This window comes from Homo sapiens, chromosome 7 (assembly GCF_000001405.40).
Source record: "Homo sapiens chromosome 7, GRCh38.p14 Primary Assembly".
Lineage (NCBI taxonomy): Eukaryota > Metazoa > Chordata > Mammalia > Primates > Hominidae > Homo > Homo sapiens.
The window spans coordinates 129,072,175-129,599,980 of NC_000007.14; the positions used below are offsets into that span (position 1 = coordinate 129,072,175).

General features: G+C 43.5%; 5 protein-coding genes, 3 long non-coding RNA genes, 1 other non-coding gene and 8 pseudogenes across 42 annotated transcripts, besides 41 other annotated features; 12 read left to right on the forward strand and 5 right to left on the reverse strand.

Moving 5' to 3' along the window:
* Nucleotides 562–671: an enhancer, noted in NCBI's record as "active region_26617". NCBI's record gives its function as "activates an Ori minimal core promoter by ATAC-STARR-seq in GM12878 lymphoblastoid cells {active_cell/tissue: GM12878}" and the evidence as "EXISTENCE:reporter gene assay evidence [ECO:0000049][PMID:35858748]".
* Nucleotides 17,684–17,833: an enhancer, noted in NCBI's record as "active region_26618". NCBI's record gives its function as "activates an Ori minimal core promoter by ATAC-STARR-seq in GM12878 lymphoblastoid cells {active_cell/tissue: GM12878}" and the evidence as "EXISTENCE:reporter gene assay evidence [ECO:0000049][PMID:35858748]".
* LOC112267982 (zinc finger protein 195-like) lies at nucleotides 20,854–30,809 on the reverse strand (annotated as a pseudogene).
* Nucleotides 23,058–23,107: an enhancer, noted in NCBI's record as "active region_26619". NCBI's record gives its function as "activates an Ori minimal core promoter by ATAC-STARR-seq in GM12878 lymphoblastoid cells {active_cell/tissue: GM12878}" and the evidence as "EXISTENCE:reporter gene assay evidence [ECO:0000049][PMID:35858748]".
* Nucleotides 26,710–26,869: an enhancer, noted in NCBI's record as "active region_26620". NCBI's record gives its function as "activates an Ori minimal core promoter by ATAC-STARR-seq in GM12878 lymphoblastoid cells {active_cell/tissue: GM12878}" and the evidence as "EXISTENCE:reporter gene assay evidence [ECO:0000049][PMID:35858748]".
* A 571-nt stretch (nucleotides 30,810–31,380) lies between the features above and the next one.
* On the reverse strand, nucleotides 31,381–31,526 carry LOC124901863 (U4 spliceosomal RNA). The gene has a single exon (XR_007060688.1). It is a non-coding gene; the product is annotated as a U4 spliceosomal RNA (small nuclear RNA).
* Nucleotides 38,356–39,019: an enhancer, noted in NCBI's record as "NANOG-H3K27ac hESC enhancer chr7:128750584-128751247 (GRCh37/hg19 assembly coordinates)". NCBI's record gives its function as "activates a minimal SCP1, AML or CMV promoter by ChIP-STARR-seq in naive and primed H9 embryonic stem cells {active_cell/tissue: H9 hESC(naive and primed)}" and the evidence as "EXISTENCE:reporter gene assay evidence [ECO:0000049][PMID:30033119]".
* Nucleotides 38,748–38,797: a silencer, noted in NCBI's record as "silent region_18622". NCBI's record gives its function as "represses an Ori minimal core promoter by ATAC-STARR-seq in GM12878 lymphoblastoid cells {active_cell/tissue: GM12878}" and the evidence as "EXISTENCE:reporter gene assay evidence [ECO:0000049][PMID:35858748]".
* On the reverse strand, nucleotides 45,245–45,721 carry CYCSP20 (CYCS pseudogene 20; annotated as a pseudogene).
* Nucleotides 50,061–50,230: an enhancer, noted in NCBI's record as "active region_26621". NCBI's record gives its function as "activates an Ori minimal core promoter by ATAC-STARR-seq in GM12878 lymphoblastoid cells {active_cell/tissue: GM12878}" and the evidence as "EXISTENCE:reporter gene assay evidence [ECO:0000049][PMID:35858748]".
* Nucleotides 50,681–50,950: an enhancer, noted in NCBI's record as "active region_26622". NCBI's record gives its function as "activates an Ori minimal core promoter by ATAC-STARR-seq in GM12878 lymphoblastoid cells {active_cell/tissue: GM12878}" and the evidence as "EXISTENCE:reporter gene assay evidence [ECO:0000049][PMID:35858748]".
* Nucleotides 54,097–58,619, forward strand: LOC407835 (mitogen-activated protein kinase kinase 2 pseudogene; annotated as a pseudogene). Of its 2 annotated transcripts, NR_172946.1 has the most exons (2): nucleotides 54,097–55,459; nucleotides 58,473–58,619. The product of NR_172946.1 is annotated as a mitogen-activated protein kinase kinase 2 pseudogene, transcript variant 2 (transcript). The 2 variants fall into 2 exon arrangements; NR_002144.1 differs by lacking the exon at nucleotides 58,473–58,619 and having other exon boundaries at nucleotides 54,097–55,833.
* Nucleotides 55,106–55,606: an enhancer, noted in NCBI's record as "H3K4me1 hESC enhancer chr7:128767334-128767834 (GRCh37/hg19 assembly coordinates)". NCBI's record gives its function as "activates a minimal SCP1, AML or CMV promoter by ChIP-STARR-seq in naive H9 embryonic stem cells {active_cell/tissue: H9 hESC(naive)}" and the evidence as "EXISTENCE:reporter gene assay evidence [ECO:0000049][PMID:30033119]".
* Nucleotides 65,054–65,103: an enhancer, noted in NCBI's record as "active region_26623". NCBI's record gives its function as "activates an Ori minimal core promoter by ATAC-STARR-seq in GM12878 lymphoblastoid cells {active_cell/tissue: GM12878}" and the evidence as "EXISTENCE:reporter gene assay evidence [ECO:0000049][PMID:35858748]".
* Nucleotides 72,446–72,655: a silencer, noted in NCBI's record as "silent region_18623". NCBI's record gives its function as "represses an Ori minimal core promoter by ATAC-STARR-seq in GM12878 lymphoblastoid cells {active_cell/tissue: GM12878}" and the evidence as "EXISTENCE:reporter gene assay evidence [ECO:0000049][PMID:35858748]".
* Nucleotides 72,533–97,525, forward strand: TSPAN33 (tetraspanin 33). Of its 2 annotated transcripts, none has more exons than NM_178562.5 (8): nucleotides 72,533–72,908; nucleotides 89,505–89,562; nucleotides 90,220–90,347; nucleotides 90,659–90,733; nucleotides 92,300–92,395; nucleotides 94,604–94,732; nucleotides 95,225–95,386; nucleotides 95,599–97,525. In NM_178562.5, exons 1-8 carry the CDS (start codon nucleotides 72,807–72,809, stop codon nucleotides 95,698–95,700), a joined length of 852 nt encoding a protein of 283 aa, NP_848657.1. In that variant the 5' UTR covers nucleotides 72,533–72,806; the 3' UTR covers nucleotides 95,701–97,525. The 2 variants fall into 2 exon arrangements, with proteins under 2 accessions (NP_848657.1, XP_006716023.1); XM_006715960.4 differs by having other exon boundaries at nucleotides 90,223–90,347.
* Nucleotides 75,518–75,567: an enhancer, noted in NCBI's record as "active region_26624". NCBI's record gives its function as "activates an Ori minimal core promoter by ATAC-STARR-seq in GM12878 lymphoblastoid cells {active_cell/tissue: GM12878}" and the evidence as "EXISTENCE:reporter gene assay evidence [ECO:0000049][PMID:35858748]".
* Nucleotides 77,501–78,097: an enhancer, noted in NCBI's record as "H3K4me1 hESC enhancer chr7:128789516-128790112 (GRCh37/hg19 assembly coordinates)". NCBI's record gives its function as "activates a minimal SCP1, AML or CMV promoter by ChIP-STARR-seq in primed H9 embryonic stem cells {active_cell/tissue: H9 hESC(primed)}" and the evidence as "EXISTENCE:reporter gene assay evidence [ECO:0000049][PMID:30033119]".
* Nucleotides 78,098–78,694: an enhancer, noted in NCBI's record as "H3K4me1 hESC enhancer chr7:128790113-128790709 (GRCh37/hg19 assembly coordinates)". NCBI's record gives its function as "activates a minimal SCP1, AML or CMV promoter by ChIP-STARR-seq in primed H9 embryonic stem cells {active_cell/tissue: H9 hESC(primed)}" and the evidence as "EXISTENCE:reporter gene assay evidence [ECO:0000049][PMID:30033119]".
* RNY1P11 (RNY1 pseudogene 11) lies at nucleotides 92,675–92,784 on the forward strand (annotated as a pseudogene).
* Nucleotides 97,013–97,232: a silencer, noted in NCBI's record as "silent region_18624". NCBI's record gives its function as "represses an Ori minimal core promoter by ATAC-STARR-seq in GM12878 lymphoblastoid cells {active_cell/tissue: GM12878}" and the evidence as "EXISTENCE:reporter gene assay evidence [ECO:0000049][PMID:35858748]".
* Nucleotides 97,603–97,652: an enhancer, noted in NCBI's record as "active region_26625". NCBI's record gives its function as "activates an Ori minimal core promoter by ATAC-STARR-seq in GM12878 lymphoblastoid cells {active_cell/tissue: GM12878}" and the evidence as "EXISTENCE:reporter gene assay evidence [ECO:0000049][PMID:35858748]".
* Nucleotides 97,722–98,591: an enhancer, noted in NCBI's record as "NANOG-H3K27ac-H3K4me1 hESC enhancer chr7:128809737-128810606 (GRCh37/hg19 assembly coordinates)". NCBI's record gives its function as "activates a minimal SCP1, AML or CMV promoter by ChIP-STARR-seq in naive H9 embryonic stem cells {active_cell/tissue: H9 hESC(naive)}" and the evidence as "EXISTENCE:reporter gene assay evidence [ECO:0000049][PMID:30033119]".
* Nucleotides 115,677–115,766: an enhancer, noted in NCBI's record as "active region_26626". NCBI's record gives its function as "activates an Ori minimal core promoter by ATAC-STARR-seq in GM12878 lymphoblastoid cells {active_cell/tissue: GM12878}" and the evidence as "EXISTENCE:reporter gene assay evidence [ECO:0000049][PMID:35858748]".
* Nucleotides 116,396–116,665: a silencer, noted in NCBI's record as "silent region_18625". NCBI's record gives its function as "represses an Ori minimal core promoter by ATAC-STARR-seq in GM12878 lymphoblastoid cells {active_cell/tissue: GM12878}" and the evidence as "EXISTENCE:reporter gene assay evidence [ECO:0000049][PMID:35858748]".
* Nucleotides 116,459–141,371, forward strand: SMO (smoothened, frizzled class receptor). Of its 2 annotated transcripts, XM_047420759.1 has the most exons (13): nucleotides 116,459–117,308; nucleotides 130,449–130,562; nucleotides 131,210–131,415; nucleotides 133,029–133,238; nucleotides 133,436–133,608; nucleotides 133,976–134,195; nucleotides 134,290–134,413; nucleotides 136,585–136,677; nucleotides 137,115–137,223; nucleotides 138,189–138,374; nucleotides 138,791–138,939; nucleotides 139,462–139,596; nucleotides 139,850–141,371. In XM_047420759.1, exons 3-13 carry the CDS (start codon nucleotides 131,269–131,271, stop codon nucleotides 140,275–140,277), a joined length of 1,974 nt encoding a protein of 657 aa, XP_047276715.1. In that variant the 5' UTR covers nucleotides 116,459–117,308; nucleotides 130,449–130,562; nucleotides 131,210–131,268; the 3' UTR covers nucleotides 140,278–141,371. The 2 variants fall into 2 exon arrangements, with proteins under 2 accessions (XP_047276715.1, NP_005622.1); NM_005631.5 differs by lacking the exon at nucleotides 130,449–130,562.
* Nucleotides 116,896–117,155: a silencer, noted in NCBI's record as "silent region_18626". NCBI's record gives its function as "represses an Ori minimal core promoter by ATAC-STARR-seq in GM12878 lymphoblastoid cells {active_cell/tissue: GM12878}" and the evidence as "EXISTENCE:reporter gene assay evidence [ECO:0000049][PMID:35858748]".
* Nucleotides 144,564–145,152: an enhancer, noted in NCBI's record as "NANOG-H3K27ac hESC enhancer chr7:128856579-128857167 (GRCh37/hg19 assembly coordinates)". NCBI's record gives its function as "activates a minimal SCP1, AML or CMV promoter by ChIP-STARR-seq in naive H9 embryonic stem cells {active_cell/tissue: H9 hESC(naive)}" and the evidence as "EXISTENCE:reporter gene assay evidence [ECO:0000049][PMID:30033119]".
* Nucleotides 146,537–146,586: an enhancer, noted in NCBI's record as "active region_26627". NCBI's record gives its function as "activates an Ori minimal core promoter by ATAC-STARR-seq in GM12878 lymphoblastoid cells {active_cell/tissue: GM12878}" and the evidence as "EXISTENCE:reporter gene assay evidence [ECO:0000049][PMID:35858748]".
* Nucleotides 149,834–150,128: a silencer, noted in NCBI's record as "tiled region #13971; HepG2 Repressive non-DNase unmatched - State 3:PromF". NCBI's record gives its function as "represses a minimal TATA promoter and a strong SV40 promoter by Sharpr-MPRA in HepG2 cells {active_cell/tissue: HepG2}" and the evidence as "EXISTENCE:reporter gene assay evidence [ECO:0000049][PMID:27701403]".
* Nucleotides 152,360–152,469: an enhancer, noted in NCBI's record as "active region_26628". NCBI's record gives its function as "activates an Ori minimal core promoter by ATAC-STARR-seq in GM12878 lymphoblastoid cells {active_cell/tissue: GM12878}" and the evidence as "EXISTENCE:reporter gene assay evidence [ECO:0000049][PMID:35858748]".
* Nucleotides 152,750–152,819: a silencer, noted in NCBI's record as "silent region_18627". NCBI's record gives its function as "represses an Ori minimal core promoter by ATAC-STARR-seq in GM12878 lymphoblastoid cells {active_cell/tissue: GM12878}" and the evidence as "EXISTENCE:reporter gene assay evidence [ECO:0000049][PMID:35858748]".
* AHCYL2 (adenosylhomocysteinase like 2) lies at nucleotides 152,856–358,037 on the forward strand. 17 transcript variants are annotated; one of them, XM_047420088.1, is made up of 21 exons: nucleotides 152,856–153,265; nucleotides 186,407–186,468; nucleotides 202,106–202,252; nucleotides 260,339–260,404; nucleotides 296,296–296,377; nucleotides 307,464–307,575; nucleotides 316,882–317,025; nucleotides 317,460–317,560; nucleotides 325,048–325,150; nucleotides 328,116–328,210; nucleotides 331,205–331,311; nucleotides 332,923–333,039; nucleotides 333,662–333,725; nucleotides 334,204–334,292; nucleotides 337,302–337,372; nucleotides 341,420–341,514; nucleotides 350,666–350,764; nucleotides 352,700–352,768; nucleotides 352,889–352,967; nucleotides 354,269–354,389; nucleotides 354,865–358,037. In XM_047420088.1, the coding sequence occupies exons 5-21, from the start codon at nucleotides 296,321–296,323 to the stop codon at nucleotides 354,869–354,871; spliced, it is 1,530 nt and encodes a 509-aa protein (XP_047276044.1). In that variant the 5' UTR covers nucleotides 152,856–153,265; nucleotides 186,407–186,468; nucleotides 202,106–202,252; nucleotides 260,339–260,404; nucleotides 296,296–296,320; the 3' UTR covers nucleotides 354,872–358,037. The 17 variants fall into 17 exon arrangements, 16 of the variants coding, with proteins under 16 accessions (XP_047276044.1, XP_047276043.1, NP_056143.1 ...); NR_171671.1 differs by lacking the exons at nucleotides 186,407–186,468; nucleotides 202,106–202,252; nucleotides 260,339–260,404; nucleotides 296,296–296,377 and adding an exon at nucleotides 305,368–305,449 and having other exon boundaries at nucleotides 307,467–307,575; XM_047420087.1 differs by lacking the exons at nucleotides 186,407–186,468; nucleotides 202,106–202,252; nucleotides 296,296–296,377 and having other exon boundaries at nucleotides 307,467–307,575.
* Nucleotides 152,940–153,189: a silencer, noted in NCBI's record as "silent region_18628". NCBI's record gives its function as "represses an Ori minimal core promoter by ATAC-STARR-seq in GM12878 lymphoblastoid cells {active_cell/tissue: GM12878}" and the evidence as "EXISTENCE:reporter gene assay evidence [ECO:0000049][PMID:35858748]".
* Nucleotides 199,614–199,908: an enhancer, noted in NCBI's record as "tiled region #5606; HepG2 Activating DNase unmatched - State 12:CtcfO, and K562 Activating DNase matched - State 12:CtcfO". NCBI's record gives its function as "activates a minimal TATA promoter and a strong SV40 promoter by Sharpr-MPRA in HepG2 and K562 cells {active_cell/tissue: HepG2 | K562}" and the evidence as "EXISTENCE:reporter gene assay evidence [ECO:0000049][PMID:27701403]".
* On the forward strand, nucleotides 229,575–247,698 carry LOC124900234 (uncharacterized). The gene is made up of 2 exons (XR_007060519.1): nucleotides 229,575–240,961; nucleotides 243,774–247,698. It is a non-coding gene; the product is annotated as an uncharacterized LOC124900234 (long non-coding RNA).
* Nucleotides 241,860–242,060: a silencer, noted in NCBI's record as "peak6717 fragment used in MPRA reporter construct". NCBI's record gives its function as "represses an SCP1 promoter by STARR-seq MPRAs in K562 erythroleukemia cells {active_cell/tissue: K562}" and the evidence as "EXISTENCE:reporter gene assay evidence [ECO:0000049][PMID:32103011]".
* Nucleotides 267,567–268,131: an enhancer, noted in NCBI's record as "H3K4me1 hESC enhancer chr7:128979582-128980146 (GRCh37/hg19 assembly coordinates)". NCBI's record gives its function as "activates a minimal SCP1, AML or CMV promoter by ChIP-STARR-seq in naive H9 embryonic stem cells {active_cell/tissue: H9 hESC(naive)}" and the evidence as "EXISTENCE:reporter gene assay evidence [ECO:0000049][PMID:30033119]".
* LOC105375500 (uncharacterized) lies at nucleotides 268,603–280,303 on the forward strand. Its single transcript, XR_927962.3, has 2 exons — nucleotides 268,603–279,487; nucleotides 280,022–280,303. It is a non-coding gene; the product is annotated as an uncharacterized LOC105375500 (long non-coding RNA).
* On the reverse strand, nucleotides 295,850–305,504 carry LOC107986847 (uncharacterized). 2 transcript variants are annotated; one of them, XR_007060518.1, is made up of 3 exons: nucleotides 305,356–305,504; nucleotides 299,219–300,917; nucleotides 295,850–296,720 (listed from the first exon to the last, which is right to left on the reverse strand). It is a non-coding gene; the product is annotated as an uncharacterized LOC107986847 (long non-coding RNA). The 2 variants fall into 2 exon arrangements; XR_001745359.3 differs by lacking the exon at nucleotides 305,356–305,504 and adding an exon at nucleotides 302,256–302,338.
* Nucleotides 303,080–303,640: an enhancer, noted in NCBI's record as "OCT4-H3K27ac hESC enhancer chr7:129015095-129015655 (GRCh37/hg19 assembly coordinates)". NCBI's record gives its function as "activates a minimal SCP1, AML or CMV promoter by ChIP-STARR-seq in naive H9 embryonic stem cells {active_cell/tissue: H9 hESC(naive)}" and the evidence as "EXISTENCE:reporter gene assay evidence [ECO:0000049][PMID:30033119]".
* Nucleotides 303,641–304,200: an enhancer, noted in NCBI's record as "H3K27ac hESC enhancer chr7:129015656-129016215 (GRCh37/hg19 assembly coordinates)". NCBI's record gives its function as "activates a minimal SCP1, AML or CMV promoter by ChIP-STARR-seq in naive H9 embryonic stem cells {active_cell/tissue: H9 hESC(naive)}" and the evidence as "EXISTENCE:reporter gene assay evidence [ECO:0000049][PMID:30033119]".
* Nucleotides 310,367–310,551: a silencer, noted in NCBI's record as "fragment chr7:129022382-129022566 (GRCh37/hg19 assembly coordinates)". NCBI's record gives its function as "represses an EF-1alpha promoter that drives an FKBP-Casp9 reporter gene in an ReSE screen in K562 erythroleukemia cells {active_cell/tissue: K562}" and the evidence as "EXISTENCE:reporter gene assay evidence [ECO:0000049][PMID:32094911]".
* RNU7-16P (RNA, U7 small nuclear 16 pseudogene) lies at nucleotides 333,461–333,522 on the forward strand (annotated as a pseudogene).
* Nucleotides 337,684–338,382, reverse strand: CDC26P1 (cell division cycle 26 pseudogene 1; annotated as a pseudogene).
* Nucleotides 347,212–347,413: a silencer, noted in NCBI's record as "fragment chr7:129059227-129059428 (GRCh37/hg19 assembly coordinates)". NCBI's record gives its function as "represses an EF-1alpha promoter that drives an FKBP-Casp9 reporter gene in an ReSE screen in K562 erythroleukemia cells {active_cell/tissue: K562}" and the evidence as "EXISTENCE:reporter gene assay evidence [ECO:0000049][PMID:32094911]".
* Nucleotides 362,138–362,617: a silencer, noted in NCBI's record as "silent region_18629". NCBI's record gives its function as "represses an Ori minimal core promoter by ATAC-STARR-seq in GM12878 lymphoblastoid cells {active_cell/tissue: GM12878}" and the evidence as "EXISTENCE:reporter gene assay evidence [ECO:0000049][PMID:35858748]".
* STRIP2 (striatin interacting protein 2) lies at nucleotides 362,258–416,225 on the forward strand. 12 transcript variants are annotated; one of them, NM_020704.3, is made up of 21 exons: nucleotides 362,258–362,427; nucleotides 367,848–367,917; nucleotides 371,850–371,924; nucleotides 379,439–379,573; nucleotides 381,053–381,173; nucleotides 381,968–382,036; nucleotides 382,247–382,353; nucleotides 383,070–383,197; nucleotides 384,265–384,468; nucleotides 386,041–386,276; nucleotides 386,538–386,603; nucleotides 387,343–387,406; nucleotides 388,127–388,198; nucleotides 390,792–390,866; nucleotides 391,870–391,967; nucleotides 392,438–392,564; nucleotides 395,176–395,276; nucleotides 398,475–398,541; nucleotides 408,611–408,715; nucleotides 410,668–410,872; nucleotides 413,405–416,225. In NM_020704.3, the coding sequence occupies exons 1-21, from the start codon at nucleotides 362,299–362,301 to the stop codon at nucleotides 413,653–413,655; spliced, it is 2,505 nt and encodes an 834-aa protein (NP_065755.1). In that variant the 5' UTR covers nucleotides 362,258–362,298; the 3' UTR covers nucleotides 413,656–416,225. The 12 variants fall into 12 exon arrangements, 9 of the variants coding, with proteins under 9 accessions (NP_065755.1, XP_006716132.1, NP_001127808.1 ...); XM_006716069.4 differs by lacking the exon at nucleotides 410,668–410,872; NM_001134336.2 differs by lacking the exon at nucleotides 413,405–416,225 and having other exon boundaries at nucleotides 410,668–411,457.
* Nucleotides 397,665–398,204: an enhancer, noted in NCBI's record as "NANOG hESC enhancer chr7:129109680-129110219 (GRCh37/hg19 assembly coordinates)". NCBI's record gives its function as "activates a minimal SCP1, AML or CMV promoter by ChIP-STARR-seq in naive H9 embryonic stem cells {active_cell/tissue: H9 hESC(naive)}" and the evidence as "EXISTENCE:reporter gene assay evidence [ECO:0000049][PMID:30033119]".
* Nucleotides 405,581–406,048, forward strand: SNRPGP3 (small nuclear ribonucleoprotein polypeptide G pseudogene 3; annotated as a pseudogene).
* Nucleotides 412,330–412,482, forward strand: RNU1-72P (RNA, U1 small nuclear 72, pseudogene; annotated as a pseudogene).
* Nucleotides 430,056–430,105: a silencer, noted in NCBI's record as "silent region_18630". NCBI's record gives its function as "represses an Ori minimal core promoter by ATAC-STARR-seq in GM12878 lymphoblastoid cells {active_cell/tissue: GM12878}" and the evidence as "EXISTENCE:reporter gene assay evidence [ECO:0000049][PMID:35858748]".
* Nucleotides 430,166–430,505: a silencer, noted in NCBI's record as "silent region_18631". NCBI's record gives its function as "represses an Ori minimal core promoter by ATAC-STARR-seq in GM12878 lymphoblastoid cells {active_cell/tissue: GM12878}" and the evidence as "EXISTENCE:reporter gene assay evidence [ECO:0000049][PMID:35858748]".
* Nucleotides 430,357–440,744, forward strand: SMKR1 (small lysine rich protein 1). Of its 2 annotated transcripts, none has more exons than NM_001195243.2 (2): nucleotides 430,357–430,653; nucleotides 440,073–440,744. In NM_001195243.2, exons 1-2 carry the CDS (start codon nucleotides 430,651–430,653, stop codon nucleotides 440,265–440,267), a joined length of 198 nt encoding a protein of 65 aa, NP_001182172.1. In that variant the 5' UTR covers nucleotides 430,357–430,650; the 3' UTR covers nucleotides 440,268–440,744. The 2 variants fall into 2 exon arrangements, with proteins under 2 accessions (NP_001182172.1, XP_024302388.1); XM_024446620.2 differs by having other exon boundaries at nucleotides 440,077–440,744.
* Nucleotides 454,294–454,795: an enhancer, noted in NCBI's record as "H3K4me1 hESC enhancer chr7:129166309-129166810 (GRCh37/hg19 assembly coordinates)". NCBI's record gives its function as "activates a minimal SCP1, AML or CMV promoter by ChIP-STARR-seq in naive H9 embryonic stem cells {active_cell/tissue: H9 hESC(naive)}" and the evidence as "EXISTENCE:reporter gene assay evidence [ECO:0000049][PMID:30033119]".
* Nucleotides 461,670–462,187: an enhancer, noted in NCBI's record as "NANOG-H3K27ac-H3K4me1 hESC enhancer chr7:129173685-129174202 (GRCh37/hg19 assembly coordinates)". NCBI's record gives its function as "activates a minimal SCP1, AML or CMV promoter by ChIP-STARR-seq in naive H9 embryonic stem cells {active_cell/tissue: H9 hESC(naive)}" and the evidence as "EXISTENCE:reporter gene assay evidence [ECO:0000049][PMID:30033119]".
* Nucleotides 462,188–462,705: an enhancer, noted in NCBI's record as "NANOG-H3K27ac-H3K4me1 hESC enhancer chr7:129174203-129174720 (GRCh37/hg19 assembly coordinates)". NCBI's record gives its function as "activates a minimal SCP1, AML or CMV promoter by ChIP-STARR-seq in naive H9 embryonic stem cells {active_cell/tissue: H9 hESC(naive)}" and the evidence as "EXISTENCE:reporter gene assay evidence [ECO:0000049][PMID:30033119]".
* Nucleotides 489,746–490,246: an enhancer, noted in NCBI's record as "H3K4me1 hESC enhancer chr7:129201761-129202261 (GRCh37/hg19 assembly coordinates)". NCBI's record gives its function as "activates a minimal SCP1, AML or CMV promoter by ChIP-STARR-seq in primed H9 embryonic stem cells {active_cell/tissue: H9 hESC(primed)}" and the evidence as "EXISTENCE:reporter gene assay evidence [ECO:0000049][PMID:30033119]".

The window sequence follows — 527,806 nt, forward strand, 5'->3', positions numbered from 1 at the left end:
GCCTGGGGTGTGGCCCAAGGATCTGCTTTTCTAAGGAATTCCCAGGTGGTACCGACACTACAGGTTAGGGGCTTGACTAATGGTGAGGACCCCTGCTCTGGGCCAGAGGGCTGAACCAGAGAGCTTAGTTCAGCATCCTCCCCAGAGTCCCCACCCAGCCTGTGAGCATCCAGCAGGCCCAGTCCCTGTCTTTGGGTTACATGAGTCTGTATCTTTCTAACAAATTCTCCCTTTTTTCCCCTAAACAGCTTAATTGTGATATAATTCACACACCATACTTAATTGTGATATAATTCACACACCATACAATTCACCCACTTAAAGTATTACAACTCAGTGGTTTCTAGTATATTCACAGAAATGTGCAACCATCACCACAGTCCATTTAAAAAGGAAGGAAATGTTGACACATGCAACAATACGGATGAACCGAGGACATTATACTAGTGAAATAAACCAGTCGGAAAAAGACAAATATTATTTGGTTCCACTCATAGGAGGTAACTAGAATAGTCAGATTCACAAAAACAAAGTAGAATGGCAGTTGCCAGGGGCCGAGGGGAGGGGAAAATGGAGAGTTGATTTGTACAGAGTTTCAGTTTTGCAAGATGAGGGAGTTCTGAGGACTGGCTGCACAGCGATGTTGTAACCACATTACACCAATCTGGTTCAACTTCTATGTAGCAAAGTTGTGAGTTGTTTTTCAGTGGTCATGGCCCTGCAGGTTGGAGGGGGCAATGCCCGGATGAACATCGTGTGCAACCATGAATGGGAACTAAGTGCTCGGACCAAGGAACCAGGCTGAATTAAGAAGCAAACACCAGGCTGGGCGCTGGTGGTGTACGCCAGTAACCCCAGCACTCTGGGAGACCGAGGCAGAAGGATTACTTGAGCCCAGGAGTTCGAGACCAGCCTGGGCAACATGGTGAGATCCCATCTCTAAAATAAAAAATAAAAATAAAAATAAAAGCAGACACCATGGCAGGACCCATGATCCAATCAGATTGAGCTCTGGGGTGACCCTATGGCAGGATCTAGTCAGATCACTCCTCATTACCCTATGCTAATTAAAATCCAACCCAGCCTCCAGCTCCAGGAGACAGATTTGAACATTTCTTCCTGTCTCTTTGTCTGTCAACTCACAAACCTTTCTCACTGCAAAAACTGTGTGTTTTGGTGTTTGGCTTTCTGTTGCATGCTGGCAAATGGACCCAGTTTTGGTTTGCTGACAATGCGAATATACTTAACACTGAACTGTACATTTAGAAATTGTGAAGATAGTGAATTTTATATTATACCTTTTTTTATTTTGCCACAATAAAAAGTAATTTTCTCTGTCTTTTTTTTTTTAAAGACATATGGCCTCTGTCACCCAGGCTGGAGTGCAGTGGTGTAGTCATAGCTCACAGCAGCCTTGAACACCTGGGCTGAAGCCATCCTCCCACCTCAGCTTGCCAAGTAGCTGGGATTACAGGCATGAGCCACTGTGCCTGGCAAAAGTTATTTAAAAACTTTTTTAATGTCTTTTAAAAGGAGACTTTCTGATGTGGTCAAAGGAAGCAGTTGGTATCCAGATTCAGCTGAACTTAATACACTTCCTTGGTTTAATTTATGGAAATATTTATATAGTTCCCATTTAATTATCCTCCAAGGACATGTCTGCTCAGAGGATCATCCTAGTTCTCTGGCCAACAATAAACAGGAACTGAGACAGAGTGATGGACGATATGACTCTTAGTGTTTCTGTCATGGCACATTGGCCTTTATGGGTCATTGCCCATGTGTTCCAGGATTTAGGATGAATTTTAATATGTCACTCTGCGTGGGCTACGGATTGGGTTTTATTAGGGAAAGTGAAATCTTACAAGGCTGGGTCAACAAGCAAAGGGGAAGCAGGAGTCTCCCATTCTATTCTCCGTCCCATAGAGAAGTATGTGAAGGTCAGGGTCTCAGCTGGATCTGCAGGATAGGTCCATGTTCTGCTGTATTAGTTAGGGAATAAATGTAAGAAACCAGTCTGTGAGTAGGGAACACATGAGTGGTTTGGGTGCTGGGCAGCTTGGATGTAGGGTGCCAGGGGTTCAGAGGAGATGGGAGGAATTCCTGCTTCCCAGTATTTGGAGACCTTGGGCCTGTGGGAAGGTGCAGTCACCCTGTGTGAGGAGGGAGTCTGCCCATGCTGTGGAGGCTGAGCTCCTTCCACCAGGAATAGGCTTACTTGCAGTTCCAGCTGGCTGGCCCAGGTAACCTTGAATGAGCTTCCAGAGCAGCTTCCAGGCAATTCTGCTCATTTCACCACAGTTTCTGAATTCAAAAATAAATAAAAAACACATTTGTCCTATTTGGTGTTCTTTGTTTTCTATGACTCTGCTGCTTTCCTCTTGAAGAATCACTAATTTGCCTACTATAACTGCCTATGTGTGGTCTCCTTTTCAAAAGGCAGCTCTAGGATTGCTTGAGCCTGGGAGGTCCAGGCTGCAGTGAGCTGTGATTGCGCCACTGCACTCCAGCCTGGATAACAGAGCAAGACCCTGTGTCAATAAATAAATAGTTAAGTAAAAAGCAGTTCTTATGAGGGATATGAACAGGCTCCTAAAGAAACACAAAAGACTAATAGATACATGAAAAGATGTTAAGCCTCACCAGTAGTCAATGAAAATGCAAGTAAAGAGCAAAATGGCAGCACTTTTCAATTATATTGGAAACAGTTTGCATATTGAAAAAGATTTGTCTATGTTATCAAGGTTGTGCGGGAAAGGGTGTCATCTTGGAGTGCTGAGGGGAATTCTAGCAATCTATGCCAAAATTTTGAATATCTGTAACCTCTGACCCTCAAAACTACATTCCTAGGAATTTATTCCAACTAGGTAATCTGACAAGTGAGCAATGATAGATGTACAAGATTATTTGACAATGTATTGCCCACATAAGTGAAAAATGGAAACACTATGTACACCTATGGACAGGTAGTTAAATTCTGAAACATCCACAGAGTGAAATACTATGCAGTCATGACAAAGAATGATGCATACTACCATATGCCACCAATTCTAAAATGATTATTTTATGCTTTTTCACAGTTGTTACATTCCATGGCATATCGCAGTTTATTTGGCAGCATTTTTTTCTTTCTTAATGGCACCTAAACTTATAGGGCATTTAACAGGTGATAGCATATTATGTTTCATGAAATATTGTATATTTGCTGACATACGGCTGAGTGGAAAATGGCCTCTCTAACCATATGTAATGTGGTTCCAGTTACATGCAAATTTTAAGATATGTTTATATTGGCAGGGTGTGGTGGCTCACACCTGTAATTCCAGCACTTTGGGAATCTGAGGTGGGTGGATCGCGAGGTCAGGAGTTCGAGACCAGCCTGGCCAATATGGTGAAACCCCATCTCTATTAAAAAATACAAAAATTAGCCAGGCGTGGTGGCATGTGCCTAGAGTCCCAGCTACTCGGGAGGCTGAGGCAGGAGAATCGCTTGAACCCGGGAGGCAGAGGTTGCAGTGAGCTGAGATCATGCGACTGCACTGCAGCCTGGGTGACAGAGTGAGACTCTGTCTCAAAAAAAAAAAAAAAAGATATTTTTATATTTATACATGCATGCACATACCAGAAGTTAGCAGAGACCCCACCCCCACTCCTTCACTGCCTCATTTCTTGGGATTCCCGGCAGAGTTTACACAGATTCCCTGCTAAGGCCACAGGCTGTCGAAATCCAAAACTATCCTTGTAGATTTCTGCCAGCCCCAGTGCTCCTTTTCCCATGGTCTCCCCTCCTGCCATCAGAGCTGCTTGCAAGGAATCCCACGTAGAACTCCCTATCATGTAGATGGAGCAACTCAGAGCATTCATGAGGTATTTCTGGAAATGCTTGGTGACCATTTGGAGGTGGCAGGGAATGGTCACATGGGCAGGTCACAGCTTTTCTGTTCCTATTAGCTTCCTCTTTCCTTCTTTCACCCCTTTCTGGAAGGAGTAAAAGAATCTCTTCTCTTCATCTTGTGTGTAGAATTCAGGATGGAAGCCTGGCTTAAGGGATATTTCCTCCTTTTTGGCACAGTCTCCGAAAATGTCAACGTTTCAAAGTGTTTGAAGGCAATACATTGACACAATGGTTGTTGAGACTATGAGAAAGAATATTTGAGAAAGCAGTGTGTCTTAGTCCATTTGGGCTACGATACCATAGACTGGGTGGCTGATACACAACAGAAATTGATTTCTTACAGTTCTAGAAGCTGGGAAGTCCAAGATCAAGACACAGGCAGATGCAGTGTCTGGTGAGGGCCCATTTCTTGGTTCATAGATTGCAGCGTCTTGCTGTGTCTTCACATGGTGGAAGTGGCCGTGAGGTTCTCTGGGGCCTCTTTTATAAAGTTACTAATTTTATTGATTAAGTCTCTGCCCTCATGACCTCATCTCTTAAAACTCCCACTTGCTCATGTCATCATATTGGAGATGAGGTTTCAATGTATCACTTTTGGGGGCACACAAACATTCAAACCATAGCACAGTGTGAAAGTAACACAGTGAGAAAGCTAGAGAAGTTTTCAAAAACTGGTGTGTTTTTAGGTGCCTGCCAGCTACCACCCCCAAACAGTGCAGGGAGGCTGTTTCCTTTCTTGGGTGTTCTACTGACCACTAATTTTTACCTCTAACCCAAACGTTTATTAAAATATTTTCTTCCAGTTTTCATCAAACTTGAACTGTTGCTCTGTAAAAGACAATTTTAAAAGAATTAAATAATAAACTACAGATGAGGCATAATATTGCAAATCACATACATGGCAAAGAATTTGCATCTGGAATATATAAAGAACTCCCAAAATTCAGTCATAAGAAATGGACAAACAACCCAATTTAAAAATGGGCAAAAAACTTGAACAGACAATTCACCAAAGAAAATATATAGAAGACAAATAAGTACATGAGAAGATGTTCAACATCATTAGCCATTAGGGAAATACAAATTAAGATATCACTACACACTTAATAGAATAATAAAAATAAAAAATAACAGGCCAGGAATGGCAACTCACGTCTGTAATCCCAGCACTTTTGGAGGCTGAGGTGGGCAGATCACTTGAGGCCACGAGTTCAAGACCAACCTGGCCAACATGGTGAAACTCCATCTCTACTAAAAATACAAAAATTAGCTGGGCCTGGTGGTGCACACCTGTAATCCCAGCTACTCAGGTGGCTGACGCACAAGAATTGCTTGAGGCTGGGCGCGGTGGCTCACACCTGTAATCCCAGCACTTTGGGAGGCCAAGGCAGGCAGATCACAAGGTCAGGAGATGGAGACCATCCTGGCTAACGCTGTGAAACCCCGACTCTACTAAAAATACAAAAAGCTTAGCTGGGTGTGGTGGCGGGTGCCTGTAGTCCCAGCTACTCAGGAGGCTGAGGCAGGAGAATGGCGTGACCCCGGAAGGCGGAGCTTGCAGTGAGCCGAGATGGAGCCACTGTACTCTAGCCTAGGCGACAGAGCGAGACTCCTCGCTCGAACGCTTGAACCTGGGAAGTGGAGGTTGCAGTGAGCCAAGATTGAGCCACTGCACTCCAGCCAGGGCAACAGGGCAAGACTCTGTCTCAAAAGAAAAAAAAAAGATATTAGGAATAAATAGTGCTGACGAGAATGTGAAACAACTTCAACTCATACATTTCCGGTAGGAATGGAAAATGGTACAGCCTCTTGGAAAACAGTTTGGCATCTTATAAAGTTAACCATATACCTACCACATGACCCAGCAACCCCACGCTTACGTATTTACAGAAATGAAGACATAGGTGCACACAAAATTCTGCATGTGAATGTTTATAGCAGCGCTATTCATAATTGCCCCCAACTAGAAATTATCCAGATGTTCTTCAGTGGCTGAAACTATAAAGAAACTTTTTATTTTTTTTTTGAGATGGAATCTCACTCTGTCGCCCAGGTTGGAGTGCAGTGGCGCTATCTCTGCTCACTGCAAGCTGTGCCTCCCTGGTTCAAGCGATTCTCCTGCCTCAGGCTCCCGATGAGCTGGGATTACAGGCACCCGCCACCACGCCCGGCTAATTTTTATATTTTTAGTAGAGATGGGGTTTCACCATGTGGGTCAGGCTGGTCTCAAACTCCTGACCTTATAATCTGCCCACCTCGGCCTCTCAAAGTGCTGGGATTGCAGGTGTGAGCCACCGCACCCGGCCAAGAAACTTTTTGCACTGGTACATTCATACAATGAGATACCAGTCAACAATGGAAAGAAACAAATTATGACACTGGTAACAACTGGGATGATCCTCAGAGGCATTACACTGAGTGTGAGAAGCCAGTCTCAAGACTTACATATTGACTAGGTGCAGTGGCTGACACCTGTAATCCCAGCACTTTGGGAGATCAAGGCAGGAGGATCACTTGAGACCAGGAGTTTGAACCAGCCTGGGCAACATAGTGGGATCCCATCCCTACAAAATATGCAAAAATTAGCCATACGTGGTGGCACATACCTGTAGTCCCAACCACTCTAGAGGCTAAGGTGAGAGGATCACTTGAGATCAGGAAGTCAAAGCTGCAGTGAGCTATGTTTGTGCCAATGCACCTCCAGCTTGGGCAACAGAGCAAGATCCTGTCTCAAAAAAAAAAAAAAGTTACACATTGTATGATTTTATTATATGACATTCTCGAAAAGACAAAACTATAGTGTTGAAGGACATATTAATGATTTCTAGGGATATGGAATTGAGGGGAGGATATAATTACAGAAAGATAGCATAAAGCCAAGCACGGTGGCTCATGCCTATAATCCTAGCACTTTTGGAGGCCAAGATGGGAGGATTGATTGAGCCCAGGAGTTCGAGACAAGCCTGGGCAACATGAGACCCTGTCTCTGCAAAAACCTTAAAAAATTAGCTGTGTGTGGTGGTGTGCACCTGTAGTCCTAGCTACTTGGAAGACTGAAGCGGGAGGATCACTTGAGCCCAGGGAGGTCAAGGCTGTAGTGAACCATGATTATGCCACTCCAGCCTGGGTGACAGAATGAGACCTTGTCTCAAAAGAAGATAGCCTAAGAGAGTTTAGAGGGGTGATGAAGCCATTCTGTATGCTGATTGTGGAGGTGGTTAAAAGAATCTGCATGTGTTAAAACTTGTAGTACTTTTAAAAAAGGGTCAATATTGCTGTATGTTAATTTCTTTGTTAATTTTTTAAATTTTAATTTTTTTATTTTACTTTTTGGACACAGGGTCTTGCTTTGTCACCTAAGCTGGAGTCCAGGGGCATGTGATCACAGCTCACTGGCAGCCTTGACCTCCTGGGCTCGAGCAATCCTCTCACCTCAATTCCCTGAGTAGCTGGGACTATGGGCATGCACCACCATGCCCAGCTAATTTTTGTATTTTTAGTAGATACAGGGTTTCACCATGTTGGCCAGGCTGGTCTCAAACTCCTGACCTCAAGCGATCTGCCTGCCTCAGCCTCTCAAGTGCTGGGATGACAGGCATGAGCCATCACCCCCAGCCTTCTTTGTTAATTTTTTAATAGAAATAGGATCTTGCTATGTTGCCCAGGGTGGTCTCAAACTCCTGGCCTCAAGTAATCCTCCCAAATCCTTGGCCTCCCAAAGCGCTGGAATTACAAGTGTGAGTCACCTCGCCTGTTCTGTGTGTTAATTTATAAGGCAAAAATTTTAAAACTTCATCCAAAGGAATACAGAGCTAAGCAAAGAATTCTCAAAAAAGAAACACAAGATGGTGGTCACAAGTTTCCTCTGGGGAAGGATGCTGTAAATCAAGGAAAGTAGAAAGACATACTTTTACAGGATTATACACTTTTTACTATTTGAATCATTTATCATGCATGCATGTTACCTTTCCCTCCTGCAAAAAAAAAAAAAATTATATTGAAACACAAGAGGAACACAAGCCTTCCCCTCTTACATTCTGATGATTACAATTTTCCCCCTCTAATTACATTTGTACACTTCTATAAATGAGGCCAGCTAGGGAGAGCACCAAAATGTGCAGTGATCGGCCGGGCGCAGTGGCTCATGCCTGTAATCCCAGTACTTTGGGAGGCTGAGGCAGGCGGATCACCTGAGGTCAGGAGTTTGAGACCAGTCCGGCCAACATCATGAAACCCTGTCTCTACTAAAAATACAAAGATTAGCTAGGCGTGGTGGTGCAAGCCTGTAGTCCCAGATACTAGGGAGGCTGAGGCTGGAGAATTGCTTAAACCTGGGAAGCAGAGGTTGCAGCGAGCCGAGATGGTGCCTTTGCACTCCAGCCTGGATGACAAGAGCAAAACTCTGTCTCAAACAAACAAACAAAATGTGCAGTGATTACCTCTGAGCAATGGATTTGAAGGAGTTTTGTTTTGTTTGAAACAGGGTCTCACTCTGTCACCCAGGTTGGAGTGGAGCGGCACGATCACAGATCACTGCAGCCTCCACCTCCCTAGCTCAGGTGATACACCCACCTCAGCATCCCAAGTAGCTGGAACTACAGGCAAGCACCACCTGTAGCCAAGGCCAATTTTTGTATTTTTTGTAGAAGCAGGGTCTCAGTATGTTAATTTATAAGACAAATATTATGTTGCCCAGGCTGGTCTGGAACTCCTGGTCTCAAGCAATTCTCCTGCCTCGGCCTCCCAAAGTGCTGGGATTACAGGTGTGAGTCATTGTGCCCGGCCTTAAGGAGATTTTTACTTTCTTCTTATACTTTTCTATTTTTCTCTACCAGCATATATGATATTTATGTTTTTAAAAGCTATTTTCATTGTGGAAAAAAAAGAGAACATATTAGGGGGAAAACCACAAGCTCACAGAGGACAAAAACCATGTTTTAGTGCCTCTGGGTACTGTAAACTATCTGACATGGTACAGGTGCTGAGTATTCTACCAACTAAGACATTTTGCTTGAAAGTTATAGACAAGGTCCATCCTGGCTAACACGGTGAAACCTCGTCTCTACTAAAAAATACAAAAAAATTAGCCGGGCATGGTGGCGGGTGCCTGTAGTCCCAGCTACTTGGGATGCTGAGGCAGGAGAATGGCGTGAACCCGGGAGGCGGAGCTTGCGGTGAGCAGAGATCGCGCCACTGCACTCCAGCCTGGGCGACAGAGCGAGAATCCGTCTCAAAAAAAAAAAAAAAAAAAAAAAGTTGTAAACAAGGTGTAATTATAATGGATATTGATCGTATTTCTTTATATTAAACTCTGAATACCACAGGTGTTCACAGAATAATAATCTACTTTAGAAAGGAGTTTTACCATTTGCATTAAAAGCTTTAAGGCGAGCAAGACAGCTATGAGTTTGCTCCACTTTACAAATGAATGAGGAAACTGAGGTTTAAAGGTAGTTACTGGCAATAACAGAATTTAGACCAGTTTCTTGATACCAAACCTAATATATATTCCAAGACACTCCCACTGTCTCTTCCCAGTTCTCAAAGAACTATAATAAAATGAAAATAGCTAACTCTGACACTGTTTTCAACATATTCTTCGAACCAGCAGAGAGCTGATTGATGTCATCTAAGGGAAGTGGTTTGGAGCTGGAAAAGTCTCCTTCAGGGCAATCACCTTTTTTTTTTTTTTTTTTTTTTTTGAGATGGAGTCTGCTCTGTCGCCAGGCTGGAGTGCAGTGGCGTGATCTTGGCTCACTGCAATCTCCGCCTCCCAGGTTCAAGCGATTCCCCTGCCTCAGCCTCCCGAGTAGCTGGTACTACAGGTGCGTACCACCATACCCAGCTAATTTTTTATATTTTTAGTAGAGATGGGGTTCCACCATGTTGGCCAGGATGGTCTAGATTTCCTGACCTCGTGATCCACCCACCTCGGCCTCCCAAAGTGCTGGGATTACAGGCGTGAGCCACTGCGCCTGGCCAGGCAATCACACTTTTCAGGATCAGAACTTCCACCCTGAAGGACCACAGGTTCACCCCTGGCAATACACAGCGAGGACCAGACTCTGAGAACAGACTCACATTGGAAAAGGGACATAGGAGGCTGAGGGAGACGCCGGGCTGCCAATTCACTCATTGACCATGATAATTGGGACTGTTACAGGGTCAGCTACTTCTCCCCTACAAGTCTCTCTCTGCAGCATATTCTCTCTGGTCGGTAGGTCGCCATGAAAATGAGAAAGTTGACTGCCAAGTGGCCATGGAAAACACATGGAAATTAGACGAAGCCCCAGGGTTCAGTGGTAACAGGTGAGGCTAAGATAGCCTAGGCCAGTCATCCTATAATAGAGGTGGTCTCACCAACAGGTTACTTACTGCAGAGTACTCACATCCCATTGGTTACAACCTCCTGCCTCCACATCTCCATTATAAGTTGTTTTGTCATTTAAAGGCTGTGATTTCCTTTGTGCCCAATACATGGATGGGCAATGCCTATGTCCACCTCCCAGAAGTGTCCTCTTCCAAGAATCCATGCTAAACAATGCCCCTTCTAACAAACAGATTTTTTTCAATCTTTTAATTTAAACAATCAAATCCTAGGAGCCAGGCTTTTTTGTCACATGCTAATTATATATTGATCTTATTATTAACTTTCTATGATTAGGACGGGCACGGTGGCTCACGCCTGTAATCCTAGCACTTTGGAAGGCCAAGACAGACCGATCACTTGAGGTCAGGAGTTCGAGACCAGCCTGAACAACATGGTGAAACCCTGTCTCTACTAAAAATACAAAAATTAGCCTGGCATGGTGGTGCACGCCTGTAGTCCCAGCTACTCGGGAGGCTGAGGCACAAGAAACACTTGAACCTGGCAGGTGGAGGTTTCAGTGAGCCAAGATCGAGCCACTGCACTCCAGGCTAGGTGACACAGCGAGACTCCATCTAAAAAAAAAAAAAAAAAAATGATTGCTAATTGCCCTCTGATGTAATAATTCCCCTTCCTCTTCTTTTTTTTTTTTTTTTTTTTTGAGACGGAGTCTCACTCTGTTGCCCAGGCTGGAGTGCAGTGGCGCAATCTCAGCTCACTGCAACCTCCACCTCCAGGGTTCAAGCGATTCTCCTGTCTCAGCCTCCCAAGTAGCTGGGACTACAGGCCTGCACCACCACACCCAGCTAACCTTTTTTGTATTTTAATAGAGACGGGGTTTCATCATGTTGGCCAGGATGGTCTCATGACCTCGTGATCCACCCACCTTGGCCTCCCAAAGTGCTGGGATTATAGGCATGAGCTACCTCGTCCAGCCGGTGTTTTAGGTTTTTTCTGTTATTATCAAACTGAATTCTAACTAATATTCATGATAATTTTATTCCTCTTACTTTTAAGTTCTTGTGGTCCCAAAGTACAATAGTAAATTTAAGATTCTAGGCTGGATGTGGTGGCTCACACCTGTAATCTTAGCACTTTGGGAGGCCAAGGTGGGAGGGTCACTTGAGCCCAGGAGTTTGAGACCAGCCTGGGCAACATAGCAAGACTTCATTTCTATTAAAAAAAAGAAAAAAGAAAGATTCTGGAATGCTTCAGACTCCGTGTTATACAAGCTTTCTGACAGTGTGATGAATCAGGGAGGAGTGAGTTAACAAATTTCTGACCAGACAACTGACCGGAAAAAACAGCTTGTGGAGTGCTCAGTATATCATTTCATTCCTCAGGTTCACGTAACAAATGTTCAGAAGCTCAGAGCATATTTCATTCCCATGCGATTAATCTTACCCCCTGCACTACTTTTGTATCTCCCCTTAGTAACAGGTTCACCCTACCTTCAATGTCTACAGGAGCTACGGAAAGAAATGCAGAACGAAGATAAATCACCCACCAGAATTGTTAGCAAGAGAAGTGCTGGCAGCAATAGGTCCTCTTACAAAGAAGAAACTTAGAATGAAGCTTTTCCCAAACAGCCTGAAAGGTTCTTTTATCCTCCATAAGTAGCTGCTCACCCAATTTTTGACAAATCCTCATTTTTGCTTCAAAAATAAATAGCAAACACTTACCTATATTTACCATATGCCAGGAACTGATCTAATCATCTTACATATATTATTATTATTGAACAGCAATTTAAATTAGGTTTTTTTTTAAAGGTGGTTATTTTTATTTTTTGCAATGCCATGGTTGTAGGAGTGTATGAAGAGGTAACACATCTCCTTTTCCTTGACTATGCTTTTTTTTTTTTTAACCTTCTGCACAAAGGTAAAGGTTTTTGTTAATCTCATAGTTAATGGTATAAAACAGAGGTCATGCCGGGCGCGGTGGCTCACGCCTGTAACCCCAGCACTTTGGGAAGCCTAGGTGGGTGGATCATGAGGTCAGGAGTTCAAGACCAGCCTGGCCAAGATGGTGAAAGCCCGTCTGTACTAAAAACTACAAAAAAAATTAGCTGGGTGCGGTGGCAGGTGCCTGTAATCCCAGCTACTCGGGAGGCTGAGGCAGGAGAATTGCTTGAACCTGGGCAGCAGAGGTTGCGGTGAGCCGAGATCACGCCATTGCACTCCAGCCTGGGCAACGAGAGTGAAACTCCGTCTCAAAATAAATAAATAAATAAATAAATAAATAAATTTTAAGGGATATGGTTTGGAGGGAGCTTTCAGGGTAAAAGTATAGTGACATGACAAAGGGGAGGTGACAGAATATTGTAGAGTCCTTTGTATTCTTTCAAAATAGCTTTACTGAGATATAATTGACATACAGTAAACTACATGTTTATAGTGTAATTGGATAAGATTTGACATACATATACACCCGTGAAACCATGACCACAGTCAAGATAATGAAAATAGGCCAGGCACGGTGGTTCACAGGAATCACTTGAACCCGGCAGGTGGAGGTTGCGGTGAGCTGAGATCATGCCACCGCACTCCAGCCTGGGCGATAGAGTGAGAGGCTGTCAAAAAAAAAAAAAAGATAATAAAAATAAATATCAGCCCCCAAAAGTTTCCTTGTGTCCTCCTGTGATCCCTTCTTCCTGGAAACTTCCCCCAAACTCTCTCCTCAACCCCCCATTGTCCCTTATCTGCTTTCTGTAATTATGGATTGGTTTATATTTTCTAGAATTTTATAGGAATACAATCGTACAATATTTATTCTTTTATTTCCAGTTAACATAGCTTTTATTCAAAAGTCCTTACTCTTGTCTGGTTTATTTCACTTGGTCTAATTATTTTAAGATCTATCCACATTACTGCATGTACTTTAAGTGGGTGAGTCGTACGCTATTTGAATTATCTCTCAATAAAGCTGTTACTAAAAACAAACCACAATGAGATATCACTGCGCACCCATTCGGATGACAAAAATTTAAAAAACAGACAAAAGCAACTGTTAGTGAGGGTAGGGAGAAATTGGAACTCTCATACCCTGCTAGTGAGTGGACTTGTATAATGATGCAGCCACTTTGGAAAACAGTCTGGCAGTTTCTCAAACATTTAAACATAGAGGTATCTTTTGACCCCAAAATTTCACTCCTAAGTGTATATACCCAAGAGAAATGAGAAAATGTGTCTACACAAAAGCCAGTATATGAATGTTCATAGCAGCATTATTCCTTATTTATTATTATACATTTTTTTGAGGTGGAGTCTTGCTCTGTCGCCAGGCTGGAGTTCAGTGGCGTGATCTTGGCTCACTGCAGCCTCCGCCTCCTGGGTTCAAGTGATTCCCCTGCCTTAGCCTCCCAAGTAGCTGGGATTATAGGCATGCGCCACCACGCCTGGCTAATTTTTTGTATTTTTAGTATAGATGGGGTTTCACCATGTTGGCCAGGATGGTCTCCATCTCCTGACCTCGTGATCCGCCCACCTCGGCCTCCCAAAGTGCTGGGATTACAGGCGTAAGCCACTGCGCCCAGCCTATTATTATTATTTTTTGAGACGGAGTCTCGCTCTGTCACCCAGGCTGGAATGCAGTGGCGCGATCTCGGCTCACTGCAACCTCTGCCTCCTGGGTTCAAGTGATTCTCCTGCCTCAGCCTCCAGAGTAGCTAGGATTACAGGTGCCCACCACCACACCCAGCTAATTTTTGTATTTTGTTTAGTAGAGACAGGGTTTTACCATGTTGGCCAGGCTGGTCTCAAACTTCTGACCTCAAATGATCTGCCTGCCTTGGCCTCCCAGAGTGCTGGGATTACAGATGTGAGGCACGGCAGCTGGCCAATGGCAGCATTATTTATAATAGTCAACATGTGAAAAGAACTCCAATGTCCACCAACTGAGGAATGGATAAACAAAATGTGGTCTATCCATACAGTGAAATATTATTCAGCCATAAAAGGGAATGAAGCACTGATACGCGCCACAACACAGATTAACCTTGAAAACATTCAGCTAAGTGAAAGAAGCCAAACACACACATACCAACCCCACATATTGTATGATTCCATTTTTATTTATTTTTATTTTTATTTTTTATTTTTTCAGACAGGGTGTCACTGTCACCCAGGTTGGAGTGCAGTGGCACAATCTCAGCTCACTGCAACCTCCACCTCCCGGGTTCAAGCAATTTTTCTGCCTCAGCCTCCCAAGGAGTTGGGATCACAGGCATGCGCCACCACACCCAGCTAATTTTTGTATTTTTAGTGGAGATGGGGTTTCGCCATGTTGGCCAGGCTGGGCTTGAACTCCTGGCCTCAAGTGATCCGCCCACTTTGGCCTCCCAAAGTGCTGGGATTATAGGTGTGAGCCACCATGCCCAGCCTGATTCCATTTTTATGTGAAATGTCCAGAATTGGCAAATAGAGACAGAAAGTAGATTAGTGGTTGCCCAGGTCAGAGTGAGGGTGGCTGGGGGCAATGAAGGTGACTGCTAAAGGGTACAGAATTTCTTTGTGGGGTAATACAAATATTCTCAAATTGATTGTGATGGTGTTTGCACAACCCGTACATATACTAAAAACTACAAAATTACATATTTAAAATGGCTAATTTTTACCTATGTGAATTATATCTCAATAAAGCTGTTACTGAAAAAATGTTCACTTACTGAGGTCATTCCATTATATGAATATACTTCAGTTTGTCTAGCCATTCATTTATTGAGTCATTGGATTGGCTCCTATTTTTGGCTACTAAAAATAAAGCTGCAGACCAGTGAAGTACTCACACCTGTAATCCCAGCACTTTGGGAGGCCAAGATGGGAAGATGGCTTGAGGCCAGAAATTCGAGACCAGCCTGGGCAATATAGCAAGACCCCATCTCTACAAAAAATTTAAAAATTAGCCCAGCATGGTGGCTTGCACCTGTAATCCCAGCTACACAGGAGGCTGAGGTGGGAAGATCACTTAAGCCCAGGATTTTGAGGCTGCAGTGAGCTACGATCATGCCACTGTACTCCAACCTGAGCAACAGAGCGAGACACTATCTCTAAAAAAAATAAAATTCGGCCGGGCGCGGTGGCTCACGCCTGTAATCCCAGCACTTTGGGAGGCCGAGGCGGGCGGATCACAAGGTCAGGAGATCGAGACCATCCCGGCTAAAACGGTGAAACCCCGTCTCTACTAAAAATACAAAAAATTAGCCGGGCGTAGTGGCGGGCGCCTGTAGTCCCAGCTACTTGGGAGGCTGAGGCAGGAGAATGGCGTGAACCCGGGAGGCGGAGCTTGCAGTGAGCCGAGATCCCGCCACTGCACTCCAGCCTGGGCGACAGAGCGAGACTCCGTCTCAAAAAATAAAAATAAAAATAAAAAATAATAATAAAAATAAAAAATAAAATTCAGGCCAGGTGCGGTGGCTCACGCCTATAATCCCAGCACTTTGGGAGGCCGGGGCAGGCAGATCACAAGGTCAGGAGATCAAGACCATCCTGGCTAACACGGTGAAACCCCATCTCTACTAAAAAATACAAAAAATTAGCCGGGCATGGTGGCCGGCACCTGTAGTCCCAGCTACTTGGGAGGCTGAGGCAGGAGAATGGCGTGAACCCAGGAGGTGGAGCTTGCAGTGAGCCAAAATAATGCCACTGCACTCCAGCCTAGGCGACAGAGTGAGACTCCGTCTCAAAAAATTAAATTAAATTAAATTAAATTAAATTAAATTAAATTAAAAAATAAAGCTTCAAGCCAGGTGTGCTGGCACCTGCCTGTAATCCCAGTTACCTGAGAGGCTGAGACAGGAGGATCACTAGAGCCCTGGAGTTCGAGTCCAGCCTGGGCAACATAGCAAGACCCTATCTCTTAAAAAAAGAGCTGCTATGATTTTTATTTGTCAATTATGCCTCAATAAAGTTGAGGAAGAAAACAATAAAGCTACTATGAACATTTGTGTGCAAGTCTTTGTATGAATATGTGCTTTTTTTGGGTGAATACACAGAGGTGGAAAGGCTAGATCATATGGTAAGTATGTTTAACTTTTTAAGAAACTGATCAGCTGTTTTCCAAAGTGGTTTTATCATTTTACATTCCCACCAACAGTGTATGAGAGTTCTAGTTCCTCTGCACTCTTATTAACACATGGTTTTAATCAGACATCTAATAGGTATGCAGTAGTTTCTGATTGTGATTTTAATTTATATTTCCTTAATGTGAATAATGTTGAACATCTTTTCATGTGCTTATTTGCCATCCATTTTTTTGGTGAAATAACTGTTTAGATCTGTTGCCTACTTTTTGAAAAAAAGTTGAATTCTTTGCTCTTATTTGATTTCCAAAGTTCTTTATATATTCTGGATACACATCCTTTATCAGATATGGGCTTTGCAAATATTTTCTCCCAGTCAGTGGCTGGTCTTTTCATTCTTCTCATGGCATCTTTTCAGGAAAAGAAGTTTTTAATTTTGATGAAGTCCAATTTATCAAATTTATTTCCTATTGACTGTGCTTTTAGTGTAATATCTAAGACATATTATCTAATTAAAGGTCACAAAGATTTTACTTCTATGTTTTCTAGAAGTTTTATAGTTTTAGATTTTACACTTAGGTGCATAATCGATTTTGACTTAATTTTTATACGTGGTATAAGGTATGAATTGAAGTTCTTTTTTTCTTTTTTTGCATATAGCTATCCAACTGTTCTAGCCCAACTCACTGAAACTATTCATTAGAAATTATCCTTTCTCATTGCCTTTGGGTCTTTTTAAAAATCAATTGTATATGTGTGTGTATGTGTGTCTGAACTTTCTATTCTGTTCCATTTGATCTGTTCTATTTGAGCTGTCTATCATGATGTTAATAGCACCTCATCTTGATGACTATTATTTTTTATGAAGCCTTGAAATCAGGTGGTGTTAGCCCTCCAACTTTGTTATTCTCTTTCAAAGATGTTTTGGCTAATCTAGATCCTTTGCATTTTCATGGGAATTTTTAGACAGTTTGTCAGTTTCTATAATTTTTTTTTCCCTGTAAAGCTGAGACAGAAACCCAGGGCTCTGAGGTCAGTCTGCCTAGGTTCAAGTTTTATCTTTACCTCTTCATAACTGTCTGACTTTGGCCAAGTTACCTAACTTCTCTGCAATTCCATTTCTCATTCACAAAGCTGAAATAATAATATTATCAATCTCATGGGGTTGTGAAAGGGCTTAGATGAAGTAATGCAGATAAGGCTGAGAGAATGAAAATACAAACAGACAATGGCCAGATCATATATGACAATAGAACTCTGGGCCACAACCTCTGCAGCAACCCATCCAGGAAGCCAAACCACAGCCTCTGCAGCAATCATCCCAGAACAGTCAGAACTTGACCAAGTCAGTAAGTGCAGCTGCCCTAACTTCTGCCCCCACTTCCAACTCAGGACCAAGCACAGAAAGCCAAATATGGTCCCCAATCCAATCACACTGGATGCTCAATTTCTAGTCAGCCTACCTCTAGCTTTCCCATGCCAACAAGCTCCAATCAAGGCATAGCTGAAGACTTCCCTTTTTTTCACTATAAAGCTTTGCACAGCCCTGCCTGCCTGAGTCTCTGACAAATGCGAGTGATGGTGGCTGAGACCCTGGCTAAAGCAAGCGCTGAATAAACAGCTTCTGTTTCTTCTCACTTGGGTGGTTTTTGTTTATTTCCACAGTGCTTAACACTGTGCTCGCAGAGTTAGTGATTGCCCAATACATTTTATATAGAGCAGTAGAATTGCTTTGTCGTATGAAACTTTAAAAAGAATTCCAATAGATAAATAAAAGTGGCATTTCAACCGTTTATTTTATCTAAGTCAGCCAGTAATAAAGGTAGGACTTTTGCAGTGATCTCAATAACATTAAATGAACATGATGGCTGATCCTTGCAACCACAAGGTTTTTTAAAATCCTGATTCACATAATAAGAAGTTGCAAATGCCAAATTTCTGTTTTCTTTTAAACAGGTCACTTTGCAATTAAATATTTGCAGAACCTCTGAAGCACCTCTTCAAAACTCTAGGGCTCTCAGAAACGTGGAGTAAAAACTTACCCTGATGTGAGGTCAGGGTACAGGGTCTTGATTTCAGTCCTAGTGATGCTGCCACTCTGCCGGATAACCTTGGGCATGACACTTGACCTCTGAGATTTGTTCCTCCCTTGTAAATGGAAAGAGCTGAACTAAAGAACTTCTCAAAATTTAGTGCGCATGGATAACCACATGTATATACTGGAGGAGGGTGCGTGCCCATTTAAAATGTAGGTTTCTGACCCACCCAGTGGCGTCTGAGTCAGGGTCCTGGAATCTGCATTTTAACAAGCACAGCTGATTCTGGTGCTAGTGACAATTGGGCACAATTTGAGCAGCACAGGAGCAAATGGTCTTTTAGGTCCCTTCTGGCTCTGATGTGTGTGATTCAGGTGAGGTTGTTGAAGAGAAGTGGGCTGCAGCATTGGGAAAGGAAAAGTGAAGGAGAAAACCATTCAACAGTGGGGAAAATTTTGTTTTTTTAAAAAGCCTATTGTGTCAATATTCTACTTTATTTCTTTTTTCTTTTCTTTTCTTTTCTTTTCTTTTTTTTGAGAAGGAGTCTCGCTCTGTCGCCCAGGCTGGAGTGCAGTGGTGGGATCTTTGCTCACTGCAACCTCCACCTCCCAGGTTCAAGCGATTCTCCTGCCTCAGCCTCCCGAGTAACTGGGATTACGGGCACCCACCACCACGCCTGGCCAATTTTTGTATTTTTAGTAGAGACAGGGTTTCCCCATGTTGGCCAGGCTGGTCTTGAACTCCTGACCTCAAGTAATCGGCCTGCCTCGACCTCCCAAAGTGCTGAGATTACGGATGTGAGCCACCGTGCCCGGCCAGCATTCCACTTTTGAAAGCCCCCGTGACCCTGGTCCAGAAGGACTTTGATTCCTGGCCCTGGTCTTCAAGCTCTTTGCAGAGGCAATGCACATTTTATTCTCCATGAGACCACAGGAAGAAAAAAAAACACCCTCAAATTTCCCAACCCCATGCCCTAAATTTCAATGCGCCAGAGATGAAATGCAACTTGCGAAATGCCTCCCTGCTCTTCTGCTCCACAGTTTCTCCATAGCTTGGCTTGGGGCAGGAGGGGACAGAGGAGGGTTTGGCCAGTCGGGGGTCTAGCCCTCAAAGCCAGATTAAACCCAGGCCACAGCGACTCCTCTCAATTCTGCAATTGGGTCCCAGCTCAGTGTGGCCATATCGCCCTCTTGCGGTAGAAAGCGGGACTCCGCCTGGCTAGGGGAACAGACGCCAGGGGCTGACTGTAACAAAGACCGGAAGCTCTTCTTGGATCCAAGGCAGGTGCAAGGAGGGAAAAAAGGTATCACCAGAGGGACGCTCTTCATTATGACTTTTTCTCTTTTTCCTCACCCTTTCTGCTTCCCAAACCCAGTTCTCCCACTTATCGTTGCCCACTATTAAAAACTGCTTTGTAATGAGAAAACCTGCAGTTTACAAGGTGTTTTCACAAACTTCATCTTATGTAAGCCACTCTCACTGCCTTTTCTCACTTCTCTTCCTCTTCCAGAATGAGAAGAAAAAAATGGAAAAAACAACAAACAAACAACAACAACAAAAAAAAACTGAAAAAAAATTACAAATGCCTTTCTAGTATTTTGCAAAAGGGTAGGCCTGCCCACACCCTTGGTTTAGGTTCCAGGACCAGTTATCTTGGAGCTGAGATCATAACCTTCACCCCTGTAAGGACCCCTTAGCTTTGTGGTCACAAATAGAGTCTTAAACTTGCCAGGGCTTGGTCACAAGAAGAGAGAGCAAAACATATGACCAAAGCGGCACAAGGCCGCTAAACAATTATTTTTGTTTCATCAACTGTTTTTTTTTTTTTAAGAGACAGGGGTCTCAGTGTGTTGCCCAGGCTGGACTTGAACTCCTGGGCTCAAGCAGTCCTCCCACCTCGGCCTCCCAAGTAGCTAGGATTACAGGTACACACTAGTGTACCTAGTGTACAGTAGTGTAACTAGTCTGGCTAGTTAATTAACTTTTAATTTAATTTAATTTTGAGATGGAGTCTCCCTCTGTCGCCCAGGCTGGAGTGCAGTGGCTCGATCTTGGCTCACTACAACCTCCACCTTCCGGGTTCAAGCGATTCTCCTGCCTCAGCCTCTCGAGTAGCTGAGACTACAGGGGAGTGCCACCACGCCCGGCTAATTTTTTGTGTTTTTAGTAGAGACGGGGTTTCACCATGTTAGCCAGGATAGTCTCGATCTCCTGACCTTGTGATCCACCAGCCTCAGCCTCCCAAAGTGCTGGGATTACAGGCATGAGCCACCGCGCCAGGCCTATTTTTTTGAGATGGAGTCTCACTCTGTCACCCAGGTGGGAGTGCAGTGGTGCTGATCTTGGCTCACTGCAAACGCTGCCTCCAGGGTTCAAGCGATTCTCTTGCCTCAGCCTCCCGAATAGCTGGGATTACAGGCATGTACCACCACACCCAGCTAGTTAATTAACTTAAAAAAATAATAATCAAATTATGGGCTGGCCGTGGTGGTTCAGGCCTGTAATCCCAGCACTTTGGGAGGCTGAGGCGAGTGGATCACTTGAGATCAGGAGTCCCAGACCAGCCCGGCCAACATGGTGAAACCCCATCTCTACCAAAAACACAAAAATTAGCCGGGCATGGTGGCGTGCACCTGTAGTCCCAGCTACTCAAGAGGCTGAGGCAGGAAAATCGCTTAAATCCGGGAGGCAGAGGTTGCACCAGGTAGAGATTGCACCACTGCACTCCAGACTGGGTGACAGAGCAAGACTCCATCTAAAAAAAAAAATTAATCAAATTATAACAAAAATTGAAAAATGCACAAATCATAAATGTACCATTCAAATAATTTTCACAGAGTACACCTGTGTAACTAAGCCTCCAGATCAAAAAAGAGAACATTACCAGCATTCCCTAATGCCCCCCTTCATGTTCCTCCCAGTCACAAATCACCCCCACTGTAACTCCTATTATGATTTTTAACATCATAGATTAATTTTATCTGCTTTTGAATTTCATATAGAAGGAATCACACAATATGTACTCACATATATGCCTTTTGCTGAGCACTGTGAATTAATCTATGTTGTTGCACACCATTCTTTCCTATTGTGCTAGTATGCCATTGTAGAAATATACCACAATGTATCCATTTTATTCATGGTAGACATTTTGGATATTTATAGTTTAGGGCTATTATAAGAGTGCTTCTTTGAACATTCTTGTATTCAAGAAAAAACAGCATTTTCTAGAGTGATCAAAGGGATTAATGGGACATTTATATACCTAGAAACATGATTTATATATATGGATATAAGAAAACAACAGGCATTATGAATCCTATTTATTTATTGAACTTCCATGTTTATTGCAGCACTATTGATGATAGCCAAGATTAAAAATCAACCTAAAAATGTCCATAATCAAATGAATGGGTAAAGAAAATGTGGTGTATATACACAATGGAGTATTATTCAGCCATAAGAAAAGAAAATCTTGTCATTTTCAATCATGTGGATGAACCTGGAGGACATTATGGTAATTGAAATAAGCCAGACACAGAAAAACAAATACCTCATAATCTCACTCATATGTGGAATCTAAACAAGTTGACCTCATTGAATCAGAGAGCAGAATGGTGGTTACCAGAGGCTGGGGTTTTACGGGGAGGTTTGGGGAGATGTCTGCCAAAGCACACCTAATTACAGTTAGATAGGAGGAATAAGCTCAAGAGATCTGTCACACAGCATGATGACTGTAGTTAATGATGATATATTCTATCTTTGAAGAATGCTAAGACACTTGATGTTAAGTGCTGTCACTACAAAAATCATAACTCTGTGAGGTAAAGCACTTAATTGGCTAGAATTAAGCATTCAACAATGTATATATACTTCAAAACATCATGTTGTAAATGATAAATGCATAAAATTTTATCTGACAATTTAAAAAGTAAATAAATTATATATCAATATCTATCTACCTATATATAGCTACATATATATATATATATATATATATATATATATATTTTTTTTTTTTTTTTTTTTTCCTTGAGACAGGGTCTCAAGGTCACCCAGGTTGGAGTGCAGAGGTGAAATTATGGCTCACTGCAGTCTCTACCTCCTGTACTCAAGCGATCCTCCCACCTCAGTCTCCCAGCTAGGTGGAACTAGAGGCGTGCACCATCATGCCTGGCTGTTCGGAGGGTGTGTGTAGAGACAGGATCTCACTATGTTGTACCGGCTGGGTCTTGAATTCCTGGGCTCAAGCATTCCCCTCACCTCGGCCTCCCAAAGTGCTGGGATTAGAGGTGTGAGCCACTATGCCTGGCCAAAAAAAGTAAATAAAACTTTGGAACACATTATGAAAGGATAGCAGTAGGCTGGGCATGGTTGGCTCACACCTGTAATCCCAGCTCTTTGGGAGGCCGAGGTGGATGGATCACCTGAGGTCAGGAGTTCGAGACCAGCCTGGTCAACATGGCGAAACCCTGTCTCTACTAAAAGGACAAAAATTAGCCGGGCGTGGTGGCACGTGCCTGTTATCCCAGCTACTCAGGAGGCTGAGGCAGGGGAATCGCTTGAACCCTGCAGGTGGAGGTTGCAGTGAGCCGAGATCATGCCATTGCACTCCAGCCTGGGCAACAGAGCGAGTCTCAGAAAAAAAAAAGAAAGGATATCTGTATTCCAAATACTGAGTCTGTGTCTTTGTCATAACCTTAGCTGAAATTATCAAAAATATATAGTTCTTGTGGTGTTTTTGTTGTTCCACTAGTTAGTCCTAAGCATACAAACTCTGATGATTACCAGCATGTTTAACACATGGCATACAACACGGAAGCCACTGAAGTGCTTTAGGACTTTGACTTTAACCTTGTGCACCTGGAGTTTCTAGTGCTGATGGTGATGGCGTGGAAGACACTACAGAGACAGGAAGTGGTAACAGTTCCATTTCTGGCCGCTCTGAACACAGAATAAAGTTTGCATCCAAAATCACTGAAGAAATGTTTCAAACCACAAGCTTCCGCAGACCAGGCACAGTGGCTCACACCGGTAATTCCAGCACTTTGGGAGGCTGAGGCGGGAGGATGGCTCAAGTCCAGGATTTTGAGACCAGCCTGGGCAACATAGTGAGACCCCATTGCTACAAAACAAACAAAACAGAAACAAAAGCTTCCACAGTCTCTGAGAATTTTCTAGAGAGAATGACCAAGGACTTGGCTATAGTTAGGTAACTAAGAATAAAAACTGTAGACTGTGAACTGCACCCATGAAAATAAAGGAAGAGATCATATATGAAAGTGAGAAATAGGCCAGGCACAGTGGCTCACGCTTGAAATCCCAACACTATGGGAGGCCAAGGCAGGAGGATCACTTGAGACCGGGAGTTCAAGACCAGCCTAGGCAACATTGCAAAACCCTGTCTCTCATGCATCACTTACATAACCTAAAAGTAAATCACAAATGGCCTGTCCACCTAGATTTTCTTCATGCCTCTTACATTTCAGAGTTCTTAATCTTCCGTGGAAAAGTGTATATGAATGATGTCCACCCAAACTTTTCCTGTCTTTCCTTAAATGTAAATTCTGAAGGCTACAGCTTCCATATCTTTTCAGTATCACTTTTTGGAATGAATCTTTTTTTTTTTTTTTCCAAGACGGAGTCTTGCTCTGTTGCCCAGTCTGGAGTGTAGTGGTGCAATCTCCACTCACTGCAACCTCCGTCTCCTAGGTTGAAGCAATTCTCCTGCCTCAGCCTCCTGAGTAGCAGGATTACAGGTGTGCACCACCATACCCAGCTGATTTTTGTATTTTTAGTACAGATTTTCACCATGTTGGCCAGGCTGGTCTTGAACTGGCTGGTCTCAAACTCCTGACCTCGTGATCTGCCCGCCTTAGCCTCCCAAAGTGCTGGGATTACAGGTGTGAGCCACCGCGCCCGGCCTGGAATGAATTTTTATGCCCTGCTCTGGCAAAAGGTCTTGAGTGAAATGAGAAGACATAACTGGGTGTTTGGCTCCTGGCTCCTGTCTCTTCACATTCCAGGGCTCTTTCCTTTGCTCCAGGCAGGTGATCACGTCTGACTTAGATATAGCAAAACCCAGGGAGGCCAGGTTTCTGTAGTTCTCTAACAACACATCCCTATACAAATTCTGCTGTGCAGGGTCCAGGCATCCCCACTCCTCTGGAGAGAATACAGCCACATCCCTGAAAGTCAACAGACTCACTTCCCAGCTTCTAGGGTGTCCTGGTGTTCTCCCTACGGATCTCCAAGTACCTACAGATCACAAGTCTGCCGATCACAGCCCATTCTTGTATTTAGTTTTTGGGAAATATATGCACACATTTCTGTTGGCTTCATAACTAAGAGTGAAATTGCTGGGTCATAGGATTGCTTTCACTGATACTGCCAGCTTTCCAAAGTATTGTACTAATTTATATTCCCATCAGCAATATATGAGAGTTTCATGTTCTTTACAACAATTGGTATGTTATTTTTCATTTAGTTATCCTGGTATGTGAGTAATAGTATTTATTGCCTTGTTCTTTTAATTTACATTTCCCTAATAACTAAAGCACCTTTCCAGGAACTTATCAGCCATTTGGTTTGGATATCTTCTTTTGTCAAGTGCCTATTTAAGGCTTTTAGGCAAACAATTTAAAGTCTGAATTTATCCACCATGAATGTGATAAGAGCATTGTTAAGAATTCAGTTTAATCCCAAACAAGCAAGTTCTATTCATGAGCGACATAGAGAGATAATCCTTACACCTGTACGGTATTTGCATGATCTCATTTGGCTAATACAGCAAGTACTCTGGAAAGTAGAAGACTGAGGTTATGTTTTACCTAGAAGGAAGCCATCTTGGAGGGGTTGTGACATGCTCGAAATAAGTGGCAGAACCAAGATTCTCAACGTTTTGCAACTTCCTGACCAAATACTCATTTCACCATAATAGTTCTCAACTCCATTGAATTCCTCCACCTTTATAATAAATATTTTATATCATCCCCTTTACTACAATGAAATTAAATTTATAATTTCAAAAGATAATCAAGCCAAGCACGGTGGTGCCCACCTGTAGTCCCAGCTACTCAGGAGGCTGAGGCAAAAGGATCTGCTTGAGTCCCTGGAGTTTGAGGCTGTAATATGCCATGCTCATACCTGTGAATAGCCACTGCCCTCCAGCCTGGGCAACATAGTGAGACCCTATCTCTAAAAAAAAAAAAAAAGATAATCCATATATTGCCTCTATGATATAAAGGAGAAATAAAAGGATAGTAATTTATAATAAATAATTACTGGCCCGGCACAGTAACTCATGCCTGTAATCCCAGAACTTTGGGAGGCCAAGGTGGGAAGATCGCTTGAGCCCAGGAGTTCAAGAACAGCCTGAGCAACATAGGAAGACCCTGTCTCTACAAAAATTTTAAAAAAAATAATAGCCAGATGTGGTGGCACGTGCCGATGGTCCCAGTTACTTGGGAGGCTGAAGCGGGAGGATCATTCAGGATTGCTTGGGCCTGGGAGGTTGAGGCTGCAGTGAGCCGTGATCACACCATTGCACTCCAGCGTGGGCAACAGAGCGAGACTCTGTCTCAAACTAAAATAATAATTACAATGATTACAAATAGAATAATTAATAACTAAATAATTATAAGGAAAACAATAATAAATTCTGGGCACAGCTGTATTAGAACATGTAATGGAATGCTAGATACTTTCCTCTACAAACAGACTGTCTCTGCTGTCCCTGACGTAATTTTCCACATTGGTGAACAGCTCTAGGTAAAACTGTGAATGAAACAAAGTACAATAATCTTTTATATGGTAGTTGTATTCCAGGGAAATTAACTGTGTTAATTTTTGACATGTTTTTTAAATCATTATCTGAGTTTTAGGCTCAGATAATTATGGACAGTTTTTCACCTACATGAATATCTGAGGATACATTCGAAAGCTGGACAAGTCTTTATTTTACAGGATTGTCACATTCATTGCAGAACAACATAGCAACCCTGGCCCCATGCCCCCTAAAGGGTGGTAGGGTCCCTCAATCATTGTGACAACCCACAGCTCCTTGAGGTGGTACTTGTCCTACTGACGACACTACACTACAAGCACTGTCCAGCATATTTCCAGCCTGAAATATGCAATGTAACCAAAAAGCCGAGGTTTGGCTGAGAAAGACCTGGGTTTGGCACTCAGTCATTCACTCTCAGTGAGACCCCGAGTAAGCCACTTCACATCTCTGAGCCTCGGTGTCCCAACTATGAGGCTGGCCTCTGCATTTTGTAGCAGCAGCAGCATTTACTATGTCTCACTGCACCTGCTGCAAGCTGCTTGGAGCAAGTCTCCGTCCTTCCCACTCCATCGCTTAGCTGCTGGTTCATGCACCACCCAGCCCTGCCCCATGTTGGCAACAATTTGCAAGGTAGACTAGTTAGTTACTCATGCACATAGTGCTTTTGATCTTCCCACTCCCTGTTGACAAATACGTTCAGCAGTAACATGGTAGATATTAGTATGAACTATCACTATCAGGAAAAAAAGTGTTAAAATGCATATCTATTGGCTCAGTAGAAAATACTCCTTAAGGCTTTAGCTGTTGAAAAAATATACTGTTTGACACTTTCTCAAGTCCAAATGCAGTAGCTCATCGTAACCAAAATCTTGGTAAATATAACACCTTCCCATTGGGATCCCAACTGCAGGCCTTGCTAGCACATGCCTTCTTGAAATGTGTGATAATTAACTGCTTGAAAAATAGAAATCAAATTAGTGAGTGATGTCACAGTGGATTCAAAAGTATGACTACAGCTTAAATTCAAAGGCACAGGGGTGCAGAATATGAACGTTTCATTGTTAAAGTAGAGTTTTTTTTTAAAAAAAAGTTGATAACATGAACTTACGCAAATATCAAATTAACATGCATCAAATATTTTATTCAACTCAATTAATAAAGGAACCAATAAGATGTTGAAACAAACTCTAATGAGAATTTTACCTACAGAGGTTTATATTCTCCACGGGACAAGGTTTTTTTGTTTGTTTGTTTTTTGAGACAAGCTCTCGCTCTGTCACCCAGGCTGGAGTGCAGTGGCATGATCTCAGCTCACTGCAGCCTCGACCTCCCGAGTTCAAGCAATTCTCCTGCCTCAGCATCCCAAGCAGCTGGGATTACAGGTGCCCGCCATCACACCCAGCTAATTTTTTTTGTATTTTTAGTAGAGACAGGGTTTCATCATGTTGGCCAGGCTGTTTTCGAACTCCTGACCTCAAGTGATCTGCCCACCTTAGCCTCCCAAAGTGCTAGGATTACAGGCGTGAGCCACCACGCCCTGCATTTTGTATTTTAATAGAGACAGGGTTTCACCATGTTGGCCAGGCTGGTCTCGAACTCCTGACCTCAGATGATCTGACTGCCTTGGCCTCCCAAAGTGCTGGGATTACAGCTGTGAGCCACTGTGCCTGGCTGCTTTTTCTACCTTCTAGAGGCTACTCACATTCCTTGGCTCATGGCCTATTCCTCCATTTCCAAAGCCAGTAATGGTTTTGGTTGTGTGCTTTTCACTTTGCATCACCTCAGGTTCTCTGCTTCCATGGTCACACCTTTGACTCTGACTCTCTGCCTCCCTCTTTCACTTATAAGGACCCCTGTAATTACTTTGGGCCTACCTGTATAATCAGGAACAATCTCCCCATCTCAAGATCCATGGGGCTGGGCGCAGTGGCTCACGCCTGTAATCTCAGCACTTTGGGAGGCTGAGGCGGATGGATCACTTGAGGTCAGGAGTTTGAGAGCAGCCTGGCCAACATGGTGAAACCCTGTCTCTACTAAAAATACAAAAATTAGCCGAGTGTGGTGGTGGGTGCCTGTAATCCCAGCTACTCGGGAGGCTCAGGCAGGAGAATCGCTTAAGCTCAGGAGTCGAATGCTGCAGTGAGCAGAGATCATGCCACTGCACTCCAGCCTGGGCGACAGAGCAAGATTCTGTCTCAAAAAAAAAAAAAAAATCTGTCGACCGCACAAGCTCCTATAGAGTAACATCATCCTTAGAGAATGTGTGAGACTACACCCTACAATCCACTGAAAGGACACCCAATAATCTCTTTTGCCCTTTTCCTAGTCTTTAACAGTTTTTCCTGGCAATGTCAAGGCTCATAGCAAGGGCGATTTTGCAAGACACAAGATCACGCAGCCCTGGGCCCATGGTGCCTGTGAACAACCAACCACCTGAGCAGGGAAGCAGCTGCCCCTTTCACTAGGACATGGTCACTTTGTCCCTACCCAGCCAACTTGGCTTGTTTCCCTTGGCCTCTGAGAGGGTTAGAGTTTTTCATCCCTGGTTACTGATTAATCATATTATATTCCCTTCCCTCCACCCTGGAGGGATGAAAACAGAGCAGAAACATTTAGTCTATAAACTGGGAAAGAGTTAGAAGGAGACAACGAGGGAAAAGAGACATACAAGTATTAATAGGACACGGACAAAGCCAAACCTTATCCACTTCATAATTTTGTGTATATCTGGCATTGTTCCAGGGCTGGGGCAGGAACAGAGAGTGGGGTGGAGATGTCTCTCCACACTGACCTCTTTCCTGAACCCATTTGGCTCTTGTGGAATAAGGGAGAGCCAGGACATCCCCTATAACAAATCCAAGATGGCTTCACCCTATTAAATGTGTGGACCTGGTGAAATGGAAGTAGCTAGCCACTCTTGATTAAGCCAACAATTTTCAAACTACTCCTGCTCAAAGCCCCATTTAATACTGACTTTCCCCACTGGTTAGTTACTCATCTCCTCCTTCCTGAGCAAATCCTCCTAAACAAATGGCAATTAACTAAGACATAATGAGGAGCTGCCTGATGGAGGCCAGAACATAGTTTCAGTCAAAGCCAGAGTAATTCATTCCTTCCCTTAGCAAACACCAATTGAGCCTCTGCTGAGTGCTAGGCACCAGACCGGCTCTGTGGGAAATAAAAATAAGCCCACTGTCCTGCCTTCAAGGAGCTCCCAGCCCAGTGGGTGGAGAGGTAAGGGTGAAATTGCATGTCCAAAAGCAAAGAGAGGGAAGAAGAGAATTTCAGAATGTTGGGAGAGCAGTAGAGAAAGCACAAAGATGTAGATACAAAGGGCTGTGTTCTTGGCTGGGAACTTCAGATAGAAAGAAGTGGCTGGAGCTAAGAGTGAATGGGAGGTGAGACTGCAGAAGGAGAGGAGGGCCAGGTTAATGTAAGTATGCCTTGAAACTGGGGTTCAATGAGTCCTTCATTTGCTAGGTGTTTGTTGAGTACTTCCTATGCACCCAATACTGAGTCGAGCCCTGCTAACATAAATACAACTGAATACGAAATGGCTCTACCCTCAATAAATCACAATCCAGTGAAGAGAAAGAGCTATGGAAATACTCTCAGTGGAGCAAGTTAAGTGAAAAAATAGATGTGCTTAAGTGCTAAGCGAACTCCGCCCACGGGAATAGCGAGAGGAAGGCAGGCCCCTTGGGAGGTTTTGCAAAGGAGCCATATAATTAGTAACATGCCTCTTGGCATGTTAGAAGTAGAAGACAAGAGGAATTAGGGGATGACAACTCATGATCCACTCCAAGGGTCTATGTTTATAGACACTCTAAAGACACAAAACTCATCATGTCCAGCTCAGTTGGGTAGGTGATGGCTCAGTACCCACTGCATCAAGACAATCTGAGGGCAGATTTCTTTTTTTTTTTTTTTTTTTTGTGATGGAGTTTCATTCTTGTTACCCAGGCTGGAGTGCAATGGCACGATCTCGGCTCACCGCAACTTCCGCCTCCTGGGTTCAAGTGATTCTCCTGCCTCAGCTTCCTGAGTTAGCTGGCATTACAGGTATGCACCACCAAACCCAGCTAATTTTGTATTTTTAGTAGAGACGGGGTTTCTCCATGTTGGTCAGGCTGGTCTTGAACTCCTGACCCCAGGTGATCCGCCCGCCTTGGCCTCTCAAAGTGCTGGGATTACAGGCGTGAGCCATTGTGCCCGAGCTGAGGGCAGATTTCAATCCTGCACACATTCCTTTCTTCCCTTCTGCTGCATATACTTGCTCCTGCATTACATGTGTTGGACTGGTTTCTCCCTGCCCTGTAGCTCTGCAATGAAGCCCAGGATCTGGTTTCTCCCAACTTTTGACCTTGGACTCACTGTCTGGCTGCAGTTCTTTAAACTGCTGATTCTATGAAAGGCCTTTGGGTCACGTCAGCTGCTGCTACCAGTTATTCAGTAACTAACTCACAAGCTCTGAGATTCCCAGTCAGGCGAGAAGGAAGAGCTTGCAGGGGCTCTGCATTCGTTCCGCTTGGCTAACTTGGTGTTGCAAAGAAACTTTCTCCTTCTAGAGGTGAATTCCAGCTTTTACAGTCAGAGGAGCCAAAGTTCTGAGCCTGCAGCGCCATTCCCATCCTCCCCCAGTGCAGGCCAAGTCCACAGTCTTCTTCCTCTTCCCCAACACTGCACCAAAGCCTCTGCTGTCTCATGCTAGCCTGCTTCGTTGGCATCATTTTTTGACCTTCCTGGCCTCATACTTTGCGGGCAAGGAAAATCATAGAATAATTTCTGTTTTCCTGACCTATTGAGAAACTCTGAAATGGTTTGTGCCCCTCATGTAGTCAGAGAGACCCTAAACAGAATCCATTCTGCTGTATTCCTCATGGGACCATTTGGAATACAACAGACCCCAGCAGGCATCAATCATCTGCCATTTCAGCTAAGGAAGGAGAGAGTGAGCCTCTCTTTCATGGCATTCGGTTTCCTGGCTCTGGATTTGACCTATGCGCAAACTTCCAGGGTGGCTTGAGCATAATGATGCTATCAACCAGCTCAGATGCCCTAGGAGGTGGCCTTACAGAAATGGTAGACTTGTGGTATGGCACAAATGTAGGCTGGCTACCTGTCTACACCTGCTCACCAGTCTGGCCAAGCCCTGAGACTGGCTGGGCCTGTCCACAGCACTGAGGCCCATGGGGACAACTATAGCTGTGTGTATGCCCATACAGTTAAGTGTCCTTTATGCTATGGGGTGGGACTTGCTGTGTGCCCCTCCTCCAATAACCTGCCAATTCCAATCATTCTGTACCTTCCTCTTTTTCTTCATGCTGGCCTTTTTCTCCCCCCAGCTTTTTTTGAATTTCAATTAGCAATAATCATGCCTTGGATAAACCTCATCGGCTACAATACTGCCACTGTGCAAAGCTCTGGCCTTTTTTTTTTTTTTCTGCAGGAAAGTATCCATGGGCCAAACCACAAAAGTTTTGAATCTTGAGCCAGTTCATCAACCAGGGCCAGTCCAATGAACCCAGACACAAACACACTCAGGCTTCTGGTTTTGGTGAATGTCAATGCCAGACACACTGTAGTGGGGATGAGGGGCGGAAAGGGGTTTGTCCCACATGAGACCCCATGGCAGCTGGCCGTGGAACTTGGGAAGCCATTGTCATTTTTATCACCCATTTGTCACAATAATACTGAGCCTCACCTGTTTCAAGATCTCAGGGTGGTGCCCTGGAACCTCAAGTGGTGGCATCCTCCTCAGCCACCTGCTGGCATCACTTACAGGCCACCTCCATCCTCCCAGTCACACTTCACTTTCTGACCCTGGCCTTCATCCAGTCCAGTCCAGGTCACTGGCCAAACACATGTGTTTTTAGGGTAAATAATTGCTTATGAGTGACCATCTTCCATCAGCCTCATGCCAACTGCTGCTCGTATTTATACACACTGTCCAGCACTGGGTAAAGCACTGAGTAGGCTCTTTATATGGGGTATCTATTTTCATTATCACTGTGCTATGTGGTGCTTCCTAAATACAAAGTTTTTGAGTTCAGAACCATCTATCTTTCAGTTCTCAGTGTGGCATTCCAACTGCAATGTAATATCTTGCCATGGCCTCAAATTCAACATAATTTTTTTTTTGGTTTTTTGTTTTGTTGTTGTTTTTTTTTTTTTGAGATGGAGTCTTGCTCTGTCGCCCAGGCTGGAGTGCAGTGGCACGATCTCGGCTCACTGCAAGCTCCGCTTCCTGGGTTCACACCATTCTCCTGCCTCCGCCTCCCGAGTAGCTGGGACTACAGGCGCCCGCCACCACGCCCTGCTAATTTTTTTGTATTTTTAGTAGAGATGGGGTTTCACCGTGTTAGCCAGGATGGTCTCGATCTCCTGACCTCGTGATCCGCCTGCCTCGGCCTCCCAAAGTGCTGGGATTGCAAGCGTGAGCCACCATGCCCGGCCTTTGTTTTTGTTTTGAGACAGTCTTGCTTTGTCGCCCAGGCTGGAGTGCAATGGCCCAATCTTGGCTCACTGCAACCTCCACCTCCCAGGTTCAAGCAATTCTTGTGCCTTAGCCTCCTGAGTAGCTGGGATTACAGACGTGCACCACCGCCACACCCGGATAATTTTTGTATTTTTAGTAGAGACGGGGTTTCGCCATGTTGGGCTGGCTGGTCTCGAACTCCTGGCCTCAAGTGATCCACCCACCTTGGCCTCCCAAAGTGCTGGGATTACAGGCATGAGCCACCATGCCTGGCCCAAAATCAAAATAATTAAAAGTGAATTCATTCCCTCCAAATCAGGTTTTTCCTTCCATCTCCTCTATTTCTGTTACCAATTTCTCAGTCCCTGGGATTAAAAAACCTGAAAATCTTCCCTCTAAATCCTCTCTAACAATTATCTCTCATATTTAATCAGTTTTCTGATACTTTAGACTAGATTCTTTTTGAATGCTTCCCTAACCCAGTAGTTCTCAACACTGGTTGTCCATTAGAATTATTAGAGGAGCCATTTTAAAATAAATATGTGGGTCATGCCTGGGGCCACCTCCCTCAGACAGCTGTGTAGGTTATTCACTGCACTAGGGTGAGGGGGTTGTTCCAGCTCACGCTCTCCTTGCTAAGCCTTTGGCCCTAGCATGGAACTACCTTTGACTGGAGAAAAGGAAGCTTTTTTGAACTCACACAAAGGCACTGTAAGGGCTAAGAAAGGTCTGGCCATTTCCCTGAAATTCTGATTCAGCAGACGTAGGCATTTATATTTTAAATAGTTCAGTGAGATATATAAACTTTACTCTTAAATAGTGGTGTTCCTTTCTCCCTCTTTTTGTGATATTATTGTTACACATATTGCTTCTTTGTATCATAAATCCAACAGTATGGTGTTATAATTATTACTTTTTAATTTTTATTTAATTTTTTTTTAATTGAGACAAGGTCTCACTATTTTGCCCAGGCTGGTCTCGAACTCCTGGCCCATCTTGACCTCCCAAAGTCCTGGGATTACAGGCATAAGCCACTGTACCTGGCTATAATTATTACTTTGAAAGAACCTGAGAGAAGAAGACCAAGTACATATTTATAGAGTTAGTTATATTAATCTTATTTACCCTTCCTGTTCCTCTTGATTTCTTCCTATGGATTTCAGTTCCTATCTGCTGTTATTTCCTCACTCCCATATAGCTTTGCTCCCACCTGCCTCCTTTGTGCTGTTATTGTCAAGTATATTACATTTTTACATGTCATCGTCCTAAAAATATAATTCCATACATGTTATTTTACACAGCTGCTTTTTATGTGAACTCTAACTCGAAAACCATAAAATTCACCCCTCGATGATTATTGGTGACTAATGATGAGCATCTTTTCGTTTGCTTTTTGGCCATTTTTATCTCTTATTTGGATAAATGTCTATTTAGATCTTTTGCCCATTTTTAAATTGGGTTATTTGTCTTCTTATTGTTGAGTTGTAGGGGTTACTTTTTTTTTAATCTGTCTTTGTTTTTTGTTTTTCTGTTTTTTGGTTTTTGTTTTTGAGACAGAGTCTCACTCTGTCACCCAGGTTAGAGTACAGTGGCACCATCTCGGCTCACTGCAGCCTCCACATCTCAGGTTCAAGAGATCCTCCCACCTCAGCCTCCTGAGTAGCTGGGACCGCAAATGTGCACCACCATGCCCAGCTAATTTTTTGTATTTTTTTTCTTTATCTTTTTCTTTTTTTGGAGAGCTGGAGTTTCACCATGTTGCCCAGGTTGGTCTTGAGCTCCTGACCTCAGGTGACCTGGCTACCGTGGCCTCCCAAAGTCCTAGGATTACAGGAATGAGCCACCATGCCCGACCTAAGAGTTACTTTTTGTATTTTCTTGATATAAGTCATTTATCAGATAAGTGATTTGGAAATGTTTTCTCCGATTCTGTGGCTTGTCCTTTCACTTTCTTAACGGTGTCCCTTACAGCATAATTTTTTTTTTTTTTTTGAAACGGAGTCTCACTCTATCGCCCAGGCTGGAGTGCAGTGGCGAGATCTCGGCTCACTGCAACCTCTGCAGCCCAGGTTCAAGCGATTCTTCTGCCTCAGCCTCCAGAGTAGCTGGGATTACAGGGGCCTGCCACCACACCCAGGTAAATTTTGTATTTTTAGTAGAGACGGGGTTTCACCATCTTGGCCAGGCTGGTCTTGAACTCTTGACCTCATGATCCACCCACCTCAGCCTCCCAAAGTGCTGGGATTACAGGCATGAGCCACTGTGCCCAGACTACAAAATTTTTTAAATAAAAAATACAGTTTTAATTTTGATAAATTCCAGTTTATCTGTTTTTTCTTTATTTGCTTTTGCTTCTGGTGTCATGTTTAAGAAACCATTGCCTAATCCAAGGTCACGAAGGTTTACCTATATGGTTATGGTTTTCTTATGAAAGTTTTATAATTTTAGTTCTTTTTTTTTTTTTTTTTTTTTGAGATGGAGTTTTACTCTTGTTGCCCAGGCTGGAGTGCAATGGCACGATCTCAGCTCACCACAACCTCCGTCTCCCAGGTTCAAGCAATTCTCCTGCCTCAGCCTCCCAAGTAGCTGGGATTACAGGCACACACCACCACGCCTGGCTAATTTTGTATTTTTAGTAGAGACGGTGTTTCTTCATGTTGGTCAGGCTGGTCTCGAACTCCCAACCTCAGGTGATCTGCCCATCTTGGCCTCCCAAAGTGTTGGGATTACAGGCATGAGCCATGACACCCGGCTGATTTTAATTCTTACACTTAGGTATTGTAAACCATGTTAAGTGAATTTTTGTGTGTGATGTAAGGTATGGGTCCAACTCCCTTCTTTTACATGCAGATACCCAGTTGTCTCAGCATCATTTTTGAAAAGACAGTTCTTCCCTTGTTGAATGGACTTGACATTTGTACTTATTTCCTAGGGCCACTGTAGCAGATGACCACAAACTGGGTGCCTTAAAACAACAGAACTTTTTTACATGTCACAGTTCAAGAGGACAGAAGTTCAAAATCAAGATGTCATCAGGGTTGGTTCTTCTGGAGGCCCCAAAGGGTAAACCATCCTACCCCTCTCTCATGCTTCTCATAGCTGCTGGCATCCCTGGGCATTTGTTGGCTTGTAGATGCAGGACTCCAATCTCTGCCTTCGTCACGTGGCATCCTCCCTGTGTCTGTCTCTGTGTGTCCTTTCTTCTAGGACACCTGTCATATTGGAGTCAGGACCCATCCTGATCTCAGGACCTCATCCTAACTTAACTAATTATATCTTCAAAGACACTGTTTCCAAACCGGGCTACATTCTGAGGTTCCGCATGGACACGAATTTTGAGGTGACACTGTTCAACCTAGTACAGTCTACTCACTGGTACCCAAAATTCACACACACCCCATGTGAACAATACGTTCACCCTACCCCAAGACCCCCAAAAGTCTTAACCCTTCCAGTGTCAACTCTAAATCCCAAATCTCATTTAAATATCAACTCGAGAAGTCCCAAATCTCCTCATCTAAATTATCTAAAAAGGTATGGGCGAGACTCTGGGAATGATCCATCTTTCAACAAAATTCCTCTCTGTTCATAGACCTGTTAAACCTAGAAAACAAGTGATCTCTTTTCTAAATGCAATGGCGGAACAGGCATAGGATGAATATAGTTCCATTCCAAAAGGGAAATAAATAGAAGGAAAAGAGGGGGTTATTGGTCTAAAGCAACTTTGCAATCTAACAGGGCCAATTCCATTAGGTTTCAAAGCCTGAGAGTAATCCTCTGTGGCTCCATGCTGTGTCTTCTGGGCCTCTATGATAGCCCTGGCTTTACACTTTCTGGCCTCTGCATCTATGGCTCCGCCTTCAGAGTCATTCTTCCTCCATTTTATTCCATCTCTGTCTCATTCAGTCCAGACTGGCTGTGTTTGTGTTGGTATAAAATTCTCAGAAACCCTGCCTTCTGTGATGTCAAGGGAATCCACGCCACTAGACACGAGGGTTTGTCACAGATTCTTCCTGGAGAGTTACATGCCTACCTTCTGCTGAGATGGTTGGATCCATGAGTCACAGGCCTGATCTCCTTAGCAAATGGTTGCTGAGCCACAGCCTTGATGCTTTATCCAGAGCACACTTTCTCATCTTTTGCAAAGTGAATAAACAGAGCATTCCATGAAGTTCTGATTACTTTTCGCTTAACAGTTCCTTCCTCTGTTTCTTCCCTTTTGCATTTTACTATCAGCAACAAGGAGAAAGTAGGCCAAGTCTTGGATGTGAAGATTACTATTTTCCATCAACTTTGGGAAGTTTTCAGCCATTATTTCTTTTTTTAATTTTTTATTTTAAGTTCCAGGGTACATGTGCAGGCTGTGCAGGTTTGTTACATAGGTAAACGTGTGCCATGGTGGTTTGCTGCACCTATCAACCCGTCACCTAGGTATTAAGCTCCACATGCATTAGCTATTTTTCCTGATGGTCTCCCTCCCCCGTCCCCTGCTGACAGGCCCCAATGTGTGGTGTTCCCCTCCGTGTGTCAATGTATTCAATTATTTCTTTGAATATTTTTTTCCATCTCTTTCTCTCTCCTCTCCTTCTGGTACTACTATTATGTGTATGTTGGTGCATCTAATGGTGTCTCACTCTTCTTTGATGTTCTGTTCATTTTTATCCACTGTTTTCCTCTTTTTTTTTTTTTTTTTTTTTTTTTTGAGATGGAGTCTCACTCTGCTGCCCAGGCTGGAGTGCAGTGGCGCGATCTCAGCTCACTGCAACCTCCGCCTTCCGGGTTCATGCCATTCTCCTGCCTCAGCCTCCCAAGTAGCTGGGATTACAGGCACCCACCACCATGCCTGGCTAATTTTGTTTTTGTATTTTTAGTAGAGATGGGATTTCACAGTGTTAGCCAGGATGGTCTCGATCTCCTGACCTCATGATCCGCCTGCCTTGGCCTCCCAAAGTGCTGGGATTACAGGTGTGAGCCACCGCACCCGGCCCATTGTTTTCCTCTTATGATTGTATAACCTCTATTGATCCGCTTTAAATTCACTGATTCTGATTATTTATTTATTTATTTATTTATTTACTGAGACAGGGTCTCACTCTGTTGCCCAGGCTGGAGTGCAGTGGTGCAGTCACAGCTCACTGCAGCCTTGACCTCCTGGACTCAAATGATCTTCCCACTTCAACCTCCCAAGTAGCTGGGACTACAGGTATGCACCACCATGCCAAGCTAATTTTTTTTATTTTTTGTAAAAATGGGGTCATCTCACTATGTTACCCAGGCTGGTCTTGAACTTAAGTGATCCTCCTGCCTTGGCTTCCCAAAATACTGGGATTACAGGCATAAGCCAATGCACCTGGCCTGCTTCTTATTTTTGACAGAACAAATCTATCGTTAAGTCCCTGTAGTGAATTTTTCACTGTGTTCATAGTACTTGATATTCTCTATTTGATGAGACATTGTCATCCTATCTCCCTTTACCTCTTTTTGCCCCATTGTTAGCCAGGGCCTAGAAGCATGGAGGTTCCCTCTCTGATGGCTCATGATAGGGTGCAGTCTTGGGTGTGCCCAGAATGTTCTCGACTACTAGGGAAGAGCATGATTTTAGTTCCAAGCCTGGCTTCCTAGGAGTTGCCCTGGTCAGAGTAGTTTATTGTTCAGTCAGTGTTTATCCACAGGTTCTGTTTAAGGCCTTTGTGCCAATGAGGCTTCTGCCCTTTGTTAAGGGGCCTGTGTGTGGCTTAGAGAATATTTTCAAGTCTGCCCCATGCAACCAGAAACATGTGCACACCCTTTCCTGAGCCCTAGAGCTGAATGTGCTTGCAGGGTACTTTGATTTCTCTTTCCCTGGCTCTCTATATGAAATTTCTAGCTGCTCTGCCATTTTGCTGTGTCATGGAGCTACCAGCCTCCTCTTAACTGCTCTCTTTCAAGGTCTCTGTTGTTTTCCACAACACCCTTAGGCAGTGTTCTCCAGGCTCTGTTCCAATACAGCCTGTGTCCTCAAGTAAAGCTCTAAAGCTCTTTGTCATTATGGGCTGCTTTTCTTCCTGGGAGAACCCCAGGACACTGCATCAGAGCTGGGGGTGGGGCCCCATGTTGCCTGTAGTGACACCTGGCTCTGTGAGTGGGCAGTGGAGGAGGCAGGAAAAGCCACTGATCCTCTCTGCTTGCCCCTCCTGGTGTAGAACCTCCTCCACTCTACAAACTGGCTGGGAGGAGAAAGGTGAAGTGATCTGCTCCCAGTATTCTCAGCCTGCCATGCCTGGAACAGAATTTCTCTCCTACAGTTGGGGTTGGGTGAGGGGAGGGACCAGATCCTGCCTGGAATACAGCTTCTACAGCAGAGGACTAGGGAGGGGATTAGAAACCCTGGTGGCCTGCCCCTACCTGGGTAAAAACCTTCTTACCAAGAATAGAGCTCTCAGGTAGAGTTTCCATAACAGGGAGGGGGGAGGAGGAGCAAAAGAATAGGTCATGCCTTAAATGCCATAGACAGATTGTTATTACTAAGATTTAGTAAGAACTTCAATAATATTTCTCCATTTGCTCTATGCCCTTAGAACAATTTTCAGATTTTATATAATTGTGTTCTGTTTTACAACTTAAAAAAAAATTTTTTTTTTAATTGTCTTTGAGACAGGGTCTCCCTCTGCCACCCAGGCTGGACTGCAGTAGCACCATCACAGCTCGCTACAGCCTCTGTTTCCCAGGCTCAAATGATCCTCCCATCTCAGCCTCCTGAGTAGCTGGGGGCACAGGTGTGCACCACCATGCCTGGCTAATTTTTTTTTTTATTGTTTTGGTAGAGACATGGTCTCACCAAGTTGCCTAGGCTGGTCTTGAACTCCTGGGTTCAAGCAATCCTCTCACCTCAGCCTCCTGAAGTGCTGGGATTACAGGTGTAAGCCACTATGCCCTGCTTATTTATTCTTTAATATTCTTCACTCATCAGGGAAGCCTCCTTTTGGGTGCACAGCCCATGATGGCAAGCATGCCTCTGAACCCACTAGCATTTGCTATGTGTGCTTTGCCCAGTTAGCTACCTTCTGTGCATGGGTGTTGCCTCCCTGGCTGGGCCATGAGATGTTCTCATGCTTTTTTATATCTCCTGTACCCCAGATACTCAGTAAATATCTGTTAAATGATATGAAACACAAAGCAGTATGAACAACAGAGGAAAAGCTTGTACCTGACATCTACGTAACTAATCTCAGTGGTACATCCACCCAATATACTATTCTTTTTTATAACAGTTTTGTTGAGATATAATTCATATACCATACAATTAACCCATTTAAAGTATAAAGGCAATGGCTTTAATAAATACATGGAATTTCACAATTACCATAATTCTAGAACATTTTCATCACACCATTTAGTAATTATTCCCCATCCTACCCCAAGCTCCCACCCCTAGGAAAATCTACTTTCTGTTTTTATGTGGATTTGCCTATTCTACATTTCATTTTATACAAATGGAATCACACACTATGTGCTTCTTTGTGACTGGCTTCTTTCACTTAGCGTGATGTATTCAAGGCTCATCCAACTTGTAGCATGTTTTGGTAATTCCTTTGTTTATTTATTTTTATTTTATTTTATTTATTTATGTTTATTTATTTATTTATTTTGAGACAGAGCTCTGTCATCCAGGCTGGAGTGCAGTGGTGTGATCTCGGCTCACTGCAACTTCCACCTCCCAGGTTCAAGCAATTCTCCTGCCTCAGGCTCCCAAGTAGCTGGGATTGCAGGTGTGCACCACCATACCAGGCTAATGTTTGTATTTTAGTAGAAACGGGGTTTCACCATGTTGGCCAGGCTGGTCTCGAACTCCTGACCTCAGGTGATCTGCCCGCCTCAGCCTCCCAAAGTGCTGGGATTATAGGCGTGAGTCACCATGCCCAGCCTATTTTATTTATTTTTGGAGGGGATGAGGGTCTTGCTTTGTGGCCCAGGCTGGAGCACAATGTGATCATAGCTCACCATAGCCTCAAACTCCTGGGCTCAAGTGATCTTCCTGCTTCAGCCTCCCGAGTAGCTGGGACTACAGGCACACATCACTATGCCAGGCTAATTTTTATTTTTTGTAAAGACAGGGTCTTGCTTTGTTGCCCAGGCAGGTCTAGAACACCTGGCTTCAAGGGATCCTCCCACCTCAACCTCAAAAAGTGCTGGGATTACGAGTGTCAGCCACCACACCCAGCTATTCCTTTCTTTTTATTGCTGAATAGTATTTCATGATATATACATACCATATCTTATCTATTCATCAGTTGATGAACATTTGAGTTGTTTCCACCCTTTTTTGACTATTACGAATAATGATGCTATGGACATTCATGTGCAAGTGTTTATATGGATACGTTTTCACTTCTCTTGGAGATATACACAGGAGTGGAACTGCTGGGTTGTATGGTAACTCTATGATTAAGCTTTTGAGGAAATACTAGACTGTTTACCAAAGCAGCTGCACAATTTTACATTCCCACCAGCAGTATATGAAGGTTCCAGTTTCTCTACATTCTCACCAACACTTGTTACTTGCCTTTTTAATATAGCCATCCTGGTGGCAGTGAAGTACTAGTTCATTTTGGCTTTGATTTGCATTTCCTGGTGGCTAATGATGTTGAGCATCTTTTCATGTGCTCATTGGACATCTTCTTTGGAGAAATGTCTATTCAAATCCTTTCCCCATTTTTAAATTAGCCTGTTTGTCTTTTTATTACTTAGTTGTTAAAATACTTAATATATTCCAGATATAAGTCCCTTATCAGATATATGATTTGCACATTTCTGTCATCCTGTGGGTTATTTCACTTTCTTGACAGTGTCCTTTGAAGCACACAAGTTTTTAGTTTGATGACATCCAGTTCATCTAATACTTTGTTGTTTGTTGCTCTTCTTTATCCTTAAAAATTGTGGTTATGAAGATTGTACAGAGAAAGAAAATGCTTATGCTGAATGTGCTAATTTGTTAGAACATGATATATATCTAATTCAAACCAAAAAAATTGCTTTTTTTGAGACAGGGTCTTGCCCTGTCACCCAGCCCGGAGTACAGTGGTAGGATCATGGCTCGTTGCTGCCTTGACCTCCCAGGCTCAGGTGATCCTCCCACCTCAGCCTCCCCAGTAGGTGGGACTACAGACACACACCACCAGTCCTGGCTAATTTTTTGTATTTTTTTGTAGAGACAGGGTCTCGCCATGTTGCCCAGGCTGGTCTTGAACTCCTGGGTTTGAGTGATCTGCCGGTCTCGGCCTCCCAAAGTGCTAGGATTACAGATGTGAGACCCTGCACCTGGCCAAACAAATTTTAACAGAAAAAAAACTATTGCTCATAAATTCTGAGGAAGTTTGAACAACACTAATTCATGGAAGGCCAAGGACATAGACTTCAGAAAAGAGCTAGATTCATAATCTCTAATAGCACCAGGGTGCTGTCTCCAGCTCTCCCGTCACTTATTCTAGTAACATGGCCAGAAACACCATCCCTGGTAGCTCCAAGTTTACATCTTGCAATTCTGACACCATGGAAGGGTTGCTCATGTGGTTCATGTGTCCACATTCCTAGCAGAAGCAGATCTGCTGCCTGCCCCTTGCCCCTCACAGTACATGCCAACCCCCATCCCCAGCAAGACACCTTATATGCAAAGCTATTTGGCCGGGCACGGTGGCTCACGCCTGTAATCCCAACACTTTGGGAGGCTGAGGCAGGCAGATCACCTGAGGTTAGGAGTTCAGGACCAGCCTGGCCAACATGGCAAAACCCTATCTCTACTAAAAATACAAAAATTAGCTAGGCGTGGTGGCAGATGCCTGTGATCCTAGCTACTAGGGCGGCTGAGGCAGGAGAATAGTTTGAACCCAGGAGGTGGAGGCTGCAGTGAGCTGAGATCACACCACTTCATTCCAGGCTGGCAATAGAGCGAGGCCTCATCTCAGAAAAAAAAAAAAGAAAGAAAGAAAGAAAAGAAAAGTTATTTTCTGGAAAGATGTACAAGACTTAAAGTGGTCACTGGGGATAAGGGTGGAGGAGAGGGACTGTCACTTTTTATACTTTTTATTATGTGCATGAACTACTTAAAATTTTTTTTAAAACAAAGTGAATCTTTAATGTTTATAAGAAAAAATGTGTATAGGAGAAAAGATAGGAAAGAAATATTCCAAATGCTAGCAAGTGACAGATGTATTGACAATGAAGTCATGCGTGATTATTTTCTTTTTTCAATTCTTTCCCAAATTTTTTGGTAAAGTGATGATATAATTTTATACCAAAGATAACTTAAAAAAATAGAACCATGTAAAAGCTAAAGAAACCCTTCAGAGATGTTTTTGGAAAGAAAAATTTAAATGAAATAAGCAAATAAATACATATGCTCCTCCCAAATGTATCATTTTGGGAAAAATATCTGGATTTCCATACCTTGTTTTGCATAAAGCAGGGCTGACCCAGACTCCCTCTGTCCTTTTGGTGCTGGCGGTCGTGATTGCTGCTGGCAAGTATAGGAATCAGAGAGCTGAGCAAATAACATTTTCTGTCATCCATGCTGGCCCAAGTCTGTTTCTGGGGTAATAAGCTGGGAAACAGCAGTGAGGTTTTAGAAGCATAGAGATGATGATAAAGCTCCTTGATAAGAGAAGTGAAGTTAGGAACAAAGCCTGCTTGACTGCTCCAGTGTTGCTGAACATAGTCTACCTGAATCTATTCTACAGGAATCTACTCAGCCACAGACCTACCTGCAGGGATGACCTTGGATTGCTGTTAGCAGATTCCCTCAGCATCAGCCCTCATATGCCTCTTTCCTCCTTCGTTAGTAATCTCTTATGTAGTCCCCATAAGACTCCCAACCCCTATGAGGCTTACCCTTAATCTCTAAACTCTGGACTAACAAAGGTTTCTGGTGATTCCCTCTCCTGAGCACTTGCCATGGCTTTTACCAAATCCATATCAGGGAGCAGAAAGGGTGAGTTGATGACTGGGTAGAAGATGACTAAAGTGACCATATTTCTAACAAACAAGTTTAAGTGTGGACCAGGCAGAGCCAGGCAAGATGAATGAGGGACTGGAAGAAAGCCAGCTCTTTCCTTTCTCTCCAGCACCAAGACTCAGCCCCAGGCTGTGGGAGTAGGAATAAGATAGTTAAGAGTGGTATTGTTTTCCCTTGGGACTCTCCATTGCTTTTAGAATTCCAAGCTTAAGAGATATTGCCTTATATTATTTGTTTATTCATGTTATTACTTCAGCTTGGCCACCATATTTTATACACCAGTGCAAATTGTTTCATAGTTTGCCTATGGTTGTGTGTTAATGCCAGTACAGGCCATCAAAATCCAGAGCATCTCAACATTTGAGGATGTCCCAGGGCTGGGTCTGACCCTTCTCTTTTTTTTTTTTTTTTTTTTTTCCTGAGACAGAATTTCACTCTTGTTGACCCAGGCTGGAGTGCAATGGCACAATCTCAGCTCACTGCAATCTGTGCCTCCAGGGTTCAAGAGATTCTCCTGCCTCAGCCTCCCAAGTAGCTGGGATTACTGGAATTAATTAGCCACCACGCCTGGCTAATTTTGTATTTTTAGTAGAAAGAGGGTTTCTCCATGTTGGTCAGGTTGGTCTTGAACTCCCGACCTCAGGTGATTCACTCGCCTTGGCCTCCCAAAGTGCTGGGATTACAGGTGTGAGCCACTGCACCTGGCCAGTCTGACCCTTCTAACCCTTACATTCAAAGAATCAAGCTGACTTCCAAGATGGGAGAATTGAGGAATGTTCCTGTTCACAGACATTCTCAACCTTGTGTAAGAGAATAGGATGGCAATGAGAACACATGGACACAGGGAGGGGAACATCACACACCAGGGCCTGCCAGTGGGTGGGGGACAGGGGGAGGGATAGCATTAGGACAAATACCTAATGCATGCGGGGCTTAAAACCTAAATGATGGGTTGATGGGTGCAGCAAACCACCATGGCACATGTACACCTATGTAACAAACCTGCACGTTCTGCACATGTATCCAGAACTTAAAGTATAATAAATAATAATAATAATAATAATAATTTAAAAATAAAATAGGTGAGTGGCAAAGAGTACTGGCCTGGGACCAAATTCAGAGCTGGCAAACTCCTGGAATAGAAAGTTGTCCCCTTGTAATATACATCCAGAAGCTCCTGAGATTTTCAGCTGGTTTCCTGCTATTAACCTGAATTTGGTTTTACTTGATGGATTCTGGTCCCTTTCTCTGGTCCTGTTTTAAGCTTGGGCCATGATGTCCTGGGGCTTGAGGGTGAGGAGCAGGAGCCTCTGTAAGGGGAATAGGAATGGTGTGTGGAGGGGCACAGGGCGGGTAAATCCAGAGGAGTTTTCAGAGGGTGTCAAGATTCCACGTTCCAGTTTCAGGCCTGTACAGAGCTAGGAGCATCTGAGGCTGGGTAAGGATTTAAGGAAAAAGAGAGAAGATCCCAGAAACAAAACAGCAAAATAACATTATGAAAGCTGGGGGACTGGCAAATGCAATGTGACATTTTGTTCTTTTTTTTAAATTGACATATAATAATTGTATATATTCATGGGGTACATAGAGATGTTTTGATACATATAATATACAGTGATTAGATAAGGGTAATTTGCATATCCATCATCTCATTTACCATTTCTCTTTTTTCTTTTTGAATTCTGGTGTATGAAATCTATTAAATTACGATACATATAAAAAATTCATGAGACATTTCTCTTTTGTAATAAATAACGCAGTGGCCAATTATTTCTCATGAGCAGCTTTTTTGAGATAAGCTATCAAGTCCGCCCTTTCTCCCTTCTTCTTAATGCCGCCAAAGATCATTTTTGTTCCAGGTATCTAATTCTTTGGATTCTCCAAATACTCTATCAGTGTGTCCTCTCCCCAGGTGATGCCTTTGTTCTTACTGGTGTCTGTGTAGCAGAATCCAATGGCACCTGTCTTCCACCCAAAGAGACCATGGAGGTTAGGCTCAGTCTTGTGCTTGCCTCCCTTTTCCGTGGTGTGGCACTGGGCACACTTCTGAACACAAATATTCGTGCTTTTCTCAACATCACCCATATTTAATTCTCTCTTTTGTCACTGGCACTGTGAAGGTTCCTACTCAGAAACCAGATGTCCTGCTCTCTCATTTTTCATTTCTTTGTGTTAAGAACATTCTATATCCATTTTTTAGCTACTTTTTTTTTAGACGGAGTCTTGCTCTGTTGCCAAGGCACACTCTCACCTGACTGCAATATCTGCCTCCTGGGTTCAAGCAATCCTCCTGCCTCAGCCTCCCTAGTAGCTGGGATTACAGGTGCATGCCACCCCACCCAGCTAACTTTTGTATTTTCAGTAGAGATGGGGTTTCGTCATGTTGGCCAGGCTGGTCTCGAACTCCTGACCTCAAGTGATCCGCCTGCCTCGGCCTCCCAAAGTCCTGGGATTACAGGCATGGGCCACTGTGCCTGGCCCGTTTTAGCTATTTGAAGCTATATATTGTTACATCCAGTCATCCTACAGTGGTATAGAACAGGGGTCCCCAGCCCCTGAGCCATGGTCGCATAACAACGGTCTATGGCCTGTTAGGAACCGGGCCACACAGCAGGAGGTAAGCAACAGGCTACTGAGTGAAGCTTTATCTGTATTTACAGCTGCTCCCCATTGCTCACATTACGGCCTGACCTCCGCCTCCTGTCAGATCAATGGCAGCATTAGATTCTCACAGGAGTGCGAACCCTATTGTGAACTGCACATGCCAGGCTCCTTATGAGAATCTAATGCCTGATGATCTGTCACTGTCTCCCATCACCCCCAGATGGGACTGTCTAGTTGCAGGAAAACAAACTTAGGGCTCCCACTGATTCCACATTATGGTGAGTTGTACGATTATTTCATTACATATTAATATTACGATGTAATAATAATAGCAATAAAGTGCATAATAAATGTAATGCGCTTGAATCATCCTGAAACCATCCCCCACTCCCTGGTCTGTGGAAAAATTGTCTTCCATGAAACCAGTCCCTGGTGCCAAAAATGTTGGGGACCACTGGTATAGAACTCTAGAACTTATTCCTTCTATCTAGCTGTAATTTTGTATCATTTAATAAACATCTCTCTAACTCCCACTTCCCTCTGCCCTTCAAGCCTCTAGTATCCTCTGTTTTACTTTTTACTTTTATGAAGTCAACTTTTCTTAGCTTCCACAAAGGAGTGAGAACATGCAGTATTTAACTTTCTGTTCCTGGCTTAATTCACTTAACATAATGTGCTCCAATTCTATCCGCATTACTTCAAATAACTGGATTTCATTCTTTTTTTAATAGCCGAATAGTGTTCTATTGTGTACGTATACCACATTCTCTTTATCCATTCATCTGTTATTGAACACCTAGGTTGAGTCCATATTTTGGCTATTGTGAATAGTGATGCAATAAACATAGGGGCACAGATGTCTCTTTGATATACTGATTTCTTTCCCTTTGAATAAATGCCCAGTAGTGGGATTGCTGTATCATATGGTAGTTCTATTTGTAGTTTTTTGAGGAACCTCCAACTCTTCTCCATAGTGGCTGTACTAGTTTACATTCCCACCAACAGTGAATAAGAGTTCCATTTTTCCACATCCTCACCAGCATTTGTTATTTTTTTGTGTTTCTGATAATAGCATCCTAACCAGAGTGAGATGATACTTCTTGATGGTTTTGATTTGTGTTTCCCTGATGATTAGTAATATTGAGCATTATTTTATATATTTGTTGACCATCCATTTGTATGTCTTCTTTTGAGAAATATCTGTTCAGATCATTTGCCCTTTTATTTATTTATTTTATTTATTTTTATTTTTTTTGAGACAGGCTTGCTCTGTCACCCAGGCTGGAGTACAGTGGCACGATCACAGCTCACTACAACCTCTGCCTCCCAGGTTGAAGCCATTCTCCTGCCTCAGCCTCCCGAGTAGCTGAGATTACACCCATGTGCCACCACCACACCCGGATAATTTTTTATATTTTTAGTAGAGAGGGGGTTTCACCATGTTGGCCAGGCTGGTCTCCAACTCCTGACCTCAAGTGATCCACCCTCCTGACCTCAAATGATCTGCCTGCCTTGGCCTCCCAAAGTGCTGGGATTACAGGTGTGAGCCACCATGCCTGGCCCATTTGCCCATTTTTTAAATTGAATTATTTGCTTTTTTGCTATTGAAGTGTTTGAATTCCTTGTATGTTCTAGATAATAATCCCTTGTTGGATGAATAGTTTACAAATATTTTCTCTCATTCTGTTGATTGTCTTTTCACTCTATTGATTATTTCCTTTGCTGTGTAGAAGCTTTTTAGTTTGATATAATCCCATTTGTTTATTGTTACTTTTGTTGCCTATGCTTTTGAAGTCTTATAAAATCTTTTCCCAGACCCATGTCCTGAAGCATTTCCCCATGTTTTCTTCTAGTAGTTTTATAGGGTTGGGTCTTACATTTAGGTCTTTGATCCACTTTGAGTTGATTTTTGTATAGGATGAAAGTCAGGAATCTAGTTTCATGCTTTTGCATATGAATATCCAGTTTTGCCTCAACCATTTATTGAAGAGACTATCAATAAGGGTTCTTGGCACCTTTGTCAAAAAACAGTTGGTTATAGATACATGGATTAATTTCTGGGTTCTCTATTGTTCCAGTGTTCTATGTGTTTGTTTTTATGCCAGCGCCATGCTGTTTTGCTTACTACAGCTTTGTAGGATATTTTAAAGTCTGGTAGTGTGATGCCTCCAGCTTTCTTTTTGCTCAAGATTGCTTTGACTATTTAGGGTCTTTTGTGGTTCCATATACATTTTAAGATTTTTTTTCTATTTCTATGAAGAATGTCGTTGGTATTTTGATAGGAATTGCATTAAATCTATAAATTTCTTTGTGTAGTAAGATTTTGTTCTGAATGCTAAAACTGTAGGTATAAATAGGATGGCACTGCTGGCCCAGAGGAAGGCCTGATTAGCCAGGGTGCCCCCTAATAGCTCTGACTTCACTAGTACCCAACCTTCTCTCAGTACTTTGAGGGATTAAGACAAAAATATCACATCATAAGTCTGATGCTGAAACAAGTTTGTTCCTTTAATGAGATAGTTTTTGACAAATTGGATCCAACATCTCCTGTTAAAATGGAAATACATATTTAGAGTCGTGGTAGGGCAGGTAGACAAGTAACAAGCCTGAGTGGCCATCACCACATTGGTATGAATTAATTTAGGAACAAAGAAAAACTTCCTGGGAGGATATGATCTATAATGGGATGGTTGGGGGGGGGGGTTGTTAGTGGTGGTGGTAATGGGTTATTTTAGTTTTGAATGTGTGTGTTGCAGGGAAGGAAAAAGGTTGGTGGAGAGTTCAGAGCCAAAGCCATGCTGAATGACAGGTGGAAGACAGTCTGATGGATCATAGTCACTGTTCTTAAAGAATACATAATTCAGGCTTGCATGAGACAAGATGAACCACTGACATCCTAATTTCTCAAAGTAGTCATTGGAAATGGAAAGAAGAGCCAGGATTTATTGGAGGGTATATTCACACAGAAGGGGTTCATGAAGGTGAGGGACCCTTTCACCTCCCCACTGGGCAGAAAGCACTTGCCAGAAGAAAGGGTTGCAAAAGAAGGTTGAACTCAGCAAGAAAAGTGCCTTGGGTCAGTCTCTGTACTGCTAAATAGGGCCTACCACCCTACCCTGCCAATCCCTACATAGGCCCTGTCTTCAGTAAACACTAGAGTTCGCTTACCTTCCATTCCAAGAACCAATCTGACATCTGCTGTATTAGTCTGTTTTCACACTGCTGATAAAGACATACCCGAGACTGGCTAATTTACAAAAGAAAGAGCTTTAATGGACTTACAGTTCCACATGGCTTGGGAAGCCTCACAATCATGGCGGAAGGCAAGGAGGAGCAAGTCACATCTTACATGGATGGCAGCAGGCACAGAGAGGGCTTGTGCAGGGAAACTCCTATTTTTAAAACCATCAGATCTCATGAGACTTATTCACTATCATGAGAACAGCATGGGAAAGACCTGCCCTCATGATTCAATTATCTCCCACCCAGTCCCTCCCACAACATGTGGGAATTCAAGATGAGATTTGGGTGGGAACACAGCCAAACCACATCATCTGCTGTGCCTCATCCCACAGATAGCAGAGCTTCCTCCTAATCTATCAAGAGTTCAGCATTTAGTGAGTGGTCAGGATCTCACCCTTCATTTAACCAACTAACCACCACCAACCAACCACCACCATCAGAGGTGGGCCTAAGGCAGGCCTTGGGGTCTCTGGGAAGTGGGCCATGCTCAGTCTACATCCCAATGTGCTATGGCTCCTGACACTCTGAGCAGGGGCTCTCCCTTGCACACACCAAAGGAATGACTGGGCTTAAAAAACGTGCCAACTTGCTTATAAATCAGTCTCCTCAGATTCTACAATTCACCGAGCCATAAAACCTCAGAGCTTCAAAGATGCTTAGAAAATATCAAGGCCAGGGTTCCCAGGAAGCCTCAATGCTGCCATTTTACAAAGGAAGAAACTGAAGTGCAGAGAGATTAAGGGGCTTGTCCAGGTCACACAGCTACTTAGTGGTAGATCTGTAACTAGAAAGGTTTCAGTTCACACTCAATGTTCTTTCCTCTAGAATCTAACCTCTGCCCCCTTGTTATTTTTGGCATGAGAGAGGAGGATTATATTTATGTCTCTAGAAAAGCTGTGCTTTTGGATTGAATTCTGATTTTCTCTTCTCAAGTCTCATTGAGAACCACATGAAAAAACTCTGCTGGATTTGAGTTAAAAAAAAAAAAAAAAGAATCTGAAGAAAAAAATAGCAAATCTGGTATCCTAATGAGATAATGAATGCACAAGTACTTTGAAAGAGGTACAGCACTTCAGTGCTTTTCAGATATGAGGTTTTGTCATGCTCTTGAAAGAAATGCATAGGCTTTACTGACATGGGGGCTGGGGCTGGGGCTGGGGCCCTGGCAGAAATGGGGAAGCACAGGCTGTGGCAAGGGGGGTTTCTCCAGAAGGCTGACTCATTTCTTGGCTGTCCCAAGCTTAGAGAGCCAGATTTCTTAGGGTTGTTTACCACCTTAGTAAGGAACTGGTGGAGGGTTTTTTTCTGGAGTTAAGCACTGCAGGAAGAGCTGCCCACAGTATGGGGGTGGGTCATCTGCTTCTGGACTGCCCAGGCCAACTGTGGTTACCCCAGTTAACTGTGGTGAACTGTCCACATAACCAGCCTTCTGGATCTGCCTTTCAAGGAGTCCCACTGTGCTTCTCCCTGCTGAGGCCGCTGAAAGGGCATAGGCAATTGCTAGAGGTGAAGAAAAACTCTGTAGCTAAGCTATAAAAACAGGCATCCTGAATCTGGCTACATCCTGGTAATCTTGCACATAGGATGAATCCTAAGAAAAGGTGAGTCTTGTTAATGTGCACAGCACACAAGCCAGCGGGATGGCGTGCCAGTCAGCAGATTTTCAGTTTCAAGATAACTGAAAATCCATTTTTATCTGACTTAGACAAAATGAAACAAAACACCAAACCAACAAACAACAACCACACAATTTCACTGATTCGCATAACTGAAAAGTCTAAGGTTAGGGCTTGTTTCAGGCACCACTGATCTTGTGGCTCAAACTATGTCACTGGGACTTGGTTTAACCCTGTCTCAGCTCTACCTTTCCTCAGTGTTACCTTCTCTCTCAGGAGCCCTGGGGTAGCCCCCAGTGGCTGCAGGTCATCTGTAATCCCAGGGGGTCCCAGCAAAAGAGAGAGGGAATCCCTTTCAGTAATGGTCCTCCTCCCCAACTAAATTAGAGGCTTCATTCTGACTGGACCAAGTTAGAGCGCATAACCATCCCTGGGCTCTGATTGGCCAGAACAGAGTCCGGCGTTCCACCTGCCAGGTGGAAGGGTAGATCTCTCCCATGCTCACTGAGCCTGAGACAGGAGGTGGGGTGGCATCCCAAAGGAAATCTAGCATGCTGGTACCAGAACGGGGAATAGGTGCTGGGCTTGGAAAAATAACAGACAAACACTCAGTGCTACCCATTTAAGCATTTGAAATAATTTCACTTCAAAATCAGAGTGGTCGAGTCTCAGACACATGAGATTCTGTCTCAGATTTCTGGTGGCTTGAATGGAGGGTGTACAGAATCATGTCTTGATAAATGTTTAACTTCTAAGATTTGAAGTGCAGATATTGGTCTGGGTATCCCTCCTAGAAATCTTTGCATTTTCTGCATTTTCTTTTTAATATTTTATTTTTATTTTTATTTTTATTTTTTTGAGACAGTGTCTCAGTCACCCAGGCTGGAGTGCAGTAGTGCGATCTTGGCTCACTGCAACCTCCGCCTCCCGGATTCAAGCGATTCTTGTGCTTCAGCATTCGGAGTAGCTGGGACTACAGGTGTGAGCCACCACGGCTGGCTAGTTTTTGTATTTTTAGTAGAGACAGGGTTTTGCCATGTTGCCCAGGCTGGTCTCGAACTCCTGGCCTCAAGTGATCCTCCTGCCTCAGTCTCCCAAAGTGCTGGGATTACAGGCGTGAGCCACTCACTGCACCTAGCCTATATTTGAATTTTAAATAGTGATTCCACACCTTAACCTAACCATAATGGGAATTGGATTAGAGAATGGTGGGAATTTCAGACAAGTTGGTGAGGGTGAGAAGTAAGGGAAGAGAAACGTTATGGAACCTCTCACATAAAAAGTGCACAGTGGCCTACCCCTATATGGATGTGAGACTGCTCCTGATAGGAAATATCCCCAAACCCCTTGTTTGCAGTCCACGGCCCCAGTCTCAACTCCACCAAATCATGATGCTTCCCCTGAGATCATGATTGCGTTGCCCAGTTTCCTCTCTGACCAGACCTGATTCTACAGACAAAAGCCAACCTCCTCACTTCGATTCCCCTGGATCCTTTCCTCCTCTTCACATCTACAGCCGCTCTTCTAACTTCTTACTCCCGTTGCAATTCCAGATATTCCAGAGACAGGATATCTCCAAGGCACTCCAGGGCCCCAAATAACAAACCTTATTTGTTTTCCACCTCACACAATCTGAACTCTTCTGCCTGCCCTTTGAAACCCTTCGCGAACACCTCCAACCTTATTTCTTGCTCCTCCTCAATACAGCCTGTTCTGGTTGGCACAGCCTCACCTCTTACCTTTGCCACGATGCTACTCCTGCTGCGTCACTCAGTTCTGCATGGTGAGTCTCCTCCATCCACTGTGATCTGGAACCACGTCATTGTCAGTGGAGGTTGAATACAACTGGAATTTTTTATGGGATTCTAACAGACCTGTCCCTGATAATGGCGTGCCCCTAATTTCCGTTCTTTACTGACTACTCATTGGCTGTATCACTCTAGTTGCACAAATGATCTCTATCTCCCTCTATGCATGCCTACTAGGTCCAGGGAAGTAATATAGTGTTTGTAACTAGGAGTGGTAAAGATGATGGCTAATTGGAGAGAGTAAGCTCAAGCTAAAAGCATTCAAATTCAATTTTTTTTTTTTTTTTGAGACAAGGTCTAGCTCTCTTGCCCAGGCTGGAGTACAGTGGCATGATCACAGCTCGCTGCAGCTTCAAACTCCTGGACTCAAATGATCCTCCCACCTCAGCCTCCGGAGTAGCTGGGACTGCAGGTGCTCACCACTATGCCCAGCTAATTTTTTTTAAAAAAAAAATTGTGGAGACAGAGGTCTTTCTATGTTGTTCAGGCTGGTCTTGAACTCCTGGGCTCAAGTGATTCTCCCATCTTGGCCTCCCAAAATGCTGGGATTACAGACATGAGCCACCGTGCCCAGCTCAAATTCAAAAATTTTAAGACATTATGGGACAAAGAAAATTCACCTGTCCATCCAAATAATGTAATGTGCAATAAATCTGCAACCACTGCTTAAGCTTGTCTTGAAGTTTTTCTGTTTTGCAGGACTCTTCCTGAGCAGTACATTTTCTTCTCTTCTAACAGAGTTAGAATTTATTGCTTACAACTCTTTCAGAAAATGGCAGTAATTAGAAATGGAGTCTGAGGAGGGGGATTTGCTCAAAATACGAGTATCGTTTCTTTACCATTTTTCTTTAGCAATGTATTCTGTAATCATAAATGAGCTACATGAAGATCTGAGCACAGCCTGGAAATATTGCATGTTTAATATCAGCCTCCTTTCCCTTCTTCAGAATTAAACTCTGGATCCTTCCTAGACTTGGCCAGTTCCAAGTCACGACTTCGTCAGATACACTCTTGCTGTAAGAAGCAGTAAAGTTCAGTGGTTATGATCACAGACCTAGAGCTGGTCTATCTGGGTTTAAAGCCAGACTCTATAGCTTTCTGGATGTGGCTGTCTGTTTAACCTTGGGCAAGCTAGGTGACCTCTGTTTGCCTCAGTTTCCTCATTTGTGAAGTGCGGATAATAATAGTACCTACCTCATGTCATCGTTTTAAGGATTAAATGAATTAACACATTTAAAATATAAGAAGTTTGAAAAGCTCTTGGACTCCGGCTGCAGCGTCAGCCTCCCTCGGGCCTCGGCAGCGGCGGCGGCTCGCTCGCCTCAGCCCCAGCGCCCCTCGGCTACCCTCGGACCAGGCCCGCAGCGCCGCCCGCCCTCGGCCGCCCCGACGCCGGCCTGGGCCGCGGTCGCAGCCCCGGGCTCGCGTAGGCGCCGAACGCTCCCGGCCCGCCCACTACGGGCCCAGGCTAGAGGCGCCGCCGCCACCGGCCCGCGGAGCCCGGATGCTGGCCCGGAGGAAGCCGATGCTGCCGGCGCTCACCATCAACCCTACCATCGCCGAGGGCCCGTCCCCAACCAGCGAGGGCGCCTCCGAGGCAAACCTGGTGGACCTGCAGAAGAAGCTGGAGGAGCTGGAACTTGACGAGCAGCAGAAGCGGCTGGAAGCCTTTCTCACCCAGAAAGCCAAGGTCGGCGAACTCAAAGACGATGACTTCGAAAGGACCTCAGAGCTGGACGCGGGCAACGGCGGGGTGGTCACCAAAGTCCAGCACAGACCCTCGGGCCTCATCATGGCCAGGAAGCTGATCCACCTTGAGATCAAGCCGGCCATCCGGAACCAGATCATCCGCGAGCACCAGGTCCTGCACGAGTGCAACTCACCGTACATCGTGGGCTTCTACGGGGCCTTCTACTGTGACAGGGAGATCAGCATCTGCATGGAGCACATGGATGGCGGCTCCCTGGACCAGGGGCTGAAAGAGGCCAAGAGGATTCCCGAGGACATCCTGGGGAAAGTCAGCATTGCGGTTCTCCGGGGCTTGGCGTACCTCCGAGAGAAGCACCAGATCATGCACCGAAATGTGAAGCCCTCCAACATCCTCGTGAACTCTAGAGGGGAGATCAAGCTGTGTGACTTCGGGGTGAGCGGCCAGCTCATCGACTCCATGGCCAACTCCTTCGTGGGCACGCGCTCCTACATGGCTCCGGAGCGGTTGCAGGGCACACATTACTCGGTGCAGTCGGTCATCTGGAGCATGGACCTGTCCCTGGTGGAGCTGGCCATCGAAAGGTACCCCATCCCCCCGCCCGACGCCAAGGAGCTGGAGGCCATCTTTGGCCAGCCCGTGGTCGACAGGGAAGAAGGAGAGCCTCACAGCATCTCCTCTTGGCCAGGGTCCCCCGGGCGCCCCAACAGCGGTTACGGGATGGACAGCCTGCCCGCCATGGCCATCTTCGAACTGCTGGACTATATTGTGAAAGAGCCGCCTCCTAAGCTGCCCAACGGTGTGTTCACCCCCGACTTCCAGGAGTTTGTCAATAAATGCCTCATCAAAAACCCAACGGAGCGGGCGGACCTAAAGATGCTCACAAACCACGCCTTCATCAAGCGGTCCGAGGTGAAAGAAGCGGATTTTGCCTGCTAGTTGTGTAAAACCCTGGGGCTGAACCAGCCCGGCACACCCACGCGCACCGCCGTGTAACAGTGGCCAGGCTCCCCGCGTCCCGCTGGTGACCTGCCCACCGTCCCTGTCCACGCCCCGCCCTTCCAGCTGAGGACAGGCTGGCGCCTCCACCCACCCTCCTGCCTCACCCCTGCGGAGAGCACCGTGGCGGGGCGACAACTGCGCACGCAGGAACGGGGGTCTCCTCTCCTGCTGGTCCCTGCCGGCGTGCCTCTAGGGACGGGCGACGCTGCTGTGTGTGGTCTCAGAGCCTCTGCTTCCTTAGGTTACAAAACAAAACAGGGAGAGAAAAACCAAAAAAAAAAAAAGAAGTTTGAAAAGTTGGGAAACACTGGGTAAACTTATTTTTAAACAGTGTATTAGTCAGCTTTTCAAATAATATGGTCAGTATCTTTTTCTTCAACCCTTGGACAACCCCCTATTTAAGACAATGAGTCCAGGCCAGGCACGGTGGCTCACACCTGTAATCCCAGCACTTTGGGAGGCCAAGGAAGGCCAACTGCTTGAGCCCAGGAGTTGGAGACCACCCCAGGCAACATAGCAAAATCTTGTCTCTACCAAAAAGATAAAAATACAAACAATTAGCCAGGTATGGCAGCCCACACCTGTGGTCCCAGCTACTTGGGAGGCTGAGCAGGGAGAATCACATGAGCCCTGGAAGCTGAGGCTGCAGTGAGCAGTGATCATGCCACTGCACTCCAACCTGGGTGACAGAGCAAAACCCTGTCTTAAAAATAAAATAAAATAAAATAAAGCAATGAATCCGATTTTAATCTTTAAAAAGTATAATAAATACACTAAAAAGTGTCCAAAAATTCTGGAAATATAGGAAAAATATATATATTTAATCTGAAGTAAGCTTTTTTTCACATTAACAAATGGATTAATTACTTCAAATTTAGAGATATTTCACCTGAAAAGATGTCCTGGGGTTAAAAAAGTTGAACATATTGGCTGGGTGCGGTGGCTGACACCTATAATCCCAGCACTTTGGGAGGCCGAGCGGGAGTGGATCACTTGAGGTCAGGAGTTCAAGACCAGCCTGGCCAATATGGTGAAACCCCGTCTCTACTAAAAATGCAAAAATTAGCCGGACTTGGTGGTGCATGCCTGTAATCCCAGCTACTTGGGAGGCTGAGGCGGGAGAATTGCCTGAAACCTGGAGACAGAGGTTGCAGTGAGCTGCGATCTCGCCATTGCACTCCAGCCTGGGTGACAAGAGCGAAACTCCATCTCAAAAAAAAATTTTTTTCAATTGAACATACTATTTGAAAAGTTAAATGACATGCAATTTAAAAGTCTGTTTATCCTTTTTCCCAACTTTTCAGATACCATGTGCTTAGCACGGTGACTGGCACTTAGTAAGCATTGTTGCAAATGTCATTTTCCTATGACTCATTGTCCCTTCACTTTATGAGGAGGGTCCCCTCCTCTGCCTGGACCATTGTCCAGTCTAACGTATCCCACTTTGGAAACTCTTAAAGTAGCATGTCTCCAAAGAGCTGCGTCGGCTAACACTATTCCTCACTGTCATGGGAGGTGAAGTGATATGTATAGAAATAATGTTTGTCTCAGCTCAGGCTACTGTAGGGTCTCACTGTTGCCCAAGCTGGAGTGCAGCAGAACTATCATAGCTCACTGCAGCCTCGAATCCTGGGCTCAAGTGATTCCCCCACCTCAGCCTCCTGAGTAACCAGGACTATAGGCACGTGCCACCACACCCAAGTAATTTTTTATTTTACTTTTTGCTGAGACAGGGTCTTGCCATGTTACCCAGGCTGGTCTCAAATTCCTGGCCTCAAATGATCCTCCTGTCTCAGCCTCCCAAATTGCTGGGATTACAGGCATGAGCCATTGCACTGGCCTCTTCTTATAAAGACACTAATTCTATCATAAGGGCCCTATCCTCATGACCTCATCTAAACCCAATTTTCTCCCAAAGGCCCATCTCCAAATACCATCACACTGGGGTTACGTATTTGGTGGGAGGAGCAATTAATCTCATAGTAATATTATATACCTGCCCAAAAAGGTAGGGGAGCAACTTAAAGTGATACTGGAAACCAAAGATCTTATATGATAAATAGCCAGGAAACTTAATGGTACTAGATGCATAAAGACACCAAATGAATGCTTACCACTTATTTTCCCCAATAATTTCTGTATTGTTTTTTGTTTTTTGTGTTGTTGTTGTTGTTGTTGTTGTTGAGACGGAGTCTCACTCTGTCATCCAGGCTGGAGTGCAATGGTGCGATCTGGGCTCACTGCAACCTCCGCCTCCCAGGTTCAAGTGATTCTCCTGCCTCAGCCGCCCAAGTAGCTGGGATTACAGGTGCCTGGCACCATGCCCAGCTAATTTTTGTATTTTTAGTAGAGACAGGGTTTCACCAGTTTGGCCAGGCTGGTCTCAAACTCCTGAACTCAGGTGATCCACCTGCTTCAGCCTCCCAAAGTGCTGGGATTACAGGCATGGGCCACTGCGCCTGGCCTGTATTTGTTGTTTGAGTAGCTGGTCATTCACATGGTTTACAGTCAAAAGAGGCAAAAGGATATGCAGTGAAAACTCTCTCTCCTATCCCTGCTTTCCAGCCACCAGTTTCCTTCCCCAGAGGCTGTGGCTGGGGCCTTTGTCTCCTTCCAGAGATAGCCTGTGTACATCCAGGTCCCTTGGAGACATGGGTTTCAGAATGAAGAACGTTTCAGGTTTAGGCAGTAATAAGGTGCATATAGCATGTATTCCGCAACACCCCAGGCTCTGTCTAGGATGGCCAGTCATCCCAGTTTATCCCAGACTGCCCCAGCTTTAGCACTATCAGACAAACCAGGCTGATTTGACCACTTTTTAGTTTAACCAAGTTTTTGTGAATGACTTATCTTTGCTGCTTCTTAATATCTATTCAAGATTGTTTTAAGATCACTTTATTCTTCCTTTTCCTTTGGTTTTCAGGCTTGCCTTCTCTCAAACCATCAGGCAAAACATACCCTGATGAACACATCAAATTCAGCATCAAAGTGGACGCTTACAACTTTAATGCTCACTACGAATTAACCTCAAAATAGCTACGTAAATAAAATTAGCAGGATTATCAGAGAATTGTTCAAATAGCAATCACAGAATTCTTTCCCTGTTCTTTAAAAACTCCAGAGATTGGCTGGGCCCAGTGGCTCATGCCTGTAATCCCAGCACTTTGGGTGGCTGAGGCCGGCAGATCACCTGAGGTCAGGAGTTCAAGACCAGCCTGGCCAACATGGTGAAACCCCCATTTCTATTAAACATACAAAAATTAGCCAAGTGTCGTGGCGGGCACCTGTAATCCCAGCTACTCAGGAGGCTGAGACAAAAGAATCGCTTGAACTCAGGAGGTGGAGGCTGCAGTGAGCTGAGATCGCGCCATGCACTCCAGCCTGGGTGACAAGAGCAAGACTGTCTCAAAAAATATAAATAAATAAAATAAAAAATAAAAACTTCAGACATTGTTCGTGATGTTGTTTAGGTCTCTGGAAACATTAAATGTCAGGCTTATTTTTTGTGAAAAATACGTGTTTGTATATGTGTATGCATGTGCCCAGAGAAAACTCTGGAAGGCAGTGGCAGTGATTTTCATTTTCTTCCTTTTTTATTGTTTATATATTTTTATGATGAATATGTCCTAATTGTACAATAGTTTGAAGTAATTTTTTTTCTATTTAAAAAGGTGTTGGTATGTTGTTTCTGGAATTATCATGATTCTTTTCAAATTTACATTCTGGACATTATTGGTAAAGCAGAAGTCACTTGTGTTTTGAATCCAAACAATGTAGCTAGGCTTGTGGCTAGATCGCATGCTCCTTAGGTCAGGGCTAAGGCTGTGTTGTTCAATTTCAGTGTATGTGCTGCCAAAGCGAGCACAGGCTGCCTCATTCACGTTTGTACCCCGGCCCTTGGTACAATGCCTGACATGAAATGGGTGCTCACAGCTTGTTTGCTGTGCTGTGTTTGAACACTCCTGTAAGCATAACTTCATTCTGGATGCAAGGATCCAAATTCTTTTCACAGATTAAATCTATTATCACAGGTTTTTATCCACGGTGAGTATCCACACACAGTACCACCGAGAATAGTATCCTATTACAAATACATCACCTTGAAAAGGTGAGTCACAATTCTCCTATAATCAAGGTGACATAAAATCCAAGACTAATCTTAGTCAAAATTGCCAGAGGTAATTTCTACCCCCTGCAAGTACTATCACAAATACATGAATTTAATAATAGAGGTAATGTAGTCTATGAAACCCAATTATATCCGACCTCTTTCAACAAGAGACAAATTTCATCTTTATTTTTTGTTGTTTGTTTTTAGACAGAGTCTAGCTCTGTCTCCAGGCTGGAGTGCAGTGGCATGATCTCTGCTCACTGTAACCTCTGCCTCCCAGATTCAAGCAATTCTCCTGCCTCAGCCTCCCAAGTAGCTGGAATTACAGGCCCCCGCCGTCACGCCCAGTTAATTTTTGTATTTTTAGTAGAGATGGGGTTTCACCATGATGAAGATCATGATGGTCTTGATCTCCTGACCTCGTGATCTGCCCACCTCAGCCTCCCAAAGTGCTGGGATTACAGGCATGAGCCACTGCGCCCAGCCAATTTCATCTATTTTTATTTAACAAAATCATATCTGTAATGAACTGATCATACTTGAAATGCAAAATTCAATTATACTTCAATATTTTTTATTTCTTTTTCCTGTGTCATTCCATTAGGAGTTTGTGACGGACTCCCCTTGCCTGAAGAACCCTTAATGGTCTTCCCCAGAGGTAGACACTTTGCAAGGGGCTGCAGGTCCCCTTAGGACTGATATCTACTACTTTCATTGCTCCTAGACCTATGTGATTTAGCTTATAGCAGGTCCCTCAGAATGAGGTACAAAGTGTAACCTGTGAAGAGACAAAACACATGTTGAAGAATTACATTGTTTTACCAATTTATGTCAACCAATTCCCGGACTGAAAACAGTTTACAGATGCAGAACCTCTCGCATATACCAATTTATATCAACCAATTTATATCATTCTGGAGAATATGTGTGGGATTGGGTCCTCAGAGTATGGGATCAGGGTGAAAGAAATATAAAGTGGGGCCAGGCTAAATGGATTGCTATGAGCTCACTAAGCAGAGATTCTGGACTTCATATTGTTAGCTCAAGTTGTTAGAAATGGTTCTGATAGTTTGTTTGGTTAGTTAACTTGAAGTCTGGACCCAAAGGTGGCTTAGGCTGAATAAAGTTTCCTTGGTATACTATGGAGCAGAATTTCTCAATCTTGGCATTATTAACTACGAAAGAATCAAAATGGAGCCACTTATGTTAAAAACCCTGGCAAATAGAGTGGCAAAGTCCATGAAGGAAGGGTTCTCATGCATGAATCCCTGATAATAAGAACTATTACAAAAAACTCTACAAAACCACAACCTTGCACAAAGGCCATCTCAACTTTACACAGAAAAATACTTCTGCAAGGATGTACATCTGCACAGCAACTGACCATCCAGCCTCCCTTGTTATTGATCCATGTAGCTGAGAATAATTATCTCAAAACAATTATGTAATCCTTCTCACTTTTCCTTTAAAAACCTTTATCTTCCTTTACCTCCCTGAATATGCCTCAGTTACTATGGCACGTGTATTCTTATTGCAATGCCTCTTCCCCAATAAAATGATTTTCTTTTGGAGAGTCTCCCTTTCTGTTTGCTATTTAGGTTGACATAACGTAAGACTTTGTGGTGGGGTGCTGTCCTGTGCACCGTAGAATGTTTAGCAGCAGTGCTGAGACTAGGGTGAGTTGAGTGAGACAGCTAGCTTTGGGCCCTGGGTACCTCACTCACCTAATCCTTGTCCTGGCTTCATTTAGCAGTAGCCGTGGCTCCTAGACACTAGGTACCAGTAGCACCCACTAGCTGTGACAACCAAAGATGTTTCCAGACATTGCCAAATGTCTCTAGGAGGCAAAATCACCTTTAGTAGGGAACCACTGCTATAGAGGAAAGTTTCCAAAGTTTTCATAATTACTCGTTTCTATCATGTGTAATATGTGTTATGAAAACTCGCAGTGCAAGGAAAATGCCTGGAATTCTGCCTAGATGTAAATTTATAAGAATGTAATAATGATGACTAGTAAATACATAATTCAAAAATATCATCACTTTGGAAATGATATGCCATGGATTTACTTCAAAATAGTCCTGTGGTGGGGGCAGTAAGTGCGAGTGGTGATGAAATAAGAATGGCTACAAGTCGATGACTATTGTAGCTGGGGGTTGGGTTCATGGGCCTTTGTTGTACTATTATTATCTTTACCTCATATATATTTGATTCCATGACATAAACTGTTTTGTTTGTTTTTGAGATGGAGTCTCGCTGTGTCACCCAGGCTAGAGTGCAGTGGCGCCATCTCAGCTCACTACAACCTCCACCTCCCGGGTTCAGGCGATTCTCCTGCCTCAGCCTCCCGATTAGCTGGGATTGCAGGCATGCACCACCACGCCTGACTAATTTTTGTATTTTTAGTAGAGACGGAGTTTTGTCATGTTGGCCAGGCTGGTCTTGAACTCCTGACCTCAGGTGATCCACCCACCTCAGCCTCCCCAAGTGCTGGGATTACAGGTGTAAGCCACCGTGCCTGGCCTATAAAGTTTTTTAAAAATCATCTTTTCCTACTTAAGCCCATTCTTTTGTTTAAATTACTTGTTTCAGTTGTTTCACGTTGACTCTGCCTATTATTTCAAGTTCCTCTGATCTTTTATTTTGCTGCCTTATTTAGCATAACTTTTGCTATATGACATACTTAAACAGGTATAACCATGCTGACAAGAACAGACATGCTTAATCTTATCCTCAGGCATGGTTGGGTGCCAGTCTCCGTGGGTAGCCTCATCTGCCACTCCTTTCATAGGCCTTACGCATGGACCACTGGCTGCCTCCTGTTGACCATACGTTTGCACCCCTCTGGATCACCATGCACTTTCCTGTCTTCTCTGTTCAGCAAAATCCTCCTCCTTCCTCTAGCTCAGCTCAAATGCCACTGCTCTCTCCTCTTCAGCACTTCGCTTCCCTTTCATTCCGGCCCACTTCCCTTCTAGCCATGTCAAGTTCTCTTTTCCTCCTGCTCCAAAAGAGCTTTGCTCATATTTTCCTTGTACTATTTATTGCATCCTATAGTTTGCCATTGTAATAATAAGAATTATTTGGTTGAAAGAAAGAGAAACTAACTTACACTAGATTAACAGGAAGTCTATTAAAAGAATAACAAGGAAACTCTTCAGACTAAACTGCATGTGGCCAGCTGGGCCTGAGGGATTAATCCAGGAATTAAACACTCTTCTCTCCAAGTCTCTCTCCTCTGTGCTCTTCCCTGGGTGACTGGTTCATTCTCCTGCAGCAAATCAACTATTTCACTCTTTAGTCCCCATGGCAAAAAAACATGGGTGTCCCTCTGCTACCAAGTGTATCTGTTAGAGGTTTAGCCACACAAAGAGTGAGTGAGTATCTCTGTGTTTTGAGAGGGAAGGAATTCATTGGCCCAGTTTAGATCAGGACTTATCTTCAGGGAGTGGATGGTGGGTGGGCAGGATCACATGGTACAAAATAGCCACCACATCTATGGATGGGGATGGAGCAGTTATGGGTACATAGGGATATGGTAGACCATCCAAAACTTCCATTACAGTTATACACATGTCTAACTCCCCAGTTAGATCGTGAGCTTCTCAAGGGTACTGACAGTGGCTCCTTCATCGTTGTGTGCTTTTGCCAAGAAATACATATTTATTAAATGAATTTATAACCAATTCTGTGGACCTTAACTTACACATTAGGCTCACACAAGCATCTGAAATAATGCATACAGATATTCTGATAGACATTTTAACATATAATAAACACTTTGTGGGCCGGGTGTGGTGGCTCACACCTGTAATCCCAGCACTTTGGGAGGCCGAGGCAAGTGGATTGCCTGAGGTCAGGAGTTCGAGACCAGCCTGGCTAATGTGGTGAAACTCCGTCTCTACTAAAAATACAAAAATTAGTCAGGCGTGATGTCGCACGCCTGTAGTCCCAGCTACTAGGGAGGCTGAGGCAGGAGAATCACTTGAACCCGGGAGGCAGAGGTTGCAGTGAGCCCAGATCGTTCCACTGCACTCCAGCCTGGGCAACAGAGAGAGACTCCATCTCAAAAAAATAAATAAAATAAAATAAACAATTTGGGGCAGACATTCTAGTTTCCTACTCATATCATTTCTGCCCTTCTTTCTTAATAGAACCCCACTTTTTTTTCCTTCAGGGGAGTAGTACCTTCAGTTAGCAATATTTACTCAGAGGTGATGATGTGGCCCAGTTCTAGCCAATGAGATATTAGCACAAGTTACTGGTAAAGCATCTGTGAATATTTTGTAAAAGGGACAAATGTGTCTGGCGTGTAACTTTTGCTTCTCTCTTTCCTTGCCTGGAATGTGAGTGTGATGTTTGGATGTGCAGCAGCTACCTTGTGACCATGAGAATGAAGTTTGCTCCCTAAGATGGGGTAGCAGAAAAATAGAAGGAGCCTGGCTCCTGGCTCCTTGAGGACTTTAGTAAGTCTTTGAGTGCAAAGGATCAGCCCTGAACAGTCTGTCCCCAGACTTCTTGTTGCCTGAGACAAAAAGCAAATAAAAACAAAACAAAACTTGTTTAAGCCATGGTTGGTTGTTTTTCTGTTACTTGCAGCTGAACATAGTCCTAACAAGCTTTTTTTAAAAAAGAAAAAAAAAAAAAAAGATTGGCCAGGTGCAGTGGCTCACACCTGTAATCCCAGCACTTTGGGAGCCTTAGAGGGTGCCGATTGCTTGAGCCCAGGAGTTCAAGACCAGCCTGGGCAACATGGCAAAACTCCATCTCTACCCCCCCACCCCCCCAAAAAAATATATATATATAATATATATTTTTATATTATATATGTGTTATATATATGGTATATTTATATATGTGTGTGTATATATATGTGTGTGTATATATACATATATATATATTCAGCTGGGCATGGTGGTATGTGCCTGTAGTCCCAGCTACTTAGGAGGCTGAGGCAGGAGGATTGCTTGAGCCTGGAAGGAAGAGGTTGTAGTGAGTCAAGATTGTGCCACTGCACTCCAGGCAGGGCGACAGAGTGAGACCTGTCTCAAAAAAGCAAAATAAAGCAAAACAAAAAAAAATTTAAACTAGAACTTATTTTTTAATTGTGCAAGCCCTATGCTTACCTAAGGAAAGATACTAGATCCTTTAGAGATGTTTTTCAAAAGTATTGTCCATAGATGATCCACATCAGAATTACACAGGCTGCTTGTTAGAGAAGGTAAATTTTCAGTGTGCTTGTTTGCTCAACCTAACCTCTCAACCGAGAATCAGAATCACTGGGGCTAGGGCCTGGAAATCTGCTCTTTCAACAAACTCACCAAACAATCCCTGAGCTCAGAAAATCTTAAGAACCACCAATAAATAATTCAAACAAGTTTGAATCATTTACTGGACAGCAAGGTAAATGTAACTAGTTTTTTTTTTTCCTTTTTAGTTTAACACCAATCCCCACACCTACCAACTTAACTTGATTATCATCAAGAAGGGTCCAAACTCTTTTTGAAGAGGAAACAAACTGTCAAGCTTCAATAAGAGCACACAATTTCCTGTGAGGTTGAAGCAAATGTTCCGCTTTCTTTATTAAGTTTATTTTAACTAAACTTGCTAAGCTTCCTCTAAATGTGTCATGCTATCCCTACCCCCTTCCTTTTTTGAGCACTGCCAATCACAGTCCCATTTCACATATGCAATTGTGCTCAGTGTCGTATTCTAATTGTCTAATACATTTGAAGTAAACACAATCCAATATACTTCTGATTTAATATTCCCTTAGTTTAGGCTCTCCTGAGTTATTAATTCTTTTTAGACTCAGAATACTCTTATCTAATTTTGTCTTTCTTATTGAACTAAAAGTGATTCTTATATGAAAAAAAAATAAGTAGAAACAATTTTTAAAACCCCAAATCTTGAATTTGAATATGATCAGAGGTCATTTATTAAGTAACAACAGAGGCAAATGACCAATATTAGACCCCCTAAACTATCGTGACCCTATCTTTTGGAGTCTTATTTCTCAAAACACCACAAAGCTTTTTCTCCTCTGTAGTCATTATGCCACCCTGAACTCATTCCCAACCGCTCATCTTTGCTTAGGCTGTGTCCCCATCTGGGGAAACCAAGCCTCACCTCCTCTTCAATTACTGCAACCCATTCTGCTAGTTCTCTTCTCTAAATTCTTATTCTAGTCACCATCATTACCACCTAATTTTTTAAATCTTCCCAAAGGAGATTTTGACACGTCAGTCTCCAACTAAAAATCCTTCAACAGCACCATGTTTTCTTTTTTTTTTTTTTCTTTTCTTTTAAAATAGAGTCTTGCTCTGTTGCCCAGGCTGGAGTGCAGTGGCGCGATCTCAGCTCACTGCAACCTCCACCTCCCGGGTACAAGCGATTCTCCTGCCTCAGCCTCCCAAGTAGCTGGGACTACAGGCACACCATCACACCTGGCTAGATTTGGATTTTTAGTAGAGACGGGGTTTCGCCATGTTGGTCTGGCTGGTCTTGAACTCCTGACCTCAGGTGATCCACCTACCTCAGCCTCCCAAAGTGCTAGGATTACAGGCGTGAGCCACCGCACCTAGCCGAGCACCATGTTTTCAACACTGAATACATCCTGTGTCCCATGCTCTGCTAGGTGCCAGGGGTACACATACTAATGCAACACGGGCAGAGTCCTACAGGCATTATGGACTGATGGGTTGTTATCACCGGGGCTCACTAGAAATCTCAAGTTGTCTACAGAGTGAACTGGAACTGGAAACAATCCTCAAGGCCCTCCATGATCTGTTTCTAATTTATTTTACTAATTGTATCCCACCTTATTCTCTCCCCTTTGATCCAAATACATGGGGCTACTTGCCACTAGCCAAACACACCTGCCCCCTTTCTGTCTCTCTGAATTTGCTCACTTTGATCTCTGCTCCTAAAGTGACCTCACTTCTCTACCCATGTCGATTCTGACATATCCTTGAGGACTCAGATTTCAAATGCCACCTTCTTCATGAAACATTATGTTGCTTATGAAGTTCTAATTACGTCAGGTTTCTCAAAAAGAACCCCACATAATACCAAGTGCAATGACTAGTTCTTGATTAAATCCTGGTTTGAACAAACCAGCTGTAAGATATTCTGGGGTCAATTGGGGAAATTTAAGTATGAACTGGGCACAAAATTATATTAGGAAATTATTGTTAAACTTATCAGGAATGATAACATTATCATAGTTATATAAAAAGTCATTATTTTTAGATATGAAAGTGAAATTAATGGGTTAAATGACATGATAGCTCAAAAATGGAAGAAGGAAACATGAGAAAATGGGAAAATTTGGTAATGGGAATACTGTAGATGTTTCTGGATTTCTACTTTTCTGTGCATTTGAAAACATTTCTAACCAAAAGAGAAAACAAGAACTACAAAAATTTTTCTTGCCAATAAAAATAAAACATATTCAAAAAAATAAAAATAAAACATATTCACTAAAGAAAATCTGGGGAAAAGGAAAAGTAACACAAATAGAGAGCAACAAATATCCTACCACGCAGAGATAATCATTATTTATATTATGATGCCTTTCCTTCTATACATTTATAAACCAATTATTTTCTTTATTTTTTATTGACACAAAAATTATATATATTTATGGTATACAACATTGTGTTTTAAAATATATAATTCTTTTTATTTTACAAAATTGTGATGGCTCTGGACATATAGTTTTGTACTGATCTCAGATTTTAAAAGGACATATATAAAAGATAGAAAGAAGCACATAAGGTCGGACTCAATGGCTTATGCCTATAATCCCAGCACTTTGGGAGGCTGAGGCGGGAGGATCACGAGGTCAGGAGATCGAGACCATCCTGGCTAACACGGTGAAACCCTGTCTCTACTAAAAATACAAAAACAAAATTAGCCGGGCATGGTGGCAGGTAACTGTAGTCCCGGCTACTCGGGAGGCTGAGACAGGAGAATGGTGTGAACCCAGGAGGCGGAGCTTGCAGTGAGCCGAGATGACGCCACTGCACTCCAGCCTGGGCGACAGAGCGAGACTCCCTCTCAAAAAAAAAAAAAAAAAAAAAAAAAGCACGTACATAAAAGAGAATGCTGCATTTTGTAGATATATTACATGTCAATGAAAAGTTAAAATACAAAAAAAAAAAAAAAAAGAAGGAAAACTTGCTAAACAGAGAGAATGGTGCAGACAAACCTTCCAATCCTTCCAGAGTTACATACCAGCAGTTAGTTCTCTAATAATCCTAGATCCCACAGATGGGCTTTTCGACGGTGCATTTCAAATGGTGCAGCCCAGAATCACTTACCTCTTTGCAGTTTCCAACATTTGTAGTTCTCACCGTGGGCTCTCCAGGCTACTACATGCTTTTTTCTTTTTTCCTTTTTTTTGAGACAGAGTCTTGCTCTGTCGCCCAGGCTTGAGCACAGTGGCCTGATCTCGGCTCACTGCAACCTCCGCCTCCCAGGTTCAAGCGATTCTCCTGCCTCAGCCTCCTGAGTAGCTGGGATTACAGGCGTGCACCACCACGCCCAGCTAATTTTTGTATGTTTAATAGAGACAGGGTTTCACCATGTTGGTCAGGTTGATCTCGACTCCTGACCTCGTGATCCACCCACCTCAACCTCCCAAAGTGCTGGGATTACAGGTTTGAGCCACCACGCCTGGTCTACATGCTTTTTGAAGGAAATCACCAGCCTGGCCAACTGGGATCCCCACAGTCATCAGCCACACGAGCTGAGCCATCACTGCTGCTGACCCGTCTTGCCTGGAGTCTCCTGCCTTGCTCTACCCAGAACTCCCCTTTCCTAAAGCTCCTCGTCTACACCGTGTCACTGCTTCTCTCTTCACATACCTTCTTGCCAATGTTAGCTCCAGCAACATGACCCTCTTTCTTTACAGAGATACCATTCAAATATTTTAATTATTTTCATAATCATATGTAATAATATTAAATATATTTTTAAGCTAAAAATTGCTACATGTCCCGTCACAACAACACAGCTGATTTTACTTTTATATTTTTTCATCTCTGTTGAAATTGGCCCATATTTCTTACTGTGAATATGTTTATATTGTTAAAATCTTACATACTATTACATAAGTTTTTTGGGTTCCATTTTTTGTTTGTTTGTTTTCTTTTGTTTTTTTTGTGTGTGTTTTTGGAGACAGAATTTCTGTCACCCTGGCTGGAGTGCAGTGGTGCAATCTTGGCTCACTGCAACCTCCACCTCCTGGGTTCAAGCAGTTCTTGTGCTTCGGCCTCCCAAGTAGTTGAGATTACAGGTGCACACCACCACGCCCAGCGAAGTTTTGTATTTTTAGTAGGGATAGAGTTTTGCCATGTTGGCCAGGCTGGTCTCAAACTCCTGGCCTCAAGTCAGCTGCCCACCTTGGCCTCCCAAAGTGCTGGGATTACAGGCATGAGCCACCACTTCTGCTTTGAATTCCATTTTAAATGGCCACATTATATATTCCACATAACTGAAATACCTTTTCCATTGAATTCCATTTTAAATGGCCACATTATGTATTCCAAAGAACTGAATACCTTTTCCAAGGACTTGAAATAAGTTGAAACTATTCACTGATTGTCAGATACTCTGTATACTTTATTCTACAACCTGATTTTTGCACCTCATATGTCATGGACCTTTTTGCAAGTCAGTACATATGTTTTCTATGTTATTTTAAATGGCTGCGTAGCATTCTATAGTAAAGATACATTTTTCCAATTTTTAAATTCTTTTTGATTTTTCAATTTGTGTAATTTTTTCATTTTGAATCATTAATACACTTTATGCTGCAAAGAAAAAAAAACAAAAAAAAAACAAAGAATAAAATGGCACACAGTGAAAAGTCTCTCTCCTCTCTTTTCAGTTCTCATCACCATCCCAGTATGTAACCTCCTTTCTTAATGTCTTACGTTTCCTTCCAGAGTTTATTTAGGCAGAGGGAAGCAAATATAAATGTTATTCCTTATTTTTGTTTTCTCTCTTTCTCTTTAACCAGAATGTGATATATTGTATCCACTGTCCCACTTGTTGCTTTTTTTTTTTTTTTTTTTTTGAGACGGAGTCTTGCTCTGCCGCCCAGGCTGGAGTGCAGTGGTGCGATCTCGGCTCACTGCAACCTTCGCCTCCCAGGTTCATGCCATTCTCCTTCCTCAGCCTCCCGAGTAGCTGGGACTACAGGTGCCCGCCACCACACCCGGCTAATTTTTTTGTATTTTTAGTAGAGACAGGGTTTCACCGTGTTAGCCAGGATGGTCTTGATCTCCTGACCTCGTGATCTGGCTGCCTCGGCCTCCCAAAGTGCTGGGATTACAGGCATGAGCCACCCCGGCCTCATTTTGCTTTTTAAACGTAATGAGTTAACTTGGAGATCGTTCCAACTCAGTACAGAGAGAGTTTCCTAATTCTTTGTTCTATAGCTGCATGGCTTCCTACTTTGTGATGCCGTCCGTGACTTCCACATGAGGGACATTGTGGTCATCACTTTGAAGGCTAATCCCATCTCTACCTGTTAATTCCAAAACCTCATTCCAGCCATTATCCACCTTAATCCCTCTTGACTGTTTTGTTTTGTTTTGTTTTGTTTTGTTTCCTACGAACATGTTAGGTCTCTTATATGCTAACAGAGAACTTTCCCTTCACTCTGAAGTCCCTTAAGGCTCCCATAACCTTCAAAGCCAGACAGAGATGTCCACAGTTTCGTTCACAGCTTCCATTTCACCACCCATTCCTTCCTTGACACTGTGATATTCCTTCTTCTTCCCGTCTCAATTAAAAATGATCTCTTGGCTGGGCACAGTGGCTCATGCCTGTAATCCCAGCACTTTGGGAGGCCCATGCAGGTGGATCACCTAAGGTCAGGAGTTCAGACCATCCTGGCCAGCATGGTGAGACCCCATCTCTACTAAAAATACAAAAACTAGCCAGGCATGGTGGCGGGCGCCTGTAATCCCAGCTACTTGGGAGACTGAGGCAGGAGAATCGCTTGAACCAGGGAGGCGGAGGTTGCAGTGAGCTGAGATCAGGCCACTGCACTCCAGCCTGGGCGACAGAGTGAGACTCCGTTTCAAAAAAATAAAACTGATTTCTGGAAGATCATCTAATAGAAACATTCAGCATCTTGGTCTATTTCTCTATCCTCCCCGCACTAACATCTGAAAATGGCACCTACCTATTCACTCATTAACCTCTTGGAAAATGACTTCTGCCCACCCTACCTGCTTTATACTAAAACTGATCTCCAGTGTCACTTAACCTGTTAAGGGCCAGTAATCTCCCAGTAACCTGGCTGTGACTGCCTTCTTTAACCTCCACTCTTGGTGCTCCTGTTATGCCTGCTTGTCACCACAGCCTAGCCCTAGAGATTCTATCTTTCCAATGCCTTCCCTTCTATCCTCTCCTAACCATCTATTATTCTGTCTATTACTCCTAAATCAGTTCCTGATTTCTGATTATCTGGATGATGAGCAGCATGCTTCTAACAAATCTTTCTCTCTCCAGCCTCTTTCCCACTCCAACTGAAAACCATGGGTTTTCCATCATCCTTTTCTCCAAAACTCTTATTTCCAAGTCAATTAAGCACTAACTCCCCAATCTGATATTCAATTACTTCCGCAGTTTTAACACAATTCCACATGTAACGGCATCGGTCAGCATTATGTCCCACTGCTATTCCAAGCATACCCTGTGCTCCAGCCACAGCAGTCTGCTTATTTTGCACGAAACACATGGCGTGCTTTTGCACCTCCAGGCTTTGGTTCACCCCCTTTTTTTTTAATCCACCTGGATTATGTTTCCCCTCCGTCTCTACTATTCTAAATCCCATCCTCCCCTAATTTCACTTGCCACGCTATCTTCACTAACCTTCTACCAAACGTATTATAATTATTTGTGCGGTTATCATATTTCCACACTGGATTCTTAATTCTGCTAAAACGAAATACTGTAATGCCTTTGATGAGCCTTCCATGTGCCAGCCATGTGCTAAGTGAGCTACATGCATTATCTCATTTAATCCTCAAATCGCCATCTAGGTCAGGACTCTCCCATTTAACATTAAACAAACTGAGGCTCCGAGAGATTAAGTAGCTTGCAGCTTTCACGCAGCTAATTATGGTGGAATCAGATTCCCTCCCCGAGGTTCAACTTGTATTAGTTAGGGTAGCCAGCATAATATATTCGCCAGCTACGCTGCACTCAACCTGTGTGTGCCGGATCAGCATGTTAAAAACGGTGTCTGCAAGTAGACCAAGGGAAGAGGGGCTGCGGGGGCGGGAATTGAGACAGCAATGAATTAGGATGGCGGGATTGGCGGTGATGTTTCCAAATTTCCACTGTTGGGTTGTAGAGCTTCTGAAATAAGCATTTAAAATGTATAGTTACTAAACAAGATTGCATCTACCCTTGGTCTAATTGTTATGTGTAGGTTAGTTTTGTCTCCCTGATTTTATTGTCATCCCCCAGGGATTGTTTCTGTTCTCCCGCGTTCCCAGAGCTTTCGGCGCATTGCTCAACACACGGTGTGCGTACTTGTTGATTTTAATGTATGTGTGTTTGCATATGTGCACAGCAGCTGGGCGGAGGACGTGGGTGTGGGATGCACTGTGCATTCCTTCTCCTCACTCTTGTTCCTTTGAGCAGCTGCAGCCTGGATGCTTTCCCTTAGGGGTAGGGGAGAGGCAGAACCGCTGACCCTTTAACAAGTTATCCCTCACAGAACAGGTGTCTCCCCCGACTCTCGGTGGAGAGGGATGGCTGGATACTTAGTGACATCAGCCACGAGCCAATGGGAAGTCGGGCTCCAGCCGTCGCGCCAATGAGCGGCCGGGGGCGGGCCGGGTTTCCTGGGCGCCTGGCTGGCCGGGCTGGTCCTGCGGCCGCGGGTGAGTCTCGTCCGCTCGCGCTGCCCACCGCGGCTCCAGCAGCTCCAGGCGCGGTTCCCCGGCCCGCGCCGCTCCCGGCCCCCCGGCTCGGGCGCCTCCCGCCGCAGCGCAGGCTCCCCCGCCGGCCGGGCTCCTGCGCGGCGCGGCTCGGCTCATGCCCCCGGGCGCGGGGCACACAGGCCGGCCGGCAGCCGCTGGGAAATAGGCCCCCGGGGGCGGTGGCGGCGGCGGGGCCATGGCGCGGAGACCCCGGGCGCCGGCCGCCTCCGGGGAGGAGTTCTCCTTCGTCAGCCCGCTGGTGAAATACCTGCTCTTCTTCTTCAACATGCTCTTCTGGGTGAGTCTCGGGGTCGAGGGCACCTGGGCGGCGGGGTCCCCCCGCGGGGTGGAAGGGTGGCCCGGGGTGCCCCACGCGCGGGAGCCGCACTGCCGAGTTTTCTGGGCTGACGGCACTTTGGGGGAATTTATCCTGGGGAGGGACACCCCGGGGACGCCGCGTCTGCAGGGGGCGTTGTAGGGAGGAGGGTATGCCAGGGAATCAGTAAAGACTGATGGGTATTCTCGGGGCGTCGGAGGAGGGTCTGTGTTAGGCTAGAAATGTGGGTTTGAGGGAGCCTGTTGGCCCAAGGCGGACCCACTGACACATTCATGATGGGGGTCGGGGGTGGCGGCTGACTTTCAGGCCTGGGGGCCTGGAGGCCCGGCTGGCAAAGAAAGAAGAGGAAGGAAAAACCCAAACCTCTCTCTCCACCACCTCAGAGAGGATGGGTTACTGGCATCATCTCTTCCTTTTGCAGGCCTCATCTACCCCCACCTCCACCCCCCCAAAGTCTAGGAAGAATGGCCTCCAGGTGCAGATGTCTTTCCCATCCCAGCACTGCCCCAAACTTTGTCCCCTCCCTGCCACCCTTCTCAGGACCAGACTTCACCCCTGGAGCCTGGCAATCACCAGTGTCTTTAAACAGGACCCCGTGTTGGGCCGGAGGGCCAGGGGTCCTTTCAGAATCTTCTGCTTGGGGTGGAAAAAGTATTGGGCTGGGACTCCGGACACCTGGATTCCCATCCCACTCTGCCGTTCATTGTTGACTTGACCGACCTAAGCATGTATGTTCATGTCTGCAGGCCTTGACTCCCTCCCCCACAAATCCAACCCAGTGTGATCAGGGGTGGCAGAAAGACTGCTGAAGCTGAGAATTGAGCTGAACCAGATCATGCAATGCCAGCTCGACCCTGTTTCCTGGCTAGAGAGTCCTGGAGGTCCTGGGGTGTGAGAACATAGGGACATCCTTCCCCCATTCACCTCCTCTTCTGGCTCCTACCACACCAGAGCTGCTGCTTCTGGAGCCCACCATCCTTGCCCACTTCAGCTGGAGACCTAAAGTTCAGACTTGCAGGAGGGAAGAATTGAGTCTAAAATATGTTTCCTAGGGGAGGGAGCAGAACAGACATCTAAGCCATTTGCTGGAAAGGTTTCACAGGGCCCGTGGGGTGAGGTGCAGACACAAAGCCCATAAGTGCTGGCCTGTTGGGACAAATGAGAGAAATCCCATAGGGTGGTGATGACAGCGCACTCAGCCATCCTACTCCTGGGGAAAATGAAACTTGTGCTCCTATCAAATGCTCAGTTGTAAAACTGGAAAAAAATTTTAGAAGACATCTTGTCCAGCATCTGTGTTTATGTCTATAAAATGTAGAAAACTAAAGCACAGAGATGTTAAATGTTTTGTCCAAGGTCCAACAGCTGGTTAGCAGGCTTGGTCTGGTGACCTTTCTACTGAACCACAGTGCCGCTGGGGGAAGTCCTCAGCACAGATGGCTGCTGCTATAGCTGGGGTATGGGCAGTATTAGTAGTTAACCAGTCAACCCAAGTTCCCATAGTCTAGGTTCTGCTTCAGCTGGAGGTTAGGGAAAAACACAAGAAAATCCCTTACCACTCTACCAGTGCTGGGGGATGTACTAAGAGACTCCCCACTTAGGGGCAAGTATCAGTGAAGTCTCTGTGCTCACTGAGTGTGCCAGGCCAGTGACGTGACATCCTCGGAGCCAGCACTAGCATTTCAGGGACTTTAGGTCGTCACTCTGACTTCCTTTATCTGCCGAGACTGTCTCCCTTGGAGCCATTGGTACCTCACCCTTGTCTGTGCTCGCCAGTGACAACAGCTGGGTGCATCTGTTACACTTGTGTTCCTGGTCATTTTTTTTTTCTCGAGCTTCCCTACCCCCTACCTCCACCCTACCCCCCTTTTATCGGACAAACGACTTTGAGAGATCTCAGCCAGGAGAGAGTTTGGCTCCACAGACCCATTTACCTTGGTAAAAATGCTTCATTCAAGGTCAGAAGACGTGGGTGGCCAAGCTAGCACCACCCCAAATTAGAATAGAGCCCCTTCTTGGCCCTACAGTAGACTCATAAAAAATCAGAGGCTCTAGAAATAGCACACTGAAAGACAAGAGGCTCAGCATCTTTTTGGCACCAACTTACTGTGTGACCCTAAGCCAATGTATCTGTCTCTCTGACCTTAATCTTTCTCCTCTAAAGGAGAAACAATTTCTGCCTCAGTGAACTATTTAAGGATGAATGAATCATTTTGGGGACTGTTTTCTTTCTTCAAGACCTAGAGCTGGATCTAAGGATGAATCTCCCTGTGTCCTGATTGCCCTTCCTAGGGGACAGTACTTTTCAGGTGTTATTGAATGTCCCTTCTCCCCCAAACCCAGTGCTGCACAGGTATATTCATACAAGAGCAGCTGGAGAGAAAATGCTGCCTCCCCAGATCAGGGGGCCATCTTTCTTCCTAGCTCCTCTTCAGGGACTGGTTCCCATGCTTTCTTTTTTGTAGACTTCCACCATCCTAATCAAATTCTGCTCTTCTGCCCAGGAAGCACCTATGGATGAGATGATGGTCAGCCCACACCCTTTGCAGGCAGAGTGCATGCTCTGGCCGGCTTCTGGAGCTGCCGCATGGCAGTGGTTATTGTGTCTGTGCCTGGAACCCACTAGGAAGGTGTCCGGCATCCTCTGGGCTCTGAATAGTGGTGCTGGTGGTGATGGTGGCTACGTCTGCTGTTGCTCTAGAAGCCCTGACTCTTGGGGCATTTGGAGTCTGACTCAGAAAACTAATGAATTTTGGGGGACTGGGACCAGTTCCTACTGTTCATGTTTCAAATCTCACTTCCCCTTTGACCTGGGAGTTCTGATTTTCTTCCCAGAATCATGTTGCTGGGTTACTGACTGTGGGGATTCCATGGCCTGGAGTAGCTGCTCTAAGATCCTAGATGTTGCATTTAAATCAGTTAGGGTGGCTACAGAGCAGCTGCCTCTCCTCACCTCCCTCTGCAGGACAGCTCCGTGCAGATATTGGGGTGGTGCCTGCTTTCTCAGCTTGGCCATGTGTTGTCAGGAATATTCAGTGCCGCCCACCTCCTTCCTCGCTGGTCCTTTTCCCACTCAGGGCAGCAGTTGGCTGGCTTTTGAGTCAGGCAGAGCCCAGAAGCTCAGACCTCCAGCCCCTGTGTCTCAGCCCAGGCTTCCCTAGCAGCCATGCCTCAGGGCTCCCATGGCACCTTCTGTATTCTTCTATTGTCACATCCCTTACCTGTGCTGCAATTGTGTTTACTTCTCCGTCTCCCCCTCTAGACTTCGGGCTCTCGAGGGTGGGCACGGCCCTATTCACTTCTGGATCCCCAGTGCCCAGCTGTGTTTGGCATAAATTGGGTGCTTACTGAATGTTTATTGGATGGTGAGTGAGAGAGCAAACCCCACAGGGTAGAGGCTTGATGCCCATCCTCCCTTCCTCATGGACACTGGCCTGTCAAGATGCAGCTCAACCTGGGGTCCTTGAGCACTCTTGGTGATGAGGTACCCAACTGTGTTCTCCTCTGTGGTGGGTCTGGCGGCCTGGCAACCCTCCACTTAAGCCAGGTCAGAAACATGGCAGCCATCCCCTCCTCAGAGCCACACGTACTTACTGCCTACAGCATCTGGATTTTCTCACTTCCACTGCCACATATATGCACCCTTGTCCAGGTCTTCCCTAGGCTGAGCCAAGCCACCAGTGGGGCATCTTCTTCAAGAAATCCACTCTCCCATCCAGGACTACTGTATTGGAGTCCTTGGGCACTCAGAATCACCCAGGCCACTCTCAGCACCATTTCTTTTCGTCTGGCTCAAAAACCATGAGGAAGTAACCAGGCATCAAGCCAGGCAAAAACCTCTTCTAAGTGGCAGGGGCCCTTTCTGCCATCCAACCCCCTCATCCTATACTTCCAAATACACTAGGAGGCAGAGCCCACCACCTCCCTCCTCCACCCCCGCCGTCTTCCCCATAGACTTGGCTGGCTTCCATAACTGAAGACAGATGCTTTTTATAAAAACAACGAAAATTACAAAATATGGGAAATGAAGACAAGAACCATCTCCTTTGCTATGCAGGTCGCGTGCACACTTCTTAACTTCCCAGCAGCTTTGTTTGCCCTGTACCAAGTAGAAAACCATAAACGTCAAGCAGCCTTTAAAAAGGAAAAAAGAAGGCTGGGCGCGGTGGCTCATGCCTGTAATCCCAGCACTTTGGGAGGCCGGGGCAGGTGGATCACCTGAGGTAAGGAGTTCGAGATCAGCCTGGCCAACATGGTGAAACCCCATCTCTACTAAAAATGCAAAAATTAGCCAGGTGTGGTGGTGCACACCTGTATTCCCAGCTACTTCGGAGGCTGAGGCAGGAGAATCACCTGAACCTGGGAGGCAGAGATTGCAGTGAGCCGAGATTATTACATTCCACGCTGGGCAACAAAAGTGAAACTCCGTCTCAAAAAAAAAGAAAAAAGAAAACATAGAGTGCCTCTCAGATCTTTTTAGGAGGCTAGTGCTGGGCCAGTCCCTCCGGGGCTTTGAGTTTGAATGGTTATTTACTGCAAGCCCTTGCAGACCTCCCTTCCTCTTTCTTAACCTTGGAAGAACAAAGCCAGCCGTGGCCTGAGGAAGATGCCAAAGGCTTGGCCCCGGACATTGTTGAGGAAGGAGCCCTGTGGACTCCTCCACTCCAGGGGGACAGTGTCCCCCAATCCAGAGGGAGAGCGCTGACAGCCAGCCTCCCATGGACAGCCGCCACCTCAGACACCCATAACAGCAGCGCCATGGAGAGCACAGAAAGACCAGTATGTGAAGGTCACGGGCAGGGAGAGAGGTGGCCCTACTCCGGGGCCACAGGCTGAAAGCTCTTTGGCTTCATCCAGATATAAGGGTAGGGAGGACTGAGAAACCAGAGGTGGAGACCACTGCCTTGCCCACTTCCCTCTGGGCAGGGACAGGGTTTTGATTGCCACACAGGGAACCACTTTACCCTCAGCTGTCTCCACCATCACCTTCAAAACAGGAGGGAAAGAGATTCTAAGGAGGGGGTGCGGGCCCTGAGACAGTGGGGCTCCACTGCTTCTTGCAGCCTGGACTTTGGACTATGGAAGACAGACAAGGCTAGGGCTTTCCCTGGAGGCTACGCCTGCTGGTGGCCCCACTGTGGCAACGCCATGCCTTCCCTTTTCAGAGTGCTGTTCCAGAGACTTCCCTCTGAGCCACCTCCTGGGCCCTGCTGGCACCCTGTCCCCGCCGCCAGCTGCAATCTTCCTTCCCCTGCCTGAAAACCAGCCCATTTGGAGATTATCAGCTGCTCCCCCAAGGGAACCACAAGCAGCTGCTTCCCATCTCCCATGATGGCTGATGTGAATAGGCAAAATCCTGGGGGTACTGGGAGGCAGAGATAGGAAGGCAGCCAAGTGGCCAAGCTCATAAGGCTTTGGGGACATCCAGACCTAGGTTCCATTCCCACTTCAGCCGCTCACTAGCCATGTGAACTGAGGAAAGTTGCTGGAATTCTCTGAACATCAGCTCTATAAAATGGAGATCCTAATGCCCTCTTGGGTTTGTGGTCAGAATTAAATGAGACAGTGTTTAGCCCAGCGCCTGGTCCTTAGCACTCAACAAAAAGTACTGCCACTGCTGTCCCTGTAAATGCTCCTAGAGGTCACCTGCTGGGGGTGGGCGTGGAGAGTGAGGCTGAGCGCTCCTCCAGGGAGGAGGAAAGAGAGTGGCAAGCAGACAGGGACTGGCTAGGGAAGGGCCAGCCTTTGCTCAACCCTCTTTGCTCACATTCTCACCATAACAAAGGAAAACCAAAAACAAAGGAAGAAAATCAAAGAGAAAAGAAAAAAAGCTAAGCAGGAGACAATCATTATTGGTAGCTTTATATTTTTTAGTTTATGGAGATACTTCCTATATATCCCATGAACAGAGCTCCACTGTTGTCTCCTGGGCTTCCCTAGCTCTGCTTCTCAAGGCTTGTCACACCACCTTGGCCTTTTAAAACTTTTATTTACGTATTTATTTGTTTATTTGTTTGTTTGTTTAGACATGGTGTTGCTCTTTGACCCAGGCTGGAGTGCAGTGATGGGATCACAGCTCACTGCAGCCTCGACTGCTTGGGTTCAAGCAATCGTCCCACCCCACCCTGCTGAGTAGCTTGGACTACAGGCATGCATCACCATGCCCAGCTAATTTTTTTTTAGAGACTGGACTTACTGTGTTGCCCAGACTGGTCTTCAAATCCTGGCCTCAAATGATCTTCCTCACTTTGGCCTCCCAAAGTAGTGGGATTACAGGCATGAGCCACCATGCCTGGCCCTACCTTGATCTTAAATGCAATCCAGTAGAGATGGACTCTGGGAGCTAATTTGCCTGTAATTATTGGCATTTGGGCATAAGAGCCAGGAGAACAACCTTTGTTTAGGACCTCAAGTTGAGGCCCTGCAACCTTTCCTCTCCTATTACTGATGGCCCTGAAGTACTGTCTTGTGGGCTAGAATAAGGGTTTCTCCTTTTAAACATCAAATCATGACTATTTTTTCCCAATTTGCAAGAAAAAAAGTCAAGATAAGAAAATTTTCTTCATTTTCTCCTTTCTCCCATGAACATTAGTACCTGCAACTGCTTATCTGCCTGCAAGTGCTAACAAAAGGCAAGCAGAAGAGGACAAGTAGCAACTATTATGGAAAACTAGGAAACAATTTATTTAGAGTATGCCTGCGTTGTTTTATGAAACGCAGAGACATACACCTAGCAGCCACATCTCTTAGTAAAATTGTTCCTTAGTTCTGTAGTAGAAATTAATATGTTTGCCTCCTCACATGATACACTGAGATGGACACAGCAGTATCTGTGTAATATTCCTGTCAAATATGTGTAATCTGAATCTGTGAGGAAACAAACAAATAAATCCAAATCGAGGGACATTCTGCAAAACAATTGGCCGGAACATGAAAAATGTCAGTGTCCAAAAAAATGTCAGAACAAGTGTTGGGAAGGATGTGAAGACACTGGAACCCTCACACTTGGCTAGTGGGGAAGTAAAAAGGCACAGCCGCTGTGGAAAACAGTTTGGCAGCTCCTTAAAGAATTAAACATAGAATTACCATATGATTCAGCAATTCCTAGGTATAGAGAACATTGAAAACAGGTATTCAAACAAGACCTTTTACATGAATGTTCATAGCAATACTATCCACAGCAGCCAAAAGGTGGGAGCAACACAAATGTCTACCAATGGAGGCATGGAGAAACAATTGTGTTACAGTCACACAACCAAGTATTATTCAGCGATAAAAGGAAATGAAGTTGGCAGGGCACGGTGGCTCATGCCTGTAATCTTTTGGAGGCTGAGGCGGGCAGATCACTTGAGGTCAGGAGTTCGAGACCAGCCCAGCCAACATAGGGAAATCCCGCCTCTACTAAAACTACAAAAATTAGCTTGTTGTGGTGGCATGCACCTGTAATCCCAGCTACTCAGGAGGCTGAGGCACAAGAATCGCTTGAACCTGAGAGGCAGAAGTTGCAGTGAGCTGAGATTGCACCACTACACTCCAGCCTGGGTGACAGAGTGAGACTCCATCTCAAAAAACAAACAAACAAACAAACAAACAGGAAATGAAGTTGTAACACATGCTACAACACAGATGAATCTTGAAAACATTCTGCTAAGTGAACCGAACGCGGGTGGCTCACACCTGTAATCCTAGCACTTGGGGAGGCCAAGGCAGGAGGATCACCTGAGGTTGGGAGTTCGAGACCACCATGACCAACATGGAGAAACCCCATCTCTACTAAAAATACAAAATTAGCCAGGTTTGGTGGCACATACCTGTAACCCCAGCTACTCGGGAGGCTAAGGGAGGAGAATGGCTTGAACCCGGGAGGTGGAGGTTGCAGTGAGCCGGAGATTGCGCCACTGCACTCCAGCCTGGGCAACAAGAGTGAAACTCCGTCTCAAAAAAAAAAAAAAAAAAAAAAAGAAAAAGAAAAAGAAAACATTCTGCTAAGTGAAAGAAGCCGGACACAGAGGGTCACCTAGTATGTAATTCCAATGACAGGAAATGTCCAGAATAGGCAAATCCATAGAGACTGAAAGCAGATTTGTGGTTACCAGGGGCTGGGGGCGGAGGACAGGGTGATGGGAATGGGGAGTGATGGTTTAATGGGTACAGGGTTTCTATTTGGGGTGATGATAAAGCACTGCACCCTGATGGTGGTGATGGTTGCACAGCCATGTGAATGTACTAAAGGCCACTGAACTGTTTACTTTAAAATGTCTAAAATGGTACATTTTGTGTCACATGTATTTTACCATAAATTTTAAAGTCAGTGTCTTAAAGACCAAAAACAAAGGAAGAAAATTAAAGAGAAAAGAATTAAAGCCAAGAGACTGTTCCAGGCTGAAGGAGAGTTAATCTCTAAATGCATGATCCTTGATTGGATCCTGGATAAGAAACAAAAAAAAGGTTACAAAGGACATTTTGGGGATAATTGGGGAAAGTTACATATGGACTGTAAATTAGGTCACAGTAATAGTGTATTAAAGTTTAAAAAAGATCAGTTGCAGTGGCTCATGTCTGGAATCCCAGCACTTTCAGAGGCCATGGCGGGTGGATCACTTGAACCCAGGAGTTCAAGACCAGCCTGGGCAATATGGTGAAACCCTGTCTCTACAAAAAAATTTAAAAATTAGCCCAGTTGGTGGCATGTGTCTGTAGTCCCAGCTACTCAGGAGGCTGAGGCAGGAGGATTGCTTGAGCCCAGGAGGTCAAGGCTATAGTGAGCCCTTGATTGTGCCACTGTACTCCATCCTGGGTGACAAAGCAAGACACTGCCTCAAAGAAAAAAAAAGAAGAAGAATATGACAAAATCTATAATGTACACCAACAGAGCACTGTGACTTCCCAGTGCTCTGTCACTTGAACAATTTTAAGATCCACTATCTTAGCCAAGCATGGTGGCTCATGCCTGTAATCCCAGCACTTTGGGAGACCAATGAGGTAGGATCACCATATGCCAGGAGTTTAAGACCAGCCTGGGCAACCTAGCAAGATCACATCTATACCAAAAATTTAAAAATCAGGTGAGTGTCATGGCATGTGCCTGTACTCAGGAGGCTGAGGCAGGAGAATCTCTTGAGCCCAAGAGGTTGAGGCTGCAATGAGCTATGATTGTACCACTGCCCTCCAGCCTGGGCAACACAAGAGTGAGACCTTGTCTGTTGGTGGGGGGAAGAAAAAAAGATCCACTGCCTTAAGTTTTGGTGTGATTGATGGGAAATCACCCAGATTACAGTTTGTAAAACTGTATGCAAGTGAACCCTAGTTTATGAAAATCTGATGTTAAAAAATGTATAGGCCAGGTGTGATGGCTCACGCCTGTAATCCCAGCACTTTGGGAGGCTGAGACGGGTGAATCACCTGAGGTCAGGAGTTTGAAACCAGCCTGGCCAACATGATGAAACCCTGTCTCTACTAAAAATACAAAATTAGCCGGGTGTGGTGGCTCATGCCTGTAATCCCAGCTACTTGGGAGGCTGAGGCAGGAGAATCGCTTGAACCTGGAAGGTGGAGGTTGCAGTAAGCCGAGATCGCGCCATTGCACTGCAGCCTGGGCAACAAGAGCGAAACTCTGTCTCAAAAAATAAAATAAAAAGTATAAACTAACAAATTGGGGTGGGAGGAGGTAATAGACTATTTTTCAAGAACAATTTTACAGAAAAATTGAGAAGATAGTACAGAGATGGACGTTTCTCAAAAAACAAAAAATAGAACTACTAGACAATCCAGCAATCCCACTACTGAGTGTTTATCCAAAGAAAAAGAAATGAATATATTGAAGAGACATCTGCACTCCCATGTTACTGCAGCACTATTCACAATAGCCAAGAAATGGAATAACCTTAAGTGTCCATCTACAAATGAATGGATACAGAAAATATGGTTCATATACATAATGGGATATTATTCAGCCATAAAAAAGCATGAAATCCTGTCATTCGTGACATAGACAGAATTGGAGGTCATTATGTTAAGTGAATAAGCTGAGCACAGAAAGACAAATATTGCATGTTCTCACTCATATTTGAGGGCTAAAAAAGTGAAACTCATAGAGGTAGAGAATAGAATGAGTTACCAGAGGCTGGGATCCAGGGGCAGGAGGATGAAAAGAGGCTGGTTCATAGGTACAAACATATGGTCACATAGAAGGAATAAGTTCTAGTGTTCAACAGCACAGTAGGGTGACTATAGTTAACAACAATATATTGTATTTTTCAAAATAAATTTAAAAGGCTTCTAACACAAATGATAAATGTTCAAGGTGGTGGATGTTCTAAATACCCTGATTTGATCATTAAACATTGTACACATGTATCAAAATATCATATGTATCCCATAAATACATACAATTTACATATATCAATTAAAAACATTTTAAGATAGTATTGAGAGTTCCTATATACCCCATACTCTGTTTTCCCTGTTATTAACACATTAGTATGATACATTTGTTGTAATTAATAGTATTATCATTATGGTCTACACTTTATTGGTTTTTTTTTTCATTTTTATTTAATATCCTTCTGTTCCAGAATCCTATTCAAGATACTACATTACTTTTTTCTTTCTTTTTTTTGAGACAGGGTCTTGCTGTGTCACCCAGGCTGGAGTGCAGTGGCACAATCATGGCTCACTGCAGCCTCAACCTCCTGGGGTCAAGCGATCCTCCTCCCACCTTAGCCTCCCAAGTAGCTGGGACTACAGGCATGCACCACCATACTCAGATTATTTTTATTTTTATTTTTATTTTTTGTAGAGATGAGGTCTACGTTGCCTAGGCTGGTCTCAAACTCCTGAGCTCAAACCATCCTCCCCGCTCGACCTCCCAAAGTTCTGGGATTCCAGGCGTGGCCCACCATGTCCTGCCCTACATTACATTTAGTTGTCATGTCTCCTTAGGTTCCTCTTGGCTGTGACAGTTTCCTAGACTTACCTTGTTTTTAATGACCTTGACAGTTTTGGGAAGTGCTGGTCAGGTATTTTGTAGAATGTCCCTTTATTGGAACTTGCCTGCTGTTTTACTCATCATTGTAATACTGGGGTTATGGCTTTTGGGAGGAAGACCAGAGAAGTCAAGTGCCATTTTCATCACATCACATCATATCATATCATACAAGTGATTCAGCAACATGATCATTGTTGATGTTGGCCTCGATCGCCTGGATGAAGTAGTGTTTATCAGGTTCCTCCGCTGTAGAGTTAGCCTTTCTCCCCATGTTCCACACTGTGCTCTTTGGAAGAAAGTCACTATGCACAGTCTGCACTGAAGGAGTAAGGAGTTAAGCTCTACCTCTTTGAGGATGGAGTACCTACATGAATTATTTGAAATTCTTCTATGTAGGAGATTTGTCTTTTCTCTGCTATTCATTAAGTCACTTATTTATATCAGCATGGGCCCACAGATGTGTATTTTTTATTTTGGGTAATAATTCAATATTTCTTTATTTCGGTGCTCAAATTGTTCTAGCCTTGGCCATTGGGAGCTCTTTCAGTTGGCTTCTGTGTCCCTTTGGGATGCTCACATTGATGAGGATACTGATGTGGGGAATTCATTTTTGTTTCTTCGTGAGCATTTCCTTTCTTTGGGGCACTACAAGATGCTCTAGGCTCATCTCGTGCCTTTCCTGCCCCCATCCTAGAATCAGCCACTTCTCCAAGGAGCCCAGGGGATGGCTATTTTCATTACAAGGTGATCATTCACCTTTCATAGGGATAATGGTACTGGTGTGTGCAAATTATTTTATATAATTTGACTGACAACTTTTCAGGAACATACATTTTGCTAAAAGCTAGACTCAGCCATTTTAAAAGTTGTATCTAGCTCTTAGAAGTTTCCAGCCAGGCTTCATTCTAGTCGGAATGTGAAAAGCTATCCAAAGAAGAGAAATGTCTTTATCTCCATCCTCATCGTGAAAGGAGGTCATTCATGATATTGTGAGGTGCCATAAGGATTTTACAGAAAATTCTAGCATAGTGGAAAGAGTTCCAGAATGAGATTGGGAGGTTGGATTTGGTCCAGATGGTGCACTGCACCCATATGCACTTGGTTAAATGTTACTTCCGCTCTTTTGGCCTCATCTATAAAAAGAGGTGAGTGGCCAAAACCCATTTCTAAGGTTCTGTTCACCTCCAAACGTGATGCTATGAACAGCAGCAGCAGCACTAACTTTGGAATGGCAGTAGCTTTGAGGAATCCAGGGTGGGAAGTGGGGGCAGGAATGGGGGTGTGCAAGGTCAAGCTGTGAAATGCAGAATTTGAGAGCTTAGGGGAGAGATATCATTAGTGATCATATTAAATATTAATAATAATATTAAAGACTTAATCTTGATTTTAATGTAGCCTGTATCTGTGGCTCTAGATCCCTGGCTGATTATTCTTTAGGCTTGTAGGTTCTCAAGCTTGGCTGCACATTGAAATAACCTGGAACACATTCAGAAATACTGTTGCCTAGGTCCCAATGCCAAAGATTCTGATCGACTTGGTTTGGGATGCAGCCTAGGCATTAGCAGTTTTTTAAGCCTCTCCCCCAACAACCCTAAGTCCCAGGCGATTCTAATGGCAGCCAAAGTTGAGCATGTGCTTTCAGCTATAAACGCTCTTGTCCCTCCACCATATCCACGCATGGATTAAGGGTCCTCAGTGTACCATCTGCATAGCAGCAGATGAATTGGATCTGGACAGTGTATTAGTTTCCTGTTGCTGCTGTAACAAATGACCGCAAACTTAGTGGCTTAAAACAACACACATTAATTTTCTTATATTTCTGGTGGCCAGAAGGCCAAAACAGGTTTCACCGGGCTAAAATCAAACAGATCTCGCTGGGCTAAAATACAGCAGCCCCGCATTCCTTCGGGAAGTGCTAGGAAGAGCTCGCCTCCTTGCCTGCTCCAGCTGTTAGAGGCAGCCCTCATTCCTCCATCCGTGGCACCACAGCAGTCCAGCCTCTGCCTCCATCACCGTCTCCTTCTCTGACTCTGGCCCTCTTGCCTCCTTCTTAGAAGGTCTTTTATGATTATACTGAGTCCTCAGGGATAATTTCCCTAGCTCAAAATTCTTAATCACATTTGCAAAGTTCCTTTGGCCATGAAAAGTAACACAATCACAGGTTCCAGCAATTAAGACGTGGACATCTTTGAGGGGACATTATTCTCTCCACCATAGATAGAGACAGAGCAACTGCTGTCATTACAGGCCCATAAATACAGTTAACTTACTCTATGATATGTGGCATCTCTTTACTTTGCCCATTTTTTCAACTTTTATTTTAGGTTCAGAGGTACATGTGCAGGTTTGTTATATAGGTAAATTATGTGTCATGGGGTGATATTTCATAACCCAGGTAATAAGCATAAGTAGTTTTCCGTCCTCTCCTTCCTCCTACCCTTCACTCTAAAGTACATGTGGCCATGTGTACTCAATGTTTAGTTCCCACTTACAAGTGAGAACACATGGAGTTTGGTTTTCTGTTCCTGGATTAATCTGCTTAGGATAATGGCCTCCAGCTGTATCCATGTTGCTGCAAAGGACATGATTTCATTCGTTTTTATGGCTGCGTAGTATTCCATGGTATATATGTACCACATTTTCTTTTCTTTTTTTTCTTTTGATATAGAGTCTTGCTCTGTCGCTAGGCTGGAGTGCAGTGGCACGTTCTCAGCTCACTGCAACCTCCGCCTCCCGGGTTCAAGTGATTCTTCTGCCTCAGCCTCCTAAGTAGCTGGGACTACAGGCATGTGCCACCATGCCCAGCTAATTTTTGTATTTTTAGTAGAGATGGGGTTTCACCATGTTGGCCAGGATGGTCTCAATCTCTTGACCTCATGATCCACCTGCCTCAGCCTCCCAAAGTGCTGGGATTACAGGCATGAGCCACTGCACCCGGCCCCACATTTTCTTTTTCTTTCTTTTTTTTTAGAGATGAAGTCTCACTCTGTTGCCCAGGCTGGAGTGCAGTGGCATGATCTCGGCTCACTGCAACCTCCGCCTCCCAGGTTCAAGCGATTCTCCTGCCTCAGCCTCCCAAGTAGCTGGGACTACAAGTGTGTGCCACCATGTCCAGCTAATTTTTGTATTTTTAGTAGAGATGGGGTTTCACCATGTTGGCCAGGCTGGTCCCAAACTCCTGACCTCGTGATCCACCCGCTTTGGCCTAAGTGCTGGGATTATAGGCGTGAGCCACCGTGTTTGGCCTGACCCCACATTTTCTTTTTCCCGTACTGTTGGTGGGCATTTAGGTTGATTCCATGCCTTTGCTATTGTGAGTAGTGCTTGTTTGGCCTTTCTTGTTTTAGCTGTGCTACGATTTAATCAGATACCATCTTTGTGGAAAATTATACACCCTGGTGAAAATTTGACATGAAAAACAATGAGAGCCTGGAAGCAACAGAAATCAAGAGCAGATACACATTTTTCAATAGTTCAGTAAAATGACACTCAGAACTGTAATTGGCTGCAGTGGGTTTTAAAGGGCAGACAGAGATGCTCACTGACTCTGGTGGAGGACTGGCCACCAGGCCTGGGGAATGACTGGCATCTCTGTCATGTAGTTTCCCTGCCTCCCCCATGCTCCGTGAGCCTGGCAGTGCTGTGGGACAAGGCGCCAGCTGGCACCTGCAGCTCTGCTAGCAGCTCCCACCCTCCTGGACAAAGAGTATGAAGGCCAGCAAATAACACTTTGGGCCCTGAGTTAGAGGCATGGTCAAATGATGTGAGGTGGGAAGAGACCGGGGCCAGCTGAGTGTGGTGACTCACACCTGTAATCCCAGCACTTTGGGAGGCTAGGGTGGGAGGATCAATTGAGCCCAGGAGGTCAAGGCTGAAATGAGCTATTATCATGCCACTGCACTCCAGCTTAAGCAATAGCACAAGACCCTCCTCCCTCACCCCGCAAAAAAGAGGGGGCTGTATATACAGGCAGAGAAGAGTTCTGGAAGACGTGGTTTTAGATAAAGGTTTGCCATTTACTGCTGAATGCACCTGCCCTCCCCTGCCAGATGGCAGAGGACCTTCAACAAGGAGGCCTACAGGGAAAAATGAGGGACTCATCTGACCCTATTACCTGTTCTGGGGGCCTAGCTCCCTTCTTCCACCAAAGCCCCATGGTGGCTCTTTCCAGCTGCTTTCCGTCTTGCAGGACAGTGGTGTCTAGCCAGCCATCTCCTTCCCCACTGAGTTGGTCAAGACCCTGCTGCTGAGAACTCTCTCCTGCCAGAGCTTGGCCCCATCTGTTGCCATGGCAACAGCCAGCTGCTGCTTAGCACCAGCCTGGAGACTGGGCACAAAAAAAGGGTGGCCAAGGGAAGTAGGCACTGGGGCTCTCCTGCACCCCTGGAGGCCTGGGGGCTAGGGGGTAGATAAGGCCTCTTTGGGGTCTCCTATTAGTCTCTGATGGGTTTGTTCTCTCAGGGAGAAGCCAGGAAATTTGAAAGATCTAAACTCCTCTCTATTCCTCCACACTGGAATCAGAGTTTGTGAAGATAAAGGTTCCTTTGCCAAGGCAGTTCCAGTGCTTACATACATGCACTCACACACAGTCCTTCACATTGGAGTGCACTTTCTTTTTGTACTTGACATGATATTGACCTCTAAGAGGGTTAGAGAGCTGGGAGTATGCAACCGCCCAGGCCTGCTTTAGGTATAAAACCTGTCCTTTGATGCAGATAGATTCGAATTCAAAACTTTTCCATTTATGTGTGACCCTGGGCAAGTTAACTATTAATAATGATAGATAATATTTATTGTCAGGCATTGTGTTAAATTATTTCCATGCATTATTTTAGTTGGTTCTTACAGTAATCTTGTCAGTTGTTTGTTCTTACTTCCCATCTTCAGATACAGAAACTGAGGCTCAGAAATTTGCCCTATGTGTACCCAAGTTTGACTCGCTCTGAAGACTGTGTCCTTTTTAATTTTAACTTCAATTTATTAGAGACGGGGCCTCACTCTGGCACCCAGGCTTCAGTGCCATGGCACAGTCATGGCTCACTGCAGCCTTGCACTCCTGGGCTCAAACCATCCTCCTGCCTCAGCCTGCTGAGTAGCTGGGACTACAGGTGCACACCACTGCACCCAGCTAATTATTATTTTGTGTGTGTGTCTAGAGACAAGCTCTCACTATGTTACCCAGGCTGGTCTCAAACTCCTGACCTCAAGTTGATTCTCCTGCCTTGGCCTCCCAAAATGCCCAGCCTGAAGCCCATATTCTTAATCACTCTTCAGTATTAACCTTGGATTGCCTTAATTTCCTCATCCGTAAAATAGGCATAATGTCTGCCTCACAACCTAATTGTGTTACGAGCACTGAATGAATAATGAAAAATATGATGTGGGTAAAAGTGTCTCATGGAGGTAAAGCCCTGACAGATTCTATCAGCAGAATCACTGGGGAGGTGAAAGATGCTCACCTTTGGGTCCCAGGAAAGCAGTCCTTCTCCTGCTCTCCTAGGTTTCTCATGGCATTCAGGGCTCTCTGGTTTCCAGAATCTCAGGGTCTGGCTCTTTTCCTGTCTCCACAGGTGATTTCCATGGTGATGGTGGCTGTGGGTGTCTACGCTCGGCTAATGAAGCATGCAGGTGAGCTGTAGCTCTCCCTCCCTGCCCCCACCTTGTGCCATGCCCCTTTCCCCTCTGCCTCCTTCAGCCTGGCCCTCACACATAAGCTATGGGGCTAAAGGAGGCAGCCTCCCTGGAGCCAAATCTTCATGGTCTACGTAGGTGTCAGACCCCCCCAGGCCAGTGCCCCTGGATTTCCCTGAGCCCCTCTGAGTCTTCCAGGATATGCCTACATTTGAGGCTTAGGAAGTGTGTGAGAAAGAAGGTAGGCCCCTGGGAGCAGAGAGTCATCAAGGGCTTTAGCCCCTCCCTAGCTCTGTCCTGGAGAAACCCAACCACCATTCCTATTTCACCACACAAGTCACCAGGAAACAGAATCTGCAAAGCTGGTGAGCCTAATGCCATTCCAATTCTTTTGCGGAGCGAAAGCAGCCCCTCCTTAAGCCCAGGAATAAAGGCTTTTATTTCTTTAGTTCCTCAAATTAAATGCCACAACCCTTCTGGGCCCTTTTTGGTTCTCCCCATGGGACAGGGGTACTGCCTCCCCTTAACCTTCATCCAACCATAATGGAGATTCCCCCACCAGGGGAAGGAGAACAGTTTGGGGCACCCTCCCACCCCATCCAGGGGTTCCTCAGTGGGCACCAGGCTCAGGCTGAGGGCCGGCTCCTTTTCCAGAAGCAGCCCTAGCCTGCCTGGCAGTGGACCCTGCCATCCTGCTGATCGTGGTGGGTGTCCTCATGTTCCTGCTCACCTTCTGTGGCTGCATTGGGTCCCTCCGCGAGAACATCTGCCTCCTGCAGACGGTGAGTGGTCAAGGCCCCACTGGAAAGACCCTGGCCCTCTCCCCATCATGCCTCTTAGCCTCCCACGGCCCTTTGGTTGCCTTGTCCTACCCTACCCCCAAGCCTGTGCTGTCCACCCCTCAGTGCAGAGCTTAGCCCGGGTGACCCAGCACAGGGTGGCCACCCCCAAGACAGTGTCCCAGAGGCAGCTGCCTTTCTCATGTGTGGGGCATCTGGGAGAATTGCCTGGCAGCTCCCAGCATCCCCTTGGCCCTGGAAGGGGTTGCTGCCATGAGTGGTCCTAGACGCCTCTTCTTCCTGCTGCTCCACAGTTCTCCCTCTGCCTCACCGCTGTGTTCCTGCTGCAGCTGGCCGCTGGGATCCTGGGCTTCGTCTTCTCAGACAAGGTAACACTGGGAGCCAGGAGGCCTCCTCAGGTGTGACCCAGAGGGAGGAAGGAAGGTTCCTGCCCATGTTTAGCCTGGTTAATTAACCACAGCTCCTTCCCCTGAGAAACATCAGTCGTTGAAAAGTTCATTAGGGGTGAATGAATAGCCTGTAAACTCATCATATTTGAAGAGAATTTTAAGATCATAAGGTGCTTTCCTCTGACAGTCTGAGAAGCTAACAGGGAAGTAAATTATACAAACACAAAGTTAAAATAACTTAGAAACTTTAATAGCAAATGACAGAATCAAACTCAATAATCAAGTGGACCACTGACAATATGAAGAGCCTCTTATTTCTTTTAAAAATTGTTTATTGAGATAAACAGAAGGAAGGAAGGGGGAAGAGAACAAGATTTTGTTTTGAGGTTTATTTTTCTTTCTTTCTTTTTTTTTTTTTTTTTGGTTGTTGTTTTTGTTTTTTAAGAGATGGGAGTCTCACTAGGTTGCCAGGCTGGCCTTGAACTCCTGGGCTCAAGTGATCCTCCTGCCTCCATCTCCTAAGTCTCTGGGATTACAGTCATGTGCCACCATGATTGGCTTAATAAAAGGTTTTGAACAATGCTTGCCATATCTGGAAATGGTCTGCCATTCAGTGACAGTCCTTTTTAAGAACCAGAATGTCTTTCCCAAAAGGCAAATGATTGCCAAGGGCAGACTACAAAACTAAGGAAAGAAAATTTGAGAAAAGTAGTGGGGCAGGAAGGAAGAGACTATGGTAGAAAATTATGAAATTGGGCCAGGCGCGGTAGCTCATGCCTGTAATCCCAGCATTTTGGGAGGCTGAGGCGGGCAGATCACTTGAGGCCAGGAGTTCGAGTCCAGCCTGGCCAACATGGCGAATCCCTGTCTCTACTAAAAAACACCAAAAAAATTAGCCAGGTGTCAGGAGGCTGAGGCACAAGAATTGCTTGAACCCAGGAGAAGGAGGTTGCAGTAAGCTGAGATCGCGCCACTACACTCCAGCCTGGGCGACAGTAAAACTGTATCAAGAAAAGAAAAGAGAAAGGGAGAGGGGAGGGGAGGGGAGAAAATTATGAAATCGAGAGCCACTGAGTTAATTCCGAATTTCGTAGTCCTCCTGGCTTACAGTAAGATCCTGAAATGATGTATTAAATAGCTCTGTTTTGAGTCTAAAGAGATGCAATTATCTAGTGTCCACTAGAGGGCAGTGCCTCAGCTCAGTAAGCTACTTTCTGCTAAAAAAATTAAAAATTAGTTTGTTTTTATCAGTCAACAAGTATTTTGTGATAATAGCATTCAGAGATAGATACACATTGGTATATCTTGAAATGTGTCTCTGAAAAGCTTCAACAGCAGGTCCAGCATTTCTCCTGCCCACTGGTACCTGAGGGCCCTGGGATGGGCTTTGGAACTGAACCGGCTATCTTCCACCATTAGGACTCGGTTCTGATTTCAAGGCAGACTCAGTTAAGAAGGATGATCCCTGTCTACTGTTATTTTTGCTGGAAGGAGCAAGTTAGGGATTAGTCCTGTGTTCTGATTCCTTGCCCATGTCTCCGGCAGGCTCGAGGGAAAGTGAGTGAGATCATCAACAATGCCATTGTGCACTACCGAGATGACTTGGATCTGCAGAACCTCATTGATTTTGGCCAGAAAAAGGTATGGGTCAGCCAGTGGTCTGGGGGACTGTGGGTAAAAGTGAATGTCATCCCAAGAGATGCCTCACCCTCTATGCCTGTGGGGCTCTTCATTACCTGCCAGGTAATGGCTTCTGGGAAGGGGTTTGGCAAAAAAGCACACGTAGCAGAGTGCTTTAAATGTACTTTTAAAGACACAGAACAGTATATATAGTAATCTACTGTGTTATAAATGGTTACCTACAGGGGGTGAGGAACTGGGCAGATTCTTGAATATTACCTCTTCAAAAGTGACATTTTAGGCTGGTCCAAAGGGAGTGAGTTATCTCATTTGATTGTTCACAGTCAGCTACAGATCCAACTCCTTGTTCTACTCTTTCCCCCCTTCTCACTGCTGCACTTGACTAGACTAAAAAAAAGAAAATTACATTTAAAAAATTGTGATAAAATTTACATAATGTAAAATTTACCATTTTTAAGCATACAGATCCGTGGCATGAAGTACCTTCAATTGTTGTGCAACCATCACCACCATCTCCAGAACGCTCATCTGCCCCAGATGAAACTCTGTATCCATCAAACACTAACTCCCCATTTCCTCTCTTGAATCTCTGTATCCATCAAACACTAACTCCCCATTTTCCTCTCTTGAAACTCTGTATCCATCAAACACTAACTCCCCATTTTCCTCTCTTGAAACTTTGTATCCATTAAACACTAACTCCCCATTTTCCTCTCCTGAAATTCTGTATCCATTGAACACTAAAGCCCCATTTTCCTCTCCTCCAGCAACCACCATTCTACTTTCTGTCTGTAAATTTGACAACTCTAGGTACCTCAAATGAAGGGACTCACGGTATTAATGCTTTTTTGAGTGGGTTATTTCACTTAGCATGTCTTCAAGTTTCATCTCTGTTTTGGCATGTGCCACAACTGCCTTCCTTTTGAAGGCTGAATAATATTCTGTTGTATGTATATGCCACATTTTGTTTATCCATTCATTCACCAGTGGAGAAAAGGGTTGCTTCCACCGTTCGGCTACTGTGAACAAGGCTGCTATGAATCAAAAGTTAACAATTAGGCCAGGCATGGTAGCTTACATCTGTAATCCCAGCACTTTGGGAGGCCAAGGCAGGCAGATCATTTGAGGTCAGGAGTTTGAGACTAGCCTGGCCAACATGATGAAACCCTGTTTCCACCAAAAATACAAAAATTAGCCGGGTTTGGTGGCGCACACCTGTAGTCCCAGCTACTCAGGAGGCTGAGGTGCGAGAATAGCTTGAATTTGGGAGTTGGAGGTTGCAGTGAGCCAAGATCATGCCATTGCACTCCAGCCTGGGTGACAGACAGAGACTCCGTCTCAAAAATAAATAAGTGAAAAATAAAAGTTAACTTTTTTTTTTCCCTGAGACGGAGTCTTGCTCTGTTACCCAGGCTGGAGTACAATGGCGTGATCTTGGCCCACTGCAACATCCGCCTCCTGGGTTCAAGTGAATCTGCCTGCCTCAGCCTCCTGAGTAGCTGGGATTACAGGTGCCTGCCAAACCACGCCCAGCTAATTCTTGTATTTTTAGTAAAGATGGGGTTTTGCAATATTGGCCAGGCTGGTCTTGAACTCCTGACCTCAGGTGATCTGCCCTCCTCGGCCTCCCAAAGTGCTGGGATTACCGGTGTGAGCCACAGCACCTGGCCAAAAAAGTTAACTTTTAAGTAAAAGTGCTTCTGAGACAAGTCCTGAGTTCCCCTTCCTCTGGTGCAATAGACACTTGACTTTGAGATCCAGTTGGCTCTCATGGAGTAATGATTGACTCACAATATTGAAGATTCCTCCCCTGTGTTTTCTCTATCTTAAGGAGAAGTTTTTCAGCACTGATACTGTAATTATTTCAGCCAATACTTTTGATCACTTCCATTTGCCTGCAAAGCCAGAAACTTCTCTCAAGAAGATTATAGCTGAGTATGTAAAACAAAATATATGTACAACTGTAATACCAACAAGCACAGTGGTAAGTTATAACAAGATATACGAAGTAATAGAAATTAAGAAGTGAGAATATCTTCAGGCGAAGGCAACTGGGAAGCTGGAGCTCAAAGTTTAAGGCTGTGTTAAAACACAACCTAAAGTTCCCAGTAGAAGCTTGCTATAGACTTTTGGTGGCTCTGAGAATTCCCCTGGTCACCTCAGTGTGAGGGGTGGGTGATTCTTAACCTCTGGTGGGTTTTGTTGCAGTTTAGCTGCTGTGGAGGGATTTCCTACAAGGACTGGTCTCAGAACATGTATTTCAACTGCTCAGAAGACAACCCCAGTCGAGAGCGCTGCTCTGTGCCTTACTCCTGTTGCTTGCCTACTCCTGACCAGGTGAGCCAGCATCCTGCCTCATTTCCTCCTAGGCAGCGAGCTGAGTCACTTTCTGATGGGGGCAGCTGCTACTGGGGATCCCCATCCCCTAGCTTCACCGATCAGTCATGTGGGACAGCTGTCAGGTGTTTTTCTTCACCCCAACCTGATGCTTCTATTAACCTCATACTCATGTAGTCCACATGGAGTTCAGAAGGGACAGATTTAAGTTTTAAGTTCAGATTCAGTACCTGTGCAGGTTTGTTATATAAGTAAACTTGTGTCTTAGGGGTTTGTTGTACAGATTATTCCACCACCCAGAGCAAAGAGACCTGGATCCTGACCTCTCAGAGGAAGGGAAGTCTGCATTTGGCAACTTCCAACCCAATATCCTCCACATATATTCTCTGACAATTTAGGAGTTTGGGAAGGGTGGGAAGCCCATCAGCTAAGGCCCCAAACAAAAAGTTATTGGAATTACAGTCCCAATTGGCTTTTCAACTCTTTCCCCAGGCAGTGATCAACACTATGTGTGGCCAAGGTATGCAGGCCTTTGACTACTTGGAAGCTAGCAAAGTCATCTACACCAATGGCTGTATTGACAAGTTGGTCAACTGGATACACAGCAACCTATTCTTACTTGGTGGTGTGGCTCTAGGCCTGGCCATCCCCCAGGTAACTTACCCTGTGAGACTTGTTGGTCCCACACACTCTGTAAAGACTCCTTTGTTTTGGGGAAGGCACCTGGGGATCAGCGAGGGTGTCAGGCACTGACATGGCTGAGGGGTAGGGAAAGGGATAGTGCTGGCCGCACTGGGAAGATCGAGCCAGGGAAAACAAGGCCATCACTCACTGCTGAGTGCCCAATTCCTTCTTGCCTCTCCCAGCTGGTGGGAATTCTGCTGTCCCAGATCCTAGTGAATCAGATCAAAGATCAGATCAAGCTACAGCTCTACAACCAGCAGCACCGGGCTGACCCATGGTACTGAGAATCCATCCTGCACCTCCTCACCATGGAAACTGGCAAGCCTCATAAACGAACAGCAGTGGGTGCTGAAAGCAGCACCAAATGGAGATTTGGATTCCAGCCCCCCAGTGACAGCCCAGTGGGAAGAAGCAAACTCCAGATGGGCAGAAGGCAGGGTGCACAGGTGGCTCCAGTCTCAGGAGGATGCGCCTCCTCTCCCCCATCCCAGCCCTCAGCATTGTGCCAGAGTGATACCCTTAAGTGTTTGGGTTTATGTTTTCAGTTTTGTTTGGGAAACAGCAGTTGCACAGAGAGTTGGGGGTACTGCTGCTGCCTTTTCACCGAGGCACTGCCACCACCAGCTCTAGCAGGGATGCTCCTGAGCTTGGCGGACATACTTAGATCCTAACGTGCCAGTGAGACCTGGCTGTGGAGAGTAGCACTGGCAGCCCTGCCTGGACTCCACTTGGCATGATACCAGCTCCAGAAGGGAAGGGAGTGGAGCAGGCAGTGAGGAGAGAGCCTGGGGGTCGGCTGGGGACAGCCGTATGTGCTAGGTAGGAGTGGAGGGAGATATGTTTACCAAATGCCTGTCCTGCCATCCTCCCAGGTAGTCAGAGTGAGCTACATCCTGCCCCGCCTTCATTTCCATGGAAACATGGCAGCTAGGACACGGGGTACAACAGCAGCCAAATTCTTCCCCACCTCCCTTACTTCGAAAAAAAGTTTGGAACCCTGGTCCCTATACTCTGCAGTCAGAAGTGGGACTGAGCCATACATGCCCTTGAATTCCTCCCTGTCTGGCCCTCCCTCTCCAGCAAGCAGGGTTTTCTTTAACTTGGCAGTGTGCAGAGGAGAAGTGGTAACACCCCCACCCCATTCCCCTGCATCGGAGCTCAGTATTCCTACAGGGTAAGAGGTAGGAATCTTGCTGGGACGAGGGGAGCCAGAAGTGGCAATAAAAGCGTGTTGACCTGGGCTACGCGGGACTCCATGAATTTTCCATTCTGGCAACTGGAAGGGGAGGTGTAGAAGGGCCCTGCAGAGGACGGCACTGGAGACTCTCCTAAACGCCACACACCTCCCCCTTGCTGCCCGCCACACGCGCGTCTCCTTCAACCGATGCATTGCCACCCTCCCACAGCCTCGCCCTCTGCTCTAAATTAGGTCGAAAGAGTCCCAGTTCCAATCTAGGAACAGCATAATTTTGTTCCAAAACCTGATCTGTGTTTTTCTAATTAAAATTAATTTGTCACCCAAAACAGGAGGGGGATGGGGAGGAGGGACATGAGCACTCCGCTGGGGCCGGGACGGGGAATGAGGAGGAAGAAGGCCCTCTCTTCCCCTACCCGGGCCCTCCAGGACCTTCTCCCTGAGTCGGCTGTAGGGAGGACTCCGAGGAAGCTCGGCGCGGTGCGCTGGGCCTCCTGGCGCCGGGAGGAGCGCGCGAGGCAGGCGGGGCGGGCGCGTCCGGGGCGGGGCGCTGGACTTCGTGGGTGGTCCCCGCCCCCGCGGCGGCCTAGGCCCGCGCCTGCGTCCCCCAACCCGGAGGAGATGGGGGGCTGTGCTAGCTGCTTGCCCAGCGAGTGTTCCCGGAGTCTCCTCGCCGCACCCCGCTATCGGGCGCTCAGACCAGGGGCTCGGCCTGGCGGGAAATAGCCTCGACCGAACTGCTGCGGGGACAAAGAGCCGCGAGTTCGCTCCCTGCCCCCAGTGTCTCCTAAGCGAGCCTTCTGCTCCTAGGAAGGCGCCTTTCCAGCAGCCGCTGGGACCCTGGCCAGTGTTTAGCTCCCAACTAGTAACAGACGGAAAGAAAAAATAAAATTATCCAGAATCTAGAATAAAAAGTAAGGGCCTTTTATTCTGGGAGAGGACAGTTAAAAAGCGCGCTTTCTTGCTAACTTGCCTTTCTTGGTTAGTGCCAGAGACGTGCACTTTATAAACTTATTTAAGTGACACGGACCCAGAAGTCGATGTCTTGGGTTAGAGGTTGGAGTGATGCGCCCTCTGGGTTCAGCGGCTTTGAGGAGCTCACCCTGCAGCGGGCTCCGTTTGGGGCCCCTTGGAGGAAGTAAGACCAGGAACCGTGATCCTCAGAATGATTATTCAAATCTGGATTTTCAAAACTAAGAACTACACTTTCACCATCGCCTCTACTGTCTCTCAGTATCTAGCCTCCTGGGTCTGGACTAAAAGGCTGGGAACTTCTGCCCATGCCCCAGACTTTATAACGCACAGAGCAAATGTTCAGTATAGTGCAGTTCAGGGTTCCTAGCTAGATTGCAAATTGCCAATGTCTCTGATTCTCAGTCTGTAGCTTTCTTTCTCTTCGGCCTGATGCTGGGGAAGAAAATACGCGAAGTTTTATATTTCATGTTTGCTCCTTGAATTTCTACCTATTTCTAGTAACCCTCCTCCCAAACACACACTGTTACCAGACACACACTGTTACCGGGAGTCCTTCCCAAGAGAGGGTTCTTGGATCTGACACAAGAAAGAATTCAGGGCAAGTCCATAAAGTGAAAGCAAGTTTATTAGAAAAGTAAAGGAATAAAGAATGGCTACTCCATAGACAGAGCAGCCCCAAGGGCTGCTGGTTGCCCATTGTTAGGGTTATTTCTTGATGATATGCTAAACAAGGGGTGGATTATTCATGCCTCACCTTTTTAGACCATGTAAGGTAACTTCCTGACGTTGCCATGGCATTTGTAAACTGTCGTGGTGCTGATGGGAGCGTAGCAGTGAGGACGACCAGAGGTCACTCTCGTCAACATTTTGGTTGTGGTGGGTTTTGGCCGGCTTCTTTACCGCAATCTGTTTTATCAGCAAGGTATTTCTGACCTGTATCTTGTGCCGACCTCCTATCTCATCCTGTGACTTAGAATGCCTTAATCTGCTGGGAATGCAGCCCAGTAGGTCTCAGCCTTATTTTACCCAGCGCCTATTGAAGATGGAGTTGCTCTGGTTCAAATGCTTCTGACACCACTACTTTAGAATAGCTAATCAAATGTAGGCCGCAAAGGTGGTTGAATGAAAGGAGATTCTTGGGGACAGCAGAAATCAGGCTTGGTACACAGAGGTGGAGAGAAAGGCCTGAAGGATGGTGAAAACCTGCCAGGGTGGCATGCCAAGAAAGGCACCACTAAGTTCTGCGGGCCTTAAGCCCTGCAGTTAAACAAAGACTTGTGCCCAGAAGAGCAAATTTTGCAGAATGTTCAGTGAAATTCTGATTTCCTCCTATCAGGTTTTTATTGCTACTGTTACAAATTACCAGACATTTAGTAGTTTAAAGCAACACAAATTTATCTTACATTCTGGAAGTAAGAAGTCCAAAATGGGTCTCACTGAGCTAAGATCAAGGTGTGAGCAGGGCTGTATTCCTTCTTGGGGGCTTCAGGGGAGAATCCATCTTTCCTGCTCCCAGAGGCCGCGTGCATACCTTTGGGTGGTCCCTTTCTCCAACTTCTGTCATCACATCTCCTTTTTCTCTGACTCTCCTACTGCCCCCTGACAGGACCCCTGTGATTGTATTGGCCCATCTAGATTATCCAGGATGCCCTTCCCCCATGAAGATCATGAATCTCGCCACGTCTACAAAGTCCCTTTTAGTATGTAAGGAAAGAGATGCATCGGTTCTAGGGATTAGGGCATGGACATTTTTGGGGTGGCATGATTTAGCTCATTACATCCCCCTTTCCAGCCTCATGAATGCCTTCAGGTGCGGGGCATTTGGGAATGAGCTGATGTTGGATGCTGGCAAGAGTTTGAGGTAGGTGTTCTCTGGTCTTCTTTCTGATAATTATGTAACGTCTATCAAGTGCTTATGATGCACCAGGCACATATTTATTATGAAGTTCAATACGCAGCCTTGGCTATTTTCTGACTTATCCTCATCCTGAAGACCAGATATGTTAACAGGGCCAGAGACCAGGTTCAAAAAGGAGAGCAGGCCAGGTGCAGTGGCTCATACCTGTAATCCCGGCACTTTGGGAGGCCAAGGCAGGAGGATCACCTGAGGTCAGGAGTTTGAGACCAGCCTGGGCAACAGAGGGAGACCCTGTCTGTACAAAACATAAAAATTAGCCAGGCATGGTGACATGTTGGCCTCTACTGTCTCTTGCTATCTAGCCTCCTGGGTCAGTCCCAGCTACTTTGGAAGCTAAGGTGGGGAGGATCACTTGAGCCTGGGGGTGTGTAGGGGTGGGGGTGGGAGGCAGGGAGGTGGGTGTCGAGGCTGCAGAGACCTGTGATCACCCCACTGCACTCCAGTGAGCAACAGAGAAGACTCTTTCTCTCTCTCTCTCTCTCTCTCACACACACACACACACACACACACACACACACACAAAGCAAGCAGCACAGCTTCTTCCATCAGCAGTTCTTCTGTTCTGTTTTGTAAACACCCCCACCCCACCCCCAAAAATAAGAGCAATTAGATATTTCAAATCATCATAGGTAAAGCACTTAGGGGAGGGAATAAAGTAAGGGATAACCACGGTCTAGAACTCCAGTTGGAAATTAAGCCTCCAGAGTCTTCTCATTACCATATCGGGAATGTGGAAAATCAATCAAATGAATGGAAATAGCAAAGGGATTCCAGAAATATTTTGGACATCGGTGCTCACTATATAATAAACAAGAAGCAATGCAATGTTGAGAGGAAGCTGTAATCATAATTACTAATAAATGCTATTAGGCGAATTATTACAGTGTGGAAAATAAGTAACAGATTCCTACCTCACACTGTGCACTGCAAAGCATTCCAGAAGGGTAAAAGAGCTAAGATTTTAAAGTAAAACAAACAAGAAAACCAGAATATCATACTGTCCTAGCTCTAGGAAGCTACAGTAGACAGCTTTTCAGTGTATCTTCCCAACTTGCAATGATTCCTTCTTCTTTGGAAACTGGCATCCACCCCTCAAGCCATAGGGGTGAGTCTTGAGGAGCCATATTTATCCTCTAAGGCCTGGTCCCCTAGGCATAGCTGATTGGATCCAGCTCAGGCACTCTATTCGTTTCCTAGGGCTCCCATCACAAAGTACCACAAAAATAGATCGCTTAAAACAACAGATAATTATTGTTTCACAGTTTTGGAGGCCGGAAGTCTGAAATCAAGGTGTTGACCAGGCCATGCTCCCCGGAAGCCTCCAGGGGAGGATCCTTCCTTGTCCTTTCCAGCTTCTGGTAGCTGGGTATTCCTTGGCTTGCGGCAGTATAAATGCAGACTCTGCCTCCCTCTTCATCTTCCCTCTGTGTCTGTGTCCCAATTTTCCTCTTCTCATAAGGATGCCAGTCACATTGGATCAAGGCCCACTGTACTCCAGTATCCTCATCTTTTTTTTTTTTTTTTTTTTTTGAGACAAAGTCTTGCTCTGTCACCCAGGCTGGAGTGTAGTGTCACGATCTTGGCTCACTGCAACCTCCACCTCCTGGGTTCAAGTGATTCTCCTGCCTCAGTCTCCCTAGTAGCTGGGATTACAGGCACGCACTTCCACGCCCTGCTAATTTTTGTATTTTTAGTAGAGTCAGGGTTTCACCATGTTGGTCAGGATGGTCTTGAACTTCTGACCTCAGGTGATCTGACCATCTCAGCCTCCCAAAATGCTGGGATTACAAGCGTGAGCCACCACGCGCCTGGCCTCCAGTATCATCATCTTAATTAATTACTTCTGCAATGACCCTATCTCCAAATAAGGTCCCAATCTGAGGTGCAGGGGTCTAGGGCTTCAACATATCTTTTTTAAGAAGTCAAAATTCAACCCACAACAGGCACCTAACCCAAACAGTAACAAACAGAGTTATTTCCCTGGGACTTGGGAATTGAGAATGAGGTTCTAGTCACAGCCTGGGCTGGTCTCATGAAGAAAGAGAAGGCAAAGGGAGGCTGAGGTACCAGCCCTCTTATGCTCCAGGGACTGATTATGGAGAAAGTCTATTCCCAGAAACAAGAGAAGGAAGGAGTGGAGTGCGGTGAGGAGGAAGAAGAGGAGTCCTCCTAGAAGCGCCTTTCCTCTATAATCCCAGAACCTTTCTGCAGCGGCACTGCTTTCCAGCCGTGGCTTCCCTATCTGCTTACAGTAAAGCCTGTTTTGTTTGCTTAGGGAAGCTCAACTAGTTTCTCTTGCTCGCAAGCAGAGTTAATAGAAAAACTAGAATCAGAGTAAGATGCTGTATTAGTACTCTTTTGCTGCTGTAACAACTTTCCACAAACTCAGCGCTCAAAACAACACAAATTTGGCCGGGTGCGGTGGCTCATGCCTGTAATCCTAGCACTTTGGGAGGCCAAGGTGGGTGGATCACCTAAGGTCAGGAGTTTGAGACCAGCCTGGCCAACATGGCGAAACCCTGTCTCTACTAAAAGTATAAAAGTTAGCTAGGTGTGGTGGCACATGTCTGTAATCCCAGCTACTTGGGAGGCTGAGACAGAATCACTTGAACGCAGGAGGCAGAGGTTGCAGTGAGCCAAGATCATGCCACTACACTCCAGCCTGGCCGACAGAGTGAGACTGCATCTCAAAAAAAAAAAAAAAAAAAAAAAGCAACACAAATTTTTTATCTTACGTTCTGTTGGTCAGAAGTGTGCTATGAGTCTCACTGGGTTAAAACCAAGGCATCAGCAGGGTTGCATTCCTTGCTGGAGATTCCAGGGACAATACATTTCTTTGTCTTTTCCTCCTTCTTGAGGCTACCTGCTTTCCTTGGTTGGCGGCCCCATCCTCCATCTTCCAAGCCTGCAAGGGCAGGGCAGGTACTTCTCACACTACTGTCTCTCTGCGGCCAGGAAAGATTCTTCACTCCTGTGATTAGGTTGGGCCCATCTGCATAATCTAAGATACTTTCCCCATCTCGAGGAATGTAACCTTAATCACACCATTTGCAAAGTCCCTTTTGCCATATGAGGTAATATATTCACAGGTCCTGGGGATTAGGATATGGATATCTTGAGGGCATATTATTTTGCCAACCACAGATGCACAATAGACTATATTATGACCATTTGTAGTAAGATAGATGACCAAGCATTTCTTTGTACTGTTTCTTTTTCTTTTTTTTGAGACGGAGTCTCACTCTGTCACCAGGCTGGAGTGCAGTGGCACAATCTCCACTTACGCAACCTCTGCCTCCTGGGTTCAAGTGATTCTCCTGCCTCAGCCTCCCAAGTAGCTGGGACTACAGGAACATGCCACCACGCCCAACTAATTTTTGTATTTTTAGTAGAGACGGGATTTCACCATGTTGGCCAGGATGGTCTCAATCTCTTGACCTTGTGTTCTGCCTGCCTCGGCCTCCCAAAGTGCTGGGATTACAGGTGTGAGCCACTGGTACTGTTTCTTTTTCTTACAAAATTGCTTAATTTCAACAATTCAGGCTGAAGCTCTTTTTGAGGAACATAGGGTCAATTCAGTGACATTCAAGGACCTTTATTTAGCTGCCTTCTCATAGCAGACGTTTTAACTCTCCCAGAAAGACTTCAAATGAGTACATACTCCCAAAGGCCTCATTGGAGCCAGGGAAGAATAAACAGAATTGGGTGAAATATGTATTTCCCACTAAAGAATTTCATTTACAGCTGGGCATGGTGGGTCATACCTATAATCCCAGCAATTTGGGAGGCTGAAGTTGGAGGGTCACTTGAGCCTGAGAGTTCAAGACTAGCCTGGGCAACACAGGGAGACCCCATCTCTACAAGAAAAAAATAAAAAATTTAGCCAGGCACGATGGTATGTACCTGTGGTCCCAGCTAGATGGGAGGCTGAGGTGGAAGGACCACTTGAGCCCAGGAGGTCAAGGAGGCTGTAGTGAGCCATGTTTGTGTGCTACTGCACTCCAGCCTGGGCGTCAGAGACAGTCTGTCTCCAAAAAAAAGAAAAAAAAAATGCCTTTATGAAAATGTAATTACCAGAAAAAGGCTATTTGAAAAAATGTGGTGGCCAGACACAGTGGCTCACACCTATAATCCCAGCACTTTAGGGAGCAAAGACGGGAGGATGACTTGAGCCCAGGAGTTTGAGACTAGCCTGGGTAATATAGGAAGACCCCCTTTCTGCAAAAAAGTTTTAAAAATTAGGTGAGCCTAGTGGCAAGCACCTGTAGTCCCAGCTACTGAAGAGGCTGAGGCAAAAGAATTCCTTGAGCCCAGGAGGTTGAGGCTGCAGTGACCCATGGTTGCACCACTGCACTCCAGTCTGGGTGGCAGAGGAAGACCCTATCAAAAAAAAAAAAAAAAAAAAAAAGGAAGGAAAGAGGGAAGGGAAGGTGAGAGGAGAGGAGGGGAGGGAAGGGGAGCGGAGAGGAGGGGAGGGGAGGGGAGGGGAGGGAAAAGGGAAAGAAGGAAGGAAAGAAAGAGAAAGAAAGAAAGAGAAAGAAATGTGAAATCTCCTCTGAACTGAGAGTCTGGGGTGAATACCTTAATAAAAGTAATGTTTCTGGCAGGGGGCTATAAGGTTAATTTTTGTATAGATACAATAAATGAAATAGACACCTGTAGGAAGCCAGGTACACCCACACATTCACTCAACAAATGCAGTGTGCCAGGTGCCATTCTAGCACCAGGGAGAGAACATAACAAATGCTTGCCCCTCCTAAGTTTACATTCTACTGGAGGAGACAGATGTATGCAAATATATGTTATAGCTTATCCATTACATATACTATAAAGTCAGATACAGGCTATGAAGATATAGACAATGAAGAAAAATAAAGCAAGTTGAGAGGATAGAGAGTGATGGAGGGAGTGCAATTTTTTATGAGACATTTTTTGTTTTTTGTTTTTTTTAGAGACATGGTCTTGGTCTTGCTGTGTTTCTTAGGCTGACTTCAAACTCCTGGGCTCAAGCACTCCTCCTGCCTCAGCTTCATGAGGTGCTGGGACTACAAGGCACTTTTTTAAAAAAGTTTAATTTTTTTTTTGTTGTTAAATAATTACAGACTCACAGAAGGTTGCAAAGAAATGCAAGGGAAGTCCCATGCTCTTTTTCCCAACCTCACCCAGTGTTAACATCTTCTACAATTACAGTATGATACATTATCAGAACCAAGGAATTGACACTGCTACAATGTATAGAACTTATTTGGATTTCAGTAATCATACATGCACTTATTTGCATATGTGTGCATGGCTCTATGTAATTTTATCACATGTAGTTTTGTGTAATCACCACTACAATCAAGGTATACTCAACTGGAGTATATGTGAATTACATCTCCATGAAACTGCTACAAAAAAATGCTCAACTGTGCCATCATCACAAGACACATTGGTGTTACCCCTTCATAGCCACACCCATTCCTCCCCACCGTCACTAACCTCCGGCAACCACCAATCTGTTCTCCACCCCTATAATTATGTTATTTCATGAATGTTACAGAAATGGAATCATGCAGTAGTTATCCTTTTGAGACTGGCTTTTTTCACTCAGCATAATTTCTTTGAGCGCCATCCGAGTTGTTGCGTGTATCAATAGTTTGTTCTTTTCTATTTCTGAGTATTATTCCATGGTATGGATAAACTACAGTTTGTTTAACCACTCACCCATTAAAGGACATTTGGTTGGTTTCCAGTTTTGAGCTATTACAAATAAAACTGCCACGACCATTTGTGTACAAGTTCCTGCGTGAAAATAAGCCTTCATTTCTCTTGGAGAGATGCCCAGGAATGTGACTGCTGGGTCGTATGGTATATATGTTTTTTCCAGAAACTGACAAATTGTTTTCCAGAGTGGCTCTATCATTTTATGTTCCCCAGCACTATACGAATGACTCAGTTTCTCCGCAGCATTGCCAGCATTTGGTGTTCATCACTACTTTTTTTTTTTTTTTTTTTTAGACACAGTCTCACTCTGTCGCTTAGGCTGGACTGCAGTGGTGTGATCTCGGCTCATTGCAACCTCCGCCTCCTGGGTTCAAGTGATTCTCCTGCCTCAGCCTCCTGAGTAGCTGGGACTGCAGGCATGTGCCACAATGCCCAGCTAATTTTTTGTATTTTCAGTAGAGACGGGGTTTCACCGTGTTAGCCAGGATGGTCTCGATCGATCTCCTGGCCTTGTGATCTGCCCGCCTTGGCCTCCCAAAGTGCTGGGATTACAGGCATGAGCCACCGCACCTGGCCCACAATTTTTTATTTTAGTCATTTTGATCAGCATGTGGTAATATCTCATTATGGTTTAATTTGCATTTCTCTAATGGCTAATGATACTGAACATCTTTTCATGGGTCTATTTGCCACCTATATATTCTCTTTGGTAAAATGCCTGTGCGTGTCTTTTTCCCGTTTTCTAATTGGATTGTTTGTTTTTTTAAGTACTGTTTTCAAGTTCTTTGCGTGTTCTAGATACAAGGCTTTTTTTGGACATGCAATTTACAAATATCTTCTCCCAGTATTTAATTTGTCTTTTTATTCTTTTAACAGTGTCTTTTGCAGAGCAAAAGTTTCAGATTCTGATGAGATACAATTTGTCAATTTTTCCTCTTCCGGTTTTGCTTTTTATTTTTTATTTTACTTTTATTTAACTTCTTTAGAGATAAGGTCTATGTTGCCCAGGCTGGAGTGCAGTGGCTGTTCACAGCTGCAATAATGGAGCACTGCAGCCTTGAACTCCTGAGCTCAAGTAATCCTCCTGCTTCAGCCTTCTGGTAGCTGGGACTACAGGTGTGCATCACTGTGCCTGGCTCTGGGTTGTGCTTTTGGTATCAAGTCTAAGAACTCTTTGCCTGGTATGAGTCCTGAAGATTTTCTATGTGTTTTTTAGAAGTTTTATATTTACATTTAAGTGCATGATTTGTTTTGAGTTAATTTTTGTTTAAGGTGTGTGAGGTTTACATAGAGTTTTATTTTATTTTTATTTTTTTGCATATGGATATGTAATTGCTCTAGCACCATTTATTGAAAAAGTTCTCCTCCACCATTGAACTGCTTTTGCTGCTTTGTCAAAAACTAATTGGCCATATATGTGGGCATATTTCTGGGTTCTCTATTCTGCTACATTGATCTATGTGTCTATCTTTCTACCAGTACCACATTGTCTTGATTGCTGTAACTATATAGTCAGCCTTAATATCAGCCAGCGATTCCTCCCACTTTAATCTTTGTCAAAAATTGAGCAAGGCCTTTCACTTTCCATATTAGTTTTGGAATAAGCTTGTCTATGTCTACAGAGAAACTTGTTTTCTTTCTTTCTCAAAACTTGAGATTTTGATAGGAATTTTGTTAAACCTAGAGGCTTAGGGAATCAACCTAGGGGAAAGTGACATCTTTGCTATGTTTGATCTTTTGATTCATGAACATAGTATGCCTCTCCAAGGATTTAGGTTGCCTTTGATTTCTTTCATCCCCATTTTATAATTTTCATCATATAGATTCTTTATAAATTTTGTTAGATTTGTACTTAAGTATTTCATTTTTTTTTCTTTCTTTCTTTCTTTCTTTCTTTTTTTTTTTTTTTTGAGACAAGTTTCACTCTTTTGCCCAGGCTGGAGTGCAATGGCATGATCTCGGCTCACTGCAACCTCTGCCTCCTGGGTCCAAGTGATTCTCCTACCTCAGCCTCCCCAGTAGCTGGGATTACAGGCACCTGCTATCATGCCCAGCTAATTTTTGTATTTTTGTAGAGATGGGGTTTTACCATGTTAGCCAGGCTGGTCTTGCACTCCTGACCTCAGGTTATCCACCCACCTCGGCCTCCCAAAGTGCTGAGATTACAGGCATGAGCCATTGTGCCCAGTCAAGTATTTCATTTTCTTTGGAGCAGTTTGTTAGGAATGCCTTCTTGAGAAAGGGTATTTGAATGGACCTAAATGAGAACATAAGAATAAGCCTGAGTGCCAAGATCCTGAGGCAAGTGCTTGCTTGGTGTGTGTAAGGACACACAGCAAAAACTGTACCCATTAATCAGTAAAAAGGACAGCATGTTCAAGGTGGTGTGAGCAAATGAGATCCAGGAGGTTGCCAGGGGTTAGCGGGACGTTGGTGAAGTCCTGATGAGAAATTGAAATTTTACTCTAAGTGTGATGAAATGCCATCAGAGTGTTGAACACAAGAACGATATAGTCAGACATATTTTAGAAGGATGACCCTGGCGCCTGAATGCAGAATTGGTTGTAGGAGGGTAAGGGGAAACAGGAAAGCTGTTAGCTCTTGGAGTGGCCCAGAGGACAAGTGACTGTAGCTCAGAAGAGGGTGGCAGTGTGAAGGGGACAAGGAGTAATTGGAGTCTAGATATATTTTGAAGGTGTAGCTGTCAGGATTTGCTGATGACTCGGTGTGAGATGTTAGAGAAAGAGAAGAGGCATATATGGCTCCAAGGATCTTGGCCCGTGCAGCTGGGTGAACAGTGGTGCCATTTACTGAGAAGAGAACTACATTCTTCAGTATGAAAACAGAACTGTCAGCCAGCACAGTGACCTTGCACCTGTAGACCCAGCAATTTTGAAGGTTGAGGTGGTGAGGGGGTATCATTTGAGCCAAAGAGCTTGAGAGCAGACTAGGCAATATATGACCCCATCTGAAAAAAAAAAAAAAAAAGAACTGTCACTACCCAGAAAAGACCTGAAACCTAATATCTCAGTTTGCAGTCACAGACTGGTATGGGATAAGATTACCTTTCCCAAACCAGCCACATTTCTACAATGTTGGCAACTAGTTGGAATTCCAGAAACCACTGAGATGGTACCATAAGATGGATGTTGGAGAAGAAAGAAAAGGTAAGTGAAACCAGTAGTTCTTAAGCACGTAAGAACCAAGCTTTTCCATGTTACTTCGCACTAATCTTCATTAGACTCCTTACAGCTAAGTAAAAATACACTTGTTTTTTCCCTTTTTTCTTTCTTAAAAAATTGTAGTAAAGTATATCTAACATAATATTTATTATTGTTACTATTTTTTGAGGCAGAGTCTTGCTCTGTCTCGGCTCACTGTAACCTCTGCCTCCTGAGTTCAAGTGATTCTTCTGCCTCAGCCTTCCAAGTGGCTGGGACTACAGGCACATGCCACCATGCCTGGCTAATTTTTGTATTTTTAGTAGATATGGGGTTTGACCACATTGGCCAGGCTGGTTTCAAACCTCTGACCTCAGATGATCCACCCACCTTGGCCTCCCAAAGTGCTGGGATTACAGGCATGAGCCACCGTGCCTGGCGTCCATATTTATTATTTTAAGTATTTGTAAATTTACAGTTCAGTGGCATTAAATATATTCATGATGTTGCATAACCATCACCATCTATAGCCAAAACTCTTTCATCATCCTCAACAAAAACTCTGTACCTGTTAAACAATAGACTCCCTTTTACCACTTTCCCCAGCCCCTGGAAACTTCTATTATTTTCTATTTCTATGAATTTGCCTGTTCTGGGCACCTGAAATCAGTGGAATCACACAATATTTGTTCTTTTGTGTCTGGCTTATTTCACTAAACATATTGTTTTCAAGGTCCATCCATGTTATCCATATATCAAAATTTCATTCTTTTTACGGCTTAGTAATATTCCATTATTATAGATATACCACGTTTTGTTTATCCATTCATCCATTGATAGATACTTGGGTTACTCCCACCCTTTAGCTATTGTGAGTAATACTGCTGTGAACATTGATGTACAAATATCTCTTCAAGTCTCCACTTTCAATTCTTTCAGATTACATATACCTAGGGGTGGAATTGCTGGATCACATGTTAGTTTTATGTTTAGCCTTTTGAGAAACCACCAAAATGTCCTCCACAGCAGCTGCTCCATTGTGCATTTCCACCAGTAATGCATGAGGGTTCCAATATATCCACATCTTCACCAATACTTGTTATTTTCTCTGCTTGCTTTAATTATGATCATCCTGGCTGGGCATGGTGGCTCACGCCTGCAATCCCAACACTTTGGAAGACCAAGGTGGGCAGATCACTTGAGGTCAGGAGTTCAAGAGCAGCCTGGCCAACATAGTGAAAACTCCATCTCTACTAAAAAAAAAAAAAAATTAGCCGGGCATGGTGGCGCGCACCTAGAATCCCAGCTACTCAGGAGGCTGAGGTAGGAGAATTGCTTGAACCTGGGAGGCGAAGGGTGCAGTGAGCCAAGATTGCACCACTGCACTCCAGGCTGGGGGCAGAGTGAGACTTTGTCTCAAAAAAGAAAAAAAATCTATAATCATCCTAATAAATGTGAAGTGGTACCTCACAATGGTTTTGATTTGCATTTTCCTTATGGATAATGATGTTGAGCATCTTTTCATGTGTTTATTAGCTAGTTGTGTATCTTCTTTGGAAAGATGTCTATTCAAGTCTTTGCCCCCTTTTTAGTTGGGTTGTTTCTCTTTTTATTGTTACTGAATTTCAGGAGTTCCTTATATATTCTGGATATGATGTCTCATCAGACATACGTTTCATAAGTATTTTCTCCCATTCTAAAGGTTGTCTTTTTGCTTTCTTGACAGTATCCTTTGATGCACAAAAGTTCTTAATTTTGAGGAAGTCCAATTTCTCTATTTTTTCTTTTATATAGTCTTTTTTTTTTTTTTTTGAGATGGAGTCTCTGTTGCCCAAGTTGGAGTGCAGTGGTGCAATCTCAGCTCACCGTAACCTCTGCCTCCTGGGTTCAAGCAATTCTTCTGCCTCAGTCTTCCAAGTAGCTGGAACTACAGGTGGGTGCCACCATGCCTGGCTAATTTTTGTATTTCTAGTAGACACAGGGTTTCACTCTGTTGGCCAGGCTGGTCTCGATCTCCTGACCTGAAGTGATCCACCCGCCCTGGACTCCCAAAGTGCTGGGATTACAAGTGTGAGCCACCACGCCCGGCTGCTCAGTTTAACTAATTTTTCTTTTGTTGCCTGTGCTTTTGGTATCATATCCACAAAATCATTGTCAAATTCAATGTCATGCAGATTTTCCCCAATGCTTTCTTTTAGGAGTTTCATAGATTTCGTTTTTACATTTAGGCCTTTGATTAATTTTGAGTTAATTTTTGAATGTCGTTTAAGCTAAGGGTCCAACTTCATTCTTTTGCGTGTGTATATGCAGTTTCCCCAGTTCTACTGGTTGAAAAGACTGTCTTTTGTCCGGACGAGGTGGCTCATGCCTGTAATCCCAGCACTTTGGGAGGCCAAGGCGGGCGGATCACGAGGTCAGGAGATCGAGACCATCCTGGCTAACGCGGTGAACCCCCGTCTCTACTAAAAATACAAAAAATTAGCTGGGCGTGGTGGCGGGTGCCTGTAGTCACAGCTACTCAGGAGGCTGAGGCAGGAGAATGGCGTGAACCCAGGAGGCGGAGATTGCAGTGAGCCGAGGTCGCGCCACTGCACTGCAGCCTGGGTGACAGAGTGAGACTCCGCCTCAAAAAAAAAAAAAAAGAAAGAAAGAAAAGTGTGTCTTTTTTTCATTGGGCTTGGCACCCTTGTCGAAAACCAATTGGCCACATATGTGAGGGTTTACCTCTAGGCTCTCTATTCTCTTCTATTGACTTGTATTTCTGCCCTTATGCAAGTAGTATAGTGTTGTTTTGTTTTGAGACGGAGTCTCACTCTGTTGCCCAGACTGGAGTGCAGTGGTGCAATCTCGGCTCACTGCAACCTCTGCCTCCCAGGTTCAAGCGATTCTCCTGCCTCAACCTTCTGAGTAGCTGGGATTACAGACACGCACCACCATGCCTGGCTATTTTTTATTTTTTATTTTTTATTTTTTAGTAGAGACAAGTTGTCCATGTTGGCCAGGCTGGTCTCCAGCTCCTGATCTCAAGTGATCCACCCACCTCGGCCTCCAAAAGTGCTGGGATTACAGGCGTGAGCCACCGTGTCTGGCCATGGTGTTTTAATTACTGTAGCTTCACAGTATATTTTGAAGTTGGGAAGAAGTGTGAGTCCTTTTTTTTAAGATTGTTTTGGCTATTCAGCTCTCCTTGCAATTTCATATAAACTTGAGGACTGGCTTTTCCATTTCTGAAAAAGAGGCTGTTGGAATTTTGATAAGGATTGTGCTAAATCTGTAGATCAATTTGAATTATATTGACTAACACTGTTAAATCTTCCTATCCTTGAATACGAAATGTCCTTTCACTTATTTAGGACTTCTTTAATTTCTGTAAGCAACATTTTGTACTTTTCAGTATATGAGTCTTTTACCTCCTTGGTTAGATTTATTCACAAGTATTTAATTCTTTTTTTTTTTTTCTGAGACGGACTCTCGCTCTGTTGCCCAGGCTGGAGTGCAGTGTCGCAATCTCAGCTCATTGCAACATCCGGCTCCCGGGTTCAAGCAATTCTCCTGCCTCAGCCTCCCAAGTAGCTGGGATTATAGGCACCCACCACCACGCCCAGCTAATTTTTATATTTTTAGTAGAGACGGGCTTTCACCATGTTGGTCAGGCTGGTCTCGAACTCCTGACCTTGTGATCCACCCATCTTGGCCTTCCAAAGTGCTGGGATTACAGGCATAAGCCACCGCACCCAGCCGTATTTAATTATTTTAGATGCTATTGTAAATGGTATTACTGTTTTAATTTCCCTTTCAGGTTATTCATCACTGGTATATAGAAACACAACGGATAATTTTCTCATTTTTGGGAGGGAAGAAATTGAGGCTCAGAATAAGTTGCTCAAAGGTGCATGGCTAGTAAGGCCCAACTCAGGGCTCTTAATTCTGAATCTATCGTGCTGTCTCTCTGAAGAGGTTGCTTATTGGGCCCCTTTACCATTTTGCCCTTTCCCTTTGACTCAATGCTCTTAATTGCAAAATAGGAAGCACTGGGAAAAGAAAGAACTGGAGCACAGCCGGGTGTGGTGGTTCACACCTGTAATCCCAGCACTTTGGGAGGCCGAGGTGGGCAGATCACCTGAGGTCGGGAGTTGGAGAGCAGCCTGGCCAACATGGTGAAACCCCATCTCTACTGAAAATACAAAGATTAGCTGGGCATGGTGGCAGAAGTCTGTAATCCCAGCTATTCCGGAGGCTGAGGTAGGAGAATCGATTGAACCCAGGAGGCGGAGTTTGCAGTGAGTTGAGATCGCACCACTGCACTCCAGCCTGGGCAACAGAGCAAGACTCCATCTAAAAAAAAAAAAAATTGGAGCACTGCAACAGTTATGTTCCGAATTTTGCCAGTGTAACAACTGAACCACAGGAGGCAGCCATGGTCTCAGTGATACCCATGGATACGTTCACATCAACCCTCTTTGACTGGAGGGCCCACAGGCAAATGACAGTCAACATTGAATTTGTGACCTCAAAATGCCAAAATACTTTATGAGAATGACTCAGAAATCAAGAAGCTACTTGTAACAAATCAAGTACTGAAATGCATTGTCAACACAGGACAGCCTCTCATCCCTGAGAAAAGGATTGTGTTAGGACATGCAGTTGAGGCTAAGACTCTTGAGGAACTGGGTGGGGTGTGGCTCAGGCTTGCTTGGGAGAGAAGCACTTTGCAGCCTGCCACCAGGCTGGAGACCTGAGTGTGCCAAGTCACTCTGCGTAGTCTAACAGACACTGGCAGTCTTGTATGTCTACAGGAGGGGATGCATGAACTTTCTCCAGGAACCTGAATACCATTCACGAACGACTGGGAAATTCCCTCTCCCCAGTCCCCACTGAACAGTTTCCTTCTCTCAAATGACAGGATTCCTGAATCTCTTTCTACTTCCTTCTATATCTAGGAGATAGCACATCGCTGCAGCTGTCACTAATGGGAACGTGGCCTGATAGCTGTGGACAGTACTAGCAGCATTTTCTCAGTCTGCCTTCCTGCTACCCTTTGCTAGGCCAGCAGGATTCCCACAAGGGAATACTGAAGTCTGATGAATAGGAGCACATGTGTGCATGAGTGTACACACACACACACACAAACACACACACACACAGAATTGAGAACTTATGGTATATTCTCCCCTCAAGAAGGGAAGAGCATTCTGGCTGGAAGATAGTGTCTTAGGATAGCCTCAATTTACCTCTGCTATCTCCAATGTGAAGGTATTATATTCCCACAATGCGAATCTTCCTCATACTTCCTGAGAAACCTCACACAAGAAATGGGAGAGCCTATATCCTTGAAGAATTACCTACTGACATTTGGAGTAGAGAAATAAGGGCCTGCCTGAGCACATGTGTAAGTTCTTCCCTAATACATGAAATATTAGGAAAATCCCACAGGGCTTCGAGACTGCCACAACCAGATATTTTACTCTTGCTCACTCAGGAAGGTAAAGAGAAAAGCAAAAACAAACAAAACAACACACACACACAATCAAATAGAAAATAAGTGCAGATAGTTCACAAAGCAAAGCATCGGGTGTGCTATCAGGCTCCAAGGCAGCTTTCTCTACAGCTTGGACTTAGACATGTTATAACAGCCATTTTATTATGTCACAGAAAGAAATAACTGAAGTAGGTCATAACATTTCAAATTATTTTTCCAGTAGGAATATTATGCCCTGATGACATAGTCTAGTTTCACTTCTTCCATAAGTCACCAGAGACTTTCCTTAAAATGGTCCCTTGTCTCCAGCCTCTTGCACTTCATGCCATCCTCATGTTGCCTTATGTATTAGTCTGTTCTCGCATTGCTATAAAGAAATACCTGAGACTGGTCAGGTGCAGTGGCTCACACCTGTAATCACAGCACTTTGGAAGGCTGAGGTGGGTGGATCACTTGAGGTCAGGAATTTGAGACCAGCCGGGGCAACATGGTGAAACCTCGTCTCTACTAAAAATACAAAAATTAGCCTGGCGTGGTGGCATGTGCCTGTAATCCCAGCTACTCAGGAGGCTGAGGCAGGATAATCATTTGAACCTGGGAGGTGGAGGTTGAGGTGAGCCGAGATCACACTGCTGTGCTCTGAGATCACACCACTGTGCTCCAGCCTGGGCGACAGAGCGTGACTCCGTCTGAAAAAAAAAAAAAATACCTCAGACTGGGTAATTTATAAAGAAAAGAAGTTTAATTGGGTCACAGTTCAGCAGGCTATACAGGAATCATAGCAGCTTCTGCTCCTGGAGAAGCCTCAGGAAACTTCTAATCATGGTGGAAGGCAAAGGGGGAGCGAGACATCTTACATGGCAGGAGCAGGAGGAAGAAGCGGGGAGGTGCCAAACCCTTTAAACAATCCTCGTGAGAACTCACTCATTATCGTGAGAGCAGCACGAGGAGGATGGTGCTAAACCATTCATGAGAAACTGCCTCCGTGATCCAGTTACCTCCCACCAGGCCTCACCTCCAACACTGAGGATTACAATTCAACATGAGATTGGGTGGGGATGCAGATCCAAACCATATCACCTAATATTAACCAGTAAAGATTAATATCATTCCCCTAGTCAAAACTTTGAGATTTCCTTACTATCAAGAGAATTGACCCTTAATTCTGTGTGTTATTTGAGGCTTCTTACCAATCAGTTTCCCTACTTATCTATGTCCTTATTCTAACTCCTCCTACTCACACTTTAGTCCTGGATTCAAAACCCACCTCCTCCACTTCTATCCACACTGACCTCTGTCCCCTATTCCTATAGCATACTCACGGTACATCTCATTTTGGCAGCTTATTTATCAAGTGATTACTATGTATGCTCAAGTGAACTAGATGTTTTGTGAACACTAAGAGAATGAGATAAGGTCCCTGACCTGAAGGAGGGAACGTTGCTGTTCTGTCATGCTATGTTTCCTGAGAGCAAGCCATGTATCCACAGGAAAATGGAAGTCTACAGGTTCCTCCAGGATGTCTCTGTGCTATGTACATGCTGGAATTTCAGAAAGACTTGCTAAATTGAATTAAATTCTCTCTCTCTCTCCAATTGATATAGTTGAAGTGCAATAACTAATATGCACTTAAACTGTCCAAAGTAACAGAACTAGTCCACTACCGCTAGGCCATGAGCAAGTCTTCCAGGGGTAAGAAAGGAAAACCCACCCTGGTGTGCAGCCCGATCAGCAACAAGGAAAAAGTTGCTCAGTGCAAGTCTACTCTCCTGTTTGGAGCCTTGTGGTTATGCTGGGTTATACTTGGTTGTGCAGGTGTAAACTGCTGAAGTGGGAAATTAAGTGTGGTGACCAAAAGTGTGATGCTCAAAGGAGTGAGGAAAGGCAAAATGAGCAGAGTGGGGAAGAGGAGCAGCAGAAACCTCCCAGAGCAGATGAGCAGCAGGGCCATCAAAGAAGGACTGGTTTCCTTCTCACATAACCAAGGCCAGTCCCTGGGAACCACAGTTCAGACTTCACATATTTGTAGCAGTAAAGGCTTGATGTTGGCAAGTTTATTTCCCAGACACCTGTTCCCGCAGGTAACAGCAGCCAGAGCAGCTGCCGTGAGTGACTCTGAGGTCGTCTCTCTCAAAGGTCCCGAGCTGGAAGGATTTGGAGAAGCGCAAACCCCAAACCCAGGTTCTTCTCCATGGGGCCCCGGGATACGTTGGAAAATCTAACCAAAGCAGGAAAAACTGGCGGGCCTGGAGAACGGGGCAGAGATGGAACAGAAGTCCCCGTTGACTTCAGGCATCCCCTGTCTTTCCCATCCTGAGCCAGGAGAAAAGTCCGCTTCCTGCAGACGACCTCAGACCAAGCAAGGTGCCCGCCGAGTCTCTCCTTGCAGGTCCGGCCCACGATTTCCACTCATCTCTTTCCCCCGGGCGCGGGGCGGCGGCAGGCGGGGTCACCAGATCCCCCTAGCCCGGGCCCCTCCAGGCGCCAGGGACGCTGACGCTCGCGCTCTTCCTCTCTCGCCTCCCCTCCCCACCTCTCCGCTCCTTCGTCCAGTCCCTCCCCCAGCCTCGGCGCAGGGGGGCCGGGCTTGGCTCCGCGAGGCCCGTGCATTCCAGAGAGCCCAGCGAGCTAGAGCAACAAAGGAGCCGGGTCGCCGGCGGGGAGAGTTCGGGGGGCTGCGGCGCGCTGGGGCGAAGGTGGCTGCTGGGCCGCGGGCTGGCGCGGGGGCGGAGCCGGAGCTGCACTCGCACCCCCGGCCCGCGTCTGGCCTCCCTCGCGGGGCGGGGAGGTGGCTTTAATGGTGGGAGAGGGAATGGGGCTGGGGATTGGGGGCCCAGGGGTCTCCTAGGGCTGAAGACAACTTGGATTGCGAGGCTAGGGCTTGGGGAGTCGTGCATCCCGTTCCGGGCCTCCGCAGCCCAACATGGGCCCCGGGTTCCAAAGTTTGCGAAGTTGGGCGCCGAGGGGCCGGGGCGCGCGGAGCGTCCGGGGGGGCCCGGGCCCGGATTCTCTGGGCGCACAGGTCGCCTGAGCCGCCTCCGCGGCCGCCGAGGTCGTGCGTGTGGCCGGGGGGCTCCGAGGAGCAGGCGGGGGCGCCGGGGCTTTTGCTGAGTTGGCGGGGTTGGCCATGGCCGCTGCCCGCCCAGCGCGGGGGCCGGAGCTCCCGCTCCTGGGGCTGCTGCTGCTGCTGCTGCTGGGGGACCCGGGCCGGGGGGCGGCCTCGAGCGGGAACGCGACCGGGCCTGGGCCTCGGAGCGCGGGCGGGAGCGCGAGGAGGAGCGCGGCGGTGACTGGCCCTCCGCCGCCGCTGAGCCACTGCGGCCGGGCTGCCCCCTGCGAGCCGCTGCGCTACAACGTGTGCCTGGGCTCGGTGCTGCCCTACGGGGCCACCTCCACACTGCTGGCCGGAGACTCGGACTCCCAGGAGGAAGCGCACGGCAAGCTCGTGCTCTGGTCGGGTAAGTGCGGCGGAGCCGGGTCTGGGGGGCGGGAGGTGCCGCGGTAAGATGGGGGCACCCTTGGAAAGAACAGGCTCAGGCCTGAGTTTTGGAGAGGGCGGGGACAGCACCCGGGAGAGTTGGAGGGACAGATCCCGAAACTTTGGGGGCAGGTTACGTGCAGGATGGGACCCTCGGTCATGGGAAAAGGAGGGCAAGGAAGTTGACGAAGCGGGTCACAAAGGGCCTGAGCTGGTGGGTGAGCAAAGGATGGCGGGGATGAGGGGCCCGTGAGGAGGTGGCTCTAAGCCACGGGAAAAGACATTTTGTAAGAAGAGGAGATGCTCCACCTATTCTGGAAGCAGGGTGCCGGGGGATTCAAGGAGGTGTTGAAGACCCTGGGGAAATTGGAGTTGGAGAGGAAAAGGGGAGGGATGACGGAGGAAGAGGTTTAGACATTTGGAGGGAAGGGTAGGGGGACATGATCGAGTGAAGTTTTGAAGGAAAAGAAACCTCCCTAGTGATGAATTATTAAAAGGTAACCAGAAAGTTCTGGAAATCTTGATTTGGGAGACAGGAATGAAGCCTAGAGAACTGTGATCTTGTCTGGCTTTCACGGGAGATTTCATTCAGTTTGTGCATCTGAAAAACCGGCCCTCTGACGCATGCAGGAGGTTATGAAGGAATAAGACCTTTCTAACAGTTATTTGTGTTTTCTTTGGAAATTTGGTTACCGAGGCTGGTCAGGGCTGTGGAAGGACGCTTAAGTCTGGAGTGTTGAGAGCCTGTGGACACTTCCATGGTGGTTTGAAGTCCCAAAGCCCCCTCACTGGAGTGGCAGAGTCTGAAAAACTGCACACTGAACCCAAATGTCCTTCCTTAGCAGTGTGGAGTATACTCTCCCCCACCTGTCACTTTTCTAGATGAGGCTTGGAGGGTGCTGAGGAAGGGAGCTGGCCTTATCAGCCCTCGCTTCTAGCCAGTATGATTCTAAAACTGTCCTGGGAAAAAGAAAAGAAAACCAGGAGCCAGGAGCAGAACTGGGAGCCTCCCTCTTTTGACAGGGCTGGGGTACCCCATCTCTTAGCTCTGCCCAGGGGGCTGGTGAGGACCCTAATGTAGGGAGTGTATGTAGGCCGCCTGTCATTGACAAGTTCTCGGCCTTTGTCAGATGTTGGACAAGGCCATAAGGTTCCTGGCTTGGTGCAGATGCTGGAGGAGGAACTTGGAGGATGGTATCCATGGTACCCATGAGGAAGAGCTGCATCCTTTTTGGGGATCAGGTTCTAAAGTCAGCACAGCACATTAGACAGAAATCATGTGTAAACAACAGTGGCTTTGAAAACTCTGCAGATTACCATAGTGTAAGGTGGATGTGGTTTTGCATATACACTTCTTTTACGATGTTTGCATACATGTGTTACATGTATACTCATATATAAGAATGGGTATACATAGAAGATAAAATAATTGTAATTTTAAAGTTACATTCATGCAAAAGACTGAAATAATAATAATAATAATAAAAAGAACACCAAAGTGAGATTAAGCAAGATTGCTTTGAGCACCACCCAAAATGAGACTTGAGTTTAGGAGCCAGCTGTGTGGAAAGTCCAAATCTCTCAGCACTAGAATCTCACCCAGTTCTGAGTTGCTCATGCTGTCAGAGGATAATCTTTCTGTCCCTCTCTTTATTGATTGTGCAAGGACCCATGGTTTAATTTTCCCAAGTTAAATGCATGTTTGATGTTGCCTCTGTGTAGTTACCATCAGATCAAGGAGGAAGGGTATGAACCTCTTTCCAGCCCATACTCTTGAGAGCAGCTGCTGAGCAGACAGAAGTAGTTTAAGCTGGAACATGTATCAATTAGTACCATCTGCAGGTTGTGCAGGTTGAAATCTCACTATCTGTGCCTTTTGGCAGGGCAGGGTCCTACAGAGATGCCAGCACTGAGCCCAGCACCGTTAGTTCCATTAGTTCACTATGAGTTCTTCTCTGCCACCAACCACCATCCCTCAGCTCATTCCTGTTTCCATATGTGTTCTGGTTGCACTCTTTCTGCTTGGGACTTGCAAGTAGGGCAGAAGCAGGTGTTGGCTTGAGCTGGGTAATGAGTAGGTAGAGTGAACCCAAGCCTCGTGTGAGAATCACAGCCAGGTCAGCTGGTAGCCTCTGGCAAGTGATTTATCATGTCCCGAGTTAATGATCTTGATTTTGCATTAGACAGGGTCAGTGTTACCTGGCTCTTAGGGGTGTTTTTGTGGGTGAAGGATGAAGGTGATCTAGGTTGTCTTCATCGGTAAACTCTTGAATGTAGGAACTGGGTCTTCACTTTTTTTCAAAGCCTGTGAGTACTGAGTACACAGCCATGCTTCTATTCATGCATTCAGTTATGTATTGAATGTTTGCTGTATGTCACATGCTGCGCATGTAAGGATGAAGAATACAGATATGATCCTCTGTCATCAAGAAGACAGGCTGGACATGGTGCTCACACCTGTGATCTCAGCACTTTGGGAGGCCGAGGCGGGAAGATTGCTCAATACCAGGAGTTTAAGACCAGCCTGAGACCTTGCCTCTAAAAAAAAAAAAGGAAGACAGATAATTCAACAGGCTTTGGAAATACCTGTGAAAGGTACTGTGGCATTTTAGGGTACTGAAAAAGCATAAAGGACCCAAGGAACATCCCAGAAGAACTGGCATTTAACCCATAACTTGACACATAAGCAGGAATTGCCTGGCCGAGGGAGAGTTGAGGTTTGAAGGGATAGGAAGAGGAAATAGCATGTACAAAGGTGTAGAGGTAGGAGGGCTTGGTGCTTTGAAAGAAAGTATAAGAGTTGCAGTAGAACTGGATCAAAGCGTGTGAGGGGTGGAATTGTGAGAGATAAGACCTAAAGAATTAGAAAATAAAGGGATTTATACCTCATATTAAGTTTGGATGTTATCCAGGGGATGATAAGGAGCCATTGAAAGATTTTAAGCAAGGGAGAGATGTAATTGTCTTTGCATTTTAGCTGGATCTCTTTGGGTATGGTGTGAAGAAGCCATAGGAGCAGGGAAAGCCTGGAGCCTGGCTTCTTGACCAGGGGATGTTGAAGTAGCCCAAGTAAGAGACGATGGCGGTTGGGACTGGGTAGCAGGACAGAGGGAGTGGGCAGATCCCACTAACTTTCAGAGGTAGTGCTCATAGGGCACTGATGAGTTAGATGTGGAGCCTCAGTGAGCAGGAGGCCTCGGGTTTCAGGCTTGGATGGAAGGTGGTGCCATTCCCTTTCACTAAGATAGAGAATGCTAGAGGAAGAAGAAGTTTAGGCAGGAGGTGTGGCTTTGATTTTGGCCGTGTGAATTAGAGATGCTCATTGGACATCTATGTGGAGATTCTCAGCAGATCTGGAAATAGGAATTGCTGGAGAGAGGTGGCCACTGTGTGCTTCCTTGGCCCTGACTACTGAGGCTTTGGAAGGATGCCATTGACTGAGGAAGTTTATAGCTCAGGTTGGTCCAATTTCTAGGTCTGTATAGACCTCAGGTCTTTCCTCTGTCTTTCATCTCTCTGGCCTCAGGCTTCTTCAGTCACTTAGCATCTCTCCCCTTTACAGCTGGAAATGCCTCCTCCCGGGCATTCCAAGCTGACCAGACAAACATAATGTCCAGGCCGTGGTCCACCTTAGGCCAAACCTGGTTTAGTAAGTGGGGCAAAAAAGCAGAGAGGCCTGCAGCTGGCAGTGGCGATAGGTCCCTGAGAGCCAGCACGTAGCCTCCTTAACCACTGCTGTGCTCTGTGTGGTACATAAGTGTGTGGCCCTGTCACCTTGCCCACTTGCAGGTAAGTAGGAGAGAGACAAAGGCTGGGAGGAATTTCTTGTTTGCCTCTCACACATTGAATTGAGGGCTGAGAGGAGGAATGTTTTTGGTGATGGTGGGTTATTTTCAGGGACGGATCAGGAAGAATTTCCTTAGAGCTATTTCCAAACTTGGCTGGTAATCAGAGTCAGTTAAAAAGATATATATGGCCGGGCGCGGTGGCTCACGCCTGCAATCCCAGCACTTTGGGAGGCCGAGGTGGGCGGATCACGAGGTCAGGAGATCGAGACCATCCCGGCAAACAGGGTGAAACCCCGTCTCTACTAAAAATACAAAAAAATTAGTTGGGCATGGTGGCGGGTGCCTGTAGTCCCAGCTGCTTGGGAGGCTGAGGCAGGAGAATGGCGGGAACCCGGGAGGCAGAGCTTGCAGTAAGCCGAGATCACGCCACTGCACTCCAGCCTGGGCGACAGACCGAGACTCCATCTCAAAAAAAAAAAAAAAAAAAAAAAAAAAATATATATATATATATATATATATATATATATGTATAGGCTGGGTGCAGTGGCTCACACCTGTAATCTTAGCACTTTGGGAGGTTGAGGCAGGAGGATTTCTTGAAGCCAGGAGTTCGAGACCAGCCTGGGCAACAAAGTGAGACCCCATCTCTAAAAAAAAAAATTAGCCGGGCATGTTGGCACACACCTGTGGTCCCAGCTACACTGGAGGCTGAGGCAAAAGGATCGCTTGAACCCAAGAGGTTGAGGCTGCAGTGAGCCATCCTCACACCACTGCCCTCCAGACTGGGCAACAGAGCAAGACCCTGTCTCAAAAATACATACATACATATAGATATGTGTGTATGTATACACACACACACATATATGTATAGTGAAAATGTAAAATACAGAAAAACATACATGGACCTAAGTCTTTTTTAAAAAAAAATTATCTTTAATTAATTATTTGAGAAATGGGGTCTTGCTGTGTTGCCCAGGCTGGAGTGCAGTGGCTATTCAGAGGCTCACTCATTGTGCGCATGGTGCTTATGGTGCCTGGAATAGCTGGCACTACAGGCATGTGTTCTGTGCCAGCTCAAGTCTTCAATTTTGCTTCAGATCTTTAACTTTTTAATTGTGAAATATAACTGTATGCAGAAAACTGCATAAAACACAAAGGTACTGAATAACAAATAATTATAAAGTGACATCTGGGTCAATAACTAGACCACAGTCAGACCCCTGAAGCTCCCTCTGTGTCTTGTCTAGTCACATCCCCCTCCCCTTGCTCAAGAGGTTTTCAGTAATCACATCCTTTTTTTCTCTATGGTTTTACCTCCTAGTTTTGGAATCCATAAGCAGTATATTTCAGCTTTGCATGTTTTTGAACTCTGTTCAAATGGAATTTGTACAAAATAATATGCTGTGCATATTATTTCTTGCTTCTTTTACTTTATATCATTATGTAAGATTCATCCATGTTATTGCAGCTTATTTCTTTTTTGCTTGTTTATTTGTTTGTTTTTGTTTTTTTGAGACAGTCTCACTCTGTCACCTAGGCTAGAGTGCAGTGGCGCGATCTCGGCTCACTACACCTCCACCTCCTGGGTTCAAACGATTCTCCTGCCTCCGCCTCCCAGGTAGCTGGGACCATAGGTGCACGCCACCAGGCCTGGCTAATTTTTGTATTTTTTAGTAGAGACAGGGTTTTGCCATGTTGGTCAGGCTGGCCTCAAACTCCTGACTTCAGGTGAGCCACCCGCCTCATACTGCAGCTTATTTCTTCATTGCTGAATAATATTCCATTATATGAGTATACCCCCAGTTGTTTACCCATTTTATTGTCATCTCAAGTTTTTGCCCATTGCAAATAACATTGCTGTGAGTAGTCTTTTATGTATATCCTAGTACAACTGGCACAAGTTCCTTCAGGTATATGCTGAAGAAGTAGAATTGCTAGATAATAAGGCACGCATACTTTAGGCTTTTGCCAAACCATTTTTCAAAGTGGTTGTACTAACTTATACTCCCACTAGCTAGTAGAAAGTCAACACTGGTTCACATGATTCCCAACATTTGGTATTATCAGCCTTTTACATTTTTGCCAATCTAGTGGCTATATTGTGGCATATATTTGTGGTTTTAATTTGCACTTCCCTGATTACTAGTAAAGTTAAATGCCTTTTTAAATGCTTACTGGCCTTTAGGGTTTCTGCTTTTGGGAAGTGTCTGTTCAAATCTTTGACATATTTTTCCATAGGGGCTATCTGTCATTTTTGTAAGATTTGTAGGAGTTCTTTATATATGCTAGATATGAGTTTATAGGATTACAAAGGAAATCAATTATATTGACATAATAGTTATCAAATATAAAAATGCAAGTATGTGGGCTTATTTATTTATACAATAAATAAGATCTGGTGCAGGTGTAATAACAACTATAATATCAAAGTGATTATAAGCATTGACATTATTTCAAGATATCTGCAACAAAAATATCTGGTTTCCACTTGTGACAACGCCACAGGTACTATTAACATTATGTACTGTGGGCCAGGCGTGGTGGCTCACACCTGTAATCCCAGCACTTTGGGAGGTCAAGGTGGGCAGATCACGAGGTCAGGAAGTCGAGACCATCCTGGCTAACACGGTGAAACCCCATCTCTACTAAAAATACAAAAAATTAGCCGGGCGCGGTGGTGGGCGCCTGTAGTCCCAGCTACTCGGGAGGCTGAGGCAGGAAAATGGTGTGAACCCAGGAGGCGGAGCTTGCAGTGAGCCGAGATCGTGCCACTGCACTCCAGCCTGGGTGACAGAGTGAGACTCCCTCTCAAAAAAAAAAAAAAGAAAAGAAAAAAAAAACAAAAAAAAATTATGTACTGCGATGTGTTGCTTACATTCATAATTGGAGGAAGGGCCAAATTTTAGTTAGGTGTAATTTTTTTCCCATTGAAATTCATGGACCTCTGAATTTTTCCAAGAATCCTTTGTGAACCATAGGGTAAGAATGTTACTTACAGAATATCACTATCTAGTAGAGAGTCTGAGCTATTCTTGATTGTGTGTGTGTGTGTGTGTGTGTGTGTGTTTTAATAGAGACAGGGTTTGACCCTATTGTCCCGGCTGGTCTTGAACTCCTGGGCTCAAGTGATCCTCCTGCCTTGGCCTCCCAAAATGCTCCTTTGTGTTTTAATATAAAAATACTTGGTGATTTTTTATTGGGATTGCATTGACTATATAGATTAACTTGGAAAAAAAAAGAGACATCTTTACAATACTGAGTCTTCCAAACATTGAACATTTATATATTTCTATTTAGATCTTTCATTTTCTCAATATTCTGCACAGATTTAAATACTTATTATTTGTTAGACATTCCTAGGTACTTGATATTTTTGATGCTGTTGTAAATGATGCCTTTAACATTTATTTCACTTTGTTTGTTGCTGACATATAGAAATAAAACTGGCTGGGCACGGTGGCTCACACCTGTAATCCCAGCACTTCGGGAGGCCAAGGCAGGGGGATCACGAGGTCAGGAGATTGAGACCGTCCTGGCTAACATGGTGAAACTCCATCTCTACTAAAAATACAAAAAGTTAGTCGGGCATGGTGGCGGGCGCCTGTAGTCCCAGCTACTCAGGAGGCTGAGGCAGGAGAATGGCGTGAACCTGGGAGGCGGAGCTTGCAATGAGCCCAGATTGTGCCACTGCACTCCAGCCTGGGCAATACAGTGAGACACCGTCTCAAAAAAAAAAAAAAAAAAGAAATAAAATTGATGCCTTTAACATTTATTTCACTTTGTTGCTGATATATAGAAATAAAATTGATTGTGAATTCAGTAAACTTGCTAAATTTATTCTATACACATAGTCATATAATTTGTGAGTAATGAGTTTTGTTTCTTTCTTTCCAAGTCTTATACCTTTTATTTATCCTTATTGCTTTACTGAAGGCTTCCAGTACATTGTTAAATAGACAAAACATCTTAATTCTTGACTTTTCTGGATTCTAAAAAGAAAGCTTTTTCTACCCTTCACCATTAAATTTGATGTTTGGTATAGGTTTTTTATAGTTAATTACATTTTATCAGATTAAGAACGTTGTCTCTTATTTCAAATTTGCCAATTATTCTTTTGATCATAGATGGATGTTGAATTTTATCAACTTTTTTTTTTGGAGACGAAGTGTCACTGTCACCGAGGCTGGAGTGCAGTGATGCGATCTCAGCTCACTGCAACCTCTGCCTCCTGGGTTCAAGCGATTCTCCTGCCTCAGCCTCCCAAGTATCTGGGACTACAGGCGCATGCCACCACGCCCGGCTAATTTTTTGTATTTTTAGTAGAGACGGGGTTTCACCGTGTTAGCCAGGTCAATTTCCTGACCGTGTGATCCGCCCGCCTCAGCCTCCCAAAGTGCTAGGATTACAGGTGTGAGCCACTGCGCCCGGCTGAATTTTATCAACTTTTTTTTGCATCCATTGAGATGATCATATGATTTTTTTCTCCTTTAACCTGTTAATGTAGTAAATTGCATTGATTGAATTTTCTAATATTAAACCAGCCTTAGAACAGTGATACTCAACTTGACTAGTCATCAGAATCACACAAATAAAAAGTCTTTTTAAAAGTCTAGATCAGCCAGGCGCGGTAACACCCGTATTCCTGTTTCTCTTTTTGTTTCATATTTTATTAAAATAAAAGAAGTAAAATAATACTGATAAAGCTGATATCCCCTCTCTTTCTCGTTTCAGTTTCATATCCTTCTTTTCTCTTTGGAAAGCTTCCCCATCCTAGTAATTTGTGTATTTCTTTATTTTGTTTTTAAGCTCAAGTTTTGTTTTTGTTTTTGTTTTTGTTTTTTTGTAGAGATGGGGTTTGGCCATATTGCCCAGGTTGGTCTCGAACTCCTGAACTTAAGTGATCCACCCACCTTGGGCCTCCCAAAATGCTAGGATTATAGGCGTGAGCCACCATGTCCAGCCTTAAGCTTAATTACTTTTAAAAAATAGGTTATACATGTACATGGCACAGAATTCAAAAGGAACAAGTTAAGTCCTACTTCTGCATCTAGCTACCCATTTTTCCTCTGCAGAAGTAACCACCAACACTGGTTTTTGTGTCCTTTTGGAAATATCCAACATCTGTCCAGATGTAGATGTGCTCTCAGTCTCTCCTCTACCGCCCAACCAGTACCATGCTCTATAGACTGCTCTCCACTCAACTGAGTCCATGTAACATGACAACATTGGACATCATTCCATTTCAATGCACATCCTGTCATGCACCCCAGAAGGAGATTTTGGTTAACAATGGACCACATGTGATGGTGTTCCCTTAAGATTATAATACCACATTTTTACTGTAGCCTTTCAATGTTTAGATATGTTTAGATACACTGATACTCACCGTTGTGTTACAGTTGCCTGCAGTATTCAGTATAGCAACATGCTGTACAGGTTTGCAGCCTAGAAGCCATAGGTTATACTGTATCAGCTAGGTGTGCAGTAGGCTATACCATCCAGGTTTGTGTAAGTACACTCTGATGTTCACACAAAGATGACATTGCCTGATGACACATTTCACAGAAGATATCCTCATTGTTAAGCAACATGTGACTATATCTCAACCCTGAATAGTGTTCTATTATAATGGTGTACATTATTTTACTTGGTTGGTCTCCTATTGATGGATATGGATTCAAGCTGTTTCTACTTTTTTGCTATTGCAAAACAGTGCTGCAATGAATAATCTATATTATCTTTGTGAACATGTGAAGTAGAAGTACTAGTATAAAATTTTGGTAGATAATGCCAAAGTGATCTCCACAAGTGTTTACTAATTTTTATTCCTACCAACAAATATAAAAGTGCCAGTTTATCCCTACACTCTTTATAGTACGGTATTTTCTTTTCTTTTTTTTTTTTTTTTTGAGATAGAGTTTTGTTCTGTCACCCAGACTGGAGTGCAATGGCGATCTCGGCTCACTGCAACATCCGCCTCCTGGATTCAAGCAATTCTCCTGCCTCAGCCTCCCAAGAAGCTGGGATTACAGGCGCCCACCACCACACCTAGCTAATGTTTGTAGTTTTTTAGTAGAGACGGGTTTTCACCATGTTGGCCAGGCTTGTGTAGAACTCCTGACCTCAGGTGGTCCACCTGCCTCGGCCTCCCAAACTGTTGGGATTACAGGCGTGAGCCACCACCATGCTCAGCCTTCTTTATGTTTTTAAAGGCCATTAAATGGCCTTGAGTCCAGGAGTTCAAGACCAGCCTGAGCAACATGGTGAAACCTTGTCTCTACAGAAAAATACAAAAATTCACCAGGTGTGGTGGTGTGAGCCTGTAGTCTTTGCTACTCAGGAGGTTGAGGTGGGAGGATTAACTGAACCTGGGGAGCTGAAGGCTGCAGTGAGCCGTGATTATGCCACTGTACTCCAGCCTGGGCAACAGTGTGAGACCCTATCTCAAAAAATAAAAAAATAAAAAAAACATAAAGAGATGTTCGACCTCACTCTTAATAATACAAATGTGGAATAAACTACAACGAAATATTCTTTTTTTAAACTTTTATACTTTTTATCACAGTGATAAAGATCAAAACATTTGAAAATGTGATCTGTTATTTGTCTTTCGCCTGTGTGTCTATAGAATTATGCAATTTTTACTGATTTGGAGGAGCTTTGTGCATATAAGGAAATTAGCTCTTGTGATAAGTATTGAAAATACATTTTTTCAGTATCTTACTTTTCTTATGATTTTTGTATCGATTTTTCTGAAGTCTTTTGTTTAAATCTTTTATTTCATGATGTGTAGGCTTTGTGTCATTTCAGAAGGCCTTCTCCACTCCAAGGTTTAAAAAATCATTTCCTGGCCAGGCGTGGTGGCTCACGCCGTAATCCCACTTTGGGAGACCGAGGCGGGTGGATCACGAGGTCAGGAGATCGAGACCATCCTGGCTAACACGGTGAACCCCCGTCTCTACTAAAAATACAAAAAAAAAATTAGCCGGGTGTGGTGGCGGGCGCCTGTAATCCCAGCTACTCGGGAGGCTGAGGCAGGAGAATGGCGTGAACCCAGGAGGCGGAGCTCGCAGTGAGCCGAGATCACATTACTGCACTCCAGCCTGGGCGACAGAGCAAGACTCCATCTCAAAAAAAAAAATCATTTCCCATCTTTTCTTCTAAAACTTTAATTTTTAGAAAAACAATGTAGTTATTTTTTTATCCATCTGGACTTTTATGTAAGAAATGGGGTAAAGCTCCACCTTATTTTTTCCCCAGATAATTTCTTAGTTGTCCTTGAAGATGTATTTAATAATCTCTCTTTTTCCTGGGGAGTTTTATTTTTAAGGTATGAAACAATATTCACAATGAGGGAAAAAAAGGAAAACAAATTAGACATTTTTAAAACCTGATTGTTACCACAGATATAAAAAGATTGAGAAAAATTACAGTTTTTTTTTTGTTGTTGTTTGTTTGTTTGTTTTAATGAGTCTTGCTGTATCACCCAGGCTGGAGTACACTGTCGTGATCTTGACTCACTGCAACCTCCACCTCCTGTGTTCAAGCAATTCTTCTGCCTCAGCCTCCCAAGTAGCTGGGACTACAGGCGTGGACCACCACGCCTGGTTAATTTTTATATTTTTTAGTAGAGACAGGGTTTCACCATGTTGGCCAGGCTGGTCTCAAACTCCCGACCTCAAGTGATCTGCCTGCCTCAGCCTCTCAAAGTGCTGGGATTACAGGCATGAGCTACCGCACCTGGCTGACACAACCTTTATTTTTTTTATTTTTCGAGACGGGGCCTTGCTCTGTCGCCTAGGCTGGAGTGCAGTGGTGCCATCTCCGCTTACTGCAACCTCTGCCTCCTGGGTTCAAGTGATTCTCCTGCCTCAGCCTCCTGAGTAGCTGGGATTACAGGCATGTGCCACCACATCCAGCTAATTTTTGTATTTTTAGTAGAGACAGGGTTTCACCATGTTGGCCAGGCTGGTCTCGGACTCCTGACCTTGTGATCCACCCGCCTCGGCCTCCCAAGTTCTGGGATTACAGGTTTGAGCCACCATGCCCAGCCGACACAACCTTTTTATTAACTGCCTGATGTTTCTCTAAAGCATTTTACTCCAGAGAGGTCCCCCCATTTTAAATATATTGTGCAATAAAAGTAAACATCCAGTAAAATTGACTTTTTCTTGTACAGTTCTAAGTTTAGACAAACACATAGACTTATGTAACCAGCCACCACATTGAATTCAAGATAGAGAATCGTCCTTTAACCCCCATATATTCTCTCATGCTACTATTTTGTAGGCAAATCCTGCCCTCACCCCAATCCCTGGCACCCACTGCTCTGTTTTCTGCAAGTACCTATGTACTCAGAATTTCTGGTGACTGTTTTTGGGTTTTTTGTTTTTTATTTTTTTGTTTTTGAGGCAGAGTCTCATTCTTTTGCCCAGGCTGGAGTGCAGTGGCGCCATCTCAGCCCACCGCAACCTCCACCTCCTAGGTTCAAGCAATTCTGTTGCCTCAGCCTCCCGAGTAGCTGGGATTACAGGCATGTACCACCACGACCGGCTAATTTTTGTATTTTTAGTAGAGACGGGGTTTCACCTTGTTGGCCAGGCTGGTCTTGAACTCCTAGCCTCAGGTGATCTGCCCGCCTTTGCCTCCCAAAGTGCTGGGATTACAGGTGTGAGCCACTGCGCCTGGCCAACTGGTGACTGAATTGAGTCAAGTGGGAACTGTTGCCTGAGGACATTGCTTCTTAACTGGCAGGAACTTGCTCTGCACCCTGGAATATACTCTGAAGGCTGGGAGCAGTCAGAGGCCTCAGACAAATAATCATAAGAGTTAACATTTCCTGAGCGCTTACTACATGACAGGTACTGTGCCAAGGGCATTTAAAGCATTATATCACTTTTCACAGCAGTTCCATGAGGTAAATCTATCATCCCCATTTTACAGATGAGGCAACTGAGGCTAAAGATAAAGTACTTTGCCCAAGATCATACAGCCAGGAAAGAGTGGAGCCAAGATTTGGACCCAGGCTGGGCAGTTGCCATGCACATGCCCCTTACCTCTCTACTATGTTGCCTTCCCCCGAAAAGAGTGGTTACCTGTCTCTACCACCCCCAGCCTGGAAATGTGACCGGCACCCATGTTGGCTCTCACATCCTCATATTCTCTCCTAATGCAACTTCTTGCTTGGGAAATAGATATTGCTGAAGCAGGGTTGATTCAGGAAGGGCTTCTGTGATGGGCAGGGCGGAGGACTAGGCTGGGGACGGGTGCTGGGAGATTGCCGCCTGTTTCTGTCTTGCTGACAACATTTTTCCCCTCTCCGCACTGGACAGAGCCTCTTCTGTTCCTCTCCATCTGACTTCCTGCTTCCTCCTCTGGCTTTGGAGTGCCTGGCTCCTCTGACTACCTCTTCTTAAGCCCCCATCTCTTCTCTCTCACTCCGCTTGGTAAGAGGAACAAGGGTTCTGGGGTCTGGGCAAAGGGAAACATCTCCTGGCTCTAGCAAATGGGCCCCGTGAGAGTTGGGTGCACCCCTGAAAAGGTAAATCCACCCCGGGGAGCTCTACCAGAGGCATTACCACTCCCTAGCAGGGCATCTGGAAGTGGCAGTTATTTTCTTAAAACTTAAATGATAGTAAGCATACAGAATAGCGCACAGATCATGAGCTTGGTTTCCACAAGGTGAATACACTCATGTAACCAGTATCAGATCAGGAGATAGAATATTCCCAACATCCCATGTAACCAGTACCAGATCAAGAAGTAAAACATTCCCAGCAGCCCAGAGGTTCCTCTCCAGGCTCCCTTCTAGTCACCGTCCCTAGAGTAGAGGGCTGGGGCATTTTTGTTTGTCACAATCACTTCTGGGTTCTACTGGCATTGAGTTGGCAGAGTCTAGTGTCTGCAATGCATGGGACAGTCCTATGGTATAAAGAACTGTCCTGCCCAGATGCACTGTTGAGAAACACTGTACCTGCCAGGTCTGACCAGTGATGGGCTGCAGTGTGGCAAAGGCCTGGAGGACAGGGGTGAAGCTGCGTCTGTGGGTCAGAGTGAGGAGGGGCCTTCACTGCAATGCTGTTGCCACCCCCAGGCCTCCGGAATGCCCCCCGCTGCTGGGCAGTGATCCAGCCCCTGCTGTGTGCCGTATACATGCCCAAGTGTGAGAATGACCGGGTGGAGCTGCCCAGCCGTACCCTCTGCCAGGCCACCCGAGGCCCCTGTGCCATCGTGGAGAGGGAGCGGGGCTGGCCTGACTTCCTGCGCTGCACTCCTGACCGCTTCCCTGAAGGCTGCACGGTGAGTGCTCTGTGAGACAAGGTCCAGGCTCTCTGGGTTGGGCAGGACCGGGTATAGGGCAGGGTCCAGTGGGGAGCAGGGGAGCCCAGAGCTTTGTCTCCTGGAGACCCTGAGCCTACAGCCATGGGGTCAACAGGACACAAACTCAAACTGCAGCTCACTGGCTGGATCCGTCTATTAGGGATTCTCTATTTATTTATCAATGATCACATGTTCAGCAAAATGTTTTGAGCACTGGCTGTTGGGTGTTGTGGTGTTACGGGCATCACGGATGACAGGAGCCTATCAGGAAGTTTCTCATGTATGTTGGGAGTTAAGGCGCGAGCGTGTGAAACAGCTAGAGCCACCAAGACAGGGGACGTGAGCTAGTTCTGGGTGGTGCAGGAGAGGTCTTCAATGAAAATAATAACAGTAATAATGATGGTAATAATACTAATTAGTCCTGTTTACTATATGCCAAATGCCATTATAATAAGCTCATGCCTGTAATCCCAGCACTTTGGGAGGTCGAGGTGGGCAGATCACCTGAAGTCAGGAGTTCCAGACCAGCCTGGCCAACGTGGCAAAACCCTGTCTCTACTAAAAATACAAACATAAGCCTGATGTCATGGTGTGCGCCTGTAGTCCCAGCTACTCGGGAGGCTGAGACACGAGAATCGCTTGAACCCGGGAGGTGGAAGTTGCAGTGAGCTGAGATCGTGCCACTGAACTCCAGCCTGGGCTACAGAGTGAGACTCTGTCTCAAAATAAATAAATAAATAAATAGGCTGGCCAGACACAGTGGCTCATGCCTGTTATCCCCACCACTTTGGAAGGCTGAGGCGGGTGGATCACTTGATGAGGTCAGAAGTTCAAGACCAGCCTGACCAACATGGTGAAACTCCGTCTCTACTAAAAATACAAAAAATTAGCCAGACATGGTGGTGGGCACCTGTATTCTCAGCTACTTGGGAGGCTGAGGCAGTAGAATCGCTTGAACCCGGGAGGTGGAGGTTGCAGTGAGCCAAGATTGTGCCATTGCACTGCAGCCTGGGCGACAGAGCCAGACTCTGTCTCTCTCTTTCTATATATATAATATATGTTTATTCATTTAACCCTTAAACCATACCATAAGGTAAGTACTACCATCTTAGAAATGGGGAAACTGGCCGGGCGCAGTGGCTCACGCCTGTAATCCCAGCACTTTGGGAGGCCGAGGTGGGTGGATCATGAGGTCAGGAGTTCAAGACCAGCCTGGCCAACCTGGTGAAACCCCGTCTAAAATACAAAATTTAGCCGGGTGTGGTGGTGGGCGCCTGTAGTCCCAGCTACTCGGGAGTCTGAGGCAGGAGAATTGCCCGGGAGGCAGAGGTTGCAGTGAGCTGAGATCACGCCACTGCACTCCAGCCTGGGCGACAGAGCGAGACTGTCTAAAAAAAGAAAGAAAAAAAGAAAGAAAGAAGTGGGGAAACTGAGGTACAGAGAGGCCAAATAATTTGCCAAGCCAGCCCTGGGATTCAGGTCCTGGAAGTGTATCTCCAGCCACCCTGCCATGCTACCTAGATACCTTTCCCTAAACAAGAGGCTCGTCCCTGAGCTGCCTTGACACCGTCTTTTCCCATCCCTGGTGCCAGAATGAGGTGCAGAACATCAAGTTCAACAGTTCAGGCCAGTGCGAAGTGCCCTTGGTTCGGACAGACAACCCCAAGAGCTGGTACGAGGACGTGGAGGGCTGCGGCATCCAGTGCCAGAACCCGCTCTTCACAGAGGCTGAGCACCAGGACATGCACAGCTACATCGCGGCCTTCGGGGCCGTCACGGGCCTCTGCACGCTCTTCACCCTGGTCAGCCGCGGGAGGGCAGGCCCGGGGGGCCCTCAGCCTGGAACGTGGGAAGAGAGCCAGAGGGAAGGGGGGCAAAGAGGTCTTGGTGGGGGTCCCCAGGGAAGGGTCATGATCAGAAGGGTCTGGGGCTCAGTTAAGGGTGTCTGTGTCAGCAGAATAACCCTAACCTCACAGAATGGCCCACTTCTCTCTTCTAGGCCACATTCGTGGCTGACTGGCGGAACTCGAATCGCTACCCTGCTGTTATTCTCTTCTACGTCAATGCGTGCTTCTTTGTGGGCAGCATTGGCTGGCTGGCCCAGTTCATGGATGGTGCCCGCCGAGAGATCGTCTGCCGTGCAGATGGCACCATGAGGCTTGGGGAGCCCACGTAGGTGTCTTGGGGACCCAGAGGTGAAGGTACAGGGAGGAAGGCTGAAGTGTGCGTTTACCCCAAAGGGAGCAGGTGCGTGTAAAACCGAGATCCAGGGCAGGATCTGGCTCTGCCCTACTGCATACTGCATGCAAGATCTCCAGTGTTAGGATCTTAGTTTCAGAATCAGGACCTTCATGGTTTGTATCTGCTCAAAGGGGCGGCTCCTAGAGCCTCCTCAGATCTGACCTGGGTCCTGTCTCCAAGCCCTGACTTCTGGGAACCTCCAGACCTCAGCAGCTGAGGGTCTGGGCACAGGGTGGGGAGACCAGGTAGAGGGAGTACAGAGTGACCGCCTCAAGTGACACCTCACCTCTCTGCACAGCTCCAATGAGACTCTGTCCTGCGTCATCATCTTTGTCATCGTGTACTACGCCCTGATGGCTGGTGTGGTTTGGTTTGTGGTCCTCACCTATGCCTGGCACACTTCCTTCAAAGCCCTGGGCACCACCTACCAGCCTCTCTCGGGCAAGACCTCCTACTTCCACCTGCTCACCTGGTCACTCCCCTTTGTCCTCACTGTGGCAATCCTTGCTGTGGCGCAGGTATAGTGACTGGTAGGAACGGGAGACCTGGATGGGGTGAGTTTGAGGGAGGGGGCCAGTAACCCACCTTCTGTCCCACCCCTTCCTGCTGCAGGTGGATGGGGACTCTGTGAGTGGGATTTGTTTTGTGGGCTACAAGAACTACCGATACCGTGCGGGCTTCGTGCTGGCCCCAATCGGCCTGGTGCTCATCGTGGGAGGCTACTTCCTCATCCGAGGTGAGTGAAGACCAGGCCAGGACCAGTTGGGCAACAAAATATACTGGGCACTTGCTGCCAGTACTGGGAGCTGCCAGCACGGCTGCCCCCATGCTGAAACCCCAGCTAGCTCCTATAGGGCCTTCACACAGTAGAAGGTGACCCTCTAGGCAGACGAAACACCGTGAGCACTTGCTGCGGGACAGCACCTTTGTACTGGCCAGAAAAATCCATCCCTCTCTCCAGGGCCTTGGCCCAGGGCTCACAGCTTGTTTTTTTTGTTTGTTTTTGTTTTTGAGACAGAGTCTAGCTCTGTTGCCCAGGCTGGAGTGCAGTGGCACAATCTTGGCTCACTGCAACCTTCGCCTCCTGGGTTCAAGTGATTCTCCTGCCTCACCCTCCCCCATAGCTAAAATTACAGGCATGCACCACCACGTCTGGCTAATTTTTGTATTTTTAGTAGAGACGGGGTTTCACCATGTTAGCCAGGCTGGTCTTGAACTCCTGACCTAAAGTGATCCACCACCTCAGCCTCCCAAAGTGCGGAGATTACAGGCATGAGCCACAGTGCCCAGCCTCACAGCTTGTTAGGTGGAGTTGGGTCAGGATCCAGCCCCAGTCAGCTCCTGGCCGGTGCACTTGTGTGATGAACACCCTGAGTAACCTACTCTGCCCACTTGGACCAACCTAGGTCGTTTGGTTATCTGTGTGCACATTAATTCGATATGTACTGTCAATCTTCTGGAGCTTGGTTTTCATCTTCTTTCTGTCCCCGGCACACACAGCTCTCACAGCATGCGTGGAATTAGTGGTCCCTAACTTTCCTGTCTCATGCTGCCATCCCATAGTAAGCCTCAGCATCTATTTAGCTCATTGTTGTTGGGTTTTCTTTGTAAACCTCAGTTTCCTCACCCTGAACTGCCAGCCTTCTGTTCAGTCACCTCTTTCCCCTCTTTTTGGCATAGTGTCTGGCCCTCTGATTTGTGCTTCGTTATCATGCTGTCCTAGTATGGTAATCACTAGCCACATGTGTTGAACTAGTCCAGCCTGGGTGCGGCGGCTCACTCCTGTAATCCCAGTACTTTGGGAGGCTGAGACGGACGGATCACTTGAGCTCAGAGTTCGAGACCAGCCTGAACAACATAGTGAAACCCCATCTCTACAAAAAATACAAAAGTTGCCTGGGCAGGGTGGCACATGCCTGTGGTCCTAGCTATGTGAGAGGCTGAGGTGGGAGGCTTGCTTGAGCCCAGGAGGTTGAGGCTGCAGTGAGCCATGATCTTGCCACTGCACTCCAGCCTGAGTGACAGAGTGAGACCCTGTCTCCAAAGAAAACAAGACAACAACAAAAAGAAACAAGTCCAAATTGAGATGTGTTGTAAAATGTGAAATACACACTGTATTAAAAAAAAAACTTAGTGGGAAAAAAATGTAAAATATCTCATTAATAATTTGTTACATGGATTACATGTTGAAATGATTTTATTTTGAATATATTAGGTTTGTAAAATATATTGATATTAGTTTTGCTTGTTTCTTTTAACTTTTTTTAAGTGGCCACTAGAAATTTGCCATATGTATGTGGCTCACATATTTCTATGGGAAGGCCGGCATGGTGGCTCACACCTGTAATCCCAGCACTTTGGGAGGCCGAGGTGGGCAGATCACCTGAGTTCAGGAGTTCAAGACCATCCTGGCCAACATGGTGAAACCCCATCTTTACAAAAATACAAAAATTAGCCGGCGTGATGGTAGGTGCCTGTGATCCCAGCTGCTTGGGAGGCTGAGGCAGGAGAATTGCTTGAACCTGGGAGGCGGAGTTTACAATGAGCCGAGATCACGCCATTGCACTCCAGCCTGGGCGACAGGGTTCCATCTCAAAAAAAAAATTATATGGATAGCGCTGTTCTTGAGTCTGTTTTATGTCTTTCCCATCAGAACAGCTTTGATCTGCCCCCTTCTTCAGGGGCAGCTGGGCCACGACCGAGGCTCCCTCTTCTCAAGTGTCTGTCTAGGCTCTGCCCTGGTCTTCTCACCATTTCTCCAGTGTCTCTAGCTCCCCAGGTTTTCATTTAGCACAGGGGTAATCAGACTTGGGACTCCAGAGCCTTAGGACCCTCCTCCCACTCACCCATCCTTCCCAGCAGGGCAGCCTCACCCCTGCTAATGTCTGAGGTCCCCCTTCTGTTCAGGAGTCATGACTCTGTTCTCCATCAAGAGCAACCACCCCGGGCTGCTGAGTGAGAAGGCTGCCAGCAAGATCAACGAGACCATGCTGCGCCTGGGTGAGTGGCCCCGGGGGACTTCGGTCTGAGGTCCTGGCCAGCCCAACACTGCACCCTCCTGGGGCTATGCGACCGGCAGGATGCAGTAAGTCAGTGGGACAAGTTAGCCATAGGGACAAGGACAAGGGGTGTGTGTAGGTGGTAGTGGTAGTGGCAGCTCAAAAGAAGGGGGTCTACTCGGGGGGAAGAATTCAGTCAAGTTCATGCCGGGACTGGTTCCTCCTGCCCACTACGTCCCACGTGGTCCCTCCCACAGTTGCTTCAAGTGCCCTTCTTATTTTATTTTAGAGAAAGCAGTTCTTGGACTGAGCCCAGCATGAGTTCACCCCAGCCCCAGCTGGGTGAACTTTGAGGCCCAGTGGGGCAGACTCTCTCCTCCCCACTGCTGCTGCGGGACTGGGCTTGGTAACGTCCTGTCCTGCCCCTGTCCTCCACAGGCATTTTTGGCTTCCTGGCCTTTGGCTTTGTGCTCATTACCTTCAGCTGCCACTTCTACGACTTCTTCAACCAGGCTGAGTGGGAGCGCAGCTTCCGGGACTATGTGCTGTGAGTGAGGGGCATGGAGGCGGCAGTGCTGGGAGCTGGAGCCAAGGCCATAAAGACACCCACCTCCACCCACCGGGCAGCAGGGATTTGCCAGGTCCCTGCTGCAGACAGCAGATTCAATGGATGGTGTCTGGGTGCATAAGGCATCAGTCTCCGTAGTTTCTCAAACGTGGCAAACAACCTTCGCATCCCTTCTCACCTCTGCCCTTCCCTCTCCACCCCCTTGGTTGCCCAGCTGGTGCATGTGTGACTGTTAAGCAGCCAGTTCAGCTTCGTCTTCTCTGACTGACACTAAGTTGCCCTCTAATTCTGTGTGCTCTCCTGCAGAGCCTGCTTTAGATCCTGGCACAGGACTAGTTACCTCTCTGTGATAGGTTAATGACCTGCTAATGTTGGCTAGTTTTTGCCTGTGCTTTTTTGTGTCATAATGAGGATGGATTGGAGAGAGTAAGACATTGCTACTGCTGAGAGAAGCGCAGTACCCACTGTTACAAGGACAGTCGCTAAAATGGATGCTAGTCCAAGCCCTGACTGCTTCAGGCTCTTCCGTAAAGGTTCCGGCTTCCAGTCTGGGATGCTTTAAACCACAGTGATGCCTGAGTCTCTGCCCCAGAGATTCAATTTAATTGTCTAGGGTGGGTCCCAGGCATCAGTAGCTATTAAAAGCTCCCCAGTTGATTCTAATGAGCACCCAGGGTTGAGATCAGTGCTGTGGAGCTTAGCCCTTTCTAAAGTTTTTGGATTGATTGTCTGAGTCTACCCAGTAGACTCAGAAAACCCCACCTGTAGTCCCAGCTACTTGGGAGGCTGAAGCAGGAGATTGCCTGAGCCCAGGAGTTGGAAGCTGCAGTGGGTTGTGATCACGCCACCGCACTCTAGCCTGGGTGACAGAGCAAGATCCTATCTCAAAAAAAGAGAGAGGAAAAGAAAGGAAAGCCTCACCTGTCTACGTTCCCTCACTGTAGATGTCAGGCCAATGTGACCATCGGGCTGCCCACCAAGCAGCCCATCCCTGACTGTGAGATCAAGAATCGCCCGAGCCTTCTGGTGGAGAAGATCAACCTGTTTGCCATGTTTGGAACTGGCATCGCCATGAGCACCTGGGTCTGGACCAAGGCCACGCTGCTCATCTGGAGGCGTACCTGGTGCAGGTGGGCATGGCAGCCAGCCCCTCCTGCCCTGCCCGCCTCACCCTCAGCCTTGGGACCCCATCTTTAGGTTTTGTCGGGTCCTGCCTCTAGCACAGCCTTGGTCAGTGGTTCACCGCTGCCCCCTGGTGGCACCTTCTGTCCTTGGGTGGCCTGATGCCTGGGCCTGGGCCTGGGCCAAGGGCAGAGCCAGCTGCCATCACCTTTTAAGAGCGGAGTGATTGGAGGGCTGGGCACACAGGAGCTCTGCATTCTGGCCCCACTTCTTTGCAGAGAAGGCCTCTACTCCTGAGTCCTTGAAGGACTTGAGGCCCTTGGGAGCCTCCTTCTCTGGAAAGAATGGCATCGCTGGCCCTTCCCAAGATTTGATGGGAAGTGGCAGCTTCTTCACGCTCCTTCCCTATCCCTTCTGCTCTCAGGTTGACTGGGCAGAGTGACGATGAGCCAAAGCGGATCAAGAAGAGCAAGATGATTGCCAAGGCCTTCTCTAAGCGGCACGAGCTCCTGCAGAACCCAGGCCAGGAGCTGTCCTTCAGCATGCACACTGTGTCCCACGACGGGCCCGTGGGTGAGCCTCACCCCTCCTCTACCGGAGCCGCCTGGCCCCGCGCTGCCCATGTGCTAGTCTCTCCCAGCCTGCTGGGGGCACACAGATTATTTGGAAGACCGACTGTGAGGAGCAAGGCGCTCCCTCCATCGCTCACACACCCATTCTTCCCCCGGCCCCTCCTACCCTCTGGGGGGCTCTCCCCTCTCTGTTTCTGCCCCTGGGTCTGCTTGCCGGTGCTTGGGTTCCAAGAAGACTCCCCTCCCTCTCCCTTCTCATAAATTCTCCAGTTGCTCTCCCTGGGCAAGAGTAAGTCAGGGTTCCAAGAACTGGATTTCTGGCCTCCAGTTAGGCCCTTTGGGGACGTGAGGCCCTTCTCTTCAGATTCTGAAGGGGTAGAGATCACCGTGGTTACAGGGTGAGCTTTCTCTGGTGAGCAGGAGGGACTGGCTGTGGGAAGATGAATGGCACTGACTATGGGAGGCACTGCCAGGGACCGGGAAGTCACTATTCCTTCTCCTTTCCTTCCTTCCATTCCCACAGCGGGCTTGGCCTTTGACCTCAATGAGCCCTCAGCTGATGTCTCCTCTGCCTGGGCCCAGCATGTCACCAAGATGGTGGCTCGGAGAGGAGCCATACTGCCCCAGGATATTTCTGTCACCCCTGTGGCAACTCCAGGTATGAGAGTTCAAGCTTCTGGAGGAAGGTGGGGGGAGCACAGAGGCTGGGGGCTTCTGGGACTGGAGTACAGGGGCTGTCGGAGGAGGAGGAAGAGGAAGGAAAGGCCCCAGAGGATCTGAAGAGTGGGGCTGAGGCTCTAAGAGTCTAGAGACCTGGGCCCCAGAACTAACAGGTTAAGTGCTCCCAGGGGAGCGGGGGTGGCATGGACAGAGCCAGGGCCCCAGGCTCGTGTTGTCTCTCCTCCTGTCAGTGCCCCCAGAGGAACAAGCCAACCTGTGGCTGGTTGAGGCAGAGATCTCCCCAGAGCTGCAGAAGCGCCTGGGCCGGAAGAAGAAGAGGAGGAAGAGGAAGAAGGAGGTGTGCCCGCTGGCGCCGCCCCCTGAGCTTCACCCCCCTGCCCCTGCCCCCAGTACCATTCCTCGACTGCCTCAGCTGCCCCGGCAGAAATGCCTGGTGGCTGCAGGTGCCTGGGGAGCTGGGGACTCTTGCCGACAGGGAGCGTGGACCCTGGTCTCCAACCCATTCTGCCCAGAGCCCAGTCCCCCTCAGGATCCATTTCTGCCCAGTGCACCGGCCCCCGTGGCATGGGCTCATGGCCGCCGACAGGGCCTGGGGCCTATTCACTCCCGCACCAACCTGATGGACACAGAACTCATGGATGCAGACTCGGACTTCTGAGCCTGCAGAGCAGGACCTGGGACAGGAAAGAGAGGAACCAATACCTTCAAGGCTCTTCTTCCTCACCGAGCATGCTTCCCTAGGATCCCGTCTTCCAGAGAACCTGTGGGCTGACTGCCCTCCGAAGAGAGTTCTGGATGTCTGGCTCAAAGCAGCAGGACTGTGGGAAAGAGCCTAACATCTCCATGGGGAGGCCTCACCCCAGGGACAGGGCCCTGGAGCTCAGGGTCCTTGTTTCTGCCCTGCCAGCTGCAGCCTGGTTGGCAGCATCTGCTCCATCGGGGCAGGGGGTATGCAGAGCTTGTGGTGGGGCAGGAACGGTGGAGGCAGAGGTGACAGTTCCCAGAGTGGGCTTTGGTGGCCAGGGAGGCAGCCTAGCCTATGTCTGGCAGATGAGGGCTGGCTGCCGTTTTCTGGGCTGATGGGTGCCCTTTCCTGGCAGTCTCAGTCCAAAAGTGTTGACTGTGTCATTAGTCCTTTGTCTAAGTAGGGCCAGGGCACCGTATTCCTCTCCCAGGTGTTTGTGGGGCTGGAAGGACCTGCTCCCACAGGGGCCATGTCCTCTCTTAATAGGTGGCACTACCCCAAACCCATCTTTTGTTCTCCTATATCCTCCTTCTTCTGTTCCATTTCAGTTCAGTTTCAGCGGTGCCAACCTCTTTGCGTTTCCTTTTTGTTGATGAGGACCCAGAGCTGCTGCACACACTCACCTCTAACCCCCTCCCCTCGCTGCTGGGCCCCATCTCCACAGGAGAGACTGGTTCAGCTCTAGGGCCTCAGTCTGGAGTGGGATAGGAGCAGTGAGTGACAAAGCCTCTGAAAGATGCATCATCTCTTCCTCACACCCATTTAGTGGGGGATGGGTCCTCTAGACTTGAGGGGCTACCCTGGGAAGCTGCCGTAGCTTCAGCCAGGCAAGAAAGCTTCCTTCAACCTGCATAGCCGGTGGGTGAGGAGATTCCCACCTTCCATAGCCTCCAAACATGTTCCCAAGGCCCCACTTTCAAGAATCAGACAGCAGGAAGCCATAGATGCTGGCTGGGTTCCAGGTTATGGGGAGAAGAAATACAGTCAATAAAAGGTTTTTGTATAAACTCTTGGTGTGTTTTTCCTTTTTTTTTTCTTTTTCTTTCTCTCTCTTTTTTTTTTTTTTAATTGAGATAAAAGTCTCACTCTATCCCCCAGGCTGGAGTGCAGTGACATGATATTGGCTCACTGCAACCTCCGTCTCCTGGGTTCAAGCAATTCTGCCTCAGCCTCCTGAGTAGCTGGGATTACAGGTGCCTGCCACCACACCCAGCTAATTTTTGTATTTTTAGTAAAGAGGGGGTTTCACCATGTTGGCCAGGCTGGTCTCGAACTCCTGACCTCAAGTGATCCACCCGCCTCGGGCTCCAAAGGGCTGGGATTACAGGCGTGAGCCACCGCGCCCAGCTAGTGCGTTCTTTCTTCTATGGGCTCCGATCCTGGCCTCCTTACCTTGTCTTGGTCCCAATCTTTTTGGTCTTCCCCATCTTCCCGAGGGTGCTCTGAAAGGCCAAGAGCTTTGTGCTAATGTGGCCACGGCTGACAGTCAGATGTCAGGCTGATGGCGCCCTCATGTGCTGGCTGTCCACCTGAGCCAGTCGGCTCTATATGAACAAAAGCTCTTCTGTGACCACGGCTGCCTCGCGGAGCAGTGATCACAAGATAATTGAGCACAGGCATGCAGCTTCCCCTGGGGTGATGGTGTCTGCCTGATGGGAGTGGAGATGGGCAGGACTCCTCGAGGCATTCCTGGACCTCATCTCTGGGGGCCTCTTTCTTCTACCAGGGACGTCCATTGGGCTAGACGCATTCTGATCCACAGCTTCCTCCCCTGGCCAGTCAGGGAAGCCTGTTAGCCCCACTTCCTCCAATGAGATAATCAGTAGAAGACTGGGAACTGGGGTGCAAGGGCTCAGGATTATGAGAGAAGGAGGTCTGTGTAGCAAAGGGGCTGGTGCCCACAGACCTGGCGGGTATTGTGGAGTACAGACCAGGCTTGTTTGGGGAGTACTCTTTTTTGTTGTTGAAATAGAGTTTCACTCTATTGCCCAGGCTGGAGTGCAGTGGCACAATCTCAGCTCACTGCAACCTCCGCCTCCTGGGTTCAAGAATTTCTCCTGCCTCAGCCTCCCGAGTAGCTGGGATTACAGACGTGTGCCACCATGCCCAGCTAATTTTTGTTTGTTTATTTATTTATTTATTTATTTATTTATTTATTTATTTTGAGAATGAGCCTTGCTCCATCGCCCAGGCTGGAGTGCAGTGGTGCCATCTCAGTTCACTGTAACCTCTGCCTCCCTGGTTCAAGCGATTCTTCTGCCTCAGCCCCCCAAGTAGCTGGGATTTCAGGCGCGCACTACCACACCCCACTAGTTTCTGTATTTTTAGTAGAGACAAGGTTTCTCCATGTTGGCCAGGCTGGTCCCAAACTCCTGACCTCAGGTGATCCGCCCGCCTTGGCCTCCTGAAGTGCTGGGATTACAGATGTGGGCCACTGCGCCCGGCCTAATTTTTTTTTTTTTTTTGAGACAGAGTCTCCCTGTCGCCCAGGCTGGAGTGCAGTGGCACAATCTCGGCTCACTGCAAGCTCTGCCTCCCTGGTTCATGCCATTCTCCTGCATCAGCCTCCCAAGTAGCTGGGACTACAGGTGCCCGCCACCACGCCCGGCTAATTTTTTGTATTTTTAGTAGAGACGGGGTTTCACCATGTTAGCCAGGATGGTCTCAATCTCCTGACCTCGTGATCTGCCCGCCACGGCCTCCCAAAGTGCTGGGATTACAGGCGTGAGCCACTGCGCCCAGCCAGGAGTAGTCTTTGAATGCTGCTCATGTGATGAGGACACCGCATTTTGACCATGGCCAGATTCCAGGAGAAGGGGAAAGGGAATACTAACCCACGGATTGTATTCCTAGGCACTTTACATGTGTATTAATAATAGCTAACTCTTGGCTGGGCACAGTGGCTCATGCCTGAAATTCCAGCACCTTGGGAGGCCGAGGCAGGAGGGCTGCTTGAGCCCAGAGTTTGAGACCAGCCTGGGCAACAAAATGAGACCCCCATCTCTACAAAAGATTAAAAAATTAGCGGGGCGTGGTTGTGTGCCTGTGGTCCCAGGTCTTGGGAGTCTGAGGTGGATTGCTTGAGCCCAGGAGCTGGAGGCTGCAGTGAGCTGTGACTGCATCACTGTACTCTAGCCTGGGCAACACAGCAAGACTCTGTCTCAGAAAAAAAAAAAAGCCTCCCCCTCCCCCTCCCCCTGCCCCTCTCCCTCTCTCTTTCTTCGGTCGCCCTCTGTTGCCGAGGCTGGACTGTACTGCCGTGATCTCAGCTCGCTGCAACCTCCCTACCTCAGGCTCCCATGATTCTCCTGCCTCAGCCTGCCAAGTGCCTGGGATTGCAGGCGCGTGCCGCCACGCCTGACTGGTTTTTGTATTTTTGGTGGAGACGGGGTTTCGCCGTGTTGACTGGGCTGGTCTCCAGCTCTTGACCTAGAGTGATCTGCCCACCTCGGCCTCCCGAGGTGCTGAGATTGCAGAGTCTCGCTCACTCAATGCTCAATGTTGCCCAGGCTGGAGTGCAGTGGCATGATCTCAGCTTGCTACAACCTCCACCTCCCAGCCGCCTGCCTTGGCCTCCGAAAGTGCTAAGATTACAGCCTCTGCCCGGCCACCACCCCATCTAGGAAGTGAGGAGCGTCTCTGCCTGGCCGCCCATCGTCTGGGATGTGAGGAGCCCCTCTGCCCGGCCGCCCCGTCTGGGATATGAGGAGTGCCTATGCCCGGCCGCCCCGTCTGGGAAGTGAGGAGCACCTCTGCCTGGCCGCCACCCTGTCTGGGAAGTGGGGACCACCTCTGCCCGGCCGTCACCCCGTTTAGGAAGTGAGGAGCGTCTCTGCCTGGCCGCCCATCGTCTGGGATGTGAGGGGCACCTCTGCCCGGCCGCCCATCATCTGGGATGTGAGGAGTGCCTCTGCCCGGCCACCACCCCATCTGGGAACTGAGGAGCGCCTCTGCCCAGCTGCCCCGTCTGAGAAGTGAGGAGCCCCTCTGCCCAGCCGCCCATCATCTGGGATGTGAGGAGCGCCTCTGCCCAGCCACCCACCGTCTGGGATGTGAGGAGCGCCTCTGCCCAGCCGCCACCCCGTCTGGGAAGTGAGGAGCGCCTTTGCCTGGCCCCCCTTCGTCTGGGAGGTGAGGAGCGCCTCTGCCCGGCTGCCCCGTCTGGGAGGTGAAGAGCGCCTCTGCCCGGCTGCCCTGTCTGGGAGGTGTACCCAACAGCTCCAAAGAGACAGCGACCATTGAGAACGGGCCATGATGACGATAGTGGTTTTGTCGAAAAGAAAAGGGGGAAATGTGGGGAAAAGAAAGAGAGATCAGATTGTTACTGTGTCTGTGTAGAAAGAAGTAAACATAGGAGACTCCATTTTGTTCTGTACTAAGAAAAATTCTTCTGCCTTGGGATGCTGTTAATCTATAACCTTACCCCCAACCCCGTGCTCTCTGAAACATGCGCTGTGTCAACTCAGGGTTAAATGGATTAAGGGCAGTGCAAGATGTGCTTTGTTAAACAGATGCTTGAAGACAGCATGCTCGTTAAGAGTCATCACCACTCCCTAATCTCAAGTACCCAGGGACACAAACACTGCAGAAGGCCGCAGGGACCTCTGCCTAGGAAAACCAGAGACCTTTGTTCACGTGTTTATCTGCTGACCTTCTCTCCACTATTATCCTATGACCCTGCCACATCCCCCGCTCCGAGAAACACCCAAGAATGATCAATAAATCCAAAAAAAAAAAAAAAAAATGCCAACTCTTAGTGTATGCTTGCCGGGTACTTCTCTAAGCACTTTGTGTACATTAATTCATCAAATTTCACAGATTCAGACCTGTGAGGCTCTGTTAACACCCCTCAAGATACTGAGGCACAGAGAGTTTCAGTAGCTTGCCCAAGACCACACAGTAAGTGGAAATGCTGGCATTTTGTTGGCTCCAGTGGGCACTTAGCCATGGTGCTCCACTGTCTCTTGTTTAATTCAGAGAATAATAAACCAATCAGAGGAGCTCATTTTATGTGTTAGGTTGATGCAAAAGTCATTGCAGTTTTTGCCATTTTATTTTATTTTATTTTAAGTATTTTGAGACAGAGTTTCACTCTTGCTGCCCAGGCTGGAGTGCAATGGTGTGATCTCAGCTCACCACAACCTCCACCTCCAGGGTTCAAGTGATTCTCCTGCCTTAGCCTCCCAAGTAGCTGGGATTACAGGCATGTACCACCACACCTGGCTAATTTTGTATTTTTAGTAGAGATAGGGTTTCTCCATGTTGGTCAGGCTGGTCTCAAACTCCCGACCTCAGGTGATCCACCTGCCTTGGCTTCCCAAAGTGCTGGGATTACAGGCGTGAGCCACTGAGCCCAGCCAGTTGTTGCCATTTTAATTGGAAAATATAAGCTCAGTGAAGCAAAATGACTTGCTTGCTACCCCGCAGCTAGTGAGTGACAGACACTAGGTCCAGGCTCTTCCTGACTAGTGTCCAGGCTCTTTCCACGCTTAATCCCGCCTTTGATTTTTCTCTCTATCCAGGTTTCCTGGTTTATGTTCCCTCTGGCCATCCCACATCCTCTTACACCTGCTCTTCTTGTTCTTCCCGGCCGTTACTGCTTCCCTTAGCATTGTTACAGCTATTTTTTAGCCTTTATCAACAACAGTATTTAAAATAATGAAAGTTATCAGTGCTGTTTAAGGATCTTTTCTGAAACAAAGGGGAGTGTTACAATGTTCTTCTTTTCATCTCCAAAGACAGTTGACTACTAGTTTTCCTCCCTCCTTCTATCCTTTCTTTAGTGGGATTACTTATGTAAAGGATGGGAGATGGGGTGAAAGGGGAGTTCAATCTGGGCCTTAAAAGCTGAGAAATAGGCCAGGCACTGTGGTTCACGTCTGTAATCCCAGCATTTTGGGAGGCTGAGGCGAGAGAATCACTTGAGTCCAGGAGTTTGAGACCAGGCTGGCCAACATGGCGAAACTGTGTCTCTACAAAAAATAAATTAGCCAGACGTGGCGGTGCATGCCTATAGTCCCAGCTACTCGGGAGGCTGAGGTAGGAGGACTGCTTGAGCCCGCGAGGGTCAAGGCTGGCCGAGAATGCACCACTGCACTCCAGCCTGGGCGCTGGGCTACAGCAAGCACCACCCTGTCTCCAAAAAAACAGCTGAGAAATGTGACATTTGTGCAGAGACTCTGTGGCCACTAGGGGGCAATGTGAGCCCACCTTTGTGAATGCAGATGTCCAGCACCATGGACACTCCCACAACCAAGAAATCTTCCAGTAGTATCCCTACGGGAGCATCAATCTCAGGACTGAACAACAGTAACCACCCTTCTACCAAAAGCTCCTGAGTGAGATCCCCAAAGAAACCCCTCAGGATCCAAGGGGAGCCTGGTTTGTGGGACTCCCAGTTTGGGGGACTCCCTGCTATGCTGTTGCCCTGAAAACACAGCTCCCCATGCGTGCCCCTCATCACAGGCTCTGCCCTCAGCTGCCTCATTGGGCCTCTTACCATTCTTTCAAATTCAGCTGGCCTTGCCTCTGTTTGTTCCAGCTTCCTTAAAGCAGTCTGTCCACTGCCCATCTTTGTTCCTCTGTGCTTTTTTTTTTTTTTTTTTTTTTTGAGACAGGGTGTCACTCTGTTGCCCATGCTGGAGTGTTGTTCCTCTGTCTTCTTTTTTTTTTTTTTTTTTTTTTTTGAGACAGGGTCTCACTCTGTTGCCCAGGCTGGAGTGCAGTGATGCAATCTCGGCTCACTGCAGCCTCAATTTCCTGGGTCAGGCGATGTTCCTGCCTCAGCCTCCCAAGCTGCTGGGACTACAGGTGCACATCACCATGCCAGCCTAATTTTATTTTTTGTAGAGATGGGGTCTCACTATGTTGTCCAGGCTGGTCTCCAACTTGGTCTCGGCCCAGGTGATCTTCCTGCCTTGGCCTCCCAAGGTGCTGAAATTGCAGGCATCAGCCACCGTGTTCAGCCTCTGCCTGCTTTTTTATTTTTATTTTTAGAGACAGAATCTTGCTCTGTTGCCCAGGTTGGAGGGCAGTGGTGCAATCATAGCCCACTACAGCCTCAAACTCCTGGGCTCAAAGGATCCTCCGGCCTCAGCCTCCCAAGTAGCTACAACTACAGGCATGTACCATCATGCCAGACAAATGTTATTAAAAACAAATTTTTTTTAGAGACAGGGTCTGGTCATGTTGCCTATGCTGGTCTTGAACTCCTGGCATCAAAGTGATCTTTTGCCTTGGGCTCCCAAAGTGTGGGGATTATAGGCATGAGCCACTATGCCCAGCCTACTTTTGTTTTTAAGAAATTGAAACGATATAGAAAAGTACAAAGAACAACCTAATAAACACTCATATTCCCACCACTCAGAATTATCAACTTTTTATCATTTTATCATATTTGCTTCAGATCTTTTTTTTTTTTTAAAGAAAAGTATAACAGATTTAGCTAAAGTACCCTTTGACCAATACCCCACCCCACTCTCCCCGCTGCTCAAAAGGAAAGCAAGCCTGGGCACAGTGGCTAGCACCTGTAATCACAGCACTTTGAGAGGTTGAGGTGGGTGAATCACGAGCTCAGGAGTTCAAGACCAGCCTGGTTAGCATGGTGAAACCCCATCTCTACTCAAAATAAAAAAAAAATCAGCTGGATGTGGTAATGCGTGCCTGTAATCCCAGCTACTCGGGAGGCTGAGGGAGGAGAATCGCTTGAGCCTGGGAGGCGGAGGTTGCAGTGAGCCGAGATCCTGCCATTGCACTCCAGCCTGGGCAACTGTGTGAGACTCCATCTAAAAAAAAACAAAAAACAAAAAACCACAAAAAAACAGGCTGGGCACGGTGGCTCATGCCTGTAACTCTAGCACTTTGGGAGGCCAAGGCAGGCAGATGGCCTGAGCTCAGAAGTTTGAGACCAGCCTGGGTAACATGGTAAAACCCCGTCTCTACTAAAATATGAAAAATTAGCTCGGCATGGTGGTGGGTGCCTTTAGTCCCAGCTACTCGGGAGGCTGAGGCAGGAGAATTGCTTGAACCTGGGAGGCGGAGGTTGCAGTGAGCCGAGATTGCGCCACTGCACGCCAGCCTAGGCAACAAGAGCGAGACTCCGTCTCCAAAAAAAAAAAAACAACTAGAAGTTCGAGACCAGCCTGGGCAACATAGCAAGAGCCCTACTCTACCAAAAACATTTTTTTTTAATTAGCCAGGTGTAGTGGTGCAAACCTGTAGTTCCAGTTACTTGGGAGGCTGAGGTGGGAGGATTGCTTGAGCCCAGGAGGCAGAGGTTGCAGTTAGCTATGATTATGCCACTGCACTCTGGCCTGGGCAGCAAGAGTGAGACTCTGTCTCGAAACAAAAAACCAAAGTTTTCTTCATATGTCTGGTGACTTTGGTTGTCTGTTCATACTTAAGAATGTGACACTAAATTGTTCACGGAAGCTCTGTGAACATGAGTATGGTCTTCAGGGCGGGTGATCTGGCTGGCTTATTTCCTTTGGAAACTCTCAATGTTAGTATCTTTGTTTTCTCTCTTGGATTGGTCAGATACCTCAGAGAAATTCTTCTTTTTTTTTTTTTTTTTTTTTGAGACACAGTCTTGCTCTGTTGCCCAGGCTGGAGTGCCGTGGCGCAATCTCAGCTCACTGCAGTCTCTGCCTCCCAAGTTCAAGCAATTCTCCTGCCTCAGCCTCCCGAGTTGCTGGGACTACAGGCGTGTGCCACCACACCCAGCTAATTTGTGTATTTTAGTAGAGACGGGATTTCACCATGTTAGTCAGGCTGGTCTCAAACTCCTGACCTCGTGATTTGCCCGCCTTGGCCTCCCAAGTGCTGGGATTTCAGGTGTGAGCCACCGTGCCTGGCCAAGAAATTCTTCTTTATTGGCCGGGCGCGGTGGCTCAGGCTTGTAATCCCAGCAGTTTGGGAGGCCAAGGCGGGCAGATCACGAGGTCAGGAGATTGAGACCATCCTGGCTAACATGGTGAAACCCCGTCTCTACTAAAAATACAAAAAATTATCCGGGTGTGGTGACACGTGCCTGTAGTCCCAGCTACTCGGGAGGCTGAGGCAGGAGAATTGCTTGAACCCAGGAGGCAGAGGTTGCAGTGAGCCGAGATCATGCCACTGCACTCTAGTCTGGGCGATGGCACGAGACTCCATCTCAAAAAAAAAAAAAGAAAAAGAAAAAAAGAAATTCTTTTTTATACCAATGTCCTGCATGGACGTTACATTCCTGCTTGCCAGCGTTCTGGAAGCTGAATGAGCCGGGTGAAGGAAGAAGACCTGTAGTCCAAATATTTCATTAAATAGTTCATAAACTGGTGCTTAATTACCCTGTTTCTAGTATGTAATTTGATCTTCAACTGTACCTGGTGTCCCTCAGCTACAAGGATGGCAGAAGCAGCAGGTATGTAGGGATGGAGTTGACAACAGGTTGAAGAATGTGTCCTGATGGTTGGCCCCAATCAGTGGTGGTGACTGGAATAAAACAGGGTATCAGTTTCATTCCAGTGCTCTAACTCCTTATATTTTATAACCACATCACACTGAAGAATTAATTCATCCTCTCAGTAATCAATTCTAGTGGCAGGTAGGCAGCTGCTGCCTATGAGCTCCAACACATGCCAGGTGGCTGTACCGTAGCTCCCTTGAGCATTAGGGGGAAGAATGAAATCAGTTACAGAGCTGCTAATCTCTGCTCCGACAGCTGGAGGATGAAGCTCTGGGCTGGTTTCTTTTTAACAGGAAGGAAATTCTGAAAGCCGGAATGTGAAGAAAAAACTTAAGAATCTCTTGTGTCTTGTGAGCTCTGTGGAAATGGCAGTGCTCAGATGCCTTCCGACATGTACTGTGAGGCACAAATTTGGAGATCAGGAAATGAGAGCCTCCATTCAAGGCAGGACAACCACACAGAGTGAACAGATTTCCAAAATAGTAGGACAGGAAAGAAGATCGAGGCAGGTGATTTCTCTCCCTTCTCCTTCTTTTTTTTTGAGACAGAGTCTTGCTCTGTTGCCCAGGCTGGAGTGTAGTGGTGCAATCTCGGCTCACTGCAACCTCCACCTCCTGCGTTCAAAGGATTCTCCTGCCTCAGCCTCCTGAGTAGCTGGAACTACAGGCAGAAGCCACCACGCCTGGCTAATTTTTGTATTTTTATTAGAGATGGGGTTTCACCACGTTGGCCAGGCTGGTCTCGAACTGCTGACCTCAAGTGATCCACCCGCCTCGGCCTCCCAAAGTGTTGGGATTACAGGTGTGAGCCACCATGCCTGGCCTCCTTCCTTCTCCTTGCCAGGCAAAACACAGTGACACCAAAGACTAGATGTCTAAAGAGTAGCTGTCCAGTGGCTGCCTGGGTTGTTAGGGCTGTAAGTCTCTGAAACAGCTGTAAACTGTATGAACCCCTTTGCTCCTGTTTCTCTGAGCATAGAGAGGAACCCCCCCCATAATCTGTCGCGAGTCAACTGCATTTTGTTTTTTTAAAGTATTCTTTTTTTTTTTTTTTTTTTTACGAGACGGAGTCTTGCTCCGTCGCCCAGGCTGGAGTGCAGTGGGGCGATCTCTGCTCACTGCAAGCTCTGCCTCCTGGGTTCACGCCATTCTCCTGCCTCAGCCTCCCGAGTAGCTGGGACTACAGGCGCCCGCCACCACGCCCGGCTTATTTTTGTATTTTTAGTAGAGACGGGGTTTCACCGTGTTAGTCAGGATGGTCTCGATCTCCTCACCTCGTGATCTGCCTGCCTCGGCCTCCCAAAGTGCTGGGATTACAGGCTTTTTAAAGTATTCTTTACATAAAATCTTATGGCATGTGCAATTTTGTCTCTTGCTTCTTAGCTTAATGTTTTTATCATAAGCATTTATTCTGAAAGCCAGAATGCCTTGATCTTCTTTCCTGTGCTATTACGATTTTGGAAATCTTCACTTCGTGAAGTTGTCCTGCCTTGGAGTCTCTCATTTCCTGATCGCCAAATTTGTGCCTCACACTATGTATCGGAAGGCGTCTGAGCACTGCCATTTCCACAGAGCTCACAAGTGTACCAGACACAAGAGTTTCTTAGCTTCCTCTTCACATTTTGGCTTTCAGAGTAAAGAATGAAAAAGGGAAAACCTTGTTGTTAAAAAGTATTGGCAAACAATTTTCTTTCTTTCTTCCTTTTTTTCTGGGACGGCATCTCACTCCGTTGTCCAGGCTGGAGTGCCGTGGCATGATCTTGGCTCACTGCAGCCTCTGCCTCCCAGGTTCAAGCGATCCTCCTGCCTCAGCCTCCCAAGTAGCTGGGATTTCAGGTGCCCGCCACCACGCCTGGCTAATTTTTGTATTTTTAGTAGAGATGGGGTTTCACCATGTTGGCCAGGCTGGTCTTGAAGTCCTGATCTCAAGTGATCTGCCGGCCTTGGCCTCCCAAAGTGCTGGGATTACAGACGTCAACCACTATGCCCAGCTGGCAAACGATTTTCAAAGGCTGTAACAATTGCTCTATTTGTTGGACATTAGTTTTAGACAGTTTTTTGTTATTAAAAAGGACGCTGCGGTGCATGTCTTTTTGCTTACATCCTCTAAATGTAAAATTTAAAAATAATACAGAAAAGTACAAAGTAAAAATCACCTTAAATCCCATCACTTAGGAAATTAACTACTCATATTCACTATTCATATCCCTCTATGCTGATATATGTATCTGAATTTCAGATGATTGCCCTATTAGAATTATAGGTGAAAAGATTTGGCCTCGTTTAAGGCAACGTGTAATTCCTCAGCCTTGAATTTTGATCTAGTGATACCTAACTTCTTTGAGGAATGATCTTAGCTTCCAAACCCAGAATGTGACAGAAAGCGCCACAGCAAGCAAGGTCCTACTTTATCCCTTCTAAAAACAAAGCCACTGAAGTTTGGAAGGGTGTTGAGTTCTCAATATCACAAAGAAAAATAAAGCCACTTCCAGCCTGGAGCCGCCGCTTCTCCTTTAAATACTCGCTCACGTGATCGCAGACGGGCACGCGCGGAGGAACTTCACGCTGTCAGGACAACGAGCCATTCCTCTACCACTTCCCCTCCCCTAAGGCTTCTTGGCGTTCCCTCCCCGGAAGTCACAACTCCTCTGGAGACTTTCTCTTCCTCATCCCCTCCGTCGAGTCACCTATCCTCACTCCTTTCTGTTAGCTGCCGGCCCTAGCGCTCCCTCTCCTCGGCTGAATCTCACTTAGTGGAGGAAAGGCTGAAAGGACTACAACTCCCAGGGGACGCTGCGGGCCCCGCCCATGGGGCGCGCAGTGTAGGTCGGGGCCTGAGGTCCCACGGTCTTCTCGCCGCGTGCGGCCGGGAGCAAACGCACTACAGGTTCCGTGGCGCCTCGCGCGAGGCCAGACCGGGACGGGGCGGGGCGGGGCTGGAGGGGCCGGGACTGGCGGGCGGAGAAAGGGGGTGGGAGAGGAGGCGATGGAGGGGAGGAGTGGGGACATGGGGGAGGGAAGAGGAAGGGAGGTGGGAGGCGGGGCCGACCAAGAGCAGGAGCTGGAGTCTGAGCCGGTGGTTGCAGCGGAGGCGGTGATGTCGGTGCAGGTTGTGTCAGCCGCGGCTGCCGCCAAGGTGCCTGAGGTGGAGCTGAAGGACCTGAGCCCCTCCGAGGCGGAGTCGCAACTAGGACTGAGCACGGCCGCCGTGGGCGCCATGGCCCCCCCGGCGGGCGGTGGAGACCCTGAGGCTCCAGCTCCCGCCGCGGAGCGGCCCCCGGTCCCCGGCCCGGGCTCGGGGCCCGCCGCCGCTCTCAGCCCCGCCGCCGGGAAGGTGCCTCAGGCGTCGGCCATGAAGCGGAGCGACCCACATCACCAGCACCAGCGGCACCGCGACGGCGGCGAGGCCCTGGTCAGCCCCGACGGCACCGTCACCGAGGCGCCGCGCACAGTCAAGAAGGTACTGGGGCCGGGCTGCCTCTCTAGGAGAGGAAGGGAGGGGAGGGGAACTGCAGATCCTCTCGGCACGGCGGCACCACCCTCCACGCCCTCCTTTCTGATCGCAGGACCGGAGATACCCCTTGTCCCCTTAAACCCACTCTCTCAGAGATGCCCCCCAGCCGGCCCCTCGTGCTGGGAGCGGAGACTCCAGGAGGCACGGCCGTACTTCGCTCTGAATAACATGGAGGTAGCGCTCTCCCCTACTACTTGGAATAGGCAGCGGGAGGAGAGACACCTAATAGTACGTCCCGCGGCCCCAACACGCTCCCGGGTGTGATTTTCCAGCCTATCGGGGAAGAGACCTCGATAGTATAGAAAAACCTTACCGCTCACGGGAGTTCACACAGCAATAAGGATGAAAAGATCTTTAATACTTGGAGAACGAGTAAGGTGTAGTCACCTTGCATAGAAATCGTCAGAGTTGTCTGGTTTCCATACAGTTGATGACTTTCTGCCTTTCTGTGGCCAACCGTGGCCATACAGCAACACGATGCTGTGCCCTTCATTTCCAGCGACTGCGATATTCTCTCTTCCCTGAATATGTAAAAGGGTAATGGAGAGATTCTCCTCACTCTTTCGTGTTAAGAGCTTTGTCCTCCCTGCTGGGTATAGTTGGTCACCAGGATTATTAGGCTGTGTATGAAGAGAATGAATGTCTTATTGATTGCTTTATTATAATCTGAAAGTGATAGGAAGAAATGCTGCTACTTTTGGGAAAGACGATCTTTGTGGGGTTTTCGGTCTTAGGCGTCAGCTTCTTTCAGACAGTTTTGAGGAGGTCTCAGAATACCAAGAAGTAACTGCCTAGGTGGATGATAGCCCTGTATTACCCGTACATTGTCTATCCATAGTTGTCTGTCTCTCTCAAAGCTTGTCTTTCTTTCTCTCTTAAAGCTGAATCAGCACAGAAAAACAGGGCAAGTATTGGAAAAGACAGAAGTGTGGATCATATAAAAAGGGCTTACAGCTTCAATTTCGTAGACACAGTATGGGCACAGGGATTAATGTTTTTTTTAAATTGTTGTGAATGGTTTTTAATTGCTTTATCAGAACAGCAACAAAGAGACGGGAAGTGTGCATTGGTTTTACTGTGTGGGACCAGCTGAATTGGAACCTTGGATCCACCATAACTTTTTGTTGTCATAGCGTCATGATTAAGGTATAGCGGATAATCCTTTCATCCTAACGATACAAATTTAGGTGATAAGTCAGAGGCAAGACTGAAGGAATTTCTGTAATGCTTTAGACAATGTCTTTGTCGTTTGTAGTATGAAACTCCTCTGGGAAGAATTAGAGTAGAAAGAGGCAGCATCCTGCAGAAATGGGTTTAAAGAAAAAAAGTAAAGTAAAAAAGAGAGGCAGCAGCAGCACCAGTGCTGGGAGTACCTAGATCTGAGTCTGGAAATCCAAAGCATACTTCTGACTTGTTGAGATACTTTGTATCGTTAAGTCATTTTCTTGTGATAAAGACTGTTTTTGTCTAAACTTTGTAATTTGGTTAGATTTCTTTAGGCTAAAAGTGTTTAACAAATTGCTTTTAGAGCATGAAGTTTACAGTCAGGCAGACCTGGATTTGAAGCCTAGTACCCCCATTACTACCTTTTGGGTAATTTCCAAATTACACAAATCAGTTTCCTCTTCTATAAAATGAAAGTACTAATTATGATTGAGGATTAGAAATATTTGTAAAAGGTTTAGCATTGAGCTTGGCACATAAAGTCTTAAATGATATTCTTACTAATGCTTTTATTATTATGAATAATTGATTTTATTTTATTCCTCCCATCATGGCTTAAGTGCAAGCCCCCATGACCACCTCTGAAAGTTACACACAGTTCAATATATTCTATATAAAGAAATTAAAAAATCATGGCTCACGTCTGTAATCCCAGCACTTTGGGAAACCACGGCTGGTGGATTGCTCGAGTCCAGGAGTTTGAGAACAGTCCGGGCAACATGGTGAAAACCTCTCTCTCCAAAAAAAAAAAAAAAAAAAAGAGCCGGGCATGGTGGTGTGTGCCTATAGTCCCAGCTACTCAGGAGGCCGGGGTGGGAGGATCACCTGAGCCCAGGAAGTTGAGGCTGCAATGAGCACTCTAGCCTGGGTGCTGGAGTGAGACCTTGTCTCAAAAAAAAAAAAAAAAAAAAAAAAGTTAAAAAATCAAAGACCAGCATACTGGAGTCTGTTTTTCTTAATTCTAGATGTGCTTCTTGACCACTTTCCTTGTCGTTGAACCATCTTCCTGTTTTTTCAGCACCAAATGTATGTTCCATGATTGTAGATATACTCAGCAGCCTCAAGGCTATTGTAAAGCAGGGCTGAGCTTGCCTTACAATGTTAATTGCACCAAAAAAACAACTTCTCTGCTGAAAGTTAAGCAGGTGAAGCTCTGGGCAAGGATACAGCTGGATGACGAAATTCAGGGCATTGCTGAGCTGCTTTTCAGGTGCCCAATCTTTAACCTTCTTGATATTGAATTGGCTAAATCAAAATAAGTGCCCAAGACTGCCCTTTCCCTAAGTTGAAAGTCATCTCACCAAGGAACTGCAGTGTGACATTTTGATTTGTTGAGCCTTTGTTGATTCTTAGATTGTCTATGTAAATAACCACTTTGACCTTGACTCCTTACTGTTTTTCTTATAGCATATGAAGGAACTGAGAATACTAGTATTGAAATAGCTGCCTTTGGCTGTGGAACTGGTGACTGTTGCATTTGTTTTTTAACTTTCATGTATAAACATTTATTTTAAGTCACATTTCCATAGATGGTTTTCCTTACTTCATTCACATATCATCAGTTTTCTTAGTTTTGTTACTCTGCTCAGCCACACAAGGGGAATAAACTTTTTACAAGAGCCAGAATTCCCAAGTGCAGTAGTTAATAAGAAGGAACATATGGTGTGCAGGTTACTCAATCACATCTTATCTTTGGCACCTGCCTCCGTCCTGTAACTTGCGATGCTCTGGGGGCCAGATCATGTTATGTGGCTATGATATATTTAATTATAGTGTCCTTTTTCATAAGTTGACATCAAGTGAACCCAGCAAGCCAAAAATCTCTATAAGAAGTAATTTGGGAAATGGGAAGGTAAGTTCCACAGGGAATGAGGTAGTACTAGCTGAAAGGGATTTCTTCCTTGTGTTCTTGAAAATGAGTGATAGGAGTGTTGGCGCACAGCAGGGAAAACAAGGCAGGAGAGGATTTATTTCAGAAATATTAAAACTTTCTGACAATAAGGCTGCAAGCCCAAGAACCTCAACTAGATTGTGCTTACATCAGTATCAGTAATGACCGTGTTCAAACAGACCCTTTATTGCTTTTGGCAAACATATCCACCTTCCACTGGCTTTGTTGCTGTCAGGAGAGAATGAGTTGAGCCATGTTAGCACTTCTTGTCCTGAATTGTTTAAGCTCTTGATTTGGTTAATTATAGAGTACTAAAATGGAATGTTTTGGATAAAGACATGGGAATGTGGTAGCAGTATGACTCCTTTTGCCTGTTACAAGAGTACTGCTCTGAAAAGTGTTCAGTAAGGCAATTGGCAGTTGGTCTGTAATAATAGTTACCAATAATTAGCCTTTTTTTTTTTTTTTTTTTTTTTGAGACAGAGTTTTACTCTTGGTGCCCAGGCTGGAGTGCAATGGTGCAATCTCAGCTCACCGCAACCTCCGCCTCCCGGGTTCAAGCGATTCCCCTGCCTCAGCTTCCTGAGTAGCTGGGATTACAGGCATGCACCACCATGCCCGGCTAATTTTCTATTTTCAGTAGAGATGAAGTTTCTCCATGTTGGTCAGGCTGCTTTCAAACTCCCGACCTCAGGTGACCTGCCTGCCTCGGCCTCCCAAAGTGCTGGGATTACAGATGTGAGCCATTAGCCTTTTATGTGCCAGGAGTTGTCATAGGGGTTCTGTAATCCTCACAACCATACTATGAGATGTAGGTGGCATTATTTCCATTTTATAGATGCAGAAATGAGATCCTGGGAGGTTAAGTGCCTTGCCCAAGGTTATACATCTAGAAAGTGTCAGAGGTAGAACTTAAATCCAGGGCTGTCCGTCTCCAAAGCCCATGTCCTTTTCATTATGCCACAGTGATTCTAACTTCTTAGATGCTGAGTTCTTGCTTTCTCCCAGAGGTCTTTTAGAATACTAAGTGAACTCTAAGGCGTGTCTGTCTGGCTAAGGCTTAGGTCATCCCAAGACCAAAGTAAGGCAGGTCTGAGTTAGAGCTTTAGGAAGAGGATGGGAGAAAATTGTACAAATGTAGAACTTGAAAGAATTGTAAATTTAGAAGAGGAGAATAAAAGCATCTTATACAGAAAAGCATTTCAAGATCAATGATGCAGCTTCACACTGGTAATTTACTGATAATCTGAGAAATTTATCCATATTTTAAAAGTTATAAATAAATTTGGAGTACCTGAGGAATATACCCTTTCTTCCTGTTCAGCTAACACTTTTTCCCTATTCTTTAAGCCTCACCATCTCTATGAGTCAATCTTTGATAAGAGCTTTTGAAAATTGCAAAGGGAAGAATATTCCTACTGTATACCAGGCATTGTACTTAGAGCTTTACATATACTGTTTTATTTAATTCTTTTTTTTTTTTTTTTTTTTTTTGAGACCAAGTCTCGCTCTGTCACCCAAGCTGGAGTGCAGTGGCGATCTCGGCTCACTGAAACCTCCGCCTCCTGGGTTCAAGCGATTCTCCTGTCTTGCCCTCCTGAGTAGCTGGGACTACAGGTGTGTGCCACCACACCCGGCTGATTTTTTTAATTTTTAGTAGAGACTGGGTTTCACCAAGTTAGCCAGGGTGGTCTCGATCTTCTGACCTCGTGATCCACCCGCCTCAGCCTCCCAAAGTGCTGGGATTACAGGCATGAGCCACCGCGCCCGGCTATTTAATTCTTTTAAGAGGCCTCGAAGATAGCTAGTGTTCTCCTTGTTTTATTGAAGAAACTGAGTGTCGAAGAGATTAAGGAATTTGTCTCAAGGTTACACGGTAATGTGATGGAACTAACAGAGCCCTAAACTGTTGCTTTTCAATTCAAATAGTACTCTGTTCGAAACTCAGGATGAACCTTCTAAATCTTTTTTTTTTTTTTTTTGAGATGGAGTCTTGCTTTGTTGCCCAGGCTGGAGTGCAGTGGTGCGGTCTTGGCTCACTGCAACTTCTGCCTCCCGGGTTCAAGTGATTCTTCTGCCTCAGCCTCCCGAGTAGCTGGGACTACAGGTGCACGCCACCACGCCTGGCTAATTTTTGTATTTTTAGTAGAGACGAGGTTTCACCATATTGTCTAGGCTGGTCGTGAACTTCTGACCTCGTGATCCACCTGCCTCAGCCTCCCAAAGTGCTGGGATTACAGGCGTCAGCCACCACGCCTGGCCCTAAATCTTAATCTGTGTTTTTTGGGTAGTTTTTTTGTTATTGCACTGACAGTTTCTTTTTATTTATTGCGTGGTTGAAGGTCTTACCGTGTGTTTTTGTGAGCATTTATTTTCTGAGAAAGCAGCCTGAGGTGGGCAGATCATGAGGTCAAGAGATCAAGACCATCCTGGCCAATGTGGTGAAACCCTGTCTCCACTAAAAATACAAAAAATTAGCTGGGCATGGTGGTGCACTCCTACAGTTCCAGCTACTCAGGAGGCTGAGGCAGGAGAATCACTTGAATGCTTGAATGCGGGAAGTGGAGGTTGCAGTGAGCCGAGATCATGCCACCGCGCTTCAGCCTGGCGACAGAATGAGACTCTGTCTCAAAAAAAAGAAAAAAAAAAGCTGCTTTAGGAGCTGAAGTTGCAGTTGTGTGTTTGATGTCTTGAGGAAGACAATTACTACTACTACTACTACTAGTACTACCTACATTCTCAGTATCCAGTTAATTGAAGAAATCGATAGTTCATTAAAAAGGGAGAGTGAGTTTATTATATCATTTCCTTGGAAGTGATTCCCTCCCCCACGAGAGAAAAAAAGTTTGTTGTAATCTTTATTCAGACCCTTTGTCAAGTTTATAAAGAATATGCAGTTTGTTTCATGGTGGTTTTTGTTTAAATAATTTAGAGAGGTACAACTGAGGCAGATGGGAAGAGAACAATCTTGGCAGTTGCCCTGATCCACTGCCCTGCTGTCATGTTTAGGTGGTAGACACAATTAGAGGAGCTGAAATTCCATTCACCCAACAAGAGGTTTAGTAAACTTGATCAGATTTCTATGGAATTTGTAGGAGCTTTTTATAGTCTGAATGACCTATGGCCTGCGATTTGGTGAGAGCAGAGCAGAAAGCGGCAGTGGATTGACGTTTCTTCTGTAACAGTTCCCAACTCTAAAATTACTTTGATTAAATTAGATGATTATTTGTATGGGTTTCAGTCTCCCTTTTCCCCAGCTGTATCGTGCAACAGTTCAGTTAGCTATTTCCCTCTTGGACGCTTGCACTAAAAGCTGGTGATTTTATTTTCTTTTTTTTTTTCAAGGGTCTATCAGTAGAAATCTATTGGTTTGGGGCACCTAGTTCTTAGCTTAGAACCTATATAAAGGAAGGGTATTTGAACTGCTGATTGAGTTTCTCTGAGTATAGGACTTTAGCCTTTCTGAATGTTGCAAACCTGAGGCTAAAACTAGCTTCATCTTCTCTGCACACACTTACATTCTACAGTGCTCCAAGGTGAAACTTCATCTATTGACTACCTTTTCTTGGAAACTCTTCTCTTGGCTTCAGTGTCACTTATAATTGCTACCATTTACTGAATACTTACTCCGTGTCAGGAATCTCTGTCTTAGTATTTAATCCTCATGACAACTTTATCAGATGTGTAGTACTATCTTTATATTATGGATAAGAAAATATAGGCTCAAAGAGAGTAATTAACTTGTCCAAGGCTTTGTCAATGAAATGCTGGCCATAGCAATATTGGGCAGCTTTGCCTCTGTGCCAACACCCGTGCTGCTCTGACCAGACTCCCACTGAAGTCTGCTTAAGCTGCTGCTAAGACCACTTTGGATCTCACAATCTAGCCTCTTTCAAGGGGAGGCCTAAACACCATGCCTCACATCCCTGTTTGTTTCAGTCACTACCCGCCATCCGCCATCCATTATCTTCCCAATACTAATTCCTTTACCACTCTCTTCATCCTTCAGCTGATTCAGTCCCTCAAACTGTTCCACCATGTTCTTTACAATATCCCCCTCCTTGATCAGCAGATTCACATGTAGTATCAGTCTCTAGCAGCAAGATCAAGTTATAAGGGCAACAGTGGCAAGTGTTAGCACTTAGTATCCAGAACTGTGATGGTGCAAACCAAGCTGCAGCATCTCCTGCTTGGCATTAGCAATCACATCTTTGCCAACCCAGTTCTGTAATTTTGAGTGTTGTTTTAGCTGTGTAGCACTTAAGTTCTTCACTGAAAAAGTGACCTCATATCCTTTCTGTAAATTCTTTTTCTGTTTAATTCAGCCAGTGTTGACTTCTGCTGCTTGTAGAACTTGGAGTGATGTACGGGTTGAACCTAACCATCTACCTTCTTAGTTGCTGGCACTCATGGAGCTGAGAGTTGCTAGAGAAAATCAGCAAATTAGACAGATCAGTGTCATTAAAAATTTATAATCATCTATTTCATATGCATAATCAGCATTACCTAGCAATGTTATACATTTCTCTAGTTCACTTTCCAGCTCACTGCGAATTATTTCTTCATATTGTCTCTTTCTCTTTTCTTTTTTACTGAGACAAGGTCTCCCTCTCTCACCCAGGCTGGAGTGCAGTGGTACAGTCACAGCTCACTGTAGCCTCAAACTCCCTGGTTCAAGCAATCCTCCTGTCTCAGCCTCCTGAGTAGCCAGAACTACAAGTGTGCTACCACGCCTGGCTATTTTTTTATTTTTTTGTAGAGACGGTATCTTGCCATGTTGCAGGTCTCCAATTCTCGGGCTCAAGTGATCCTCCTGTCTCACCCTTCCAAAGTGCTGGGATTATAGGCATTAGCCACTGTGCCTGGCCTACTGTCTCTATTTCTTTTTCTCTTTTTTTGAGATGGAATCTTGCTCTGTCCCCAGGCTGGAGTGCAGTGGCGCGATCTCCGCTCACTGCAACCTCCGCCTCCCGGGTTCAAGCGATTCTCCTGCCTCAGCCTCATGAGTAGCTGGGACTACAGGCACGCACTACCACGCCCAGCTAATTTTTGTATTGTTAGTAGAGATGGCGTTTCACCGTGTTCGCCAGAATGGCTCAATCTCCTGACCTCGTGATCCGCCCTCCTCAGCCTCCCAAAGTGCTGAGATTATGGGCATGAGCCACCGTGCCCAGCTCTTATTTCTAATCTCTCATATTTTCTTCTTTTTTAACCAGTCATAGGCTTTATGCCTCATTATAAAAATGGAAGCTGCTGAATGGGAATTCCTTCATTCTTTTACCTCCCAAGTCTACAAACCTATGTGCATCTGGGACTCATCTTTTTCTCCTTCATTCTGTCAAGACCAATCCCTTCACAGGTGCTGTAATCATTCTTTTCTCCCCCTCCCCCCTTCCTCCTCCTTTCTTTTTCTATCTTTCTTCTCTCTCTTTCTCTTTGTTTTCATTCATTTTTCTTCAAGAGATGAAGTCTCACTCTGTAGCCCAGGCAGGAGTGCAGTGGTGTGGTCATAGCTCATTGCACCCTCAACCTCCTGAGCTCAATAGAACCTCCCTTCTCAGCCTCCCGAGTAGCTGGGACTATAGGTGCATGCCACCATACCTGGCTAATTTTTTTATGACTTTCTTGTAGAGATGGGGTCTCTTTTTTCCCCCTAGATGGAGCCTTACTCTGTCACCCAGGCTGGACTGCAGTGGCACTATCTCGGCTCACTGCAACCTCCGCCTCGTGAGTTCAAGCAATTCTGCTGCCTCGGCCTCTCAAGTAGCTGGGATTACAGGCATCCGCCACTGTGCCTGGCTAATTTTTGTATTTTTAGTAGAGACGGGGTTTCACCAGGTTGGCCAGGCTGGTCTGGAACTCCTGACCTTGTGATCTGCCCACTTTGGCCTCTCAAAGTGCTGGGATTACAGGCGCGAGCCCACACCTGGCCAAGATGGGGTCTCTTGCTATGTTGCCTAGGCTGGTCTTGAACTCCCAGCTTCAAGTGATCCTTCCTCCTTGGCCTTTGAAAGTACTGGGATTATAAGCATGAGCCGCTGCACCCAGCCACATTTTAAAAACTTTTTGTAGAGATGGTGTCTCACTTTGTTGCCCAGGCTGGCCTCGAATTCCTCGCTTCAAGCAGTCCTTCTGCCTCACCCTCCCAAAGTGCTGGGATTACAGGTGTGAGCCACTGTGCTTGGCCTCTCCTGTCTTAAAGAATTTCTTCCTTTGGTTTATTTCATCTTTCTACTAGGTCTTTTCCTTCAGAATTCACACTTGCCCTATTGTCTCCCATTTTGAAAACCCTGTCCTTTGACCTGCATATTTTCTGTTGCTGTCATGTTTTTCTATTCTCTTTCACAGGCATGCTTCTTAAAGGAGTTTTCAGTACATGCTATATGTGCTTTTTTCCTCTCATGAATTCCTTAACTCACTCCTGCTATAATATTCTGTTTAACCAAAACAAAACCCTCTTGCTAAAGTTGTTGATGTCCATTAGATTGGGAAACATGGGGGTCTTTTTTTTCAGTCCTCATCTTCTTGGACCTCTTAGCAGCATTTGACATTGACTCCTTGTGAAACACTCTTTTCCCTTGGCTTCTGTGACACCGATCTTTACTAGCTTCCATCTTATTTCTCTAGCTGCTCCTTCTCATTCTTCTTCTTTTTTTTTTTTTGAGGCAGATCTCACTGTGTTGCTCAGGCTGGAGTGCAATAGTATGATCACTGTAAACTTGAACTCCTGGGCTCAAGAGAGGCTTCCACCTCTGAACCTAAAGGACTAGGATTACAGACATGTGCCACCTCATCCAGCCTCCTTCTCATTCTTCTTCTTCTTCTTTCTCTTGAGACAGGGTCTCACTGTGTCACCCAGGCTGGAGTGCAGTGGTACCATCATGGCTCACTGCAGCCTCAACTTCCCAGGCTCAAGCAATCCTCCCACCTCACCCTGTGGAGGAGCTGGGACTACAGGCACATGCCACCATGCCCAACTGATTTTTGTATTTTTTGTAGAGATGGGGTTTCGCCATATTGCCCAGGCTGGTCATGAACTCCTGGGCTCAAGTGAGCTGCTCACCTCAGCTTTCCAAAGTGAGTTTTATAATAACTTGTACATAAATAAAAGCATACTCTCTATACATTGTTTTGCAGGTTCCTTTTTTATTCAGTAGCACATCTTAGAGCTCTTTCTGTATCAGTACCTATAGATCTGTCTCATATTTTTTAACTGCTCAATTAATTTCCTAAGTCTATATTGTTGTTTCTTAAACCATTCTTCCATTGATGCACATTTACCTTAACTTGTTTTTTCTTTCTTTATACATGGTGCTGCAGTAACTATCTGTATGCATTTTTGTGTGTGTACATGTAGAAGTGTTTCTCTAGGATCAATATCTAAAATTTTAATTTTGGGATCAAAGATAGCCTTTTTTTTTTTTTTTTTTGAGAGTTTTTTGAGACTCTGTCACCTGGGCTGGAGTGCAATGGCACGGTCTCAGCTCACTGCAACCTCCACTTCCTGGGCTCAAGCAATCCTCCCATCTCAGCCTCCTGAGTTAGCTGGGACTACAGGTACACGCTGCCACGCCCAGCTAATTTTTAATTTTAATTTTAATTTTTTTTTTTTGAGACAGTCTTGCTCTGTTGTCCAGGCTGGAGTACAGTGGTGTGATCTCAGCTCACTGCAACCTCCGTCTTTCAGGTTCAAGCGATTCTCTTGCCTCAGCCTCCCGAGTAGCTGGGATTACAGGTGTGTGCCACCACCCCTAGCTAATTTTTGTATTTTTCATAGAAACGAGGTTTCACGGTGTTGCCCAGGATGGTCTTGAACTCCTGACCTCAGGTGATCCGCCTGCCTCGGCCTCCCAAAGTGCTGGGATTATAGGTGTGAGCCAATGTACCTGGCCCAGCTAATTTCTGTGTTTTTTGTAGAGATGGGGTTTTACCATGTTGCCCATGTGGGTCTCAAACTCCTGGGCTCAAGCGATCTGCCCGCCTCAGCCTCCCAAAGAGGCATAAAACACAGTGCTTGGCCGTGTTTTAAACTAAATGCAAAATGCCATGTTGTCTTTAAAAATGTAGTACCATTTTACATATCAGCTAACGATACACGAAACAACTCTTTCACCATACATTTACCAATACTGAGTATTTTTCCATCTTTGGGGGAAAGTCTTTTACTGGTCTTTTTATAATATCTGCATTCTTCTGACAGAATGAGGCTGAGAGTATTTTCATGCATATATTGGCAATTTATATTCTTTTTCTTGTAATTCCCTGTTCATATTCATTAACAAATTATTTATTGATTGACTACTGTATGCCAAGTGCTGGGGATACAGCAGTAAACAAAACGGATAAAATCTCTGCCTTCGTATTGGATTTTTTTTTTCATGTTGGTTTTAGGAATTCTTTATATATTCTGGATATTAATTATTTGTGTATATGTTGCAAATATTTTTTCCTACTCCATTTCTTGTTTCTTGTAACATTGTTTATTATTTTCAAAGTTTTTATAAACTTGGATTTACCAGTTTTTTTCCTTTTTGGCTTCAACATTTTGTGTCTTAGAATTGCCTTTCCAACCCCAAATTTATAAACAACATCTGTGTTTTCTTCACCTGTTTATATGGTTGTATTTATTATATTTTGGTCTTCAATCCATCTGGAATTAATTTTTGTTTGTAATGTAAAATAGGGACTATTTGTAATATGAGATAGCTCTATTTGTTCCCAAATAAAATATATTTTACCTTTTTCTGGTTTGTTCTCTGATTGTTTCTTTAACTTGTCTTTCTTAACTATTTTTCTTTCTTAACTCTTAGTTTACATGTAGAAGAAACTTGTGATTGAAGACTGTGCCTATTTATTAACGCAAATATGACACTAAAAATTAGCATCCTGATACTACTGATTTAGTGTTTACGGTGAATTATTCATAGAAATACTTGCTATTTTAGCGATTTTTTTTTTTTGTTTATGTAGATTAGTTTATGTTTTGACGGAAATTGGAGCCCCAATGATATCTCGGATACATGTCCTATGCAGTGGTAGCCTACAGAGAAACTCATCTTCTGCATTATACTAAGTTAGAAAAATGTGATACTGTGTGGTCCTTTTCCAAAATGACACTTTATTAATATTATTATTCTGAGACAGAGTCTTGCTGTGTCGCCCAGGCTAGAGTGCAGTGGCACCATTGGGTCACTGCAACCTCCATCTCCCGGGTTCAAGCAACCCCAGCCTCCCGAGTGGCTGGGATTACAGGTGCCCACCACTGCACCCAGCTAATTTTTTTTGTAGTTTTTAATAGAGACAGGGTTTCACCATCTTGGCCAGGCTGGTCTTGAACTCCTGACCTTGTGATCCACCTGCTTCGGCCTCCCAAAGTGCTGGGATTACAGATGTGAGCCACCACACCTGGCCAATTATTATGATTTTAAGGCCTTGTCAGGAATTGAGTATGTGTGATGAGGCTCTAGGACGAAAAATTTTTCCCGGGTTAGGTAGGTGTGGTCACCTATCTTTCAAAGTTGACATTAACTGCGTTAGCTTAAAGAAGAAATTCTTTTCCTGGAAGGCAAATAAAGATTCTTCTTCAACAAAGCTTTATTGGATATACAGCTCAACTGAGTCTAGTCTTGGGTCACTGAGCTCAGGGAGGTAGAAATGGAATAGGAATTGTACTACCTTAATTCATGTCTTTCATTTCTGTAAGGGAGAAAAGATGATTGGCCTAATGCTATTTTTTTTATGACCGATGCTAGACTGTATTAGAGAAGTAACTTAACTGCTTCTGGATATTTGCCTAATAATCTCCCTAATACATTGTGAGCTTCTTTTTTGCAAAAACCGTTTATTTGTTGGGTGTCAAATACTGCTAAGTGCTAGAGTTATAAGTTAGCAAGATACCATTCTTGCCCTCCAGGAGAGGATAGGGAATGTAGACACAGAAATAACTAAATACAGTGTAGTTTGATATAAGCAATACTGGAAACAGGAATTGTAGTTTGAAGAGGTCAGCACTGAAATTGAGGTGAAACCCAAGAGGTTTCACCATGTGTCAGAACCTCTGTGGCCGGGCGCGGTGGCTCACGCTTGCAATCCCAGCACTTTGGGAGGCCGAAGCAGCAGATCACTTGAGCTCAGGAGTTTGAAACTAGCTTGACCAACACAGTGAAACCCTGTCTCTACTAAAAATACAGAAGTTAGTCAGGCGTGGTGGGGCGGGTGCCTGTAATCCCAGCTGCTTAGGAGGCTGAGGCAGGAAAATCGCTTGAATCCAGGGGTGGAGGTGGCAGTGAGCTGAGATGGCACCACTGCACTCCAGCCTGAGCAACAGAGCAAAACTCCGTCTCAAAAAAAAAGAACCTTTGTGAGGTTTCCTTGTTCCAGCTTTACAAGTCTAGAAATTCACATTTTTGTGCAATCAGGGATCATTTACCTGTTAGGACTGGCTCAGACTAACCAAAATCATGGGAGACTCATATTTAAAACAAAATGGTAACTCTTAATTTACAGTCATGTATAACACTCAAGCTAATCTGATAAACGTGTAAATCAGAGGATATTCTGGAAAATCTATATGGGAGGTCTAATTATAGTTAGAGACAGTTTATTAAGTTTGGAATCATTTAGATCCTTGCTATTCAAACTGATCCTTGCTTTTCAAACCAGAAGCATTGGTTATCACCTGGGAGCTTGTGAGATATGAACAATATCAGGTAACTCTGGCTCTGTACTAGCATATATCTGTCAGAACCTCAATTTTGTATTCGTTGTTGAGTAGATGTTGGCTTAGCAATTAGTCTCATTTCATGTTTCTCATTTTTATTAATTTTTTTTTTTTTTTTAGAGATGGGGGTCTTGCTTTGATACCCAGGCTGGAGTGCAGTGGTGCTGGAGTGCAATGGTGTGATCATAGTTCACTGCAGCCTCAAACTGCTGGGCTCAAGCAGTCCTCCTGCCTTAGCCTCCTGAGTAGCTTGGGATTACAGGCCCAAGCCACTGTGCCCAGCTTCATGCTTCTCTTTTATGAAACCTCAGAGTAGAAAAGCAAGAAAATAATTTTAGGGTTTTATGGAAAGGTGGAAACTTACAGTAAAACCTGTTATAAGACTTATAACAAAATACTCAATAGACACAAAGACATAGAAAAATAAACAGGCACAGATATATAGAGACAGACACACCGAGACCCAGAGGGAGAGTTACACACAGACTCCCTACACACAGAGACACTTCCCCCATATATACATAACAGAACCCCTGCCCCACCATGCCCAAGCCTCTACCCAGTCCCTTCCCACACACAGAGACCCCATACCCACAGAGAGAACCCCACGGCTGGCCGGACGCGGTGGCTCACGCCTGTAATCCTAGCACTTTAGGAGGCTGAGGCGGGTGGATCACCTGAGGTTGAGAGTTCGAGACCAGCTTGACCAACATGGAGAAACCCTGTCTCTACTAAAAATACAAAATTGGTCGGGCACATGCCTGTAATCCCAGCTACTCGGGAGGCTGAGGCAGGAGAATCGCTTGAACCCGGGAGGTGGAGGTTGCGGTGAGCCGAGATCGCGCCATTGCACTCCAGCCTGGGCAACATGAGCAAAAAAAATCCGCCTCAAAAAAAAAAAAGAATCCCATGGCCATCTCCACAGAGAGTCTTCTCCATGGTTACAGAGACACCCCACACAAACCACACACACCCTGAGACCCACCCACACACAAAAACACGGGCTCCCACAGAGAGAAATACATACACAGACACACACACTGACATCCAACAGGTAATGCTTAAAACTAAGGTTTTCATGGAGCGTGAATAGTGTTCTCCACAGTTATTTTGAGGAGAAGGAGCAAGTGTTCTCTCAAAGGTACTTTTAACTGAGCCAGAAAATGAAGCAAAAACAGACGGGCTGCCATTGGGTCTGCAGAACAGTGAATGCTACAAAGCCAGTTTGATTTGGATTCCTGTTTCTGGAACTGCTTGTTCCTGGGCATTGTTTTCAGTTTGATGCACTCAGCATGCTTAGGTGGAAAGTCATTCTCTTATTTTCTCTCAGGAGCTTGCATCCTAGATTGCTGGTTAAGCAGAGTTTTATGCTCAGTCTCCTTTGGCACTAATTAACACACTCCCTTGGTGCTCCCTGAGTCATATAAGTCTGCCCAGGATTGGAAGATCCAGAAACACTGTGCCCATGTGGAGGAACTCATACTGAGTCCTCTGTGGGTGCGTGGGACCGAGGAATGTAGGGGGAAGATTATGTATTAGATATAGAAAGAGATGTAATTTTCATTTTTTTTTAACCTGTGGGTCATTCATGGTATAGGTTTGCGTAGAGAGCTTGATGGAACTTAAGAATGACTTAGGAATTATTTAGTTGTAAATTAAATGATTTTTAAGCTACATTAATGTGGGCAGGGGATGGCGCTTTGGATTATTTTGGTTGAGAGAGAACACTGAAACTACATAGCCAGATTTCTTGTGACTCGGGCAGCATCTTCTGAGAATTATCTTGTTAGGAAAAAGAGTTGACACATGCAGCATGTTTGTGTGTGTAAATACTTGAAAGTTTCTATCACACCAAGGGAGCCAGACACCAGAGACATCAGAATAGTTTTATAAACGTTAAGTTCCAAAAAGAACTATTTTCTCTTGTTGCCTGGCACACGTATATGTATTCCTTTGACTAAACCTGTTTAATTTCAAACAGGCTAGGCATGGTGGCTCATGCCTGTCATCCCAGCACTTTGGGAGGCTGAGGCAGGTGGATCACCTGAGGTCAGGAGTTCGAGACCAGCCTGGCCAACATGGTGAAACCTTGTCTCTACTAAAAATATAAAAATTAGCCAGGTGTGGTGGTGTGCACCTGTAGTTCCAGCTACTCGGGAGGCTGAGGCAGGAGAATCACTTTAACTCGGGAGGCAGAGGTTGCAGTGAGCTGAGACTGGCCACTGTACTTCCAGTCTGGGTGACAGAGTGAGACTCCATCTCAAAAAAAATAAAATAAAATAAAATTTCATTTCAAATAGATGGAAGAGTCATGAGAAAAGTGTACTCATTATCCAGTTTAACAAATGTTTTCATTTTGCAAAATTTCTTTATTTTTTAAAGATGTAAAACATTGGATAAAATTGAAGACGCAGCTGGCCACAGTGGCTCACGTCTGTAATCCCTTTGAGAGGCCAAGGTGGGAGGATCAGTTGAGGCCAGAAGTTCAAGACCAGCCTGGGCAACATAGTGAGACCCTATCTCTATTTTTTTTAAAAAAGGGAGACAGAAAAAAAAAAAAAAGAACTCTGTGTATTCCTTCTCTATTCATTCTCCTTTATCCCTTCTCTCCTTCCCATAAGGCCCACAAAGGTAACTTTGTGTTTATAACTCCCCTTCATGTTTAGTACTTTTGCTATATATTCTTTATCAGTATCAATTGTATGTCAGCAGATAATATATAGCATTGTTTTGTTTATAAACTTTACATAAATGGTATTTATGTATTCTGCAGCCCTCTTTTTTACTTAACTTTAGAGTTTTAGCCAGTTTGATACATGTAGATTTTCTAATTGATTTAACTACTATGTGGTATTTCACATGTATGAATATACTACAGTTTACACATTCATCTCACTGTGTTGCCCAGTCTGGTCTCAAACTCCTCCTGGACTCAAGCGATCCCTCCTGCTTTGGCTTCCTAACGTGTTGGGATTCCAGGCAGGAGCCACCAAGCCTGGCCTTTTTTTTTTTTTTTAACTGAAATGAACAACCTTACTCATGTTTCCTTATGCACATGTGTGAGAGTTTCTCCAGGATGTATCTCTAGAAGCAAAATTGCTTATGGTGGCCGGGTGCAGTGGCTCACGCCTATAATCCCAGCACTTTGGGAGGCCAAGGGGGGCGGATCACGAGGTCAGAAGTTTGAGACCAGTCTGGCCAATATAGTGAAACCCCGTCTCTACTAAAAATACAAAAAATTAGCGGGGTGTGGTGGTGTGCGCCTGTAATCCTAGCTACTCCGGAGGCTGATGCAGGAGAATCATGTGAACCCAGGAGGCGGAGGTTGCAGTGAGCTGAGATCGTGCCATTGCACTCCACCTGGGTGACAGTGTGAGACTCTGTCTCAGAAAAAAAAAAAAAAAAATTGCCTGTGGTATGTTAATTTATATCAGCTTGACAAGATATTTCCAAATTGCTTTCTGAAGTGGCTTGATTCCTGTTTTCAAATCCTTACTAATATGTGGTGTCGTCAGACATTAAACTTCTGTCAGGTAGTATCTCTGTTGTTTTAATTTGCATTTCCTTGGATAGTGAGATTGAGTTTCTTCTAATATGTCTGTAGTTCATTTGGATTTCCTTTTTTCATATCCTTTCCCATTTTTCTGTTGGGATCCCAGTGGCGTTTTCTTATCGACTATATTGTTTCTCTTTTTTTTTTTTTTTTTTTTGAGATGGAGTCTCACTCTGTCGCCCAGGCTGGAGTGCAGTGGCATGATCTTGGCTCACTGCAACCTCTGAAGCCCGAGTTCAAGCAATTCTCCTGCCTCAGCCTCCTGAGTAGCTGGGATTACAGGCGCCTGCCACTGTGCCCAGCTAATTTTTTTTTGTATTTTTAGTAGAGATGGGGTTTCACCATCTTGGCCAGGCTGGTTTTGAGCTCCTGACCTTGTGATCCACCTGCCTCGGCCTCCCAAAGTGCTGGGATTACAGGCGTGAGCCACCATGCCCAGCCGACTATATTGTTTCTAATTCCTTATCAGATATGTGTGTGTGTTGAAAATATCTTTTGGTCTGTGGCTTGTGGCTTTACTTATGACTTTTATTAAAAAGTTAAAAATTTTAATATAAAATTGATTTTTTAAAATCATTTGTCCTTTTTGAGTCTTGTTTTAGAAACTTGTACCTATCCTGGGGTCATATTTTCAATATAGTCTTCTAAAATGTTTAGTTTTGTGTTTTCAGTTATGTCTTTTGTTTGTTTTTGTTTTTGTTTTGTTTTGTTTTGTTTTGAGACGGAGTCTTGCTCTGTCGCCCAGGCTGGAGTGCAGTGGCACCATCTAGACTCACTGCAAGCTCCACCTCCTGGGTTCACGCCATTCTCCTGCCTCAGCCTCCCGAGTAGCTGGGACTACAGGCGCCCACCACCACGCCCAGCTAATTTTTGTATTTTTAGTAGAGATGGGGTTTCACCGTGTAAGCCAGCATGGTCAGCCAGGATGGTCTCGATCTCCTGGCCTCGTGATCCACCTGCCTCGGCCTCCCAAAGTGCTGGGATTACAGGCATGAGCCACCATGCCTGGCCTTCACAGTCATGTCTTTAATCCAACTGAAATTAATATTTTATATGGTATGAGATAGTGATCTTATTTTATTTTATTTTATTTTATTTATTATTTTTTTCTTTTTTTGTGCTTTTTTTTGGTGGGGGGACAGTATCTTGCTGTGTTGCCCAGGGTAGAGTGCAGTGGTGCAATCATGGTTCACTGCAGCCTTGAACTCCTGGACTCAAGTGATTCTTCAGCCTCAGCCTTCCCTGTAGCTGGGACTACAGGTGTATGGGCCATCATGCCTAATTCATTTTTTTTTTTTTTTCTGTAGATACAGAGTCTTGCTATGTTGCCCAGGATGGTGTTGAATTCCTGGGCTCAAGCAATCCTTCAACCTTGGCCTTTCAAAATGCTGGAATTACAGGCATGAGCCACTGTGCCTGGCCTTATTTTATTTTCCATATGGATAACCAGTTGTCCCATATGTTTCCATATGGACAACCAATTGTTGACTGAGTATGTCTTTTCTCTGTGATACGTGTCATAGTCCACTCAGGTTGCTGTAACAAAAATACCATAGATAGGGAGGCTTATAAACAATGGAACTTGCTTTCTCATGGTTCTGGAGGCTGGGAGTCTGAGATCAGACTGGTGATCAGATTCAATGTCTGGTGTGGCCTAGCTAACTGGTTCATAGATGACAGTCTTTTTGCTGTGTCCTCACTTGGGGGAAGAGGGAAGGGAATTCTCTGGGACCCTCTTTTATGAGGGCACTAATCTCATTTATGAGGACTCCACCCTCATGACCTAATCACCTCCCAAAGGCCTCACCACCAAATACCATCACACTGGGGGTTAGATTTCAACATACGAATCTTTTGGGGGAACACAAACATTCAGTCTAGGGCAATATCTAATGCCGCCTTCTGATATCCAGATCCTTTCTGTTTCTGGATTCTCCCTTTTGTTTCACTGGTGTCTTTGTTGATGTCTTTACCAATTGCATGCTTTTTAAATTGTTAGAACTTTATAACAACTCTTGATATTTTGGTTGGGCAAGTTCTTCCTAATGTATTCCTTATTTTAAACAGCAAGAGGTAAAATTTGCGTAGTGTAAAATCCACCCATTACAAATTACAATTCAATGATATATATTTGTAGAATATTCTTTTTTTTTTTTTTTTTTTGACAGAGTCTCACTCTGTTGCCCAGGCTGGAGTGCAGTGGCACAGTCTCGGCTCACTGCAGTCTCCGCCTCCTGGGCTCAAGTGATTCTCTTACTTCAGCCTCCCGAGTACCTGGGATTATAGGCGTGTACCACCATGCCTAGCTAATTTTTGTATTTTTAGTAGAGATGGGGTTTCACCATGTTGGTCAGGCTGGTCTCAAACTCCTGACCTCAGGTGATCGACCTGCCTCAGCCTCCCAAAGTGCTGGGATTACAGGCATGAGCCACTGCACCCGGCCAGAATATTCTGTTTATGGTAAAATATATATAACATGCAATTTACCATTTTATACATTTTTAAGTGCATAGTTCAGTGGCATTAAGTACATTCACACTGTTGTGCAACCATCACTACTACTCATCTTCTGAAGTTTTTTCATCTTCCCAAACCAAAACTCCATACCCATTAAACAGTAACTCTCCATTCCTTCCTCCCCCAGCCCCTGGAAATCACCATTCTATTTTGTCTTTTATGAATTTGACTTCTCTAGGTACCTTATATAAGTAGACTCATACAGTATTTTTCCTTATGTCTGGCTTATTTCACTTAGCATAATATCTTCAAGGTTCATCCATGTTGTATCACATGCCAGAATTTCATTCATTTTTCAGGGTGAATAATATTCCATTTTACATATACGTACCACATTTTGTTTATTCATTTGTTAATGAACAGTTGGGTTGTTTCTACCTTTTGGCTGTTGTGAATAATGCTTCTATGAACATTGCCATACAAATATCTGTTGAAGTCAATACTTTGAGTTCTGTTGGTTGTATACCCAGAAATGGAATTGCTGGGTTATATGGTCATTTTATTTCTGACGTTTTGCAAAACTGTCATACCGTTTTCCATAGCAACTGCACTGTTTTACATTTCTATCATCAGTGTACAAGGATTCTAATTTTTATACATCGACAACACTTATTTCGTTTTTTGATAATAGTCATCCTAATAGGTGTGAAGTATGTTGGATTTGTTTTTTTTTTTTTTGAGACGGAGTTTCACTCTTGTTGCCCAGGATGAGTGCAATGATGCGATCTTGGCTCACTGCAACCTCTGCCTCCCGGGTTCAAGTGATTCTCTTGCCTCAGCCTCCCGAGTAGCTGGGATTACAGGCATGTGCCACCACGCCCATCTAATTTTGTGTTTTTAGTAGAGACAGGGTTTCTCCATGTTGGTCAGGCTGGTCTTGAACTCCCGACCTAAGGTGATCCACCCGCCTCGGCCTCCCAAAGTGCTGGGATTACAGGCGTGAGCCACCACACCCTGCCAAGTATGTAGAATTTTAAAATCACCTCCACAATCCAGTTTCAGAACATTTTCATTTCCCCCAGAAGTCACTTTTGCCCATTTGTGGTCAGTCCCTGATCCCACCCTCTGCCCCAGGTAACTACTGATCAGCTTTCTTTCTGTTTATTTTTATTTTTTTGAGACAGGATCTCGCTCTGTCACTCTGGCTGGAGTGCCATGCTGTGAACTCGGCTCACTGTGGTCTTGATCTCCTACGCTCAATCGATCTTCTCATCTCACCTTCCAAGTAGCTGGGGCTATAGTTGCGTGCCACCGTGGCTGGCTAATTTTTGTATTTTTTGTAGAGATGGGATATCATCTTGTTGCCCAGGCAAGTCTCAAACTCCTGGGCTCAAGTGATCCACCTGCCTCAGCTTCCCAAAGTGCTGGGACTATAGTTGTGAGCCACCATGCCTTTTCTGGAAATTTCATATAAATTAAATTATACAATATGGGGTCTTTTGTGTGTGGCTTTTCCACTTGATGTAATGTTTTTGAGGTTCATTCATGTAGTAGGTTCATTCAGTAGTTCCTTTTTATTGCTGAGTAGTATTTCATTATATGGCTATACCACATTTTATCAGTTTAGTAGTTGATGGACATTTAGATTATATCATCTTTTAGCTATTTTGAATAATGCAGTTATGATCAATTATGGTAAATCTTTTGGCAGACATATATTTTCATTTCTCTTGGGTGGATATCTAGGAGTGGAATGGCTGGGTTGTGTGTTACATTTATGTGTAATTATTTCATATAAATGTAACTGGCAAACTGTTTTCCAAAGCGATTGTATGATGTTAGATTCCCACCAGCAATGCATGAATGTTTCATTTTCTTTACATCCTTGCCAATACTTGGCATTGTCAGTCTTTTTGATGATAACCATCGAAGCAGTTGTATAGTGCTATGTCATTATGGTTTTAATTTGTGTTTCCTCATGACTAATGATGTTGAGCATGTGCTTATTAGCTATTTGTATATCTTTTTTGCTAAAATGACTGTTTACATCATTTTCCCATTTTTAATTGGGTTGTTTTATTATTGAGTTGTAGGAATTCTTTATACAGCATGTTCTGAATACAAAAGATTTTTCAGATATGTGATTTGCAAATACTTTCTCCTAGTCTGTGGCTTGTCTTTTCATTTTCCTGATGATGTATTTTAAAGAGCTAATCTTTTTAATTTTGAAAAAGTCCAATTTACTACTTTTTAAATAGATTGTACTTTTTTTTTCCCCCCAAGACAAGGCCTCATTCTGTCACCCAGTTTGGAGTGCAGTAGCATGATCATGGCTTACTGCAGCCTTGACTTCCCTGGGCTCAGATGATTCTCCCACCTCAGCCTCCTGAGTAGCTGGGAGTACAGGTGTGTGCCACCATGCCCAGCTAATTTTTCTATTTTTCGTAGAGAAGGGGTTTTGCCATGTTGCCCAGGCTGGTCTTGAACTCCTGGGTTCAATCAATCTGCCCACTTCTGCCTCCCAAAGTGCTGGGACTGCAAGCATGAGCCACTGCACTTAGCCTTAGATTCTACTTTTGGTGGTATAACAAAGAAATCTTTGTGTAACTCAAGGTCACAAATTTTATCTCCTTTGTTTTCGTCTAATGGTTTTATAGTTTAGGTTTTGCATTTAGATTTTTGGGCTTGGGGTGAAAAAAGTCCCCATTTTTTCCCTTCATATGGATATCCACTTATCCCAGCACCATTAGTTGAAAGAACTATCCTTTCCTCATTGAATTGCTGTGATACCTTTGTTGCAAATCAGCTGTCTGCAGATGTGGAGGTATGTTTCTAGACTTTCTTCTGTTCCATTGATCAGCTTGTCTGTCTTGATGCCAGTACAGCACTCCCCTGATTTTTGTAGCTTTATTGTAAGTACAGTTATCCCTTGGTTTCCTTGGGGAATTGGTTCCAGGACCCTCATGGATATAAAAATCCTGGGATGCTCGAGTCCCTTATATAAAATGGCATAGTATTGCATATAACCTGTGCATATCCTCCTGTATACTTAAATCATTTCTACATTACTTACACCTAATATAATGTAAATGCTATGTAAATAGTTGTTACACTGTATTTTTTATTTGTATTACTTTTTATTGTTGTGTTGTTACTATTTTTTCTTTTTTTCTTTTTTTTTTTTAAATATTTTTGATCTGAGGTTGGTTGAATCTGTGGATGCAGAACCCATGGATATGAGGGCTGACTGTTGGAATTGGGTAGTATAAATCCTGGATACTATTTTTTTTTTTTTTTCAAAATTATTTTGGGTATCCAAGTCCTTTGAATTTCCACATAGATTTTAGGATAAGCTTGTCAATGTTTACAGAAAAAGCTTGCTAGGATTTTGATAGGGATTTCATTGAATCTGTAGGTCAATTCGGGAGAATTCCCATCTTAATGATACTGAGACTTCTGATACATGAACATGGAACTTCTCTCCATTTATTTAGATTTTCTCTAGCTGCTCTTTAGCAGTATTTTGTACTTTACACTGTATAGGCTATTGTAAATGAAATTGTTTTCTTGATTTTACTTTCAGATTGTTTATTGCTAGCATAAACAATTGTAAAAATACAATTTTTTAAAATTGTGGTAAAGTTTACTAACAATAAACTTTTTTTTTTTTTTTTTTGGAGACATAGTCTCACTTCCTCACCCAGGCTGGAGTGCAGTGGCGCGATCTTGGCTCACTGCAGCCTCAACCTCCTGGGCTCAGGTGATCCTCCTACTGCAGCCCCCGGAGTAGCTGGGACTACAGGCAGGCACCACTGTGCCTGGCTAATATTCATATTTTTTGTAGAGACAAGATCTTGCCATGTTGTCCAGGCTAGTGTCGAACTCCTAGACTCAAGCAACCCTCCTGTCCTGGCCTCCCAAAGTGCTGGGATTACAGACATGAGCTGCTGCACCCAGCCCATTTTAACCATTTTAAAGTGTACAATTCATTGGCATTAAGTACATTCACAATATTACCATTACCACTATCTATACCCAAAACTTTTTCATTGCCTCTAACAAAAACTATGTATTAAACATTATCTTCTTTTTTTTTTTGAGACGGAGTCTTGCTCTGTCGCCCAGGCCGGACTGCGGACTGCAGTGGCGCAATCTCGGCTCACTGCAAGCTCCGCTTCCCGGGTTCACGCCATTCTCCTGCCTCAGCCTCCCGAGTAGCTGGGACTACAGGCGCCCGCCACCGCGCCCGGCTAATTTTTTGTATTTTTAGTAGAGACGGGGTTTCACCTTGTTAGCCAGGATGGTCTCGATCTCCTGACCTCATGATCCACCCGCCTCGGCCTCCCAAAGTGCTGGGATTACAGGCGTGAGCCACCGTGCCTGGCCTAAACATTGTCTTCTTTTCCCCGGTCCCCCAGCCCTTGGAAACCTCTATTCTATTTTCTGTCTCTATGAATTTGCCTATTCTGGGTACCTTTTCTTTTTCCTTTGGTGTCTGGCTTATTTTACTTGGTATAATGTTTTCAAGGTCCCTTCATATTGTAGCCTGTATTAGAATTTCATTCTTTTTAAGGCCGAGTAATATTCTGTTGTTTATCCATTCATCTGTTGATGGATATTATGGATATTTGGGTTGTCTCTATATTCTTTTGGCTATTGTGAATAATGCTGTTATTGGGGTACAAGGCTGGACGCAGTGGCCCACACCACTCCCAACTTCTGGGAGGCCAGTGTGGGAGTATTGCTTGAGGCCAGAGGTTGAGACTAGCCTGGGCAACTTAGCAAGAATCCATCTCTTCCAAAAAAAAAAGTTAGCTGGGCATGGTGGTGTGCAATTGTAGTCCTAGTTACCTGGGAGGCTGAGTTCGAGGCCACAGTCAGCTATTATTGCACCACTGCACTCCAGCTGGGATGACAGAGTGAGACCCTGTCTCAAAAACAAACAAACCAAAAAGTTGGTATGCAAATATCTGTTTTGAGCTCCTGCTTTCAATTCTTTTGGATATATACCTAAGAGTGGAATTGCTTGATTACAGTTGATTATTGTGTTGATCTTGTATTCTGCAATTTTAATAAACTTGTGTATTTAGTTTTTTGAAGATTCTTTAGGATTTTCTTTGTACAGGATCATGTTATCTACAAATGACCATTTTACTTCTTCTTGTCCAATGTATGTGCCTTTAATTTCTTTTCTTTTCATATTACACTGTCTAGAACCTCCAGTACAATGTTGAATAGAAGTGGCAACAGTGGACATGTTTGCCTTGTTTCCGATTTTAGAGGAAAAGTATTCAGTCTTTCATCATTAAGTGTAATGTTCACTGATAGTTGGTAGGGCAGATTTCTCCTAATATATCCTTTATAATGTCTTAGTTTTGGCTGACTAAGGGACTGAATAAATTGGCATGTGTTAGTGAATATCACCTCTTGACATTTATATGTCTCTTAGCTAAGCTATAAGATTAAAAATCCCTTTCTTCCTTGTAGAATGGAGCAACCCTTATGATACCCTGTAAGTTTCTACTTTGAGTCCTTCAGTTTTTGAATTAGTCAAATTACTCATCTAAATTTGCAGTTCATGGTCTGCTTGTCCATATTAAAGTCTAGGGTGTCTAGATTGTGACCAAAACCGGTGAAGCCTTTGTGTTTTCTGATGCTGTTTTAAAGCTTATTATAATTTTCCCTTCTATGGGGAAAGATTCTGTGCTGTTTTCTCTTAAAGTGAAATGTATGTTGTTGTGTGTTTTTAAATAGATGTAGTTTATTTTACAGTCCAAACCTGTTGTTTCATCTATTCCCATAAGATCCACAGGCAGCATCCTTCTCCATTTGGATGGGGACAGTGAGGTTTATATACCTTGATTGGTAAGCCTGTGTCTGATGTTTTAAGTGCCTTATCCCTTAAATTGTAAACTCTACAGGACTTAGACCATGTGTGTCTTGTTCACTGTATTGTTAACAGCTGGCAGATAGTAAAGATTTTTTTTTTTTTTTTTTTTTTTTTAAATAAGAGTGATTAAATCAGTTTGTTTTGTGATGCTTGTGTGAAGAGAAGTGATTAGTGTAAACTGGCTTTGCTTTAGGGTTTTCATTCTCTAAATTCTTGAAGCATTCTAGAGTAGGAATTGTTGTCTATTTAGTTTAAACAGGATTTTTTTCCAGTTTCTTCTTAGTAATTAAGCTATTACTAGGTTTATTATTCTCTTACATGTGTGCATTTAAAAAATTTGAAACACATCTCGCCTCCTTTACAGTTTGGTAAAGGCTGCCTTGGCGTCCCAAAGTGGTGAGATTACAGGTGTGCGCCACTGTGCCTGGCCAGCTGAAGTTTTTGATTCCCAGCCTTATTCTCTGTCTTTGCACCTCAGTGATGCTCCAGTAAGCATCATCTGTTTTTCTCAAACTGCTTGATATAATGGTAACTCATATAGTTTGATAATGAGGATATCTAAAAATGATTATTTCCAGTTCAAATACGTCCATTAATCTGCATGCTTAATCCTAATTTTTTTCTTGTCACACTGCCTTCTGAGTTATTATAGTGGCTTATACATTTTATGGTTTCTAGAATCTTTTTGAGTGAGAATCATTGAGAATATTTGTGTTTTTAATCTCTTCTGTTTATCTCTTCTGTTGATGTGCTTTTTGTTAATTATTTGGCTGGCTTTTAGTGGATCTTGCACAATTTAATGCTGGCACATGATAAGTTCATAATAAATGTTTCTGATTATCGAGCTGAGCCCCAGTCATGAACCATTGATTTCTAACATACTCTCTCCCTTTAGCAACCTGGTTACCTCTGCCCTTAAATGAACATAACCCCTGATGCCATGACATACATGGAGACTTCAGTATTAATTTTTCAGTTCTTGTATGTAACACTCTTAGGTAGAGTCTCTGTCAGATGGCACTGATAATTAATCCTTTGGAAAGATCCCAAGGGCTTTCAGGCTCTCTGGCTAGATGTTAACAACAGGAACAGTGAGTAGTATATAGCAACATGATACTTGACAGTTTTAAAGCAACACTGGTTTTATTTAAGATCATCGGGTTAAACCAGCTAATACTCCTTTGGCTTAAAACCTACTTGTAGTTTTTACTGTTTGGTATTCTCTTCTCAGAATTGTTCTTTATATATGTAGCAGAGGCTGCACGTGATGGCTCACCTCTGTAATCCCAGCACTTTGGGAGGGTGATGCAGGAGGATTGCTTGAGCACAGGAGTTTGAGACCAGCCTAAGCAACATAGTGAGACCCTACCTTTCCAAAAAATTAAAATATTGTCTGGGGGTGGTGGCACATGCCTGTAATCCCAGCCACTTGGGAAGTTGAGGTGGGAGGATCACTTGAGCAAAGGAGTTTGAGGCTGCAGTGAGCTATGATCGTGCCACTGCACTCCAGCCTGGGTGACAAAGCAAGACCTTGTCTCTGATTGATTGATAGCTAGGTAGGTAGGTAGGTAGATAGATGATTGATTGATTGATTGATTGATAGATAAATAGATAGCAGAGATCATGACAAGTCTGTGTCCCACTTGAAGATTAGAAGACTCAGCAGGTGGGCTCTTGGCTTAAAAAGAAGGCAAAGGTAGCCGGGCACGGTGGCTCATGCCTGTAATCCCAGCGCTTTGGGAGGCTGAGGTGGGCGGATCATGAGGTCAGGAGTTCAAGACCAGCCTGGCCAAGATGGTGAAACCCTGTCTCTACTAAAAATACAAAAAATTAGCCAGGTGTGGTGGCGGGCGCCTGTAATCCAAGCTACTGGGGAGGCTGAGGCAGAGAATTGCGTGAACCCAGGAGGTGGAGGTTGCAGTGAGCCGAGATTGTACCACTGCACTCCAGCCTGGCCGACAGAGCAAGACTCTGTTTCAAAAAAAAAAAGAAGGCAAAGGTGATAGGTGTTTTGGGACTCACAGTCAGACTCATGAAGGCTTTGTCCCAATCTTGAGAAGAAGAAGGGACCCTTAGGAAGATTGGGACCTTGCCAAGACGTAGCATGTAGCAGAGTATCGAAGAATACTCTTTTTAGAGCACTTACAAATATGAATTAATTCTTACGGTAGCACTGTGATAAGCAATTGTAGTTTACTAATGGCAAGACCAAATAAAGTGAAATTCAATTAATGTTTGTTAAATGACGTTGAGCACTATACTTAGTGCTTGTCCAAGGCTTCAGAGCTGTAAATGCAAATGGCAAACACTGTATTTTGCTAAGACAGCACCTCAGTTTCTCTGTCTGTAAATATAATCCCAGAGTTATAAGGTTGTAATTAAGAAATTATTTTTTATTTTTGAGACAGGATCTCACTCTGTTGCCCTGGTTGGGGTGCAGTGGTTCAGACACAGCTCACTACAGCTTCGACCTTCTGGGCCCAAGTGATTCTTCTGCCTCAGCCTTCCAAAGTGCTGGGATTACAGGCATAAGCTGCTCTACCTGGTCAAAAAATATTCTTCTTGAATATTTAGAGATTAGAATGCAAATGTTTCAAAATATACTTGTTTAGGTTTTCATGTTTCATGCATTTTCAAAGGAGTAAAAATAATTACAGAAAAGAGAAACAAATGTAGTTTATAATTATATCTTTTCTGCTTAACTATTATGATTTAGTTAATCAAACACAAGGTAAAAAGCTGAACTTGAATTCTTGTTCTGTAGTACTTTAACCAAGTGTTTATTTCACAAAATCAAAATATGAGCACTTGGTTTAAGTATTACAGAATAAGAATTCAAGTTCAGTTTTTTACCTGTCTTTGAGATGTTAGTATAACATCTAAATGAAGATGTCTTGCAGATAGTTAGAACTGGATTCATAGTGGAAGTGGGGAAGAAAGGATCAAGAAATAGCTTTGGAAGGTATCAGAAAGGTCCCAATCATAATGGTAGCTATACTTTGATTGATATGGAGGACAAAGATGGCTAATTAGAGTACCTTAGGTACAAAGCACCATTAATGGACAGAAAGAAGAAAAGGTATTAGCAAAATTACATTATTATCCTACAACAACATAATTTTACCTTTGTGTAACTGCTTATACCTTTCAAACCAGTAATATCCATTATCTTACTTGATACTGAAATAGTTTGAAATAAAGCAGGTGACTTCTTAGTACAACATGTTAATTTTAGAGAAACTAGCTAGTACTGTTTTTTCTAGAAACTCTGATTATATTATAAAGACAAAACCTAGATACTTTACATTGAATTATTTTGTACTTGATTGGTACATTGTTAATATTTTTCAAAGAAATAGCAATTTTGTTGAACTAGAGCCAGGTCTCAATTTTCTCTCTGGCTTTCTTTGTGGCACCATACTCCTGTAAAACCATCAATGCTCATTAAGCTGTGGATCACTTTGGCTTTTCTTAACCTGGCTAAAGCAGTGTTATCCACAAGTTTCATTTCAGAGAAGATAGAACTTTGTAAATAACCTGAAGGCACCTTTATAGCTACCTTTCTATTGTCTCTGAGGGTAGGTCACAGGCTGTGATGGGGAAGAAGAAAAGCGTTCTGAGGTTTGAGAAAAAGTGGTGAGAATTTGAATAGTTTTTTGTGGAGTGTGAGCAACTGAATTAATCAGAAATGTGGTAGGATTTCTGAATTAATTAGAAAGTAAAGAATTAAATTTTCTAATAGTAGCTACATTAAAAGTAAAAAGGGCCGGGCGTGGTGGCTCCCAGCACTTTGGGAGGCCAAGGCGGGAGGATCATGAAGTCAGGAGTTCGAGACTAGCCTTACCAACATGGTGAACCCCCGTCTCTACTAAAAATACAAAAATTAGCCGGGCATGGTGGCACGTGCCTATAATACCAGCTACTCGGGAGGCTGAGGCAGGAGAATCGCTTGAACCTGGGAGGTGGAGGTTGCAGTGAGCCGAGATCGCGCCATTGCACTCCAGCCTGGGTGGCAGAGCGAGAGTCTGTCTCAAAAAAAGAAAAAAAAGTAAAAAGAAACAAGTGAAATTGATTTTAATATCTTATACTTAACCCAGTAAATTAAAAAGTTATTATTTTAACATATCAATATAAAAATTAAGATATCTTTTTAATTTTGTACTTGAGTCTTTGAAATCTGGTGTATATTGTGTGTTGACAGTATATCTGAATTTGACTAGCCACATTTCAAGAGTTCAACAGTCATATGTGGTTAGTAACTATCTATTGGACAGTGTGGGTCGAAAGTAATTAAAAATAAATTTTGAACTGCATAGACACGTCATCTATTTACATGAATGTGTGTGTGTGTGTATGTGCGTGTGTGCGTGCGCACGCGCATGTTTAGCAATTCTTAGGGTTAAGACAATTCATTTGATAGGCCTGGGTTGATGAACTCAACGGAAGTTGATGTGAATAAAAATGAAAATGAGGGCTTGGCGCGGTGGTCCACGCCTGTAATCCCAGCACTTTGGGAGGCCGAGGTTGGGAGTTCAAGACCAGCCTGCCAACATGGTGAAACCCTGTCTCTACTAAAAAAAATACAAAAATTAGCTGGGCCTCGTGGGAGGCACCTGTAATCCCAGCTACTTGGGAGGCTGAAGCAGAATTGCTTGGGCCTGGAAAGCGGAGGTTGCAATGAGCTGAGATTGCACCATTACACTCCAGCTTGGGTGACAGAGCAAGACTGTGTCTCAAAAAACAAAAAAAAAAAGAAAGTGAGATTGAGTTCAAAGGGAAGTCATTGCAAGGAGGCAGTGCCAGTACTAAACTTAATACCTCCGTCCTGTGTAGACACATCCACTTTGTTGAATGGAAAGCTGGCCTCTTACTACCCTTCAACTACTTTATTTTTTCTGATGACTTGTAATAAATACCGTCTACCTGGAAGTCAGTGTGTTACAATTAGAATGTGAGGATTAGAAGAAACTAATATAGGTAGGACTAGGAAAAAATAATAGGTTAGAGTGATAAAGTAAAAATTTTAAGAATACATGCAATAGTATAAAAATCAAAAGATATAAAAAGATTATGTATCAAATATAAAGCTCTTATCCTCTAGCCATCTGATTCCCTTCCTTGAGAGTAACTAGAATAGTTTCTTATGTCTTATTTATCTTTTAGGAGTAGCCTATGCATTTACAAGTGTATACATACTTTTTTGTCTTTCCTTGAATAAACCAATAAAATACTTATATCCTTTTGAAAATATACAAAAGGTAGCAGCATACAATACACACCATTTACCATTTTACATCTTGCTTCCCGCCCCCCACCCCCCACCCCCCCCCCGCCTTAATCTATCTTGTAGCTGCTTTGTTGTTTTTAAAGTCTATATAATATTTCATTGTATGGATGTACCATAATTTATGTAACCAGTTTTTTATTGTTGGTTATTTAAATTGTTTTCAATATTTTGCCCTTACAATCAATACTGTAATGAATATCTTTGGGTATATCTGTTGAACACCTATGTGAATTATGTGGAATAAATTCTCATAAGTAGAATTTCTTGTTCAAAAGGTTTTTTTTTTAATTGTATAAATATTGCCAAATGCAATAGAGGTTTTTACCAGTTAACACTTCCAACTAATAATGTGTGAATAAACTTTTTCTTAAATAAAACTGATTCTACAAACCGAGTCTTAGGAGAAAATAAAATTTATAAATAATAAAATTTTTATTGTGCTGTTGAATTGAAGAGGCATAGATAACCCCCTTTTGTCTTGACATGATCCTTTTGAGCAACCTCAGAGGAGCCCCTAGAGTTGCAGAGGCATAGACTGAAAACACCGATAACCAGCTCCCTTTATTTTATCTATGAAGAAGAGAGCTCTGAAGGGATGAAGCTGTTCCTCCAAGACCACCCAAAAAACAGAAAAACATGAACTATAGAACCCTCAGATAGGAATAGGAATGGCTTGGAAATGTATGCAGAAGTGTTTTGTGTAACAGGTAAACCCCAATTAATTACTTTTTGAGAATCAAACCTTTTTAAAATAACATTTGCTGTTTGATTTTGTTTTAGTAAGCTTCATGGTTAGTGGAGCCTTGGCAGCCTAAGGGATCCTTGGAGTGGAAAAGGGAACTTGGTGGTCAGAGACAAGGGAGGAAGTCCTACCTTCATATTTCTGACATGGTGACAACTGATATGAAGAGCAAAAGGGGCAAAGACTAGCAGAAGAGAATGAGGGGTGGAGGGGCAAAAGGGTCTCAAGTACCTACCCAGTGCCTGGTGCATGGTGGCTGCTCAGTAATGGTAGTTCCTTACTGGTGGAAGTATGGACTGGTCTGACCATTTTGAAGGATGGTACTTAATCAGATTATGCATTATGTATACCTTGTAACCCAGCAACTTTTTTCCTGTATATATACGTGAAAGAAGTTCTCACACAGGTTCATAAGGGGTCATTCATTTCAGTGTATTTGTTCTTGTGGAAAGTAATTTGTTGTCCATACCCTTTCCCCAGTGATGGGTAAAATGTGATCATAGATTTATACCTCAGTTTGAAGTAATGGTCTAGATGTGCACATGGCAGCCTAAGGATCTTAGAGACATAGTGCTGAGTAACAACAGAAAGAAAAGGAATGAGATATGTAACACAATAGCATTTATATACATTTTAAAATGTATGTAAGTAAAACATTACATACTTTACAAGAAAACATGTTAACACATTAAACACATTATAGTGATTGCCTGTGTTGTGGATGATAGGAGTGGAATAAAAGAATAAGCAAATAAGAGTAAAAATACACAAATGTAAAACTTCATTTCTGTATGGAGGTGATCTTTAAAGCATCTGTTGGATAATTAGGAGGACACCTACAGATCAGTACCCCTGTGTCTCCCATTCTCCCATTGTGGTTACCTTTGGGAGTAAAATTTCTGGTAACGAATTACCATTGGAATATTTTTTGTTGTTAATTTAACTGAAAGTAAATCAGATTCACAGTTCTCAATTTTTTTTTTTTTTTGCCTTTAAAAGGAAAAAAAAAAAGAATCCCCCATCCTTCACTTTTTCTGTTACTGTGTATTCTGTTGGATTGTTGCTTAAATACAAAATACTAACCTTATGCCTAATTTAGGTACTACGTGTATACCAGGACTACATGATATCCTTCTTAGAAGATAATACTTAGTGACATTAATAATTCATTGGGAGACTTCTCCATGTTCTTTTAGATAATTGCCTTTTCTGATTAAAGCTTGGAATGCCAATAGTTGGAATAAAGCAGTCACTTCTTTGATCTGTTACCCATTATAAAATTTATGTTATTTATCTTGCTTTTTTTTTTTTTTTTTTTACAAGAATCTCTGCTTATAGCAGATAAAAATACTGACTGACTTCCAGAGAGTTCCCTGAGATACCAGGTAAGATCTTGGATAGAATGGAGTGTAGGAAACAAACAGTTCCTATCGTAAGCAATTTTTGTTGCTAGAACAAAATCCTTTTGTAGGTCATGAACTTTTGAGTAGCCTGAGTTTTGAGTTAGCCTCAATTAAGGTTTTTGGTTGTTTTACCACCCAGGCTCCAGATTAGCAACTGGAGACAGGAGCTGTGATGGAATTAAAGTAACCGTGGCAACCATTATAATGTAAATGAGCCTTCTTGGGCAGGAAGTTGAGAGCGTGAGCACTTGTTAGGGCATTCCTTTATTACATCTACAACTAGAGCTGAGTAGCATTTTGCTATTTTAAAATCCTGCTCCTTGGACACCATCAAGTCCTGTGTTATTCCAACCTTCTTTTAGTTTTCTGAGAAACTAACACCAAACTAATATGTATATAAAATAGGAAATGAATCTCTGGTGTGCCTCCTTCATTCACATTAAGACCTCTTCTTCCTTTAATAACATTACCTTTTTCCCACTGCTTCTGGCAATAACACTCAGCACCAAGTCTCTGATAAACAAAGAAGGCCACTTAGGTTTTGAGAGATGTGGTGTGTACCTAGTATACTCTGATGGCCAAGATTTGGCTTATGGTGGAACAAGTGGTGCCAGGGCCCCTTCTTAAGCAGCACAGGAGCGACAAATCTTTGGTCTCAAATCTTAATTTTTTATATTAGTCTTTAAAATTTTAAATTATTTTAAAATTTTTTTCAATAAGTCTTTTGTACTCCTAACCTTTGAATTTCAAGTCATAAGATTGTAAGTTTTAGAGTATTAATGTAGGCTTACTCTTTGTGGATTTAGAGATTAGATGACTGGAGGAGAATAATAAAAGTGAAACTGAAGTAATTACCAAATGAGGTTGAGTTCTAAGTTAAGTACTGTACTTGTTTACTACCCCACAATGAGTCCAGTGATTTTAACAACAAGGCTTGTAAGCGAGAAGCTTAAGGTTCCTATTCAAGGTTAACTATTGTTATGATGTTGGTGCTAGGAAAATAACTTCCCTCAACCTCAGTTTTTCTCTTTGTAAAGGAAGAGTGAAAACGACGACTCACTCTGTTGTGGGGAAATACTTACAAAAGGAAATAAAATTTAACTAGTAGTATGGTCAAGAATGTCAGCTGAGGTTGGCCAGGCGAGGTAGCTCACATCTGTAATTCCAGTGCTTTGGGAGGTTGAAGCAGGCAGATCATCTGAGGTCAGGAGTTCGAGACCAGCCTGGCCAACATGGTGAAACCCTGTCTTTGCTAAAAATACAAAACTAGCTGGGCATGGTGGCATGTGCCTGTAATCCCAGCTACTTGGGAGACTGAGGCAGGAGAATCGCTTGAACCCAGGAGGCGAAGGTTGCAGTGAGCCGAGATCATGCCTTTGCCCTCCAGCCTGGGCAACGTGAGTGAAACTCCATCTCAAAAAAAAAAAAAAAAAGCTGATATAAGACAAATTCTGATTTTTAAGGTAATGTGCCTTAGTTATGCCTGCTTAGCTTGTGCCAGTTAAGGCTTTTTACTTTGATTTTAAGTTTCCTTCCTCCTACTTCATCCTTTTGTTGAGTTGTCATTCAGATCACAACAGATACTCTTGTATAACTGTCTTTGTTGGCTTAGTCTTCAACAGGTGGATTGATCTTGGACTTCAAATATTTGAGCATTTACTATATGCAAAGCTTGGAACTGGGTGCATAGGGAATAAATATAAAATGTATACAAGTGTGATTCCTGCCCTTCAATATACAATCATTCAAATACTTGTAGACAGTTCTGCTCTTACTTTTCCTACCCCAGATAGTCTCTTCTCCATGGAAATCATTCCTGCTTCTCTTAATCATTCTTCATATGATGTAGTCGGCCAGGCCATTACTACCATCCTGGCTATCAGCATCACTTGTAAGAGGTCATGTTTCAAATTATAATTCTCAGGGTGTTGCTTGACCTGTTTCATATTTCAAATTATAATTCTCAGGGTGTTGCTTGACCTGTTTCAATTTTCTTCCTTGTTCAGGTCACTGTACTGTTATTTTATTACCTATGAATTTGTATTAACTTTTAAGCTGTCAATTCAGTACAAAGGCCCACCTTGAGCTTACAGTCAACTGAACTCTCATCAACACATGTTAAAATTGGTTTCAATTTTTTTTTTTTGAGACGGAGTCTTGCCCTGTCACCCAGGCTGGAGTGCAGTGGCACGATCTCTGCTCACTGCAACCTCCGCCTCCTGGGTTCAAGTGATTCTCCTGCCTCAGCCTCCCGAGTAGCTGGGATTACAGGCGTACGCCACCACCCTCGGCTAATTTTTTGTATCTTTAGTAGAGACAGTGTTTCACCATGTTGGGCAGGCTGGTCTCGAACTCCTGACCTTAAGTGATCTGCCCATCTCGGCCTCCCAAAGTGCTGGGATTACAGGCGTGAGCCACCGTACCTGGCCTGAAATGGATTTCTTATTCGCTGTATACTTCTAAAAAATAAATGCATGTATATTTACCCTTGATAAATTTTATTTTGTATTTTCAGCACGTTGTTTCTATATGTTCAGATATTTGATCTTTTATAATCTTTAATGATATCTCTTATATCTTTAATGGTATTATTTAATCTTTATAGATAGGTTTAGATCACCAGAAAATTTATAAGCTACCATTTAAATCTTCACAATATTGATAAACATCTACTAAGATAAGGCCAAATAGAGAGTTCTGTGGCAACTGTTAGTTACTTCTTTCCAGATTTACATTAAACAATTGATTAATAATCTTAGAATCGTTGTTCAACCAATTGTAAATCTATCACTTAACTAGCATAAGAAAGTTAATCTTGATTTCAGCAATATGTATTGGACCTACTTTATGTTATTTCTCTGATCTCTTAGTCTAATACTTTTGTCAAAAGTAAAATGAGGTTAGCATGATTGTTTTTCTTGGTGAACCCCATTCTGACTCACTGTGTTCTCTGTACCCCTTCCCTACCCCACCGTAGGCTAACATAGGAAATCTTTGTTAAACCCTTAATCTATGATTTCAATAATCTAGTCTCTTTTTTTCCTTTGAAATTGAGAAAATTAAAATTGCACTTTATTGTTTCTAGTCTTCTAGCTTCTCTTCCATTTTTCATGAGAGATCATGGAGATCTTAGGCTGTAATTTATCTGGTTCTAGATATTTGCATTTACTAAAAGCTACTGGGTGCTCTTTTATTATCTTTTCTCCTATTTCAGGCTTCAGTTTCCTCTTAACCATTTGCATTCTCTTTTCAGTATGGAAAGTTACTCTGGATAAAGAAAATGCAAGCAAAATAAGAGTTGAATAGGTTTGATTTTCTGTATTATTTTTTAACATGGTAGAAGGGCCTGTCTCATATTTTTGCATATAACATCACTGAAAAAAGACTATATGTTTGCACTTTTCATAAGCTTATATTGATATTCTATTATGTGCCAGGCACTGCATTAGATTCTTGGGCTCCAAATATAAATAAGATATGGTCTCTGTTCTCAAGGAGGTCACAATATAATTGGAGAGATACGTATTTATATAAATATTTACTGTATAGCAAGAGCCGCTGGCCAGGATCAGAAAACATACTTTGAGGGTTAGAAAAATAAGACAGGGATTTATGCTGAATAAGGTGGCGAAATGTACATTTTCAATAAGCTATAGGAGGAGTCATGAATATTTATGAAAGGAGAAACATGTACATGCACAGTTGAGCTTCTTACCCCTTTATGGGTTGCATGTACAGAGAAAAGGCAGTATTAGCATGATCCAAGGGTGGAGTTTTTGAGCCTCTGGCCTCAAAAGGTGAAGCAGAGGACATGAAAAGCCTCACTGCGCATCCTCTGTAGACTGGCCAGAACCACTCCGTGGTTGGTGGTCTCCTATTAGGAAGGAATGCTGGTTGGTGGTTGTGAGGAAACCACAAGAGGGAGGGGCAATGTCAGGAGGTTGGTTTATATTAGCAGTGGAGCAAGTAAAAAGGCTGGTTTCTGTTTAACCCTTAGGAAAGAAGCCTAATGCTGGGCAGCAAGGGATGGGTATAATGAGGTGTGTCTGACCTTTCACTTGGTCATGGCTGGGAACTCAGATTTCAGGGCTTCTCTGGGGTCTCCTTGGCCAAGAGATGGTCACTTCAGTCAGTTGGGGGGCTTAGAATTTTATTTCTCAGGAGGAACAACATTCCTTTTTATGAAGAATAGCATATAATAAGCTGACATGAAAATGGAGGGTAAAGGCTACCTGATGTGTTTAGAAATCTTAAAATAATCCAGGATGGTTGGAATACGGAATAGGAGTCCCAAGAAATGAGGCTGGAGGTGGGACCATAAAAGAAAGGGCCTTATATTCTTTGCTAGAATTTGGACTCCAGGAGGCACAGGAGTATCACCGAAGGGTTTTAAGCTGGGGATGTGATCAAAACCAAGCCTGTCTAGTCAGTCCTTCCTTATGACATACTATATAATTAAGTTTAGTCTGTTATGTTGTGGTTACAAACAGTCCCCATATTTTAGTGGCTTACAATAACAAGGATTTATTTTTTGCTCATACTGCATGTCCATTGTGTAGCTTTGTTCCAAGACTTAGGCTAGATGCTCATATCTGAGACATTTTCTCTTGTATTAGAGATAAATAAGGCATGGTAGAACCACACCATTTCTCTGAAAGTTTCTGTTCAGAAGTGGGATGTGTCATTTCCTCTTACTTCCCAGCGTCATTGGCTAAAGCAAGTCATGTGGCCAAACTTGATATCAACTGGACCAGTTGTCTAATTCTCCACCAGGAAGGAGCAGTGATTTTTGAATAATAATGGCATCTATTTACATGTATCAAATTTTATTTCTTTGCTTTCCGGGATTACCTGGGAGCATCTGGTGACTGTGTTCCCAGTGACTTGAAGTAGCTTGAGGGAATAAAGCTAGTTGTAGGCAGAGAAACGAGAGACAAGAAAATGTCCTGGCAGCTTTAATTTGTTTCTCTTCTCCCTGAGGCTGTCCTGGTTCCTGAAATTTTCCTTTGTGTCTGTAAGCTAATAGGAGAGTGTCATGATCAGATGTGCATTTTAGCAAGATTACTTCAGATGCAATATGGAGAATGGGGAGAATGCATTCGAGTAAAAGCAGGAAGAACAGTTAGTGCCTTGTGTAGAAAGAATTTTTAGTAATCTGTTTCAGATATAGAAGGACAAACTAAGGGCCTGGCAATAGAAATGTGGGATTCTTTTAGAGTTACCTCTGAGTCCTGGCTATTGTGGGGAGAAATAAAAGAGAAGGAAGAGAGTTATGTCCAGGTAAGGCATTTGAGTAGATGGTGGTGCCATTCACCAACATAAGGGGTAAAACAGGTCAGAGGAGAAGATATTTTATTTTATTTTATTTTTTATTTTTTTGAGACGGAGTCATGCTCTGTCGCCTAGGCTGGAGTGCAGTGGCGCCATCTCGGCTCACTGCAAGCTCCACCTCCTGGCTTCACACCATTCTCCTGCTTCAGCCTCCTAAGTAGCTGGGACTACAGGCACCCGCCACCATGCCCGGCTAATTTTTTGTATTTTTAGTAGAGACGGGGTTTCACCTTGTTAGCCAGGATGGTCTCAATCTCCTGACCTCGTGATCCACCCGCCTCAGCCTCCCAAAGTGCGGGATTACAGGCGTGAGCCACTGCGCCCGGCCAGTAGAAGATATTTTAGACATTGAGTTTGAGGTGTCTGTGGAACATCTAAGTGGAGATGACTAGTAGGCAAATTGGATAAACCGGTATCGAGCTCACGGGATGTAAAGAGTGTTATTAAAATGATGGTTCATGGAATGTAAGGGTAAGAAATCATGGATAAGAAGGAAAGGAAGAAAGGAGATGACCGAGAGATTGAAGTAAAAGAATTAGTGAGCTAAAGTCTGTGAAATTATAGTAGAGAAAATTAAACAAGCAAGCTAAAAAGAAGTCAGAGAACAGGATACCCAAATTAGCCATTATGGAGATGGAACAGTTTCTAGTGGTGATAAGGTCTGGAGTAACCTTGGTTGTGCTTAGCTGAGTTAGAATGGAGCAGAACGTCATTGAAGATGACATCAAGGAACTCGAAGGCTAAGGTCTTTATGGGCCACCCACGTGGATTGTTGCTTGTTCAGTGTGACAGAGACTCCTAGTTGTTTACTCAGTATCCAGTTTCTACTTCTTCCTTACTAGCAGAACGCTAGGCAATATGCATTGGAAAAACTATACATAGAATTAAATTCAACTGCATATAACAGTAACCCCCAATAACAATGCCTTATATTGTATATGAGTTTATTTTTATTAAAAAATCAGCTTCGTTTCACATTTTTTACAGAATTTATGGTATTTATTAGATTCTAACTTGAGTAAGTTATATACATGATTTATTAAATCTGGTCAATTGTAATCCAGAATGTATGTACTGTGTTTTATTTATAAAGAAATATAGAGAGAAACATTTACAAGATTGGTGTGATGGCTCCTCCACAGGGATTAGAGACCCAGACTCCTGTCATTTTTCTCTCCATTGTTCTTAGTATGCTGCTTCCATCATTAGGGATGCTTTCATGGCTTAAGATGACTGCTGGAGCTCAGGGCATTATTTCAGCATTATATGAAGCAAGAAGGAGGAAGGGGAAAAAGGCAAAAAGGGCATCCCAGAAGCCCCACCCAACAACTTCCGCTTCCATTTCATCTGATAAACTCAGGTTGATGGTGGGATTTAGGATGACTAGAATCTGAGAGAGGAATTTGATAGGTGGCAGTAACTAGGGAAAGAGATGAGGGAGTTGAATGGCATGACCTTAAAGGGGCTGCTTTATTATAAGAGAGTGAAGTAGTATTCTGGCAGAGTGTGGCAAGTGCACAGGTTCTGAGGGGGTGTGTGTGGGTGAAGGAAGTTTATCAGACATTTTTCAGGAATTAGCAAGGAGGCACGTGCAGCTGGAGTAGAGTAAGTAAGGGGGAGAGTTGTGGAGATTAAGGCTGGCAGGTAATGAGCCAGTGTCATGTATGGTGTTAATAGGTCATATTCAGGATTATGCTTTAACTTTTGCTTTAAATGAGATAGAAAACCATTGGAAAGTTTTGAGCAAAGAATGACAGGATCATATTTAAGTTTTGAAAAGATCGCTCTGGCTGTAGGGTTGAGAATAGACTGAAGGGGTCAGGAGACCAGTTAGGAGGTTACTGCAATAACTAGAGAAGAGACGATAGTAGTTTGGAGCAGATAATAGCGGTGACGATGAGAGAAGTGGCCAGATTCTGCATATATAGTAGAGCAAAAAAGATATGCTAATGTATTTGATGAGTGTTTGAAAGAGAAAAGTTTTGGATGACTTCAAAGTCTTTGTCCAGAACAACTGTAAGTATAAAAACAATAGGGAGAAGTTGTCCAAAATGAGGATAATTGTATTGCTACAGTGACCTTCTGTAGGTGTAATCAGTGTCTTCCTGTTTTAGTATATTCCTGTTTCTTGTCTCCTTTTCTTTTTTCTCAGTGCACATTTAACTAGTTTTCAATACATTCGCTATTTTGCTCAGCCAACAAATGACTGTTAACAATTACAAAGTTGTTTCAGCCTTTATCGGTTAGGCTTCTTTGGTTGCAAAACAAACCAAAATTGACTTTGTTCAATTGACTTAAGCAAAAAAGGTAGTGGATGAGAAGGAGGGAGGGGAAAGGATAATAGAGGTAAGTCACAGAATAAGGAAATGCTAAAGAATTACACCTTGGGGCTGGGCGTGGTGGCTCACGCCTGTAATCCCAGTTACTCTGGAGGCTGAGTCAGGAGAATGGCTTGAACCCAGGAGGCAGAGAGGTTGCAGTGAGCCGAGATCTCACAATTGCACTCCATCCTGGGCAACAAGAGTGAAACTCCGTCCCCCGCCAAAAAAAAAAAATTACACCTTGGGAGAACCCTGAACTAAAGTATCTCACTGAGATCTAGATAGCATAATGGACATAATGGTTTTTATCAGGGTAACGTCTTCTGGACAAATCACTCATATAATTGAGTATCTAATTTAATAATGGTACTGAGCTAGATACTGAGGGCGGGGAATAGGAGGGGCAATCCAAAGCTGAATAAAATATATTACATACCTTTGGAGGATTATAATAGAGTAGAATTAATGAATCATGTCTATCACTTATTCAAATTAGAATGTAATAAATACCATAAATGCTACAAAAGATATTAAACAAAGATGATTAGATGATTTTGTATGACTAACCATAGCAATATTTTAACATTTTAGATACAAATAGATTTTAAAGGAAAGATAGACATAAGAAAATGTCAGATAAATTTTTTTTTTTTGCCCACTAAACGCAAAATATTTATGTTGTGGAGACATAGTAAATTATGATACATTCATAGAGCATAATACTAAGCAGCCATCAGAAATGATGTTGCACAAGTATGCCTAATGAGAAGGGGAAATGATCATTTTGTTTTAAGTGAAAACAAAAAAAGATTATGAAATCACACAAATAGAAAATCTGAAATTTAACATGAGTGGGGTGTGTGGTGTATGTATGAGAGAGAGTAGTACACCCTCCAAGTTATTGAGTTCACTCAAGGGGTGTGTGTGTGTGTGTGTGTGTGTGTGTGTGTGTGTGTGTACACCCTCCAACTTATTGAGTTCAATCAAGCCTTATTAGGTATTTTTTTTTGAGACAGAGTTTCACTCTTGTCGCCCAGGCTGGAGTGCAGTGGCGTGATCTCATCTCACTGCAAACTCCACCTCCCAGGTTCAAGCGAGTCTCCTGCCTCAGCCTCCCTAGTAGCTGGGATTGTAGGTGCCTGCCACCATGCCTGGCTAATTTTTGTATTTTTAGTAGAGACAGGGTTTCTCCATGTTGTCCAAGCTGGTCTCGAACTCCTGACCTCAAGTCATCTGCCCACCTTGGCCTCCAAAGGTGCTGGGATTAGAAGCATGAGCCACTGCGCCCCTCCCCAAGCCTTATTAGATTTGAATGTTAGCATCAATAGTATATTGAAGGTGGAGGTGAGGCTAGTATTGAAAGTGAAGAGAGAATAATCAGGCTATTGTAATTATCTAAGTAAGAGAGGATAAGGACCTGACCCTAAGATAGGAAGTAGAAAAGAGGGAATCTTGTGGGAGAGATGGTAAGATGATGGAATTGATAGAATTTGGTGACTGACTTCTGTATGTGTGTGGGAGTGGATGCTCTGTGTGATAACAGAGAGATGAGTTTCTAGTCTTATATGATTGGGTAAATGGTCATACTCCTATTTATTTAAAAGTACCTATAACATGGGAGTAGAAAGCTCTGAAAATGTGGCATATGATCTGTTTTAAGAAAAAAGAGGATGAGGGGAAATAGAGAGAGAGGAAAGTGAGGAATTTCTTTTGACGACTTTTTGGACAAACTTGCTATTTTAGTTCACTCCCTTTTTACTCCTAGTTCTACTAGGAGTAAACGTAGTAGTTTAAACTAGTAATTAGTAATTTAGTAAATTTAAACTAATAATTTCCAAGTCAGAATTTTAACAGTCATGACTGATTTTTAAGCCTCTATGTTATCTTGAGGATCTTGTTTTTACCAGCTATACCTTAAAGAAGCTCAGCTTTGAAAGGGCTTTGTGACATAACCAGGTTTTGGAAAGATCAAGGTATGAAAATGCTGTAACTTTGAAGGCAGCATTAGGGAGTTTGCTTGTGCTTTCTTTTTTTGTTTTTGTTTTTGTTTTTTGAGACGGAGTCTTACTCTGTTGCCCAGGCTGGAGTGCAGTGGCATGATCTCAGCTCACCACAACCTCCATCTCCCGGATTCAAGTGATTCTCCTGCCTCAGCCTCCTGAGTAGCTGGGACTACAGGCACGGGCCACCATACCCGGCTAATTTTTGTATTTTTATAGTAGAGATGAGGTTTCACTATGTAGGCCAGGCCAGTCTAAGGCCAGATCCTGACCTTAGGATCCACCCGCTTCGGCCTCCCAAAGTGTTGGGATTATAGGCGTGAGCCACTGCACCTGGCCGCTTGTGCTTTCTTGGGAACGACATTAATGCTGTGGTTGAATCTTTCCTTTGTTTAAACAAACCAAAAGTAAGATTTGAAGGCTGCCTGGTGGGCTGAATTTCTCTTTTGGTAGAATGTTTTAGCTTTTTGAAAATAAGTAGACCTCTTTACTTTTTAAAAGTAACTTTATTGAGATATAATTTCATACTGCGAAGTTCACTCATTTAAAGCATACAATTCAGTGAGTGATTTTTTTTCATATTTACAGAGTGTATAACCATTACTGTAATTTAATTTTGGAACATTTTCATCATCCCAGAAAGAAACCTTGTAGTAATCATTCCCTAGGCAACCACGAATCTATTTTCTGTCTCTGGACGTTTCATATAATTTGCCTATTCTGGACATTTCATATAAATGGGATCATAACCATATGTGTAGACCTTTTGGCTTTCAAAGTTTCTTTTTTTTCTTTTCTTTTTTTCCTAAATGATTCCTGTTTTTTTTTTTTTTTCACTTACTCTGTTGCCCAGTCTGAAGTGTGGTGTGGCACGATGATGGCCCAGTGCAGCCTCAACCTCCCAGGCTCAAGCCATCCTCCCACATCAGCCTACTGAGTCCTACTGGGACCACCATGGTGTGCACCACCATGCCTAATTTTTTTTTTTTTTGAGACAGAGTCTTGCTCTATTGGCCAGGTTGGAGTGCAGTGGCACAATTTCAGCTCACTGCAACCTCCGCCTCCTGGGTTCAGGTGATTCTCCTGCCTCACCCTCCTGGGTAGCTGGGATTACAGGCACGCATTACCATGCCTGGCTAATTTTTTTTTTATTTTGAGTAGAGATGGGGTTTCACCATGCTAACCAGGCTGGTCTTGAACTCCTGAGCTCGTGATTCACCCACCTCAACCTCTCAAAGTGTTGGGATTATAGGCGGGAGCCACTGTGCCGGTTTTGTTTTGTTTTGTTTTGTTTTGTTTTTTAATAGAGATGGGGGTCTCACTATGTTGCCTAGGCTTGTCTTGAACTCCTCGGCTCAAGCAGCCCTCCTGCCTAAGCCTCTCAAAGTGTAGCCACCATATCCGGCCCTAAATGAGTTCTTTTTGTATTCCGTAATTTTTAGAGTTCACCTTAAATTTTACAGTGTCTATAGATTGATAAATTTGCTTGATACTTAATTCATGCTTATATCCTTATCACTAAATGCATAATATATGTCAAATAAATTATTTGTAATGGATTTTTTATGGACATTAAAATATATTCTTTATTGATATTGTTCCAGTGTCTGACTTTCATTTATAATTTCATATTACCATTTTTGCTCCTATCTACTACTCACTTTCTAGCTAAAGTGTTTATACTTACAGTGATGGAAAGTTTTTGACTTGGGCCTTCCTTATTCCTGCGTATTATTTAATTTTACAGTGTTTGGTAGAAGCAAGGTCAAAAGTTTACTGAAAAGAAAATGAAGCCCATTAGGAGACTATTAGGTATATCTTAATATTTCCTTTCTCAGTTCCTTTAGATCCTTCCTCATTGTATTATCTGGGTCACACTGGTTGAGGGATTCTACCTTCCTAATGTAACGTCAGTTGTGTTTAGAACTGCCTTGACATACGTACCTGCTTGATTGGCGTCCTCTTCTATTAGTCACCAGAGTACAGAGATACTCAGTTCCAATGATAAAAATAGTATACATTCCCTTTAGTTAGAATCTTCTTAGTGCAAATAACCTTGGACCTATGGGTCCTGTCCATGATAAAAGGCAGAACATTTTTCACTTTTTTCTTTGAGTTTCTCTTCCTGTGACTTCCCCCTCCTTGTTATATGTTTTACATTTGACAAAGGGGGAAAGAACACTCAAGATTCCTAGTCATATGCCAGATAAATATATAATAGACATTATTTTAAATCTATAGCTGAGCTTGTGAAAAAGTAAGGAAAATCCTTAGGGGCAAAAAAATGATGAGGGCATTGAAAATCAGTGTTAAGTACATAAGCTAAAGTTACGGCTGCTCTGGATGACTAAGAGACTTAGTTTTAACAACCACATGGGAATAAGAGACTTTTTTACTCCCTTGCAGAAAGCTAAGTTCCTCAAAGGGTTTCCACATTATTGAAAAGATGATCTAGAAAAAACATTTGCCCCATGGCATAGAGAAATGTCAAGGAAGTTTGTCCACTCCGTGTGGGCTTTAGGTGAGAAAGGTTTCTCTGAGAATTTGTTACCTGGGGTTGTCTTCACATAGGTTCAGTTTAGAATGTTCCTCTTTTTCTGCAGTCCAGGAAACCCAAAGCCAAGAAATTAACATATAAAGTAGTCTTGAATCTGCAACAGTCCTACGGCATCAGGCTGAAGCAAGTGCAAAACTTCTCTATAGGGATATCCTCAATCTAGGCCACACCAAATCTCACAGCTAAAGGTGCTCTAAAAAAAAAAAGTTTGGGCCGGGCGTGGTGGCTCATGCCTGTAATCCCAGCACTTTGGGAGGCCGAGGCGGGCGGATCACGAGGTCAGGAGATGAGACCATCCTGGCTAACACGGTGAAATCCCGTTTCTACTAAAAATACAAAAAATTAGCTGGGCGTGGTGGCAGGCGCCTGTAGTCCCAGCTATTCGGGAGGCTAAGGCAGAAGAATGGCGTGAACCCGAGAGGTGGAGCTTGCAGTGAGCCGAGATGGTGCCACTGCAATCCAGCCTGGGCAACAGAACGAGACTGTCTCCAAAAAAAAAAAAAAAAAAAAGAGTTTTAAAATAGACCTTCAAAAAATATAGTCACTGAAACTTAAAATTTGGTGGACAATATCAATGGTAGAATGGATACATTATGGTATATTCATAGAACAGAATACTATTAAGCAATGGAAATGAATAAATTGCTGCTATGCATAAGATCATGGCTGAATAACAATAATGTTGAAGGAAGGAAGCCAGATGTAAAATAATATATACTATGTTATTTTATTTATATAAAGCTAAAAACCCGGGTGCGGGTAACATTGGATTTTTGTCCTGGGTGATAGTTACATGGCTGTTTCACTCTGTTATAATTCATTGAATTTATAATTTGTATACTTCCTCCATTTAATAGAAAGCAGATAAGGAAAATGTAATAAATGTCATAGAAAAGATAGGATAAATAGAAAGCATAATAAAAGATGGTAGAGATAAATCCAAATGCATCAGTAATCATACTGAACATAAATGAATTACACTTATTGAAACAAAGACAGATTGTTGTAGCATGTTTTCAAGATGGCTGATGTTAGTTCCTTCCCTCCACATGTGCACCACCCCCATCTAGTGGTGGAGTTTATTCCTCTGTTCATACCAAATCTGGGCTGGCCTTAGTGACTTGTTTGGTGAAATGTGGCAGAGATAACATTCTGGGACTTTCAAGGCCAGGTCATGAAAAGTTTTGCAGCTTCCATCTAGGCCTATTTGAACATTCTCTTTTGGATTGCTGTGCTATGGAACATTTAGTCTTGGAACCTAGCTGCCATGCTGTGAGGAGTCCAAGCCAGATGGAGAGGCTCAGCTGAGCTCCTAGCCAACAGCTAGCATCACTTTTCAGCTACGTGAGTTCCAGTTCCAGTGGGCATCATATGGAGAAAAGCCCAGGCCCTAGGCGTATGGCTCCCAGTCTAGTTATCCTCAATCAATGGAGCCACCTTACCTGAGGCCCCAGATGTTATAGAGCAGACACGAGCTGTTCCTGCTATACTCTGTCTGAATCAGAATTGTGAGTATAATAAAATGGTTGTAGTTTTATGCCACTAAGCTTTAGGGTAGTTTGTAGTGATAGATAACTGAAACCAAATTTGGTACCTTGAAATAAGGTGCTGCCAAAACCTACAATTTGCATTGGCTTTGGAATTTGGTGAGGGTTAAAGATGGAGGGACCTTGAGAAGACAGTGAAGGCTTGAAACACAGAGAGAAAAGTGTTATTGGAGGCTGGGAAAAGAGTGAACCTTTGTTATATAGTGATTCAAGGTTTATTGGTACTGCCACATGTGGTTACATAGACCATAGAAAATGTATCTAATGACTTCAGTGTATCTAAGGAGATTTCTAGGCAGAATGTTGAAAAAATGTTACCTAGTTTTTTCTAAGTATGATAAGGTACAAATTGATAAATGAACTAAAAAATGAACTACTAAGTTTTAAAACAGAACTTAGAGGAAATATTTCTAACCCAGGAATGGTTGTGTTATTATAGAAAATAAAACTTTTTCTCATCTCTAGTTGCTTCAAATGGCCAATGACTTTTATTTTATTATTATTATTATTATTTTGAGATAGTTTTTCTGTCACTTAGGCTGGAGTGCAGTGGTGCTCACTGCAACCTCTGCCTCCCGGGATCAAGTGATTCTCCTGCCTCAACCTCCTGAGTAGCTGGGATTACAGGTGCCCGCCATGATGCCCAGCTGTTTTTTTGTATTTTTGGTAGAGACAGGGTTTCACCATATCAGCCAGGCTGGTCTCAAACTCCTGAGCTCAAGTGATCCATCCGCCTTAGCCTCCCAAAGTGCTGGGATTATAGGCATGAGCCACTGCGCCTAGCCTGACCAATGACTTCTAAATAAATGGCTTCAGAGGAAAGATAAAATTCAAGATGCTACCAATAAAATATGGCCTCAAAGTAAAGATCTCAGTGATGCAACTGTAAATCCCTTTGCTAAGACTTTTTTTTTTTTTTTTTTTTTTTTGAGACGGAGTTTCGCTCTTGTTGCCCAGGCTGGAGTGCAATGGCATGATCTTGGCTCACCGCAACCTCTGCCTCCCTGGTTCAAGCAATTCTCCTGCCTCAACCTCCCTAGTATCTGGGATTACAGGCATGCATCACCACGCCTGGCTAATTTTGTATTTTTAGTAGAGACGAGGTTTCTCCATGATGGTCAGGCTCGTCTCGAACTCCCGACCTCAGGTGATCCGCCCACCTCGGCCTCCCAAAGTGCTGGGATTATAGGCATGAGCCACTGCGCCTGGCCGACTTCAGAAAGATTTAAGACAATGCCTCACAAAACCTTTCAATTAGATAAAGGGATATCTAGAGGTCTTAAGGGAATACTTCTTAGGCTTACTATGTTAAACAATAGGGCTTCTAGGGATCTTAAGTGTGTTTTCTCACAGTAGCCTCACATAAGACTTGCGATAGAAAAGGTGGATGTGGCTTTTGTCTGCTGGAGTGAATCCCAATAAGATTCATAGGAAATCCACAAGATTTTAAAGAAATCATAATAATAAAAGAGGAACAGAGACAGTAGAAAGTGAAAATAGGCCTTTAGATTTCCAATCATCTATAGGCAGGAAACAAGCTTATAAGGCCACTCCATTGCAAAAATTAACCCATCTCTTATGTAAAAAGAAGGTTAATTCAGAAACTTAGAGGGTGGAGCCAAGGGTTGTGGAGAGTCATTCTCAAGGTGTAGGACTTGGCTGTAATAGAGGAACTGGTGATATGTGTCTGATTAGATTTCAGAATTGTTATGGGCCAGTAACTGTTATGTGTCTCCTGTTCCTTCTCCCTTTTTCCTCACATTTTGAATGAGAGTGTCTATTGTGCTTATCTTAAGTCAGTCTCACTATTGTATGTTTGTATGTTGGGTGTGTGGGAGCAGATAATTTGTTTCTTTAATTCAGATCAGGAGGAACTATACTGCAGTAGCTGTACCTGAGGAACTGCATCTGAGGAGCCTCAACCACATCTGGACCTGATTTAGATATCGAGATTCTGGACATCAAGCTGATGCCATAATGAAATGAGACTTTTGAAGGTCTTAGAAGAGGGTGAGTGTATTTTGCATGTGGGAGGGCCTTGTTGGGGCCAGAGGGTGGTCTGTGGTAGCTTGTATCCAAAGTGGCCGCCACCAATTTCTTCCCTTCTTGCTATTCAGTGGTGGAGTCTATTTCCCTTGTCCCCTTGAATCTGGGCTGGCTTTAGTGACTTGCTTAACCAATAGACTGTAACTTTCTGGGACTTCAGAGGCTAGGTCATGAAAAGCCTTGTGTCTTCTGCCTGTGCCCGTTGGAATCCTCTCTCTTGGACTGCTTGCACATAGAACCCGGTCACCATGCTGTGAGAATCCCCAGCCAGATGGAGAGGACACATGTAGGCACTGGTTGATAGCCCCATTGAGCTACCAGCAAAGAGCCAGTATCAACTGTCAGCCTTAGGAGTGAGTGAAGGAACCATGTTGAATAATCCAGCCCTAGCAGACACCATCTGGAGAAGAGCCAAGGTTTCAGACTTATGGCACATGTTAAGACATCTCAGCCATCTTCATCCTTTCAGGGCATCCCACCTGAGTTTCCCAGACATCGTCAATCAGAGACAAGCGGTCTCTGCTGTGCCCTGCCAGAATTTGTGGCCCACAGAATCATGAGAATAATAAAATGATTATTGTTTAACACTACTAAGATTTAGAATAGTTTTTAAATTTAGCCGTAGATAACTGGAACATGGCCAGGCGCAGTGGCTCACACCTCTAATTCCAGAACTTTGGGAGGCTGAGGCGGGTGGGTCACCTGAGGTCAGGAGTTTGAGACCAGCCTGGCCAACATATTGAAACCCAATCTCTACTAAAAATACAAAAATTAGCCAGGCATGGTGGTGTGCACCTGTAATGGTTGCAGGCGCCTGTAATCCCAGCCACTCAGGAGGCTGAGGCAGGAGAATCTCATGAACCCGGGAGGCAGAGGTTGCAGTGAGCTGAGATTGTGCCACTGCACTCCAGCCTGGGTGACACAGCAAGACCTTGTCTCCAAAAAATAAAAAAATAAAAAAATAACTGGAACATTGCCAAACTGAATAGAAAATAATCCAAGTCTATGCAGTTTGTAAGAAATACACCTAAGACATAAGGAATGAGAGAGACTGGAAATAAAGATATGGAAAAATCTATTCCAAAAGAAAGCTGGCATAGCAGGTTAATAGTAGCCAAAACTGATTTGAAGGCAAAAATCATTATTTGCGTTAAAAATTATCAGAAAAAAATTGTAAAGGAAGAATTAAGCAAGAAGCTATAATTCCAAATCAGTATGCATCTTATAGCATGGCCTTAAAATAGATAGATAGAATACAAAATATGTAGATAGAATATAGGAAGAAAATATATAGATACAAATATGAATAAATTTATAAATCTATAAAATGGAAAAATTTAACATGTCTTTTTGAGTAATTGATGGTCAAACAGACAAAAACAACTTGAGAAGATAACAGAAGATTTGAACAACCAACCAACAGGCTTCATTTTTTGGATATGTACCAAGCCCCACGCTTAATAGATGAGAATATACATTCTTTTTAGGGAGTTTTAAAAAAATTGAACACACACTGAATTCATAAATCAAGTCTCAACAAAACCAATGAATGGATATTATGCAAACTATTCTCGTACTCAATTCAGTTAAGACTGAAATTGAGCAAAAAGATAACCAAAATAATTTTATATATTTGGAAATTTAAAAGCATACTTCTAAGTAACTCATAGATCAAAGAAAAAATAATAATGGAAATTATAAGTAAAGCCGAATGATAATATAAATACTGTGTATCAGAATTATGGGTTACAACTAAAGCAGCATTTAGAGGGAAATTTATATCATCACAAAGAAGATGAGGGTAAGAAAAACTAATTAAGAACATTAAAAAAGCCAAAGGGAAATTTACAGCCTTACATGCTTATATTAGAAAAAAAACAGAGTTCATTATTTATTAGTCTTAGTATTTGACTGAGAAGTTATTTTTAAAAAGAAATGAATAAAAACCAAGGAAAGTAGAAGGGAAGAATAAAAAAAAAAACCAGAACTGAATGAAATTGAAAACAGGCTGGGCACAGTGGCTCATGCCTATAATCCCAGCACTTTGGGAGGCTGAGGCAGGTGGATCACTTGAGGTCAGGAGTTCAAGACCAGCCTGGCCAACATGGTGAAATTCCGTCTCTACTAAAAGTATAAAAATGCTGTGCATGGTGGTGGGCACCTGTAATCCCAGCTACTTGGGAGGCTGAGGCATGAGAATTGCTTAAACCTGGAAGGCAGAGGTTGCAGTAAGTTGAGATCATGCCACTGCACTCCAGCCTGGGCAACTGTCTCAAAAAAAAAAAAAAAGAAAAAAACCACAAAGATATAAAAGAATTAACAGCAACAAAAGTTGGTTTTCTAAAAAAAAAGATTAAAATAAGACAAAGCCCTGCAAAGATTAATCAGCAAGACAGAGTGAAGATACAGATACCACTAAGATTGAACAAGAAGACATATCTACAAATACAGCATAGATTATGAAATAACAAATGTATTATTAACAAATCTATGGTGCTAAATTGTACAGCTTAGATAAAAAGAACAGCGTTGTGAAAAATATATATAACTTACCAAAATTGACTCAAGGAGGAATACAAACCTGAAGAGACCTATAATCATTAAATATTTTGAATTAATAAGTAAAATACTACCTAATTGAAAAGAGGCACAGATGCAATTTTTACAATAGTTTTATAAAGGGGTATAATTGACAAACAAAAAACTGCAGATATTTAAAGGTTACAACTTGGAAAGTTTTGACACATGTCTAAAACCATGAAACTATTGTTACAATGAAGATAAAGAACATATTTATTACCTCTAAAGTCTCTCTCTTTTTTTTTTTTTTTTTTGAGATAGAGTCTTGCTCTGTCGCCCAGGCTAGATGGAGTGGTGCCACCTTAGCTCACTGCAACCTCCGCCTCCTGGGTTCAAGCAATTCTCCTGCCTCAGCCTCCTGAGTAGCTGGAATTACAGGTGCGCACCACCACACCCAGCTAATTTTTTTGTATTTTTAGTGGAGACAGGGTTTTGCCATGTTGCCCAGGCTGGTCTCGAACTCCTGGGCTCAGGCAATCCACCTGCCTCGGCCTCCCAAAGTGCTAGGATTACAGGCGTGAGCCACTGCGCCTGGCCTCTCCTGTCTCTACCACCCAGTTTCATCCCTAGGCAATCACTGATCTGCTTCATATAATAATAGAGTCTGCATTTTCTAGGCTTTTAAGTGGAATCAAGTAGTATGTACTCTTTGGGGAGAGGGGAGTGGGGTAATTCTGGCTTCTTCCACTTAGCATCATTATTTCGAGATTTATTTATGTTGTTGATTGATCAAAGGTCTTTTTCATTGCATAGTAGTACCATCGTATGGTTAGACCACATTTGATTTATTCGTTCACCTGTTGACAGCCACTTGGGTTATTTCCAGTTTGAGGCTATCATAAATAATGCTTCTGTGAACATTTATTAGAGATATGTTTTTGTTCCTCGTTGTTAAATATCTGGAAGTGTGATGGTTGGATTATATAAGTGTACGGTTTAATTTTTAAGAAACCGCCAAACTGTTTTCCAAAGAGGTTTTGCCGTTTTACATTCCCACCAGGTTTGAATTCCTCCACATCCTCATCAACATTTGGTATGGTCAGTCTTTATTTTTAGCCATTCTGATTAGCATAAAATAGTATTTCATTGTGGTTTTAATGTACTTAAGTGACTAATGCTGAGAATCTTTTCATGTACTTTTTGTCATTTGTATGTCTCTTGTGGTAAAGTGTCTATTTAAATATTTTGACCATTTTATTTTATTTTTTATTTTTTTAGAGATGGGGTCTCCCTGTGTTGCCCAGGCTGGTCTCAAACTCCTGGGTTCAAGTGATCCTCCTCCATCAGTCTCCCAGTGTGTTGGGATTACAGGCGTGAGTCACCACATCCAGTCTCTTTTTACCATTTTTAATTAATTGGGTTGTTTATTTTCTAATTATTGAGTTTTGAGAGTTATTTATATATTCTAGATATAAGTCCTTTATCAGATAGATGATTTGCAAATATTTCCTCCCAGTCTGTGGCTTATTTTTTTTATTCTCTTCACAATGCCTTTCGAAAAGCAAAATCTTTGTATTTTCATGAAGCCCAATTTATCAATTTGCTGTTTTATGGCTTGTAGTTTTGGTGTCATATCTAAGAAATCTTTGTCCAACCCAAGATTAGAAGAGCTTTCTCTTATGTTTTCTTCTAGAAGCTTTATAATTCTGGCTTAACATTTTATACCAATGGCCCATTTTGAGTTAATTTTTGCATATGGTACAAGGTTTGTATTGAAGCTCTTTTTTTTTTTTTTTTTTTGCATATGAATATCTAATTGTTGCAGTATCATTTGTTGGTAAGACTCTTCTCCACTGAATTGCTCTTGCACCTTTGTTGAAAATCAGTTGTCTACGGATGTGTGGGTGTATTTTTGGACTTTCTTCTGTTCCATTGATCTGTTTGTCTAACTTGACACAACTACCACATTATTTTTATAGCTATAGTTTTTATAAGTCTTAAAAACTGATAGAGGTAGTCCTCCAGCTTTGTATTTCTTTTTCAAAGTTGTTTTGACTCTTCTGCGCCCTTTACATTTCCATGTGAATTTTAGAATCAGTTTGTCAGATTCTACAACAAAGCATCTGGGATTTTTATTGGAATTGTATTGAATCTGCATTTGGAGAGAATTGATAGCTTAACAATATTGAATCTTTTGGCCATGAATGGCATATCTGTACCATCTTGTGGACATCTTTTATTTCTCTCAGAAGTGTTTGGTAGTTTTTTTTTTTTTTCCTGCCTCAGCCTCCCGAGTAGCTGGGATTACAGACGCACGCCACAAGACCTGGCTAATTTTTGTATTTTTAATAGAGATGAGGTTCGCCATGTTGGCCAGGCTGGTCTCACACTCCCAACCTCAGGTGATCCCCCCACCCCGGCTTCCTGGCCAGTGTTTAATAGTTTTCAATAGGTCTTGCATATCTTTTGTCCAATGTATCGATGTTTCATGTTCCATGTTTCATGTTTTTGTTATTACCCTGGAAAGGGGTCCTAATCTAGACCCCAAGAGAGGATTCTTGGTTCTCATGCAAGAAAGAATTTGTGGTGAGTCCACAGAGTAAAATGAATGCAAGTTTAAGAAAGTAAAGGAATAAAAGAATGGCTGCTTCATAAGCAGAGCAGCCCTGAGTGCTGCTGGTTGGCTATTTTTGTGGTTATTTCTTGATCATATATGTTCAACAAGGGGTGGATTATTCATTCATGAGTTTTGCAGGAAAAGGGGAGGCATTTCCCACAACTAAGGGGTCCCCTTCCTTTTAGGGTAACTTCTGATGTTGCCATGGTATTTGTAAACTGTCACGGCACTGGTGGGAGTGTCTTTTAGCATACTAATGCATTATCATTAGCATATAACCAGCAGTGAGGACAACCAGAGGCACCTCTTGGTTTTGGTCAGCTTCTTTACCGCATCCTGTTTTATCAGTGGTGTCTTAGTTACCTGTGTCTTGTGCCAACCTCCTATCTCATCCTGTGACTAAGAATGCCTAGCTTCCTGGGAATGCAGCCCAGCAGGTCTCATTTTACCCAGCCTCTATTTAAGATGGAGTCGCCTTGGTTCTAATGCTTCTGACAATATGGTTGCTTTTTGCTAATATACAGAAATATCAATTGACTTTTATAAATTGATCTTATAGTCTTTAAGTTTGCTAAATACTTTTTTTTTTTGAGAGAGTCTCGCTCTGTTGCCCAGGCTGGAGTACAGTGGCACGATCTCGGCTCACTGCAACCTCTGCCTCCTTTGTTCAAGCAGTTCTTCTGCCTCAGCCTCCCTAGTAGCTGGGATTGCAGGCGCCCACCACCATGTCCAGCTGATTTTTGTATTTTAGTAGACACGAGGTTTCGCCGTGTTGGCCAGGCTGGTCTGGAACTCCTGACCTGAAGCAATCCACCTGCCTTGGCCTCCCAAAGTGTTGGGATTACAAGCATGAGCCACTATGCTCGGCCCTAAATTTGCTAAATTCTTGTTTTAGTTCTAGTAGCTTTTTTGTAGATTCCATCAGATTTTCAACTGAGGCAGTTTTTTGTCAACTATGAGTAAAGACAGTTTTACGACTCGCTTTCTAGTCTAGATACTTTATAAGTTCTTATTTTATTGTACTTTTCAGATGATCCCATACAATGTTGAATAGAAGTGGTGAGAGTAGACACCAATAAGTATGATATTAGCTGTTGTTTTTTTTTTAGATCCCCTTTATCATGTTGAGAAAGTTTCCTTGTATTCCTAGTTTTCTGACAGTTTTCATCAGGAATTTCTGGTGGATTTTGTCTAATGCATTTTCTGTATCTATTGAAATGATCACATGATCTTTTTAATTTTGTTAACATGGTGAGTTACATTGATTCTTTTTTTTTTTTTTTGAGACAGAGTCTCGCTCTGTCGCCCAGGCTGGAGTGCAGTGGTGCCATCTTGGCTCACTGCAACCTCTGCCTCCTGGTTCAAGTGATTCTCCTACCTCAGCCTCCTGAGTAGCTGGGACTACAGGCGCCCGCCACCATGCCTGGCTAATTTTTTGTATTTTTAGTAGAGATGGGGTTTCACCATGTTAGCCAGGATGGTCTCGATCTCCTGACCTCATGATCTGCCCACCTTGGCCTCCCAAAGTGCTGGGATTACAGGCATGAGCCACCACACCCGGCCCATTGATTCATTTTTAAATGTTAAACTCACCTTCTATTCTTAGGGTAAATTTCACTTGATTGTGATGTATTCTTTTTATATATTGCTGGGCTTGGTTTGCTGAAATTTTTAAAATATTTTTTCATCTATGTTCATGAGAGTTATTAGTATGCAATTTTCTTTAGGTCTTTGCAAGGCTTTGGTATTAGGATAATGCTGACATCATAAAATGGGGTAGGAAATGTTTCTTCTTTTCAGTGTTCTAGAAGAGTTTTTATAGATTTCCTTCTGATCTTTATTTTCTTTCTTCTGGTTGCTTTGTATTTTATTAGTTCTTCTGTTTCTAGATTTTTTTTTTTTTTTTTTTTTTTTTGAGACAGGGTCTCCCTCTGTCACCCAGGCTAGAGTGCAATGGCGTGATCTCGGCTCACTGCAAACTCCGCATCCTGGGCTCAAATGATCCTTCTGCCTCAGCCTCTCAAGTAGCTGGGACTACATGCCTGGCACCACCATCCCTGGCTAATTTTTGCATTTTTTGTAGAGATAGGGTTTTGCCATGTTGCCCGGGCTGGTCTTGAACTCCTGTACTCAAGTGATCCGCCTGCCTTGGCCTCCCAAAGTGCTGGGATTACAGGCGTGAGCCACTGCACCTGGCCATGTTTCTTGATTCTTGAAATGGAAGCTGAAGTCTTTTATTTGAGACCTTCTTTTATTAATAGGAATGTTTAGTGTTATACATTTCCTTTAGTGCTGCTTTAGCAACATTCCACAAATTTTGATGTACTTTCATTTTCATTCAGTTAGAAACACTTCCTAATTTCCCTTTTGATTTGTTCTTTGACCCATCAGTTACTTAGGTATGTATTACTTTACTTCCTGATATTTGGGAGTTTTGCAGATATTTTCCTTTGTTGATTCCTAATTTAATTCCATTATGGTTAGAGAACATACTTTGTATGACTCTAATTCTTTTATATTTATTGAGGATTGATTTATGGCCTCAAATATGGCTTATCTTGGTAAATTTTTTATATGCACTGAAAAAATATTTTTCTATTATTGGTGCATTTTTCTTGTGTTTTTTGTTCTTATGGTTCATTTAGCATCTTAGATCTATGAGTTTATTGTCAATATCAAATTTGGAAAAATTTGGCCACTATTTCTTTAAATATCCCTGTTTATCCTCTCTTTACTTCTGGGAACTCTAGTTACATGTATATTAAACTGCTTAAAGTGTTCCCAGAATTCACTCATGGTCTTTTTATTCTTTTTCCACTCTGGTTTACTTTGGGTAGTTTTTATTATGTGTCTTCTAGTTCACTCATCTCTTATGTTTTGTCTGATCTGCCATCAGTCTTATCCAATGCATTTTTCATATTAGACATTATTCTTTTTATCTGTAGAAGTTGGATTTAGGCCTTATTTTCTTTCTCCCATGTTTCTACTTAGCTTTTTGAATATGGAATAACTTTGTTAATTCCCTTGTCTGCTAATTCTAACATATATGTCAATTTTGTTAGCTTCAGTTGATTGATTTTTTTCTTCTTCATGGGTCATATTTTCTTTGCATGTTTGATAAATTTTTGTGGATTATAAACATTGTGAATTTTACCTGTTTAGGTACTGGATTTTTTTTTTATTTGTTCTGTGTCACAGTTAATTTATTAATACAGTTGAATCCTTTCCTTAAGATTTGTTTCAAAAACATAGAGAGAAGAGGGGGAGAAAAAAAAATATTTGTTAGGTGGGGCCAGAGCAGTTTTCCATCTAGGGTAGTTACTCCCCAGGATCCTTGGAATACTCTACCTCGTGCCTTGTTAATTACGGGGTTTTCCAGTTTGGCTGGTGGGAACAGGCATTGTTCTTGTTCTGTTTGAGTGCCAGTTAGTGTTCCCTCTAGTTTTCTAAGTAGTTCCTACATGCACTCACTGGTCAGTACCCCACTGAGTACTTAAGAGGAGCCCACTGCAGAGCTCCAGGTGCTCCCAGCATGCAGCGCGTTTTCCAGTACTCCATCCTGCACACTGTCTCTGCCTTGGCCTTCCCAGACTCTCAGCTCAATCTCTTCAACGAAGATAGCCCTGGGCTCTACTTGGGTTCCTCCTTCATTAAACTGCACCTTGGAAATATTCTCAAGGCAGTAAGCAGAAGCATTCACAGAACTTACTTCACTTGTTTTCTGTCTCTCAGGGATTGCTGTTCTTCATTGCCTAATGTGCAGTGTCTTTGAAACCATCATTTCATGTATTTTCTCTGCTTTTTTTGTTTGTTTGTTTCAGGCAGGTAGGTAAATCTTATACTTGTTATTACATATTGGCTAGAAATGGAAGTCCATTATTTTAAATACTTCTTATGTGCTTGAAATGTTTCAGGATAAACATATAGACTAAATGGATATATTTGCCAAAGATGAGGTACTGACAGAAATTTTCTAGACTTTAAAATTAAGTTTCACCTTCTTCTCTTCCATCATTTTGAGACTAAAGTTTTATATTTTAAGTGTTTTTTGGTATTTGCTTGTGCTTTGCTTTTTATCTATAAAAAAGAGGTTTAATATGTTCTATGGTTGTGTGACTCAAACAATATAGTACTTTTTGTACCACAGGCCCTGAGGTCTGAACTCAGCATCACTATCTTTTTTCATATTAGCTTCCAAATAGCATCAGGTGGTCATTTTTAAAATTTAAAACCAGTCTACCTATCTTGTTTGATTTGATCTTGTGACCTTAGGGAAGAAACCCACCCAGGAATAGAATAAAGAAACTTTTTACATCCTGAGGCTTTAAAAAACAAAATCAAAATCCAGCTATTTAAAAAATTTTAATATCTTTAAACCTTTCTACAATGGAGTCATTTTTTTAAAAGAAAGCACTGTCCTTTGCCTGGTTAATGAATAATGTGAGTACTATTTTATTATAAATAATTGATTTCCAGGACTTCCTGGGGTAGGAAGAATGTGTCCTAGCTGAATAAATTAAGGGAAGTGATAAGGACTGAATTCTGTTAGTGGAAGTAATAAACGAAAGAAAGTTATGTGGTTGGGGTTGACTGTGAGCAGAGAGTGATTCCGTAGTTAAGATGAAGGGATTTGTTAGTCTTCTCAGAGAGGAAGGACAAGCGTGAGGAATAGGAAAATTTCACCTGTAGGTGGGATGGAAAAAGCTTGGAATAATTGGCCGGGCATGGTGGCTCACGCCTGTAATCCCAGCACTTTGGGAGGCTGAGGTGGGCGGATCACCTAAGGTCAGGAGTTCAAGACCAGTCTGGCCAACATGGTGAAACCCCCATCTCTAATAAAAATAAAAAAATTAGCTGGGCATGGTGGCATGTGCCTGTAATCCCAGCTGCTTGGTAGGCTGAGGCAGGAGAATCGCTGGAACCCAGGAGGCAGAGGTTACAGTGAGCCAAGATCGCACCACTGCACTCCAGCCTAGATGACAGAGTTGAGACTTCGTCTCAAAAAAAAAAAAAAAAAAAAGCTTGGAATAGTTGTTTGGGGGCCATCCTGAGACAATGTGATTCTCACATATGGGAGTATGAAGATAAGGAATCTCTTGGAGAATTCTAGCTTGTGACTTTCACTCCTGCTTTCTCTTTCTCCTCTATGTTCAGTATGCAATTGTTGATTAATTGAAAAGGAGTGGAAATGAAAAAACTAAAAAATTTTTTTTTCAAACTAGAAAAATGTCTTAAGAAATTGAAAATGAAATCATTAGTTTCTAGAGCTTTATTTTTGGCAAACTAGAATAATCCAAGTTTTATTTTACTAATTTTATAGAATTATAGCCCTAGGAAGGTAAGCAAATTTCTGTTTTCTGCTACAATATTTTTGTAATGGTGAAATCTAGTTAAAATATTTTGGAGTATAAAAAATTAGAAAACATGGTACAGAAGAGGCCAGTGCTGCTCAGGGGTTAATAAGGCTGGGACAGCCAGCTCTAGCTGTAAGCATATGTAGGTTTTAATATACTAAAGGCCGTGAGCTACAGCTTTTGCTTTCTCTCCCATCTATGGCCTCCCTCGTGTATTTATATATGTAGCCTCCCTGATGTGTGGATGTATGGATGTATTTACAGCTAGCATCAGCTATGGTTAGGGCTGCATTCTTTTCTTTCTCTCCCATCTGAGGCCTCCTGGAGTCATTCTTGCAAGAGTTCACACAAGTTTGTTGAACTGAATTAAACTTCAAGTTTTTGTTAGAAGAATTGGGCAGGGATCAGAGCATAGAGATTCCTGATGGAGAATCCATCAGGCAAGGAAATGAACAGCTCTTTGTGTCCTGAGATGACCAGCTTCTCCTACCCAGACCAGGAAGGATTGTTTTGCCAGTCTTCCCATGGTGTCAGGGAACCAGGATTGAGGAGTCTAAATTTCAGTTTTGGCAAGTTGGAAAAGAAAAAAAGGTACAAAAAAAGGAACTTAGGTTGAACTTACTGCCAATCTTTCCCCAGAGGGAAATGTTCTTCCTGACCTTGTAGAATCCATGTGATTAAAGTTCTTCATGTCCTTTTTAGAGTTCTGAGCAGTAATCCTCTATTTTCTTTCTCTCTCTCTCTTTTTTTTTTTTTTTTTTTTTGAGATAGGGTCTGGCTCTGTCACCCAGGTTGCAGTGCAGTGGCACGATCTCAACCTCCACCTTGCTAACTGCAACCTTCACCTCCCAGGCTCAAGCAATCCTCCCACCTTGGTCTCTTGAGTAGCTGGGACTATAGGTGTGTGCCACCCCACCCAGCTAATTTTTGTATTTTGTGTAGAGGCAGGGGTCTCTCTTTGTTGCCCAAGCTGGTCTCAAATTCCTGAACTCAAGTAATCTGCCCACCTTGGCCTCCCTAAGTGCTGGGATTAGGGGCATGAACCACCATGCCTGGCCTAAATCCTCTATTTAAACCAGGGCCACCTTCCTACCCCCAACCTCCACCAAAAAGAAATTTTAGTTATATCAAACCAACTAGTTTTAGGTCACAGTGTCTTTCTTTGGAGGGTGAAAATGAAAGAATTGAGGCTACACAATATAAAATGAAATGGTAATGTGAGCATTAATTAGAATTATAGGTGTTTTAGAGCAGTAGTTCTCAAACTTTTTTGTCTCGGGGCCCTTTACACTCTTTATTTTTTATTTTTTTGTGTGAGATGGAGTCTTGCTCTGTTGCCCAGGCTGGAGTGCAGTGGCGCAATCTCAGCTCACTGCAACCTCTGCCTCCCGGTTTCAAGCTTCTCTCCATGAGACTTGCCTTGGCCTTTTGCTTTTTTACCTTTACCTGGTTTTCAAAGACAAATATAAATATGAGAGGAGGGGAGTTAGTTTTTTTGTTTGTTTGTTTGTTTTGTTTTGTTTTGAGACAGGGTTTCACTCTCATCACCCAGGCTGGAGTGCAGTGGCATGCGCTTAGCTCACTACAACCTCCACCTCCTGGGCTCAAGTGATCCTCCTGCCTCAGCCTCCCGAGTAGCTGGGACCACAGGCACATGCCAGTGTGCCTGGCTAATTGTTTGTATTTTTAGTAGAGATGGGTTTCACCATGTTGGCCAGCCTGGTCTCCAACTCCTGACCTCAAGTGATCCACCTGCCTTGGCCTCCCAGAGTGCTGGGATTACAGGGGTGAGCCACCACTTCCAGCTCCTTTACACTCTTAAAAATTAAGGATCCCAAAGAGTTTTTGTCTCTGTGGGTTATATCTATATCAATACTTACAATGTTAGGAATTAAACCTGATAATTTAAAAATATTGATTGATTGATTGATTTAAAATAGCTATAAACCCGCCATGTGTTATTTATTTTAAATGGAGACATTTAATAATATTTAAATATTAATAAATTGAAAATAATAATCCCACTATATGTTAACATAAATAATATTTTCATGAAAAGTAACTACATTTTCTAAAACAAAGACATTTAATGGGAAGAAAAGCATTGTTTTATATTCCTGCCATCTCTTTGATGGCCAAATTCATAAAAAACTGTTGGATTCTCGTATCTGCTTTTGCCTTATCTGATGTGTTGCCACACATCTTGTATCCTCTGGAAAACTCCACTGTACACTTATAAAATAATAAGAGTAAAAAGAACAAATATAATCTTAGGGTTATCATGAAAATACTTTTAACCTCAAGCACCCCCTCCAGGGATACCTCAAGTAGTTTCTGGACCATATTTTGAGACCACTGTTCCCAAACTGTTTATGTGTGAGAAAAGAGAAACACAAGAGTTATCACCATTACTTCTACAGCAGATTTTTCCTTGTGTTTAATCAGTACTGGCTGTTTAGCCTAATTAAGCAGTATAACATCCAGACTCCAGAATTGAAGTGGGTGGTATAGCTGAAAACTCCAAGCACTGTACCGGGAGTAAGTCTCAGTTTAATGTGCTTTTTAAAAGTAGTTGTTGTTCAGTGTTTTTGTAGGCTATTGCTAACCAGTGGGAGAGGAAAGTTAAGGCAGCTCTCTGGGAAAGAAAAACCAAGGAATTTTAGAGATTAAAAATGACCTTTAAAGATAATCTGGTCATCGAATTTTAGACTATTGGATTTGAAAGTCAGATGCTGAGAGGTCATCTAATCCAACCCTTAAGCTTTTTAGTGATTATAATTAGTACTTGTGATACACAGGCTAAGTTCTTTATGTAGAGCTCCTTCTCCCCACGTCATTTTGATGTTTACTGTTTCTTTTGAATGTTTTTTATAATGGAAAATGTCGATCATGTACTCCATTACTCACCTTCAACAATTGTGAATTCATGGCCACTTGTTTCACATATAGCCCTGTCCACACCATCCACTCCCTGGATTATTGGATGCAAATTGAAGAATTTTATAGCTTCACCTGTAAACATATCACTATATCTCTAAAGATAAAGACCTTAAATAACTTCAATTCCATTATCATGCTAAAAAATTAGCAATAATTTTTAATAGCATAAAAACCCAATGTTCACATTTCCCTCATTGTGTTATTCATAAATGTATATTTTTTCAGTATGTTTGAATCAGGATACAAATGAGTATCATATAGTGCAGTTTATTGATTTGTCTCTTAACATTAGTCCTCTCTTCTCCCCTGCTTTTTGTTTTGCAGTTTTTTGTTGTAGAAATCAAGTCATTTGTGTTGGCAGAATTTCCCTGAGTCTGAATTTTGCTGATTACATCTCTGTGGTGTCTTTTAACGTGTTCCTTTGTCTTCTGCAACTCCTGTAAATTTGTATTTGTATTTATTTTAATTTAATTTTATTTTATTTTATTGAGACAGAGTCTCGCATCACTCAGGCTGGAGTGCAGTGGCGTGATCTCGGCTCACTGCACCCTCCACCTTCTGGGTTCAAGCGATTCTCCTCCTCAGCCTCCTGAATAGCTGGGATTACAGAGGCCCGCCACCACGCCTGGCTAATTCTTGTGTTTTTAGTAGAGACAGGGTCTCATCATATTGGCCAGGCTGGTCTCGAACTCCTGACCTCAAGTGATCTGCCTGCCTCAGCCTCCCAAAGTGCTGGGATTACAGGCGTGAGCCACTGCGCCTGGCAGTACTTCTATTTAGAAGAGTGCTCAGACTTCTTCATGAGTGGTGTTAAGTACTTCCATCAGAAGGTACATAAATGTCTGCATGTCTTTTTTGTTTTAAAATTTTATCTATTTATTATTATTATTTTTGAGACAAGGCCTTGTTCTGTCACCCAGGCTGGAGGTGCAGTAGCATGATCATAGCTCACTGCAGCTTCAACCTCCTGGGCTCAATTGATCTTCCCACCTCAGCTTCCTGAGTAGCTGCGACTGCAGGCATGCACCACCACGCCTGGCTAATTTTTGTTTGTTTGTTTGTTTATTTTGTAGAGATAGAGTTTTACCGTGTTGCCCAGGCTGGTCCTGAACTCCTGGGCTCAAGCCATCTGCCAGCCTTCGTCTTCCAAAGTGCTGGGATTACAGGTATAAGCCACCACAACGGGCCTATTTTAATTTTTATTTTACTTTTTTGAGTCAGGGTCTTGCTGTGTCACCCAGGCTGGAGTGCAGTGGCACAATTACAGCTCACTGCAGCCTCAACCTCCTGGGCTCAAGTGATCCTCCTGCCTCAGCCTGCCTAATAGCTAGGAGCACAGGTGTGTGCCACAATGCCTAGCTAATTTTTAAATTTTTTTTGTAGAGATGGGATCTCACTATGTTGCCTAGGCTCGTCTTGAACTCCTGGGTTCAAGCAGTCCTCTTGCCTTGGCCTCTCCGAGTGTTGAGATTGCGGGCGCAAGCCACCTCGTCCAACCTGTCTCTTTTTGTGTGATGTTAGTAACTATTGATGATTTTTACTTAGATCCATTAAATCATTAAGAGCTATACAATGATGATATTCTAGTTCTATTATTCTTTCATTTATTAGCTGGAATACTTCTATAAAGAGAAACCTCCCCTTTTCTAATCTTCGATTTACCCAGTGGTATAATACATATTGGAAAGTCAGGATGAATATTTTGTTCTTTCCCCTTGTTTACCAATTTTCAGAATACTGTATTGGTTCACTAGCATTCTCCAATTAGGCATTGGTTTTGGTGGGGGTTTTTTTGGTATCATAAACTCTTGGGTTTAAACATTTTTGAATATGTTTCAATTCATTGCATTTTTTTCCTTTTCTAGTGATTTTACTGATATATTTCTTCTTTCTTTCTTTTTTTTTTTGAGACGGAGTCTTGCTCTGTTGCCCAGGCTGGAGTGCAGTGGTGCAATCTCAGCTAACTGCAACCTCCGCCTCTAGGGTTCAAGTGATTCTCCTGCCTCAGTCTCCTGAGTAGCTGGGATTACAGCCATGCACCACCTCGCCCAACTAATTTTGTATTTTTAGTAGAGATGGGGTTTCTCCATGTTGGTCAGGCTGGTCTCGAACTCTTGACCTCAGGTGATCCTCCCGCCTCGGCCTCCCAAAGTACTAGGATTACAGGCACCATGCCCAGTGGCATATATATTTCTTCTAATAAACTCAGCTTGATGATGAGGACGTGTCTTAGACATCTTTCTGTCCATGGTGCCTAGTGCGTGGCTTTCAATAAATGTCAAATGAATGAGTTGATATTCTGAGCAGCATTTAAAAATAAGAGCTAGTGGCTGGGCACGGTGGCTCATGCCTGTAATCCCAGCACTTTGGGAGGCCAAGGCGGGCGGATCACGAGGTCAGGAGATGAGACCATTCTGGCCAACATGGTGAAACCCTGTCTCTACTAAAAATACAAAAATTAGCCGGGAGTGGTGGTGGGTGCCTTTAGTCCCAGCTACTCGGGAGGCTGAGGCAGGAGAATGGTATGAACCCGGGAGGCGGAGCTTGCAGTGAGCTGAGATTGCGCCACTGCACTCCAGCCTGGGCGACAGAGTGAGACTCTGTCTCAAAAAAAAAAAAAAAAAGTTTTGGAGGCATGACAGAGGAGCAAAGTCCAGTATTACTTTCCTGTGTGAGCTGAAGAAAGTGCAGTATAACAGTAAAAAATAATATGGTTGCAGGTGAAAGAAAAACATGTTTTTTAAAAAGTGAATGTGGCCGGGCGTGGTGGCTCACGCCTGTAATCCCAGCACTTTGGGAGGCTGAGGCAGGTGGATCATGAGGTCAGGAGTTCGAGACCAGCCTGGTCAAGATGGTGAAACCCCATCTCTACTAAAAAATACAAAAATTAGCCGGGCGCAGTGGCGGGCGCCTGTAATCCCAGCTACTCAGGAGGCTGAGGCAGGAGAATCGCTTGAACCCGGGAGGTGGAGTGTGCAGTGAGCCGAGATCACGCCACTGCACTCTAGCCTGGGCGACAGAGTGAGACTCCATCTCAAAAAAAAAAAACAAAACAAAACAGTTAATATTATTTAATTGCCATTTGTTAACAGACGTGGCATTGTTTCCACTATTGTTTCCAGTGGATCTTTTAATTATATTTATTAAAATATAAAAAAAGGAGTAATTCAGAGTCCTTGTCTTTACTTCACTTGCTGTAAGATAAGTAACATTTAAAAGCCACCTTTCCTCCCCTCAGGTTCTTTTCTCTTTTAATATAAATGGCAAAGAGCATACATGTTTATGACAGACATGTTCCCCATAAGTTTATTCATTTATTCTACAAACCCCCCCAAAATTTTGCAGGGAAGTAAAACAAAACTAAGTACCCACAATATGTGAGGCACCGCTCTGAACATTTTTGCATGGATTATACATATCATTTATTCTTACCACAACTCTATAAAGTTGGTAGGATTATTATCATCGTCTCCTTTTTATAGATTAAGTAATTGAAGCACAGACATTAAGTAACTTACTGAGGGCATACAACTAGTGAATATTAGTGCTAGGATTCAAATCATGCATTCTTTTACCGGAGCCTCTGCTGTTAAATTACTTTCAGTGACTTTACCCGAGACCTTTTTTTTTTTTTTTTGCAGGATGGGGTGGTATTCATAAAAGAATTTTATAATCATGTGAATAATAAAATTTATTGCCACAAAGTCTTTTTTTTTTCTTTTTTTTTGAGACAGGGTCTTGCTGTGTCACCCAGGCTGGAGTGCAGTGGCGTGATCTCAGTTCACTGGAAGCCCCACCTCCCAGGTTCACGCCGTTCTTCGCCTCAGCCTCCCGAGTAGCTGGGACTACAGGCACCCGCCACCATGCCTGGAAAATTTTGTTTTTGTATTTTTAGTAGAGACGGGGTTTCACCGTGTTAGCCAGGATGGTCTCAATCTCCTGACCTCATGATCCGCCCGCCTCAGCCTCCCAAAGTGCTAGGATTACAGGTGTGAGCCACTGCGCCCGGCCCAAAGTCTGTCATTTTATGATGACAAATATGGCTAAGTTTTTTTTTAATGGAACTTTATTCCTCCAAAAAATGACTTTTAATTTTTCCCAGGCCATCATTTCATGGTTGGTATTAAGACAAACAATTATGAAGTGTTGAAGAATTAAGTTCCTATTATTACTGTATCATGTATTACTGTAAAAAAATTAGAATTCATAGAATTTGCAAATCTTGAACATTTTTAGTAGGACTACTGCTTGTAACAATTTGCTTACCATCACTTTCCCTTTGATTAGATAATTATAACTTGTTTTGTGTGGTTATAAACAGGTTCATAACATTCTCATACATGAGTCCTAAAGAGGCAGCCATCCTAGTTTCTTCATCTGTCTTTGCTTCATTGTCATGAATTTATGCGTGGATAAAGATAAAATAAGTCACAAGCACTATAATAATCAGCAGTTGTCACAGCTGTGAGTATAGCATATGTAATAGAGCCCACTGGTTGTCCAAAATTGCTTGCTGACTAGGGCTATATATCATTCCTTTCTCTCCCACTCAGTAAAGTTAAATGTGACACAAGAATGAAAATGATGTTAAGGCTGGGCACGGTGGCTCACGCCTGTAATCCTAGCACTTTGGGAGTCTGAGACAGGCAGATCACCTGAGGTCAGGAGTTCAAGACCAGCCAGGCCAACATGGTGAAACCCCATCTGTACTAAAAATACAAAAATTACCTGGGCATGGTGGCACACACCAGTAATCCCAGCTAGTTGGGAGGCTGAGGCAGGAGAATTGCTGGAACCCAGGAGGCAGAGGTTGCAATAAGCCGAGATCATGCCACTGTACTCCAGCCTGGGTGACAGAGTGAGACTCTGTCTTAAAAAAAAAAACAAAGAAAGTAAGTTATGTTAATAGGGATTGAATTTACTTTAACTTATTCATTAGAAAGGAACTTAAATATTAGGAACAAGTTATTTGGGACACAGTTTTATAGCTTCTAGACTGAGAAACGTTACTCTTAAAAGCATATTGCTTTGGGAATGATAGTAAGAGGAGTAAAGAATAAAAGCATATTGCTTACCCACTTTTAAAATTATTTATTTATTTATTAGAGATGGGGTCTCACTGTGTTGCCCAGGCTGGTCTCAAACTACCAGGCCCAAGCACTACTCCCACCTCTGCCTCCTGAGTAGCTGTGATTATAGGCGCTTGCCACTGTGCCTGGCTTTCTCAAGTTGATCAGTGAAGACAGAGTTTTTGGGTTTTTTTTTTGGTATCTTTCAAAGTATGGCATTGAGAAACTCATTTGTAATGGTTGCGGAAAAGGAATTTTTAAAAAAGGAAGCTAAGAAATAATAAATGCTAAACTTATTGTAATAAGTTATAGTTGTTGGTTTTCCAAGACTAAGAGGTTAAAAGTACTCTTAAAGCACATAAAAGTTATATACAAATATATGTATACCCCTTCAACTAATAACCAGAGTCTGGCCTTGAAAATGTTCTAGTAGAAGCCACAGATTGATTGTGACTAAAACTGGCTGGACGCGGGAGGCCAAGACCAGCGGATCACTTGAGCCCAGGAGTTTGAGACCAGCCTGGGCAACATGGCAAAACCCCATCTCTACAAAAAATACAAAAAAATTAGCTGGGCATGGTGGCACATGCCTATAGTCCCAGTTACTAGGGGGGTGGGAGGACTGCTTGAATCCAGCCTGAGCAACAGAGTGAACCCTTGCCTCAAACCCCTCCCCCTAAAAAAAAAACCCCAAAAACTTATTTGAGGAAACCCAATACACACATAACATTTTTTCAAACAAAAATGATAAAAATTGCAACAATTAATTTAAGTTCTTATAGGTCAGGGATCTAACATGTTCAAATTGTTCAAATATTTATAGCAGTAATCTCTTAACTGTCTTTTGGAATATAGTATAATTCCAGGAGAGAGATGGCTTAGTATGAATTTGTATATAGTATTGAGATTAAGACTTGGATGTGATTTGTTCCAAACTAATTTAGAGATTGTTAATTCACTTTTAGGAACTAATTTCACAGTCAACGTGATTTTTTACTTATTGGTTGTGAAAAGTGCTTTATCTGGTTTGTTTGGTAGTAATGGAGAAAGATTATTTAGATTAATGTTTGTATTATTTCACTTTGTATCTAATCAGTTATTTTGTAGAAAAAGAAACATTCTTCTCTTCTTTATTGGGAGACTGAAAGGTGTATTCTAGCTGGCATTTAAATATATGTTTAGTTGGTAGAACAATTACTTTGTGTACCTATGATGAATGTTATTTATTTGGACACATTTGCCTTTTCCTATTTTTTTCTTAATTGGTTTGACTGCATCTCTAAAAGCTCTCTTTAGATTGATGCCAAAAAATCCCACATGTCTGACGGAAGTGCCAGGAAAGTGTTAATGCTTCAATTTCCTTGATTCTTGTCCCTTAATTTTTAGGGGTCATTGAAATCAGAAGGGTTAGACTCTCTAGAGGCTGTTGGTCTGTTTAAGAACTATTCCAGAGAAGGAAATTAACACTTACATGCCTGTTAGTATTAGGAATTTGATGTATTAACTCATTTAATTCTTAGAATTCTGTGAGGTAGATGGTATATCAATTTTTCTGATACAGCAATTGAAGCCAGTTATCAATTTACCATAAGTCACACACCTTAAGTGGCAAGAGTGTAATCTGAATCCATATCGGTCTCTAAATATCTCTCTTTCTACTACACCATGTTAATCTATATCCACCACAACACTGTAGCTGTTCATCTGAACAGGATATCTTTTATTAGCAAATATTTTAATAAGATGGGGCAGGTATTGAGATTAGTAGACGTGTTAAGGAGATTGCAATATGTGATGTATAGAAAAATCCTGGGACTATAACTTCATAAATTAGAATTTTAGATCCACTATTAACGTGTACCCTGGATAAGTCATATGTTGCCTTTGTTGTAGTTTTCCAGTCTGTAAAAATGAAGATGTTAATAATATCTATTCTGCCTTCCCAGTGGGGTGTGTTGAATGTGTGTTTGCTGGCTTTGAAAATGATAAAACTTTACCAATGTAAAGTATTAAGTAATGTGGTTCTCAGGAGTTGTGTGGCTTGATGGATTGGTACCATTCTTTTAACCAAGAAACAATTAGTTGATCTTGGCAGTAGGCCATTGGAACTCAAAGAAATAGCATCTGTCAATCACAGTCATTTCTTGGAAGGAAGAATTGAAAAATGGCACAGGAGTTATTCTCCTTGACCTCTTTCTCTGAAAGGGAATTTGATTAGGCAAGCTGGTTTCATAATAGAGTAGAGCTTCTCTCTTCTCTCCGGGGAATTGAAGCTGAGCAGCCAGGCTGGTTCTGTGAAGCCAGAGCAATCTGGTTTTAAAGGATTTAACTAAATTCTCTATGATTAAGGTTTTCTGAGGGATGTGCATTGCTGAGCAGCAGCTTTAAAAATGTTACGTATGAGTCAGTCTGTGTCCCTAGACTGAGAACAGAGTAGTGGAACTGGTTTAAGTTCAGGGAATAGTCTTCAACAAGTTCATAGCATCTTGAAGAGAAGCCTAGACTCTGAAAGCTGAAAAAATAGGCAGTAGGAGACCATTGTATAGACTGTAGAACTGAGACCCCATCTAGTCATTATTTGGTATTTCTCCACACCTTTGTTAGTGAGCTGACTCAAGTACTTTATAATATAGAAAAATAAAACTAAAGGTCAACAATCAACATACAGTAGGTGTGCAGTAAGGATATGAATATGTAATAAAAATGATTGTAAATTTATGCCTAATTATTGTCTTACAGTGAAGGCCGTGAATGGCCAGAGAAACTACTTAAAACATTTGAGTTTCTGAAACTACAGGCATCCTCAGAGGGTTAATGCATGCTCTTAGTAGAACTCAAATGTCTCTAATTAGGAAGATCTTAATCCTTTATTCTTCCAACAGTTGCTGACTTTGCTGGGGAGTTGTTCGTATATATGCAGAATTAAAGCCACTGGTTTAAGTAATTTGGCCAAAGTCAGGATAAAAATAGATTAGTTTCTCTAAAGCTTCTCTGCGTTTATACTGTTACCTTTATTTGCTAAATAGATTTTGGATAAATATATAGCTGGTTTTAGATCTTGGAATCTTAGTACTGTAGACAGCCACTTGCCTTCGCTGCTTCAATCCCCATTCCAGTATGTGTTATTCCAACTCATTGGAGACTTTAGAAGTGTGATTAGATGAGTCTCATTTTGGAGGAATCATGTAGGATTACCCCTATGATAGTTACTTAAAATTCTTATCACTATATTTAGGAGAAAACACATTTAGATGGAAGTAAAAAATCAAGGAAATAATAGGAAGAGTAGAAGAGAGGTTGCATAAAGGGAGCCAGTGAGTAACCTCTGTACACCTTAATATTCCATCAACCACAGACTTTTCTTCCAATTAAGTACTTTCCCAAAGAATCACAAACATCAGGGGAAGAAAGACAAAATTATTTTCTGGTGTTATGTTGGCATTCATTGGATTTAAATATTTTGGGGCCAGGTATGGTGGCTCACGCCTATAATCGCAGCACTTTGGGAGACTGAGGTGGGAGGATCACTCAAGCTGAGGGGTTCAAGACCAGCCTGGGCAACATACTGAGACCCCATCTCTACTTAAAAAAATTAAAAAATTAGTTGGGCATGTAACACATGCCTGTAGTCCAGCTACTTGGGAGGCTGACGTAGGAGGATCCCTTCAGCCCAGGAGTTCAAGGCTACAGTGAGCTATGATCATGTCACTGTACTCTATCCTGGTTGACAGAGTGAGACCCTGTCTCTAAAAAATAAAAATAAATAAGAAATTTTGGCTTCCTAGAATGGTCCATGCAGTTGATAGAGAGTAAATGCCTGGTTTATTAAAATGGAAAGGTTAGGATGCTTATACCTATTTTTCACATAATCTGGAAGGTAAATTAAGTAAAAATTTCAGGACATTCTGATACTAGGTAGTTTAAAACAATACTCAAATGGTTTCTGAAAATAGCCTTATAAAGGAGAATTAAACTAAATTGGCTCAGTTGGAGTCCTTACCCTTGCTTGGTGAGTTAGAGTTTTCGGAAGCTTAAAGTTTATATTCTTTTTGAGATTTAATATATGTCAACCTTTCTGAAGTGGGTAGCCAACTTGTGAAGACTGTGTGTACACATGCACACTGATCTATTGTAGCCTTGGCACATTGTGTGACTTTAAGTAGGGTGATTGGGGATGTGAAAGGTAAAAGGATTGTAGAGAGGTGGCTGCTCCAAAGAGGAGGAATTTCTGAAAACATCACTGTTTATTCCAATTACAAATTTTTTGTAGTGCTATGTCCCCTGGTTAATGATGGTGTCAGTGGTTGCCTGTGAGTCCTTTGCACTCTAGTATGCTTTGCTTTGAAGTAAACTTCATCTTAGGACCGGGCTGAGTTGTGCATACTGCTGAAATTAAAGGTACTGAAAAAGCATAGGGTAGACAGGCCCCAAGGGAGAAGCGACTGTTGGGAGCTTTGGAAAACTAGCGAACAGCTCCAGAGCACTGGTGCTTGGGGAGCAGAAGTGTCACATGTTGAGATAGGAAATTTAGAATGCCTTTGCTTGAGACCTAATTGGTCTCCTTCCTCCTATAGACTGCTAGAAATTTCTACGTAGCTCTGGACTACGGGTCCCGAAGTTGGAACCACCATTCTATTCCTGTCATTTGTAGTATGGAAAAGTAACTTTTTTCTTGTTTATAAAATGAGAAAAATTTTTGAGAAGAATTTTTTTTTAATGAGTGAAAGTATATGGTGTTTGATAGGGTAATTGAGAGCTGTAATCAAAATCATTACCTGGCTGGATGCAGTGGCTCATGCTTGTAATCCCAGCACTTTGGGAGGCCAAGGCATGGGAAGATCCTTTGAACCTGGGAGTTTGAGACCAGCCTGGACAACATAGGGAGAGCCAGTCTCTAAAAAAAATTAAAAATTAGCCCGACATGGTGGTGGACTAATCCACTAATAGTGTCAGCTACTCAGGAGTCTTAGGTGGGAGGATTGCTTGAGCTGGGGAGGTTGAGGCTGCAGTGAGCCATGATCCTGCCCCTGCATTCCAGCTTGGGTGACAGCGAGATCCTGTCTCCAAATAAACAAATCATTACCTGCTGAAATAGTCATTCCCAGTTTATATAATCAGATAGCTAGAGGGTAACTATAGACAAGAAAGCCTGTGGTTTAATTTGATAGGAAAGACTCTAACCTCATTGAGAGAAAACGATCAGAAAATATTCCTTTTCTAATGGCAAGAGAGGAAAAACTTATAAATTAGGTTCATATTATATAGGGAGTGGGGTATTCACCAGCCAGCCTATTTCTGATTCCTTAGTGAAATCTGATTTAGGAAATACAAGGTAGCCTGGTTTTATTGTTGAACAAGGGAAGGAGAAAATCACTTTGTCTTATCTAGTTAACTAAATATTTCAAGGTAAGGATATGAAGATAGTTTAAATTTCCGTTACAACTGGTATCAAATTTTGCTTCTCTGCTTTGATTAGAAACTGTCTCCACCTGCTGGCCGCAATTCACTTGGCATTTCATGAGGACACCTGGTTTTTTGTTTTGTTTTCTTGAAACATATAACAGCTATGGAAAGTACTTAGGCAGGGTTGTAGTGACTAAAATACCTCTATGTAGCTTTTCCTAAAATTCCCAGAAGGATTTTGGAGTTTTTTCCTAAACTTTGCTTGGGGGATAATGGAAAAGAAGCAACGTAAGGCCTTACAAGAACCAAACCAAAGCAGCACATTTGCAGTGTTTGTTTGATATTTGTCATTCTACCAAGTGATTTGTCTATTTTATGTATTATATTAAACTGTTTAAGCTTTGTTATTTATAATTAAGGTCATTATTTTCCAAATTGCTGTTAGTTTCACCTCTTTTGCCTGTTTGGAAATAATTATCACAATCATTACTGAATTATACAATAAAATAAAACTTTTCTTGGTCTAAAGGTAGGCAAGCTTTTTCTGTAAAGGCTCAGATGGTAAGTGTTTTAGGCTTTGCAGGCTATATGTTTTTTGTTGTAACTACTCAAACCTGTTATTGTAGCGAAAAAAAGTATATAGGCAATACATAAATGAATGAGTTCCAAAAATACTTAATGGAAACCAAAAATTTGAATTTGATACAATTTCCATGTGCCATGATATATTGTTCTTTTTTAAATTTTTTGACATTTTTGGGGGGAGAATCAGGGACAGACTGGAAATTTTTCAACCATTTAAAAATGTAGAAACTATGGGGCATGGTAGTCCATGTCTGTGATCCCATGGGAAGATCGCTTGAGGCTGGGAGTTTGAGAGCAGCCTGGGAACCATAGCAAGTCCCCTCCTCTACCAAAAAAAAAAAAACAAAAAACTATCCGGGCATAGTGGCTCACCTGTAGTTTCAACTATTCAGGAGGCTGAGGTGGGAGAGTCCAACTTGTTTTTTTTTTTTTTTTTTTTTTTTTTTTTTTTTTTTTTTTTTGAGATGGAGTCTCGCTCTGTCCCCCAGGCTGGAGTGCAGTGGCGCGATCTCGGCTCACTGCAAGCTCCGCCTCCCGGGTTCACGCCATTCTCCTGCCTCAGCCTCCCGAGTAGGTGGGACTACAGGCACCCGCCACCACGCCGTGCTAATTTTTTGTATTTTTAGTAGAGACAGGGTTTCACCATGTTAGCTAGGATGGTGTCGATCTCCTTACCTCGTGATCCACCCGCCTTGGCCTCCCAAAGTGCTGGGATTACAGGCATGAGCCATCACGCCCAGCCAGATTCCAACTTTTAGGAGTACTTCCGTAACAAAGAAAACTTGTCAGAGGGGTGTTGTACCTGTTCCATCTCATCACCAACCACATGGCATAGAAGTACAGAACTTTGTATATGTGGAAGATGATTCTTTACCCACACATGTAGGATCATGACCTGTTGTGGTTTGATTATATACCCACGGTTTAGATAATTTAAGTTCAAAACACTGAAATAATTTTTTAAAGGAGAAGACTCTTTTTAAAATTTTTGAGACCAGCCTGGAAATTTTATACATACAGGAGAAAACTTGAAAAATTTTTTTATTTATTTAAAATTTTTAATTTTCGTGGGTACATAGTAGGTGCATATATTTATGGAGTTTATGGAATATTTGATACAGGCATATGTTGCGCAATAATTACATCAAGGTAAATGAGGGTATCTATCAACTCAACCATTTATCATATTACAATCCTATTATACTCTTTTAGTTATTTTAAAATGTACAATTAAATTATTATTGACTATAGTTACCCTGTTGTGCTATCAGATACCAGATCTTATTCATTCTTCCTGGTTTTTTGTACCCATGAGCCATCCCCGCCTCCCCCCCAGCCTCCTCACTACCCTTCCCAACCTTTGGTAACCATCATTCTACTCTCTATCTCCATGAGTTCAATTCTTTTAATTTTTATCTCCCAGAAATAGGTGAGAATATGCAAAGTTTGTCTTTCTGTGCCTGGCTTATTTCACTTAACATAAGGATATCTACTTTGATTCATGTTGTTGCAAATGACAGGATCTCATTCTTTTTTATGGCTGAATAGTACTCCATTGCTTATATGTACCACATTTAAAAAAATCTATTCGTCTGTTGATGGACACTTAGGTTGCTTCCAAATACTGGCTGTTGTGAACAGTGCTACAACAAACATGGGAGTGCAGATATCTCTTCAATATACTGACTTCCTTTCTTTTGAATATATGTCCAACAGTGGGATTGCTGGATTATATGGTGGTTTTATTTTTAATTTTTTGAGGAGTCTCTAAATTGTTCTTCATAGTGTATGAGGGTTTCCTTTTCTCCATATCCTTGCCAGCATTTGTTATTGCCTGTCTTTTGGATATACGCCATTTCAGCTGTGGCAAGATATTTCATTGTAGTTTTTCTATGTTTTTTTGAGATGGAGTCTCACTCTGTCGCCCAGGCTGGAGCGCAGTGGCACAATCTCAGCTCACTGCAATCTCCACCTCCTGGGTAAGGGATTCTCCTGCCTTGGCCTGCCAAGTAGTTGGGATTACAAATCTGAATAATTTTTGTATTTTTAGTGAAGATGTGGTTTCACCATGTTGGCCAGGCTGATCTCAAACTCCTGACCTCAACTGATCTGCCCACCTTGGCCTCCCTAAGTGCTAGGATTATAGGTGTGAGCCACTGCACCTGGCCTTGAGCATCTTTTCATACACCTGTTTGCCATTTGTATGTCTTTTGAGAAATATCTATTCAGATCTTTTGCCCATTTTTTAATTGAATTATTAGATTTTGTTTCCATAGGGTTGTTTGAGCTCCTTATATATTATGGTTATTAATCCTTTGTCAGATGGATAGTTTGCAAATACTTTCTCCCATTCTGTGGGTTGTGTCTTCACTTTGTTGGTTGTTTCCTTTGCTGTGTAGAAGCTTTTTAACTTGATGTGATCTGATTTGTCCATTTTTGCTTTGGTTCCTGTGCTTGTGGGGTATTTACTCAAGAAATCTTTGCCCACTCCAATGTCCTGGAGAGTTTCCCCAATGTTTTCTTTTGGTAGTTGCATAGTTTGAGGTCTTAGATTTAAATCTTTAATCTATTTTTATTTGATTTTTGTATATGTGAGAGATAGAGGTCTAGTTTTATTCTTCTGCATATGGATATCCAGTTTTCCCAGCACCGTTTATTGAAGAGACTGTTCTTTCCCCAATGTATAGTTTTGGCATGTTTGTCAAAAATGAGTTCACTGTAGATGTATGGATTTGTTTCTGGGTTCTCTATTCTGTTCCATTGGTCTATGTGTCTGTTTTTATGCCAGTACCATGCTGTTTTGGTTACTGTAGCTCTGTAGTATAATTTGAAGTCAGGTCGTGTTATTCCTTCAGTTTTGTTCTTTTTGCCCATGATAGCTTTGACTATTCTGTCACTTTTGTAGTTCTATATAAATTTTAGGATTTTTTTTTTCTATTTCTGTGAAGAATGTTATTGGGATTTGGAATCTATAGATTCAGTGCAATCCCTATTATTACACTGATTCTGCTTTAGGTAGGATGGACATTTTTACAATATTGATTGTTCCAATCCGTGGACATGGAATGTCTTTTTCTTGGTGCAGGGGGTATTCTTTTCAATGTCTTGCATCAGTGTTTTATAGTTTTCATTGTAGATATATTTCACTTATTTGGTTAATTCCTAGGTATTTAATTTTATCTGTAGTTATTATAAATGGCGTTACTTCCTTGATTTCTTTTTCGGATTACTTGCTGTTGGTATATAGAAATGCTAGTGACTTTTGTGTGTTGATTTTACTGAATTTGCTTATCAGTTCTAATAGGTTTTTGGTGGCGTCTTTAGGTTTTTCCAAATATAAGGTCATATCATCTACAAACAAGGATAATGTGACTTCTTCCTTTCCAGTTTGAGTGCCCTTATATCTTTCTCTTGACTCATTGCTCTAGCTAGGACTTCCAGTACTATATTGGATCATAGTGGTGAAAGTGGGCATTGTTGTCATGTTCTAAATCTTAGAGGAAAGGCTTTCAGTTTTTCCCCATTCAGTATGATACTGGCTGTGGGTTGTTGTATATGTTTTATTATGCTGAGGTATGTTTCTTCTATACTCAGTTATTTTTAGGGTTTTTATCATGAAGTGATGTTGAATTTTATCAAATGCTTTTTCAGCATCAGTTGAAATGATCATATGGTTCTTGTCCTTCACTCTGATGATAGGCTGTATCACATTGATTGATTGGTGTATGTTGATCCATCCTTATATCCTTGGGATACATCTCACTTGATCATGATGAATGATCTTTTTAATGTGTTGTTGAATTTGATTTGTTAGTATTTGTTGAGGATTTTTACATAAATGTTCATCAGAGCCTGTAGTTTTCTTTTTTTGGTGTGTCTTTTTCTGATTTTGGTATCAGGGTAATACTGGTCTCATAGAATGAGTTTGGAAGTATTCCTTCCACCTCCATTTTTTGGAATTGTTTGAGTAAGATTGGTGTTAGTTCTTCTTTAAATGTTTGGTAAAATTCAGCAGTGAAGCCATTGGGTCCCAAGCTTTTCTTTGCTGGGATACTTCTTTGTTTTTTGAGATGGACTTTCACTCTTGTTGCCCAGGCTGGAGTGCAATGACGTGATCTTGGCTCACCGCAACCTCTGCCTCCGGGGTTCAAGTAATTCCCCTGCTTCAGCCTCCCAAGTAGCTGCGATTATAGGCATCCGCCACCACACCCGGTTAATTTTGTATTTTTAGTAGAGACTGGTTTCTCCATGTTGGTCAGGCTGGTCTCGAACTCCCAACCTCAGGTGATCTGCCCGCCTTGGCCTCCGAAAGTGCTGGGATTACAGGCATAAGCCACCATGCCTGGCCGACTGAGAGATTTTTAACTTTGACTTTGATCTTGCTACTTGTTATTGATCTGTTTAGGTTTTAGGTTTCTTCATGATTCAATTTTGGGAGGTTGTATGTGTCAAGAAATTTATCCATTTCTTCTAGGTTTTCCAATTTATTGGCATATAATTGCTCATAGTAGCCTCAAATGGTCCTTTGAGTTTCTACAGTATCAGCTGTAATGTCTTCTTTTTCATCTCTGATTTTATTTTGGTCTTCTCATGTTTTTTCTTAGTCTGGCTAAAGGTTTGTCAATTTCATTTATCTTTTCAAAGAAACAATTTTTTATTTTGTTGATATTTTGTATTGTTTTCTTCATTTCAACTTCATTTATTTCTCCTCTGATCTTTATTTATTTTCTACTAACTTTGGGTTTGGTTGGGTCTTGCTTTTCTACTTATTTAAGATGCATTGTTAGGCTATTTATTTGATGCGTTTCTACTTTTTTGATATAGGAACTTATAGCTATAAACTTCCCTCTTTGGCTGGGTGTGGTGGCTCACACCTGTAATCATAGCACTTTGGGAGGCTGAGGCGGGTGAATTGCCTGAGCTCAGGAGTTCCAGACCAGCCTAGGCAACATGGTGAAACCCTGTCTCTACTAAAAATACAAAAAATTAGTCGGGCATTGGTGGTGCATGCCTGTAATCCCAGCTACTCAGGAGGCTGAGGCGCAAGACTCACTTGAACCTGGGAGCTGGAGGTTGCATTGAGCTGACACAAGACTGTCTCAAAAAATAAAAAATAAAATAAAAATAAATAAATAAACAAACAAACTTCCCTCTTAGTACTGCTTTAGCTGTATCCCATAGGTTTGGGTATGTTATGTTTCCATTATCATTTGTTTCAAGAAATTCCTTCATGTTTGTACCATTTCCAAAATTCTTGTTATTGATTTCTAGTTTTATTCCATTGTGGTCAGAAAATGCTTGATATTACTTCAGTTTTTTGAGTGTTTTAAGACTTGTCTTGTGACCTAACATATAATCTGTCCTTGAGAATGATCCATGTACTGAGGAGAAGAATGTGTATTTTGCAGCCATTGGATGAAATGTTCTGTAAATATCTATTAGGTCCATTTGGTTTGTAGTGCAGATTAAGTCCAGTGTTTCTTTGTTGATTTTCTGTCTGGATGATCTGTCCGATGCTGAAAATGGGATGTTGAAGTCTCTAGCTAGCTATTGTTTTGGAGTCTTATCTATTTAGCTCTAATAATACTTCCTTTATATATCTGGGTGCTCCAGTGTTGGGTACATATATATTTAAAATGGCTACATCTTCTTGCTGAATTAACCCCTTTATCATTATATAATGACCTTTTTCTGTCTCTTTTTGTAGTTTTTGTCTTGAAATCTATTTTGTCTGATACAAATACAGTTAGTCTTGCTCTTTTTTGGTTTCCATTGATATGGAATATTTTTTTTCATCCTTTCATTTTCACTCTATATGTTTCTTTAAAGGTGAAGTGTGTTTCTTGTAGGCAACAGATCATTGAATCTTGCTTTTTTATCCATTCAGCCACTCTATGTCTTTTGATTGGGGAGTTTAGTCCATTTACATTCAATGTTATTATTAATAAGTAGGGACTTACTCCTGCCATTTTATTTGTTTTCTGGTTTTTTTTTTGGTCTTCTCTTTCTTCTTTTCTTCCTTCCTATTTTCCTTTTAGTGGATGTGATTTTCTCTGGTGGTATGTTTTAATTTCTCCCTTTTTATTTTTTGCATATCCACTATATGTTTTTAGATTTGTGGTTACCATGAAGTTTGCAAATAATATCTTATAACCCATTATTTTAAACTGATGACAACACCGATTGTATAAACAGACAAGCAAAAAAACTAATAAAAACTTTATACTTAGGCCGGGCATGGTGGCTCATGCCTGTAATCCCAGCACTTTGGGAGGCCGAGGCGGGCAGATCACGAGGTCAAGAGATTGAGACCATCTTGGTCAACAAGGTGAAACCCCGTCTCTACTAAAAATACAAAAATTAGCTGAGCATGGTGGCACGTGCCTGTAGTCCCAGCTACTTGGGAGGCTGAGGCAGCAGAATCGCTTGAATCCGGGAGGCAGAGGTTGCAGTGAACTGAAATCGTGCCACTGGACTCCAGTCTGGGTGACAGAGCAATAATCCATCTCAAAAACAAACAAACAAACAAAAAAAAACACTTTATACTTTAACTTCATACCCCCCACTTTCTAATTTTTTGTTGTTTCTATTTATATCTTATTGTACTGTGTCTTGAAAAGTTGTAGTTATTATTTTTGATCAGTTCATCTTTCTTCTGAAATATGAGTTTACATACCACAATTACCTAAGTTCAAAAACACTTGAATCTGTGTTCTTCTGTGTACTATTACCAGTGAGTTTTATACCTTCAGATGATTTCTTATTGATCATTAGCATCCTCTTCTTTCAGATTGAAGAACTCACTTTAGTGTTTCGTATAAGACAGGTCTGGTGTTGATGAAATCCTTTAGCTTTTGTATGTCTGGGAAAGTCTTTATTTCTCCTTCATGTTTGAAGCATATTTTCACTGGATATACTGTTCTAGGATAAAAGATTTTTCCTTCAACACTTTAAATATGTCATGCCACTCTCTCCTGGCCTGTAAGGTTTCCACTGAGAGGTCTGCTGGCAGATGTATTTGGAGCTCCATTGTATGTTGTTTCTTTTCTCTTCCTGCTTTTAGGATCCTTTCTCTATCCTTGACCTTTGGGAGTTTGGATATTAAGTGCTTTGAGGTAGTCGTCCTTGGATTAAATCTGCTTGGTGTTCTAGAACCTTCTTGTACTTGAATACTGATATCTTTCTCTAGGCTTGGGAAGTTCTCTATTGTTATCCCTTTGAATGTACTTTCTATGTCTGTCTCTACCTTCTCTTTAAGGCCAATAACTCTTATATTTGCCCTTTTGAGGCTATGTTCTAGATCTTGTCGGTGTGCTTTATTCTTTTGTATTCTTTTTTCTTTTGTCTCCTCTGGGTGTGTGTTTTCAAATAGCCTGTCTTCAGGCTCACAGTTCTTCTGCTTGAGCAATTCTGCTATTAAGAGACTCTGATGCATTCTTCAGTGTGTCAATTGTATTTTTCCACTACAGAATTTCTGCTTTATTCTTTTTTTAATTATTTCAATTTCATCGTTAAGTTTATCTGATAAGATTCTGAATTCTTTCTTATGTCATCTCGAATTTCTTTGAGTTTCCTCAAAACAGTTATTTTGAATTCTGTCTGAAAGGTCACATATCTCTGTTTCTCTGAGATTGGCCTCTGATGCCTAACTTTGTTTGTTTGGTCAGATCATGTTTTCCTCCTGGTCTTGATGCTTGTGGATGTTTGTCAGTGTCTGGGCATTGAAGAGTTGGGTATTTGTTGACTTCTTAGCAATCTGGGCTTATTTGTACCTGTGCTTCTTGGGAAGGCTTTCCAGATATTCAAAGGGACTTGGGTGTTGAGATCTGTTTTTGGTCACTGCAGCCATATCTGCATTAAGTGGCACCCCAAACCCAGTAATGCTGTAGTTCATACAGACTCGTAGAGGTATCACCTCGATGGTCTTGGGTAAGATCCAGATGAATTCTCTGGATTACCAGGCAGAGACTCTTGTTACCTTACTTTCTTCCAAACAAACGGAGTCTCTCTCTGTCTCTGTGCTGAACTGCCTGGACCTAGGGGTGAGGTAACACAAGCAGCCCTGTGGCCACCAACACTGGGACGCATTGGGTCAGTCCTGAAGCCAGTAAAGTGTTGAATCTTGTCCAGGGGGTGCTGTGACCACTACCTGGCTGCTGCGTATGTTCACTCAAGGCCTTAGGGCTCTACAGTCAGCAGGTAGTGAAGCCAGCTAGTCTTGTGCCTTTCCCTTCAGGGTGGCAAGTTCCCTTGGGCCCTGGGCAAGTCCAGAGATGCTGTTCAGGAGCCAGCGCTTGGAGTTGGAAACCTTAGAAAGAAATCTACTTGGTGCCCTATTCCATTGCAGCTATGCTGGCAGTGAAACCACAAGACAAATCCTTCCTATTCTTCCCTACCCTTTCCCCAGGCAGAGGAGTCTCTTCCCATGTCCACCACCACCACCACAGGCCTATGAGTACCAGGGCACCACTGATGTTCACTTAAGGCCCAAGGGCTCTTCAGTCAGCTTGTGGTGAATGCTGCCAGGCCTAGAACTCACCCTTCAGGGCAGTGGGCTCCCCTCTGGCTCAGGGTAGGTCTAGAAATGCAATGCAAGAGCCAAGGCCTGGAATCAGGGACCCCAAGAGCCTGTTTGGTACTCTTCCCCACTTTGACTGAACTGGTACCTAAGCTGCAAGACAAAGTCTCCTTTATTCTTTCCTCTCCATTTCTCAAGCAGAAGGATTCTCTCCTCATAGCCAACACAGTCGTGAATTTGCTGGGACACACCTGAAGTCAGCATGGCTCAAGAGTCTTACCTAAGACCCATGGCAGGTCCTAGCTGGTTGCCGCTGCTGATTATTTAGAGCCCAAGGGCTGTTTAGTCAGCAGGTGATGAATCCTGCCAGGACTGTTTCCCTTCTGGCCTAAGATATGTCTAGAAATGTCCGGGAGCTAGGGCCTGGAATGGGACCTTATGATCCTGCCTGGTGCTCTTTCCTACTGTGGCTGAACTGGTATCTAAGTTGTAAAACAACATCCTCTTTACTCTTCCTTCTCCTCTCCTCAAGCAGAAGAAAGGGGTCTCTTCTGAAGCTGGGAGCTTCAAGCTGCACTGCCTTGGGTTGAGGGAGGGGTGACGCAAGCACTCCCTTAGCCACCCTGGCTGACATCTCACTAAGTTATGTGCCCCTCAAGTCCCCTGGCTCCAAGCCCAGCACAGCACTAGGACTTGCCCAGGAGTTGTAGTCCTAGTGGCCTAGACAGCCTTTCAAGTTTACTTAGAACCCCAGAGCACTTTAGCCCATGGTAGCAGGCCTTATGGAAGTTACAGATATGACTGCTGGGTTGGGTGATTCCCCTCTGGCTAGGGCTTTTCTGAATGCTCCCTCTGTGGGTACCTGCTGAGTCCTGTCTGGTGTTGCCAGCACTGAGTTCCAATGCAAAGTTGCACAATCACTGAGCTCTCCCTGCCACAGCATACAGATTGCCCATGTGGGTGCTGCCAGGGGATGGGAGAGGGGTGTTGTTGCATTTCAAGATTGTTTTTCCTGCCTTTTTCAGTACCTCTTTCAGTGATATGTAGTTAAAACCAGGTACTGTGATTGCTCACATGATTTTGATTCTAATTGAAGGTGCTTTTTTTGTGTAGATAGTTGTTAAATTTGGTGTTCCTGCAGGGAGGATGATCAGTGGAGACTTCTATTCAGCTATCTTACTCCATGTCTTCTCAGGAGAAGATTCTTTATGTTCATTTAAAAAACAGAAACATTCAGATAGTAGAATTATTCTAAGACAGTTTCAAAAAAGAAACTATCATTACAACTGAAGAATAATTTGCTATAGTGAGGAGCATGTGGGGTTGGTATTGGGTGCCCTGGGCCACATGATCTGGGCAGCATGGTATGGATCATTCATTATAATTTCAGTGTGATGTCACTGTGGTCATGTGGTGGTTCTTAGTCTATTTTGGAAGATAACTATTTTAAAACATTGAATTAAAAATATTTATGGTTATGGGCTGGGCACAGTGGCTCATGTCTGTAATCCCAGCACTTTGGGAGGCTGAGACCAGGCAGATCACCTGAAGTCAGGAGTTCGAGACCAGCCTGGCCAACATGGTGAAACCCCGTCTCTACTAAAAATACAAAAATTAGCCGGGCGTGGCGGCGGGCACCTGTAATCCCAGCTACTTGGGAGGCTGAGTCAGGAGAATCACTTGAACCCAGGAGGTGGAGGTTGCAGTGAGCTGAGATCATGCCACTGCACTCTAGCCTGGGCGACAGAGCAAGACTTCGTCTCAAAACAACAACAAAAATTATGGTTATGTCAGGTACAGTGGCTCACACCTGTAATCCCAGCACTTTGGGAGGCCAAGATGGGAGGATCACTTGAGGCTAAGAGTTTGAGATCAGTCTAGAAAACATAGTGAGATTCCATCTCTACAAAAAGTTTAAAAATTAGCTGGGTGTGGTAGGTACATGCCTGTAGTCCCAGCTACGTGGGAGGTTAAGGTGAGAGGATCACTTGAGCCTAGGAGTTTGAGGCTGCAGTGAGATGTGATCACACCACTGCACTCCAGCCTGGGCAACAGAGCAAGACCTTGTCTCAAAATAAATAAATGAAAGAAAAGAAAATTTATGGTTACAAATGGTTCATCATTTTAGTTTGTCACATATAAATATCTTCTATTCTTTTGGTTCTTGTCCGCTGCCAGCCCCCGCATTCCTGGATCAATTTTACAGTCTGCCTTCTCTGTTTCTGCCTGTGCCTTAAAAACTGAGTGCTATAAAGTTATGGAATTGCTGCCTCTCTAAGCTCATGTCTCTAAATTCCAATCTCATTTGAGTTCTCTTTACCAGTCACCATTTTTTTTTTTAATTTTACGTTGGTTGGTTCCCTTTGCCTTTTCCTTCAGCAGCTGTTACAGACTTCTACTCATCTCAGACCCCTTCCTAATCTCTGTCTCATTGTCATACAACCCACCTTGGATCTGGGACACCAAAAAGTTTAGGCTTTCTCTTGTGAACTCTTTCAACTTCCTTCTGACTTTCTCATTACATGTCTCTGTTTGACCTCATTTTTACCTTTTTCCTTTCTGTCCCAGAGGAAGAGGTTTAGCTCTTCCCATTTTAGATAGTTGTGACATCTGTCTAAATATATGATTCTTGATACCATCTCATCCACCTCCTTGGTGACTTAATAACATCATTTATATCCTTGATCTTCAGTCTTTCCCTCTCCATTAACTTCATTCCCATTTAAAAAAAAGAAAAAAGATGACAAAATAGACCCCATAAATCTCTAATCCTATCTATATATACTCTTTTAGATTTATCATTTCATTTTCTGTTTGGTAATAGAGCATTTATGGTCACCTTTTCTCTGAAACCATGCTTGCTAAGATCACCAAGGATCTCCTGTCAAATCATTCATTCTTTCAGTGGAATCACCAGGGAGTTTATATGAAGTGATGGAGACAAGGCTGAGAATGGACCCCAATGGACATCAACATTTGAGGGAATTGGTGAAGGAAAAGATAATGAAGGAAATTAGAAGCCAGGGTTGAAGGAGAAAGCCAGGAGAGTGTGGTATTCCAAAAAGAAGAGAGTTTTTAAGAAGGAGGGGAATTAAGTGTTAAATGCTATACAGATGTAAAATAAAATCAGTATTGAAAATAATTCACTGAATTTAGCAGCAAAGCAGTGAAGTGTTAGGATAGTTGGTAAGGTTAAATTGCACTGGTGAGAGACATTATTTGTAGGGAAGCAAAACAAGCTGGGGTAGAAAACTGTTTTGAAAATATTGACTGTGAAGAATAAGGGAGTTAGAGTTGCTGGAGAGGGTTGCAAGCTCTAGGGAAAATGTTTTTTAAAGCAGTATATAACAGACTTGATGGGCCAGGCGTGGTGGGTCATGCTTGTAATTCTAGCACTTTGGGAGGCTGATGTGGGCATATCACTTTGAGCTCAGGAGTTTGAGTCCAGCCTGGGCAACATGGTGAAACCCTGTTTCTACAAAAATTACAATTAGCCAGGTGTGGTGGCTCACACCTGCAGTCCCAGCTACTCAGGAGGCTGAGGCTAGAGAATTGTTTGAGCCCAGGAAACAGAGGTTGTAGTGAGCCAAGATCACACCACTGCACTCCAGCCTGGGCAAGAGTGAAACCCTGTCTCAAAAAAAAAAAAAAATGTACGACAGACTTGAATATGTTTAGGTGCCTATGGAAGAGAGTTTGGAGAGGAAGAAAGCAAGATTGGAAGAAGAAGGGAATAAAAATGGACTGAAGTCCTTGAAAAGAAAGAAAGGAACATGATTCAAAGCATGAATAGGACGATTGGCCTTATTTACATAGAAACAGGATATCTTATACAGTAAGAGACCTATTAATATGGGATGCCATGGGGCCAGTCCTTGAATAAGTTCATCTCTTTTCTGTCATGGTGATCGTACCTATTCCTGTGGTTTTAAATATCATCTAACCTAAATGCTGACAAGTCCCAAACTCTCCTGAATTCCAGACTTGCATCTCTAACTGCCATCTTTATATGTTCTCTCAGGTGTCTGTAAACATTTCAAAACTTAGCATGTCAAAACTGAATTCCTCTGAAACTTACTTCTTCTACACTCTGGTCTTAACCCCACCCCCCACCGCGCCAGCAACTTGGGCAGAAAGTCCTATTGTCATTGTTGACTACCCTCTCTAATACTAATCTGTCAGCAAATCCTTTTGGCTCTACTTTCAATATATTCATAGTCTAACCACTTCTCACCACTTTGGTCTAAGCCACACTGTCACATCTTACGTGGATTATTGCATAGCCTTCCAGATGGTCTCTGCTTCTTTATTGCTGTTTCCGTCGTCTGTTTTCAGTTTATAGCTGGAGGGAACTTGTTAAAACCTATGTCAGATCATGTCACTGTTAGGTTCTGACTCTTGCAGTGGCTTCTCATGTCATGGATAATGAAAGGCAACGGCCTTAAAATTGACTATAATTATATTAAACTATGAACTCTTACTTATATTTCTCCTTGTTCATTCTGCTACACTCTTTTTTTTCTTCTTCTTTTGGAGACAACGTTTCGCTCTTGTCATTGCCCCAGGCTGGAGTACAGTGGTGCAGTCACAGCTCACTGTAGCCTCGACCTCTTGGGCTCAGGCAGTCCTCCCACCTCAGCCTCCTGAGTAGCTGGGACCAGGCTGGAGTGCAGTGGCGTGATCACGGCTCACTGTAGTCTCTACCTGTTGGGCTTAAGTGATTCTCTCAGCTCAACCTCCTGAGTAGCTGGGACCACAAGCGTTCACCACCATGCCTGGCTAATTCTGAAATTTTTTTGTAGATACAGGGTCTCCCTGTGTTGCCCAGGCTAGTCTTCAACTACTGGATTCAAGTGATCCTCCTGCTTCAGCCTCCCAAAGTGCTGGGATTACAGGCATGAGCCATTGCACCCAGCCTCCTTCATTTTCTTTTCTTTCTTTCTTTTTGTTGTCTTTTAGAGATGGAGTTTTGCTCTGTTACTCAGGCTGGTGTGCAGTGGTGCCATCATAGCTCACTGCAGCCTCGAATTTCTGGGCCTAGTCCATCCTCCTGCCTTAGCCTCCCAAGTAGCTGTGATTACAGGTGTGAGCCACTATGCTCAGCTCTGCTACACTCCTTCAGATCTCTAGTTCTTAATAGTTTTTAGTCAGGAGGTCAATATACAAGATTACCTTTTTGCTACAGTTACCTATAACTATTTAGACTTTTTTTATTTGAAAAAATTGAGGTGTAAAATACACAGATATTAAGTCTACAGCATATATAACACCATCCACATTGAGACATTGAACGTTCTCATCTCTCTAGAACATTCTTGTATACTCTTTCCCTGTCAGAAGCTCCCTGCCTCTCACCCCCACCCGTATGTAACCACTATTCAGACTTACATCACCCCATAAATTAGGTTTTCTGTTTCTAAACTTGAGCCCTACTTATTTAATACTGTTAGGTGTAATACTATAGCCTGACCCTCTTCACCAATCCCTGCTTCTGCACTTGCTACTTTTTACCCTGCAGTACTTTTTCTTTCTTCTGTCTCTCTTAACCACTTTCTAACATATAATTTAATATGTTTGATATTTATTGTCTCTCTCCTAGAATCTAAGCTGTACAAGGGCAGGGATTTTTGTTCTGCTACAACCACCCAAAACAGTCCCTAATACACAGTAAGTGTTCGATAAATATTAGTGAAATGAATGAATGAGAGGTCTGGTGAATGGATATAAATTTGTAGGCAATCCAGATGGGAGGATTCAGAAATTGAAGAAAATCTCATGTTGTATTTTTGTTTTTAGAGAATAAGGGATAAAATTGTCTTTTGGGAGTACAGAGGAGGTGATAGGATTGGGGTTTTGAAGACAGTGAAGGAAGTTTGAAATGTTAGAAGCATGGGAGATTGAGGATTTGGGCAATGTAGATTTATTGCTTATTGTTGGAGGCTCAGTGTTCTGGCCGTGAGTGTGGTTCATGTAATACCAGCCAATGTGGTTGAATGACTTACTTCAGCAGAACTTAGCTCAGGTGTAGAAACAGAGAAAGTTGACAGTGTTTTTTGCTGTGTAGTTTCAGTGGACAGCCAGACAGACAAAGGAGTTAGCCAGATACTGACTGAAGTGATAATACCTTGAGTTTTGGCTAGCCTGAGAAAGAAGCGATAGTCAAGAAAAACAGATTGGGATAGTACAAAAGGATCGTTTCCAGAGGTATGGTTGAGTTCAAACTATTTCCAAATAGACACAATGAAAAAAATAGAATGGGATATTGATAAAAGGATTAGCAGTTGTCATAAAAGTTAAGATACCATAGTTGATTGGTTTTAAGGAATACTTTCTTTTCCATTTTAACATTTCTAAAGTTGAGATGCCAGTTTAATTGGTAACACTTTCTTTTTACTATTATGTGAAATGATGGTGAGTCTTCCAATTAATGGCAGATTTGATAAAATACAGTATTTGAATGTTAGATTCCAGAAATGTAGCATTTATAGGTACTGACAAGGTTACCAGGGCACAGCCATTAGAGAATATAACTAAAAAGGAGTCGAGATCAAGTATCTGGTTAGATAAATTATGCCCATGGACTTCAAAGACCCAGAGTCATGAGCTAGTTGTAAGAGTTTTCAGCAAATGACATGGAGTGACTAGAGGTAGCAGATGGCAGCATAGAAATAGGTAGATAGGAAAATTCACCTTCAAGTCATCCCTTCTAGTCTCATGTGTCACTTTCTCAGAGGTCTTCCCATAAATCTCCTCTCCTCAAGTCTAACTATGGTTTTCCTCTGTACTGTCTCATAATATCTTATACTTTTTCTTGTGTAATTCTTTATTCATTTCTAATTAATCTTTTATTATATGATTATATTATGTTTTTCTTTCACCAGATTGTAAACTCATTGACTGTAGGAATTGTTTTTGTGCATTGCCTAGCACATTGTCTTAGCCCATTCAGGCTGTATACAAACTACCATAGACTGGGTGACTTAAAAACAACAGTTTATTTCTCATAGTTCTGGAGACCAGGAAGTTCAAGAACAAGGCACCAATAGATTCAGTTTCTGGTTAGGGCCCACTTCCTGGTTCATAGAGAGCCATCCTCTAGCCATGTCCTTGCATAGTGGAAGGGATGAGAGAGCTCTCAGCTCTCTTTTATAAGGGCACTAATCCCATTCAGTCCTCATGACCTAATCATTTCCCAAAGGCCTCACTTCCAAATACCAACACATTGGAGATTAGGTTTCAACATATGAATTTGGGATGGGAGTGGGGTGGGGACACATAGGACACACTCTAGGCACTGAATAAATGAATTGAAATAGAGAACGTAAGCTGTCTGTGACCAGATTAAGGATATAGTACTCTGGAATAAGGTTCTAGAAGCCACAATGGCAGTACAGAGTACATTTTACTAAATTTGATTCTGTTTCAGTGGTTGGCTTATTTGCTGCTTTTTTTAGCTTTATCTGTTTTCTCTGAGCCTCAGTTTCCTCCTGTTAGATTAAGATACTAATGCCTATTTAACAGGGTTATGGTAACCATTAAGTGAGTTTAGTATGGAAAGCACATCATACAGCACCTACCACATAGTTGGTGCTCTGTAAGTGATAGGCTGAAATGGCCATCTTCATTTTTTTCCTTCTGAAAAAAACCCTATGTCTTACCTGGACTATTGCAGCTGACACCTGACAGTCTTGCTTTTGTCCCTCCTCCCTCTCTTTTCTTCTCTACACTTATGTTGAATAATTCTTCTAAAATATTGATCATGTAATCTTCCCTTTTTGTATTTCTATAACGTCTGCTCATTGCTTGCATGATCAAGTTCAAACTCCTTGGCTTGGAATTCAAAGCACTTCAGGGTCCAGTACCTTGGTTCTTTCCTAATCCCCTACTGTCCTGTGCTGCCATTTCTCTCCTGCCTTTCCTGTTATACTCCAGCAACATCATGTCATTTGTTTCCCTTGCATCCCACATGTTCAGCACTCTGCCTTTGCTCTGGAATTTCTCTCTGATTGAAATGTCCTCCTCCTAGGTCTGATGGAGTCCTATTCATTCTTAAAGTTACCACCTTTCCCAACCTTTATATATTTTCCTATAATTGCGTGATTACACTGTGTTATAAATGTAAATTTACATGTCTTTCTTTAAACAAGACTGTGAGTTGCTTGAGGGCAAAAGCTATGTATTTACCTTTATCCACAACACCTGTATCCTAGTGGGTGATTAGTAAAAGTTGATTGAACCAAAGGGACTGTGGAGAGTTTACAACCTATTTATTTTACTTAAAACAGTTACTCGAAGGAGGAGATAGGTTTGAGTGTAGGTTTAACAGGGAAAAAATCTTAGGTGGGAATCCAGTAGAGAGGGGAGAAAATGGTCAGTTATGAAAATTAGCCGTCAGCCATTTTAGTACTAATGTCAGGCTGAAATATGAACAATATTCATTGGAAATTAACAATAGGACACAATTCTACTCTTGTTTCAGAGGCGGAAGAGGAGATGCAAGAGATCTGACAGAAAAAACTAAATGAAACCCCAGAGGGCCAGAGAGACTTGACAGAAATGGCAGATAACAAACTTGGTTTGGGCTTGAAATGTGATCTAGCAGTCAAAGGAAAGCCAGTGCTATTCTGGGCAGCTAACAAAGAAGAATTGTGCCACGGCATAGGGAGTTGGCAAGAGCCCACCGGGAGTATTACATTTAGCACAGTGTCAGCATGATAGAAACAGAAGGTGGTGAGCTCTGAGAGCAACTGTAGTGCTGAGGGGGATAAATACATGAATTTATGAAGATCAGTTAACAAATTCAAGCATGCAGGGTTGACTGAATTCCAACTACAAGATCCAGGAGAGACACTCCCAAATATTTGAAGGGTGTTAACATTGGAAGAAGAGAAGAATTATTTAGCCTGGACTACAGAACTTTGTAAGAAGGTGAAACCAAGGGCAGGGCAAATTTATACCTCTCTAAAAGAAATGCCCTGATGTAGTTTTTGGGTGATTCGGGTGCCTTCATCCCTCAGGACTTTTTGTAGTATGAAGCTGTAAGGCCAAAATGAAGGATTTGAGAGTTCTTTCTCTGGAGAAATGGTTGAGAAATATTTTGGTCTTGTGAATAAAGAGTTTTTGTCCCAGAGACAGGTTATGAAGGATTGATTTAATATTTATTAGCCATGCACAGTATATTAAGCACTGTATACAACACAGTACATAGTTCTTGAGGTTCTGAAATAAAATGACTGGCCATTATATGCTTTATGCATTCTCAGTGTGTTTCAGTAGTTTAGAAACTTTGGCAAATTTCCTAAGACTTTCCCTTTGGAATAGAATGATGGAGGAATTCGGCCAAATGTAAATGTAAAACAACAACAACAACAACAGATGAAATCCTATTGAAACGAATGTTTCCTTTCACAAGATGGCAAAACATATATCCTTGAGTCGGGAGTTTCCTCAGTGATGGGGATGAAGAAGCCTTGAGCTGATAACACGATAACATGTTTGTTCTTCAGGATATTTTAAATGCCAGATAGAGGTGCTATATTGTCTTCATTGCGGGCCAGGTCTCTGTTATTTCTCAGTTCAAGATAGGTCAAGGGAAAATTCGTTGATTCACTTAGAGACAGTTCTGTTTCCTGAGGCAAAGGTACTTGAATTTTCAAGTGAAATGGCCAAAAAGCCCACAGTATACTTAGATTTTTTTAAAAAGCTTATATCTCTTCTTTTACATCTGGGCTTCTTGACTTCCATCTGCTTGTCTACAGAAGCCATCATGTGATTTTAAAGATAATGTTGGGTATGAAGAATGTGGAGTCAGGTTCTATTTAACTAGGCAATTGAGTCTTTCCTCAATTAACTAAATTATCTTATGCTCCCTGTGTCAGTGTGGATCCTCCAAGACAGACTTAGAGGCATAAAATTTATTGAACCACAAACAATCAATTGGGAGGGAGCCAGGAGTAGGCAGGGAGAGCTTTTTGAATATGGTGCAAGTCTAATACCTGTGAAGGAAGACCGGGAAGAAAAGGCTGGGTAGGAAATCTTGCAGACCACAGCATAGTTGAGAAAATCCCAGCCATGCAGATGTAGAGTCCCCAGGCAAAAGTTGCTTGTTAGCAGAATCCCGTATGGGGCAGGTGGGCAGGCACTACTACCCCTGCCTTGCTCAGTCACTGGCTGGGAGCAGCTTAGGCAAAGAGTGCTTTCAGTGTTCATGGGGTTGGTGGCTAGAGGCTGAACTGTGGTCCATACAATAGGTTCTCTTGAAGCAGATCTGAGCAACACATCTTCTTGGTTACTACACTTCCCTAGCAAGCTTATTTATTCATTTCATGACAAGGTTCACCAAGTTTTAATGTGTCTTGCCATATAACATTTACAATAGCATAATAAATACTAGGGAAGATAGAAATAAAAGTAGAAACTCAAAGAACTAACTATTACTATTCCTCTAGATAAACAAAAATTTTCTGGGGTATTTTTCAAGGAGGATTCACACTGAAAATACTGAGTGATAATGACTTCATTGTCTATAATACTCGTGCAATAAATATATTTAGTTGTTTTATTTTCTAATGGCTCTTTTATGTAGTGTGTTTTGAGAAAACCCAAGGGTTTAACATTATAACACAACTCATTGATGATAAGTATGTGGAAGCTAAGATTATATGGAAGAGTCAGGTAGCTGACAGTCTGTATGGTTAGTATGGAGAATAGATCTCTGAATTTTCAGAGAAGGAAATGGACTGAACAGCATTTAAATAATCTTGCATAAATATGACTTCTATCAAACAAATTTTGTGTTATTCTTTTTTTAAGAGACAGGTCTTGCTATGTTGCCATGGCTGGACTTAAACTTCTGGGCTCAAGTGATCCTTCCGCCTCATGCTCTTGAGTAGCTGGGACTACAGGCATGTGCCACTGTGCCCAGCTTATAAAACAAAATTTTGGTAAAAAGCTTGAAACAACAGACTATTCAAAATTATATTCCTTAAAATAGAAAGTCTATTAACAGACCCAAAACATATGTAATATAAGATAAAGGTGGCATTTTAAATCCATGGTGGTGGGTAAGATTGTGGAAGATAACGGATTATTTAGTAAATGGTGTAGAGAAATTTGGGTAGCCAATATGGAAAATAAACTCGTCTCCATACCTCACATTTTATATTAGGAAAAATTCCAAATGGATCAAATATTAAATGTAAGAAATGGAACTGTGGTCCTAGTAAAGTACTAAAAGAAACCATGGGAGAATTAAAAAACATAATTGTGTATAGTATAGTGTGATAAAATATTCCAGAAGCCACAAAAGAATAGACTGTATTTTTTTTTTTTAATTTCAGTAAGTTTTGGGGGAACAGGTGGTGGTTGGTTACATGGATAAGTTCTTTAGTGGTGATTTCTGAGATTTTGGTACACCCATCACCTGAGCCAGACAGTAAATTCGACTATATAATTTTTTTTTTTAATTTGGGGGTAGGGGATGGTGGCATGGCAAAAACTACTATAAGCAAAGTTAAAAGACAAGTGAGAAACTGGGGAAAATATTTGCAACTCACAAAGGGCTGATTTCCCTAATATATAAAGAACTCTAAAAATCAGTGAGAAAAACAAGAATAATCCAGTAGAAATAATGGGCAAAGAATGTGAACAGATAGTTTAGAAGAAATGAAATACAAATGTCACTTAAACTCATGAAAATAAACACAGGCTGGGCACAGTGGCTCACACCTGTAATCCCAGCACTTTGGGAGGCCAAGGCAGGTGGATCACTTGAGGTCAGGAGTTCAAGACCAACCTGGGCAACATGGTGACACCTGTCTCTACTAAAAATATAAAAATTAGCCAGGCCTGGTGGTGCCCACCTGTAATCCCAACTACGTAGGAGGCTCAGGCAATCCCTTGAACCCAGAAGGCAGAGGTTGCAGTGAGCCAAGATCACACCACTGCACTCCAGCCTGGGCAACAGAGTGAGACTCTGTCGCAAAAAAAAAAAAGAAAAAAGAAAATAATCACTGTCTAACTCTTGATTAGGGGAATGCACATAAAAACTACTCAGAGATACTATTTTGATGTCTCAGATTAGCAAGTACCTGGAAATTTGGTAATAAACTCTATTAGAGAATATGTGGGGAAGCAGACGCATGTTGGCAATTACTTATCTGCTGTCTTACCACAATAGATTTGTTTGCATTTTCTAGAATCTTAAACATACAATATGAACTCTTATCTGGCTTCCTTCACTCAGCAAAATTATTTTGAGATTCATTCACGTTACAGCACGTATCAATAGTTCATTCGTTTATAACTGAATGGATATACTGCAATTTGTTATCAGGTTTACTGTTGATGGACATTTGGGTGGTTTTCAATATGAGGCTATTACAAATAAAGCTGTTGTAAACATCCGTGAACAAGTCTTTGTATATACATATGCTTTCATTTTTTTTTTTAGGTAAATACAAAGGAGTGTAATAGCTGGGTCTTATGGCAGATTTATGTTTAGCTTTTATTAAAAACTGCAAACTGGTTTTTAAATTGGTTGTATTGTTTTATATTCATGACAATAGTATGTGAGAATTCCCATTTCTCCACATTTTAGTCGTTCTAATGGGTGTGTAGTGGTTTTTGTGTTTAATTTGCAATTCCATAATGTCTGATGATAAATCCATGTGCTTTTATTTTTATTTATCTTTGTAAAAGTGTGGGTGTCTTTTTGCCTAATTTTTAATTGGGTTGTTTGTCTTTTTGTTGTAAGTGTTCTTTATATGTTCTAAATATATAAATACATTGCCACATAATATATTTTGTAAATATTTTCTACCAGTCTGTTTGGCACAGTGTCTTTTTATCACTGTTTGTTTGTTTGTTTGAGATAGAGTCTTCTTCTGTCACCTAGGCTGCAGTGCAATGGCACGTCTCGGCTACTGCAACCTCTGCCTCCTGGGTTCAAGCGATTCTCCTGTGTCAGCCTCCTAAGTAGCTGGGATTACAGGTGCATGTCACCATGCATAGCTAATTTTTGTATTTTTAGTAGAGATGCGGTTTCACCATGTTAGCCAGGTTGGTCTCGAACTCCTGACCTCAAGTGATCCACCGCCCATCCCAAAGTCTTGGGATTACAGGCGGGAGCCACCACGTCTGGCCTTATCACAGTTTTTAAAAAAATTGAGATATAAATAATATGCCATAAAATCTTCCTTTTTGAAGTTCAGTGGTTTTTAGTATATTCACAAGGTTGTACAACCATCAGCATCATCTGATTCCAGAACATTTTTGCCATCCTCTAAATAAATTCCCCTACCCATTAGTGGTGGTATTTTCCTCCCCCCAGCCCCTGGCAACCACTAACCTACTTTCTGTCTCTCGATTTGCTGATTCTGGACTTTCATATAAATGGAATCATACAATGTATGATCTTTTGTGTCTGGCTTCTTTGACTTAGCACATATCATTACTTCATTCCTTTTTATTGCCAAGTAATGTTACATTGTATGGATATACATTTTGTTTATCCAGTCATCAGTTGATGCACATTTGTAAAACACAATGTCTGTATCTTAACCTTGAATCCTACAACCAAGCTAGACTCATATTAGCTTTAGTACAGTTTTTTTTGTAAATTCCATAGGTTTTCTACATACATAATTGTTTCACCTGTAAAGACAATTTTACTTTTTTCTTTCCAATTTGATTCCTTTTATTTCCTTTTTTTATTGCACTGATTAGAACTTGCCATACAGTGTTAAATAAAAATACACAGAAGATTCTTGTTCTCAATGTTAAGAAGAAAGCATTCAGTTTTTCATCCTTACGTATAATGTTAACTGTAATTTGTTGTAGATGTTCTGTATCAAGTAAAAGCGTTCTGTTCTAGTCTTAGTTTTCCAACAATTTTTATCAGGAATGGATGGTGGATTTTGGAAATACTTTTTCTGCACCTATTGAGATGACTGTATGGTTTTTCTTTTTTAGTTTGTTGATATAGTAAGTTATATTGATTGATTTTCATATGCCAGACCAATCTTGCATTATGAGATAAACCCCACTTGGTTGTGATATTATTCTTTTCATATATTGCTGGAATAGATTGTCTAAAAATTTGTTAAGAACTTTTACATCTGTGTTAGTGAGAAACATTAGTCTGTGGTTTTCTTCTCTTACTATGTCTTTCTATGGTTTTGGTATATGGGTAATGCAAGCCTTGTAGGATGGGTTAGAAAGTATTTCTCCTTCAGTTTTCTGGGAGCGTTTGTATGGAATTTGTATTCTTTCTTTGTTTTTTTTTTTTTTTTTTTTTGGTCTTGGTTTTGTTTTTGTTTTTTTTTTCAGACGGAGTCTCACTCTGTTGCCCAGGCTGGAGTGCAGTGGCACGATCTCGGCTCACCTTAACCTCCACCTCCCAGGTTCAAGCGATCCTCCTGCCTCAGCTCTGCTAGTAGCTGGGATTATAGGCACATGCCACCATGCCCACCTAATTTTTGTATTTTTAGTAGAGATGGGGTTTCGCCATGTTGGCCAGGCTGGTCTCAAACTCCTGACCTCAGGTGATCCACCTGCCTTGGCCCCCCAAAGTGCTGGGATTACAGGCTAGTTCTTCTTTAAATATTTGGAATTCACCAAGTAAGCCTTCTGGGCCAGGTTTTGTGTGTGTGTGTGTGTGTGTATAGGAAGGTAAGGTTTTTTGTTTGTTTGTTTGTTTGTTTGCCCTGTTACCCAGGCTGGAGTCCAGTGGCGTGATCTTGGCTCACTGCAACCTCTTCCTCCTGGGTTCAAGCGATTCTCCTGTCTCAGCCTCCTGAGTAGCTGGGATTACAGGTGCCTGCCACCATGTCTGGCTAATTTTTGTATTTTTAGTAGAGGCGTGGTTTTGCCATGTTGGCCAGGCTGGTCTTGAACTCCTGACCTCAGGTGATCTGCCCGCCTTGGTCTCCCAAAGTGCTGGGATTACAGGCGCACTGCGCCCAGCCAGGTAAGGTTTTATAAACCACAAATTTAATATCTTTAATAAATATTTCTATATATTCTATATTTATAGAGCTATTTAGATTTACTCTTGAATGACCTTTGTGCCTTTCAAAGTATTTGTTGAATGTCTTAGCAAAAAGCTGTTCATAATTTTTCTTTTTTCTTTTTCTTTTTTTTGAGACAGGGTCTCACTCTGTTGCCCAGGCTGGCATGCAGTGGCATGATCTCTGCTCACTGCAGCCTCTGCCTCCTGGGCTCAAGCCATCCTCCCACTTCACCCTCCCGAGTAGCTGGGGCTATAGGCGTGCATCACCATGCCAGGCTAATTTCGTATTTTTTTAGGGGTGGGGTTTTGCCAGGTTGCTCGGGCTGATCTCAAACTCCTGAGCTTGAGCTCAAGTGATCCACCTGCTTCAGCCTCCCAAAATGCTGGGATTACAGGTGTGAGCCACCATGCCTGGCCTATTTTCTTATTTTTATTTTAAAATTGTAGAATTCTAGTGAGGGTTACCTCTGTCATTCTTGATATTATTCCTTTGGATCTTCTCTCTTTTTCTCCTGATCGGTCTGACTAAATGTTTATGTAGTTCATTGATCTTCTCAAAGAACACCCTTTGGTTCCATTGATTTTCTCTATTGCATTTCTCTTTTTTATTTTAAAATTTCTGCTGTGGAAAAAAATCTTCTGTTTGCTTATGGTTTGTTGATTCTTTTTCTAGTTTCTTAAGGTGGAAACTGAGGTTTTTTATCTGAGACTTTTCTTCTTTTCTAATAGAGGTATTTTGTACTATAAATTTCCCTCTAAGTGCTGCTTTAGGTGCATTTTTGATTTGCTGTGTTTTTAGTCTGTTTAAAATATTTTTAAATTCTCTTGTTCCTTTTACTCCTGGGTAATATGGAAGTATTGTATATAATTTCAAAATATTTGAGGGATTTTCCAGACATGTTTCTGTTTTTTAATTTAATTTCATTGTGTTCAGAGAACATACTTTGTATGACTTGAATTCTTTTAAATTTATTTAAATTCGTTTTATGGCCCACAATATATTTTATATTGTTAAATGTTCTGTGTACCCTCAAAAAGAATATGTTTTCTGCTCTTGTTGGGTTGAGTGTTCTATAAATGTCAATTAGGTCAAGTTGGTTGTTAGTGTTGTTGAAGTCTTCTGTATCTTTCCTGCTTTTTCTATTTGTCCTATCAATTAATAAGAGAAAGGTATTGAAATTTGTAGTTAGAATTGTAGGTTTGTCTATTCCTTTTGGCAGTTTTGTCAGTGTTTGCTTCATGTATTTGAAACTTAGTTATCAGATACATAACATTTAGGATTATGTCCTCTTGATGAATTGACTTCTTTATGATTATGAAATGATATCCTTTAGTCCTGGTGATATTCTTTGTTCTGAAATATACTTTACTTGATATTAATATGGCCCTTTTAGCTTTTTTTTTTTTTTTTTGACAGAGTCTCACTCTTTCGCCCAGGTTGGAGTGCAATGGCGAGATCTCAGCCCACTGCAACCTCTGCCTCCCAGGTTCAAGAGATTCTCCTGCCTCAGACTCTCGAGTAGCTGGGATTACAGGCACCCGCCATTGTGCCTGGCTAATTTTTGTATTTTTGTAGATTTCGTAGATTTTGTAGATTTTTGTAGATGTTGGCCAGGATGGTCTTGAACTCCTGACCTTTGATGATCCACCCGCCTTGGTGTCCCAAAGTGCTGGGATTACAGGCATGAGCCACCGTGCCCTGCCCAGCTTTCTTTTGATTAATATTAGCATAGTATATCTTTTTCCATTCTTTTTCTTTCAGAATGATTTTATCTTTATATGTAAAGTAGATGTCTTATAGGCAGCATATAGATAGGTCTTGCTTTTATGTAGTCTGACAATCTCTGCCTTTTAATTGGGATGTTTAGACCATTTACATTTGATGTGATTATTCATATGGATGTGTGTAAATCTGCCATCTTGCTGTTTGTTTTCTATTTTTCCCACCTCTTCTTTGTTCTCGTTTTCTTCTTCTGTTTCTTTTGGATTAATTAAGCATATTGTAATCATTCAGTTTTACCTCCATATTGGCTTATTACTTTTTATTTTTGTTTTGAGATGGAGTCTTGCTCTGTCACCCAGACTGGAGTGCAGTGGCGCGATCTTGGCTCATTGCAAGCTCTGCCTCCCGGGTTCACGCCATTCTCCTGCCTCAGCCTCCCAAGTAGCTGGGACTACAGGCGCCTGCCACCACGCCCGGCTAATTTTTTGTGTTTTTAGTAGAGACGGGGTTTCACCGTGTTAGCCAGGATGGTCTCAATCTCCTGACCTCGTGATCCACCTGCCTCAGCCTCCCAAAGTGCTGGGATTACAGGCATGAGCCACTGTGCCCGGCCTGGCTTATTACTTCTAACTCTGTTTCCTTTTTTGTAATTGTTTTAGGGTTTGTGGTGTAAATGGTGTACATCTTTAACTTATCAGACACCTCCTTCATGTGATATTACAGCACTTCACATATAGTATGTCAATCTTATGATAGTGTACTTCCATTTCTTTCCACTCAGCCTTCACATTATTATTGTCATACATTTTAGTTCTGCACATAACTCCACAGTACCTTTTTATTTATTTTTTTATAAAAACCTTCAAGGATATCTAAATAATTGTAAAAAATGTTTGTATTTACCATTTTTGGTACTTTTCATTCTTTTGTGTAGATCTGTCTTTCCATGTGGTATAATTTTCCTTGTGCCTGAGGGACTTCCTTTAATGTTTCTTGTACTGCAAGCCTGGTAGTGATGCTTTTTTCCAGCTTTTATACATCTGGAAAAGTCTGTATTTTGCCTTTGTTTTTGAAGGATATTTTTACTGGGTATACAATATTAGGTTAACAGGGTTTTTTCGTTTCGGTTTTTAAAGATGTTTCATTGCTTTATTGTCACTTGCATGGTTTCCTATGAGAAGTCTGTTGTTAACCATACTTTTTTTCATTTGCACATAATGTGGGGTTTTTTCCCCTCTCGATGCTTTTAAGTTTTCTTTATCACTAGATTTGAGCAATTTGATTGTGATGTTCCTTGGTGTAGTTTTGTTTATACCTTTGTGCTTGGGGTTTGTTGAGGCTTTTGGATTAATGGGTTTGTAGTTTTCATGAAATTTAGAAAACTTTCAGCCATTATTCTATTTTCTATACCCCTTTTCTTACCTTTCCTTTGGAGATTCCATTTATATGTAATTAGACCAGTTGAAGTTGCCCTCCAGTTCATGAATGTTCTGGGTTTGTTTTATTTTGTTTTGTTTTTTCTTTTTCTTTTTTTTTTTGAGACTGACTTTTACTCTGTTGCCCAGGCTGGAGTGTAGTTGTGCAACCTCCACCTCCTGGGTTCAAGCGATTCTCCCGCCTCAGCCTCCCGAATAGCTGGGACTACAGGCACGTGCCACTACGCCTGGCTAATTTTGTATTTTTAGTAGAGGCGGGATTTCACCATGTTGGCTAGGTTGGCCTCAAACTCTTGACTTAATGTGATCCGCCCATCTTGGCCTCACAAAGTGCTGGGATTACAGGTGTGAGCCACCTCGCCTGGCTTAAGTTTTTTAAATGTGATTTTTAAATGACTCCATAATGTGTTCCACTTGGCTGAATGTCTAAGATTTTCTTCCTTTTTTTCATTAATCGAAATAATAGTGTGATGAACATTTGTATACAAAAATATTAGTATACATCTGTGATCATTTTCTTAGAATAAATTTCTCCTTAAGACTTTTAATATGTGTTGCAAAATGCTGTCCATATATTTTTGTATCACATAAAAAACAAAAAACTCCTGGCTGGGCACAGTGGCTTACACCTGTAATCCCAGCACTTTGAGAGGCTGAGGTGAGTGGATCACCTGAGGTCAGGAGTTCGAGACCAGCCTGGCCAACATGGTAAAACCCCATCTCTGCTAAAAATAAAAAAATTAGCCGGGCGTGGTGGCAGGCGCCTATAATCCCAGCTACTTGGGAGGCAGAGGCAGAAGAATCGCTTGAACCAGGAGGCAGAGGTTGCAGTGAGCTGAGATCATGCCATTACACTCCAGCCTGGGTGAAAGAGTGAGACGCCAACTCAAAACAAACAAACAAACAAACAAAAATCCTCCTATGAAAACTGCTAGTTTTAATGGCAGGGGAACATTCAACTACTTGAACTCCTATTCTTTAGGAGGGCCAGGATTGCTTGCTTGACACCAGTATATCAGAATTTTAAAGTGAAACTTAAAGGCTAAGAAGAAACTCACCATATGAAGAATAGGGGAAATAATTACAAGCAGAATGAACTGCAGTGCAAAGCCTCAAGATACAAGGGATGTTAGAAGAATGGAGAGAAACCGAGGGTAGCTAGAGCATAGTGAGAAAGAGAGTCTGTCCTAAAAGGAGATTGCAGAGAGGCAAGGACTGGATCATGTAGGACCCTGAGGGTCAAGGCAACTATGCTTTGGACTTTATTCTAAGTGCCATGATAAGCCATTGAAAGGCTGTAAGCTGGGGAGTTTATGGTGTTGTGTAGAGGAAGGTGGTTTAGAGAGTGGCAAGAGTGGAAGCAGGATGACCAGCTAGAAGATACGATTCTTTACTATTTCTCGATCACTTTATCATATATATTAACATATGTTACTGCTATGGACTGAATGTCTGTGTTCCTCCCAAATTCATATGTTGAAGCCCTAATTCCCAGTGTGATGGTATTAGGAGGTGGGGCCTTTGGGAGGTAGTTAGGTTTAAATGAGGTCATAAGTGTGGAGTCTCCATGATGGGATTAGTACCCTTATAAGAAAAGGAGGAAACACCAGAGCTTCCCCTCTCCACCATATGAGGATACAGCAAAACAATGGCTAGTTGTCTGCAAGCCAAGAAGTGGGACCTTGCTGAGAACCAGATTTGTTGCACGTTGATCTTGGCCTTCCCAGCCTCTAGAACTGTGAGGAATAAATGTCTGTTGGTTAATCCACCTAGTCTGTGGTATTTTATTATAGCAGGTCAAGCAGACTAAAACATCTAGGAAGTGATAAAGAAGAAAATATATATCTGAGACGGAGTCTAGCTCTGTCACCCAGGCTGGAGTGCAGTGGCGCGATCTTGGCTTACTGCAACCTCTGCCTCCCAGGTTCAAGCAATTCTCTGCCTCAGCCTCCTGAGTAGCTGGGATTATAGGTGCCCGCCACCTTGCCTGGCTAATTTTTGTATTTTTTGTAGAGACGAGGTTTTACCATCTTGGCCAGGCTGTTCTTGAACTTCTGACCCGGTGATCCACCCACCTTGGCCTCCCAAAGTGCTGAGATTACAGGCGTGAGCCACCGTACCTGGCCAAGAAGAAAGATATTTTAATATTTTAATTTATTATTATTATTTTTTTTCAGACTGAGTCTTACTCTGTCACCCAGGCTGTAGTGCAGTGATGTGATCATTACTCACTGCAGCCTCAAACTCCCAGGCTCAAGCGATCCTCCTGACTCAGCCTCCCCAGTAGCTGGTACTACAGGTATGCACCACCACACCCAGCTAATTTTTTAATTTTTCTTTTGTAGAGACGAAGTCTCACTGTGTGGATTAGCCTGATTTTGAACTCCTGGCCTCAAGTGATCTTCCTATGTCTGCCTCCCAAAGGGCTGGGATTGCAGGCATGAGGCACCATGCCCAGCTGAGAAAACTATTTTAAAAGTAATGGGAAACTATCACATTATTCCCTTTGGCTAGTTATGCTGCATTTCCTGATTTGGCTTTGTTTGTTTGTTTGTTTTGAGAGAGAGTCTTACTCTGTTGCCCAGGCTGGAGTGCAGTGGCACAATCTTCGCTCACTGCAACCTCTGCCTCTCGGGTTCAAGTGATTTGCCTGTCTCAGCCTCCCAAGTAGCTGGGATTACAGGCATGGGCCACCACGCCCGGCTAATTTTTGTACTTTTAATTGAGATGGGGTTTTGCCATGCTGACCAGGCTGGTCTTGAACTCCTGACCTTGTGATCCACCTGTCTCAGCCTCCCAAAGCGCTGGGATTACAGGCTTGAGCCACTGCGCCCTTTTTTTGTTGTTGTTTTTTGTTTTTTTTGTGAGACAGGGTCTCACTCTGTTGCCCAGACTGGTGTGCAGTGGCACAATCTCAGCTCACCGCAACCTCCACCTCCCAGGCTCAAGTGATTCTCCTGCCTCAGCCTCCCAAGTAGCTGGGATTACAGGCGTGTGCCACTACCACCCAACTAATTTTTGTATTTTTAGTAGAGATAGGGTTTCACCATGTTGGCCAGGCTGCTCTTGAACTCCTGACCTCAAATGAGCCACCCGTCTCGGCCTCCCAAAGTGTTGGGATTACAGGCATGAGCCACCATGCCCAGCCTGATTTGGCTTTCTAATGCTATTGCTGCATACCTAACATTTTTCTTCTATTTTATGACATCCCTAATCAGTATTTAAGCTTTGAATGTTTATTCTCCTGTTTTGCCTAGATAATTTGTTTTTCTCCTTTATTTTCTTAAATACATGGAATCTTTTATTATGCCTCTAATATAGTGTTCTCAAACTGACTTGAATGTGGATTTTAAATTTTTTAAAATGAAATATCTGCCTGGGACACCCTTTGAAAAGCTAGGCCAGAGGATTGGGTTCCAGTGATTACCAAAGGCTTATGGTCAACCAAATGAGAGAATGCAGTAAAAGAATTACAACCAAATGCAACCAAAGCAATGAGAGAATACCTTGCAGGATCTGGTCCTGGAACTGCTATTAATGTTTTTTATTTTGTTTTGTTTGAGATAGGGTCTCATTCTGTTGCTCGGGCTGGAGTACAGTGGCGCGATCACAGCTCACTGTAGCCTCCACCTCCTGGGCTCAAGCAATCTTCCCACCTCAGCCTCTCAAGGAGCTAGGACTACAGGGCAAGTGCCACCATGCCTGGCTAATTTTTTTTTATTTTTTGTACAAATAAGGTCTGCCTATGTCGCCCAGACTGGTCTCAAACTCCTGAGCTCAGGCAGTCCTCTACCTTGGCCTCCCAAAATGCTGGGATTACAGGCATGAGCCATGAGCCACCATGCCTGGTCTATTAATGTCTGTAGATTGATTTCTTAGATAATGATGTAGAGATTATGTTAATCATGAATATGGATGTGATATTACACCAAGGCAGGAATGAAGGCAATTTTGTGAGAGGGGAATGGGGCTTTGGAATCTGTGAATCAGGTTAAAATCTTAGTTTTAGCCTTTGCTAGGCTGAGTAGCCTTTGGCAAGTTGCCTAATTTCTTTGTCTTCAGTTTCTTCATTTGTAAAATGAATAGGATGACACCTACTTTGTGTGGTTTTTGTGAAGAGCAGATAAGACGTATAAGGTATAAATTTCTTTATCCACTTTTATTGTTGTTCTGTACCATCTTGGAAGATGGGGATAGAATCTGTTATAATGTTAATAAATTGGAGAAGGGGCAAAGCAAACAAGGAAATTTAGTGAGAATAGTTCTGAATAAGTATAAATATAGCATGTAGGATCAACAGAGTATAGGGTTTTTTACTTGGATGTTTGGAACCTTGGGAATAGAAAACCTTTTTTAAAAATTTAATTTAATTTTTTAAAAGACAGATGAGGTCTCACTCTGTTGTTGCCGAGGCTGGAGTACAGAGGCACGATCATAGGTGAGCTTGAGCTCACCTCCTGGGCTCAAGGAATCCTCCTGCCTCAGCCTCCTGAGTAGCTGGGACTACAGGAATGCACCAGCGTGCTTGGCTAATTTATTTTCTTTGTACAAGTGGGTTTTCACTATGTTGGGCTGGTTTCAAATTCCTGGCCTCTAGTGATCCTCTCACCTTGGCCTCCCAAAGTACTGGGATTTTAGGCGTGAGCCGCTGCACCCTGCCCAAAAGCTGTTCTGTTTGTAATAGTGAAAAATGGAAACAATAAAGTAACAAAAGAATGATTAAATGAACCATATGTAGTACACTCATGCAATGAAATATTTTCCAGTCTTTCAAAAGAATGATACAGATCTATATATTTGGACATGGAAAGGTTTCCAGGATACTCTGGTACATTTTTTTTTTTTTTTTTTGAGACGGAGTCTCACTCTGTCGTCCAGGCTGGAGTGCAGTGTCGCCATCCCAGCTCACTGCAAGCTCCGCCTCCTGGGTTCACGCCATTCTCCTGTCTCAGCCTCCTGAGTAGCTGGGACTACAGGCGCCCACCACCACGCCCGGCTAATTTTTAGTAGAGACGAGGTTTCACCGTGTTAGCCAGGATAGTATCCATCTCCCGACCTCGTGATCCACCCGCCTTGGCCTCCCAAAGTGCTGGGATTACAGGCGTGAGCCACCACGCCCGGCCTCTGGTACATTTTTTAAAAAAGGAAATTAATAAACCACTTTTGTAGTAGGATGGTGTATGACCATATTTGTATTTTAAAAATTATGTTATGAACATGTCTATGAACTCATAGATAAAGGTCTGGAAGGGTGAACTTCAAATCGTTAGTCATCATAAACAACTTCTATACCTTAGGCTTGCATAAATAAAAATGAGACTGAAAAGGTACTGTAAGAAGCCATCAGAGATTGTTTTCTAAATATGATATAAAACCCATTATTCACAAGACCAATACATTATTTACATAAAAATTAACCTCCAAATATGGGAAACTTCCAGCAGTTCTGAATTGATGGGTTTTCTATTAGAATCCTATATTTTTTCATTCTAAAACATAGATTATTAAAAGATTTGCATATTTTTAATGTATAAAACTCTGTGCGGATGAAGGGGTGAGAAGACGAACATTTTTATACACCCTGATAGAAATATAAATCGGTGCTTTTCTGGCGGGTACTTTGGCAATAGAGAACATGTTATCTCTTTTGACGTAGAGTTCTACTTATAGGAATTTATTTTAATGAAAAACAATCACAGACATAAAGATTTAGATTTAGCATTTATTGCATTGTTATTTATAATATTATAAATTTATAAACAACAATATCTGACAATAAAGGATTTTAAATAAAGTAGGATACATTTATTCAGTGGACTACTAGCCACATAATATATTGTAGAAGTGTAAAATTGATGCAACGTATGTTGTTGAGTGCTTACTATTTACCAGATTTGTTCTAAGTACATTATTATTTAATCCTGGCCGGGCGCAGTGGCTCCATGCCTGTAATCCCAGCACTTTGGGAGGCCAAGGCGGGCAGATCACGAGCTCAGGAGTTCAAGACCAGCCTGGCCAAAATAATGAAACCCCGTCTCTACTAAAAATACAAAAATTAGCCAGGCGAGGTAGCACACACCTGTAGTCCTAGCTACTCTGGAGGCTGAGGCAGGAGAACCTCTCGAACCCGGGAGGTGGAGGTTGCAGTGAGCTGAGACTGCACCATTGCACTCCAGCCTGGGCAACAGAGTGAGACTCCCTGTCAAAAAAAAATTTTAATTTAATTAAAAAATATATATATATATAATTTAATCCTTAGAATAAGCAGTGAGACAATCATTTCTTATTTCATTTTACATATAAAGTAACTTGGGCACTGAGAGAGGTTAAATAACTTGTCTAAAATCACATAGGGAGTGGGAAAGCTGGGACTCACTTTTATCTGCCTGACTTCAAAATTCATACCTCAATTACTATATTTAATGATTTTATAAATATAAAAATATGGCATAATACTTACATAAAAAAAGTTATAAGATGATATCATTGTTTTGAAGAAGGATTTATTCTAAAATGTCAGCAGTGGAAATAGTTGAGTATTGGGATAATGGTTAATTTTTGTCTCTTCTTTTATTATTGTTTTCCACAGTGAACATGAATGACTTTCATAACTACAGTTTTTAAGAGATACTCATTTCATAGCAGAAGGGTGGAGTGTATTAAAAAAATAAATATTCCTTCTTCCCCTCTGTTTCTGGGTGTATTTCTGAGATATATTTCTGAGTTTGGGTGTATTCACTCCTGAAGTTGCATGTAATTGCCTCTTGGCACTAGTTTATAAAAACTAGAAAGTTGAAACAGTGATGTTATTCTGAGATCTGAAGATGTAGGCAGATGAAATATGTTTAAATAATGACATTTTAACCATTATTCAGTTTCCTAGATCTGGGACCGGGGCCACTGGTAACAGGATTCAGAAGCCAGAAGCACAGTACCACACAGTGAGCAATTCCCCAGACTCGTCTCTTTGAGCTTTTCACTAGAAAATCCTTCTTCACCTCTCCTTTCTCCCAATTCCTTTTTATTAAGAGTCTTTTAACCTGGATGAACATAATTTGAGCCGATCATAAACAAATAGCTCTCTTTTTTGCCTGACTTTATGCATTTCTGTTGCCATGTAAACCAAATAAAGCTAGCTGTGAGCAAACCAGCTGCTGCCTGCAGCCTCCTTCCCTAGAGGAAGGGAAAGGGTGGTGAAGGTAATTGGGAAGGACTATAAGAAGGGTAGAAATTGAGGGAAGAGAGTATTCTATTTACATTTCTGGTCCTGATTCTCACTCTGTTTATTTGGCTATTTAGAATATGATGACTATAGTTGACTTAGTCATTCTTCCCAGCAGCTGAGAGATATGGGTGACTAATAATTTTTTCTCTATTTGTTTGCATGTTGGAAATGGTTACTATTGAGGGGTGGAATTAATAGAGTCTAAGCTATATTTCAGAACTGGAAAACTTGGAAAATGAATGGTTGTAGGGAATAGCATGGGATTTATGATTTTTTGTTTCAAAGAGTTACGCTTTGGGTACTGGCATTAAAAAGTAGTTCCAGGGGCCAGGCACGGTGGCTCACGCCTGTAATCCCAGCACCTTAAGAGGCTGAGTCCAGAGGATTGCTTGAGGCCAGGAGTTCAACATCAGCCCTGGCAACTTAGCGAGATCTCATCTCTACCCAAAAAAAAAAAAAAAAAAAAAATTTTTTTTTAAGTTCCAAGGTGTCTAATTGAATGTGCCCTAGAGGCACTGTGCAAAGACTACATATAGGTGGTCAGTGACTGTCAAGTATTTACACTCACAATTGAAAGGACATGACAGCTGAGGCCTAAATCACATGACGTAGTAACTAGGTAAGTACTTGGAATCATTAATGAAAAGACAATGAGGTGTTTGCTTAAATTATAAATATTGATTAGGGGTAGTAGAGGTAATACGTTATTATGAGAAGAGAAAAGTGAGTGTGGCAGTTACTCATTTAGTTCAGATATGGGGAAAAAAAGTCATCTCTTCTCTGAGCTCAGGAAACTTTGGAAGTCAATCAGCATCAGATACACCAATCCTCAGACCCTATAGTGCCACCCAAAACTAAATATTCTCCTTCAGATGGTCCAGTTCATCCTTAAGCTAGGAAAGAGCAAAAATTAAATAAGAAGAAACATTGTAATAATCTTAAGTTTCTCACTGGGCTGTAAGGTTGATAGTGAACTTATGTGTAAATATCCAAAAACATTTTTTTGAAAAAACATTTTTTTCATGGCCCAGTCTTCATTTCTTATTGTCTAATTATACACATATGAGTAATGCATGTATTTATTCCTATCCCCTTTTTCTTACACAATAGGGTAGTATAATATGAACCTTGCTTTTTTCCCATATGAGTACAAAGAAAGTTTCCTCTTTTTATAGCTGTATAATATTCTGTTGTTGGATGTACCTCAGTTTATGCCATCAGAACCCTGTTAGTGGATAGTTGAGTTGTTTCAAATCATTTTAAGCTGTAATTTTACTGACTTTAAGTCTCTTTTGTTAGCAATCCCACTTTGAGGCCAGGCTACAGAAGTTAGTATATAGAAAACAAATGAATATAAGTAAAAAACTACAAATCCAACTTTAGTTCTAATCTGGGCTGTGGGAAGATGGCTGCCTAACTTCAAAGTTATGCTACCTTCATGCAGTCCTCTCTATTTTGTTTTTCTTTGCTGCCGTCTATGTATTTGGTGATGTTTGGTTTGTTGTCTTCTAATTTTTCTTTCATGGTTACTTCCTGATCCTATCTAATACACCAGCCTTCCTAACTCCTAGTTAGAGCTTTGTTAGAAAATTGTTAGACATGCAGATCTTTGGATTTTACTGTCGACAGACGATAGCAGTTTTCAGTCTAGATGATGATGGGATTCCTCCTATCTACCTTGCCGGAAGCTCTGTGAAAATCTTAATACTTGGATAATGCACTTCTACTATCACTGCTTCCCTGCTAACAAAGTACACTTGGTAACAAATTTGTATTAGTGATACTTAACTGCCCCAGGAGGCTGGTACCTGCTACTGCTGGTGGGATGTCAAAATTTCTTCCTGCTCAGTAGGGGTAGAGACAAGCAGAATTGAGAAATGCTGTTTAAATCTGTGAATTTAAATCTGGGTTCTTTGGAGGAAGGCATAAAGGGGTGATTGATTAATATCATTTTGGCTGCTCTTCTGCCACAAGGAATATGAGTAGAATAAAGAAAGGAAGAAGAAGATACAAAGAAATTCAGGTTAGAGAAGAAACACTACATTGAGAATCAAGAAGCATGGATTTTGATCTGTATTGTTACTAATTTGGTCTGTGATTTGATCTATATTCTGTTAATGATTTGGTCTGTGATTTCACTTCTCTGGTCCTAAGTTTTTGACCTATGAAATTAGTGGTTTGGAATTTTTTTAAAAATTGTCTGAAATTCTAAGGCAGAAAAGAGAAGTAAAGCAGCAGGCCGGGCATGGTGGCTCATGCCTGTAATCCCAGCACTTTGGGAGGCCAGGGCGGAGGACTGCTTGAGCCCAGCCTGGACAACACGGTGAAACTCTGTCTCTACAAAAAATAAAAATAAAAAAATTAGCCTGGCCTGGTGGCACATGCCTGTAGTCCCAGCTACTGGGGAGGTTGAAGCAGGAAAATCACTTGAGCTCAGGAGTTCAAGACCACAGTGAGCTATATGATCACATACCTGCACTTTGGCCTGGGTAACAGAGTGAGACCCTGTCTAAAAAAAAAAAAAAAATCCATATTGTTATTAAATAATATAAAGAGGAGAGCTTGTCTGTTAAAGAAAAATACCTATTACAGTTAGTGTTGTTGCATAGCAAATTATTCCCAGAATTTAGGGGCTTAAAGTAATCGTTTACTTTGCTTCTGATTTTGTGGGTCAGGATTATGGGAATGGCTCAGCTGGATAATTCTCATTTCGGGTTTCTCATGAGGCTGATGTCAGATGGGGCTACAGTCATCTGAAAGCTCAGTTGGGCTACATGTCCAAGATGGCTCATTCACATGGCTGGCAGTTGATTTTGGCCATCAGTCAGAGTGTCTGCATGTAGTCTTTCCAGCATGATGGTCTCAAGATAGTCAGGTTTTTTACATGGTGGCTCTCTTCTACCAGCGTGTCCCAAAGAAGACCAGACAGAAACTGCGTGACTTTTCTGACCTTGTCTTGAAAGTTACGTAGCATTACTTCCCCTGTACTGTATTGGTTGAAGCAGATACAAGCATGCCCAGATTCAAGGGGACAGGTCCTAAATCCCACTTCCGTGAGAAGAATGTCAGAGAATTTGGGGGCCACGTGTTTAAAACTGCCACATTTTCTCTTCATAGAGTAGATGGCTTCTATTGAGAATAGCACATAAGTACTGAAGTTTCTTTTCTTTTCTTTTCTCTTCTCTTCTTTTCTCTTCTCTTTTCTTTCCTTTTTTTTTTTTTTTTTGACGGAGTCCCACTCTGTCACCCAGGCTGGAGTGCAGTGGCATGATCTTGGCTCACTGCAACCTCTACTCCCAGGTTCAAACGATTCTCCTGCCTCAGCCTCCCAAGTAACTGGGATTACAGGTGCATGCCACCATGCCTGGCTAATTTTTGTATTTTTGGTAGAGACAGGGTTTCGCCATGTTGGCCAGGCTGGTCTCAAACTCTTGACCTCGAGTGATCCACCTGCCTCGGCCTCCCAAAGTACTGGGATTACAGGCTTGAGCCACCCCACCCAGCCTGAAGTTTATTCTTTCTTTTTGCTTGGTTGAAGCACAACCAAGCAAAAGAAATGTGTTTAAAATTATGATCACAGAATAAGTGTTACAAATTTTTCAGTGGTAACTTAATCCAGATAGTAATAACCCATACATTAATTTCTTGCCTTTCTCTTGTATGGAGATTATGCACAGGAGTTTGGACCTTATTCTGTAGACAGTTGGGAATCACTTGAGGCAGGAAGTATAGAAGTTGATTAGAAATAGGTAAGACTGGAGGCAAAAAGAGTAGCGCCAATTCTTTTCTTCCCCAAGCAGTGCAGGTGAGCAGTGAGATCCAGAACTGGGGCAGTGGCAGTTGGGATAGAGAGATGTTTAATTCAAGACATAGTAAAACATTAATAAAACGTAATTTTTTTTTTGAGACAGGGTCTCACTGTCACCCAGGCTGGAGTGCAGTGGCACGATCACAGCTCACTGTAGCCGCAATCCCCTGAGCTCAAGCAATCCTCCCACCTCAGCCTCCTGAGTAGCTGGGACTGCAAGCGCAAGCCACCGTGCCTGGCTAATTTTTAATTTTTTGTAAAGACGGGTGTCTCATCATGTTGCCTAGGCTAGTCTCGAACTCCTGGACTCAAGTGATCCTTCTGCCTTGGCCTCCCAAAATGTTGGGATTACAAGTGTGAACCACTACATGCTGGCTAACATATTTGTAAAGAAATTATTTATATTCGAATAGCTAGTAAATAAATGAACAAAATTCAAAATGTTCAAAAGGATAGATAATAAAAATAAGTTTTTTATCATCTCTTCTCCCCTACTTGCCCAGTTTTCCCCTAAGGCTATCACTATTACTATTTTTTTGAGTGTATTTCCAGAGATTCTATGCATATACAAACTTACTTTTATCGTACTGTATTCACTATTCTGTACCTTGCTTTTTTCACTTAAAATATATCTTGGAGATAGTTTATATCAAAACATATATAGCTGCCTTGCTGTCTTAACTATAGAGGATTCCATTGTATAGATAGGCCGTAATTTATTTATTTATTTTTATTTTTTATTTTTTTGGAGATGGAGTCTCGCTCTTCTCCCAGGCTGGAGTACAGTGACGTGATCTCAGCTCAGTACAACCTCCACCTGCCGGGTTAAAACAATTCTCCTAGTTCAGGCTCCTGAGTAGCTAGGATTACAGGTGCACACCACCACGCCTGGCTAATTTTTGTATTTTAGCAGAGACAGGGTTTCATCACGTTGGCCAGGCTGGTCTCGAACTCTTGACCTCAGGTGATCCACCTGCCTCAACTTCCCAAAGTGCTGGGATTACAGGTGTGAACCACTGTGCCCGTCCATGCCATAATTTAAGTCAGTCTTCTATAAGGATTTAAATTATTTTCAGTCTTTCTTTTCTTTGAGATGGAGTTTTGCTCTTGTTGCCCAGGCTGGAGTGCAATGGCACAATCCTGGCTCACTGCAACCTCCACCTCCCGGGTTCAAGCGATTCTTCTGCCTCAGCCTCCCAAGTAGCTGGAATTACAGGCATGCGCCACCATGCCTGGCTAATTTTGTATTTTTAGTAGAGACGGGGGTTTCTCCATGTTGGTCAGGCTGGCCTCAAACTCCCGACCTCAGGTGATCCACCTGCCTTGGCCTCCCAAAGTGTTGGGATTACAGGTATGAGCCACCGCGCCTGGCCAGTTTTTCTTTACAACAAAAATGCTTTAATGAATATCTTCATTATTTCATACATGGGGAAGTATATCTGTGGGACAGATTGCTAGAGGTGGAATTGCTGATTCCAAGGATGTATGCATTGTACTTTTTTTTTTTTAAGAGACAGGGTCTTGCTCTGTCACTCAGGCTGGAGTTCAGCTTACTATAACCTAGAACTCCTTGGCTCAAGCAATCCTCCTGCCTCAGCCTTCTGAGTAGCTAGGACTAAAGGTGTGTACCACCACGCCTGGCTAATTTGTAAATTTTTTTTTTCTGTAGAGACTGGAGGTCTTGCTGTTTCCCAGGCATGTGTCAAACTCCTGGCCTCAAGTGATCCTCCTGCCTTGGCCTCCCAAAGAACTAGGATTACAGGAGTGACCTGCTGTGCCTGGCCTACCTTATAAATTTTGATAGATATTACTAAATGGCTTTTCATGGAGAATAGAAACCAGTTTATATTCTCACCTGCAGTGGATGTGAGTAGCTGTTTCCTGCAACTTCATTAGCACTGTGTTATCAGACTTTCGGATCTTTCCTGTTCTGATGGATGAAAGGTGGTATGTCATTGAAGTTTCAATTTACATTTCTCTTTAAGGCCATTTGTATTTATTTCTCTTTCTATGTAAACTGGTGACATGCTCTGCGTACTTGCCTGTTGGATTGTTGGTCTTTTAAAAAATCAATTTGTTGGAGCTTTTTGTATATTGAAGAAAAAGGTCCTTTGTAATATGAATTGTGAATATTTCCCCCAATTTGTCATTTGTCTTTTGATTTTAATGTAGTTTAATAGAGCTTAATTTCTTAATAGTGTCTTATGTAGTTTGTGTCACATATAGGCCCTGTCCACTTTACGATTATTTTAAGTGATGGGTCTCTTTCAAATTTCTGCACATCCTTTGTGTTCGGATCTCACTTCCTACTTTAATGGAAAAATAGAAGCTATTAAGACTTTCAACTTGCTCCTTTCCTTTTATTTGGAAAGGCATCCTGTTTCCTAAGTTGGTATTGATTTGTTATCTAATTCTCAGTGCCCTTATTATATTTCAGTGATGTTGCCACATTGATTCTTCAACTTCTCCCTCGGTTCTAACTTCACATTAGCCATTTAGGTTCTTGTCTCTTATGTTTGCTTATTTGTTTGTTTTAAAGAACCAGTTCTAGGTGTAGAAAAACAGACACTCATACGTTCATGGTGGAAGTGCAATCTTGGTGCAGTCAATTTGGAGGGCAGTTTGAGAGTTAATATCTCTCAAACCTAAAAATGTATGTAGTCTTTGACCAAATTATTTCACTTTTTAGAAATGTACCCTATTGATATACCAAACATATATGAAAAGTATATACAAAGATATAAGTTACTGCAGTGTTTGTGATAGAAGAAGACTGGTAACTATCTTTGTTATATTTTTCAGTAGTTATGTATCCATCTATGTTTCCATGCCTTTAATGCAGCCATTAAAATTCACACCATTCTGGGGACTATTTTTTGCCATTTTTCTTTTCATTTTTAGAGACAGGATCTCTCACTGTTGCCCAGGCTGGCTCATCGCAGCCTCAAACTACTGGGCTCAAGCAATCCTCCCACTTCAGCCTCTCTGGTAGCTAGGATTACAGGTGCATTCTGCCATGCCTTGCTAATTATTTTTTTTTTTTAGAGATAAGGTCTTGCTTTGTTGCCCAAGCTGGTCTCAAAATCCTGGCTTCAAGTGATTTTCCCACCTCAGCCTCCCAAAGTGTGGGACTACAGGCATGAGCCACCTCGCCTGGCCACTAATTGATTTTCTTTTAGAATTTTGAAGGAGTACACTGTTATCCAGTTTTGCTCTTGTTGCTCTCTTTTTCCTTTTCCTCTGCTCTTTTTTTTTTTTTTTTTTTTGAGACGGAGTCTCGCTCCGTCGCCCAGGCTGGAGTGCAGTGACGTGATCTCGGCTCACTGCAAGCTCCGCCTCCCGGGTTCACGCCATTCTTCTGCCTCAGCCTCCCTAGCAGCTGGGACTACAGGCGCACTCCGCCACGCTTGGCTTATTTTTTGTATTTTTTTTTAGTAGAGGCAGGGTTTCACCGTGTTAGCCAGGATGGTCTCGATCTCCTGACCTTGTGATCCGCCCGCCTTGGCCTCCCAAACTGCTGGGATTACAGGCATGAGCCACCGCGCCTGGCCCCTTTTCCTCTGTTCTTTATGACTTTCTGTCCTGATCTGCCAGTTTAAAAAAAATAGTTTTTCAGGCCGGGCGCGGTGGCTCACGCCTGTAATCCCAGCTCTTTGGGAGGCCAAGACGGGCGGATCACGAGGTCAGGACATCGAGACCATCCTGGCTAACACGGTGAAACCCCGTCTCTACTAAAAATACAAAAAAATTAGCCGGGCGTGGTGGCAGTTGCCTATAGTCCCAGCTACTCCGGAGGCTGAGGCAGGAGAATGGCGTGAACTCGGGAGGCGGAACTTGCAGTGAGCCGAGATCGCGCCACTGCACTCCAGCCTGGGAGACAGAGCGAGACTCCGTCTCAAAAAAAAAAAAAAAAAATTTCTCCCCTTTGTCGTTTTATCTACTGTTTATAAAATTGTTTTTAACTTCCTCTTCCAATTCTTCTGTTGAAATTTTAAATTCCATTATTTTTAATTTCTAAGAACTGCTTTTACCCATTTGAGTTTTTTAAAAATTATGAATTGTTGAATTTTATCAAATGCTTTTTCTATATCTATTGAGATCATATGATATTTTCTCCTTTAATCCATTATGGTGGTAATTCTACAAAGTAGTATTTTAAATGTTTAATCACTCTTGAATACTTTGGATAAGCTTATATGATCATGCTTTTTTTACATTGCTGTGTTAGTTTGCTATTTTGTTCATGAGCTCATATTTTGTATATATATCTGTGTCCATGATTGAAATCAGTATATAATTTTCCTTTGTTGTACTGCCCTTGTCTGGTTTTGGAATCAAGGTTATGCTGGTTTGATCAAAAGTTGGCTGGGGCTGCAAATTATACTGACAAAAGACAAATTAACAAGAGAAAAACAAAGTTTTTCTTTTCTTTTCTTCAAAGTTTATGCATGGCACATACATAAGGAGAGCTCAGTGATGAGTAACTCAAAGAGGTAGTTAGAACTTGGGGTTACATAGCATCTTAGCAAAGAATAGAAATTTTTTAGAGAAGTGACAAGACAAAGGAAAAGGACATTGAGCTTCTAGGGGTAGCAAGTGTGGGAACACAAATATATGGAGAAACTAGGTAGATAAAGGCTAGTTAGCAAGGTTTGTTTGTGTTGACTCTCAGTGCCATCCTTTCTCCAGTGATGAGGCTTTTTATCTCCTTCCTGGTAAGGGAAGTGGTTGGGGGACACTTTCACAAGGGTAGAGGAAAGGTGGATGTGGGGAGGGAGGCTGAGAACTTCTGTGTCTGCTTTTTCTCAACTGCCTTCAGTGTGAAATAGTTCTTATGCCAGGGTAGCATACTCTGAACCCCTTCGTTAGAATTAACTAAAAGCATAGCATATAATTCTTTGGTACCACTTACCAGAGAAAGAAAGGGAAAGTATAGGAATGAAGAGATCTGGCGGCGGCAGTGGCTGGCAGGGTGGTGATGGAGGTGGGAGGCAGATGAAGATGGAATGGAGGACTGAGTATGTGTAAGTCATTGATAGCAGTAAAAGTGACTATTGTCCCCAAAGCTTTCTTGTCGAATGCCTGTGAATTTCGAGGGTGGGAATAACACACTCATGGTTATCATATGAAACCTATTTGTGGCAAGATAGTAGAAATAAAACAAACTGTGTAATCTGTCCACGATCTTGAGAATTTACCAACACTTGGGAAAAAATAGCAAGTGCTTAAAGAGAAGAATATCAGTGTAAAGGAGCATGGACTACAAGTCTGTTAAGTGGTACAGGCAGTAATTACAACCATTAAACCACTCAGAAGAATGGTTTATCTCCAGGGTTATAAAGGTAAAGCTTTATGTGGGAACCAGCATGTACTTTGGCATTAAGAGAAGGGAAGGAGAACAGAAAGTAAATAGAAAGAGTTTAATAAGAAGGAGACAGAGCAGGCATTTTAAACTGAGGAAATTATATGCAAAAGTACAGGGGTGGAGTTGGGAAGGGACACCAGTGTTGAAGTATTCCTGTTACTTGTTGGTATCATCATTCACCCTATCAGCTGGTAGGAGAGCACCAGAAACCCAAGTCTTCTTAGACTCCTCCTCCCCATTAACTCAAAGGTAATATCCAGAAGAAACAAAGAACATTTGTGGAAGGAGAGTAAGAGTCATGACTCAGTTTTGATCCTAAGTGACCAGAATAATAGATTTTAAAAATATATGGGTAGGGAGGTAGTTTGAAGGAGACAATAATGAAGAGAGAGACCCTTTCCTTTAAAATAGGAATAAAGAAGCAAAAGGTAGGTGAATATACCAAGAACTTCCAATTAAAAGATGAGGGAACTTGTAGTAATCTCCCTTCTGTGTGTTAGAGAATGCGGCTATGTAGCTTTGTACCTTGAGGGACTTAACAAGGGTTAATTATAATCAACTGTTGAAACACACTGTTCTAAACGCAGTATTATTCACTTGCCACCTATTTTGGGAGTTCATGTATAAGCATATAAAATTACCATTAGACTGTTTCAAAGTGGTAGACCTTATTTTAAAGTAAGAGCATTTATTTTACATGTTTAAAATAAGGGATATGTAAATCTTTCCTTTCTCCCTACTCACCTCTGTTCACCACAGGCAGTCATTGTTGACATCATCTTGTGCTTCATTCTAGAAAAATTTGGCATATATGTATATAATATTACACGTTATGTGTTACAAGTATATATTAACATACATATCTTGATAATGTATTTATACTATGTATCTTGAAACAATTTCATTTACATCTTTTAATTATGTGAAATCTTTTCTCTTTTCCTTTGGCCTCTGGCCCCATTTCCTTTATATAGGGAAGTATACTATGGGGATATAAATTCCAAATACCTGTTTTGTTTGTCTATCCAATTTTCTATTTCATTGCATTCACATTGGATTAAAGTTGCTTAAAATAGCAAAACATTTTCCTTTTTTATTTAAAATTTTTTGTCTTAAAAAGCATGAGGAGAAGGCATGGAAATATTAGTCACATTTCTTGGTATTCAATATTCCTGTGAGTAGTGTTTATTAAAAGCTCATCTTTCTTGCTTGGCATATCCGTACAGTTTCCTCCCACTAGAGGGCACTAGGATATTGTTTGTTTTTAGTGGTCTGTTTATGATGAACTTAGCATTAATTTTCATATGTTTTCTTATTTGTCCTGCATTATAATAGGAATTAAATTGTCATGCTGATGTCACTTTGTTAGCGATATATGGACAATTAAGGCACCTTCCCTGCTATCAATTATGACTTCGAAGACTATTTTGTGCTTAATACTTAAGAAGAAAGGGAGAGGGGGAGCTTAGAGCAATGGGAAGTTCCAGAAATAGACCTCTACCTATAGAATGAACTGGATTTTGAAAAAGAAGCCAAGATAATTCTGTGGGGAAAAATTTTTCTTTCCAACAAATGGTGCTGGAACAACTAAATACTGTTTGGGGGCAAAGTGAACTTTGTTTCTGATCTCATTCCAAGTATAGAAGTTAACTCAAAATGGATCATAGACTATAGAAAAAAACAAAGGAGAAAATCTTCATGACCTTGGGGTAGGCAAAACTTTCTTTGCACACAAAAAATACTCTAAAAGAAAATGTTTTGATAGAGTTCTCCAAAATTAGAAACTTCTATTCAAAAGACACAGGTAAGTAAATAAAAAGGCAAGCACAGACTGGGAGAAAATATTCACAATACATATACAGAAAAATGACTGGTATTTAGAATTCATATAAAGGAATCTAAAACTCAGTAATAAGATAATCTAGTTTCTTAAATGGAGGAATGATTTGAACAGACATAGCACAGTACATACTATATGAATGCTAATAAGCATATAAGATACTCAACACCACGAGAGAAGTGCAAATTAAAACCACAGTGAGATACTGCACACCTGCTAGAATGGCTAAAATTAAAAAGAGTGACAATAGCTACTACTGATGAGGGTGTGGGACAGTTGTAATGATCATGCATTGCTGGTGTGAAACAGTTTATTATAAATTTAATATATTCTTACCAGGTGACCCAGCAATTTCACCCTTACCTATGCATTTACCCAAGAAAATGAAGCCCATTGTTCACATGAAGACCTATACACAAGTGTCCATGACAGTTTGATTCATAATGGCCCCAAAGTGGAAACAACACCACATGTCCATCAATAAATGAATGGATAAATAAAGTATGGTACACCCATGTAATGTGCTATTCAGCAGTAAAAAAGAATGAACTACTCATATAACAGTATGGATGAATCTCAAAAACATTAAATGAAAGAAGCTAGATATAAAAGAGTATTTTATGATTCCATATGATTTGTATGACGTTCCATAAAAGGCAAATCTATCTATAGTAACAGAACAGATCAGTGGTTGCCTCGGGTTGTGATAGTAGTGAGATGAGTCAGCAACAAAAGAGAAAATAAACTGAAGTAACCAAAAATTATAAGTGTTATGAAGGAAACAAAGCAGGTGGCAGTATGTATAAAGGCCCTAAGTTGGAAAAGAAGACTGTTGATGGAGTATAGTGAACAAAGGAGTGAGTGGTGGGAGAGCTAAATAAGCTACCAGGTCATGCGGAAAGAGTCCTTAAAAGGGGCAGGAAGCGGGGAGGAAAAAAAAGAGTTCTTACTAACTTGACAGGGAACAGACTGTAGCTCAAATAGAAATCCTTCCTTCAGCTGGGCATGGTGGCTCACACCTGTAATCCCAGCACTTTGGGAGGCCGAGGCGGGTGGATCACCTGAGGTCAGGAGTTCGAGACTATCCTGGCTAACATGGTGAAACCCCATCTCTACTAAAAATACGAAAATTAGCCAGGCATGGTGACAGGTGCCTGTAATCCCAGCTACTCGGGAGGTTGAGGCAGGAAAATCACTTGAACCCAGGAGGCAGAGGTTACAGTGAGCCGAGATCATGCCACTGCACTCCAGCCTGGGCCACAGAAAAAAGAAAAGAAAAATTCTGCCTTCAGTGGGAGAGGGTAAGAAGGAAGCTGTGCATATGAGGTTTGCCTGGTGATTGGAAAGGGAGAGAGTTTACATCAGACATTTTTCTGTTTTCTTACATTTATTTTCTTTTTTATATATAAAGTAAGTCTGCCACCTGAAGGTGAAGAAGTTGAGGGGACAAACATACAGTATTCTTTTTGGGAGAGGATAGGGGAGTATGTGCCTACTAAAGAAACTTTGTAAGATGACTGAAGAACTATCGATGCTCATTAGATGTTTAGGAAGGTGATTTTAATATGAAACCTGTCAGCTTAGTCACACATGGTTTTTCTCTTGCAACATGTAACTGCTTGGGCCCAAACATGGAATTAATTAGTATATGTCATCAGAATTTAGGTTTTGCCTGGCAAAAATAATGAAGAGAGTGAAGGTGTTGTTGTGGTTGGCTTGCTTTAGTCTAGACCGTTGATGACTGAGTGAAGGTGTTTCTAGAGTCACATTATCAAGATGGACAGGAAATCTAGGCTAGAAAAGAAGGAAAATGAAACTGGGAAAGAGTTCATGAATAGGAAGACAATGATAGGATCATTGGCTGGAGAACACAGAATTATATACTGGGGCCATTTCTGCAAATGAAGTGGTAGGATAGGATGAAGTGATCTCAGAGTGACTTCCAGGTTTCCGAAATAGAGGCTCAATTATTGACATAGGTAATCCTAGAGGAGGAAGAGCAGGTTTGGGGGGGTAAGATGATGAGTTCAGTTTTGGACAGGCTGTGTTTGAGGAACCTGTGGGATGTATAAGTGGAGATGTCCAATGAGCAATTAAGTATATAGATCTGAGAGATCTGGGCTGTCTAAGTAGAGATTTAGCAGTTATCAGCATATAGATGATAACTGAAACATGGTAACAGAAAAGATTATCAGAGAGGATTTGTGGGATAAGAGAAGGTAAGGGTGTGTAATTTCCTTTTTCTACAACCAGAGTGGTTGTGGTGGTGGTTGGTATTTGGTTTTGTTCCTTTTCCTTCAGTATTGTGTCTCCTTTTTCAAATAAATCCTAGGAAATACAACATGGAATGATGGTAAGAGCAGAGTTAAAGTCCTGTCTTTGCTGTTTCCTACTATGTGCCTTGAGTAGTTAAACTTCTCAGAGCCTCAGTTTTTTCAACTGTTAAAAACAGTGGTATCAAAAGAATGAGAAGACAAACCACAGACGGAGAGAAAATATTTGCATAAGACCTATATGATAAAGGACTGTTATCCAAACTATGAAAAGAGCTCTTAATAATAAGGACACAAACAACCTGATTAAAAAGTGGGCAAAAGACATGGATAGAAAACTCACCAAAGAAGATATATAGATGTCAAATAAGCATCTAAAAAGATGCTCAACATCATATGTCATTAGGGAAGTGCAAATTAAAATCATTTGAAATACCACTACTCATCTATTAAAATGCCAAAATTCAGAACACTGATAACACCAAGTTATCAACACCTAATGAGGATGTGGAGCAAAAGGAACTGATTCGTTGGTGGGTATGCAATATTATACAGCTACTTAAAGACAGTTTGGTAGTTTCCTAGAAAACTAAACATATTCTTACCATACAATCCAGCAATTCCATTCCTTGGTATTTACCTAAAGGAATTGAAAACTTATATCCACACAAAAACCTGCTCACAGGTGTTTATAGCAGCTTTATTTATAATTGCCGAAATTTGGAAGCAATTTTAAAGATGTTCTTCAGTAGGTGAGTGGGTAAATAAACTGTGGTACATCCAGACAATGGAATATTATTCAGTGCTAAAAAGAAATTAGTGATCAAGCTGTGAAAACATATGATAGAAGCTGAAATGCATATTACTAAGTGAAGTAAGCCAACCTGAAAAGGCTACATACTGTATGATTCCAAATATGTGACCTTCTGGTAGAGGAAAAATATGGAGACAGTGAAACGATCAGTGGTTGCCAGGGGCTGGGAGAAGGGAAGGATAAATAGGCAAAGCACAGATTTTTAGGGCCGTGAAATCATCCTGTATAATGCTACAATGATGGGTACACATCATTATACATTTGTCTAAACTCATAGAATGTATAACACCAAGAGGGAACCCAAATGTAAACTGTGGACTTTGGGTGATAAAGATGCGTCAGTGTAGGCTTATTGATTAACTGTAACAGATGTACCACTCTGGTGCAGGTTGTTGACAGTGGGGGAAACTATGTCTTTGACGGGCAGAGGGTATATGGGAACTCTCTTTCTCCTCAATTTTGCTGTGAACCTAAAACTGCTCTTTAAACGTCTATTTTTAAAAACAGAACAGCTGTGATATGAAACTGCATGGAGACAGGTCAAATAACTAAGGACTACTGGTCTAAATTCAGAATCACCCTCAGCTGTATAGGTATTTATGTGTTCACTTGTGGCTTAGCTTACTGCTGCTTAATGGGAAAGTTTTGCTTCCCTTCCTCACCTCTGTTTTTTGTTTTTTTGGTTTTTTTCTTTACAGTGATAGTGAACAATTACAGTCCTTGGAAAGACTGAATTATAGCTTAATGAATGTACAGATACAAATGTCTGGATGTTTATATTGCCAGGGGTAGAAATGACGAGGGAAAACATGCAACCCCCACAATTAAAAGGCGTTTATTTCACTATTCTAAGGAATATTTGAATCTCCTTTCAGTTGTATCCCTTACCTTGTTTACTTTACACCCAAGTGGCATTTCATACTTGAAAGCTTTTCAGATAGATATTACAGTACCAATCTACTTTGGGTACCAGGACCTCCTTCCCCTGTGGATTCCAAAACAATTTCTGAAAATATGGGAGAAGGATCTTCAGTTATACCCACGTATACAAAATAGCATATGTCTGGATTAAAGATACATCTGGAAATTTATCCTACAGATATTCTCACACATGTAGAATATTCACTACAGCATTATACATTCATATGTAGAATGCATTACATTCACATGTAGAAGGATATTCACTACAGCATTGTATCATGGTGATAAACAAATAGCACAAGGTAGGAGCAATCTAAATGTCCGTTGGCAGGGAACTGGTTAAATAAATATTGGTATATCTATAAAATAGAACAATGTGCAGAAGTTAAAAAGAGTGAGGCAACTCTGTATATGGATAGTGAAAGTCTTCAAGATAATGTTGAGGGGGAAAACTGGATGCAGAACTACATGTATGATATGCTACCATCTGTGTAGAAAAAGAAACAATAACCCCCCCCCCACACACACACATACATGCTTTTATGAAAAGAATGTCTCTACAAGAATGCACAAGTAAGATTTCTCTCTAGAGAGGATATTCAGGTGCTGAAGGAAAAGGGTAGAGACTTTTCACCATATACTCTTTATATCTCTTGAACTTTGTGCCATAGTTAAAAACAAATGAAGAAATAAAATTCAGATTTTAGAAACCTATCTTATGGGATTATCATGAGGATTAAATGAGTCATGTATATAATCTAATGCATTGTCTGGCATGTAGTTAAGTATATAATACTTACTAAATATGATACTTACTAGCCGTTGTTTGTCCCTTCCCCTCCAGTTCCATAATTGCTGTTTGGAGGGTTCACAGGATTTATTTTCTTCACCTAGGCCAAGGATTGTTAACCTGAATGGATCAATGAACCTTTGAAATTGCAAATTTTGTATAAGCATATGCTTATTCCAGACTTTCCAGATTCTAGAGAGAAGAGGGTCTGTGACTTTAATCAGATTTGCTAAGGAAGGGAAGGTCCCATGGCCCTAAAAAGTTAAAACACACTAACCTAAGCTGTTTTGCTATTTTATGTTTCTTTCCACCAGAAAATACTCTGCTGTCAGATCGTTTTCTCTTTACAGCTAGGAAGAGACTCTGGCTGACTTTTATTCCTCACAACTTTTATCTTTTCTAAATATATCATGTCTAGGCAAGTAATTTAAACTTTCTAGGTCTCAACTTCTTAACTGTAAAAAGAAGTGATTGATCTGGACAAATTCAAAGGTTCCCTTCATCTTGAAAATGTTTTGATTCTATCTAGGTTTACTCTGTATGGGCTTTAAAAATTAGAAATATTGTCATAAACCAAGAAAAACCCTTATGCTAAGAATAATCTTTAGGTAGAGACCTAAATCTTGACTGAGGGATAAAATTGGAGGTTTGTATATACAAATATAAGAACTTATGTCAGGCCGGGCATGGTGGCTTATGTCTGTAATCCCAGCACTTGGGAAGGCTGAGGCGAGAGAATCACCTGAGGTCAGTTCGAGACTAGCCTGGCCAACATGGTGAAACCCCATCTCTACCAAAAAAAAAAAAAAAAAAAACCCACAAAAATTAGCCAGGCGTGGTGGCACATGCCTGTAATCCCAGCTACTCAGGAGGCTGAGTGAGGCAGGAGAATTGCTTGAACCCGGGAAGCGGAGGTTGTAGTGAGCTGAGATGGCATCATTGCATTCCAGCCTGGGCAACAATGCAAGACTCTGTTTCAAAAAAAAAAAAAAAAAAAAAGCGTATGCCAACCTGATTCCATATAGAACAGCCATGGTTTATTTTCACATTAGCAATAAAGCTACCTTACTAAAGAGATAGGGCTATGTAAGATGCCCTGGTAGTCCTGTTGACATCTCTGTAAAACCTCTCCCATCTCAAGGTCTTTTCTCTGCTTTGTTTTGGGAAAAGGGGAGAATAGTAGAACCAGTGAGTTGTAGTTCTACACTAATAAAAAATGCCTCTATCAATATTGATCATTATCTGTTACTTGATTGAAGTCCAGATCATAGTTCTTATTTATGAAAAACCAATCTGCATACTTTAACTCAGATGTACATTTAGTTATTCATATTATTGTACAACTCAATTACTCAGAAACATTTGTCCCAAATTTATACTGTGGTCATTTTTGCCTATTGCTTCAAAAGGCTTTATAGAAGATGGGATTCTTGACTTACAAGGCAGTTCAGGGTTAATCCATTCAACAAGCATGTGAAGATAAGGGCATTTCAGATAAAGCATGCAGAGGTACCTGGATTCAGGTTTTAGCTCTGTGTCTTATGAGCTCTGATCTTGGGTCAGTCACTTATCCTGTCCATACTTGTTTCCTCAGTTGTGAAATGGTGATAATAAAAGCACCTACTGTATAGCATTATAAGGATTAAATGAGATAATACATGCCAAAGCAACATAGTATTTGGAATGTAGAAAGCATTCAATAAATGTAGTCTTTTTTTTTTTTTTTGGAGATGGAGTCTCACTTTTGTCACATGGGCTGGAGTGCAATGGCGTGGTCTCAGCTTACTGCAACCTCTGCCTCCCGGGTTCAAGGGATTCTTTCACCTCAGCCTCTCAAGTGGCTGGGACTACAGGTGCATTGTGCCACCATACCTGACTAATTTTTGTATTTTTAGTAGAGACAGGGTTTCACTATGTTGGCCAGGCTGGTCTCGAACTCCTGACCTTGTGATCCTCCTGCCTCGGCCTTCCAAAGTGCTGGGATTACAGGTGTGAGCCATTGCACCCAGCCTCCTTCATTTTCTTTTTCTTTCTTTCTTTCTTTTTTTTTTTTTTTTTATCTTTTAGGGATGGAGTTTTGCTCTGTTACTCAGGCTCTCAGCTCACTGCAATCTCTGTATCCCAGGTTCAAGTGCTTCTCCTGCCTCAGCTTCCTGAGTAGCTGGGATTAGAGGCTCCCGCCATGATGCCCCGCTAATTTTTGTATATTTAGTAGAGACAGGGTTTCACCATGTTGACCAGGCTGGTCTTGAACTTCTGACCTCAGGTGATCCACCCTCCTCGGCCTCCCAAAGTGCTGGGATTACAGGCGTGAGCCACCGCGCCCGGCCCCGGCCTAATTTCTTTTTTAAAAGCAAACAATTCATCCTTAAGTATTAGAAATAGCATAAATTTTATTTTATTCTAGAATATTATTAAATTCTAAAATAGCAGTTTTAAATAATTTTAAATTTATGAAAGTTGAAAAAAGTTTTGAATTTTATTTTAAAACAAGTCAAAGATATATACTTATTTTTGGTGTTTCCGCATAGGCATAAGGAACACTTTTGGATTTTAAAAATAACAACTTATTGGATGATAGTGAAGTTACAGAGATTATAGTAGGTATACCTGGAGATACCAGCAGGAACATAGTAGAAATAATAAGCCAAAAACACTTTTATTTATACTGTAACCAATCTCCTTGGAAAACTTTAGAAAACACAAAAATATACAAGCATACATTCCATTTATTCAGCCTGATGACGTCATCACACATACAGCCTCTGGAAAACCCCACTCTACACTCAAGAGAGAATGAAAAGTGAAAAAGACAAAGGACATTTTAGTATTATGAAAATGCTTTTGACCTCAAAAGCCCCTGAATCAAAGGGAAAGGTGAAAAGGAAATCGCCATTGGCAATGGTAGAGGCTATGGAAGATTGGGTCTTGCAAAATTTATTAGAAGACGTTTCTGAAGAGAAGACCTTCTGAGGCACCCCTTTGCAGGTAAAAAAACATTCATGTCCTCTTTCTCCACAAAGCTTTTGTTAATCACCAGACCTCACAGTGGTCTCGCAGCACCTCTTAAAGCAGTGGTTCTCAAAATGTGGTCCATGGACTCCCAGGAGTCCCTGATACTGTTTTTCAAGGTCTGTGAGGTCAGAGCTGTTTTCATAATAATACTAAGGTGTTTGCCTTTTCTATGGTGTTGACATTTTGCACTAATGGTATATAAGCAATGATAGGTAAGTAATTAATAACCATTAGTTATTGTATTTGTCATTGGTGTGTACTTGCAGATAACATCTTTCTTCCAGTTTCACTTAGAATGTTTTTGATGAAGCCATTAAAATGATTAGTTTTATTAAATATCAATCCTGGAGTATAATTTTTTTTTTAATGAACTGGGAAGTACACATAAAGTACTTCGGCTGCATGCTGAAATATAATGGTTGTCTTGAGGGAAAGCATTCCTGATTGTTTGAGTTGCAAACTGCACTAGGCTCCTTTTTTTAATCATGTATCTCTTTTACTTTACAGAGAGACCATGGTTATTCAGGTTTGGGCATCTGGCAGATATTTTCTTGAAAATGAACGAAGTGAGCCTGTCTCAAGGAAACTGACAGTATTTGTTGTCAATGATAAAATTCAAGCTTTCAAATGGAAATTAGAATTTTGGAAAACCCAAACCCGCCACCATGAGCTTGACAGCTTCCAGTCAAGCTGTCCCCGGTGTAGACCTCGTATTTGAGCTCCAGACTCTCACTCTACCTATCTATATATATACTGTGTCCACATAAATGTTTCATATTCTAAATTTAACATGTCCACAATGGAATTTTTTATTTCTCCCACAAAACTTTCTCTCTTTCACCCTGCCCCAATTTTTCTCATCTTAGTAAATCACCTCCAACCCAGTTGTTCAAACTAGAATTGAAGTCATTATTTCTTTTTCCTCACCTCCTACGTCCAATCCGTTAGCAAGTCTTTTGAGTTCTGCTGTTAAGATAACCTCAGATCTGCTTGCTTTTCTCCACCTTTGCCATTAGCCTATTCCAGGTTACCATCATCTTGCACTTGATCTCCTGCATCAGGTATCTCATTGGTCTTCCCTTCTTGCCTGTCTCTAATCCATTTTCCACACAGCAGCAGATGTAAATAGAAATTATTTCATGTCACTCCATTGCTTAAAATCCTTTAATAATGCCCATTATACATAGAATAAAATTCAAATTCCTTAGCTTATAAGGCCTTTCATGTTTAGGCCTTTACCTCCTCATTCTTTTTTTTTTTTTTTTTTTTTTTGGTGCAGAGTTTCTCTCTTGTTGCCCAGGCTGGAATGCAATGGTGTGGTCTCTCGGCTCACTGCAGCCTCTGCCTCCCGGGTTCAAGCGATTCTCCTGCCTCAGCCTTCTGAGTAGCTGGGATTACAGATGGCTGCCACCACACCTGGCTAATTTTTGTATACTTTTAGTAGAGATGGGGTTTCACCGTGTTGGCCAGGCTGGTCTCGAACTCCTGACCTTAGGTGATCCACCTGCCTCGGCCTCCCGAAGTGCTGGGATTACAGGGGTGAGCCACCATGCCCGGCCATTCTTTACATTCTTTACATTCTTTACAACCTCATTCTCCCTTTCATTCACTAAATTCCAGCCACACAAGTAATCTTTCTATTCCTTAAACATGCCAAGTTCTTTCTTACATCAGGGGTTTTGCAATTACTATTTTCTTTCTTTCATATAGCAAGCTTTCTCTCATCCCTCTGGTCCTAGTTCAAATGTTATCACCTTAAAACTGCCTTTCTTGATTATTCTATCTAAGGTAGTTTCTTCCTTTTATACCTTATTTAGCCTCTTGGTCATTTCCTGTATAACAGCATAAATTTAATTATTTCATCTATCTATTTACTTAATTTTTTATCCGTCTCCCTTATTAGATAAAAATAAGCAAATAATTTTAGATGTGTTAAGATGGAGGTGCCTATAGGAATATCATACAGTGACGCCATCTAGTAGGCCACTGTCTGGAACTTAAGCTCAGAGGGAGATGTTATTAATAGATACAGAGTTTTGGAAATTACCTGTATGTTAATAGTAAATGAAGCCATGGATACAGGTAAGAGGAAGATTTGACTGAAGAGGACACAGAGACTAGAATAGAATCTTCAAGAATTCCCACATTTGAGGGACCAAAAAGAGAAGCCCAAAGGAAACTGAGAATGAAGATATTTTGGAGATCAAAGGAAATATGAGTATAATATCAGAAAAGCCAAAGGAAGAGAGTCTTTCAAGGAAGAAATATTAATAACTGTGTCAAAATCCTGAGAAGTAAAGTAAGCTGAGAAGTATCCAATAGGCGTAGCAATAAGGACATAGTAACCATGGCATGAATAATTTCAGTGGATTGGCAAGACAAGACAGACCATAATAGATTGAGGACTGAATGGAAGGTGAAGAGTTGTGGATATACTGTAATAAGTTTAGAAAGCCAAGGAGTTTGGCATTGAAGGCAATCAGTCCCCAAGAAGGTGAGAGAGAATTTGATCCAGAGCACTGGTGGAAGGATAGATTTTGATGGGAAGAGAGGATCTTCCATTAAAACAGGAGGGAGATAGGAGAAGATGGATGTGGGGAAGTTTATAGGTTTGAGTATTGAGAAGTTGGAAAAGAAATTGTTTCCATTTAATGATTTTAGTTTTTTCTGTAAAATAAGAGTAGAAGTAATATACTGAGAGTAAGGGATGTTATAGCCAGACATTTGAGAAAGTATAGAACATTATGACAGCTGGTATGGAGACAAGAAGAAAGGGCTGAGTAAGGAAATGTAACAGGATTACTAGGTTGTATTGACCTGTGTATCTGGGTTGTTTTCAGCAGCAGAACAGTCCAGGCGTAGGCATGACCATTTGGTAATGGTAGTCTGCCTATGTATGGTTCCTTGCAAGTCTTCACTGTGGATGACATTGAGTAAGACTTGCTCTTGCAACCGAACATAGACTCTGGTTAACACTACAATGTCAGCATTGCATTAAGAAGATAGATTGAACTTCCTTCCACTTTCTCTGTCACTGCTAGACTTGGCAGAAGATTTTGACTACAGCATCTTTACCTTGTAGAGAACTGCACTTAGAAGCAAAGTTGAAGTGATTTATGGACCTCACAGAAGGGATTTATAGCTCCCGTAGGAAATAATTGGCTCATGACCTTTAAAATTAGAGGAAATTTGCCTTGGAGTCATCCAGAGCGAGTGAACACAGCAGCACAGTCAGTCCTCATTATTTTCAGATTCCATATTTGCAAATTTGCCTAGTCAGTAAAATTTATTTGTAACCCCAAATGAATACCCCCGATCCTTTTGGGATCATAGACATGCATAGAATGGTGAAAAATTTGTGTCACCTGACATGCATTAAGAAGCAAAAATTGTCCTGGAATACAAACCTTCAAGAAGACCTACAGAGCTGAGGTCAAACATGACAATGGTCTGCCTTCCTGTTTCATCCCTCATACTGTAAACACGTGTCCTGTTCATAATCTGTTTAGTGCCATATATTTTTGAATTTTTGTGCTTTGTTTTAGTGATTGCACTGTGTAAAATTGTCCCCAGGTGTCATGGTAAAGTGTTGTCTAGTGTTCTTAAGCTCAAAAAGGCTGTGATGTGTGTTACTGAGAAAATGTGTGTTAGATCAGCTTAGTTCAGACATGAGTTATAGTGCTGTTATCTCTGGGTTCAATGATAATGTACCAAAATACATTAAATAAGATGTCTTTAAACAGAAATACATATAAAACAAGATTATGTATTGACACAAATGCTGAGAATCACATGCACCTAACCGTGTATTTTTCCTAGGAGCAGTGGTTCACTGTTGGCAAATTTAGTGTTCATGGCAACTTTATAGAATGTAACTACCTCAAATAATAAGAATCAATGTATTTTATATATTTATTTTGGAGGACCTTAAAGTATCTCACAGACATTAGCTCATTCATCAACACAACTTCCAGAAATTAGCTGCTAGAGAATGAGTTGTTATTTGGAGGATAAGGGAAAATTCACTCTGTAGGTCTCCCTTAAGGTTTGTATTCTAGGACAATTTTTGCTTCTTAAGTAGACAGTATTTTACCCTTGGATGTAAAAAGATCTGCTTGCTAATTATGGTTATGTTTGATTGATTTGCTTTGGAACTAATTGGAATATTCCCTATTTGACTTCAATGGGGAAAGGTTAAAAGGTAAAGAAAGCATTTTGGAAAGCAGTCAGAACTTTTTGGCAGAAAAGTACCAGGTAGAGAGAAATAATCATAGTGGTTATTATCACAAATGTAAAAAAGGTAAGGATATAAATTGCTGGATACATATTTGAATGTGTTATGTTGAAAATGGCTACTCACATATATATTATAGGAACTTTTCTCTCCTTCAACTCGGCATTCAAACCTTTGTCTAGATCCTGCTAATTCTTCCTTTATATGATTTCTCAAATTTGTTCCTTCTTTTTCATTAATATAGTGATAATCTGGAAATCCAGACTTTAACCATTTTCAAAGTTGACCTCAAAGTTGCTCTCATTTCTTTCAGCCACATTTTCCCTTGAATGTAAGAGTTACACAGTAATAAACCATCTTCCTTAAGCATATTTTTATCACATTCTGCAGACATATTACTGCCCTACTTAGAAACTTTCAGTGGCTGCTAGTTGTCTATTTTTAAATTACTATAAACCACTGTCTCTTCATGTTCCTCAATTCTCCTACAGCCTTTCCACCCTATCCCCTGTAATTGATGTCATCTCATAATTCATTGTGTGTGTAGGGGAACCTCTAGATGTTAATTCCTTCATCTTATAACCAAATCTATAAAGCTGCCTGTGTCTATTCCTTTTTTCCCTTCCATTACAAAGGAAAGAAGTATTAGAACATAGGCATCTTTGATGAGGGGCATTATTTTGTCTACCACACATTTCTTTTTTTCTTCTCAATATAAGAGCAATGTATCCTCATTCCAGAAAAATTAGAAAACAGACCAGCAATTTAGGAACTGTGTAGGCCCTGTTGATCTCCTAATGGAAACAGAGATCCTTAGTTCATGTTGATTAAGAAGGGAGGGTCTCTGATTTACTTAAGGCCTTGAAGATACTCCAAAAGTTTGTCAAAAGTCACAGAGAAGAAAAGTGTCACCTTCCACATAAAATCCATGGGGAAAAGGAGTACTGTAAGACTCTTGGCAAGGTATTTAGTTTCTCTAGGTCTTGGCTTCTTTATCCTTAAAATAAGGAATTGAATTAACTGATTTTTAAAATTATTGTCTTTTAATATATAAAGGCTGGTACCTACATTCTACTAAAAATCAAAAGAGATGAATAGATAACAAACATAGGTTTGCTAGTTTTTTAATCAAATCAACGTATAGTGTTATTTCGGGATTCAGTCAGTTACATTTTCACAGTCATGAAAGACAAGGAAAGACTGAGAAGCTATCACGGATTGGAGGATACCAAGGAGGACAACCAAAAGCGATGTGGGATCCTGGATGGGATACTGGAACTGAAAAGGGGTATTAGTGGAAAAACTGGTGAAATCCAACTAAAGCCTGCAGTTTAGTTAATAGTTAATAGTATTATTAGGTAATAGTATTGCACCAATGTGAATTTCTTAGTTTTGATAATTGCTGTGATTTTACAAGAAGTTAACCTTAGAGGATGCTAGGTGAAGTACATATGGAAACTCTGTACTATTTTTGCAAGTTGTTTCTAAGTCTAAAATTATTTCAAAAGAAAATGTTTTTTATTAATAAGAGTGGGAAAGCAAGCCACAGAGGGAGAGAAGTTGTTTGCAAGATTTATAACTGCAAAGAACTCAAAATCAGAATGTATAAATAACTCATACAAATCAGTAAAGACTGACAACCCAATAGAAAAACAGGCAAAAGACTTGAAAGACTCTTCACATAAGATGATGTCCAAATAGCCAATAAGCATATAAAAATGTGCTTGGTGGGCCGGGCGCAGTGGCTCACGCCTGTAATCCCAACACTTTGGGACGCCGAGGTGGGTGGATCACGAGGTCAGGAGATCGAGACCATGCTGGCTAACACGATGAAACCGCATCTCTACTAAAAATACAAAAAATTAGCTGGGCGTGGTGGCGGGCGCCTGTAGTCCCAGCTACTTGGGAGGCTGAGGCAGGAGAATAGCGTGAATCCAGGAGGTGGAGCTTGCAGTGAGCTGAGATCAGGCCACTGCACTCCAGCCTGGGTGACAGGGCGAGACTCCATCTCAAAAAAAAAAAAAAAGAAAGTGGGGCCTCAAATAGATATTTGCACATCACTGTTGATACCAGCACTGTTCACAGTAGCCAAAAGCTGGAAACAACACAAATGCCTATCGACAGATGAATGGATAAACAAAATGTGGCATAGACATAAAATGGAATATTATTCAGCTTTAAAAAAGAAAGGCCAGGGGCGGTGGCTCACCCCTGTAATCCCAGCACTTTGGGAGGCCGAGGTGGGCGGATCACGAGGTCAGGAGATTGAGACCATCCTGGCTAACACGATGAAACCCCGTCTCTACTAAACATACAAAAATTAGCCGGGCGTGGTGGCGGGCGCCTGTAGTCCCAGCTACTCGGGAGGCTGAGGCAGGAGAATGGCGTGAACCCGGGAGGCGGGGCTTCCTGTGAGCAGAGATCGCGCCACTGCACTCCAGCCTGGGAGACAGAGCGAGACTCCGTCTCACACACACACAAAAAAAAAAACAAAAAGGAATGAAATTCTGCCATATGCTACAATATGGAGGATCCTTGAGAACATTATGCTAAGTGAAATGTCAGTCACAAAAGGACAAATAGATTGTATGATTCCACCTATATGAGTTACCCAATGTAGTCAAATTCAGAGACAGAAAGCAGAGCCTTGGTTACCAGGGGCTGGAGGGAAGGGAGAATGAGGAATTGTTGTTTAATGGGTATAGAGTTGCAGTTTGAGATAATGAAAAAGTTTTGGAGATGGATGGTGGTGATGGTTGCACAATGTGAATGTACTTAATGCCACTGAACTGTATACTTAAAAATGGTTAAAGTGGTAACTCTTATGTACATTTACCACAATTTTTTTTTAAGTGGTTGTGTTGGTAATGGTAGTGGTGGTGGCAAGATATAGATGAAAACCACAGTGTGACACCATTATCTAGAAAGGCTAAAATGACAGAGGCCAAGGATCTGAAGCAACTGGAATACTGAGATCTTGCTGGTAGGAATATAAACTAGAACAAGTATTTTTGGAAAATTGTTTGACATTATCTAGCTGAACATATGCATACTCCATAACCTAGCAGTTCCCCTCCTAGATATATATCCGTAGAAATATTTTCATATGGGTACCGAAAGACATACAAGAATGTTCACAGCAACATTATTTTTTTATAGTCCCCAAGCTGAAAACAACCAAAAAGCCCATCAACAGAAAAAGTGGATTCAGTAAATTGTGGCTGTTCATGCAATGGGATACTTTCCCACAATATAAATAAAACTTCTAGTAAATGCAACAAACTTGGACAATTCTTAAAAATACATTAAAAAGAAAAAAAGACACCTTAAATATTTTATGATGTTTATATCAGGTTCAAAAATAGGCAGAACTGATCAGTGGTGACAAGAGTCAGGACAGAGATTACCTTTGGGGAGGAGTGAGGGTAACAACTGATAGGCGACCTATGAGAAGGCTCTAGGGTACTGGGAATGTTCTAGTTTCTTATCTGTGTAGTGGTTGCATAGGTGTGTTAACTTTTGAAATTTTATCAAGCTGTAGCTTTGTTATTTGTGTACTTTTGTAACTAAGTTATGCTTCTATAAAAAGTTTATTTTAAAAAAGAATATAGCGAGAAGCACACATTCTACATTCATTTAATGGCATTATGTTTCATTATTTAACCCCCAACCTCCAGCTCAGTGATAAAACTGAGGGCCCTAAATGCAAATTCCTTCCCACTCTTATTCTTGTTGTTTTGAAGTTTAAGAACAAGTTTTCAAGTTTAAGCTTGACTTTTCTTTGAGAACAGCTTTAGCTAGAGGTGCTAACTATGCAGCAAACTGAACCCTGACCTAAGTGGAGCTCTAATTAGCCGGGTCAGGGAAATTGAGAATTTAAGTCCATACTCCACTCCTGGATTCTACAGGTCTTAGGGAGTAGAGAAGGTAGCTTAGTGACTGCTTTAGAATACTGTAATCTTTGTATTACTTAATTGTTTATTTGAGAAACACTGGATTAGTCAGTGGCAAGGAGGTACATTTAGTTTATACTAAGCATAATTTTGTTATAGTGATGTTTCTATTTATAATAGTTTTGTTAATTTTTACTCATACCCTGTTCTCTTTTCCTTCCTTTTACTCTTCAGCTACCTGTTCTATATTTAATTCATTTTAGGCTTTGCCCTGAGCTAGCTAGCTATTTTTTTTTAATTTTAATTTTTTTTTTTTTGAGACGGAGTTTTGCTCTTGTTGCCCAGGCTGGAGTGCAATGGCATGATCTTGGCTCACCGCAACCTCTGCCTCCTGGGTTCAAGTGATTCTCCTGCCTCAGCCTTCCCAAGTAGCTGGGATTACAGGCATGTACCACCACGCTCGGCTAATTTTGTATTTTTAGTAGAGACGGAGTTTCTTCATTTTGGTCAGGCTGGTCTCGAACTCCCGACCTCAGGTGATCTGCCTGCCTCAGCCTCCCAAGGTGCTGGGATTACAGGCGTGAGCCACCACGCCCGGCCACTATTCTTTAAATCATATATTCATCTAGCACATATTCATGGGTTGTTTACTATGTGCTGGGCACTTGGAATACAAAAATAGGACATATAACTTCTGTTCTCAGATTGCTTGCAGTACCAGTGTGGAAAGAGACAAATGATCAATTATAGTATCAATGCTGACATGCACTGTGATAGAGATCAGTCTGGGGGATTACTCAGTAATTCGTGTAATTGATTCTTAACCTAGACCAGGAACTGGAAATGTCTACTGAAGGAAATTACAGCTAATCTATAAATTTTGAAAGACGTGTGTGTGTGTGTATGTGTGTGCATGCATATGCCTATGTGTGCTTTCATTCAGAGTGGGAAGGTAAGGGAATGTAGAGCACCAAGGCTCCAGAGATAGGCAGAGACCAAGTCATGAAAGGTCTTATATGTCATCATGCTAAGGAGTTTCAATTTTATTTTGAGGATAGTGAGGAGTAACTGGGGTGTTATAAACAAGGAAGTGATATGGCATGTATAAATGAATTTAATGAATTGAAGTAGGCTGTTACATGAATGGAATTATCTAGGTAAACTTTTACTTTTCAAAGTGTTGTCCCAGCCATATTGTCATCATCTCAGAGCTATTCAAAATGTAGAATTTTGGGACCTATTCCAGACTTTCTAAATCAGAATGGGCATTTTATTTTAACAAGATCTTCACATGATTTATATGCACATTCAAGTTTGAAAAGCACCGATTTAGACAGATAATGATGATGGTCAGGCTTTATACAGCTGGTGTGAGGAAGATAGGACAGATTGCAAGAGATATTACGGAGTACATGTTCTTCCCTCTATTTGGAATACTCTTCTCAATTCCCCTCCAACACACACCAGGTAACTCCCCGCTTATCCTTTACCTTTCTGCTTAAATGGAGCTTCTCTCTTGCCACGGCCCCAATACACATAATTGGTGCCCTTGCCATATACTCCCATGTACTTATATTATCATTTCTCACACTTTTATATACTTATTTAATTGCCTCTCTCCTTGTACTGTAAGCACCACGAAGATAAAGATCATTTTTCTGTGGTACTTGGCACATGGTAGGCACCCAGTAAATATTTGTGATTTGATTAAATGAATGAATTCTTCATGTATAAGAAGAGAAAATGGATTTGGGTATGCTAGAGAGAAGGATGTACATGCTGTAATTATTAACAATAATAGTTATTTTATGTATGTGTGTGTGTTTATTTTTGGACACCCAGTCTTGTTCTATCTCCCAGACAGAGTGCAGTGGCATGATCATAGATCATTGTAACTTCAAACTCTTGGGCTCTATCCTCCCATCTCAGCCTCCCCAGTAGCCAGGACTGTAGGCGCACACCACTATGTCTGGCTAATTTTTTTTTTTTTTAAGAGATGGGGTTTTGCTATGTTGCTCAGGCTGAATAATAGTAAATTTTAAATAGCACTAATAAGTTCCAGGTGCTAAGTGCTTTGTTCATATTAATTTATTTGATTATCCCAGCAATCCTATAGGATAGATATTCTTAATAGCCCTATTTTACAGATGAGAAAACTGAGGCACAAAAAGGATAAGTAATTTGCCTAAGGTTATGCTGTTGGTAAGAAGCGAGATTCAAACCAGGCAGTTGAGTACTACTCTGCTCTATCTAGTTTTGGACAAAATAGCTTCCTGGTGCTTAGTGTTTTATATGTATTAGTTATTTAATCTTTATAAAACCAATGTGTAGAAGATACTGTTATCCTGATTTACAGACAAAGAAACAAAGGTTCAAAAAGGTTGTGTAGCCTGAGGATACACAGCTAGTAAGTGATGAAACTGGCCTTCAAACCCAAGTCTATTCAACTTTAAAAGCCTATAGTCTTTACCTGTAATGATGATGCTTCCATGTTGAGTCCAAAAAATACCTGTGAGGTATGAATTTTAGATTACTGAGGAACTGATAAGTAAGATACCTAACATCATTTAGGTTGTGAGATAGGGAGAAGGGCTCAACAATGCCGGTGTCTGTGATAGCACTGGCATTTTGAGTTTGAAGGAGTAAAGGAGATTTAAGGTCCAGCAATTCCAGCCAGTCTCATACTTGACCACATTGAGCTTTGAACTCAGGTGGTTAGGAACTTTAGCCTCCATAATAAGCTGAAACTTAGGTGACTAAGGAATAGTTATTGGTTTTCTTGTTTTTTTTTTTTTTTTTTTTTTTTTTTATGGTCTCAGAGAATCTAGATGGATTGGAAATAGTGTTAGAACTGGAAGGAACCAGTTCTAACCTTCCACAGTTCACTCTTCCTTACCTCCCTCTCATTTTATGATAAGGAGATTGAAGAAGGGTAATTAGGTGATTTGCCAAAGTCCAATAAAACAAAGCCAGGAAAAGAAGACAGGGTCACATTCTTGTATTCCTTGCCCTGTGCCTTATCTCTAGGTTCCAGATTCATCACCTTTTGATTAAAACTGTTCTGCCATTATAGTAACATCTTCACTGCCTGGGGGTTTTTTTAGCTTTGAGCCCTGAAAAGAGTAACTTTTTGTCCCTTCCCCTTTGGCCCTAAGCACATACTCACTGACTTCAGATCATCCGGCAGGCCATATGCCCTCATGGATGACGATAGTATCGAGTCAATACTTGTGGGAATACAACTGGCACAGAGGATTTTGAGCTGTTTTTGGAGTTAAGATTCTTCTAAGCTATTCAGATACTTGGTCAATTTTTGTACAACAGAAAGCCGCAGGAGCCGATACAGTTTGCATAACTTTTTTTTGAAGTTGCCAACTCCTCACCTACATGTTAAGGGTAATATAATCATATGCAGTGGTCTCACTCCTGCCCTGGCTATAGGTGTATCTTCTAAGGCACATTATGGTAAAGTGGAATTATATTGGAAACGAATTTATAACTAGTACTTATACCTATACCTTATGCCTTACACAGTCTTTGTCAGTTAATAGGCCTTCAGTTCTCAAATGTAATAGCTACTATTTTATTTCCATTTCAGAATTGTTGCAGAAAGACGTAGTGAGGTTGCAGTGTTCAAATAGTCTATTTTAGTTAAAACCTACAGTAAGGAAACAAAAAAAAGTCATAACTAAAAACAACACTTAGTTTAGCCTGCCAAAGTGATATATTTTACTTGTGTTTATTCTTTTATTTATTTATTTGAGATGGAGTCTCACTGTGTTGCCCAGGCTGCTCACTGCAACCTCTGCCTCCCAGGTTCAAGCAGTTCTCCCTGCCTCAGCCTCCTGAGTAGCTGAGATTACAGGCGCCCGCCACCACGCCCAGCTAATTTTTGTACTTTTAGTAGAGACAGGGTTTCACCATGTTGGCCAGGCTGGTATCAAACTCCTGGCCTTAAGTGATCCACCCGCCTCGGCCTCCCAAAGTGCTGGGATTACAGGCATGAGCTGTCATGCCTGGCCTATTTTATTTTTAATCTTGTTTCTCTAAAAGTCATTTTCTTCTGTGGTTTAACACTATCATGAAGGTTGTCATCTTCTATTTATTTAATAAATCATTACATAGAGAAAATAGGCTGGGCACGGTGGCTCATGTCTGTAATCCCAGCACTTTGGGAGGCCAAGGTGGGAGGATCACTTGAGGTGAACTCCTGGGAGTTCAAGACAAGCCTGAGCAACACAGTGAGACCGCTATCTCTACAAAAAATTCAAAAATGTGCCAGGTGTGGTGGTGCACACCTGTAGTCTCAGCTACTCAGGAGGTTGAGGTGGCAGGATCACTTGAGCCTGGGAGTTCAAGCAATGATCACATCACTGCACCTCAGCCTGGATGACATAGTGAGACCCTCTTAGGTTAGAATAGAATAGAATAGAATATTAATTTTTTTCTTTTACCTTAAAAACATTTTTTTTAACTTTTTATTATTTTTTAATTTTTGAGACGGAGTCTCACTCTGTCACCCAGGCTGGAGTGCAGTGGCGCGATCTCGGCTCACTGCAACCTCTTCCAAGTTCAAGCAATTCTCCTGCCTCAGCCTCCTGAGTTGCTGGGATTTTAGGCACGGGCCACTGCACCTGGCTAAGTTTTGCATTTTTAGTAGAGACGGGGTTTCACCACATTCACCAGGCTGGTCTCGATCTCCTGACTTCAGGTGATCTGCCCACCTCGGCCTCCCAAAGTGCTGGGATTACAGGCGTGAGCCACTGCGCCCAGCTTCTTTTACCTTTTCTTTTTTAAAATTATTATTGTTACCACACTAGTCTACACTATCAATATAATCTAGTAATTTTCTTATCACTGAAATATTCTAACGGTTGGGCTTCACTCTAGCCATAAAATAGACTTTTGGCCTTAATTTGTTCCTAAAAGTTTCATTATAATGCAGATCAAAATGGATTACAATGGGTGCAGATCGAGCAATGGAAAATGGATTATATATTCCTGCAGAGATAATATAATTAAGGACTAAAACCCTACTAAGGACTTCTCGTCAAATAAGTCATATAGGTGTAGTCAGTAATATAACTAAGCCTCATAAATATAAAACAGTGTTCCAAATTCTATAAAATGGACATAAACATATTGAATACATTGAGTATGCAAGTTGCCCCCAAAGTATAATTAAGAATACGTACAGCATACATAAATTTTAAATTTGGTAATTTCTTAAGCACCTACTATATCGCAGGTATTGTAGGCAAATCAAAGTAGGCTAAGCCCCTGAAGAGCCTGGAGACTAACAAGGGGTAGCACACATACATAGGAACTATAATTTGAGGAATGGTGAGAATAGTGATATAGCCAAAGAACAATATTAGATGAAGGGGAGATTCCTTTTTTAAGGTCAGGTTTCATGGTAGAACTATCATTCCTTTAAATATTTGAAAAAGTGAAGATAATGGAAGTGAAGGCAGAAACGAATGCATTTTGATTTGAGAAAATGACATGAGCAAAGGCATTGAGGTAGGAAAGAACACAGCATGATAATAACATAATTAAGAGCTACCATTAATTAACTCCTTAGAGTATGTACCCTTTTAAAATCCTTGCATCAGTCCTGTTAGGTAGGTAGCTCTTATTATTTCCACCATACAAATTGGAAATTGGAGTTATATAGAGAGGTCAAGTAAGTGGCAGAGGCAGGATTCTAACCTAACTCTGTCTGATTCCAAAACCAGTGTTCATGGTCACCATACTGTGTAGTCTTTACATTCAAGAAGTAGCAGATAATACAGTTTACCTGGAGGATAGAGTATATATATATATATATGGGTATGAAGTGGATTGTCTTCTGGGAAAGGATTTGTAGAGGGTTAAGAGGCAGTGAAAATGAACAGAAAGGGATAGATGAAAGGTTTGGTGGAGGAGGGCACAGAAATAATATCCAAGTGATTGTTCTGGGGACTGTGGGAAAAGGGGGAAATCAAAGGTGCCTGAGGTTTCATATATGGTTGCCTGAGGACAGTGGCATCACAAACACAAAAAGTGAGGAGAAGAAAGTGTTGTTTGGAGGGGGGCGGGAAAGGAAAGACAGCAATAATGTTGATTGTAGATGTGTTGCATTTAAAGCACAGATGAAATACACCATTGGCAATTTAGGTAACAGATGTGACTTCTCATTTTAAGAAGTCCTCTGGGTTTAAAGGAAGACAGAGGACAATAATTAGAGGTTGCTAGGAGCTAAGACTTTATCAGAGTTGACACTCTGACTTCAGTGGGCCTTATTTTCCCTGCATCTCATCACCCTGTGTCCTGACATCACTCAAGTCGCCTCAACTCCATAGCTCCTCTATGACCACAGCTTCCTTTACTTCTACCTCTGCTGTTCTTATTTCGCCTGCTCTCCACCCTCCCTGTGATCCCTTGATACGTCTGAATGCACCTGGTTCAACAGTCCCTGTTTTCACCTGCCTTTCTCTCCAGTCAAACCTCTGGCCATTCATTTGAATTCTGCCCTCTCTGGCATCTTACAGTACCTCTTCCATAGATATTACCTTCCTCTCCTCCATTCCAAATCCAAAGGACCATTCTCTTAAGTAATGAAGGCCTTACAGGGTGATGAACTGTGAACCCCAAACATCTGAGACAGGTCTCGGTTAATTTAGAAAGTATTTTGCCAAGGTTGGCCAGGCGTGCTGGCTCATGCCTGTAGTCCCAGCACTTTGGGAGGCTGAGGCAGGTGGATCACCTGAGGTCAGGAGTTTGAGACCAGCCTCAACATGGCGAAACCCTGTCTACTAAAAATACAAAGTTAGCCGGGCGTGGTGGTGCATGCCTGTAATCCCAGCTACTCGGGAGGCTGAGGCAGGAGAATTGCTTGAACCTGGGAGGCAGAGGTTGCGGTGAGCCGAGATCACGCCATTGCACTCCAGCCTGGGCAACAAGAGCAAAACTCTGTCTCAAAAAAAAAAAAAAAAGTTTATAGAAAGTTTATTTTGCCAAGATTGAGGATGTGCACTCATGACACAGCCTCAGGAGGTCCTGATGACATGTGCCCAAGGTGGTCAGAACACAGTTTGGTTTTATACATTTTAAGGGGACATGAGACATCAATCAACATATGTATGATGAACACTGGTTCAGTTTGGAAAGGCGAGACATCTGGAAGCAGGGAGGGGGCTTCCAGGTCATGGGTAGATAAGAGACAAATGGTTGCATTCTTTTGAGTTTTTGATTGGCCTCTTCAAAGTAGGCAATCAGATGTGCATTTATCTCAGTGAGCAGAGGGGTGATTTTGAATAGAATCGGAGGCAGGTTTGCCCTAAGCAGTTCCAGCTTGACTTTTCCCTTTGGCTTAGTGATTTTGGGGGCCCAAGATGTTTTCCTTTCACAGAGCCTATAATCATAATTATAATATTGTCACTGTTAGCTGTAGAGAAACTATCCTCTTCAATGGGAATTAACACTGTAAAGAGTCCTGGTCCTTAAAGGGACCAAAGCAGGCATATCTTGTTAGGCTTCCTTTGTGCCTGAAACCTGTGGTACTCTTATTGGATAATATACTCTAGGAATGAACTAAGCAGGTGAGATAGGCTAGCTTACCTTTTTTCTAGTTATGTCTTATTTCCAAAATTCTGAAGTGTGCAGCAAGGAGGGAGTTGGTATGGAGAGATAAAGCAGAAACAACTTCGGAGGTCCTTTAAGGTGATAGTGTACAGGGCTACTGCACTGGCATCCTGTTTCTTCCTGAAACCAGATCTGTGTGTAAAATCCAGCATTGGTTAGGGACTTTGAGGCAGCACTAGTCTTGGTTGGAAACCCTGGCTGTCCTCTAAACCTACACTGTGGTGGCTTCTGACTAGCCTCAGTGAAGTCACTTTGCAATCAGCACCTGTGTGTCTGTAGCTGCGGGCCCTGAGGCCTTCGTGTATGTAGCACAGGGAGCCAGCAGAGGGAGCTGTCGTCCCAGAACTTTCTTAGAGCTGCTAAGAAATTCTGATTTTGAAAAAGATCTTCCTAGGCTCCATCCGAACCTCCCATGCAATAAGACTCTAACTTGAGATATGCGAGAGTTTGGTGCCAGACCCCTGGTGTGAGCAGATGGGGAGCTTCTGCATAGCTGTTTAAACTTGAAAGCCCTAGGAGCTCTTGATTTCAAGGAAACGCCTGTTTACTGATCCAAATCAAGCAACTCTTGAGAAATGGGAGTGCCTTCCTGACCTCAGTCTTTATTGATCTTGGTATCCGCACCTCCAGTGACGTGTCCTGAAGGGTGGGAGAGAATTCACAAGTGCCTCACACACAGGGAAAGAAGGAAGTCCAACTATTGCTGCAGAAAGTCCCCACTGGGGAGGTGCGGGTAGAGTGTTTGGGTAGCATTAAAACAGTGAGTGCCCTGTGAGAAGCACAGTGCCTGGGTGCAGCACTTTGCATCAGCTCTGATTTTGAAATCAGACACAGAAGGCTTTGAAGCCGGCCAGTAAGGGGTTGTCAGGCAGTTGACTAATGCTCTTGATTTGAATCGGAGGCTGCTGTGAAAAGGGATGCAGCTTCTGCTAGCCACTGTGAACTTCTGAATCTCACTAGGGTTGGGTCTGCTTTGGGGCACTCAGATAACCCCAGTATTTCCAAACCAGCTTTCCCTTTTGCTTCAGGACATATCTTACCCAAGCCTGCACTATGGAGAAGTGGGACGGTAATGAGGGCACCTCAGCTTTTCACATGCCTGAGTGGATGGTGAGTTCACTGGTCGTTTTGTTTCTCCTTCTGTTTCTTGATAATGAGAGGCAACCATTTCTGACGGGTGACAAGGATCACCTCTGAGAAGCTCCTACCAAGATCCGTGGTTGGAAAAACAGTTATTACTCTACGTTCTGATTAGTTCCTAGGTACTAGGTCACCACTGTTTCTTAATTATCCACGAAGCTGGGAAAGGTGTGAGAGTTGCCTGGCCAGGGCTTGTTGCCTGGTCATCTCTGGTGGGCAGGGGCTTTCCTCCGGCTGCTGGTGTGATGTATGGGTTGTGTTTCCTGTGACTGTTTTGCACTTCTGTTTTCAACCTGATGCTTCATTTGTTTCTCTGGGGGTAAAGAAAAAGAACAATGAGGAGAAAAAACAAAAACAGAACTTACAGAAATGGTGCTCTCTGAAGTCTGCAAAGATTGCAAACATTTCTCCCCTCCCTGCCCGTATTTTTCCCTTCAGTCACAACATTTCCCTATTTCCCCCCCAGCTATCCTTTATATATATATTTCTCTATGGCAGGAACTGCAGCTCTCTTGGTACAGTTCTTCAGAATACCATGTTTGCCTGATCAGTAGTTTTACTAAAATGATAATAAGGACTTATTTGTTGATAAGAACTAGCATATAAACCTATTATATTGGATCGAATTTCAACTTTTAAAGACAATAACCATCCTTATGTTTCTAAATAGTTTCTTCTAGATTTAGCCTGATTTCTTACAGCCCACACAGGTTTATGTTTACAGATTTGTGTTTCCCCACTATGGAAAACTAGTTAGACTCTCTAAAACATATTTCAAGTTCTTTTTAGTGTTTATAGAATTATGGATTTGAAGAAATAACTATTGATAATGAGATAGAATATATAGTAGGCCTAACAAAGGCCCCCTGAGGAACTTACATTTCAACTCATTGTTACAACTATTTTTTATTGTTTTGGGGGAGGTTATTGCTGTTCTTCTTAATGTCGTTTCAGAACATTGTGTTCAGGTTTTTTTTTTTTTTTTTTTTGAAATGGAGTCTGGCTCTGTTGTCCAGGCTGGAGTGCAGTGGCGTGATCTCAGCTCACTGCAACCTCCGCTTCCTGGGTTCAAGTGATTCTCCTGTCTCAGCCTCCCAAGTAGCTGGGATTACAGGTGTGCACCACCATACCGGGTAATTTTTGTATTTTTGGTGGAGATGGGGTTTCACCATGTTGGCCAGGCTGGTCTTGAACTCCTGACCGTAGGTGATCCACCCAACTCGGCCTCCCACAGTGCTGGGATTACAGGTGTGAGCCACCACGCTCAGTCTTGTGTTCAATTTTAAAACATTTTGTGGAAAGAAAACCTATCCATCTACAAGCTTATTCCAAGTAACATAGTGTTTTAGAATTAATGGAAGGATTTATGTAATACTTCTGATTGGGTTGAGTTTTTTTGAATTTCTTGCTACTCACTAATAACAAGAAGAGGGAAAAAGAAATTTGGTTTTCTTAAGGGAAGGGCCACGTTAAGGTATCAAACTTTGGTATTTCTATAAAGGAATATTACAGAAGAATTCTACTGAACATTAGTGTGCCAACTCAGAATCAATCAAAGTTTTATAATAATTCTTATTTCTGTCATAGTCCTCACCGTCTTACAAGCTTAGCACATCCCCTCAAAGTTCAGTAGTGGCTCCTGCTGAACTTTCACCCATTTACCTTCTTTCTAGTTAATGTGAATGGGAAGACTGCCCTAAAGGAGTTGGTGTGACCACTGCATAAGGGATATGATCTAGGGCTTCCCAGCTTTTAGAAAACACTCTTTATTTAATAAAACACAGCTCTTTAGTGTTGTGTCTTGGTTGGTAAAAAATAAATAAAAAAATTTGCAGCCGGGTGCGGTGGCTCACGCCTGTAATCCCAGCACTTTGGGGGAGGCCAGGGCGGGCAGATCACGAGGTCAGGAGATCAAGATCATCCTGGCTAACACAGTGAAACCCGGTCTCTACTAAAAATACAAAAAATTAGCCGGGCGTGGTGGCGGGCGCCTATAGTCCCAGCTACTCTGGAGGCTGAGGCAGGAGAATAGCATGAACCCGGGAGGCAGAGCTTACAGTGAGCTGAGATCGCGCCACTGCACTCCAGCCTGGGCGACAGGGTGAGACTCCGTCTCAAAACAAACAAACAAAATAATAATTTAGAAAAGCACAGCTCTGCTCTGTTCTGTTTTTAATAAGGTATTACTCTCACTTAGGAATTTCTCAGCCATTCTCTCTTAAATAGCAGGAAAATACCTTTGCTCAGTATTTTGAACAGCAATAAAAAGGAATAGGGAGGAGCTAGTCTTCAATAACACGATTGTCTCATTTGCTAGCTTTTCTTTGCCAAAGACTTTTGAGGCTTTCTTTCAGATACCACGTAAGTCATTGACTCCTGACTTGGTCTGAAAGTACTTCATTAGGTTGCTACTGATAGCCACTTAGCCAAGAAAGCTAACCTCTGAGCACCCTCTAGTGTATTGCCGATGGATTTCCAGACCTTACTTGTAAAATGTTAAAGTGTCTTTTAATCCCCAAGAAAAAAACCGTTGCTCCAGCTCCCATGTTGGGCCAAAGTTTCAATTTAAAGTTTTAACGAGTGTCTTACTCATGTTCCCATTTACATATTAGTGTAATGAAATTTCCACTGAAACTATCCCTGCCACCAAAGGAAATATGAGAAGTCTCTCAAATCTTCTTTCAGGAGAAAAATTTAGCAGAGAAGGTATATTACAACATCTCCCTTTTGTTAAAAATCACCAGCAAAAAGGGACTTCATATCCCTCAGAGAATAGGACTCACACCACATATAACAGCTGACAGTACTCACATCTCTGATTTCCAGCAGGGAAATAAGCCGGGATGAAGCCTGAAGAACCCCAATCTCAAGAACTGACGAGGTAGACTTTCAAGGTTACGTTCCATCAATCACTGGAAAACTTCTCCTGGAGCCTCTGCTCCTCAGCTGTTTTCATGTGAAGGATTTTCTTAGCCCTGTTCAGACAGCTTTACTGCTGAAAGGTTGGGGAACACTTCCTTTTAAAGACTGTCTTTATTAATGTGTTTTACTTCCCCTGAGAGATCTTTAGTCCCTTCTGGTAGTAACCTCGACTGACATGCATGGAGATCAGCAATAACTTTTTCTGTGTTTCAACATTTTAATATTTCCTCCTCCTCCCACTCCAGCTCTCTGTACTTTTCCATAGGAAATCTGGTTGATTGACTTTCATGAGTATCCAGCCAGCTTGATGCCCGATATTCTTTTGGCAAGAAGTAATCCTTTTCATAGGTAAAGAGTTAGTTCAAGCCGCTCATTTGGCTTGGAAGAGAGAGGTGTTTTGAGGAATATCTGAACCATATCTACTTGGAAGTAGAGACAAAAATCTCCAAAGTGTCTGATAAATGGTGGTAGAGGTAGCTTGACTATCACTCTAGGTCAGGATTGGTGCTTAAAACAGAAAGCCATTTGAAAAACTGATGAAAACTATGGGCTCTCTCCCCAGGATATTAAAAACACAAAATTTTGCATACTGTTGTAGGGGGTTCTAGACATCCATGGAATATAGGTTAAGAACACTTAATTTGAAAGAATAGAAATATTAATATTTTAGACTTGCATATCAATATGTAGTTTTCAAAACCCTCTCACATCTTATTATCTCAGCATACATTTTAAATAGGCAAAGTAGATATGATTATCCCTATTTTAGAAATGATGACAGACCTTAGGAAGTAGAGACACAGATACATCCTTTGTAGTATTACTTTATGTACTTGAAAAGGAATTAATTGGTTTCTCTTGGCCTTGATCCTCTTTAGGATAAATAGATCTTCTGTCCTCCCCATGAGTCCTGTTTTTCTTAATATATTACCTGTCTCTTCTTAAGAGCCTTAAGTTACGGAAAGCAGAATTAGACCCAGTTTTCTTTAGACCCTGTTTTGGGTGTAAAGAAAGATCACCTCAGCTGGGCGTGGTGCCTCATGCCTGTAATCCCAGCACTTTGGGAGGCCAAGGTGGATGGATCACCTGAGGTCAGGAGTTCGAGACCAGCCTGCCCAACATGGCGAAACCCCATCTCTACTAAAAAGTACAAAAAAAAATAAGCCAGGCATGGTTGGTGTGCTCCTGTAATCGCAGCTACTCAGGAGGCTGAGGCAAGAGAATCACTTGAACTCTGAGAGGTGGAGGTTGCAGTGAGCCGAGATGGCACCATTGCACCCCAGCCTGGGAGACAAGAGCAAAACACCATCCCCCCAAAAAAAAGAAAGAAAAGAAAGGATCACCTCATTGTATTCTCTGACCTTTCAAATAACCTTTACTTTTCTGCCTGTGAACGTGCCTCCATGGTTATAGCCATGATAGGATAGAATGGTTGGTTAAGTAGAGTCAAGAGAATCAGGGCTGCTTTACTCACGCTTGGAGAAAGTGTTAGAGCAGTGGTTTCCAAAGTGTGGTCTTCAGACTGGTAGCATCAGCGTCTCCCGGGGAGTTACTCAAAACACAAAATCTTCAACCAGAGAATTGGAAGCTGAAAAAAATTTTTTTTTTTAAATTACAAAATACAAAATCTTGGGCCCTCTCCAGACCTAATAATTCAAAAACTCTGGTGGTTAAGATCCAGCAATGTGCTTTAATAAGCTCTCCAGGTGATTTTGATGCAGCTAAAATTTGAAAGTTACTGTGTTCTATAAAAACTTATTGGCTGTGTGCGGCGGCTCACGCCTGTAATCCCAGCACTTTGGGAGGCCGAGGTGGGCGGATCACGAGGTCAGGAGATCGAGACCAGCCTGGCTAACACGAAGTAAGTGATGGAACTTTTTAAGTTTTTTTTTAGTAGAAACCCTGTCTCTACTAAAAAAAACAAAACAAAACAAAAAAGCAAAAAAACTAGCCAGGCGTGGTGGCATGCGCCTGTAGTCCCAGCTACTCGGGAGACTGAGGCAGGAGAATCACTTGACCCCGGGAGGTGGAGGTTGCAGTGAGCCGAGATCGCGCCACTGCACTCCAGCCTGGGTGACAGACCAAGACTCAGTCTCAAAAAAAAAAACCAAAACAAACAAACAGACAAAACTTGTTAAGTGGTAAGGCTTTTCCTGTCTCCTAAAATGTCTTCTGGTTCTATTTGGTATAGATATGCCAGTCCTTCTGGCTCAAGTTATCTGACTTAAGTCATTGGACCAAGGAGCTCCTTTTTACCTGAGTGAGGGAAAGGGGAACCAGCTTAGTACATGCGGACTGGGGTGAACATTCTTGTTAGGAGGAGCAAAAGTTGAGAGATTCATCAAGCAAGCAAATGATCTGTCTCACTTTGTGAAATTATGAGTAAGAGATCAGAATTGCTGTGGGTGATGGTGAATATTCATATTTGAGTTCAATTAATTTCTGTTTCCATTTCTGGTAGTGACATTGGGCAAAGTTGCCTTAAAGAGCTGTTAGAGTTCTAATTCTTATATAATTAGGTGTTTTAGAATTGTGACTTGATCAGGGCCCCAAGATTATCCGGGATGATGTCATTTCTAAGATGTAATCTGATACGAAAATGAATTTAAAGAGTAATTTTAAATTAAATAAATTTAAAGATAAAAGGAATGATTTGAGGCTAGTACACCTAGGACTAGGACCTTTGGTCTTCTGATTAATATTATGAGGCATGGTATAGTAGATGGAGCTTTGGCTCTAGCATAAACACAGGCTCAAATTCCAGTCCCATCACTTACTTGCTGTGAGACCTTGGACAAATCATTTGTTCTCTTAGAGTTAAACTTTCCTGCTTTGTCAAGTGAGAATAATACTGCCTAATTCTTAAGATTCTTGTACAAATTAATAGAAGTAACATATACACAGAACTGTGAAAATAGGCACTTACCAAACTTTTCTCTTCCAGAGATGTCAATAAGCAGTATGCAATGTGACCTTCTCTCTCTAAATAAAGATTATCCTTAAAAAAAAAAAAAAATCTGCCGGCTGGGTACAGTGGCTCATGCCTGTAATCCTAGCACTTTGGGAGGCCGAGGCAGGTGGATCACTTGAGGTCTGGAGTTCAAGACCAGCTGACCAAAATGGTGAAACCCCATGTTTACTAAAAATACAAAAAATTAGCCCGCGTGGTGGCACATGCCTGTAATCCCAGCTACTTGGGAGTCTGAGGTAGGACAATCACTTGAACCCGGAGGGTGGAGGTTGCAGTGAGCCGAGATCGCATCATTGCACTCCAGCCTGGGCAAAAAGAGCAAAACTCCATCTCAAAAAAAAAAAAAAAAAATCTGCCATTTTATGTCCTTTCTTGTGCTCAACAAGCAGTCTTTTTTTTTTTTTTAATTAAGGAAGAATTGACATCACTTTCCCCCCAATCTCTGTAGCAGACAGTTGAGTGTAGCTTTCTTCCTCACTATGTCTCTTTCAGAAATCAGCAAATAAATAATGTGATTCTTTGCCCTTTTGCTTGAATATTTGGCACGTAGTAAGATTGTTGTGATTCGGGGGACTCTGAGGAGATAAGAAACTTCCCTTTGTAGTCGTCCCTTCCATGAACACACATTTTGTGAAAAAAGCAAACTGGGTCACTCTGTGCCAAATCAGCAACAATCTTGAGCTGGGACTAGAAACCAAATGTCAAAACCTGTATAAAAGATGCACAATTCAGAGGAAAGCAGTGAACTGAGAAAATTGATTTCCTTGGTGACAGAGCTGAAATCAGTGTCCCCAGTCTGGCTAATCCAAGGACACAGAGTGTAGGGTAGGGCCTGCCTGAGTACTTGGCACCATTAATTTTTTTTTCTTACTCCTTTAATGAAGTCTCTCATTGTTTAAGTGGCTCTGTGGTTAATTTTTTTCTAATGAGACTAGGTTAACTAAAATCATCTGACATGGAAAAGGAGGAGGTAAGGTTGAAAAGGAACCTAATTAGCAAGTTAATTATAGCGAGCAAAAAAGTGCAGTGGTTATATAAATAAGCTATTGTTATGCGCATGCAAGTTGGGCCTTGTCAAGGGACTTGCAAGGTTTAGAGGTCAGAGGATCCATGTAATTAGGTGTTTAGGAAAAAAACAAGTAAAAGCAAAACAGCCACTAGAATTAGGAATGGCTGTTGAGCCACTAACAGAAATGCCTTATTAAATTGGGGCTGTACTGCTGAAGGGGTTGTTGGAGCTGCTTCAGGGATTCCAAGGAAGAGTAGTCCCCCACTCCCCAGCCCAAAAAGCTGGCTGGAACCAGAGCCAACAGAATTGCTGATGAGGAAAGTTTAAAGGCCTGATCACAAGGGTCCCTGGACCACAGAGGTGGCAGTGGGGCTGGTAATGTCACTATGCTGGGCAGCAAGAAGAAATACATTGTTAATGGCAACTCTGGGATTAAGGCCCAGGTGAGGCTAAGCTCTTATTTACCAGTCTTGCCGCTGCTATAGCCATTATTGTAAAAGGCCGACTGCTTATACTCTTTTTCCCCTCCTTTCCTGCTTTCATCCCTCCCTCTGGCATAAGGTGAGCTACCCCTCTTTTAACAGTCTCTTTCCCTCCCTTGCCTTAATGCCTGTTGGAATTAGGCAGTTCTCTCTCAAATGGAAAAGGAGGATTACCTTAAAAGACCCTGGTTCCAGACAAGGTAGGAAAGTTAGGGGTAGAATCTACTAAGGTACCACAATTGGGGTGGGCAGATTACAAAACCAATCCATTACAAAATGGACTGTATATTGGTGTTTAATTATTAAGAGGAGGTAAACACCAGGGAGCCACTTAACTCATGTTCTGGTCGTCAGAGAAAGATACTCGTTTCTTGCGGAAAATTGCATAACTTATATTTAAGTGGTTAATCTCACTCTAATATTTTTCTGTCTTAAAGAAACTTGAATTCGGTGTCTAACCAGTAAGCAAGGTTTTAGAACCCTATGTTCTAAGTGGAGAAAGCCTTGTACAACCTAGTCTTCTTTAGTATTAAAAGATAGCATGAACTTGTCCCAGGAAGGAGGGATTGCTGTAAATAGAAAACACTATAGAGAAGACAGCTCAGCTCAGATAAACTGGTTTGAGATGATAATGCAGCTAGATAGCTATATGGTTTATTCACCTTGAGCCTACAATCTAGAGTATAAGAGTGACTGGCCCCCTCTAGTGGTGTGTGTACATGGTGTGTGTGCATATGCACCCACATGTACATGTACGCAGGTGTGTGGTTGTGTTGGGGTTGTGTTGAGCATCTGAAACACGGTTTATCTATTCTTCTTTAAAGGGGACACTGGAAAAGTTCCATTATTATTCCTTTTCCTGGATGGGCTTCTAAAAAAGAATAAAGACATGTGACTGTTTTGAACAAGGTTGGTGAAACGGAAGCCAGAGTTTGCATCCTGACTGCTGTCCACCTCCCCAGCTTTCCACCTTCCCTCTTCTTCCCAGCTCTTTTTGCCCTTAAAAATCATTTTAACTTTAGACTTGGTTTATGTTTGCCATATTTAGTGAGTATTCAAACAAGTATAGACAGTGAAGATAGAATAGGCTACTTCAGATATATTGATTCAGCACTTGATTGAGTGCCTAGGATTTGTGCCTGCAGATATAAGGGTGAATAAGAATCACAGCTTCTCCCTTTATGAGCCTATAGTTTATAGAGAATACCGGTAAGTAGACAGATAGTTACATTCATTGTGGTAAGTGCTGTGCTAGGAGAAATGCAATACATGAAAGTTCATGTACGTCCTATGGGAGTACATAGAAAGGGCACTTTATCTTTTTGGAATAAATTGCTAGTTGAGCAAAATAATCATCTTTGTCATTTTTTTTAGTTCATGAAGAACTTCTTATCCGATGAGTTTTCCTATTGCTGAAAACAATTTGCAAGCCCTAAAGCACTCTGTAGGCTTTATTTGTTGTTATAGCTATGAAAATGCTATGAATCCCCCTAAAAGGCAATGTGAAGCTATTTCAATTTGGCATTGGTCCCTTGTCGCAATACTCAAGTGACTCATTAGTTACCTCTAACTGCAGGAAGTGGAGCCGTCAGTTCCTGCTTTCATTCTGGTGTACTGTATGTTCTGCCCATCAAGGAACCATCTTTTTATCATTAAAGGTAGAGTCACTTGTCAGACCTTTGATCATTTTCATTAGACCTTCCTCTATGCCACCTTGGATCCAGAATAGGCAATTATACAAACAGAGAAAACAAAAAAGTTATTAGTTCAATAAATTGTATGAGCTTTTTTTCCCCAAACAAGTATAGCTTACAAGTGACCTTTGATTTGTAGAGTATTATAAAGTATCAGCTGGAACCTCCAACAATAGGAGAAAGATAAAATTGTAAGAAAATCATTATCAAATAATCATCCAAAATGCAATGTCCAGAGTATGATATGAGGCTTATACATATTCATTCAATTAATCTGCTCCTTCTACATCTATTATAGTTAATGATCAATCTTACTGCTTTTAGGTATTTTATAATATCAAATATTTAAAAATAAATTAATATTTACTTACTAGCCAGGCGTGGTGGCTCACGCCTGTAATCCCAGCACTTTGGGAGGCCAAGGCAGGTGGATCACAAGGTCAAGAGATTGAGACCGTCCTGGCCAACATGGTGAAACCCCGTCTCTACTAAAAATACAAAAATTAGCTGGGCATGGTGGCACACACCTGTACTCCCAGCTACTTGGGAGGCTGAGGCAGGAGAATTGCTTGAACCCAGGAGGTGGAGGTTGCAGTGAGCCGAGATCAAGCCACTGCACTCCAGCCTGGCTACAGAGTGAGACTCCATCTAAAAAAAAAAAAATAAATTTACTTACTAGTACTGGAAAGCTAACTAATATATTTTAAAAAGCTTTAACAAATTAGAGTGGCTACCTGCAAGAGTTACGAGAGCATTGAACCGTAGGGGTTGGGTAGGGAGTAGATTTATTGAATTTCCTGCTATGTTTCAATTTACACACATTGTCTCATTGAACCCTCTCTAAAACCTGTGAGGTAAGTACTTTTATCTCTGTTGTATTTATGGAAAAATGAGACTCACTAAAGCATCTTGAGCAACATTACACAGCTAATGAGTGGCATAGCCAGAATTTAAATGCAATTTCAGAATGTTCATTCTTAATGAAAAGGCTTTTTAAAAATTATTAAATCATTACCATTTCCTGAGATTCTTGAAACCTGAATGCAAGTGATTTTGCCTTCCTGTACCTTGCAATTTTCTCATCTAGATATGTGGAGCTTACAAATATGATAATCTCAAATATTCTTTCTTGTACCTTGCAATTTTCTCATCTAGATATATGGAGCTTACAAATATGATAATCTGAAATATTCTTTCCAGTTTTACTTTTCAGTGAAACTGTATAAAATATTTCTGAATATGACTCAATTTTCTAAAAATTTAACCAGAATATCCCATTCTCTATTTGTGGGGAGTGGGGTGTCACAATTTTATTGTAAAAAGCATATAGTCAAAGAGTAGCCAGGCACACTGGCTCATGCCTATAATCCCAGCACTTTGGGAGGCCAAGGTGGGTGAATCACTTGAGGTCAGGAGTTCGAGACCAGCCTGGCCAACATGGTGAAATGCTGTCTCTACTAAAAATATAAAAATTAGCAGGTCATTGTGGTGTGTGCCTGTAATCCCAGCTACCAGGAGGCTGAGGCATGAGAATCACTTGAACCCAGAAGGTGGAGGTTGCAGTGAGCCGAGATCGTGCCACCGCACTGCAGCCTGGGTGACAGAGTAAAAGTCCATCTCAAAAAAAAAAAAAAAAAGTGTATCAAAGATTTAAATTTGATTAGAAACATAGTAGGTAAAGAATGAGACATTGCCAGACACAGTGACACATGCTTGTAGTCCCAGCTGTGTGAGAGGATTGCTTGAACCCAGGAGTTCAAGGCCAGCCTGGGCAATATGGAAAGACCCCATCTCTATTTAAAAAAAAAAAGAAGAATGAAAAAGTATTCTTATCTTCAAAGGGTCTTAATATCCCAAACATAGGTTGATACAATCAGATCAACTGTTAGGGAAGGTGAAAGCCTGTAATACAAGCCTTGAATTGCTGTCTCAAAATGGAGGTTCTTTTTCTTTATATAACTAGGTTTCTTTTTCTTAGCAGATCCAGTTTGCTGACCAGAAGCAAGAATTCAACAAACGTCCCACCAAAATTGGACGTCGCTCTTTGTCTCGTTCCATTTCTCAGTCATCTACTGACAGCTACAGCTCAGGTGAGTACTGAACTGCTGTGGACCCAGCTGTTGAGGCTAATAAGTACGATCTCAATGGGCCCTCCTGTCTATCCAAGGCTAATTAAGCATGACCAAGACTGTGCTTTGAATAAATACTTCGAGTCAAAATTTAGACTAAAATGCTGGGTGGAATATTTGGATTTCTCTTGGCAATTCAGAGTGGAGCTTAATAGAGGCCTCCTCTTCCAATAGAGTCAGAAGAGGGTGATTAAGGAAATTGAATTCTTTAATCTACTCAGAAGGGTGGGAATATGTCATTGATGATCTTTCCGGAACAGTATGTGTATATACTTGTGGTCTTTTTTTTTTTTCATCCTTTGAAAATAAAAAAGAAATTCTTCATCCCTCCATCTGGTACTTGCAAATTAACAGGGAAACCTCAATTGCCCCAAGAAGTAATGACACACTGTAGCTAGTTCAAGCAAGTGAGCCCTTTGCCTTCTCTCCTAAGCTGTGACATTGGACTTCTTGTTATTCCTCCCATCCTTTGCACTGGCATTAACTCAGATACATGTGCCCTGGGACTGAGTTATCATTTAATGCCAGGTGAGCTGTTACTGTGTAGGACCCCTTGAAGGCATCGGCTAGTATGCTAAACGCTGCCTAGTATGAGTCGGATTTAATATGGAGTTAGTTTATTTTGCTCTTGTGTTGGGATGTGATAGGGAGCTGAGTGCTTGCCCTAGTTACCTCTTCACATTATAAATAGTAATATTCATTAGAAAATGTTTATTATGACCTGAAATTTTATTTGTTCTTCGTACAAATAGGAAAGTAATATTTGTTATATAAAGTTGAAAAACAGTTGTTTGGGAAGCTGTAGCTTTTAGGCTGGGTAGATTATTTATATACTTTTTACATTTGTCTTTTTACTTTCCCCCCACAGTAACAGTGAATGATGTAAAGCATATGATATCACTTCCTATGGATTTTTATCTAAAGATACAGAATCTTGTACTACCTTTTTTGTGGGGTAGCACAAGATTTGAGACAGGGTCTCACTCTGTCACCCAGGCAGGAGTGCAAGTGGCATGGTCATAGCTCACTGCAGCCTTGACCTCACGGACTCAAGTGATCCTCCCACCTCAGTCTCCTGAGTAGCTGAGACCACAGGCACCCACCACCATGCCTGCCTAAATTTAAAATTATTTGTAGAGATGGAATCTCACCATGTTGCCCAGGCTGGTCTTGAACTTCTGAGCTCAAATGATTCTCCTCAGCCTACCAAAGTTCTGGGATTACAGGCGTGAGCCACTGCGCCAGGCCAGGAAACCTATCTTATTCTGCTGAAATAAGCAGTGTTGAAAATTCACAAACTGGTTAATGTAACTCTGGAAACCACAATAATTGTGAAAAATGTGAATTGTAAAATAGTTTGTAACATTTCAAGCTGTGGGTTTGTGCATGTTATCTAAAGATTGATACTAAATAATAATAATATCAAATTTTAACTCCAGCTCAGTCTCTCCCCTACACACTAGATATACATATCCAACTATATTCCTGCAGAGGAAACCAATACCTGCCTTCCCACCCAGTCCCCATAGGCAGGGAGGGTACTTTAAAAAATATCTATTTACCTGGAAGAGAGTAATTAATGCTCTTAGTTTCTAAGTGAGCACATAGTGGCTTGGCATAGCTCATTGGTGAATGATATAGACTGGTATCATCCTGGTAAACTTGGACCTTTTAGATTAAACTATATGAAATTATCATTTTTATAAGTCAAAAATTGTCTACCTAATGTATCTGTTTAATGATACTAAGTTCAGGCACAGGAAGTCAAAACATCCTGGAGATGAAAAAGAACTTAAAGATCTCATTCTGCTTCCCTCTAATTGCTGACCTCTTTGGAACATAGGGTGCTACTTACTATACATAGTTATTTATCTCCTGATAAGTTCTTATATAATCCCTGGAATTTAAAGATTTTATTTAAAATTTGCTGGCTTTGGTTGCCTGATTTAGGGGTATCCCACTGTCCTGGTTACCCTCATCTGGATCTATTTCAGATTAGGTATCATTTTAAAAACATTATGCCTATCAACATAATATTCTCAGTGGTCTGAACTAATCTACAGGAAGTGTTAGTTCTGTAAACTCAGTGCTTTTAAAATGAAACCCAAAATGTTTGCTTCTTTAGCAGCTGCATCACATGCACTGTTACCTTGTTTTGTTTTTTGTTTCTTTCTTTTTCTTTTCCCCTTTGAGTGAATGGTTGTCAAGCCCTTTTAAACAGACTCTGACTAGAAATGCCTACTATCCTGATTATTGGACTAGGAGTTAGGAGAGACCTAGTTTCTAGTCTTTGATCCATGTTTGATTTGTTGTGTGACGCTGGAAAACTCTTGCACCTGGCATCTTCGTAACACAGACAATGGAAAGTTATATACAATGATAGAAAAAGAGTTTCATGTGCATCGAATGAAAAGCCAAAAGTAATGGAACTGACTCACAACTCTCTAAATATGACAAGACATATATGCAAATATGTGTCAATAAAAACTTGGGGCCCATTTTCAGCATATGTTATAATTTAAATGACTAGGCTGGGCACAGTGGCTCATGCCTGTAATTCCAGCAATTTGGGAGGCCGAGACAGGCAGATCACCTGAGGTCAGGCATTCAAGACCAGCCTTGCTAACACGGTGAAACCCCGTCTCCACAAAAAATTTAAAAATTAGCCAGGCGTCGTGGCGCATGCCTGTAATCCCAGCTACTCCGGAGTCTGAGGCATGAGAATCGCTTGAACCCAGGAGACAGAGGTTGCAGTGGGCCAAGATTGTGCCACTGCACTTCAGCCTGGGCAATAGAGTGAGACTTTTTTTTATTTAATAAAAAAAAATAATTTTAGGCAGGGCGCGTTGGCTCACGCCTATAATCCCAGCACTTTGGGAGGCTGAGGTCGGCGAATCACCTGAGGCCGGGGGTTCGAGACCAGCCTGACCAACATGGAGAAACCCCATCTCTACTAAACATACAAAAATTAGCCAGGTGTGGTGGCACATGCCTGTAATCCCAGCTACTCGGGAGGCTGAGGCAGGAGAATTGCTTGAACCCAGGAGGCAGAGGTTGCGGTGAGCCAAGATCATGCCATTGCACTCCAGCCTGGGCAACAAGAGTGAAACTATGTCTCAAAAAAAATTAATAATTTAAATGACTATAGAAATTAACACTGGAAAGCCCCAAAGACTCATCCTTGGACCTCTTCCCTTCTCAGTTTATACTTTCTCCCTAGATGAACTCATTTATCTCATAGGTTTAAATATCATGTATTGGTGTTTGATTCTCATATTTTATCCAGCTCAAATCTGTCTCCTATATACTAGATTCATATATACAACTGCCTGCTGAGTCCTTTCACTTGAATGTTTTATAGATATCTCTTTTTATTTTATTCTATTTTTTTTTAAGAGACAGGGTCTTGCTTTGTTGTCCAGGCTGGAGTGTAGTGGCACAATCATGGCTTACTGTAGCCTCGAACTCTTGGGCTCAGGCAGTCTTCCCACCTCAGCCTCCCCAGTAACTAGGACTACAGATGTGTACCATCACATCTGGCTAATTTTTTAAAATTTTTTTGTAGAGATAGGGGTCTCACTTTGTTGCCTAGGCTGGTCTCAAACTCCTGGCCTCAAGCAATCCTCCTCCCAAAGTGCTGGGATTACAGACATGAGCCATGGCACCCAGCCCATAGACATCTCAAACCTCCCATGTATTAAAAACTGAACTCCTCAGTTCCAACCTTACCCATCTTCAGTCTATTCTCAACACTACAGCCAAATGTATTCTTTTAAAATAAGTCATGTCATATCATTTCACTGCCTAAAACCTTCCAGTGGCTTCCCAATCTCACTCTTAGGTAAAGCCTAAAGTTCTTACAATGGCCTACATTTCTGTTCACCTCTCTACTTCCCCAAACCTCCTCCCTCCCCGAGATGTTCATTTCACTCTGGCCTTACTAGCCTCCTACTGTTATTTTGAAACACGCCATGCACTCTCCTGCTTCGAGACCTTTGTACCTGTTCCCTCTACTTGGAATGCTCTTTTTCCAGATACATGCATTGCTGGCTACCTTACCTCCTTCAGTTCTTCACCAAAAATTATCAACTTCTCACTGAATCCTATCCTGGCTACTCTTTTAAATTGTACCCAGCATGGTGACTATAGTTACAACAATGTGTTGTATTCTAGAAAATTGCTAAGACAACAGATTTTAAGTGTTCTCACCACAAAGAAATGATAGGGATATGAGATAATGCATATGTTAATTATCTCTGTTGAGCCATTCCACAATGTGTACATATCTCAAAACATCATGTTATACACATAAATATATACAATTTTTGTCAATTAAAAATTAATTCATTAAAAGTAAATATGATACAGAACTCCACCCAACATTCTCTGTCAAATTTTCCTCCTTTATTTTTCTTCATAGCACTTATCATATAACATATATATGATAATATATATCATATATATTATGTTGCTAATATGTTTTGCTAATATATCATATATATGATAATATATATCATATATATTATGTTGCTAATATGTTGCTAATATGTTTTGGTCTTTTCCTTTCTATTTAAATGCAGGATCCATGAGAACAGAGATTTTTTTTTTTTCTGTTTTACATTGCTCTATTCCCAGCACTTAGAACTGTGTTTGACACAGAAGAGGTACTCAATAAATAAATATTGGTGAAAGGTGTTCAGAGACGTTATACTTTTATACCCTTGTTGAGGTCCCTAATATACTCAGTGTGTATGAACAACAAAAGCAGGTTTATGAGATTTCAAAAAAAGATACTTTCCTGTCCAAAGTGCTTGTTTTGCTGAAGATACTCAGAGGCTTACATAGGCTCTAGCCTCGTCTCCCTTCCTAAGGCTCCTAGTACTAAGTTTTGCCATGCTTTCATTTAGGAACCTCTGCCAGCTTTTCTCAACCAGGGATCCTCATCTGAATCACAGAACACAGAAAATGATTTTATAGACTTTTCTTAATTTTCCAAAAGATGATACATAACTAGTACTTTCCAGATGCGTAGGAGAGAAGTTAATTCATTATGTACAATGGATGCTTCAAGGCATTAGGACTTAATTTCTAGCAGAACCCAGGTTGAAAAACGCTGCATTAATCCACGAAACTATTTTATAAGAAGCAAACTTCTAAAAAACTCTTCCCCTAAGGAAAAAAACCTCATAAAAACAAATGAACAGAAGAGACTTCTTTTTTAATCAGACCGTTCTCAGTGATATATTTCTGAATAAGCTGTCTTTGCAATGAGTTACTTGGTTAAGGATGAGGAAAGAAGACAGAAGTCCCTTCTTCACGATTGGTTCTTTTTGTTCCCAAACTCTACAATTCTTATAAAGTTTGAGATATTTTCAGATTTTTCCAAACAACAAAATTTTGTGTTTGTATTTGGGATGCTAGCATAGCTTTTTACACATTTCCAGAGTGTTACTCATCAGTGAAGTCTGCTATAACCCGACACACAGGTCCCTACTGTTATTTCCATTACCAAATGAATAGGTTAGGCCCAAGAGGAATTGCCTGACATAAAATAGTCTAATAGGACTAATTCAGTCAGGGTTCTGACTGCTGCTTCTCCTAGCAGTAACTCACAGTATCACAGCTGCTGAGAGGTAAAGCTTAATCAGGCTTGAATCATAAAATGTGTATACATGTTCTGTGAGATAGATTGTGGATTCTTGATTCATCATGCTGTCTTTTGATTTTGGAAAATAATGAAACAAGATAACATCCCATAGTAAAGTTATATTGTACTTCATACTACTTTTCTACGTAGAAACTGAACCCTTTTGGTTATCATCTCATTTATTCGTAAGATTTTTCCGGTGGTAGTTGGGGGAAAGAGAGAGCATGAGGAAAGAGGGAATCTGTTACAGTTTACAGTTGGATAAATTGAAAATTGGTCACTTAACCACTTAGGGTTGAAGCTAGATCTAGGATCTCAGGACTACTTTAGTAGGTTATTGGTTGTTCTTGTTTATTTAAATTATGACTCTGGGCTTTAGAGTATGCTGACAATTACAAATATTTTAGAAACTCTGTTCAAGTGTGTTTGTACATACGTGTTGGGTTTCTCTAAATTTTCCTAGGAACAGTCCTTAATACTATCTCAACTGTCATCATGAGTTTGTTACTCTGTGGCAGAAATGAGTACGGATTCAAAGAATAAATGAGTAAATTTATTTATTCATTTATTTATAATTCATTCATTTATAATTCAGCAATAACCTTTCCACTGTGTTTGCAGAACTAATAATATATTCTCTTGGTCTGGATCTGTCAGCCATGTCGTATCCACATAGTAGTACAATCTAGACAACTGATATTTTTGGTTCTTACCTGATAGCAGGTCCGTATAAAGGGCTCTTTGAGGCCGGGCATGGTGGCTCAAGCCTGTAATCCCAGCACTTTGGGAGGTCAAGGTGGGCGGATCACCTGAGGTCAGGAGTTCAAGACCAGCCTGCCCAGCATGGCGAAACCCCGTCTCTACTAAAAAGGCAAAAATTAGCCAGGCACCGTGGTGGGCTCCTGTAATCCCAGCTACTAAGGAGGCTGAGGCAGGATAATTGCTTGAACCCAGGAGGCGGAGGTTGCAGTGAGCTGAGATCGTGCTACTGTGCTCCAGCCTAGGTGACAGAGTAAGACCCTGGCTCAAAAAAAAAAAAAGGGATCTTTGAAAACAAATACATTTTGGCTCAAAGAAAAACATTGGTTGAATTAACTGTAACTACTTGACTCCTGTTAAGAAAGTAAAACACTGTTTTTTCCAGGTTTTAGAATAGAGAAGTGGTGTAAAGATTTTTTTCTTTGAGTTGGTGTGGGGAAATGGTAAAGCCAGAAATTGGAATGCTTCTCTTAAGGGGAAATTTTCAAATTTTGTTTTGCTTTTTGGTTTTCTTCTGACTCATTCTTAGAAACTAAAGAGGCATAGGAAGGGCAATCTCTTCTGGGTAGAGTTAGGACTCCAGTCTCAACCTCTCAAATCACTGCCAGCCAACCACCTGCTGTTTGGGTAGATTAGTAGGAGATGATGGAGGTATAAAAAAAGATAAACTGCTAAATGATTATGTATGTATATCATTCTTTTCCCATTCAAAATCTTAAAGCTGAGTAAGAACCCTTAAAGATGTTATATCTGGAACTGAATTTAAAATATGTGCTAAAGTGGGTAATATCAGGTATCATTTATTGAGTGCTTAATTACTGTATGCCAAGCATTGCAGTAAACACTTTACATACATTATCTTACTTAATCTGCTTAACAACTTGACTCTGACAAGTCATGTTCTCCTATTATATAGTCTTATGACATCCTGATTTCTGCTTTATAGCACACATTACAGATGTATTTTTTAAAGCTCTAAATAATTAATTTTGTAACTAGTTATTTCTTTTTTGACTCACTGACTAGACTGAAAACTCCATGAAGATAAGGACCATCTATATCTGTCCTGTATTTCCAGCACCTAGGCTATGCCTAGTACATAATAGATGCATAACTAAAATTTGAATAAACACCTGAGTGTGTGAATGACTGAATACGTGAATAAATTAACAACTCTTTCAAACGGATCAGCTCCACTTTATACACCCAAAAACAGAGACTGAGACTTAAACCAAAGACTGACTCCAGAACACATGACCGCTATATTTAAATGGCCATTGGGAAGCATAAAAATCATCATGACTCTGAAAAAGAATTTGAGATTTCAGGATATTCTGAATATGAACACTTTCTTCAAAAGTAATTTTCCATAAATCTGGATCGGGATTAGAGATGGCTGTTATCTTTTTATCTCTCAGGTGGTAGAAGCATGGTTCCCCTAAGCCTCTGATTTATTAGGTATTTCTGAATATTGATTAGTAAAACAGATGACTTCCCAGAAAGCTGTGTCTGGGTTCTGTTGCCAAAAGTACTTTGAGCTTTCACTCACCCTAGGAGAGGGAACCACAAACTTTTTGTACAGATTAGCTCCTTTCAAGAACAAAAGTCTCTTTGGGGATTTACTAATTCCCTCACCTCCCCTGGTGCCCATGTTCATTCCTGTTGCCTCGTGTTAGGACTTTGCTCCAGCTCCAAAAGAGATTCTGAAGCCCCTGCTGCCCAAATGGTTTGTAGTGCCATGCCTGATTAACTGGGCAAGGTCAGACTTGCCTTTTACAGCCCTCGCAGAGGTAGACCCTTTGCTAAGAAATCTCAGAAATGCCTTAATTCTCTGCATATAAGTAGATCAGAGCATCGTAGACCGTAGGCACTCTGAGCTTTCACAGTTTTCTACCCTTAAAAGTGATGGCAGTACTTATTCCATTGAGAGATACAAAGCGTTTTCTAGAGAGTGTTTCTTAACCCCCCAAAAAACTTGGGGGTTAAGAACTATCTTCAGAAGCTCAAACACAAATCAGGGAAGGACACTGCTTCAAATAATCTAGCAAATGGTTAGTAACTACAGAATCCTATGAAGACTAAAAAGACCCCAGCTAAGCATGTGAATAGTAGTAGCAGCAGCTGCCTGTTAACCACGATAAAAAGTTTTAGGCCTTTCACACTCTAGTATATGTTGCTAAATGGATTAGTTATCAGAGCATTTTATTGTACCAAAGGAGGATTTATTCACTTCTTTGGGAGTCTAAAATGCCTAACGCCAGACCTACTGAGGCCAGCAAGAAGGGAGAGCACATTGAATACTTCATTGTCAATGTCTAATTGGGTCTGCAGGCACAATTCAGCCTCATCAGAGTCCGTCTTAAAAAAGAAAGCTCTGTTAGGTCAGACAAATACTTTTTGTGTGGTTCTTAATTACTTTCCCATGGATTCCTTGTTTTCTAGGTCTTATCTGTTCAGTAATTGTACTAAAACACAAATTATATCAAACATTTAAGCAGCACACAGAGCAGAGTAGTTAGAATCCCAAAAACCCATATGTTAATGACCACGATCTTGCATTAGGAACTTTAACCTAATGCTACCATGGTGTAACCTTTTCTTTTTGCGTATTCAAGGACCTCTGCGTGTTCTGAAGATAAAGTTAGCCCTACATTTCAAGTTAAGGCTATCCAGGAAGAATGTCTTTGGCAATCTCTTTCAGCTTCCCTCTTCTGGCATGTGTATAGCCTGCAGGTACTTAACAGAGGTAAAAAAATTTATATGGTGCTAGGTGGCTAGAGAAGCTTCAGTTTGCTCCATGGTTTGGAATTTTAGAGGAAGCATTTTTTTTTTTCCGAGTGTTTTTTATTCTGTCATTCCAGCGGCTTCATATACAGATAGCTCTGATGATGAGACATCGCCCAGGGACAAGCAGCAAAAGAACTCTAAGGGAAGCAGTGACTTCTGTGTTAAGAACATCAAACAGGCAGAGTTTGGACGAAGAGAAATTGAAATTGCTGAACAAGGTAAAGAAAACAAGCACCTTTTCCTTCTTAACCTACCTGTGTCTTTTTGTCCATATTAATCCCTTTTTATGTCTGGGGTCTGGTAGCTTGTGAAATTTCTATGTGATAAGAATACTTATAACAAAAGAAATGTGAGTTCAAGAAACACTGGGGAAATCTGGCAAGTCTAGAAGGAACCCTGTATTAAAAAAAAAAAAAAAAAAGGGAGAGAGACTGGATAAGGACTGGAATATAGAGAATCAGAACCCTGGAGCATTTGCCTCCAAAAGCCCTTTATAAAGGAAAATACAGGTTTAATGTCTTGATCCCTGGAGAAACCTAATCTAACCTGATCAGGGGAAGGATCTTAACTTAAGAAAACAAGTTTTTCTGTTTGTTCTTTTATCTCTTATTCCTTCTTCTTTAATATTGCTGTATTTATTGGGCCTTTTCAGAAATGCCTGCATTGATGGCTTTGAGGAAGAGAGCTCAAGGAGAAAAGCCTTTGGCTGGAGCCAAAATCGTGGGTTGCACACACATCACTGCTCAGACTGCTGTGAGTTCTTTTCTTTTCTCCTTTTAATTACAATAGTTAATAATAGCCACGAGCTACTGAAAGCTTACAACATGCCAAGCACCGAGTTAAGAGCTTAACAAGTATTAGCTTATTAATCCTTATAATGGCCATATAAAGCAGGTATTCTTGTTTCCATTTTATAAACGAAGAAGCTGAGGCTCAGAGGGCTTAAGATATTTGTTTAAGGTTATACAGCTAGAAATCACAGAGTCAAGATTTTAACTTCAATATACAGTAGTCCCCCTGCCTTGTCTGTGGGGGATAAGTTTCAAGACCCCTAGTGGACACCTGAAACTTCAGACAGTACTGAACCCTATATATACTATGTTTTTTCCTATACATATATACCTATAATCAAGTTTAATTTATGCAATTGGCCCTGCATGTCCACCAGTTCTGCTTCCTGAGGATTTGACCAACTGCAGATCAAAAATATTCAGAAAATAAAATAATACAACAATACAAAATAACAAGAAATATAACAACTATTTACATAGCATTTACACTGTATTGGGTACTATAAATAACCTAGAGATGCTTTAAAATATACAGAAGGATGTGCACAGATTATATGCAAACACTGCATCATTTTATATAAGGGACATGAGCATCCTCAGATTTTGGTATCCATGGGAGTGCTGGAATAAATCCCCTGAGGATACTGAGAGACAGCTATAAATTCAGCACAGTAAGAAATGAACAACAGTAACTCAAAATAAAAGAGAGCAATTACAACAACAGACTGTAATAAAAGTTATGTCACATAAAGGAATTTATCACAGTACATAGCAGAAAGTCCAAAGGGAAGGCAGACTTCAGATGCAGGATCTCAGGGCTCCAGCTTCACCTCTCTGATTCTCTTGGAGCTGCCTCCTCAGTATGCTTACTTCACCCTAAAGCTGATAGCAAGATGCTTACAACTATTCTAGTCATCACAAACTGACATGAAAAGGAAGAGGGACCATTTCTTCCTCACTCAAGAGAAGTCCCTCCAGGATACTCCATCGTGTCTCATTGGGCAGAACTGGATCATGTATCTGTGCTCCACCAGTCCTACCGAGGGGCGTGGAATTACCATGATTTGCTTACACCAGTGATTCCTACCTTACTCTCATCAGTTTTAATGTCCCCTTTTTATTAAAAAACTTTTTTTTTGCAGTGTCCCTGAACTATCCTGAAATGAAATTCAGATATAACATGTCCAGGTACATATAATCTTTAAAAATAAATCAATATAAAATCTTAACTGAAATATGAAGGAGGAATAAAAAAAGTACAATACTTAAAATAATGTGTATTTCAATATGTAAATACTTGAGGACAACTATAGTAGAACAATCAGATATTTGTACTATTTCACAGTATTATTTGAAATAGTATTATTTGAAGACAGAAATAAATGTGTTATTGATTCCAGAGCATCAGAGCAGCATTGCCATGATTTTCTGAAATAGTAAACAACTTTTTGTAATCTTCTAAACAATAAGAACAACAAAAAGTATGAGTTTTCTCTTCATTTACATAGCTGTTACATTCCTGGAAAAACTATTGTTTTGTATTAAAACTACAAAACTACTTTTTGCTAATTTGTAAAGTGGAATTAGGTTCTAAACTCAGATAATTGTAGATAGGTTTTTCACCCATGGGAACTTTTATTGGGACATTTGAAAATTGTACCAGCTGCAACACAGTTTTTTGTTGAGACACTTTCAAAATGTCCAGATTCCTGGTCCTGCCCACTAAATGCCAATAGCACTCCCCTTCCAATTATTGTGGCAACCAAAAATGCCCCCACAATTTTCTAGATCTCCTCTTTTATCACCAGAGATGCAATATATATGGAGTTGCTAACCATAATGAGACCACTATCGGGAAATTGTTATATTGAGCAGTGGTCTGGAATCTTTTATGGGGATTCATAAGATCTGGGTCATCTGTGTGGCTAGATCAGCTTTCCAAAGATTGTCTCTCCCAAAGCACAACACTTATGTGGTCACATTCCTGATTAAGAACATTAGAGATTCCTCAAGGTACAGACAGCTTCTATTAGCATCTTCACTATGAAACTTTTCTGGGTTATGTGTTCTCTGAGGACAAGAGTACCCTGACTGCTCAAAATTAATATAATAAATTGAAAAGCTATCTGTTTTGGAGCTACAAACTAATGAATCAAGACAGAAACACTCTTGAATCTTTTTTGGCCTGCTCAGTCAGCGACATGAGACTTCAGTGTGGTAGCTTAAAATAGTAAGTGCTTCTCTACTGTCTCATGTTGCTGAATTACATCTAGTTTGTTTTTTACCCTTAGGCTCAGTGAGCATTACCACCTTTCATGGTTCCCTTTCTATTTTTTTCCTGAATGGATTGATCACAATTAGCTTACCAATTTTAATATTAATTTATTGTTTCCACCCCACATTTTTTTCCTTTAAAAAAATAACGACAAAGAAATTATGCTTTGTTTGCCAACCTAATACTCTTTCACTCTTGTCTTAGTTCATTTGGGCTGCTATAACAAAATACCTTAGACTGGGTAATTAATAAACAATAGATATTTATTGTTCACAGTTCTGGAGGCTAGGAAGTCCAAGATCAAGGCGCCAGCAGATTCAGTATCTGGTGAGGGCCTGTTCCTTATAGATGGCGCTTTCTATGTGCCCTCACATGGCCAAAGGGGCAAGCAAGCTTCCTCAGGCTTGTTTTATAAGTACACTAATCCCATTTGTGAGGGCAGAAATCTCATGTCTAATCACCTTCCAATCACTTCCATAATCACCTTTTAATACCATCGCCTAGGGGGTTAGTTTTTAACATATGACTCTGGGGGAGGAGAACATACATTCAGACCATAGCAATCCCCAAATACTTTAGTGTGTATTTTCTACAAAGAAGGACATTTTCCTGTACTAGCAGTATAACCATCAGAAGTAGAAAATTAACATTGATTCATTATTACCATCCAATCCTTAGATCCCACTGGAGTTTCGCTTGTTGTTCTGATAATATTTTTCTAACAAAAGAATCCAGTCCATGGTTATATGTCACATTTAGTTGTCATGTCTTTTTAATCTTCATTAGTACAGAACAGTTTCTCAGTCTTTCTTTGATTTTCATGACCTTGACACTTTTGAAGATTACAGATGAATTATTTTGTAGAATTTCCTCAATTTGGATTTTTCTGATGCTTCCTCATTATGAGATTCAGGCTATACATCTATGGTGGGAATTCAGGGAAGTGATATATCCTATCAGGTGACACATGATTTCAGTTTGTCCCAGAACTGATGATATTCACTTTAATCCCTTGATTGAGGTGGTGTCTCCCAGGATTTTCCTCTGTAAAAGTTTTTTTCCCAGTTTATAATTAATATGTTTTTTGGGCTGGGTGTGATGGCTCACGCCTGTAATCCCAGCACTTTGGGACGTCAAGGTTGGCAGATCACTTGAACCCAGGAGTTGAAGACTAGCCTAGGCAACATGGTAAAACCCCATCTCTACAAAAAAATACAAAAGTTAGCCAGGTGTGGTGGCATGTGCCTGTAGTTCCAGCTACTTGGGAGGCTGAGGTGGGAGGATTGATTGAGCCCGAAAGGTCGAGATTGCAGTGAGCAGTGAGCTGAGATTGCACTGCACTCCAGCCTGGGTGACAGAGTGAGACCCTGTCTCAAAAATAAATAAAAATAGAATTAATATGTTTATGTGAGATAGTACTATGAAACTGTAAATATCTCATTCTTTATCTTACTTTGATTTATTCATTATTTTTATTTGTATGGAATCATTGTTTCCTATTTTATTTAATAGGTTATAATCCATTACTATCATTACTTATTTACATGATCATCTTGTTCCCAGTTTGACCAGGGAGAGCCTCTTCAGTGTGGCTTCTGTGACTTCTTTTGTCTTTTGATATATCCCTTTCATTCTTTGAACATTTCCTTGCTTTTGGTACAAGATCACCTAAGCTCATCTTGAACATTCCATGCCCTACTCTTGGAACCAGCCATTTCTCCCAGAATGCCTAGCTCCTTTTAGTGGATCTGGGCACTAATGTGCTCTTTGCTTTTGAAATGTCATTGTTCCCAGATCCTCTTTTTTCCCTCTCCATACATGTAACTGGAGTTCCAGAAGGCAAAGAGGGAAAGAATCCATAGACTCCCATAGACCCCATAGATTTTGAGCACTCCGTTGTGATTTTTTTCTGCCAGTCTTCTTCTTTTTGTATTTCAGTTCAGTAATTTCTTTTTTTGTTGTTGTTTTGTTTTGTTGAGTAGGGTCTCACTGTGTCACCCAGGCTGGAGTGCAGTGGTACAATCATTGCAGGCTCATTGCAGCCTCAAACTCCTGGGCTCAAGCGATCCTCCTGCCCCAGCCTCCCAAGTAACTGGGACTACAGGCATATACCACTATGCCTGGCTAATTTTTTTTAATTTTTTGTAGAGAAGAGATCTTGCTGTGATGCCCAGGCTGGTCTCAAACTCCTGGCCTCAAGCGATCTCCTGCCTCAGCCTTTCAAAGCGCTAGGGTTACAGGCATGAGTCACTGTGCCTGGCTCAGTTCAGTAATTTTTATTGGTCTATCTTCAGGTTCACTGATTCTGTCCTTGGATGTGCCCGGTCTGATGATAAACCTGTTGAAGGAACTTTTAATCTGACTTTTTTTTTTTCCTGGCATTTGTATTTGACTTTTTTTTTTTTTTTTTTTTTTTTGAGACAGAGTTTTGCTCTTGTTGCCCAGGCTGGAGTGCAACGGTGCAATCTTGGCTCACCACAACCTCCACCTCCTGGGATCAAGCGATTCTCCTGCCTCAGCCTCCCGAATAACTGGGATTAAAGGCATGTGGCACCAAGCAGCTAATTTTGTATTTTTAGTAGAGATGGGGTTTCTCCATGTTGGTCAGGCTGGTCTCAAACTCCCGACCCCAGGTGATCTGCCCACCTTGGCCTCCCAGAGTGCTGGCCTTTACAGGCCTGAGCCACTGCACCCAGCCTGTATTTGACTTTTTATTGTTTCCATCTCTGCTGAAATTTTCTATCTATTCATAGATGTTGTCTATCTTTCTCAACTAGATCCTTTAACATAAACATATTAGTCCAGCCTGGGCAATATAGCAAGATCCTGTGTATAAAAAAATATAAATAAATAACATAAACATATTAATCATAGTTATTTTATATCTCCTGTCTGATCAAACATCTGGCTCATCTGAGAGCCTGCCTCTGTTGTTTACTTATTTCCTGACAGTGGGTTTTTTTTTTTACTTTTTGTATGTCCTGACATTTTTAATTGAGTGGTAGTATATTAGTTTTCGTTATAGTCATGAATTGGGCTGAATTTAGAGTTCATTGTATATCAACAAAGGCTTCAAATTCCTCCAGCAGTGGACTGCTATAACCTTGTGATTTGAGGTTACCAAAGGACATTCCTCAGTGCTTCTGCTTTACCCTCAGCCTTCAGCTACTTCTGCACATGTGTGCCACAGAAGTGTCCTCTTTTCAAGTACCTGCCTCATCTGCCGCACTAGACTGCTGCTCTTTGTTTCCTGGGGCTAAGCACACGGTGAGGGCAAGTGGGGTTCTTGGATCTCTGGTGCAGTCTCAGTCTTAGGCAGACCTCTGTGAGGGGCAGGGTTTTCTCAATATTCCTGCCTCTCCTATCTGTAGCAGCCAAACTTTGCCTTGAATCTGTGGTGGGTCTTGGGCAAGACATATTTTCCTGCCCTTCCTGGAGAGCTGGAGAGGTAGCAGATCCTTACTTTGTATCAGTGAACTGTCCTGGGCCCAAGAGGTTTTCCTGTGCCTCTCCCAGAGGCAGAGTTTTTGCTTCTGCCTTCCTCCAGACACAGTGGATCTTTGCCTAGTCCCTAATGGCAGGCCCAATTCCTGCTCTTCCTACAGCTTGAGGCTTTGGTTCCTATGAGAGAAGAGTGTAGGGAAGTGCCCAGGTTTCATGTCTGTTTCTGAGCACAGCCAATCAGCTCCCTGCCCCAGTCTTTGTTTTGAGCACTGGGTGGAAGCCTCTGGAAAACAGCCTGCATGTGAATGGGAAATCTACTTGTGTCTGGAGCTTCAAAAAATTCCACATTGACACACTTTCCCACACCCAGCCTTTCGTAATTGTTCAAAAGTTTAGCTGATATTTTCTTATTCTTATCTGTGGCAGCCATTTCTTCCCCCCATGCACTGCCAAAGGTGAAACAGTCTTCCCTCTCTCTTTAAAAGGATTTGTCACTCTTTGGAGGGCAGTTCACTTCTGTGCTTTATGACCTCAAATCTTTGATGGGCTCAAGAAAAGTTTGGCTTTGTAGATTACCCAGTTTTTGGGGTTTGTGTGTGTTTGTGTGTTTATTTGTTCATTTATTTGTTTGTTTGTTTTGTTCTGTTTTGAGACGGAGTCTTGCTCTGTTGCCCAGGCTGGACTGCAGTGGCACAATCTCGGCTCACTGCAAGCTCTGCCTCCCAGGTTCACACCATTCTCCTGGCTCAGCCTCCCGAGTAGCTGGGACTACAGGCGCCCGCTACCACACCCGGCTAATTTTTTTTTGTATTTTTAGTAGAGATGGGGTTTCACCGTGTTAGCCAGGATGGTCTCGATCTCCTGACCTTGTGATCTGCCCGCCTCGGCCTCCCAAAGTGCTGGGATTACAGGCGTGAGCCACCGCGCCCCGCCATTTGTTTGTTTTTGAGACAGAGCTTTGCTCTTGTTGCCCAGGCTGGAGTGCAATGGTGCAATCTCAGCTCACTGCAATCTTCGCCTCACCGTTTCAAGCCATTGTCCTGCCTCAGCCTCCCGAGTAGCTGGGATTACAGGCATGCGCCACCATGCCTGGGTAATTTTTCTGTATTTTTAGTAGAGATAGGGTTTCACCATGTTGGCCAGGCTGGTCTCAAACTCCTGACCTCAGGTGATCCGCCCACCTCAGCCTCCCAAAGTGGGATTACAGTCGTGAGCCACCGTTCCTGGCCGTGTGTTTGGTTTTTTGGAGACAGGGTCTCACTCTGTTGTCCAGGCTGGAGTGCAGTGGCACAGTCATGACTCACTACAACCTCCATCTCCCAGGCTCAAGCAGTCCTCCCACCTCAGCCTTCCTAGTAGCTACCCAGCTTTTTCCTGTCGTTAAGGTGGGAGCTTCTCTTGTAGCTTTGTATGTTCTAAGCAGAAGCAGAACTGTAAATCTGTTTTTTCAGAAAAGTTTTGGCTCTGAAGTCCTTGGTTTATTAAATCTTATGGGGAAGCTTAATTTAAATTGGTAAAAACATAGAGTCAGCTGGAGCCTCCCTCTTCCCATGGCTTCCCCCAATACTTGCCTTCTTAGAATACTGAAGAGGTTCTGTAGAGCCCAATTTGAAAATCACTGGCTTAAGTCATTCCCGTTGTATTTTCTGATTGTAAAATATATAAACTTTATCTCCTTGACTAGTTGTTTGGCCCAGGCTTGCTCATACCCTGCTTTGTCTTTAATACAGGTGCTTATGGAAACTCTGGGTGCTCTGGGGGCCCAGTGCCGATGGGCTGCCTGCAACATCTATTCCACTCTCAATGAAGTGGCTGCTGCTCTAGCAGAAAGTGGTAAGAGCTTATTCTCTGTGCCTTTGGCTAAAGTAAGTCTATTTGGAGACTTACTTTATGTTTCAGCATAAATCTTTAAAGAAGGTTGACAATAAAAGAACTATCTTGGAAGAAATGGATCTCGATTCTTCATGAATTTGCTCTTTTTCTGGCCTTCGCTTGTCAAATATGATCTAGTTAACTTTGCTATTTTACAGTTGACAAATATCTACCTATGTCTAATATTCTATTGTTAGGTAATGCTTTGTTTTAACTCACTAATTCACTAATAGCAGAGCACTAGTGAACACTACTCACTGAGGTAACATGGATTAAAGGAGAAAATGCTTCAGCCATAGTTTTGTGACTCTGTTGGTTTTCCAGCAAGTAATTTGCCCTGACTTAATGTTTGGTGTTTCTGCTTCAGGAGTAAAGAAGACTTGACCTGGCAGATTAATATTTGATCACAACATCCACTGGTACTTGATGGACAAAAGAAATAGAGAAATTTGGACTTTGCCAGCCTCTTGCCTTTACTCTTTGGCAGTACAGCTAGCACTCTCAGCATTTCATTTGTTCTTTCATTTTAATTTACTTATTTATAAGATTTTATGGCTGTATATATGATAGAAAAATATTTAATACTTTATTAATACAAATATTAAATGTGTACCCCAGTGAATTGTACATACGCATTCATTTCTTTTCCTTTTTTTAAAAGTAGAAACGGAGTCTTGCTGGGTCACCCAGGCTGGGGTGCAGTAGTGCAGTCGTGTTTCACTGCATCCTTCAATTCCTAGGAACAGGTGATCCTCCCACTTCAGTCTTCTGAGTAGCTGGGACTTCAGGCATGTGCCACCATGCCCAGCTAATTTAAAAAAAATGTTTGAAGACACAGGGTCTTGCTGTGTTGCTCAGGCTGGTCTCAAACAGCCAGCCTCAAGTGATCCTCCTGCCTCATCCTCCCAAAGTGCTGGGATTACAGGTGTGAGCCACCATGCCCAGCCCATTTCTTTTTTCTGTTTTTTTTTTTAAATTTAATTTAATTTTTATTTTTTATTTTTATTTTTATTTTTATTTATTTATTTTTTTTGAGATGAAGTCTCACTCTGTCGCCCAGGCTGGAGTGCAGTGGCATGATCTCGGCTCACTGAAACCTCTGCCTCCCAGGTTCAAGCGATTCTCCTGCCTCAGCCTCCTGAGTAGCTGGGATTACAGGTGCCCTCCACTATACCCGGCTAATTTTTGTATTTTTAGTAGAGACGGGGTTTCACCATGTTAGTCAGGCTGGTCTCGAACTCCTGACCTCAGATGATCTGCCTGCCTCGGCCTCCCAAAGTGCTGGGATTACAGGTGTGAGCCACCGCACCCGGCTGCCCCATTTTTTTTTTTAAACAAATGCTTACTGACCTACGCTAAGAGCTGTAAGGGCAAATGAGACAATGTCCTTACCCTCAGAATCTTATATTTTGGTGAGATAATACACATATATAAATAATGATGATACAAGGACATATATAATAAATGCCATGACAGATTATAAATCCATATTCACTACACAAACAAGAGGCTTAGGAAAGTTCAGATTCCCACTTTGGGAAGCTGAGGCAGGTGGATCACCTGAGGTCAGGAATTCAAGACCAGCGTGGCCAACATGGTGAAACCCTGTCTTTACTAAGAGTACAAAAATTAGCTGAGTGTGGTGGTGCAGGCCTGTAATCCTAGCTACTCATGAGGCTGAGGCAGGAGAATCGCTTGAACCCAGGAGGCGGAGGCTGCAGTGAGCCGAGATCGCGCCACTGCACTCTAGCCTGGGTGACAGAGTGAGACTCCATCTCAAAAAAAAAAAAAAAAAAAAAAAGAGGCCAGGCGCGGTGGCTCACACCTGTAATCCCAGCACTTTGGGAGCCTGAGGTGGGCGGATCATGAGGTCAGAAGTTCGAGACCAGCCTGGCCAATATGGTGAAACCCCGTCTTTACTAAAAGTACAAAAATTAGCTGGGCGTGGTGCCACGCACCTGTAGTCCCAGCTACTCAGGAGGCTAAGGCAGGAGAATCGCTTGAACCCAGGAGGCAGAGGTTGCAGTGAGCCGAGATTATGCCACTGCACTCCAGCCTGGGTGACAGAGCAAGACTCCGTCTCAAAAAAAAAAAAGAAAAGAAAAGTTAAGATTCCTTGAGAGCTCATTTCCAGCTGGGTTAATCAGACTTCATTAGGAACATGACACTTAACTGGGCTATGAATTCTAGTAACGTTTTAGCAAGTGGAGAAACACGTAAGGGTTTTTTTCTTAATAATAGGGTGGAATGATTAAAGTATAGAAGCAAGAAAAATTAAAGTGTAATTGGGAAATGGTGAGAATGCCAGTTTGAGTGGATCAAGAAGTACCTGTTTCTGGTTTTTGTTTTCCCTTTAGTCACTTTTTTTTTTTTTTTTTTTTGAGACAGAGTCACGCCCTGTCGCCCAGGCTGGAGTGCAGTGGCACGATCTTGGCTCACTGCAACCTCCACCTCCCAGGTTCAAGCAATTCTCCTGCCTCAGGCTCCCAAGTAGCTGAGATTACAGGCATGCACCACCACGCCCAACTAATTTTTGTATTTTTAGTAGAAACAGGTTTCATCATGTTGGCCAGGCTGGCCTTGAACTCCTAACCTCAGGTGATCCACCCACCTCAGCCTCCCAAGGTGCTGGGATTTCAGGAGTGAGCCACCGCACCTGGCCCCCTTTCATTACATTTTAAACAACTGTCATACTTTTGTCCATTCTGCTTGTCCTCCTTGGGCTAATAAGAGCAGAATGACCAACAAAGACAAAGGAATGGATAAAGGGGCTGAAGGCAACGCCAATCAGTGAAGAATGTCAATCCAAGGAGTATAGCAGAATGAGAGAGTTGGAAATTAGGAAAAACCAGAATCTTCTCACTAAAATTAGGGGGTCAGCCTTTTTTGGTCTTTAATGGTTTCCCTTTGTTCCTTTTTTTCCCAGGATTTCCTGTTTTTGCCTGGAAGGGAGAGTCAGAAGATGACTTTTGGTGGTGTATCGATAGATGTGTGAATGTGGAGGGCTGGCAGCCAAACATGGTGGGTCAGATTTCTGCTAACACAATTCTGTAGGGGTCAGGAATGGGGATGGGTGGAGGTTATGGCCTAGGAGAGGGTTTCCCAACAAGAAGGAAGGAAAATGGCTTCATTTCTATCTGATATACCTGGGTTTCCAGCAGAACTAGATTCTTATGCTACGGGTACCCCAAGAGTATTGAAGCTCTTATAACCTCAGAGTGCCTTAATTATTGGTTCTAATGTTGGAAGCATTTATATTCATTAGAAACATTAAAGCACTGCCCAGGATTCACATGTGGCTGGTTAAAAAACAATAGTAATGAGTTTCCATCCCCTGCTACTGCCTACTTCCCACCCCTTACAACAACCAAAAAACCCAAACAAACCACCCCAGAACTCTGGAGATACTTAGCCTTCTCTCTAGAATCCATATACTTGTAATGTTAGTCAGGACTAGAAAAAAAATAAAAATAATATTCATATAATGAATTTATAGTAAACCTGAAGAGCTTACAAGTTCAAATTTCTTCTCTTTATATTCTTTCCCCACATTAAAAAAGACGAGATGAAGTTTTAGGGTTTTAATTTTTGCTTCATTTTTATTTTTGTTTTATTTTTTAGAAGATCAAGTCTTGAAGCCTCATAGCACATTAGATTTGCAAAGAGGCAAAAAGCTACACAAAGGGCCAGGTGTGGTGGCCTGTAATCCCAGCACTTTGGGAGCCCAAGGCAGGTGGATTACTTCAGCCCAGGAGTTCGAGACCAGCCTGGGCAACATAGGCTTTCTACAAAAAATACAAAAATTAGCAGGATGTGTTGGCATGCACCTGTAGTAGTAGTCCCAGCTACTTAGGAGGCTGGGACTCCTAAGTGGGAGGATCACTTGAGCCCAGGAGGTGGAGGTTGCAGTGAGCCGAGATCACACCACTGCAGTCCAGCCTGGGTGAGAGAGTGAAACCATGCCCCCATCCCAGTGCCCCCCCCCAAAAAAGCTACACAAAGTATAAGGTGCTCCTATTTTGCAAATAATTCTGCCCTCTCCCCTAGGGGGAGGGGGCAGAAATTAGGGAATGTACTGAGAAAAGAATCCCTGAAGCTCTAGTCCAACCATTGCTTGCTGCTGAAGGCTGCAGAGCAGGCCTCACTTGGTGCATGGCAGAGAAGTAGCTTCTTTCTGAATTCTGTGATCCAGGTCACACTGCACCAGGCTTGTTTGAGGAAGCTGGGTTAGAGCTTCATATCCTAAAGGGGTGGGGGAGCAGAGTTGACAGTGGCTGTAAGATGAGTCAGCTCATTCCAACAGTTTTAATAGTGACACAAGGGAGTGTGACTGACAGATGCTGAAGCAGATATGCCAGGGGGTTTCTCCTGGGAATAAAACATTGATTTTTAAAGTCAGGAACCCAGGGAGGACATTAGGATTATACCTGGAGAACTTTTACAAACTGTAGAACCAGCACAAACTGCTAGGAAGGTTAATAAAGAGAGTAAGACAAGGACAAAAACAGTTGTCACCCCAGAAAACAGGACCCATACCTGTTTGGATTCTGTCAAGATTTAGTACTTCTCCTTGCTTCCCAACCTCTGGAAGATTTCCTGATGACAATAATTTTCTGCAGTAGATTTATATGGTGAGAATTATGGGCAGCATTCATTAAGTAAATCTTAGAGACAGCAACTACTGTCTCTAGTGGATAAGAATAGTGAAACTTACAACACAGAGTTTCCAGTTGTTCAATCTCTCTTGTCTCTTATCTTTTCTGTGGAAGGGAAAACTTCATCAGGGATTCCATACATGGAGAATGGGAGAGAGAAACTCAGAAGAGCTTTTTGCTTTCTTGGGGCATCTGTTCTGGGGGTTTCTACTTGTAGTATGGAGCAAGTACAAGAGCTTTGATGAGAGTCCTAACTTGGATCCTGGTTCTCAAGCAAGGTTTGAGTGAGAGAAAATAGGTCAACAGCAAGAGCAAAAGCAAAAAAGAGATCAGGTGGTAGACATGAGGTTGGGGATTTTGTGTACTCTGGGGTCCAGAATGGCAGTTTTGGCACTTATAGTAGAGTTGATAATTGATGAGACTGCAAGATGGGTGCATGTCAGCAGAGGGCAACCCAGTTCTGTGGGACTTTCCAGGAGGATGGGTATAACAATTTGCAGAGTCCTGCTAAACACTTCTGACAGCCTAGGGAAGGACTGAAGTGTCACAGCCTCGTGCCTAACAATGTTCTAAGCTGGTTTTTCTTTAGTTTTATAATTCAAAAGCTTTTCTCTGCTGATGAAAGCTCCAGTGGGCACAGCGTTGTGTTTATCTTTAATCCCAACCTGAAATAGTGATAGATGAGCTGTTCAGAGGCATGCTTGCACACCTACATGCTGCACGGTTCCCTGGTTATTTTTAATTTGGTTTGTACAGAGTGTGAGGTTGTGCTAGGCAAAACCCTACAGTGCTGCCTGATATTTTGGGTGGGAGAGTGCCTATACTTTGGGAGAAGAAAAGGATTAAGGAATACAGTTTTATAAACCATTGTTCTGACAGGGAGACTTAATTATCTGACCATTTATTGATTTATTTTTCTTTTTTTTCTCAAGAGGCTGTGTAAACTGAGGCTGTTTATTTAAACTAAGTCTTGACTGAATATATTTAAAGTCCCTTTAGGCTTTCTGAATACCTATAGTAGATTCAAGATCTAGTGGCCTAGTAACTACAAGTTACCAATCCATAAGAAAATCCTCGGTTAGTTGCTGTATATTTTGATACAGTAGATATGTCACGGGGAGGGTCGTTTGGCTGCGCGAATTACAATTGGCCTTTCTCCTCTCATTGTCTTTTACTTCAATATAATGACTATTTGGCAGATTATTGTATTTACTCTGGCTTTAAGTTACTTTGCATAACCATATGGGAAATTTTAAATATCTGTAAATTGCTAATTAGATTGGGATGCAAGACCCAGAGAAGCACTGAAGCCTTGAGACTTCAGCAAAGTGAATGATGTTATTGATGCTTACTATTGCAGATCTTGGATGATGGAGGGGATCTTACCCACTGGATTTATAAAAAGTATCCCAACATGTTTAAGAAAATCAAGGGCATAGTAGAGGAGAGTGTTACTGGAGTTCACAGGTAAGATTTGACATGGGCATACCTGGTTTTATGCAGTCTAGACATAAAATCTTATAAACACATACCTATAAAACACATGTTAAAAATTGGAGCCTGGGCCAGGCGCGGTGGCTCACGCCTGTAATCCCAGCACTTTGGGAGGCTGAGGTGGGCGGATCACGAGGTCAGGAGATCAAGACCATCCTGGCTAACACGGTGAAACCCCGTCTCTACTAAAAATACAAAAAAATTAGCCTGGTGTGGTGGGCGCCTGTGGTCCCAGCTACTCGGGAGGCTGAGGGAGGAGAATGGCATGAACCCAGGAGGCGGAGCTTGCAGTGAGCAGAGATCATGCCACTGCACTCCAGCCTGGGTGACAGAGCGAGACTCCATCTCAAAAAAAAAAAAAAAAAAAAAAAAAAAAAAATTGGAGCCTGCTATGAGGTAACCACATCTCAGCTTGCTATGAGGTGACCAGATCTCAGCTTGCTATGAGGTGAGCAGATCTCTCTTGTTTTTTTTTTTTAATTAACAACACAAATAATGAACCTAAAATAGTGAGAAGGGGGCAGGTGGGAGAACAAGTGAAGTCCTCATGTTTTCTAGTGATTGTAAACAATTAACTTGTCCTTTTTGGACACATATATTCATTCATTCATTCAACAAATATTTATTGAACTTCTACAATGAATGAGGAACTGCTCTAGATGCTAGGAATCTAGCAGTAGACAAAACAGACAGAAAAAAACTCTGCCATCTTAGAGCTTACATTCTTACATGGAGAGCAAGGATGTAGGGTTCTGCTTCTCAAATGAGTAATAATTCTCTGAGTAAAATTGGAATTATTTCAGTTCAATTTCTGTGATCATTTCTATGATTTATTTCACCCATAAAGAACTAAAAGTATGAAAAAAAAAAGTTGTAGGGAAGTAAATTCTGAACCAGCCACCATCACTGCTTCAATACATTATCATCTTTTTGAATGTACAAAACTGAGGTCAGGAGTTCAAGACCAGCCTGGCCAACGTGGTGAAACCCCGTCTCTACTAAAAATACAAAAATTAGCTGAGTGTGGTGGCGGGCGCCTATAATCCCAGCTACTCAGGAGTCTGAAGCACAAAAATCGCTTGAACCCTGGAGGCAGAGGTTGCAGTAAGCTGAGATCACACCATTGCTCTCCAGCGGGGACAACAAGAGTGAGACTCCATCTCAAAACAAACAAACAAACAATAAAAGCACAAACAGCCAGGCGTAGTCTCATGCACTTGTAGTTCTGGCAGGCAGGGAGACCAGTGCAGATTTAGTGAACATTGTACCTAGTAGGTAATTTTTCAACCTTCAACCCGCTCCCACTCTCCCACTTTTTATAGTCTCCAGTGAAGGCCTTAAAATTTAGAGGTGGGTCAAGGATTTCCCCCACATGACTTTTGAATAAAATCTTTATTGTGAAGCTATATATGCAGGCTCTAGAAAGATATTCTTTATTTCTCAGTGGCCACCTAACAGGATGAAACTAGTCATGTCTCATGGTCTCATGCCTACCCAATCAACGTATTTCTGGGGCCTCCTATGAAAGCAATGGTAGATTGTAATGTCCTGGTGTTTTTTGTTCTTGGCTTCCCTCATCCTCAGGCTGTACCAACTGTCCAAAGCTGGGAAGCTGTGTGTTCCAGCCATGAATGTCAATGACTCAGTCACCAAACAGAAATTTGACAACCTCTACTGTTGCCGTGAATCAATTCTTGATGGGTAATGTTTATTATCTTTGAGATGAAGTTGTGATGTCCAGTTGAGATTCTAAGTTTTTTGGCTTTGGTTATTTCTGGAAAGGATTCATGTAGCACCTCTGGATAATGTCTCCATAAAGCCAGAGCTTTGTCACCTCATAAATTAAAATTACATTATTTTTATTTTCTCCTTTGTATCTTTTCTATTTCTAAATATTATATTTTCAAAATATTATCTAATAAATGTATGTTGCTTTTATGTTTAAAAGTTACTGTGTTATCTACATCTTCTTCCTTTCTGCACCACTTGCAAGAAAGGGGAAAAAAAAAGGAAAAAAACCCTTACATATAGGATTGGTTAGATGGCAGGGAGTGAGAAAATATGTATTTTATTTAACCTTCCTGTCTGGTCATTAGTTTCTCTAGGATAGAAACCAGACTTTCAGTGTTACAGGTCTTTTAGAATTTGTCTAGCAGGTTTTCTGGTCTTTACCAGAAAACCCCTTTAAAAAAATAAAGAAACCAGACTTTCTTTCAAAATGAAAAACCAACCAAAAAACCCCATGAAAACAAAGAGATTCAATCTAACCTCAAGGGAGAAACAAGAGAAGATTTTTCTGATTTAATGTTTTTTTTTCCCCTAGACTTAAAAGGACAACAGACATGATGTTTGGTGGAAAGCAAGTGGTAGTCTGTGGCTATGGAGAGGTGAAGTTTAACCTTTTGTTTATTAGGTGTTTTAAATGGATTTTGTTGAAATATTCTGGAATTTTTTATTTGTATGGACATATGAGTACACCCTTTACCACTTTAGATGAGAAAAAGAATTTCAGAGGCCTTCTGGTTGAAGTAGACTTTCTTTTTCCCTTTGCGTTGCCGCCATTTTCCCTTAAGTTGATTTTCTGACTTGCTCCAGTACCACCGTTTGTGATGTTCTTTTTAGCTTGTGTTTTAATTATGAATCGTGAGTGTGGGTGTTCTTGTGCACATGAATGCGATAAGCAGGAGCCAGGGGTTTGTTTATGAGCTGCATTCAATTATTTGTTCTTCTCGTTTTCCCCAAGTATGAATCTATTCAGTGAAATTCCTCTCGGGGGTGGAAAGAGGGGGTGCACTTTACCAGAAGCTTTGAGAAATGGTTTTCTCAGTGACTTTCCTTAATATGTGTGCTCTCTCCCCTCTTCAGGTGGGGAAAGGGTGCTGTGCTGCCCTGAAAGCCATGGGCTCCATTGTGTATGTAACTGAAATTGACCCCATCTGTGCCCTGCAAGCCTGGTAAGCCTCTACGCTACCATCTCACTTGCAATCTCGGAGCTGTCTCCAAAGAATGGCCTGGTTGATGCCACACTTTATTTTAGAGGAGCCCAGATCCTCAGAGATGCTGCCACTAACTCTAAGCATCTGTCTTTTAAAAAGGTCAAGGAGCTCTGCTTGGAGAGAGCAGAGACTATCAGAAAAGCGAAAATTTAGAAATCCTGTGGAGATAGTAACAGGGATTCTGTCAGCCAGAGAACAGGTAGCCCCTTACCTTCTCCATGTATGATACTTGCCTTTCAAATAATGATCAGAAAAGAAATTGGCAGGCATCAGATGCCTTCTGATGTGTTACACTGAAAATAGCCCTTCTGTGGTATTCCTCCCAAAAATGTATAACCTGAATCTAATTGTGAGGAAACATTAGACCAATCCCAGTTAAGGGTAAAATCTACTAACTCTGAGTGAAGCATATATGAGAATTATTTACACTAGTATTATAATTCTTAAGTTTGAAATGATTCTAAAATTAAAAGTTAAAACTTTTCTTATCTATAAAATGTGTGTAATCATACCTACCTCATAGGATTGTGAGAGTTCAGTAAAATAATAATTAGCATAGGCTGGGTGTAATGGGTTCATGCCTGTAATCCCAGCACTTTGGGAGGCTGAGGCAGGAGGATTGCTTGCGCCCAGGAGTTCGAGACCAGCCTTGGCAACATAGGGAGACCCCATCTCTACAAATAATTTTTTTAAATTAGCTGGGTGTGGTGGTGCATGCCTGTGGTCCCAGCTACTTGGGAGGCTGAAGTATGAGTATCACCTAAGCCTGGGAGGTGGAGGCTGCAGTGAGTTGTGATTATGCCACTACGCTCCAGCCTGGGTGACCCAGCAAGACCATGTCTCAAAATAATTATTATTCTATATTATACATTATATAACAAATACATAATTATATAAGGTACAGAGCTGCTGCCACATAATATATGCTCATTAAATAATAGCTGTTATTAAAATTGTCTCTTGCCATCCTCAGCAGGGTGGGAAATACCACTGTTCTTAAAAACTATTGCAGAGTCCAAGTGTCTGTAGCCTAGGGGAACCATCATCCTTCTGGTACACTAAGAGTTTAGGAACCTGAACATATTTTAATACAAATTGATACTGTTCAGATACTGAACAGTTCAGATTATCCTGTTCAGATTATCCTGTAGACACGAATTGATCACTTACTATGCATTAGATACTGTGCTATGTGCTGAGAATGAATAAGATGAATATATAAATGAGATAAGGTCCTGCTTTTAGAAGCACACAGACAGATAACCACTGTGCAGCAAAGTAAGTGCTGTCATGGAGTTAAACGGCACATGCTTCTGTAGGAGCATAAAGGAGAAATTGCTTACTGAAGAGCAAGGGAGCAGGGTAGAAAGAGATGTCAGCAGAGCTGAGTCTTGACATTTGTATAGGTGTTTTCTTAGTTTGGAAGTATATTCCAGGTACTGGGAACATGTGTGTTGTCTCCAAGGAAGGAGATAGCATGGCAGATTTAAGAAGCTAGAAATATTTTAATGTAGTTGGCAGATGAAATACATTTGGGGGAGTGGTACTATCTAAGGTAGGAGTCATGGGAGTCATATGTCAATATAATCACATATCACTGTAAGTATTTGGGTCTTACTCTTATCCTGTCTTATCCTTAAGAACAGGCAGTCTCACTGAAGTATTTTAAGGAAAGGAAGCGACATGATCCAAATTGCATTTAGGAAAATCACTCTGCCAAATGATTTAGAAAGATGTAAACCTAGAGGCAATGAGATTGGGCCAGGGGTTACTATAGTAATCTAGGCAAGAAGTAATAAGACCTAAACTTAAGCAAGGCCAGTATGTATTAGAGAAGAGTAGAGAGATGAAAGAGACGTTTATGGAATTAAAGAAAAAGAGTCACCCAGATTTGGTGACAACTTCAATTCAGGAGAGGCAGCAAGGACATTCTTGTTTATATGGCTCATTCAGTTGGATGAACAGTGATGCTATTGATCAAGATAGAAAATATAGAAGAAGAAATAGATGAGATTATGGGTGCAGAGAAAATAATAAGTTTATTTTCAAACACAGTAAGTTTGAGATCCTTCTGGGACATTGATGAGGTGCTATCCAGTGGCTAATTTGATCCTTGGCTATGAAGCTTCAGAGAGATCTAAGCTAAAGTTACAAATGTAAAAATCAGCCATCTATCAGCAGTCATTTGCAGCCAAAGGAAGAGTATGGTTCTCTATACTGAAAGAATAGAGAAAAGAATAAAGGCATAACCCTGCAGAGCACCAATATCCAAAGGTTGGCTGAAGTTGAGGAGAGGCAATTAAGAGAAGTAAGAGGAAAACCAGGAGAGATGTATCATGGAGTCCAAGGGGTATAGAGTTTTAAGAAGGCAAATAATGTTTAATGTAGTAGAAGAAATCAAATAATATAAGAGTCTAAGAAGTTGGGCATGGTGGTGTATGCCAATAGTCCTGGCTACTCAGGAGGCTGAGGCAGGAGGATTGCTTGAGGCCAAGAGTTAGAGGCTGTAGTGCACTATGATTATGCCTGTGACTAGCTACTGCACTCCAGCCTGGGCAGCATAGTGAGATCCCATCTCTAAAAAAAAAAAAACACACACAGTTAAGAGTCTAAGAAATCTTGGGTTTGGCCTTCGGGGGATCACTGATGATCTTGGAGAGAGCAGTTTCAATGGGGTAGTTGGTTAAATGGCTAAGTGGCACTTTCTACAGTTTCTAGAAATTTGGTCAGGGAATCTCATGGTAGCCCCTGGCTCCCTATTATCAGGAAGAAATAAGTTCCGTGATGCAAACGAACCTTTTATTTCTGTCTTGTATGAACTAAGGAAATTGTTTGGATTTTTCACTTCTAAGAATAGTTCAGCTATCTCAAGAAATGACAGCAACTTGATATTAGCTTTTGAAGTCCTGTGTTAAAAGGCTCCCCAGCTGCCTGTTTAGGTTAATGGGTCATGCTTTATTTCAACAGTATGGATGGATTTCGACTGGTGAAATTAAATGAGGTCATCCGACAAGTGGACATTGTTATTACCTGTACAGGTATGATAATGACATTTTAAATGGGGTGGCACTTGGGAATGTTTTTATGGAGCAGGTGCAAGATGATTGGAAATATTCTGAAAAACCAAACTCTAAAAGCTAGAGAGAGATAGTAGCCCACAAAGCCAGCCAGTCTTTCACATTCTTCCTAATTCTTTAGAGCTCCGACCAAAGGTATACGATTAGGTTATTCCTATGTAAAAATGTTTCTCTTCACCCTTGAAGACAACTGTTATATCTCCATTCATCCTAGGAGATAGCTAGAGATGAGATTCACTTATAAAGTTTTATTTGGGAAGCCAGATATTTTTTTTTTCCAAAAATATATTTATTTTTAAAAACAGAAAATCAGATCAGTTTTATAGAGTCAAATTTTCAAGAGACAAACCAGAGTTTGGATTCCAGCTTAGAGTGCAAGTGAAGCATCAGTAATCTCATGCAGAAGATTTGTCTCTGCAGGAGGTACATTCTGCTTGACTGCAAGCACTCAATTCTCTAAATCTGGTTTGTACTTCTGCCATCATTTTATTCCATTCCAGCGCTCTGGCATGCAAGATAATCCATCTCTAAAATTCAAGACTTCCAAATTGAGATGAACGATTATTGGGCTTGGGTTGGGGTTTATAACCAATCCGATCATTGATCATTTGTTCCCGGCTCTTGGGATCACTGCTAAGCCCAATGGCTCCTTCTCCATCACTGCCTCCTACAACTTCCACATCTTCCTTCTGTTTCTTACGGGTCTCCAGGTCCTTTCGAATGTTCTCAAACTCTTCAATGTCATCAAGCTTTAGCTCTAGGCGTGTTGGTTTCCGTCTCAGCATACTGAAGTCAACACTAAGGGCCAAACCCAGTGAACTATTAGCAATTCACAGGATTATCCTCAGCGTCCAAACAGATCTTAAATGTGTACGTCATTCATTAAACAAACACTTCTTGTGTTCCAGCTACAGAGTTAAAAGGTACAGTCATAATCTCTTTTCAAGCCGACCTAGCCCCTTCCCCGGGAAGCCAGATCTTAAATGTACACTTGATTTTTTATTTTACCTCCAAAAGTGATGTATGTTTCTCTCTAGTATGTAATTAAGGCAAGGCTAGAGAGAAATTCTTCATAGTTAGAGAAAGTAGACGAGGTTATTCTGTTAATTCCCAAAGAGGTAGATTTTGAGTTTTAAAGAATATGCAGAAATGGCTAGTTTCCTCTAGGGTAAGATACTTATTTTTATGTGGAACCATAAACTACAGGAACACTGGTTTTCTAATTCTATTTTAGAGGGGGAAATCAGACAGAATAAAAAAAAATTGTAGTTGTAGCCTCAGGAAGAAATAGGGGCAGAGAAGAGGGACCATAAGAAGCTGTTCTTGGTTCATATCAATCCCCTGGATCTCTTTTGTTGTTTTAAATAGAGATGAGGTCTCAGTCTCCAGGCTGGTCTCAAACTCCTGGCCTCAGCGTGGTTCTCCCACCTCTGCTTCCCAAAGTGATGGGATTATAGGTGTGAGCCACCCTGCCCAGCCTGGACCTTTTTTTTTTTTTAATTGCTTTTTTGTGATCTGTAATTCATTCACTGCACATTTCACACATTTAAATTGTTCACTGTTTTTTAGTAATTCACAGAGTTTGTACAACCATCACCACAATCTAATGTTTTTACTGAGTTGTAATTCACATTGTAATGTTCACGCTTTTAAAGTATGCAGTTCAATGGCTTTTAGTAAAGTTGTAGAACATCCCAATTATCGAATTTTTATCACCCCAAAAAGAAACCCCATATCATTAGCAGTCACTCCTTATTCCATCCTCCATCATCCGCCAGGCCTAGGCAACCACCATTTCCCTATTCTGGACATTTCATATAAATGGAATCATAGCAACACCTGTGAAAAGAAGGGGAAAAAATAATAATTTTTTTTAAAAAGGAATCATTTATGGCTGGGCACGGTGGCTCACGCCTGTAATCCCAGCACTTCAAGAGGCCAAGATGGGTGGACCACCTGAGGTCAGGAGTTCGAGACCAGCCTGGCCAACATGGTGAAACCCCGTCTCTACTAAAAATACAAAAAATTAGCCAGATGTGATGGCAGGTGCCTGTAGTCTCAGCTACAGGAGTGTGAGGCAGGAGAATTGCTTGAACCTGGAAGGTGGAGGTTGCAGTGAGCCAAGATTGTGCCATTGCACTCCAGCCTGGGCAACAAGAGTGAAACTCCTTCTCAAAAAAAAAAAAAAAAGGAATCATTCAATATGATGTTTTCAGGGCCTCCCCATGTGATGGCATATATCAGTACCTTATTCCTTTTTATTGCTGAGTAATGTATCATTGTATGGTTATACTGTATTTTATTTACCCATTCATTAACTGGTAGACATTTGGGTTGTTTTCACTTTTTGGCTATTAGGAATAATGCTGCTATGAACATTGAATACAAGTTTTTATGTGGACATATTTTTTCAGTTCCCTTGGGTGTATAGTAAGAGTAGAATTGCTGGATCATATAGTAACTTTGTTTTTAACATTTTCAGGCTGGGTGTGGTGGCTCACACCTGTAATCCCAGCACTTTGGAAGGCCGAAGTAGGCAGAGCACTTGAGCCCAGGAGTTCAGACCAGCCTGGGCAACATGGCAAAACTCTGTCTCTACCAAAAAAAATACAAAACTTAGCTGGGTGTGGTCCCAGATACTCGAGGAGCTGAAGTGGAGAATCACTTGAGTGATTTAAAACAAAAAAACAACATTTTTAGGAATTGCCAAACTTTTTTTTTTTTTTTTCGAGACACCCAAGCTGGAGTGCAGTGGCGCGATACTGGCTCACTGCAACTTCCACCTCCCGTGTGCAAGGGATTCTCCTGCCTCAGCCTGCCAAGTAGCTGGGACTACAGGCGCACACCACCACACCCGGCTAATTTTTTGTATTTTAGTAGAGACAGGGTTTCACCATGTTGCCCAGGCTGGTCTCAAACTCCTGAGCTCAGGCAATCCACCCCCCTCAGCCTCCCGAAGTGTTAGGATTACAGTCATGAGCCACTGCGCCTGGCTGGAATTGCCAAACTTTTTAAAAGTGACTGCACCATTTTACAATCCATCAACAATACATGTGCCTTCTAATTTCTCCATATCTTCACCAACACTTGTTATTGTCAGTCTTTTTGATATTGCCATCCTAGTGAGCGTAGAGTGGTACCTCATTGTGGTTTTGATTTCCATTTTCCCTGATGACTAATGATGATGAGCATCTTTTCATGTGTTTATTGGCCATTTGTACATCTTCTCTGAAGAAATGTCGATTCAGATCCTTTTCTTTTTTTTCTTTTGGAGACAGGGTCTCACTCTGTCACCCAGGCTACAGTGTAGTGATGCAGTCACAGCTCACTGCAGCCCCGACCTATGGGGCTCAATCAATCCTCCCACCTTAGCCTCCCTAGTAGCTGGGACTACAGGCACATGCCACCACACCCAGCTTATTTTTGTATTTTTTTTGTAGAAATGGGACTTTGCCATGTTGCCCAGGCTGGTCTCAAACTCCAGGGCTCAAGTTATTGATTCTGCCTCAGCCTCCCAAAGTGCTGGGATAACAGGCATGAGTGAGCATGCCTGGCCTGCTTTTTTTTTTTTTTTGAGAAAGAGTCTTGCTCTGTCACCCAGGCTGGAGTGTGGTGGCACGATCTCGGCTCACTGCAAGCTCCACCTCCCGGGTTCATGCCATTCTCCTGCCTCAGCCTCCTAAGTAGCTGGGACTAAAGGCACCCGCCACCACACCCAGCTAATTTTTTGTATTTTTAGTAGAGATGGGGTTTCACCGTGTTAGCCAGGATGGTTTCGATCTCCTGACCTTGTGATCCGCCCGTCTCAGCCTCCGAAAGTGCTGGAATTACAGGCATGAGCCACCGCGCCTGGCCTGGCCTGCTTATTTTTAAGTTGTCTTCTTCTTATTGGGTTGTAAGAATTCCTTATAACAAGTCCCTCATCAGTTATATGATTTGCACATTTATTTTCTCATTCTGTGGATTATCTTTCTCCACTGCTGCTCAGACCTCTCTTCTGTTTTTAAGGTAACAAGAATGTGGTAACCAGAGAGCACTTGGACCGTATGAAGAATAGCTGCATCGTTTGTAACATGGGACATTCCAACACAGAGATTGACGTGGTAAGATCAAGTAGCTCATTATTGGGGGCTTTTTTCTCTCCTTCACAAGAAGCAAACTGGAAAATGAGAGAGCAGGGTCACAAGCCATCCTAAACATGACTATCCTGGCAGAGTTGTCCACATCTTTTCACTTACTAGCCCTATAGCCTGTGTTTTTGGAGACTATAAAGTTTCTTCATCTCAATTTAATAATTCTAAATGATTGTCATCTTCTATTCAAGCTCGATGCCTGTTTACACCATAAGCCTTATCTGTATGTTTAGGATTGAGAGCAAGATAAACTCAAAACTACAATGAATGATAGAAACTCAGAGCTAAGTGATACAATGAATGTGAATCAGTATGGTAGTCAGTATTTTGGGGGTGTTTGGTTTTACCATAAAGATGAGATAAGTAGGTTGGTCCAAGGAAATAAGGGAGAGAAATCTATGGGCTGGGATGATTATGTTGCTTAGGATTGACTGTGTGTATCAAATACTGCGGTTTCTTCTTTTATCCCTCTCTTTTATTGGGCGAGGTCACCCCTCACATGTTTTCCAAACTGTAGTAATTGTGTCTGCAGGTGTCATAATCAATTCAGCACCATTGTGTAGTAGCATGTGTTCTTCAAACCTGGAAAATATATCACTTTGATTCTCTAATTTGGTTATATTCACCCTAAAATTTTCCAATCCAAAATAGCACTTGGTACTAATAAGTTGCCCAAGTAATAGTTAATAGAAATGTTGTTTCTTTTTTTTTTTTTTTTTTGAGACGGAGTCTCACTCTGTCGCCCAGGCTGGAGTGCAGTGGCGCGGTCTCGGCTTACTGCAACCTCTGCCTCCTGGGTTCAAGCGATTCTCCTTTCTCAGCCTCCAGAGTAGCTGGGACTACAGGTGCTCGCTACCATGCCTGGCTAATTTTTATGTTTTTAGTAGAGGCAGAGTTTCACCATATTGGCTAGGCTGGTCTCAAACTCCTGACCTTGTGATCTGCCCACCTCTGCCTCCCAAAGTGCTGGGATTACAGGCATGAGCCACCACACCCAGCCAAGTGTTGTTTATTTCTTTTCAGACTTACCAAAGTATCTCTCAGTGTGACTTTTACTCTGGTTTTAAATTTTTCTGGCATTTTTATGGCACGCTTGTATTTCTCTCTGGGTAACTGGCTTAAGCAAAGTATGCTTTCATCTCCACTGAGGGCTGCTCTGATTGAGCTTCAGCATTGCCAGGTAAGGACCAGCTGATGTACTGAGAGCTTATTGGATAATATTTATTATATATGGTTTCCCTTTTAAATTCTGTGCTCTATTCTTCCATTATTAAAAATAGCTGGCAGAACAACCTACCAAAGCCCCTTTCTACCCTGGGGTGTCTGAGTGGTATGGCCTTATTACTCTCTCTTACCATGATATTTTGCTTACAATGAACAATTTAGTTGGTAGTTGGTTCTTTAGTTTTCTTTTGCTTAAGTTTCATTTATGTGCTATACTGCCTCTTTGCTGAATGATCAAGGATATTAGTATTTCTAAAATGATCCAGCAAATGATTCTCATTTCCTGGATGACTTTGCTTCTAGAGCCCCCAAAGGGGAAAGGCCTAAAGGGAAGTATTCATGTCATGCCCTGGGCCCTAATGGGAAATCTTCAGAGGAAGGGAAGGGGAAGGAATTTTCCTTCCTAAACCCTCAAGAAGCTCTGAAATAAAAATAATTCCAAATGCAGTGATGTACCTTTTGTATTTTTACTTTATCTCATTTCATCTTTTTGACGACTCCATGAGGCATTATTCTTATTCTTAATTTTCAGTTGGGAAACTAAGAAGTTAACTACCTTGTCAGGCATATAATTGATTCAAGATGAAACTGGTGCACAGGCCAGGCACGGTGGCTCACACCTGTAATCCCAGCACTTTGGGAGGCTGAGGCAGGTGGATCACCTGAGGTCGGGAGTTCAAAACTCCATCTCAAAAAAAAAAAAAAGAAAAAGAATATGATGTTTGAGACCATGTGTGGTGGCTCACACCTGTAATCCCAGCACTTTGGGAGGCCAAGGCGGGATGATTACTTGAGCCCAGGAGTTCGAGACCAGTCTAGGCAACATAGTGAGACCTCATCTCTATAAAAAATAAAAAAAAACAAAATTAGTTGGGTGTGGTGGCTTGCACCTGTAGTACCAGCCTGGCCAACATGATGAAACCCTGTCTCTACTAAAAATACAGAGATTAGTTGGGCTTGGTGGCACACAACTGTAATCCCAGCTACTCCAGAGGCTGAGGCAGGAGAATTGCTGGAACCCGGGAGGCTGAGGTTACAGTGAGCCGCGATCACGCCATTGCACTCCAGCCTGGGCGACAAGAGCGAAACTCCATCTCAAAAAGAAAAAAGAAACCAGTGCACAAAATCCAGGGTTTTTTTTTTACTCCTAGTCTAGTTTTCTTTGTTTTGTTTTCCTGTGTGTTGTATTTATTATCTCCTCATGACTTGTGGATTAACTTCAAATCATGATGGTAATCTCTCCTTCAGAGGCAGCCCAGACATAAGTAACCTCCTAGGATAAAGACCAGAAGACTCTTCACCTTCAATTACAAATATTTTTTGTATGATTGCTATATGCCAGCTGTTGTTCTAAATGCTTGGAGACAGTGAACAAAACAAGCAAATATTTCTACCCTCATGGAGCTTATATCATAGTGAGAAGAAAATAAACATAATAAATATGTAAAATTTATACTATGTTAGAAGGCAAAAGCACCACAGAAAAAAGAAAAAGTAGAGCATGGTGGGAGAATTGAGCACTGGATTATAATTTGAAATAGATCAGGCTGTGACCCTTATTAAGAATATGATGAGCCGGGCCCAGTGGCTCACGCCTGTAATCCCAGCACTTTGAGAGGCCGAGACGGGTGGATCACCTGAGGTCAGGAGTTCAAGACCAGCCTGGCTAACATGGTGAAACCCTGTCTCTACTAAAAATCCAAAAAAAATAGCTGGGCGTGGTGGTGGGCGCCTGTAATCCCAGCTACTCAGGAGGCTGAGGCAGAAGAATTGCTTGAACCCGAGAGGCGGAGATTGCAGTGAGCCAAGATCGCACCATTGCACTCCAGCCTGGGTGACAAGAGCGAAATTCCATCTCAAAAATAAAAAAAAGAAAAAGAATATGATGTTTGAGACGATGTGTGGTGGTGGGCGCCTGTAATCCCAGCACTTTGGGAGACCAAGGCAGGATGATTACTTGAGCCCAGGAGTTCGAGGCCAGCCTAGGCAACATAGTGAGACCTCATCTCTACAAAAAATAAAAAAACAAAACAAAATTAGTTGGGTGTGGTGGCTTGCACCTGTAGTACCAGCTATTTGGGAGGCTGAGGCAGAATCACTGGAGCCTGGGAGGCAGAGGTTGTAGTGAGCCAAAATCGTGCCAGTGCGCACCAGCCTGGGTGACAGAGTGAGACCCTGACTCCGGCAAAAAAAATTTTTTAAAAAAAGATGATATTTGAGGCAGACTGGAAGGAATTTGCCATGTGGATTTTTATGTAAACAGCATTTCAAGAAGAGAGAAAGGCCAGTACACATGCCCTCAGGCAGGAGTGTGCTTAGTCTGTTTGAGGAACAACAAGGAGGCCAGTGTGCTTGGAGGAGAATGAGCGTAGGACAAGGAAGAGTGGAAGATGAGGTCAGAGGGGTAACAGGCCAGATCTTAGAGGGCCTCATAGCCCATTGTAAGAACTCCTGATTATATCCTGAGAGAACTAGGGAGCTGTTGAGGGTTTATAATCTGACTTACGTTTTTAAAGGATGGCTTTTATTTTAAAAGAATTGCCCTGGTTGCTGTGTTGAGACTAGACCAAGTTTTGCAAGTATTGCCAGGTGGCCCCCATATCTACCAGTCACATGAGCCAAGGGCCATCTCTCACTTCTCTTTGTGTTCTTCTTGGCGGAAGATATATAGCTAAGCTAAATGGTCCAGAAAAGGAGATGCTCAGAGGAACTTTTGAAAAGTTAAATTATTCAACCTTTGGTGATAGTGTCACAGGGCATGTAAAATGAAATTCAAGGAAATATCAAACTCAACTAGTAATTGAAACCGAATTTTTATTCAGTGTTTAGCAAATTTATATTGAATACCTGCTCTGTGCCAGATACCAATTTACTAAACAAATGACAGTGAACAATATCCCGTCTCTCAGGGAGCATATATTCTAATGTGGGAGACAAATAATAAAGAAATAGATTGTTATTGTTAGTGTTGAAGACAAATAGCAAGATAAGGGTATTGGGGATTCCATTTTAGTTAGGGTAGTCAAGGAAGTCTCTTTGAGGAGATAACACTTTAAAAAACCTGAATGAAATAAAGGAGCAAGCCATCCGAGCATTCTGTTCAGAGAGAATGGCAGGTAAAAGACCCTGAGGGAGACACCTGCTTGATGTGTTTGAGGAAAAGAAAAGAAGTCACTGTAGCAGGAACATTGGGCAAGGGGGTGAGGAGAAGAGTTAACTCAAGGAGGTATAGGCTATGTAGAGCTTTACAGGTCATGTTAAGGACTTTAGATTTTATTCTGAAAGAAGCCATTGGGAGGTTTTGAATAGATGAGTGACAAAATCTGACTTAGGTTTTTATTTATTTATTTATTTATTTTTATTTTTTATTTTTTTGAGACAGAGTCTCGCTCTGTTGCCCAGGCTGGAGTGCAGTGGTGCAATCTCGGCTCACTGCAACCTCCGCCTCTTTGGTTTAAGCAATTCTCTTGCCTCAGCCTCCTGAGTAGCTGGGACTACAGGCGCCCGCCACCACGCCTGGCAGATTTTTTGTGTTTTTAGTAGAGTCGGGGTTTCACCATTTTGGCCAGGCTGGTCTCGATCTCCTGACTTCGTGACCCACCAGCCTCGGCCTCCCGAAATGCTGGGATTACAGGCATGAGCCACCGCGCCCAGCCGACTTAGGTTTTTAAAAATTACTCTGGAGGCCAGGTGTGGTGGCTCATGCCTGTAGTCCCCAGCTATTGAGGAGGCTGAGGTGGGAGGATTGCTTGAGCCTGGAAGTTAGAAGTCAGCCTGGGCAACATAGTGAGATCCTGTCTCTAAAAATAAAATTACTCTGGCTTTTGTATAAAGAAAACCCTCTGGAGCTTGACTAATGATAGGGATAACAGCAGGTTCTTTCAGTATTTCTGACTGTAGAAAGTGGTGGCTTGGATTAGATGGACAAGTGGTAGAGGTGATAAGAAGTGATACATTGTGACCAATGGAATTTGCTAAATGGATTGGATGCACACTATGAGAAAAAGAGGGAAATCAGTACCAGTCAACTCAGTGAAACTGTGGGAGAATGATTTGGTAAGTATCGAGATATTTTTAGTAATCAAAATTTTTAAAGAGTTTTTTTTCCTTTTTTGGTAGGAATTCATAGTTTAACCTTGAGATGTTGCCTGTTGCATATTTAAGAAGGAGTAGCTCATCAAAAGAGTTGGTCATTTAGAAAGCTGCATTTTTTTTCTGAGAAATATGAATGCTGTGAATACTGAAGGATCTGGGATAGGGATTATGCTCTCCACTGTCTTTTGGCCGTATCTTTCTTTTATATGTTTGCTTTGTCTTAAAAGCAGACCTGCAGCCAGGTGTGGTGGCTCACGCCTGTAATCCCAGCACTTTGGGAGGCTGAGGCAGGCGGATCATGAGGTCAGGAGTTCAAGACCAGCCTGACCAACATGGTGAAACGCCATATCTACTAAAAATACAAAAATTAGCTGGGCATGGTGGCGTGTGCCTGTAATCCCAGCTACTCAGGAGGCTGAGGCAGGAGAATCGCCTGAACCCGGGAGGCGGAGGTTGCAGTGAGCCAAGATCACGCCACTGCACTCTAGCCTGGATGACAGAGTGAGACTCCGTCTCAGAAAAAAGCAGACCTGCTTACCCATGTGTATCACATAGAAGGCCTGTGTAATTGTAAGCTTCACAATTCAGGTGGTCAAACCAGTAAGTACATAGGCTTTAAACATTTTTTCCAGCCGAAGAACGATTTAACCTGAGACTTTGTGCTTTACAGGACTAGAACTACAGTTGTTCTCCCTGAAAAAAAAAAAACAAAAAAAAACCGGATATGCACTGTTCAGAATTATATAAGACCAATTTGTGCAAGCATAATGAGTGGCCAGTTTATGGTGGGATGTACACCTGGTTTGGGAAGGTAGTCTGCACAGGAATCCCTTTTCCCGGTAGGTTGTTTAGTGATTATAGGTCCACAGCAAAGACAACTGGATGTTTTTAAGAGAGATTCTTGTCAAGTTGTGCCAGCCGTAAGGTAGGAAACCCTTCTGCTCTTGAGGAATGTGACTGCTGACTAGGCCTTAATAGGCAGGTTATTGGAGCTTCCTGGACAGTGGTAGAGATAAGTTAACCAAGTTTCTCTTCAAACCCCTTTTTAAACTTACTGTCAGGCTTTCACCTACAGCATAGCCATTCCAGTGCTTTAGTAAACTGCCTCTACTAAGCACTGGTTATTTTCTTATGTTTATAAGAAGTGTCCTTTCCTTGATTCTGCCATACCTTTCTTCCCAAGGAATACTTCCAAAGATGGGTTTTAGCTCTTAGCTCCCAATCACCAAGATTGCTTGGCCTCTGGAAAATTAGGGGTGTGAAACACTAAGAACCTGAAATACTTTAAACTCCTGTCATCTCAATAAAAACTGCCATTGTCACCAAGAGTATCTCTTGACTCTTTGTGGTTATTAACCTCCATGGCACTAAGCTCTAAAGGCTAATGGATTCTACTTTGTATATCCTTAACTTCTCAAAATGGTCTGTTTGCTTAAATTCTTTTTTTTTTTTTTTTTTTGAGACAAGATCTCACTGTTACCACCCAGACTGGAGTGCAGTGGCACAATCTCAGCTCACTGCAGACTCGACTTCCTGGGCTCAAGCATTCCTCCCACCTCAGCCTCCTGAGTAGCTGAAACTACAGGCGCACGCCAACATGCCCAGCTAATTCTGTTCTTTTTTTTTTTTGTAGAGACAAGGTCTCACTATGTTGCCCAAGCTGGTGTTGAACTCCTGGGCTCAAGGGATCTTCCCACCTTGGCCTCCCAAAGTGTTGGGATTACAGGCATGAACCACTGTGCCTTTCTCTTAAGTTCTTTTTAACCCTTAAATTTACAGTATTTATTTATAACATTTATTTTTTAAAATTCCAATTTTAAAGTAATACTTGCTTAGTTTAAAAATGCAAACACTACAAATATGCTTAAAATAAGCAAAAAACTTCCATAATTGAGATTACACTATATTGTTCTGCAACTTGATAGTGAGTGGGCTGGGTGCGGTGGCTCACGCCTGTAATCCTAGCCCTTTGGGAAGCTGAGGCAGGCAGATCACCTGAAGTCAGGGGTTCGAGACCAGCCTGGTCAACATGGTGAAACCCCATCTCTACTAAAAAATATAAAAATTAGCTGGGCATGATGGCAGGTGCCTATAATCCCAGCTATTCGGGAGGCTGAGGCAGGAGAATCGCTTGAACCCAGGAGGCAGAGGTTGCAGTGAGCTAAGATCATGCCATTGCACTGCAGCCTGGGTGACAGAGTGAGACTCCATCTCAAAAAAAAAAAAAAGAATAGTGAATGGTTTTCACGTTAACACATATATGTCTGTCTTTTTTTTGGAGCTCCTTGCTGTAGTACCTTTTTAAAAAAGAGTTGTATAATATTCCATTATATGGAACTGCCCTGATTTACTTAACCATTCCCTTATTTATTTACATTTTTCACTATTACAAATAAGCCTGGATTGAACATTCTTGGGCACTTATATTTCTGAACTTGAGCAAGTGTTTTTATTGGATAGAGCCCTAAAAAAGTGAAACTGATTGGTCAAAGATTAGGTACATATAAAATTTTGCTAGCTGCTGCCAAATTGTCCTCCAGAAAGGTTGAACCAATTTATGAAACTTGACATTTCAAGAAATTGTATGTGTTTCCCATCTACCTAATAAAGAAACGGTCCACACCATTAATATAGTTCTGAATGCACTGAAATATAATTGTATATGTCTTTCCCACTAGATTGGTACTTCCTTGGGGATAGGAATCATGAATTTCTAAACTTTAGCATCCCATTGTTTGCTTAAATAAACCTTGAAATACAAAAATGAAAAGAAAGTACTGTCTTTGTCCATAAGTGGCTCACAGCCCAGTAAAGGAATCCACAGTCTTATCTATATTCATGCTCTTTACTACAATGACTAGAATATGGTATGTACCCTGTAAATCATTATTGTATAACTAAAAGCGTTTCTTTTTATTTGTCTAAAAACTATTTGGCAGAACTTCTTAATTTTATCAAATGAGCCAATGGGTAGTTTTGGAATATGAACTCACTTTCTATTTTAGGCATTGCCTGTTGGAAGAAAGAAGGTGTTGTCTTAAGTCTACACCCCGTGGCTGTTATTTGATTGCTGCTGTTAAAAAAACATAACCTTTTTTCTCATTTTCTCTGAATATACAATATACAGAAATGGAAGGAGGGTGAGCCATTGGGAGCTTTACTCTACCATTAAGCATTTCTTTAAAGGCTACCTCACATTTGCACTTAGGTCACAAAGCTTCTGTAACTAGGGTGAACCACCATCATTGAAAAGGTGGAACCTGGGACCTTCGGATATGAGGGCAGAACCTTGGGCCCCAGCATGCTATGTTTAGGACATTTGGCCTCTTACTAAACCCACTCAGCTATGTTCCTCCTTTTTTTCTTTGTTTCTTCAGCACTTATATATTCAGTTTGCACTGTATTAATTTGCACTTGTTTGCATGTTGCTTTGTAAGTATTTTAAGGGCATTTTTTTCCTCTCACATATATATTGTTTTGTGTCCCTGGCTAAAGTACAAGCTTTTTGAAGGCAGAAACCATGTCTTTGGTTTCTTTTGTATTTCCCATAGCACCTTTTACTGTGAGAGTGGGCACACAGTATATGTTGTGGAATGACATCCTGAGTGATCCCTCCCTGGCTGGGCCTCAGATTAAATTCCCTGAAATGGAACAGTCCTAACCAACACAGGACAGGTATTCTCCATCTGGCATGTTGGTTGCTCCTTTCAACCTGCTATTTGAAATGGCTCCCTTCAACATCTTTCTGTTCCCACAGTGGGGCTTGCTATGGCTAATGCTGTACTTGCTGTATGTGTTCCAGGCGAGTCTGCGGACACCAGAACTGACCTGGGAGCGAGTGAGATCTCAAGTTGACCATGTGATATGGCCTGATGGCAAGAGGATAGTACTGCTGGCAGAGGTAAGGCTGAGACTGGCAAAAATACTCCCCCACAACAGGAGAGACTGCAATACCCAGGTCCCCTCCTCCTCATGTTCTCGAATACTTTCAACTCCTCTGTTAAGCACAAGTTTGACTACTTTCCCAATGGATTTTACTTCTAATTGTGAAAGATCTTTTCATTCAGCAATTAAGAAACTATTTTGGTTCCCCACTTTTCACCAATTATCCTGTCTCTCCACGTCAATCCACAGGTTGAGTTAGATAATTATTACTATAGAAGGAATTCACAGATAGAACCAGTGCCACTTTGAGTGATGCATACAAAGAGATAATGTCACTTGTGGGATGTTTTAATCACTAAGCACAAAGTAGATATGCCCGACTGTAACCAGGACTATCTTAGGCAAGTTCTGGGAATGTATGTTTTTACTGATAGATTCCCTGTTTTTGAAGGTCCATTCCCTTGAATTGAGCCAGATGAGTAGTAGGTACCTACCTAGATATCAATTGCTCAATTGATATTTCCCCATCCTAGCTCCTAGCTCACATTGACACTATTGACTTTCATTTTATTGGCTTCCATGTCAGTGTTTGACCACTTTTCCTTTCTTAAAAGCTCCTCTTCCCTAGTCCTGGATTCCTGACAGCTATAATATTAGATGCCTTCTATTCTTACCTTGAAGCTTTCTCTTCTTCAGAGAAAGATACCAAAATATCAAGGAGGATAATAATACTTTTCTCAATTTTGATTTTCAGTTGGTTTTTTTTCTTTTTTTATATTAAAGAACCTGAATATGAAAATGTAAAATATACATTGTCTTTATCTAGGGGCCCATAAGTTAGGAGTTTTTAGTGTCCTTACTGTTTTCTTCACATTTTCCTCACTTTATCTCATCTTCTCAGATACTTCAGGGCATTTGTAAAGGGACTGAACTATTTCTTCACAAGGAAGGAGTATATATGAGGAGGAGATGGGCAGATTGCCAAATATGCATTAATAGCTTTGATGTCAGTCTGCTGACTGATGACTTGTTTCTAGCTGCCCTAGGAGGTCCCACCTGGTAATTTTGGTGACAAAAGCAAGTACCATGGGTGTTTTTGGCTAGATGGTTGAGCAAAAAGGTGGTCAGGCTTCATAGGAAACAAAATAGGAAAGGGTGGCATTGGGGGCAATTTCTAGTTCTTCTACTGTCTGAATCACCAACTCAAAATACAAGGCTGACAATGCTGTCTTTGAATTCAGGAGAAGCAAACTGAAGGAGAAGCACAAAAATCATCACAGCTATGGTGAAACCCTGTCTCTACAAAAAAAAAAAAAAAAATACAAAAGTTAGCCGGGCATGGTGGCGCACACCTGTGATCCCAGTTACTCTGGAGGCTGAGGCAGGAGAATCACTTGAACCCAGGGGGCAGAGGTTACAGTGAGTCAAGATCATGCCATGGAACTCCAGCCTGGGCAACAGAGGGAGACTCCATCTAATCAATCAATCAATCAATCAATCAATCAATCATCACAGCTTCCTAAGTCCAAATATACCTCCCCTCACAACCTGGAGAGATTGTCCCTGGATTTGACTGATCATTGTTTATTTCAAGACAGTCTTTAAAAGAAATGCCGATCCTCAGAAGGAGGATATTTTGCTATAGAGAGTGGAAAATTCAAGAGAAGTACACTGATATTTGGCATAAGCCTCAGTGTCATATGACCATCTGTATTCCTTTTTAAATAATTCCAGAAATCTTTTAGCTATTAGTTTCATCAGATTTTCCAGAATTTTAGTGGTTTCATTTAAATGTCAGTCAGTTAGTTCTTATATATTGAATAGCTGCTTTTTTTCCAGCAGTGTTAGTCAGGAAGTGTTTGGAAAATGGTGGTCATGCTTCTCTTCCCTCACTTCTCAAAGGCCAGCGACTTTGTCCTAATCCATTTGTGTCTTCACCTTTGATCACTAGGGCCGCCTGCTGAACCTTAGCTGCTCCACAGTGCCTACATTTGTGCTCTCAATCACTGCTACTACTCAGGTAAGGCTTCCAGAGTGGGATAGCAGTAGTCTGGAGAAGGTCCTCAGACCCACCAGGTTTCACTTGCTTGGGTAGATTGCCATGAATGGCACATCAGCATCCATCTCTCTGCTTTTCTAGGCTCTTGCCTTGATAGAGCTTTACAATGCTCCTGAGGGTCGCTATAAGCAGGATGTCTACCTGTTGCCCAAGAAGATGGGTAAGTATTTACTCTTCCATCTCCATCCTTACCAAAGTAGTTCAGAGTCTGAGGTTAAAGGAAGTTTGGGGGCATTAACTTACTTAAGGATGGGGGAAAAAAGGTACCTTCATCTTGTAAAGTAGGAATTAGGATTCCTAGGTGCCATTCCCATTTATTTATCCCATTTTCTACATGTGTTGCCCTAGCGAAGTTGTGATATTATGCTGTGATTTATTTTACCTGCCTGTGAATTTTAAGGATTTTTTTTTTCTTAAAGTATCTTTATGTGGGAATCTCAAAGGAGAAAAAAAAAATCTTCCCTTAAAAGAGAAGAATCATCTCCTACCTTGTGACATCTGACTTACTCCAATTCTAGGCTGCCAAATAGCCCCTACCAAACTTTTCTCAGACGACACAAGACTTTCTTACTACACCTTCCAACACCAATCCCAGTGCTTCAGGCCAAAGGAGAGATGTGGAATAGGAGCTATTTAGTTATGTGGGTGTTTTGTATAAGAGAAACATTAACCTGTCTTAAATTTTTAAAGAGCCTGCCTCAAGCACCTGAACTGATACAGTGTGTTTATAAACTCCTCAGGCAAAGATCAGGTAATAAATAAGCTTCTGGTTTTGTTTTGCCTTAGCACTAGGTATATAACAACTGTTAAAAGTTGATACATTTTCCCTTTAGTAGACACTTTAGAAGGATATAAAAGCAACAGCACAGTCCATATTCTGACAGAATGTATAATGAAGTTGGGAGACCAAACAAATACATAGGAAATGACATAAGATTATGAATAAGTACTATGTAGTCAGATAATAGAATGTGAACAGAAACCCATAAGAATTAAGAGTACTAAAAGCAAAGCAAACAGTTCATTTATCCCATTTAGTATCCTTCTTAGTTTTTCCATTCAAGTTTCCCCAGGCATTAGTTGTTTTAAATGACCCAAAGTATGGAGTCCAAGGCAAAACTCAAGTTGGAGCTTCCCATTATTTAGTTCCCACATTATCCTATTCCTTCTTTTAAATCTTAATGCCTGTTGTTTCTTTCATCTCTCCTGCACTTTTCTGGAAGGCAGGGTTCAAAGCTGAGTTAGTAAGGATGAATTATTAAGGCTTTGGAAAGCACTGGGCTTGAAGCTGAAGGCAGCTATTCCTTAGAATTGAGGACCAGTGAGCGAAGGTTGAACATTTTTCATTCAGCTCCAGGAATTAGAAGGTGTCTTTGAACTTTTTAAGGCCTAGCTTGGGGACAATAGCCATCAGATAAAAGGCATGAATGCTTATACCAGGGCTTCTGTGGTCTGTTCCAGATGAGTATGTGGCCAGCCTACACCTGCCTACCTTTGATGCCCACTTGACAGAGCTGACAGATGAACAGGCCAAGTATCTGGGACTCAACAAGAATGGGCCCTTCAAGCCTAATTACTACAGGTGCCTTGGGCTCCCCAGAAATCAGGGACACCTGGGCAGTGATGAGCTTCCTGCACTGGAATTGGTCTTTGCATCCCCAACCACATATGCTTACATGAACTCAGAAAAATGAACCCACTTCCCCTCACTGCCACCTTCAAAAGACTCTTCAAGGCCTTAAATAGTATTCCCCTTCCTGAATTTGCCTTTTGGAGATAGAGAGGTGGAGTTTGGGTAAGTGGCTATTTGCCTCATTAAATAAAGTTCCCCTTCCTCAATTCCTTTCCCCATTTCATCTTGTTGCTATGATTTTTATCTCTTTATGGAGAAATATTGGCCTTTTTCAATGATGTGAAAAGGAAACACAGTTATTTCCTGTCACTGTACACTCCAGAAAAGTCTCTGCCTCCCTGTTACACCTTTAGGCAGGCTCTTCATGTCCCAGCATCCCCATTAGCTGATAACATCACAGTCTCATCTTTCTTTTTCCCTCCAGGTATTAAGTTCCTGTAACTCAAACCAGAATTTTTAAGGAATAGAACTCCAAGCCTTTTCTCCACTACTATACAAGAAAGAATTCAGCAAGCTGCTTCTCCAATCAAAGCTGCCTGCCGTGCTCACCCTGTGTGTTAGGTTATTTATTTATTAAAATCAAGAATCCTGTGCCTGTAGTGTTGGCCCAGAGTGTGGTTACTGCCCTGAGGGCCATGAAAGCCACAGAGGATGGGCTGAGGAAGGAAAGAAATGGGGTTACTGCTCCCAGTGCATCATTTGCATCATTCCCCATTGACTGAATCCTCAGCAGTGGCCGTTTTTCCTCTTGTCCAGGCTCACGAGTTAGTCCAGGGATTCCATACTCCCTATTCCCTGGAGTTTTCTGGAATAAATTTTCAGCACCTGCTTTTCTCAGCTTGGCCCTTCCCCGGGTGAGGCCGTTTGGAATTAACATGGCCAGTGTTTCACACAAGATTGGGTTCCCAATCTTGACCATCACTATCACTGCCTTCTTTATATAAAGGCTAATAAGGAAGGAGTGTTATTTATGGCTTTGCCAAGCTACATCAAGAACTCAGCTGTGCTGTGCCTACCAGGGGTCTCCTTTCTTACCCAGGACTCCTTTCTTCTCCTTGAATATTTATGTCCATTTTAACACTTCCTGGTTGCAAGAGGGATGTGCCTCCATTATTTCCTCCACAGTTTTGGTATTTGTCAGACATTTGTTCTGCTGTCTTTCTAATCCAGCCAACGTCTGCTCAGGAAGTGGGGCCAGCTCCACTGGGACCCATAGTTTTACTTCCTTGTCATTTGATTGGATAGTTTCCAAGGAAGCCCCTCCAGATTGGCACTATCTCAGAAAAGGAGAGCTTGTTGTGAAACACTGCTTCCTGAAACTTCCTGCTATTGCCTAAAGCTACGTCTGAAACTGAGTAGGGAAAGGCATACTTTTCCAGGGACTTAGGGGGATAGGCTTTGGAAATGGGACAGGTCTTTCAGACTCACAGCTTGATACCCTAACAAAGCAGAGTATATTTATTTGTTTCCCAGGAAGGCCATTGCAGTTTGACTGGCTGAGGGATACAGAGATGAAATTGTAAACTGTATCCAGATTATCAAAGCTAATTTGACTAGTTTGAACCTCGTCAGACATTCATTCCTTTGGCCATTGCCATGGATGAAACCGAGATCTGCAGTCTGATCTGTGGACTTCTCTGCTGGCATATCTTTTATGATTTAACCTCTTCCATTTGATGATTCTGTATTTCAGAGTCAGTTTCTTGAGTAACTCCAGTGCTACAAAAAGAATTAGTAATGTGGTGTGGGCAGCGTGACATTTTATGTCCCACCCAAAAATTGGATTCCTTTTGGAGACTGATCTGTTGGTCTCAGGCATTTCATTAGGACCAGATTGGTTCTAAGAGTTAGTCTGGACTGGCCCTAGGAAACTTGAATTAAATAAGCCTCTTCCCCTTACCGATCCTTTTTAACACTCTCAGGTTTGTTTGTTTCCCACTTTTTTCCTATGCTGGTCTGCCTCAAAGTCTCAAGACCAAGGTGACTCAAGATAACACCAGACCACGCATGATCACCAAAACCTTCCCATCCTGATTCTCTTCTTCTACCTCTACCCTCTCCAACTTCTCCTGGTCTTCACATATACTCTCAAAGCTAGTCTGAAAGTGACCTTACTTTCGGAAGTAGGGAAGTGGAACTTTGGTAAATGACTGTTTGCCTCATTTAATAGTATACAGGCTCAGCCCATAGACTACAGTTCTTCAGAGGCCATATGTCTCAGCAAGTACTGGTTATATTCTTTTTTTGTAAGGAAGATCATAAATGCTAAAAATTCCACTAAGCCATTCAGTTCTTCCTTTTGCCTACCTAGTCCTGATTTTTGTATTAATTGGTTCCCTTTAGCAAGGGATTCAGATCTTTGTACCTTATCTTATATCCAGAGCAGATTCCATTTGGCAGATAGATGGTCTCTAGCCTATTGTATTCTTAGACCAAAAATCATAACCTGCTGTTTCTCAGCAAAGCCTTGCTCTCTGGAGCTTACTATGTGCTGGTACTTAAAGAGTACATTCTGCCTTGCTGTAGTGAAGAGACCCACTCCAAATAAAAAAGGGGCCACACGGGGCTTCTAAGTTAGGTTGCCAGTGTTGCTGCCCATGATGAGTTATTTGCCTCTGAGTTTCAGATGACCTCTCTGTAGGGACACTGTGTTATCAACCATTAAGAAGAAAGAACCACAAGCCTCCCAAGTATTTGGGTTCTATCTTAGGGTTGAAATCTGGTCATTATTCCCTCTACCCTTGGAATCAGAGCAATGTGTCTTCTTTCCTCCAACCTCTTACCTTAGATGCATCCTGGTTATCTGGAAGCATGGGAAAGAAGGCTACTTATCTCTTTGTATGTGGCTCCAGTCTGTGAGGATACATAACATTTTCTCTACAATGAATCTGTGCTAATATTTTGCCTTCTTTCTTTCTTTTCTTTTCACCCTTAGAGACAGGGTTTCACTATGTTGCCCAGGCTGGTCTCAAACTCCTGGGCTCAAGCAATCCTCCTGCCTCAGCTTCCTGAGTAGCTGGAACCACAGGTGTGTGCTACCGTGCCTGGCACTTTTTTGCCTTCTTAATGGAGATATTCAGTTTTCTTTTTTTCATTTAAACAAAGAAAAAAAATGTATCTACTCTACCTTCCCTCTGCTCTCCTCCCTCCCTATCCTACTTGCCCATATGAGCACGGCTCCCCATGGCCACATACTCCTGCAAAGCTTTTATGCTGCTTCGCTTTTCTCTAAACAGATCTGATATTGCTGCTCCTGTGGTTTTCTCAAAATTAACTTTGCCGTGGTTTTTAAAAAGGAATCAAAATGCATTGTTGCATTAAGCTTTTTCAATAAAGGAAAATTACGGAAGGAAAATAGGCAACACCAGCAAATTATATGTGGACAGGTTCTAAACTCTATATATACATATATATATATATATCTATATATCTATATACGTAATCATCTAGTTCTGTCATCTTACTGAAAGGAATAACACTTCTAAAGATCACCATTTCTGAGAAGTTCTTGGAAATCTTTATGTCTAAGTGATTGTATTAGATCAGCAATAATGACTATGTAATCTCAAAAAACAAATAAAATATTCTTAACATGGACTCTTAAGGGTATTTCTTGTTTCTGTGAACTAGAAATTCAGAGATGAGAGAGATCTCTGGGCAACAAACTAGAGATCCTGCTGTAGGGCAAGGATGTGAAAATGTTACCAATGGGCATGTTTGACCTTAGGATGTGAAAATGTTACCAATAGGCATGTTTGACCTTAGTTAATAAATATCATGTTCCCCTCCTACCAGCCAGCATACACGCGCATCCTGGCTGTGTGTGTAAAGAACCTGTCTTCTCAGAACCACCACCCTGGGGAGTCGAGGACTGTAGGCTTAACTCAGAGAAACTAAACCATAGTTCTAGGTCCCTGACTCCCTTTTAGTTGAAAAATGCAGGAAATCAGCATCCCCCAGTTTGGGACCAAAGGACCTTGATAACTAGGACCTGATTATATCCAGCCAAAGGGAAGAAAGAAGTGCATCAGGCAGAGATTTGTCTCTAAATCAAGTTGCCTGATTTAACCAAAGGATAATCCAATTGCCTATTCTTTCTCAACTGCCAGTAGGGTAACCATCTTTGGGTAGCTTTCTGATAGCCACCTTCTTTAGTTGACTACCTAAACTAGTTCTGCATCCTGTATGCAAGATGTTTTCTTTTCATAGCAGAATCTTCTGCCACTTTGGCTTCTGATTATTTAGATTAAGGGACACAGGGCTAGAATCGTCTGGGCAGTCAGTAATCCTCAAAATTAGTGCCATTCCAGTTAAGAGGAGGAGAATGCAGCAGCTAGCAATGAAGCCGGTCAGCTCAAAGGATTTGCTCCCCTGCAGTAGGGCTTGACTCCTCATTTGTGAAGGATGGAACCTTGGGTGCCTGGGTCTTTATTTCAGAATCATAGGGTAAGCCCAAGCTATCCACTGCTGCACAAGTTTCTCCACCTCACAATATTGTGCAAAAAAACTTGAACTTTAAAGCAGGCTAGCTTGGGTTTGAATCCCAGCTCTGCCATTTACAAGTTATGTAACTTAGTCAAATTACATAACCACTCACAGCCTCAATTTTCTTGCCTGTGAAATGGATACTGCTTATCTCCTAGGATAAGGATTTAATGAAGCGATATATAAAAAGTGCTGCTTATTTACAGAGCCTGGCACGCACTGCTGACTGCATACACATCATTCCTTGTCTCAATCTAGAGCCCTACAACCTCTGTTGCATCATTACACCCACACCTGCCCTTTATGGAGAGAGGAGGGTGTTCTATCCTTTTTTTACTAAATTATCCTAACTGCCTGATAGCCTCAAAAAGCAGGTACTTTAAAACTTACTGCGTCTTATTAAGCTTTCTCAGTGCCAGGTGCTATCCATTTAGTCAAGTATCTGACCTCTGTGGATTAAAGTGGAGTGCTTATATGGGGAAAAGGGTATATGTGATTCTTGTAACTACACCTATTTATACCTCCAACCCTCTGCTGGCAGCCTGAGTTTTGGGACAAGGGAAATTGGTAATGTAGGTTTTTTAATAACGTCAAATATAACAGCATTGGAGCCATCTCTGCAAGATGGAGAGACTTGACCAGCCTTGACTAGCTCCCAGGTATGGGTGCCTCTGTGGTGAATGGTATTGATGACTATGATGCCTTTGTTGACAAATAAGCTAAAATAAATTGAATGTGTGCCAATTCCATGGCCTGTAGTTTCAAAGTTTTCAGTTACTCTGTGGTTTCTTGTTACATCTTCCAGTTGTTTCCAGATATCTTCCTCCTTATTAGAAATTTTGAACGTCTGGGCCTATAGTGAGCACATAGGTGTCTGATCTTAGTAAAGGTATTCTATTTCGCTGAGATGTGGAAAAGATCATGGATTGAGGTCTCTCCTCGTGTTGACTCTATGCAATCTTCATAGCACCAGTTTTACACATTCCTTCTCTGAAATTAAAGCCAGATGGAGCCTCTAGGCTTAGCAAGTGGCTTTAGATAGCCACCAGAGGGGACTTGCAAGCTGTCCTCTATCCTACTCCCAAGATCAGTCTGCCCTTTCCCCTAGGAATAGGCAGGAAAAGAATAAAGCATCAAAACTGGCCACTCCTGTCTGCTACCACTGTTGGGATCCTGCCGATTGATTAGGCTCACAAAAGAATATGAAGTTCTGGGCCTGTTAACCTTAGGGCTCTGACTACTTAGGAGGAGAAGTACTGGGAAGAAGAGAGATAGAATAATGAATTCTTTCTATTAAGAAATCCCAATGGGCTGTGCTGTGGCAGGTTTACCACACTGAAGCAGTGATGAGCAAGGCGTGGGTTGTGAACTTTAAAGCAGGGTGTAAATTTTTAAGAGTTTAACAAATTATACCCTGAAAAAAATCCAAAGTCAAGTAGTTCAGGCCTTGAGCCAGGGACTTTCTTGGAAATTCATATCAATTCAGTTCTGTAAACGCCACACTCCCCACCCCCCACACCCAGCCCCCCGCCCCGAGACATTTTTGGTTGTCGCACTAGCGGGAGGATACTACTGGCATCTAGTGAAGAGAGGCCAGGTATTCTGCTAAGCATCCTACGATGCACAGGACAGCCCCCTACAATAAATATTCAGCCCCAATTGTCAATAGTACAGAGACTGTGAAACGCTGCGTTAAACGTACATAAATTAGGGGCATACAAAAATGAGCTAAATTTGGTCTTACTCGCTAGGAGCCTATATGTGGGTGGGGAGAGGAGTGGGACTGGAAGAGGAAAAGGAAGATGTGAAGGTACAGTAAGGAGATATTGGACCAGGGTGAGAAAACCCAAAAAGCTCCAAAGAGTGCTCTCAAACTTGCCTTGTTCTGTCGCCTATGAACTGGCAAAGGGAAAAGTGAGAGAGAGAGAGAGATGTTAAGAAAGGGACAGGGTTGTCCCTAAGGTATGGGAAGGTGGAGTAATTCCTCTAGGCCCTTTGCTTTGGGTATATCGTGGAAAATGTTAGGATTTTGGATCTAGGCAGAACTGGTTTGACACCAACACAACCTGAATGAGTTGAGGGCTAAAAGGAAAGCTTTGTGGAGGAGGAGGAGGTGACAACTAACTAGAATCTTTATGAGAGAAAAGGAATCAACCAGGAGAACAGAAGACAGTCTCCTCCAGAGAACAGCATAGGCAAGACCCTGAGACAAGATAGAATATGATACCTTGGAAACCGCAGGGAGGAATCTGCAAGTGCCGGTTTCTTCATCAGTAACATTGGATTCGTAAAAACACCCTGTCGGGGAGAGGTATGATGTGATATTTGGAAAGCGCTTACTGCAGTGCCTGGCACCAAGCTCAGTTCAACAATCCCCCAGACCCTTCCTAAAGCAACCAGGCTGGGGACAGCGATTTGGTCCCACCTGTTCCCCTGAGCCTACGTCTTTGGGGCTTCTATTACCAAGCCAGACTGTCTAAATATTTACTACAAGCTACTTTTTAAATTCAGGAGAGGGCAGATCAAACAGCCTCTTTTGCCCCCAGTAACAATGAGCCCTTAGGAAGCATCTAAGAGAGAGGAAGGAAAGAAAGGACTGGCGAGCAGGTGAGGGTGGGGGCTTGCTCTACCCTCAACATTTACACACCATGAGGAAGAGGCCCCCTACAGCAGAGAAGGGCAGATGACAGGAGCAGCCCTCGAGGGCACCACCAATTTCAGTGATGGAAAAACTCCCCCATCCCACCCTTAGACCTCCAGTCTCCCAGCCAAGCCCTAGCTCCGGGCGAGATGCGTTCTCTTCAGAAAAACGCTGAGAATTCTCAGCTTCCAGAGACAGCGAGTCCCTCGTTTCGGGCGATGTCCCTGGCCACCTGGCGGTGCCATCCCTCCCCTGAGACTAAGCGGGATATGGGACGTGTGCAGGAGCCGGGATATGGGGGGCCGGGTCGGTGGTAACAGGGAAACGGAGACTGCTGTGGAGCAGTAGGCGGAGACTAGAGCTCCGGAAAAGGTCGCTACAGGGACGGGGGTGAGAGCTGAGAGACACCGAGTGAGGAGCACAGAGATAACCCGCCTGATCTCAAGGCCCAGCTTTCGCGAGGTGTGGAGCCTGTAGCTAACCTAGGAGTCTCCGTCCGCCAGCAATGCCGCAGGACTAAAAAGATCCCCTCAAAAATCTCTTCATTGAGCCCCCACCTCCTCGAGTCCCGCTCCGGCCGGTCGAGCAGCCAATCGCCTCGCGGGGCGGGGTTGCGGCGAGCTGCCGTAACCAATAGAGGTGGAGGGGGCGGGGCCTGGCTCCCGGCGCGCGGCGGTAGGGTCGCCTCCGGCAAAGCGAGCTGAACCCTGAGGGGAGCCGCTGACCAGCAGCATGGAGGACCCCGCCGCGCCTGGGACCGGGGGCCCGCCCGCAAATGGCAATGGCAACGGCGGCGGCAAAGGGAAGCAGGCGGCGCCCAAGGGCCGCGAAGCGTTCCGAAGCCAGCGGCGGGAGTCAGAGGTGAGGAGCCCGGAAAGCTTCGGCTGGGGCCCGGAGACGCCCGCCGGCGGGAAGCGGCGGCTGAGGTGATTCGGCCTCGGCCCCGGAGCCCTCGGCGCGCTCGATCAGCCCCGCGCAGTGGGCGCCTGCGGGGTCCTAGCGGCTGAACTCTGGGCTCTTTGGCCCGGACCAGTGTCCGCCCGTCTCCTGCCGCGGGTTGGGGGCTTTCTAGCCCTCTGGCTTTCCCCCGCTGCGCGAAGATGAGCGCGGTATTGAGCGGACCAGATACTTTCCAAATATTTATCTCACTTAATCGCTGCAGCCCCCTGAAGCAGAAATTCCGATCCCAGTTTATAGACGGGGGAACAGGAGCGGAGAGGTTAAGTGACTGGCTTGAGGGGTGGGAGGCTGGAGCTCAGCCGCAGGAAAGCAGGATTGGCGAGTGGGGCAACCGCAGTCCCCCTCCCAGGCTGCCTGCGGCGGGCCCCTGGGCCAGCCGAGGGACTTCTGCCCGTTCCCTGCCCGTCCCCTTCCCCCCGTAAGTCTTAGGCCGTTTCGGGAGCGCCTTCCGCGGACATCAGGCCCCTGCCTGTGAGGGCTGAGCGAGACGGGATTCAGGCAGGGGCAGTCCTGGAGTGGCTATCTGGAGGGAGCAGTCGCAGGATACAGATAGGAGTGTGAATATTTCGATCTCTTCCTCCTCTCCTGAAAAAAGAAACCCTATCTATGAAGATGAAAGCGTTGAATTATTATCACTTCCCTATCCCCTCATTGAGGCAGTTCCCATCAGTTGGATCTGAGCGGGGATCAGAATAGACGACAAAATATCAGATGTGGCAGGGTCTGCAGATATCATCTGGTATAACCCTTTCATTTTACAGACCTAAAAAAAAGAGGAGTGACTTGCCCAAGATCAGACATCTGGCATAGTTGGTGGTCAAGAACACCAGACTTTGGAGTAGTCAGACCAGGTTTTGACTCCTAGCCCTATCATTTACTACCTGTGTGATTTTCGGCACATTACGGAACCTCTCTGAGCTCCAGTTTCTTCATCTGTAAGATGAGATTAACACTGCCTACCTCAGAAGGTTGTGATAAAGTCAAAATGAGATAATTGACTATAAAATGTTTGGCACAGTGCAGGCACAATGCATGTAATTAGTCAGTACATAGTAACTCTTAGTATATTGCTATCATCATCATCATCATCATCATCAAGTGGCAGAGCTGGTACTAGAAACCAGGTTTTTGGCATCCCAGACCTTGCCTTACCATTTGAATAGCATTTCAGTTTCCAAAGTGATTTCATGTATGCTTTACATTTTGATGTAGGTAGAGTAGGAGGAATCCATTCATTTTTTTTCAAGGTAGAAATGGAGATGAAAAGACTGGCCCAAAGTCACCACCTTGCAGAGGCAGAGAGCTCAGCCCTCCTGTCTTGCTAGATGATACCCGCCACATCATCTCCCTCCCTACTTCAAGATGAGTCTGGTCTTTTAGGGCACCCTGTACCTCCTTCCCCCACAGAGACATTGTTCTCGTTCAAATGTTTTTTTGGGGAGATGAGCCATTCATTAATTCAACAATTATTTATCGAGGACTTTCTGCCAGCCACTGTTTTAGGTGCCAGGGATATATCAGTGAACAAGATAGGGTCTTCGCCCATGGGGAGACAAATTGTGAGTAAATAAATAAAATAATTTCAGAATGATATGTTCTATGGGGGGAATAAAAGTCTCTGCCTGGGTCTCCCTTCTAAAGTTGCAATCTGTTCCCCACCTGTCAAGTCTTCTTCAGGCAAAGGCTCTGAGAGTACAGTCCTTTGCTTTTGCCAGTACTTTGCAGTGTCCAGAGACTCGAAAGCTTTCCACCTGCACCGCGGTTTACCTGCTGATTGTCTGCAGCTGCACTCTTCATGCCTGGAAATGAACAACTGCTGCGATCATCTCTATCTGGGCTCATTGCCTGCCAAAAGCCTGGCTGGAAAGATTAGCTTTCCTCTACCTTCTGCTGCAGCAGGACTCCTTTTACCTGCCAGTACATCCCCTATTACCACAGTACCCAGGTGCCAGATCTGCTTTTCTTCTCTCCCTCTTTTTGCTTTCCTGTGGAAGGCAGTCCTTAGAGGAGATGGGATTTTTTTCCTCTCTAGGGCTTTTAGAAAATCACTAGAAGAGAATTACTGTGGCACAAGTCAAGAGAGCCTCATCGTGTATCACTGTTTATGGAAGCACTGTTGACCTACCTTCTCCCACTGGCTTAGTGTGTGAACATCCCAACCTAAAAAGGAAGCTAAAGAATAATTGTTTGCTTAATAAGAAGAGTCTTAACCTAATAAAAGGATTCACCTCAGACCTCTTTTAGCCAGATCTGGTTTATTGATCTCAAACTCCTTGACAAAGTTTTAACTGGTCTGTGGTAAAATGAGGAAAATTCAGGTCATCGAAGTGAGTTTTTCTAAAAATTTAGTTCAATATATTAAATTTAAGAATGTATACAATTTAAAACAGTGTTTTTCAAACTGCTATAGGGGGCAACCTGTTAATTGAGGCTAAAATTTTTATTTTAAGAAATAAAGCCAGCATGATGGCTCATGCCTATTATCCCAGCACTTTGGGAGACTGAGGCAGGTGGGTAGCTTCAGCCAGGAATTCGAGACAAGCCTGGGAAATGTAGGCAGACCCCATCTCTACAAATAAATAAAAAATAAAAAAGATTTAGCCAGGCATGATGGTGCGCGCCTGTTGTCCCAGCTGCTCAGGAGGCTGAATCACTTAAGTCTAGGAGGTTGAGGCCGCAGTGAGCTGTGATCATGCCACTGCACTCCAGCCTGGGTGAGAGGAAGACCCTGTCTTAAAAAAAAAAAGAAAAGAAAGAGAATAATAGAAAATATCACTGCATCACATGCAGTAAAGGTAAATATTTTGTTAAACTTTTGTTCCAGTTTGTGTGTGTGTGTGTGTGTGCTGGGACGTAATGTAAAAGGTATCATTTTTCCAAAAAGTTTGAAAAACAATTTTTAATGGCTGTTCTTTATTCTGAGATTCTGTCTTTCATTTTTTGAATTTTTTAAAGTTTTTAAAGTCCTTACCTATCAGAATAAAACAGCAACAACCCTATGTCATTTGCCACTCTCCACCTTTTTCTTTTTCCCTACTGTTCCTTTTAATCCAAAAGTTTGGAAATCTTTGCTATAGTGGATTAAAACATGATTCGCCTTGTTTTTTTTTGTTTTTTTTTTTTTTGACAGAGTCTCACTCTGTCACCCAGGCTGGAGTGCAGTGGCGCAAACTCGGCTCACTGCAAGCTCTGCCTCCCGGGTTCACGCCATTCTCCTGCCTCAGCCTCCCGAGTAGCTGGGACTACAGGCGTCCGCCACCATGCTCGGCTAATTTTTTGTATTTTTAGTGGAGACGGGGTTTCACCGTGTTAGCCAGGATGGTCTCGATCTCCTGACCTCGTAATCCGCCCACCTCGGCCTCCCAAAGTGTTGGGATTACAGGCGTGAGCCACTGCGCCCGGCCAATTTGCTTTGTTGACAGTATAAATTGGCATAATGTTTTGGGGGAGCAACTTATATACAAAGAGACTTTAAAATGTTCATAAGATTTGATTCATTAATTTTCTTTATAAAAATCTATGCTTAGGAAATATCCTAAATATAGAAAAAAGTGTAAGTCTATTACAGTTTGTTGCATATAATAAAGGAAAATTAAAAACCATTTAAATATTCAATAAGGAACTAGTTAAGTAAACAAATAAATGTACATCCATTTATACAACCATTTAAACTAATAGTCATAATAATGTGAGAAGAATGCCTTTATAGTATAATATTAAAATCATAGAGTGACCACTCACATAGTGCTACGAAGTGCTAGGCCGTGTGCCTTTCCTATATTAACTCATTTAGTCCTTAAAATAACCCTATGAAGTAAGTCCTGTTATTATCCTCATTTTACAGATGGGAAAACTGAGCAGGTCATTTTCCAACAATTCGCTGACACCAACTGGATGTCCTACAGTTCAATTCGATTCTGACACTAACTACCTAGAATTAGCACAGACCCCCAAGTTAAGGGCTCAGTCCTACAAGGCCCTACGTTAGACACCAGCCATAGGTGGGATCCCCAAGCTATCTACACTTCAGCCTGGCCAACTACAAATTAAGCGGTTATCATGATCTTCCTTTCAGGTTCCATAATTTGCTAGAATAACTCACAGGATTCAGGAAAGCATGTACTTAGAATTATAATTTTATTATAAAGGATATGACTCAGAAACAGCTAAATGGAAGAGATGCGAAGGACGAAGTATGGGTTTGGGGTGATGCAGAGTTTCCTTATCTTCCCTGGGCAGCACTCTCCTAGCACATCTGTTTGTTCCCCAACCCAAAAGCTGCCTGAACCTAGTTGTTTCTGGGTTTTCCTATGGTGTTTCATTACCTAGACATAATTAAACTATTGGCCACATGACTGAACTTAATCTGTAGTACCCCTCCCCTCCCTGGATGTGGGGGTGGTGCTGAAAGTTAAACCCTCTAATCATGTGCTCCGTCTTTCCTAACATAAGTCACCTCATGAGCATAAATTCTGGTAAAGCTGACAGTGACTCATTATGAATAACTGACACTCCTATCACTCAGGAACTTCTAAGAGTTTCAGGAGCTCTGTACCAGGAACCAGGGGCAAAGAACAGTATATTTTTTATGTCACGCTGAGGCACAGAGAGGTTAACTTGTCCAAGATCAAATAGTATGTGACAGAGCTGAGATTGAAAATTTTAAAAATTCATATGTATGAACATATACAGGAAGGAAATATCCCAAAATGTTTAAGTTAGAAGATGGGATTATATTAAAACATATTTACTAGGATTATAAATTTATACATACAACGTCATGGGAAATGTAATCTTTACTACAACTTGGAGTGGAGATGTTGCATCATTTGACAATCCTAAAGTTGCAGAATATTAGAGCTAAAGAACCTCTTTAAAAATAAGGAACTATGATCCACAGCATGAGACTTGATCTATATCATACAGTGGGTTGATGACAGAACTGAAGCTAGAATCCAGTTCTCTTTGTTTCTGTCTGTCTCAATTTTATATAAATCAGCTAGATGCTCCTCTGGTCTGTGTTCATGTAGATTAGATATGGACACAGACCATAGCTTTCATATATGTTTGAGATCCTGGCCCTTTATTCAGACTTTCCGATTTTGTATAGGAATCCTCAGCCCCTCCCCACACTGAGACTCAAGTTTTGGCTTGGCGTAGGGTACCTCTGAGATGAAAGACCCAAATAGGACTCTCCTAACTGTCTCCCTGATCTAACCTTGGCCTCCATGAGGGGAAGAAGATAAATAAGGGTACAGTCTTCCCTTGGCAACCCCTTTTTCCAAGTTATCCCAGTTACCAACAAAATTTCTCTGTTACAGGGCTCTGTGGACTGTCCCACTCTGGAGTTTGAGTATGGAGATGCAGATGGGCATGCAGCCGAGTTGTCAGGTATGAGGTAGATGGGTCAGTAGCTAGTGGAAGAATGGCCAGGAGGAGAGGGAAGGGGCCTGTGATCTCCCTGGAAGCTTGTCTGTTCTCACCAAGTGGCTGTTGAACAAAGGCTGTTCTCCACATTCCTTTTCCTCTCCATCCAAGTGGTAAATATCTCTTTGTTTGTCTTCACATTTCCTTCTGTGATTCTCCTTGGCTATGGTATTCTTCATTCTGTCATTCTATCACTCTTTCCTGCTCACTCTTCTTTATTCTCTTTGAAAATAACTGATTTGGTGCACTCTCAAATCAGTTTTCTCTCCATCTTCTCCATATTCCTTCTCTTTTTCTCTTCCTGTCACCCATATCTTTGCCTGCCTACTTCTTTCTGCTGCCCTCTTTCTATCCCATGCCATCTCTTTTTCCTTTGTCTCCTCTACCTCCATCTTTTCCTTCTTCCTCTCGCAACTGCCCCTTATTAAAATCTCAGCAAAGTCCGAGGAAAAACTATAGTCAACTGGCCAGCTGAGCAAGGCTGGACATGTCACCTGCATCCATCATAGTAGAGTTCTGCTTGGATGTTTATGAGCTGGGGTTAAGTAATTCCATTCTTCTTTCAGTGCTGGCCTGCTTGTCTCTGTCTGGATTTTTAGCTTAGGGTAAATGTGATCTCCTCACATTAAGGGCCTCCATGTTACATGTGCTATGAATGCCAGTTATTAATAAACAAGCTTTGGGTGGAGATGTGTGAAATTTAAATATTCTGTCACATGGAAGTGATACTTTGAGGCATGCTTTTTCAGAGAAAAGAGACAAACAATTTTAAAGACGTTCTTGTGCATGAGCACAGAGAATAAATTTTGTGATGAGTGACAGAGAAATAGAGAGCTAAGTTTAATAACCAACAAAGGATTAGAATTCATAATAGGAATATGATATAAATATATATATATTTTAAAGAGAGGAGAGAGATGAGCAACCCAACAAAGAAATGGGCAAAGAATATAAATGGGAATTTATAGAAGAAAAAGCCAAATGGTCAATAAATATATGAGAAGATATTGAACTTTATTAGTATATGGGGAAAAGCAAATTAAAATAATAAAATATTATTTCACAATCATCAGAGTGCAAAACTTAAAAGCCTGGGGTTGGTGAGGGTGCAGAGAAATTAGTACTTTTATGCACTGCTAGACATGGGGGGAGCAGAGTATAAAATTGAAAAGCATTTTGCTTATATCTTGCAAAGTTGAAGATGTGCACATATTGTGACCCAACAAGTCTACTCCTAGATATCCACTCTAAAGAAAATTACACTTGGGCACAAGAAAATGTACAAAGATGTTTATTGCAGCCTTGTTTATCAGTGTAAAAAGTTGGAAACAACCTACAATGCTCATCAGTAGGGAAATGGATAAACTATAGCATATTAGTGCAGTAGGCTATTGAATAGCCATTAAAATAATAATTGATCTAAATCAATATATTTATTTTTTATTTTTTTATTTTTGAGACAGAGTCTGGCTCTGTTGCTTACGCTTGAGTGGCACACTCTCAGCTCACTACAGCCTTGAGCTCCTGGGCTCAAGTGATCCTCCCACCCCAGCCTCTCAAGTAGCTATGCCTATGGTCATAGGCATGCCCTACCATGCCCAGCTAATTTTGTGCCACCATGTCCAGCTAATTTTGTGCCACCATGTCCAGCTAATTTTGTTTATCTTTTGTAGAAACAGAGTCTCACCATGTTGCCAAGGCTGGTCCTGAACTCCTGGGCTCAAGTGATCCTCCTGCCTTGGCCCTCCAAAGTGCTGGGACTACAGGTGTGAGCCACCACACCTGGCCTCAACATGTTTCAGTATCAATAAATGCTTGGCCAGGTACGGTAGCTCACATCTTGTAATCCCAGCACTTTGGGAGGCCGAAGTGGGTAGATCACCTGTCAGGAGTTCGAGACCAGCCTGACCAATATGGTGAAACCTTGTCTCTAGTAAAAATACAAAAATTAGCTGGGCATCGTGGCATGCACCTGTAGTCCCAGCTACTGGGGAGGCTGAGACAGGAGAATTGCCTGAACCTGGGAGGCAGAGGTTGCAGTGAGCCAAGATCACGCCACTGCACTCCAGCCTGGGTGACAAAGTGAGACTCCATCTCAAATAATAATAATAATAATAAATGCTAAAGATAAAATTGGGACAAAGGATCAGTAACAAAGGAATTTATACAATAGGATACTGCTTGGATAAAAAAGTTTTTAAACAGAGCAATATCATATGTTTACAGGCATATGTGCATATAGCAAAAGTAGAAAAATAGGCTTGTGAAGGATACACACCAATTTCATTATAGCAGTTGCCTCTGGAGAAGGGAATAAGATAGACTGGGGAGCAGTCTGAAGCAAATATAACAAATGCTAACATTTGTTTGACCTGGGTAGAAGATAATACACAGGTGTCTTAAATGTACTATTCTGTTCTTACCTGTATATAAAAATTCATAATCTAAAATTTAAAAATAAAAAGACCAAGACTAAAGTTCAGTACCTAAGAGCCTTGCCCACTTTTCTGATTTGGTTTTTGGTGCTTTAATCTTAAAAATATATATATTCACCTCTCCACTAATGACTGAAGAATTTAAGATTCAGTGATGGGATTTGCTTCTGGTCACTCCTAGATTCTGGAACTTAAGACTCAAAAGCCCTGACTCCCAGACAAGGTGTTTCTCAACCATTAGACAGCTGGCTGGAACATAAGTGAATTTCTCTTGCTTTGTGAATTACCTGTGACCTGGTTAAATTTCCAGGAAGGGTCTCAGGTAGGGAGCAGAGATTTAAAGGAAATCTGTTCTATCATCTGTTGACTTCTGTATTTCAGTTCTTCATCTTCTGTAAGATGAGGGTACATATACAATGTTCTGGAGAGAGATAGAGAGAGTAGGAAAGGGCATTTTTATTTCTTTTCTTCTTTCTTTCTTTTTTTTTTTTTTAAGAGACAGAGTCTTATTCTGTTACCCCAGGCTGGAGTGCAGTGACATGATCATAGCTCACTAAAGCCTCAAACTCCTAAGCTCAAACGATCCTCCACCTCAGCCTCCTAAGTAGCTAGGACTACAGTCATGTGCCACTACACCTGGCTAATGTTTAAATTTTTTGTAGAGATAGGGTCATGCTATGTTGCCCAGGCTAGACTCAAACTCCTGGCCTCAAGCAATTCTCCTGCCTCAGCCTCTCAAAGTGCTGGGATTACAATCCTATAGGTCTGAGCCATCACACGTGGCTGGCATTTTTATTTCTCATAAGCTTTTTGCATTTTGTATTGAGAGGCTGCTGTTAGCAAAGTTAGATTTTCCTGGGCACAGCAGCCCTTTGACAACCATAGCTGTTCTCTAGAGTTTTTTTTGCAGCCTCTGCTTTGTGGCTGTGGGCAGGAATCTAAACTTCTATACCCTTTGAGGAAACTTAGCAGGGAGAGAATGAACTGGTTCCAACCCTGAAGAACCATCTAGCACTTACTTTTCAGCCCTTGCCATGGTTTCCTGATCCAGCACAAGGATCTTTCCTCTAAGTTTCAGGAGTTGTGTTGCCCTCCTCTTCTCTTAGAGATGGGATAGTTCCTGGTTGGGTTGACAAAGCAGGAGTTGCAGCCCTGAGAAACAGGAGTGATGAGATTAAGCTCTCTGTGCTGCAGTCCTCCTCTTGGCCCTCACCAAATGTTGAAGGCTGCCTTCTCTGCTGCAGCAGCCAGCTGGCAGGAAGAGGACAGGTTTGATGGTTTAATCTCCCAGGGACACAAGTGGCTATTTTTAACGTTGCTCTGAAAAGGAGGAAGCTAGCTTTGGATTCATTGGACACAGGAATGTGTTGGAAGCTTCAGCTCTTTCATGCCACCCTCTCTACTTTGGGCCTCTTCTTTAAGGATCTCCCGAATGTGACTGTTCTGTCTTTCCTGCCACAGAATTGTATAGTTACACTGAGAACCTGGAATTCACCAATAACAGGAGGTGCTTTGAAGAAGATTTCAAGACTCAAGGTAATTCCAGATCTTTACTCATAGAGACCTGCTTTTTCCTTTTATGATATACCAGCCTGATCTAGTAAAAGACTAAAACAAAGTGCGATCCTTCATCCCCTCTGTATTAGTTAGGGTTCTCTTAGAGGGATAGAACTAATATGATAAATAGATAGATATATATAAAGGGGAGTTTATTAAGTATTAACTTACACAATCACAAGGTCCCATAATAGGCTGTCTGCAAGCTGAGGAGCAAGGAGAGCCAGTCTGAGTCCCAAAACTGAAGAACTTGGAGTCCGATATTCGAGGGCAGGAACTATCCAGCACAGGAGAAAGATGTAGGCTGAAAGGCTAGGCCCATCTCTCCTTTTCATGTTTTTCTGCCTGTTTTATATTTGCTGGCAGCTAATTAGATTGTGCCCACCAGATTAAGGGTGGATCTGCCTTCCCCAGCCGGCTGACTCAAATGTTAATCTCTTCTGGCAACATCCTCACAGATATACCCAGGATCAATACTTTGTATCCTTCAATCCAATCAAGTTGACTCACAGTATTAACCATCGCAAGTCCACCCCTTGTCAGCTCGAACTCATACACATCTCCTGAGATCATACATAATCTTCAATTAAAGACAATAATAAGGGCATAGTTATGCCTAACATAATTGTACAAAGGATAACATAAATATCCTTTGTACAACTGGAAACTCACCAATCCCCAACCCAAATACTATTATATAAAGTTAACAATACTTAAATGCTGATATGAAGTCAATAAATCTTATGTCACATGATAAAGGAGAAAGAAAATAAAATGAAGATATTAATACAAGTGTATACACGCACAAACATGTTTTTAACAAAAGAAGAAGGAAATACTCATGACCAGCTGGTCACGTGGTCGTAGCTGGTATTGATGACTACCTTCTTCTACTACCCATTCTGTATTCCCTTTGCATTCAGCAAGCAGCTTGGCAGGTCGTGGTTTTTTTCCTGGTGGAGTAATCCAAACCTTCATTCCTGAGGGGTCTGGGTCATTTGTAGTCCTGCCTGGATTGGGGTGTTGTAGTTTCCCATCGACCTTAATCACAGGGCATAGTAATACTAAGAGACGCCCTAATGGATCTCCTGTATTCCATGCATACTCTTCCTTACCTCCGTTGTGGAGTAGTAGACTGATTTCATCTTGATAGTCTGGGTCAGTCACCCCAGCCAACACTGTAACTCCCTTCTTAGCCTGTTGACTTAAAGGTAGGAGGACCCCAAAGTGTCCAGGTGGCAATCTTAACTTCCAGTTTAATGGAATCATTGTTGTGTCTCCTGGTGGCAGTTTCCTCCCTCTGGAGCTAAAACCTCTAGGCCAGCAGAACGTAATGTCACGGGAACAGGAAGCAAAAATTTTGCTACTAGATCACTAGGGGTGATGGTGAGTGGTGCCACTTCCACCCCTTGATTCCTGGACCGGTGAATCCTGACTATGGGAAAAACAGTACCATATGTTGGATGCTGATTCAGAGCATACACGGCCTTCTGGAGAACTTTGCCCCAGCCCTGCAAAGTATTGTCACCTAGTTGGCATTGTAATTGTGACTTCAAAAGGCCATTTCACCGTTCTATCAATCCAGCTGCTTCAGGATGATGGGGAACATGGTAAGACCATGAGCATGAGCCCACTGCCACACTTCTTTAGCCATGAAATGAGTGCCTTGGTCAGAGGCAATGCTTTGTGGAATACCATGACGGTGGATGAGGCATTCCATGAGTCCATGGATGGTAGTCTTGGCAGAAGCATTGCTTGCAGGATAGGCAAACCCTTATCTGGAGTAAGTGTCTATTCTAGTGAGGACAAACCTCTGCCCTTTCCATGACAGAAGAGGTCCAATACAATCAACCTGCCACCAGGTAGCTGGCTGATCACCCTGAGGAATGGTGCCTTATCCAGGGCTCAGTGTTGGTCTCTGCTGCTAGCAAATTGGGCACTCAGCAGTGGCCGTAGCCAGGTCAACCTTGGTGAGTGGAAGTCCATGTTACTGAGCCCATGCGTAACTTCCGTCCCTGCCACAGTGGCCACTTTGCTCATGGGCCCATTGGACAATGACAGAGGTGCTGGGGAAAGAGGCTGATTGGTGTCCACAGAACGGGTCATCCTATCCACTTGATTATTAAACTCCTTCTCTGCTTTGGTCACCCACTGGTGAACACTCACATGGAGTACAAATATCTTCATAGTTTTTGACCACTCAGAGAGGTCCATCCACATACTTCTTTCCCCAATTTTTTTGTCACCAATTTTCCAATCATGCTTCTTCCAAGTCCCTGACCATCCAGCCAAATCATTGGCTATAGCCCATGAATCAGTATTTAATCGCACATCTTACCATTTATCCTTCCATGCAAAGTACACAGCCAGGTGCACTGCTCAAAGTTCTGCCCACTGGGAAGATTTCCCTTCACTGCTGTCCTTCAGGGATGTCCTAGAAAGGGGCTGTAGTGCTGCAGCCATCCACTTTCAGGTGGTGCCTGCATATCGTGCAGAACCATCTGTAAACCAGGCCCTGGTCTTCTCTTCCTCTGTCAACTTATAGGGAGCTCCCCATGAGGCCATCAGTGCAGGCTGGGGGAAAGAAGCCAGGGTGGCAGGACTGGAGACCATGGGCATTTGAGCCACTTCCTCATGTAACTTACTTGTGCCTTCAGGACCTGCTTGAGCCCGATCACGTATATACCACTTCCATTTGATGATGGAATGCTGCTGTGCACGACCCACTTTATGGCTTGATGGGTCAGAAAGCACTCAGTTCATGATAGGCAGTTGAGGTCGCATGGTGACTTGATGACCCATAGTCAAACGTTCAGTTTCCACCAAAGACCAGTAACAGGCCAAGAGCTGTCTCTCAAAAGTAAAGTAGTTATCTGCAGAAGATGGCAGGGCCTTGCTCCAAAATCCTAAAGGCCTCCACTGTGATTCATCTCTGGGAGCCTGCCAAAGGCACCAAACAGCATCCCCATCTGCCGCTGACACCTCAAGCACCATTGGATCTGCTGGGTCATATGGCCCAAGTGGCAGAGCAGCTTGCACAACAGCCTGGGCCTGTTGCAGAGCCTTCTCTTGTTCTGGACCCCACTAAAAACTGGGTGGGGTCCAGATAAATGGGCAGGAATAACACACCCAAATGAGGAATGTGTTGCCTCCAAAATCCAAATAGACCCACTAGGCATTGTGCTTCTTGGTTGTAGGAGGGGCCAAATGAAGCAACTTATCCTTCACCTAAGAAGGAATATCTCAACAGGTCCCACAGCACTGGATCCTTGGAATTTTACTGAGGTAGAAGTTCCCTGAATTTTAATCAGATTTATTTCCCGTCCTCTGGCACACAAATGTCTCACCAATAAGTCCACTGCATTTGCTACTTCTTGCTCACTGGATCCAATCAGCATAATGTCATCAATGTAATGGACCAATGTGATATCTTGTGGAAGCAAAAAGCGATCAAGGTCTCTCCGAATAAGATTATGACTCAAAGCCAGAGAATAGATATACCTCTGGGGTAGGACAGTAAAGGTATATTGCTGTCCCAGCCAGCTGCAGGCAAATTGCTTCTGGCGGGCCTTATGGACAGGAATGGAGAAAAAGGCACTTGCCAAGTCAATGACCACGTACCAGGTACCAGAAGATGTGTTAATTTGCTCGAGCAATGAAACCACATCTAGTACAGCAGCTGCAATTGGAGTCACCACTTGGTTAAGCTTACGATAATCCACTGACATTCTCCAAGATTCATCTGTCTTCTGCACAGGTCAAATGCGAGAGTTGAACAGGGTTGTGGTGGGAATCACCACTCCTTTGTCTTTCAAGTCCTTGATGATGGCACTGATCTCCACAATCCCTCCAGGGATGTGATATTGTTTTTGACTTACTATTTTTCTAGGTAGAGGCAGCTCTAATGGCTTCCATTTGTCCTTTCCCACCATAGTAACGCTCACCCTACCAGTCAGGGAGCCACTGTGGGGGTTCTGCCAGCTACTAAGTATGTCTATGCCAATTATGCATTCTGGCACTGGGGAAGTGACCACAGGATGAGTCTGGGGGCCCACTGTAAGTCAGGCCTGAGCTAAAACTTCATTAGTTACCTGACCTCCATAAGCCCCTACTTTAACTGGAGGACCACAATGACATTTTGGGTGCCCTGGAATCAATATCAGCTCAGAGCCAGTGTCCAGTAGTCCCCGAAATGTCTGATCATTTCCCTTTCCCCAGTGCACAGTTACCCTAGTAAAAGGCCAGAGGTCTTCTTGGGGAAGGATGGGAGAAAAATTCACTGCATAAATTGTTGGTAATGTAGTGGGGTCCTTCCTCAAGGGAACCCGGCCTCCCCTTCATTCAGGGGGTTCCAGGTCTATTAACTGGCTCAAGTCTGGAAATTGAGAGGCCATGATTCTCTGTTTTTATAATTCAAATTAGTCTTTCGTCCATTCGACCTACAAGTTTTCTGCTTGTATAAAGTAGGAATATAGTAGGCTTCCTATCAGTTTCACTTCTAGAAACACTGTGATTAATTAGCCAATGCCACAGCTCTACATGAGTCAGACTATTCTGATTGCTCCTTTGCCTCTGCCATCCATTATGGTAGCTATGCTCACCTTGCCTTTGATGGTCGAGTGCTTCCACTTGGCCCCTGCCACCTCGGGATCCAATTATTCCCATTGTATTTAAATTTTGTAGTTGAGTGACTGTGGTTCCCACCATTAGCTCTGGCATAAGGAGAAAAGCAATTACAGGACTCTTCAAAGATGCAGTTGCTGCCTTCATAAATCTATTTTATAATGCATTGGTCAAGGGTGTATCTGCTGGACCCTCCCAGCTGGGATGAGTAGATCTAAAGTGACTAATCCACTCCACCATCCCAATCTCCCTAAGCCTTTGGATCCCTTCCTCTACATTAAACCAAGGGAGAGCAGGCATTTCCAGCTCACTCAGAGTGGGCCATCTTTTAATCCATAATTCAGCTGACCAAATAAACTATTAGAACCTTTTTTAACTCCCCAAGCTGCAACATTGAACGCAGAGCCCCTACTTAGTGGGCCTAAATCAATAAATTGAGCCTGATCCAACTCTGTGTTCCTTCCTCCATCATCCCATACCCTTAATATCCATTCCCATGCCTGTTCTCCAGATTGCTGTTTATATAAATTAGAGGACTCAAATAGTTCTTTTTGAGTGTAGCACACCTCCTCATGGGTCACACTCTCAACCTCACCTCTAGGGGCCTGCCAGGACTTTCGTCTAGTTATAGGTCTAGAACCAAACAAAGGTGTTGAGGGTAGCTTCTGAGGAGAAGCAATATTATCTTGCCTGGCAACTGTTTCAGGGCAACTGCCATCACTGTTGCTTCAGGCAGTGCAGGGTTTATCTCCTCAGACAAAGGTGGAAAGGCTGATGGCAGCATGGGTCAGGGAGGAGATATTGCCACTACTGGGGATGGGGAAACTGTTCCTCCTGGCAAAAAAGGTTCATCAGAGTTTACAAACTCAGTGTGCCCAGCTTCACCAGGGTCCTCCCACATGTCCCCATTCCAAGTTTCAGGGTCCCATTCTTTTCCAATAAATGCCCTCACTTTAACAGTAGACACCTGACAAGGCTGTAAATGCATCTTTCATTGCAGTTCAGCCATTCACATGACAAAAGCTTGTGTCTGTTTTTCCACAATTTCAGCTCTTTCTCTGCAGGAGATAAGACTCTCACTCAGGGCAATCTTAGCAGATTTGAGGCTCAGTATCTGCTTCTGAAGCTGGGAGACAGAATCCCTGAGTTCATCATTTTCTTTCATCACTTTGTCCACTGAACTTCGGAGCAACCAACCAGCTTCCTTATGTTCCTTGGTTCTCCACATATGGTCAAAGGTATTATGTATAGTCACTAAACTCCTTGCCTCTCATGAGTGGTGAATCAGGAATGTCAAATGCATTTATTTTGCATAACTCTCTAAACAGTTTCCACCAAGGACTATCAGTGTTCTCTATACTATTAGAAGTAGATTTCTTAGCATTTTTGGATCTAATCATATTAAGCAGCCAACTCCAGAAATCTCAAAACCACTGAAAGAACTCCATCCTTAATATTCTGTTCCTCTAGAACCACTCCTGGTACCCAAATCTGTATTAGTCAGGGTTCTCTTAGAGGGATAGAACTAATAGGAAATATATATATATTAACCTTCACACCCTCCATAACCATGTAGCCTTTCCTTCTTGCTTAGGGGATACAGGGTTCTCTGTATCTCAAGTGGAGAGCAATGGAGTAGAAGCATGAGAAGCTGGTGCTGTGCTGCCTGATAGAACCCTTGACCTTAATGTTTCATCCCATCTTCAACTTTGCCCTACTCTCAATAGTAATTTCATGTGCCCACACTGTGACATTCTCAGACATTCTCATCCATTTCCTTACTTGGTCAGTGGCAATTCAATTTTCAGTTCAACAAATGTGTGGTGAGTATCTATTCTGTGTCAGATACTGGAGGCAGGAGTGAGAAGCAGCTTTTACAAAGAAGTTAGAGTTTGAGAGCAGGGGAATCATGTGCACATCACAAAACTAGCTGAGGCTCAAACAATCCTCCTGCCCCAGCCTCCCAAGTAGCTAGGATTACAGGCATGTGCCACTATGCCCAGCTTCTGCCCAAGGGCCTTCTCTGCAGCCTATACAGGGCAGCCAGGAATTGTAGGGAATCAGTGTGTTCCTCTAGTTTAGCACCCCTCATCCAAGAGAAAAATGCTGTGTCAGAAAAGTTTTAAAAGTGTTATGGAAGCAGAGTATTTGGCCACAGCATTAGTGAGAAAGGTCCTTTTTTTTTTTTTTTTTTTTTTTTTTTTTTTTTTTTGAGACGGAGTCTCGCTCTGTCGCCCAGGCTGGAGTGCAGTGGCGGGATCTCGGCTCACTGCAAGCTCCGCCTCCCGGGTTCACGCCATTCTCCTGCCTCAGCCTCCCAAGTAGCTGGGACTACAGGCGCCCGCCACTACGCCCGGCTAATTTTTTGTATTTTTAGTAGAGACGGGGTTTCACCGTTTTTTTAGCCGGGATGGTCTCAATCTCCTGACCTCGTGATCCGCCCGCCTCGGCCTCCCAAAGTGCTGGGATTACAGGCGTGAGCCACCGCACCCGGCCGAGAAAGGTCCTTTTATATTGGGCATGTAAGACTGGGAAAGAGGTCATTTTGTATTGTGCCTGTAAGGATGACTAGGAATTGAATATGTAGGGAGACAGAGGGAACTCCTTGAGGAAAGGCAGAAAGACAGGACAGTATGGGCTGTGTGTGGAGGACAGAGGGGATGTTGAAGGTGAGGCTATAGACTGGGTTCAGGCCAGAACATTTTGGGTCCTTTTCCCATACCTTATTCTTTCTCAGTGAAATAAGGAAAGCTTTTGGAGAAAATAATTTTGGCAGGGGAGCTGAGATCAGAGGTGGATATGCTATGAGGAGCCTTTCCAGGAAGGGTGGCAATAGCTGACACTGGATGTATATGGCCTTTTATTCCCAGTGCAGGGCAAGGAATGGCTGGAGTTGGAAGAAGATGCCCAAAAGGCCTATATAATGGGACTCTTGGACCGGCTAGAGGTGGTCAGTAGGGAACGGCGGCTGAAGGTGGCCCGGGCTGTTCTCTACCTGGCCCAAGGTGAGTGACCACCCTTGCTAGCTTTAGAGGGGTGGAGGCTTGAGAGGGAAGTGGGCATTATCAGGACTGAGATGACGCAGGCTGTGCTGGGAAAGCAAGGTTTCTTGCCTCTCAAGGACAGATCTTGTCATGTGCTAGGAGTAACCTGTGCTTATGAGGAAGATGAGATAGTGTTGAGTGCTGTTCTAGATCCCTCGGGATCTGCCTTTATCTTACCAGGTATGTCAGAATTTTTTATAGGGTTCTTCTTTTCCCTACCCTGTACTATAATCATATGTGAATACTAGCAAGAGGTGTGGCCAGAGCTGATATGTACCACCAGCTGATCATGGAGACAAGACATCAACTGTGGCCTGGCCCCAAAACTGAGGAGAAATAGGAGAGTGTCACAGATACACATGGACCCCTTGCATTGTTTCTCATTGGCATTTTGAAAGTTCAAGCCAACATAACTGCGGGAGTGGATGCTGTGAGTAATTTGGAGATGATCAGAACTAAATAGAGTAATTGGGGAAAGCTGCTCAGAAGAAACCTGTTAGCCAGGTGTTGGAAAGGGAAATGAGATAGCCTAGCTGGAGTGAAAATAAGCCTACGATCATAAATATAAGGCGTGTTAACAGAACCAACCAGTTGGGAGCTAAAAAAAAAATTGTAAAATAAAAAAATAATAAATGAAGAGGGGAAAGGGTGGACATTAGGTGAAGAGAAGACTAGCAAATAGGACTGTGCCCTCCTGTATCTCTTGGGTCTGGTGCTCTGGCCAACTTCCAACTGCCAGTACCTTCATATGTTTGCCCAAGGACTTTATTTATCTAAGTTTTTTAAAAGAAAGTCTCACTGTGTTTCCCTGGCTGGTCTTGAACTCATAGGCTCGAGCTATCCTCCTGCTCCAGCCTCCTAAGTAGCTAGGATTATAGGCATGTGCCACCATGCTCAGCTTCTGCTCAAGGGCCTTCTCTGCAGCCCATACAGGGCATCCAGGAAGTGTAGGGAATCAGTGTGCTCCTTTAGTTTAGCACCCTCATCCAATGACTAACAGGAGTTAGTGGATGGATAGCCTGACTGTCTCACCCCTCTTGGATAGAATAACTGTGAGTTGTGTGTTTTATACTGTTTCCAAATTATCCCCTGAGTGAACTCTTTGGGCTTCCTTTTCTTCCCTATCTCTACTGATGATTCCTGGGAATGATTCCCAAATAAGCTACTTGCACTGGAATCCTTACTTACCTCAGGATCTGCTTCTGGGAGAACTCACCCTTAAGACGATAGGCCATTGATGAGCACATTGGACCTAACCCTGGAGACTACCTCTCCTCTCCCCTGACTCATTCCAGGAAGTTCTTGGGGCCCCTGTCATACCTATGTCAGCCTAATTATTAGGCAGAGTATTATAGGAAAATCTTAAGATCATGGGGCAGGGTGGAAAGAACTGGGATACTGCCACCCCTCAACCCCTGTAACAACTGTCTGGTCCTTTAGGTACTTTTGGGGAATGTGATTCAGAGGTCGATGTGCTACACTGGTCCAGGTACAACTGCTTCCTGCTGTATCAGATGGGGACCTTCTCCACCTTCCTGGAGCTACTCCACATGGAAATTGAGTGAGAAGCCTTAGGGGAAGGGCTGGCCTACATAACCCCCATTCCTTAAAGGGGCCTCATGTTCTATGCTGCTTCCCTCACTATAGAGACCCCCTGTGAGGAACTGGGTCTACTCACACCTCAGCCCAAAGCTCATTGACAGTTCCCCTCCATCCAGCCATGTTCTCTGATATTCTGTTCTCCCTCCCTGAGGTTGGATACATCTGCAGCTTCTGCCTCACTTACAGCTTTAATCCTGGGCTTCAGGGGCCTATCCTGAGTGGGTTCTCTTTTTATTCAAGGACTTTCTTAGCTCAGCCTAACTCTGGAATTCAAGAGGGAAACTATTTTGAATGCATGACCCAAGAAAGACAGGAAATCAATTCCTGTCATTGTGCCCAATTCTTTCCCTCATGGGCTATAGTTCTAGAGGTGGCCTTATTTGCTGCTACCACTACAGTGACCCCTTGTTTTGTCTCATGCCCATCACCCAGGAGTTTGAGATAGGGTGCAATCTGCTTATTATTCATCAGGTGTTTCTTAGCATCTGTTTTATGTCCAGCACAGTTCTAAGCATAGTGGGGAATGCAAGAGGAGTGGATACCACAGATCCTGCCCTTGCCTTGTCTTCACCATAGATGAGAGTTTGCTGAGGTGGCAGGGGAATTCTGTCAGCTCCTTTACTCTAGACCAGTTTCATTAGTGGCTGCCTAGCCAGGGAATGGCAAGCACTCATATTTGTGTGAGTGATAAGTAAGAGCACAGAGAGAAAAGAAGTCTTATGCATTCCTGTTCTTTTTCTCCTCCCCTGGCAGCAACAGCCAGGCCTGTAGCAGTGCCCTTCGGAAACCAGCTGTCTCCATAGCTGATAGCACAGAGCTCAGGTGAGTGGGGCTAACTATGGGCTTGGAACAGGGCAGATGATTAGCACCTGGGTTACCTTTTCCCCAAATCCCAGATGACTCAGACCATTAGGAAGTTGCCCTGTAGCTAATCTCACTGGGTTGGGCTTCCCACAGAGACCATCTCTGAGGTCTGTGACTATGGGCTGGGAATTGCCTTGGGAACCTCTTGTGACTCTTCTGTAACCCCAGGGTGCTGCTGAGTGTTATGTACCTAATGGTGGAAAATATTCGCCTGGAGCGAGAGACAGACCCCTGTGGGTGGAGAACAGCCCGGGAGACCTTCCGCACTGAATTAAGTAAGAAATGGCACTTGAGGAAGGTGTGGATGGGGTGCTAATGGGAGAGGGGAAGCAGAGCATCTGCCTAGGAGAGGCAGACAGTCGTTTTTTCTTTTGTTTTCTTTTTTAAAATTAATGTCCTTTCTTTTAGGACACAGATACTGCATGGCAGGCACAAGGGCTGGGCTTGATTGCCGCCCTGTATCTATGAGCTAAGACCAGCCATGTAACTTCTCTATGCCTTGGTTTCCTTGGTTATAAGTGGGGATAGCCATTCCTCTCCCACTCTATCACGAGTCCCACATGAAAAAATGAGTTGAATCACCTTGAAAACTGAGTTCTGTTCAAATGTAAGTTGGTGTTGTCATCTGACAGGGATAGGATATGAAGGACTATGGGATTTTAAAAATATATTTATTGATGTGGAAAAGTGAATGACATTGAGTCCTTTAGCCAGAAAGCAATGTCTTCATTATTGTTACTTCTAGTTTGGCATCCAACCCCAAAGCGTCACCCTAAGCTCTGGGGCCTATGCCATTTTAATTCCATGGCGTCCCTTCCTGCCCTTGAGGGGCTTCCTTCTGGGGGCTAAGCCTCCTTCTCAGGACCAAGTACTCTGGTATTCTTCAGGGGAGGTGAGTGCCTTCCTGTGTGTGTCCAGAATCAGGGTTACATGAAAAAGGTTTTAGCTGCCTCATCCTCACTTTCTCACTCCCCTCTCTCCTCACCCCTAGGCTTCTCCATGCATAATGAGGAGCCTTTTGCCCTTTTACTCTTCTCCATGGTTACCAAGTTCTGCAGTGGCCTGGCTCCTCACTTCCCCATAAAGAAGGTCCTGCTCCTGCTCTGGAAGGTGGTCATGGTGAGTAATTCTCCCCACTCCCACATTATCAGATCAGCAATGCCCTATGCCACCTCAGTTTCTTCTAGTCTCATTCCAGGAGGCTGGATCCAGGGAGCAGAACAGGCAGCCCTTAGCCAACTGCTAATATGGAGGGGCAACAAGGCTGTCCTAGAGACATCAGATGTTCTATGTTAGAATGGGTTTCATGTTTCTATTGGATGGATGGGAGATGCCACTCCATAAATTGGGGATGTCAGTGGTACCTTCTCTTATTAAAGCCAATGTTTGATGGAGAGAACACTGGTTGAAAGTTGGTAGATCTGGGCTTTGCTGATACTGAGAAACTTTGGGCAACTCTCTGTGCCTCAATTTCTCTAGCTGTAAAAGGTTGGGGTGAGTGCCTGCCCTCCCTCCAGATAAACAGAGGTTTTGTATTTTTTTTTTAATAAAAATAATTTTTTCTTACAGACAGGCCTCCCTGTGTTGCCTGGGCTGGTCTTGAACTCCTGGTCTCAAGCAATCCTTTCACCTTGGCTTCCCAAAATGTTGGGATTACAGGCATGAGCCATTGTGCCTGGCCAGGATTTGCTTTTTAAAAAATAATGAAGTTCTTATAAATATGTGGTTACATTTCTGTTACTAGTTATTCAACCTGATCCTTCATTTTTGGCTCCCATCTCACAAGGCAGGCCTAATAGGGGGAACTGCCTCTTGACTGCAGAGGAAATTGAGTGACTCTGGGGGTTTATAGCACCTGGATGGTGTTCCTTAAAAAAGTCGATAGTTTCTTTTTTTTCTTTTTTTTTTTTTTTGAGGAGGCCCGCAGGAATTCCTTTCCTAAATTCTGTGATATTTCCCATACTGGGGCAGTAAATAATGCCTTATCCTGACCCCTGAGCTCCTCAGTTGCCGTGGGGATGGTAATCATATTTGCCTCTTTATGTTTTACTACCTCCTTATTAAGGAAAAGGTCTGAAGGGACTGGAGGTTGTGGCCCTTTCTTTTCATCCATGTTTCCCTGACCTTGGCTCTCTCTTACTTCCCTTCCTTCCTCTCTCTCTGCCCCTTTCCTGTTTCTTCCTTAGTTTACCCTCGGTGGATTTGAGCATCTGCAGACTCTCAAAGTACAGAAGCGGGCAGAATTGGGCCTGCCTCCACTGGCTGAAGACAGTATCCAGGTGGTGAAGAGCATGCGTGCTGCCTCCCCGCCCTCTTACACTCTTGACCTGGGAGAGTCTCAGCTGGCACCCCCACCCTCCAAGCTGCGAGGCCGCCGTGGCTCTCGAAGGGTATGGACTGAAGCAGACAATGGTATTGGGACACCGACTGGCCAAAAATCAAGATTCTAAGTTACTCTGGGTGTGGTAGGAAAAAGCAGTAAATGACCCGGCTCATCCTGCCCAGGTTGGCCCTATGACCAACCTGAAATCTTAGGGTCTCTAGTTTGGCCTCTGTCCCCCAGCCCTGACAGCCCCCTGCGCTGTTGTGATGTGACACTGTGATATCATGTCATATATAGCCATGTCTTGCTACAGAATCATTGGCCTGGACCTCAGTGCCTGGAGTTCCTTACATTCTGAATAACAATTAAGGGTATAATCCTGGGGATAGGGACCCAGGATACCGGAACAGGTCTCCAAGCAAATCCATTTTTCTGGGGTAAGGCATTTTACTATTTTGAAGCACCAGGAAGTTTTACTGTCAGCCAGCCACACTCTTAACTGGCCCTGGAACCAAAGGCTTACATTTAAGAGATGACTGGGTAGGGGTCTATGTATATAACCATGTGACACTAAACGACAGGGATACAATCTGAAAAATGTGTCATTATGCAATTTTGTCACTGAGCAAACATCATAGAGTGTACTTACACAAACCCAGATGGTATAGCCTACTGCACACCTAGGCATATAGCCTATTGTTCCTAGACTACAAACCTGTACAGCAGGTTACTATACCGAACACCATATGCAATTGTAACCCAATGGTGTTTGTGTATCTCAACCTAGAAAAGGCCAATAAAAATACAGTATTATAATCTTATGGGTCCACAATTACATATGCAGTCCATTGTTGACTGAAGCATCGTTGTGCAGCACATGACTATAGTCTGCTGTCCTGAAAAGGTCAGAATGAAAAGTTATACTGAGATCTGACTATGTTCTTACAAACTCCCCTGCCTGACCCACTTCAGTTTATCAACAGGGCTAGATAGTAGTGCTCAGTAATCCAGTCTCCATTATCTGCAATAAAATTTTTTAACTTTATTTTTGTTTTATAAAGTAATGCTTACTCATTGTAGAAAATTTGGAACAAATATAAAAATGTGATGAAGGGAGAAAAGAAAAATCACCCACAATCTTAACAACCAGAGACAGTCACTGTTAACTTTTTGGCCTATTTCTGTCCAATCTTTTTTTCTTTGTCACAAGATTTAAAATTCCAAACTTGCTTCCCTCTGCCTAGCAGCAAGCTTCTGTCCTCCTCTTCCTCAGTCAGCCAGCTGGTGTATGCTCACAGAAGGCAAACTAATTGAATGTTCACCTAAGCAGAGCATAATTAGGAAGGAAAGTGCTGGCAAAAAAAGGCATCACTGCTTTCTGAAAGCTAAGTAATTGTGACTTTGGGATTATCTATGCTATGTTCCCTGGCTAATGGCAGGGTTACCTGAGAACTTCTTGTCCTGTTATTGGGCCGGGTGGGGACAGTAGGTTAAGGTGGGGAATTGGATGTTTTCGCAAGGGCTGTGTTCAGATTCCATGTTCCCTGAAATGTGGAGGCCTGTGGATATGGGGTGGCCTCAGACAAGGATGCCCAGAGTGAGATCTCTGCATGCCTACCCTCCCTTCTTTCCCCTCCAGCAACTCCTCACTAAGCAGGACAGCCTGGACATCTACAATGAAAGGGATCTCTTCAAGACTGAGGAGCCCGCCACAGAGGAGGAAGAGGAGTCTGCTGGTGATGGAGAACGAACCTTGGATGGAGAGCTAGACCTGCTAGAGCAGGACCCTCTGGTGCCACCTCCACCCTCACAGGCACCCCTCTCTGCTGAGCGGGTGGCTTTTCCCAAGGGCCTGCCCTGGGCCCCAAAGGTCAGGTAGGTTTGATAGCATCAGGGACCCCTATGCTTCGGGGTTTCAGTCTCCAAAGGCCCAAGATGGGGTAGTCTATGTATTCAAGGCTCGTTAAGTTGGTCTGGCAGTCAGAACTCCTGGGTTTGAAATTCCTTCTGTTGATTGCTGCCTTTTTCCACTGCTCCAGTCCTCTGATTGGAGGGATAGGAGCCCGGAAAGTTTTTCTCTCTCAAAGTTTGCTTTTCTTCCCTTCTCTGGGATTGGTCTTTCCACCATCCTCTCAGACAGAAGGACATTGAGCACTTCTTGGAGATGAGCAGGAACAAGTTCATCGGATTCACCCTGGGGCAGTAAGTGACTGAATGGCTGGAACTGGCTACAGAGTGGTTCCTAGGGGGCCAGAGGAGCAGGTAGCTTGGAATGAGGGATGGTGCCTGGTGGTCATAATGTAACCTAGAGCCCCTAGGCCATGGACAACTCCCAGTGACTACTTTGGGTTCTTTCTATGGATTTCTTTTTTCCTTGAGTTTCTTCCACTTTTCCTCAAAGAACTTTTGTGTTTTTAGCCAACTGTAGGACTTTGAGCAACAAGTCATTTCTCTTTCGGGCTTAATTTTTTCCTGAGGTTGTTGGGTTAGATGGTTTCTGTGGGCCCTTCCTGCTCTAATGGGCTAAAATTCTGTGAACAAGAGACATGGTCAGAACGGATCCAGTCTTCCCCCATTCCCCAGCCTCATGAATCCTTCCCACTGGCCTCTTGAAAATTGAGTCCTTATTAGTGGAGTTTCATAGTCAAGGTGTCATTGGGCTATATACCCTTTTAAGTAGGAACCTACCACTCCTACACCAAGTGAGTACCCAAAAGACTATAAAAATCTCCTGATTTCCAGAAACATTTCTGTGTACCATTATTATTTTTGTGTCCTGAAGCACTGATGTGGGACCTACGAGCTTGCAGAGGAAGGTCTAGGGTACTGGGGGTAGATGTTGTTGAAAGTAGCATGGTCTGTTGACTCTAGGGGGGTATTGGGGTATCAGTAGTTCTCGTACTTTGGAAGCTTATGATCTGGTATGTCTGGCCTTTTACAGGGACACAGATACATTGGTTGGATTACCCAGGCCCATCCATGAGAGTGTGAAGACCCTAAAGCAGGTGACTGGGGTGGGCTCTCAGTCTTCAGGGATAGGGAGCCATCAAAGCAGGTCAGATTACCAGGCTCCTGGATACTGGGTGGGGCTTTTATACCAGACTCTTTCTGGACCTTCTGCATTCCTCCTGCAGTCCTTTGGCCAAATAGGAAAAATTAGGTCTCTCTTTACTTACTCAGTTTCCTATATTCAGGTAGATTTTAAAATTCTCCTTTCTTCCTCTCATTTCTTTTTCCTCTTCCCATTCTTCTCTCTCTCTTCCCATTCCTTGCTTCTTTTTCTTTCACTTCTCTCTGTCCATAAGTCTACTAACTTCCAAAGGCCCAGGATTGAGTAGGAGCCTGCTCTATATCCATTGTATGCATGGAGTCATCACTCCATGCATACGTGCACACGCATCAAAATTCTCAGGGCAGTGGTCCAGGGGCAGGGGCCTGTTTCTGACTTCCCCTTGCACTTTATTTGAAGATAAATGCTTAGGTATTTGCTGCTCTTCAGCAAATGTAGAAACAGAATTTTAAAAAAACACTGTGCACAAAGCACTTTGACTGGTGCTGATGATGCAGAGGTGATTAAGACTCCTTCCTTGAAAGAGTTCATGTCTATGTGGGGTAACAAACCCATAAGCAGAACATTTCCTTGCTTTTGGGGAATTTAAGTAAGAGACTGGTACACATGTGAATGAGGCCCTCAGCCCTTGTTGATGTCTTCTTATCTTTGTCAGCACAAGTATATCTCCATCGCAGATGTGCAGATCAAGAATGAAGAGGAGCTGGAGAAGTGCCCTATGTCTTTGGTGAGCCAAGGAAGCCCTACACAGGAGGAGAGTAGAAGAAAACCTGTCTTCAGTGTTGTCACAGAGCATGTGTGCATGCATTCATTCAGCATATTAGGCTGTAACTGTGTTCCAGGCAAGACAAGGTCCCTACTTTCATGATATATTGAAGTTGGGGAAGAAAGATAAAAAATAAAAAGTTAAGTAAACCAAACTATCAGAGAATGGTAAATACAATGAAGAAAATTTAAACAGGATGACATGAAAGAAGCATCAGTAGACTACTTAAGATTGGGCAGTTGGAGTAGGTAGACCTCTGAGAAGGTGACATTTAAGCCAAGATCTGAGGGACAGGGATCCAGCCATAGGAGCATCAGAGGAAAGAGCATTCCAAACAGAGAGAACAGCCTTAGCAAGGGGAAAGCAGGCTTAAGAGTGTCAGAGGTAGTGAAGGAAGGCTGTTGTGGCTAGAGCACAGGGCCGAGGGCTGGGATCCTAGAGATGGAGTCAGAGAGGTGGCCTGAGGCCACTTTGCCGAGGACCTGTAAGCAAAGGTAGAGAGCTTGAAGTTGACTCGCAGTCAAAGGGAAGGCAGCCTTTGGAGATTTGAAGCAGGGGAGTGATATGATCTGATTTATGTTTCTAAAAACATTAGCTTCTGTGTAAAGATTGGACCAGAAAAGCATAGACGCACTCTACGGAGATTAGTTAGAAAACCCTTGAAATAGTCAAGGTGAGAGATGATGCCGACCTGGATTTGGAGATGTAGCTGACAAGACTTGCAGTGCATTTGGATGTGGATAGAGAGGCAAAGAAAGGAATCAAGAATAAGTACCATTTGCCAGGATGTGGGGGGAATATCAAGAGTTCTGTTTTGGTCATACTAAGTTTTAGATGCCCATTAGATACCCATGTGGAGCTGCAGGCAATTGGAAATAAAGTCTAGAATTCTACAGAGAGGGCTGACTTTGAGAAATAAATTCGGGAGTTGTTTGTAACACTTATAGGCAGTGTTAAAGGCCGTAGAACTGGCTGAGATAACCCAGGGAGGGAGTAGAGACAAAGAAGAGAATGGAAGGCAGGACAAAGCCCTGGGGCACACCAGTATGTTGAGGGGGGGATGTGTCAGGAAAGGAGCCAGAAGAATATGAAAGACAGTGAAGTGGCTGGAAATCCAGGAGATTATGATATCATCATAAAAGCTAAGAAAGTCTTTCAAGAAAAAAGGAGTGATCTGCTGGGTAAAATGCTACTAATAAGTGGCATTATGGTAAGAACCAAGGTGCCCATTGGATTTGGCAACATGAAGATAGTGACCTTGATAAGAACAACTCTAAGTGAAGTAGTGGGACTGAAAGCCTAATTGGAGTGTATTGAAGGGAATGTCAAAAAAGGAGGTAGATGATATAAAAGTTTTGTGAAGAGGAGAGAAAGTGGATGGTAGCTGAAGGAAAATGTGAGGTCAAGGGGAGGATGTTTTATAGCTGAGAGATACTAGAGCATTTTTTGTTTCCTAAAATAAGTGATCCAAGAGAGGGGATAATTGCAGGACTGAGGCATTCAACAAAGCAAATGGGTGTGGGATCCTGAGCACAAGTAGGAGACTGGCCTTTGTTAGAAGCACAGGCGGTTCATCCTTCATGTCAAGAAGGAAGGAAGAAGACTCTTGGTAGATTTGGTGTTGAGAAGATGAGTGTGTGCCTGTCTGATTGCTTCTGTTTTCTCCATGAAGCGTGAGGCAGGGTCAGCAACTGTTTAGGGATGGTGGGCAAAGGAGTTGGTTTGAGGAGAGAGAAGATGGTATGAAATCAGCCTTTTGGAGAGCAGGAAGGCAAACATGCCAGGATTGCCAGGCTCTGTTGAATGTCCATTTAGGACTTACGTCCATTTAAGCAGCAGATTAGTTGTGTGGGACAGAGGGAGGCGGGTTATTCTTCCCTGCCTCAGGGTCTCATGGCAGTGGCCCCTTGCCCTGTAATAGAGGGACCTTGTAGGAGGAAGGGAACTGCATTGGTCAAAGATGACAGTGGCCTGAGCAGCTTATTGGGTCCCTGAGACCCCAGCCTCCCCACTCTGATAAAAGGCTTAGTTAATGTCATCAACAGGACAGAGATAGTTGTATATGAGGGAGCTGGTCAGAAAGGAGAAAGTGATGTAGGGGCTAATGGAGAGGGGAAGAAAATCATTTCCATCCACTTAAAAGCTTCTTTGCTAATATTCCTTCCTGTTTCTCCAGTCCATAGGTTACCCAACTTCCTTTTAAACCCACACTATTGAGCCACCTACCTCTCCTTCCAGGCTTACAGAACGTTCTAGAGTTTTCAGCCTCAGATCCACACCATAGGAAGTGCTTCTGTAGCATCTGTTCCAGTATCCCAGGTACTGAAAGGTCATCCAGGCCAACCTGATGGTCCTATTAAAGAGAAAACTAGGACTCAGAAAAGGAATGTGACTTAACCAAGGTCACACAGTGAGTCATTAACACAGCTAGGGTAGAAACCTAGATCTGACTCCCAGCTTAGTGCTCTTTTCAGGTCACCCCTCACAACCAAGAAAAAAAAGCCTTTGGTCACCTGGAAAGTGGCATTGCCAAACCATGTATTTCTTGCCATAGGGGGAAGAGGTGGTACCAGAGACGCCATGTGAAATCCTCTACCAGGGAATGCTGTACAGCCTTCCGCAGTATATGGTAAGGAGATGGCTAGGCCAGAGCTGCCCTTCTCTGCTGCAAGGAACAGACAGCTAAAAACCATTTCAAGTGGACCTGTCCAACACTTGAGCTTGTTTCCTGAGCCTTTGCCCCTTTGGCAAGGCATTCTCTGACACATGCAAATTCTGAGCTTTCCTCAGTGCTCCTCTGATGGTGCTGTTCTCCCTAGTCCTTCTTTGGGAAGGGTGGGGAATAAGTTGGGGTCTCTACAGGATACACTGGGGACCCTCCTCCGAGATAAGTACTGTAGTCCCTCTGAGATCTGCTGTGGTCTGTCATGTCCTAGATAGCCTCAGGCTGGGAGTGGGGAAGATGCCAATGGTTCAGGTTAGAGGAAAGAAAAGAGTGGGAGAAGTTGGGTTTATGCCGCCCACCTTATTTCTACACACTGTCCCTCCCACTCTGTTCCTTCCATCTTCCCCTTTGAAAAGAACAGTCTTTTTTTTTTTTTTGAAGTGGAGTCTCACTCTGTCGCCCAGGCTGGAGTGCAGTGGCACGATCTTGGCCCACTGCAACCTCCACCTCCCAGGTTCAAGTGATTCTCCTGCCTCAGCCTCCCGAATAGCTGGGATTACAGGCACATGCCACCACGCCAGCTAGTTTTTGTATTTTTAGTAGAGATGGAGTTTTACCATGTTGGCCAGGCTGATCTTGAACTTCCAACCTCAAGTGATCTGCCTGTCTCGGCCTCCAAAAGTGCTGGGATTACAGACATCAGCCACCATGCCAGGCCCTGGAAAGAACAGTCTTGAAGCATAACAGCCAATGCACTCCCTCTGGCTTTCTCCCTAGCCTCACAGGCAGGCCTGTCAGGACTGGGCACCTGTTTGCTTTTCTGGATGCTGGGGAGATATGGTCATTGAGGGAAGAACTTACAGAATGGCTTTAAAACACTTTTTATAGGGCGGTTAGGGTGTGGAAGAATCACTTCCTTGCTGAGTGGGTTTGACAGTGGTAAATTTCTTTATTTTCTACTTCTCAGATCGCTCTGCTTAAGATTCTGCTGGCTGCAGCTCCCACCTCTAAGGCTAAGACAGACTCTATCAATATCCTGGCAGATGTCCTACCTGAGGAGATGCCGTGAGTGCTTCAACGGGGGCAGCTGCTGGATACTAGCTGTCTTATCTGCAGGCTCTCTCTAGTCCCCACTCACCTTGTTAACACTTACAGAGATTGTCTCCAAAGAGATCTCCCCGTCTCTGCCCACCAGTACCCCCTTTCCCGTACAGGGCTTTCTGCTTGGCTCTTTTTAGCTCAGAACTCTGGATCTGGAGGGTGACACCAGTGCCAGCGACTGGCTGCCCAGGTATTTGGGTGAACATTGCCAAGGGATGAGCTTGCCAAAAGAGAGACGGAAACAAAGAGATCAGTGGAGCATTTCTTCAGATAGGCTCATAAGTGGGAACTCTGGAGGTTTCCCTGGCACAGAAGTTCAAGTTTCCCAAGTTCTGGCTCTCTTGTGTATATTGTATCAGACCCAAATACCTGGATCCCTACAGGGCTCCCTTTAAGGCCACTCTCTGCACTAATACCTTCTCTCCCCATTGTAGCATCACTGTTCTCCAGAGCATGAAGCTGGGCATCGATGTGAACAGGCACAAGGAGATTATTGTAAAGAGTATCTCTACCCTGCTTCTGCTACTCCTCAAACACTTCAAACTCAACCATATCTACCAGGTGAGCAGCTAGGAGCACTTCTCCACAGGTCTTGGGTGTTTGCCAGGCCCTATCTCTCAAAGGAAGGATGCAAAGTCCCTTTTAATCCTGATGAGCATCTTTCAGCCTTTTCTTTGTCCTCTCTCAGGGAATCCAGCCACCCATTGCATGAGCTTGAGGTAGGGTTATGGAGTGGGAACTGTCCTAGAAAGGTGCAGATGTCTGTGTCCCTTGTAAGTTATCCCAGAGTTGTGGGTAGGAATCTCTAGCTTCTCAGGAATATGCCCAGCCAGTTTTTAAACAATGCAAGAGAGAATGTAAGCATTTCACAAAAATGGGGGGGTGGGGGGAGTATGTTGACCGTAGTTTTCTATATGTGAAGCACTTTTCCAACATTTGAGATATAATTCTGAGAATAGGGCACAGTTCTGGCTCTTCAGGGCCTTGAAACCTTATAAAGGATACAGATATATAAGTAGCCAATTATAGAGAGATAAGTGCACTGATACTGATAAGCACTGGTTGCTATGGAAACATCTAATCCAGCTTGAGGTGGAGAAGAAATGACTCCTAACCTGAGTCCTAAAAAAACAGATGTTAGCCAGGATATGGGAATTGTTAGGGAAGGAGGACAGGAGGCATTTCAAGCAGAAAAGCTAATATGCAAAAGTCCAGAGGGGGAAGAGAGAGAGCAAAGTACCTTTAAAAACCGTAATTAAATGTTGCTGGAGTTCTGCCTGGGGCGGGGAAAGATGGGCATGGTCTGGTGACACAGGAAGCTGGAGGAATCGGCAAGGAGCAAATCATAATCTATATGCTAACACACAATTACTGGGCACCTATCCTGTGCCCAGCACCCTGTTAAGTTTGTCTAGGCCCTCATTTAATTATCTCCACCCTATGAAGTAGTCTTATTTAATACCTCTTTTATACATGATGAAATCGAAGCTAAGAAAAATTAAGAAGCTGCTTTCCCGTAAAACATTGTTTGCCATGCTAAGGAGTTTGGACTTGGTTTCATGGGCATTGCCAAGATATAGGGACAAGATGGGGACAGCAAATGGATGCTCCTGTCTGTGAGGAGACCACAGGGAAAAAAGGAATGCTTCTCATTTTTGCCCAGAGGCTCTACCCCATTTTCCTCCTAAGAAGTCAGAATCAAGCTTGCTGGTAGAAGAGCAGGTCCTCAGAGTACAGAGAGGCTTCTGTAGGGTCTATGTCCATGGCCCTATCAACCAGGGTATTTTTCCACTTTCATACATTCGAAGACATCTTTGGGTATGTTTCATTGCCCTGAGTGCTCCCACTTTTGCCAGTGTTTGCTGAGCAGCAGCAGGGCTGGGAGGAGTAGTGGTAGGTAGGAGATAGTGTTTCTAGTGGAAAGAGAACAGAGAACTGTAGATGTGTGTTTACTTCTGCTTTTCTTGGTGGGAAGTATGTGGATTCACAGCCAGACAGGTGGATGGCTTGATGGGCCATGCCAGTGTGTCAGTGAATCCTGAAGGGCCACAGGCACATCTCAAACTGAAAAAAGTTTTCCATCAGATGATACTGGATATGTGTTGGCTCTTTTGTCTGGGGCTTTGGAAAATACCCTGGATTTTACAAATAAAATAAATAACCTTCCAGGGAGAAAATTTTGAACAGAAGAGAGAAGTAGTCTTGGCATAAACTGACTCCACTGCTCTAACTACATACCCAGGGCCATTAGGCAGCTTAGCTTGCTGCTTGGCTACTTGTTGGTGATCAGAGAGCTGAGGATTTAAAACACCATAGTTCTCTGCTTTTTCAACCCCATTTCTATACTAGAATACTAGGTTCTGGATCTGGAGATAAACTGTGTTTGACACTCCTTAGTGTATCATGGGTAACATAACCCCCATGACACTGCTCTTATGGCCACCTGTCCCACTGGGTTGTCCTATATACAGACCACATCTGGATTTGGGAGAGCAGAATGGAGTCTCCACATTCTGGTATTAAGCCTATCAAAGACACCTTAGACTTCTCAGTGCAGTATCTGTTGGCTGAAGGGCTCTTGTTCATTCATTTATTAAAACATTTACTAATATTCTTTCCCCCTTTCCCCCATACTCCAAGCGGCCAGTATACTTACTGATATTCTAAATACTAAGGATAATATGGTACACCAGACATACTGGAGCTGGAGCCCAGTGGTCCATTTGGTTATTATGTGCTGTCACCATCCTGACTGAGTGATGCCAGCAGTTGCCAAGAGTAAGCTGCAGCTGTCCCTGCTATATCAATCACAGTTGAAACATTATGAGCCAGAGGTTTGGCATGGAAAACGACTCCCTCGGGGAGCCTTCCTTTCCTGTTGGGCTTAGGAACAAATCTCACAGCAATTCTTTCTATGTATTGGAGTGGGATTTTATTTTCTGGCTTCTTTGTTTTGTGCTTGTGACATATACTGCAGATTATCCCCCTCCATGTAGGATGGGCTGGCTGAAGATGATTCTTCCCATTTCCCAGACAGGAAGACTGATAACACAAGTGGATAGTAGATATTCTCAGGAATGGATATTAGATTTGTATTTCCTCTCTTTTTTTCAAACATACTTTCCATTCTCCTCCAAATAAGCAGCCCTTTCTGCTTTGATTTTTAATTCAGTTTGAATATGTATCGCAACATTTGGTATTTGCCAACTGCATCCCCTTGATCCTGAAGTTCTTCAATCAAAATATCTTGTCATACATCACTGCCAAAAACAGGTATGAACTCTGGACAGGTTTATTTCAAGGGGCTATTTTGGGGTGGTTGAGAAAATTACATCATCTCGGAGCCTTTCAGTTTTCCTGGTGTCCCTAGTCCCTCCTGTCTTAGAGCTGTCACTGTTAAATTTAATTTCCTTGAAGTGTTAGCTGATGGAGTGTATAGTTTTACTTCTTTAGGGAAGTATTTATATTTTAATAGTTTTAAACACTGAAAAATGTCATGACTTAAAGAAATGAAGTGGCAATGATGAATTTTTAGCTCTGTGTCAGGTGGATCCAGGGGTTGTTTTTTGTGAAACAACCTGCTTGTCTGGCCAGGCGTTATTTTAGTATAAATCATAAGTTGGAGCAATTGGAACAGTTATACTGTTTCATAAACTGTAATGTATTATACAAAATTTGTAACTGAAGTTACATAATCGAATTTACTGAGGTACATCAATTTGTAGTTTAAAAAAATAAGGTATTTCACATTCATTATTTAATCTCCTCAGCAATGCTAAGAGTTGTTATAAGTTTTATTCTCATTTTTCCAATTAGGAAACAAATTCAGAGATATTAACAAAATTAACATGCTGGTGAGACCCCTTAAGTAAGCATCAGAGGCAGGATCAGAACACAGGCTTCCCTGTGAATACAAATTGCTTTCCATTCCTCCAGCCAAGCAGGGACTTGGGGATTACAGAGTAGATCCTTGTTCCTTAATATTCTACTTTCACAAGAACTGGAAATATGTTAATCAGTAGAGTTTACCAGAGGCAAAATTCCTAAAGTAGAAGTAAGAGGGCTAATCTCATACTTGGGGTGACTAGAGATATTGCCACACTAGTTTGTCAGTACTGCCTGAAATTCCACCATGGAGAAGGAGCCTACTTATATGTAGCTTAAAACACACACACACCCTATGGAGCCTGAAGTCATGAGACCTGGATTCGTGACCTGGATCTGCCACTTACTAGTTATGTAATCTCAAGCAAGAAACTGTTTCTCTGAACCACAGTATTTTCATCTTTAAAATAAGGATAGCTTTTCTGACTATATCATAGAACTTTTATAAGCATTAGTTAATATTGGTATATGTAAGATTGCTTTAAACACTTTCCCTTGGGGGTAAGCATTGGAGGATGGGTTTTTCCTAACAATACGGAGACCTGTGCACTGGCCCCTTTAAAACTGGCACTTCAGATGTGCTACTTGAGTTACCAGGGAAAATGAAAGTACAGGTCAGGCTGTGTCAGGGCCACAACTGCATGCAGGCACCTCTGTGTATCAGTCAACACTCTTGGTTAAAAGTAACCAAAACTAGCTGGACTACACTCATGCAGAATAGCGACTTTGTCAGAATGAAATGACGTGTCATCCTGAGGAACCTAGGACAGCAATGCAGCTCTGGACCTCAGGGTTGGCCTGTAGTGTGGGGAGCCCAGAAAGCCTTTCACGTCTATCTGTAAGACACCAGGCCTCTGTATTTCCACTCCAGTTTCCTCTCTCACTGACAAATTTATCAGTCTGCATTGTTTGCTTCTCAGGCCGCATAGTGAAATACGTCTATATGAGCTAAACATGCCCCACCTCAGAGACTGAATTGACTCTTCAATCCCTATTCCAGATTCCCTGGGTTAGAGGTTCACTCCTAGATCAACTGTGGCTAGGGGAGTGGTATACAGAAATTGAATGTTCCTTCTGCACCCATGGACCTAGAATGGGAGGTACAGACAATTCAATAGATGTCCATTTGGTTCAGTTTGGAGTTGGAAGAGTGGTAGCAACAGACTACACCTTTTGCTAAGGTTGGCCTGAACAAGATGATCCTCTTATGCACCATCTGTAAGTTTTACTTTTGAATGATCTCTGAGAACTTGGAGATCACAGCTCATTATTGCAGAATTTTCTCATGGCTCTTAACAATCTAGATGTTCTAGATACTTGTAAATTAATTTTATGCCCCCTTAGGCTAGATTTCAATTCACTAAGAGAATGGAACAAATCTATCTTTGATTTCCCACCCCCATTTCCTGGTCGCCGGCAACTACTTTGCCATAGGGCTTTGTCAGTGGGAGGTGGGTGGATAGGTGGATGAGCCAGCCAAGAATGTTCATCCTAATGGAGCAGTACAGAACTGGCAACCCTGGGAAAATCCAATAGAGTGAATCAAGATGATGAACAACATTACAGGTAGTTTGACACTGCCCTCTCCCAAGCTGACCCTTCTCCTCTCCTACCCTGGTCCCCCAGGTTATCTTGGACAAAGGTAAACATTTCTGGCCAAATAAATTGTTGCCTTTTACTTGTATAGAAGTTTTGACTTTTAAAATGTAGAGACAGGTTCATTATAGCAGTGTGAACTTGTCGTCGTCAAAGCCACTGCTTTGCCAACATCCTTTATCCATTTCCAGCTGCACTAGTTCAGATAGGTTGGTGTTCAAAACCTCATGGAACATCAGAACCAGAAGGGGCATTAGAGATTAGCTAGTCCAGATTCTGTATTGTGTCAGTGAAGAAGGGAGAAGAGGAAAGAGACAGCTGTCATTTATTTTGTAACTATGTCCTTGTCATAATGCAATGCCTTATTTCCCCTCCTAACTCATGCCTGCTTCCCTGGGCTCACTACAGAGCTGTAGCTTGCAGTCCCCCACTGTCAGCTATTACCATTCTTGAGTTACTAGATTAGCCTTTCTATAGGAAACTGCCCCTGTCTCAAGCTTCCTTTAGGAGTGGCTTCTGTAATCATTCCCCAGAGCTCCCAGCTTTCAGAAAGATCTGGTGAGAGACACAGGAGGATCATTTCATCCTCCCATCCTCAGATTGTTATCCAGTGGGATGGGTTTGGGCAGTGTCTGTGGGAGCAGTTATATTCACACATACAGTTAAATGCAGAAACACAAATGCACTCAAGTTTACATGTTCCTTTAAAGAAGCAAGGAGTGCTAAGAAAAGAGGCTCTCTTTCTGCTTTCTTTTGCATCTACCAGATGGGTGCCAGCCTCAAAGAACTCATTGGTTCCTCTCATGACAGGAAAGGAGACTGGAGCTAGAGTTGCCTGGCACCAGAGCCCTCATTTCAGCTGAGGTCACTAAGCAATTTGGGAAATGGATAGGGGCTGCTGGAGAGAAATAACTCCTGCCCTTTCCAGATACAGCCAATTCCTGCTGTTGCCATTTACCTAAAGCCTGTCCTTATCTCTGCATCTTACAGCATCTCAGTCCTGGATTATCCTTGCTGTACCATCCAGGATTTGCCGGAGCTTACTACTGAAAGTCTGGTAAGCAGATGGGGATTTGGTAGCCTTTGAAATTGCTAGGTAGCACAGGTTGGCATTTGCTCTTTCATTTCTTCTCCAACCCCTTAATGCCCTGGTTTGAGAGTCTCAGATCAATGAAGGTATATTGGCAAGAGCAGAGATGCAGCAGGGGTTTAGAGTTGCTGACCCAGTTGAGAAAGATTTGGAAAAGTTTAGCGTAGCATTTTTCAGAGAAGAGGAAACAGCCAGTGAAAAACACTAAGGAGGAAAAGGAATTTAGAAACATAATGGGACCGAAATTGAGCGTGAATATCTATGCTAAATGCAGGACAATCTCTTCTGGTCTAGCACAAATAATTATCTGTCTTCTTTCTGCTGTGCTACAGGGAGTTCACTTCTTATTTTCATATAGGTAATAAAACCTAGCAAGCAATGTGTACTTGAGAAAATACTTTGTCTAAGTCTCTCGGAGGCAAAAGTCTATATAGCCACAAAAGGATAGCCCAGAAAGTTTCTCATCTTGAAAACAGCTCTAGGCAAATCAGAAAAGTCACTCACGGTTATTCTTAATTCCATGAAACTGACTGAACAACAGCCATACTGAAGATGAGGTATCTACCTCATCATGTATTGCCATAGCTCCTTAGATAAGCCACAATCCATACCTCCAGCCTGTTGCATTGTAATTATGCATTTGTGTCTGTTTCTTAATTTGACTGTAGAATCCTTGAATGAAGAGGTAGTATAATCATTTTTATATCCTTAGAGTCTAGCACTTTGTCTGGTACATTGAAGAGCTCAATAAATGTCAAATGATTGAATCATGGCATGCACCAATGGTTACTACAACCCTTTGTCCTCCAATTGTAATTCCTGCAAAATGTTGAGTCAGAAAAGTATATTATGCAAAAATAGAATGACAATCTCTGTGGTACAGGTTTTATAGAACCATGGGATTCTTGGCTGGAGGGGACTTAAGAGCCATTTGATCCAACCCCCTTATTTCAAAGATGAGAAACCTGAAGGCCCAGTGAATGAAGTGACTTGTCATGGTTTACTCCTCATAGGTGACAGAGCCTGAATCAGACATGAGTCAAAAGACCCATGTCCTGAGACACCAACCTAGCACCCTTTTTTACCACTGGGATAGAGAGATTCCCTGGTCTTATTTAGATGTGGCCTCAGCAGCCAAAGAAGTTGGAAGCTTTTTATTCCTACAGAGAAGTAATAAATTGTCTAACCCTCTCTATGTTATTTATGATGCTATTCAGTCTTTTTTCAAGTTTTTTATTAAAAAAAATTTTTTTTACCCACACTACAGAGATGTAGCTATTAAATCGTTAAAACAACTCTATGAGGTTAGTATTACTATTTTATAGATGGAGAAGTTAAATAGCTACCAGTTGAAAGTGGAAGTCAGGGTAGAGAGACATGTATCCCCTGCCATTCAGAGTTGGAATGAAGAATACATTTTCCACAGAAACAGTGGTACACAGTAGCATTAAAATTCTGCTATTAGTAGGGCATTTCAGAAGATAAAGTCAACTTTTATGGCCTGAATTTATTTCTTCCTATAATGTGTTTTTTATTTTCAGTTCCAACCCCATTGGTTCATATATAGGAATTGATAGGAACCACACTTTCACATCTCTCCCAATTGACCTTTGGGATATGTGCATAAAATTACTGAAATGAAGTGAACATAATAATTTATTATGTTTTCTAAGAAGATTTTAATATTATTCAGAGTGAAAGCATGTATTTATTCTTCCTGAAAAATAGTCATGCTAAGTATTTTACTACTTTGTGTGAAGCAATAGTGGCACCTGGTGGTTTCATTTAGTAACCACAGACTTTTTGTTTTGCTTGAATTTTGAATGAGCCCAGTCATGGGCTGCAATAACTAGTGAGTCTATTCCACATAGGTCCTCAGTATGGTTTATCTAAACTGGTGACTTCTGTGCTCAGAAAAACACTAATGTTCATATGAGTAAGATATATCTGTTTTTTTCAGGCTTAACAAATTGCAAGCACAGAAAATGTACTGGCTATTTGAATATATAGAATTTTCTTTTCTTTTCCTTTTTTTTTTTTTTTTTTTTTTTTTTTTGAGACAGAGTCTTGTGCTGTCACCCAGGCTGGAATGCAGTGGTGTGATCTCAGCTCACTGAAACCTCTGCCTCGTGAGTCCAAGTGATTTTCCTGCCTCAGCCTTCTGAGTAGCGGGGACTACAGGCACGTGCCACCATGCCCAGCTAATTTTTGTATTTTTAGTAGAGACAGGCTTTCATCATGTTGGCCAGGCTGGTCTCGAACTCCTGGTCTCAGATGATCCACCTGCCTCAGCCTCCCAAAGTGCTGGGATTATAGGCATGAGCCACAACGAATGGCTATAGGATTTTCTTTAAGTAACTTTTGAAGTTTTTTTCCTGATATTAAAATAAATATACGTATTGCAGAAAACTGGAGAAACAGAAAAGTATGAGGAAGAAAAATACTCTTATGCCACCTACATATAGCCACTGTTAATATTTTGCTGCAATTATATATATATTCACTCATATATAAACACATTAACAAAACTAAGACTTTATACATAGATATTTCATTTGACAGCAAAATTTAAATGTTCACAATATCATTTTATTAAACATTCTAGAGGACAATTTTTTTCTTTCTTTTTTGAAGACAGGGTCTTGCTTTGTCACCCAGGCTGGAGTGCAGTGCACTCGGCCTGAAGCACGGCCCATCGCAGCCTCAAGCTCCTGGGCTGAAGTGATCCTCCCACCTTCCCAAGTAGCTGGGTGTAGGTGGGACCACAGACATGCTACCATGCCAGGCTAATTTTTGTATTTTTTGTAGAGACGGGGTCTTTGTGTTGCCCAAGCTGATCTTGAACTCCTGGGCTCAAGCAATCTGCCCTCCTTGGCCTCCCAAATTGCTGGGATTACAGGTGTCAGCCACCATGCCCAGCTGAGGACATAATTTTAATTTCTTTAAATTTTTTATTTATTTTTTATTTTTATTTATTTATTTTTTTTGAGATGGAGTCTCGCTCTGTCGGCCAGGCTGGAGTGCAGTGGCGCCATCTTGGCTCACTGCAACCTCTGCCTCCCGGGTTCAAGCGATTCTTCTGCCTCAGCCTTCCGAGTAGCTGGGATTACAGGCACATGCCACCACGCCTGGCTAATTTTTTGTATTTTTAGTAGAGACAGTGTTGTACTGTGTTAGCCAGGATGGTCTCAATTTCCTGACCTGGTGATCCGCCCACCTCAGCCTCCCAAAGTGTTGGGATTACAGGCGTGAGCCACTGCACGCAGCCCAGGACATAATTTTTAATAGTTACACATAATATTCCACTATTTAGTTTCAAAAAGGATTCTGTGCTGTTGACATTTATTTATGTTTTCCTTGTGTAACTCCAAAACAAACATCCTTGCATGCAAATCTTTTATTTTTTTTTTTTGAGACAGGGTCTCGAAGTTGCTCAGGCTTGAGTGCAGTGGTGTGATCACAGCTCACTGCAGTCTTGACCTCCCAGGGTCAAATGATCCTTCCACCTCAGCCACCCAAGTAGCTAGGACTACAGGCACATGCCACTATGCTTGGCTAATTTTTAAATTAAAAAAAAATTTTTTTAGAGATAAAATCTCCCTAGAGACAGAATCTCCCTATTTTGTCCAGACTGGTCTCAAATTCTTGGGCTTAGTGATCCTCCTGCCTTGGCCTCTCAAAGTGCTGGGATTACAGGTGTGAGCCACAATGCCCAGCTGCACATGAATCTTTGATTATTTCCTTTAGATTCCTAGAAGTGGAATTATTGGGCTGAAGTAGTCTTTTTTTTTGAGACAGTCGCCCAGACTGGAGTGCAGTGGCGCAATCTCTGCTCACTGCAGCCTCCACCTCCCAGGTTCAAGCGATTCTCCTGCCTCAACCTCCCAAGTAGCTGGGATTACAGGTGTGTGCCATTACTGCCCAGCTAATTTTTGTACTTTTTAGTGGAAGCAGAGTTTCACCATGTTGGCCAGGCTGGTCTTGAACTCCTGACCACAAATGATCCACCTGCCTCAGCCTCCCAAAGTGCTGGGATTATAGGCCTGAGCCACCGCTGGGCTGAGGTAGTCTTGATTTATATTTTTTCAGTTTTCTGAATTTGAACTGAATTCATTTCAACTTTATATGAAACTCTAAACAGCATGATGAACATGAAATAAAGGTGAGCTAATGGCATATTAATTTCTGAAGTATTCCCATTTTGTCAAACTAATTAGCTCTTAGATAGGCCATCTTCACCAATATACTAAGTAGTTTCCCCTCCCACCTGGTACAGGAAGTTTAAAAATTTGTGTATCTCCAAATGTCGGTATTCATATTCAATCCACTAAACTAGGAAAAAATTGAAATAAAATTCCAAACTTAAATGAAGGATGGTGAACGTATGATTATGTGGAAGTTAAGTGTGGTCTTTGAAAGGAGGTTGCTGGAGAAGGCAGTGGATGTGGGCTCAGTATGTATTTTGCAATGCTTAGCATCTGAATGGTTGTTGAGAGCAGTGGTATGAAATGTAGGCTGTGCAAGGAAATGCTTTGGGGGATGGAAAATATTAAATATTTTATATGTATTATATTGATATCTTTTTATTTTTTTATTTTTTATTTATTTTTTTTATTGATCATTCTTGGGTGTTTCTCGCAGAGGGGGATTTGGCAGGGTCACAGGACAACAGTGGAGGGAAGGTCAGCAGACAAACAAGTGAACAAAGGTCTCTGGTTTTCTAGGCAGAGGACCCTGGGGCCTTCCGCAGTGTTTGTATCCCTGGGTACTTGAGATTAGGGAGTGGTGATGACTCTTTTTTTTTCTTTTTTTTTTTTTTCTTTTTATTTTTTTTTATTGATCATTCTTGGGTGTTTCTCGCATAGGGGGATTTGGCAGGGTCATAGGACAATAGTGGAGGGAAGTTCAGCAGATAAACAAGTGAACAAAGGTCTCTGGTTTTCCTAGGCAGAGGACCCTGCGGCCTACCGCAGTGTTTGTGTCCCTGGGTACTTGAGATTAGGGAGTGGTGATGACTCTTAACGAGCATGCTGCCTTCAAGCATCTGTTTAACAAAGCACATCTTGCACCGCCCTTAATCCATTTAACCCTGAGTGGACACAGCACATGTTTCAGAGAGCACCGGGTTGGGGGCAAGGTCATAGATCAACAGCATCCCAAGGCAGAAGAATTTCTCCTAGTACAGAACGAAATGGAGTCTCCCATGCCCGCCTCTTTCTACACAGACACAGCAACAATCTGATTTCCCCATCTTTTCCCCACATTTCCCCCCTCTCTATTGGACAAAACCGCCATCGTCGTCATGGCCCGCTCCCAATGAGCTGTTGGGTACACCTCCCAGAGGGGGTGGCGGCCGGGCAGAGGGGCTCCCCACTTCCCAGAAGGGGTGGCCAGGCAGAGGTGCCCCCCTCCTCCCGGACGGGGCGGCTGGCCGGGCGGGGGCTGCCCCCCACCTCCCTCCCGGACGGGGCGGCTGGCCGGGCGGGGGCTGCCCCCCACCTCCCTCCCGGGCGGGGCGGCTGCCGGGCAGAGACGCTCCTCACTTCCCAGATGCGGCGGCTGCCGGGCGGAGGGGCTCCTCACTTCTCAGACGGGGCGGCTGCCGGGCGGAGGGGCTCCTCACTTCTCAGACGGGGCGGCTGCCGGGCGGAGGGGCTCCTCACTTCTCAGACGGGGCGGCTGCCGGGCGGAGGGGCTCCTCACTTCTCAGATGGGGCGGCTGCCGGGCGGAGGGGCTCCTCACTTCTCAGATGGGGCGGCCAGGCAGAGACGCTCCTCAGCTCCCAGACAGGGTCGCGGCCGGGCAGAGGCACTCCTCACATCCCAGACGGGGCGGAGGGGCAGAGGTGCTCCCCACATCTCACGATGGGCGGCCGGGCAGAGACGCTCCTCACTTCCTAGACTGGATGGCGGCCGGGAAGAGGCACTCCTCACTTCCCAGACTGGGCAGCCGGGCAGAGGGGCTCCTTGCATCCCAGACGATGGGCAGCCGGGCAGAGACGCTCTTCACTTCCCAGACGGGGTGGCGGCCGGGCAGAGGCTGCAATCTCGGCACTTTGGGAGGCCAAGGCAGGCGGCTGGGAGGTGGAGGTTGTAGCTAGCCGAGATCACGCCACTGCACTCCAGCCTGGGCAACATTGAGCACTGAGTGAACGAGACTCCGTCTGCAATCCCGGCACCTCGGGAGACCGAGGCTGGCAGATCACTCGCGGTTAGGAGCTGGAGACCAGCCCGGCCAACACAGCGAAACCCCGTCTCCACCAAAAAAATACGAAAACCAGTCAGGCGTGGCGGCGCGCGCCTGCAATCGCAGGCACTCGGCAGGCTGAGGCAGGAGAATCAGGCAGGGAGGTTGCAGTGAGCGGAGATGGCAGCAGTACAGTCCAGCTTCCGCTCGGCATCAGAGGGAGACCGTGGAAAGAGGGAGAGGGAGACCGTGGGGAGAGGGAGGGGGAGGGGGAGGGGGAGGGAGACTGTGGGGAGAGGGAGAGGGCTATTGATATCTTTTTTACTTTCCGTACTTATGAGTACATTCCTACAATGTTATTTAAAACTATGCATTTATCAGTAAACATACATGTATTTCAGAGATATACTGTAAACATACCATAAAGTATATATCCACTTTCCATGAGGTATTTATACAAAGGAAGGACCATGGATAAAATTTTTTTAGCATTATATCAATTTTCCTGTTGGTCACTATTTCTATAATGGGTTCTTGGGGAGATTAGAATCTCCAGGATGATTTTTCAAACTCACATACCCAGGTATGTTAGTGCCCCTTACTGGGGCACTTGTAGTTTGTTAAAGTTTCCCAAACAATCTTGAAATTTTTTTTTCTCCTTCCTCCTTATCCACTTATTTCACTTGAGAACCATTACTCTCTTTTAAGCTATCCAGATCTATGTCCTTAATCTAGCAGTAATTTATCAAAAACCCATATGATAAGAGAATTATTCTATAATGGTGTTGGTAAAGAAAATCTAAAATAGAAAAAACATGCCAACAATTGATTGGCTAATGAGGTGGGTGATGCCAGATGCAAGACTGCTGGGCCTACCACAGGAGCAAGAGAGAAGCCATGCATTCCATCTCAAGGCATCTGTGAGCCCATGTAGACACCATGAGCAAAGCTCACCCTCCTGAGTTGAAAAAATTTATAGACAAGAAGTTATCATTGAAATTAAATGGTGGCAGACATGTCCAAGGAATATTGTGGGGATTTGATCCCTTAATGAATCTTGTGATAGATAAGTGTGTGGAGATGGCAACCAGCGGGCAACAGAAGAATATTGGAATGGTGGTGATACGAAGAAATAGTATCATCATGTTAGAAACCTTGGAACAAGAATAAATAATGGCTGTTCAGCAGAGAAATTCCACGTCCCCTCTCCAAAGAGCCTGTTTTACTATGATGTAAAAATTAGGTCATGTACATTTTTATGTTGGACTTTTTATATTAAAAACTTTTTGTTAGGCCGGGCACAGTGGCTCACGCCTATAATCCTAGCACTTTGGGAGGCCGAGGCAGGTGGATCACCTGAGGTCAGGAGTTCAAGACCAGCCTGGCCAACATGGTGAAACCCCATCTCTACTAAAAATACAAAAATTAGCTGGGTGTGGTGGCGGGCACCTGTAATCCCAGCTACTTGGGAGGCTGAGGCAGGAGAATCGCTTGAACCCGGGAGGCAGAAGTTGCTGTGAGCCGAGATGGCACCACTGCACTCCAGCCTGGGTGACAGTGTCAGACTCCATCTCAGAAAAAGAAAAATTGAAAGATTGGCAGTAACCTAAATGACCACTAATATAGGGCCAACTGGTTAAATAAATTATGGTACATACTTGCAATACAATATTAGGTAACCATTATTAAAAAGAACGAGGCAGTTCTTTTCAACTGGAGAAAGTCCATGTAAATCACGGAATTATAGAATGCTCAGACCTGAAGTGATCTTAAAGATTAGCTAGTTCAACCTTCTACAGGAAACAAGGAAAATGATTTACCTAAGATCATACAGTCAGGGATGAGGCCATAATCCAAGTATTCTGGTATCTATTCCAATGCTGCTTCTACAAGGGGATGCCTTCTCTCCCATATTATTCTTTGAGATACTGAGGACTGCAAGGCTTTTTATGCCTCTACCGTATTGAAAATCAGGATGAAGGAAGCTCACAGTAGAAATACACTTACTTATCCCATATGTTTTGTGTTTCCCTTGCGTCTTAAAAATTTAAAAGTCTGTTCGGGCGCGGTGGCTCATGCCTATAATCCCAGCACTTTGGGAGGCTGAGGGAGGTGGATCACCTGAGGTTGGGAGTTCAAGACCAGCCTGACCAACATGGAGAAACCCCATCTCTACCAAAAATACAAAATTAGCTAGGCGTGGCGGTGCATTCCTATAATCCCAGCTACTCAGGAGACTGAGGCAGGAGAATTGCTTGAACCTGGGAGGCAGAGGTTGCAGTGAGCCAAGATCACCCCACTGCACTCAAGTCTGGGCAACAAAAGCAAAACTCTGTCTCAAAAAAAAAAAAAAAATGTAAAAGTCTCCCTGTCTCTATTAACCACACAAGATATAACGTCTGTAGAACTTGGTCTATTTGGGGCAAGCCAGACTACCTGATGCACTACAGTAGAAAGTCCCATAGAAGTTTTCCTTAGAAGCAGACAGATGGTTCTCCTGGGACAATATTGAACATTTACTGTATGATGGAGAATATTATTTATAAATAATGTTTCTTTTTTTTTTTTTTTGAGATGGAGTTTCTCTCTTGTTGCCCAGGCTAGAGTTCAATGGCGTGGTCTTGGCTCACTGCAACCTCTGCCTCCTGGGTTCAAGTGATTCTCCTGCCTCAGCCTCCCAAGTAGCTGGGATTACAGGCTCCTGCCACCATGCCCAGCTAATTTTTTAATTTTTTTAGTAGAAATGGAGTTTCACCATGTTGGCCAAGCTGGTCTCGAACTCCTGAACTCAGGTCATCTGCCTGCCTCGGCCTCCCAAAGTGCTAGGATTACCAGTGTGAGCTACCACAACCGACCTATAAATAATATTTCTAAATAAGAAATTTCCCTGAAACTTTTTGGCTCTTGGTATTAGGTATTAGGAAAGCCTAATACCCTCAAAAACTTTGGATGTTCATTCCACATTAGATATATGCCTGTCTTGCTTCAAATTAATTTGAGGGAGGAGGAGGTAATTTTCCATTCACCAGACAGCAGCTCACTTCTACATGTCATCTACTCCTACATTCTCCTATCACATTGTAGATGTGAGGAATTTCCAAGATGTTAGTTTGGCTGTCACGTGTGCTCATTGAGTTATATAGCTTCTGACACCAGTATGTATTTGCAAGCCCCAAATTCACATAAGGACTCACATTTTTATTTCTGAAAAATCTTTCTATGAGTAGATACCTGCTTTTAATCTGACATCCATCTGTTGTCTCTGGTTAGGTGTTCACAAACTATCAAGAAATATATAAGAAAAATATCTGATTAGAAGAAACCATCTGCCATTTTTCCTTCCATGCTGAAGAATTAAGCATCTAACTGTAATATGGTTTGATAAAGGAGGGTGAAGGTTGATAAGATAAAAAAAAATTCAACCATAGTTGATATCAGATCCATCCAACATAGTTTAAAATCTACCAGAATTAGACCTAATCCTAACAATTACAAACATAGTTTATATAAGCGCAAAGTACCTGTATATGGGGGTAAAATTCTCTCATCTCTTTTCTGATCCTAGAGCAATAAGCTACACAAGAAAACTTGCCTGAATCAGGTTCCTGTGCTCATGTATCATCTTTCTAACCAACACATGCTGTAGGTAGAGTCTTCCAGGATTGGCAGCTGAGGGGGTTTTTAAACCATGGGCTTTGGAGACTTCAGTGTGTTAAGAAACAGGAAGGTGAGGAGGTATTATTTCATACAGGAAGGCCTCACCTAAACTGACCAACATTGACTTCCAGGCTTCTGTGGGAATTAAAGCCTTGTAGGTATTAAGATAATGATGGATGTTCCCTACTATAGGAAGCTGGAGACAACAGCCAGTTCTGCTGGAGGAACCTCTTTTCCTGCATCAACCTCCTGAGGCTGCTCAATAAACTGACCAAATGGAAACATTCCCGGACCATGGTGAGTGTGGTTTTTTACATCATGGAGTTGTCCATCTGACTGAATTTTTAAAAGATCACTAGTAAATATTTGTGTGCTACCTGGTTTGTGATCTCCGTATATAGACACTGAATGCTACATAAGATTTAGCACCTCATAATTCTGGGCACTTATTCTATATTAGATGATTACTTATCAGTCCATTTCTTTTCAGGGGGCTGAATCTCAAACCCTCCCTCAGGGCAACTCTAGCAGGGAAGCTAGCAATGTTGTTTGGATTACATACATTCCCAAATGATGCAAGTGCAAGGTTTATCATTGCAACATTGTTTATAATAATGAAAGCTTGTCTGGGCTCCGTAGCTCATGCCTGTAATCCCAGCACTTTGGGAAGCCGAGGCGGGCAGATAACAAGGTCAGGAGTTCGAGACCAGCCTGACCAACATGGTGAAACTCCATCTCTACTAAAAATACAAAAATTAGCTGGGAAAGGTGGCAGGCACCTATAGTCCCAGCTACTCGGGAGGCTGAGGCAGGAGAATCATTTGAACCTGGGAGGCAGAGGTTTCAGTGAGCCGAGATCATGCCACTGCACTCCAGCGTGGGCAACGGAGTGAGACTCCGTCTCAAAATAATAATAATAATAATAATAATGAAAGCCTGGAAACAAGCTAAATGCTCATTAAGCAGGACCAACTGGTTAAATAAATGATGGTATGTCCTTATAATAGAATATTATGCAATCATTAAAAAGAATGAGCAGCCGGGCTCAGTGGTGCATGCCTGTAATCCCAGCACTTTGGGAGGCTGAGGCAGAAGGATTGCCTGAGCCCAGGAGTTTGAGACCAGCCTGGGCAACATGATAAGACCCCATCTCTATTAAAAAAAGTAAAAGAATGAGGCAGTTCTGTACTGATATGGAATGGTTTTCAAGATATATTCAATAAAAAAAACCAGGTATAGAACAGTGTGGCAGGATATGTAGTTGGCTACCATTTGTGTTAAAAAACAAAAGTAGGCTGGGTGTGGTGGCCCACACCTGTAATTCCAGCACTTCGGAAGGCCAAGGTGGGAGGATCACTTGAGGTCAGGAGTTTGAGACCAGCCTGACCAACATGATGAAACCCCATCTCTACTAAAAATTAGCTGGGTGTGGTGGCGGGCGCCTCTACTCAGGGGAGGCTGAGGCAGGAGAATCACTTGAACCCAGGAGGTTGAGGTTGCAGTGAATCGAGACTGCACCACTGCACTCCAGCCTGGGCGACAGAGTAAGACTCCATCTTAAAAACAAAACAAAACAAAAAAATAAAAGTAATATATGCATACATAGAATTATCTCCAGAAAATAAACAAAAATACTGTGACAGTGGAAATGATATGTGTGGCTGACAAAATTTTCTTTTCACTTTATACCATATGCTTTGAATATTGAAAACTTTGAACAATAAAATATGAATGGAATAGTTCTCTCTCTCTCTCTCTCTCTCTATATATATATATATATATATATTTTTTTTTTTTTTTTTTGAGACGGAGTCTTGCTCTGTCACTCAGGCTGTAGTGCAGTGGCATGATCTCAGCTCACTGCAACCTCCGCCTCCTGGGTTCAAGCAATTCATGTGCCTCAGCCTCCTTAGTAGCTGGGATTACAGGCCCATGCCACCACGCCTGGCTAATTTTTGTATTTTTAGTAGAGATGGGGTTTCATCATGTTGGCCAGGGTGGTCTCAAACTCCTGACCTTACGTGATCCACTGGCTTCGGCCTCCCAAAGTGCTGGGATTACAGACATGAGCCACCTTGCCCAGCCCCCCTCTATATTCTTGAAGATTAAATCTAAGTAGAGCCTGGACCATAGATTCCTGAAAGCTCCCCAGGAATTTCTGAGGCTAGCTAGGTTTGGTTTAATTTGTCTGTAAACTGGAAATTCCAAGAAACGTTAGATCTTTACCCCACCCCTCTTTCAATGAACAGATGCTGGTAGTGTTTAAATCGGCACCAATCTTAAAGCGGGCCCTCAAGGTCAAACAGGCCATGCTGCAACTTTATGTCCTAAAGCTACTAAAGTTACAGACCAAGTACCTGGGGCGCCAATGGAGGAAAAGCAACATGAAAACCATGTCAGCCATTTACCAGAAAGTGCGTCACCGCATGAACGATGACTGGGCTTACGGGAATGGTGAGTCTTCCCAAAGCTCTTGACTTCCTGGAGTTTCCTGGGGTTTAGACAAAACTAAATAAATATTTATCACTCCTCTTTTGGCATGAATTGTTACATATTTTAGATGAAAAAATATGTGATTATAGGTCAGGCGCTGATACACCAAACTTTAAGGTTATGCCTCAAATTCTAGTATGTACCCTTGTCCTATGTAAACTATGAAAATCCGTTTTATAAAACAAGTAAATTGAGAGATAATTAATTGCCTTTCCAAAACATTCTTTTAAATGACAGCTTTCTCCAAAAGATTTAAATTAAAACAACTTTTTATTATTACAAAGCAGTTAGAAAAAAAGATAGAAAATACAAGTAAACAAACATTTTACTATATTATATTTATGCCATATTTGTACTATGCAGAAATTGCCACCATTAACATCTTATTGTATATTCCTCCAGATCTTTTTCTATGCATATACATGCATATTTTATCAAAATGAAAGCAAGTTATGTATGCTATTTTGTAATTTTCTCTTTTAACATTATCTCTACCTTTTCATGTCAGTACATTTTCATTTCATCTAATAAAGTTCATATTCACAATTTTCGAGTTGTCCCAAAATGTTCTTCATAGCTATTTTTCCAAGTCAGAATCCAATCCAGGACCACAGGTTGCATCCAGTTGTTATATATATGTTAATTATTTTTGTTTTCTGTTTTTTGTTTGTTTGTTTTTTTGAGAGGGTCGCTCTGTCACCCAGGCTGGAAAGCAGTGACATGATAATGGCTCACTGCAGCCTCGACTTCCTGGGCTCAAGTGATCCTCCCAGCTGCCAAGTAGCTGGGACTACAGATGCATACCACCACTACACCCGGCTAATTTTTCAAATTTTTTTGTAGAGATGGAGTCTCTCCCTGTGTTGCCCAGGCTGGTCTTGAACTCCTGGGCTCAAGGGATCCTCCTGCCCTGGCCTCCCAAAGTGCTGGGATTACAGGTGTAAGCCACCGTGCTTGGCCTCTAAGCAGTCTCCCCACCTCCACCATTAATGCTAACTAATTGAAGAACTAGGCCAGTTGTCCTGCAAAATACTCACATTCTGGATTTGTCTGTTTTCTTCTTTGTGGTGTTATCTACTTTATTCGTCTATCTATGGTATTACCTGTAAACTTGAAGTTAAATCTAAAGGTTTGATGAATTCAATTTAAACCTTTTTGGCTGCAGTATGTCCTAGGTAATCTTGGGAACTGTACATTGCCTCACATCAGAAGGCAAGATATTTGGTTAAACTACCAGAACTTGTAAGATTGATCAGAGTTTGGAAAAATTTATTTTGGAGAGCTTTTTTATTGTTTTGTATTTGACCATTATTTCCATAATTGTATTTGAGAATTTTTGGTAATGACTTGTCTTTGCTGTGTTTGTAACCTGCTTGAATTTTAAAGGATGATGCAGTAAAGAGTTCAGATAACTCTACTTACTTACCTGGCAGGGAAAATACCATGATCATGAAGATGGTTTTCCCAGGACAAGTCTTATCCATTTTACTCCAGATATGCTGACCCCTGCTATTCCCCTAAATGTGGGAAACTCAACTGCATAATTTGTGGTGCTGAGGGACTGTCTTTTCACTAAAAAAGGGTTTAGAGAACTAAAGGAAACATATGATAGGCACATAACAAGCCAGGATGCAACTTCTGCTATAAGACATAAAGCACAATTATCTATTAAATTCTTGTAAATTTTTAAAACACAAAAATGTTTTATCCTGCAAATGGCACATCTGTTGTTGCTGCCATTATGAGCCCAAACTCACACTACACTTCCTTATGATAAACCCTTGCATGTAGAACATGAGAGATCTGGGAGATTTGTATCTTCAGCCCTGAAATAAGTGTCTAAGTGAATAGAAGCGAAACAGATTATCTGTTTTCTGTTTTTACCTTCATTGAAGCCGTCACCTCATCATCTTAAAATAAGCTGACATATAGATTTATCATGTGCTGGAGGAGATTCCAGGGAATCAGGAAAATCTTCGGTAATTGGTCCATTCTGATTCTCCATGTTATACCCCTCTTGCCCCTTCCTATTCCTTGAAAGCTGGCTATTCCATTCAGATGGGACACTCATCCCCTAAGGAAAGCTGCATAAAAGGAATTTAATTACCCTTTTGGGAAACATAATACATATAACTAGTAATACATAAAGCTAATAAGAAAGTGAAATAATAAAAAGGAAATACAATAGAAGAAGTCCACCTCCCTCTGGGCCCTCATTTCCTTTCTCATAGGTAACCACTATTACCAGTTTCTAGACTACCCTTCCAAAGATAATTTCTGCATATACAAGCTTATGCATGTGGGCATATGTGTATTTTTTAAACCTAAGTGTCAGCATGCTGTATACTAACTTCATACATTGCTCTTTACAAAAAAAAAAAAAAAAAGAATTTCTGAGCAGTTCCATTTTTGGAATCCCATAGACCATGCTCTGTGATAAGAGGAGCAGTGTCTTGCATTGTATGTCTTCTTCTTCCTCTCTTTCCAACACAGACATCGATGCCAGACCATGGGACTTCCAAGCAGAAGAATGTACCTTGAGGGCCAACATTGAGGCTTTTAACAGCCGTCGCTATGACAGACCCCAGGACTCTGAGTTTTCACCTGTGGATAACTGCTTGCAGAGCGTACTGGGGCAGAGGTTGGATCTGCCTGAAGATTTCCACTATTCATATGAGCTCTGGCTCGAGAGAGAGGTGTTTTCACAGCCCATCTGTTGGGAGGAGCTGCTCCAGAATCACTGACTAAGTTCTTGTCAACAAGCATCAATAGATAGAGGTCAGCTCCAATAAACTGTGCTCTGCCTACCCTGTCCATACAGGCGCTGTTACCAGTTCAGGGCTCTTCTGGGGGCTCTTGGGCCTAAAGATGGTGCAAGGGTGGGATCCTGAATCACAATAAAATGATCAACTTGCCCTGGGGTCAGTTGGGTGCCCAGTTGGCCTTGGAAATCTTTTGGTGGATCAATTCTAGACAAGCTCTTTGGTAGGACCTTTTCCTGCTTTAGTCTTGGCTACAACCAGGCTAGACTTTGCTGGCTCTAAAAGAGGAAATTTGTTATGGCATTTGACCCATGGCATTCATCACAGATAGTGGGAGGTACAAGTCATAAAATAGGGAGAAAGTTTTCTTCTTGCTCACACTGGATTCCTAGGACTTATCAGAGATTTGGAAAAACCAACTTTGAAATTAAGTTTGCATTTTAAATTTCAAATTTGGAAGCCTCTTTCTGAAATCATTAGCTCTAAGATTATTTTAGAGCACCTGCACCTTCTTTGTGAAGGATGATGATTTACTATTCCCTCAATACTGCATGTTATCGAAAAGTGTGTTGTGTAAAGTGTTTTTTTCCTCATTCTGTAAGAGATCTATATTCAATGTGAAAATTATTTCCTTGTGTACTCTGTATAGGGCATGGAATGCTCTGCCATTTTTAAAGAGCCACAACCAATATGAAATAATTAGGTCCTCTCTAAGGATGTTTCATGTTTTTCTTAAATGACTCCAGTCTTCAAATGGCTGAGCATACTGCAGAAAATTATCCTTTTCATCTAATTCATTTTTTAAATGACAAGTTAACTACAGGAGGCTTTATTTATTCAGATGGTATGTCCACTTGTGGTCGTGATCAATATATTTTTCTAATTGAAAAGTAAAAGCATCACAGCTTACCATTTTTCTTTTTCTGCAGTGTTGATTAATGATTTTTTTCCCGTTTATTGCTAGCAGTTTCAAAGTGTCATGTGGAGATTTAGCAATACTGTCTCTACTTAAAAGTATTGCACATTTCATTGAAAATGTGAGAGTTGATATACCAGCCTCTTTATATTTCTCTTTTACAGCAGAATCACATACTTCTCAAGATAAACAAGGTTTTTAAAAAAGTTTCTGATTTAGTTAGGATCATATGCTTTTTTTTTTTTTTTTTTTTTTTTTTTTTTTTTTGAGACAGAGTTTCGCTCTTGTTGCCCAAGCTGGAGTGCAATGGCACGATCTCGGCTCACTGCAACCTCCGCCTCCCGGGTTCAAGCGATTCTCCTGCCTCAGCCTCCCAAGGAGCTGGGATTACAGGCACGCACCACCATGCCTGGCTAATTTTTTGTATTTTTAGTAGAAACAGGGTTTCACCATGTTAGCCAGGCTGACCTCAAACTCCTGACCTCAGGTGATCCGCCCGCCTCCACCTCCCAGGGTGCTGGGATTACAGGTGTGAGCCACCATGCCCAGCCTCTTCAAGCTTTTTTACTATACATGTTGCCCCTCTCCCCCAACTTAGGCACTACTGAATTTTTTATGATGGCACCAGGTCACTTTATGCTGGGTGATATAGTCAAAATTTGCTTATTTACTCTGCCCCTCGTCAACCACAGTATCATTTCAAGGACATGAATAAAATACTTGACAGTATCCAAAGGAGCTATACCAAAATCTAACAAGTAAATTTTGGATTTTGCCTCTTTGTGCTTTAAAGTACCAGGATTTCTGTCTCTATGGATAGGTCTTGGAGAATGTTAAGTAATGGATGAAACTTTTTAAAATAATTTGTAAATTTTACCTAAGTAGGACAGTAGTCCTTACTGCAATCAAAATAATTTACTGAGCACAACTCCTGTAAATTAATCTACAGTCAGGCTAGTATGATTTTAATATGATTTGAGTAAAAAGATAATTTTCAAGGAAAGAGTAATCATCCATCAATTTATTATAAAGCCAGATAGTATTCAATTTATGTCAAGAACAAAGAAATTGCCCTTTTAAAAGCATGTACGTGAATGCTTTTTGAGGCACAGAAGTATGCTAAGCTTTAACATTTTGTATTTATTTACAACCCTTTTCTAAGGGAAGGTTACTTCTCAGTGCAGATGGAGAAACTGAAGCACTAAGGATAAATGATTAGTTTCCAATCACATCATTTTTTTCCACAGACTTGCTGGGACTAGCTTTCAGGTATTGACAGCCAGCCCCATATATTAAGGTAACCAGGTTGAATCTTCCAATTTGAGAACCCATGTATGGGTTGCAGTGAGCCGAGATCATGCCACTGCACTCCATCCTGGGCAACAAGAACGAAACTCCGTCTCAAAAACAAAGAAGGATATAATAAAGTTAATATATAAACCATGTATGTGGTTAGGAATAAATTCAAATTCACCAGTCTCCAATGGTGATTACTTTTACTACATAGAAAAACATTTTAGTGACTTACAGAGGATTTTTATTTGTGAATATTTCAGTAAAGTTTGTGTTGATTGTTGATAACACTGTTCATCTACTGAAGCACTTTAATAAAAATAAAATGAGCTGGAATTAGAAATTTGGTGTTTAAATTCTTCAACACAAGAGAAACTCAAAGTCATATAGAAAGGAAGGATATAGGCCGGGCGCAGTGGCTCACACCTGTAATCCCAGCACTCTGGGAGGCCGAGGCAGGCAGATCACCTGATGTCAGGAGTTCGAGACCAGCCTGACCAACATGGTGAAAACCCCGTCTCTACTAAAAATACAAAATTAGCCGGGTGTGATGGTGCATGCCTGTTATCCCAGCTACTGGGAGGCTGAGGCAGGAGAATCGCTTCAACCCAGGAGGTGGTGGTTGCAGTGAGCCAAGATCGCGCCACTGCACTCCAGCCTGGGCAACAAGAACGAAACTCCGTCTCAAAAACAAAGAAGGATATAATAAAGTTAATATATAAAATATTATTTTACCCCCAGAGTGTTCCCTGAGAATAGACTAATACAAGCAATAAACTCCAGATCTTAGTGACTTTTGACAAACGTTTCTTGTTCATGGGTCTAGGAGTTAGCCGCAGCTCTGCTCGACTCACCTTGGCTTGCTTGGCTTGGCTCTGTTCCACAGTCTTCTTTCTCTGGCACTAGACTGATGGAATAGTTCCTACTTGGGACATACACTTTTTATAGTGAAGAGCAGGAGCAAGAGACAAACCATACCATGCAAGCACATTCAGACTCCTGCTTGAATATGGTGTAAATCAAATTGTTCATATACCATTGACCAAAGCAAATCACATGGACAAGCCTAACATGAGACTGGAGAAGCATACTCTACCTACAGAGTGGCAAACATGGATGGTATAATACTCTCATAAGTAGGGAAAGTGAATTGGTCATGAATATCTGCTCCTATATTACACACAACACACAGCCCCTCCTCAAGGAAGACCAAAAATCTTATCCAGTCATGTGAGACCTAAATTCTAGGATCTCATCTAGATGAAGGTGTAGATGAAGTGTTTCTTGATCCTGTGACTTGTTAACTTAAACAACAAGATATATCTACCTAAAATGAACAACAGAGACCAACTCTCCAAAGCAGAGTTTATTTGGGAATAGCAGGGGATTGCAATCTGGGATATGCATGCTATGGCAGACCACAGGCTCATCCAAAGGAGTTGTGGCAAAGGGGAAGCTTTTAAAAACAAAAAGAAGTCCACGTAAACTGTTTTGGAACAAAGACCATTGGTTACAGGGGCTTGTTGCAGAGTTGGCAATAGCTCATGGGTGGAGACATTCATTGTTAGTTGAGTATCCTTGTGTAAGTGACTTATCTGGAATACTGTGGTTTTGAGGAATTTTTTGCATAGTTCCCATCATAGGCATACTCGAATGAGGGCCCCTCCTCCATGGCCTCAGCTCCGTTTTGTTTGTTAGATTTGACATTAGTGACTCCATTTTGATAATTTTACAGTTAATGCATTGTGGTGGTCATTTCACAATGTATACATATATCAAAACAAGTTGTATTCCTTAATTATATAAAATTTGTGTCACTTTGATACCCAGGCTACATGAAGTATAAACCTATGTGAAGTATAAAACTTGCCACACTGGGACTCTGGGAACATAGGTGATAAGTATGTGTTTAGGGTGGTTTGCAGGGGCAAAGAAAGTCTTGACATGATTTCAGAAATCCTAGGCACACCAATTAACATCTGCTTTACCTACAATAATAGGTCCAGGTCAGACTTTTTGATAATAGTGTAAGTGTGATAGAATGTTTTCTGTAGTAAAAGAATGTTTTACAAAATACAGAATTTGCTAAAAACATTTGTGAAACACCCAGTAGATTCTTTAGCAGCTGGTACTATTCTGACTTGTGGTTAATGCTAACACACAGTTGGCCTTCCACGTCCGTGGGTTCCACAACCATGGATTCAACCATGGTGGATCAAAAATATTTTTAAAAATTGCTTGTGAGGCCAGGCGTGGTGGCTCATGCCTGTAATCCCAACACTTTGGGAGGCCAAGATGGGCAGATCAACTGAGGTCAGGAGTTCAAGACCAGCCTGGCCAATATGGTGAAACTCTGTCTCTACTAAAAATACAAAAATTAGCCAGGCCTGGTGGCTCATGCCTGTAATCCCAGCTACTGTAGAGTCTGAGGCATGAGAATCGCCTGGAGACGGAGGTTGCAGTGAGCCAAGATCATACCACTGCACTCCAGCCTGGGCGACAGAGTGAGACTCCGTCTCAAAAAAAAAAAAAAAGAAAAGTTGCTTGTGTACTGAACATGTAGTCTTTTTTTTCTTGTCATTATTCCCTAAACAATACAGTAAAACAACTATTTACATAGCATTTACCTAATATTAGGTATTATAAGTAATCTAGAGATTATTTAAAATATACAGGAAGATGCACATAGTTATATGCAAATACTACCCCATTTTATATCAAGGACTTGAGCATCCAAGGATTTTGGTATCCTTAGGAGGTCCTGGAACCAATCCCTCCAGATACTGAGGGACAACTATATTGTCTTAGTCTGTTTTCTGTTATAAGACTACCAGAAATTGGATAATTTTATATAAACAATATAAATGTATATGGTTTACAGTTCTGGAGGTTGAGAAGTCCAAGAGCATGGCGCTGGTATCTGGCGAAGGCCTTTATGCTGCATCATCCCATGGCAGAAGGCAGAAAGGCAAGATAGCACACTAGAGAGAACTAGGAAAAGAGGGCTAAACTCATCCTTTTTCAAGAACCCACTCCTGAGATAATCAACCTATTCCCACAATAACTCCATCAATCCCTTCATGATTGCAGAGTCTTCATGATCTAATGACTTCTTAAAGGTCCCACTTCTCAACATGATTGCATTGGGAATTATGCTTCCAACACACAAACTTTGGGAGACACATTCAAACCATAGCACTTTTTTTTTTTTTTTTTGAGACAGAGTTTCACTGTTGTCCCCTAGGCTGGAGTACAATGGTGTGACCTCGGCTCACTGCAACCTCTGCCTCCCAGATTCAAGCAATTCTCCTGCCTCAGCCTCCCGAGTAGCTGGGATTACAAGCATGCACCACAACACCCGGCCATAGCACATATTTTATATGATGTTTTTCAACATTAGAGACCTCAAAAAGACATTTGAGAGTAAAAATGGCTACAGTATGATTTTATTATCTATACATTAAATATAAACTTTATCTGCCTCTGAGTCTCCTCCTTTCCCATTTTCTCTGAACCAAAAAAAAAAAAAACAAAAAGAATGAAGAGAATAATTTACCTCCCTTATCTCACCACTCAACACAGATTGTTTATATGGTGGTGGTTTAACAATATAAGGAAATGTGTAATCTATAAAATAGAGTAGAACAAAGAGATCAAAGCTCTATTGATATTGGTGAAGCATTGTAACAACATGCAAATTATTTCTGGAAATGTTGGTATAGGTAAGTCCCAATAGGTGATGTTTGGAAAACACATGAGTTACATCTCAAAAAACAACAGCAACAACAACAAAAAAACAAAACAATAGAAACTTATTCTCTCTCTTTTTTTTTTTTTTGAGACAGAGTCTCACTCTGTCGCCCAGGCTGGAATGCAGTGGCACAATCTCGGCTCACCGCAACCTCCGCCTCCCGGCTTCAAGCAATTCTCCTGCCTCAGCCTCGCGAGTAGCTGGGATTACAGGTGCCTGCCACTACACCCAACTAATTTTTTCTATTTTTAGTAGAGACAGGGTTTCACCATGTTGGCCAGGCTGGTCTTGAACTCTTGACCTCGTGATTCACCCACCTTGGCCTCCCAAAGTGTTGGGATTACAGGCATGAGCCACTGCGGCTGGCCAACTTATTCTCTCTCACAGTGTGGAAGCCAGGTGCCTGAAGTCAGGTGTCACTAGGAAGGTGCTCCCTCAAAAGGTTCAGATGGGAGAATCTGTTCCCTGCCTCTTCCAGCTTCTGGGGGCTCTGGGAATTCCTGGGCTTGTGGTGCATCACTCCAGTCTCTGCCTCTGTGGTCACAATTCTTCCTCCCCTTCTCCCTCAACTCCCTCTGCTTCTCTCTCATAAGGATACATGTGATTGCATTTGGGGCCCCCTCGGATGATCCTCCTCTAAAGATCCTGAACCCAATCACATCTTTGGCCGTATAAGGTAATAGTCACAGTTTCCTGGGATTCACATGTGGACAAATCTTTTTTGGAGCCACCATTCAACCCACTTTACCCACTAACACTCATCAAAAATCTAACAAATAGCAACAATGATTCATTTACTCCCTCTCTGTCATCATTAGTAGTGTAAGGCAAGTCCCAGGAGAGGTTATTTTTAATTGAAAAATGCTTGCAACTGCAAATGTAGTCAAAGGAGATTCAAGAAAGATTTTCTGGCTTGGGTAGGGTATATGTCATGAAGAAGCAGGTATCCAGTTGAATAACACATTTCTGCATTTATTGGTATTTTAATTAAGAATATACAGGTTAAAAATTCAGAGGATACAAGAGTACACAATGAAAAATGTAATTTCCTCCCATCCAGATCCCTATCTTGTTCCCCAGAAGTAATGAGTATCAATATTTTTTTATCCTTTCAGAAAACTTCCACAGTACTCATCCATCTCCTCCCTACCAACATTTTTTTTTACACAATTGGGAACACAAGACATGCTGTTCTATGTCTTTACCATTTGTCTTGGATATCTTTCCATATTAATATTCTCTCATATGACTATAAATTATTATACTCATTTAATAATATATGATTTTAATTACTTAATAAATAAGTCTTCCCTAACACCACCTTCAAATACTTTTCACCTAAGAAGGGTATAGATGGGAAGAATCATGTGTAGCATGTGTGTGTGTGTGTGTGTGTGTGTGTGTGTGTGTGTGTGTGTGTGGTGGTGGGGATGGGGTTAAGGGAGATTCACTCAGTTCCCATAGCAATAGGTCAAAACAGTCTGACGTATCATTTCCTCCCAGCAGTTCTGGTTATTCAGACTCCCAAATCCTGTAAATGTAATGAGATGGTGCCCGAGTGTGCTATGGGGAGGTGTTCAGGCTGTTTGCTCCTGTAGTAATTAGCCAGATTTAAATTTCAAAAATCAAGAATTTTAAATTTTTACTTTTATTTTATAGAAAAGAAAATAACCAAAGTCTTTCTAGGGAACCGCAAGACTACAAAAGTCATCCCACCTCTGCTCAAACACCTTCAGGGAAAGTGACTTCTTTACTAAATAAGACAGTGCCATCTGTCCCCTTGCCTCCAAATGGAAACATTACTTCAAACATTCTGTAACTTTTTGTTCAAATGCTTAATGGAGCTGGCAGGACAAAGATCTTCCATGTGGATGCCTGTGAAAGTATGTCTTTACCAGAAGATAACATTTTACCCAGAAAGGCAGTACAGCATAATGGCTCAGATAGAGGGTGCTAGACCCAACTTGGTGAGCTATTGTATCATGCTCTGCCTCTATTAGCTGTGTGATATGCGACAGATGATTTAGTCTCTCTATGCTTCAGACTCCCCATCTGTAAAGTGGGGCTAATATTACTACTTACCTTCTATGGTTGTATTAAATGAGTATACATGATTTTTATATATAGTGCTTAGGAGAATGCTTACTAAATATGAGTGCCCAATAATTGCTATTATTTTTCCTACCTCATTCCCCTCCCTCTCAATCCCCCAGCAAGAATAATAAATAGCATTTTAACTCTCTAGATCAGGGATTGGCAAATTAACAGCCCGTGGGCCAACTCCAGCTTACTACCAGTTTTTATACAGCCCATGAGCTAAGAATTTTTTTTTACGTTTTTAAATGGTTGGGGAAAATCCAAAGAAGAAAAATATGTTCTGACACATGAAAATGAACACAGATGTGCTCATTTGTTTACGTGTGGTTTGTACAGTCATGCGTTGCTTAGTGATGGGGATACTTTCTGAGAAATGCATCATAAGGCAATTTTGTCCTCGTGCAAACACCATAGAGTGTAGTTACACAAACCTAGATGGTATAGCCTACTGCACACCTGGGCTATATGGTATAACCTATGGCTCCTAGGCTACAAACCTGCACAGCATGTTACTGTACTGAATACTGCAAGCAATTGTAACACAAGAATGAGTATTTGTGTATCTAAACATAGAAAAGGTACAGTAAAAATAAAGTAAAATACAGTAAAAATAGTAGACCTGTATAGGGCACTTATCATCAATGGAGACTGCAGGGCTGAAATTGAGTGGTGTGTGAATGTGAAGGTGTAGGACATTGTTATATACTCCTGCAGACTTTATGAACACTCTACACTTAAGCTACACTAAATGTATTTAAATTTTTTTATTCAATAACAAATTAACCTTTGCTCACTGTAACTTACTTTATAAACTTTTTAATATTTTTAAACTTTTTGACTCTTCTGTAATAACACTTAGCTTAAAACACGCACACATTGTGCAGATGTACAAAAATATTTTCTTTCCTTATATCCTTATTCTCTAAGCTTTTTCTATGTTTAATTTTTTTTAGTTTTTAAACTTTTTTGTTAAAAACTAAGTCAGAAACAAATACATTAACCTAGGCCTACACAGGGTCAGGATCATGAAGACATCACTGGGTGATGGGAATTTTTCAGTCCCATTATAATCTTATGGGATCACTGTTGTATATGTGGTCCACCATTAACCAACATGCTGTTATGCGCTGCATAGCCTGTAACTGCTTTTATGCTACACCAGCACAGTTTAGTAGTTGTAAAAGAGGACACAGGGCCGGGCGAGGTGGCTCACACCTGAAATCCCAGCACTTTGGGAGGCCGAGGCAGGTAGATCACGAGGTCAGGAGTTTGAGCCCAACCTGGCCAACATGGTGAAACCCCATCTCTACTAAAAATACAAAAATTAGCCAGGCATGGTGGGGGGCATCTGTAGTCCCAGCTACTCAGGAGGCTGAGGCAGGAGAATCGCTTGAACCCAGGAGGCGGAGGTTGCAGTGAGCCGAGATCATGCCATTGCATTCCAGCCTGGGTGACAGAGTGAGACTCCATCTCAAAAAAAAAAGAGGACACGGGGCCCACAAAGTCTAAAATATTTACTCTCTGGCCCTTCACAGAGTTTGCTGACCTCTGTCCTGGATATGAATGACTCCTCTCCTAAGTCTGCCCCAGCTGGCCTTGTATCCCAAGGTCTTGCATTCTCACTGCTAGGACCCTAGTGGGTGAACAGAGGAAATGACCTACAAAGAACGGTTTATTTTTTCTGTAACTTCTTCTTTAATATAAGGACTATCAAGGGTGGGGCTATCATGAAATGAATCCAGTGATATACTATTGCACTTAATGAAACAAAAAAAGAGAAAGAAAAAATAAAGGAAGGACAGAAAGAAGATGTCACCAGAGTAGAAAAGAGGAAATAGGAATTTTTAAGTGTAACTTCTAAGAAAGATAGTGATAGAATATTCTAAGTTTGGATATTCTAAGAATGCATGCTTCAATTCTGGTAATTTTTAAAAAGAACAGCACAGTTAGCATTACTATTTATAAAGAAGACATAAGGATGTGTATTCATAAATAGATAAAATTAACTAGTGCTATTCTGATGTGAGAATGAATAGTTATCTAAATTTAACATCTTCCACTTTACACAGGAAGATTTGTTCAGTTCTTGTGGAATAAACATCTAAGGTCCTAAACATTAAGTGATTCTTAAGTAAACTGGCATTTAAGACAAATGCATATGTAATCAATGATGTTCTGATACTAGCAAGAATCTGAACTATGTGCTATAACAAAGTCTACCATCCAGCCACCCACCTCAGCAGCTCTCCTTATCTCCCTGCAGATCAATGCTAAGGCTTTCTTCCGTGCAAAGGCTGAAGATCCATTTGGTTGATAGAAAACAGTCCTGCCACTGAAATTGTTTCAATCATCACTAGACCATTTTATATCCTGCCTGTCCACTGGCAAAACATGCTTTCTTGTACTTTATATCTTTTAAAGTAAGGCTTCTTGGAAACACTTTAAATTCACACAGCAGGCCAGGTGCAGTGGCTCATGCCTGTAATTCCAGCACTTGTGGGAGGCCAAGGGAGGATCACTTGAGCTCAAGAGTTCGAGACCAGACTGAGCAACATAGGGAGACCCTGTCTCTACAAAAAAATTAAAAATAAAAAAAATTAGCCTGGTGTGGTGGTGCTAGCCTGTGGTCCCAGCTACTAGGGAGGCTCAGGTGGGAGGATCACTTGAGCCCAGGAATTCGAGGCTGCAGTGAGCTATGATTGTATCACTATACTCCAGCCTGGGCAATAGAGTAAGATTCTGTCTCAAAATAAATAAATAATAATAATTAATTAATTCACATAGTACTTTCACAGTTATTCTATCATATTGCCTTCACAGTAACCCAAGGGGAAAAAGTGAAGCTCAGAGAATTGCCCAACTAATAAGTAGTGAGGCCAAGGCGTGAACTCACATCTTCTGGCCTCAAGTCCAGGGCACCTTTCTGAATAATTATAGCGGTTAACAGCACAGGCTCGACAGACAGACAGAGCGGGCTTTGACTCTGACTGTGAACCTGGGAAAGTTACTTACTTTCTGACCTCGTGTACAAAGTGGAGAACATAATAGAAACGACCACACTGGTTATAGTGAAGTGAAAATGCAATATGTGTGCAAACGTCCCTTCAGTGTTGGCTACAATTTGCAGCAAGAAAAGGATAAAATGATATGGATATCAAGGCAGGGATTGATACAAGAGCATTTCCAAAGGACACTCAGGCCTGACCAATGAACTTATCATTCTAGATGGATGAAGATGAGCTAGAGGAGACGAAGGGCAAGAGCTTGGGAGAACGGTGCAGCCAGTGGGGACCAGATGAGGCAGGACAAGGGGAGATGCCCAAAGTGCAGGGAATGATGGGGGCTAAGGGCCAGAGCTCAGAGGGCAGCCATTTTTCACCACAGAGACTGTGTCATCATGAGAGTGGTAGGCACTGACATGACTCCCTGAGCCAGCAGGGGAGGGGACACTGAGGGAGAAGCGCACAGGGCTGAGGAGTGGACTTTGAGATCATCCCCCACTTGGAGTGCAGCAGGAGGCAGATAGGCATGTAATGACGATGCGGGCTGGGATGAGCAAGGAGCAGAAAGCATGCCCCAGAAACAAGTGGGGGACTTAAAGGAGGGGAGGCTAGCAGCCTTCACTTAGGCTCAGAGGTCAATGAGAATGAAGTCTCTGGGCTTGGCAGAATAAAGGCAATAATACTTCCCAATGAACCATGAAAATTGTTCCATTAACTTCTATCATTACTGCTGTGGCATAAAGTGAGGAGCCTAAAAGAGGCTGCTCACTGTGGAGGAGACAAGGAAACCTCTCTCTAACTAAAGTACAGATTCATGCAATGCCAGAGGCCGAGGCTGAGTTTAATGGGCACAAAGTGTTGCTAGTGATTAATGAACTCACAGTTTGTGCTGGGCCTTGAAGGTTGAACAGGCTTCTGATGATAAGCAAGGAGGAGAAAACACTCCAGCTAAAGGAGAACACATAAGTAGAGGCTGGGAGGTGTGGAGCACCACAAATCCCAGAGACAGAGGAGAGTGGCCAAAATAAGGCATGAGGGGCCAGCAAGGGTAAGTAAAACTAGACAAGCAGATGGAGGCGAGATTCGGAAAGATGACACATATTCATACCATACCAAGGAGTTCTTTGTAGGAAATAGTCATCAACAGTTTTTGAAAATGGATGAGACATGATTAAATCTGTGCTTTAGAAAGAATACCAGATGGAGTGCAGAAGCCTCAGGAGGCAGCAGGGCTGGTCAGGAGACTTCTGTAGCAGCCCAGGCCAGAGACAGCACAGGCCTGAGCAGGGTGGTGATCTGAGGAAGAGCAGGGTGGGGAAGGGCGGTCCCCCAGAGAGACAGGGCTTGGCAAGCAATGCAGGAGGGCACACTGAGAGGCTTGCAGCTGGGTGATTGGGAGCAGGTGGCACCATCCACAGACTTAAAAAGGTGAGGGTCAGGTGTGGTGGCTCATGGCTATAATCTGAGCACTTTCAGAGGCTGAGGCAAAAGGATCCCTTGAGCCCAGGAGTTCAAGACCAGCCTGGGAAACATAGGGAGACCCTATCTCTATTAAAGAAAAAAAAAAAATTGAAAAAAAAGAAAAGAAAAGAAAAGAAAAGAAAGTCAGCTGGGCGCAGTGGCTCATGCCTGTAATCCTAGCACTTTGGGAGGCCAAGGCAGGCGGATCACCTGAGGTCAGGAGTTCAAGACCAGCCTGGCCAACAATGGTGAAACCCTGTCTGTACTAAAAATACAAAAATTAACCAGGTGTGGTAGCACACGCCTGTAATCCCAGCTACTCTGGAGTCTGAGGCAGGAGAATTGCTTGAACCCGGGGGGCAGCAGCTGCAGTGAGCTGAGATTGTGCCACTTCACTCCAGTCTGGGTGAAAGAGCAAAACTCCATCTCAAAAAAAGAAAAAAAAAAACAACAAGTCAGGAGGCAGCCTCAAGTAGGTGCAGATGAGAGTGTTCTAGATACAAGGAGAGAGAGAGGGATCAAAGGTGACAAGTTCCTAGCGTGGGTACCTAGATGGCTGCTGAGGCCATCATCCAAAACAGAAGGAGATACACATTGGCTAAGAGAAGTGTTTGATTTTATTGATTTAGAGGCAGGGTCTTGCTCTGTCGCCCAGGCTGGAATGCAGTGGTGCAATCACTGTTCACTGCAATCTTGACTCCCTGGGCTCAAGCGATCTTCCCGCCTCAGCCTCCCAAGTAGCCAGAACCACAAATGCGTGCCACCATGCCCGGTAAATTTTGTATTTTTTTTTTTTTTTTTTTGCATAGATGGGGTTTCACCATGTTGCCCAGGCTGGTCTTGAACTCCTGAGTTCAAGCGATCCACCTGCCTCAGCCTCCCAAAGTGCTAGTATTGCAGGTGTGAGCCACCGCGCCCAGCCATGTTTGATTTTAGATGCGGTAGGGTAAGGTTCCTGAGTTGAAGTTTCAAAATCAACTTTATCAAGCTATAATTCATATATTGTAAACTGCACTCATTTGAAGTATATAATTTAATTAATTCTGACAAATGTATATACCTGTGCAGGGCCAGGTTCATGGGCTGTTTGACCCCCCAGTGGTCACACAGAGTCCTACTCCTTTTTTTTTTTTTTTTTTTTTTTTTTTTGAGAAGGAGTCTTGCTCTGTCACCTAGGCTGGAGTGCAGTGGTACAATCTCGGCTCACTGCAACCTCTGCCTCCCGGGTTCAAGCAATTCTTCTGCCTCAGCATCCTAGTAGCTGGGATTACAGGTGCCCACCACCATGCCTGGCTAATTTTTGTATTTTTTAGTAGAGATGGGGTTTCACCGTGTTGGTCAGGCTGGTCTTGAACTCCTGACCGCAGGTAATCCACCCGCCTTGGCCTCTCAAAGTGCTGGGATCACAGACATGAGTCACCGCGCCTGGCCGAGTCCTACTCTTAGAAGGGCCATAGGCTCGGGGTTTAGTGCTCTGAGTTTCACAGTGTGAAAATTTCTTAGTAATTTTACCTTTGAATTTTTGTTTTGTCAATGAAATCTGACGGGAAAATGGAGGCTGCTGGGGGAAGGGGGTTGGTGCCTTAGCTGCTGCTGAGTCTCACCTCTTGTCACCCCCCACTACCCCCAATCCCCACCTTCACCCTACCCAACCCCCAACCCCATCTAGGGCAGGGCATGGCAATACCCCCGTACATTCAGAGTGAGACACGCGAGCATCCTGTCCACCACAGTCATGACACCAAGCACATCCTGGCACAGAGGGTGCAATCCCTCGAGGGCCACCCATCTGCTATGGGACGATAGCTAGGAAGGGGAGTGTTCCCGTACCCAAGGAAACACATTAAACAGTAAACAAAAACAGCATAACAGGTTGATAGAGACCACAGAGAAAAGGAAAGCTTTCTAATTTAGTACCTTTAGTGGCACTTTTCCCTGCTTCTTCCTGTTTTCATTTTGCACTAAGCCATGCAAATAATGCAGCCAGCCCTGCACCTGTGTAGCTACTGCCACAATCAGGATAGAGAGTATTTCCATCACTCAGGAATTTTCCTCTTAGCCCACCGCAGAGTCAATCCTCCCCCACCCATGGCACACCTCGACCACTGATCTACTTTCAAGACAGCTGAGTTTTAAAACTTGTAGCAGGAGGCCAGAGCAGTGGCTCACGCCTGTAATCCCAGTGGGAGGCCGAGGCAGGCGGATCACCTGAGGTCAGGAGTTCAAGACCAGCCTGGCCCCTGTCTCTACTAAAAATACAAAAATTAGCCGGGCGTGATAGCGCATGCTTTGTAATCCCAGCTACTTGGGAGGCTGAGGCAGGAGAATTGCTTGAACCCAAGGGGCAGAGGTTGCAGTGAGCAGTGATCGTGCCATTGCACTCCAGCCTGGGCAACAGAGCAAGACTCCATCTCAAAAAAAAAAAAAAAAGAAAAGAAAAGAAAAAGAAAAGAAAAGAAAAGAAAGAAAACAAAACAACCTTGTAGCAGGGCTCTGGATCTCTGATCTGGAGCTCAGGAAAAGCAGGGCTGGAACAGATTTGGGAGTGATCCCATAGGGGTAACCTTGGGAGAGCTGAGATAACCCAGAGAAGTGTAAGCGGCTGGGGTGGGCCAGCCCCATCCAGGGATGAAGACAGGCGCAAGAAGAGAAGAAAGTGCAGGTGGAGGGCAGGAGAATTTGCCATATCCAGGGCATATGGACTCATAAGAAAAACTCACAGACATATTAAAAGTAGCTGGAAGTTGGGTTTGCTCTGTTAATGAAGGATTAGGGAAAGCATATGTAAGAGAACCTAGAACATAAACAGTCCTCTTTGGAAGCCAGTTTGTCTTTCAAGAGAAAGCAAACAAAACACCACATCCTTGCAGAGCCTTCCAGGACCCTACTCCTGCTTCTTGGTCTAGCCTCCTCCCCCTGTCCCTAATTTTGGCATAATTGACTGCTCCTTGTCATCCAGATCTGTTTTAACGTCACCTCCTCAGAGAGGCCTTCCCCAGTCACCAATCTAAAAGAGCACCCAGTGGTCACATCAATTTAATGCAATATGCCATACTGTCCCTATCACTTTTAATGTCTGCCAGGCCCTCCATTTCAGCCACGACCACCTCCCCCAAATCACCCCTTAAAAGAACAAGGACTTTGCCTCATTCAGAGCTCAATTTCCAGGGCCTGGAAGAGTGTCAGGCACGTGGCAGATGCTCAATAACTGTTGAATAAAAAGGAATGATAGGCCGGGCAGTGGCTCACGTCTGTAATCCCAGCACTTTGGGAGGCTGAGGCGGGCAGATCACCTGAGGTCAGAAGTTCGAGACCAGCGTGACCAACATGGCGAAACCCCATCTCTACTAAAAATACAAAAATTAGCCGGGCATAGTGGTACGCATCTGTAATCCCAGCTACTCAAGAGGCTGAGGCAGGAGAATGGTTTAAACTTGGGAGGCGGAGGTTGCAGTGAACCGAGATGGCGCCACTGCACTCCAACCTGGGCGACAGAGAGAGACTCGGTCTCAAAAAAAAAAAAAAGGAATGACCAGTCATAAAAAAGAATGAGTCGTACCACCCGAAGTGTAGACTTCACCTGCAGGGAGGGAGGCTGGAACTGGCAAGGTTGGAGGCAAAACTGTACCTACTGTACCTTTCTCGCCCAATCCTACCTGCACATGAACTCCCTCCCCACCCCTTTAGTCTCTCGGGCCCTTACTCTCTTTATCCGGCTCTTTTGCAAACATTTCCCATGATATTCTCCCTTCACCGTCACAGTCCTTATGCTCGTTTCCCAAAAGAGCTTCTCCGATGATCTCTCCCAGGTTGGCCGAGTGAGCGGGCCTAGCCTGCGCTCTCACCCCAGTGCCACCCCAGTGGGAGCGCCGCCCGCGCCCGCCCCCTCGCCCCGCGCCCGCCCCCTCGCCCCGCGCCCGCCCCCTCGCCCCGCGCCCGCCGCTCCGGCAGCCCAAACCCAGACGCTAAAGCGCCGAACTGGGTTTCCGGGCGCTGGAGGCCGCGGTCGGCCTCGTACTAGGTGACGGCCCATCCCGCGCGCGCAAGCCCGGAACCCCGCTCCGCTCACCCTCCGCGCGCTGCCGCTTTGCCCTGGCAACGGTAACCACGGCGAGGCCCTGCCCCACGCCCGGTGATTGTGCGCGCGGCCCCGCCCCCGAGGCGCACGCCGGCCCAGCGCCCACAGCTGCGGCGGCCTAGGTGCCGCGTGGGGCAAGCAGGTGCCTCGCGTCCAGGCGGCTCCGCGGCTGGCTGCCTCCCGAGCCGGCCGCGCTCCTCCCAGCGAGGCGTGGCGGGGAGGCGTAGTGAGGCTGGGCCCGTGGCGGTTCCCTGAGGAGGGCCGAGAAGGGGCCGGGGGTGCTAGGGGAACGGGCGCTGGGGGCAGCGGCCCCGGTGGATGCTAAGGGCTTCGGGATCGGGAGAGTCCACCACGCCTGCCTGCTCGGCTGAGAATCGCCATGGTAATCCCCGTCTCCCTAAAGTACCCGGGGCCAGGGCGCGCGCCGTGGAGCCCCAGGCTGTCCCGGAGAGGCGCGGGCGCCGAGGTCACCGCCTCTCCCTGGGGTCGACCTCAACGCGTGGCGAAAAGATGGAGGGACAAGGGGTGCCCGGCGGTCCGCGCCTGCTGGGGGCGCAGCAGCCGCGGAGTCAGGCCAGCCGTCTTTCCAGGTTTTAGGTCGTGGTCCTGTTGAGCAGCCCCCACACCCAGACGGTTGATGTGGAAAATAAAGGGAGGGTGGCACCGTGGTGTGGCACGTCAGGGCGCCAGGCCATGCCCACAGTGACGGGTCCGAGCTGTTAGCTGCCGTAGCCACCCTGGGTGCCCGCGCGGGATTCTCCACTGCTCTGCAGACTCAGGAAGCAGAGAGTGAGCCTGGTACCACCACCTTGCTGTCAACAGCATTCCTGTTCTCAGCCCTCATCCAGTCACTTACGACCTCCTTCCAACCCTCGCTGCTCTTTCCAGAAGGGCTGTGACCTTCCAGCCCCTGCCCCAAGTCCTCAGGGAGGCATCATTGTCTGCTAAACTAAGTACTGCACGCTTGAGCTGGGCGCACAGAGCCCTTGCTAAAGGGGCCTCAACCTCGAGCTTTCTCTGCCATATCTTCTCTGCTAAACAACAACAAACAAAACGAACAAAAACCCTGCATCCCACACTAAACCCGCGTTCTTCTGGAAGCCCCTTGCGCCTTCCCTGTCTTGATCCGTTTTCTTTGAGGCTTGGATCAGAAGGACCCTGCCTCCTGCTTCCCCATCGCTCCTTCAGCGCCCACAGCCCTTTGCACCTCACCTCTGGTGCTTTGCCTGTTTTTCCTTGGAAAGCCTTATTCCTCATTAGACTCTAGTGTAGAAATCATTAAGTTTCTGTGTTCTTTCCAGTTTGTTTCGTGTAAAAGGATTAAGTAAAAATTTCTTGGTTTGAGAGTCATTCCATGAGCTATTAAAGGTAAAGAGCTATTACCTTTTTTTTTTTTTTTTTTGACAGGGTCTTACTTTGTCACACAGGCTGGAGTACAGTGGTGTGATCACAGCTGACTGCAGCCTCCATCTCTGAGGCTCAAGTGATCCTCCCGCCTCAGCCTCCCAAGTAGCTCGGACCGTAGGCAGGCATCACCATGCCTGGCTAATCTCTGTATTTTTAGTAGAGACAGGGTTTCGCCATGTTGCCCAGGCTGGTCTCAAACGCCTGGGCTCAAGGGATCCGCCCGCCTTGGCCTCTCAAATTGCTGGGATTACAGGTGTGAGCCACTGTGCCCAGCCAACTGCCATTTCTTTCAGGGCCCAGGGAACTGAGGCAGAATGCTGTACATAGCCATTGAAGCAAATGCCAGTTAATTCATGCTCCTTGAATGAGGGTCAAACACATTAGTGCACAGAGCCTGCAAGCCAGAGCGGAACCTTGCCTACCTTTCCTTCCTTAGCTGCTCTCACTGGCCCCCTTGGCTGCCTGTGGGCTGGCCATGTTGGCCTTTTTTGGGTTTCCGTCTCTTTGTGCACCTTCTCTCCGGCTTCAGAGACTTTGCATAGGCTGTTGGTCTTGGAATTCCCTACTCTCGGCCCACAGGCCACGCTTAGGGAGCCCTTCCTTTGATGGCCCAGATGAGGTCAGCCCTTGCCCATCTTGTGCTATTATAATTCCATGTGTTATAGGCATTATAGGGTCTTTCTTTATTAATTTCTTTGTTTTTGTTTTTTTTTTTTTAGAGATAGGGTTTTGCTTTGTTGCCCAGGCTGGAGTGCGATGGCATCATACATAGCTCACTTTGGCCTTGAATTCCTGGGCTCAAGGGGTCCTCCCACCTCAGCAGCCTGAGTACTGGGGACTACAGGTGTGTGCCACTGAGCCCAGCTAATTTTTTAAATTTTTGTAGAGACCGGATTTTGCCATCTTTCCCAGACTGGTCTCAAACTGGGTGCAAGTGATCCACCTGCCTCGGCCTCCCAGAGTGCCGGGATTACAGGTGTGAACCACCATGCCTGGCCAATAGGGCCCTTTCTTCACAGCATGGGTCGTGAGTAAATGCATTTGTGATTAGGTGACTAGTGTCTTCCTCAGACCTCACTGGACTGTAAGCATCGTGAGATCTCCTTTGCTCCCCATCTAATACAGGGCCTGGGACACAGTAGATTTTTGTTAAATACTTGTTGAATGAATGAAGGAGGCATCTTAAAATTCAGAAAAGCAGAAATCCACATTTGCTTTCTAAATCCTGTTATTGCATTGCATCTCAGTTGTGATGTATTCATTCACTCAGCAGATATTTATGCATCCTTGCAGTGTGGCAGATATTGGTGTAGGCTGGGGAATTCAGTGGTAAATTTATAGACAGAATCTCTGGTGAGGGAAACAAACAATAAACATAAACAACAATTACTATTAACTAGTGAAAAGTGGTGCGGGGAAGGAGATGGACAGTGACTCTACTGGGGTTGCTGGGAGACTGTTAAAGACAGACCACTGTACTTCCCCCTGTCCCTAGCCTGGGACAGTCTCAGTTTATGTTTGTTTATATTTGTTGAAGTATCTTGATTTGGGCAATAAATTATATGGTCACTCCAGTTACAGACAGAATATAGACATGGTGTCAGGGAGGTCTTTCTTTTTCTCTTTTTCTCTTTTTTTTTTTTGAGACAGAGTTTCACTCTTGTCGCCCAGGCTGGAGTGCAATGGCGCGATCTCGGTTCACTGCAACCTCCGCCTCCCCGGTTCAAGCAATTCTCCTGCCTCAGCCTCCTGAGTAGCTGGGATTACAGGCACCCGCCACCGTGCCTGGCTAATTTTTTTTGTATTTTTAGTAGAGATGGGGTTTTACCATGTTGTCCAGGCTGGTCTTGAACTCCTGACCTCAGATGATCCACCGGCCTCGGCCTCCCAAAGTGCTGAGCCACTGTGAGCCACCATGCCCAGCCTGTCAAGGAGGTTTTTCTAAAGAGGTGATATTTGAGCAGAGGCTAGCGTAAAGAGAAGCAACGAATTCTGCCCCTTCAATTAGAAGGTCTGCAGGAAGAGCAAGCATTGCCCAGGGAGAAGCTCGGAGTGTTGGGAACTAGAAGAAAGTCCAGTGTGGCTGGAGTCAAGTGGTTTTCCTTAAGGAGTTTGGAGGGTTTTAAGTTGGGAGCTGCATGTTCTGAGACCAGGAAAAGCCAAGAGCCACAAAGTTGTATTGAACCAATCCAAGGAATGGATGGGCCCAGAAACAAAACCTTTATTATTCCCATGTAATAATTTCTTAACAGATTTATTGAGGTGGAATGTATATACAATAAATTTTACATGTTTAAAATGCATGCTTTAGGCATGGTAGCTCATGCCTGTAAACCCAGAATTTTGGGAGGCTGAGGCGAGAGGATAGCTTGAGCTCAGGAGTTCGAGACCTGCTTGGGCACCATAATGAGACCCTCATCTCTATAAAAAGTAGAAAAAATTAGTTGGACATGGTGGTGCAAATCTGTAGTCCCAGTTACTCAGGAGGCTGAGGTGGGAGGATCGCTTGAGTCTGGGAGATCGAGACTGCAGTGAGCCATGATCGTGCCACTGTACTCCAGCCTGGGCAACAGAGTGAGACCTGTTTCAAAAAATAAATAAAAAATAAAATGCACACTTTGATAGGTTTGGCAAATGTGTGCATTCATTAAGCCATCACCACAATCAAGATTGTAAATACAGCCATCACCCATTTTTTTGTAATCCACCTTTCTCTCTTGCCCCTCTCTGTACCCCTACTCCCTCCCAACCCTCCCAGGCAATGGCTGGTCTGCCCTCTCTCTAGATTAGTTTATCGTTTCTGAGATTTTATATATATGCAGTCATACATTATGTTTTTTTTTTTTTTTACTGACTTTTTTTACTTGAGTAATTATTTGGAAATTCATCCATGTTATATCATTTATCAGTAATTATTCCTTTTTAGTGCTGAGTAGTGTTCCATTGTATGGTTATACCATGGTCTATCCATTCGCCTGCTGATGGGCTTTTAGGTTTTCTTTCTTTCTTTTCTTTTTTTTTTTTTTTGACAGGGTCTCATTTTCTCACCCAGGCTGGAATGCAGCAACTTGATCGTGGCTCACCACAGCCTTAACTTCCCTGGGCTCAGGTGATCCTCCCACCTTAACTGGGACTACAGATGCATACCACCACCACATCTGACTAATTTTTTTTTTTTTTTGAGATGGAGTCTCACTCTGTTGCCCAGGCTGGAGAGCAGTGGCTCAATCTGCGCTCACTGCAAGCTCCGCCTCCTGGGTTCACACCATTCTCCTGCCTCAGCCTCCCTAGTAGCTGGGACTACAGGCGCCCACCACCATGCCCAGCTAATTTTTTGTATTTATAGTAGAGACAGGGTTTCACCATGTTAGCCAGGACGGTCTCGATCTCCTGACTTTGTGATCCGCCCACCTCGGACTCCCAAAGTGCTGGGATTATAGGCGTGAGCCACTGTGCCCAGCCAATTTTTTTTTTTAATATAGATATGGGGTCCCATTTTGTTGCCGGGGCTGATCTTGAACTCCTGGGCTCAAGCGATCTTCCTACCTTGGCCTCCCAAAGTGCTGAGATGACAGGCATGAGCCACTGTACCCAGCCTGTTTCCAGTTTTTAGCTATTACAAATAAAGCTACTATGAACATTCATGTAAAAGTCTTTGAATGAACATATGCTTTCATTTCCACCTTAGGAGTGGAATGGACTGGGTCATATGGTAGACATGTGTTTAACTTTTTAAAGAGGCTGCAAACTGTTTTTCAAAGTGGTTCTGTCATTTTAGATTTCCATCAGAGTTGTATGAGAGTTTCAGTTTCTTTACATCTTCACTAATACTTGGTAGGATCAGTCTTTTTGACTTGAGCCATTCCAAAATATATGTGGTGGTATCTCCTGGTTTTCATTGCATTTCACTAATGACTTAATGTTGAGTATCTTTTCATGTGCTTATTTGCCATCTGTATATCTTTTTTGGGGAAGGGTCTATTCAACCTTTGAACATGTTTTATTGAGTGGTTTTCTTACTGTGGCGTTTTGAGAGTTGTTTGTTCTCCATATAGGCCTTTATGAGATACATGATTTGTAGATATTTCCCCCAGTCTGAGGCTTGTCTTTTCATTCTCTTAATAATATCTTTTGAAGAACAAAAGTTTTAAATGTTGATGGTGAGTTTATCAAGTTGTTTTCATGAGTTGTGCTTTTAATGTCATATCCAAGAAATATTTGCCTAATAATCCAAGGTAACAAAAGTGTCTTCTCTATTTTCTTGTAGAAGTATTGTAGTTTTTGGTTTTATATTTATTTCTATTATCTATTTTGAGTTAATTTTTATATATGGTGAGACTATGGGTTGAGGTTCATTTTTTTGTAAATGGATATTCATTATACCAGCACCATATGTTGAACAAGATTATCTTTGCTTCACCAATACCTTTGTTGAAAATTAGCTGATCAAATGTGGATCTATTTCTGGACTCTATTCTGTCCCATTGTTCTAGTTGCCTATCTTGACACCACTATCACACCATCTTGTTATGGTAGCTTTATAATAATTCTTGAAATAAGGTAGTATTAGTCTACCAATTTTGTTCTTTTCTTTTTCTTTCTTTTTTGAGACAGGATCTTGTTCTCTCACCCAGGCTGGAGTGCAGTGGCGCAATCTCAGCTCACTGCAACCTCTGCCTTCCGGGTTCAAGCGATTCTCCTGCCTCAGCCTCCCGAGTAGCTGGAATTACTGGTGCCCGCCACCACACTCGGCTAATTGTTGTATTTTTTTAATAGAGACCGGGTTTCACTGTAGTGGCCAGGCTGGTCTCAAACTCCTGACCTCAGGTGATCCACCTGCCTCAGTCTCCCAGAGTGTGAGGATTACAGGCGTGAGCCATTGCACACAGCCGGTTCTTTTTTCCTAAGTCCGCTTTTCCATGTGAATTTTGGAATCTTCTACAAAAAGATGAGAACTTTGAAAACAGTGTCAAACCTTTATCTCCCATCCTTTGTGTTTCCATATGAATTTTAGAATCAGTTTGCCAATTTTTTACAATAAGATGAGAACTTCAAATAAAAATGTCAGACTTTTATGTGAATTTTAGGTCCCAAACCATTTTAAAGATTAAAACACATACATTAAGTCAAGTGTGTTTGGCATGCAAAAAAGTACAAAGACATAAAGAAATTGAGACCCAGGCCAGGTGTGGTGGCTCACGCCTATAATCCCAGCACTTTGGGAGGCCGAGGCAGGCAGATCACGAGGTCAGGAGTTGAAGACCAGCCTGGCCAACATGGCGAAACCCCGTCTCTACTAAAAATACAAAAATTAGCCAGGCGTGGTGGCAAGTGCCTATAATGCCAGCTATTCGGGAGGCTGAGGCAGGAGAATCACTTGAACCTGGGAGGCAGAGGTTGCAGTGAGCCAATATCATGCCATTGCACTCCAGCCTGGGCAACAAGAGCAAGACTCCGTTTCAAAAAATAAAAAAGAAAGAAAATCAAGACCCAAAGTCTTTAAGAGCTTCTGGTAAAATGTACATCCCGTACCTCATGGGGCTGTTTTACCAGGAGAATGCAGTTACATAGGATTTTCATGTGGATTCTCTCAGAGAAGCCAGGCCACTGCATTGCAAGATACGTCTCATCTTCATTCCCGGGTTTTGTATCTAGGAATGTACTCTATTTCACCTAGCAAAAATGTATTTCAGCAGTTTTTTTTTTTTAGACGGAGTCTCACTCTGTCACCAGGCTGGAGTGCAGTGGCGTGATCTCGACTCACTGCAACCTCCGTCTTCCGGGTTCAAGAGATTTTCCTGCCTCAGCCTCCTAAGTAGCTGGGATTACAGGTGCACGCCACCACACCTGGCTAATTTTTGTATTTTTAGTAGAGACGGGGTTTCACCATGTTGGCCAGGCTGATCTCGAACTCCTGACCTTGTGATCTGCCCGCCTCAGCCTCCCAAAGTGCTGGGATTACAGGCGTGAGCCAGCGCGCCCGGCCTATTTTAGTAGTTGTAACACATGAACTATGTTCCTCTTTGTCTAGCTTGGGACATTTTTTGACCGCAATGCTGTGAATAGGACATCTATTTTATATAAATGCTTACCCCTTGCAGGTGTCCTTGAACGTTTATACCTTCCTCTCCTCTCCCTTGCCTACAAGAGACATTTTTTAATAATATACTTCCATTGGTTATTTTCTGTATGTGTGGGTCAGAGGACATAGAGAAGTTCAACTCAGTTTTGTGCAGTTCTAGCAAATATAAATGTAAAACCAAAAACTATAACCCTTCTAGAAGAAAATATAGAAGATGCTTGTTACTTGGGTTAGGCAAAGATTTCTTGGGTATGACAAAAGCACAATCCATGAAAAACAGGTTGACAAGCTCAAAATGTAATAGTTTATTTCCAGATTAGGATGGTATCCATTTATTTTCCCAGAGAACACTGACCTTATGGGGTAGTCATGGAAAGAGAATAGACACCGAGCCTGGTGGACACTGGTTTCTGCATGCTGGGTAGCCTAACTGAGCCCCTACATTTCCATTTTGAAGGCAGGAATAATACATAGAAATACAGCTCTGAGTGTTGGTGGTGTTAAAGATGATGGCACAGGCCGGGCACAGTGGCTCAAGCCTGTAATCCCAGCACTTTGGGAGGCCAAGATGGGAAGCTCGTTTGAGACCAGGAGTTTAAGACCAGCCTAGGCAACATAGCGAGACTGTCTCTACCAAAAATAAATTAGCCAGAAATGGTGGCTAATGCCTGTGGTCCCAGCTACTTGGGCGGCTGAGGTGAGAGGATCGCTTGAGCCTGGAAGGTCAGGGTTACAGTAAGCTGAGTTTGTGCCACTGCACTCCAGCCTGGGTGACACAGCAAGACCCTGTCTCCAAAAAAAAGGAAGGTGATGACAGTCATCATTTATTGAGTATTTGTCTCACATCAGACATGGTGCTAAGTGTCTTTTTTTTTTTGCGGGGAGGCGGGGGGAGGCAGAGTCTCGCTCTGTCCCCCAGGCTGGAATGCAGTGGCGTGATCTCGGCTCACTGCAACCTCTGGCTCCTGGGTTCAGGCGATTCTTCTACCTCAGCCTCCTGAGCAGCTGGGATTACAGGCGCTTGCCACCATGCCCAGCTAGTTTTTGTATTTTTAGTAGAGACGGGGTTTCACCTTATTGGCCAGGCTGGTCTCGAACTTCCTGACCTCAGGTGATCCACCCGCCTTGGCCTTCCCAAGTGCTGGGATTACAGGCGTGAGCCACCGCGCCCAGCCTATGCTAAGTATCTTATATTTGTATCTCACTTAAACCTCATGACTGCTTAATGAGGTAGAGATTACTTGTAAAACAAGTGCCAACATACATATTTGCATCCTGATTATCAAACTTGTTTTAAATTTAATGTGTATTATGAAAATTTCCAAACATAAATGAAAATAAAATCATAAACTAAATCCTCATATAGCCATTTCTCAGATTCAGAAATAATTAGGATTTTGCCACATTTGCTTTATCTGTTTTTTCTGGGTCGGGGGCAGCGGGGGAGCTGAGTGTTTTAAAGCAAACCTCAGGCCTTCTTTCATTTCATCCCTACAGATTTCAGTGTGCACTTCAGAAACGTGTGGACTTCTTCTTCTGTGATTTGCTGCCATTGTCAGACCTAATAGAATTACTAATAATTCCTTGACATGATCAGATTTCCCTGATTAACTCAAAGACATCTTTTTGCAGCTTGTTCAAATAAGAATGCAAACAAGGGCCACAGCTTGCATTACGTTGGGTCTCTTTTAATCAGGGTGCTTAATAAACATTTGTCAAATTAGATTGCGTGTGACTTTCAGAAATTATTATAATTCTGGGTCAGAATTAAACTTTGCTCTCAAAAGGCAGTTCTAGTTGCATTAATTGTTTTCGTTTGCCAAAGGGGGTTTGTCATTTAGAGAAGACAGGACGATGCAAACTGTTTGTTGTGGCTGCTATTTTGACTTATTTCCTTTTAGGAATTTTTTTTCCTTGTTCAATACAGAAATACTGAAAATGATACCAAGTTTATAAAAACTAACTCGGCCTGGCAAGATGGCTCACACCTGTAATCCCAGCACTTTGGGAGTCTGAGGTGGGCAGATCACTTGAGGTCAGGAGTTTGTGAGCAGCCTACCCAACATGGTGAAACCCTGTCTCTACTAAAAGTACAAAAATTAGCCGGGAGTGATGGGGCACACCTTGTAATCCCAGCTACTTGGGAGGCCGAGGCAGGAGGATCACTTGAGCACGGGAGGTGGAGGTTGTAGTGAGCCAAGAGCATGTCACTACACTCCAGCCTGGGTGTTGGGAGTGAAACCCTGTCTCAAAAAAAACAAAAACCAAAAAACTAACTTCCCTCCTCCCATATTTATATTTGTCTTTGAAAGCCAGCTAAAGGGAAAAAAGGAAAAGGCCAGGGCAAGTCTCATGGGAAGAAACAGAAGAAACCAGAAGTGGACATTCTCAGCCCCGCGGCCATGCTGAACCTCTACTACATCGCCCACAACGTCGCTGACTGCCTGCATCTGCGAGGCTTCCATTGGCCGGGTGCTCCCAAAGGAAAGAAAGGGAGAAGCAAGTGACAGCATTTCACAACACATCTCTGTTACAGACAACAGGACCTGGGGAAGAGAAGTCAGGATAACACAACTGTTGCCAGCAACATAGACTTTACTCCAGACGACTTGAGATGCAAATTAAGTGTGCTTTTCTGTGATGGTGGAAGATCAGGAAATGCACCTTACTTCCTCTGTTATGCCAGATATGGTTAGCCACTTTGGTTTTTTAGGAGCTATAGGATGGGAAAAGCCTGAGTAATTCCTACACAGTGTGCTGAAATTAATAGAACTTTCAGAAATTATTATAATTCTGGGTCAGGATTAAACTTTGCTCTCAGAAGGCAGTTCTAGTTGCATTAATTGTTTTCTTTTGCCAAAGAGCGTTTGTCATTTAGAGAAGACACGGCAAGAAACACTGGGTTTCCTTAGGAACATTCCTCTCTTGGGCACCATTTCCTTTTTTTTTTTTAATGGAAAATAATAAATACTTTGTTTCTATAATTTTCTTCTCAGCAGTCTGACTCTGTTTGATTTGAATTAGCCACAGGCTCCACGGATGCTAAGATGGTCACGAATGCTCTGACCCTGCCAGTCTTGCAAGCAGATGGTGAGAAGTGGCTGACAGTGTGAAATGGCTGGATGCAGGGCAAAGGGGGCAAATCTGCCCATCCCTTTCTTTTTTCTTTTAAGACGGAGTCTCACTCTGTTGCCCAGGCTGGAGTGCAGTGGCGAAATCTCAGTTCACTGCAACCTCTGCCTCCCGGTTTCAAGCGATTCTCCTGCCTCAGGCTCCCAAGTAGCTGGGATTATAGGCGCACGCCACCAGCCCAGGCTAATTTTTTTATTTTTAGTAGAGATGGGGTTTCACCGTGTTGGCCAGGCTGGTCTTAAACTCCTGACCTCAGGTGATCTGCCCGCCTCGGTCTCCCAAAGTGATGGGATTATAGGCGTGAGCCACTGCACCCGCCTCAGTCTCCCAAAGTGCTGGGATTACAGGCATGAGCCACTGCACCTGCCTCAGCCTCCTAAAGTGTTTTATTACAGGTGAAAGCCATCGCACCTGGCCATCCCTCTTTTTTCCATATTTCACCTGACTCTTCTCCCTCCTTCCCTCCACACTCTATTTCGTCCCACCTTCTGCCTACTTTGTTAAAACTTGGCTGGCCCCGAGTTATAGAATTGGTGCCAGGCACTTACTTGCCCTGGGCATTCGGCTGATATTCTAGATCTCCCTAGCCCTGTAAGGAGACGCCTAAGAGGTGAAACTATAGTTCTTTCTCCTCGGCCCAGAGGCCTAAATTCTCCAGATGTGAAAGCCAGCGTTTTGCAAGTGCGGACGCCGTCTTTGACTCCCTGAGCACTCCATCCTTGCCTCCTGCTCTGTCTTCCTGGCTCTTCCTGCCCCTCCTCAGCCCCTGCACCGTTGTCTCCATTCATGGTTCTGAGCCCAAAGCTGACACACTGTAGGCAGCACCTCCGGGGATGTTCTAGTTTGTTGGAATTATAATTATGCTCCAGGTGGCCTTGTGAGGATCGCAAGGATTCATGAGGTTTGCTAAGGGAAGCTGCAACTCAGGACTCAGGATTTCATACACATCAGAGAAAAAAAGGAAGCTCCATGAATCTCTGTGCTAGAGAAGTGGGGTGCCCATGACCCACGTGAGCCTGTTGGGAACAATACTGTTTACCTGCACCATCTGTGCAGTTTCCATAGAAGCCCTTGGCCAGTTGCCAGAGGAGCCCTCACTTGGGTGAATCTGAAGGGAGGTCTCCTCTGCTGTGTTTTCTGGTTTTGGAGACGGGGAGCACCTTCCCACCCTGTTAAGGACTGCTGAACTCACTAACTCCAGTTCAGCAGTTCTCACACTTGAGTGTGCCTCTCGGTCACCTAGAACACTTGGCCAAGTGCAGATTGCTGGGCCCTACCCTCGCAGGAAGGATGGGGCTCAGGGATTTGCGTTTCTGGTACGCTGGCAGGTTATGCTGGTGCTGCCCAGCCACACAGGTAGAGAGCTGCCGCTCCAGTTAATGCTGCCTACCCAGAAGCTAAAAGGCTTAGTGGAATCCGAACCTGTGGGATGTGTAATGTCCTTTCCTGCCTCACCTGGGTTCAGGAGCGTGTATTTGAGTAGCTGGTTATTGGAAGTTTGGGGAGAAGGCAGCTGCAAAGCTTCCTTTTGATCCCTGACTGCCCGCACCTGCAAGGCTTCCATTGGCCGGGTGCTCCCAAGGGAAAGGGAGAAGCAAGTGACAGCATTTCACAACACGTCTCTGTTACAGAGAACAGGGCTTGGGGAAGAAAAGTCAGGATAACACAGCTATTGCCAGCAGCACAGACTTTACTCCAGACGACTTGAAATGCTGCTCATCTGTAGCACAGATACAGGCATTTACAGGCTAACAAGGTCTGAAAGTGGTCATGCTCTTTTCTTTTGAGATGATGAAATGATGAGCCAGGACTGTGAGTGCTGGGATGGGGGAAGCACTGGTCTGATTGGCCGGGGCACCGTGACTCAAGGCTCACCCCAGTTTAGCAGACTGCCTGAGGCTGTCTCAGTATTGTGCTCACTGGACCCCTGGGGTTCTGAGAGAAGCCATAAGAAATTTTGGGTTCTAATAGCCATGCTCTAGTGTTACCACATATACATAAAGTCATAAACATTACACACACGCTATATAAAGGTTATGATGCATTTTACTTTTTGAGAATTTTTTTTTTATTTTGGTGAAACGCTAAAAACTTTTTTCAACAAAAGCTATTTCAATACATTAATTGAGCATCTACTGTGCTTGGCACAAAGACAGCAAGACAGAATCCCTACTGATAAGATTTGGCTGTGTCCCCGGCCAAATCTCATATTGAATTGTAGCTCCTGTAATTTCCACGTGTTGTGGGAGGGTTTTGTGGGAGATAATTGAATCACGGCGGCAGTTTTCCCCATACTGTTCTCATGGTAGTGAATAAGTCTCACGAGATCTGATGGTTTTATAAGGGGTTTCCCCTTTCACTTGGCTCTCATTCTGTTTTGTCTGCTGCTGTGGCCGTGGGAGATGTGCCTTTCACCTTCCACTGTGATTGTGAGGCCTCCCCAGCCACGTGGAACTGTGAGTCTGTTAAACCTCTTTTTCTTTATAAGTTACCTAGTCTTGGGTGTGTCTTTATCAGCAGCATGAGAACAGACAAATACACTTACCCTCAAGGAGCTTCCAGTCTGGTCAAGAAGGCTACTACCCAGATTAACAGAGGGCAACTAAGTTTCTATTTCAACTTTGATAAAGTACATTCATGATGCAATTTATGAAGGTGATTAAGAGGAGGGTGGGATTAAGACCTCTGGAGGACATCCGGAGGATATCTGATGATAAAATATATACTTGAACCCTGCTGTTTTTACTTCCCCTAAACTCAAATTGGCAAGAATCCTGATTCTTGCTGCTTTTAAAGATTCAAAGAGGAGCTTGTGAAAGGCACAGTGTATTAGGTCATTTTGCATTGCTATAAAGAAATACCTGAGGTTGGCCGGGAGCGGTGGCTCACGCCTGTAATCCCAGCACTTTGGGAGGCCAAGGCGGGCGGGTCACAAGGTCAGGAGGTAGAGACCATCCTGGCTAACATGGTGAAACCCCGTCTCTACTAAAAATACAAAAATTAGCCGGGCGTGGTGGTGGGCGCCTGTAATCCCAGCTACTTGGGAGGCTGAGGCAGGAGAATGGCGTGAACCTGGGAGGCAGAGCATGCAGTGAGCCAAGATGGCGCCACTGCACTCCAGCCTTGGTGACAGAGCGAGAGTCTATCTCAAAAAAAAAAAAAAAAAAAGAAATACCTGAGGCCAAGGCAGGCGGATCACTTGAAGCCAGGAGTTTGAGACCAGCCTGGCCAACTTGGTGAAACCCCATCTCTACCAAAAATACAAAAATTAGCCAGGCATGGTGGTGTGTGTCTGTAGTCCCAGCTACTCAAGAGGCTGAGTCAGGAGAATCGCTTGAACCAGGGAGGGAGAGGTTGCAGTGAGATGAGATCGCACCACTGCACTCCAGCCTGGGCAACAGAGTAAGACTCTGTCTCAAAAACAAAACAAAACAAAAAACAACCTGAGCCTGGGTAATTGATAAAGAAAAGAGGTTTAATTGGCTCACAGTTCTGCAGGCTGTACAAGCATGACACCAGCATCTGCTGGGCTTCTGGGGAGGCCTTCAGGAGCTTTTACTTTTGGCAAAAGGGTGCAGGCACACCACATGCCTAGAGCAGGAGCAAAAGAGAGAGGAGTGTGGGGAGGTGCCACATACTTTTTTTTTTTTTTTTTTTTTTGAGAGGAAGTCTCGCTCTGTCGCCCAGGCTGGAGTGCAGTGGCGCCATCTCGGCTCACTGCAAGCTCTGCCTCCCGGGTTCACGCCATTCTCCTGCCTCAGCCTCCCGAGTAGCTGGGACTACAGGCGCCCGCCACCACGCCCGGCTAATGTTTTTGCATTTTTAGTAGAGACGGGGTTTCACCGTGTTAGCCAGGATGGTCTCGATCTCCTGACCTCGTGATCCGCCCACCTCAGCCTCCCAAAGTGCTGCGATTACAGGCGTGAGCCACCGCGCCCAGCCAGTGCCACATACTTTTAAACAACTAGATCTGGAAAGAACTCACTATCTCGAGAACAGCACCAATCCATGCAGGATCCATCCCCATGACCCAAACACCTCCACCAGGCCGCACCTCCAACACTGGGGATTACAATTCCACATGAGATTTGGGCAGGGACAAATATAAGCAGTGATAGGTACGTCCACATACAGGTCATGAGGGCTACCTGGAGGAGGCAACAGCTGAAGTGAAGGCCTTGCTGTGAAGCTATGGGGGCTTTTTATGAGGAAGGCTCTATGCAAGGGTGAGGATGGATATGGGGCTTGATGGTTAGAAAGTGGGAGAGAAGGGAACGGTGACTGCAGGAATAGAAAAAATGTCCACAGAGGAGGAAGGAGGACATGGCAGTCACATGTGGATGGGGAATTTTCCATTACAAATCTGATGATAGAATCCAAAGAGACAGTGACAAGTGTCAGCGAGGGTGGGAAAAATTGCAACCCTCATGCGTTGCTGGTGGGGATATAAAATGGAGCCGCTGTGGAAGACAGTTTGGCAGCCACTCAGAACTAAGTAGAGTTACCATACAGCTCAGCAATTCTACTCCCAGGTACACGCCCAGAGAACTGAACACACGGTCACACAACATCTTGTACATAAGCCAAGCACAGTGGTGCTCGCCTATAGTCCCAGCTACTCAGGAGGCTGAGGCCAGAGGGTATCTTGAACCCAGGAGTTCGAGGCCAGCCTGAATAACACAGCAAGACCCTGTCTCAAAGATACCAAAAAAACAAAGCAAAACTTACATACAAATGTTTATTACAGCATTCTTCATAATAGCCAAAAAGTGAAAACAACCCAAATGCCCATCAACAACAGATAAAATGGGGTCTCTCCATACAATGGAATATTATTTAAACATAAAAAGGAATGAAATGGTGATATGTGCTACACCGCATAGATGAACCTTGAAAACACCGTGCTAAGTGAAAGACGCCAGATACAGAGGCCACATATTGTGTGATTCCATTTAGATGAAATACTCACACAGACAAAGCCCTAGAGACAGGACGTGGATTAGTGAGTGCCAGGGGGAAATGAGAAGTAGTGGCTGCTAATGGGTCTTTAACCTTTGGGTCCTTTTTTGCGTGGTAAACATGTTCTGGAATTCAATAGTAGTGACGGTTGCATAACCTTGTGACTATACTAAAAACCACTAAGCTGTACATTTAAAAGGGTGAATTTGATGGTATGTGAATCATGTCTCAAGCTGATGACAACTAGAAAAGGTCCAACAAGACTGAGAGAGAAAGAGGAGGCAAGTCCCAGATACCAGAGCAGGTGGCCCCAACAGAGACGAGGCCACGGAAGAGGGAACAGGGCCCGGTCAGACCCCTGCAGCCAGATCCTGGGACAGAGAAACTTGGGAGCTGTGGCAGGAGGGACCACAGACCCAAGGTGTCTGCAGACCTGAGGGAGGACTGACGATGTTCCTGCCAGGGCTGAACTCATCTTAAAAGAAAAAAAAAAAAAAAGGCCGGGCACGGTGGCTCACACCTGTAATCTCAGCACTTTGGGGGACTGAGGTGGGCAAATCACTTGAGGTCAGGAGTTTGAGTCCAGCCTAGCCAACGTGGTGAAACCCCATCTCTACTAAAAATACAAAAATGATCCAAGTGTGGTGGTGGGCGTCTGTAATCCTAGCTGCTCGAGAGGCTGAGACAGGAGAATTGCTTGAACCCGGAAGGTAGAGGTTGTGGTGAGCTGGGATCATGCCACTGCACTCCAGCCTGGGTGACCGAGTGAGACTCCATCTCAAAAAAAAAAAGGACTACAATAAATTCCATCTCTAACAACTTTTTTTTGAGTCAAGGTATCACTCTGTCACCCAGGCTGGAATGCAGTGGTGTGATCATGGCTCACTGTAGCCTTGACCTCCCAGGCTCAAGCAGACTTCCCACTTCAGCCTCTGAGTAGCTGGGACTATAGGCATGTACCACCACGCCTGGCTAATTTTGTTTATTATTATTTTTTTTAGAGAGACGAGCTCTCACTATGATGCCCAGGCTGGTCTTGAACTCCTGGGCTTGAGCGATCCTCCTGCCTCAGGCTCCCAAAATGCTGGGATCATAGGCATGAGCTACCACACCCAGGCCTCCAACAACTTCTTATATTTTGTTTTATTCTTTTAGTTTATCCCTTATTTATTTATTTAATTCATTAGTAATAAAGCCAATCAAACTTTTTAAAATGTGCCATTTTATCCTGGAATACATCAGTATCCTTGATGATGATGATGATGATTATTATTATTATTATTAGTTTTGAGACAGGGTCTCGCTCTGTCACCCAGGCTGCAGTCCAGGGGCGTGATCTCAGCTCACCACAACCTCTGCCTCCCAGGTTCAGGCGATTCTCCTGCCTCAGCCTCCTGAGTAGCTGGGACCACAGGCGCGTGCCACCATGCCCGGCTAATTTTTTGTATTTTTAGCACAGACGGGATTTCACCGTGTTAGCCAGGATGGTCTTGATCTCCTGACCTCATGATCTGCCCCCTTCGGCCTCCCAAAGTGCTAGGATTACAGGTGTGAGCCACTGCACCTGGCCTCTTTGATATTTTAAACAGGTAGCTTTGCACTCTAACTCCAGGCATGTTCCTGCTGTGATTGTTACTCTGTGGCTGTCTGTCAAGGGCCCACCTTGCTGGGAGAGATGTGGTTTCCACTCTTGCTACACCCTTCTCCTCTCCCCCAATACCCTCCAGCGACCTCTGTTTTGACAAGTCTGGGCATGGCCCTGTCTCCCACCTCCATTCTGCTCCCATTCTGTCCTCTCTTTTTGTTCTCGTTTTCCTTGTTTGCCATATTCCCTGAATACAAAATCACCAGGGCTTCACTGGCTTCATGGTAAATCCCTCTGCAGGTCTCAACTCCAAGGTCACTTCCTCGGCAACATCTTCTCATGGTCAGGCCCACTGTCTTAGTCCCTTCCCGCTGCTATGACATAATACCTGGGCCTGGATAACGGATCAAAACAGAAATTTACTTCTCACAGTTCTGGCAGCTGTGAAGCCCAAGGTCAAGGTGCCAGCAGGTTCAGTATCTGGTGAGGGCTGCTCTCTGCTTTCAAGATGTCACCTTATTGCTGCATTCTTTGGAGTGGAGAAATGCTATGTCCTCATATGGAGGAAGGTAGAAGGGCAAGTGGCCAAATGCTACATGAAGCCTCTTTTTTTTTTTTTTTTTTTTTTTTTTGAGACAGAGTCTCACTCTGTGCCCAGGCTGGAGTGCAGTGGTGTGAAATCGGCTCACTGCAAACTCCACCTCCCAGCTTTATGAAATTCTCTGCCTCAGCCTCCCGAATAGCTGGTATTACAGGTGCGTGCCACCACGCCTGCTAATTTTTTGTATTTTTAGTAGAGACGAGGTTTCAGCATCTTGGCCAAGCTGGTCTTGAACTCCTGACCTCGTGATCCACCCGCCTTGTCCTTGCAAAGTGCTGGGATTACAGGTGTGAGCCACCATGCCCCGCCACATGAAGCCTCTTTTATAAGGACCTTAATCCATCCCGTGGGAGGAACCCTCAAGTTCTAATCACCTCTTAAAGGCCCCACATCTTAATACTATCACATTGGCAATGCCAGGTTTTTGGAGGGGACACATTCAAACCATAGCACCTGCCTTCCCCAAACCACCCCAAATCCCTTGGTATCTGTGCTTCTATTCCTTCACTTCACCAAAACTTTTCTCAAGTCACCAGTGACTTCCTGGTTTTCGGTCCAGTGGGCTTTTCTCCATCCTTTTAATTCTTTGCTTTATCCTTCAACTTACGTGTTCTCAGCACCTCCCATCTGGCAGGTGCTGGGCTGAGGGTTAGAAGAGAGAGACGGCTCTGGTCCCTGGCCACTTATCCAGCCTGATGCTTCCCCTCCTCTTCCTCTTCACAGGGAAATTGGAGGCTCTCAGGACTGAATAGGTCCCCTCCACTCTGCCTGCTTCCACCCTCACATGGTCTCCAGGAAGACTCTGTTTTTGAACTGACTTCCACTTGGCTTTGGAATCCTTTCTCCCTCATTTCAGGATGTAGAGCCTACTTCCCTGATTAGCCCTTTAAAAATATACACAGGAGCTGGGGCACAGTGGCTCTCGCCTGTAATCCCAGCACTTTGGGGGGCCAAGGTGGGCAGATCAGCTGAGGTCAGGAGTTCGAGACCAGCCTGACCAACATGGTAAAACACCGTCTCTACTAAAAATACAAAAATTAGCTGGGCGTGGTGGTGCATGCCTGTAATCCCAGCTACTTGGGAGGCTGAGGCAGGAGAATCACTTGAACCCAGGAGGTGGAAGTTGCAATGAGCTGAGACTGCACCACTGCACTCCAGCCTGGGTGACAGACTGAGACCGTGTCTCAAGAAAAAAAAAAATGCCAGGCATGGTGGCTCACACCTGTAATCCCAGCACTTTGGGAGGCCGAGGCAGGCGGATCACGAGGTCAGGAGATCGAGACCAGCCTGGCCAACATGGTGAAACCCCGTCTGTACTAAAAATACAAAAATTAGCCAGGCATGGTGGCACACACCTGCAATCCTAGCTACTCAGGAGGCTGAGGAAGGAGAATTGCTTGAACTCAGGAGGCAGAGGTTGCAGTGAGCTGAGATCACACTACTGCACTCCAGCCTGGGTGACAGAGCAAGAGTCCATCTCAGGAAAAAAAAAAAAAAAAAAGTACACAGGGAACACTTGGGAAAAACAAGAACCACAAATAAGACAATTAGAATCACCCCAAGTCCCGCCCATCTACAGCTAAGTTCTGTCAGCCATTTGTCACATTTGGTGTATACTCAGGCTGTTTTCTACGTGCTGGTATGAGTGTATCTCCATGTACACGAGGGTACACATTTTTATTCTAGGGCAAGTCTGTCTTCTGCATTTTCGAGCTCTTCCTCCCTGCCAGCTCCTTCCTCATAGCCTGGAAAAGAGAGACTCTTTTCCCCACTTTTTAATGCAAGAATCTGGGGCTCATTGAAGTTAGGAGTGAGGGTGGTCCAAAGACCTGTGGACCAGTAAGAATTGCACATTCATTAAATGAGTGTTTATCAAGGGCCTGTGTGTGCCAGGTACTGGGCGACAGACATGAGGCCAAGAGACATATGGTCCTGTTCTCCTGAGGCTGCAGTCTACGCGGAGCTGAAGGTGAGTAGGTATCAGTTGGTGCTGCTTGGTGTACCAGCACTGTCCAGGAGAATCATCTCTGATAATGGAGATGTTCTATGTTGCACGGTCCATCACAGGCTCGAACACGTGGGGCTGCTGAGCATGACATGTGGTCAGTGCGACTGAAGATCTGAATGTCTCATATGGTTTAATTGTAATTCATTCAAATTTAAGTAGCCGCATGTGGCTAGCGGCTATTGTATCAGACAGCGCAGAGCTACCTGCGGAAATGCTCTGACACAGTTGGGGAGGGGGAGAGAGGCAGGAAGATGTTACTGAGGAAGGGATGTTGGAGTTGAGAGCTGGAGAGGGATTTACCACGAAGCCAGCAAAGCCGTGGCCGTTTTGTGTCATGCTGTTGTGTTCTTTTTCTTAAAGAAAGTCCCCAAGCTCTAGGCCCCACAAAACCTGGCTCTGCCCCTGGACTAAGTTAGACAGGGCCAGAGCACGTGCAAAGGCACGAAGAAGGGAGCGTGGCAGAGCGAAGGGACTGAACAGAGCAGTGACTGGGGGAGGGGGCGACGAGAACCTTGTGAAATCCCAGTAGACCCCTTCAGGCCAGCCTGGTGGCTCCAGGATCCCAGCCGGCACCAAGGACAGCAGCAGCAGCGTGGTGACTCCTCGTTCCTGAGCTGCTGTAGTGAGAGGGCAGACTCCGCGAGCAGCGGCTGCCTGGTCCTCTTGGCTCTGCACCGCTTTCTCCCCCTGTGAGTTCTGCCTTCTGTCGGTTTCAGCGTCTCTACCACCACAGCTTGTTGTGATCCTCCGGGATCCCCTGTGACTCCTGCTTTACTTTCTGGTCTCTGTCTTTGCTTGCGTTGAGCTCCAGCTTCCTCTCCTAAATGCCTTATTCTCAGGGTTTGACAGGAGCAAGAGTCTGATTGACCACCCTTGTCTTTCGGGGCCAGGCTGTGTCGTGGCAGCCACTGAATGAGCTGTGGGGGTCCGGGGCTTCCCACCCCCATCAGCTATGCCTGAGGGTGGCAACGGTCAGGACCTGCAAAATACCCACCCAGGAATCTGCCTTGGGGTTGGGGCATGGAGACCACAGATTGCATGAGGGTTTGCTTCTGTCTCTTTGTCTCTCCCTCAGGCTGAAGTCTATCCCTTTAGAGTAAAGATCCTGGGAAGAACTTGCTTACTCTTTGGTCTTTTTCCTTTACTTCCTCACCTTTCTGTCACACATTTTTTTCCTCTCACTTTTTTTTGGTTACCACCTTTGTATTTTATTTATTTATTTTGAGACAGAGTCTTGCTCTGTCACCCAGGCTGGAGTGCAGTGGCACAATCTTGGCTCACTGCAACCTCAGCCTCCTGGGTTCAAGTGATTCTCCCACCTTAGCCTCCTGAGTAGCTGGGGCTACAGGGGCGCGCCACCACACTTGGCTGATTTTTGTATTTTTAGTAAAGACGGGGTTTCACCATGTTGGCCAGGCTGGTCTCAAAGTCCTGACTTCGAGTGGAAGTCAGTGGGTGATCCGCCCACCTTGGCCTCCCAAAGTGCTGGGATTACAGGTGTGAGCCAACGTGCCCGGCCCCAACTTTGTATTTAAAAAAATTAAAAATTGGCCAGGTCCAGTGGCACATGCCTTGTAGTCCCAGCTACTCGGGAGGCTGAGGCAGGAGAATCGCTTGAACCCAGGAGGCAGAGGTTGCAGTGAGCCAAGATCACACCATTGCACTCCAGCCTGGGTGACAGAGAGACTCTGTCTCAAAAAAATTAAATAAAATAAAAAATTAAAAATCCACAGGAAGGTTGAAAGAAAGTACAGTGAACACCCAGACTTTTCACATAGATGAAGGCTCTCAACCCCAGCACCCTGGATGGTTTGGGCTGGATACTTCTTTGTGCTGGGGGAGTCTGGTGAATTATAGGATGTTTAGCAGCTTCCTCAGTGAGGATGCTATAGCCTCCCGCTGCTAGCACCCCCTTGGCTATGACAACCAAACAGACATTGCCAGATGTCCCCTCCAGGCAAAATTGCCCCCGTTGAGAGCCATTGATCTGGCTTTATGAATTAACATTTTGTGACATTTATTTATACACACTCTTCATATACGTATATATTATATGTAGATATCATACAAATGCATATATGTATATATACACAGAAAACATTTACATGAAGAAATTTGCATCCATGCAGTATTATTTAATGTATACTCTGTATTCACTATTCACTTTTTCCTAATTATCCCAATAATGTTTTTAATGGATTTTTTGATCAATGATCCAGATGATCCAGTCAAGGATCATATTGCATTTAGCTGTTATGTCTCTTTAGTATCTGGTAATCTGAAACAGTTCCCTCCTTTTTGTGGGGGGAGGAGTCTTTTATGACATTGACCTTTTTTTTTTTCTTTTTCTTTTTCTTTTTTTTTTGGCTCCCTCTGTTGCCCAGGCTGGAGCAGTGGCGCAATCATGGCTCACTGCAGCCTCAACCTCCTGGGCAGAAGCCATCCTCCCATTTCAGCTGTGACCACAGGCATGTGCCACCACACCCAGCTAATTTTTTTGTATTTTTTGTAGAGATGGGGTTTCACTATGTTGGCCAGGCTGGTCTCAAACTCCTGAGTTCAAGCGATCCTCCCACCTGGGCCTCCCAAAATGCTGGGATTACAAGCATGGGCCTCCATGCCCTGCCAACATTGACTTTTCTGAGAAGTCTTGGCCCGGTTGTTTTGTGGAATGTTCCTCTGCTCCCCCCGCCTTTTTTTTTTTTTTTTTTGAGACAGAGTCTCACTGTGTTGCCAGGCTGGAGTGCAGTGGCACCATCTCAGCTCACTGCAACCTCCGCCTCCCGGGTTCAAGTGACTCTCCTGCCTCAGCCTCCCAAGTAGCTGGGACTACAGGTGCCTGCCACCACGCCCAGCTAATTTTTGTATTTTTAGTTGAGACAAGGTTTCACCAAGTTGGCCAGGTTGGTCTCCATCTCTTGATCTCGTGATCTGCCTGTCTCAGCCTCCCAAAGTGCTGGGATTACAGATGTGAGCCACTGCGCCCGGCTGCTCCTCTGCCTTTTCAACCCATTGCATTTGGACATCTGCCCCCACTGCTCCAGTGGAGCAGCTTCATAGCTGCCTTTGTTCCATCAGTTCTAAGAGTCCATGGCTTTTAAGCCATTCCGTCACTTTATGTACCACTAAGAGAGAAGGAAGAAAAACACCCCAACGGTGTTTTTCACCCCATTTCACCCTTCTCAGCTCCTCCCACAACTTAGCTCCTCCTCTTCCTTCTGCCCCTAAAGGAAGGGAGGTCATTCCTGCGGTTCCTAACTCTGTTTAACAATGAAGTGCCATCTGTGGTGTGAGACATCGAGACATCGTGTTCAAGTGTGAAAGGAGGTCTTCGAATGGATGAAATTTGGTAATTGCCAAGGCGAATCCCCTGTTTTCACTCACTCCCGTCTTGCAACTCTGTCCTCTCTTGGTTGCTTTGACACCTTCTCTCTGGCTCTCCTCCTGTCTCTGACTGTTCCTCTACATCCTTTTGCTTCTTCTCTTCCTGTGGTCTCCACTGATGTGTTGGTCTCCCTGTGGCCCCCCTACCTCGGCTGTGCTCTGTACCTCTTCCCCCAACCCTTCACTGGCCTGTGCAGATGGGACCAGGGTGGGATCATGGGCTATACAACCACAGCTGGATGAACCAGACTTTCTCTCTGGAGCCATGAAGATGGCTGTGGAAAATCAGGGAGATGTCCTGCCTGATTTGGGGAGTGGAGAATTTGGGACTAGGGCTCAGAAGAGAGGTGTTGGCTGGGGGGTAGATTTAGGCACTGTCAACTGTAGGTCATGGTTGGATCCAAGAACTGGGAAGGGTAGTGTAGAGATAAGAAAGGAGTTAGAGGCCAGGCACAGTGGCTCTCGCCTGTAATCCCAGCACTTTGGGAGGCTGAGGCGGGAGGATCGCTTGAGCCCAGGAGTTCAAGACCAGCCTGGCCAACATGGTAAAACCCTGTCTCTACTGAAAATACAAAAATTACCCGGGTGTGGTGGTGGGCACCTGTAATCCTAGCTCCTCAGGAGGCTGAGGCACAAGAATCCCTTGAGCCCTGGAGGTGGAGGCTGCAGTGAGCCAAGATTGCACCACTGCACTTGGGCCTGGGCAACAGAGTGGGACTCCGTCTCAAAATACATACATACATAATTTTTTTAAAAAAAAAAAGGAGTTAGGAACCGCGGGAACAACCTCCCTTCCTTTAGGGGCAGAAGGAAGAGGAGGAGCTGTGAAAGTTGTGGGAGGAGCTGGGAAGGGTGAGGAGCCTGGAGAGGCATTTGTGGAAGAAAAGGAGGGTCTGCGGGGCCACGCACATTGCAGAGACGCCAGGGAGGATGAGGGACGGGGACAAGGACAAGGGTCCTCATCAGGCTCTGCTGAAAAATAGGAGCTGAGAGTAAATGTGGAAAGGAAGAACCAGGACCTTCAGCCGGTGCCAATAATAATAATAATAATAATAATAATAATAATGAGGGCACAGACACCTCCTGGTCTCTGAATGCTGGCCTGAGCTGTGCTGAAGCAGGCATGGCCAGTGCGTGCCCCCTCTCTGGGCCTCGGGAGGATGCAGGGGTGTCCTGAGTGGCCGTCAGAACCTAGAGATGCAGCCAGTTTGAAGCAGCGTCCCTGGAGTGGCTGCTGCTCCTGGAGACTGGGCAGAAGTGCAGGCAGAGCCACTGCTGCTGGGCTAGTGGGAGTGCGGCCTGTCCTGTCAGATGGACAGAGTGGACGTGGTTTTGATTTCTCTTCACCTGATGTTTCTTATCACACACAATCCCCGTTGGCCATTGGTCTTTAAAAGCAACAGTGGGGGTTGGGGAGAGGCACACTGTTCCCCTGCCTCAACACTTCCATGACGCCCATCCCGTTGCTCTTGGGATGAGACATGGGCCCACAAGTCCTGAGTGGCCTGGCCCTGCCCAGCCCCCACCCCGCTAGCCCTTCCTCACCCTCCTCCTCGCAGTCCAGTCACCCAAGCTCCCTTCTGCCTCTGCCCACCACACTGGTCTCCCTTCCCTCTGCCTAACTCCCGTTCATCCTCCAGCTCAGCTTTCTGTCCTCCAAGAGCAGCCCTCCCCGAGCCCTGGCAGGCAGGTCACCTGGCTACCTACACTCTTCAGTGCCCTGCATTTCCTCATACTTTTTTTGGAGATAGGGTTTTTCCCTGTCACCCAGGCTAGAATGCAGCAGCATGGTCACCACTCACTGCAGCCTCGACCTCCTGGGCTCAAGCGATCCTCCCACCTCAGCCTCCCCAGTCGCTGGGACTACAAGTGCATGCCACCACACCTGGCTAATTTTTTTTTTTTTTTTGTAGAGACAGGGGTCTTGCTCTGTTGCCCGGTCTGGTCTCCAACTCCTGGCCTCAAGTGATCCTCCCATCTCATCCTCCCAAAGTGCTGGGATTACAAGCATGAACCACCACGCCCAGCCTCTCCATACTTTACAACAAAATGGTGAATTGTACAATGGGTTGTTTATGGCTCTCTTCCCTGCTAGCGTGTAGCTCTCTGAGAGGAGAGCTTGTCAGCTTATTGATGGCTTTCTTGTTCCCAGCTATATTGCCAGCACCTTGACACATAAGTAAATATTTATGGAAGATTTTTATAACAAGTTATATTACAGTAACAAGTAACCCCCAAACCTCAGCAGCTTAATGCAACCAAGGTTTATTTCTTGTATAGGCTTTGCACCCATTGAGGGTAGATGGGGGAGGCTGCTCTCTGTCACCCTCCTCAGAAGTATAAATTGCACACAGACTCTTCTTATTTTATTTTTCTTTTTTTGCGATGGAGTCTCGCTCTGTCGCCCAGGCTGGAGTGCAGTGGCATGATCTTGGCTCACTGCAACCTCCACCTCCCAGGTTCAAGCGATTCTCCTGCCTTAGCCTCCCGAGTAGCTGGGACTACAGGTGCCCACCACCACGCCCAGCTAATTTTTGTACTTTTAGTAGAGACGGGGTTTCACCATGTTGGCCAGGATGATCTCGATCTCTTGGCCTTGTGGTCTGCCCACCTCGGCCTCCGAAAGTGCTGGGATTACAGGTGTGAGGCACTGCGCCCAGCCCACAGACTCTTACAGTTCTCACCTGGAGGGGAAGTTTAAGTGACAGGTGCCACTTCTCTTGTTTTGTTGGCCAAAGCACATCACATAGCCGCACTTCGCTTTCAGGGAGCAGGGAAAAATGATGACACAACAGGCCCCAGAGGAGAACCAGAAATAGCGGCTGGACAGCACTCACTCCCTCAGACAGGCGCCACTTTTGTAATGAATTTTTTTTCTTTTTTTGAATGGAGTTTTGCTCTTGTTGCCCAGGCTGGAGTGCAATGGCATGATCTTGGCTCACCACAACCTCCCCTCCCCAGTTCAAGTGATTCTCCTGGCTCAGCCTCCTGAGTAGCTGGGGTTATAGGTAACCCTACCATGCCCAGCTAATTTTTTTTGTATTTTTAGTAGAGACGGGGTTTCACCATGTTGGCCAGGCTAGTCTCGAACTCCTGACCTCAAGTGATCCACCTGCCTCGGCCTCCCAAACTGCTGGGATTATAGGCATGAACCACCGCACCCAGCCTGTAATGAATTTTTTAAAATTCAGAAAACAATTTAAAAAAGCACAAGGCTGAGAGACAGCTGGCATCAGGAGCTGGGTGGAAGAAGAGGTGGCATGATTGGTACTTATTCCTCAACTTGCTGTTTCTGTGCACTGTGTTTAATTTCTCCAGCCGCCTGTAGAGGTGTCCAAAGCCTTTGGGATGCCTGAACAAAGCACGGAGCTTCAAGTCTCAAAACTCTTCTTAATCTCTGATCGCATTTGTTTCTGCACCTCCAACTCCTAGAGAAATTGTTGAAATAAGATGTCGGTCGTGAAATATTTTCTTTTGATTAGTGCTTACATTTATCAAAATGCAATTCATAATTCAGCATTTACACTATTATTTGTGTTGAGACAGTGTGCTTCCTGATTTCTTGTGTGAAAAAAAAAAGTGGAGGCCAGGCATGGTGGCTCATGCCTGTAATCTCAGCACTTTGGGAGGCTGAGGTGGGCAGATCACCTGAAGTCAGGGGTTCAAGACCAGCCTGGCCAACACGGCGAAGCCTCGTCTCTACTAAAAATACAAAAATTAGCCGGTTGTGGTGTTGGATGCCTGTAATCCCAGCTATTCGGGAGGCTGAGGCAGGAGAATCGCTTGAGCCCAGGAGGCAGAGGTTGCAGTGAGCTGAGATGGCACCACTGCACTCCAGACTGGGCGACAGAGTGAGATTCCATCTCAAAGAAAAAGAAAAAGAAAGTGGAAGATTTTTTTCAATTGCAAAAATTCTTAGGAGTTCAGCCTTCCCATTTGTTCAAAGCAGAATTAACAACAAGAGAATCTCACGGAGCATGATGTCTTCTGTGATGTCTTCTTCTCCTGCCCTGGCAGAGTCATGGAGCCTTGGAGATTACCCTCCAGCCCTCAGAGCAGTGTGCAGCCAAAGTTGGTCCCTGGAAGCTCGCACACAGGCCCAACCCAGACCCCGGGTCCTGCCTCTATGGCTGCAGGCAGGTCTATCCACCCTGCTGCAAAGTGGCCTTTCATAACCCTGGGGGCAGTTCTTTGTGAAGAGGGATGCCTCAGACACCCAATCCCTTCAGACGCTTTTTACTTGACATGACCCCCTCTTAGGTCGCCCTCTTTTGGATGCAGCCAGTTTGTCATTGTGCCTCTAGCTAAGATGGGACCTCCACAGTTGGTTATGTGATTTCATAGTGCAGTGAGGTTCTGGGCTCCTGAAATCTGGCTGGTAGACCATCCCTCCCTGCCAAGCATGAGGCTTTTAGAATAGATTCATTTTTCCTTTAAAATAGATCAAAGTGGCCAGGCATGGTGGCTCATGCCTGTAATTCCAGCATTTCGCGAGGATGAGGCAGGAGGATCACTTGAGGCCAGGAGTGCAAGACCAGCCTGGCCAACAGAGAGAGACCCTGTCTCTACAAACAAATTAAAAAATTAGCCAGATGTGGTGGGTCATGCCCCTAGTCCCAGCTACTTGAGAGGCTGAGGCGGGAGAATTGCTTGAGCCCAGGAGTTCGAGGCTCCAGTGAGCTGAGATTGCACCACTGCACCCCAGCCTAGGTGACAGAGTGAGACCTTGTATCTCAAAAAAAAAAAAAAAAAAAAAAAGCCAACGTGGTGGCTCAGGCCTGTAATCCCAGCACTTTGGGAGCCTGAGGCAGGCGGATCAACTGAGGTCAGGAGTTCGAGGTCAGACCAACATGGCAAAACCCCGTCTCTACTAAAATCACAAAAAATTAGCTGGGTGTGGTGGTGGGCACCTGTAATCTCAGCTACTTGGCAGGCTGAGGCAGGAGAATAACTTGAATCCAAGAGGTGGAGGTTGCAGTGAGCCGAGATCATGCCACTGCCCTTCAGCCTGGGTAACAGAGTGAGATTCTGTCTCAAAAAAAAAAAAAAAAACATAAAAAATTTAAAAAATAGATCAAGGTTCAGTGCAGCCACTGTGGAAAACAGTTTGGGATATTCCTCAAAAAGTTAAACATAGAACATGACCCAGCAATTCCCCTTCTAGGGGTATACTTAAGAGAAATGAAAGCAGGGAGCCAAACAGATACTTGTCCGCAATTTCCATTGCAACATTATTCACAATGACCAAAAGGTGGAATCAAACCAAGCGTCCATGAGCAGACAAATGGATAAACAGATGTGATGCGTTCACTCAATATTCAGCCCTAAAGAGGAAGGAAATCCTGACACATGCTACAACAGTGATGAACCTTGAAAACATTCTGCTGAGTGAAATAAGCCAGACCCAAAAGGACAAATATTCTATGACTCACCTAGATGAGTAATTTAGAATAGGTGAGTTCATTGACACAATGTAGAATAGTGCTGGTGGTGGTGGTGGTGGTGGTGGTGGTGGTGGTGGTGGTGGTGTGTGGGAGGGGGGTGTTGCTGAGGAGGGGCTGGAATGGAAACTCATTATTGTTTGTTTTTGTTTTTGTTTTTTTTTGAGACAGAGTCTCGCTCTGTCACCCAGGCTGGAATGCAGTGGCACAATCGTGCCTCACTGAAACCTCCACCTCCCAAGGCTCAAGTAATCCTCAGGCCTCAGCCTCCCAAGTAGCTGGGACTGGGACTGCAGGGTGTGTCACCACACCTGGCTGGGAAGTTATTGTTTAGAGCATTTGTTTGGGATGATGAAAAGGTTCTAAATGCATGTCAGTGATTGTTACACAACATTGTGAAGGGTCTTAATGCTGCTAATTTATACACTTAAGCATGGTTAAAATGGTAAATTTTATGTATATTTTACAACAATACAAAATACAAAATAAAATCAAGGCTTCTCCCTTTTTGTTCCAGGTCTCTGAGAGAGGTGGCGGCGGAGGGACAGCAGATGCAGGGCAGAGGCCCCCATGCCCCGAGGCTTTCTCTCTGCGTGGGGGCAGGGTGGGGTGGGTGGCAGATAGAAGGGAGAGGCTTTCTCAGAAGGACCGGCCACCACCCCAGTCCTTTGCTCGAAGCCTTCTCTCCCCTCGCGGCGCAGAGAAGCCAATCCTCCCTCTGCCCCTGCACACCTTGCCCCCCAGTCTCAAGGCCACACCTGGGCTACTAGTCACCTGGCCCACCCCACTCCTTTACCCTCTGAGGCCTCGAACCCACCTCCCACAGAAAACAGTCCACACCTGCCTGCTCGCCCTTCACCGCTCCTGACACACCCAGCTGGAATCTACATTTCCTTATTCGCACCTTGGATCTGTCATGCGGTGAACAGCCGTCTGCAGTTATTTCAATTTTGTGTGTTCTCTCCCTGACTAGGATATAGAAGGTAGGATATAGACTAGGAGGTAGAGAAGCTGTGATGAGACGTCAGGCTGGAGGCAGAGCCTCAGAGTGCAGACTCGGGGAGGCCATGCAAACTGCGGCTGCGAGCTCAGGGGCTCACTCATGTGTCCCCAGTCACTGTCATGCGGACTGTCATCGTATTTGCCAAAAACGCTTCACAAGGGGAGCTATAAACAGCAGTGTCCACCCAATAGGGCCCACGCCTTGACCTTGGAGTTGAATCGTCAGCACCACTTGACCGCTTCTCTCTGTGTCCTTCACCCTTGACCTCTTTGACAGTGTGGTGCCGGGTGTGTGCAGCCTGAGGGAATCTGTTCCGGGACGTGGTTGAGCTCCATCTGCCCTGCTAAATTCAGCCTCCAAGAGCCCATATGGCAACGCCGCAGCTTGAGGCCGCCGTACAGCCAGGCTGTGTGTGCGTGTGTGCACACTCTGTGTGTGTGTCCATGTGCGTGCATCCGTGTGCTTGTGTGCGTGTGTCTGTGTGCATGCATGTGCGTGTGCCCGTGTGCATGCGTACACTCTGTGTATGTCCATATGCATGTGTGCGTGTGTCTGTGTGCGTGCGTGCACACTCTGAGTGCATGTGTACACTGTGTGCGTGTGTGTTGTGTGTGTCCACACCACCACCAAGTGAGCTCAGATGGAGGACAGAAGAGTTTGAAGGTGTGGCTAATGTTGATCTTGAGAGGCGATGAAAGGGCGGCGCAGGGTGTGGGAGGGACGGGCCCCTAGGTTGCTGTGGTGGAGAGAATCCCTTGGCCCAGCTTTGCTTTGATGGATGGGTCAGCTGAGGTTCTCCTGGTTTAGGCCTCTGGTCAAAATGCAGCAGCCTGCTGACAGGTCCTTCCCTTGAATGACAAGTCTGGCTCACCACGGTGCCCAGTCAGAGGCATCTGCCCCTGTACCCCAGATCTTTGCATTTTACCCAGAGCCCTCCATTCATGGGCTCTACTGCAGTCTCTGTCTCCCCAGTGCCGGTAAGTTGACCTCAGCCCTCTGTAGGCTCCACGGACGGACAAGGAAGGTCGAGTGCCTTCTCCAGCTCCACCTTGGGCGGCCACCATGGCTCCTGCAGCCAGTCCACCCAGAATGTCTCCAGCTGCCACCATGTACAGAAGATGGGGGCAAGAACCGCCTGTTAAGAGCTGAATGTTTTTGTTCCTTCCCTCTTCAGTTCATTTGTTGAACCCCTAACTCCAAATGTAATGGTATTTGGAGGCGGGGCCTTTGGGAGGTAATTAGGGTTAGATGAGGTCACGAGGGTTGTGACGGTGAATATTGGGTGACTGCATTGAGGAATGCCTAGATGGCTGGTAAAGTACCCTCCTGGGTGTGTCTGTGAAGATGTCGCCAGAGGAGATTGATATTGGAGTTGAGGACTGGGAGAGGAAGACGCACCCTCATTGTGGGTGGGCACCATCCAGTCGGCTGCCAGGGCAGCTAGAACAAAGCAGGCGGAAGAAGAGGGATAGCTTTGCTGGCTGAGTCTTCTGGCTCTATTTTTCCTTCTAGTGCTGGATGCTTGCTTCCCCACCTCCTGCCCTCGGACAGCAGACTCCAGGTTCTTTGGCCTTTGGACTCTGGGACTTGTACCAGTGACTTCCCAGGGGCTCTCAGGCCTTCAGCTGCAGACTGGAGGGTGCACTGACGGCTTCCCTGGTTTTGAGGCTTTCAGACTCGAACTGAGCCACTACCGGCTTCTCTCTTTCCCTAGCTTTCAGACAGCCTATCGTGGGACTTGGCCATGTAATCGTGTGAGCCAGTTCTCCCTAATAAACTCCCTTTCGTATATACATGTATCTTATTGGTTCTGTCTCCCTGAAGAACCCTAACGCAAGTGTGGAATCCCCATGATGGGATTAGTGTCCCTTTCACTTGCGTAAAGAGACCACCAAACAGGCTTTGTGTGAGCAACAAGGCTGTTTATTTCACCTGGGTGCAGGCGGGCTGAGTCCGAAAAAGGAGAGTCAGTGAAGGGAGATAGGGGTGGGGGCCGTTTTGTAAGATTTGGGTGGGTAGTGGAAAATTACAGTCAAAGGGGGTTGTTCTCTGGCAGGCAGGGGCAGGGGTCACAAGGGCTCAGTGGGGGAGCTTTTGAGCCACGATGAGCCAGGAGAAGGAATTTCACAAGGTAATGTCATCAGTTAAGGCAGGGACTGGCCATTTTCACTTCTTTTGTGGTGGAATGTCATCAGTTAAGGCAGGAACAGGCCTTTCTCCCCCGCCCACCCCCAGACGGAGTCTCGCTCTGTCGCCCAGGCTGGAGTGCAGTGGCGCAACCTTGGCTCACTACAAGCTCCGCATCCCGGGTTCACACCATTCTCCTGCCTCAGCCTTCTGAGTAGCTGGAACTGCAGACACCCGCCACCACGCCCGGCTAGTTTTTTTGTATTTTTAGTAGAGGCAGGGTTTCACTTCACTGTGTTAACCAGGATGGTCTCGATCTCCTGACCTTGTGATCTGCCCGCCTCGGCCTCCCAAAGTGCTAGGAGTACAGGCATGAGCCACCACGCCTGGCCAAGAACAGGCCATTTTCACTTCTTCTATGATTCTTCAGTTACTTCAGGCCATCTGGATGTATACGTGCAGGTCACAGGGGATATGATGGCTTAGCTTGGGCTCAGAGGCCTCACAGTCCCTTTAAGAACAGGCACCAGAGAGCTTGCCCTCTCTCTCCACGTGTACACACGAAGAAGGGGTCACGTGAACACAGCAAAATGGCGGCCACCTACAAGCCAAGAGAAGAGGCCTGGGAATGAAATCTCCCTCCTCTGGCCAGGCGCGGTGGCTCACACTTGTAATCCCAGCACTTCGGGGGGCCAAGGCGGGCGGATCACAGTGTCAGGAGTTCGAGACCAGCCTGGCCAATATGGTGAAACCCTGTCTCTACTAAAAAAAAAAAAAATACAAAAATTAGGCATGATGGCGCGGGCCTGTAGTCCCAGCTACTCAGGAGGCTGAGGCAGAAGAATTGCTTGAATCTGGGAGGCGGAGGGTTGCAGTGAGCCGAGATTGCACCATTGCACTCCAGTCTGGGCAACAGAGCAAGTTCCGTCTCAAAAAAAAAAAAAAAAAAAAAAAAACAAGGAAGAGAGACCTAACTTGACACAGTCTCTTGCCCTTTCACCATGCGATGCCCTTCACAGTGTTACAAAGCAGCAAGAAGGCCCTTGAAACATGCCGGCGCCATGCACTCAGACTCCCAGCCTCCAAAACTGTAAGAAATAGTTTCTTATCTTTATAAATTATCCAGTATATGGATTTTGTTATAGCTACAGAAAACAGATGAAGACAACAGGCTATGTGGTTAGCATAGTGCCTAGCATGTGGTAAATACACAATACATGTTAGTGTTCTCAAGGACTAATTAAGGAATGTGTCACTGACACAGCCTGCTATTCAGACTGTGGGTTTGCTTTCTTCCTACCTTCAAGTTTGTTCCCACATACAAATCCTGTGAAGTTAACTATTTAAAATTCTCAACAGAAACTTAATTCTGTACATCAGAATGGAAAGTTTAAAGTCAAAGCCAGGCATGGTGGCTCACACCTGTAATCCCAGCACTTTGGGAGGCTGAGGCAGGTGGATCACCCGAGGTCAGGAGTTTGAGACCAGCCTGGTCAACATGGTGAAACCCCATCTCTACTAAAAATACAAAAATTAGCCGGTTGTGGGGGCAGATGCCTGAAATTCCAGCTACTTGGGAGGCTGAAGCAGGAGAATTGCTTGAACCCGGGAGGTGAATGTTGCAGTGAGCCGAGATTGTGCCATTGGACTCCAGCCTGGGCAACAAGAGCAAAACAACGTCTCAAAAAAAAAAAAAAAAAAAAAAAAAAGTCGAACAAACTGACAATTAGGACTATGCAGAGAGTGCTGAAGAAGTGTGCGTTAATGTCCTTGAGCTCAAAGACCTTCCATTTTTCAAACATTTAGCTTTGAAAGAAAGAATAGATGCACAGACCTTGAGTCTGAAATAGCAGGGAACATCAGTTCAGCTGGCACTGCCCTGTCACAAGGGGCTGTGGGGCTGGGGTGTGGGGGTAGAGTGAAGCACAGCTCAGGAAATGGTTACAATTTTGTGGTAGGAGTGATAAGTTTGTCCTCAAAGCTGAAGGTAAGAATATGCGTTTACAACAGATCTGCTCACTTCAGAATGGCAATGGTGCAACAGAATCTTAAAAACAACAACGATGCACATTTTCCTCAAAATAAAATTCGAAGAACAAATGAAATGGAACTCCAGTGGCGTTCTAGGTCCCAGGAACTCAGGACTTCTTGCCATTCCATTGTTAAACCCTCTGAACTCTTCTGAGGCGGTCGCCGTGGGCATGGGTTTTGTTTTCCATAAGACATTAAGATAAGTGCCACAAAATTCTCTTTGTTTAAATCTACTTCTGTTCTCATGGTAACGGAGGGTCCATCAGCACCAAAATATATAAAGGCACCAAGGCAGCGTGAAGATGTTACTACGACAACTGGAATTTAGAGGAGACATTTTTAAAGGCGTGTGGGAGGCTTTCACTTCGCTTTCTTCATGAAAGCCTGGGCAGGATGAGTCAGGCATTTTAGAAAACAGGGGTACGGGGGTACCCTGGGGTCTAAGGTCTGGGTGGTTCCACAGTCACAGTGCTGGCTGGGACATGGGATGACAAAGAGTGTTGGCTACAGAATTCTGTGAAATCTCTTCAGCGAAAGGTTGCTCTCTTATCAGGAATTATATAGAGAGATCTTTGTGTTGAGAGGAGGTGGGATTGAGGAGTATTTGCGGAGATGAACTCTAAATTTTAGTCTTCATGGAATTTGTAAATACAAGAAGACTAGGAGAAACAATCTTACATTTAAAAAGGTCCATTCAGGCCAGGTGCGGTGGCTCACGCCTGTAATTCCAGCACTTTGGGAGGCCGAGGCAGTGGATCACCTGAGGTCAGGAGTTCAAGACCAGCCTGGCCAACATAGTGAAACCCCGTCTCTACTAAAAATAAAAAAATTAGCCGGGCATGGTGGCACACGCCTGTAGTCCCAGCTACTCAGGAGGCTGAGGCAGGAGAATCGCTTGAACCCGGGAGGTGGAGGTTGCAGTGAGCAGAGATCACACCACTGCACCCCAGTTTGGGCAACAGAGTGAGACTTTGTCTCAAAAATGTAAATAAAAATATAAAAAAAATTTAAAAGGCCCATTCTCTGCCGGGCACAGTGGCTCATACCTGTAATCCCAGCACTTTGGGACGCCAAGACAGTCGGATCATGAGGTCAGGAGATCAAGACCATCCTGGCCAATATGGCGAAACCCCGTCTCTAAAATATAAAAATTAGTCAGGCGTGGTAGCGGGCGCCTGTAATTCCAGCTACTCGGGAGGCTGAGGCAGGAGAATCGCTTGAACCTGGGAGGTGGAGGTTGCAGTGAGCCAAGGTCAAGCCACTGCACTCCAGCCTGGGCGACAGAGCAAGACTCCATCTCAGGAAAAAAAAAAAAAAAAAAAAAAAGTCCATTTTCAAAGTAAATGAATAGTCTGTTCTCCAGTTTGGAATGTACAGGTACTACCAGGAACTTGAAAAGGATGTGACATTTCCATTTTCCTTTGAGGTTGTGAATTTATTTCTCATCCTGGGCCTAACAGAGCTAAAAATGTTGTCTTTGTTGTTATGTTTACTGTATATGCCTAATTTCAGTATTAGGGCTACAGCAGATCTGTGGACCAGCTGAGGGATGCCAGCCTTCTGCATGTGGCACCGGAAAAACCTCACACTCCGGGGTGAGCTCTGTGTCCTAGGCCCTCAGAGCCCCCTTCCAGTCCTTCGTGATGACTGCCTAGCCCAGCCAGCCCTCCCAGTTAATGGTGTTCATTTTCACCTGTTTGGGGTGATTTGACATTGCCCCCGTATCTGCCTGTTCTTCTCTGAAATGTCTCCTTAAGGCAGTCACTTCTGGCCGGGCACAGTGGCTCACCCCTGAAATCCCAGTACTTTGGGAGGCTGAGGCGGGTGGATCAGTTGAGGCCAGGAGTTCAAGACCAGTCTGGCTAACATGGCGAAACCCCATCTCGACTAAAAATAAAAAAATAAAAATTAAGGGCCAGACATGGTGGCTCTCGCCTGTAATCCCAGCACTTTGGCAGGCCAAGGTGGGCAGATCACTTGAGGCCAGGAGTTCGAGACCAGCCTGGCTAGCATGGCAAAATCCCGTCTCTATTCAAAATACAAAAATTAGCCTGGCATGGTGGTGCATACCTGTAGACCCAGCTACTTGGGAGGCTAAGGCATGAGAATCGCTTAAACTTAGGAGGCAGAGGTTGCAGTGAGCCGAGATGGTGCCATTGCACTCCAACCTGGGTGACAGAGCAAGACCCTGTCTCAAAAAAGCAAAAAAAGAAAAATTAGCTGGGCCTGGTGGCGTGCACCTGTAGCCCCAGCTACTCAGGAGGCTGAAGCTCAAGAATCCTTGAACCAGAGAGGTGGAGGTTGAAGTGAGCTGAGATTGCACCACTGCACTCCAGCCTGGGCAACAGAGCAAGACTCTGTCCCAAAAAAAAAAAAAAAAAAAAAAAAAGTCACTTCTCTTGGCCTCACGATGTAACCACAGTTAATTGAATGTGGCCCAGGCACAGGTCATATGAAGGTCTCTGGTAGAGTCAGGACCTTCCTAGTCAGCTCCAGAGGGATCTCAGGCAGGAGTTATGCAGCTCAGAGCAAGAAGCCTGGGTAGAGAAGCTTCTGTACACAGATTTCTTTAATTCTCCCAATAACCCTAGGGAAGAAGTAACCTGTCCAAGGTCACAGAGGAGTCCAAGGTCACTGATAAGTGAAATTGAAGCCTGGGAGAGGGTGACAGTGTAAGTTTCCACCAGCTGACATTAGAGTTGAGGGAACCTGGAGCATCTTGCTGTGACTTTGCCATTTTGGCTCTTGGGCCCTACATCATTGGGTGGGGCTTACAGAGAAGTTGCAGATCCTGCAGAGATTCACTGATGCTTTGCCATATTCTGGCAGATATTACTCATGTTTTTTATCTTCTGTATTTTGTGATGCTTGACATCTTGGGGGCCTTGTGAACCTGGAGAGAGACTGCTCTTATGCCAGGGCTAGTTAATGCCTAGAAATAGCAGACAACTCACCTAGAAGCCTGACTTTCATATGCAAACCAGCCACCTCTTCACCCTGTCACGCAGGCTCGAGTGGCAGTGCCACGATCATGGCTCACTACAGGCTTGGCTGCTTGGGCTCAAGCCACCTTCCCACCTCAGCCTCCTGAGTAGCTGGGACTGCAGGTGTACACCACCATGCTTGGCTAATTTTTAAAATTTTTAGTAGAGATAAGGTCTTGCTATGTTACCCAGGCTGGTCTCAAACTCCTGGGCTCAAGCAATCCTCCTGCCTTGGCCTCCCAAAGTGTTGGGATTCCAGGTGTGAGCCACTGAGCCCGGCCCAGACCAGCTCCTTCTGAGTCTACACTCTTGATCTGTGTCCTTTGATCAGGACTGGCTCCTGCAGTCCAGCACATTATCCCCTGGTCTGAATCACCCCAAGACCAGGTAGCAGACAACTAGGGACCACCCCTGGAGCCCACCAAAATTATTCAAACTATCTCATCCAGAGCCTGCTCAGCTTGCATACCCCACCTTGTGCATGATTTCCCACAAAACTCCGGCCCGTGTTTCCACCCCATAAACCCTTCAGCCCATAAATGCTCCAGCCCATGTTCCCCTCTTACCGCCTCTGCCTCCTGACCAACCCTGGTGCTGCCCTGTGTGAGCCTGTGTGGTGTGGTGTGCCCCTTCCTCATGGGAACTGTGAGTAACAAACTACTTTTTCAAAGGCAGTTATCCCCTGCGCTGTTGCTCTCTTTGAAAAACAAAGCCCCAGGTTCATTTTAAGCCATAGGAGAGAGGGATGAGGAGGGCCAAAGTGGGCCACTCTCATTGAAGCTGTCCCCTCTCCCATTTACAGGGGGCGTCCTGCGCGTCACCTGTCTGCCTCTTACATTAGGGTGAGTGGCCTTTTCTCCCCCTTTCTCTAGCTCCTGCCTCTTCTTTTTTTTTTTTTTTTTTTTTTGAGACGGAGTCTGGCTCTGTCGCCCAGGCTGGAGTGCAGTGGCATGATCTTGGCTCACTGCAAGCTCCGCCTCCTGGGTTCACGCCATTCTCCTGCCTCAGCCTCCCGAGTAGCTGGGACTACAGGCACCCACCACCATGCCCGGCTAATTTTTTGTATTTTTAGTAGAGATGGGGTTTCACCGTGTTATCCAGGATGCTCTCGATCTCCTGACCTTGTGATCCACCCGCCTTGGCCTCTCAAAGTGCTGGGATTACAGGCATGAGCCACCGCACCCGGCCAAGCTCCTGCCTCTTCTACCCTTTCCCCTAAAGCCCAAAGGCTAAGCCTGGGTTCACGGAGAGGCCAGGCCTGGGACGAGATCAAGGCTGTGACCTATTTAGTTTCCTCCATTTCCCGTCCTCTCACATCAGTGCCTGCTCGAATCCACCAGAGCTCTGGGGAGAATGTATTTGCATCCAGAACTTTTTCCAGCCACAAGGTGTGAAAACTCCATGTGAAGTTGTGTCTCCTCACATTGTGGATCTGGCAGCCTCAGTGGGGTGGCTTGGCTGGGGACAAGGCCCAGGAGCATGGCAGGGGCGTGCCGTTACCCACATCTTCCCAGCTCCCCGGGCCCTCCTGGGATGAGCAGGCCGTCTTTCAGCCCAGGGCCACATGCTGTCACCAGGTCCCTGACCTTTCTCTCACTTATACAATTAATTTATGCAACTTGAATCATCAGCTCTGTTTTCAGCATTTACGGGCTTGCTATTCTTTTCTTTTTGAGATGGAGTTTCGCTCTTGTCACCCAGGCTGGAGTGCAATGGCACAATCTTGGCTGCAACCTCTGCCTCTCAAGTTCAAGCAATTCTCGTGCCTCAGCCTCTGGAGTAGCTGGGATTACAGGCGTCTGCCACCACGCCCAGCTAATTTCTGTATTTTTAGTAGAGACGGGGTTTCACCATGTTGGCCAGGCTGGTCTTGAACTTCTGACGTCAAGTGATCTACCTGCCTCAGCCTCCCAAAGTGTTGGGATTACAGGCATGAGCTACCATGCCTGGCCTGGTCTTGCTCTTCTTAGCAGACTATTTATAGTTTGGAATGGTAGTGAGAGTAACAGTATGATGACCCAGGACAATGACAACACTGATCAAATTGACAGAGCATGTGACATGGGCTGGTTCTTTCATCGCAGAGTAGCCGCACAGGTGAATTTGGTTGCAGCAGGAGAGGCAGCAATGAAGAAGAAAAGCTGGATGGAAGGGAATACTGGAGAAAGGGCTGTGGCCTGGCTGTGATGGCTTGGAGGGCCAGGTGAAGGGCTCAACCCTGATTCTGTGGGATGCAGTCCCTCCCAAAGGTCTGAGAAGGGCGTGGCCAGGTGTGTGTGTGAGAGAGGACCTTCATGATGGAGGCCATATTTATGGGGACAGGAAGAAATGGGGAAATCACTGCCAGAGCCCAAGTGAAGATGAGCACGCCAACGGGCCTGGGGAGCAAACAGCACAGGAGCCCCAGAGACATTGTAGAAGCAATGGAATGGGTCCTTGTCATCCATGAGGAGCACTTTTGCAGACCTTCAGGAATCCCCGGCTTTAAGAGCATCACCCATTGGGCTGAAGGTGCTGCGGGCGGTCGACGCTCCCTTGCTAAACGATTCATTTCCCTGTCAGCAACCTGGATGCCTGAAGCACACGTTCCTGCCAGGCCTCTGCAGTACCCCAAATGCCTGAGGGCAAAGACTTTCAAATTACTCGCAGTCACAAGTTTGGGTTGGGACACAAACAGGAAGGTGGTGTCAAATATGAGTTCTGATTTTGAGCCCAGGTAAGTAGGAAGATGGCGCCCAAGACAGAGAGACAAAGGCGGAGTGTTAATGAACAAAAGTGATGACTTCTCTTTGGACCTGTTGACCTTGAGGGTCCTGAGGAGCACCTAAGTGACAATATTTGCAGGAGCTGCATTAAGCTCCTTGTCTGCACAAGGCTGACAGGTCATTTACGGCCATATGTCACATTCTGCATGGGAGAGTTGGCAGAGCTCCCCCAGATGAAGTTAGAATTACTTTCTGAGATGAAAATTTAGACTCAAAATGTGAGAGAAGACATTGGCTAGATAGAGAAAACAAATAACAAAAGGCATTTGTAGCAAGAGTGACTGAAAGGTTAGGACCACCCCACAAAGCAGTTGGGGTGACTGCACAAGAACTGTGGGGACATGTAGGATGAATCCTGCCTCAGGAGAGAGGAAGCATGAGGCTCTTCCCTCTTAATTTTTAATTTTTTAAAATTTCGAGACAGTCTTGCTCTGTCACCCAGGCTGGAGTGCGGTGGTGCAATCTCGGCTCATTGCAACCTTCACCTCCTGGGTTCAAGCAATTCTCCTGCCTCAGCCTCCCGAGTGGCTGGGACTACCAGGCACGCACCACCACGCCCAGCTGATTTTTTTTGTATTTTTAGTAGGGACGGGGTTTTGCCATGTCGTCCAGGCTCATCTCAAACTCCTGAGCTCAGACCATCCGCCCGCCTCAGCTTCCCAAAGTGCTGGGATTACAGGCATGAGCTACCGTGCCCAGCCCAGGCACCTCCCTTCTCTAGCTGCATCTCTCTGCTCCTTCTGACACCTGCCGGCTGGCTAGGTGTGAAAAGCTTCCTGACCACCTCCCCCAACCTACCCTGACCCTCTGGGGCCCATACTTTCTGCTTTCCAGAAAAGTAGTTTTTTTATCTGACAAATTCCTTCCCAAACTCTTAATTCTCTTCCAACCTCTCTCAGCCTGGACTTTGCGCCCTCTATTTTGTTTTTGCTCTCACAACCCCATGCCAATTATTCATAGTTATTGATTTTTGTTCAGGCTGTTTCTTTTTTCTTTTTTCTTTCTTTTTTTTTTTTTTTTTTTTGAGATGGGGGTCTCACTCTGTCACCCAGGTTGGAGTGCAGTGGCACAGTCTTGGCTCACTGCAGTCTCAACCTGCTGGGTTCAAGCCATCCTCCTATCTCAGCCTCCTGAGTACCTGGGATTACAGGCACACACCATGCCCGGCTAATAGGCTTTTTCATTTAAAAGTATTTTTACTTTTGGCCAGGCACAGTGGCTCACGCCTGTAATCCCAGCACTTTGGGAGGCTGAGGCTGGTGGATCTTGAGGTCAGGAGATCGAGACCATCCTGGCTAACACAGTGAAACCCGGTCTCTACTAAAAATAGAAAAAATTAGCCAGGTGTGGTGATGGGTGCCTGTAGTCCCAGCTACTCAGGAGGCTGAGGCAGGAGAATGGCGTGAACCCATTAGGCGAAGCTTGCGGTGAGCCAAGATCGCGCCGTTGCACTCCAGCCTGGGTGACAGAGTGAGACTCCATCTCAAAAAAAAAAAAAAAAAGTATTTTTACTTTCATTTTCATTTGATCCCACAAAAACTTTGTGAGGTTGGCACATCACTGGGAGTAGTTCCTTTTTACAGGTAAGGAAACTAAGCCCAGAGGTTGAGAAACTTGCCCAAGGTCATACAAAGAACCTAAATCTGATCCTTTTTCAGGGTCCTTAGACCCCAATATCCATGAGTAAAATTAATAGCATTTTGCCTACTTTAAAATATATTTATACTTATTCCTTTGCCACACCTGGAATACCTGCCCACCCACCCAACCCTCTAACCCACCTACTGCTCACTCCAACCTCCCAACTTGGAGTTTCTACTTCTCCTTCAAAGCTCAGCTGAAATATCACCTGCTCAGTAAGGAGTTCCCCCCTTACCCAGGGAAGGGCAATCAGATCCTCACTCAAAGTCCAGGGCAGGAGCATCTTCTCTGCGTGTGCCCAGGACAGGAGTCCACACCCAGCTCCCGGGAGGCTGGGAAGGCAGCGTCTGGACCTTCTAGCTTCTGGGAAGGCAGTCTCTGCCTGTCCTGAGACTCATGAGGCAAGGAATGCCCAGGAGCCAGATATGGGGTGTTCAGGAGCTGAGTAATGAGAAGAATGACAGATGCTCACCAGAGCCCACATCTCCGGCTGCTTGGCAATGAAAAAAATTCTCCCCATTTTCATACTTCAAAAATGAAAATGTTGTCGCTGATACAAAGATATAATCCTTTGTATAATCAGAAGTGGGCTGGGCATGGTGGCTCACACCTGTAATCCCAGCACTTTGGGAGGCTGAGGTAAGCTAATCACCTGAGGTCAGGAGTTCGAGACCAGCCTGGCCAACATGTGAAACCCCATCTCTACTAAAAACACAAAAATTAGCCAGGCATGGTGGCGCATGCCTGTAATTCCAGCTACTTGGGAGGCTGAGGCAGGGGAATCACTTGAACCTGGGAGGCAAAGGTTGCAGTGAGCCGAGATCGCACCATTGCACTCCAGCCTGGGTGACAGAGCGAGACTCCAGCTCAAAAAAAAACCAACAACAACAAAAAAACAAACAAACAGAAAGTGTATGCATTACCTGCAAAGGGAAGTAACCTGGAGTCTCATTAGTGCCACATCCACTTCTGGTCCAGGATTTCTATTCCCACCCCAAAGCCTCTTTGTAAAACAAATATTTTGTAATATCCCCTTTACTACTCTGAATGAAATTCAGAGGTAAAACATCCTAACTACATACATAAATTTTAAGATCTATTTATCCATCTCTCTATCTCTATTCCTAACTGCATAATAAAGGGGAAACGAATAATTTGTTTAAAATAAAGATAAAATGTATTTAAATAAGTAAATTCTCAAGCATGACAATTCTAGATACCATAATAAAGGAGTTAGTCACCCCACCACCGGATAGCTGGTTTCCCTGCTCAACAAATGTGTCAAAACAGTGTACGTAAATGTGAAATTATGTTGCCGCTAAGAACCATAGAGTTCCACTTAGTGTTATGCCTCTTTCTTAGTGGTGGTGCTGCAGAGGACAACTGCCTCTAAGCTATTAAAGGATGCTAGAGTGTATATGCAATGGAACATCATTCAGCCCTAAAAAAAGAAGGAAATCCTGTCATTTGTGACAATATGGATGAATCCTGGAGGACAGCACGCAAAGTGAAATAAACCAGGCACAGAAAGACCACTACTGCATGATTTCACTTATATGTTTCAATTTGACAAGAGGAATAATTTTTGAGATCTGTTGCACAGTAGACTGACTATTGCCAATAATAGTGTATCATATATTTCAAAATACCTAGGAGAGGCCAGGCGTGGTGGCTCATGCCTGTAATCCCAACACTTTGGGAGACCAAGATGGGTGGATCATGAGGCCAGGAGTTCAAGACCAGCCAGCCGAGATGGTGAAACCCTGACTCTACTAAAAATACAAAAATTAGCCAGGCGTGGTGGTGGGTGCCTATAATCCCAGCTACTCAGGAGGCTGAGGTAGGAGAATTGCTTGAACCCAGGAGGTGGAGGTTGCAGTGAGCTGAGATTGCGCCACTGCACTCCAGCCTGGGCAACAGAGCCAGACTCCATCTCAAAAAAAAAAAAAAAAAAATAGATAGGAGAGTACATCTGGACATCCCTTAGCCCAGAGACTCCTGATTCTGCTCCTCTTTACCAGGAGAACTTTGTTCCCTTGGCATCTCTCTCCCCTGTCTTCTCTTGCAATCTAATCAGAAAAGCAAAATGGAGACAAACCATGTTTTCTCCTCACCTGCAATTAGGAAAATTGCAATTAGGAAATTTTCCTTTGCTGGTTAACAATATTGGGCCGTCACGTCCCCCGGTGTGGGGAGCAATGACCTGCAGTTGAAACTGGCCTCAGCTGCCTGTGTTTTACAACCTGCCGTGAACCTTTGGCAGATCAACTTAATTTTTTCCTAATTATACAAATAATAAGGCACATTTAGAAAGTATAGAAAAGTAAAAGCAGAAAAAAAAACCCACCTATAATCCTGCCACCCAGAGGCAATCCCTATTAACATTTTGATATATTTCCTACCTGGATTTTAAATGCATTTTTCTGTAGCTGAGCTCATACTGTACACATTATTTCATGCTCTAATTTTTTTCACCTGTTAGAGTACTTGCCCATATCATTAAAATTGGTTGAAAACATTGTTTTCCATATTCCTTTTTTATTATAAAAGTAATACATACTTACTACTAAAAAAATTCAGAAATATGTAAAGAAAAAAGGAAAATTTTTCACTTTAATTCTTTTTCCCCTCATGCCTCAGGGAGAACCACTTTTAACAGTTCTTTGAACAGTTTAGTTTTTATCCTTGCAGATCTTTTTTTTTTTTTTTTTTTTTTGAGATGAAATATCGCTCCCTCGCTCAGGCTACAGTGCAGTGGCCGGATCTCAGCTCACTACAACCTCCGCCTCCCGGGTTCAAGCAATTCTCCTGCCTCAACCTCCTGAGTAGCTGGTATTACAGGTGTGCACCACAATGTCAGGCTAATTTTTATATTTTTAGTAGAGACAGGGTTTCGTCATGGCGGCCAGGCCGGTCTCAAACTCCTGACCTCAACTGATCCCCCCGCCTAGGCCTCCCAAAGTGTTGGGATTACAGGCATAAGCCACTGTGCCTGGCCGCAGACCTTTCTCTATACTCATACAAAACAGCTTTTAAAAATGGTTCTGGCCAGGCACGGTGACTCACACCTGTAATCCCAGCACTTTGGGAGGCCGAGGTGGGTGGATCACCTGAAGTCAGGAATTTGAGAACAGGCTGGCCAAACTGGCGAAACCCCGTCTCTACTAAAAATACAAAAATTAGCCGGGCGTGATGGCCGGCGCCTGTAATCCCAGCTACTCGGGAGACTGAGGCAGGAGAATCACTTGAACCAGGGAGGCGGAGGTTGCAGTGAGCAGAGATGTCGAGATCACACCACTGCACTCTAGCCTTGGCGACAGAGTAAGGCTCCGTCTCAAAAAAAAATTAAAAAAAAGTTCTACAACTAGCTTTTCCGTATATCTTGGAGCAATTTTCTTATCAGTACATAGGGATCCACTGCACTTTAAGAAACCTGCCAAGGCCGGGTGCGGGGCTCACACCTGTAATCCTAGCACTTTGGGAGGCTAAGGCAGGCGGATCACTTGAGGTCAGGAGTTTGAGACCAGCCTGGGCAACAGGATGAGACCCTGTCTCTATAAAAAAAAAAAAAGAAAAAAAAATTAGCTTGGTGTGGTGGCGCACACCTGTAATCCCAGCTACTCGGGATGTTGAGGTGGGTGGATCGCTTCAGCTGCAGTGAACCAAGATCGGGCCACTGGGCTCCAGCTTGTGTGACAGAGTGAGAAAAAAAAAAAAAAGAGAAAGAGCTGCCAAATATTGCATCTATAGAGTCATTTCTCTTGGATAGTGCCTGTATTAGTTAGGGTTCTCCACAGAAGGAGAACCGATAGGAGCTACAGATATAGATAAAAGAGGAGATGTGTGATGGGAATTGGCTCACTTGATTATGGAGGCCAAGGAGTCCCACCATCTGCTGTCTGCAGCTGGAGACCCAGGAAAGCAGGTGGCATAGCTCAGTCTCAGTGTGGGAGCCTGAAAACCAGGGGAACTAATGGTGAAACTCCCAGTCCAAGGCCAAAGCCCTGAGCAAGAAGTGGAAGAGGCCCCATTGGTGTAAGTCCCAGAGTCTGATGGCCCAAGAACCAGGTGTTCTGATGTCCAAGGGCAAGAGAAGATGGATGTCCCAGCACCAGGAACCAGAATGAATTCACTCTCCCTCCACCTTTTTGTTTCCTCTGGGCCCTCGGTGGATTGGATGATGCCCATCCACATTGGTGACGGTGGATCTTCTTTAGTTAGGCCATTGAATCAAATGCTCATCTCTTGTGGAAACGCCCTCAAAGACACACTCAGAAGTCACGTTTAACCAGCTAGCTGGACATCCCTTAGCCCAGTCAAATTAACACATGAAATTAACCATCACAGTGTCCTAGAAGTGAACTTGTGTGATAATTGGTATGTGCATTTTATTTATTTTTTGAGACAGGGTCTCACTCTGTTGCCCAGGCTGGAGTGCAGTGGCTTAATCTCAGCTTACTGCAGCCTCAACTTCCTAGGCTCAAGTGATCCTCCCACCTCAGACTCCCAAGTAGCTGAGACTACAGGTGTGCACCACCACACTTGACTAATTTTGTTTATTTTTTATAAAGATAGAGATGATGTCTCACTATGTTGTCCAGGGTGGTCATAAACTCCTGGGCTCAAGTGATCCTTCCACCTCAGACTCCAAAAGTGCTGAGCCACCGTGCCTAGCCTTGTATGTGCATTTTTAATTGTGTGCAAATCGCCTTCCTTTTAAAGTTCTAACCATCATAGCTCCACCGATAGTGTTCATGGCTATGAAAACCTCCCGTGGCTGTGTGGTAGTGTGTGGCTTGGTAACCTAGTGGTTAACACTTGGGTGTAGGACCCAAATAATCTTGGGTTCAAATCCCATCTCTGCCACTAGCTAGCTATGAGGTCTTTACTGAGTTACTTAATGTCTCTATGCCCTAGTTTTCATATCAATAAAATGAAAATGATAATGACAATAGTTATATTCTTTGGGGTTATTTTGAACATTAAAAAAATGAAATAATGCATATAAGATACGTAGACTGGCCAGGCGCGGTGGCTCATGCCTGTAATCTGAGCAGTTTGGAAGGCCAAGGCAGGCATATTGCTTGAGCCCAGGAGTTCAAGACCAGCCTGGGCAACATGGTGAAACCCCATCTCTACAAAAAAATACAAAAATTAGCTGGGTGTGGTGACACGTGCCTGTAGTCCCAGCTACTTGGGAGGCTGAGGTGGGAGGATTGCTTGAGTCCAGGAGGTGGTGGCTGCAGTGAGCTGTGATTATGCCACTGCATTCCAGCCTGGGTGACAGAACGAGACCCTGTCTCAAAAAAAAAAAAAAAAAATTAAAAAACAAAACACTGCCGGGCGCCATGGCTCACACCTGTAATCCCAACACTTTGGGAGGCCGAGGCAGGCGGATCACAAGGTCAGGAGATCGGGACCGTCCTGGCTAACATGGTGAAACCCCGTCTCTACTAAAAATAAAAAATAGCAGCTGGGTGTGGTGGCACGTGCCTGTAGTCCCAGCTACTCGGGAGGGCAAGACAGGAGAATTGCTTGAACCCAGGAGGCAGAGGTTGCAGTGAGCCGAGATCGCGCCACTGCACTCCAGCTTGGGCCACAGAGCGAGACTCGGTCTCAAAAAAAAAAAACAAAACAAAACACTTAGCCTAGTAGTTAGCCTGTACCTAGTACAGAGTAAGTGTACAATAAATGATAATGCATTAATAATGTAATCTACTTCGTCATTCTCCTATTGTTGGACTTTTATTTTATTTTATTTTTTTTGAGATGGAGTCTCACTCTGTCACCCAGGCTGGAATGCAGTAGCATGATCTCAGCTTGCTGCAACCTCCACCTCCCCAGCTCAAGTGATCCTCCCACCTCAGCCTCCTGAGTAGTTGGGCCCACAGATGTGCACCCCCACGCCCGGCTAATTTTTGTATTTTTGGTAGAGATGGGGTTTCACTAGGTTGCCCAGGCTGGTCTTGAACTCCTGAGCTCAAGTGATCCACATGCTTCGGCCTCCCAAAATGCTGGGATTATAGGCATGAACCATCACGCCTGGCCGCTATTGTTGGACATTTTAATGGCAGAAATTCTTTTAACAGGCTTTCTTCAAAGGACTTTGTCAGTTTATCCCTTTAAACATTTTAAGCATACATTTTAAATAACTGAACAGTTTTTAAGGTTTGAATATTTAATATTTAAACAACTCAACAGTAAATAACACTCATGACCTCTGTCATCTCAATACAATACTTTTCGTAACTAAGTACAATCCTTCCACTGTACATCCACACACAGACACAGTTTGGAGATTTTTTTGAGACAGGGTCTTGCTATGTTGCCCAGGCTGACCTCGAACTCCTGGACTCAAAGGATCCCCCAGTCTCAGACTCCAGAGTAGCTGGGACTACAGACATTCACCACTGTGCCCAGCTCACACATAAACATAGTTTTTATAGCAATGTATTCCATTTACCCTTGTATACCGGTTGCTTCAGGCACAATTATGTAGGTATTTTTGGGCAAAGATGAATAATTACATCACAAAATTACATCACAGAGCAGGCCCAAATCCACACAGAATTTGAAAAAACAATATTAATCTGAACAGATCACATTTTTTTTTGTTTTTTTTGGTTTTTTGTTTGTTTGTTTGTCTTTTTGAGACAGAGTCTTGCTCTGTCACCCAGGCTAGAGTGCAATGGTGTGATCTCCGCTCCCTGCAACCTCTACCTCCCGGGTTCAAGCAATTCTCCCACCTCAGCCTTCCAAGTAGCTGGGATTACAGGCACACGCCACCACACCCAACTAATTTTTGTATTTTTAGTAGAGACAGGATTTCACCACGTTGCCTAGGCTGGTCTCGAATTGGCCTCAAGTGATTTGCCTGCCTTGGCCTCCCAAAATGCTGGGATTACAGGCATGAGCCACTACGCCTGGCCTGAACAGATTTCATATCGTGTATTTGCATGTCCAGAAAGTGATCCCATAGCCTGGGACCTGATGTTGACATCTGTCCCCTTCAGAGCTCCCTGATGATTTTCCAAATGGACAGTCTCCTGGGCTCCACAAGACTGAGTTCCTGATTCCAGAAGAGCTGAAAAAATGCCAGCAACTCTTGAATTATGTGAAGGAGGGGCACACGCAGGTGGCTTCCCATGTGCAGAGGCTGTTTATGGAGTGTGCAGGATTCAGCCCAGAAGTGTGAAGTTGGAAACAGAAAGTCAGTCTTGGCCTTAGGCTTGCCCGTAACGAGGACTAAATGGGTTGCCAAAGTCATACATATAAACAATAATCGAGTTTACAAGCACCCGGGTAGCACAGCCTCTGCTTTCTGGACACGCCTTGCCTCAGGCATATGGATTATAGGAAACCCGAAACAGATGTTGGTAGCTGAGCAAGGCCTTCGGGAGTTTACGGGACAATAGAGAGAAAATCCAGTAGAGTGGAAACATTCAATAAGGAGCCAGAAAAGGGCCCTACTTAAATACAATCTCAAAAAAAGCAAAGGGCCCTGCCTCTCCTAGAAGTCACTCTGTTAAGACTGACACCTCCTGGCCTGCTGCTGCTCTGTGGCTGGTCCAGGCCTCCCAGGGATACCCACAAATTCTGCAGCGCACAGAGCAGGTTGCTGGGAGCTCCTTAGTGGAACAACCAAGAGTTCCCTTGCATATATATATTTTCGAGATGGAGTCTCGCTTTGTCACCTAGGCTGGAGTGCAGTGGCGGGATCTCAACTCACTGCACTTCTGCCTCCCAGGTTCAAGCAATTCTCCTGCCTCAGCCTCCTGAGTAGCTGAGATTACAGGCGTATGCCACGACCCCCAGCTAATTTTTGTATTTTTAGGTAGAGATGGGGTTTCACCATGTTGGCCAGGCTCGTCTCAAACTCCTGACCTCAAGTGATCCGCCCACCTCAGCCTCCCAAAGTGCTGGGATTACAGGCATGAGCCACCACACCTGTCTGCATAATTATTGATACACATACAACACAATATACAATATATACAACTCTGTATTCCCACAATCCAGCAGGTCACCCAGGATGAATAGATGCTCAAAAATGCCTTTCCAAATCATAAAGATGCTCAAAAATACCTTTCTGGAAACTATTTCATGTCATCACACTCATAAGAAATGTCCATTTTTTAATGACACACTTAAGTAAACTGGAGGGGTTGGGGGAGGGACCTGGGGACGTCTATGTGGAGCTTGATGGAAAAAGTGATTATGTTTTCTTTAGAGTAAAGAATTATAAAAATGAAAATAATGTAATTAGAGAACATATTACATACTGAATTTGTATGAAATTTTCCAAATAAAATATTTTCAAAATTTTAATGAGAAACCTGAGCTTGCTTCTATGAACATAACTTAAAAATTTTTTTATAATGGATTTTATTTAAACTAATATATCCACACTATTATGACTTCAACCTGTCATCAATATAAAATTATGAATGAGCTATTTTACATTCTTGCTTTCTTACTACGTCTTCGAAATCTGGTGTGCGTTTTACATACCCAGCACTTTCCAATTTGGAGTAGCCACATTTCAAATGCTCTGCGGCCACATGTGGCCAGGGGCTGCCTGATAGGAGGCACTGCTCTGCAGCGAGGATGGCAAAGGTAGCACAGACACGGGCTTTTTTAAACATTCTTTTTTCATATGCTTGAAATGGCTATAAATAATCACCAGTGAAGATTTTTGAATGATGATCTATTCAAGTTCTTGATAACTGCCATCAATGAGCAATTTGGACTAAATAGGAAAGAAACATTTAAAAACAATTTTTCCCCGGCCAGGTGTGGTGGCTCAAGCCTGTAATACCAGCACTTTGGGAGGCTGAGGCGGGCGGATCACCTGAGGTCAGGAGTTTGAGACCAGCCTGACCAATATGATGAAACCCCATCTCTACTAAAGATAGAAAAATTAGCCAGGCGTGGTGGCAGGTGCCTGTAATCCCAGCTACTCGGGAGCCTGAGACAGGAGAGTCGCTTGAACCCGAGAGGCGGAGGTTGCAGTGAGCAGAGATTGCGTCTATGCACTCCAGCCTGGGCAACAAGAGCGAAACTCCGTCTCAAAAAAAAACCCAAAAAACTAACAAACAAAAAACAACAACAACAAAAAAGCCACAATTTTTCCCACTCTTCACAATTTTACAGCAGTTGAAATTACCTCTTTATTTTGAGATGGGGGTCTCGCTCTGTCACCCAGGCCCCAGCCTGGTGCTGCTTCTCCAGCCCAGCCTGCTCACGGCCCACTCTCCCCACTTGGGCTCCCTAACACCCCAGTATTTCCTCCAGCCCCTTCATCTCCACCTGTGCCAAACCCATTTGCAGCAGCTACTGACCTAGTGCTGGGGCATGGGGCTTCCAGTGCCAGCTGTCCCCATTTTCCTCACTCCCTCTCATACCACCTCCTCTCCATCCCCACACTGATTGGGCCCCTCTCTGAGGACCAAATGCTCTTACACAGCTGGAAGGGACTGCCTGAAGGGCTTGCCCACCCCAGAGCCCTCACCATCCCCAAGAACTGAGGTTGTCAGTGACTCCGTGCACCAGGGTGTGCAGTGCACTGTCGGGAGGTACTGGGATCACAGACACTACCTGCTGTCCACCCCCTGCCTCCTTCTTACTAACAAAATCCTGGGGCTTTCTAACCGTAACCTTGGGCAGCTCTTGTGATCTTTATGGACTTCAATTTTGTGGGATTTTTGTTTGTTTGTTTCTTTGTTTTTGGGACGCAGTCTCACTCTGTTGCTCAGGCTGGAGTGCAGTGGTGCAATCTCAGCTCACTGCAACCTCTGCCTCCCGGGTTCAAGCGATTCTCCTGCCTCAGCCTCCCGAGTAGCTGGGATTACAGGCACCTGCCACCATGCCCAGCTAATTTTTGTATTTTTAGTAGAGACAGGGTTTCACCATGTTGGCCAGGCTGGTCTCGAACTCCTGACTTCAAGTGATCCACCTGCCTTGGCCTCCCAAAGTGCTGGGATTACAGGCATGAGCCACCGTGCCCGGCCATAATTTTGTGGGATTTCTATTTGTTTGCTGTTTTTCAGAGACAGGGTCTTGCTCTGTCATCTAGGCTGGAGTGCAGTGGTGCAATCATGGCTCACTGCAGCCTTGACCTCCTGGCCTCAAGCGATCTCCCTGCCTCAGCTTCCCAACTAGCTAAGACTACAGGTGCATACCACCATGTCTGGCTAATTTTTAAAATTTTTATACAGACAGGGTCTCACTATGTTGCCAAGGCTGGTCTCAAATTCTTGGACTCAAGAAATCCTCCTGCCTCGACCTCCCGAAGCTCTGGGATTACAAGCATGAGCCACTGTGCCCAGCCAGACTTTAGTGGGTTTTTTCTTTCTGTCTTTTTAAACAAAAAAAGCTTTATTGAGAGAGTATTCACATACCATAAAATTCACTCATATAAAGTATACAGGTCAGTCGTTCTTAGTACAGTATATTCACAAAGTTCTGCAAAGACCCGTTTCCTGTCTATCAAACAGGGATAATTGTATATAACCTCATGCGATTGTTGTGAGAGACAAATGAGCTATGTGTAAAGTGCTGGCACGTTGCCAGGCATGCGGGCAAGTCTTAATAAATGGTATTATTATTTCCACAATAAGGATGACAAGGTCTGATGAAGAGGAACAGCAGGGATTCGTGCCTCAAAAAGGATGCTGAGCTGTGGCCACTGCCTGGGAGTCTGTCCATGTTTTGTGGAATCGAGGCCACCCCGACTCATCCTGTTCCTTCCACGTGACATACAAAGCCCGCAGCCTACCCAGTAGGTACTCACAGCCACCTCTGTGTCAGAGCAGGACGAGACAGCCGCTCAGCAGCTGCACAGGCTACAGCGCAATTTAAGGCAGGAAGTGGAGAGAAATGCCATTTCTTACAGAAAATTCATGGGGAGAGAAATTCAAGTCGGCGGCAAGGACACTCATTTCCTTTCCTTAAATTTGATCATCTGCTACCTGCTCTCATTTGTCTAAGAATTTTTGTTTTAAGAAAAGTTTTACTCTCAGATTATTATAATAAAAATAATGTTTATTGTTCATTTTTGGGGGCATACTCCTCTACTCAAACGTGGTGAGGATTAACTTTAGACTAAATATTTTTAGACTATATGGTATGTATATTTTAAAAGTTTATTTATTTATTTATTTATTTATTGTTGAGACAGAGTCTGACTCTGTCGCCCACGCTGGAGGGCAGCGGCGCGATCTTGGCTCACTGCAACCTCTGCCTCCTGGGTTCAAGCAATTCTCCTGCCTCAGCCTCCCAAATAGCTGGGATTACAGGCATGCACCACCATGCCCGGTTAATTTTTATATTTTTAGTAGAGAAGGGGTTTCACCACGTTGCCCAGGCTGGTCTCGAACTCCTGACCTCAGGTGATCTGTCTGCCTCAGCCTTTCAAAGTTCTGGGATTACAGGCATAAGCCACCTCACCTGGCCAAGTATATATATTTTTAAAATATAAAAGTGGGATAATGAGATGATATTGTTTTGTAAATTGCTTTTGTCACTTAGGAATATATCTTGGCTGGGCAGTGGCTCACATCTGTTATCCCAGTGCTTTGGGAGGCTGAGGCAAGAGGATTGCTTGAGCTTAGGAGTGGGAGATCAGCCTGGGCAACATAGTGAGACCTCATCTCTACAAAAAATTTTTAAAAATTAGTCGGGTGTGGTGGCACACACCTGTAGTCCCAGCTACTTAGGAGGCTGAGATAGGAGAATTGCTTGAATGAGACCCTGTCTGAAAAAAAAGAAAGAGAGAGAGAGAGAGAAAGGGAGGGAGGGACGGAGGAAGGAAGGAGCTTTTTTTTTTTTTTTGAGACGGAGTCTCCCTCTGTCGCCCAGGCTGGAGTGCAATGGTGCGATCTCGGCTCACTGCAAGCTCCGCCTCCCGGGTTCACGCCATTCTCCTGGCTCAGCCTCCCAGGTAGCTGGGACTATAGGCGCCTGCCACCACGCCCGGCTAATTTTGTCTTTGTACTTTTAGTAGAGACGGGGTTTCACCGTGTTAGCCAGGATGGTCTCTATCTCCTGACCTTGTGATCCGCCCGCCTCGGCCTCTCAAAGTGCTGGGATTACAGGCGTAAGCCACCGCGGCCGGCCTATTTATTTATTTTGAGACTGAGTCTTACTGCGTCGCCCAGGCTGGAGTGCAGTGGTGCGATCTTGGCTCACTGCAACATCTACCTCCCAGGTTCAAGTGATTCTCTTGCCTCAGCCTCCCGAATAGCTGGGATTATAGGCTCGTGCCACCACGCCCGGCTAATTTTTGCATTTCTAGTAGAGACAGGTTTCACCGTGTTGGCCAGGCTGGTCCTTAACTCCTGACTTCAAGTGATCCTTCTGCCTCGGCTTCCCAAAGTGCTGGAATTATAGGCGTAAGCCACCGCACCTGGCCGGGATTTCCTACTTTTTAAAAACTATTACGACCATAGTGGGTGCTGTGCTGTGCCAACCACATCCGCCTTCAAGACTGGGGCACTCATTTCCCCGGCTGCCGGGAGTTTTCCTGCTGATGAATTGTCCTCAGCCAAGTGGGCTGCCTGATACCCCATGCCTGACATGGTTAATGTGTGTATGGAGTGGGGTGAACAAAGGCCTGGCTCCCATGCCTCAGTGGTATAACTCCAAAGGGCCACTCCAGCTGCAGAGCTTTCCAAGGAACCTGCAAATGCTCTCATTGCAATGCTCCCCAGCCTCACCCCTCCCTCTGTTCAGTCTTGCTGCCTTCCCTCCTTACAGCGGCTGTTTCCCAATGAACCTCCTGCACACATCTCTGTCTGTCTGTTTTCTGGGACAGCTGCCCTAAGATGATCACGGATATTAAAAAGTTTTTTTTTTTTAATATTTTTTGTTAACAGTTGTTACTAGAATTCTTTTTAGGAAAAGACGTGTCTTTGAAGAAAAGAACCTTGATATGTCTCCTGGGGTAAGATGCGTGACTTGTGGGAATGCAGGTAGCTGGTGGCTGAGGAGAAGCAGCTCGCAGGAAGCAAAAGGAAGAGTCCCTGGTTTTGCTCCTGACCAGGGAGGAGACTGATAAAGAAGAAAGGGGGTGGTAAAAGGGACGAGCCAGAGACACGGAGAAGAGCCAGAGGGGCAGAGAGAGGCTGGGACTGGTGAGAGTGGGCAGAGGACTTTGAAGGGGCTGACATTGTATGGCTGCGATGTAAGCCTCTCCTGTCTCCCCTCTGAAGTCACCAGTAAACTCCACGATGTTGACAGAACTCTGGTGAGTGAAAGTCAAAGAGAGGGCCACGTTTCATCTCTGAGATGCCTTGTGCAACTGAGATGCATCAAAGGACACAGCAGCCAGGAGACAGAGGAGGCATGCAAGTGGAGAGAGGACACTTGCGTCTCATCTGAAGTGCAAGCAGCAGAGACAGCTTGGCCACAGTCAGCTGCCCCTAGCAGACGACTTCTACAAGGAATGTGTCAGTGCAGAGAAGCCTGGGAAAGGACAAATACTACCTTCTGACACCTCTCTTTCTCCCTTTTGGAACCCCGGATATGAAGGACCAGATGCCCAAAGTGGCAGAGAGCATGTTGACAGCTAAAGGGGAACAGTGACCCGTGCAACCAAGGAAGAGTGTTGTTCTGGGCCTTCTTTGACAATTGTATTCAGAGATAACAACTTCCACTCATTGCACTCAAATTAACCCTGTACCTAGATCACATATCACAGTCGTCACTGGCATTTTCTCATGGCCTCAAGTTTTATGTGGTTGCCATCCTGGTCGGTAGCAGTTTTGTGCAATGCCTTTTGCCTTCTAGTCTTCAGAGGCAGGGTGACATAGGTGACATAGCACGTAAGAGCTTGGGTCCTGAAGTTAGATGGGGCTGGGTTTCAAATCTACCCTAGCTAGCCTTCGAAAGCTTCTAAGCCTCAGTCTCCGGACCTGCACAATGGTCTCCTACTAAGACCTCCCTTATGAGGTCCTTGTAAAGACGAGATAGTGTATGTAAAGCATGCATGGACATGGGCAGCACCCAGTAAATCATGGTTATTATGATTATTTATTCTTTTTGTCTGCCTTAATTCCATGGCTTTAATATTCCCTGGTGTTGAACATTTAGGTGGTTTTTAGTTTTTGTGTATTATAAACAATACTTTTTGTAAAAATATAGAATAATTCAGTACTTTGAATTATCTTATTTTTATTTTTTTGAGACAGTCTTGCTATGTTGCCCAGGCTGGAGTACAGTAGCATGATAGTGGCTCACTGCAGCCTCGATCTCCCAGGATCAAGCACTCCTCCTGCCTCAGCCTTCTGAGTAGCTGGGACCACAGGTGCGTGTCACCATGCCTGACTAATTTTGTTTAATTTTTGGTAGAGATGGTGTCTCCCTACATTGCCCAGGCTGGTCTCAAACTCCTGAGCTCAAGCAATCCTCCCTCTTCAGCCTCTCAAAGTGCTGGGATTACAGACATGAGCCACCACACATGGCCAAATGATCTTTTCAAACTCTGTACCCTTTAGCTAATTGACAATAACAAGTACCTCATAGCACGGTTATGAGAATTAAGTGAATTAATACATATAAAGTGCTCAGAACAGTGCCTGCCACCCGGCCCACTGTAGAAACGTGTTTGCCTGCTTTATTATTATAATGATTCCTCACACCTCCACTTGTCCTCCTGCGTCATCCCCCCGCCTCCCCGCCCCCACCCCGGCTCCAGCACTTGCAGCTGGGTTAGATGATCGGCTGCTGCTCTGTCTGCCCTCTGTCAGGTGTCATTTCCCCCAGCTCCTGCTGAGAAAGAATTCAATTTGCATCATCTAAAAATTAAGCTGATTCAGAGCCTGAAATCAAGGGAAGGAAATGTCCTGGGAAGTACTGAAGAAGCCTCAGAGCTGCACGATCACCTGGGCTCGATTTCTGCTGCAACTTCATGGCCCTCATTGACGTGGGCTTCGTGGGTGAGAAACGGGCTGATGGGTCGCCTCTTTCAGGGCAGTTGTTCACTATTCCAGGGAGGAGGGCCAAGCTGGCAGTGGGCAACATGGTGAGACTCTAAAGAAAGATCACAATCCCTGCCCATAGCTGATTCCTTCAGTTTCATTGAGCATTTACCTTATTACCTGGGACATCTCAACAGCGCAGAAAGCCATTAGCTCTGAAGCCAGGCAAACCTGAGTTCACACCTGGCTCAGACACCCACTGACTAGCTGGGTAGCTCGGGCGAGTTAACGTCTCTGAGCCTTTGTTTCCTCTTCTCAAAAATGGGGACAATACCTTCCACACAAGGCTGTGGCTTTGGTTTTAAAGTGTGGTAAAATACATATAACACAAAATATACCTTCTCTTATTTATTTATTTATTTTTATTTTTTTGAGACGGGTTCTCGCTCTGTGGCCCAGGCTGGAATGCTGTGGTGTGATCTCGGCTCACTGCAACCTCCGCCTCCCAGGTTCAAGCAGTTCTCTTGCCTCAGCCTCCCAGGTAGCTGGGATTATAGGCATGCGCCACCATGCTTAGCTAATTTTTGTATTTTTAGTTGAGACGGGGTTCCGCCATGTTGGCCAGGCTGGTCTCAAAATCCTGGCCTCAGGTGATCTGTCCGCCTTGGCCTCCCAAAGTGCTGGGATTACAGGCATGAGCCGCCACACCTGGCCTCTTTTTTATTTTTTAATTTTGAGACAGGGTCTCATTCTGTTGCCCAGACTGGAGTGCAGCGGCGTGATCACAGCTCACTGCAGCCTCGACCTCTCAGGCTCAAGCCATCCTCCTGCCTCAGCCTCCCGAGTACCTGGGATTACAGGTAAGTGCTACCACACCCGGCCAATTTTAAAAATTTTTTGTGGCAACAGGGTCTCACTGTTGCCAGGGTTGGATAATGTACCTTCTTAACTATTTTAAGTGGATAGTTCAATGGCATTAAACACACAGGGTTGTTTTTGAGGATTAAGTGAGATAATGCATATAAAGCCTCTAGCACGCAAACTAGAGTGCAGTGAGTGCTCCGTGAATACAAGGGCCCCTCTGAGGATTCCTCCTGCTAAACGTGGGGCACCGTGCTGTGAAGGAGAGCAGGAAGGCCTCGGTGGCTTTGGGGCTGAAGTTCAAACCCTTGTCCCATCCCTTATCATGGCCTGGCTGCCCCATCTGCAGCCACTGCTTATCGCTGAGTTGGTTCTGTGTGGAAACCTTGTCTTGGGAGAAAGAGGCAGAGGAGCTGGCAGTCTCAGGAGATCTGTTTCCTGAGAGAACCGCCCTCAAATATCCAATGGCCCTCATGGGAAAGAGGGAGCAGCCTTATCAGGGTCTTTCCAAATAGATGAACTAGGCCAATGGGTGAAAATTCGAGGGAGCAGATTTCAACGTAATAGAAGGAGGTCATCTCTGCCACTGCCTGTGGACCTAAGACATGGAAAGTCACTCCTCAGTCTTTAGGGTGGTTTTTGGCTCCGGTTTTTGTTCTTTTTTTTTTTTTTTTTAAGACAGAGTCTTACTCTGTCACCCAGACTGGAGTGTAGTGGTGGCATTTTGGCTCACTGCAAACCCTGCCTCCTGGGTTCAAGCGATTCTCCTGCCTCAGCCTCCCGAGTAGCTGGGATTACACATGCATGCTACCATGCCCAGCTAATTTTTTGTATTTTAAATAGAGACAGGGTTTTGCCATGTTGGTTAGGCTGGTCTCAAACTCCTGACTTCAAGTGATCCACCTGCCTTGGCCTCCCAAAGTGCTGGGATTACAGGTGTAAGCCACTGTGCCTGGCTTTTTTTTTTTTTTTTTTTTTTGAGACAGGGTCTCATTCTGTTGCCCAGCCTGGAGTGCAGTGGCATGATCACGGCTTACTGCAATCTTGACCTCTCAGGCTCAAGCAATCCTCATGGCTCAGCCTCCCAAGTAGCTAGCACCATAGGCACATGCCACCATGCCTGGCTAATTTTTTTGATTTTTTGTAGAGACAAGGTCTCACTATGTTGCCCTGGCTTGTCTCAAACTCCTAGGCTCAAGTGATCCTCCCTTCTTGGCCTCACAATGTGCTGAGATTACAGGCGTGAGCCACCACGCCTGGCCTGTTTTGATTTTTTGTTTAGTCAAAGCAATATAGCATGTAGTTTGAAAATTCAATTACAATAAAAGACTTCCAACAATAAACAAGTCTCCTTCCCCACTCCTTGCCTACCCAGCCAGGCTCCTCTGCAGAGGCAACTCTTCTAGCTATTTCTTCTGGTTCTTATCTCCACATTTCCAAATAATGTGCTCACTCGTATATTTCTTCATTTACCAATTTTAGGTAATATCTGTTGGTTTTCTGTTATTGGTGGGTGAGGATTTGATGTTTTTGCACAACCTCCATCCTCTGATCACATATTTTAGTTAAATAAATATTTGGTGTATAGTTTATTGTGATTACGAATCATTTCAGTCTTTGCCATGTCTTAAAAACCACTCTAGGATCTGGCTTCTGGCTCCCTGTCTCCCTCACCTCCAGCTGTTTCCCTCTCACTCACTCGTCTCCAGCATCACTGGCCTCCCTGGCTCCTCAGACCTGAGAACACTCCTACCCGAGGATCTTTGCACTTGCCCTTCTCTCCATCAGAGTGCTCGCCTTCCTGACATTTCCTGTCTGCTTCCTTATTTCATTCCCGACTCTGCTAAAATGTCACCTGATTAGCGAGAACTTCCTGCTCTCCTATCTAAAATAATATCCTCACTGCCATCCATTTACTCAGCTTTACTTCTCTTCACAGATGTCACACACACACACACACACACATCCTGACATTATATTATATACTTATTGACTTGAATATCAATTATATATTTATTGAGGGCAGGGACTTTGTTTACTGTTAGGTCTCCCAGGGCCTGGGAACCTGCCTGGTGCATAGGCGGCTGTAGGTAAACCTTTTAGAGTAAAGGAATGCTAAGGCTGTCGACTTACTGTGCTTTAATTTCATTGTTTGTACAATTTCCTACCCTCCCTCTCCCCACAGTTAATATTTATCTTGGTTTTTCACTTACTTTGCTTTGTATGCAGCACATCCTCCAACAGCCCTTCAATCCAAGTTGTTCATACAAACGAATCAGATAATCTGCTGTGTTTAAATTCCCCTCTGCATTCAAAAGCAATGCAGGAATCGGATAAATTGAGATAAAATATCCACATTGTTAGATAAAGGGGCATGGAGGACAGAACTTAGTTGGTAGCCAAGCATCTTTGACCACGGCCCACTCCTTGCGTTAGACCTCCTCTTGGAATTGCGGGCGGCCCCTCCAAAGAGGCGGAGCGTGCTCTGGGATCCGACCACAGGCAGGCAAGGCTGTGTTGTGCAGAAAACAAGCCTCTCCAGAGGGAAGAGAGGCACCTCACATGCTGAGGCCTTTCCCAGCATCACCAATCAATACTCACCATCTTCCCTGGGGAAGAGGGAGGGAGTGGGCAAGTGGGCTGAGAGAAAGGTCACAGTTACTCTTTCCAACACTTTTGGAAGGATGGAAGTTGCTATTAATAGCCCAGAGAAGAGAAAGGGAAGAGACAGAGGATCTTCCTCCTCCTCCTCTATTAGTTCCTTTTTTTTTTTTTTTGGTTGAGACAGAGTCTTCCTCTGTCACCCAGGCTGGAGTGCAATGGTGCAATCTTGGCTCACTGCAACCACCCCATCCCAGGTTCAAGCGATTCTCGTGCCTCAGCCTCCCACGTAGCTGGGATTATAGGTGCCTGCCACCATGCCAGGCTAATTTTTGTATTTTTAGTAGAGATGAGGTTTCGCCATGTTGGCTAGGCTGGTCTTGAACTCCTGGTCTCAAGCAATCTGCCCACCTTGGCCTCCCAAAAGTACTGGGATTACAGGCATGAGCCACTGCACCCAGCCCTCTATTAGTTCCTTTTTATTCCCTCTGGTATTCACCTCCTGGAGCTCTGTCTACCTGTACCAGCCTGCAAGGGTACTCTCTAGCCCTATTATCCTGGGATTTTCCCTCATTGTCACCTTGTGAATTTCCTCACCTCCCTCCTGTGCTGCATCCCCTGTTCCCTACGTTGCATTTTAGTGGAGCACAGCCTGCAGTGGCTTACACACACACACACACACACACACACACACACACACACACAAAAGGGTGCACAGCACCAAAGTTCCCAATGCCTGGCAGACTGGAAATATCTTCATCCACCCTCATAATGATTAATAGTTTGGCTGGGTATATAGTCTGTGTCGGAAGTTATCTTTTCTCATAATTTTGAAGGCTTTGCTCCACTGTGTTTTGCTTTCATTACTGCTGTTAGAAGTTTGATGTCATTCTAGTTTCTTGATCTTTTAATGTGATAGGCTTTTTCTCTGTGAAAAATTTTAGGAGCTGCACTAGTTTCTGTTGCTGTTGTAATAGATTACCAAGAATGTAGCAACTTAAAACAACACAAACATTTTTTTTGGAGACAGAGTTTCGCTCTTGTCACCTAGGCTGGAGTGCAGTGGCATGATCTCTGCTCACTGCAACCTCCACCTCCCAGGTTCAAGCAATTCTCCTGCCTCAGCCTCCCGAGTAGCTGGGACTACAGGTGCCTGCCACCACGCCCGGCTAATTTTTTACAGTTTTAGTATAGACGGAGTTTCACCATGTTAGCCTGGATGGTCTCGATCTCCTGACCTCGTGATCCACCCACCTCAGCCTCCCAAAGTGCTGGGATTACAGGCGTGAGCCACCACACCCGGACTTAATTTTTGTATTTTTAGTGGAGATGGGGCTTCATCATGTTGGCTAGGCTGGTCTTAAATCCCTGACCTCAGGCAATCCGCCCTCCTCGGCCTCCCAAAGTGCTGGGATTACAGGTGTAAGCCACCATGCCGGCCAAACTTACTATTTTATAGTAGATCAGAAGTCCAACACGGATCTCACTGGGCCATCTAAGTGTTGGCTGGATGTATTCCTTCCAGAGGCTCTAGGAGAGAATCTATCTTCTTGCCTTTTCAGCTTCTAGAAGCTGCCCACTTTACTTGGCTCATGGTCCCTTCCTTCATCTCAGAGCCAGCAGTCTTGGGCCAAGTCCTTCGCAGGCTGCCATTCATCCAGTTCTACCTTTTGTGCCTCCCTCTTGAACTTTTAAGGACTCTTGTGGTTACACTGGACCCATCCAGATAATCCAGGATAGTCTCCCTGTGTTAAAATCGGATGATTAGCAAGCTCAATTCCCCCTTGCCATAACCTAACAAATTCACAGGGTTCTGGGTATTAGAACATAGACATCCTGGGGCAAGGGGCAGTTATCCTGCCTACCACAGGATCTTTGTTTATTTCCAGTGTTCTAAAATTTCAGGAAAATATGCCTTGATGATCGGTGTTTTTTTTTCTTTTTCATTTGTTCACTGTGCTAATTGGTGAGCCTTTCATTCTAGAAACTCATGTTCTTCAGTCCTGGAGGTTTTCTTGCATTTCTTCATTGAAAGCTTCTTCTATTTTCTTTTTTGCTTCCCTACCCTGCCCCCAGAACTCTTATTAGCCAGAAACTACACCTCCTGGTCTGTGTCACTGATTTTGTTATTTGATTCCATACCACCTATTTTCTTTATTTTTTTATTCTACCTTTAATAGAAGAGTTCCACAATTTTATCTTCTATTGAATTTAAAACTTTTGTTATGAACATTTTATTTCCAAAAGCTCTTTCTAAAATAAATAAGCTGGGCACAGGGATGCTTGCCTGTAGTCCTAGCTACTTGGGAAGCTGAAGCAGGAGGATCCCTTAAGCCCAGGAGTTCGAGTCCAGCCTGGGCAACAGAGTGAGACTCCTGTCTCTAAAATAAATAAATCAATAGGCCAGGTGCAGTGGCTCACACCTGTAATCCTAGCACTTTGGGATGCCAAAGTGGGCAGATCACCTGATGTCAGGAGTTCAAGACCAGCCTGGCCAACATGGCAAAACCCCGTCTCTACTAAAAACACAAAAATTGGCTGGGCATCGGAGTGGTTGCCTGTAATCCCAGCTAGGGAGGCTGAGGCAGGAGAATTGCCTAAACCCAGGAGGCAAGGTTGCAGTGAGCTGAGACTGCATCACTGCACTCCACCCTGGGCGACAACGGCAAAACTCCATCTCAAAAAAAAAATTATTTTTATTAAAGACAAGGTTTCACTCTTTTGCCTAGGCTGGTCTCCAACTCCCAACTTCGAGCAATCCTCCCACCTCAGCCTCCCAAAGTGCTGGGATGACAGGCATGAGCCATCACACCTACCCCTTCTTCTCCTCCTTTCTATTTTTACTGTTACTGCCTTAGGTTAGGTTGTCATCCCTCTGTCTTGGACAACTACAAGAATCTCTTAAATGGTTTCCCTGACTCCAATATCATTACCCTCCAATATCTATGCTGGCAACGGAACTGGTATTAAAGTGCAAAAAACCTGATTATTTTGTCTCCTCTTTAAATCCATCAAGAGCTCCTCTGTTGCTTTCAGATTAATTTCCAAAAGGTCTTTAGCATGTCAGTACAGACGGAGGAGAGAAGAGTTGAATTTGGAGGTTTTAGAACGTGGATGATGTCCAGGAGACAGCGTCCAGTTACATCTTAAGAAAACAGTACCCAACATGGCTTCCTTCAGCCACCCACTGATGTCTTTGCATTGCTCCATTTCATAGTCAACTTCTTAAGAAAGGTGCCTCTGCATCATTTCAGCTCTTGTTCATTTCTTAACTTGGGGTAATTTGGCTTCTGTCCCCAAAACACCAGAGAAACTACTCTTCTAAGATCACCACTGAATACTTCTCTTTCTTTCTTTTTTTTTTTTTTTTTTTTTTTTTTGAGACAGAGTCTTGCTCTGTCACCCAGGCTGGAGTGCAGTGGCGCAATCTCGGCTCACTGCAACCTCTGCCTCCTGGGTTCAAGCAATTCTCCTGCCTCATCCTCCCGAGCAGCTGGGACTACAGGTGCGCACCACCACATCCAGCTAATTTTTTGTATTTTTAGTAGAGATGGGGTTTCACCGTGTTAGCCAGGATGATCTTGATCCCCTGACCTTGTGATCCCCCTGCCTTGGCCTCCCAAAGTGCTGGGATTACAGGCGTGAGCCACCGCACCCGGCTGGATACTTTTCTTTACATTTTAAAATGTTTAATTTAGAAATAATTTCAGATTTACAAAAAAGTTGCAAATATACTAAAAAACAAAACCCAAACCCATATATACTTTACCCAGCTCCCCTAAAGTGCATGATATATAACCACGATACAATTAACAAAACCAGGAAATTAACGCTGATACCATTAACTAATCTGTACACCTTAATTTAAATTTTGTCAGTTGTTCCGCTGATGGGACAGATCCAATCCAGGATCACATATTGTGTTAGATTGTGTATTAGTTCATTCTCACGCTGCTAATAAAGACATCCCCGAGACTGGGTGCTTTATAAAGGAAAGAGGTTTCATTGACTCACAGTTCAGCATGGCTGGGGAGGCCTCAGAAAACTTATAGTCGGCCGAGAGCAGTGGCTCATGCCTGTAATCCCAGCACTTTGGGGGCTGAGGCAGGTAGATCACCTGAGGTCAGGAGTTCAAGACCAGCCTGGCCAGCATGGTGAAACCCCATCTCTACTAAAAATACAAAAATTATCTGGGTGTGGTGGCATGCGCCTGTAATCCCAGCTACTCGGGAGGCTGAGGCAAGAGAATAGCTTGAACCCAGGAGGCAAAGGTTGCAGTGAGCCAAGATCACCCCATAGCACTCCACCCTGGGCAGGGAAACCATTTAGGAGATTCTTGTAATTGTCCAAGACAGAGGGATGACAACCTAACCTAAGAGCAGAGGTTGCAGTGAGCCAAGATCACTCCACAGCACTCCAGCCTGGGCAACAGAGAGAGACTCAGTCTCAAAAAAAAAAAAAAGAAAAAAAAAGAAAAGAAAACTTACAGTTGTGGTGGAAGGGGAAGCAAATGCTTCCTTCTTCACAGGGCAGCAAGAAGGAGAAGAATGAGAACCGAGCAAAGGGGGAAGCCCCTTATAAAACCATCAGATCTTGTGAGAACTTACTATCATGAGAATAGCATGGGGAATCTGCCCCCATGATTCAATTACCTTCCATCCGTTCCCTCCCTCTCTCAACTACAATTCAAGATGAGATTTGGGTGGGGACACAGCCAAACCACATCAAATTATCATGTCACCTTAGTTTTTTTTTTTAATCTGAAATTGTTCCTCGGGCTTTCTTTCTGTTTGTTGTTTTTCTGATTTTAACACATTTGAAGGATACTGGCCAGTTCTATTGTTGAATGTCCCTTAATTTAGGTTTGCCTGAATTACTTGTGATTAAATTCATGTACTGTGGTAGGCAGGATAATGCCGGCACCCCCCCCCCCCCCCCACCATCCCCTACCACAGAGATGTTCACATTTGAATCTCTGAAATAAATTAGGTGAGCATGGTGGTGGGTGTTTGTAATCCCAGCTATTTGGGAGGTTGAGGCTGGAGAATCACTTGAACCTAGGAGGCAGAGGTTGCAGTGAGCTGAGATCATGCCATTGCACTCTAGCCTGGGCAGCAAGAGTGAAAGTCTGTCTCAAAAAAAAAAAAAGTCAGCTTATATATGGCAAGGGGGAATTAAGGTTGCAGAGGGAATTAAGGTAGAAGCTGGAATTAAGATTGCTAGTTGCTGGTATGGGTAGATTAATCCAGATTATCCTAGCAGGCCCAATACAATCACAAGAGTCCTTATATATGGAAGAGGGAAGCAGAAGAGACAGAACTAGAGAGATGGCAGCAGGTTGAGGACTAAACCTGATATTGCCAGCTTTGAAGATGGAGGAATGGGGCCATGAGCCAAGAACTGTGGGAGGGCTCTGGAAGAAAAGGCAAGGAAATGATTTCTCTCATAGAGCTTCAAGCAGGAACACGGTCCTGCGATGCCTTGATTTTAGCCCAGCGAGACTCATTTCAGGCATCTGACTCATGAAAGTACAAGATAATAAATTTGTGTTGATTTAAGCCATTATGTTTGGGATAATTTGTTACAGCAGCAAAGGTGAACTAATACAGATTTTGATACCTAGAAGTGGGGTGCTGCTGTAACAAATGCCTAAAAATGTGGAATTGGGCAGTGAGAAGAGGCTGGAAGAGTTTTGAGGAGCTTGACAGAAAAAACCTGAATTGCCTTGAATGGGCTGGTTAGTAGAAATATCAATGTTAATAATTCTGCCAGTCAAGCCCCATTACCTGGGGCATGGTAATGGTAAGAAATGAGGGGCATGGTAGAGAAAACATATATCACCCCGGAGAATACCAAAATAATCACAAACAAGCTGTTGTTAGAAATATAGATATTAAAGACATTGCTGATGAGGGCTTGTCTTAGTCCATTTTCTGCTGCTATAACAGAATACCACAGACTGAGTAGTGTATAAAGAATAGAATTTGGCCAGGCACGGTGGCTCATGCCTGTAATCCCAGCACTTTGGGAGGCCAAGGTGGGTGGATCACTTGAAGTTAGGAGTTCAAGACCAGCCTGGCCAACATGGTGAAACCCCATCTCCACTAAAAAAAAAAAAAAAATTAGCTGGGCATGGTGGCGGGTGCCTGTAATCTCAGCTACTCAGGAGGCTAGGCAGGAGAATCACATGAACTTGGGAGGCGGAGGTTGCAGTGAGCTGAGGTCGAGCCATTGCCCTCCGGCCTGGGTGACAAGAGCGAAACTCCGTCTCAAAAAAAAAAAAAGTAATAATAATAATAGAAGTCTACTTGGCTCATGGTTCTGGAGGCTGGGAAGTCTAAGACATGGCACTGGCATCTGGTGGGGGTTATCCTGTGGTAGGAGGCATCACATGGCAAGTGAGCATGTAAGACAGAGAGTGGTTTTATCCTTCTACCAGGAGCCCACTCCTACTATGACTGTAACTAAGTACTGTTACTAACCCACTCTCATGATAACAGCATTAATCTATTCATGAGGGTAGAGCTCTGATGACCTAATCAGCTCTTAGAGGTCCCACCTCTAAGACCCTGTGACCCACAGTCACAATGGCAAATACATTTTAACATGAGTTTTGGAGGGAACATTTAAATGACAGCAGGGGTCAATTATTGGAACAGAAGTAAGGGAATCATTGTTATATAGTGGCAGAAAGCTGAGCAGAATTGTGTACTACAGTCATATGGAGAGCAGAATTTATAAATGATGTGATTGGACATTTAGCTGAGGACATTTCCAATCAATGCATTGAAGATGCAACCTTGTTTCTTCTTGCTGTTTATAGCAAAATGCAAGAGGAAATAAATCAAATGAGGGGAAAATTGTTAAACAAAGAGGACTGAGGACTTGGATGATTTGGGAATTTATCAGGCTAGATTGCAAAAGATGTTAAAATTAAGATATTCACTGTCAGGAAAGTATGCTCTATGGGAAAACCCAAAGGTGTCTAGACAACCTTTTGGGAATACCTTAGAAAGATTTAAAAAAACAGAAAAGGGGCTGGGTGTGGTGGCTCACGCCTGTAATCCCAGCACTTTGGGAGGCTGAGGCAGGCAGATCATGAAGTCAGGAGATCAAGACCATCCTGGCTAACACGGTGAAACCCCGTCTCTACTAAAAATACAAAAACATTAGCCGGGCGTGGTGGTGAGCACCTGTAGTCCCAGCCACTCGGGAGGCTGAGGCAAGAGAATGGCGTGAACCTGGGAGGCGGAGCTTGCGGTGAGACGAGATTGCACCCCTGCACTCCAGCCTGGGTGACAGAGCAAGACTCCGTCTCAAAAAAAAAAGTCAGCATCATTAGTCACATGAAAGGCTCTTTAGGCCAGGCACAGTGGCTCATATCTGTTATCTCAACACTTTGGGAAGCTGAGGTAGGAGGATCACTTGAACCCAAGTGTTCAAGACCAGCCTGGGCAACAGAGTGAGGCCTGTCTCTTAAAAAAAAAAAAAAAAAGTGACATGCCTAATAGTGGCACGTGCCTGTAGTCCTAGATACTCAGGAGGCTGAGGTGGAAGGATCGCTTGAGCCCACGAAGTTGAAGCTACAGTGAGCCCTGATAGCACCACTGCACTCCAGCCTGGGTGACAGAGTGAGACCCTGGATCAAAAAAAGAAAAACAAACAAACAAAAAAGAAGGTTGTTTAAAGACTATGGGATTCATAAGTCCCCCCCAGCCATGTCGGCAAAAGCCAAACATAGAGAAAAGGTTATCTTGAAAGGATTTGTGCACAAGCCTCTTATCTAATGGAATGAATCCCCATGACATTCACAGGAAACCCACTAGGCTCTTGAGAATTTTATTCCAGCAGAAATACTGCCAGCTTGGACTGAAAGGGAGAGAGAGAGGATGAAATGTAAGAAGGCTGTGGATCCCCAAAATTCTACTGGCAAGAAACAGGCTGGTAAAACTATTCAGCTGCAAACACCAGCCATGTTTCATGAAAAAGGAATGATGACTCAGAGGGCGAAGGTTTGAGCCCAGAGGGTGGGGTGGAGCCTTGAACCACAGAGGATCATTACCAGGTCTGGAAAACTAATGTTTGCCCAGATAGATTTTTTTTTTTTTTTTTTGAGACAGTCTCACTCTGTCACCCAGGCTGGAATGCAATGGTGTGATCTCGGTTCACTGCAACCTCCACTTCCCAGGCTCAAGGGATCCTCCCACCTCAGCCTCTTGAATAGCTGGGACTGCAGGCACACACCACCATGCCCAGCTAATTTTTTTTTTTTGTATTTTTGGTAGAGACGGGGTTTCACCATGTTGCCCGGGCTGGCCTTGAACTCCTGACCTAAGTGATCTGCCCACCTTGGCCTCCCAAAGTGCTGGAATTACAGGTGTGAACACCACTACTCCTGGCCTGCCTGGATAGATTTTGAAATTGTATGGGACTGATGCTTCCTTTTTTCCTTCTGTTTTCTCCCTTTTTTGAATGGGAATGTCTACAATTGCTATTTTATGGCTGTCTCAGCATTGTATCTTGGGAACAGATAACTTGTTTTCTATTTTCAAACATCCACAGATGGAGAGAAGTTTTGCCCCAAGAGGGACTGTACCAACAACTCACCTATATTCAATTTAAATGATACAGATGATGAGATTTGGGACTTTAGAGCTGATGAGACTTCACTGACATTTTGGACTTGAGTTGTTGCTTCAGTGGGTTGAGACATTATGGGTGAATATATTTTTGCACTTAGGACAGATGTGAATCTTTGGGAACCAGAGGGCAAACTAAGTTTGTGACAACTTGTTACATCAAAAATAGGAATCTCACACATGGACCAACAGATATCAATAGATACTTTTCAACCTACAACATCTCATTCCATATGTTGGCTTTCTTGCCCCCATATATTTCTGTTTTCCTTCCTTCTCTTGAGACTTCTCAGTCTTTTTTTTTTTTTAATTAAAATATTTTTAAATAATAGAGATGGGGTCTTACTATTTTGACCAGGCTGGTCTTGAACTTCTGGCCTCAAGTGATCCTCCCATCCTGGCTTCTCAAAGTGCTGAGATTACAGGTGTGAGCCACCGCGCCTGGCCAGAGAATTCTCAGTCTTTATGCTGACTCCTTCCTCTACCTGTCTCTTAGATGTCAGCACTGTTCAGAATTCTGTCCTAGACCATTCTCTTCTCTGTGAGCACACTCTCTTTGCATAGTCCAACCCACTCCCCAGAATTCCACCTCTACCTATATCCAAATCTGTATCTCCAGTCCAGCCCTCTTTTCTGAGCCCTGGACACAGGTAATCATCTGCTTCCAGCATGTCTCCGTGTGGCCGTTCTAGCAGACATTGCAAACTCATCCTTTCACTGTTCACCTTGCATGCTTCACATGCACCAGCCATTCTCAGTTCTTTGCTGAGCAAAGCACACATTCTCTTGCAGCTGTAACTCTGTTTGGCTGGAATGCTCTTCTCTCCATTTTTCCTCCTGGCTAAAAAATGTCTTTCAAGACTCATTTCAAGAAATGGGACCAGGTGCAGTGGCTCACGTCTGTAATCACAGCACTTTGGGAGGCTGAGGCAGGTGGATCACCTGAAGTCAGGAATTCGAGACCAGCCTGGCCAACATGGCGAAACCCCGTTTCTACTAAAATGCAAAATTTAGTTGGGTGTGGTGGTGTGTGCCTGTAATCCCAGCTACTCGGGAGGCTGCCTATCGCTTGAACCTGGGAGGCAGAGGTTGCAGTGAGCCAAGATTGCGCCACTGTACTCCAGCCTGGGAGACAGAGCAAGACTCCATCTTAAAAAACAAACAAACAAAAAACAAAAGGAAATGACTACTTAACACAGGAACAGAAATCCAAATAAAGAAAGAAAAAAAAAATAAACACAAAATAAAGAAATGACTAGTTTGGGAAACTTCTCTCTTCCTTGGATTTCAACGTGCATCCCTCTTCTGTTTGCCTTTAACAGCCCCGCAGCATCACTGCATTCACCCATTAATGTGTTCATCCAGCAAGTATTGACTGAGCACCTCAGGTCCTCCAGCCACTGCCCGAGGCTCTGGTGTACAAAGATGAACAGGACTTGGTCTCCACCATCACACTGGAGTTTAGAGAAGGAAATAACTAATTTGTCAATTCCAATATGCTGCATTACAAGTCAAGGAAGACTGGGGATAGAAAGAAGTATAGGCAATGGCATTTCAGGCAGCAATCTATGCACACCTGGAGACTGGAGAAAGAAGGATGTTTTCAAGGACCTCAAGATTTCTCTGGGCCAGGTACAATAGCCTATGCCTGTAATCCCAGCTACTCAGGAAGCTGAGGCGGAAGGATCGCCTGAGCCTAGGAGTAGTGTAGCCGCGATTGCGCTACTGCACTCCAGCCTGGTTGACAGAGTGAGACCTTGTCTCAATAAATAAATAAATAAATTAATTAATTAATTAATTAATTAATTCCTGTGGAATTTAGAAGGGGGTGGTGGTGGGCTGTGAGATACAAAACCAGAGAGGTTGACAGGAGCCCTGATCAAGTCCCAACTCCTTTGATCTTGCAGAGCAAAGGCAGCCTTTGGAGGCATTAAAAGGGGACTACTGTGGCAATAGTCTGGAAAATGGATTGGAAGGGAAATAGATAGAAGAGGTTACAGTTACCCAAGTAAGAGATAATGGTGACTAGTGGGGATGGAGAGATGTTGGAGAAGATATAGTTGTTGGATATTAGAAGAGAGGCAGAGTTTGAGGCTGATACTTAAGGGCCTCTCATTTTTGTCTCCCCCACAAGTCGGTCTTATTCACCTTAGCAGCCACAGCAATTAGAAAAATTCCTGGTACCTACAGAGTGCTTGACAAATATTTCCTAAATTCCATTTCTTCAGAATGACTGCATTTTAAAAATTAAAATGCAAGATAATGTAACTAGACACAATTTGAAAATGAGATTGTCCTGGGAAAACCTGGGTGGCTGTGGTAGCTGTACTTAGGGAGAAATTTCCAGGAGAGATGCAGGTCTGCTATTCTCCTGGCCCTCTTGCTTGGTACTGCAGTGGAAATTGCATTTAATCATCCTCCATTTTTCTCAGAGAGTAAGAAAATCCACTTGATTGGTGCGAATAGCTGTAAATTAGCATAAAAAATCTTCTAAAGTAATTCTAAGGAATCTTATCTTTTGCCTGAGATTCTGCCAGCAGAGACCTAGGTGGGTTTCATGGGTCCTTGTCATTATTGTGAGTGAAGCTTTTACAGTGGATTAAGACATGGATTAGAGGGGGTCAGTGCAGTCTAGTGGAATGAATGTCAGCCAGGGATAACTGGTTTCAGAACCCAGATCAACCACTTACTCTGAAATGAATAGGTTATTTAGGCTTTTTCAGTCTAATCTATTCTGCAGAGACAATGATCCCTACCTTGTACCCGGGTAAGACTTCCTACGCTTATTATGGACCTCAGGCACGCATAGGGTCCTTTCTCCAGCAGTAGACATTTGCAAGGTCAGCTGTACATTTATCTTCAGTGTAGCTGGAGAAGATTTAGTGCCCTCCTTGTGGAGCCATTAATTCTTCAAGTAGGGTTCAGCCAGAAGGACCCACTCCTGAACACAGAGCACTTAAAAGGCCAGAGCTGAGGGTGAGAGCCAGTTCCTCCTTTTTTTTTTGAGATGGAGTCTCACTTTGTTGCGCAGGCTGGAGTGCAGTGGCACGATCTCAGCTCACTGCAAACTCTGCCTCACTGCAAACTCTGCCTCCCAAGTTCAAACAATTCTCCTGCCTCAGCCTCCCAAGTAGCTGGGACTACAGGCACGCACCACCAAGCCCGCCTAATTTTTGTGTTTCTAGTAGAGATGGGGTTTCACCATGTTGGCCAGGCTGGTCTCAAACTCCTGACCTCAAGTGATCTGCCTTCCTCGGCCTCGCCAGAGAGCCAGTTTCTGATCTAGAAAATGTTTCACTGTGGCTGGGTCCATGGGGAAGTTGCTATTGTTTCCCGATAATAACACAGGCAACTAGCCAGGTGTGGTGGCTCATGTCTGTAATCCCAGCATTCTGGGAGGCCGAGGTGGGTGGATCACCTGAGGCTGGGAGTTCGAGACTAGCCTGACCAACATGGAGAAACTCCGTCTCTACTAAAAATACAAAATTAGCTGGGCAAGGTGGTGCATGCCTGTAATCCCAGCTACTCAGGAGGCCGAGGCAGGAGAATTGCTTGAACCTGGGAGGCGGAGTTTGTAGTGAGCCAAGATTGTGCCATTGCACTCCAGCCTGGGCATGAGACTTCGTCTCAAAATAATAATTAATAATAATAATAATAATAACACGGGTAACCATGAATATAGCACTTCTTATGTGCCAGGTGTTGTTCTAAGCACCTCGTGTATATTTTATTCTAGAGAAGTGGACTTCTGGTAGGCTGCCCTAACTCCCACCCTGGCAGGGAGTGGTGAGTCCCTAGAGAGGGCCAATCCACCTTGAGCTTACTGCATTTTCTCATATCCATTCTTGTTCATGGTCTCCAACACAGTGATCCTTGGGGAAACTGAGGAAGCTCAACAACAATTTGCAAAATGGAGGCAAGAATAATGGCTATTTCCTCTGCATAGAAGCAGAGCAGCATGGTTTGGAATTAAGCACATCTGGTTGGAACTCGGAGAGTCACATCCTGAATGGGAAAGTTACTGGCTTCTCTCCACACCCAAGACTTCCTGGTAAAGTGAGATCATCGTATTTGACTTCCAAGGTCTAAGTCAGAAGACAGCTGCTAGCCCCACAGAGGACAGCTGCTGGCACAGCGTTTGGTGTATAATAGGCACCTCAACAGACATTGTTCCCCTCCCCAGTGAATTGCCCTGCTTTCTGTCCTCTCTCCTTGCATCTGCCTCCTTAATGTTTTCACCCTTTAAGACCTAGCTGAAGTTTAAGAACTTTCCAGGTCCCCTCCACCATGTTTTCACTCTTCAAGACCTAGCTGAAGTTTAAGAACTTTCCAGGCCCCCTCCACCACTTCCCACTGGAACATCATCCCCTGCCCTGGCATGGATGTGGATGGCACTCAATACTTCTTGTGTTCTTTGCTAAACCGTCAAGGCCTTGAAGGCTGGGACACCATCTTTTAATGGCTCAACAAATATCTGGAACATCAAAGGTGAGCACAGATGTGAAAATTACCTGCTTTGTAATTTGGAATATTATGTTTAAAAAAAAAGGTTTAAAAAAAAATCTTTTGTTTTTAATTCTTGGGGAGTAGTACTGTTTCTAAAAGAGAAATTTTGTTGTTTTTGTAATTTTTAAATTTTGATGTAACTTCAAACACAGAAAAGTTACTGTAGTACAAGCAGTTCCTATAAGCCTTTTACCAAGATTCACCAGTTGTCTACATTTTACCCCATTCATTTTGTCATCCTCTCTCTGAACATGTTTATACAGATGCATCTTTTTCTGAACTGTTTGTAACTGGGAGAAATGGTGCTCCTTTACCCCTAAACGTTCAGTGTGTATTTCCTGATAAAGGTGCTCTCTTACTATTTTTTTTTTTTTTTTTTTTTGAGATGGAGTCTTGCTGTTGTCACCTGAGCTGGAGTGTAATGGTGCGATCTCGGCTCACTGCAACCTCCGCCTTCCAGGTTCCAGCAATTCTCCCACCTCAGCCCCTCAGCCTCCCGAGTAGCTGAGATTACAGGTACCCTCCACCACGCCCAGCTAAATTTTGTATTTTTAGTAGAGACAGGGTTTCACCATGTTGGCCAGGCTGGTCTCCAACTCCTGACTTCAGATGATCCATCTGCCTCAGCCTCCCAAAGTGCTGAGATTACAGGCATGAGCCACCGCACCTGGCCGTTTGTTTTTTTTAAGAAGGTAGAAGAATCGAGGCTGAGGTTCCCAGATTTCCCTGTGAAAGCTTCAGCAAAGGCCCCAGGTGCATGGGTGACGCAATATCTGAAAAGATGGAGCCGAGGGTGGGTACAGAGAAGGTTGTGCCTCAGGAGCCCAAAAAGAAGGGCAGGGTGAAAAAAGGCAGCACACCTGAAGCTCCTTGTGGGGAATGTGAAAAAACACCGTCCCGAGCACCTTGGCAGGAGCTGCCCAGCAAGATGTCTGCAGGCTCCTGATCCCCATGGACCAGTCCAGCTCCAGAAGGATGTTTCCAGCTAACAGGGCTGAGATCCCAAAGGGCTTGGAAAGAAAGTGTTTCTTTCCAGAAACCAAGTCAACCAAAGACATGGCCTCTGGCCTCCGGAGGTGTCAGAGGTCAGCTTGTGGTCCCTGAGAAAAGATAATCACACCAATTGGTCCTTCTGCCCAATAAATAAGAAACATATAAGGCCTTTGGCCTCCTAGGAAAGTACTTGACAGTGCACATTATGAAGGAGTGAAATAGGATCTGCAAGAACTCTCAAAACACTGAATGGATAAACAAATGTGGTATATACACACAATTGAATAGTATTCACTAAAAGGAAGGAAAATTTAAAAGAAAGGAAATTCTGATGCATGCTACAACATGGATGAAACTTGATGACATGATGCTAAGTGAAATAAGCCCAATGCAAAAGGAGAAATACAGTATGATACCGCTTATATGGGGTACCTAGAGCAGTCAAATTCATGGAAACAGCAAGTAGAATGGTGACTGCCAGGGGCTTGAGGAAGGAGAGAATGCAGAGTTAGTGTTTAATGGGTACAGAGTTTCCGTTTTGCAAGACAAAAAGAGTTCTGGTGAGGGATGATGGTGATGGTTGCACAACAGTGTGAATGTACTTGCTGCCACTGAATTGTACACTTCAAAATGGTTAAGATGGTAAATTTTGGCTTGTGCCTGTAATCCCAGCACTTTGAGAGGCTGAGGCAGGCAGATCATGAGGTCAGGAGATCGAGACCATCCTGGCTAACATGGTGAAACCCCATCTCTACTATAAATACAAAAAATTAGCCAGACGTGGTGGCACATGCCTGTAGTCCCAGCTACTCGGGAGGCTGAGGCAGGAGAATCCCTTGAACCCAGGAGGTGGAGGTTGCAGTGAGCCGAGATCGTGCCACTGCACTCCAGCCTGGGTGACAGAGAGAGACTCTGTCTCAAAATAATAATAATAATAATAATAGGATTTTTTAAAAAAGAAATCTCTTATCAATACTAAAATTCTATAATTCTATTTTTTTTCTTTTTTGAGACAGAGTCTTGCTCTGCCACCCAGGCTGGAGTGCAGTGGCACAATCTCAGCTCACTGCAAAGTCCGCCTCCCAGGTTCAAGCAATTCTCCTGCCTCAGGCCCTCTGAGTAGCTGGGACTACAGGTACCCTCCACCACACCTGACTAATTTTTGTATTTTTAGTAGAGATGGGTTTTCACCATGTTGCCCAGGCTGGTCTTGAACTCCTGACCTCAGGTGATCCACCTGCCTCAGCCCCCCAAAGTGCTGGGATTACAGGCATGAGCCAGCACGCCTGGCCTATAATTCTATTTTTTTTTTTTTTTTTTGAGACGGAGTCTCGCTCTTTCGCCCAGGCCGGACTGCAGTGGCGCTCTCTCGGCTCACTGCAAGCTCCGCCTCCGGGGTTCACGCCATTCTCCTGCCTCAGCCTCCTGAGTAGCTGGGATTACAGGCGCCCGCCACAACACCAGGCTAATTTTTTGTATTTTTTAGTAGAGACGGGGTTTCACCGTGTTAGCCAAGATGGTCTCGATCTCCTGACCTCGTGATCCACCCACCTCGGCCTCCCAAAGTGCTGGGATTACAGGCGTGAGCCACCGTGCCCGGCCCTTATAATTCTATTTTTAAAAAGCAGAAGATATCAGAAATGGGGATCCCCCAGTCCTGACTCAACCCCTTCAACTCTCAAGTAAGGAAACTGAAGCTGGGATTCTTCTGTGGCTTGCAGCTGAATCCTGACTGGAATTGGACCTAGAACCCTGGGAGAATGCTGGGAGAACAGAGGACATGGTGTTTGCCAGGGCCTCCAAGGACACAGTCATAGATAGGGGGCTGTGAATATGGCAACACAGCAGCAGTAAAAGTTAGCTTCCAAAGAAGACAGGAAAATCTTTTTACTGCAGAGGTGACATTTGAGCTGGTAACAAAACAACCATAGGTGTTTGCCAGGAGGAGAAAATGTAAGCTAAAAAGGTAAAAATCTAGGGATCAGTACATATGACCACAGATCAGTACATGTAACACAGAGGGGTGTTTCTCAACCACAAAAGATTATATTGAGGAGAGAGGCCATTTCTCTTACTGTCTCCTGTCTCCAAAGAAAAGGAGGAAACTGAAAAATAACAGACTGATTGGGCGCCACTGGCCAGGCCTGTAAGTTAAAGATTAACCCCCATCCTAATCGCTTGTGCTATCTGTAGACCACAGACAATGAGACCACAGACAATGGTACAGAGAAATGCTTGCCTTGCTTACCCCCACCTAGTCAGGTATCCCACGCTTGCTCAATCTATCACAACCCTGTCACATGGACCCCTTAGAGTTGTAAGCCCTTAAAAGGGCCAGGAACTCTTCTTCAGGGAGTTTGGTTCTTGAGACGTAAGTCTGCCGATGCTCCCGGCCAAATAAAGCCACTTCCTTCTTTTTTTTTTTTTTTTTTTTTTTGAGATGGAGTCTTGCTCTGTCGCCCAGGCTGGAGTGCAGTGGCGCGATCTTGGCCCACTGCAAGCTCCGCCTCCTGGGTTCACACCATTCTCCTGCCTCAGCCTCCCGAGTAGCGTGACTACAGGCGTCCGCCACCACACCCAGCTAATTTTTTGTTTTTTAGTAGAGAGGGGGTTTCACCGTGTTAGCCAGGATGGTCTCCATCTGCTGATCTCGTGATCCACCCGCCTTGGCCTCCCAAAGTGCTGGGATTACAGGCGTGAGCCACTGCGCCTGGCCCACTTCCTTCTTTAACCCAGTGTCTGAGGGGTTTTGTCCACGGCTTGTCCTGCTACATTTCTTGGTTCCCTGACAGGGAAGCGAGGTGGTTGAAGGTTGGCCGAGGCAGCCCCTAGGCGGCTTAGGCCTGCCCTGTTGGAGCATCCCTGTTGGGGGAATCCAGCCAGCTTGAGCGAAGCAGATCCTGAGAGCGCTCCTGGGTAGACACTTGCCCCAGTGGAACGCCTAGTCAGAGCGGTGCCTGGCAGGCCCCCGTGGAGGATCAATGCAGTGGCTGAACACCAGGAAGGAATTGGCACTTGGAGTCTGGACATCTGGAATACGGTAGGACCGGTCTTGGGAACTTGCCCACTGCATTTCAGTGGAAGCGTGGCCTGCCTTTATTGGCACTTTGGTTTTGCTTTTGATTTTGACTTGGTTTGATTGCTTGATGAATGAGCATGCCTTTATCGGCACTTTGGTTTTGGTATTGATTCTGATTTGGTGTGAATTGCTTGACGAGTGAGTTACCTTTTACTCTTTGCCCTTTTTCTTTCCCTTCTTGTGGCAAGAGTGTTGTTTTGTCTCGGAGAGGAAAATGGGTAAAACACAGAGTAAGCCCACCCCGTTAGGGACTATGTTAAAAAAAATTTTCCAAAAAGGTTTTAATGGAGATGATGGGGTTACTGTGACCCCAGGAAAACTTAGGACCTTGTGTGAGATAGATTGGCCAGCATTAGAAGTGGGTTGGCCATCAGAAGGAAGCCTAGATAGGTCCCTTGTTTCAAAGGTATGGCACAAGGTAGCTGGTAAGCCAGGATACCCAGACCAGTTTCCGTACATAGACCTTTGGTTACAGCTGGTTTTAAACCCCCCACAGTGGTTAAGAGGACAGGCGGCAGTTGTACTAGTGGCAAAGAGAGGGAGAATTTATGTAAAAAGAATGTTATATGGTAAATTCTTGTCCTGAAATAAATTAACTTCTTGTTTAAAGAAAGGGATGTTTGCAATAAGTCAGAAAGTTGAGGCATGTCGAAGAATTGTCTGTGAAAGTCGTGAAAGAAAAAAAATGTGCTATAAAAAGCAACTTATGCAAGAAATGCTGTATAATTTCAAAGTAATTAGGCCTCCTGAATGTAAAACTATTGAAGAAACAGTTTATATGCAAGGTGTATAAGGAAAGTAAAATATACTTTTAATAAAAGGATTATAAGGAGGCATAAGAATGTGGATTTTTACCTACATTAAAAGGTTAAAAAAATTTTGTTTTGAAGGTTTAAGCAAGTTTTGAAACGTTAATTGTAAAGGAAATTCTGTGTGTAAACATATTGGCTGAAGTTAAAGGGGTATCATCCAGTTTTTCTGTGACTGGACATTAAAATAAAAACACAATGGGTTTTTCTTGAAGCATTAACCTGCTCTTTAACAAAAATTATAAAAGGTTAAAAAGAGTCTATAAAAATCTTACCTTATGGTCAGACATTAAAAATTGAATAAATATATCTACAAAGTTTTATTGAAACTAAGTTTAACATTAATAACACACTAATATAAAGGTGAAATTTAGCTTATCTGGTATAAAAATCATACAGGAAGCATTGTCAAATAAAAAATGGTGTTTGTCTTTCTTTGGTCTAAAAACTAATAAAAATAGGTGTTAAAGGAAATTTCTCAGTAAGAAGGCACCAAGGACTATAAAGTCCACTGCTGATGTCCCCACATTTACAACAAAAGGTCAATTTCTTCGAAATTATATACTTGGTTTATCTTCCACTTTACTTTCCTTCAAAACTAAAAGTCTTTCAGCACACGTACCACCCCTAGAATTTCCAGTAAACCAGCACCAGCCTGAAGATCACGTTCTCATCAAAGGGTGGAAAGAAGGAAAACTCGAGCCAGCCTGGGAAGGACCCTACCTTGTGCTGCTAACCACTGAGATTGCTGTTCGTACAGCCAAAAATGGATAGACTCATCACAACCAAGTCAAGAAAGTACCACCCCCTCCAGAGTTGTGGGCCATAGTCCCAAGGGAAAATCCTACCAAACTGAAGCTAAGAGAAATTTAACTCTTTCATCTATTCTATTACTTCTGTCCTTGCTCTGTTGCTGACCATCTAGTTATTAACAAAACTAAATCAATTTCACCTCAAACTATTACATTTAATGCTTGCCTTGTTATACCCTGTGGGGACTTGCCAAATCAAAGACAGCTCTCTACTTCAGAAAAGTAACTCTGCCCCTCCTGACTCTCCTCAGACTGGGCATTAGTAAATTGGGACCATTTAATCTGGGGAGATTTTGATAAAGACCCCAGAGTCAACCAGGAGTCTTGTCCCCTGATGTAGAGTTTTTATGCCATAGTTGGTCCAACATTCTGTGGGCCACTAAAGAGCAAGGATGGACTGCCCCAACCGGTTTTTGTAATTTCCTAAAACCATACATTCATTTTACTAGAGGATCATAGAAGTTAAAGACAAAACAAACTTTAGCAATTAAGACAGGATAACAAGATGCAAATGCTTGGTTGGAATAGATCAAATATTCCATCTGCATGTTAAACAAAAGCAATTGTTATGCTTGTGCACATGGCAGACCAGAGACCCAGATTGTCCCCTTTCCACTAAAGTGGTCCTCCAGTCGACCAGGCGTGGACTGCATGGTATCTCTTTTCCAGGATTCTACAGCCTGGAGTAATAAGTCGTGCCAAGCTCTCTCTCTGCTATGTCCTGAAGTTCAGCACCCTGTGGGTCAGCCCCTGAGGGCCACCCAGCTTCTGTCTCCCAACACTAAGTTCACTTCATGTCTCTCATGACAGGGAGGAAACTTAGCATTCCTTGGAGACCTGAAGGGATGCAGTGAGCTTAAGAATTTTCAAAAGCTTATCAGTCAGTCAGCCCTTGTTCGTCCCCAAGCGGATATGCGGTGGTATCGTAGTGGACCTTTATTGGACACTCTGCCGAGTAACTGGAGTGGCACTTGTGCTTTAGTCCAATTGGCTATCCCTTTCACCCTGGCATTTCATCAAACAGAGGGAGGAAAAATAAGACATCGTAGAGCGAGAGAAGCCCCTTATAGGTCTTTTGACTCTCACATCTATTTAGATGCAATTGGAGTCCCATGGGGAATATCAGATAAGTTTAAAGCCTGAAATCAAATAGTTGCAGGATTTGAGTCAATATTTTGGTGGGTGACAGTTAATAAAAATGTAGATTGGATAAACTACATCTATTACAACCAACAGCAACGAATTTTTCATGAGTTTAAAAAAAAAAAAAAAAAAACTCATGTCGGCTCCAGCCCTGGGGCTACCTGACCTGACAAAACCTTTTACACTATATGTGTCAGAGAGAGAAAAAATAGCGGTTGGAGTTTTGACCCAGACTGTGGGGCCCTGGCTGAGGCCAGTGGCCTACCTCTCTAAACAACTAGATGGGATTTCTAAGGGTTGGCCCCCATGTTTGAGGGCCTTAGCAGAAACAGCCCTGCTAGCACAAGAAGCAGATAAGCTAACTCTTGGGCAAAACCTAAACATAAAGGCCCCCCATGCTGTGGTACCACTAATGAACGTCTAAGGACATCATTGGCTAACAAATGCTAGACTAACTAGGTACCAAAGCTTGCTCTGTGAGAATCTCCACATAACCATTGAAGTTTGCAACACCCCAAACCCCACCACTTTGCTCCTGGTATCAGAGAGCCCAGTTGAACATAACTGTGTAGAGGTGTTGGACTCAGTTTATTCTAGCAGGCCCGACCTCCGAGACCATCTTTGGACATCAGTAGACTGGGAGCTGTACGTGGACGGGAGCAGCTTCATCAACCCACAAGGAGAGAGGTGTGCGGGATATGCGGTGGTAATCCTGGATGCTGTCATTGAAGCCAAATCATTGCCCCAGGGCACTTCAGCCCAGAAGGCCGAACTCATTGCTTTAATTTGGGCCTTAGAGCTGAGTGAAGGTAAGACTGTAAACATTTACACTGACTCTCGGTATGCCTTCTTAACCCTCTAAGTACATGGTGCATTATTCAAGGAAAAAGGCCTGTTGAACTCTGGGGGAAAAGACATAAAGTATCAACAAGAGATCCTGCAATTATTAGAGGCACTGTGGAAGCCCCAAAAGGTGGCAGTCATGCACTGCAGAGGACACCAGCGAGCTTCCACCTCGATTGCCTTAGGGAACTACAGAGGAGACTTAGAAGCTCGAAAAGCAATATCCACCCCCTGCCGGGCATCAGTCACAGCCCCCCTGCTCCCTCAAGCACCTGACCTTGTACCTACTTCTTCTTTTTTTTTTTTTTTTGAGACAGAGTCTCGCTCTGTCGCCCAGGCTGGAGTGCAGTGGCATGATCTCAACTCACTGCAAGTTCCGCCTCTCAGGTTCACGCCATTCTACTGCCTCAGCCTCCCAAGTAGGTGGGACTACAGGTGCCTGCCACCACACCTGGCTAATTTTTTGTATTTTTAGTAGAGACGGGGTGTCACTGGATGGTCTCGATCTCCTGCCCTTGTGATTCACCTGCCTCGGCCTCCCAAAGTGCTGGGATTACAGGTGTGAGCCACCGCACCTGGCTGTACCTACTTATTCTAAAGAAGAGAAGGACTTTCTCCAGACAGAAGGAGGGCAGGTGATAGAAGAGGGCTGGATCCGGTTATCAGACGGAAGAATAGCCATGCCACTGCTGCTAGGAGCCGCAGTTGTACTGGCTGTGCATGAGACCACCCACCTAGGCCAAGAGTCACTTGAAAATTTGTTAGGCCAGTACTTCTATGTCTCACATCTGTCAGCCCTTGCCAAAACGGTGGCGTAGCAGTGTGTCACCTGCTGACAGCACAATGCTAGGCAAGGTCCAACCGTCCTGTCTGGCATACAAGCTTATGGAGAAGCCCCCTTTGAAGATCTCAATATAGACTTCACCAAGATGCCCAAATGTGGCAGTAACAAGTATTTGCTAGTTCCAGTGTGTACATACTCTGGGTGGGTGGAGGCCTATCCAACACGAACCAAGAAAGCTCGTGTTCTTCTCCGAGATCTCATCGCTAGGTTTGGACTGCCCTTATGGATCGGCTCAGAAAATGGGCCGGCGTTTGTGGCTGACTTGGTACAGAAGACAGCAAAGGTGATGAGTGTGGATCAAAGACTGGAACGTAGCCCCCTTGCAGCCACGGTGGAAAGGACCCCAGACTGTCATCTTGACCACTCCCACAGCTGTGAAGGTAGAGGGAATCCCAGCCTGGGTCCACCACAGCTGCGTAAAACCTGCAGCACCGGAGACCTGGTAGGTGAGACCAAGCCTAGACAACCCCTGCAAAGTGACTCTGAAGAAGTCGACAAGCCCTGCTCCAGTCACACCCGGAAGCCGACTGGTCCACTCATGGCCGAAGCATGAGGAAACTCACTGCAGGACTCATTTTCCTTAAATTTTGGACTTGTACAGTAAGGACTTCAACTGACCTTCCTCAGACTGAGGACTGTTCCCAGTGTATACATTAAGTCACTTAGGTAGGACAAAAGGTTGCTGCAGTCCTATTATTTTATAGTTATTATGAGTGTACTGGGACTCTAAAAGGAACTTGTTTGTATAATGCTACTCTATACAAGGTATGTAGCCCAGTAAGTGACCAGCCTGATGTGTCCTATAACCCATCTGAGCCCCCTATGACTACCGTTTTTGAAATAAGATTGAGGACTGGCAGCCGGGAAAAAGCTGATATGAGCAAAATAATAACTAGAACAGAAGAGAAAGGAGTTCCCAAACAAATTATCTTAAAATTTGACCCTGTGTGGCAATCAACAGTGACTTGTGTGGAAATAGAATAAGATGTGGCTCTCTAGATTGGGAAAGGGGCTATATAGCAGAAAATAAGTATGTTTGTCATGAATTGGGACTGAATGTAGTGATGAATGTAGTTACTGATCCTGTGTCATTTAGGCCACCTGGAAAAAAAGATGAGAAGGGAAGGACCCTGTCTGCCTTCAAAAAGGAAGGAGTAACTCTTCCTGCACTAGTGGTCACTGTAACCCATTAGAATTGCTAATTACCAATCCCCTTGATCCCTGTTGGAAAACAGGAGAGTATGTAACTCTAGGAATTGATGGAAGTGGACTGGATTCCCGAGTAAATATTTCAGTCCAAGGGGAGGTCCACAGGCGCTCTCCCAAACCAGTGTTTCAGACCTTTTATGATGAGCTGAATCTGCCAGCACCCGAGCTTCCAAAAAAGATGAAGAACTTGTTTCTCCTGTTGGCAGAAAATATAGCTCATTCCCTCAATGTTACTTCCTGTTATGTATGTGGGGGGACCACTATAGGATACGGATGGCCTTGGGAAGCCTGAGAGTTGGTGCCTCCTGATCCAGTTCCTGACACAATTCCAGTCCAGAAGGCCCAAACTAGCAACTTCTGGGTCTTAAAAACTTCCATTATTGGACAATATTGCATAGCTAGAGGAGGAAAAACTTCACTGTCCCTGTAGGAAAGCTCAGTTGCCTAGGACAAAAGCTGTATAACAGCACAGCAAAGACAATCATCTGGTGGGGCTTAAACCCATACTGAAAAGAACCCATTCAGTAAGTTTCCTAAGTTGCAAACTTTTTAGGCCCATTCAGAATTTCATCGGGAGTGGATGGCTCCCACTGGACTGTATTGGATATGTGGGCACAGAGCCTACCCTGTCCATTGGTCAGGTAGTTGTGTCATTGGTACCATTAAGCCATCCTTTTTCCTGTTACCTGGAAAGACAGGTGAGCTTCTAGGTTTCCCTTCCTATACCTCCCGAGAAAAAAGAAGCATAGCCATAGGTAATTGGAAAGATGATGAGTGTCCCCCTGAAAGAATCATACAGTACTATGGGTCTGCCACATGGGCACAAGACAGCTCGTGGGGATACCGAACCCCCAACTACATGCTTAACTGGATCATATGGTTACAGGCTATTTTAGAAATAATCACTAACGAAACTGGCAGAGCTTTGACTATTTTAGCCCGGCAGGAAACCCAAACGAGAAATGCGATCTATCAGAATAGATTAGCCTTAGACTATTTGCTGGCAGCTGAGGGAGAAGTCTGTGGAAAATTCAACTTGACCAATTGCTGTCTGCAAATAGACGATTAAGGACAAGTAGTCGAAAATATAGTTAGAGACATAGCAAAGTGGGCACATGTGCCCATGCAGGTTTGGCATGGGTTTGATCCTGGATCCCTATTTGGAAAGTGGTTTCCAGCTCTAGGAGGATTTAAAACTCTTACAATAGGTATAGTAGTAGTGTTAGGAACCTGCCTAGTGCTCCCTTGTTTGCCACCCATAGTTCCCCAACTACTAAGAAGTTTTGTTGCCACCTTGGTTCATCAGAAAACTTCAGCACAAATGTATTACATGAATCACTATTGATCTGTCTCGCAGGAAGACCTGGATAGTGAGGATGAGAGTGAGAACTCCCACTAGTGAGTGAGGTTCTCAAAGGGGGGAATGAGGAGAGAGGCCATTTCTCTTACTGCCTCCTGTCTCCAAAGAAAAGGAGGAAGTAAAAACTGAAAAATAACAGACTGATCGGTGCCACTAGGCAGGCCTGTAGGTTAAAGATTAACCCCCATCCTAATCGCTTGTGCTATCTATAGATCACAGACAATGGAATAGAGAAATACTTGCCTTGCTTACCCCAACTTAGTCACATACCCCATGCTTGCTCAGTCTATCACGACACTGTCACGTGGACCCCTTAGAATTATGAGCCCTTAAAAGGGCCAGGAACTCTTTCTTCAGGGAGCTCAGTTCTTAAGACACAAGTCTGCCAACACTCCCGGCCAAATAAAGCCACTTCCTTCTTTAACCGCATGTATGAGGGGTTTTGTCCACGGCTCTTACTGCTCCCATATGATGTTAATATGTACTGGTTAAGATTTACGCAAAATGCGCTAATAACGGGAAGCTGGCTGTGGATCTGGGAACTCTGTACTATCTTTATAACTTTTCTATAACTCTAAAATTTACAAAAAAAAAATTTATGGATATTTATTTTTAGAAATAAAGTAAAATAAAATATGTATTTTAAAAAGTAAATAAATCCATAAATAAGTAAATTTTAAAAACAAAGCTTTCAGTAAAATGATACTACTCTTACTGGATCAGAGAGTGCTGTTCCCCTGGAGTCTATGGCACAGCACAGGATGGCCTCTCTGTGTGTTCACTGACCCTGTGCTCACCCAGACTGGGGCTATTTGAAACTAACAGTTCCCTCAGTTTCACCAGAAATCCTCCATGGCTTGGGCCATTGGCAGCAGGACCTGAGCCTGGTCCTCCAAATTCTCACTCATAACGTTGACTTAAATGACATTCACCACCAGTGCCTTACTCCCTACCCCAAGACTCTAGCCTCAGGTGTCTTTTTATGTTCGTTTGTTTTTGTCTTTAGAGACAGGGTCTTGCTGTGTTGCCCAGGCTAGATTCTAACTCCTGGGCTCAAGTGATCCTGCCACCTCAGCCTCCTGGGTAGCTAGGATTATAGGAGCAGGGCACTGAGCCCAGTTTATGGTGCAAATCCTATAGATCCATCAAACTTCAGTCTTGAACTGAGAGGCTCAGGGGACTAGGTTGGAAGGAAGGCTTTTCACAGTATGCCCTTTTGTACCTTTTGAATGTTGGACCATGTCAATGTGTCAATGTACTATCTACTAAAATAAGACAAAAAACACAAAAACAGGGCTGGGCACGGTGGCTCATGCCTGTAATCCCAGCCCCTAGGGAGGCCGAGGGGGTGGATCATGAGGTCAGGAGTTCAAGACCAGCCTTGCCAAGATGGTGAAACCCCGTCTCTATTAAAAATACAAAAATTAGCCGGGTGTGGTGGCAGGAGCCTGTAATCCCAGCTACTCAGGAGGCTGAGACAGAGAATTGCTGGAACCTGGGAGGTGGAAGTTGCAGTGAGCCGAGATAGTGCCACTGCACTCCCAGCCTGGTGACAGAATGAGACTCAGTCTCAAACAAACAAACAAAAAAAAAAAAAAAAAAAAAAAACCCCCCACACACACCCCCAGTCCCCTTTTCTCTGTGAATCCTTCTGACTACTCCAGGGAAGAATGAAGCCTTCTTGCCTCTGGCCTCGTGTTTACTACATTTGGCATTAAGAGTTCCTGCCAGTCAGTGCTGCTGATCACCTTTCCCTGTGTAAATGTCTGGCTCCCTTCCCAGGCTAGAAGTCCCTTAAAGGAGGCTGGGCATGGTGGCTCTCGCCTGTAATCCCAGCACTTTGGGAGGGAGGCCTAGGCGGGCAGATCACCTGAGGTCAGGAGTTCAAGACCAGCCTGGCCAACGAACATGGTGAAGCCCCATCGCTACTAAAAATACAAAAATTAGCCAGGTGTGGTGGAGAGTGCCTGTAGCCTCAGCTACTTGCAGGGGCTGAGGCAGGAGAATCCTTGAACCCAGGAGGTGGAGATTGCAGCGAGCTGAGATCACACCACCGCACTCCAACCTAGGTGACAGAGCAAGACTCCATCCCCACCCCCCCCAAAAAAGAGAAATTATACAAATAGTAAGGATGTGAAAGGTGTTTAACCTCTTTAGTTAACAAGGAAATGCACATTGAAACTACCATGAGATACCACACCCACCTACCAGCATGGCTATATTTAGAAAGACTGACAATGTCAAGTGTTGGCAAAAAAATGTGGACCAATGACAACTTTCACACACTGCTCATGGGAGTGGAAACTGGTGCAAACTCCTTAGAAAACTGGAAATATTTACTAAACTGAACATACACATAGCTGATAATCAAGCACTTCCACTGCTGGGTATTCACCCAACAGAACTGCACATTTATGTGCATCCAGAGACATACACAAGAATATACAGGCATTCTTCATGAATAATACCAAACCAGAAACACCTTCAATGTCCAGAATCATAGACTAGATAAATTATGGTATATTGTACAAATGACTAACAGCTACATAGGATATGGTTACTCTCACAAACTATGTTAAACAAAAGGAGCAGGGTACAAAATAATTCATACCGTAAATTTCTGTTTATATAAGCTTCAAAAGCAAGCAAAACTAATATATGGTGTTAGAAGTCAGGTGTTGAGGGGGGAATCTGGGGTGCTGGTGACATACTACTAATAGTTCTCCTGGGTGGAAGTTTACACAGGTGAGTTAACTGAAACTTCATTGACATCTACACTTCTCATTTGTGTACTTGAACCCGGGAGGCGGATGTCATTTAAGAAATTTAAGGCGGATGTTAAATGTCATTTAAGAAATTTATTAGAGGCGGGGAGCAGTGGCTCACGCCTGTAATCCCAGCACTTTCGGAGGCCGAGGCGGGCGGATCATGAGGTCAGGAGATCAAGACCATCCTGGCTAACATGGTCAAACCCCGTCTCTACTAAAAATACAAAAAAATTAGCCAGGCATGCTGGCAGGCGCCTGTAGTCCCAGCTACTTGGGAGGCTGAGGCAGGAGAATGGCGTGAACCCAGGAGGCGGAGCTTGCAGTGAGCCGAGATCGCATCACTGCATTCCAGCCTGGGCGACAGTGTGAGACCCCGTCTCAAAAAAAAAAAAAAAAAAATTTATTAGAAATACATACTTAAAAATCAATGAGGAGACCCTATTTAATAATCCAGTGGCTGCCAAAATTATGCACAGTGGTTTTCTGAATCTTCTTTTAATTTATTTTTATACATATTTTTTGAGATGGAGTCTCGCTCTGTCGCCCAGGCTGGAGTGCAGTGGCGCCATCTCGGCTCACTGCAAGCTGCGCCTCCCAGGTTCAAGCATTTCTCTGCCTGAGGCTCCTGAGTAACTGGGATTACAGGCACCCGCCACCACGCCGGGCTAATCTTTGTGTTTTTAGTAGAGACAGGGTTTCACCATTCTGGCCAGGCTGTTCTTGAACTCCTGACCTCATGATCCACCCGCCTTGGCCTCCCAAAGTGCTGGGATTACAGGCATGAGTCACCGCGCCCGGCCAGTCTTTTCTTATTGTGAAAATGTCAAATGTAAACAAGAGGACAGCAGAATATTAGAGTAGCTTTCCTTTTTTTTTTTTTTTTCCTTGTAGAGAGGGTCTTGCTTTGTCATCCAGGCTGGAGTGCAGTGACGCCATCTCAGCTCACTGCAACCTTCACCTCCTGCGTTCAAGAGATTCTCATGCTTCAGCCTCCCAAGTAGCTGGGATTATGGGCATGCACCACCATGTCCAGCTAAATGTTTGTATGTTTTAGTAGAGACGGGTTTTGCTGTATTGGCCAGGCTGGTCTTTACTGTCCTCAAGTGATCCGCCCGCTTCGGCCTCCCAAAGTGCTGGGATTACAGGTGCGAGCCACTGTGCCTGGCCTAGAGTAACTTTCCTTTGATGAAATCTGCTATCATTTGTTTCTACAAATCATTCTTCTAAAATACTGTATTCCTTATGAAAATAATATAATCATACAAACAAAATTTCGGAAACTAGAAACAAATAAAACCCCTAACCTCTCCCATCCATTTAAACATAAATTGCTTTATAATTTTGATACATTTCCTTCTAATCTTTCTTCCTCCACATTAATGTATTTTAAAGTAAAATACATTATTTTTCTCATTCAGAGTTTTAGTCACTTTCTCTATAATTTGAAAATAGTTTATTATTTACCCAGCATTTATGGTCATCTCTAAAATACTTAGCACTGTGAATATATGTCAGATAAAAATACAAAGTAAATTTCACTTAGCTGTTCAAAAAATAGCATAATAATATAGATTAAATTCCAAGCACCTTGAAGCAGTTTACACTCTTGATAGTCTTATTTACATAAAGGGGACACTTTTATTTTCTCTACTCTTTAGGTAAGAAAAACATGGCACATGGTTGATAATGAGACTATACCCAGAATGCAAGTTTTCCTATCCAACTTTTGCATTACAGCGGGCCTGGTACCAAAATATCAAATATGCAACTTAAAGTACTCTAACTCATTTAGCTAAGAAATCCTTTCCATTCCCTGCTGTCCAAATTCATCAATGCCTGGTTACTCAGATAATATGAATACACTAGAGTCTGGCTAAAATCTTATTTTTAGGTTCATGCTTGAAAACACCTTATAGATGTGATTATTTTTTCCCTATCTATCTTTCTCTATTATAAAGGTAATAAATCTTAATGAACATATCTTGTTAGACTGGGTTGGATTCCCCCAGAAGCAATCCTGTGGGCAATAATTTTCATGCAATATTTTATTTGGGAAGTGATCTTGGGAACCTCTGTTGGGAATAGGAAAGCGAGACGGGGAAGGGAAGTTAAGCCAACAGAGGGTGTGCAATAGGGCAAGGTTCTGTTGTGGGTGTCGAGGCTGGATCCTGCTGAAGAACTTGGGGAGACAGTGGAGAACTCACTTCACATCGTCCCAACTACGGAGGAAAGAAGCTGGGGTCGTTATCCTTCAACGCCCATCTGACAGTTGACTGAGGACTATTTCTGGAGGTGTAACTCCCCAGCACTTCTGGCCTATCTTTAGCTGGAGAAGAGCCAAAAGAAAGGTACTGTTGATACATTTATCTTGGGAAATTCTCAGTCATTATTGCTTCAAATATTTCTTCTGTTCCTTTCTTCTTTTTCTGGTATTCCCATTATGTGTATTTATACCTTGTGTAATTGTCCCTAAGTTCTTGGATATTCTGTTATTCTTTTCAGTCTCTTTTTCTTTTTTTCTTTTTTTTTTTTTGAGACAAGGTCTGGCTCCGTTACCCAGGCTGGAGTGCAGTGGAGTGCAATGGTGCGATCTCAGCTCACTGCAACCTCTGCCTCCCAAGCTCAAGCCATCCTTCCATCTCACCCGCCCAAGTAGCTGAGACTATAGGTGTGCACCACCATGCCTGGCTAATTTTTGTTTGTTTGTTTTTGTAAAGACGGGGTATTGCCATATTGCCCAGGCTGGTCTCGACCTCCCAAAGTTGTGGGGTCACAGGCATGAGCCACTGCCCGGCCCAGTCTTTTTTCTCCACATTTCAGTTTTGGGGGTTTCTATTGACATATCTTCAAGCTCACTGATTTTTTTCCTCAGCTGTATCCAGTGTATAATAAGCCCATTAAAGACATTCTTCATTTTTGTTACAATGTTTTTTATTTCTAGCATTTTTTTATTCATTCTTGGAATGTCCATCTCTCTGCTTACATTACCCATCTGTTTTTGCATGTTGCCTACCTTTTTCATTAGCACCCTTAGCATATTAGTCATAGTTGTTAAATTCCTGGTCTGATCATTCCAGCATCCCTGCCATATCTGAGTCTGGTTCAGATGCCTGAGTTGTAGGAAAGGGGAAGCATTCTAAAGTCCTACGAGTAGGTCTCAGTCTTTTTTTTTTTTTTTTTTTTTTTTTTTGAGACGGTGTGAAATTTCACTCTTGTTGCCTAGGCTGGAGTGCAATGGTGCGATCTCGGCTCATGGCAACCTCTGCCTCCTGGGTTCAAGCAATTCTTCTGCCTCAGCCTCCCAAGTAGCTGGGATGACAGGCATGCACCACCACGCCCGGCTAATTTTGTATTTTTAGTAGAGATGGGCTTTCTCCATGTTGGTCAGGCTGGTCTTGAACTCCCGACCTCAGGTGATCCGCTTGCCTTAGCCTCCCAAAGTGCTGGGATTACAGGCATGAGCCACCATGCCCCGCAGGTCTCAGTCTTTCAGTGAGCCTGTGCCCTTGAGCTGTGATCTTCATAAGTGCCTCTCAGTCTCCACTACCCCCTTTAGATGAGACAAGAAGGCTAGAAGAGGTCAGAGTTGGATATTTTCCTTTCCCCAGCCCAGTTAGGCTGTGGTAAAACCTGTCAGTTAGGCTATGATGAAATAGTTTCCCTTGAGGGCTGCTCTTGTTAGGAAGAAGAGAATGCTCTAGGTGTATTTCTAAATGGCTACTTTCCCCCTTTCCCCTGACAGAAGCATGAGAGGATTTTTGTCGTATTTTCACTGTGAGAACGGGGTAGAGGTAAAACTCACAAAAGTGTGGGTGCTCCATTGAGACTGGGCTCCTTCAGAGTTTTAAACTCACAAACAACTTGTCCATGCTGAGCCTCTAGCAATCCTGCAATTACAGTTGAGGTTCTCCTATCCCAGGCTGCAGAGGTTTCTGCTCCGGTAAATTCTGATTCTTGGCCGGGCGTGGTGGCTCAGGCCTGTAATCTCAGCACTTTGAGAGGCCAAGGCAGGTGGATCACCTGAGGTCAGGAGTTCTAAACCAGCCTGACCAACATGGTGAAACCCTGTCTCTATTAAAAATACAAAAATTAGCCGGGCGTGGTGGCACATGCCTGTAATCCCAGCTACTAGGGAGGCTGAGGCAGGAAAATCACTTGAACCCGGGAGGTGGAGGTTGTAGTGAGCCGAGATCACACCATTGCACTCCAGCCTGGGCAACAAGAGCAAAATTCCACCTCAAAAAAAAAAAAAAAAAAGAATTCTGATTCTCTGACTGGGCGTGGTGGCTCATGTCTGTAATACTAGCACTTTGGGAGGCTGAGGCAGGCAGATCACCTGAGGTCAGGAGTTTGAGACCAGCCTGGCCAACATGGTGAAACCTCATCTCTACTTAAAATACAAAAATTAGCCAGGTGTGGTGGCAGTTCACCTGTACTTGGGAGGTTGAGGCAGAAGAATCGCTTGAACCTGGGAGGCGGAGGCTGCAGTGAGCTGAGATTGAGTCACTGCACTCCAGACTGGGTGACACAGCAAGACTCCATCACACACACATGCACACATACACACACACACACACACACACACACCCCTCTGTTTCTCTGTATTTTCCAGTCTGCCCCTCCAGTGTTGGGGGCAGTAGTTTGCCCTGTGACCTCAGTTCTCTGATGGGTCTAAGAAGAGTTATTAATTTTCAGTTCGTTCAGCTTTTTTCTTGTATGAATGGGACAGATGACTTCTAAGATACATGCCAGACTGAAAAACAAAAGTCTTGATACATTATTACTAACTATAGTCCACATTTCAGGGCCGGGTGCAGTGGTTCATGCCTGTAATCCCAGCACTTTGGGAGACCAAGGTGGGTGGATTGCTTGAGCTCAGAAGTTTCAAGACAAGCCTGGGCAACATAGCAAAACCCCGTTATCTACAAAAAATACAAAAATTTGTCAGGCATGGTGGCACATGCCTGTAGTCCCAGCTACTTGGGAGGCTGAGGTAGGAGGATCACCTGAGCCTGAGGAGGTCAAACTGTAGTGAGCCGTGATCGTGCCACTGCACTCCAGCCTGGGCAACAGAGTGAGACCCTGTCTCAATAAATAAATAAATAAATAAATAAATAAATAAATAAATAAATAAATAAATCCCACACCTTATTCAAAAGTCCAGCCTGGGCAACAGAGTGAGACCCTGTCTCAATAAATAAATAAATAAATAAATAAATAAATAAAGCCCACACCATATTCAAAAGTCCTTAGTTTTTACCTAACGTCCTTCTTTTTTGTCTCAAGATCCCGTCCAGGACACCATATGACATTTATCCAACACATCTACTTGGGTTCCTCTTGGCTGCAACAGTTCCTTGGACTTTCCTTATTTTTGATGACCTTGACAGTTTTGAGGGGTACCGATAAGGTATTCTGTGGAATGTCCCCCAATTGGAATTTGTCTCATGAGAAAATTATGATTAGACTGGGTGATGGGTTTTTTAGAACCATAGAAGTCAAGTACCATTCACATAACATCATATCAAGGGTACCTACTTTCAATATGAATGATCACTGCTGATGTTAACCTCAGTCGCCTGGCTCGGACAGTCTGTAAAATTACTCTTTCCTCAGTCCCTTTACAAATTGTATTTTTTGGAAGAAAGTCACTATGCTCAGCCCACACTTAAGGACAGGGGAGTTATACTCCATCTCCTTGAAGGCAGAGTATCTACATACATTATTTAGAATTCTGCATAGGAGCTTTGTCTTTCCTCATTCATTCATTTGTTTATATCACTATGAACTCATGGATATCTATTTTATACTTTGAATTACAATCCAATACCACTTCATCTATTTTTTTCTTTTTTGAGACAGAGTTTCACTCTCTATCACCCACGCTGGGGTGCAGTGGTGGGATCATAGCTCACTGTAGCTTCAACTTCCCAGGCTCAAGTGATCCTCCTGTCTCAGCCTCCCAAGTAGCTGGGACCACAGACATGGGCCACCATGCCTGGCCAATTTTTAAATTAATTTTAATTTTAATTTATTATTATTTTTCTTATCTCCTAGAGCCTTCAGATGAGATAATTTTTAATTTTTTTAAGAGATGGGTTCTCCCTATGTTGCCCAGGCTGGTCTTGAACTCCTGGGCTAAAGAGATTCTCCCTCCTTAGCCTCCCAAAATGCTAGGATTATAGGTGTGAGCCACTGTGCCTGGCCACGTCATCTATTTTTATTGCCCCACATTGTTCCAGCTTTGGCCACTGGGAGGTCTTTGAGTTGGCTCCCATGTCCCTTTGTAATAACCACATCGGGTGTGTGTGTGGGGTGTGTGTGTGTGTGTGTGTGTGTGTGTGTGTGTGTGTTCTTCCTGAGTACTTCCTTCTTTCTGGCACTGTAAGACACTGCAAGCTCAGCATACAAAACTGCAGCTAGATAAGAGAATTAAGTTCTAGTGCACTTAGAATGCCCTACAGTTAATACTGTAGGATGACTACAGTTAACAGTAATATACAGTTTCAATATACATATTGAGTACAATACAGTTAACAATAATATATAGTTTCAAATAGGTAGAAGGAGAATATTGAAGGTTCCTAACACAAAGAAATGATAAATGTTTGAGATGATGGATATGCTAATTACCCAGATCTCATCATTATACATTATATGTTGAAACATCATCGTGTACCCCATAAAATATGTACAATTATTATGTAAACTAAAACCTACAATTTAAAAAGGTGCATCCAGGGCAGGCGTAGTGGCTCATGCCTGTAATCCCAGCACTTTGGGAGGCCAAGGCGGGCAGATAACCTGAGGTCAGGAGTTCGAGACCAGCCTGGCCAACATGGAGAAACCCCATCTCTACTAAAAATACACAAATTAGCCAGGTGTTGTGGTGCATGCCTGTAGTCCTAGCTACTCCGGAGGCTGAGGCAGAAGAATCACTTGAACCTGGGAGGTGGAGGATGCAGTGAGCCGAGATCACACCACTGCACTCCAGCCTGGGTAACAGAGTGAGACTCTGTCTCAAAAAAATAAAAATAAAGTGGCTATAAACAATCACATGTAGGTTTCTGAGAGGACTTAAATGTTAAAATTAGTTTGGTAAATACCTAGCAGTGCGTTTGCTGGATCATATGTTAAGACTAAGTTTAGATTTGTAAGAAACTGCCAGTTTTCTAAAGTGGCTGTACCATTTTACATTCGCATCAGTAATGAATAAGAGCTCCTGTTGCTTGTTGTCCTTACCAGCAATTAGTATTGTTAGTTTTTTGGATTTTAATCATTCTTTTTTTTTTTTTTGAGACAGAGTCTTGCTCTGTCTCCCAGGCTGAAGTGCAGTGGCAGGATCTCAGCTCTCTGCAACCTCCAACTCCTGGGTTCAAGCAATTCTCCTGCCTCAGCCTCCTGAGTAGCTGGGACTACAGGCACATGCCACCACGCCTGGCTAATTTTTGTATTTGTAGTAGAGATGGGGTTTCACCATGTTGGCCCAGGCTGGTCTGGATCTCCCGACCTCGTGATCCACCCACCTCAGCCTCCCAAAGTGCTGGGATTATAGGCATGAGCCATCGTGCCCGGCTGGAGTTTAGTCATTCTAATAGGTATGTAGTGGTATCCCACTGTGGTTTAAATTTGCAATTCTCTGATGACAAATAATGAGCATCTTTTCATATGCTACCCTCATTTTAAAATTAGTCAAATATAATCGCTGTTAGAGAAAATAGGCTAATGTACTGTGGCATTTATAACATATGTAGAAAAGAACCTATGACAAAAATAGCAGAAGGGACAGGTTGGCAGAAATTGATTTATATTACAGTTAAGTTCTTATATTAAATGTGAAGTGATATCAAATGAAAGGAGATTGTGATAAAAGTGTACATTTGTAAAATCTAGAGCAACCACTAAAAAAATAAATAAATAAATACACAAAGAGGTTTAGCTAATAAGCCAATAGTAGAGATAACGAGGAATTGTAAAAGAAAAATAAACCCTCAGTCCCAAAGAAAACAAGCAAATGGAGAAAAGGAACAAGAAACACATGGAACAAAAAGAAAACAACTTGTAAGATGATAAATTTAGGCTGGGCACAGTGGCTCACGCCTGTAATCTCAGCACTGGGAGGCCAAGGCAGGCGGATCACCTGAGGTCAGGAGTTCGAGACCAGTCTGGCCAACACGGCAAAACCCTATCTCTACTAAAAATACAAAAAATTAGGCTTGGCGTGGTGGCTCACGCCTATAAGCCCAGCACTTGGGAGGCTAAGATGGGTGGATCACCTGAGGTCAGGAGTTTGAGACCAGACTGACCAACATGGTGAAACACCGCCTCTACTAAAAATACAAAAATTAGCCGGGCATGGTAGTGCGTGCCTGTAATCCTAACTAATTGGGAGGCTGAGGCAGGAGAAGCGCTTGAATCCGGGAGCTAGAGGTTGCAGTGAGTCGAGATTGCGCCATTGCACTGCAGCCTGGCCAACAAGAGCAAAACTCTGTCTCAAAAAAAGAAAAGATGATAAATTTAAAGCCAACCATATCAATCATCAATTAAATGGAAACAGTGTACATATCCCAATTAAAAGGTAGAGATGGAATGGACATGGTGGCTCAAACCTGTAATCCCAGTACTCTGGGAGGCTGAGGCGGGGCAGGAGGATTGTTTGAGATCAGCCTGGGCAACATGAGAAGACCCTGTATCTTAAAAAAAAAAAAAAAAAAAAAAAGGAAAGAAAGAAAGGAGGGGAGGGGAAGGTAGGAGGGAGGGAGGGAAGGAGGGAGGGAGGAAGGAAGGAAGGAAGAAAGAGAAAAATTAGCTGGCATGTGCTTGTAGTCCCAGCTACTCAGGAGTCTGAGGTGGGAGGAGGATTGCTTGAGGCCAAGAGTTCAAGGCTGCAGTGAACTGTGATTGCACCACTGCACTCCAGCCTGGGTAGAGTGAGACCTTGTCTCTCAAAAAATACTAAACAACCAATAAAGTAATTATCCCTCCTAAAATAACACAGGAAAGTAAAAAGAAAGAAAAAAAGAAGAAAATCCAAAATAATTCAAAAATTACACTAAAAAAATTCCATGACTTTCCACAGTAGTATGCAGACACTTAAGTGGGCAATACACATTTTTTAACACAACAGGAATAATGAGCTTAAGTGTATCTCAAGTTAGTATTATAACAAAGAGAAAAAGATTATTTCAAGTGTCTTTAGACCACAGTTTTTTCTTTTTTGTTTTTTTTCTTGACACAGGGTCTTGCTCTGTTACCCAGGCTGGAGTGTAGTGGTACGATTACGGCTCACTGCAGCCCCAAACTCCTGAGCTCAAGCAATCCTCCTGACTCAGCCTCCTGAGTAGCTGCGACTACAGGTGCATCCCGCCATGCCTGGCTACTTAAAAAAATTTTTTTGTTGTTGGCTAGGGGCTGTAGCTCATACCTGTAATCCCAGCACTTTGGGAGGCTGAGACAGGTGGATCACTTGAGGTCAGGCGTTCGAGATCAGCCTGGCCAACATGGTGGAACCCTGTCTCTACTAAAAGAACAAAAATTAGCCAAGTATGTAGTCTCAACTACTCAGGAGGTTAAGGCATGAGAATCGCTTGAGCCCAGGAGGTGGAGGTTGCAGTGATCCGAGATTGCACGACTACACTCCAGCCTGGGCGACAGAGCAAGACTGTCTCAAAAAAACAAAACAAACTTTTTTTTTTTTTTGTAGAGACAGTCTCCCTATGTTGCCCAGGCTTGTCTCAAACTCCTAGGCTCAAGCTCTTGCCTCAGCCTCCCAAAGCACTGGGATTACAGGCGTTAGCCACCATGCCCTGCCAAGACCATAGTATTTTGACTATACATCCTTAGTGGAAAATTTTTTTAAAGCACACAAAGATGCAAAGAAATCTCACAATTTCCTCAATAGTCTTGCTGTAAATAGTAATATTGAGATTATTACTTTGAAGCTATTTTACATACATTATAAAGCAAATAGGTAATTGTCTTAATGTTATTAGAACTAATATTTTCAGTGTAAGAGAAAAGTGATATAGGTAAAAAATCAGTAAGGTTAATTAAACAATTGGATGGTTAAATTTGAATCAGAAATATCGATATAAACTATTTTCGTTGTTTTCAAAAATACTTATTTCATAGCACTGTCCATTGAAATGACAACCCAGTAGTCATGATCTCTCCCAGTGTCTAAATTGCAGTCTATAAATATTCCTCACTAACTGGAACCTGGGCTTTTTATAGGAATGCTGATTGTTAGTATGTGGCCAGAATGAGCCTGAGACATCTTATTTTTGCCTGGGATATCATCATGTTACAGAAAGCAAGTAAGCAGTAAGACACACAAACCATCATGAATACATAAAAAACAAAGGCAAAGACAAAACCCCCAAAAAACGCTGACCTATACACTTCGAAATTGTTAACATGGTACATTTATGTCATGCGTATGTTATGAGCTGAATTGCGTCCCACTTCCTGCCAATTTGAATCCTGACACCCTAATCCTGAGTACCTCGGAATGTGACTATTTGGAGACAGGGCCTTTAAAGAGGTAATTAAGTAAAAATGGAGTTAGTGAGAACCCTAATTCAGTATGACTGGCATCCTTATAAGAAGAGGAAATTAGGCCAGGTGCGGTGGCTCATGCTTGTAATCCCAGCACTTTGGGAGGCCAAAGTGGGCGGATCACAAGGTCAAGTTCGAGACCAGCCTGACCAACATGGTGAAACCCTGTCTCTACTAAAAATACAAAAATTAGCCAGGTCTGGTGGTGCGCACCTGTAATCCCAGCTACTTGGGAGGCTGAGGCAGAAGAATCGCTTGAACCCAGGAGGCGGAGGTTGCAGTGAGCTGAGATCATGCCACTGCACTTCAGCCTGGGCGACAGAGCAAGACTCCATCTCAAAACACACAAACAAACAAACAAAAACTGGGACACAAAGGGAGAGAGAGGGAGAGGGAAGGAGATACCAGACATGCACGTGCACAGTTAGAAGGTTGTGTCTGCA

What these genes read in the sequence shown, in the direction of transcription:
- TSPAN33 (NM_178562.5), top strand. Translation starts at nt 72,807, where the DNA reads ATGGCGCGGAGACCCCGGGCGCCGGCCGCCTCCGGGGAGGAGTTCTCC. An exon ending in GCTTCGTCTTCTCAGACAAG is followed by an intron (nt 90,734 to 92,299) that starts GTAACACTGGGA and finishes TGTCTCCGGCAG; the next exon opens with GCTCGAGGGAAAGTGAGTGA. An exon ending in GCTTGCCTACTCCTGACCAG is followed by an intron (nt 94,733 to 95,224) that starts GTGAGCCAGCAT and finishes CTCTTTCCCCAG; the next exon opens with GCAGTGATCAACACTATGTG.
- SMO (NM_005631.5), top strand. Translation starts at nt 116,978, where the DNA reads ATGGCCGCTGCCCGCCCAGCGCGGGGGCCGGAGCTCCCGCTCCTGGGG. An exon ending in CAAGCTCGTGCTCTGGTCGG is followed by an intron (nt 117,309 to 131,209) that starts GTAAGTGCGGCG and finishes TGCCACCCCCAG; the next exon opens with GCCTCCGGAATGCCCCCCGC. An exon ending in TGGAGGCGTACCTGGTGCAG is followed by an intron (nt 138,375 to 138,790) that starts GTGGGCATGGCA and finishes TTCTGCTCTCAG; the next exon opens with GTTGACTGGGCAGAGTGACG.
- AHCYL2 (XM_047420087.1), top strand. Translation starts at nt 152,903, where the DNA reads ATGTCGGTGCAGGTTGTGTCAGCCGCGGCTGCCGCCAAGGTGCCTGAG. An exon ending in TGCTGCTCTAGCAGAAAGTG is followed by an intron (nt 325,151 to 328,115) that starts GTAAGAGCTTAT and finishes TTTTTTTCCCAG; the next exon opens with GATTTCCTGTTTTTGCCTGG. An exon ending in ATCTGTGCCCTGCAAGCCTG is followed by an intron (nt 334,293 to 337,301) that starts GTAAGCCTCTAC and finishes TTATTTCAACAG; the next exon opens with TATGGATGGATTTCGACTGG.
- STRIP2 (NM_020704.3), top strand. Translation starts at nt 362,299, where the DNA reads ATGGAGGACCCCGCCGCGCCTGGGACCGGGGGCCCGCCCGCAAATGGC. An exon ending in AGAAGATTTCAAGACTCAAG is followed by an intron (nt 371,925 to 379,438) that starts GTAATTCCAGAT and finishes TTTTATTCCCAG; the next exon opens with TGCAGGGCAAGGAATGGCTG. An exon ending in ATCGGATTCACCCTGGGGCA is followed by an intron (nt 386,604 to 387,342) that starts GTAAGTGACTGA and finishes GGCCTTTTACAG; the next exon opens with GGACACAGATACATTGGTTG.
- SMKR1 (XM_024446620.2), top strand. Translation starts at nt 430,590, where the DNA reads ATGCTAAGGGCTTCGGGATCGGGAGAGTCCACCACGCCTGCCTGCTCG. An exon ending in CTCGGCTGAGAATCGCCATG is followed by an intron (nt 430,654 to 440,076) that starts GTAATCCCCGTC and finishes TTTGAAAGCCAG; the next exon opens with CTAAAGGGAAAAAAGGAAAA.